This window comes from Bos mutus, chromosome 19 (genome assembly GCF_027580195.1).
Source record: "Bos mutus isolate GX-2022 chromosome 19, NWIPB_WYAK_1.1, whole genome shotgun sequence".
Lineage (NCBI taxonomy): Eukaryota > Metazoa > Chordata > Mammalia > Artiodactyla > Bovidae > Bos > Bos mutus.
In genome coordinates, this window is record NC_091635.1 from 7,297,792 (window position 1) to 7,830,373 (window position 532,582).

The 532,582-nt window shown below is 52.7% G+C and overlaps 25 protein-coding genes, 2 long non-coding RNA genes, 2 other non-coding genes and 1 pseudogene across 53 annotated transcripts; 12 read left to right on the top strand and 18 right to left on the bottom strand.

The window, feature by feature from the left end:
- The first annotated feature begins 6,454 nt into the window (after positions 1-6,454).
- On the top strand, positions 6,455-36,215 carry MYO15B (myosin XVB). The gene is given in 63 exon segments (XM_070389290.1): positions 6,455-8,487; positions 8,871-8,934; positions 9,101-9,210; positions 9,350-9,428; positions 9,701-9,820; positions 10,073-10,176; positions 10,323-10,386; positions 10,540-10,653; positions 10,767-10,928; positions 11,833-11,946; positions 12,044-12,102; positions 12,178-12,310; positions 13,319-13,414; positions 13,661-13,792; positions 14,740-14,865; positions 15,986-16,063; positions 16,268-16,386; positions 16,474-16,519; positions 16,671-16,795; positions 17,216-17,333; positions 17,568-17,731; positions 20,379-20,472; positions 21,104-21,160; positions 21,471-21,528; positions 21,730-21,860; positions 22,850-22,945; positions 23,048-23,283; positions 23,369-23,547; positions 23,776-23,848; positions 24,322-24,483; positions 24,759-24,859; positions 24,956-25,032; positions 25,152-25,236; positions 25,434-25,547; positions 25,692-25,795; positions 25,894-26,151; positions 26,382-26,463; positions 26,829-27,270; positions 27,387-27,477; positions 27,591-27,807; positions 28,259-28,371; positions 28,580-28,639; positions 29,385-29,460; positions 29,596-29,714; positions 29,848-29,966; positions 30,051-30,192; positions 30,387-30,498; positions 30,608-30,765; positions 31,181-31,326; positions 31,499-31,559; positions 31,656-31,728; positions 32,114-32,190; positions 33,379-33,455; positions 33,556-33,671; positions 33,764-33,858; positions 33,961-34,038; positions 34,160-34,256; positions 34,389-34,534; positions 34,676-34,791; positions 35,048-35,193; positions 35,306-35,439; positions 35,523-35,663; positions 35,831-36,215. Coding segments are annotated over 63 exon segments (9,279 nt in total). The 3' UTR covers positions 35,891-36,215.
- A 55-nt stretch (positions 36,216-36,270) lies between these two features.
- RECQL5 (RecQ like helicase 5) lies at positions 36,271-66,194 on the bottom strand. Its single transcript, XM_005907948.3, has 19 exons — positions 65,656-66,194; positions 64,543-64,664; positions 63,029-63,547; positions 62,135-62,237; positions 61,328-61,439; positions 60,018-60,180; positions 58,037-58,116; positions 40,531-40,749; positions 40,193-40,292; positions 40,025-40,061; positions 39,845-39,903; positions 39,685-39,758; positions 39,075-39,168; positions 38,707-38,841; positions 37,920-38,458; positions 37,686-37,776; positions 37,273-37,491; positions 37,024-37,093; positions 36,271-36,934 (listed from the first exon to the last, which is right to left on the bottom strand). Exons 1-19 carry the CDS (start codon positions 65,780-65,782, stop codon positions 36,834-36,836), a joined length of 2,964 nt encoding a protein of 987 aa, XP_005908010.1. The 5' UTR covers positions 65,783-66,194; the 3' UTR covers positions 36,271-36,833.
- Positions 41,356-49,647, top strand: SMIM5 (small integral membrane protein 5). 4 transcript variants are annotated; one of them, XM_070389081.1, is made up of 4 exons: positions 41,356-41,495; positions 42,885-43,110; positions 48,424-48,583; positions 49,028-49,647. In XM_070389081.1, exons 3-4 carry the CDS (start codon positions 48,457-48,459, stop codon positions 49,135-49,137), a joined length of 237 nt encoding a protein of 78 aa, XP_070245182.1. In that variant the 5' UTR covers positions 41,356-41,495; positions 42,885-43,110; positions 48,424-48,456; the 3' UTR covers positions 49,138-49,647. The 4 variants fall into 4 exon arrangements, with proteins under 4 accessions (XP_070245182.1, XP_014337730.1, XP_070245183.1 ...); XM_070389082.1 differs by lacking the exon at positions 41,356-41,495 and adding an exon at positions 46,037-46,166 and having other exon boundaries at positions 42,726-43,110; XM_014482244.2 differs by lacking the exon at positions 41,356-41,495 and having other exon boundaries at positions 42,725-43,110; positions 48,429-48,583.
- ERLN (endoregulin) lies at positions 52,261-56,368 on the top strand. Of its 2 annotated transcripts, XM_005907946.3 has the most exons (3): positions 52,261-54,276; positions 54,355-54,430; positions 55,389-56,368. In XM_005907946.3, exon 3 carries the CDS (start codon positions 55,395-55,397, stop codon positions 55,572-55,574), a length of 180 nt encoding a protein of 59 aa, XP_005908008.1. In that variant the 5' UTR covers positions 52,261-54,276; positions 54,355-54,430; positions 55,389-55,394; the 3' UTR covers positions 55,575-56,368. The 2 variants fall into 2 exon arrangements, with proteins under 2 accessions (XP_005908008.1, XP_070245181.1); XM_070389080.1 differs by having other exon boundaries at positions 52,261-54,430.
- Positions 66,195-66,609: 415 nt separating the features above from the next.
- On the top strand, positions 66,610-100,555 carry SAP30BP (SAP30 binding protein). Its single transcript, XM_005907950.3, has 11 exons — positions 66,610-66,769; positions 67,981-68,090; positions 70,405-70,452; positions 87,674-87,716; positions 92,604-92,692; positions 94,874-94,965; positions 95,753-95,813; positions 96,476-96,527; positions 97,495-97,553; positions 98,683-98,767; positions 98,980-100,555. Exons 1-11 carry the CDS (start codon positions 66,664-66,666, stop codon positions 99,159-99,161), a joined length of 927 nt encoding a protein of 308 aa, XP_005908012.1. The 5' UTR covers positions 66,610-66,663; the 3' UTR covers positions 99,162-100,555.
- Positions 100,556-109,846: 9,291 nt separating this feature from the next.
- Positions 109,847-142,021, top strand: ITGB4 (integrin subunit beta 4). 3 transcript variants are annotated; one of them, XM_070389085.1, is made up of 40 exons: positions 109,847-110,101; positions 113,636-113,724; positions 114,704-114,786; positions 114,999-115,100; positions 115,242-115,446; positions 116,417-116,513; positions 116,701-116,872; positions 117,817-118,080; positions 118,355-118,444; positions 118,724-118,846; positions 119,308-119,472; positions 119,622-119,698; positions 120,913-121,115; positions 122,652-122,755; positions 122,859-122,957; positions 123,094-123,223; positions 123,795-123,917; positions 124,013-124,119; positions 124,853-124,886; positions 125,075-125,266; positions 125,523-125,626; positions 125,901-125,959; positions 126,099-126,122; positions 127,436-127,584; positions 127,671-127,850; positions 128,644-128,792; positions 131,523-131,727; positions 132,895-133,052; positions 133,393-133,573; positions 133,702-133,839; positions 136,340-136,522; positions 136,612-136,743; positions 138,395-138,583; positions 139,004-139,240; positions 139,901-140,050; positions 140,582-140,770; positions 140,860-141,015; positions 141,099-141,263; positions 141,360-141,467; positions 141,587-142,021. In XM_070389085.1, exons 2-40 carry the CDS (start codon positions 113,646-113,648, stop codon positions 141,724-141,726), a joined length of 5,445 nt encoding a protein of 1,814 aa, XP_070245186.1. In that variant the 5' UTR covers positions 109,847-110,101; positions 113,636-113,645; the 3' UTR covers positions 141,727-142,021. The 3 variants fall into 3 exon arrangements, with proteins under 3 accessions (XP_070245186.1, XP_070245184.1, XP_070245185.1); XM_070389083.1 differs by lacking the exon at positions 138,395-138,583 and adding an exon at positions 139,380-139,538 and having other exon boundaries at positions 109,848-110,101; XM_070389084.1 differs by lacking the exon at positions 138,395-138,583 and having other exon boundaries at positions 109,848-110,101.
- TRNAA-AGC (transfer RNA alanine (anticodon AGC)) lies at positions 130,761-130,832 on the top strand. Its single transcript has one exon. It is a non-coding gene; the product is annotated as a tRNA-Ala (tRNA).
- Positions 142,022-142,132: 111 nt separating the features above from the next.
- On the bottom strand, positions 142,133-149,246 carry GALK1 (galactokinase 1). The gene is made up of 8 exons (XM_070389086.1): positions 148,901-149,246; positions 147,983-148,172; positions 147,428-147,547; positions 147,113-147,248; positions 146,821-147,002; positions 142,624-142,774; positions 142,379-142,541; positions 142,133-142,279 (listed from the first exon to the last, which is right to left on the bottom strand). Exons 1-8 carry the CDS (start codon positions 149,063-149,065, stop codon positions 142,208-142,210), a joined length of 1,179 nt encoding a protein of 392 aa, XP_070245187.1. The 5' UTR covers positions 149,066-149,246; the 3' UTR covers positions 142,133-142,207.
- Positions 149,247-157,472: 8,226 nt separating this feature from the next.
- On the bottom strand, positions 157,473-160,943 carry H3-3B (H3.3 histone B). Its single transcript, XM_070389087.1, has 4 exons — positions 160,793-160,943; positions 160,195-160,332; positions 159,926-160,079; positions 157,473-159,825 (listed from the first exon to the last, which is right to left on the bottom strand). The coding sequence occupies exons 2-4, from the start codon at positions 160,320-160,322 to the stop codon at positions 159,697-159,699; spliced, it is 411 nt and encodes a 136-aa protein (XP_070245188.1). The 5' UTR covers positions 160,323-160,332; positions 160,793-160,943; the 3' UTR covers positions 157,473-159,696.
- Positions 160,944-164,456: 3,513 nt separating this feature from the next.
- On the top strand, positions 164,457-196,642 carry UNK (unk zinc finger). Of its 2 annotated transcripts, XM_005907958.2 has the most exons (16): positions 164,460-164,635; positions 182,343-182,552; positions 183,711-183,887; positions 184,018-184,148; positions 184,815-184,950; positions 185,481-185,598; positions 185,954-186,038; positions 187,243-187,385; positions 187,754-187,954; positions 188,520-188,585; positions 189,034-189,208; positions 190,009-190,110; positions 190,258-190,446; positions 193,419-193,600; positions 194,202-194,459; positions 195,232-196,640. In XM_005907958.2, the coding sequence occupies exons 1-16, from the start codon at positions 164,532-164,534 to the stop codon at positions 195,385-195,387; spliced, it is 2,433 nt and encodes an 810-aa protein (XP_005908020.1). In that variant the 5' UTR covers positions 164,460-164,531; the 3' UTR covers positions 195,388-196,640. The 2 variants fall into 2 exon arrangements, with proteins under 2 accessions (XP_070245192.1, XP_005908020.1); XM_070389091.1 differs by lacking the exon at positions 190,009-190,110 and having other exon boundaries at positions 164,457-164,635; positions 195,232-196,642.
- Position 196,643: 1 nt separating this feature from the next.
- On the bottom strand, positions 196,644-213,072 carry UNC13D (unc-13 homolog D). Of its 4 annotated transcripts, XM_070389088.1 has the most exons (34): positions 212,890-213,072; positions 212,382-212,778; positions 211,901-212,045; positions 211,132-211,167; positions 210,788-210,895; positions 210,643-210,702; positions 210,488-210,554; positions 210,090-210,270; positions 209,522-209,566; positions 209,342-209,410; positions 209,096-209,165; positions 208,833-208,937; positions 208,647-208,739; positions 208,468-208,571; positions 206,987-207,104; positions 206,754-206,878; positions 206,546-206,636; positions 206,408-206,464; positions 206,225-206,322; positions 206,072-206,123; positions 205,863-205,993; positions 205,673-205,793; positions 205,182-205,325; positions 204,365-204,463; positions 204,056-204,262; positions 203,783-203,851; positions 202,164-202,243; positions 200,805-200,910; positions 200,654-200,725; positions 200,163-200,246; positions 199,948-200,068; positions 199,628-199,751; positions 198,955-199,151; positions 196,644-198,286 (listed from the first exon to the last, which is right to left on the bottom strand). In XM_070389088.1, exons 3-34 carry the CDS (start codon positions 212,015-212,017, stop codon positions 198,165-198,167), a joined length of 3,273 nt encoding a protein of 1,090 aa, XP_070245189.1. In that variant the 5' UTR covers positions 212,018-212,045; positions 212,382-212,778; positions 212,890-213,072; the 3' UTR covers positions 196,644-198,164. The 4 variants fall into 4 exon arrangements, with proteins under 4 accessions (XP_070245189.1, XP_005908019.2, XP_070245191.1 ...); XM_005907957.3 differs by having other exon boundaries at positions 212,382-213,072; XM_070389090.1 differs by lacking the exons at positions 212,382-212,778; positions 212,890-213,072 and having other exon boundaries at positions 210,788-211,008; positions 211,901-211,993.
- A 194-nt stretch (positions 213,073-213,266) lies between these two features.
- On the bottom strand, positions 213,267-220,745 carry WBP2 (WW domain binding protein 2). 2 transcript variants are annotated; one of them, XM_005907959.3, is made up of 8 exons: positions 220,605-220,745; positions 218,302-218,410; positions 216,984-217,119; positions 216,200-216,292; positions 215,271-215,405; positions 214,957-215,079; positions 214,438-214,514; positions 213,267-214,318 (listed from the first exon to the last, which is right to left on the bottom strand). In XM_005907959.3, the coding sequence occupies exons 1-8, from the start codon at positions 220,661-220,663 to the stop codon at positions 214,265-214,267; spliced, it is 786 nt and encodes a 261-aa protein (XP_005908021.1). In that variant the 5' UTR covers positions 220,664-220,745; the 3' UTR covers positions 213,267-214,264. The 2 variants fall into 2 exon arrangements, with proteins under 2 accessions (XP_005908021.1, XP_014337754.1); XM_014482268.2 differs by lacking the exon at positions 215,271-215,405 and having other exon boundaries at positions 220,605-220,728.
- Positions 220,746-236,190: 15,445 nt separating this feature from the next.
- Positions 236,191-240,675, bottom strand: TRIM47 (tripartite motif containing 47). 2 transcript variants are annotated; one of them, XM_070389093.1, is made up of 6 exons: positions 239,924-240,675; positions 238,844-238,939; positions 238,316-238,546; positions 237,956-238,154; positions 237,410-237,481; positions 236,191-237,142 (listed from the first exon to the last, which is right to left on the bottom strand). In XM_070389093.1, exons 1-6 carry the CDS (start codon positions 240,608-240,610, stop codon positions 236,505-236,507), a joined length of 1,923 nt encoding a protein of 640 aa, XP_070245194.1. In that variant the 5' UTR covers positions 240,611-240,675; the 3' UTR covers positions 236,191-236,504. The 2 variants fall into 2 exon arrangements, with proteins under 2 accessions (XP_070245194.1, XP_070245193.1); XM_070389092.1 differs by having other exon boundaries at positions 237,410-237,484.
- Positions 240,676-246,277: 5,602 nt separating this feature from the next.
- On the bottom strand, positions 246,278-246,529 carry LOC102266412 (small ribosomal subunit protein eS27-like; annotated as a pseudogene).
- Positions 246,530-249,375: 2,846 nt separating this feature from the next.
- On the bottom strand, positions 249,376-254,430 carry TRIM65 (tripartite motif containing 65). 2 transcript variants are annotated; one of them, XM_070389094.1, is made up of 6 exons: positions 253,916-254,430; positions 252,833-252,928; positions 252,363-252,596; positions 252,106-252,277; positions 251,901-251,966; positions 249,376-251,323 (listed from the first exon to the last, which is right to left on the bottom strand). In XM_070389094.1, the coding sequence occupies exons 1-6, from the start codon at positions 254,309-254,311 to the stop codon at positions 250,644-250,646; spliced, it is 1,644 nt and encodes a 547-aa protein (XP_070245195.1). In that variant the 5' UTR covers positions 254,312-254,430; the 3' UTR covers positions 249,376-250,643. The 2 variants fall into 2 exon arrangements, with proteins under 2 accessions (XP_070245195.1, XP_070245196.1); XM_070389095.1 differs by lacking the exon at positions 251,901-251,966.
- On the top strand, positions 254,139-254,902 carry LOC138992063 (uncharacterized). Its single transcript, XR_011467876.1, has 2 exons — positions 254,139-254,279; positions 254,446-254,902. It is a non-coding gene; the product is annotated as an uncharacterized lncRNA (long non-coding RNA).
- An 863-nt stretch (positions 254,903-255,765) lies between these two features.
- MRPL38 (mitochondrial ribosomal protein L38) lies at positions 255,766-260,355 on the bottom strand. Its single transcript, XM_070389096.1, has 9 exons — positions 260,216-260,355; positions 259,902-260,081; positions 258,823-258,957; positions 258,535-258,743; positions 257,969-258,041; positions 257,756-257,801; positions 256,698-256,856; positions 256,316-256,452; positions 255,766-256,105 (listed from the first exon to the last, which is right to left on the bottom strand). The coding sequence occupies exons 1-9, from the start codon at positions 260,280-260,282 to the stop codon at positions 255,969-255,971; spliced, it is 1,143 nt and encodes a 380-aa protein (XP_070245197.1). The 5' UTR covers positions 260,283-260,355; the 3' UTR covers positions 255,766-255,968.
- Positions 260,356-264,047: 3,692 nt separating this feature from the next.
- Positions 264,048-286,925, bottom strand: FBF1 (Fas binding factor 1). Of its 4 annotated transcripts, none has more exons than XM_070389098.1 (31): positions 286,775-286,925; positions 286,309-286,374; positions 285,488-285,571; positions 284,422-284,449; positions 283,775-283,816; positions 282,173-282,266; positions 281,487-281,547; positions 280,834-280,884; positions 280,079-280,217; positions 279,490-279,567; positions 278,809-278,928; positions 278,350-278,488; positions 278,099-278,232; positions 276,996-277,095; positions 275,338-275,784; positions 274,228-274,326; positions 273,796-273,884; positions 273,574-273,632; positions 272,659-272,799; positions 272,450-272,550; positions 272,128-272,334; positions 271,301-271,408; positions 271,072-271,211; positions 270,866-270,984; positions 269,811-269,933; positions 269,541-269,726; positions 268,945-269,121; positions 268,728-268,865; positions 268,508-268,625; positions 267,225-267,334; positions 264,050-266,673 (listed from the first exon to the last, which is right to left on the bottom strand). In XM_070389098.1, the coding sequence occupies exons 3-31, from the start codon at positions 285,488-285,490 to the stop codon at positions 266,590-266,592; spliced, it is 3,435 nt and encodes a 1,144-aa protein (XP_070245199.1). In that variant the 5' UTR covers positions 285,491-285,571; positions 286,309-286,374; positions 286,775-286,925; the 3' UTR covers positions 264,050-266,589. The 4 variants fall into 4 exon arrangements, with proteins under 4 accessions (XP_070245201.1, XP_070245199.1, XP_070245198.1 ...); XM_070389097.1 differs by having other exon boundaries at positions 275,338-275,787; XM_070389099.1 differs by lacking the exon at positions 279,490-279,567 and having other exon boundaries at positions 264,054-266,673; positions 275,338-275,787.
- Positions 270,452-270,554, bottom strand: LOC138983981 (U6 spliceosomal RNA). The gene has a single exon (XR_011461343.1). It is a non-coding gene; the product is annotated as a U6 spliceosomal RNA (small nuclear RNA).
- Positions 286,926-288,008: 1,083 nt separating the features above from the next.
- ACOX1 (acyl-CoA oxidase 1) lies at positions 288,009-312,144 on the bottom strand. Of its 3 annotated transcripts, none has more exons than XM_005907962.3 (14): positions 311,892-312,144; positions 311,441-311,600; positions 300,800-300,960; positions 298,138-298,245; positions 296,683-296,802; positions 296,426-296,541; positions 295,851-296,020; positions 294,726-294,888; positions 294,012-294,202; positions 293,566-293,745; positions 293,329-293,434; positions 293,059-293,202; positions 292,682-292,888; positions 288,009-291,829 (listed from the first exon to the last, which is right to left on the bottom strand). In XM_005907962.3, exons 1-14 carry the CDS (start codon positions 311,998-312,000, stop codon positions 291,782-291,784), a joined length of 1,983 nt encoding a protein of 660 aa, XP_005908024.2. In that variant the 5' UTR covers positions 312,001-312,144; the 3' UTR covers positions 288,009-291,781. The 3 variants fall into 3 exon arrangements, with proteins under 3 accessions (XP_005908024.2, XP_005908023.2, XP_070245203.1); XM_005907961.3 differs by lacking the exon at positions 300,800-300,960 and adding an exon at positions 307,454-307,614; XM_070389102.1 differs by lacking the exon at positions 311,892-312,144 and adding an exon at positions 307,454-307,614 and having other exon boundaries at positions 311,441-311,581.
- Positions 312,145-312,156: 12 nt separating this feature from the next.
- On the top strand, positions 312,157-332,627 carry TEN1 (TEN1 subunit of CST complex). Of its 4 annotated transcripts, none has more exons than XM_014482258.2 (4): positions 312,157-312,288; positions 320,617-320,713; positions 324,237-324,394; positions 332,290-332,627. In XM_014482258.2, the coding sequence occupies exons 2-4, from the start codon at positions 320,625-320,627 to the stop codon at positions 332,409-332,411; spliced, it is 369 nt and encodes a 122-aa protein (XP_014337744.1). In that variant the 5' UTR covers positions 312,157-312,288; positions 320,617-320,624; the 3' UTR covers positions 332,412-332,627. The 4 variants fall into 4 exon arrangements, with proteins under 4 accessions (XP_014337744.1, XP_070245206.1, XP_070245207.1 ...); XM_070389105.1 differs by having other exon boundaries at positions 312,168-312,305; XM_070389106.1 differs by having other exon boundaries at positions 312,170-312,308.
- Positions 332,598-336,991, top strand: CDK3 (cyclin dependent kinase 3). Of its 2 annotated transcripts, XM_005907964.2 has the most exons (8): positions 332,598-332,728; positions 333,358-333,488; positions 333,798-333,875; positions 333,956-334,076; positions 334,190-334,360; positions 334,444-334,545; positions 334,817-335,020; positions 336,265-336,991. In XM_005907964.2, the coding sequence occupies exons 2-8, from the start codon at positions 333,373-333,375 to the stop codon at positions 336,388-336,390; spliced, it is 918 nt and encodes a 305-aa protein (XP_005908026.1). In that variant the 5' UTR covers positions 332,598-332,728; positions 333,358-333,372; the 3' UTR covers positions 336,391-336,991. The 2 variants fall into 2 exon arrangements, with proteins under 2 accessions (XP_005908026.1, XP_070245204.1); XM_070389103.1 differs by lacking the exon at positions 332,598-332,728 and having other exon boundaries at positions 332,775-333,488; positions 334,205-334,360.
- Positions 336,992-337,598: 607 nt separating this feature from the next.
- Positions 337,599-355,867, bottom strand: EVPL (envoplakin). The gene is made up of 22 exons (XM_070389107.1): positions 355,526-355,867; positions 353,089-353,188; positions 352,346-352,500; positions 352,105-352,231; positions 350,984-351,109; positions 350,744-350,782; positions 350,481-350,642; positions 350,287-350,394; positions 350,016-350,111; positions 348,575-348,700; positions 347,543-347,689; positions 347,083-347,237; positions 346,820-346,917; positions 346,355-346,527; positions 344,919-345,097; positions 344,692-344,830; positions 344,370-344,563; positions 343,870-344,020; positions 342,625-342,708; positions 342,387-342,497; positions 342,196-342,288; positions 337,599-341,283 (listed from the first exon to the last, which is right to left on the bottom strand). Exons 1-22 carry the CDS (start codon positions 355,621-355,623, stop codon positions 337,843-337,845), a joined length of 6,102 nt encoding a protein of 2,033 aa, XP_070245208.1. The 5' UTR covers positions 355,624-355,867; the 3' UTR covers positions 337,599-337,842.
- Positions 355,868-364,817: 8,950 nt separating this feature from the next.
- On the bottom strand, positions 364,818-389,618 carry SRP68 (signal recognition particle 68). Its single transcript, XM_005907966.3, has 16 exons — positions 389,408-389,618; positions 387,493-387,559; positions 385,316-385,429; positions 382,154-382,349; positions 381,471-381,553; positions 381,117-381,226; positions 380,693-380,775; positions 380,233-380,373; positions 373,075-373,173; positions 372,082-372,146; positions 369,783-369,939; positions 368,814-368,908; positions 368,206-368,335; positions 366,535-366,610; positions 366,044-366,096; positions 364,818-365,627 (listed from the first exon to the last, which is right to left on the bottom strand). Exons 1-16 carry the CDS (start codon positions 389,589-389,591, stop codon positions 365,400-365,402), a joined length of 1,881 nt encoding a protein of 626 aa, XP_005908028.1. The 5' UTR covers positions 389,592-389,618; the 3' UTR covers positions 364,818-365,399.
- Positions 389,619-395,592: 5,974 nt separating this feature from the next.
- On the top strand, positions 395,593-398,003 carry GALR2 (galanin receptor 2). Its single transcript, XM_014482240.2, has 2 exons — positions 395,593-395,971; positions 397,284-398,003. The coding sequence occupies exons 1-2, from the start codon at positions 395,604-395,606 to the stop codon at positions 397,996-397,998; spliced, it is 1,083 nt and encodes a 360-aa protein (XP_014337726.2). The 5' UTR covers positions 395,593-395,603; the 3' UTR covers positions 397,999-398,003.
- Positions 398,004-399,299: 1,296 nt separating this feature from the next.
- On the top strand, positions 399,300-402,660 carry ZACN (zinc activated ion channel). Its single transcript, XM_005907969.3, has 9 exons — positions 399,300-399,393; positions 399,472-399,596; positions 399,735-399,779; positions 399,925-400,031; positions 400,263-400,432; positions 401,081-401,205; positions 401,318-401,525; positions 401,673-401,837; positions 402,470-402,660. Exons 1-9 carry the CDS (start codon positions 399,300-399,302, stop codon positions 402,658-402,660), a joined length of 1,230 nt encoding a protein of 409 aa, XP_005908031.1.
- Positions 402,661-403,601: 941 nt separating this feature from the next.
- EXOC7 (exocyst complex component 7) lies at positions 403,602-421,161 on the bottom strand. The gene is given in 21 exon segments (XM_005907971.3): positions 403,602-403,775; positions 404,023-404,156; positions 404,263-404,304; positions 404,505-404,568; positions 405,337-405,432; positions 405,648-405,768; positions 406,057-406,122; positions 407,618-407,684; positions 407,951-408,013; positions 408,375-408,473; positions 408,712-408,864; positions 409,114-409,259; positions 410,245-410,313; positions 411,195-411,287; positions 414,114-414,281; positions 416,696-416,839; positions 416,842-416,917; positions 418,928-419,033; positions 419,211-419,395; positions 420,758-420,823; positions 421,006-421,161. Coding segments are annotated over 21 exon segments (2,121 nt in total). The 5' UTR covers positions 421,066-421,161; the 3' UTR covers positions 403,602-403,672.
- Positions 421,162-424,759: 3,598 nt separating this feature from the next.
- Positions 424,760-432,765, bottom strand: LOC138992004 (uncharacterized). Its single transcript, XR_011467817.1, has 4 exons — positions 432,659-432,765; positions 431,701-431,798; positions 430,283-430,362; positions 424,760-425,946 (listed from the first exon to the last, which is right to left on the bottom strand). It is a non-coding gene; the product is annotated as an uncharacterized lncRNA (long non-coding RNA).
- A 3,328-nt stretch (positions 432,766-436,093) lies between these two features.
- FOXJ1 (forkhead box J1) lies at positions 436,094-440,876 on the bottom strand. The gene is made up of 3 exons (XM_005907999.3): positions 440,741-440,876; positions 439,550-440,215; positions 436,094-437,866 (listed from the first exon to the last, which is right to left on the bottom strand). Exons 2-3 carry the CDS (start codon positions 440,045-440,047, stop codon positions 437,099-437,101), a joined length of 1,266 nt encoding a protein of 421 aa, XP_005908061.2. The 5' UTR covers positions 440,048-440,215; positions 440,741-440,876; the 3' UTR covers positions 436,094-437,098.
- Positions 440,877-442,070: 1,194 nt separating this feature from the next.
- Positions 442,071-517,094, bottom strand: RNF157 (ring finger protein 157). Of its 3 annotated transcripts, XM_070389108.1 has the most exons (20): positions 516,742-517,094; positions 514,553-514,712; positions 499,264-499,382; positions 468,878-468,966; positions 466,797-466,943; positions 465,607-465,724; positions 464,983-465,049; positions 464,652-464,695; positions 464,183-464,230; positions 461,653-461,724; positions 460,631-460,790; positions 460,393-460,505; positions 458,062-458,300; positions 457,004-457,112; positions 455,519-455,630; positions 454,731-454,918; positions 454,359-454,424; positions 453,483-453,531; positions 451,090-451,200; positions 442,071-445,052 (listed from the first exon to the last, which is right to left on the bottom strand). In XM_070389108.1, exons 3-20 carry the CDS (start codon positions 499,354-499,356, stop codon positions 444,931-444,933), a joined length of 1,947 nt encoding a protein of 648 aa, XP_070245209.1. In that variant the 5' UTR covers positions 499,357-499,382; positions 514,553-514,712; positions 516,742-517,094; the 3' UTR covers positions 442,071-444,930. The 3 variants fall into 3 exon arrangements, with proteins under 3 accessions (XP_070245209.1, XP_005908062.1, XP_070245210.1); XM_005908000.3 differs by lacking the exon at positions 514,553-514,712; XM_070389109.1 differs by lacking the exons at positions 514,553-514,712; positions 516,742-517,094 and adding an exon at positions 504,189-504,340.
- Positions 517,095-532,582: the final 15,488 nt, after the last annotated feature.

Here is a 532,582-nt window from a genome sequence, read left to right on the forward strand (position 1 = left end):
AGATCTCTGAAAATTTTGAAAATGGATTAACCCTGTGCCCATTAAGGATGAGCTTGGCCTTAAGTACATTGTGCTTCGAAGAGTGAGCTTATGGTGGTGGTTCGACTATTTCAGTTCAGAAAACATTTTCATATTGGGAACGTGAGTGGCAAGTTGTGTGGCTAGGCATGCAGACACGGAAGCACTTGGTGAGCTCTGGAAAGGGGATTAATCCCTGTGGAGGAGTGGGGTGTCCAGGAAGAGGTGGCGAGAGTGCCAAAGCAGGCACTGAGAGGGTGAGTTGACTAGGAAGGCTGCCAGATGGACGGTGCGTGAGCGGGAGGGTCGCTGCCAGTTCTAAGGGCCTTGGAGACAGTTGGTCTGGAGACTTACATCTGAGGGCCTTCGGCATCCTACCTTTGAAAGTCGGGCCAATCCTACTCTTTATCACTGGCTTTGTCTGTGACCGGCTGTGTGACCTTGCAGGTCATCTGACCTCACTCCTGCACCTTTGTTTACTTGTCTGTAAAATGGGCTGTAATAATAGGGCGGACCTCAGAGGACTGTAAGGATTCAATGAGAATCTGGAACATCCCACAGGACCGGGCTCCCAGTTAAGACCCAAACAAAGGAGGTGAAGGTTATCGTGAGGTGGATGAGGCCAGGAGAGGAGGAGATTGCTCAGGAGGGAGGGAGGGGGGTGTGTGGAGTCAGAAGAGGACTCGAGCAGTGGAGGAGGCGATCTCAGCCCTTGTGAGCAAAGCGGAAGAGGACAGGTGGGAAGGAGGAGGTGCGGGTGGCGCCCCTCTCCCCTGGTTTGTCTGAGGACTTCCCTGGAGGCTGTTGGAAACCACACAGCCAGGAGGTGGGGGGCACGGGGAACCAAGCCTGTCTTGGTTCCAAAGCCAATCCCAGCAGAAGTGCCGTGGAGCAGCATGGTGGGAGCCTCGAATTGGGTCCCCAATTCCTCACTTACTGCCTACATGTCCTTAAGCCACTTACCCTCTCTGAGCCATTTCCCCATCTCTGAAATGAGACCATATCCCCTTCCTAAGGTTTGGGGAGGTTTGGATGAAATGAAGCTTGGGAAGGGAGCTGAGGTTCAAGGGCTCAGAAGCGGCCTTGCCTTCCCAGCTGTGTGTTGGTTGCTCAGTCGTGTCCAGCATTTTGTGACCCCAGGGACTGTGGCCCGCCAGGCTCCCCATCCATGGAATTCTCCAGGCAAGAATACTGGAGTGGGTTGCCATTTCCTTCTCCAGGGGAATCTTCCCAACCCAGGGATCGAACGCAGGTCTCCCGCATTGCAGGCAGACGCTTTAACCTCCGAGCCACCAGGGAAGTCCCAGCTGAATGAGAAACAAGTGCTGACCTGGATCAACAGGAGAGAGAGGAGGACCCAGGAGAAGGCTGGAGACTGGAGATGGGAGTATGGAGCTCTCCGTCTGCTCCAGTGCTCACAGGACACATTGTAATGGGTTGGACAAATTGAAGTTCCATGTATAGCTGGTAGCTCTCCTGCCAGGCCTTGGGAGCCAGACTGAGTGGGCATCCCAGTTCTGACACTCAGCTGTGTGCCTCAGTCTTATCATCCATGAAATGGGAATCCTTATACCACCCATCTCTTAGAGTGCTTCTAAGAGTTAAGTGAAGGCTTCCCTGTGGGCTCAGTGGTTAGGAACCCACCTGCCAATGCAGGAGACTTGGGTTCAATCACTGAGTAGAGAAGATCCCCTGCCGAAGGAAATGGCAACCCACTCCAGGATTCTTGCCTGGGAAATCCCATGGAAAGAGGAGCCTGGTGGGCTACAATCCATGGGGTTGCAAACAGTCAGACACGATTTAGCGACTAACAGCAGCAAAGTGTTAAGTGAACTTGTAGTAAAGGATGTAGAACAGTAAGCCCTGAAGTGTTAGCTATTGTTTATTATGTTTATTATTATCGTCATTATTAGTCCAGGACAAAACAGAGCTCTTTCTCTATGCTATTTATTATAAAATGCATACAGAATAACACAAGTCAAAGGAGAACAACCCAGTAAACCTTCACAAACTGAACAGTATCACCCACAGAGGCTTCCTTGTGACCCTCCTAGTCACTACCAACCTCCCATCCACAACCCAGGCACCACCCTGGCACTAACTTAGCTCAGTTTCCTCTTTTTGTCCTTTATATAAATAGAATCAGACAGTGACTCTATAACTCTTTCACAACTGGTTTCTTCACTCACCATCATGTTTTGTGAAATAACCCAGGTATGTCGCCGGCAATGGTATGTCGTTTTCAATGCAACAACCGATTGATCGTTATCTACTTTTGGCAGGTGAAAGGAGCCCTCTGAACCTGATTGCCCTTTGCCTTGCTCAGTACTGGTGGTGGGGAAGCAGAGCATACAGACTTTTAAAGACACCAGTTTCATGAGTCACATGTAACCAACGTTACCCGTTTGCTGTGTTCCTTCAGGACAGCTGCTTCCTTGGCAAAGGCCAAGGCACTTTCAACTCCTTGCTCAAACCAGGCTTGAGTGGCCCTCCTAGGTAACGTGAGTGCTTGTGGCAGCTCCACCCAGGTTGGCTCCAGATGTGCAGAGAGGTGGGTGTGAGGCAGTTCAGTCCAGTTCAGTCGCTCAGTCGTGTCTGACTCTTCGTGACCCCCTGGACCACAACATGCCAGGCCTCCCTGTCCATCACCAACTCCCGGAGTTTACTCAAACTCATCTCCACTGAGGCAGTGATGCCATCCAACCATCTCATCCTCTGTTATCCCCTTCTCCTCCCGCCTTCAATCTTTCCCAGCATCGGGGTGTTTTCAAATGAATCAGCTCTTCACATCATGTGGCCGAAGTATTGGAGCTTTAGCTTCAACATCAGATCTTCCAATGAACACTCAGGACTGATTTCCTTCAGGATGGACTAGTTGGATCTCCTTGCAGTCCAAGGGGACCCTCAAGAGTCTTCTCCAACATCACAATTCAAAAGCATCAATTCTTCAGTGCTCAGCTTTCTTTATACTCCAACTCTCACATCCATACATGACCACTGAAAAAACCATAGCCTTGAGATGGACCTTTGTTGGCAAAGTAATGTCTCTGCTTTTTAACGTGCTGTCTAGGTTGGTCATAACTTTCCTTCCAAGGAGTAAGTGTCTTTTAATTTCATGGCTGCAATCACCATCTGTGAGAGCCCCAAACACTGTTTCCACTGTTTCCCCATCTATTTCCCATGAAGTGATGGGACCGGATGCCATGACCTTAGTTTTCTGAATGTTGAGCTTTAAGCCAGCTTTTTCACTCTCCTCTTTCACTTGCATCAAGAGGCTTTTTAGTTCCTCTTCACTTTCTGCCATAAGGGTGGTGTCATCTGCATATCTGAGGTTATTGATATTTCTCCCGGCAATCTTGATTCCAGCCTGTGCTTCATCCAGCCCAGCGTTTCTCATGATGTACTCTGCATATAAGTTAAATAAGCAGGGTGACAATATACAGCCTTGACGAACTCCTTTTCCTATTTGGAACCAGTCTGTTCCATGTCCAGTTCTAACTGTTGCTTCCTGACCTGCATACAGACTTCTCAAGAGGCAGGTCAGGTGGTCTGGTATCTCCATCCCTTTCAGAATTTTCCACAGTTTGTGGTGATCCACACAGTCAAAGGCTTTGGCATAGTCAATAAAGCAGAAATAGATGTTTTTTCTGGAACTCTCTTGCTTTTCTGATGATCCAACGGATGTTGTCAATTTGATCTCTGGTTCCTCTGCCTTTTAGAAAACCAACTTGAACATCTAGAAGTTCACGGTTCATATATTCCTGAAGCCTGGCTTGCAGAATTTTGAGCATTACTTTACTCGCGTGTGAGATGAGTGCAATTGTGCAGTAGTTTGAGCATTCTTTGGGATTGGAATGAAAACTGACCTTTTCCAGTCCTGTGGCCACTGTTGAGTTTTCCAAATTTGCTGACATATTGAGTGGAGCACTTTCACAGCATCATCTTTTAGGATTTGAAAGAGCTCAGCTGGAATTCCACCACCTCCACTAGCTTTGTAGTGATGCTTCCTAAGGTCCATTTGACTTCACATCCCAGAATGTATGGCTCTAGGTGAGTGATCACACCATTGTGATTATCTGGATCATGAAGATCTTTTTTGTATAGTTCTTCTGTGTATTCTTGCCACCTCTTCTTAATATCTTCTGCTTCTGTTAGGTCCATACCATTTCTGTCCTTTATTGAGCCCATCTTTGTATGAAATTTTCCCTTGGTGTCTCTAATTTTCTTGAAGAGATCTCTAGTCTTTCCCATTCTATTGTTTTCCTCTATTTTTTTTTCATTGATCACTGAGTAAGGCTTTCTTATCTCTCCTTGCTATTCTTTGGAACTCTGCATTCAATGGGTATATCGTTCCTTTTCTCCTTTGCTTTTCGCTTCTCTTCTTTTCACAGCTATTTGTAAGGCTTCCTCGAACAGCCATTTTGCTTTTTTGCATTTCTTTTTCTTGGGAATGGTCCTGATCCCTGTCTCCTGTACCATGTCATGAACCTCCGTCCATAGTTCATCAGGCACTCTGTCGATCGGATCTAGTCCTTTAAGTCTGTTTCTCACTTCCACTGTGTAATCATAAGGGATTTGATTTAGGTCATACCTGAATGGTCTAGTGGTGTGAGGCAGGTAGGAGCTAAGTGGAGAACCCTCCAAGGAAAGGGCACAACCTGGAGCGTCAGCCTCCCCACTGTGATTTTGGGTGGGGCTCCCAGTTGAGGAGAGGCCAGAGGTCAGCAGGGGCACAGGAGTCCGGTGGGGGCACTGAGATTTGTCATGTTTCAGAGGGGAAAAAATGTTGGATGATATCCTGCCTCAGTGCCATGTGAAGATGGGTGGTCTCCTCTCTTGTTGGTGGGAGTGTAAACTGGTACAGCCTCCACGGAGGAAAATTTGGAGCTCTCTGAGTTATACAAAATCACACACCCTATGGCCTCGCAATTCCACTTCTAGGAATTGATTCGGCCTGGACACAGAGGGTTTCAATGTTGTCTGTAATTGAAGCAAAAGGTTAGATGAAGGCAGCCTCCATTTCAATCGTAAAAGTCTGTTAACCTAAAATAATTTTAAGAGCCAATTATTTTACCAGCAAAGAATTACAACATGGGACAGCAATTAATGCCAACTACACACACCTCTGCAGGAAAGAAAACTTTTTATAAAGGAACCTCTTTTATAGAGGAAAAAGGGAAGTTGGGAGAGGCTGTTATAAACAAAAAGTCCATAGGAGGAAATTGGGAGTTTGAAGTATAGCAGCTTTTCATTGGCTTAGTTTGACAGTTTCTCATTGGCTGCGCTATTGCCAGGCAAGGGGAAAAACTTTCTTCCTCCAGCTGGCAGCAGTAAAGTTCTGTCGCTTCCTGCCTGAGGTCCAAAGTACATTTTTTCTCTTGGGATCTATACCGAGGTGAACTGGTTAAGTGTATAAGGACTCCCCCTTCTGGCCGCTGGCCTCCATTTAGTGAGTGTTTCCTTTATTAATTTTCACACTATCAATAAAGAATTGGTTGAACTCTGGCACATTCATTTGCTGGAATATTACGAAGTTGTAAAAAAAAAGATTTTTACTATTATGAAATCTCCAAGTTAATCTGTTAGAATGAAGCACCATGAGCTAGAAAAGCTTCCACCTGTTCTCAAAGGGAAAAATAATACTTGCTTTTCTCTGCCTGGATAGCTCTGGAAGGAAATACAAGAAATGGGTAACCTCAGGGGACAATGAATAGCTGTGGGTCAGGAATGGGAAACTTTCATCTTCCGGACTACCTGTTCAAAAAAATTAAATATTAGAGCAACACACACATGTGGGTGCTCAGGAATTTAGTGGGGTCTGGTTATGTTCCATGACTAAGAAACATTTACTTACTTCACACCAGTCCAAGGTGTACATTTATGTTTTATGCAGTTTTCTTTAAATCATATTTCACAATCTAGAACAACAACAAAACTAACAACCCTCACTGGGTTCTGGCCGTGCACCAAGGTCAGCCTGGTTCCAGCCTCCAAGGGGCTAAGGGAGGAGGGTGGGTCCCCTAGAGCCCCCCAGGACGAGGAGGATGACCCAAACAGGTTCTTTTGGCACCTGCCCCCACCCCCTGATGCCAAAGTAGTGAGGCAAGAGCAGAGGGCAGGCCCCCTCGATCTGGCCCAGTGCCAGGCTGGCCAGGCTGGCAGCAACTCAGGGCAGCAGGGTTGCCCTGTCCACGGCCTTTGTCCGCACCTGCAGCTCTTCTTTCCTGATTGGCCTCCTCTCTATTGTTGGCGGAGGAGGTCAGGACCGGCAGCCACCTGCATTATTGATGCCCTCTGGTAAGGCGGGAGATGTGGGGGGCGGGTAGATGGAGCCTGTAGCCCCCATTAGCGCAGAGCCCGTGTGGTGTGCTGCTGAGGGCACGTCTGCGGGCAGCCGGCTCCTGAGGCGAGAAGAGGAGACAGACACCAGGAAGCCATGGGCAGGAGCAAGGGCAAAGCGCCCCAGCGCCCGGAGGGACCCGGGAGGCCCCCCTCGGGGGAGCAGGAATCTGGGTCTGCCAGCACAGACAGCGTGCCCAGCCGGGAACACCCAAAGGGCCACCATAAGGCCCACAGGGAGCCCAGCGCCAGGCGAGGCCAGGAGCCCCCCGGTGCCCACAGGAAGCCCACTGTAGGGAAGAACAGGGACTACAGACAAGCAGAGGCAGGGCCGCCGCCAGACGCCAAGGGGAGAGGAGGCAGCGGGCATGCCCGTGGGGGATGCCGGGCTAAGGAGAGGGGCAAGCGGGGGGACGGCCACGGGGGGCACCTGGAGGAGAAGGGTCTCCAAGGAGGAGGAAGGACACGCGAGCACGACCGCGGCAGAAGGAGAGGAAAACAACGGGGACGCTCGGCTCAGCGGGGCCGCCAAGAGACACGGAGCCTCAACGGGGACACATCGGGGGGAGACAGGGCCAGCTCCTGCCTGGACAGCGAAGCCCACGAGGCCCAGGAGAGCCACAGCCAAGGTGGTGGGACCCCAGAGCGGAGGCCCAACTTGGAGCAAACGGACATGGGCTCGGGGGGCACTCAAACCAGCGCAGAGTCAGCGCTGGAGGCGCCAGGAGCTCCCCAGAACAGCGACAGCCCAAGCAGCAGCGACGGCAGAGGCAGTGACAAGCCCCCCTCGCAGCCCCAGAGCCCAGCAGGATCGTCGGGGGCGAGGCCCCAGGGAGAGACCGAGGATTCCGGGACAGACCCAGACTCGAGTCAGGAGGGGGCCGGGCCGTGCCGGAGCCCAGGAGCAGCCCCAGGAACGACCCGCGGGGCCCCTGAGGCCAGCGAGGCTGACCCGAACAGAAAAGCCGCAGCTTCCAGCCCCCTCGAGGGCAGCCCCGCCTGCATCCCCCGGAGCTCGTGGGGTTCTCAGGACCCCAGGCAGGGCGGGGATGCAAGAGACGATGGGGTGCAGCCCGAAGCTGAGCCGAGGGGCGCCCCGCCCGAAAGAGCCGAGGTCTCGACCGCTCGGGGTCAGCGCCGCCAGATTGGAAAGGTGATGGGGAAGGCGCACGAGGCGGTGGGCGTGAGCAACGAGGGGTCTGGGGGAGACGGGCCGCGGGCCGCAGCGCCGCTGGCCGCCCTAGTGGCGCTCCGCGGGCTCCGCGCGAGGCCCCCGCCGGACCCCGCTCCCCAGGCCGCCGGGCCCCGCCGCGGCAGCCTCAAGGACCGGCTCGTGCGCGTAGCGCGGGCCCTGGGGCTCCTGCGGTGGCTGCGGCTGCGGCTCCAGCGGCGCGCGGGCGGCGCGCGGGGCCCCGGGACCAGCGAGGGGACGAGCCGCGGGCAGGGGCCGCGCCGCCGCCGTCTAGCGCTGAGCCTGGCGGGCGTCGCGGGGCTGTGGGGGCGACCAAGGCCTCCCCCTGGCGGCGGCCCGAGTTCCCCGCAGGTTGCAGAAAGCCCAGCTCACGACCCATCGGAGGACGAGGACCCGACTCCAGATCCCAAGTTCGCCGTTGTGTTCCCCAGGAGCTCAGAGGAAGGGTCCGCGGACGCCCCCGCCGGGGAGGGGCGCGATTGGTCCTGTGCTGGGGCGTCTGCGGACAGTGCAGGGCGCAGGGCCAGTGTAGAAGGGGTGGCGGAGTACCCCCGCGGCTCTCTTGGCCCGAATCCCCACGAAGAGCCCCCAGTCGACGAGAGCGGCTCCAGCAGCGAAGCGGAGCCCGAGACCTTGGGAGCCGCGGCTCCGGTGCATTGGGCAGAGGGCTCGGACCCTCACAAGGACCCCAGGCTTGGCACCGAAGCACTGCTGCCCCGACTCACCTTGGAGACCCGCCGGCTGCCGGAGGGAAGCCCCGGCGCCCGCGGGTCCTTGAGGGATCGGTGGGAGCCAGAGGACGAGGTGGAGGAGGCGCTGGAGAGGGACCTGGAGCTGAGTCTCGTGCCCGGCCCGGAGGAGCCTCCTTTTCCCAGCGGCGCCGACGGCTGGACCGTGGGGGAAGGCCTGGAAGACACCGAGGACCTGGCCCGGCTGCGGTGAGTGGGCGCGGCCCCAAACCTGCCCTGCCTGGGTCACACCTTCTCCTGTTCCACCCTACCTCCGATTTTTATGGAGGGTCTCCTTCGAAGGGGTTTTGCCATACAGGGTCGTCAGGCTGGAAGGGATAGGAGAGGGGTGAGAATTCAGATGCCCTTTTTTTCTCTAATTGGCACAAAGCTTCCTTCTGGCTCAGCAGCCTAGTCCTGCCTGTAGCCCCCACGGTAGGATCTCTTGTTCAGCAGAGGCGAGTCGGGGGAGAGCTGTGTTATGGACAGGCTTGGAGAGGCTGCGGGACTTGGTGGAGGTGTCTCTGCAGCCAGCTAACCCAGGACCTCTTTCTGCTCCCAACTCCCCTCTCCTCCACCCCACGGCCCTGCAGGCCAGTGTGCGACAGCTCCGTGCTGCTGTGTCTGAAGAAGAGGTTTCACCTGGGCCGAATCTACGTACGGGGGACCCAGGAGTGGGTGGTGGTCTGGAATTCCTTTTCCCCTGGGGTCAGAGGGCCCTCTGGGCACACACCCCCCAGAGTGTCCCCCTCCATCCTCCCTAGGCTGGGTGCTGAACCCTGCTCCCTCCACATTCTGATGAGAGCTTTCACTGTCTTCCTAGACCTTCGGGGGGCCCCTCCTGCTCGCTCTGAACCCCCGCCGGGCCCTGCCTCTCTACGCACCTGAGGTCCTGGCCAGCTACCGCCCTGGGAAGACCCCCAACACCACCCCGTATGTGAACTTGCCCCACTAGGCACCCACCGGGTGGCTACCCCAGCATGTCACACTGACTGAAGTCAAGGGAACTGTGGGCAGGACCTGGCGTCGCTGGTAACCTTCTCTCTCATCTGCTTCCACTCTCCTCCCCCAGACACATCTTTGCCGTTGTGGCATCGGCGTATAGCCTGTCTGAAAGCACTGGGCAGGCCACCTGCATCCTTCTGGGGTGAGTGGTGGCTGAGCCCTCAGGCCACGCTGAGGGCTGGGAGGAGGGCAATGTGAGGTCCGTATTTGAAATTGCCTGTCGGGTCCACTGCTGGGCAGCAGCTCTGGCCTTGCTAAGACAGTGCCCTTGGGGACTTTTTTTCTATTTGGCCTCCTTGCCCTGGATCTATGTTTCTGTATTTCTGGGAGCCTCCCTTAGGGTGGGAATCACTTCCAGGTGGGCACATCCCCGCTTTGGGGCTCATTTAGGGGTCACCCTATGTGCCCCTTCCTGGAGGCCCTGCCAGCCCTTCTCTCCTGCAGTGGGCACAGCGGCTCTGGGAAGACAGAGGCAGCCAAAAAGATGGTGCAGTTCCTACACAGCCTGGAGTGGGAGCAAAGGGAGAGAGGGTGTCCGGTGAGGGGCAGCTCGTCATGCCCAGGGGTCCAAGAGGGACCTTCCCACTCCTCTGGGCCAGGAGAGTGGTCTTCAGGCCTCTGGCTTCTCCTCGGGGGCAGCCCCAGGCATGGCCTACTGCGGGGCAGGGTGGGCTGGGGAGACCGACCCCTCTGTGGGCCGACAGAGCCCCCACGTACTGTCCTCGTCTGGGATGCCTCATTCGGGGCTGCTGCGCCCAGAGATACTTGAATGTCCCCCCCGCCCACCCAGCTGGACACCGTGCTGCCCCTGCTCAGCAGTTTTGGCCATGCCAAGACAGTCCTCAACGCCAATGCCAGCCGCTTCGGCCAGGTCCTGGGCCTCTGCCTGCAGCAGTGAGTGACGGGGGTCCAGGTGGGCAGGGGCACCCACGGCCGGTTCCCCAGATTGGGAACCCGAGACTGCCACCCTTGGGTCCAGCCCTCGGTGGGCCCTGGGCCGCGTGTACCCTGGGCACCCTCACTGTGTCCTGTGCCCACAGGGGGGTCGTCGTAGGTGCTTCTGTGTCACATCACCTGCTCGAGACCTCGAGGGTGGTGTTTCAGGTACGACCCCGGCCCGCTGCTCCCAGCGCAGGGGAGAGGGAGGCGCTGTGACCCTTCGTTCCCCTGGCCTGCCTTCCCCCAGGGGCTTGTCCTTGCTCCCCGGGGCACAAGACCCGGCTGCCGCTCCCCCTAAGCCAGTCCTTCTCCCCCAAGGCCCAGGCTGAGCGGAGCTTCCATGTTTTTTATGAGCTGTTGGCGGGGCTGGACCCCGTGGAACGAGAGCAGCTCTCCCTGCAGGGGCCAGAGACCTACTACTACCTCAACCAGGTGAGGGGAGGCGCTCCCCAGTGCCGGGTGACAGGGCCTGCTCAGGGCCTAGGAGAGGGAGGCTGAGGGAGGCTCAGCAGGCCCCTCACCCCGAGCTCTGCTGTGCTTGGCAGGGCTGCGCCTGCAGGCTCCAGGACAAGGACGATGCCCAGGACTTCACAGGACTGGTGAGGGCCCTGCAGGCGCTGGGCTTGTGCACCGAGGAGCTGACCGCCGTCTGGGCTGTGCTGGCCTCCGTCCTGCAGCTGGGCAACATCTGCTTCTCCTCGTCAGAGGTGAGCTTCTGTGGAGGTGCTGGTTTGGTGGTTTGGCTCGTCTGCATCACCGGTGGTAACCTCAGGGTGCAGGAGGCCACCCGCAGGGCCTCACTGCTGTCCCGGAAAGTGGATGGATTTCCATCTTTTTTTTTTTTATAAATTTATTCATTTTAATTGGAGGCTAATTACTTTACAATATTGTAGTGGTTTTGGATTTCCATCTTATAAACAAGAAAACTGAGACTAGGGTCTTCTGCCTCTATACTAATCCCATCCCACTAAGGCCCCACCCTAAGACGGGCGCTTGATGTTAACTGAGCGGCTATGATGTACCTGGGACTTCACGTGTGTGTGTGTGTATTTGGGTGGGGGGTCTACACCGAGCACTTTGCATGATCTTAGTTCCCCAACCAGGGATCAAACTTATACCCTCAGCAGTGACAGAGCAGAGTCCTCACCACTGGACCATCAGGGAATTCCCTACATAGAGTTTCTTTTTTTTTTAATATTTATTTGGTTGCACCAGCTCTTAGTTATGGCATGAGGGATCTAGTTCCCTGACCAGGGATCAAACCTAGGCCCCTTGCATTGGGAGCATGGAGTCTAAGCCACTGGACCACCGGGGAAGTCCATTTAGTGCTCCTGAGAACACCGTCATATAAAGCTTATTATTTCCCCTCTAACGACAAGACAGTGGAGGCTCAGAGAGAGGAAGAGACTGGTCGGGGCCACCAGCTAGCACAGAGGTAAAGTCGGATTCACACTCAGGCTCTCAGACTCCAGAGCTAGCCACCCCCCGCCCACCCAGGTCTACCTCTGGGTCACGGGCACCTTTCCGGTCTGAGCGTGGCGCTGCCCCCGTCCATGGGAAGCAGCCAGTCCACAAGCAGAGTGCTCCTTCCTCCCTCCCGCCTCCGTCCAGAGGGAGTTCCAGGAGGTGGCCGCCGTGTCCAGCTGGGCTGAGATCCATGCTGCAGCCCGGCTGCTGCAGGTGCCGCCCGAGCGCCTGGAGGGAGCAGTCACCCGGAGGGTCACGGTGAGCTTGGGGGTCCTGAGCAGACCACCCAAAGGCTTGGGGAGCCCCGGGGTGGGCCTTGGGCCTGGCACACCAGCTGCACATTCTCTGCCCTCAGGAGACACCCTATGGCCAGGTCTCGAGATCCCTGCCCGTGGAAAGCGCCATCGATGCCAGGTAGCCCTGGGGACATGAGAGAGCTGGGAGTGGGCCTGGCCCCTGCTGCACGGGGCTCACTCACCGTGCCCCCAGGGACACCCTGGCCAAGGCCCTGTACGCACGGCTCTTCACCTGGCTTCTGAGGATGGCCAACGCGCGGCTGGCGTCCCCTGTGGAGGCAGGCAGCACGGTTACCATCACTGTCATCGATGTCTACGGCTTTGAGGTCACCCTGAGGGTGGGGCCCAGAAAGGGGTGTCCACCTCATCCTGGATATTCCTGGGGACTCCAGCAGCTCTTCTGTGGGGCACACTCATGCACTGCTTGCCTCTCTGACCGTAAGATGGTCCATGAGACACTGCAGGCTCCGTAGGTGCAGCCGTCTGCCCCGTCCAGTCATGATATCACCTCTGGAGAGTCCTAGCTGCTTGGCCTTGTTGCAGAGTCTCATGGAGCCTTGAGGTGGTGAAAGACCCCAGGATTGGTCAGCCTCACTTCCTGTGTCCAACAGGCGGGGGGAGAAAGGGACTCCCACAAATCACCCTGAGTTTCCATAAGCTCGTCACCCCTTCCCAGAATATCCGGCCCCCTCAGGCCAGGGAGGAGGGATGAGATGGGCACCGGTCACTGTCCTCTGCTCTTGCCTCCTCTCCACGGCACCTGTATGTGTTTATGTATATTCATATGCACATTTGTGTGTATTTTAGAGCATGTACAAAACTCTGTACAAAGCTGCATGAAGCAGGGGCTCTGCTAGGCTTGCTGGTCAAGTGTTGGGGGCACAGAGGAAGGAGCCTGGAATTCTAACAGGAGGACTCCCGGAAGGCTTCTTGGGAGCAGCAGCCTGGAACTCTGCTTATGAGAATGTGGCATTCGGATGGTCCCTGAGCTAGGCTGTAGGAAAAGGTGCCTTCCAGACCACAGGATGGCTGTGATCAGATGCCTGAAGGCTCACAGCAGTGCTGAGGCAGAAGGCAGGGGGACAGCTTGCTGGAGGGGAGGCCCAACTGGGGCTGGGGCAGCACTGAGGCGGCCGCACACTAGGCCAGGGTCTTTGGACTTGACCCTGGAGGTGGCAGCATCAGCCCTGGGGCAGCATCCTGCCTGGTGCTGGGAGAATGTGGGCAGCGGTGGGAGCAGGGAGAAGGGCACCAGGCCTGTGTGCTGGCCCCCCTAGCTGCCCTGGCCCCCCCACCTCATGTAGGTGCCCACCTCACTGCTCACGTGCCCCCAGGCCCTGCGGGTCAACGGTCTGGAGCAGCTGTACAACAACCTGGGCAGCGAGCGCCTGCAGCTGTGGTGCAATCGGCTGCTGCTGGCCCAGGAGGAGGTATGGGACTGGGCTTGGAGGAGGCTGGGGATGCCCAGCTGTTTCCTAGAACAGAGGCCATTCCTGGGGGAGAGAGAGCACTGCACTGAGAGCCCTGCCCCAGAGCCCCCTTGCTGTAGGCCGTCTCAGTCTTCCGAGCCTCAGTTTGCTCATCTATATAATGGGAGGGTCAGCCCTACTCTGGCTCAGATGAGGCCCCCCATGGACACGGGTGATCTCCACAAACCAAGTGCTGGCTGTTCCCAGGAGGAGTGTCGGAGGGAGTTGCTACCCTGGGTGCCCATCCCGCAGGCTCCACAGGAGTCCTGCCTGGACTTCCTGGTAGACCAGCCACACAGCCTCCTGAGTATCCTGGATGCCCAGACATGGCTGTCCCAGGTGAGCCCTTCGTGTTGGGGGACAGGAGTGGGGGGTGCCTGGTGACCAAGCCAGAGCCAGCAGTGCCTCTCAGGGGAGAAATGAAGTCTGAGGTCCTGGGACCTTGCCCGCAGGCCCTCAGCACAGCTTGGGAAGGCAGTGGCCACACTGGGTTCAGATCTCTAGTCTCCGGATAACCCTGAGTGAAATGCTGACCTCTCTGAGAGTCCTCGCTGCAGGAGGGGGACCATCGTGCCTGAGGGGCCAGGTGGTGCAGACTCTGCAGTCTGCGCGAGGGGCTTGGGGGTTCATCAGGAGTCTTTGTTATAAGTTCTTAAACTCCATAAAATAGCCTCTTACTGGATGACTTTTTTATATGTGAATCTTTAAAAAAAAAAACACATCCCATCTATTTAATGTTTCATTTAAATGTACTGTATCCTTCCCCCTTTTTTATTTTCTTGGCCACATTACACGGCATATGGGATCCTACTTCTCTGACCAGGGATCAAACCCACACTCCTGGCATTGGAAGCACAGGCTCTTAACCACTGGCCTGCCAGGGAAGTCCCTGGATGGGTTCTTAAGAGTATCTTTGAAAAACTTGCTCAGAAACACCTGTAACTGTGAGACCAGACTCCCAGGAGTCATTGCCAAAACTGCCTTCAAATCCCCCAGACCCGTTTGTTTTAAATAATTTTATCAAACGTCTCTAAGCTGCCAAATCTTATTGACTGAGGTGTGCAAGTCTTCCGTGTTTTTTCTTGATCGTTCAAAATAGTCCCTGGGAAAGAGGTCGTGCCCTTTATAAAGACTCAGATATGGAGCGACCTCCTAAAAAAGCTCGGAGACCAAACTGAAGCTCACCGTGTGTTCAGTGCTGTGGTTTTGTGGGGCAGGGGAGAGAGGCACAGCCCCACCAGGGGAGCCACACCTGCAGAGGCCTGAGCATCTCTTCCTTTCATCAGGCCACGGACCACACCTTCCTGCAGAAGTGCCATTATCACCATGGCGACCACCCGCACTACACCAAGCCCCAGCTGCCCCTTCCCATCTTCACCGTGCGACATTATGCCGGGCCTGTCACCTACCAGGTATCGGGTGAGGGCAGAGTGACCCTGGGGAGTCACCTGACGGGTGAGCGGGGTAAGTGTGGGGAGGCATCTTCCAAGGCTTTAACCATCTCTCTCTGCCTGGGCCCCTCTGCCTCACCTAGGGCATGATCACTGAGCTCTGGGCAAGCATTGTGGGATGGGGGAGTCAAGGTCTTGGGACCCTCCAGACCCAGAGGGGCAGAGCGTATGCATGGGACCTGGCTCTGATGACCTCAGGGAGTCTGCTTCTCCTTCTGCGCCTCCATTGTCCTCATCTGTAAAATGGGAAGGGGAACCTGTCCTATAGTATTGTCCTGAGGATTGATGTAATTACATGGAAGTGGTGAGACAGGTGCCTGGCACGTCTGAGGTACTCAGTAAAGAGACCTCCTCTTCCCCTTCTGAGTTTCATGATGACTGCACACCTACCCAGGAGGAGAGTTTCAGGGGGTCGGGGCGTGGTATAAATGGCATATTTGGGTGACTGGTTTGGGGTGGAACAAGTCATCCTTGTGGGTGGGAAGTGGTATCTCATTGTGGTTTTGATTTGCATTTCTCTAGTGATTAATGATGTTGAGCATCTCTTCATGTGCTCCTTGGTCATCTGTGTATTTTTCTTAGATAAATATCTATTCAAGTCCTTTGTCCATTTTTGAATTGTGTTGTTTTTTTTTTAACTGAACTGTAGGAGTTCTGCATATTAATCTGGATATTAATCCCTTATCTGATATGTGATAGTTCCTTCCATTTTGTGGGCTGTCTTTTCACTCTCAACACTATATTCTGATGCACAAGAGGTTTTCATTTTAATGAAACCCAGCTATTTTTCCTTTGTTGCCTGTGCTTTTCGTGTCTATTCAGGAAATCCTTGCCAAATCCAGTGTCATGAAGCTTTCTCCCTTTGTTTTCTTCTAAGAGTCTTATGGTTTCACGTCTTACATTTAGGTCTTTGATCCTTCTATTTTGAGTTGATTTTGGTACATGGTGTGAGATGAAAGGCCACCTTTGAAGTTGGACTGTTAACAGAGGGAAGAGGCTGGGTCACTTGCCCAAGGGACTGGCTTCCACACCCGCCTTCTCTCCTTGACGTCCCCTCCCCGCCTCACATTGTCTCTCGCAGGTTCACAAGTTTCTAAACAGAAACCGGGATCGTCTTGACCCTGCAGTGGTGGAGATGCTTGCCCAGAGCCAGCTGCAGGTGCCCCTGCTGGCCGTCCTGTACCCCCCGACCCTGTTCTGTCCTCCTCGCCCAGACAGTCTTGCCCAAGGGGCTGGCCTTCAAGATCCTGGCACCTTGAGCCTTTGGCCGACCCACCGCAGCGCCCCAGGGAGTGGGGACGGGGAGCAGGCTGGGCTATGGACAGGCCTGGTGAGCCACCGCAGTCCCTGTCTCCCCCCGTAGCTGGTGAGCTGCCTGTTCCAGGAAGCAGAGCCTGATGAGTTTGGGGGAGGACGGGGCAAACCCACGCTGGCCGCTCGTTTCCAGAAGTCCCTGGGGGACCTCCTAGCCCAGCTGGGCAGGTGAGAATAGTGCCCCCACACCTGACCCCCGGGAGTTTGAATAGGGGGCCAGTCTATGCTCACGTGACTCCCCTTTCCACCCACGAGGAGCCATGTCTGCTTCATCCAGTGCCTCAACCCCAATCCAGGAAAGGTGAGCCCTCCCAGAACCTGGCCTCAGAGCCCTCCCGTCCCTGCCCTGCCCTCTCAGCACCCTCGCCACTCCCGTCCCCTGCCCCGTGCTCCCCATGGCTGTGAGCCCCTCGACTCCATGTCTTTGGCTCTGCTGCACTGCCTGGCCACAGCTTCCAGGCCTCTTCGACGTGGATCATGTGGCAGAACAACTGCGCCAGGCAGGCATCCTGGAGGCAGTGTGTACCCGCAGCGCCAACTTCCCCATTCGCCTGCCCTTCCAGGCCTTCCTGGACAGGTAGGGCCCGGGATGGGGGGAAGCAGGCACCTCAGGACCAGGACTCACTAGGCAGGCCCACCTGGAGTGGCTGGAGGACCTGGGGCTCCTTCTGGGGAAGACGGACCCACTTTCCCAGGGACCCTGGGCCGGCTGTCCAGTCCTCCCTTCTCCCGCTCTCTGTCTCTCTCCTCCTCTCCCTCCATCTGTGTCTCCTTCCACTATTTGTCACCCCCACGCCTCTTCACGCCTCTGTGCATTTATGCACCTCTCCTCCTCTTAGCAAAACTCTCCTGGGTGTCTGGCACTTCGTAGGTGCTTTCCATAATCATTGTTGAATGACTTACAGACTGAATGGACCCAAGGGGCTCGAGGATCAAATGAGTGTGGGGAGAGGTGCTCATGTGCTTGTTCTGACTTGAGTTATCCATCCCTGGGCAGGTTCCGGGCCCTGGGGACAGAGGAGCAGGGCGAGCTCTCTGACCGGGAAAGGTGTGGCATCATCCTGAACCAGGTGCTGGCGGCTGAGTCACCCCTCTGTCACCTGGGAGCCACCCAGGTGGGTGGTGTGTGTGTGCAGAGAGGCAGGGAGGGCTGGCAAGTGGGAGGAGCATTCTGGGATCCTCTCAGAATCTGGGGGTCCTTCCAGGTGGCGGGGAGACAGAGTGGGCTGGGCGTCCCTGACACCCCAGGAGAACGGGTTGCCTGGAAGGAGGCTGAGGCCTCAGGAGAAGGGCAGGGTGGTCCCTGCCTGCACACCTGGCCTGCCTCCAGCCCACACCTCTGCCCCCAGGTACTGCTGCGGGAGCCGGGCTGGCAGCAGCTGGAGCAGTGCCGGGCCCAGCAGCACGCCCAGGCCCTGCTGACCCTGCACCGAGGCCTCCGCGTCTGCATCTCCCACCAGCGCCTCCGCCTCCTGCTGCGGATGCAGGCTCGTGTGCGTGGGCTCCAGGCCAGGTGTGTGGGGGCGCTGAGACTGTAGGCCTCCTCAACGTGGCGGGGCAGGCTCTGGGAGACATAGGGCCTCGAGGCAAGTCTGTCTGCCTGCATCCCAAAGGCACTGGACTCTTCTTCCCGACACCCCTGCCCATACCTCTGCTGTCTCTTCTTGAATGCCCCCAGCCACAAGGAGCTCATTACCTGCTGAGGGCACTCAAACCTGCTGTCTTGACTCCTTGACTGGTGTTTTTTTTTTTTTTTTTTGCTGCATTGGGTCTTCATTGCTGCATGTGGGTTTTCTTTAGTTGCAATAAGCAGGGGCTACTCTTCATTGTGCTGCAACACTTCTCTTGGCCGTGGCTTCTCTTGTTGCGGAGCGCGGGCTCTAGAGTACAAACACAGGCTTCGGCAGTTGTGGCTCACAGGCTCAGTTGCTCAATGGTATGTGGGATCTTCCTGGACCAGGGAGATCCCTGGATCTTGGGATCTTCCTGGATCCCATATCTCTCACATTGGCAGGCAGATTCTTAACCACTGGACCACCAGGAAAGTCCAACTGTCCTTTTTTCTAGTCCATTCTGCACTCTGCAGCAAGAATACTCTCTCTCTCTTTTTTGGCTGCAGTGGGTCTTAATTGAAGCATGCAGGATCACTGGTTGTGGTGTGTGGAATCTATTAATAGCTCCCTGACCAGGGATCACACCCAGGTCTCCTGCATTGCACGCAGGCAGATTCTTTACTGTCTGAGCCACCAGGGAAGTCCCTCCAAATCGTTTCATCACCAGCAGGAACTCTGTACCCGTTCAACAATCATACCCCACTCCTCCTTCCCTCCAGCCCCTGGTAGCTTCCAGGATAATTTCTGCTTCTGTGAATTTGCCTGTTCTAGATATGTCATCTAAGTTGACTCATACAATATCTCCCTTTACATCTGGGTTATTGCACTAAACATATTTTCAGGGTTTGTCCCTTTTGTAACATGTGTCAGAACACTGTATATTTTTTTACACCTGGAAATTGTTCCGTTGTGTAAGTGGACCACAGCCGTTTATCCATGTGTCTGTTGAATGTGCGTGTGGGTTGTTTCTGCCTTTGGGTTTATTGCAAATAAGGCTGCTATAAACATGAGCATGCAAGGCACAGTTCAAATCTCTGCTTTCAGTTCTTTGGGGTCTTTACTTTGGAGCGGAATTCCAAGTTATCTGGTAATTCTGTCTTTACCTTTTTGAGGAATTGCCAGATTGTTCTCCATAGTGGCCGCACCGTTTTAGCCTCCGACCAGCAGTGTGTGCAGCTTCCAGTTTCACCACATCCTCGCCAAGACTTGTTATTTTCTGCTGTTTAAATTATTGCCAATCTAGTGGATGTGAAGTGGCATTTCATTGTGGTTTTGATTCGCATTTCTGTAACGACTAGTATGCTGAGCATCTCTTCATGTTCTCCTTGGCCATCTGTATGTCTCTTTGGAGAAACAACTATTCAAGTCCTCTGCTTGATTTTTAATTGGGTGGTTTGTTTCTTATTGAGTTGTAGGCATTCTTTATATACTATGGATACTAAACTCTTATCAAATATTTGATTTACAAGCAGTCTCCTCTCTCTTATTTATTTTTTAGTCTCCTCTCTTGATAGTGTACTTTGACATAAAAAAAAGCTGTAGACTTATTTTTTATTGAAGTATATTGGTTTACAATGTTGCAGGTATATAGCAAAGTAATTCAGTTACAAATATATACATGCCTGTATATCTCTCTATATATTCTTCTTCAGATTCTTTTCCACTATAGGTAATTATAAGATAGCGAATATTATTCTATTCTGTATTCTATATAGATATAGATATATATGTATGTATACATGTGTAACTGAATTACTTTGCTATATACCAGCAATATTGTAAACCAATATATTTCAATAAAAAATAAGATCCTTGTTGTTTATCTATTTCATATATAGTAGTGTGTATAGATTAATTTTTAAATATTCATCATGCTCAGGGCTGCTTCCTTGAGGAGTCTGATCTTTCTTATATCTGGAAAATTCTCAAAGATATTGTCTCTTCAGGGATCTACTAGACTTCCAGAGATGTAATTTTTTTCATTTTTAGGAGCTCTTCTTGGGGGGAGGGGAAAAAAGTTCTGTTTCTTAAATAGTAATGTGCCAGACTCTATTCCAAACACACCTCTTAATTCATTTCATCTTCTTGTGGAGCAGACAGTCCACTAATTCTCCTTTTAGAGGTGATGAAAATAAAACACGAAGAGGTGAAGTAGGGAATTCTCCGGCGGTCCAGTGGTTAGGACTTAGCACTTCACTGTCAAGGGTGTGGGTTCAATCCCTGGTTGGGGACCTAAGATCCTACAAGCCACGAGCATGTCCAAAAAAAACCCCAAAAACCCAGAGAGGTAAAGACCTTATCCAAGACTGCTGTGACGAAACAGTAGAGGAAGGCGCCTGGGTGGCTGGCTCCAGAGCCTCAGGCCTCAGCCCTGTGTGTACAGCAGCCTCTGGGTTCACTTGCTCTTCTGCCCTGTCCTTTCCCCGTTGCTTGTTAGGCAGCCGGGCGCTTCATTGGGCTCTGGTTTTACACTCATGTCTTGACTCGGAGGATCCGGGTATTGGGTGTGATCGTGGACTCCTCACCGGCCCCCTTCCCGGCCTCCAGGAAGCGGTACCTCCGGCGGCGGGCAGCTCTGGGGCAGCTGAACACCATCGTGCTGGCGGCCCGGCCCCTGCTCTGGAGACGGCGGAGACCACAGGTGAAGCCCACGGGTGGGGTGCTGCCTGGGGTGTGCTCAGGGGAGAAGCCAAGCCAGCCTTTGCCCGTCCAGCTGGCCGAATGACGACAGTGACCACCTTCCACGCCCAGCCACACGAGGGGCGGGGCCTCGGGGACCACTGCTGCCTGGCCAGAGCAGCCTAGGGCCTCTGGGAGCTCATCACCTTCCTTCATGCCAGGGCCTGACTCTCTCTGCCGGCTGGGGTGCCTCCATCCCCTCCGGGCCCCTTGGGCTGCTCCCTGTCTTGCCCGATGACTCCGATGTGAGGGCCATAAAGCAGCTCGAAGGTCAATGCCTACACGCCAGCTCCCTCTCCTGCCCCTCCCTGCCTGGACTTTGTTCCCCAAGGACCATTTCTTCCCTTCCTCCTGCCCTCTTCCCAGTCCTGGCAGACAGGCAGTGACACCCACAGCACTTCAGCTGGTGAGGGCTCTGGAGGGCAGGGGGCAGACGCCAGCCCCCTGGGGTCCATCCACACCTGTTCCGCTGGTGCCCAGGCCTCCTAGGAGGAGGAGGGGTCAGCTGAACTGCCCAGTCGGCGAGGAACCTCGAGGGAGCTCGGGGTGACACTTCACGGGGACACCACCTCCTCCCTCATCTCCTCCAACAGCTTGGGCGTCGGCACATCTGGCACAGCGTCGGGGCCTTCGAGACGGTGCCAAGCATGGTAGGTGGTCTGGAAGCTGGAGAGTGTCTGCTGGGTCGTGAGCCTGCTGAACCTGGCCTGGCTTGAGGGGGTGCGTGGGGATCCCAAGGGTGCCGAGATGGGTCCTGTCCTCGGGCTCATCCATTGTGCCCCCCAAGAAGAGGCCTGGGTGCCCTTGGTTTCGCTCTGAGGGTTCGGGGGTCTTATTGGAGTGCCCAGGACTAGAATCCTTGGTCTCTGGAGGGGAAGCTTATAGCCCCGGGGGTGAGGATGGCCCCTGGGTTGCTGTGCCCCCTCCCTGAGTTTCTGGTCAATTGCTCCTCTCCACCAGGAGCTGGGGCGCTTGGAGATCCCAGCTGAGCTCTCTGTCATGCTGAAGACAGCGGAAGGTGAGTCGTGATGGGCCTCGTTCTTCCACGACCCCCTCCTCTCCCAGTGGCCGCTCCCTCTGATGCTGTCTCTGGGTGCCCCCAGCTCACTGCCTGGCTCCCTCTGCACTGGAGCCAGGGGCTGATGCTGGGAGGTGGAGGCGACACCAGAGCCAGTCACCTTACCTGGGCGTTTCTGGGCTGCCTCCCATGTCATTCCAGGCCGTCAGCACGCCCGGGTCCATAGCATCACCGAGGCCATGCCCCCGGAAGTTCCCGCCCGGCCCAGCCTGACCCTCCCACCTGACATCAACCAGTTCCCCTTCTCCAGCTTCATCTCCATCGGCTTTCAGGTGGGCTCCCAGGCCTCAGCTCGCTGGCTGCTGCCCATGTTTCCCCAGACATGAGCCCCCAAACACAGGCAGAAGCTGTGTTTGTCCTTCTTTCTCCAACCCCCTCCTCCATCTCCTGTTGTGGGAATTGTGGATGCAACCGCGTTGCTCGGAAAATCCGTTGAACCCACATCTCAGTCTATTGTTACTTATCAGCGATGCCACACCTTTGTTACACCTGTGGCATTGCCCTGCCATTGAACGCTGAAGTCATGCCGTTAAAGCGTGTTTAATGACAAGGCAGAGTGTCCAGGCAACAGTGTTGGAAACAAAAGCAAGATTCAAAAGTGCCCGAGCACAGTCCCGATGTTCCAGGCAACAGCCGGGCGGGTGGGGAGATGATGTGTGTACCTTCACACAGGAAGTAAGACTAGGAAGAAAGAGGTGAAAATGTTAACTCTGGTTATATACCTCACAGTGGCAAATTGATGGTGGTTTTTATTCTTCATCCTTTTCCCTGTTTTCTGAGTTTTCCATATGCACGGGCTCTAGTTTTCTAATCAGAAAGAGTAATTGAGGTGTATGTTTTTTAATATTGATTTTTATGTTTTGGCTGTGCTGCGTCTTTGGTGCTGAGAGAGCTTTCCCTGGTTGCGGCGAGCAGGCTTCTCATTGCGGTGGCTTTTCTCGTTACGAAGCAGAGGCTCTAGGGTGCAGGCTTCAGCAGTTGCGGTGCGCAGGCTCAGGAGTTGTGACGCACGGGGTTAGTGGCCCCGTGGCATGTGGGATCTTCCTGGAGCAGGGAACAAACCAGTGCCCCCTACATTGGCAGGTGGCTTCTTAACCACTGGATCACCAGGGAAGCCCAATCAAGGTGTATTTTTAAGGCGATTTCCCTCTCCAGCCCGTCTTCCTCTTGTATGCTCCTTCGGGGCTCCCCCGGGCCTGTGTCTGGCAGGTCAGCACGGATCAGCCCCTGCTCAGGCACGTGGCACCCGCCTTCCTTGCAGGAGCCCTCCTTGCCCCACCCTGGACAGCTGCTGACCAAGCCCCTGACCCGGCTGGACGGTGAGAACCCTCAGCATGCCCTGGATATCAACAAGGTGGTGAGTGACCCAGCGGGGAGGGGAGAGGGTGGGCCCATGCGGGGGTGCTGGTGGGCACAGGGAGCCCTGCGTGACCTGCCTCCCCTGGCTTGGTGTCCGCAGATGCTGCGGCTGCTGGGGGACGGGTCGCTGGCGCCCTGGCAGGAGCAGACCATGGGCCAGTACCTGGTGCGGCAGGGGCAGCGCCGGCCGGGGCTGCGCGATGAGCTCTTCAGCCAGCTGGTGGCCCAGCTCTGGCGCAACCCCGACGAGCAGCAGAGCCAGCGCGGCTGGGCCCTCATGGCCATCCTGCTCAGTGCCTTCCCGCCGATGCACACCCTGCAGAAGCCACTGCTCAAGTAGGGGGCTCCGTGGGTGGGGGGCCCCGCGGACGGGGTCAGCAGGCCACCCCAGGCTCACAGCGGCCCTGTGCTGCGCCCGCAGGTTTGTCTCCGACCAGGCCCCCAGGGGCATGGCAGCGCTGTGCCAACACAAGCTGCTGGGGGCCCTGGAGCAGATGCAGCTGGCCCCTGGGTCTGCCCGGGCCCACCCACCCACCCAGCTCGAGTGGACGGCCGGATGGAGACGGGGCCGCATGGCGCTGGACGTGTCCACCTTCAATGGTGAGGCGTGCGTCCTGCTCAGGGCTCCCACGGCAGAGTCTGCCCGGCACCCTCACCCTCCCCAGACCCCCTTCCCACCGCAGCCCTCCCAATGTGATCCTGACCTCCCGATGTGACCTTGACCTCCCTGCCGTCCTGCTGGTGGGACCCCCACGGGACAGCACCCCTTTCCCCGTCAGGGAGGACCCTGCTGTCCCTCTCTCTCACTCCTGCCCCTCGTCCTTGCAGAGGAGTGCTACTCGGCCGAGGTGGAGTCCTGGACCACAGGGGAGCAGTTCGCCGGGTGGATTCTACAGAGCAGGTCTGGGGGCTGGGGATGGGGGAGTCTGGCTGACATTGACCATTGTCCCGTCCACCTCCTGAGTCCTTCTCGCCCTCTCAGCCTGCTGTCCCACCAAGCACCTTCTGCGGCTGCTCCTGCAGGCCAAGGCCTGCTGCCCAAGGGGTGGGGGCGAGGTGTGGGAGTCATCGGGCAGGGTCCAGACAGCAGATTCCAGATGGAGAACGAGTAGGGAGTATTCCTGCTAGATTTGGCCCAGATTCTGATCAAATTGGTAAAATAAATACAGCAGAAAAATACATAAAAACAAAAACAAATACATCAGAGCTAACGCAGAGGTAGAGGGCCTTTTTTTGCAGAAAAAGAATGGAAACCGGGTCCTCTCGCCCCCCTCTGCAAGCGCCTCCCCCCGCTGCACCCCCAGGTCCTTGCCGCTTCCGGATGGTCACCTGCCTGGCTGACCACCCTCTCCTCCCTGCCCCTGTCTCACCCAGAGGCCTGGACCCGCCCCCGCGTGGCTGGTCTGTGTCACTGCACTGCAGGGACTCCTGGAGAGACTTGGCCGGCTGTGACTTTGTGCTGGACTTGATTGGCCAGACCGAGGACCCGGGGGACCCAGCCTGGCATCACAGCTACCCCATCGCCCCCCGTGGCCTGTAGGTGCCACCCCCAGCACCTCTGGCTCCTGTCCCTATCCTGTTGTAGGCGACCCCACCGCCACCCTGTCATACCCTGGGGTTCCCTGGTGCTGCCACAGGTCCAGCCCCCAAGCCTCCTCCCATCCCGTGGGGATGACCCCGACCACCCCCCGCCCCTCTCCATGGCAGCTTCTACACCCTGCCTCAGCCTGGGCACCCCACCTCCTTAGCTGGGCCTCCATGGCTGGAGGTGGCCCCACCAACCCCTTAGCTGGGCCCACTGTCTCCTGCAGAGCCGAGAATATCCCCCTGGCCCCCAGCATCCAGGCCCCCTCACTGCCCCCAGGCCCACCTCCAGGTCCAGCCCCAACATTGCCCAGCAGGGGGCTCACAGGTAAGGCGGGGAGTGGGCACACTCGGGTGGGCAGGGCGATGAGAATGGGTTTGCAGGAAGCCCCTGCCCCCAGCAGGTGACACCAATTCTCCGTAGGTGAGTCCCGGACCTCAGGGAGTCTGGATGGCTTCCTGGACCACCTCTTCAAGCCAGTCCTCTCCCCTGGCCTCAGCGTGAGTGTCCTGCACCCCAGCCCAGCCCGGTCCCTCCTGTTCTGGGGCCTTTGCTGCCTCTCCCAGCCCTCCTAGGACTCTAGCTCTGACCTTTTGACCTGTGACTTTTGCCTTCACAGGATCTGGAGCAAGGCAGGGCTCTGAGTGGCCGCATGAAGGGAGGGGGTGCCATGGGGCCCATGCAGCAAGGCAGCTACCCCATGGGTGAGTGCAGGGCTGAGCCCATCCGGGGTCTCCCTGCCCACGGACGGGGGGAGGCGTGGGCCGGGCTTCCCACGCGGCTGGCGTCAGAGCTCCAGCCTGCACCCCGGTGGCCCATGCTCATCTCCTCGCCTGGGGCTGGAGGGAGGCTGTCTGAGGGCCTGGGTGGGCACTGATGTGGGAGGACCCTGTCCCTGCAGTGTACCCAGGGATGGTGCAGATGCCCAGCTACCAGCCGGCCATGATGCCAGCACCCATGCCCATGATGCCAGCCATGGGGCCGGTCCCAGGTAAGACTGGACTGTGGCCGCCCGGTCCCTTCTTCGGGGGGTGGGGGTGTGGCGGACCGGGACTAGAGGAGGGAAGGTCCCGCCTGGAGGGCACAGTGGGCAGGGGGCTGGGAGCTCGGCCATGGCGCTAATCTGCCCTGACTGCCTGCATGCCCACCATGCCCCCAGCCATGGTGGTACCACCACAGCCACAGCCCGTGCTTCCCAGCTTGGACGCGAGGCAGCTGGCGGCCCAGCAGCAGGACTTCATCAACCAGCAAGCACGGATCCTGGTGAGGAATGGTGGGGCCCACGGATCGCCTTGTGGGTACCAGCCTGCAGGGAGAGGCGAGGCTGGCTCTCATCTGGCGCATCACGCCCCGTCCATCAGGCCCAGCAGATGACCACCCAGGCCATGACCTTGTCCCTGGAGCAGCAGGCAAAGCAACTCCAGAAGCAGAGTCAGGCCCTGGCCCTGGCCCCAGCCCCAGCCCCAGCTGCAGCTCCAGCTCCAGCCACAGCTCCAGCCCCAGCCACGGCCCCGGGCCCAGCCCCTACAGCAGCTTCCCTGACCTCACCTCCTCCAGCCATCACCCACAAACCCGAGACACCCACCCCCCAGAAGGAGCCAGAGAGTGGCCTGGAGTTGGTAGGTGCCCGCCTGAGGGTGAGGAGCCAAGGCTGGGGAGATGGCAGGGCCTGGGATGGGCAGCTGGTTTCAGGGCTGCAGATGTGGGAGACGTGGGGGGTTGGGGATGGGGCCACAGGGTGATGCAGAAAAGATGCTGCCCGGCCTCGGCCCTGCGGGTCCGAGTGGGTGCACTGTGCGAGTGGCAACTTGGCCGGCAAGGCTGCTCCTTCTGTTCCCCTTCCTGCCAGCAGGAGGCCCCGCAGGAGGCTGAAGACAGGCACCCACGGCCCAGGAGCTTCCAACAGAAGCGAGACTATTTCCAGAAGTTGGGTGAGCATCCTTGGGGAGGCAATCAGACACAGACTCAGACACCGCCCCAGCCTGGCCAGGGGATGGGAGGTTGCCCTCTAGTCAGGGTGGCCCATCCAGGAGCCCAATGTCACTCAGTCGTGTGCAACTCTTTGTGACCCCACGGACTGTAGCCTGCCCGGCTTCTCTGTCCATGGGGATTCTCCAGGCAAGGATACTGGAGTGGGTTGCCATGCCCTCTTCCAGGGGATCTTCCCAACCCAGAGATCGAACCCAGGTCTCCTGCATTGCAGGCAGGATTCTCTACCATCTGAGCCACCAGGGAAGCTCAGAGGGGCGGGCCAAGTGGAAGGTAATAGACAGGACCATCTGGGGGGCATTTACAGGGCAGCAGCCGAGCAAGGTGAAGACCATGAAGCCTCCAGCCAAGGTTAAGATCCCCCAGGCAGAGGTGCAGGACGAGGAGCCAGAAGAGGAGGAACAGAGAGCAGGTGGTGAGGAGGCGGGGGGCAGGCTGGGCCTTCGGGGTTCTGCACAGGGTCTCACGTCTTTCCTCTCTTCATGGGCAGGGCCCTCAGTTCCGCCTCCCCAGGTGGTGAAGAAGCCGCCACTGTCGCAAGGTGCAGCCAGAGCTGCACAGGAGGCCGAGGCTGAGCCAGCCACGGAGGTGGGGCCTGGCGGGGGGCACAGGCCAGCCGGGGGCAAAGCCGTGGTGCGTAGCTCGGACCCTGAGCCCTGGCGGGCAGAGCCCAGCAGGGAGATCCGCAACATCATCCGCATGTACCAGAGCCGCCCTGGCCCCGTGCCTGTGCCCGTGCAGCCGGCGAGGTGCCAGGGGAAGGGGGGAGGGGAGGGGAAGGGGAGAGGAAAGGGGGGAGGGGAGGAGGGGCTAACCGCTCCCCAGAGAGTCACCCTGTGAACTTGTGACCTCTTCCTTCTTTCAGGAAGCCCCCCCAAAGTTTCCTAAAGAAAAACAACCCTAAGGATGAGGCTCTGGCTAAGCTGGGGATCAATGGTGCCTCCTCGCCCCCTCAGGTGAGGTGCCCTCTGGTCCAGAGCATAGCCGCTCCGCTCTGGAATCCTCCTGAGGCTCCCTGGAGTGAACTTGGCCCTGGGTCACAGCCTCTGTGTGTTCCCTGTGTTCCCAGACGCTCCCCAGCCCAGGGAAGGCCCCCCCACCGGCCGTGGCCCCTCGACCCAGGGCCCGACCACGGCTGATGCCGTCCAGCTCCATCAAGGAGAAGCAGGGGCCCCTTCAAGAGCTGTTTGGCCAGAACCCACCCACTGCCCAGAAACCACCCCCTCCGCCCGCACCTCCACTGCCTCCGCCCTGGGAGCCAGCGAGCCCTCCAGCTGAGCCCTGCAGTAAGGAACCCCACATTCCTGCTAGGTGGGCTTTGGAGGGGGCACGGTAGGGGGGATTCCCAAGGACCTATCCAAGCTCACAATGCCAAGGTCAGCGGCTCGGGCTTCTGGACTTTGGAGCCGTAGGCGAGGAGCCCCAGCTTCCGCGTTCCCGTTGGGGGCAGGGCCGGGACACCCCCCGGGGCCTGTCTGGCACAGACGGACTGTCACACATAGGGCGTTGGCCCCGGCAAGAATTTAGTGGCCCTGCTGACGTGGTCAGGGAGGGCCCACACACGTCTGGGACAGCTGGAGGCGGGAGTTGGGACAGCAGGTGGGAGGGAGCGGCAGAGATGAAGCTGGCCGGGCATGCGGGGCTCTGGGGAGGAGGGTCTTCTCTGCCTGTGCCCCCATCACCCCGTGCCCCCAGGCAGGTCCACACCCGATGCTCTTCGGCCCCTCCATCTGCCAGGCTTGGTGGAGCCCATGGGGGACCAGGGGGTCTCCACCCAGCTGCTCGTGCCCTCAGGCAGCGTGTGCTTCTCCTATGCCAGCGCCCCCTGGAGGCTGTTCCTGCGCAAGGAGGTGGGCACCAGGGTGGGCTTCACCCCAGCTGCTCTGGGTGGGGGGCGGGGCACAGGCTGTGGAGGAGCCAGCCTGGGACCCCGGCGTCGGCTCCCCACTGCCCACCTCCTTGCCTGGTTTCATCTGAGCCCAGGAGGCGAGGTGGGGCGGGAGCCGGGCTGGCGGGGGGACCACCCGCCCACTCTCGGTCTCCCGTGCCCCCATCCAGGTGTTCTACCCCCGGGAGAGCTTCAGCCACCCCTACTGCCTCAGGCTCCTCTGTGAGCAGGTGAGCACCCGGCCCCACCGGGGTATGTGCAGACAGACCACGCTCCCCACCCCTGGCCAGGCTACCACCGTGGGGCACTGGCGTGTTTCAAGCCCTGCCTGCCTTTATTTATTCCTCACAACATCCTTCAGAATGAGGACCGTTTTTGACTTCTGTGTGTTAGTCTCTTAGTCCTGTCCAATTCTTTGCAACTCCATGGCCCGCCAGGCTCCACTGTCCATGGGATTCTCCAAGGCAAGAACACTGGAGTGGGTTGCCATGCCCTCCTCCGGGGCATCTTCCTGACCCAGAAATCGAACCCAGGTCTCCTGCACTGCAGGCAGATTCTTTACTGTCTGAGCCACCAGGGAAGCCCTTTTTTGACTCATAACGAGGGTTCAAAAACGAAGAGCATGCAGCACCCAACACAGGCCAGGCACACAGCAGGTGCTCACCGGCGCCTACCTGCCGCCCGTGGACGCTCCCAGAGGCTCATGTTTGCTCCCCCCAGTTCTACAGCACCCCCTCCTCCCACAGGTCTGTTCTTTCAGGGACGCTTAGCTGAAGGAGGAGCAGCAGCTCGACTAGTGCAGGCATCTGGGGGGGCAGGTGGGAGCTCCGGGTGGATGCAGCCCTGAGCTTGGAAGCCCCTGCGTCCCTCAGTGTCGTGCCCATGGGGCCCTGCAGCTTTTCCTCTGTGCGTGGCTGCATCTGGGGCACGCTGAGCCCTCGGGACCGGGTGGTGACTACATGGCTTTGCCCCCAGATCCTGAGGGACACCTTTGCCGAGTCCTGCATCCGCATCTCCCAGGACGAGAGGCGCAAGATGAAAGACCTGCTGGGTAGGGTCCAGGGACCACGGGAGGCTCAGGGAGCTGGAGTGATGCGGGTTGCGCCTGTCCAGAGGGAGGCAGTAAACTCTGAGGTCCCCGCTGTGAAGGAGCCTGGGGACAGGCTGGGGCTCTTCCCACCCGCAGGAGACCTGGAGGTGGGCCTGGACTCACTGGATACGGCTGAGGACGGCGTCAAGAAGCGCATCGTGGTGGCCGCCAGGAACAACTGGGCCAATTACTTCTCCCGCATCTTCCCTGTCTCGGTCAGTGAGGCTGGGTTGGCAGCGGCTGGGTGCCAGCTGGATCCCTCGGCAGCAGGATGAGAGCTGGGGCGGGCTGGGTGGACAGTGGCCTGGAGCCGGGAGCCGGGCTGTGACCCACCCGCCTTCCGAGCAGGGCGAGAGCGGCAGCGATGTGCAGCTGCTGGCTGTGTCCCACCGGGGGCTGAGACTGCTCAAGATGACCCAGGGCCCCAGCCTACACCCCGACCAGCTGAAGACTCTCTGCTCGTACAGGTGAGCGGAGGCCAGGGCTGGGGCAGAGGGCGGGGATGGGCTGGTGAGACGGCCCCCCGGCTCATGCCCTCACCCTGGGCGCAGCTTTGCTGAGGTGCTGGGCGTGGAGTGCCCGGCCAGCTCCACCCTGGAGCTGTCGCTGAAGAGTGAACAGCTGGTGCTGCACACGGCTCGGGCGGGAGCCATCAAGGCCATGGTCGAGCTCTTCCTGAGCGAGCTCAAGAAGGCAAGTGTGGGCTGGCAGGGGGCCTCCACCGCTGCTGCCTGCTGCCCAGTCCACCTTGGCTGGTCAGCCACGCTCCTTCGAGCTGCCTGGAGTCGGGGATGCTGGGTGGAGAGTGAGGCCAGCAGGGGAGCAGGGGGGACAGGGAGGAAGGGGTCACAAGCAGGCTGGCCCCTCACCTGCCTGCCCACCTGCAGGACTCTGGCTATGTCATTGCCCTGCGAAGCTACATCACCGATGACCACAGCCTCCTCAGCTTCCAACGCGGGGACCTCATCAAGCTGCTGCCGGTGGCCACCCTGGAGCCAGGTATCTGTGGACCAAGCAGGGTGGCGGGCAGATGAGGCGGCGCCTCCAGTGGGCACGGGGCGGGGGGGGGACGGCGCGTGGGTAAGGATCCGTCCTTGGACGTCTCTAGGCTGGCAGTTCGGCTCCACGGGCGGCCGCTCCGGACTCTTCCCTGCTGACATCGTGCAGCCGGCAGCTGCTCCAGACTCATTCTTCTCGACGGAGCAGAGGAGCAGCCAGGGGCACAAGGGTCAGCTGCAGCGCAGAGAGTGGGATAGGGCATCGGAGGTGAGGAAGACGGGAGAAGCCGAGGCAAGGCCTCACTAGGAGCCTAGGAAAGGGCTCCGTGGCCCCCAGGCGGCCGAGGACCACCCCTGCCTGGTGGGCAGCGCTTGGCCTGGTGCCGCCCCTCCACCTGCTCCCAGTTTCTTGCCCTGTCTCTCCCCAGCAAGACTGTGAGCTCCCCGTGGGCAGGGGTGAGGCTGTCCGCCTCTCGTGTGGCCCTCGTGGTACCTAGTATGGTGGCGCCTGAAAAATGCTCAATAAATGGCTCTTGATCTCTCTGGCTTCTGGTGGTGTGCTCACTGCAGCTGCTCTGCCTGCTCCTCTTGGGGTGGGCGGGGCTGGGGGCTGGGGGCTGGGGCAGGGCCTCGGGACAGGCCAGTGGACCCTCGGGTGGCACCAGGTCTCCTGTGTTTCCAAGTTCCCCACCCACGCCCGGAGCCAGGCGCGCAGTGACAACTCGGCCACCAGCCTGTCCCCCTCTGTGGCCTACGTGGCCCTGCCCACGGACTCCGACTACACCATGCAGGAGTTTGCCCTGCGCTACTTCCGGAAACCCCAGACCCTGTGAGTGCCCTTCCTGCCCCCATCCCGCGCCAGCCCATCCTCAGTCCCCCTGAAGTGGGCCTCCCTGCTTGAAGCCCCCAGGCCAGGGTTATCTGTACCCTCTAGACCCGGCCTGGGATGGGGGGTGGGGAGGGCTGAGCAAGCAGAGGTGTCCTCCCCCGTCCCCCCTCAGGCCGGCCCAGACCGGTGGAGATGCTGAGAAGGCCACGGCCAGCCTGGTGCAGTACAGCAAGGTAAAGGGGACAGTGCGGGGGAGCCAGGCCCGCAGACCTGCCCGCTGGCCCTGCCCCGCCAGCCCCAGACCTACAGCCCAGCCTCTTTGGCTGCAGGCTCCCATCCAGGAATCGCTCATCAGCTTCAGTGATGAGGACACGAACAGGCAAGCTGTGGAGAGCTTCCAGGGTGAGTGGCCACAGCCTCTTGGGTCCCTGTGCCTTCGACCTAGGAGTCCAGTCGCCTTCTTGAGTTTGCCTTCTCAGGGAGGCGCACTGGTGGCTCCTGTGCCACGTGGCCCTCCCCACTTCTACTCATGCTCAAGGGGTTGTGGCTTGTACGGGGTCTGTGCGGGAAGGCAGTGGTGGGCCCAGCTCACTATGTGCTCTGTGTAGCCCTGGGGCCCACAGCATCTCTGAACCCTGTCTCACTGGTAAGGCTGGGACTGCCACTCTGCTTGGCTCCCATGCATCTTGACAGCAAGGCACGAGATGGCCCCGCGTAGCGATGGCACCAGCCAGGGCCAGGGCCAGGGCCTCGTCCCAGCTCACCATGCATCTTGTTCTGCCCACAGCTCTGATGCAGTTTATGGGGGACCAGTCCAAGCCACGGGGCAAGAACGAGCTGGATCTCCTCTACGGGCTGCTGAAGGTGAGCATGGGCTGAATGTGCCAGAAGCTGCAGAGGAGACAGTGAGCCCTGGGGGCCCCTCTCGACCTTCCTGCTGGGGCTCCAGGGCATCCCCTCTCCTTGCTCATCATCATCCTCTTTACATGTTCAAATCATCCGGTAATGTTCATTGAGCAGCTGTTACACGCTGGGCCCAGGACAACCGGGCCAAGTTGGTGAAGCCCCCACAGAGCTTACCACCTAAAGAGACGGTTGTAAACCCTGATGCCGCGCGCCTGGGGCCAAGAGTCCTGTGGAGAGAGAGAGCAGGGGCGGGGCTGCTGTGGTGCAGCAGACTTGGTGACAAGGTGACCCTGGAGCAGAGGCCTGAAGGAGTGAGGGGGTGAGGCCTGCGTGCCTCGGGGCAACGCGTGTGGGGGGCGGGGAGGGGAGAGGAGGAGCCTGGCGCCAGCGAGTGAGGGGGAGTGGAGGGTGAGGACCGGGAAGGGCGGTGGGTCCAGGGCACGGAGGCCTTGCCGTTTGTCAGGAGGTCTGAGTTTTCAAGACTGGGGAAAGCACTGGAGAATTTGAAAGACTGACGTGGCTTACAATTCTTGGGTTTGCTCTGGCTATTGTCTGTGACTCTGGGAGTTTAAGGGCAAGGGAAGGGTTACTGCCATGATCCTAGGTTAGACGTGGTGCTGGCTCAGGCCCAGAGGCAGCAGGAAGGGTTTGCTATGAAATGCACGTGGTGTGTGAGAGAGAGGCCAAGGATGACACCAAAGCTTTGGCCAGGGCACTGGCTGGTCTCCCCCAACGATGCCTGGTGAGGGAGCAGGGCTGGCCTGTGGCGGAATCTGCTGAAGTCTGAAGTTCCAGTCTTCAAGTGGAGGGTCTGGGCTTCAGGGGAGACGTCTGGGCTGGAGGCAGAGGCTCAAGGGCACTGCAGCCTCTAGAGGTCCCGGTGGTGAGGGGAGTCAGCTGAGACGACTGGGACAGAGGGACCAGAGAAAGAGGACAGGACCCAGCTCGGCCTGGAAGCGGGTGAAGTTGGTGACCTGGTGAATGGCCAGTGGTGCAGATGCTGTTGAGTCGAGTGAGACCAAGCCCGAGAGAGGACCATGGCTGTCACCCCGACCTGCCCCCCTACCGTGGCCATTAGTAGGATCTCTCTGACCTCAGATTCCACGCCATCCCACCCCCACCGCCCTGCCCCTCCTGTCCCCACAGCTCTGCCAGGAGAAGGAGGATCTCAGGGATGAGGTTTACTGCCAGGCCATCAAGCAGGTCACAGGACACCCCCGGCCGTGAGTGGGGGACGGGGGTCGGGGGGCAGGGGGGGGCCTCTCAGGGAAAGCAGAGCACTGCGGCCTGGCCAGCCTGAAGCCCAGGCTCTCTGCCCTGCAGGAAACTGTGCGCGAGAGGCTGGCGCTTCCTCAGCCTCCTCACGGGCTGCGTCCCCCCGTCGAACACGCTGATGCCCTACGTGACCAAGTTTCTGCAGGACTGGGGTCCTCACCAAGGTGCCGGCAGGGAGGGGATTCCGGGCTGGGGTCTTGGCTGCTCAGGGAGGGGCTGGGAGATGCTCACAGCCTGGCCTGGCTCCTCTCTGCAGAGCTGGCCCAGAGCAGCCAAGAGCACCTGCAGCGCACAGTCAAGTATGGGGGGCGCCGGCGGCTGCCCTCCCCAGGCGAGATGCAGGCCTTCCTGGTACTGGGGGTGCGGGCTGGGCAGCGTTCCAGGACTCCCTGTGGGTGGCAGGAGCTGGGGCCTCTTTCCATGGGTGGACTGACCCTGCGCTTGCCCTGGCAGAAAGGACAGGTAGTCCACCTGGTCCTAATTCACTTGCCTGGGGGTGTGGATTACAAGACCAATATCCGCACTTTCACGGTGAGTGCAGGGCCACAGCCGGGGGCGGGGGGGGCAGGGGAGACACGGGAAGCCTGGGAACCCCCCCACCCCCGAAGTCCCATTCCTTCCCTGGCACCCCCATCTCTGTCCACATGTCTAGGTGGCAGCAGAGGTGCTGGAGGAGTTGTGCAGGCAGATGGGCATCACGGACCCCCAGGAAGTGCAGGAGTTTGCCCTCTTCCTCATCAAAGGGGACGGTGAGCCACCTGGCCTGGGGAGGATTCCCCTGCTGTGGCCTTGAGGGAGGCAGTTCCCACGCTTGGGGCTGGCCGGGCCGTGGGCGGGGCTGGCCCTGGTAAGCCTGTTCAGGTTGTGAACTCCCGGTGCAGGTGAGCTGGTGCGGCCCCTGTGGCCCCAGGAGTACCTTAACAGCGTGCTGGGGGGTCCGGATATGAGCCTGCACAGCCGGCGGCTCGGCTGGGAGACCCGGCTGCACTTTGACAATCCCACCTACATCAGCACCCACTACGGCCAGGTCAGCCTTGCACGGTAGTGCCAGCCTCAGCTGCCTGGGCAGGGGCCCTCCAAGACTCCCTGCCCTCAAAGGAGAAGGGAGGGTGGCAGCAGTGGGCTTGAGGCTCAGGAGCCACCCCTTTGCTGCCCCCGCCCCGCTCAGGTGCTGCGGGACTACCTTCAGGGAAAGCTGGGGCTCAGCCCCCAGGAAGACGCCCGACTTGCCAGACTGGCTGCCTTGCAGCAGCTCAGCAGGAGCACGGAGGAGCCCCCCTCAGAGTGAGCGTGAACGCAGCCACCATGCCTCCTGTCACCCCCTTACCCCCTCCTCCAAAGTCGAGGCCACTGGTGCCCTTCATGGCCCTAACCCAGCGGGCTATGTACACCTGTCCCCCATCCTACCCCACACTCCTCCAGGGCAGGGCCCACACCTCATCCACGTGTCTGGATCCCTGGTCTCACCCACGGGAGCCACTAGTTCATTGATTTAGCACCAGCTGTTTGCCCAGCCTCGCCTGACCAGGCTGTGTCCTAGGCAAGACCTCTTGGCTTACGTGCCAAGGCAGCAGCAGTGGCAGCAGCAATGGCAGATGAACGTGGCCACTGTGAAGAGCCTGATGGGCCGGGAACTGAGGCAGCTACAAGGATGCAGCCCCCAGGAAGCGCAGATCAGCTTCATCAGTGGGTCTGGGGCAGGGGGACGGCCAGGGAGGGGGACGGGGGCGCCCAGGAAGGAGGACCAAGGGTAGAGGAGCTAAGCAGCTTCTCCACCAGCCCTGCTCTCCATCTGCAGAGGCTGTGAGCGAGCTGCCCCTCTTCGGGTACACGGTTTACCTGGTGCTACGAGTGAGCAATCCGGCCCTGCCCAGCCCCGGCCTCCTGGGGCTGAACCGCCAGCACCTCGTCCTCATGGACCCCGGCTCCCAGGTGGGCCGGGCTTCTGCCCCTCTGCTGGCCTGGGCACCCTCGGGGCACTGATCTCCCACCCCCGACACTGACCCCACCCCCAGGAACTGTGCTGCTCCATCGCCCTGAGAGACCTGCAGCGGCTCCACCTGCTGAGCCCACTGGAGGCAGAGGGCTCCCCTGGCCTGGAACTCAACTACGGCTCAGCCGACAACCCCCAGACCATCTGGTTTGAGCTTCCACAGGTGGGTGGACTCTGCGCGCCCTGAGAAGGTGGCGAGTGCCTCACCCAGGCCCGGTGTGCCCAGCTGCCTGGGCCCAGGCTGCTACCCAGGGCTCTGGCGTGGCAGAGCTGGGGACAAAGGCGGGGGCTGGCGGGGGAGCCCTGCCTTCATGTGCCATGCCCGCACAGGCCCAGGAGCTGAAGCACACCATCACCTTCCTGCTGGACGGCAACCCTCCTTCCAGTTAGTGGCCGCGCTACACCCAAGGCGGGGGCAGAGACGGAGACAGGACCCCTCCCCGGCCCACGTCTCACCTCGACAATCTCCTCTGGGTGCGGTCAGGCCAGTCTGGTTTGGACTTCAGTGCTTGGCTGTCCTGGAATCCACTGTAGCACGGCCCACAGTGGGGCTGCTACAGGGACTTCAACTGGGGAAGTGCTGCGAGCCTCATTCTGGGGTGGGCCTGCAGTGGGGACTGCGGGAACTCGGCTTGGGTGTCGGGGGGTCACCCAGCCTCGGGGAGATGTCCACCTGGGGCCTGGCCCCACATCAGCACGTGCCCAGACCTGGGAGGAGCGGCTGCTGAAGAAATAAAACTCCCAAGAGAACAGGGCTGTGCGCGTGCGTGTCAGAACCAACCGGACACTTTATTCTCCTGTAAATGCTGACGTCCCGCCCAGCCTTCCTGACCAGGAGCTGAGCTGGGGCAGAGCGGGCTGCTGCCCCTCTTGGCATGAGCTCTGCCCCTGGGCTGGGCTGCAGGCGGCATCTGGAGGGGAGAGGGCGGGGGTGGACCAAGGGCAGCTCCTCGAGTCAGCTTGACGGCCTTGGCCTGCTGGGCCTCGCCCTGAGTTTAAAGTGTTTTAAGAGGGGGAGGGACCGTTTTCTTCTGCTCCTCTGGCAGCCACCACACCATATACCCCCTTCTCACCTGGGGATCTGGCCCAGAAAACTCAACCGCGAGGGCCAGGAAGGCAGGCAGGCGAGGAGAAAGAGGGCCTCAGGCTTTGCGAGCAAAAAGTAAGGTGGGCTGACCTCGCTGTGGGAGGCGTCTAGGCCCATTTCCAAAGTGAGGTGGGGCTGGAGGCGGGGAGAGCCTAGGAGCAGGCTGCCCGCCCTCCCTGGTCCTGAGCGAGGCCGGGCGGGCCACGCTGGAGTCTGGGGGGCAGGCAGGAATGCGGGCCCCATCGGTCATCTCTGCGGGCCACACAGGCCGTGCCAGTCGGCTTCACTCTCACACCGGGCTCGGCCGTGGAACAACTGCTTGATGACGTCCTGCGCCTCTTCCTTCACTAGATTCGGGGGGGAGGGGGCGTGAGGGCCAGTCCTCTCCCGGCGGAGCCCCCACAAGTCCCTCCCAGCTGGTGCCACTCACACTCACCGCTTCTTCCCGGACAGGGGTTCTGGGTCAGTGAGTGTGAGAGGTGGCGGGCGAAGGCTTTAAACAGTTCCTGGAGAGAGAGTGTAGGGAGGAGCCAGGAGCTCCCACGCCAGGACCCAGAGCAAGGCAGACCCTGGAGGGGGCCGCGGGCTTCCGCCTTGTCTTGTCCTGGGCTCATGCTTCCCCCACGCCGTCTGCACCCCAGTGCCCCAGGCTCAGGGGAGAACAGGGCCCAACCACCTACCGTACCTTGGATGCAAACTTGCCCTCCTTGTAGAAGGGGGTCAGACACTTGACCACCACATTCGCAGCCTCCTTCAGGGAGATGCTGGGTGCCAAGAGCTGGCAGGAGCCTTGGGGGATTGAGGGGCGCTGGTCGCTGGCTGAGACGCTGCCCTTCGCCTCAGCTGGGATGGAGGCCTTGGCTGAGGGACGTGGCCTCTTCTGAGCCTGGCTCCCTGGGCTCTCCTGGGCAGGGCCACAGCAGAGGGTCACTCTGGGGTCCCCTGTTCTGGGCCCCTCCCTTCCTCCTGGAAGATGGGGCCTCCAAGCCCGCTGGCTCCCTCTGGCCCGGCCCATCTGCCCTGGGGTGTGGACAGCGGAGACTGTCTCGGAAACCCCCCAAGCAGGCTCCAGCATGGCAGCCTCGTGCCTCTCAGTACCTGCTGGGGTCTGGGCCGCTTGCCTCTCTGTGCCTCCTCTGTGGGGCTGGGCTGGCCTTCGGGGGGCCTCTGATCTCTGAGCGGGCAGGCACTGGCCAGAGGGGGAGCAGGCGTCAGGGTCCAGTCGCCTCCTCCCCCTCAGCCCGGGCAGCCCCGCAAAGCCCGTGGCAGGAACCAGCCCCACTGCAGAGGCCCAGGGAGCCAAAGGGACGCCAGGACTGCCCACGCACTCACCTCGGCCCCTCCTCAGCACACTCCTTGGTCTCAGGGCGGGCAGCCAAATGCCCCACGGCTCCATCCTCCTGCCCTGAGCCCTTCTCCAGGAACGTCAGGGGTCCCCGCGCCCCATCACGGGAGGGGCTGGTACCATCTGCCCCCGGGGCTGCAGTGAGTGGGGGCGGGCTCTTGGTCCTTCGGCAGAAGAAGCGGGCGATGTTCTGAGAGTCCTTGAGTGCCGCGGCGGCCAGGAGCTGCTGCTTCTTATTGACCCGGGCCTTGGCGGTGGGGCTGCCCCGGGCAGGGCCTCTCTCCTCCTCAGGGGAGGGCCCCCGACAAACAGCACCGCTCCTGGGGGCCTCTCCTTGGGGCCCAGAGAGGGACTTGGCGCGCTCCGCACCCTGGCAGTCACAGGGCTGGCTAGGGGCCCCCCGCTCGCCGCCCTGCTTAGGCTGGGGCTCTTGCTCCGGGACCCACGTCTTCTCCATCAGCTCTGTGGCCGTCTGGAAGAGGCAGGAGCCTTTGGGGAAACCAGCTCCCACCCGCTTGGGCTTGAGCTGCGAGGAGGAAAGAGGCTGCTGACCACAGGCCCCTTCAGCACTCGCTGGCGGGTCCGGGTGTGGCCGCGGGGGCCGGGGAAGGCAAGGCTGGGCGGGCGGAGGCTTGGGGGTCAGGCTGGTGAGAGGTGCTGGGGGGGCTCCAGGGCAGGGGAGAGCGAGGGTCAGGGCTGTGATGCCAGGAGGAGCAAGGACTGTGCCGACACGAAGGGCGAGGGGCCGGGGCGCCGGTGGCTTGGTGGACGCACCGAGTACACCTGGGAGGCGGGCAGGATGTCATGCTCGGTGGGCTCCGGGGGCTCGGCCTGGGCGCTGCAGCTGCTGGCGCCGCCGCCCACACGGTACAGCTGCCCATCCTTCGAGGCTCTGTGGATCTCAGCCACCTGGGGCGGGGAGGGAGGGGGGAACGCCCTGGCTGGCACCCGCTAGCTCCAGGCTTTCCATGAGTGGCTTCTGTGGCTCACGCTTGCAGGCAACTGGACACTGAACAAGTTCTAGTCCCCACAGGGCTGGCTAGAAATCCTTGCAGCCAGGGAAGGAGGGAAGTCGGGCTTCTCTCCACCTAAGTGGCCCCCTGGATGGGGAGCTGCCCTGCCCACCCCTGCCCGGCGCCTACCTTCTTCAGCACGCTGGCCTTGTACAGGTTGGCCACCTTGGCATTTCGGAATGTCTCGTGTTCCAGCTCCACTGCCTTGGCCTGGAGGTCAAGTCTGAGGGCAGCAGTGAGATTAAGGTGTCAGGCCTGAGGTCAGCCCTGTGAGATTCCCCCAGGGAACCCTGGAGATGGCTTCAGGGCCTGGTGGGAATGGCCTTGGGCACAGGGATTCCAGCCTGGACTGTCTGGCCCCTGTGGCTTACTGTCCTTCGGCAGTTCCTGGCACCCTGTCACGGCCAAGTCTGCCCCCCGGTGGGGCTGTGTGAAGACCCACACCCCCTTGGGAAGAAGATGAGTCACAATTTGGGAAGAGGTGCTCAAATAAACCGGGCTTCCTAGGTGGCTCAGTGGTAAAGAACCCGCCTGCCAATGCAGGAGACACAGGGTTCGATCCCTGGGTCGGGAAGATCCCCTGGAGGAGGAAATGGCACCCCACTCCAGTATTCTTGCCTGGAGAATCCCATGGACAGAGGAGCCCGGTGGGCTGCAGTCCACGGGGCCGCAGAGAGTCGGACACTACTAGGGACAGAGCACGCACGCCCAAACAAGCCAGGGGGCTGACGACGCTCACCCGTCAGTGGAACCTGCGGCCTGGCGGTTACTGCTCAGCGCCTCCTCCAGGAGCCCCAGGCAGTGCTCACGGGCCTGCATCGGGGCAGGAAGGTGGTCACACAGGTCCCAGGTTGGGGGAGGAGCCTGGGGGCAGGTGTGAGGAGCTGCCCACCTCTTACCTTCACAGTGAGCCTGGGGATCTTCCTACTGGCAGCCTCTCTCAGGGGACAGTCCTCATCTGCGGGGGGGAGAGGCAAGTCCTTCCACCCTACTTCCTGCTCTCTGGTGTCCCTGACCCTCCAACGAGGCATCCTCCCCCCACACCCTGGGACCACCCCAGGGGACGTTTCTGTACTGACCTGGGGGTACGAATTCTTCTGTCTTGGGGTCTTTGCCCTGGAAGATGACATGAAGTCCTGTGAGCCATCCTGTCCCATAGCAACACAGCTCCCAGTCTAGCATAAGAGAGGGGCTGAGAGGGTGTGAACAGGGGCCACCCAGAGCCCCCTGAACCCCACTCCCTTCACCTTGCGCAGGCGCATCTGCTTCTGGTAGAAGAGATTCCATTCCCGCTTCTGGGCCTCATCTCTGCCCTCGTCCCCGCTGCCTCCAGACCCTTCGTCATACCTAGGCGACAGGCTGGGCGTGAGCCGTCCTGGGTCTGGGCTTTGCCCTCCCATCACGTGTCTGGTAAGGCAGTGATGTCTCTGATGCCCTGGACACTTGGGGGCAACGCTGATGTCCTGGCCCCAGTGTGGCCCTTGGGGCGGGGACATGTGTCACTTCTGATCTGGCCTTGGCCCCAGGGAGAGAATGCCAGACTCTTTCCAGTGGGTTGGGGGGCCCTGGCCTCATGGCCCCTTACCTGCTAAAGCCCCCGTAACCCCTGCGGCCTCCCTCGTACAGCTCAGGGTCATAGCCATTCCCCTGGGAGGGGCCAATGCAGGTCTTGTTCCAGCTGCTTCTCTGCTCCAAAGCGTCCAGCTGCTTCCGCACATCCGTGGGGTTCTGGCAGCAGTCACAGCCTTTGGTGCAGGCAGGGGGCGAGTCCCCGAAGTACTTGGCAATGGCAGCATGGCGGCACCTGGAGCAGGGGTGGTGAGGGGCCCGCTCGGGCCAGCGTTCGTTTACTCAGTCCCCAAACTCTGCCTGAGCATGGCTGTCTGGCACTGTGGCTAGCATCTCACGCGAGCTTCACGAGGCATCACTGGGCGGGGGGCGGGGGGGGTGTGCCCATTTTATAGATGAGGACGACGAGCTGAAGGAGAGTCCTCAAAGTCATGTAACACACGTGCCAGGGGAGCCAGGGCACAAACCCGCTCTGCTTCTCCATGGGGCACTCCTCAGGGCTCCAGGCCCCAGCCCCCTCTCCATCCTCCGGTAGTGGGGCACCCTGGGAGAAGCATCGCCTCTGGGTGCAGACGCTGACTCTGCAGCTGAGGCTGTGTCCTTGGGGAAAGCGCCTGACCTCCTGAAATCAAGCTTAGGCACCTCGAGCACAACACACCTACAACATGGTACAAGGAGAGCCCTGGCCCCTCGGGCAGCGTAAGAGCCGAGACAGCGCTCGGAAGTACGTAACAGCACTTAGCACTTAGGGCTCTTATTACCGCTCCTCACTCTCTTCTTCTGAGTGGGGCTGGGGAGAGGCAACAGCAGGAAGTGGCCCTACCCCACCTCAGCGCTCAGCTCTGCTTCTGTCTCCTGGCGACTCCTCCCTGTTGTCCCTAACAAGCCTCTGCCTGACCCAGTGTACACGGCCCGGAACCGGGAGACTGCTTGAGAGCAGGAACCAGGCAGCTCTGGGTTGGTACCCCATGCCGGGCACTGGTGAGCACAGCCTTCCCGTGGTCTTCCTCATCACATCTTCCTCTGCCCTGACCCACCATAGCCCCCTTGGGGTGCCAGCCTCCAGCAGTCTCTCCTGTGGGGGCCCAATGGATCACTGGGGCAGATGTAGAGACCAGGGGTGTGGGTGGAGGGCACAGCTCCATCCGGGCCATTACAAACAGTGGTCCCTGCAGCAGGCATGCGGCACAGGGTGGGCGAAGCCTCTGGGGAGGCCAGAGCAGAGGCAAGGCCATCCAGGTACCACGTCCCAAAGACAAGAAGAACAGACACCACTGCTCTGGCTGGGACACGACTTAAACACAAGCACTGCTTGGGGCTGCAAGGAACAGGCTGAGGAGCGGAGACCCCGGGCCAGCTTGGAGAACACGGCCCAGAGGAAAGGTGGGCTGGCTGCGCAGCCACCAGAGGGCGCCATTCCTGCCGCGCCCAAACCCACGCTGTTCACCCCGCCGCCCAAGTCCCAAGTCCGTGCCACCGCACAGTGGCAGCCTGTCCCGCCTCTGGGACGCTCTGGCATCCGAGTGGTGTGGCCACAAGCCTGGCTTCTTTCCCCGCGCCCTCCCCCAAGCCCTGACTCACTGGCGTTTTGTGCTCACACTCAAAGGGTTCCATTGACAGCTCGCAGATGCGGGCTGGGGTCGGCCCCTGTCCTGCTCCGGGTACCGCCTGGTCTGCTGGGGTGGCACGACCAGCCAAATGTCAAACGGCCCCGCTGGCCGCTGGGCTGCTCTGGAGCCCGTCCCTGCCGGCCGGGCCAGGAGTGTGGAGACAGCCCCAGCAGACACTGTCGAGAAAAGAGCAGCAGTGTCCTCTCTCCTCCGGGGCCACCTCCCGAGGGACGGGTTAAGCCTGGACTACTCCCCGGTCACTCGGGACTCCCGAGTCCTTCCCTGAGATGCCGCCCCAGAGGGCTGACAGCCTGGGTGGTCTGGCATCTCCCCGGCTTTCTTTCCCAGGAGAAGAGAGGAGGGGGCCCTGCTGGGGAGTCGCCTGAAGGACAGAGTGGGGGCTGAAGGACATGGGTCCCCCCCGAGGGGGCCGCGGGGTGCCAAGGGTTGGAGAGCTGCAAGCCCCCCTCCCGCCCGACTTCTCCGCTCAGGTGGAGCCTCCCAGAGGTCATCCTTGCCAGGGAACGTGCGAGTCGCCCTCCTCTTTCATCAGCTCGCAGCCCAGGCCCAGCCCACACCCGCCAGGAGGGAGGAGAGGAAGAGGAGGAGGAACAGGAGGGCCGCGCAGACCTCGGGGCAGGGAGCAGGCACAGGAAGCCTGCAGGGCGCCCTCCCGGCAGGGATTCCCTCTGGGCACAGCGGGGGCACTGGCTCCCCACTTGAGCGGCCGCCCCAAGTAATGTGACACTTGAATCTCCAGGACGACCAACAACAAAAAAGCCGAGACAGCAGCTGGCTGTCAACAGCCAGGAGCTCCGCTGCGCTGAGCAGAGGCACTCGGGGCGCAGCCGCGGGTCAGGAAAGACGCGTCCGCAAAGGAAGGAAGAGGTGTGAGCCCGGTTGGCCGGGGGAGGCAGGGAGGAGAAACTCGAGGCCCCTGGGCTGCCCTGCACCTGCGGCCGCCCCCCGCCGCACCTGACTCGCAGGTGAGTGGCCGGTCACAGAGGAGGGGGGAGGGAGGGAAGGGCGCCACCAGGGTCCCCTGCCTCGAGGGTGGATCCACCACGAACACGGAGAAGAGGTTTTTGAGGGACACACTTGGGCACAGTCTCCGGACAGCGCCCCTTCGAGCCCGGGCTCTCCCCTCTCCCGCTGGGACCCAGCACGGGCCCTGGCCTGAGGCTACAGCCCTTGGCACAGGGTGGTTTCCTCTGTTTGCTGAGCAGGCAGAGGGGCCTGGGGAGCCTGCTTATTCGACAGAAGTTAGTTTAAGCTCTTTCTATTCAGGGGGCTTAAATGAGGGATTTGGCTGGCCTGGCCGGGGAGGGAGCAGTCGCCTGCCCACTGAGCCTCCCTTTTCCCCCAGGATCAAGTACCTGCTTTCTCCCAGTTGAGGAGGCCCAGCCAATTCAAACCACCCAGGATGTGGATATCCTGAACAAGAGCAGCAGCTCCCACCTCTTATTGGGGGACGCTTGGTGTTCTTGACTCGGGGTGGGGGGCTAGGCCCAGGTCCTCCTTCCGGTGCCCACTGAGATCTCCAGGAGCCCCCAAATCTCCCTGAGCACCAGGCCAGCACTTGAGGGCCCTAACCCCAGGGTGGGGTGGAAGTGAAGCTGGGGGGGACTGCCCCGCCCCATTGCTGGGCGCACAGTGCGGACCCCCCACACACTGCTCCAGCCTCCCTGTCCTCACACAAGCAGCATTAAAGGCTCCCTCCCCAGCCACCCCCACCCCCCAGATGTCTCCCCAAGGCAAACAAGTCCACATCTACTTGGAAACAACCACCCAGGTTAAAGTGGGAACCAAAGACCAGCCTGTGTGTTCCTGGCTCCGCTGAGGCTGTAGGAACGGGCCTGGGCTGCGGGCTGGGGAGGCTTAAAAGCCCTGCAGCGACGGGCGGTGACGACAGAGAGAGGGAACAGACCCCGAGCGAGGGAGGGACGCAGCGGTGAGCCACTGCAAGACGGCCCAGGCAGGCAGGCAGGGATTAGAGTCCCCAGACGCAGAGGACACAAGTGGATGGAGCCCCCCAAACACAAGTCCCTGAGCAGGGACACAAGTGTGATGCCCAGCTCCTGGGCCTGCAGGAAGAGTCAGCAGCAGCAAGCAGAGCTATGCGGCTGGAGACCCCGGGCTGCCGAGGGCGCAAGTGTCTCCCTTCCACCGCAAGGTGGGGCTAAGGCCAGAAGCGCAGCGCACAGTGGGCATCTCTGTCTCGCTCGTTAGGCCTCGGGAATCTGCTAAGACACCCACGGCCTTTAATTATGCCTCATTCTGGTTGTTTCTCCAACAAGTAAGGGTAGATGAAACCCACTTTGATAAAATAACAAGGCAGGGCAAGAAGCCCTTGGACCCTTGAGGCACCAACACGCCCGTATCAGTCACCAAACACCCGCAGGCTGGGTTCTCCCCAGGCAGCTGTGCCTGGACTTGGAGCGTCAGTTTGGCAAGAAGGAAACAGGGCCGCTTCAGTACCAGGTGGCAGTTGTCTGGCCTGCAGGATGCCTGCCTGCTCAGTCGCAAGGCCCTCTGTGCCAGGGGATGCCACCCAAAGGCACGTGTCCTAGTCCCTCCAGCTCTGCTAGCCTTCCCTCAGCCTGGCTCATCTCCCCGCTCTGCAGGCTGCCCCTTTGGCTGGGGCAGGGCCATGAAGGGCCATGCGGGCCGAGAGCCAGGGAAAGCCACCACTTGTTCTGGCTGCTCCTAACCGAGGTGCTACCGGGCATGGGGCTGGGAGATACTCTAGCTTCCCTGGTTCACAGGCAGGAAGTACAGTCTGGGAAGGAGTGTGGCGGACCTCAGCTAGGAAGACTAGCAAAACATACAGATAGGCCCACAGGGCTTCCCTGACCATCTCCCTCCAAACCTGGGAGGAAGGTTAAGGGGACAAGAGGCAGCCCTCCTGGGAGGGCCCCCTCTCCTGTGGCCACAGCTGGGAACGCTGAGGGCTCCCTGCTGAGCGACGGCTGGGCCATGGCCACACGGTCACCTGATGACGGCTGGTTATATCGGGCACCCGGCGTCAGGCACCCTCGGCCTTGCTTTAAATAGCGTGCTGGGAAGCCCGCCCGGGACCTGCTGGAATGTGCCTCCACCCTCTAGGAGTACAAGGCCCCTCCAACTCCCCCACGGGCCCCACTAAGGCTCCTTTCACTCAAGGCCAAGCTGGAAAGGATGAAATAGCAATTGGAGAGCAAAGGGGGCTTTGGTCTTCGGGGCAGATCCACTCCTGTCCCCGGTGCAGACGGGACCCCACAGGCACAGCCGGGGCCGACCCAGGCACAGCTGGCAGATTCCGGTCCCCACAGGCCCCAGCTGTGAGAGCCTGTGGCCTGCAGCGGGCGTGGACGGACGCTCTTCCCAGAGGGGGGCCCGGGCCCCCCGGGCATGAGTCTGCAGCTTTCTGACTTCCTAAGCCCTGGAGGGCCAATAGGCCCCACCTTTCCTGCACAGTTCAGCCTCCACTCCACCTTCCTCCTCCCTGCTTTGGGGATCACACCTGCACCCCCTCCGCACCCCAACTGACCAGGGTCTCCAAGCAACCTCTCGCTCAGAAGCGGACCCACCCCCTCTGCAATCCCTCCTGAGCCTTTAGGCATGGGGGCACAAGTGGAAAAGCCCCCTGCCAGCTCGCGCTCCCTGCTTCCTCTCTGAAGGAGTGTCTCTGATGGCTCCATTAGGCAATGCAGGCCCTGGGCCAATCAGCTGAGAAAGCCAGGCCAAGTGCAGCTAAAGAAGGGAGGCGAGAGCAGCCCAGCTCTGGAGCCTGGTGCATGCTCCCTAAGGGCTCCGGTCAGCCCACTGGGACAGGCCAGGCGGGCAGGCTCCCATCCTCCAGGAAACCCGGGGAGTGGGACGCCCAGGGGCCAGGGGCCCGGGACAACGCTCCTGTGCATGCCTGCTCCCCAGGTCAGCGGGAGGTGGTCTGCGCGGCGTGATCTGAGGAAAGGGGTCCTTGTGAACTTGACACAGAAAGACTCGTGAGATCTGCCCTTTGGTGACAAGTCACAGGAGGTTCTCAAAGGGCAGGCGTGGCCCGGTGAGTGAAGACGCTGTGCTCCAGATTCCCACGTGTGGGTGGGACTGGTCTCCGCAGCCCCAGTCCTGTGCTGAGCCTGTCACACGGGCCAGGCCCTCGGTGCGCGGCTCCTGATCTTGTCTGCAAAGAGCAGGCTTCCCAGAACAGGCGCCTAGGGAGGCACAGTGTGACCGTGGAGAGGTCCCTTCCTCTCTCTGGTCTCAGGGTCCCCAAGTACAAAAGAAAGGAGGCAGAAGGGGATGACGCATGGCATTCTAGAATCCTATGCCTCCTAGGACATTGGAAGACTGGGCTCCTGATCTCCTCTGTAGAAAGATGCGGACCCTGGGCTGGGGCGTGGGAGAAGCTGGGGGGCTCTGACTCCAGGAGCTTCGCTCTCTGACAGAAAACCATCCAGTCCTCCACGGAGCCATCTCCACCTGCCTGCCACCCCCATCATCACTTACAACACAGCTCCCTGCCTCCAGCCGGCCGCCCACCACCTTCCTTCACCTCACACACCACAGACATCCTGGCATGAAGGACACAAGTGACACTCCCCAAAGGTGCTGGAAGAAGGCCACTGGTGGCGTGCGCGGCGAGGGGGCCGTGACTGCCCCAGAGGCCGTCCGGCCTCTCCCTGCCCAGAGCAGAACCACGTGCCCCGGGCACTCCCGGAGCCCGGCGCTGGGCTCAACCCTCCCTCCTGACAGCCTCAAGGCGGGCACCCCGTCTCCATGTAAAATGAGGGGAGGAACAGACCCAGAGAGACAAACTGACTCCAAGTCACAAAAGCAGGGAGGAGGCTGGCAGCATCAAACCCAGAATGATTCAAATGCTGTGCTACAGGGCCGGCTGGCCAGATGGGAGCAGGAACCCTGTGGAGGAGATACCTGTGCCAGCCACCGTCCAGGCCCCAAAGGACCACGAAGTGGATGGGGGGCAGAAGTGGCCTAAGTAACCACAGGTGGGGCTTATGAGGCCACCAGGAGGTCCCATCCTCTAAGGACCAGAGCTGCCCAAGAAGGAAGGGCTGGGCAGGAGGGGGGCTCCCCTCCTTGAGCAAAGGCCATGTGCCAGAGAGGGCAGGGAGCCAAGGGCGGCGCAGAGGGCCCGGCAGATGACCTTCCAGGCGGCTCTAAGGACGCTACGCTGCGGTGGCAGGGCCAGGGGTGACCGCAGCCCACACCGGGCGAACCTGCCAGGCAGAGATCAGGGACGGAGCGGTGGCAACAAGAGCTTAAGGCCTGGCGCAGGCCCCGGGCTGCCGGCAGCCCCGCCTCGGTGAACAGGTTGAGGCTGGGTTGGCCCAGGCTGTCTCTGAGCCCTCTCTCAAGAGGTGCTGGCTCCCTCGTGCCCACCTATGAGGCACCAGGGGAAGAAAGTCTGGGGCATAATGTGCTCTGACTCACTGACTTGGCCTGGGCCTTCACCTTTGGCCCCTCAGGCAGGATGGGCTGGAGGAAGCCCTGGGTCATGGGGCTTGGAGGCTGACCGGCCACTCGGGGGGAGGGGGTGTTGGGGGAAGGGGACCCTCTTGCGAGCCAGAAGGGCAGGTCCCAGCCAGCAAGAGCAGGGCGCTTACACCCTCCCTGGGATGCCTGGTCCCATCCTGAGAGAAGACTCCTTGGGGAAAACTGGAGGAGTACGGTGTCACCCCACCTTCTCACAGGAAGACACCGAATGAGGAAAGAAATGGGGCTGATGAGAGGGGTGGGGACCCCAGGGGGCCTCAGACCGCCCCCCCAGTCAGCTCTCACCTCTGGCCGACCCTGGCCAGCAGCCCCCATCAGCCTGCTCCCAGGAGAAGCGGACCCTCTGTCCCCAAAAGTGACCAAAAGTAAGGGTGCCAGGCTGGGATCCCAGAGCCCCGTGTCCCCACCGGGAAACCAACCAGGGAGCTGTTTCCATACCAGACACCCTGACAACACCTAGGAGTTGTGTCTCAAAACAAAGGAGCGGAACAGGGCAGTCACCTTCACGGCCAGCAAGCATGGCTGACCCTGGCCGCTGGCAGAGCCCTCCCAGGGCTGGCTGTGCCCGGCAGCCCTGCAGCGGGCCTCAGGGTCCCCCGTGTCCCTGGCCGGGGCAGTGCCAGTGAGGCGGGGTGAGGGCCAGCGCTGAGCGAGGGGCCCCACGGCTCGCTTCCTCTCTGGTGAGCCGCCGGACTCTGATGGGTGAGGCCTGACAAACTCGTTCTGCGGGCCAGGGCGGGTGAGAGGGCGGACTCTCCGGAGCCAGCTCCGCAGGGACGCCAGGCCCTCTCTCTGCTCTGCAGCCCAGGAGGCGCCCAGCAGGAACCCGGCGCAGCATGGCAGCCAGCAAGCTCATGCAGGAGATACACTCCATTGGGGACAGGCTGCTGCTCAAGCTGCAGAGACTGCCACAGGCTGAGCCTGTGGAGATCCTGGCCTTCTCGGTCCTGGTGGTTTTTACAGGTAAGCCGGGGCTCCCAAAGTCTCCTCAGCACCCAGGGCTCTTCCTCACGTCTGGGAGAGGAAACTATGGTGCCAGTCGGAGGGCCGGGTGGTTCCCCAGACAGAGGAGGAGCAGCAGATGTCTCCAGAGGGTCGGGGGTGGGGGGCAGGGGATCTCCCCCTATTCTCCGACATGCTGCCCCTGGGGATGGGGTGTGCTGAAAACCAGGGCCCAGGGGTGCTCCCTGGACCTCAACCCAGGGATGAAGGGAGCCAAAGCCCTGGGGGCCGGTGTGGGGACAGTCACTCCTCTCCCCAGATTCTCGGTGTTTCTGACCAGTAAGCAGACCTCTAGGGAAGGTCCTCCAGGCCCCCAAGAGGGTTTCTTCAGAAGCGAGGTGGGCGCGCTTTCTCCACCCCCGTCTGAGTTTCCCGGGCTCTCTGCTGTCTCCTCATCCCCTCCAGCCACCGTAGTGCTGCTGCTACTGATTGCCTGCGGCTTCTGCTGCTGTCAGTACTGCTGGCCCAGACGGAGAGGCAGGAGGACCCAGGTGGGACCCATGACCCCACCCTGAGGGCCAGGGAGTTGGCCGAGAAGCTGGAGAGGAGACCGCCGACGCCACGTCCCAGGTGTCAGCCTAGCCCCGCAGCCCTCGCCCCTCAAGACAAAGACCCACGGCTCAGCCCTGGCCGGGCCCAGGGACCCGGATACTGACTGAGACCTGGAGCCTCAGCAAGGAAACGGGCTGTTTCAGCCACAGAACTCTCACCTGCAGGGCGCCCAGGAGGGATCGATGGTTTCGAAGACAGAAAACCATCAGGGATTCTTTGCCGACCTGCACTTTTTAACAAAGCACAGAGCGTAGTCCCCGTACTTGGAGAATACCCCGCATCTGCGGGGAGCTGGCCCTCGGAGGTCCCATGCCAGAGAGGAGCAGGCCAGTTTGAGGGCCTCTGTGCAGGAGCTACTGGGTCCCAAGCGCCCCCCAGAGTGGGGAACATGTCAGTGTTCTATTCCAGGGTTTGCCTGCTTCTTTCCAGTGTTTGCCTGCTTCTTTCCAGTAAAGGCTTTCTGGTTATGTGTTTCTGCGGTGCCCTATTCCCTGGGCTGGGCCCTGTGCATCGGGAGGTCGGCGTGCCAGGATCCTGGGGGTGTGGCCAGTGACTTCTCCTTGCAGCCTCTGCTCTCCCTGTGCCCATGGAAGCTGGAGAAACACGCAGGCAAGAATGCCACATGGGGGGAAGGTGGCAAGACTCCGGAACCAGGGGAGGCTGCAGGGCCCCTCCTGCCGAGCGCTGCCTCCCAGATGCCTGGTCGGCCGCGATGGAGGCTGTATCTGCCCCAGGCAGGTGCCGGGCTCAAGAATGCCACGCCACGGTCACCACGGCCATTAACTGTAGGCAGCACGCCCTATCCTAGCAGGTCCCCCTAAACTTCCAGAATAAGAGAGGTGAGGTCCCTACTGTCATCCATAACCTGCCTCCCGACCGCAACATCCTTTCCCCAACGGGCCAGACGGTCTGGGTTCAAATCCTCGCCACCACCCCCCACCCCCGACCAGCTACATGAATAGGTGTTAGCGACTTGACCTTCCAAAGCCATGTTTCCTTCCCCTGTGAAATGGGGACAATCCTGGTACCCTCCTCCTGGGGTAAGCCTGTGAGGATAAACCAAGATGGCCTTGGCACGATGACCTGGCCCAGCACTGGGCATATCCTAAGAGCTCCACCGCTACGAAGCATCCTTATTTGCCCCTCTATTCGGGGGGCCGAGCCAGAGCAACGTGGACCCGTTTTAAGGACTGCTCCTGCTGACAACAACACTGCCCACCTCCTGCCCTGCAGTTTACTTTCTCTCCACAGAACTTTCCAGGTAGAACTACAAACCCAGGAATGAGCGCAGGGGAGGCAGAGGCTCTCACGGCACCTGCCACCCTCCCCCAACACCAGTCCATCAGAGCCATAAAGAGCCCCGTGTTCTTTACACACCTCCATCGTCTCGGCCTGTGCAGCCTGTCCTGGTTGCCTGGAGGCAGAGCCCCAGTCACTCGGGAAACAGCGAGGAGAGGGGGATGCCAGCCCCCGCCACTCCACCATCTCCAGCTGGCAGGCCGGCAGGAGAAGCCCTCTCCCTGGTTGGTTTCCCTCCCTGGTGTCCAGGGACTTGTCTAACGGTTTGGTTTGGGTGGAAGACCCAGAGAGGAAATGCTTCCACAGAAAACAAAAGAAATGCAAGAATCTGTCTGTACACTGTACCCTTCTACCACCATCACGAAAGAATGGGGTTCAGAATAATAGTGATAATAATAATGACAATAACGGTGAGCACAGAGGTAGCTAAAATGCATCGAGGGCTCATCCCCCCCGCAGGCATGTCTGAAGCCTTTTGACCCAGATTAATCCATTTAATCGTCACAACAACCTCATGCCAAAGGGACCATTACGATCCCCTTTTCAAAGGTGAGGAAGTAGGTACCTTGCCTAAACCGGACCAGCTGAACAGTGGCAGGACCCGCCTGTCTGGCTCACCACACCCAGGCCTCCAGCTGCAGTGCTGATAAGGCTGCATCACCCACCACCTAACAATCTCAGGCCCCAAAGAGCCCCACCCTACACCCTTCCCTGTGAGCGGGTGTGGCCTAGGAGTTAGGAGCCGGGGTGGGGCCCATCTGGGCTCCCTCCCAGAAGAACACAGGGAAGGCGGGAACACGTGGAGCCCCGCCTCTTCTGGGCCTAGCACCCGTGGCTGCAGGCTCCCCAGGAAGCCTTCAGTTCAGAAGACACAGCAACCTCAGCCCCGTGTGATCTTCCTTCAGCAGGCTCATCAGCATCGAGAACATCCTTCGTCAGGGTAACTGACACTGAACCCCTTTTCTAAGATTCAGGCTCCTGGGTGCAGCTGCCAAGAAGTGGGGACCACGGGCAGCCCTGGGCACCTGCAAGTGGACAGAAGTTCACTCGTGTTTTCCTCCTCCAGGCCAGGAAGTACCTAATGCCGACTCCAAATAAGATGCTGTCCGCACCCTCAGGGGCTTCCAGGAGCACAGCCCCACCACCAGTGGCTCCCCCGCAGCTGTCTCGTCAGGTCCCAAGCAGGCTCCAAGCCCCTGCGGCTCAACCAACCAGACCTCCTTGTGCACAACAGCAGCCTGACACACTCTGATCGGCCCTCTGGGGAAGATAGGCATGGAGAGGAGACAGCAACCACCCTCCCAGTGTAGGAGGGACTATACAAGGAGGTGCAGCAAAGCAGGTGGGGGCCATGGGAGAGGCGCCGTTAGGCCGTCCAAGCCCAGAGAACACCCGGCTGAGGCTGGCGACCAGACCTCTCCGCTCCCACTGCCGTGCCACCCTGGGCCAGGCCGCCAGCCGCGTCTACCTGCAGTCACTGCCGCAGTGTCCCCGCCAGTCTCGGCGCTGGTCTCCACACCTCTTCATGCCACAACCCCTGCTTATGGCCTCTGCTCCAACAGTGCCCACAATTGTGGTCTCGGTGCCTCACGAGGGTTTTTCACTCTACGCTTCGGATCTGCACACTTTACTGTCCAGACATCACATCTCAGAAACTACGGTCAAGCCGCCGGTGCGAGAATCTCATTAGCAGAGGCCACATAAAACTGTTTGCTCTGAAATCTGTTTTCCCGAACATTAATGTTTGAAAGCAATCTACAAGTAACCAACCTTCAGGACAAGATATTTGCTTGTGGGTAACAACAAATTCCACAGCCTAAAACACAGAGGACAAGGAGTTCCCTGGTGCCCTAGTGGTTAGGATTCTGGACTTTCGCTGCCATGGTCCAGATCCAGTTTCTGATTAATCCCCTGGGTTAGGTTCCTGAGATTCTGCAAGCCACGCGGTACAAACAACAACAAAATGATTATTTAAAAAATTACTGAAAACAAAATAATTCTGTACTTAGAAAATGTTTCTTCACTCTCCTCGGGAAGCAGCTGGCTGCCCCCTAATTCTCACTCTTCCATCATCTTCACATCTCAACTTAATCATTGCTCCTCCTAGGGGAGTCCCCTGGGCCCCAGGCCATGCCAAGGGCACCAACAGCATTCTCTACCTCTTCCCATCATATCACTCCCTTCCTGGTGATCATTTCAGAAGAATTTTCTGACCTGGGTCAGCAATTAATAGAAAAAGTCAATTAAAGCAATGTTTGCGTACATGAGACATACATACTCTACACTCCTCATGAGATGGAAACACAGACACACACATCTTTTCTCTGAGTGTGGGTTTGCTGATCAGGTTTCCTGACTTGTCTATCTGCTAAATTTTCCTTTTTTGAGGCAGAATAAGGGGAATTCCATGGTGGTCCAGTGGTTAAGAATCCACCCTGCAATGCTGGGGACTCAGGGTCGATCCCTGGTCAGGGAACTAAGACCCCACATTGCCTCGGAGCAACTCTGCCCACGTGCCACAACTCCTGAGCCTGCGCACCACAACTAAAGCGTCCGTGCACTGCAGTGAAAGACCCCGCGTGACTCAACTGAGACCCGACGTGGTCTAATAAATAAATATTGTTTTAAATTAAAAAAATAGAAGTCAGCTTTCTAAAAAAAAGGCATCTGCAAAGAAACCTGATTGTGAAATCCTTCTGCATTTTTAGGAACTGTTTACAGCTGTCTTGTCCACATCTATTTTTGACAGAAATGCCATCTGAATGATTCTGAAGTGGTCAAGTAGTATTTACAGAAAGAAATACTTTCCCTCTCTGCTTGTTCTGAGGTCCGACAAAGCACTTCAGAGCTCAGATTGTGCAGCTGAGTGGAACAGCTGGGTCCAAACCTCAGAGCAGTAACTTCTTAGCTGTGTGACCTTGGGTAAGCTACTTAAGCGCTCCATGCCTGTTCCCCGGTTGTAAAACTGGGGTTTCGGCTATCACCACTGCTTCGTTTTCATGTAATGTTAAGTGCAATTATGTAATTATAATAACAACTACAGCTGCCACAAAACAGGTTGGGGAACAAATAGCTGACTCTTGATAAGCATCCAACTAAGCTGATGGAGCGGAAGCCCGAGGGTGTGCGTAGACCCCGGCAGGCCAAGGGCATTAGTCAGTGTGTTTTACGGAAGAAAATGCGAGGCAGCAGGTGAGCCGGGGTCAGTGAGGCCAGGAGAGGTAAGAAGGACTTCACAGAACCCACCCACCACCTCTTCCATCCCCGGCTGCACGTGAGAATCACCTGGCGAGCTTTACCAAGCACAGGGTTCTAACACACCCAGAGGAGGGGCCTGGGAACAGGCCTTCAGAAATGCTGCCACATGCCTCTAACAGGCCCCAGAATGGAACCCCCGGGAGGGCAGAGCCCGCCTCTCCTGCTCACAACTGGACACAAGGTGCCAGCGCAGTTCCTGGCCACCGTGGACACTCGACTCCTGTCTTTTAAGGAGGGATGGCGGCCACCAGGTTCCACGCACCAGGGCACAGGCCCCACTCCTGCTTCCCGGCTGCTCCATCACACCAGGGGTGGGAACCCACAAGAAACAGTTGAGGCAGGCCTGAGCAACAAAGATACCAAGGGAGAAGTCAGGCCTCCACAGGAAGCCAGGGCCTCGCTGGTGATAAACACCCCCATGCTGGTTCCAGGAGGTGCCAGCGGGAGCTGTGGTTAATCATCTACCCGGTGCCATGGACAGCAAACAGCCATGGGTGGCGCCCCAGCCCTGGGGCCTCCTGAGCAGGTCCTTTCAGTGGACACAGGTGAGGGGGACAGGTGGCCTGGGGCAAGGGCCCTGGAGCCATTCTCTTCCCACCGACTCCAATTCTGATTTGTCTCAGCCAGGACACTTCAACCCACACGCCCTGAGCAGCCCTCCAAAACAGCATCGCAAGAGGGCAGAACACAGCAGAGGGGGTAAGTGTGAAAGGCTGAAAGGGAATGTGGTTGCTCGGCAACAGGCCCTAGGCCACCTTTGTCTGCTCTGGTGACAGCAGGCAGGTCTGGTCAGGGCCAGCCATCAGGGCGACCCCTTTTCCTCCCAAAAGTTGCTTCTCTGAGTCGGGGCAGAGCTCTGGTCTCCTGGCAGTGTCTTCAGCTCGGTCCCTGCAAAGCGTGGCTCTGGAGGATTCCCCTGATCCACCCTCTCTTAGGACACAAGACGGAGAGCAGCAGACCCGGGTAATGGCGCCTTCCTTCTCCGCCTTTACTCCCTTCAATTGGCTACTGGCTCGCAGCCTGCCCGTCTCAGTTGTGTTTCAAGATGATTAGTTGGTCCTGCCTCTAAGGAAGCCGGCTGAGCTCCCAGCTTGAGTCTGTCCACTCCTTGGCTCCAGTGAGGACCTCTTAAAATGCTCCCCAGATGTTCGCAACTGAGGCAGAAAAACTGGGAAGGGTCTATATCAGTGCTTGTCACTTATTTTTTGGCCGTGTCACGTGGCGTGCAGGGATCAAACCTGTGCCCCCTGCACTGGGGTTAGGATTAGAGTCTTAACCACTGGGCCACCAGGGAAGTCCCTACAGCAGTGCTTTGCAGGTTCTGGCTGAGCAGGTCTCAGGGATGGGAGAGAAAGTCCCTGATCACAGCAGGGCTGTTTAGGAAAGGCCTGGGGAAGGCAGAGCGCACTGGACCACCCCCACCCCTGCCCTTGATGCCAGGCCCTGCTTTCACTTTTGCGGAGGAGGAAAGCCCATCCGTTGCCTCCTGGAGGCACCGAGCCCCAAGACCCAGTGTCCCTTCAGTGCCCACTAACTGCAGAGATTGCTGCTGTTCTGAGATGGCACCAGAGGATGGAGTTAGGGGAGTAGGCAGTAGCACATGGGGAGGGCTGTGGAGAAGCCCCGGCATTCAGGGCCTCTGTCCCTGCCTTTCCAGGTTCAAATGGACAGAATGCTATCGAAATACTCCTGGAAGATGGAGTTCTGGGAGAATCCCTGGGACCAGGGGGGCCTGGCAGTGATCATCCTGTTCTTCACCACGGTCCTGTCTCTCGTCTTGTTTGCTATTATCTTTGGTTTCCTCCCCATGAACAAAACGACCAACCAGAAGGAAGAGTCGTGACCTGACTTTCTGCCGGGCAAGGGGGCCATTCTCAAAACATTATGGACTCTTTCTTCAAAGCTCTTTAACAGTCTGGAATTAAACATTTTTCATATGATTATCTGATAAATGCCTGTCTTCCCCACTGGTTCAAGTACCAAAAAGCAGGGACTGGGTCTCTTTCTGTTCCCCATTGTACCCCTTTTCCAGTGTGCCTTGCCCAGAGTCAGTACCAGTCAGTGTTTGCTGATGGAACAAATGAATGAATAAAGAAATGAGCAAAGGAACGGATACACAGAGGGATGCCTGAACCGTCGGCTCTCTGAGCCTGGAGACCCTGGGAGACGACAGAGCCCAGTACAACCTAGGCCTAAACCAAAGCAGTTCTTCCTATCTCAGGGTGCAGAGGCCTCTGGGCCAGAGATTACTTTCAACCTAATTACTATTCCTTTTTACACTCAAAGGTAAATTTGGCCATGTCATCAGTAATCAAATGCATTTCATGGTCACGCTCAGAGAAAGCAGCTACACACCGAGAAGAGAGGAAGCCGGCTGGATGCCCCACACTGGCCTTCATATGACCTGCATGTCTTTTCTCTGGTCCCAGAGATGCCCAGGTATCCCTTACAGAGCCCCCCAGCCCCCATGCACCCCGACCCTACAATGCAGCCTTTGTAGACATGTCCCCGCCTCTGCTGACGCCACCATGCTGGCCTGTCCCTTGCTGCCAGGTGCCCTCCCTTCGCAAACAGCTGCTTCGGTGTCAACCTCAAACCAGGCTATTCTTAGAAAAGGGGCAAATGTCTGGTGGAGAAGGGGCTTTGCCTTTGTGCTATGTACCATCTGTTCAATAAAGAAACATTCTTTCATTCAAAGAGCAATTTCAAATCTAGCCACACCAGCCATGCTGACTCCATCCCAGGGCCTGGAAGTCCTGGCATCAGACATCCTCACGTGCAACAACAGAGACAGAAGAGATAAGGTGGCTTACAGGGCAACAGGAGGCCCCCCAGTGCTCGGCCCCTGACACATTAAGAGGCCCCAGCTCCCTGGGCTGAGATAGAAGGCAGAGGCCCCTGGGAGGATCTGGCCTCTTGTGTGGTGAGCTGCTGCAGCCTAGAGGTGGCAGAGCTAAGCCTCCGGACAGCCTTACAGAGACTCAGACTCATCCCCAACAAGAACCCAGCCAGGGCGCTTTCCAGAACAGGGGACTCTGATACCTAGCAAGGACACAGAGCCCTTTCAGGACAAGCGCTTCACTCAAGAAGCCAAAGGAGGCCTAATTTAGCAGTTCATAGTATGAGTGCCTACAAAGGGCTCTGGTCACAGGGGCTGTGGGCAAGGGTCCTGACCACCTCTGCTGGGCATGGTCTCGCGAGGCCAAATGAGAGATGGCCGCTTGGAGAAGGGAACAGCTTCAACCCAGGGGCTACCAACTCATCAGTGAAGAGGAGGGGGTGAGAGTCAAAACATACAGCCCAAGTAAGAGCCTCTCTGGTCTCCCGAGGAAACCCTCAAACCTCTGCTGGACACGAGTACCATGCACTTAATCAGCTCCGTGCTTCCTGAATCTAGTCCGGCAAAAACCAAGGTGGCGTGTGTGTATGAAAACGTGCACGTCCCTGACAATCGGGAGACGGGGATTATCATCTGTCCTACTGTGAGCTTCATGACCATGACCTCTCTGGTCCACTCGATGTCTGAAGCCGTAAGTTCTGCATCTATCTTACAGGTTGTCCAATGAGATCTAACCAATGAGAGCAGAGGAATCAAAGACCTTTCTTGAGCCAAGCGCTATACAAATGCCAGGGCTCCCAGCCTGTCTCGAATGCTCCCAGACGTCCCTCACACAGTGTGCCCACAGCTGCTCATGCGCGGCACCCACCCTGAGCAGCTATCAGGCTCTTTCATAGCCCCCTCCAGCAGCAGATGCGGATCAAACAGATACGTGGTTTCCAAAGTGGGCAGGCTGCTGTTACGTTAGAAATATGATATCTCTCCAAGCACAATACCGCACCCTCCGCCCCCTAAGAGATAAGCTGAGCCACATGTTTCTGTTTGGGTCTGGGAAGAGACTGACTACCCTACAAGTGAAGCCAGTGGTCCAGCTCCATGGCATGTGACAACCACAACGCCAGTGGTGCAGAACTGGTCACATCTCTTGGAACTGAGTCATTCACGGGGCCAGCCACTCCAGAAGTGGGTAGAGTGGGATGGGTGGGTGACCACCCAAAATCCGCAATGAATCCTCACAGGGCCAGAGTTTCTGAGGCCCTACATGGAAAAGTGCAGGGCCTCAGAAACTCCTTCCGAGGAGTACCACTTTCTATGCTCCCTGACAGGAAACATCCCACACGATGGCCCTCAGCAGGCAGGGGTCCCTTGCTGGCCCAGGAGCTGCCCTGCATGAGCTGGTTAACGCATGGTGACGGGGGAGGGAAAGGTCTCAACACTTGGCTCCACACACGAGATACGTCACTCACCCTGACTCTTCGCAGAAGGCCACCAGGGCATCAAAGGCCAAGACTGCAGCTTTATCAGATGCTTTGTTCCCTCTCTTTTCCTGGAGACAAGAAACAACTATTCAGCAAAAGTCTTACATAGTTGGACGACCACATAGCCCAACAAATGATGAGACAGAAAAACAGCAAAGGACACTAATTAAGACATTCATGAAACAGCCTCCTCCACACCTGACCATGCATCACCTGAGCAGCTTTTGGAAAATAGAAATTCCCCAAAGTACCAGCTCTAGTCAGGTCCCAGGTCACTTTTTTAAAGCAATTTCAGGTGACTCAGTTCCAGAAATAGGCTACCTAGCTTAAAGTGTACCTACATATACCTACGGAGAAGACAATGGCACCCCACTCCAGTACTCTTGCCTGGAAAATCCCATGGATGGAGGAGCCTGGTAGGCTGCAGTCCATGGGGTCACTAAGAGTCGGACACGACTAAGCGACTTCACTTTCACTTCTCACTTTCATGCATTGGAGAAGGAAATGGCAACCCACTCCAGTATTCTTGCCTGGAGAATCCCAGGGACGGGAGAGCCTGTTGGGCTGCCGTCTATGGGGTCGCACAGAGTCGGACACGACTGAAGCGACTTAGCAGCATATATACCTAAGTATATACGTATGTCGGAGAAGGCGATGGCACCCCAGTCCAGTACTCTTGCCTGGAGAATCCCATGGGTGGAAGAGCCTGGTGGGCTGCAGTCCATGGGGTCTCGAAGAGTTGGACACTGAGCGACTTCACTTTGACTTTTCACTTTCATGCACTGGAGAAGGAAATGGCAACCCACTCCAGTGTTCTTGCCTGGAGAATCCCAGGGATGGCAGAGCCTGGTGGGCTGCCATCTATGGGGTCGCACAGAATTGGACACGACTGAAGCGACTTCGCAGTAGCAGCAGCATGTATGTATGTATATATACTCTTTATCTTTTTTTGGCATGTGTGATCTTAATTCCTAGACAAGGGATCAAACCTCACCCCTTGCAGTGGAAGCACAGAGTCTTAACCACTGGACCAAAGTCTTAACCATCGGACCACCAGGGAATTCCCTACCTGTATTTTAAAATTTAAATAGATATTGCTAGATTGCTTCCCTCCTCAAAAGACTGTAACACTGCATTTTTCTCCTGGCAAAGTGTAGACACTCCTTCCTACACGTGCCCACTAGCAACAGGGTTTGAGCTCTTTTCCACGTGTGTCAGATTTTATTTAATTTTTACTTCCTTGACTACGACCAGATTTGAACATCTTTGGGTATATCATTTGATGAGTTTTTCTGGGAATTTTTGTTTCGTATCCTTTATTTTTTCTTGTCAGTTGGGAAAGCTCTCTATTTATTGCCCACTTTAACCTCTGGTTTACCTTTTACGTTAAATATTTTTCCAGGTCTATTATTTATCTATTGCCTCTCTTGATGGTATCTTCACCACACAGAATTTTTCCATAGGTTTAGGATTTATAGAAACTTAAGATTATTTATGTATCCAAATATTTGGTTTTTTGAAAAGATAGCTTTGTGGATTTTTACTTTACATTACAGAAGTATCTTCACTGGATCTCCAGCCCCAGGTGACACACAGGACTAACCTTAATCCTTTTGCTTTGGGCCACACAGTTTTTGGGATCTTAGTTCCTTGAGCAGGGATTGAACCTGGGGCCACAGCAGTGAAAGCACCAAGTCCTAACCAGTAGACCACCAAGGCAGGCTTGATCCTGACTACAGAAAATAACATGCACACAACAGACTGTACGAAGATACACTAAGTATAAAGAAAAAAGTCTAACCTTGTTACAAGCTATCTACCAACAACACCCCATGCGCCCCCTTGTACTTTTGAGCCTCAGGAGCACCCCTCCAGATTACAGAAGCTCCATCTGGGTTCAGAAATACGCTGTGTGAAATGGTGGAGCGGTGGGTTCGGACAGGAAGGGCTCCTACTGTCCAGGACTCACCTGGAGTTTTGCAACTTCCTTCCTGATCAGGAAGCTGACTTGGTCACGGTCGCTCCTGGAGTAGTAGAGGCGGCACCAGGAAGGCTTTCCATCTCTGCCCGCCCGGCCAGACTCCTGGTAGTACCCAGCCATAGACTTGGCAATATTCCAGTGGGCAACAAACCTAGGATCCAGGGGACAACCAGCATGAGATGTGGGGGGAAGGCTGAGGGGAGGAGAGACTCTGGGATGGCTGAGCAGGGCCCTTCACAGGTACCACGAGCGGGGAGGCTGGCAGGGAGAGACAGGACCCCAGGGTAACAAGGCTAGGACACCTGCAGCCCGCCAGCAGGCCTCCCTGCCATGGAGCAGCCCATAGGAAAAGTGGCAGACTTAAATAAGATTAGGACACTTACGAGCTGGATAAGTCCTCTACAACATCTTTGAAGAGCAAAAAAGATAACATTTACTAAATACCTACTATGAGCCAGTGTACATGTTTGTCTTGTTTAATCATTACAGTCATCACCACGTGAGCTAGCCTCATTTTATAGGCAATAAACTTGGGATTCAGAAAAGTAAATTCATACTAGGAGATGGTAGAGCTAGGATTTGCGTCTAGGGGTGTCTGATTCCAAAGCTGGCCCCTAACAAGACACAGCTGACCCAAGGTTCAAGCCCTGATTCCAAAGTCCACGTTCTCTCAAGTGCAGTTCATGGTCTAATTCCTACGCTGATCAAGGCAGGGTCACTGTGAGGCTTAATGAGACCAAATGTGCAAAAGTGCTCTGTAAGTCACACAAGGCATTACTGTTGGTATTAATCCGAGCAAAGGACTTGGGGCTGTAGCCCAAAATATCTCCAGAAGGTCAAGAGTGGCTGGAGGTAAAAGACACCCCAACAGTGGCCAGTGTGGGGCTAGGAGGCTGGGATGCACCCATCTCTGCTGGACTGTCCAGTAAGCAGCAAGAAGGGGCGACAGTAACAGGATCTTTGCCTTTGCCTTCCCACAGGGAGTGGTTTTAAGATACTTCATTCCACTCTCTCACAAGCTCCAGTTGCTAAGATGAGAGTGAGTAGGGCTGTGTTAAAGGGTGAGCCTGAGGGTGGGCTGTGCTTCTCTGCCACCAGGGGCAGACCACACAAGGACTGTCAGCGTCTGGACTACGGACTTGGGACGCTGTCCTGGGGCCTCCATTCCCCGCTCCCTCCCCCCGGCCCCCGACCCTAGAAGGACACACAGTCCTGGTCCTCCAGGCAGAGCACCAGGTGGCCCGCCCCACCCTGAGCCAGGGCCCGAATGGTGGAGTCAGACAAGAACCAGAACTCACCTGACATTGGCTTTGTCCACTCCCATTCCAAAACTAATGGTCGCCACAATCACAGGGACCTTCTCTTCCATCCACTCGTTCTGCACCAGTGTTCTTTCAGGAGCCTTCAGCCCTAGAACAGAGAAGGTGAGGAAGGGAACTCACATCTCTCGTGGGTTTCCCCTGGGGCCTACCGGCACACACACTGTGAATCCATCACCCACCAGGTGTATGACCTTGGGTCAGGCACTTAAGCCACCGAGCCTGAGCCAGTCAACATAAAGACCCTGGCCTGTGCGTGGCAAAGGTTCTCTCATAAATGTGAGAGCCAGGATTCAAACCCAAGTCCAGGGATTTCCCTGGTGGTGCAGGGAAGATTCCGTGCTTCCAATGCAGGGGGCCTGAGTTTGATCCTGGTCAGGAACTAGATCCCCCATGCCACAACTAAGAGTTCGCATGCCACAAGGAAGTGCCACGGCTAACCCCCAGTGCAGCCAAATGAATATTACAAAAAGCAACCCCCAAACACCCATGTCTTCATTGGCCTCCAGAGCCTGTGCTCTTGCCACAACACCAATTCCTGGACTAAAAAAACTCATCACCTGCTGCTGGGTGGGCACAGGGTGACGACAAGAATTCAGGAGGTCCTTTTACATCTCATTCATGTCTAGGCACCTTTTTGTGGATTTAAGTGAATCATTTTAGCTCTGCCTGGGTATCTGGAACTAGATGATGGACCATCTGATCAGCCAGGATTCTTAAGGAATAAGAGACTGGCCAAAGGGCTCCTCTGAGTGAGGAGAGCCACGGAGCCCAGGCGCCCCTTACCTGCGTGGTACGCCTTGGCGTTCACGCCCCTGTAACTGAGCTCTGTGGCCAGCTGTTCACAGGCCTCTCTGGTTCTGCAGTAGACGATGCCACAGCCGGACAACTGAATTTGGAGACACAGGGAGAAAACAAGCATTGGGAAAACAAAACACTCAGCCCATCATGCTGTGGCCGCTTCAAAAGTGGCTCTTTCAGCCTCACAGTCTCCTCTGAGGCAGACCACCTAGCACAGCCCTGCCACTTTCTAACAAGGCGGGACCACACTGGCTCAGAACTCAACCTTTCCAACCTTTCTGCCTCCTCCCCTCAAGCCCTGGATAGGTCTGTAAAGGAGGAGGAGTCCAGGAACCCCAGTAGGTGAAACAATGCCAGGAAACCAAAACGCTTGTGTGCGAGTTTTAAGAAGCTACAGCTGGGGCTTCCACCGTAAGGAGCACAGGTTCACTCCCTACTCAGGGAACTAAGATCCTACATGCCACACAGTGCTGCTGCTGCTAAGTTGCTTCAGTCATGTCCGACTCTGGGCGACCCCATAGACGGCAGTCCACCAGGCTCCCCCATCCCTGGGATTCTCCAGGCAAGAACACTGGAGTGGGTTGCCATTTCCTTCTCCAATGCGTGAAAGTGAAGTCGCTCCGTCATGTCTGACTCTTCGCGACCCCATGGACTGCAGCCTACCAGGCTCCTCCGTCCATGGGATTTTCCAGGCAAGAGTACTGGAGTGGGCTGCCATCGCCTTCTCTGCCACACAGTGCAGCCCCTCAAAAAGAGAAGCTACAGCTAGTCCTGGCTAAGAAAGCTGGAAAAAACCAAAGTTTTTAGAAACGAGAATCTATCTCTATGCTGTGGCTAGCACCCCACTGGCCCTTCAACCCCTGACTTCGGTGCCCTCACCCCTTTATCAGCCTTCTGTCCAAGAGCCTTAAGGCAGAAGTCCCTCAGATTCCCATAAGGATCAGGAAGCAGTTCCTTGAATTGCACGTCATAGAAGAGGTTGGCCCGGAAGCAGGGAGTCTTGAAGGTAGCAACTGGCTGCTTCAGGTGCAGGGCAGCAAACACGTCCTCTCGGACCTGCGGGGTAGCCGTGGCGGTCAGAGCCACACACGGGGCGTCTGCCAGGCGGGAGCGCAGGGCTCCCAAACGCAAGTAGTCAGGGCGGAAGTCATGCCCCCACTGGGAAACACAGTGAGCTTCATCCACCACCAGGTAGGAGAGCAGGTGGCGGGACACCAGGGAGTTCAGGGTGGGCTGGAAGGAGGTGGAGGCTGCCATCTCCGGCGTGATGTACAGAAGCTTGGTCTGGGGCTTTTCCTGCTCCAGGTCGGAGAGCAGCTCCTTCCTCTCCTGCACTGACAGCTTTGAGTTCAGGGAACTCACTCGGACCTTCAGAGCCAGCAAGTGGTCCACCTGGTCCTGAAGGCACAAGAGGGAGAGGCCCAGACAGACAGTAAGTGGCCCTCAGGACTCAGAGGTAAATGTCGCAGCGACTCCCTGAGGGTAGTTCACAGGCATAAATTGTCCTCCTCCCACCCTCCAACGTGTCTTCTCTTTGCATAAAAGAGGTACAGAAGAGGAAGTCCTGGAAGTGTGGAGCTAGACAGACATGGCTTTAATCCCAGCTCAATTACCACATGCTCTTCAGCTGGTCCTTGAACTTTCAACTAACTCATTTTCTTTCTCTTTACTAAAAAAAGAGTAAAACTACCTAATAGGATTGTTGCAAGGATTAAATGAACTTTTATGCCTCAGAGGCAAGTTAACACCCTGAAGGCACTTAGTACAAAGCCTGAGACTAGGGCACACTCACGAAGCATGGTCACTGTTGTTCTCTGCCTTGCCTGCTCTCTTTCTCCTTTTCTTCATGGGGGATGGCTCTTACCCACACAGCCACACTTCCTCATTTCTGATTCTACCAGCCCAGCTGCAGGCTTTAAATATAGCCAGAAGTACAGTTAACAACATCCCAACAAGTTTCTCATCTGTTTTTCTGTCTCACAGCTGTGTACCCACCAGAAGCACGCAGAACATACCAGGGCTTCCCCCATATCAATTTACCGCTCTACCCATCTGCATCTTCTAGAACATCAACAGTGCATGTGTATACATATGAGAATGTATGTGTACATACACATACAGTTCCATGTTCCTCCAGAAAAAAAGTTACAAAGGAAGGTAAGAACCTCAGGCCATCAAAACAGAGAGGACTCAATCATTACCCACCAGAGTGATATGCACTAGTGGAGAGCCCCACATTTAGGCAATTCAGAAACCCAATACAGAGGGACAAAGACAAATCAAAGAAAAGCAAGAGGCAAAAGACCAGCAAAAGAAGTAAAACTTCTAGCTACTAAAAAAAAAAAAGTCCCCTAAACTTTCTGGGCTGCCATCTTCATTCCCCTGAGCCTCACCTGAATCAAAGCAATGAGAGGAGAGACCACGATGGTGATGCCTTTAGCCAACAGAGCAGGGAGCTGATAGCAGAGGGACTTTCCTGCCCCAGTGGGCATGCACACAAAGACATCCTTATCACCTGCAAAAGACAAGGGGGCAACATCTCAGTGCTCCTGCCTTTTGTATATTCCCCTCATCAAGGCTGCTGATAATTAAAGGATATTGTAAGAAAAACCTCTAGCAGAGTGTCTGGCACATGGGAAGGTCTCAATATAATTGCAATTCCCTTCCCATCCTTTCTAGGAAAAGGGGAGCGATCCAGGGAGATTCAGCAATGCAAGCCAATCATTTCCAGAAGTGGTAACTACTACAAGGGTAAGGAGTCAGAGTCTGCTGGGACATGGATGGCTGAACTGAATCAGGTAGAGCTGAATCAGGATTCAATGAAAGCTGAATTCTTCTGGATGGATGAGCTTTTCTGCGTAGACATGGATACAACATCACTTAGAGGGATTTTGTTTATAAATATTACCGTGTCACTGACATTACATTCCTGCTCCCCTCTTGACAACCTCCATCTGTCAACACAGCTCCGGTTTATAATGTTATTACTCCTTCCCTACTTGGGACCCAAGCCACTCTATCTTCAGCAAAGAAATTACCTGGAAGATGACTGCCTTAAGACTATTCCTGCCAACCACACCCCACACACACACACACACTGCTGTCTACACCAAACAAAAGAGAATGGAAATGTATAGTGTTTTCAAAGACAACCTTAGCCCTGACTGTGAACTGTCAGAATTAGAACAGTTGGGTGGTTCTGCCGATAAAACTGTAAGTTTAGGGTGACATGTCTATATCTCCAAAACCAAATATACCCAAGGGTGGGGAGGTAGGAAGGGTCAGAAGGAAAGTGCTCTGCAGGGAATTCCCTGGTGGTCCAGTGGCTAAGACTCTGTGCTCCCGATACAGGGGGGCTGGGTTCGATCCCTGGTCAGGGAACTGGTTCCCATGTGCCACAACTAAGACTCTATGCAGCCAAATAAATAAAAATAAATATTTTTTTAAAGAAAGGAAAGTGCTCTGCAGCAGCACAAATGTAAACACAGATAGTTTGGCAATGTTACCTTTCACTACAGCCATGATCGCCTTCTCCTGCAAAGGCGTCTTAAAAGAGTCAAACCCAAAGACCTTTTTCAACGTGCTCCGGACTCGACGATCAGGGTCAAAAGGAGAGGAAGGGTGGGTACTCATCTTTACCAACAGTGGCCAAAGGTTAAGGCAAAGGTGATGATCATTGGTTGCAACTAGAAACCTCTGTTCTGCTTTTAAAAGACTGCTTACTTTTCTCTATGAGTATAAATTTGCTTTATTATACTCAAACAATGCACTATTTTCAAGTAATATAGATCCAGGTGAAGAGCCTGGAGCAATACATTCTTGAGTAATTAACATCTCTATTTTTATGCTCAGTGAAAATAAAATCTTCGAACTATTCCAGGCCACGGTACAGCGCAGAGCTAGAAATCAGATCACGAGACGAAACATAAATGTCTTAGGAACAGTTTGGAGAAGATGAAATTTTTTTCCCTAAGATCCACCCTCTTCTCCATAAGCACTGCCACTGACAACCATTCTTCCCCCGGGACCTGACCTGACCCCTTCTTCCCACCACCCTCTCCCCTACCCCCCGGAGGACAGCCCTCCCCTTTTCCTCTACTCAGCCCCAGATCCGCTCTTTTCTCCCTTCCCCAGCCAAAGCCTCCCTCTCTTAACCCCAAGATATCAGAGCCGGCCGTGGGCTCCGAGAAGCGAAGGGCTCTTGTCGGGCCGCTGATGCCTGCTGGCTCGGGAACTACTCGAAGACCCCCATACGCCTCAGGTAACTGAAAAACCAAACTGCTGGAAAAGCAGTGTCAGGTAAATCCCACAGAAGCTTGTGTCCGTCGCGCAGTGATGACGTTCTGCAAGCGTTGGCATGAGGGGCGGAGCCAAGCGCTGAAAGAGCCGTTTTGATTGGTTCTCGGTCTGGAAGGGGCGCGGGGTCTCCTGGGATCCGGAAGAAGTCGCCTTTCTGCGCGGAAGTCGGCTCTTCGGAGTCATAGAAGTGAGCCACGCCGGGCTGTGGAAATAAGATGGCGGGGAAGAAGAATGTTCTGTCGTCTCTGGCAGTTTACGATGAAGATTCAGAGGCCGAGTCTGATGGAGAGGCTGGAGTTGAAACGGCAGGCAGCGCGGCTGGTGAGGCCCGAGAAGGGAAGTGGAAAGGGAGAATCAGGTTACTGCTCCCCTAGCCGGCGGGAGGGAAAGAGATGGTCCCAAGTATCGGGCCCCAGAGCCCTAAAGGGCACTCAGGGTCCTGGGCTAGACCGAGCGTTGTATGCTCTGTAGCACGAATGGACCGTCTCCTTCCGTTGATTGGATTATCCTTCCGTAATTTACTGAAAGTCTCCGTGCTGGGCAGAAGGATGGACAAAGGGGAGAGAGGATCCAAGGCTACTGAACCACCACCTGTTTTCTCCGGGCTTGTTTGTGGGGAAGAGCGAACCTTTTAATTAATAATATGCCCTAGACATATCCTGGAGCTTTGTACCTCCGGTCTCCACCGCGAGAGAGTCTTAATTCAGTAGATCTGGGAAGGACCTGAGCATTTGTGATCCTTCCAAGGCTTCTTGGCGATTCCGTTAGTTTGTGAGTTGTTTAAAGCCCATCAGTGTTTTGTTACCGTACTCACGTTGAGAATAACAGTAGTAAGAAGTGGGAACAGATTTATATGGGAGTGAAGAGAGGCAGCAAGTTACCCAACATATTTGAGCCTTTGTTTCCTCATCGGGAAGTGATGGAGGGGCTTGGACTGTTAGCTTCTCAGTGCAAGTGGTCTTGGCCTGTCTGGAAGTTCTCTGCTGGTTTCCCAGTAATTTGCATTGTTTGGCGGGGGTGGAGGGGGTGGGGGGGGATTGTTGTTTTTGTTTTAAACATAGAAACAGATTTTGTTTCTCAAGTAGATATGATTGGGAACCTCTCAAGGCACCCGTGTTTTAAGGTCCAGTTCCTAGGGGAGGACTCACAAAAATGATGATGACAGAGTCCTTGTCTTGTATGGGAAGACTAGTTCATTGGTGCCTATTATACAAAGTAGACATAGGCAGATCAAAAGAGGGGCTTAAACAACGCGATATAACGGTTCAGAGAAAAGTATGCTTCAGTTGGCATAGGTGGATTGGAAGCATTAAAAATGAAATTTAATATTACTTGGCTTTCTTTCCTGTTCTTTTAATGAATTCATACACTAAATTTTGTAGTCTTCCCCAAAACAGAATCTGGGCCAGTGGTCACTTACATGAGATTTAGGTTTTCCTTGTCTCTTAAGAGATAGTCCTGGCTACTCAGATTACTCAAATGTTTTTCTCCATTCTTTTCCCAATTCATCTTATTTTTCTCTTCTGTTTAAGACGAGAAAGGCGGATTGGTATCCAAAGCCTATGGAGATGATGACTTTTCTCGCCTTGCGGGTGATGAAGATGGTTATGAAGAGGAGGAGGATGAGAACAGCAAACCTTCGGTAGGTAAATCTATTCCCAAATCCACAGCTGCTCAAAGCATCATTTCGTTTGTCAGAAACTTTCTGACCTGTACCAACAGTGTTCCATTTCCCCCTCCCCCCCTTTTTTTGGTGTGTTTAGTATCAGTTGAGAAAATTGGATTGGATATCCGTAGTTCTCTTTGAAAATCTAATTTTTTCACCTGAACCATTTTGTATTAACCTTTGTATTGAAACTTGGGGGCAACAGTAGTGGACAGTTTTGTTTACCCCAGATATCAATAGGTGTTTTATGTTGGTTTTCCCTGTTTAGATAATTTATTCCATTTGAAACAGTGCATTCATCCCAACTGATGTATCGTTTATATCTGCAGTCAATTCTGTATTATTTGTAATCTTGGTTGGGGCTCATTCAAATCTTTCAGTTTATTAAAAAGACTGGGAAGTACCGTTATTTGTGATTCGGTATTTATTAAATCCTTTCTTGATGTTCTACTTGGCACTTTTTATCAGAGTGTTCTTGATCATCAAATCTTGCTTAAAGTTTAGTATGTGCTGACTAGCAAAGAAAAGAGAACTTGCATCTTAATTTAACCAGAAAGACTTTAGATACACTGTCACCTAAAATTTAAAAGTTTGGAGAACTTAAGTCTAGAGAAAAACAAGGATTCAGACTGGTGCTTAACACAGACATACAAACTTGTATCTCAATATAAAATCTGGTTGGTTAGCAACAGCTTTAATTAAAACATCTAATAAATTGGTGATGGACAGGGAAGCCTGGCATCTGCTGTCCATGGGGTCACAAAGAGCTGGACATGACTGAGCGACTGAACTGAATGTTCTGTATTATTTGTTTGAAAATGTTATGCATTGCTACATAAACGTTAGAGTTAAAATGCTTTACAAATTAAACAAAAATGCGTTTTGTATATTCTGTTCTTTTGGAAGATATTTTTATCCCTTGAGGTATCCCCTCCCCCATTATTGCTAATAATTCAGAATTGACTAAAATTGTTTAGAAAAGCTTTGTAAGTTGTTTCATTTTCCTGACTGTTCTTAAGTGAGCACATACTGGCTTAACATCCAGTAACTATTTCCTTCAGCAAATTTGCATGATGTGTGTTTTTGAGATGTTCTGCATTTACTTTGCATAGAATTTTCACCATATTTAAGCTTTATTTCACATTTTGGTAAAATCCTCGCATCCAGTCCCAACATATACATTCTAAAATGTGACTACATCTAGCTGAGCTACATCTCTGATTGTTTAGCCTGATGGGTTTCATTCGCAGCAGATTATATTTAAAAGCTGTGGCTCTCTTGACACCTTGCAGAACAATTCAGTCTCAAAACCATCAGGCTAGTTGAAGTCTCTCGGGTGGTGGTTATATTCACATCTTGTGTGCTCTTTCATATGGGGAGGGGGGCATTTAGAGTGATTGAAAACAGCAGTTTCAAATGAAACTTTCCATTGGATGTGAAATTACAGCTCCCGTGCATTGGGGTGTACTCATGGTGGAACAGAACACAGGAGACAGCTGCCTGACAGGGTAGCTGATCTTTGACCTTCATTGGGTTTCAGTGAAATGGTGGACTAGCTTGTGTGAGGCTGGGGCACGCATTGGAAAATGTCATGCCCACATGATGCTCCATGTCAGGCAGGCCATTTGGATAAGGAACAAGGCTGCCTAGAATGGGTTAGTTCTCCAAAAGCCTGTATGGAGCGGGGTCCCCTCAGCTGGGTCCCAGGACAGTCCTGCCTTTCCCAGATCACTTGCCCTGGTCATTTTATACCTGCCTTCCTACTGTTCATGCTGTTGTGCAGATGTTGCTGGGTTGACGTGCTCGGGTATAGCATTGGGGTGAAGCGTCATGGCACTCAGGGAGGTGAATGCTGTCACAGGAGCTCGAAGTCTGATGTCTTTGTGTACATGAAAGGCAAAGAAGGGAAAAAAGATTTCTGTACTATGAAATCATGTGTATTTCATTGGCAACTCCATGCCTGCTTTATCCTGTGGGGCCTGATCTTCTTTTCTCAAGTGTATTGCAACCTTTCTCCGTTTTTGTGTGTGTAGTCTTTAATCTCAGGCATTTTCATTGATATAGACCATGGCCCTGCTGGAGTAAGGACTTTGAGCGGCTGATGTTCTGTTTTCCTACCCAGAACATCTCTTTTTCCCCTCCTCTTTCTCTGGAGCCTGGGTCATGTGGTGGGGGAGGGATTCTTGGTGGGACGCGCCAGGCTGGGCACGTTTGCTCCGTACCCTAGTTGTGCATGTGAGAACCTGGCCCGCTCCTTTAAGCTTAATCCTCTAAATTCTTTGTCTTGTAGGAAGATGACGATTCAGAGACTGAAAAACCTGAGGCTGATGACCCAAAGGTATTTGGTGTTGGCTGTGGTGGGGTGGCTGGATATGAACAAGGCACTTTTAACATCATGGCTCAGTTCATATGTCTGGTTCCAGATCTGTCCCACTAACATACGTGTAACCAGTGTAATTTGGGGGTGGGGTGGGGTGGGGATCAACCCAGCTTTAAGAGAACTGGAGACCACCCTGGACTGTCTTGAGGCAGCTTAATTTGCAGCCCCCTACCTGTTCTCTAAATCCAGGTGGGCTTTGTGCCCCTGCAGGTGGGTTAGGTGTAGGAATGTTTTTAGAATCAGGAAACCACAAGGGCTGCCTCGTGCACTGTGGGTTCTCTTTAGTTGTCCAGACATGAAGAAGGGCCATAGAGGGCCAGACAAAATGAGACCTCTTCCAGCTATTGGGGATGTTGAGCCTAAGCCTTGTTTTTCCAAGCTAGTGCCCTCCCACTCTCCAGTAAACCATACAGAATGGTTTGTTTTGAAACAGCATGGTCATTTCTTATTTTTCATCCCAGTAGCAGCTAGGAGTAATTCACACATCTTCGACCCCATTGTGATAAAGGTTAAGACACATATACACAGCCCACCCCCATCCCCCATGTTAGGGAGCCCTTGGAAATCAACACAAAACCCAGCCTTCAGGGTGACCCAACGCCGTTCTCGTGGAGGGTGAGCATCGGAACCAGACTGAGCTCCACCAGCTCAGACGTCCTCTGGTCCCCAGTGGCCAGCAGAGGCCCCGGGGGTGGGGCAGAAAGACTGAGTCCTCTGGCATCGCCAAGGACTAGAAGCGGCCCCCAGCATGAGTTCTGCGTGTCCCCTGCCCTTCGTCCTGCCCCAGCTCCCTCCTCTGCCTAAGCTGGCGTCACGCTGTCGTCCAGGTCTCAGTCTCCACCTCCAACCCCCCACCCCTCCCTCTTCTGGAACTTTTCTGTCACATTTAAGTTTTATTTCGGTCAATATTTAACAGTACTTTTGCTTTTCAAACCGTTACTTTTGCATATTTCTGCCTTAAGTGTGTGACGTTTCTAGTCTTAGGATGTGTCACCGCAGATGTCATTTATTTAGTTAGCAAATGAGTTGATGTCATAACTCTCTTTTCCACTAGATGGCCCTCCTCCCTACGTTGGCTTTTTAAGATCTGCTTTTAATTATAGCACTTTTCAAAAGTTTTTTTTTAATTGGAGAATAATTGTTTTACAGTGTTGTGTTACTTTATGCGGTACAACATTGTGAATCAGCTATAAGTATACATATATCCCCTCCCTCTTGAACCTCCCACCCACCCCCCAATTTAGTTTCTTTACACAGTCAAAAGCAAGAATCCCAAAGAACTTCTGTTCATTTTGGTTTTATCTTTTGAGGTTTTAAATATATTTTTTTAATTTTAAAATAACATACCTATTACATACTAACATAAATAACATTTTTATGAGAAATTATCACCAAAAAAAAGAACAAAACATGGTATTATTTTACAAGTCTCCTTAATGTTTAATGTCTAGTTGAATAGACAGCTATTAATAGGTTCTTATAGCTGCTCCTGTGTTCGGTCTGTTGCATTATGGTGTTTTGGTTGAAGAATTTGAGGAAACTCTGGCTTGCGGCAGGCAGGTCATTGGAAAAGAGTATTCTGGTAGCCCTACAAGTCCTTGTGGGTGTCCTCTGACGCGTCATCAAAACGCAGCAGACAGTAGTTTCCTAAAGGTTGGTTGCGACCGGAACGTGAATCCTTATCAATGAACTGTTCGTTCTCCGCTTCATTAAAATCCTTGGGTCTCTCCCACTGTCAATGCCTCTTTTTCTCCTACTTGGTATCACATCATCAGACACTGGTGATTTGGACGGTGTCGGCTCACTGCATTATGTGGGCCCCCTAAGTGTTGACACATTTTGTTCTACGGTGTCCAAAAAAATGCTTATTTGTTAACAACGTTACTGATCTCATCAGACGAATCAATAAATATCAGAAAGCGGTCGTGCTCACAGTGGGAAGTGGGTATTTTCTCAGATTCTCGTCTTTGCTAGAGAATTGGAATCTTATCGCCAGTAAATAACCATGAGTGACAGATTTAGTCTTTAAGAAAATGCCTGCCAACTTCGTAAGTCTGAATAACTAGTTTGTCAGTTACTTTTTCAAGCAAAAATGATGCTCCATGAAGAAAGCAGCTTGTTCAGCTTGTAACCCAGTCACACAAAATGTTAAAAAAAAAAAAAAAAAAAGAACTCAGACAAGTCAAAGATCAAGGTTAATCATTTTTAATGCTTCACCAGGGATGTTCCTAAGTGAAATTGACTTTTTTTTTTAAACCGAGATTTAACTACTGCTAAATCTGTGCCGCTTCAGTTTATTCTAAAGGGCCAACAAGTTACATTGTTACTTCTGTAAACGTAATAGTGAAAGTGAAGTTGCTCAGTCATGTCAGACTCTTTGTGACCCCATGGACTGTAGCCTACCAGGCCCCTCCATCCAAGGGATTTTCCAGGCAAGAATACTGGAGTGGGTTGCCATTTCCTTCTCCAGGAGATCTTCCTGACCCAGGGATTGAACCCGGGTCTCGTGCATTGTAGGCAGACACTTTATACCATCTGAGCCACCAGGGAAGTCCTGTAACAGTGAAAAGGGCAAATATATATCTTACTCAGTATTATACAAAGGAGTTTTGACCCTGTAGACCCCCAGGGGTCCACAGATCAACTTTGAGAACCACTGTTTTTCAAAACCAAAAATCTTGGGTGGGTAATGTTAGTTAACTGATAGCTGCTTTCATTGCCCTCTGCATGTCCATTGGCTGCTAGCCTCATGGGGGTCTTGAGCCATGTTGAGGGCAGCAGAGCATCCCAAGGATGATAAACCTGCATCATCAAATCTGCCTCGTCTGTTTCATGAGGATTAACGAAATGTAACAGACACTTAGCTTTCAGTCGTTAGTTGTGACGACCAGCGCCCCCTTGGCTCGCTTCCCAGGCCGGCCACACGTGACACTGGGCTTGTTTTGGGATTTTGGAAGCCGCATTTTAAACTGGAGTGTGCTCTGAGGAGAGCAGAGGTGAGGGGACTTAAAATGACGTCAAGTGGAGAAAGTTAAGGAGCTGGGAGAGGAAAGACCAGGGCATCGCTGGAAGTTCTGTCTGAGAGCAGGGAGGTGGCAGCCCCATGTGGAACTCAAGGAATGTAGAGAGCTGCAGGGAAGATGTTTGCCTTCACATAATGAAGTCAAGTGGGCCTTAGGAAGCATCACGGCGAACAAAGCTAGTGGAGGTGATAGAATTCCAGGTGGGCTATTTCAGATCCTAAAAGATGATGCTGTGAAAGTGCTACACTCAATATGCCAGCAAATTTGGAAAACTCAGCAGTGGCCACAGGACTGGAAAAGGTCAGTTTTCATTCCAATCCCAAAGAAAGGCAGTGCCAAAGGATGCTCAAACTACTGCACAATTGCACTCATCTCACACGTTAGTAAAGTAATGATCAAAATTCTCCAAGCCAGGCTTCAGCAATACGTGAACCGTGAACTTCCAAGTATTCAAGCTGGATTTAGAAAAGGCAGAGGAACAGAGATCAAATTGCCAACATCTGCTGGATCATCGAAAAAGCAAGAGTTCTAGAAAAACATCTGCTTTATTGACTGTGCCAAAGCCTTTGACTGTGTGGATCACAATAAACTGTGGAAAATTCTGAAAGAGATGGGAATACCAGACCACCTGACCTGCCTTTTGAGAAATCTGTATGCAGGTCAGGAAGCAACAGTTAAAACTGGACATGAAACAGCAGACTGGTTCCAAATTGGGAAAGGAGTACGTCAAGGCTGTATATTGTCACCCTGCTTATTTAACTTATATGCAGAGTACATCATGAGAAATGCTGTACTGAATGAAGCACAAGCTGGATTTAAGATTGCCGGGAGAAATATCAATAATCTCAGATATGCAGATGACTCCACCCTTATGGCAGAAAGCCAAGAACTAAAGAGCCTCTTGATGAAAGAGGAGAGTGAAAAAGTTGGCTTAAAACTGAGCATTCAGAAAACTAAGATCATGGCATCTGGCCCATTACTTCATGGCAAATAGATGGGGAAACAGTGACAGACTTTATTTTTCGGGGCTCCAGAATCACTGCAGATGGTGACTGCAGCCATGAAATTAAAAGACACTTGCTCCTTGGAAGAAAAGTCATGACCAACCTAGACAGCATATTAAAAAGCAGAGACATTACTTTGTCGACAAAGTTTCATCTAGTCAAAGCTATGGTTTTTTTCAGTAGTCATGTATGGATGTGAGAGTTGGACCATAAAGAAAGCTGAGCACTGAAGAATTGATGTTTTTGAACTGTGGTGTCATAGAAGACTCTTGAGAGTTCCTTGGACTGCAGGGAGATCCAACCACTTCATCCTAAAGGTAATCAGTCCTGAATATTCATTGGAAGGACTGATGCTGAAGCTGATGTGAAGAACTCACTCATTTGAAGACCATGATGCTGGGAAAGATTGAAGGCCGGAGGAGAGGGGGACGACAGAGGATGAGATGGTTGGATGGCATCACTGACTCAATGGACATGAATTTGAGTAAACTCCTGGAGTTGGAGATGAACAAGGAGGCCTGGCATGCTGCAGTCCATGGAGTCGCAAAGAGTCAGACACGACTGAGCGACTGAACTGAACAAAGAACTGCCCGTCTTCTCAGGCCAAAAGTGGGTCAAGCTGCTTCAGGAGGTAGTGAACTCTGTTTCTGGGCCTTTTATGAAACCGCTAGTCACCAGTGTTCTAAAAGAAATATGAGGGTTGGAGTTGGAGTAAACCCCCAAGGTGCTTCTTTGGAAAGGACTTGGCATTGTGGATAAGCAAAGTTGTGTATTTTCCAACTTTATTATCTGTTAATTTTGGGGAGTACAAAAGTAGAATACAGAGACTGGAAACGGCCCTCATTTTTATCCCGCTGATGTTTGGGGTTACCTATGAGTACTGCTGCTGCTAAGTCGCTTCAGTCGTGTCCGACTCTGTGCAGCCCCATAGACAGCAGCCCACCAGGCTCCCCCGTCCCTGGGATTCTCTAGGCAAGAACACTGGAGTGGGTTGCCATTTCCTTCTCCAATGCATGAAAGTGAAAAGTGAAAGTGAAGTCGTGTCCGACTCCTAGCAACCCCATGGACTGCAGCCCACCAGGCTCCTCCGTTCATGGGATTTTCCAGGCAAGAGTACTGGAGTGGGGTGCCATTGCCTTCCCTGACCTATGAGTGCAGAGTCCCATATTTGGGAGTTTGAGGAAGAAATGAGAACTCCAGGCCCCACTGCCCCCCCCCCCACTCCCCCCACATAGGGAGCCTGTGTTCCTGATCCATCAGCCCAGGGTGGCAGGGATTGGGCCCTGGGGTTGGCCCTAAACCAGAGAAGAGGGGCTTAGAGGAGGTGGCAGAGTGTCCCGCAGGAATAGGATGCCGGGCACTTCTGTTCCATCAGGTCTTGTTCTCACCTCGCCTCAACAAGCAGCCAGACTCAGGTGTTCCAGTTACTGAACAGAAGGTGGCGCTGCTGTCCTGGACAGAGGCAGACCGGGCGGGGCAGCCCTCTGTCCGGCTCCTCACCGCAGGGATGGGCCCCTAAAGCTCAAGTGCTTCCTCCATCTGTTTGCCCTTGGCCCACGAGCTTCCCTTTCGCCACCCTCCTTTGTCCTTGTTTTACCTCGGTTGCCCTGGAACTTTTCCCCTTGTTTATCTTTTTTCCCCACTCCCACTGTTCCTGTAGATAAAGGTATTTCCACTCAACCCACTGTCCCTGACACACACTCTCTTCCTCTGCAAACAAAACACGGGCACTGATGAGCTGGCACAGGTGAGCTGGAGCAGCCTGTGGGCAACTCACTGGGAGGCCCAGCCTCCCATTGCGGGGCAAGGCGCGCTGGTCCAGGCTTTGACCCGGGGAAGGAATCCTCCAAGCCCAAGGAGCAAACATCTGTCAAAACAAAATAGTGTTTCTGGGTCAAGAAGGTGACATTGGGTGGGGGAAAAAATTGTTCCAGCATTTTTTAAAAGGCGTGAACAACCCCAGTTCAGAAAAAGCATTACAATAATCCTTCAAACCCCAAAAGTAGTGCAAAAATGAGGAATTCACAACCCAGAGCCAGTCTGGTGGGTTTGGAGTCGGAAGACCTGGGTTTAGTGCTGGCGTGGCTCCCGTCCAGTTGTGGGCCAACAGGCAAACTTCAACCACTTGGGGCACGTCTGAAGTCAGGGCTGTGATACCAGGCGGTGGTGGCAGCGATAGAGGAGAATGTGTAGGGATGTGTTCTTTCTCAGCCTAAGATGGAGTTTTAAGCAATGCTTGGCAGTCCGATTCCGCATCCCCATCCTGGAGGTCAGAAGTTACTATAGTTTCTCAGTTCACAGCATCCTTGGTGTCACAGGAATTTTTCACAGAACTCCTAGGCCAAAAGAAATAACCTAACAGTTCTGTTCAGTAAGTATGTTCTCCAAACAATCAGCATCAGCGTCCTCATGATTTAGTGTGTTTCTGTTCGGCTGCTAACTCGTGACTGTAGACCTCCAGGCTCCTCTGTCCATGGGATTTCCCAGGCAAGGATACTGGAGTGGGTTGCTGTTTCTGTCTCCAGGAAATCTTCCCAACCCAGGGATTGAACCTGCGTCTCCTGCACTGGCAGTCGGGTTCTTTACCACGGAGCCACCTGGAAAGCCCCACAATTTAGTGTAGTCACATTGGAAAAACAACCCATAAATTAGTGTGGTATCAGACAAGATGTTGAGAAATTTGTTTGCCTTGAAATTTGTAAATTTCACGGCCGCTTCCTGGGGTGCCTTGATGGACAGTTTGGCAGTGTGGCACCGCTGCGTTGGTGGGTACTCATAGAGTTTCAGAGCACTGGGGCTTGGTGGAGGCCTGGCTCAGTGGGCTGAGTGGGCTTCTGCCTTCAGTGGCCGCACGCACACACCTGAACTCCCTCAAGAAGGACCAGCGTCCTGGTCTCCAAGTGTTACTAATTGACCTGGAATTGAGATGAAGGATTTGCCTAGGGCAGAACTGACTCAGTAACTCACACTCTTCCTGTCCTCTCCAGCCGCTTCTCCCCAGCCCAGCATTATTAATGATCTTTGAAAATGTCAGAATCAAAGGTCTGGAGGCCGAAAGCAGCCCACAGAGCTCGTTTCCCAGGAGTTTGTTGACACCATTCTAGGAAGAACTTCAGGAGCCTGCCAGCATTCTCTTAGTGACCACGCACGGAAAGAGGCGCCAGCTTCCGCAGGATCCGTGCAGAGCAAAATGCTTTCCTCCCTGGGCTTTGGGTCTGTTGGCTGTACCTCCAGGGCTCTGGAATCAGAAAGGGAGATGCCAGACTTTTCACGAACAAGCAGCATAGGGTTCTAGTCATCCTGAAGGATACTCCAGAGACAGGTTGTGGGGGTGGCAGAGGAACCAGAGGCCTTTTGCAGCCAGCGGAGATGGGCCATTGTGTGCCTTTGCTTGGTGAGCTTCTGGGGAATCCACCCTTGGGGATTGTTGTACTGAGAATTCTTTTTCAGGATGGGAGAGCAAAGGTTATCTTGTTAGAGTTTAAATGTGGACCTCTTAGAGGTCTTTGACATGGAAAGGGTCATATGGCACTTTTTCTGGTGGTTATCTTATCAGGGTTTTGTTTTTGTGCATATTTTGTTGTCAGACTATCATAATAGCAAGATTGAATATTTAATGAAAGGAAAAAATCACCTAATATCACGATCCTGACAGTGTAGCCGTTTTTATTCTTCTATCCAGTACTCTTGCCTGGAAAATCCCATGGACGGAGGAGCCTGGTAGGCTGCAGTCCATGGGGTCGCTAAGAGTCGGACACGACTGGTGACTTCACTTTCACTTTTCACTTTAACGCATTGGAGAAGGAAATAGCACCCCACTCCAGTATTCTTGCCTGGAGAATCCCAGGGACAGGGGAGCCTGGTGGGCTGCTGTCTATGGGGTTGCACAGAGTTGGACACGACTGAAGTGACTTTGCCGCAGCAGTGTAACAGGGTTAACTATTTTGTATCCAGTTTTGTTCTCATTTGTATTATAAACATCTTCAGTGTTCCAGTAGTCGGGGTAATTCTATAATGTTGTTTTAGTCTGACTCTTGCGACCCCATGGACTGTAGTCCATCAGGCTCTTCTGTCCATGGGATTTCTCAGGCAAGAATACTGGAGTGGGTTGCCATTTCCTTCTCCAGGAAATGTTCCCAACCCAGGGATCGAACCTGCGTCTTCTGCACTGGCAGGTGTATTTTTTACCTCTGAGCCACCTGGGAAACATAATTATATAATAGCATGACATAAATGAAAAATTACACTTGAGAATTACAGGTGGGTTTTGTATTTCAATAAAACTACTTTAGGAAAGATTGTTTTTATAATTTTCTAAATACCTTCAACAAATGGAGAATGATGAAGAGGTTGAGATTCACCAACTTTTGTTCTAGTAGTAATGCCAGTCAGTAGCAAAACATTTTTTCACACCAATTCCCTTAGTCCTTCTCATATATTCAGCTAAGATAAAATCCAGAAATGGCACATCAGAATAGCAAGATATGAAAGTATTTTTGTAGTTGTTGACTAAAGTGTTGTATAGGCAATTTCATTTCAGTGAGAGGCCCTGATGGACAGGAAATGTGCCATGCTCTTCACACAAGTCACAAGAAATAATTCATTCTTTAAAATGTAAGTTCTCATTGGAAGTCTGCGGGATTGTTCACCCAGTAAGGGAGGCGGGCTCAGTAGGCTTCAGGATCTGGTATTCCTTCTGTAAGCCCCAGGAGATCTCCAGGCTGAGGATGGGGCGGCAGCGCCCAGTGTGTGGGTGATTAGGTCTTCAGGACCTGCCCTTCCGTTCACGGAAACTCAGACATTACTCACTGGGACACCATGAATTCTTGAGCTGTTTCCCCTGATCATTATAGTTAAAAGATAATAGATCTGGCCGTCTTCTCCTTAAGTGGAGGGTGTAACACCTGTCTGCCTGTGACCTGCTCTGGAGTCATTCCTGGAGAGGAATTTCACCTCCTGGCTCTTTAATGTTGGGTGGCTCAGATAGTAAAGAATCTTGCCTGCAATCCAGGAGGAGACCCAAGTTCGATCCCTGGGTCAGGAAGATCCCCTGGAGAAGGGAATGGCTACCCACTCCAGTATTCTTGCCTGGAGAATCCCATGGACAGAGCAGCCTGGCTGTCTCTAGTTCATGGGGTCACAAATAGTTGGACATAACTGAACAACTAACACTTCCACTTTTTCCAGTGGTTGAACCAAGGGTTTCATAGAAATTGTGGCCATTCACAGCCTCCTAGTCTCAAGGGAGGAGGCAGGAAGTTGGGAAATGGTATTTCTAGGCTTTGCAGTCGGGCTGGAGTTTGAATTCCGACGTAGACATTTACGGGCAAGAAACTGCTTCATTGTATTTTGCGTCGGTTTGCTCCTCCGCAGTGGAGAGGATAGTCTGCCTTACGGGGCTGTTACGAGACTTGATGGACGTGTGTTAGCGTTTGGTGCCTTCTGTCTAGGGTGTGAGGAGCAGGGTGTGTGCTCGGTCCCTCCATCTTGGTTTTCACTTCCTGCCTGCCCCCGTGTTCTGCCTTCCAGATCCATGATCCTTTTAAGTACTGATTAGAAAAAAACAAGACAGTGTGACTCACCTAAGCGCAGAGAAGGAAATGGCCCTTGACCATTCCCGGCTTGTGAGCCATCTGGTCTTGTCTTCTGGCTGTTGTATTTGGCCTTTGAACTGTTGAAAATACCCAGGCCTATTTACCACCAGCATTGCCTTGCTCTCACCACAGTGAGTGGCCGTTTGGCCTTCTTTTGGGCTGCTCTTGAACAAGGCGGAGGTGGTCTTCACAGAGTAAGTAACAGAATTCGCACACCAGGGAGAACCCACCCACCCCAGGCTAGGGTCTGCAAGTCCATCTGGGTGATGATCTGAGCAGCAGGCAGAGGGACAGAGGCAGGGCAGGCTGTGCAAATAGCTCTCTTGTCCAGATTGAAAAAACTCAAGGTAGGTCCTTTGTCTCACCGCCTTTGGAAGGCAGCTTGGCCACATGTGTAGCCGAAACACCGCTGGGAGAAACGTTGCGGTTGCTGGGAGTTGTGATCTCCTGCAAAGGGAAGAAGGACCATTACTGTCCCTCTCACTCCCTATCCTGGCAGTCCCACCGCTGCCAGCAGGGCCTTCTTGACTGCACTTGCCCCGCTCAGCTGAAGCGGAGACTCCCAGGAGCCCCACCCTGCCCCTGCGCGGTTCTGCATCCAAGTAGGAGCTGCTGCATGCCCAGCCCACCCGCCCACCAGCCACACAGGCCCCAGCAGACTTCCTTCCCTTCGGGGCCACATGCCACGGATTTCTAACCAAGGTGTGGCTGGGTGCCTCCTTCCCCAGTGAGGACGTAGCTTTTTGAAATTTATGTTGTAGAAGGGAAGCTGCCTGTCTTTAGGGATCTGGCACTTCCCACCTCTGTTCCTTGCTTCAGTCCATGTCCCTTGAGATGCTACTGTAGGATTCCTGGGTTTGACAGGATTTTACTCATTTGTATTAACATTGGGTTTCCCAGGTGGTTCAGTGGTAAAGAAGCCCCCCTCTGCATCTTCAAGTGTCTTGAATCAGATCTGTGGTTACGTTTGAAATAGTCAGCATAGTCTCCCCTTGGGAGGTGGCTCCAGCCAGAGCTTGCCTTCACATGGAGTCTGGGTGGTTCCACGTGACAGAGCCTTAGCGCCATGCGGAGCCATGGGGGCATTACTGAAGCCAGGATTTCAGAGAGACTATTCTTCTCCCCCTCCCTGCCTTTGCTTCCATCTCCAAGGCCAGCCCTGAAGCTGGCTTAGTTTGTCTTGGCAGACGCCTGTTTAACCCTTTCCTGTAGAAACCTCTCTCTGTGGAGCTGAGCCTTCCCAGCAGTGAGCTGGGAGTGAAGGCAAGTCCATTGAATCCGAAACGGCCCCACCAGCTTCCGCCCATTTTTCTGATAAGTTGAGTGTTTCCATCCACGGGCAGGCAGCCTGCCATGGCAGTGGCCCAATCCTGACCATCAGGATACAACTGAAGGAAATGTGCTGGTGATGGGCTTTCTCCTGGGCTCTCCTGGGTGTGTAGGTAAAGCAACCCCTGCCAGGCGGCCCCCACGCAGCACTGGGTTCAGTGACTGCTGCTGAGTCTTGCGGTTCCTGCCTCTCAGTCCATGCCCCCAACACTGTCTGTCAGACCACAATGATTTTATTTTGGAGCTTGGAGCCATTTGGAATGGCTGCTTTCTGGGCATCCTGAAGTGACTCACGTGTCACAGAAAACCTCGTTTGTCCGTCAGCTTGAAGCCTTCAGGGGCCTTCTCGGGGCTTCCTTGGCTCTTGAAACAGCAGGATTGTCTGCCCACAAGTTCACAAGGCTGTCATGAGAACTAAATGAGATCTTTCACTGAAGTGCTTAGCATGATACCTAACGTTATTCCCCAAGACTGAGTTTTGTTCGGATCACGTGCCCAGTGTTTGGCCCATTGCCTGGTACGTAATAAATGCTTGATAAGTTATTTGTGGAATAAATAAATGAATTAACTTTACAATAATTATTTTTTTGTATATTCAAATCAGAAGCAACAAGGTAGACTTAAGGTGTTTTAAATTCAGTATTGGTGCGCGCCCCCGCCACACACACACCTTCCTGCCTACCCCGTATCAACCTTTATTGCAATTCTGCTCCTGTAGCTCCTCCACTGCCTTGCTTTCTGTTGAGTGCACACATTGAAACTACCTGTGGACTTTAACAGGTTTGGAATCTGGGGGTTCAGCATTGCAGGTGATGTTTGCTTTGAAACCCTAAACTAGACTGAAGAAAAACTGACCACTGGCTGCTTAGGCGTGGGTGGTGGCGGGGAGGAGGGGCGGGGGTGTGTGTGTGTGTGTGGAGGAGGGGAGGGTGTGGGTGTGTGTGTGTGTGTGGAGGAGGGGAGGGTGTGGGTGTGGGTGTGTGTGTGTGTGAGGGGAGGTGTGTGTGGAGGGAGGGAGGGGTGTGGTGTGTGTGGAGGAGGAGGGTGTGTGTGTGTGGAGGAGGGGAGGGTGTGTGGTGTGTGGTGTGAGGAGGGGGTGTGTGTGTGTGGTGGAGGAGGGGGAGTTGTGTGTGTGTGTGTGAGGAGAGGGAGGGAGTTGTGTGTGTGTGGTGGGAGGAGGAGGGTGTGTGTGTGTGTGGAGGAGGGGAGGGGTGTGTGTGTGTGTGTGTGTGTGTGTGGAGGAGGGGAGGGTGTGTGTGTGTGTGGAGGAGGAGGAGGGTGGGTGTGTGTGTGGGAGGAGGGGGTGGTGTGTGTGTGGAGAGGAGGGGGGTGTGTGTGGAGGGGTGTGTGTGTGTGTGGAGTGTTTGTGTGTGTGGAGGAGGGAGCACCTGTTGTGGGTGGGAGGGAGGGTGGGTGTGTGTGTGGAGGACTGTGTGTGCAGGTGCTGGGAACACAATGGTATAGGAAGACAGAGGAGGGAGGGTGGGGGGTGTGAGATCAGTGTTTGCAGGACACCGACTGTTGCAGGTGCTGGGAACACAATGGTATATAAGACAGAGCACGGAACAGGGCAGGTGTCCTCTCGTTGGCCAGGTGGGGGTGGGGTGGAGGCCTGCTTCCTTCCCTGGTGCAGGGGAGGAGGCCGACATGGCCAGCAGAGCATGCCCGGGGCCTCAGGCCACAGTGAGGGTTCTTTTTGAGTGGGATCTCTGCTCATGGAGTGCAGTGTCACCAGGGCTTTGTAACTGCTCGGGAGCCCCAGGTCTGAGAGGACAGAAGATTTGGGAGGCTTTGTTTCTCTGATCTGCCTCCCCAGCTGCCCCCTACTTTTAAGATGCAGCGTTTCATCATCGGCCAGAAAACCTAGTCTGGAACATTCTTTCCCCTGGAGCGGGGCGCGGCTGTCCTTTGCCCTCTGCTCAGAGGGTTTTCTCTGTGCCTAGTGCTCCTGAACGTGGGGAGAAAAGGCAGAGTTTAGATGTGGCGGAATCCAGCTGCCAACTTGCCTTGTCTCAGGTTGGACCCCAGAGCTTCAAGTGCACTTTGTGGGGCTGGCTCTCGGAAGGGTTGATGAAGTGTTGGCTGTAAACCTCCATCCTCGCCACCAGGAGCTGTGGCTCCTCTGCTGAGTAAACCCTCCAGCTCACGTGGCCGCACGTCCCGCGTCATGGAGCCATGTTGTTTTCACTTCCTTCCTCTGCTCTGGTCACGGTTTTGCTGGTGGCTGGAGTTTTATATTCTCTGCAGAGGAAACCACATCTCAGATTCTGTAATTCCTAAAAATGCGGCCCCTGTCACAGGGCTGTTAGATTCTTCCAAGTCTCAGACACGATTAACTGCAAAACCAAAATTGTTAGGTTCAGATCACAGCCCTCCAGGGACGGCCCCAGCCCACGGCAGCCGCCTCACACCCTGGTCAGAGGGACTTAAGCCCTGGGAGAATAGGGGGTGCAGATGGTCTGAAGAAGAGGCGTCAGGGTTCTCCTTCCTCCTTTCTCACTTGGCTTCGTGGGATGATACGGATTTTGTTTTGCTTTGTTTTTCCTGTGTCTTAACAGGACTTGAACTGGAGGGCAGAAACCAGGTTTGCCTGGTCTTTCCCCCAGGAACTGCTATGTGCGACGCGGTCCCAGGCAGGACACCCTGTCTCCACCTTCCTGAGGAACTGGGTGAAAAGCGCCTGCCGGGGTGTCTGAGGGGGCATGTGCTGTCACGTCCAGGAGACCTGGACTCATGCCTCCCGGCTGATGCAGACAGTCATCTGTCTGATAACTGGATCTCTAGGCTGAGTTCATTTCTGTGGCCAACGGAATATCCACCTGGAGGCCAGGGAGGGTGGATTCGACAAGTCAAGGCAGGCTTCCTGTGAGCCTTCTGAAACCCTGCTGTGGGGGAAGGAAAGGAACAGTGGGTTTTTGTTACTTTTTGCTCTTGTCCTCTCCTCCCCTCCTGCCTCTTTAAGGATATACCGAGTCTCTCTCTAGCAAGTTTTGTCAAACCGGTTTCTTGAACTGCTAGCAGTTTAACACGTGAACCTTCCTTCAGTCTCCGAAGGAGATAGCCCTGTTAAATACTTCATCAGTTGTTTTTTCTAACACCATGGCTGGCTTCCAAGATAACTATCCTGGGCATTTTGTTCGTTTTTGCGCTGAGTTCCTGGTATCTGAGGCGTGACTGTCCCATGGGTCTTTGTGTTTAATGCGGAGCCCCGTCCTCGCCCTCAGAGCAGCTTCATTGGATGAAAGTTGCCTCGATGGACTGTTGAGCATAAGTGGTTCTAAAAAGCGTCTCTGGGGTATTTGACGCCTGTCCTCAGTGGTCTCACCGGACACCCTGACTCTCCTTCCTTGCTGGACTTTCTTCAGCATCCCCTAATGTCCTGCAGCCAACTCCATTCCAAGAACATATGTTGCCGTGGCTCCAGGTCCTTGTGGGGTGTAGTCCAGCCCTTTTCAGGCTCAGGTTGGGGCAGCGGGGGTTCAGGCTCCTTTCGGATCTGGAAGCACTTGGGTCGTCAGCTTTCTTCAGGGGCACCTTGGTACCAGGCCACATGCCCAGGAGCTCAGCAGACCCACAGCCCACTTGTCCACGTCAGAGGGCAGAGGAATTCCCTGCTGAAGCGTAACAAGGTGTGGCCACCAGGAGGCACAGAGTCCCATTGTTGGATTCTCCAGGGCCTTAGGAATCACACAGGCGCCTGTGACGCAAGTGGGGGATCTGAACAAGCACAGACTCCAAAGCCTCGCCGTAGTCTGTGGCTCCCAGCCTGCGGAGGCTCAGTTAGGTGTTTGGCTTTTAGGGTTGTTTCAAGGCAGGAGAATCTTTGCTTGCGGTTGGGTCCCTGCGCTTGCAGATAATGTGGAGCTGGATTCCAGCTGGGAAGGGGCGAGGGTGCAGAACTTCTTTCTGGGGGGTGCTGGTTTGGAATTAAATAAAAGGCCACAGTTTCATGGGACTTGAGGTGCACGCCATGAGAGTAGAAAAGCAGAGACTAGTTGTCATATTGAAACCAACTACCAGGTTAATTTGGGGAAGGGAGCGTGTATAGAAAGATAAATCTGGGGGAAAATGAGGAGCCAGGTCAAAAAAGGAAAACCTGAAGATAGTAGAAAAAAGACTTCCTCTCTGTGATTTTGCCCCATCATCTCTTTTTCTCCCCAAGATGTGACTAAATAAAGCTCAGATAAGCCAGCCCAGGCCCTTGTGAAACGCAGGAATCTCCGCCTCTGCCCACCCGCTCCACCTCCCATCACCGGGCAAAGGCAGGCCCAGGAGCCTCACCCCTTTTAATCTCACGAGGAGCTTGTGGTGTGAACAGGTCCTTTCTCCTTTGAAGAGACTCCTCACTTGTTTGGTGACTAACTTCCTGTGCCCCCGGAGCAGACAGCAGAATTCCCACGTGGCTGGCTTGCCTCCTTCCTTGCTCCTCTGCATTTTGGCCTCCAAAGGGTCCAGGACAGCGCTTTGGGAAAGAGCCCTAGGAGGCCTTTGAAGAGTTAGTGCATCAGGCTTGTGGGACCAGCCAGATGGCCCCAGAGGGGAGGTAGGATGTGGCCAAGTGATGTTTTCCCACAGTGAGCACCCGGACAGCTGTCCCTGGAGGGAGAATTAGGACCTTTATAGCCCAGCGTGCCACACACTTCAGCATGGGTTCCCCCAGAGTCACAGCTACAAAGGGATCGTTGTGGGGCCCGCTGAGACCCGCTGTCTGTGGAGGGGCTGATTGATGACCAACCTGAATTTGGCTCGGCAGCCCTCTGGGGGTGCCTCTGCTTTTTGCCCACCTGATTGGCAGGGGGCGGGTGACTGGGGACAGTGGTTGCTAAGCAGCCTGGCCTGGACGTTATGCCCGTCCAGGTCGAATGAATAGCTGCAGTGTTCCAAAGAATGAGGGAGTTTTGGCCTATCCTAGGGACTTTTTGGAGAAGGGGGTTAAGAACTGCTGTTCTGGTCTTAGAGCCTGGGGGGTGGGGGGTTGGTGGCCTCCCTGTGCCTGCTTTCTGAGACGTCACCTTGGTGTCAAGTCGCATCGTATGAGTGGGATACACAGCGCTGCCCAGCCGCCTCCACGTGCCCGTCGGGTCCACGATTGTTACTGTCTTATCTCCTCCCTCACTGATCAAAGGGAGGGGACACAAGATCCAGCCTCGTGAGCACAGCTTCTGCCACTGTGATCATTACCACGTCATGGCACCTGAGACCCCGACCTGTGTTGAGGGGCTCGGTTTCTCCAGAAATGGGGAGAACAGCTATGTTTTTACGTTTGTAAAACGTAAAACAAACATTATGCGTTTGGGGCAGCAGAAGCAAGGAAAGTAGGTGCCTAGCCATGTGACCGTGGCCAGAACTGGATTTTCTTCACTACAACACGTGGCACATGGGGCTCTTAGTTCCCCAACCAGGGATTGAACCTGTGCGCCCTGCATTGGAACGACTGGATCAGCAGGGAAGCCTTTACCTGAGCAGTGAGATCCGGAGTGGTCTGATGAGAAACCTTTGCCCCTAGGGCTCTGTATACCTCCAGAACAGAGGACACGGCGTGGTAGTGGGTTCTGGGGGCAGGGGCTCGCATAAAGGATCAGAGAGAGCTTTCTTTGGAGAGACCGAGCTAGTGTGAAGAAAACCAGCAGGTGAGCTGGGAGACGGAGCCAGGCCGCCTTGCGCTGGGCTGTCCTGAGGGCGGTGTGTGACTCCCTGATGGTCTGCTGCCTGCCTGCCCCCAGTTCCATGAACTGCCCCCTTGTGATAAGGCCTCCCTTTTTTGCTGAAGCTGAAAGTGAGAAAAATCTCTTGGGAGGAGATAGCCTTTTGCGTTTTGGTCTTGAGATTCTCTAGCCACCTCTTGTTTCCTGGGCACCAGGCGGGGTGCTGTGTGCTGGGGCGGCTGGCCAGGCCCGGGGGAGCCGTGGGCAGGGTCCAGGTTTGCAGGTGATGGCTGGCTGGCTGCTGGTTGCTCTCCTTGGCATTGGGGGTGCTGTCACTGCTGGAGGCCATGGAGGAGACACTGAAGCAGGTGGCTGGAGCATCCCGGCTGCTCTGATGAGGGAAGAAGGGATATTCGGAGGTTCAGGGGTCTCAGGAACCCCAAAGTGTCAGCTCGCTCTCTAAGTTCCTTGCAATGCTTCTACCTTTTCTCCTTCCTAAAAAATCCTGAGTGGTGTCAGTAAGGAGAGTGACTCTGGGTCGGGAGCCGCACACTTACTCCTTGTGTTTTCCTTTTTCCTTGCAGGATAACCCAGAAGTAGAAAAACGAGATCCCCAGGAATTAGTTGGTGAGTACCCTGGGGTGGAAGGTGCCAGGGACAGGTCTCTGAGCCTCACCCAGAGCCGGCTGGCTTCCATCCACGCAGGTGGTTTCTCTCTGCTTCCACCGAGGCAGCAGCTCAGCTGCGAGCCTGTCTCTGGACTCTAACTCTCAGGGCCTTTGGCATTTCCTAAGATGTCTGGGTGAGACACCCAGAGAACAATTCTTTGAAAACCATATTTATGGTGCGTTTCAGGGAGCTTTGGTCAGTTGCCAGTGTCGTCAAGAGGGACTCGGGCCCCTCCAGCTGGGAGCTTGTTCTCCTTGTGCTCTGCGCCTGGCCTCCGGCCTTGGACCCCCCGAGCCTCTCCACTGGCATATTCACGGGCTCAGGGCGCAAACATGTGGCCTCTGCTGGCATGCTGCTCTGTCCCCGGGAGGGAGCATGCCTCCCAGCCCTGGAGCCTGGGGCCCTCTGTGTAACTGGCCAGGGCGGTTACGGTTCTGGAATGCGGCCCGCGTGTCATCCCAGCCCTGTGTTAGCCCAGCCTCTTCAGCCTTTCAGGAGGTCTCTCGACTCCTTTCATTTCTGCCATGGAGTTTGTCAGGGCTCCCCCGAGGCCTGGCCCAGCCTCACGTTGTCGGGGGTTGGCCCTCCCCCTCCGTGGCGAGACTGCCCATCTCTTCCCGCCCACTCAATCCTCACAAAGCGGGGTTCCTGCTCCCCTCGCCCAGATGGCCCCTTTGCAGCTTACTCGCCCTGCCCGGGTGAGCCCCAGGCTGGAAATGTTGTATCCAGCAGCCCCTCCAACCTGTCCTTTTTCTGGACAGGATGCCTTCACCAGGAATGGCAGGTGGGGACCCATCCTGGTTATCGTGACTGAAAGACCTAAGCATCATTCGTTACGTTTGTCTCCTGAGGGAAAGACTGGGTAGGACCTTGACCACGTGGAGAAGCCCAGATGCTCAGCGGGATTCTGCCCTTCAGCCCCGGGTTTTCTGATGAATGGGGTATGAGTCTTTCCTATTAAAAAAAAAACCCAAATTTTCCTAAAACCAAAGAGCCTGATCTTGGGAAAATGGTGCCATAGGGGCAGTGCAGTTGGCTTCACAGGCAGAGGGAGCAGAGCAAGCTCCCTGGGAAACCCGTGGCCTTCCCCGAGCAGGCGGTCCACGGGGCCGGCCCTGGACTGCAGCCTCAGCCTCGCTGTCACGGCAGGACGGAGTGGGGGCGGAGCCGCCCCCAGGAACGCAGCCAGGCTACTAGCTGCGCTCGCTTGGCAGGAATGTGTGTGGGCTTCAGCCACCTCAGCCCTAAACTCGTCGATAAACAGCTTTGACTTTGCCTCTCCTTGTCACCGTTTGAAAGCAGCTTTGTGAGGGACAGCTTACATAGAGTGGAACCCCCGCCACAGTCCTGACGAAGATGTCTCTGTGACTGTAGAGTGTTCCCCGTGCCATCCCCTTGCACACGTTTCCTCCGCTGGCCTCAGGCAGGCAGTGATCTCTTTTCTTCACTATAGTTTTGTCTCTTTAGAGTTTCTCATACATCTTCGGCTGGGTAATTCTTTGCTGTGGCGGCCTGGCCTGTGCGTCGTACAGTGTTTTAGCAGCATCCTTGGTCTCTGCCCACCACCAGAGGCCAATAGCAGTCTCCACTCCCTGCCAGATACAACAATGAAAAATGACACTGCTGCTGCTAAGTCGCTTCAGTCGTGTCCGACTCTGTGTGACCCCACAGACGGCAGCCCACCAGGCTCCCCCGTCCCTGGGATTCTCCAGGCAAGAACACTGGAGTGGGTTGCCATTTCCTTCTCCAATGCATGAAAGTGAAAAGTGAAAGTGAAGTCACTCAGTCGTGCCCGACTCTTAGCGACCCCATGGACTGCAGCCCACCAGGCTCCTCCATCCATGGGATTTTCCAGGCAAGAGTACTGGAGTGGGGTGCCATTGCCTTCTCCGAAAAATGATTCTGGACATTGCCACATGTCAACTTGGAGGCAAAATTGCCCCTGCCCAAGAACCATTAATACAGATGGATTCCTTGTTTGTTTGTTTTGTCTGGCTTATTCATTTCCCATAATGTTCTTGAGACCCTTCCATGTTTTTGAGCATATCCATAGTTTTTTTTTTTTTTGATTGGTAATATTATTTCATTGTGGGGTTACACCACAGTTTCTTGAATCCATTCTCCCATAGAAAACATGGGTGAAACTTGAAGCCTCCTAGTTTGGATTCCTGTTCCCATTTCTCACTGAGGAGGGGGTGGATGACTTGCAGAGTGGCTTCCGCTCATGGTGCCCTGGGTGTCCCCCTTTTGCCTGGGCCCAGCGCCTTCCGTCCTTGCCTCTGGATGGAGGACTCAGGTTGCTCCGCTGGTGTGGACAGCGTTTTCACTTGTGTAGACAGGCCCAGGTTTAGTGGAGCAAAGCGGAGCAGAGAAGCTGGCTAAGGGCTCCCCAGCGCTGTAGCTGCTTGACAGGTGAGTGGACACCCAGTCCTCCCCTCCAGGTGCCCCGTGGGCGGTCCTGGAGCAGTGGCCCTGGGGCGGTCATCCACTTGAGTTCTCTGTGTCTCTGGTGAGGCAGAGACACTCCGCTGCCTCCTGCTTCCAGCCCCACAGCACCCACCAGGCGTGCCTTGACTCCCGCCGTTACACACGCCCCGCTGACGAGCCGCGCCTGTGCAGATCCATGCCTGGCAGCTGTGGATACCTGCGCTGCTTTGTGAGGTGGGCGTGCACCCAGGGTGAATCACGCTGACGGCAGCAGGCTTCTCAGAGCCTGAGTACAGTGCCCGCCCAGAACACCCCAGCAGACCCAGAGCAGCCACAGACCTGGGCTGCCCCCGAGGGCCTGGACACACGTCTCGGTGTGTTTCCAGGGAGGTTGATTTGAGGCAGCTGTGGCGGCTCCAGCAGCCCTATGTGTGGGTCTGATGTCTTCTGCTTCAGATGCATTCTGAGACTTAGGAAGGACAGAGTTGCAGGAAGATTGCTCCTGAAATCTGCAAGAGAAACTTGTACCGCGTTTTCTGAATGTGTGCCTTCATTCGCCATTGTTCCAGAGAGGAACTCTCTGTTCCCAGCCCAGTCCCAGCCCACGAGCTTGGGAGGACTCTCCCCTCCCTGTCACTCTGTCCGCTTGGGTGGGTGGGTTGCTAATGGCAACAGCGGCACGCCCTGTTTTTCCAAAAGGCTTTCCTGGCAAACGCCAAAGGGCGCTCTTTGTCTCTCTGTCACGTGCACACACACACTCCCCACCCAGGGGAGCCGTCTCCCCCTGCTGTGCACCCAGAGCCTGCCCTGGCCTTCCTGGCTTTTGGTGCTGATGCTTATGAAACGCGAGAGCCAGCACAGCCCAGGCAGTCCCACTCTCAGCCAGCCTCTGCAGCCTGCTTGAGCCTCCAGCTTAGAACGCCTGCCTCTCCCAGGGCTGGGAGGAAGGAGGAAGTTGGGATGAGATCAGGGTGTCACCCTTGCTTCAGGAGGCAGGAGACGGAAGGGGCTGAGCAAAGAGAAGCACACGGCCCCATGGTGGAGCGTGCTCCCAGACCGCACTGGTGTCTCGGTCCACAGCAGGATGACACGCCAACGCCCTGCTCTGGGGCACATCCAGGGAGGCTCCTCCGACAGTGAGAATCGGCACGTGTAGCCTTGCTGGGAGATGGTCCCTGGGCTCGAGCTCCAGCCTCAGTGTGTGCAGGCTCGTTTGGCAGCAGCTGAGAAGTGAAGCTCAAAGCAGAAATCAAAGCACCTTATCTGCTAAGAAAATATTAATCCAGCCCCAGGAGAGAAGGGAAAGGCTCACCCGGCCGTCCACTGGTAGTCTAGGCGGCCATTTAGGGGCTGAGAGAGTCCCGCCAGGGCTGGCACATGTCGGTGCCCAGTGGGTACTTGCTGGGTGTTAGTGGTGCTGGGTTGTCCATTCTTTGCCTTCATCCTGCCCCACCCTGCTCCGCCTGCTGTTTGCTCATTGCATAGTCCTTTTCTTGAGCGAATGCCTTGAAAAGCACAGACAGAATCTTACAACAAGCAGCACATTGTCTGGGTGATCCAGAGCACGACTCTGCAGTTGCCAGGGTGGCTGGAGGCAGCAGGGAGGGGAATGGAGGGAGAGAGAAACGGGTGGGCAAGGGCACATCGCCAAGGGAATTGTCCCTTGGGAGCTGTGGGTCTTCACTTCAGAATCAGGCCTGTTGTTCCCAGGAATGAAGTGGACCGAGTGAGGGTTGATTGATTTACTGCTGAAGGACCCGAAGCTAATAACCAGCAGGTCGTTTTGTATTGAATAGATGTCATTTATGTACAAAGCAGTTTTGAATGCTGAGTCCCGAAGCCCAGGGAACCCTGAGCTTCTGGTGGACCCTGGGTAGCAGAGCCTGAGACGGAAGGACAGCACCAAGCAGCTCTGAGTCCCCAGGATCCTGGGAGGGTGTTTCAGGGGCAGAGCCCGTGGGAGGCAGAGCCTTGTGCGCATGTCTTCCCAGCCCTGAGCTCACAACTTCACATTGCTAGCTTGAAATTGATTGGCCATGACGGGAGAATTTACACCAGAGAAAGGGGCAGATGGCTGCGGGTCATGGGTCTGCCCCTCCCACCTCCCAGCACCACAGTCACCAGCACCCCAGGACACAGTCCTTCCTCTGGGCCTGGCTGTGATATGGCCGCTCGCGCCCTCTGCCTGAACTTCTTTCCCCACTGCACCTACTGGCTCCTTCAGGTCATTTAAGTTCAACTCAGATGCACCCTCAGAGAGCCACTCTGCATGCCCTGTTTTACCATTTTGTAGTGTGTGATCCCTCCTTGAAAACACTTTATGTACCTTTCTTGTCTTGAAGGGTTTTTTATTGTCCATGTCGGGCCCCCACCCTGACCCTCCCGCGCACCCACAGAACTCCTCTGTTCTCTCTGCAGCCTCCTTTTCTGAAAGAGTCCGGAACATGTCACCTGATGAGATCAAGATCCCTCCAGAGCCCCCTGGCCGGTGCTCAAACCACTTACAGGTACGTGCACGCTCAGCTGCTGAGGCCCGTGCAGACTGGGCGGGTGTCTGGCTGGGTCTGACTTTAAGCGGCTTCTGGAAAAGAAACAGCCCAAGTGGGAAGGAGCCTGCAGTCCTGGTGACCTCACTTAGGCCGCTCCCAGGAGCCGGCGCCCTACCCCCGGCTGCCTCTACAGCCTCAGCTGGGCCCCCGCCTGCCCCGGGACACTGCCAGCAGAGCAAACAACATGCCTGTTCTGGGCATCCTTGAGCCCAGGAAATGTCTCCGAAGGAACTTGGCTAAGAACCTGAGGGGTCATCAGAATGTTCAAGAAACAAGTAGGAATGCAAATGCTGCTGCTAAGTCGCTTCAGTCGTGTCCGACTCTGTGTGACCCCATAGACAGCAGCCCATCAGGCTCCACCGTCCCTGGGATTCTCCAGGCAAGAACACTGGAGTGGGTTGCCATTGCCTTCTCCGCAAATGCACACGCGTGTAAATGCATGCGCTTCAGTCCTCGTTTTCCTGAAATGGCGGTTCACTGGCTTCCTGTCTGATGATCCCTGACTTGCGGAGATGGAGTGTGGAGTGCGCTCACCTCGGGAGCAGGCCCTCAGGGAACAGCTGGCCTTACTCCTCCCTGTCAGCCTCAGTGGCGGTTTCTCCTTGTCCCTCTGCGTGTTCCCCTTTGAAGGGGACCTTGTGACAGTAGGGCAGACACCCACGGCTGCCCCCGAGCGGGGCCTCTGGCTACGCCGCTAGCGCTCGCACACGCTGACGGACGGGTGACTGATGGGGCTGGGGCTGGGCATGCGGCGACCTGGGTGGGTGCCGAGCGGGGCTGGGCTGCCGCACACAGTCCCTTCTCTTCCTGGAAACCCCTTCCCTTGGCTGAGTCGTCTCCCCACCACCACCACATACCACCCCACCCCCGGCCCCGTGCCACTCATGCTCCAGGCAACAAGCCGCAGCCTAAGGACAGTCCAGCAGTCACCAGGCAGAGATAGCCAGCCCCAGCCTTGAATATCAAAATGTTTCTCCTTTTTAGATCCTGCTAGTGGCAGAAACCATGACACTGAGCAAAGGTTTTAGTTCCCCTGAGATAGGAGAACCCACCTGACGGCCGAGGGCGCACAGAGAACTCATCTGTAAGATACAGCAGTGCCCCCACCTGCCGAGCCTTCCGGGAAGGCCTGCCTCCATCACCTGCAGAGCGAGGACACAGAGGCATGCGCTCGGCTTCTCTCTGCCTGGCAAACGTGTTACAGACCTCTGTCTCCAGCTCAGTGCTTCCCCTGGGCAGTCTTGACTCCTGACAGGAGTGGGTCTCCTTTCCTGACGTTCCAGAGGACCTCGCTCAGGCCCTGCCCCCCCGCCCACCTCCTCTTGCAGGTGAAGAGCACCCCAAGTGGTTTCCTCCTGGACAGTCTGTGTTTAGCTGCCACTAGTTGGGGAGGCTGCCGAGAGACCCTGCCCTGGGCCAGCGCCAGCCTCGCTGGGTAAGCCTGCTCCTCCTCCGAGGTGGCCCGGCCCTGAGGCTTGGGTTCCTGGGGCCTCTTCAACTCCCCGGGCAGCCCTGACGCCATCTGTTGCTGGCATCGTCTCTGTGGGCCTCAGGACACCTGTGACACTGGCCTGGACCCTGCCAGGTGGTTCTCTGGTTTCCCATTGAGCCAGAGAACAGAGCTTGAGGGGAGACTGGATGAGAAACTGGCTCTTGACCCCCAGCAGTGCCTCTTGGTAAAGTGACAAGGACTGGCCAGCTGTGAGCCTCCCCTCAGAGGACACTGGGGAGGCTTGTGACACCTCTCCTGCCTTCCCAGGTCTCCTGCTGGGTCTTAACCCCATGTTAAAATTAAAATCCAGCATTCAGCCCCCACCTGTCAACACTAACTCTTGAAGCTCCTCTTCAGATGATTCAGTAGCTGATCCCCAAGTGGGGTTTGTTCACTGTCTTCTCCATGGCTTCTCTAGCTCCAGCTTCTTATTCCTCCCGCTGCTGACCACCCAGAGGGGATCAGGAGAAAGCACAGCGAAAGCAGACTGGTCTCTGTCTGTCTCGTCTGCACTGGGTGGAGGAAGACCGTCTGGCCGGAGCAGGGCTTCACGTGGCTCCCCCAGGTCCTCGTGTCCACAGCACATGACCACAGGCTGGGATCGTGAGGGGTTCCGTCACCATCGTCTTTTTGTCCCCCTTCTGTAGGACAAGATCCAGAAGCTGTATGAGCGGAAGATAAAGGAGGGGATGGACATGAACTACATTATCCAGAGGAAGAAGGAATTTCGGAATCCCAGGTGAGTTTTCTGTGAGCCAGCAGGGGGACGGTGGGAGGGGTGATGTTGGACTGGGGACAGGAATGCCCCCAGAGAGGTGCAGGGAGAGGCCCTGCTCAGATCCCAGCTGAGCCCAAAGGGACTGTCACCCGGACTGCGTTAACCTTGCTGAGGCTTCGTCTGCCGTTGAAGAGCCAGGCAGCAGGTGCGGAGGGGAAGCCGCGAGACGTGGGCTGGTGGTTCTGCCTGGGCTCTCATTCCCTCCTCCTGGAGTGCGTGATCTGAGGCCTTAGTGTCCTCAGCTGTGCGAGGAGGGGATTGTCTAGATGGTCACCCCAGGTCCTCCTACCTCTAGAAAGTTGTTGACTCTGTATGCGGGTTTGACAAACAGACCTGTGTCTCGGTCTCACTCTGTCCAGTGTTCAAGCAAGTGACACACCCAGGAAAGAGCCTCGTGTGCCGATTGGCGAGAGCTGCCCTTGCCCCTGTGGGCCTAAATGGGGAGGCCCCAACCCAGCCCCACAGGCTGAAGGTCTGGTGTCCAGTTGAAACCTCATCTTGACACCATACTCGCTCTGGCTACTGGCCCCAGTCCCTCTCTGTGGAAGGTTGGAAGGCCAGAAGTGACTTTTAATGTCAAGTCAGTGGACATTTGCCCTCCTGTTTGGAAACTTGTTTAGAATAGTTCAACTGGGCTAAAGACTTGGTCTGCACGCAAGTGCTAAATGGCTCTGACCTCCTGGAATCCGGTGCTACGCAGGGCCTCGGGCTTAGGCCCGCTCAGCATCCTGTGGTCTTCTTTTTTCAGCATCTATGAGAAGCTCATCCAGTTCTGTGCAATTGACGAACTCGGCACCAACTATCCAAAGGTATGTGCCACCTGCAGAGGCGGCAGGTGAGGGAGGGGACCCAGGGCCTTGCGCCCTCTCCACTGGCTTCAACCTGGAGCCACTGAAAGGTCCGTGTGGCACGCTGCCAGCAGAGGAGAGCTGTCCCCCTCTCCCTTGTTTGAGCCCGGGGCCTCTGCTGGTTGGACTCGCCGTGCCGCGTAGATCAGCCATCCACAGTGCTTTTCTGCCCTCACTTTCCTAAGAAGGGTTGGCTGGAGACGGGATAGCATCTGAGCCTCCCTGCCCTTGAAGGCCAGAGACTCCAGGCCAGGAAGATCCATGGAAAGACTTGGGGAGAAGCATGTGGTTTCTGAGTCATTTCCATTTATTGGCCCTTTCTGCAACTTTGACAGAGAAGGCAATGGCACCCCACTCCGGTACTCTTGCCTGGAAAATCCATGGACGGAGGAGCCTGGTGGGTTGCAGTCCATGGGGTCACTAGGAGTCGGACACGACTGAGCGACTTCACTTTCACTTTTCACTTTCATACATTGGAGGAGGAAATGGCAACCCACTCCAGTGTTCTTGCCTGGAGAATCCCAGGGACGGGGGAGCCTGGTGGGCTGCCGTCTCTGGGGTCGCACAGTTGGACACGACAAGCGAGTTAGCAGCAGGAGCAACTTTGAACTTTTCTTTTTCAGGATATGTTTGACCCCCACGGCTGGTCTGAAGACTCCTACTATGAGGCATTAGGTGGGTAGCCGTTCATCTGCCTGCTCACCCATCCATCTGTCCCTCCAGTCATTAGGCAACACAGGTTTCAGGGTCTCCTCCGTGTTCGGCCACGTCTGAGGAGCTGACTATGCAGCCTTGAACCATCCAGACCCCCATCCCTGACTTAAGAAGCTTACAACACAGCGAAGAAGACAGGATCAAAGGAGTGATTCCAGCAATAACGAGTGGAGTGATGAAGATGCAGGCTGGGCCACCTAACCAGGGGCCAGGGGAGGGTGGGCAGCCTTGTGGAGGACACTGTCCGAACAAGGTCTGAAGGTGCACAGAGGCTGGCCCAGCAGGTGTGGGCGGGTCCCAGGCAGGGGGCCGGCGGAAGTGCAGCTCTGTGCAGGGGCCCGGCTGGGAGAACTGGGAGGAGTTTCAAGGGGCCCGCTCCCTCGGGTGCCAGGTCCCAAAGCAGCGGCCTGTGGACCACCAGAGCTGGCCCGTGGTGTGTGGTGTTGGCCCCTATAAGTTCTGTCTTGCTTTAATTTGAATTTAGTGCTAGTGTTTTATCTAAAAATCCAGAGACTTCTCTGGTGGTCAAGTGCTTAAGACTCCGCACCTCCACTCTAGGGGGCTCAAGTTTGATTCCCTGGTCAAGGTACTAAGATCCCACGTGCTGTGCAGCCAGGCCAGAAAAGAAACAGTGCAAATCTAAGATCCCGGTTGCTGAGGAGGTGGTTACCCTAGGCCAGCATTCCCCCGTGGCTGGAGCCCAGGAGCAGCTCACCCCTCCAGACGGTGCGCAGCCCCAGCGTCGGGGCCTTTGGACTGTGAGGCCCAGCTTCGTGCTGGCTGAGGGCTGGCTCGTGACTGCCCATCACAAAGCGATGCTGCAAGCAGGAGCCCCGGGAGAGCGGCAGGCAGCCGTCTGGGCTGCTTTGGCCCAAATTACCTTCTTGTTTAATCCGCTGCTCTGTGACTACCTGTCCTGTCTTCATAGCCAAAGCCCAGAAGATTGAAATGGACAAGTTGGAAAAGGCCAAAAAGGAGCGAACCAAAGTAAGTGATGGGTGGACGTCCTGATGAAGGGGGCAGCTGTCTGAGGCGCATGGGTCCTGCAGGCTGAGCCAGGGGGCTTCCCTTACCCCCACCCCCCACCGCTGGTTCATCACCCGGCGACACTGTGAGCAGCCTTAGATGTGCTGGATTTTAAGCCTCCATGACTCAGCTTGAAGACGCTTCCCAGGCTGCTTCCACTTGGTTTCTCGGGACTTAATGTTGGCTGCATTATGTCCCCTCCCCCGACACACACCCTTATAGCTGCCGAGCCCTGGGGGCTTTCTCCCTTTGGGCCCATCGGCAGTCTCCTCAGCCTAAACGGAGGAAGGCGCTCTGGTCTGTGCCTGGTCTGTGCCGTTCTTGGCTTCCAGCACTGGCCTCTGCAGCCCGCCTGAGTGCTTCCGTGTGCCTCCCGTGGCCAGGTGACCCCTCACGTCAGGACCCTGAGCGTGCTGCTTGCCTCTGGTCTCGGTCCTTCAGGGGACCGAAACTTGGCCGTGAGACCAAGTCCTCTGGGCTGTGCCCTTTCTGACCGGAGTCTCAGAGAGAGAACACAGCCGCAGGACGCCCGCCCTTCCACCTGTGGTTTAGCCTGGTCCTCCTCCCGCAGCACATTTGGCCTCCAGGACGTGTGTCCCCTGCCCCCCTCCCTGGGGCCACAGGGTTGATCTCTCTGGGAGCTGGTGCTGGGGCGATCAGGGGTCCTCATTCTTAACCCTTGATTGAATTTGCCAACTCTCTCTCCTTCCCCCTTTCCAAACCCCAGGCTTGTTGCAGGGACGTGTCTGCAGCACCTGGGGGCCGGAGCTGTCCTTCCCCTGTGCGCATGGGCACCGCCTCCCCCGAGGTGTGAGGGCGGGGCCTGGGTGGGCAGGGGTGCCCCAGCAGCGCAGAGATGGCCATGGCGGGAGGGGCCCGGTGTCTGCGGGAAGCTCTCTTCCGAGGATTAACCGTCCTCTCCAGGCGCCTCTCCAACGCTTCCCCTGCTGGACAGTCACAGCTGGTTCTCAGCGCTTCCCTCGTGCAGTGCCAAATTGCCTCCTGTGCCCCAGGAGCAGACAGCTGGCAAAAAGATGTGGATGCGCACTGTGTGCAGGTCCTGACTAACGATCGTCCCTCTCACCCCCAGATTGAGTTTGTGACGGGCACCAAGAAGGGCACCACGACCAACGCCACGGCCACCACCACCACCACGGCCAGCACAGCCGTCGCAGGTACAGCGGCTCCGCTCCCCGCCTCCCCCGCAGACGCAGCCAGGCCCTTCCCGCCTTATCTGCGGGAGCAGGGCGGTGGCGCTCTGGGCCTGGGGTGGGTCCCGGCTCCCCGGCTGCCCTCGGCTTCCTGGGGCTGTCCCTGCCGTTTGTGCTCCCTGGTCTCAGACCACTGGCCTGGGTGGGCCCTGACTTCTCTCTGGCCTCGTCCCCAGATGCCCAGAAGAGAAAGAGCAAGTGGGACTCAGCCATCCCGGTGACGACCATAGCCCAGCCCACCATCCTCACCACCACGGCCACCCTGCCAGCTGTTGTCACCGTGACCACCAGCGCCAGCGGCTCCAAGACCACCGTTATCTCTGCCGTGGGCACCATCGTGAAGAAGGCCAAGCAGTGACGCGAGGGACCCCAGGGACCGGCTTAGGGTGGCTCGGACAGTCTCCCCTCAATGGAGGGGAGGAGCCACTCTGGGACCTGACGAGACCGCGGCCTCTGGGAGGTTCCACATTGTACATTTCAGGACTGGGACCCGTTCCTCTCCCTCCTCCCTGCGAGGAACTCCGGGTGGCATTTGGCCTGGAAGAGACGGGGCTGCAGAGGAGCGGGGCTCTGGACGGCGTCCCCGCCACGGGGTCTGCGCCTGATTAAAAGTGCCGCGTCCTCACGTCTCAGCATCTTGGATGCCCTGGTCTCTTCACAGTCTGTTTTCAGGCAAATGTGAAAACTCAAGTGTCCTCTCGTCTTCTCGGTTGGATCCTCACCTCGGGGTTGACAGTGGGGTGACCGCAGCCTGCAGCCAGCTCAGAGGGGGTGGCCCGAGAAGTCACCTCGGTCATTCCCAGTGAACGTCTCTTGGCACAGGCAGGCAGGGGTAGAGGGGGGAAGGCCCGGGCTCCCGCTGCCCTGGTCCTGGAGCTCTGAACCCCACCAGCTGTCAGGAGCCCAGCCTGTCCTCCCCTGGGCGCAGTTGAGCCCTCCTCCAACCACCTCTTGGACACACCCTGGCCTTTGAAGTCTCACCAGTCACCAGAAGGGCGGGAGCTGACCCCTGACCCTCGCAGGGAGGGGGCAGGTTGCAGTGGGGAGATGAGTCACCTCCTGGCCTGGCTGGGCAGCCATTCATTGTTTACGTTAAGTCCAGCTCCTGGGAGGATCTGCCACCCCACCCTTCCTGTGCCTGTTATCTCTGCCCCACAGCAGCCCTCGGGCAGCGCCAGTGGCCGCTGGGCTCCTCTGGGGCCAGAACAGATTTCCCAGCAGCTGCCAGGCCTGGAGTCCCGGGTCTGGAGGGAAAGAGTGCTTTTCCTGCTCTCAGGCAGCTCTCTCCCCACCAGCGGAAGGGCCGAGCGTCAGAGAAGGAAGCGAGGCTGTGAAGAGCTGACCTGCTTCCTCAGAGTGGGCAGGGGTTCAGAAAAGTGGTCCCCAGGAGGCACCGGATGCTGGTGCATGACTGGGGGAGTGTGACGACCCAGCCCTGCGGCCCCCAGAGTAGAGATGGAGCCACCCCTGCCCCCTCCCCACAAACACATCCCCAGCTGCAGAAGAGGGCATGTCTCCCTGTTCTTTGAGGAACTTCGCAGCCCTCAGACATAGAGAGAGAGAGGGCTTCCTGCCTGCAGCCTCCGCCAGGGCCCCAGGGAGCTCATGTGGCGGCAGCTGGGACCTCGGAGTCAGCACCTCTGCTCTGGAGCCCAGGTTAAAACAAATTGTGTTTGAGTCATGTGTGTCTCAGGCCTTTTGCTCTGTAAGTCTTCTCTGTCAAATCATGGTAATAAAGCTTTTTGAGCTGGTTGTGAGGAACCTACGAGATGATTTATGCATCGCTGTTGTTGCTCAGTCATGTCTGACTCTGCAACCCCACAGACTGTAGCCCACCAGGCCCCTCTGTCCATGGGGTTTCTCAGACAAGAATACTGGAGTGGGTTGCCATTGTGTTCTCCAGGGGATCTTCGCAACCCAGGGATTGAACTTGTGTCTCCTGCATTATCAGGCACTAGTGGCTAACTTAACCACTGAGCCACCAGGGATACGTTTATAGAGTACTCTATCCAGGCTTGTTGTTGGTCAGTCCAGCTCCTCCTTGTTTTAGACCAAGGAGGGAAGCACCCTCTAGAGATGATAAAATCAGCCTGGATCATGGCCTTCAACTGTCCTCCAGGCCCTCCCAGACGTGCCACCGAGCCATCCGATCAGTAATGGCTATTCCCCCTCGGGGCCCCAGTCACAAGGGCCCTGGGGAGAGAAGTCTGGGAGTTGGACAGCCCGGAGTTAGAGCTGTTCCACTTACTAGCCTGGTGAGTGGGTGAAGGTCTTTAGTCCTGCTGAATTTCGGTTAACTCTCCTGTGAATCGGGTCTAGTGCCTGCCCACCGTAGTCCCACTGAGCCACAGGGGCAGGTTCTCGGCCTTCTCTGAAGGCTGGGTGTCCCAGAGTGCCCTGTCCTTGCTCACAGCCTGTCCAAGCTGAACTCTACTCCCGCCCACCCACACAGCCCCACCCTCTCCCCAAGGTCCCCATCTTGGGTGATGACATCAGGATTACCCTGGGCTCGCCACTGCACCCTGGACCCCCATGCTCTCCCTGCACCCTGTGGGTCACTTCAGGAACCCCTCCCCATCATTGTCACTGCTGCCCCGGCCCCCAGTTGCTCTCGCCTCATCTGCTGACTCGAACTCTTCCATCCAAGCTCCAGTCTGGCCAGCATCTTCCTGCCCCCCAGCTCTTACCTAGTCACATGGTCTCCCACTGACCACAGGAGAACCCACTTCAGCCAGGCAGGCAAGGCCACCAGCATTCTCATCACCCCTCCAGCCTTTCCCCTCCTTCTCCCCACCCCCCACACTCCCATGCTTGGCTCCTCCCAACTTTCTCACTTCCAACCTCAGCACCGACACTTGGAAGATTTTCTTAATTGCAGGTCAGTTCAGTTCAGTTGCTCAGTCCTGTCCGACTCTTTGCGACCCCATGACTCGCAGCACCCCAGGCCTCCCTGTCCATCACCAACTCCTGGAGTTCACCCAGACTCACGTCCATCGAGTCAGTGATGCCATCCAGCCATCTCATCCTCTGTCGTCCCCTTCTCCTCCGGCCCCCAATCCCTCCCAGCATCAGAGTCTTTTCCAATGAGTCAACTCTTCACATGAGGTGGCCAAAGTACTGGAGTTTCAGCTTTAGCATCATTCCTTCCAAAGAAATCCCAGGGCTGATCTCCTTCAGAATGGACTGGTTGGATCTCCTTGCAGTCCAAGGGACTCTCAAGAGTCTTCTCCAACACCACAGTTCAAAAGCATCAATTCTTCGGCGCTCAGCCTTCTTCACAGTCCAACTCTCACATCCATACGTGACCACAGGAAAAACCATAGCCTTGACTAGACGAACCTTTGTTGATAAAGTAATGTCTCTGCTTTTGGCTATGCTATCTAGGTTGGTCATAACCTTCCTTCCAAGGAGTAAGCGTCTTTTAATTTCATGGCTGCAATCACCATCTGCAGTGATTTTGGAGCCCAGAAAAATAAAGTCTGACACTGTTTCCACTGTTTCCCCATCTATTTCCCATGAAGTGATGGGACCGGATGCCATGATCTTCGTTTTCTGAATGTTGAGCTTTAAGCTAACTTTTTAACTCTCCACTTTCACTTTCATCAAGAGGCTTTTTAGTTCCTCTTCACTTTCTGCCATAAGGGTGGTGTCATCTGCATATCTGAGGTTATTGATATTTCTCCTGGCAATCTTGATTCCAGCTTGTGCTTCTTCCAGTCCAGCGTTTCTCATGCAGGTCAGATTGTCTTAATCCTTTCCTGATTTCCCCCGGACGTTAGTTGCTCTTTTCTCGGTGCTCCCTACTCTTTCTTGCATCTCAGATAACACTACTGCCTTGCAGCATCTGTCCACACAGCCCAACAGCACTGTCGCAAGTGCCGGGCATGAGATAAGAGCCCAGGTGATGCGAGGGATGGAGGGGGCGTTTTTTGGCCACACCATGCAGCATGCAGGATCTTAGTTCCCAGATAGGTGAGGGTTAAACCCATGGCCCCTGCCTTGGGAGCACTGAGTCTTAACCACTGGATCAGGCTTCCAGGGAAGTCCCTGTATTCTCTAATTTTATGCATGAGGGGTTTTTTTGTTGTTCTTTTTTTTTAAATCAGGGTGTGGGAGGTGCATACAGAGAAACAGTTTGTTTATTTAAGGCAGGAGCAAGGCAGAGACACACACCTGCAGAGAAAGGGTGTGGGTGTTCTCCCTAATGTGAAGGAACGCCTTTATGCATGTTGAAAATCTCCAGGGACTTCCCTGGTGGTCTAGTGTTAAGATTTCCACACTTCCACTGCAGGGGGCGCAGATTCGATCCTTGGTCAGGGAAGTAAGATCCCACAGGCCTTGTGACCAAAAATATAAAATCTTTATAATTAAAAAAAAAAGTCAAGGTCCTTTGAACATAAAGAATAAGAAAGGTAGCTGTGACCAGATTTGGAATGGTCCTCAGGAGAAATGAAGGGCAAGGTGCTGAACAGTGCAGGGAATATGCTTTTGTGTAAGACAGGGAGGAAATACAAAACCTAAAGTACAGAGAGGAAAGAGACAAAGAAAACTCATTTTAAATTTGAATTGGAAATATCAATATGAGCTCATGATTCAAATCAGCTATGTCCTTCGGAAGGACCCAGAAGCAATGGCTGGCCCCGTGTAGCAAGGGGCACATGTAGCATCCGAATCTTACCCTTCCCTCCCAAAAAGGAACCAGGGCTGCTCGCAGAGAAAGGGCTAATCCAGAAATCTAAGTGGAACTCCACCAGTGTGTCCCAGAAAGCAGGGAGGACTGCAAGGAGGGTTTCAAAGGTCAGAGGAACTGGTTTGAAAAGACCTCCCGCTGACCAATTATTGTGAAAAAGGAAAAACTCCCTTGCTGACTGTACACTGCTAAGCTCTCACACCAAGTGCGCGGGCTTTTCACAACCAAACACTTCTAATGCCAACTGCCCAGAGTCAGCACCAACCCAAGAGGTGAAAGGGGCTCCATCCCATAAGACTGTCTCCTACCCAGAAGCAAATTGTAAGTCCTGGCCTCCTCGACTTCCAACTGACTGGCTGTAAATTGGGGGTTCCCACAGTACTCTTGCCGGGAAGATCCCATGGATGGAGGAGCCTGGTAGGCTGCAATCCACTGGTTAGCTAGGAGTCAGACACGACTGAGCGACTTCACTTTCACTTTTCACTTTCATGCATTGGAGAAGGAAATGGCAACCTACTCCAATATTCTTGCCTGGAGAATTTCATGGACAGAGGAGCCTGGAAGGTTACAGTCCATGGGGTAGCAAAGAATCGGACATGACTGGACACCTGAGCACGCACACACTCCATTACATGCTTCATTAAATCATTGGACATTGTTTTGGAGAAGGAAGTCAATCTCTAACCCGTCCCCCTTCTCTGGAGGTTGGGGGTTGGGGTGAGGGTGGGGGAGTATTGAGGCTGAAAGTTCGAACACGTGGTTGGTTCCCCTGGCAACCAGTGCCCCCAACCTTAGAGGCTTTCCAAAAGTCACCTCATTAACATAAACTCTGTTGTTATTGAAAGGGGCTTCTTATGAATAACAAAGACTCACTTTCACTTATATCGCTCCGGAGCTTTTCCAAGAACCATAGACAAAAACCAAACATATCTTGCTTATTATATCAGAACATCACCAGTGTAAACTACTGGTAAGTGAAAATCCATTCGTGCATGGTATTTGATTTGAAAAAACAGAAAAAATGTATTTGCCACCATTCAAGTTGAATATATCAACTCTTTACTCTGAAAGTTAGAATTAAAAGAATTAACCTTTGTGCACTGCTGATGGGATTATAAAATGATGCAATTGCTATGGAAAACAGTATGGTGGGCCTCTAAAATTTAAAATAGAACTACTACCACGCGGTCCATCACTTCTGGGTTTATATACAATAAAACTGAAAGCAGGGTCTGGAAGATAATGACTGCACACCCGTGTTCATAGCAGCTTAATTTACAATCAGCCCTGGGATTTCTTTGGAAGGAATGATGCTAAAGCTGAAACTCCAGTACTTTGGCCACCTCATGTGAAGAGTTGACTCATTGGAAAAGACTCTGATGCTGGGAGGGATTGGAGGCAGGAGGAGAAGGGGACGATAGAGGATGAGATGGCTGGATGGCATCACCAACTCAATGGACGGGAGTTTGAGCAAACTCCGGGAGTTGGTGATGGACAGGGAGGCCTGGTGTGCTGCGATTCATGGGGCCGAAAAGAGTCAGACACGACTGAGCGACTGAACTGAACTGAACTGAAGAGGCGGAAGCTACCCAATGTCCATTGACAGATGAATGGATAAAAACAATGTGGTCTATACATACAATGAAATATTATTCAGCCTTAAGGGAAGAAAACCCCTACACATGCTACAACAGAGAGGAAGCTTGTGGGCTTTATACTAAGTGAAATAAGCCAAACACAAAAAGACAGATTGTGTGATTCCAATCAGGTGAGGCACTAGAGTAGTAGTAGTCCCTTAGACTGCAAGGAGATCCAACCAGTCCATCCTAAAGGAAATCAGTCCTGAATATTCATTGGCAGGACTGATGCTGAAGCTGAAACTCCAATACTTTCGCCACCTGAAAGAACTGACTCACTGGAAAAGACCCTGATGCTGGGAAAGATTGAAGGCAGGAGGAGAAGGGGATGACAGAGGATGAGATGGTTGGAGGGCATCACTGGCGCGATGGACATGAGTTTGAGCAAACTCCAGGAGTTGGTGATGGACATGGAAGCCTGGAGTGCTGTATAGTCCATGGGGTCGCAAAGAGTCAGACACAACTGAGCAATTGAAATGAACTGAACTGAGAGTGGTCAAAATCACTGATTCAGAAAATAGAATGATAGTTAACCAGGGGTTGGGGGAGTGAGGAGCCATTTAATGGGTATAGAGTTTCAGTTTGCAAGATGAAAAAGTTCTGGGAATCTGTTTCCCAGCAACGTGTACATAGTTAACACTGTTGATCTATACGTTTAAACTGGTTAAGGGAATTCCCTGGCAGTCCAGTGGTCTGGTGCTTTCGCTGCCCTGGCCTGGGTTCAATCCCTGGTTAGAGAACTAAGATTCTTCAAGCCACGAAGTACAGCCTAAATAAATAACTGATTATGATGTAATTTTTATGTTTTTACTACAACTTAAAAAAATCTTTGGGGTTGTTTTGTAATGTAATAGTAATTGTTTAAAGTTCTATAACTCAAAAAGAAAAGATTTTACCCTGTATTTTGGAGGTGTACAATTCATTCCCAGTTGGTGAAGGAAACCTTTTTTTTTAATTTGAAGAATACCTTTTATTAAATATAGAAACAGAAAGTCTACTCTTCAACCCCCAAAGAATAATTGATTCAAGCAAGGATCAACAATGGATGCTAGAACTGTTTAGTGAAAGTTTGTTGGGAAAAGGGCAGGATGACAAAACGCCATCACCCCCTCTTAATTACTTCTTAATCATAAAGTGAAAATGCATTTTTACAATTAAGAGAGATGGTGAGGCAGCTAACATCCTGTGCCATCCGATAAAACACAGCATCTCCTAAGACCATCCTTGACGAGAAACTGTAAATCTAATCAGGCTTTTAGACATAACTTCCAGTTTACAGGAGGATAAAAATCAAGTCAAATAACACCATGAGGAAGTAACCAGACAAATCCAGATAAGGTCTCTAGACGGGTCACCAAACTGTTCCGGTCACACAGTCACTGTCCATTTATCATTTAAGCTCTTTATAGAAATGGGTACCACTCATCCAGTAAGTGACATACATCGTCAAGCAAAAAATAGTGGAGGGCTTCCCTGGTGGCTCAGTGGTTAAGAATCCACCTGCCAATGCAGAGGACAGGTGTGATCCCTGGTCCAGGAAGATCCCATGTGCCAAGGAGCAACTAAGCCTGTTTGCCACAACTGCTGAGCCTGTGCTCTAGAGCCGGGGAACCATGACTACCTAAGCCCGCTCACCCTCCGCAAGAGAAACCACCACGATGGGAAACAGTTGCACGACCACGAGAGAGTAACCCCTGCTCCCTGCAGCGAGAGAAAAGCCCGAACACCAGCAAGCACCCAGCAGAGCCAAAAATCTATAAATAAAATGATTTTTTTTTAAGTCAATGTTTGGGGGTGAGAGAGGAGAGACTGTTTTAAGAGTAAGAAAGATTAAACAGTCAACTGTGGTGGGGGTTAATACAAGGTCTCTAGAAGGGTCACCAAACTGTTCTGGTCACATATCCACTGTCCATTTATCATTTAAGTTGTTTCTTTATAGAAACGGGTACCGTAACTGATGTACACGGTCAAGCAAAAAGTAGGCGCATCCCTGGAGAATACGCCGCCCACCTCGGATGCCCATGGTTTAAACTGTGAGCTCCATGAAGCAAGCAGGTGGTGTGGCTCATTCCTCTGCGATCCCAGGCACCTGGCTTAAGAGCCCGTTAAATGCTTGTCAATGAATAAATGATTGAACTAATGAGGGAGCAAGTCTGGCCTCCCTGAGGCTGTGGAATGAGCGTGGGTAGGTGGGAGCTGCCATCTGAGGTTCCTGGACCTCTGTTTCAGGGACCTCAGCTCTTTGGCAAAGTCTGCAGAAGGAAACCCCACTACATACCAGACTCACTCTGGCCCTAAGGCTGCAGAATCAGACAATAGGGGGTTTTGTCTTATTATTTTTTTTTATATAGAAGTAATATGTAGTACAAAGCTCCTTAACCCTTTGGGGACCAGTACCTATTTGGGAATTCAGTGTAATCAAAGGATCCTTTTCCCGGCAAACCCACATTCCCGTGTCAGATACACCTTGAGTTTCACACGTGATCTCAGATGATTCATGGACCATCCCCCAACCCAGGTCCATACTCAGGTTCCGGGTAATGAAATTCCAGACTTGAAGAAACCCGAGGGACCTCAAGAGTTGTCTTCTGAGGGCCTCTCAGGGTGCACGTCTCACCTCTCAACTGCTGCCAAACTCCTGCTCTCCTAGTCTTTTTTTTTTTTTTTTGGATTGTGATGCACAGCATGTAGGATCTTAGTTTCCCAACCAGAGATCGAACCTGTGCCCCTTGCATTTGAAGCACTGGACCCTTGCATCTTAACCACTGGATCACCAGGGAAGTCCCCCTAGTCATTTTTTATATATATGATTTTATTTATTTTTGGCCGTGCTAAGTTTTCGTTGTGCGAGCTTTTCTCTAGATGCTGCGAGTGGGGACTACTCTCTAGCTGCGGTGTGAGGGCGTCTCATTTCAGAGGCCTCTGCTGCGGACCATGGATTCTAGAGTGCGCAGGCATCAGTGGTTGCGGCTCCTGGGCTCTAGAGCGCAGGCTCAATCGGTTGCGGTGCACCGGCTTCGCTGTTCTGCAGCATGTGGGGTCTTCCAGGACCAGGGATGGAACCCGTGTCTCCTAAATTGGCAGGCAGATTCTTTCCCACTGAGGCACCAGGGAAGCGCTCCATTAGTCATTTTTAAAGGGGTCTGGAATGAGGAGAGGAAGGGGTTGCTGGGCTCAGTGGGGTCTGTGGTATTACTGCCTCTGGGCCGGGCTCTCCTTCTCTCGGAGGGCGCATCAGCAGCCCCCACTGTGGGGTACACCCCTGATGGATGGTGCCGGCAGCTGCTCCCTGAGCCTGTATTTCCCGGGGTGGACTGGGCGACTGCTGGAGTAGCTCAGATCCGTAGAGCATGACCTGGGTACCCCAACCAAACTGGGGTTTCTGCCACAGAGCTCCCGACTCCAGGAGCTAGCCTCTGAGCCCCTGGCCCATGCAGAGCAGATCTCAGATGACTGGGCAAGGTGGCAAAGGGGAGACCTGTGGCTCGCGCAGTTGCAGTGAGCCCTTGGTGTCCTTGGCGGCTCCTCAGTCAATCCCAGCTGTTCCTAGGGTCACTCTGAGAGCTGGCGGTGTTTGCGTCTGTTTACAGATGAGAATGCTGAGGCTCAGGGAGGCCGTGTGACGATCCCTTCTGGGTTGACTACACGTTTATTGAGCAACTGCTATGTGCAGGCACTGAGCTAGGTGGTGGGGATCAAAAGATGTGCTACACCGTGTCCATCCTTGGGGTTCACCATGCAATAGGGAAGAGATCCCTAAACAGATTATTTCAAACCAGTGTGGCAAATGACAAAAAAAAAAAAAACACAAAAAACGAACATGCCCCAGGGGCACACAACCCAGTCCAGGGTTCAGGGAGGTCAAGGAGGCTCCTTGGAGCATGTGACATCAGCATAAGGCCCTCAAGGATAAGGAGGAAAAACCAGGCTGGGTGAGGGTGGGAAGACCCCAAGTAAAGGGACCAGCCTGGTGTAAAAGAGCCCCAGTCGCTGTTTGCAAAAGATGCTGGCTTGAAGCTGCTTGGTTGGAGGAGAGAGGGGGCATTTGTGCAAGGTGGGGCCAGAGAAAAAGACCAAGTTGAGGTCATGGAACAACACCAGAGAGTTTAATCACTTAACCAGCAGCACTTGAGAGAGGATGGGGAGGGGGGAGTTCAGATTTGTGAAGCAGCTTGTCAAGAACAGCTGTAATCATTCGAGTGTCTCTCCACCTCAGGTGGGTGCTGCCTCTTGAGGGGCATTACTCTTGCTTTAAGAAGGTTTAATTAGCTTGTCTGCAGACACTCAGAGAACCAGTTCTTGCCCAGAGCTCCCTCTGTGCACACGGGGTGAGTGCGCTGGGGAGTTGGGGAGGCTAAGAAGATGCTGGGAAGGCAGACCTGGCCTGGGGCAGCCCAGGGCTCGTCCTAGGTGCCGGCACACAGAGAGGGGGTGCGCGGCGTTGATTGTCGGGTTGTGTGTCTGGGGCTCCTGGTGGCTCCCCAGGGCAGGGGCGATGGCTCCCGGCCCAGGGTCTGGAGGAGAGGGACGGCGGTCCCAGAAGGGGGCTAGGAGGGACCGCCTCCAGCTGGGGGCAACCCGGCCCTCGATCCTGAAGCCCGGAGGGGAGAGGAGGCTCCGCTCCCGGGGCTGGACCGGAGAGAGGCGGGTGGCTCCTCCCCGGCCCCGCCGCCCTGGGTCGGGGAGCAGGGCAGGGCGCTGCGAGAGCCGCAGCCCTTTCCGGGGGGCGGGCCCAGAGGCGGCAGCGCCCGGCTCCTGCCCCGACAGGTGCGCGCCGCGCGCAGGAATGCGGCCGGCCTGATTCACCAGCGCCTCCTTCCTACCTGCCTCCCTCCCCATAAAGCGGTCCCCTCCCCGCCGCCGCCCGCCCTCCCTGCAGCCCGCCCTCCGCACCGTCCCGGCTCGCCCGCGCGCCGCATCTGGAGCCGCCGAGCGGAGCCCAGCGCGGGGAGGGCGCGAGTCAGCCCCAAGGTAGGTCCAGCCATCCCCCCGCACTCCGCCCGCCCCTCCAGGGCCCCGAGCCGCCGAGGCTGGGCGCGCTGTAGGAGATCTCCGAGGGGAGAAGCGGAAAGGGAATGCGCACCCCAGCCGCTGGCAGCCCCACGGGGAGCTGATTGGTGGACCGGCGGCTTTTGTTTTCCCAGCTCTTCCTTTCCTAAAGGCCGGCCGCCCAGGGCAGGTGCCCAGCCTGCCCCGGTGTGTCCAGGGGACCCCCGGGGGAAAGGGAACAGGCAGAGCTGGAGAAGGCGCTTGGTTGTCAGACCTCTGGGTGGAGGAGGGCAGCAGGGAGAGAGGTCTGGGCGTCGGGTGGGCACTTGGGAGAAGTGGTGGGCAGGGTCCCGGCGGGTGGCCTACTGGGCTGGACACTTCTCGGGTTCAAAAAGAAGCAGCCACCTAGAGGCAGAGGCCCTCCGATTTAGCTGGGTGGTGCCACCGTCCATCTGGGGTCTGGGGACTCCCTGACTCTCCTCTCCTCCTGGTTGGGCACACGCCTGCCTTGCTCCCAAAGTCAGCTCAGGACACCCTTCCTCCAGGAAGCCCTCCTGACCTCACGGCCCACCACTGTGACCTCCTCCAGGGCCAGCCCCGCCGTCCCCACCCCCTCAGCCCCGGGTGGCCCTGTCTCGTTGTAGGTGGGGGCCTCTAGATGGCTCCTCCTGGGCTCCTTCTCCCCAGTGGCCTGGCCACACCCTGAGCCCAAGGCTGGACTGGGTTGTGGTTGCCTCGGACCACAGCTGGAAGTGAAGGCTGCAGGTCTCTGTCCCCGGGGGCTGAGCGGGTAAAGGAGAGCAGGAGGGACAGTGGGGAAGGGGTATCTGTCTGTCTCCTTGGCCTTGAATCTGCGGGTGATAGAGCAGCAGAGGGGCCAGAGGATAGGGAAGCAGGAGGGAAGAGAGCGGTGGAGGGTGGGTGCGGACGTGCCAAGCGGGGGCTCCCATGGGGTAGGTATCAGGAGAACACTGAGCCCATGTTATGTGGGCCATAGCATGTGTCCAAGAGTATGTATGTCCCAAGCCTGCCAGACTGGGTGTGCCGCTATGTGATAACAGTGGGTGGCAAGCACTCACTTCCGGGTCCAGCTGCTACATAAAAAGGCCCCGCGCCTGGTGGGACCCAGAGTAGCCTGGAGAGTTTGTGTCCCAAGGGCTCTGCCCATGCTGCCACAGTCACGTGTCCCAGGAAGCCCACAGTCCTAACTCTTATGTGAGATCTTATTTTTTCACCCACCAATGACTACTTTGAAAACTTTTTAGGGAGTCCCTTGGTGGTCCAGGGCTTCCCAGGTGGCAAAGTGGTAAAGAGTCCGCCTGCCAATGCAGGAGACACGGGTTCGATCCCTGGGTCAGGAAGATCCCCTGGAAGAGAAGATAGCAACCCACTCCAGTATTCTTGCCTGGAAAACTCCCATAGACAGCGGGGCCTGGCGGGCTGCAGTCTGTGGGGTAGCAAAGAGTCAGACGTGCCTGAGCATGCATGCAGTGGTGATCCAGTGGATAGGAATCGGTGCTCTCACTGTCCGGGCTTGGGTTCAATCCCTGGTCAGGGAACCAAGGTCCCACAAGTCACTTGGTGTGGCCAAAAACAAAAAAGCTTTTTAGGCAGTTCCCTGGTGGCCCAGTGGTTAAGACTCCGTGTTCCCAATGCAGGGGGCACAGGTTAATTTCCTGCTTGGGGAACTAAAATTTCTCATGCTGCAAGATTCAGCCTTAAAAAAGAAAAAAAACTTTTAAAAACACAAGTTGAGTCAAACACAACACTCTGTGTGCATTGCTGCTGTTTTAGTCTCTGAATATAATGTGAAGGTTAAATGGGGCAGGGGGGCTGCTGCTGCACTGCCCCATCTGATCTGGACAAAGGGGATCAGGCAGTCATTCCCCCACTGGTTCCTATGCAGAGTAAATGGCAATTATGTACGTGACATGCTGGGCACTTGCCCATTGTGTGCCCAGCCTGTGGGCACAGGAGAGTGAGTAAGAGCCCGGCTGGGAAGTGCCTGTACCTACATGTGTAATGGTGCCCCAGGGAGGCCCGGGGAAGCAGCCAGTATTGTGTAGCCTGTGGGTGTGGTGCCTGTGCCCCAAGGCCGCAGGAAAACCATTTCTCCCCAAGAAGCAGCCCTCCTCAGCTGGCTTGGGGCACCCTTACCCCAGGCCCTTCCTAGAGGCGGGCTCCTCCCCAGCTGATCGCCTGCAGATGTGTTGGAGCTCCTGGTGGCCGCCTCGGAGAGATGGAGGCATGCCCTCCTGCAGCCCCTCGGGTCTCCCCAGAGCCTGGGGTGTGCCTGCCCCACAAGCCAAGGATGAGGGCCAGTAGGCATGGCCTAGTCTTGGGCTGCTGGGTGACTGGCTCTGGAGAAAGTGGCCGGGGTGGTCACTCTTGCCCTCAGCTCTGCCAGGCCAGGTGCCTCTGGCCAGCCCCTCTCTTCAGCAGGCTGTCCATCTTGAAATGTTCTCAGGGATGTCACTGAGAAGGTCACGAATGACTTGAGATATTTTAATAGTTGAACCAAAGGGGCCTTCCCTGGATCAGTCGTAAAAGAATCTGCCTGCCAATGCAGGAGACACGGGTTTGATCCCTGATCTGGGAAGATCCCACACGCCGAGGAGGAGCTGAGCCTGTGTGCCACACTATTGAGCCTGTGCCTTAGAGCCCGGGACCCCTAAGCAGAGAACCCACCGCAGGGAGAACCCTGAGCACCGCAACTAAGGAGAAGCCCATGGAGCAAGGAAGACCTAGCACAGCCAAAAACAATGAATAAATAAATCGTTTAAAAAAAAACAGTGAAGCAAAGGCAGATGGGGTGTCCTGGGGTGGCTGGCAGTGTGTGTGTGTATGAGTGGGCTGCAGGGGTTTTTAATCCCCCTCCAGGCTAACTTTTGAAAGGGTGACCTGCTCAGGATCCCCCCACTCAGCTCGGGCAGGCACAGGTGAGGGGACGCCCTCTGATGGGCCAAGCAGCCATTACAGAACTTAGCTGAGTAGCAAATCATGTCCTCCCTTCCCCAGGCCCCAAATACTGCGGAGGGCCCCCTCCTCCTGGGCTGTATCCCATCACCGAAGGGCAAGTAAGCGGGCCAGGACCCTCTAGGGTGGCCCTGTCCCTGCCAAGCCTGACGCAACCCAGTGGGGTCTGAAAGGCAAGGGTGGAAAAATCCCTGGTCTGCCCTCCGGGGAGCCCAGTACAAAAGGCCTAGCAAATGGGACAAGCTCAGAGCCTAGAGTCCTCAGTGGTGAGAGGGTGGGGACCTCCCTGGCAGGGCGTAGGCCTACAGGGCATCTGGCCGCTCTAGGGATGCCAAGGAAGGGGGCAGAGGAAAAGAGGGATCAGGGGTCCTGGGCCCTACCACTTGTAGGCCAAGTGGCCTCAGAACGTCACTAAAGTTCTCAGAGCCTCAGTCTGTACATCTGTGCAGTGGGAACAGTGGAGCTCTGACGAGGACCCACTGAGCTGACACGTGGACCAGGGTTGTCAGGCATCGTGTGTCAATTGTGGGTGTTTTACAGGAAGAGGAGGATGGCAGGGCCACATCCCAGCCCGTGGACCAGGCTGCTGCTGGCAGCCCTGCTGAGCGTCAGCTTCCCCGGGCACGTGGGTGAGTCGGACACACCCCTACAGCACCCTTCTTGGCGGGGCCTCAACTTTCAAGACACTGCCCTTAAGGTAGCAGGGTGTGGGGGGAGGCTCTCTGTCTTGCCCAGACCCTCACTCAGCCACTCAACAAACAGCCATCACCCACTTTAAGGGCTGCGGAGCCATGATCCTGAGCTGCATGGCCCAAGGGAAGCGCAACGAGACTTGGTCTAAAGGAGGGAAAAGATATCCACTCAGAGAAGGCAGGCGCTTGCAGGGTGTGCTGAGGCCTGGACAGCGGAGTTGAAAGGTCTTATGGGAATTTGAAGGAGAGGGAGGTGATCATCACCGGCCCTCTGAGTGTCTGCAGTCTGCAAAGGGCTCCTACTGATAGAATAGTGCCTGTCCGTGGACGCCATGGCTGGCAGCTCAAAGCAGTCCGTGGTGGGAACGTTTATACTTTGGAGATCGGTAAATGCTGCGAGTCAGGGCTTCCCTGCCCTCGCCCAATACACTGCTGAACATTAACAGCGCTCCTTTTCCTGAGTCCAGGGGCCCCGCCCACCAGCGCGAGCGGGTCCTCACTGTGATTTTAACTGAGCAAAACCAGAGGGTATCCCAACCTCTGGGGAAACTGAAGTTTCACCTCCTTTATTTATTAAAAACTCACCATGTGCAGGGCATAGGCTTGGCAGTAGGGACACTGATCAACGAAACACAATCCCAGAGGAGCAGGCAGTGGGGCTGGTTAGGGTGTCCCCGCCAGCAAATGGGCCAGCACCTCCGTCTCAGCCCCCACCCTCCTTCCCTCCAGACTTGGGTGGAAAGTCCCAGTTTGAGACCTGGCTCTGCAGGTTGCTAACCACATAGCCATTGGCCTCTGTTTCTCCCTCTGTATCTTGGGAGAGAGTCCCTACCTCTTTCAAATGAGGATGCTTAAGGGAAGGGCTTGGCCCTGGGTGAGACCCATCTCAGTGGGCCCACCCCGCTCTGCTCCGCAGCGAACCGCTGCAAGAAGGCCCAGGTGAAGAGCTGTACTGAGTGCATCCGCGTGGACAAGGACTGCGCCTACTGCACGGACGAGGTGTGTTGCTGCCCAGCCCGGCCGCCTCCCCAGCCGCGCGCCCCACCCCTGGGCTCTGGCCAAGTCACACTTGCCACACCCTCGGCCCAGCCTCGGGCCAGGTGGGCGTGGGAGAACAGGCAAGGGTTCAGGAAAATCGAGGGGCGTAAATCTGGGGTTAGGACAGCAGCGGGGACAGGCAGTGCCCCCTGACCCCGTCTCCTTCTGGCCAGGTGTTCAAGGAACGGCGCTGTAACACCCAGGCCGAGCTGCTGGCTGCCGGCTGCCGGCTGGAGAGCGTGGTGGTCATGGAGAGCAGCTTCGAGATCACGGAGGTGCCTGGGGTCAGGGGTCGGGGGAGGCAAACTCAAGGCTGGCTGCTTATGGGGTGCTATGGGGTCCCCTGGCTGAGCTGAGCGGTCTCCGTTAGATCTGGAGAGACCCTCCAGCCAGCTGTCCCCCTCCCTTGGGCGCAGGAAAGGCAGATTGACACCACGCTGCGCCGCAGCCAGGTGTCCCCCCAGGCGCTGCGGGTGCGGCTGCGGCCGGGCGAGGAGCGGCACTTCGAGCTGCAGGTGTTCGAGCCCCTGGAGAGCCCCATGGACCTGTATATCCTCATGGACTTCTCCAACTCCATGTCTGATGATCTGGACAACCTCAAGAAGATGGGGCAAGATCTGGGTATGGAGCGGAAGACTTCGGGGCATGGAGAGGGTGCCCCCTGCCCCCAGCTGCTCAGGAGGCCAGGGCTCAGGCTAGCTATACCTACTCCTCAAGGAAGGACAGGACTTCTGAGCACCCCAAGAACTCCTTCTCACCATTCTCAGAGGAGAGTCCTGGCCAGACCCCCAATAACCATTCAGCAGTACAGAGGGAGGGCCCCACTGGGTGGGCCCCAGACCCCCTCTGGTCCTTTTTGTTTTTTTTTGCTGCACCGTGTCATGTGGCTTGTGGGATCTTAATACCCTGACCAGGGGTCAAACCCTTGCCCCTGCAGTGGAAACCCAGAGTCCTAGCCATTGGACCGCCAGGAAATGCCCTCTTCTGATCTTGACAAGGAGGGTCCCAGCTGCTATGAGGCTGTTAAGTCCGAGCTTAACAGATGGCTGGTCCAGCTCCCCACCCACCCCCTCCAACTGGCTGCATGCATGACTCCAGGTCCCCTGAGTCCCATTCCCTTCATCTGTAAATAATGACAGGGCTGCTGTGTGCACGAACTGATGCCAAACATGCAGAGCATTGATGTTAAGTTATTAAGTTATTCTTCCTCTTCCTCCTTCCCAAACTAGCCCCCAACACCTATGTAGATGTGGGGTTCTTGGGACTCAGCTGCCCCTTCTTTTTGTTTTTAAAAAGTTTATTTATTTTTAATTGAAGGATATTGCTTTACAATATTGCATTGGTTTCCGCCATACACCAACATGAATCAGCCATGGGTGTACATATGACCCCCTCCCTCTTGAAGCCCCTCCACCTCCCACCCATCCCACCCGTCGAGGCTGTCACAGAGCCGCCCGGGGTTGAGGTCCCTGAGCCACGTGGATAATCCCCTCCGGCTTCTCTTTTACACGTGGCAGTGCGTCTGCTTCCCTGCTACTCTCTCCGTTCGTCCCACCCTCAGCTGTCCCCTGTCTTTCCTACTGATGCCCAGCTCAGGTCCTGAGGCAGCTCACCAGCGACTACACAATAGGATTTGGCAAGTTCGTGGACAAAGTCAGCGTCCCTCAGACAGACATGAGGCCTGAGAAGTGAGTGATCGACCGAGTGGACAGTGGTCCTGGCCAGGTGGCCCGCCTCCTCTCCACCCAGGCACTTTGAAAATCTTGGGGTTGCACTGAGCCAAGGGGGTGGTCCGCAAGGACAGTGGGTGCAGGGCATGGGGGTCTTCTTCCCTGACTTGCTCTCTCCCTGACACTCCCCTTCCCACCTTCCCAGGCTGAAGGAACCCTGGCCCAACAGCGACCCCCCCTTCTCCTTCAAGAATGTCATCAGCCTGACGGAAGACGTGGAGGAGTTCCGGAATAAGCTGAAGGGGGAGCGCATCTCAGGCAACCTGGATGCCCCGGAAGGAGGTTTTGATGCCATCCTGCAGACGGCCGTGTGTACCGTGAGTGTTGGGAGGCTCCTTCCGGCCTAGACCAGGGCTGTGTTTCTCTACAAGGTCAAGAGTTGCCCACTGGCCTGCTCTGGTGCCAGGCTGGGGCCCCCATACCCTCAGACAAGCTCAGACCCTCTGGGGGACCCTCAATTCCAATCCAAGTTTAGAGGTGTTGGGGCCTGAGCAGTCTTACCCTGGTTTTGTCTTGGTCACCAAGGCGGACCTGAGCCTCGGCGTTCTGGAATCTTAAGTGCCCCGAGCCCAAGCTCCCTGCTAATACCCATCTCCAGCTGTGCTAGAGGAGGGCACTTTTTACGTGTGCATCAATTTTTTCATTTAAAAAATAATGCACTGATGTTATAGACAATTTGGAAAACAAAGAACAGAAATTGCCCATAATTCCACCACCATCACAGAGACAGCCAGCTGCTTGCTACCCCGCCAGCGTGTATCATTCCCTTATGTAGTCGAAATCAGTGCATGTTATAGTTCTGCCCTTTTTTCCCCCGCCTATTGCTTTTACACACACGGTTTCCAAAGCCACCCTATGTATTTCTCAAACAAGTGGCCACGCGCTGCTGTCCCTGTTTTAAGTCTTTTGTTGAATGTTGTGTGGTGTCCGTTTTTGTATGCAGTTGAGAGATGCTCGCAGAGTGATTGAGGCCTTGAGGGGACAGCTGGCTGAAACTGGCTCCCATCTTGCATGGTGCCCGCTGTGGGCACAGTCCCTGCGTCCGTTTCCCACTCCCCATGGCTGGTTTCTGTGTCCCCTCCCCACCCCGGTCATCCTCCCAGCGCTGTTTGTCATGAGCGTTGCTGACGGAGGCTGTGAATCCCGAGTCCTTGCTGAGCGCAGCGTTGGGGTACGCCTTCACCGTGGCGGTGTGCGGCGCTGTGACGTTGCCGTCAGCAGGCCGCCTGCTCCACGGGCACCCCCTTCTTGCTCTCCCCAGAGTGACATTGGCTGGCGCCCTGACAGCACCCACTTGCTGGTGTTCTCCACCGAGTCGGCCTTCCACTACGAGGCCGACGGGGCCAACGTGCTGGCCGGCATCATGAGGCGTAACGACGAGGAGTGCCACCTGGACCCCACGGGCACCTACACCCAGTACAAGATGCAGGACTACCCGTCGGTGCCCACCCTGGTGCGCCTGCTCGGCCAACACAACATCATCCCCATCTTCGCCGTCACCAACTACTCCTATAGCTACTATGAGGTGAGGGGCTGGGCCTCCCTGGGCCGGGGGAGGGACCCATGGAGCTTCTTAGACACACCCACCCCCACCCTCCTTTCTTTCCTTCCGAAAACTTCGGATGGGCCCTGGTGGGAAGAGGTGGTCATGTGCCCATCCTCCAACCCCACTCCCCAGCAGGCGGGAGCTGAGAGCGTCCCCCACCCGCAAAGTGGGTGAGCCCCAGAGCTCCTGTCTCCATCCAGAGTGATGACGCTCATCAGAGGCTGAGCCCCGGGCCCGACTTTCTCCCCCACAGAGGCTGTCATCGTATTTCCCCGTCTCTTCACTGGGGGTGCTACAGGAGGACTCGTCCAACATTGTGGATCTGCTGCAGGAAGCCTTCAACGTGAGGGCCAGTGCGGGCTCCAGGGTCCGAGGGCGGCGGGGGCGGGTGGGAGAGATGGCTGAATGACAGAGGATTGGGAAACAGGATGGAAGAGCAGAAGGGTCTCCTGTGGTCTCTGAGGAGCCCCCTGGGCCTGGTCCCAGGCTCTTGCAGGCTCTGCTCCCATGACCCCCCAGCACCCAGGCCTCCATGCAGATAAGACTGCAGCTCAGGCAGCCAGGCCATGGTGGGTGGGTCTGGGCCCACCTCCCAAGTCATCAATAACCTGCCCCCTTTTAGCGCATCCGCTCCAACCTGGACATTCGGGCCCTGGACAGTCCTCGAGGCCTGCGGACAGAGGTCACCTCTAGGATGTTCCAGAAGACGGACACGGGGTCCTTTTTCATCCGGCGAGGGGAAGTGGTATGCCTCCGTGGGGGCCCCGAGACAGGGGAGGACGGGGACAGCGCCCTGCGGGGTGGGATCTACCCAAACAGAGATCCAGAGCATGGCCTCCCGAGTCAGACAGACCTGGGTTTGAAGCCCCCTGGAGCAGCCTCTTGGCTGAGCTCTGCACCGCCCTTGGCTGAGCTCTGCACTGCCCTTGGCTGGTGTTCAGCTGTAAAGCGGAGATCAGTCAGCATGGAGCCCAGGTTGCCCAGCTGAACGAGCGGGCCAAAGGCAGCCCTGCTTACTGTCGGGCTCTTGTTGTCCTGACTCTGCCTGGAGGAGCGAGTTGGGAGCCCTGAGGAAGGACAGGCAGGGAGCTGGGAGCCAGGGGCCAGACACATTCCTGAAGCTTTAGGGCCGAGAACTTTCAGGTAGAACTGCCATCCCGGCTGGTCCAGCCAGGCCTGCCTCGACTAAAGACGGGGTCCCTGCAGGGCACATACCAAGTGCAGCTCCGGGCCATCGAGGACCTGGACGGGGCTCATGTGTGTCAGCTTCTGGAGGCAGACCAGAAGGGCACCATCCATCTGAAGCCATCCTTCTCCAACGGCCTCCGGATGGACGTGGGCGTCATCTGTGACGTGTGCTCCTGTGAGCTGGTATGACACAGCCCCACCAAGGGTGTGCGGGCAGGGAGAGGCTGAGCTGACCACCCGAGGACCCGAGTAACAAAGCAGAGCTCCCTTTTCGGTGTGGCGGCAAGCATCTGCCCCTCTCCCCCACCCACCCCACCACGATTTCATTCCAGCAAAAAGAGGAGCGGTCATCTCGCTGCAACTTCCACGGGGACTTCATGTGCGGACACTGTGTGTGCCACGAGGGCTGGTAAGTGTGGTGGGGGTGAAGCCAGCACCCCGGATGCCAGCAGCTCCCAGTGAAGGGGCCCGCAAGTGCTTGACGCTGGGCATACCATGGAGGCAGGCTGAGGAGGGGGTGGCAGCCAGGCATAGAAAAGGCTGAGAAAGGGGCACATCCAGTTGCTGGATTAAATTCAAAGAACTTTGAAAAACATGGATATGGGAATTCCCTGATGGTCCAGTGATTAGGACTTAGTGTTCTCATGGCTGGAGCTGTGGGTTCATTCCCTGATCCAGAGACTTAAGATCCTGCAAGCCATCCAGTGCAACACCCCCCAACCCCCCAAAAAAACCCTGGATAATTCTTGAAAAAAAACATGGACCAGTCCATTCTGAAGGAGATCAGCCCTGGGATTTCTTTGGAAGGAATGACACTAAAGCTGAAACTCCAGTACTTTGGCCACCTCATGTGAAGAGTTGACTCATTGGAGAAGACTCTGATGCTGGGAGGGATTGGGGGCAGGAGGAGAAGGGGACAACAGAGGATGAGATGGCTGGATGGCATCACTGACTCGATGGACGTGAGTCTCAGTGAGCTCCGGGAGTTGGTGATGGACAGGGAGGCCTGGTGTGCTGCGATTCATGGGGTCGCAAAGAGTCGGACACAATTCATGGGGTCGCAAAGAGTCGGACACGACTGAGCGACTGAACTGAACTGAACTGATATCGGATTATCTCTGGAAAGTCATTTAAGAATCAGGACAGGGTGTTGTGGGTCGGGCAGAGCGGGAGGCTGACTTTGCCCTCCATCCCTTTTGAACCTTTACTATCTGAGCCATCCTGGAGAAGGAAATGGCTACCCACTCCAGTATTCTTGCCTGGAAAAATCCCATGGACAGAGGAGCCTGGCGGGCTACAGTCCATGGGGGCACAAAGAGTCGGACACGACTGAGTACACAGCACATTTGAGCCATGGGCCCCTATTCCCTGAGCAGAAGTGAGTCACGAATGAGTGATAGTAAGAGTAAGGGCTTTTCAAGCTTCAAGACATTGAACAGATTTGTTGTGACTTGAGGGGACAGAGGGAGGGTCTCAGGGAACTGAGGCTTGAGTTCAGTTCAACCACTGCTGTCTGCTTAACTTAGACCCATTTAGAGCCTCAGTTTCCTCATCTGTAAAATGGGATGGTGAAGGCCCAGCCTTCTTGCTGGGCAGTGGGGAAGTGACTGGCTCCTCCCGCAGGAGCGGCAAGACCTGTAACTGCTCCACCGGCTCCCAGAGCGACCTGCAGCCCTGCCGGCGGGAGGGCGAGGACAAGGTGTGCTCCGGGCGGGGCGAGTGCCAGTGTGGCCACTGTGTGTGCTATGGCGAAGGCCGCTACGAGGGTCAGTTCTGCGAATACGACAACTTCCAGTGTCCCCGCACCTCCGGGTTCCTCTGCAATGGTGAGCTGCTGACCCAAGTGGGGTGGTACAGGGCTTTGGGGGTGGCCTGGGTGCCCAGCCCACACCCTGCCCCGCTGGTTCTCCCATCAGAGCCCAAGTTGGGAGAGCCACACCAGGAGTCAGAATCCGCATGTGCAGGCCAGATTCCCTGAGCGCCTCCCGCAAGTCCAGCCCCAACCTGGACCTCTCTCCTCCTCCAAAAACTTGATGCCCAAGGCCCCTACCAGCATGACATTACTCTTATGTTTAAGACTCTGGCTCCCCTGAGGTCCTCCAGTCCACGCCCACCTTCTTCTCCACTCTCCCATCCCACCAGGGATTGGTGCTATAAGGCATGGTGATCTTTCCTCTCTTGGAAGGTGCTACATCTCTGGCAGGCAGGGCCTGGGGTAATGCATCCCACAGGGCCCAACACAGTGTGGGTCCAGGCCAGGGGCCCATAGGCTGGCCAGAGCTTCTGGAACTGGGCAAGGGCCACAGAACCCACAGGGGCCACGTGGAAGGACTGACTGGGCAAATGGAGGAGATTGAATGAAAATCTACTCACCAAATACTTATTAAATCCCAACTGTGTACTAGCCACTGGGGGTCTACTCTTTCCTTCATTCTTGCTTTTATCTGCCTTCTTTTCTCTTTACCTGCCTACCCTACAGTGCACTCAGAGAAATGAAGGGAGAACCCAGGATGTCTGGAGAAAGACAGGTATTTAGCACAGGTGGAGCCATGAGATAGGAAGGGAGGGAGATGCTGCTGGAAAGGAGACAGGGCCAGAGTGTGAGAGGTTTGGATTCCAGGCCAGGATGTATCCAGTTTTAGTCTAGTCCACACTTTTTCTTAAAGGGCCAGACATTAAATGTTTTCAGTTTTGTAAGCCAAACCGTTTCTGTCACTACTGCTCAGCTCTGCCCTTGTAGCAGAAAGCAGCTATAGGCAACACGGAAGCAAATGAGTGTGGCTCTGTTTCAGTAACACTTTTGCAAAAGCAGGTGGTGAGCTGGATTTGGCTTGCAGGCTGCAATCAGTCAATAGCAAGGATATTGGACTTTATCCTTTGAGCAAAGGGAGTCATTGGAGGTTTTAATTTCATTTTCTCTGTATATGTTAACTTTGTATCCAGCCACCTTGCTCAACTAACTTATGAAACCTAGCAACTTATCTATAGATTCTTCTTGCTATTTGGGGACATTTCTGATACTGGCAAATAATGACAGTTTTTTGTTTTTTACTTTCTAATACGTATGTTTTATTTCTTTTTCTTACCTTATTGCATTGGCCAGGATTCATCAAAGGTTCTTAAATAGGGGAGACATGTGACTGGGTTTGTGTTTTGGGGTGATCACTCCATCTGCAGAGTGGAAGGTAGAGGGCAGAATAGAGCGGGGAAAAATGGAGAGAAGGGAATGCCAGGAAAGAGAGGAAGAGATGGCTCTGCCCATGGCTGGAGACATCCTAGCTCCCGAGGCAGCTCTGCCGGGTGGGCAGCCTGGACTGCAGGTGCAAATGTGCCTCTCCACTCTCGCCTTCCCTTCTTTGCAGACCGGGGACGCTGCTCCATGGGTCAGTGCGTGTGTGAGCCTGGCTGGACAGGCCTGAGCTGTGACTGTCCTCTCAGCAATGCCACCTGCATCGACAGTAACGGGGTGGGCCAGGGCCTGAGGCAGGCAGCAGGGGACGGTGGGCGGGGCCCCCTTGCAGACAGGGATGGGGGCGCAGCTGGCTCACGGGGGCCTCCTCTCACCTCAGGGTCTCTGTAATGGGCGTGGCCACTGCGAGTGCGGCCGCTGCCACTGCAACCAACAGTCGCTCTACACGGACACCGTCTGCGAGATCAACTACTCGGCGGTGAGGCCACACTCGCTGGGTGTGGGCACGGGGACCCATCGCCATGGGAGCTGCCCAGGCAGTGAGGTTGTGGGAGTGGGCCTGGCAGGGGCCACCCAGCACAGTACCCGTCTGCCCCTCCTCTTTGCCCACCCAGATCCACCTGGGCCTCTGTGAGGACCTGCGCTCCTGCGTGCAGTGCCAGGCCTGGGGCACTGGTGAAAAGAAGGGGCGCACGTGCGAAGAGTGCAGCTTCAAGGTCAAGATGGTGGATGAGCTCAAGAAAGGTACAGGGCAGGCAAGAGAACTGGGCACGGGGAGACCCCTAAGCGGGGTCGCTCATCAGGGCGGGGCTGTAGAGCTGGGTAGGGGGCTCGTAGTCCAAAGTGAGGACAGGCAGAAGAGGGGTTCCAGGCCTGGGGGGTGGTCACAGAATCCAGACTGGGCACACAGACCCAGGGAGGGGACGCACAGTCTGGCCAGAGCACCCAGTCCTGGGGAGGGGGCCATGAACATAGCAAAGGCGCAAAAAACGGGCCCTGGGGCACACAGCCTGCTTTCCTCTGGGTCAGAAAAATGTTCTAGAAGCCCAGCTCCTGAGTGATGCCCAGGACAGGCACAGATTTGCGGGCTTTGACGGTCCTGGGCAGGGCAGCCCCCACTTCACCGCCCACCGTGTGCACAGTCTGCCGGGAACTCACATTCTTCCCCAGGGAGAGGCCTCCACCCCTCCACCCCGACCCTGTGATGGGCAGGGTGGGCCCCAGAGCAAGGCCGTGGTGAGGAGCGGACCCCTCGCCAGGCCCTGAGGTGCTCCGGGCTGGGGTCGGGTGCCCTGCTGACCATCTGTGTCTGCAGCGGAGGAGGTGGTGGAGCACTGCTCCTTCCGGGACGAGGACGACGACTGTACCTACAGTTACACCGTGGAGGGGGACAGCGCCCCCGGGCCCAACAGCACCGTCCTGGTGCAGAGGAGGAAGGGTGAGCCGGCGGGCCGGCAGGGTGGGCCTGGGTGGCCTGTCAGACCCACATCGGGGGGAGGCACTGGCTCCCTCCTCCTCCTCTCTCCTCCCTAGAATGCCCCCCGGGCACCTTCTGGTGGCTCATCCCCCTGCTCATCTTCCTCCTCCTGTTCCCGGTCCTGCTGCTGCTGCTCTGCTGGAAGTACTGTGCCTGCTGCAAGGTGGGGCTCCCCTGGTCCCCACCCCACTGGGGTCCCTGTAGGGGGCAGAGGCCAAGGGAACCCACACGTTCCGCCCAGCTCTGGTGCCGTCCCCACCCCAGCCCCTCGCCTCTGCCAGCCACCAGTGGCTGGATTCCTGGGAGTCCCTGGCCCGGGGGTCAGCCGCATGCAAAGGGTCACGAGAACCAACAAGAAGGAAGGGCTCTGCCCACCAGGAGCTGGCCGTCTCCCTTGGAAGAAAGACCGGAGACAGGAGAGTGCAGAGCATGGCCTGGCGTGGGATACTGAAGGGGGCAGAGGTGCCCCTACGGCAGCCCCCAGGGTCGTATTCATGCGTGTTACAGGGAGAAAGCGTTCTGTGGTCAAATACTTTTGAGAAAGCGGTTTCTCCTCTGCAGGGCTTCTCGGAGCCTTTGAGCTAGTTGTTTGCATAAGGAAACTACATGGGGAAGGAATTCAGTGCTTCCCAAAGGGGTTTGATCACAGAACCTTTTCCTTTCCAGAGTAGATAGCGGGACCAGAGTCCCATGGCATGCATTTTGGGTACCCTCTGCCCCTGTTCGCCTCTGTGCCCACACCCAGGCCCCTGTAACTGCCTGGATATCCCAGTGTCTGGGGAAGGCACTGCTGACCCCTCTGGACCACTGGCGTGGGTGGGAGGTGGTGGCCGGAGGGACTTCCCTGGGCCGGTGCGGCCGTCTCAGCTCTCATCCCCGCCCTCCTTGCCTCCTAGGCCTGCCTGGCCCTTCTCCCTTGCTGCAACCGAGGTACGGGCCTGGCCTCGGCGGGGGCGGTGGACTTCTGACAGCTCCTTCCTTCAGCGGGGGTGGAGGGGAAGCAGGGTGCCAAGTCTGGGACAGAGGCCGGGGACCGTGGAGGTCCCACCTGTGGGGTGTGGTGGGGGAGGGTCTAGGAAGCAGCCCCTCAGCCCTGTACTGAGGCCCAGGTCCCACAGGTCACATGGTGGGCTTCAAGGAAGACCACTACATGCTGCGAGAGAACCTGATGGCCTCGGACCACTTGGACACGCCCTTGCTGCGCAGCGGGAACCTCAAGGGTCGCGACACGGTCCGATGGAAGATCACCAACAACGTGCAGCGGCCGGGCTTCGCCTCGCACGCTGCAGGCATCAACCCCTCAGAGCTGGGTGAGAGCCGGGGCTGGGCACCACGTCTCCTGGCGCTGCCCTTGGGGCCCAGGGCACATTCACACTGCTCCCCGGTCTGGGATCCAGCATTCCTCTTTTCTCTGGGTATCGGGTGCAGGCACAGGGCTGGCCACCTCCTACCCTTCCTGAGGGGTACATGCGCCCGGTGCCCCCCAATCCGAGCCCGGCTTCTGGAGGAGGCTTCTGTGGTGCCCATCATGGCGGGACTGACGACCCCCCTCCTCACCTGCCCTAGTGCCCTACGGACTGTCCCTGCGGCTTGCTCGCCTCTGCACCGAGAACCTGCTGAAGCCTGGCACGCGAGAATGTGACCAGCTGCGCCAGGAGGTGGAGGAGAATGTAAGGAGCCGGTCCCAGGCAGTGGGCACCTCTGGGCCGGGTGTGAGCTGGGTGGCAGGAGGGCAGAGGGAAGCCGCCTTGGGTGGGAAAGAAGGGCTTTCTCGGACACACGTGTGGCCGGGGGGTCCCCTGGGATCTGCCCCACATGAAAGCTTCCAGAAGGGTAGAGCCACTGCACATGCCTGTGGCCACACCCCCAGCCATGCCCAGGAGGTCCTCTGGGTGCAGGGGCTCCCCCAGGGCCCCAGCCTCACAGCCCTCCCTTGCCTGGCAGCTGAACGAGGTGTACCGACAAATCACAGGCGCTCACAACCTCCAGCAGACCAAGTTCCGGTGGGTCCTAGGCGCCCGGGGTGGGGTTGGTTGGGGGGGGCGCTGCTCCCATAGCTGATGCCAGGGGATTTCTCCCAAGCAGATAATCCTTGCCCCCTAGGGACCATCTGGCTCACAGTCTTCACTTTGTCCCCCACAGGCAGCAGCCCAATGCCGGGAAAAAGTGAGTCGAAGACACATCCGTGGGCAGTACCAGCCCCAAGTCCCACCTCCCCCACCCCCACCTCCCGCATCCCCACTTCCATCTCCATCATCTCCGCCCCATGGGAGAGGAGGGCTGTCTGGGCCTGTCCTGGGGTAGGACCTTCACTGAACACATACCCATACGAAGCCCTCACCGAGAGCCAGCCCCTGTATGAGAATAAGAAACCCACAGGGAAACGAGCCAACCCAGTCCCTGGCCTCACACGGGCAATAGCTCCCACCCAGTACCAGGGATAGCCGGTGCCCAGAGCCAGCCCTCCTCTGAGGCCAAAGGCCTTGATCCTGGAGGCGCCGCTGGTTACCAACCAGATGGTCCAGTGGGTGACACACTTCTTTCCCAGTTCCCACCCCGAGTCCCAGATCCCCCAGGGAAGAGTGGGGTGGGGTTCAATACCAAGAAGACAAAGCACAGCTCTCACCGGGCACATTACTGTGGGTAAGAACCATTGAGACTGGCACTTTGAGTGTTGACCACCGGTCAGGCCTTGTTCTAAGGACTCGTGTGTGTGGTTATCTTACTCAAGTGGGGATCATTGCTATTCCCATTGTATAGTTGAGGAAACTGAGGATCAGAGAAGTTGAGCAACTTACCCAAGGTTACCTAGCCATTGAGAGAGAGAACCAGGGGAATTCCCTGGTGGTCCAGCAGTTAAAGCTTCCCAGGTGGCTCAGTGGTAAAGAACCTGCCTGCCAGCGCAAAGGACAAAAGACGCGGGTTCAGTCCCTGGGCGTGGAAGATCTCCTGGAGTGGGAATGGCAACCCACTCCAGTATTCTTGTATGGAAAATTCCATGGATGGAGGAACCAGGCGGGCTACGGTCCATGGGGTCACAAAGGGTCAGACACAACACAGCACGACACAGGAGCAGCAGTTAAGACTCAGGCTTTCACTGCCAGGGACCAGGTTCAATTTCCATGTGGTTGGTAAAAAAAAAAAAAAAAAAAAATTAAGATGAAAAGCCAGGATTGCAGCCAGGCAGTCTGGCCTGTCCCCTTGGCATCTTTGCTGCCCCGCCTCTGTGTGTGCGTCATCAGCCCTTCTGGGAGAGGTGGGCAGGGAGAGGAGCCTCCTCTCACAGATAAGGACCCTGAGGCTGCAGGGGGCGGCAGCAGGGCCAGCCCGGGCCTCTGCGTCTGTCTGGCTCTGAAAAAACCTCTTTTTGCTGCCTGGAATCTTGTGCCCCAATGCAGAGAGGACAGGCAGGAGGGGTGGACAGGGACGCGTGGCAGCCTCCCAGCTGGCCTGACACCCCCCACCCGCCCCGCCCCCAGGCAGGACCACACCATTGTGGACACTGTGCTGATGGCTCCCCGCTCGGCCAAGCAGGCCCTGCTGAAGCTGACGGAGAAGCACGTGGAGCAGGGGGCCTTCCATGAGCTCAAGGTGGCCCCCGGCTATTACACGCTCACCGCAGACCAGGGTAGGTGGGCAGGCTCCCTGTGCTCCTCCCTCTCAGCTCCCACCCCCGTGCGGCCCCCTGACGCCTGTCTGACGGCTCCCCACCAGATGCCCGGGGCATGGTGGAATTCCAGGAGGGCGTGGAGCTGGTGGACGTGCGGGTGCCTTTGTTTATCCGGCCCGAGGACGACGACGAGAAGCAGCTGCTGGTGGAGGCCATCGACGTGCCTGTGGGCACCGCCACCCTCGGACGTCGCCTGGTCAATATCACCATCATCAAGGAGCAAGGTCGGTCAGGATGGGGGCCAAAGGGGACTCTGGGACCCTTGTCTCTCCTCAATCCAAGTGGAAGTGGGACCTGGCCATGTGGCCTAGGCAAGCGACTCAACCTCTGAGCCTTGGTTTCTTCATCTGCATAATGGGTATCAGGCTCTTTTGAGGGGGTTGTGGCTGTACCTCTCTCATAAGCGCTCAGTGTGGGGCTTCTCTTATCATCACCAGAGGGTACTGAGTTCTCCTAGAGCCGTCCCACGACCCTCTCCTTGTCCTGTGGACTTTGAACTTGAGACTGAATGGGTCCCCAGGATGCCGGGACATCAGAGCAAGAAGGGACCTGGGGCTTTTTCTGCCCAGGCCTACCTAGAGGGCGGGCAAGGCGTCAAACCACCGTCACCTACCTGGCCTTCCCTGCTAGTTCCTCGGGGAACCTGGACTTGTTCATAACCATCCTTCCAGCGTCCGGAGGGCCTGTTCTGGTCGCTGACCCCTCCTCCCCACTTGCCGCAGGACTTAGGCCTGCTCTGCCCCGGTCCTCAGTCTCAGCCCTCATCTCTGGTCTTGCCGCTGCCTGGCCTCCCTTCTCTGCCCCAAACCGTCCAGGATGTCAGCTGGACACTGTTCCAGCCTTGTCAACTTTTCCTGGAAGACTTTCCCAGCACCTCTGTCCACCCTCCCTAGAGAGCAGAGGGTTGAGGGTGATAAGCAGACTCCTGAAGTCTGGACCGGGCTGGGCCAGAGGGAGGGCAGGGGCTGAGAGGGGGACTGTGGTCAAGACCCCTGACCAGCGCCTGGCTCCTTGCAGCCAGCGGGATCGTGTCCTTTGAGCAGCCCGAGTACTTGGTCAGCAGCGGGGAGCACGTTGCCCGCATCCCCGTGGTCCGGCGCATCCTGGACAGCGGCAAATCACAGGTCTCCTACCGCACACAGGATAACACCGCCAAGGCCAACCGGGTGAGTCCTTGCCACGAGGTCAGGCACATCCCAAGGGCCCGGTGGGGGCTGGACACAGCGGCATCCTGGGTCTCTGGATGCTGGTGGTGCCACAGGCTGGCCTCCCAAGGACACGTTTCCCCTGCCACCCTGCAGCAGGGGCATCAGTTCAGTTCAGCTGCTCAGTCGTGTCTGACTCCTTGCGACCCCATGGACTGCAGCACCCCAGACCACCCTGTCCATCACCAACTCCCGGAGCTTACACAAACTCATGTCCATTGAGTCGGTGATGCCATCCAGCCATCTCATCTTCTGCGTCCCCTTCTCCTCCCGGCTACAGTCTTTCCCAGCATCAGGGTCTTTTCAAATGAGTTGGGAAGATCTCCTGGAGAAGGAAGTTTCCTCTTCTTGCCTGGAAAACCCCATGGACAGAGGAGCTTCGTGGGCTACAGTCCATGGGGTGGCAAAGAGTCGGACACGATTGAGCGATTTCACTTTCACTTTCACCAAAAAGGCCAGTGATGCCCTGAATAAGGCCTCATCATGTCCAGACCATCCGTGTCCCCCTTGCAACATTCCAGGATCCACCCGGACACTCTTCAAAGAAACAGACTGCCCCCTCTGCCATGGCCTAGGGACTCTGGCCTTGTTGACGGGGGATCACAGGCCTTATGTCCCCAGGCTGTCATTGCCAGGCAGGCCCTCTGTCAGCCAGGCCATAGGACCAATCCTTCAGGGCAGGGAGGGCCGCGTGGTGGGCTGGTGTCAACTTTATCACTTTTTCACAACTTAATCACTCTCAGACAACAGCCATGTCCCTGCTTAGTTTGGCTTATATGTCTGTTTTTCTAAATTAATTACCAACGTTTTGTGTATTTTGATTTTTTTGGCCATGCTGTGTGGCTTGTGGGATCTTAGTCCCCCAACCAGGGATCAAACCTGGACCCAGGAACCTGGCAATGAAATTGCAGAGTCCTAACCACTGGACTGCCAGGGAATTCCCTATTACCATTACCAATTTTTTTAATTAATTTTTTATTGGCATACAGTTGATTTACCATATTGCTTTTCTGCTGTACAGCTAAGTGAATCAGTTAAACATAGACATATATCTATCCACTCTTTTTTAGATTCTGTTCCCAGATAGGTCATTACAGAGTACTGAGTAGAGTTCCCTGTGCTATACCATAGATTCTTATTAGTTATCTATTTTATACCTATTACCAACATTTTAAAAGTAGAAATATTCATATCAAAACTTCACTGGACTTTCCTCTTGGACCAGTGGTTACGATGCTGCGCTTTCAGTGCAGGGGGCATGGGTTCGATCCTGGTCTGGGGAAGTTCCATGTGCCACAGAGTGTGGCCCAAAATTAAAAACGAAACAAAAAAACTTCACTCAAAAAGTAATAAAGGTTAGTCACACTGGCCTGCAGACCCACTTGGCAATCATGAGAGCAAGTGTGCGCACACACCCTATGCTTTATTTCTTTTTATAGGTAGGAATAGTTCTTATTACTGCTCTAATGCTCCCAGTAAAAATTCCAAAAAGGAATTTGTACAACCATAACGTCACTGAAAGTGAAAAAGTGAAAGTGTTAAGTCGCTCAGTCATGTCCGACTCTTTGCGGCCCGTGGACTGCAGCCCACCAGGCTCCTCTGTCCATGGAAGTTTTCCAGGCAAGAATACTGGAGTGGGTTGCCTTTCCTTCCTCCAGACGATCTTTCCCACCCAGGGATCAAACCTGAGTCTCCTGCATTGCAGGCAGATTCTTTACCATCTGAGCCACTAGGGAAGCCCTTTATAAGGATCCTTTGGTAGTGAACTATGTTTTTTAACATTTTTAAATATTTCTCAACTTTTTATTTTGAAAAACTTCAAACCTACAGCAGAATGGAAAGACTAATAAAATTAGCACCCATTGTTGATAGTTGCTTTCTCTTTTTCTATACAAATGTATACATGTATGTATATACAGATATATGCCTGGGGGTATAGCTCAGTGGTAGAGCGCATGCTTAGCATGCATGAGGCCCTGGGTTCAATCCCCAGTACCTCCATCCTTACATTTTTGGGCTTCCCTGGTGGCTCGGACTGCTAGCAAAGAATCTGAATGTTAGCTTACAGCGCCACCTAGTGGGATTATGTGAAAAGGCTTCCCCCTACACACTGCAATCTATCTGCCCCATATAGGTACACATTAATCCCAAGACATTCAGGAAAAAGCTCTAGGGCATTGAAAAATAAAAACAGGAGGTAATAGAAGCACCCCACCCAGGAGGCAGGGCCGGGGGGCTGGTGGGATTCAGACTTCAGAGCCCCAGGGCGGGGAACAGTTCCTCCCTCCTAGGTGAGGCCTGCAAATCTCAGCTCCCCTGGCTGAGTGCCTGCCTGTGTGGGACCCCCCTGTATCTGCATCCTTGTCTCTCTGTACTTTGGTTCAAATCCCAGCTCCACCACAACTACCTGTGTGAACTTGGGCATCTTTCTTTACCTCTGTGTGCCTCAGTTACCTGATCTGTAAAATGGGGACAGTAATATCTCTACCTCACTCTGCCCTGAGGAAGAAATGAGTTAATATCTGTAAAGTACTTGATGCACAAGAGGTGCTGTATAAACAGGAGCCATTCCGGTGTCCACGTGGGAGAGTCTGCGTGAGGGTCTCTGCACTGGCTGTCGGGTGGGGGTGGAGCGTGTGGCCTGGCTCATCTCCCAGGCCTGCTCCAACTCTGACCCCTTCCCATTCCTAGGACTACATCCCCATGGAGGGTGAGCTGCTGTTCCAACCTGGGGAGACCTGGAAGGAGCTGCAGGTGAAGCTCCTGGAGCTGCAGGAGATGGACTCCCTCCTGCGGGGCCCCCAGACCCGCCGCTTCTACATCCAACTCAGCAACCCCAAGTTCGGGGCCCGCCTGGGCCAGCCCCAGTGTGCCACTGTCATCATTGGGGACCGAGGTAGCCGGAGCCTGGGGTCAGGTTAAGCAGGTGGGGAGGGAGGGCTGGGGCTTCTTGACAGTCTCAGCCGTAAAAATACAGAAAGCTCAGTTACATTTGAATCTCAGATAAATAACAACTCAACTTGTAGTATACGTATATCCCATATGCTATCTGGGATATACTTATTCTTAAAAAGTATCTTCGTGTGAAATTCCAGTTTAACTAGGCATCTTGTATTTATCTGGCAACCCTGCTCTCAATCAGAGAGACCGGGGTCATGTGGCCACAGGCCTGCCGCTGGCTGGGAATCCCACCATTAGGCCTTAGCCTTTGACTTCAGCCTTAGTTTAAGCTAAATGCAAGTGTTTCAGAAGGGGTGAAACACTTCTTATGGGCCCTTAGCTTCCAGTATAGTGGGGCCTGTGAGCCCACCCTGGAGGGGAGGTTTGCCAAAAGGATGGGGGCGGAGGAGGAGTCGGGGTAGGGGAGAGAGGAAGGGCGTTGGGAAGAGAAAATGTTCTCTGTGGGACACTCCTTGGCTGCCAAAGGGACAAAGAGAACAAGCCCTTATCCCTCTGGAGACCCTCCTGGGTCCCCCTGGAGCAGGGGGAAGATTCAGTTCAGTTCAGTTCAGTCGCTCAGTCATGTCAGACTCTTTGTGACCCCATGGACCACAGCATGCCAGGCCTCCCTGTCCATCACCAACTCCCGGAGTTTACTCAAACTCATGTCCATTGAGTTGGTGATGCCATCTAACCATCTCATCCTCTGTTATCCCCTTCTCCTCCCACCTTCAATCTTTCCCAGCATCAGGGTCTTTTCAAATGAGTCAGTTCTTCTCATCAGGTGGCCAAAGTATTGGAGTTTCAGCTTCAACATCAGTCCTTCCAATGAACATTCAGGACTGATTTCCTTTAGGATGGACTGATTGGATCTCCTTGCAGTCCAAGGGACTCTCAAGAGTCTTCTCCAACACCACAGTTCAAAAGCGTCAATACTTACGGCACTCAGCTTTCTTTATAGTCCAACTCTCACACCCATACGTCTGATGTGATGTGAGGGGGAAGGAGTCTTGGTGTTTAACTGGGCGTCTGGTGCCCCCTGGTGGTGCAGATGGGTTCCTGTCCCCTCAAAGCCAGAGAGGAGTCTCTGCTGACTGCCTTGCCCTGGCTTGACCCCCTGCAGATGAGCTGGACCGGAATGTAATGAACCAGACCGTGTCATCACCCCCACCGCCCCGGGGTGACCTGGGTGCCCCACAGAACCCCAATGCCAAGGCTGCTGGGTCCCGGAAGATCCACTTCAACTGGCTGCCTCCTCCTGGCAAGCCGACAGGGTACCGGGTAAGGTGGGGGGCGACGAAGGGGGTGGATGGGAGGCCGGGCATATGCTGCAGAGGTTGGCCTGCTGAGGCCAGAGAGGGCCCCAGGGAGAGGAGAGGACGTGCTTGGCCTCAGTGGGTGGGGAACCCCCATCGGCCCCTGGGGGAGGAAGAAGTCCCTGGAATGTGGCCCCCAGAACCCAGAAACACCTGTGCCCTATGCCAGCCCTGCTGCGTGCGCCTGGCAGGGCACTCAATCCCTCCACGTCTGTGTGCCCACGGGACTGTAAGGGCAGGGCTCAGCGGAGGGACGGTGGGCTCTGCCAGCTGCTCCCCGCTGACCAGCCCCACCCTGGGCACAGGTGAAATATTGGATCCAGGGTGACTCCGAGTCTGAAGCCCACCTGCTTGACAGCAAGGTGCCCTCAGTGGAGCTCACCAACCTGTACCCATATTGTGACTACGAGATGAAGGTGTGCGCCTACGGGGCGCAGGGCGAGGGCCCCTACAGCTCCCCGGTGTCCTGTCGCACCCACCAGGAAGGTGAGGCCTCACCACATCCATCCCTGGCCACCCTGATGCCAGCCTGCCCAGCCCTGGCCCCGCCCAGAACTCTGCCCTCTTGTCCGCTGTTGACAGCACTCTTCCTGCACCCTCTCTGCCCCACCCAGTGCCCAGCGAGCCCGGGCGTCTCGCCTTCAACGTTGTCTCCTCCACCGTGACCCAGCTGAGCTGGGCTGAGCCGGCTGAGACCAACGGCGAGATCACAGCCTACGAGGTCTGCTACGGCCTGGTCAATGAGGACAACCGTAAGGACCCGCCCTCCTCTTCTGCCCCCAGGGAGGGAAGGGGGTGGAGAACGGGAGGAGGTCACGGAGTCCAAGTCAGTGGATGAGCCCCCACTCTGGTTGCCTGGGGGCATCATTAGGTTTGTGGTCAGGTTTGGGATTTCTTTGGAAGGAATGATGCTAAAGCTGAAACTCCAGTACTTTGGCCACCTCATACAAAGAATTAACTCATTGGAAAAGACTGATGCTGGGAGGGATTGGGGGCAGGAGGAGAAGGGGACGACAGAGGATGAGATGGCTAGATGGCATCACTGACTCGATGGATGTGAGTCTGGGTGAACTCCGGGAGTTGGTGATGGACAGGGAGGCCTGGCGTGCTGCGATTCATGGGGTCGCAAAGAGTCAGACACGACTGAGCGACTGAACTGAACTGAACTGAACTTGGGCTGAGTTAGTTGCATTCCAAAGCAGAGCCCAGAAGCTCCCAGGGCAGGTGAGGATGGAAGGCCTGAGGTTATGTGTGTGCAATGGGGTCACAGGTCCAGAGTGCCAGCCCACGCAGGTCAATGAGAGTGGCTCAATTCTACACGGGTCTCTTCAAGCCAGGGTAGATAGATTTAGCAAATAAAAAGCAGAGGACTCCCTGAACTTCAAACAATTTTTCTAGTACATTTTATGCAACATGTTATCAGAGCCCCTGGCAGAACTCTGTATTTTTCTCCCGTCCTGGAAGGGAGAGATGACCCCTGCACTTGTCAGGATGGAAAACTTTTCAAGGGAACTCAGTCCCCCGCTCTTGCCTGGTGCAGGGCCTTCCTCTCTGCATCGTCACCTGTTGAGTCCATCCCAGGGATGGAGAGCTTCCCACCCCCAGATACAACCTGTGAACCCTAAAGTGGGTCAGGCTTAGCACTCCCAGGTAGCCCAACAGGGCAGAGGGCAGCAGGATTGTTCTGAGCCTCAGGCTCCTTGCTCTGTTCACCTGGCCGACCAAGCACAACCTTCTCAGCCGCTGCGTCACACCTTGGCTCCTTCTGTTGGCGACTCCTGGTCCACCCCTGGACCACTGTCAGGAAGTCTTTTCTGGCCTGGCCTTTAATCTTAACCAGGCGTGACTGGTTTTGGCCCACACTCTTAGCTCTTGCCTCACAAACGTATGAGGAAGCCCTCCTGACCCAAGGGCATCAGCCCTTTGGGGTGGTCCCCTTCCCTTCTCCCCCTGGCAGACAGATGCGATGGGGTGGACCCCACCTCAGCACTCAGACACCTCCCCCAGGCAGACAGTCCAACATCAGCCAGTTCTTGGAGCACAGCCATTCTCTTATCAGACAGCATCAAGCTTCGCAGGAGGGGTTTTCCCCGAGAGCCCTCCTTTGGACCCCTCAGACCCTGGGATGTCTTCTGATCACCCAGAGGGCCCCATGTTGTCAGGTCGGGGCCCCTAGGCACTGTAACTCACTCAGAGCAGCCTGGGGTCTCTTCCTCCCCGCTCCCAGGGCTGTGTGTCCTCCCTTCTGGGTGTGGGGGAGCTGCCTCACCTCTGCTCCCGGCTGACTCTTGTGCAACCTCCATCCCACCCTGGCACACTCAGCTCATGCAGGCCTTGGCCTGTCCTCCGCTGTAGGATCAGGCCTGCCTCTCACCTCCCGTCCTTGCCCAGGTGGCCAGGGCAGCCTTGGCGAGTGTCCGAATGTCTCCACTTTTAAAATATTTTTTATTTATTGTTTTGGTTGTGCCGGGTCTTCATGGGGGCATGCGGGGTGATCGGTCTTTATCGTGGCGCACGGGATCTTTTCAGTTGTGGCCTGTGGGATCTGGGGCTTCCCTGGTGGCTCAGCGGTAGAGAATCCACCTGCCAATGTGGGAGATCTGGGTTCAGTCCCTGGGTCGGGAAGATCCCCTGGAGGAGGAAATGGCAACCCACGCCTGTTTTCTTGCCTGGGAAATCCCATGGACAGAAGAGCCTCGAGGGCTACAGTCCATGGGGTTGCAAAAGACTTAGACACAACTTGGCTGCTCAGCAACAACGTGTGGGATCTAGTTCTTGGACCAAGGATTGAACCCGGGTCCCCTGCATTGGGAGAGCAAAGTCTTCGCCCCCGGGCCACCAGGGAAGTCCCCAGTGTTTCCACTTTGGATTTCCCAACAGAGCATTTGGGGTTTGGTTGGGGACGGTGAGGCACAGGTGGTGAGGGCACTCTTGGCTCTGGAGCCAGACTCGCACAGACGCACGTGAACGTAGGACCTTTATCAATGGGTCAAGCTGACACTAAAGGTGACTTGAGTCTAGTGTGTCTCTGCCACTCAACTTAGCGAGGAACCCCGTGGAGCCCTAGTGACACTTCTCTAAGCCAGTCACACCCAGGTTCTCAGGGCTTGGCCCGTGGCTGGGCATCAACAGTTGCTCGCTCCCTGCCTTGTTCCCCCCACTCCTGGGTGCAGTTCAGGGGCCGCGCGACGGTCCTGGGGCATCCGAGACCAGGACCAGGCCAGAAGCTCTGAGGCACTCTCCCTGTCCTAGGACCCATCGGGCCCATGAAGAAGGTGCTGGTGGACAGCCCCAAGAAGCGGACGCTGCTCATCGAGAACCTGCGCGAGTCCCAGCCATACCGCTACACGGTCAAGGCTCGCAACGGGGCAGGCTGGGGGCCTGAGCGGGAGGCCATCATCAACCTGGCCACCCAGCCCAAGCGACCCATGTCCAGTGAGCAGGGGGCAGGGAGGCACAGGGCAGACAGGGGCGGGCAGGGGCCCGAGGTCGGGCCCTGGCTCACCCCTCCCCCCACCCCGCAGTCCCCATCATCCCTGACATCCCCATCGTGGATGCCCAGAGTGGGGAGGACTACGAGAGCTTCCTCATGTACAGCGATGATGTGCTCCGCTCTCCAGCCGGCAGCCAGAGGCCCAGCGTCTCTGATGACACCGGTGAGTGGGCCGGGGATCCCGGCGAGGATGGTGGGGATCCTGGGTAGAGGGTGGGGCTGTCACTGGTGTCCAGAGACAGCAAAGGGGCCAGTGACCACTGGGCATGAAGATCAAGACTGAAAGTCCCCTCTCTGCAAAATCAACGATTTGACAGGCACCATTCTGGCTCTGGGTACAGAGGGGACAAAGTGGACGTGGCTCATAGGACTGGTGTGCACGTCTCTGTGTGAGGACAGACAGACAGACATGGGCTTGGGGCACACGCACACGGGCTCGTGCGCATGAGACTGGAAACAGTTGTGAGTGTGGAAGGCTCACCAGCTCACCAGCTGTGCCATGGAGTCAGGACACCCAAGACACCTCCCAGGGACAGGGCTACAGGCGAGGAGGCAAGCCTGGTCCAGGAGCCCCAGAACAGCCACTGGCTTGGGGGCCCCCAGTGCAGTGCTCCTTGCACTGGCCCTGCTCCACTTCCCTCTTGGATTCCTGTACATTGTGATGCAAAGAGCCCTCGACTGGGACTCCTGGGGTCTGTTTTAGCTCTGGCTTCACTGCAGGATGGCTTCCCTTGTAGCTCAGTTGGTAAAGAGTCTGCCTGCAATGCTGGAGACCTGGGTTCAATTCCTGGGTTGGAAAGATCCCCTGGAGAAGGAAATGGCAATCCACTTCAGTATTCTGCCCTGGAGAATCCCATGGACAGAGGAGCCTGGGAGGCTACAGTCCATGGGGTCCATGGGGCAAGAGTCGGACAGGACTTAGTGACTAAGCCACCACTGTGGGAATTCAGATGAATCACGTACATTCTCTGCCTCAGTTTTCTGATCTGTGAAATGGGATACCAGTCATACTAGGCTGAGTGAAAATCCACCAGGATTTGTATTTCCTTTTTATATAATTTATTTTTGGCTGTGCTGGGTCTTCATTGCTATGCAGGCTTCTCATCGCGGTGGCTTCTCTTACTGTGGCGCAAGACGAGCTCTAGGGCTTAGTAGTTGCAACTCCCGGGCTCTAGAGCACAGGCTCGGTAGTTCTGACGTGTAGGCTTAGTTACTCCGCGGCATGTGGCATCTTCCCGGTTCAGTTCAGTTCAGTTCAGTTCGGTTCAGTCACAGACCAGGGATCAAACCTGTTTTTCCCGCATTGGCAGATGGATTCTTTACCACTGAGCCACCAGGGAAGCCCCAGAATTTGTATTTTCTTCCTTCCTTACCTACATCAGGTTTCCATGCAGTCAAGCTAGGGTTCAGGGGTCTTGAGGGTTTTGAGGGTCTGGGGTAGAGAGCAGCTGGTATGAATCAGGTTCCTCGGCTTGTCGGCACTACACAGATCTACTCCGGCTGCTGGAACTCGCTGGGGAGTTCCCGGGAGGCAGGCCTGGGAGACATCACTCCCTCCCTCATCCAGACGGGAAGCAGGCTCAGAGCAGAGGCCTCACGGCTCGCGGCAGAGCCAGGACTCTGGTCCAGGGGGTCTTCCCTCGCCAGCTGCGGCCCAAGCCGCCCTATAACACCTCCGGGCTGAGGGTCCCGCCTGCCGCCGGGTTCCCCCGCCGCCGCACACCCAGATCGCATGTGCCGGGGGACCACTGGCTTCTTCTCCGCGCCCCTGGCGCCCCCTGGCGGTGCCAACGCGGCCCTTCGTTGTTCCTAAGGCTGCGGCTGGAAGTTCGAGCCCCTGCTGGGGGAGGAGCTGGACCTGAGGCGCGTCACGTGGCGGCTGCCCCCGGAGCTCATCCCGCGCCTGTCCGCCGGCAGCCGGCGCTCCTCCGACTCCGGGCCCCCGGGAGACGGCGCCGCCCATGGGGCCGATGGGGGCACGCGGGGCGCCAGCGGGGAGGGAGGTGACCGGCACGCCCCCACCCGCACCCACCTCGGCTCCAGCCAGAGCCCACCGCGGCCAGGCTGCCTTGCCCGGTGACCCCAGAGCCAGGGGACCCCAGGGCAGGCGTGTGGGCTCTCCCCAGGGCGGGGCCGACTGCTGGGGCTGCGAGGCCCCGGCGGAGGTCGGGTCCGTGGGGGCCTCCTGCCAGGCCAGGGGACCTGTGTTCCAGAAGCCTGCGGGGGTTGGTTGGGCCGTGGACTCCTCCAGGGGCCTCTGTCCCTGGTGGGCAGAGGGAGGCTGGGTGTTTTGATGCCAGGGGGGCCCCGGAAGGTAGGTAGGTAGGTAACCCCCGGAATTCCCAGGGCTACGGCAGCCCGCCCCTCGGGGCTCCGGGGTCTGCGGCCGGGCCTGTGGGAGTGACCCTGCCCTGTCTCCGCAGAGCACCTGGTGAACGGGCGGATGGACTTTGCCTTCCCGGGCAGCGCCAACTCCCTGCACAGGATGACCGTGAGCACCGCGGCCCACGGCGCCCACCTGAGCCCGCAGCTGTCCCACCGCGTGCTGAGCACCTCGTCCACCCTCACGCGGGACTACCACTCGCTGACCCGCACGGAGCACTCGCACTCCGCCACGCTGCCCAGGGACTACTCCACCCTCACCTCCCTTTCCTCCCAGAGTGAGTGCCGCCTCCTCCCCGGCCCTCCGGCCAATCGTTCCTCTCTTCCAGCTCCTGGAGGCGGGGCGGGGGCTGCTGCCCTCCGCCCAACACGCACACCCGCCCCGCCCCAGCTCACTTGTGTTTTGTCCTGCCCTAGGCCTCCCTCCCATCTGGGAACACGGGAGGAGCAGGCTTCCGCTGTCCTGGGCCCTGGGGTCCCGGAGTCGGGCTCAGATGAAGGGAGCCCCCCGCTCCGGGGACTTGAGAGACTCTATAATCCTGGCTGGGCAGCCAGCAGCGCCCTCTTGGGGCCCAGGTAGTACAGAGGTGGCAGTCCTGCGTCTCTATGGCCGTCCCGCTCCATGTCACCATCCACCCACCATCAGCACTGCCCGCGCCTTCGCACCCTCCATTCCATCCACATCCACGCTGGTGCCTAAAGCGGCCTGTCCTCCCGGGGTGCTGGGCTGGGGCCAGCTGAGGAGGGTGGGGGGCCGGGTACTCAAGCGGACCCCGCACTCACCCTGAGTGCGGTGGGGAGGCGCCGGGCGGCCTAGAGAGGGTGCTGCAGGGCCGAGTGGGCTGCCCGACCAGCAGTCAGGGAGGTGCAGCTGAGAACCAGGGACTACTGCCCAGATAACCCCGCCGCGGGCTGACTGCGGCGCCCCCTGTCTGCAGGCTCCCGCTTGGCTGCGGGTGTGCCCAACACACCCACCCGCCTGGTGTTCTCCGCCCTTGGACCCACGTCTCTGAAAGTGAGCTGGCAGGAGCCGCAGTGTGAGCGTGCGCTGCAGGGCTACAGCGTGGAGTACCAGCTGCTGAACGGCGGTGAGGCCTGGCTGCTGGTGGGCTGACATACAGGGGCTCGGGCTGTCCGGAGCCCAGCCGAGCCGCTTGACCACTGATGTCCCCCGCTGCCACCCCCTGCCTCTCTGAGAGGGCCTTTCCCTTCTGAGTCCCCCAGTGTCCCCTTCACTGCATCCCTTCTTCCACTGCGTCCTCACCCATCTCCCTGGGCCTCTCTCCTGATCACTTCCCCGGTGAGGTTTTGCTTAGGGACCCAGGGTCTCTCTGCTGGGCTATGAGAAGTGGCCCTTCTCTGGGCAAGCATGACCTGGGCCCATAAACAGCCATCATACACAGATGGGATTTCAGACTCCACTCACTCCTTGTATGGTGCACAGCCTGAACCACCAGCCACACCACACAAGGCCGCCCCGACCTGCACCCCAACCACAGCTGGTCCTGTCTGGGCTAGGACCAGGTCTGGGCTGCGGCCTAGGGGAGGGGCGAGATCAGGCCAGGGGCTAGGGATGAGGAATGAGGCTGCTCCACGGTCTGCCTCCGTCCCCCACCCAGGTGAGCTGTATCGCCTCAACATCCCCAACCCCAGCCAGACCTCGGTGGTGGTGGAGGACCTCCTGCCCAACCACTCCTACGTGTTCCGTGTGCGGGCCCAGAGCCAGGAGGGCTGGGGCCCGGAGCGTGAGGGTGTCATCACCATTGAGTCACAGGTGCACCCGCAGAGCCCGCTCTGCCCCCTGCCGGGTGAGTTGCCACCCCCACCCCCACAGGTGCCCCCACCTGGCCCTCAGATACCCACCTGTCCCCTGACAAACTTCCTCTGCTGCCCCCAGGCTCCGCCTTCACTTTGAGCACGCCCAGTGCCCCGGGCCCGCTGGTGTTCACTGCCCTGAGCCCCGACTCGCTGCAGCTGAGCTGGGAGCGGCCCCGCAGGCCGGATGGCGACATTCTGGGCTACCTGGTGACGTGTGAGATGGCCCACGGAGGAGGTCCTGCCTGCCCCGGGTTGGGGGGCGGAGGGGGAGGGGTGGGGAGGGAGCCGCAGAGGCTGAAAGGCATCTTCCCTGCACAGAGCCAGCCACTACGTTCCTGGTTGACGGCGACAGCCCTGAGAGCCGGCTGACCGTGCCTGGCCTCAGCGAGAACGTGCCCTACAAGTTCAAGGTGCAGGCCAAGACCACCCAAGGCTTCGGGCCGGAGCGAGAGGGAATCATCACCATCGAGTCCCAGGATGGAGGCAGGCTTCTTTGCCCCTTCCCCAGCCCCACCCCTTCTCTGGCCACGCCTTCTCCTGGCACCATCCTCTAACTGTGCCCCCACCCACCCTCTCCAGGACCCTTTCCACAGCTGGGCGGCCACTTGGGGCTCTTCCCGCACCCAGCGTCAGGGGAATACAGCAGCATCACCACCCACTCCAGCACCACTGAACCCTTCCTACTGGGTGAGTTGCCTGGTGGGGGCTCCTGGCTCTCCCCAGGAAACACAGAGCTAACAGAGGAAGGGGTGGGGCGGGGCAGTCAGGACCCAGGGGTGGGTCCTTCAACACTTCTTCCCCTGCAGATGGACTGACCCTGGGCTCCCAGCATCTGGAAGCAAGTGGCTCCCTCACCCGGCATGTGACACAGGAGTTTGTGAGCCGGACTCTGACCACCAGTGGGACCCTCAGCACCCACGTGGACCAACAGTTCTTCCAGACCTGAGCGCCCCCCTCAACACACACACCCCGTCCCACCCCCTCCCCATGTGCTGCCTCAGCTACTCCATCCTTGGACCCCTGGTGGCCCACCCCAGCCGCATGCTGATCACAAGGCCGCTGCCTCTGGCCACAGCACAGGGGCTCAGTGTCCTCTGGACAGCGTGGAGGGGGCAGAGGTCCCAGAAGGCCCTTCTGGCTGCCCCCCTGCCCCAGGCCCCAGCCCCTTTGTAACCAAAGAGCTGGACCCAGCATGACAAGGGCCTGGCTTTGTTCTGCTATAATAAAGGATTTCGCTACTGCTTGGCTCTGCCCTGACCATGTTTCTAGGCCCCGTCCAGAGCAGGGAGCAGTTCTCACACACCCCTTTTCTGATGCCCCAGCACACATCCACCTCTTGAGGTAGGCGGGCGTCAGAGTCAGAGATACAAGTTTATTCAGCACCCAGACAGGAGGGGAGGCCCACCACGTGCTGTCCTGCGAGGGCCTCAGAAGCGCAGCACCTTGGCGCCATCAGCCGCCTGGGAGAGGTAGAAGGTGGCCGTCCCATGGTACTGCTCCTGTTGGTGGACGGGGGGTCTGAGCTCAGGGCTGCCCTGGGAGCCATCTCTCCTGCTCCCCCACCCTGCCCTCCCCACCCCGACTCCAGCACTGCCAACCTGGATGTGCTGCATCACCCGAGGAGCGGCAGAGGCCTCCAGCAGGGTCACCGTGCAGCCCCCGAAGCCACCGCCTGTCATGCGGCTGCCGTAAACCCCAGGAGCAGAGAGCGCGGCCTCCACCAGCTGATCCAGCTCCGGGCAGCTCACCTCATAGTCGTCTCTGCGGAAAGAATACGGAGCCTGGAGCCGGCCCCAGCTGCAACACATGTGCTTGCGGGGTGTCAGGCACCCAGGGGCCTCACCTGAGCGAGTGGTGACTCTCCACCATGAGGCGGCCGAAGGCTCTGTAGTCGCCGCGGCGCAGGGCGGCCGCCGCCTGGGCCGTTCGCTGGATCTCGCCCACCACGTGCCGCGCCCGCCGGAAGGCCTCCGTGCTCATCAGGTCCCGGCCAGCTGGGGAGGAAAGGGGCTCAGCAGACCTGCCACCCACGGCCTCTGGGCCCCTGTGGACTCCAGGCCGCTGGCCCGGGGCATCTCCGCGGGCGCAGGGCGGCCGCCGCCTGGGCCGTTCGCTGGATCTCGCCCCACCACGTGCGCGCGCCCGCCGGAAGGCCTCCGTGCTCATCAGGTCCCGGCCAGCTGGGGAGGAAAGGGGCTCAGCAGACCTGCCACCCACGGCCTCTGGGCCCCTGTGGACTCCAGGCCGCTGGCCCCGGGGCATCTCCACTCTGGTTCTGACGAAGCTGTGGGTAGAACCTCGGGTTGGGGAGCAAGGTTTCAGACCTCGCCTCCTCGATTATAAAAGGGGGTACCCAGGACGTCCCTGGGGGTCTAGTGGTTAAGACCCCCTGCAAGTTTCCACTGTAGGGAGCATGGGTTCAGTCCCTGGTTGGGGAACTAAGATCCCACATGCTGGGCAGTGTGGCCAAAAAAGGGGGCATGACCCACCTCATTTGGGATGTGGGGAGAACTCAGTGAGGCAGACACATGCAGAGCTCCCAGTGTGCCTGGCACACGGTGGGTACTCAATAAACAGCTGTTTGAGCCCCATACTCTGCTTCCCTGGCGAATGGGACACTGCTGCCTTCCAGAGGCCAAGACAGAACAGAAAGGACAAGTCCTGCTGGTGTTTTTGCTGGACTAACAGTGAAAGCTCCAAGGGCCAGGAATCCAGAACTGGGGTACAGTGCAGGCCTGCCTGGGACACCCCAGGGAACCAGCAGGCTGTCCAACTGGCTAACGCTGAAGCAGGCACAGCCAGCCGAGTCACTAAGGGCAGCCCTGAACACCGAGGAGACTTCGCAACTTAATTCCAGGTGCCAGTGAGATTCTGGAGCCGGGGAGGGACAGAGCTGAGCTCTAGTTGACAAAAGTGACCGCCTTGGGCAGGGGCCCCGCTGGGAGAGGTGGGTGCCAGAAGTCCAGCTGGTGGCTGTTAAACGTCAGAGACCAGGAGGGGCCCGATGTGGGGAGGAAGGGGAGGAGGAGGAACAGGTCAGAGACCCGAGGGGGCAGGGGGCCAGGAAGCACTCAGGGGTGACTCTGAAGTTTCAAACAGTGACAAGGGTGAGGAAATAACACACAACGCGAAGTCAGAGGAGAGGTGCCCAGGAGAAGGATGAGTTCTGCCAGGGCCAGGTGAAGGCTCCAGGACCCCGGGTGGGAATGGGGGGGCGGACTCCCATCTGAGTCCTCAGTGAGGCAGTGGTGGCTGGAGTTGAGCTGGGGACAAAGCCTGGGGCAGGCCCAGGAGGAGGAACAGGGCTCTGACCAAGCAGATCCAGCACTGAGGGGGTGGAGAGGACAGCCCCCAGGTTTCTGCAGGGAGCCCCTGGGAGAGCTGTCAAACCAGGTGGCATGGGAGACCGGCTGTTGGATTCAGAGGATTCAGAAATGAGTAGAGAGGAGAAAGTGCTTTCCAGGTGGCATGAGTGGTAAAGAACCTGCCTGCCAATGCAGGAGACGAGGGTTTGATTCCTGGGTCTGAGAGATCCCCTGGAGGAGGAAATGGCAACCCACTCCAATATTCTTGCCTGGAGAATCCCATGGACAGAGGAGCCTGGTGGGCTACAGTTCATGGGGTTGCAAAGAGTCGGACATGACTGAAGTGACTCAGCATGCACACAGAGGAGAAAATGGGGGTCGTGAACATCGGGGACCCTTCCCAGAGGACTGGCATAGGAAGGAGACTCCATTTGAGGATGTTAGAAGACTGGGCATGTTTAAAAGCAGGTGGGGAGCAGGTGGAGGACAGAAAGGCAGGCAGAGAGAAGCACGGTTCCTGAGGGAGATGGAAGCCTCCAGGGCTGGGGCGTGGGGGGCGAATGGAAGGGCCGAGGAGGAGGGGAGAAACGCCACAAGTGCTCAAGGGCAAAAAGCTCAACCACCGTGACCTGCACAGAGCAGGTGGCCTAAAGGTGACGGTTCACCAAGGACAAGATGGTCCCTGAAATGGGCCCCACGCTGCCAGGGAGGGCAGCTCCTAAGGCCAGCAGCCTGGCCCCGAAGGGAGGAGGACGAGCTGATCTGCCTGGATCAAGTCTTAGCCCTGCCACTCACTGTACATCCCATCACAAAAAAAGGGACTGCCCTGATGGTGCAGCGGATGAGACTCCACCTGCCAGTGCTGGGGCCAGGGTTTGATTCCTGGTCTGGGAGCATCCCACGTGCTATGGAGCAACTGAGCCCGTGCTCCAGTTACTGAGCCCAAGCTACGGAGCCCAGGAGCTGCAACTGCCGAAGCACTCGTGCCTAGAACCACCTCAGTGAGAAGCCTGAGCACGGCAACCAAGAGCAGCTCCGGATCGCCGCAACTAGAGAAAGCTCATGCAAAGCAACAGAGACCCAGGGCGGTCAAAAATAATAAATAGATAAAGACTTTTTAAAGATGAGTGTAATATCTGTCCTACAGACTTGTGAGAGAATTCAATGAGTTAATGTGTACATGACCTTTAAACTGTTCAACAGACTACCTTCCTGGCCATGTCTATCTGGAAACTTAAAAATACATGTTATCTTTTGATCCTGTGATCCTACTCCAAACAATCTAATCCTGAGAAAACAGGAGGAAAACGCAGAGAAATAATTATGTATAAAAACATCCCTCGTGGTGTTAGATGTGATTATCAGAAACTGGTTAAGTAAATTGACACCTATATGCTGAAATGCTACAGTAGCTTTAAAAAGCCATGTTGATGGGGACTTCCCTGGTGGTCTAGTGGCTAAGACTCCGTGCTCACAATGCAGGGGGCCTGGAACCAATGAATGTTCCCTGGCCAGGGAACTATTAATAGACCTCACATGCTGCAACCAAAGATTCCACAGGCCGAAACTAAGGCCCCAGGCAGCCAAAAAAAAATTGCTTCCAGTGGGAGGGTCTGGGGAAGGGGTGGCAGGCACCATGTGGGACCTCAAAGGTGGCAAGAAGCAGCCCCTGATGCATCCCAAGAAGCAAGCCAAGGAGATGGGACAAGGAAGATAAGGCATTCAAACACAAACAGGAGGAGGAGCTAAAAGCCAAAGCCGAAAGGCCCCCTGCCCACAGGAGGAATTAAGAAAATCTGGCCAAAAAATGTTCCTTGTGCCTGAGGCAATGATGATTCTTACTTCCGTTCCAGTTTAAACATCTGGACTCCCTGCCATTAACATCTGTTGCCACCTACAGCTACAATGAAGTGTCGTCTTGTCTTGGAACCTATTGTACATTTAAGAGTAAACTTTTGGGGTCGGGGGGAAGCCATGGTGATGACCGGCCTTTTCTGGTATAGGAAGTGTTCTGAGAGAGTTCAGGGCAATAAAAGGGCAGATAGCAACACTGTATTTGCTCAACTTTGAAAATACAGATGATGAAACCAACACAACAGTGTAAATCAACCATAATTCAATAAAAAATTTTTAAGTACTTTTAAAAAAGAAAATACAGGTACAGAAAACCACTAAAGGAAATACATTAAAATGCTAATAGTAGAACTTCCCTGGTGGTCCAGCGGTTAAGAATCCGCCTGGCGATGCAGGGGACATGGGTTCTATCCCTGGTTCAGGAAGATTCCACATGCCAGGGAACAACCAAGCCTGTGCGCTTGGTTGCACAGGGTTGAGCCTACTGAGCCCATGGGCTGCAACTACGGAAGCCCGTGTGCCTGGAGCCCGTGTTCCACAAGAGAAGCCCGCACCTCACAAGGAAGCAGCCCCTGCTCACCGGAACAAGAGAAAGCCTGCCCACATCAGCAAAGACCCAGTGCAGCCAAAAAAAAGCTTAGTGGCTATCTCTGGGTAGTGATCTTATCGCTTGTTATTTTCTTCTTTGTCCTTTTCTGTATTTTCCACAGTGCACATTAAATTCTTAGATTATAAAAAACGATATTGAGATATCAAGCATTCCTACATTAGCCAGGTCAGGAGGCCCCGCCCCACTCGGCCCAGCCCCGCCCCACCCCACTCAGCAGCCCCAGCAGTCTCCAGGACAGAGCATACACAGCCAGCCCTCACCCTCCACTCACCCTCCAGCTCCTCCAGCTGTACCTCCCGAAGGCTCTCCTTGCCCAGAGCCCGGGCCACCTCTTCACACTGGCGCCGCCGCAGGGGATACTCGCTGGAGCCCAGTGAGTGGCGAACGTTGGAGTTGGTGATGAGCACGGCCAGCTTGGGGTCCGACAGCGGCACCAGGCTTGTCTCCAGGGACCTGGGGCGGAGATGGAGGGGGGGGGCAATGACAAGGCCGGGCATCTGCTTGCCACGCAGCCTCCATCCAGGAGCTCCTATGAGGTGGGAGGTCCAAGGGGAGCCCCTGACCTGCAGTCAATGAGCAGCGCGTGGCCTCTCTGCCCCAGCAGTGCGATGAGCTGGTCCATGATGCCACAGGGCACCCCTGCGAAGCTGTGCTCGGCCCGCTGACACACCTGGGCCCGGGCAGCTATTGTCCCCGAGTCTGCGGCACAGGGCGAGGTGGGGAGGCTGGGGCCCAGGAGGGGACACTAGGGGTTCGCGGGTGGGAGCAGCAGTAGCTCCAGGGACGTTCCAGGGAGATTCCCCACCTACCCCGTTGGGGTGGGAAGCTCTGATCACAGGACCTCGGGGAAGGAGGGCTGGGTGGGGGCTGGGAGGTACCTGGGCAGAGCTGCTGTAGGAAAGTATACGTGGCCACTTCCAGGGACGCCGAGCTGGACAGCCCACCCCCCAGGGGCACAGAGCTGACCACCACTGCGCTGAAGCCAGGGAGGGGGGCAGCTGTAGGGTAAAGAATGGATGACGGTAAGACGGGCCACCAGGGAGGATGAACACAAGAAGGGAATGTGTTCTGGTGCAAAGGGAGGCAACTGCCAGGCAGCTGCTGCTGGGGGAATGTGTCTCAATTGTCAGAGGTCACCAACCTGCTGGGCCAAGGGGTCCGCTGCCCTCAACCCGCCCACCCTGAGGGTCCTGAGACAGTCTCCCAGTTCTCAGAATTCAGGGCTCTGGAGACCAACACTTTGGGGTTTGAACCCTGGCTCCTCCATCGTGGGATGGGCAACCCAGGGCTAGTTCTGGAACCTCTGGGGGCATCAGTCTCCTCACCTGCCCACTGAGGAATCTCTACTCTGCACGCCTACCCCGAAATGGATCAGATGAGCTAATGGGCTTTGTGGCTGAGGCAGGAATCTGACCCAGCCCGGGGCCCCATACCTGGGTAGTGCTGAATCACTCCCTTGACATAGTTGGCCCAGTGAGGGGTCCCAGGCTCCAGTGGCCGCTGGCTTGTGGGCAGAGGAAACTGCAGCCGCCGGGGCTCATCAGCATCCTCAGAGGCAGTGAGGAGGGAAACAAGCCCATCCACGCGGGGGCTGCCCACCAGCACTGTCACAAGCTCCAGGGCCTGGCAGGAGAAACAAAACTATGCAAAACTCCCAACACCAGGGCGCCTGGGACAGACCGGCAGCTGACCTCCAGGCTCCAGGTGAAGGGAATGGGGAGTGTCCCAGGGAAGAGCCTACGCTCATCAGGCCTTGGGGGGGCTTGAGTCCTGCCCCAGGGGAAGAAGGGTCAGTGCTTGGGGAGTGCAGACCTGAACTCTGCCCTGAGCGTGGGCTCCTGGCTGTGATGCAACGGGGAGAGAGAGAGTTCAACAGGGAAAAAACAACACAACTCCTTTTGGCGCTTCCCCATTTGGAGGCAACCTCAGAGGCACTGTACTCACTCAACTTGCCAGGCTGCAACCGAGGGATGGACACGGCCCCAGGCTAAGGCAGTCCAATCGCCCCTGTGGGACCTTGGGCAGATCACTAGCCGTCTCTGAGCCCCCTCTGCGAATTGAACGGGCTGGACCAGGAAGCTTAGGGCTTTACTTCGCCCGGATCTACCCCTACGACCCCCCCTTCCGCATTCCCCCACACCGTGAGGAGGCTCCCAGGGAGCCTGGCGAGGATCCGCGGTCCACAGCCTACTTCCTCGAGGATTCCCGCCTTCCTGCCTCCCGATGTGGGAAATGCGCCGTCCGAGGGCCTCCCTACGTGCTCGGGCCCCACACGCGGCGGGAGTGAAAGTTCGGAGCGGCCCGCGCAACGGTGCACGCGGAACGCGGGCGCCTCCCGCCCAGCCCCTCACCATGGGCAACACCAGGCCCCGGTTGTAGTCCGTGTGTTCCCCGATGAGGTTGACGCGGCCCGGGGCCGACACGGCTAGCTCGGGCTCAGCTCCGAACTCCTCCAGGAAGGCTCTCCGGGCCTTGGCCAGCAGCTCCCCGGCCTGGGGCTGCTCCGAAGCGGCCATGACGCTCTCCCGGCGGCTCCGCCGGGTGCAGTCCGGTAGGCGCGGGATGCTGGGGCGGGGCCGCGCGGCGTCGGCTCACAGTAGCTGGTCGCGCCGCCCAAAACCGGGCCGCACTGGCCCCGCCCCGCCCGCCGCGCCGGCCCAATCCACCGGCCGCGGGCGAGGGGGCGGGCTGGCGGCGGGCTTCGGGAAGGATCGCTGGGAGCCCACCGCGGCGGGGATTGGCCGGACCGGGAGATCTGAGCTGCCCTTCCTTGGCCTCTGTGTCACACCCATCCACCCAGCCGTCTACCTCGGCCAGAGCTACAGAGCTGGCCTCCAGCACACCTGGGTCTCCCAAAGGGCTCTCCCAGGTCCCAAAGTCCTGAAGAGGTCACCAACCCCTGATCAGGAATCTCTAAGAGGGTGGCCAGACAATCAGTATAGAGATAAGGACTGCCCGAGTTTGGTGGAGTCCCTTCTATAGGCTCCTTTCCTAGAGTGGACCCGCTGTCCCAGCTCCTAGCAATGGAGCAGTGAGGAGGGTGGTAGTGGGCATGGATGGGCCCAACTGCCAAGGCAGGTGCTTCCTCAGTCAGGAACGTTGGTCCCAGAGTCTGGTGTTCTGAATGTGACATCTCCTCTCTCACCAACCTGCATCCTAAACCTTCAAGCCTGTCCACAGTTGGCCACCCCATAGAAACCTTGGAAGGGAAAGGCTGAAATATAAGCAGACTGAAATTAGGGAGGGGAGCTTTGTGGAGGGCTGTGGCCTGGGCTGTAGCTGGGGATCTGATCAGAAGTTGCCCCAGGAGCATTCAAAAGTGAGCTTTGAAAACTCCTAGAAGTAAACCTAAGGGTAAACCTTTGGGACATTGGCTTAGTCAATGGTTGTTTAGACGTGACTCCAGAGCACAAGCAACAAAAGGAAAATAGGCAAACTACTTCATCAAAGACTTGTGCATCTAAGGACCCCATGAAAAAGTGGAAACACAACTCACAGAATGGGAAAAAATAGCTGCAAATCATATATTTAAAGGACTTGTATCAAGAATGTATAAAAGGGACTTACCTGGTGTCCAGTGGTTAAGAATCCCCCTTGTATGAACCCACATGAAAAGTGAAAGGGAAGTCGCTCAGTCGTGTCTGACTCTTTTGTGACCCATGGACTGTAGCCTACCAGGCTTCTCCGTCCAAGGGATTTTCCAGGCAAGAGTACCGGAGTGGGTTGTCATTTCCTTCTCCAATGAACCCACACGAACGGGGGAAGATAAGCTCTTGTGCTGCAATTGGAACAGTGTACTTCATACTGGGACTTAAATCCATGTACTGGGACTCAACCCTGGAGAAGAAGAGGGCGACCCACTCCAGTATTCTTGCCTGGAGAATCCCATGGACAGGGAAGCCTGGCAGGCTACAGTCCGTGGGGGTCACAAAGAGTTGACATGACTGAATCGACTTAGCACTGGGACTCAAACCCAGTCAAAACCCTGCCTGGGACTTGAACCCATGTGGCTGCAACTCGAACTCGGCCAAAACCCATGGTCTTCCAACTGAGATCACAGACCTGGTTTCAGGACCTAATGAAGCTCAGGTTCTTGATCGCTCAGCACACAAGCTATTCAGTGAGAGACAAAGTGATAGGTAAGAAGTGGATTTATTCAGATCAGAGAGAAACCGGCTTAACAGAGAGTATGGGCCATTACAGAAGGCGAGTGCGGTGGCCTTGAAAAGTGGCATGGTTAGTTTTTATGGGCTGGGTAATTTCATAGGCTGAGTGGGGTATTATTTCAACTATTTGGGGGAAGGGATAGAGATTTCCAGCAATTGGGCCATTACCCACTTTTTGGTCTTTTGATGGTCAGCCTTGGAACCGTCCTGGAGCCTCTGGGTGTGTCATTTAGCTTGCTGATTGGGAATCAAGCTCCAGTGGAAGCTGACTTGTCTGCCGTCTTGGATCCATTTGATTCTAATTGGTTTATGTTGTGTCCTCTGGCTCTGTCACTCTTTCAAAAGCTGTGCCCTGTCCTTTCAAAAGCTGCGCCCTCGGCACAGCGAAAGATCCCACATGATGCAATGGAGTTCCCACGGGCCAAAACTAAGACTCAATACAGCCAAATAAATAAAAATAAGTAAATAAAAAATAAAGTGCTGAGTCTTAAAAAAAAATCTTACAATAGGAAAAAATATAACTTTAAAATGAGGGGGGGAAAAGATTAATAATAAGTCCTGGGGATCAATAAAGAAAAGTTTTAAAAGCTAGAAAAAAATGGGCAGAAGATTTGAACATTCTTCCAAAGATGTGAAAGGATGTTTAACATCATTAGTCATTTAGAAAATGCAAATCAAAGCTACAGTGAGATACTACTTTACATTCATTACGATGACTAAAAATTTTTTTTAAAGACAGAAAATACCAAGTGTTGGTGAGGATGTGGTGAAGTCATAACCCTCATACACTGCTGATGGGAATGTAAAAAAATTAAGCAGTGCCATAAAATGCTAATCGTAGAGTTATCATATGACCAAGCAACTTTACTCCTCACTATACACTGAAGAGAATTGAAAACATGTGTCCCCACAAAAACTTGTATACTAATGTTCACAGCAGCACTATCACATTAGCCAAAAAGTGGAAGTGATCCGAAAGGGATAAACCGACAAACAAAATGTGGCTTATACAATGGAATATTATTTTTTAAATTATTTATTTTTGGCTGGGCCTTCGTTGCTGCAAACAGGCTTTCTCCAGTTGCAGAGAGTGAGGGCTGCTCTTCAGTTGCGGTGCATGGGATTCTCTTTGCGGTGGCTTCTCCTGCTGCAGGGCGTGTGCAGCTCGAGGGCTCTGGAGCTCAGGCTCAGTGGTTGTAGCACGTGGGCTTAATTGCTCTGTGGGATGTAGGATCTTCCTGGACCAGGGATCAAACCCAGGTCCCCTGCATTGACAGGCAGATTCTTATCCACTGCACCATTAGGGAAGTCCCAGTGGAATATTATTTAGCTATGAAAAGAATGATGTTCTGATACCTGCTACAGTATGGATGAGCCTTGAAAACACAGTAAATGAAGGAAGCCAGTTACAAAAGACTACAAATTGTATGATTCTATCAATCAAAAATGTCCAGAATAGGCAAATCTAAAGAGACAGAAAGTAGATTACCGGTTGCTTGAGGCTGAGAGAAATGGGAGAATAAGAGATGATAAGAATACCAACTTCTCTTTGTAGTGATGAAAATATTCTAAAATTTACAGTGGTGATGGTTGCCATATCTGTGAATACACTAAAACCGCTTTAAATGGGTAAATTGTATGGTATGTGCACTGCATTTTTAAAAAAATTTATTTGGCTATTCTGGGTCTTAGTTGCGACACGTAGGACCTTTAATCTTCGTTTCGGCAGGGGGATCTAGTTCCCTGAACAGGAATCGAACCTGAGCCCCCTGCGTTGGGAGCTTGGAATCTTAGCAGCTGGACAACCAGGAAGTCCTTATGCATTGTATCTTAATAAAACTGTTTTTTAAAAAAAGAGGAATAAAAGCAATTCCAAATTTCATCTAATGGTCTGCTCCTTTTGAGCACTCCTCAGCTTCCCTGGTGGCTCAGACAGTAAAAGAATCCGCCTGTAGTGCAGGAGACCTGGGTTCCATCCCTGGGTTGGGAAGATCCCCTGGAGGAGGGATAGGGATACCCACTCCAGTATCCTTGCCTGGAGAATCCCAGGACAGAGGAGCCTGGCAGGCTATAGTCCATGAAGTCACAGAGTCCGACACGACTGGGCGACTTCCGCTCACTCGCTGGCGGTAAAGCACAGGCGTTTTTTGGCGTAGGTAAAACAAAACGGTAAAGCACAGGCGTTTTTTGGCGTAGGTAAGACAGAACAGGATAAAGCATGAGTGCTTCTTGGGGCTGGCTGAGATGAAAGGAAACTCAAAGCAGGCCTCCCTACAAGGCAAAGATGCATCCTTGTAGGGAGCAAAGACCCCTTGTAGGAGCAAGGATCCGCTGCTCTTCAAATCATTTACCCATCTCAGCTCTGATGGCCAACCACTCTGAGCCCAAATCTCTGCCCTTACTATTGTGGTATCTCAGTCAGATGACTTATCCTCTCTGAGCCTCAGTTTCTCATCTATCTCCTGGGGCTGGTGTTTCCTTCCTGACAGACTGTTTCAGGAGGAAGTGAATGAGATCAGCTTCACTGAGTGCCCAGCCCAGCCTCTGGCACTTGGTAAGCACAGAATAAATATTTGTTATTATTATCAGTCACCCATTAATACATTGTTGGACTCTCCTGCAAGCAATGGGCCAGATAAAAGCCTCTGGCTTTCACTGTCTGATAGTGGATAGTCTCAATCTGACCCTCGTCCCTCACTGAGATAAATGTCTCAACAGAGGAGGAAAGAGTTTTCTAAAAGAGAGGAGGAATTCTCACCACGGAAAAGGCAATGGCACCCCACTCCAGTACTCTTGCCTGGAAAATCCCATGGACGGAGGAGCCTGGTGGGCTGCAGTCCATGGGGTCGAGAAGAGTCGGACACGACTGAGCGACTTCACTTTCACTTTTCACTTTCATGCATTGGAGAAGGAAATGGCAACCCACTCCAGTGTTCTTGCCTGGAGAATCCCAGGGATGGGGGAGCCTGGTGGGCTGCCGTCTCTGGGGTCGCAGAGAGTCAGACACGACTGAAGTGACTTAGCAGCAGCAGCAGCAGCAAGCAGCTCACACCCTTATTTTTTAATTTCCACTGTTTTAGATTGAAAAGATGTCCTTTTCACCTATCTTCATCTTTTGTATAGTTTCAGTTGTTTCTGGAAAACCTTAATTTGACCCAAGGGCAAGTTCTCCTGTTGGCTCACGCTGGACTCTGAAATACTGATTTCATCTACAAGAACTGTTTACTATCAGTGTTTGAATGCTGTCTAGCCTGTTACATAAAATTTGTTCAGAGGAAGTCTGCCTCTGACCTTTGACCCTCCCATTTCCTGGCCAAATGTCACAAGATTGGGGGGAAGGTGGCACCTTAAAGGGGACACTGCCACCCAAAGTCTGTCCTCTGCTTGTCCATGTGCTCAATTCTTGGTCCTTGGGGCCTCCCTGCTAGACCTGGTCTTTCTTCATGCAGTGAATGTCTGTGTGCTTCATGCAGCTCTGGCTGCATTTACAGACAAGACTCCACTGCAATTACAGACAAGACTGGTTTCCTTTAATTGTGGCATGTGGGATCTAGTTTCCTAAATAAGGATCGAACCCAGGCCCCCTGCATTGGGAGTGCAGGGTCTTAGCCATTGGACCCCCAGTAAGTCCCAAAACTCGTTTCCTGGTAGGGCTTGGGTCCACATCTCCCAAGACAGTCTCTGAAAATACTTGCTCTCAGCAGATGGCTCTCCCTCCCACGGATTCTGGGAGGCATTTTTGTTGTTGTTCCCGGAGGGTTAACCTATCTCCTGATTTGGGCCCCCTTTGCCCTTCTGTTTCATTAATGATGACAACTTCTATAGTATTGATAATACTGATATCGAGTTCGTGGTGGGCCCTGGTGTCAGGACTGAGATGCAGTCTATAGGGCAGCACTGGTTGCTCAGTGCCTGTTCTGAACAGTCAGTGCTCCAGACTTTTTTTGTCAAATCTTTTAAAAGGCCCCAGACTTTGCACGGATTGTTTTATTAAATTCTTACAAGCCTCCGGGTAGGCACTGGTTTTATCTCCATTTTACGGATGAGGGAAAGAATCCCAAATGGATTAAGGAATTCATCCAAGTGGGACAGCTGGGCCTTGAACCTGGGTCTGTCTGACCCTGAGATTGTTCTCTCAGGAATCACCCTGTCCCCAGGAGCACTCTGACCTGCTGTGACGTCCGCTTACTGAAGATCCCAAACTCAGCCTCTTGGTAAGGAGCAGGAGGGGTAGCAGCTCTCCTGGACCCCTGGAGCCCCCGTTCCCAATTTGGAAGTCGACCAGTAAGCAGAGCTCTTGGGAACCTGACTGATTTTTTTGCCACCTGGGCCGGGAGCAGATCCAACCTGCTGTGCTGTGGGGCTGCCAGGGCTATTGGGTTGGCCAGCAAACATGCCTAGAGTCTCTGCTGTGTGGCAGGCGTGACTCCAGAGGCCCTGGCTCTGGAGCGCCAGGAGCTTCTCGTCCATCCCTGGCCCCAGGTGCCCCTGCTAAGCAGGGGCCAGTTGCAGGCCCTGTCTTTGTTTGGTGAACCCCACTGTGTCCCTGAAGTTCCTGCCCTCTAGGCTGATGACTACTCTGCTGGCGGCCAGGCAGGGAAGGACGCAGCCGCAGCTGACTCTCCCTGTACCTTGCCCTAGGCACCGCAGCGGGCCCAGTCCCCAGGCCACTGTGGGTGGGCAAAACTGAGACTGGCCCTAGACAGGGCACTGAGCGGGGAGAGGCCCCCGGGTTCAGCCGGACTCTCAGGTTGCATGAAGGCTGGGCCTTGGACCCAGCCCCATCCTGTCCCCTCTTCTGGTGCTCTTGGCTCAGTGCTTAAGGCAGTGAAGAGCTTATGGGAATGGTCCTGGGGGCCAGTGTGTCCAAAAGAGAGGGAGTAGGGAGTAGAGGTTAACAGAGCCTGGGCACCGCCTCCCTGGGGACGTGTGCAGTCCCTCCCACACCTCTCAGCAAAGGCTGCCAGCCCCAAGCTTGCAGCCCAGCAGCCCCTCCTGTCACTGGGGCTGGCGGCTGGCAGACAGCCTCCTCCCTTTCAGCCCACTCTCCCTTCCACTGTGTATGGTCCCAGAACTGCAACTTCCTAAACAGGGGCTGGCAGCTGTTGAAGACTCCAGACCCTGGCTGCCCAACCACGCCCCTCTGCACATCACTTGTGGCCTTACAGCTCCTCCAGGAGTCACAGCCTCACTGAAGCGCTTCCTCCACTCCGTCTTGCTGATAGCAGAGGTGACTGCACAACCTCTTTGCTTCTCCCCAAAGGAAGGGCATTGGGGTAGGTGGGATGGGGGTGGAGGGTCCTCTCCTCAGGGCAGAAGCTGAGATGTGCTGCTCCTGGGCATGCGTGATGGTCCTCACCCTTGCTGGCCACTGCACGTAGTGCTCAGGTGGGGACACCAGGACAGGCTGGGAACACCTCACACGGAAGTCCCATGACTCTGGCTTGGAGTAACAGTGGTTGTCAAGGTGGGATCCCTCACTGCCAGGGACAGCTAGGCAGTCAGCCGGACCACAGGGAGAGCAGGCACCGCTGCCCCCACCCCAGGAAAGAAGACAACAGCCTCTGGCCCCTCCTCACAGCACAGCTTCTATGCATTAAGCTTGAAGCTGTTCCAGCTGCCCCCACCCACCTTGGCCAAAACAGCCTCTGTCCCTAGACCTGTGGACAAAAGGGAGTCCAAAGGCTGGCCACCTGGCCCAACGGCATGACCCGCAGGCAGTGCTGCAAGATTTGGGTCGGCAACCCGGGCTAGGGTCTGTTCTTCCTTCCTCCAGCCTCACCCTGAGGAAGGCAGGTGGAAGGCGGGTTGTTTGTGGGAGTTGCTGACCAGAAGCCAGGCCCAGCTGGATGGGATGGTCTGGGCCAGTGACATCCCCGAGTAATACTGAGGCAGGCAGGACCACCAGGGGTGAGGGAAGAGGCCGGGGAGCACAGACAAAGAGCAGTCGCTCGGTTGTGTTCTATCAGAGCCTGGGGTGGGGCTGAAGGAAACAGGCTGTGACTGCCATGCTGCTGTCTGCACTCAGCAGCCAACTCTTTGCGACCCCATGGACTGTAGCCCGTCAAGCTCCTTTGTTCATGGAATTCTCCAGGCAAGAATACTGACTGGCGTGGGCAGCCATTTCCTTCTCCAGGGTATTGTCCTGATCCAGGGATGGAACCCACGCCTGCATTGGCAGGCAAAATTCTTCACCACTGGCACCACCCGGGAACTCCCATAATTGCCATGAGGTGACTTAAGTCAAGGGATGGGGAAGGAGGGGCGAGGATTGTGTGCCCAGGAAGGGTGCTCAAGGCTCTTGTGCCTCATGGGCCACACCACCCGCAGTGACACGACAGCCACAGAAGGTGTGCAGAAAACTCACCCTTCTCCATGGAAGGGTAGGTTGGCCATAAGCCTGAGGCAGATTGCTGCCCTGCTGCTGTTATCGTTCCCGTGTACAGGCTGGCCTTTGCCTGCAGAAACTTCAGGGCAAGCCCAGTTTCCTGCTGATTCAAAAACAGCTGATAGGGCCGTCTCTACTCTCTGCTGCCCTATTTGAAGGTGATCCAGAAGGGGCCTGCTCTCCATTGAAGCACAGGTCCCAGCATCAACACTTGACACCAGGCAAGCAGCAGTGCTTACAAGGGGCCAGACAGGGGAGCCCCAGACCGCTACTGGGGAGAGCTGAGGAAGGTAAAGCTTTCTGAACATTTCCCCAGAGAACTCTGTGAAAAAATATACCATCCAAATCAAGACCATAAAGCTAAGGAAGTCTAAACTTTGAAAACTTTTATTTTTGCTTTTTTTGCACTACCTAAACCCAGGGATAAAACATATGGGAAGTTTCCCAAAACCAGAAAGTACTTTTGCCTTATAGGTTAAAAATACACTCTGGAAGCACAAGCTCTACTGTTTAAGCAGCAGATTCCAAGTTGCCCAATAAAATTCAACCTCAGGATGCAGACTTCAGGCAAGGGCAAGCGGCAACCACTTGAGTGCTTCTCAAGGAGCCTCACCACCACTGGACAGGGTTCCCACCATCACACATTCCACTGGCTAGGATTTCAACATCCTTCAGGAACACAATGAATCAACTGTCGGAACTGGTATGATGGACCTTCTAGGAAACCAGGTTATTTTTATTATACTGTATCAGATTCCACTTTTGGCACCTCATAAAAACTATCAATTCTCAACCCTAATTAACTCCCTGCTTTCCAATGGAACCTCTTAACCCTTAGTCTTTGAAACTAGTCCAAATTTAAATCCCACTGAACTGTATCAGAGTATAAGTGTCTTTCTACAGCCACTGACTTCAAATTATACGGAATGCGTTTGACTCTGGTGGTTCTTGTGTCCATATTAACACTTCACTGGTGGCCATCACTGGCTAGGAACACTAGTTTCACACTGAAAAGGCAGCTTAAACAGAGTTCTACACCTGTGGTCACTTGTTATAACTTACTGTATAAAGAAATCTATACTGGGAGGGGACATATGTACCCCTACAGCTATGGCTGATTCATATTGATGTTAGAAAACAAAATCCTGTAAAGCACTTATCCTTCAATTAAAAAATTAAAAATCTATAAACGTTCTTCACAAATAGGTTCAGAACAAACCCCACATTTGAGTTCTAGAATTAAATTTCCTTGACAGATACGGGGGAGGCAGGGAAGCCTTTTAGTCGTAGGCCCACACTGCAAATATGTCATAACATTTTAAAAAAGCTTCTAGAGGGCTGTTTACATGCTTTGTAGAATTATTCTTGTAAATACTGCTTTTGTCTATCAAGTAAAACTTGAAATAAGCTAAACTTAAAAGCTTTGCATTCAAATTTAGGTTTTTGACACTTATAGTTCAATAAACAAGTTTATTTGTAAATTTAGTCAACATACATAATTGACCTAAAAACTTCAATAGAAGGATAAATTTTAAAACCACTTGGAAAGCCATCTCTATGAAGTGATTTTCCCAGAACCTATGCCACATGAACACCATTTTAACTGGCAGAGATTCCATAAGCTGAAGCTGTGTCCCTCCCCCACAGCAAGTTCACCCTAAGTTATAATACAAATCCCACAAGGAAAAAAAGTTCGGTATTGTTCCCCCTTGGTAGAGAAAAGTTCAACCTAGTTATGAGACCAATCACAACACAAAGAAAAGCTGCACTAACTACTATATTAGTAACAGATGATGCTGGTGTGAATAACTTGTATTATAGTCTAGAGCCCTTATAAATAAATCCCCCTCCCCGTTAGTGTTTGCATTATCAGCTAGAAGGTTAGTTTAACATGTGGTAGAATGAGGACTTATGCAAGGCATAACGCGCAAAGCATTTTACTACATAAACAAGTGCAGTCTACTCAGGAGAAACCCAATCAAACTCTAAATTACACACCTTAAAGACAACACTCCCCACCACATGTCAATGTAAAACATTTAATTTAAAAATGTTGACACTACAATATATAAAATAGCTATTATAAATGCACATAGTGTATTCTATAGCTGCCAGGTTTACTTTTTTTTTTAAGGAAACTGTAAGTTACACTGTGGTTAAGACTTGTATCTTCACCCTTGAAAAAGCCCACATTCTATCACAGTGATGTATGGTCAGACTTAACAGCCCCAATTGTTAAACACTTGGATCAAGTCATAACCAGTTTTATTGCAAAAGGACCCTGTACACATTTATCAATTCTAGTACCTTAATAGCTACCCAACAAGTCATTAACATACAGAAACATGCATCATGAGAAGCAAGAAATATCACCCATCCCTTCTGCATATTAGCAACTTGTCACTCCTGAGCAACAGTGCTCACATCACTGAGGTCTGTGAACAGTCACTTTTCGCATTCATCCTGAGTGAAAGATGGAATGACTTAAGTACAAATGCAACATATTATAAACAATTTCTTACAAAAAAAGTCACAAATTAAACCGAAGTATTTTACAGAATTTACTACAAAACACCATAAAAACTGCCTTCACTTAAGCTCTCTCTCCCCGTATCCGGCGAGCCAACTGGATGTCTTTGGGCATGATGGTGACTCTCTTAGCGTGGATGGCACACAGATTAGTATCTTCAAACAAACCCACCAGATACGCTTCGCTAGCCTCCTGTGGAGGACAAGAGCCACACTATTAGACTCTCTCCGAGGAGGGGGCCGCGCACCAGCCCTCCCCTCCGCCCGGCCGCACACAGCCCCCGCCAGCTCACCTGCAGCGCGCCGATGGCGGCACTCTGGAACCTCAAGTCGGTTTTGAAATCCTGGGCGATCTCCCTCACCAACCTCTGGAAAGGCAGTTTCCGGATCAGAAGCTCGGTGGATTTCTGGTAACGACGGATTTCTCGAAGCGCAACAGTCCCGGGCCTGGAGCGAGCAGGAGAGCGCAAAGTGACACCGGTTACGGCAGCCCCCCGCGAGCCGCGGGAAGCTTCCCGCCCGCAGCGCCGCCGAGTCATCGTCTCCCTGTCGCGCTGCCTACCTGTAGCGATGAGGTTTTTTCACCCCGCCAGTAGAGGGGGCGCTTTTCCTGGCCGCTTTGGTGGCCAACTGCTTGCGGGGCGCTTTCCCACCCGTTGACTTACGAGCAGTCTGCTTGGTTCGAGCCATTTTCTTTTACCTGTAGAAGACATCCGTGACTCCAGGGCCGAGGCACGCTCGCCCCCCGGGGTGCGGCGGCCCGGACGCCCGGCGCCCCAACTCTCCCGCCTCCTCGCGCCCCAAGGCGGACGGCAGATGGCCGAGGGCCGCCGCCTCCTCCCCCTCCCCTAATGACTCAGGCTGCGAGTAGCAGCAGCCTCCTCCGGGAGGGGGGGCGCGGGGAGGAGTCACTTCCCCTCCTCGACGGGCGGAGGCCCAGCTGCCCGGAACCCAGCGTCGGGACCTCTGAATCACCAGCGGGAAAAAGGCGGAGACGCGGTTCCGGAACGAAACCCCAAGGGAAAACTACCCGCCCCCACAGCCGGCGCCGACAGCCAAAGTAGCCCGCACCAGTCGGCACTTGGCTCTCAACGGCCGCGACCCGCGGTATCAACGGCTGGCCAGGCCTCAAGTCACAGATAAAATCCATGAACACTTACCTAACGCCGAAGTTTTAGGCCGCTTCTCCGACCACCGCGCCGCCGCTGCTGCCGAAAGAGCCGCAGTAGCTGAAACACGGGAAAAGCTCCCTCCAACGAACGACCAAACCGCTCTGCGCTCTAAGCCCCCCTATGCCTCCGTTTTTATACCCACGCTTCACGCTGCGTCTCTGCGTCATAGGACCCTAATTTGCATACACCAATGACTTTTTCTATTGGCTGACACCTTCGCCGACGCGCTGACATCCCCCGACACAAAGGCCGTGCTTCGGCCCCGTTCCCTGATTGGCGGACATCTAGACCACTGATTGGCTGTTAAAGTGGCCTAACTATTGGATGAATGCAAAGAGGAATGGACGAATCAGAGTTTAGCACCAAGCAGCTCTTCTGATTGGATAAAATGGAGCTATGTTTGGATCCTTCCCTTGGTTCCAAAGCTCTACAATAGAAAGTCAATGCAAATGAATTGCACTGGTCCTTATCAGGACTGGTCCTTAATCTGGACAGTCGGGAGGGCAAGGAGCCTAACGTTATTTGCATCAAGCTAATACAATGAAGGAGAGGGCATTTTAATGAAAATTTTACAAATATTTTCCAATGTAAAATAAAATGCATTCCCTGTGATTATTTACTTTTCATGAACGTTTTGATAGGTAGTAGTGTAAATGAAAATTAGAATTCAGTAAATCATGTTATCAAGTATTTTATCAGGCATATACATTTTAACCAAAATGCAGTTCTTTTGTTTGGTGGGGTGGGGAGAGGTAAATAACAAATACAAAAACAAATGTCAATACATTATTTATAAGGACTGTTTTGCATGTCCTTAGACCATCACAAAACACTGTGATTTCAATATGCTTACAGTTAAACAAGGAATAACTTACTAGGCAACGTATTTTTTTAAATTACGCAGTTCAACTGAACGAAATCACTACAGCCAGAATGGGAACAGTCAATTCTAAACCAGTATTTCCAAGTCCCTAAAGAATAAACAAAAGATAACTAAATTAAATATGGTCCCTTGTATTTAATGGTCTATCCTGGAATATATTACTTCTGAAAAAACATAAAAATGGTAATCCCTACCTTTGCCTACATGTCTTGAATGGATTTTAATACTTAGTTCTTCAGATGATTCAGTTATATAAAATATCAAAGCAGGCTTAAGGTTAAGACCAGCCAAACAAAGTTCAGAAAATTGAAACAAAGCCTTGGGCATTCTACTCCGCAGTTTTTACCCTGGATTCACCGAATATTTTAAATTATTTTAAAAAAGCAGAAAAATCAGGTACACATAGATTTCAACAGAGAATTATACTACATAAATACAATACCTCAAAAATTTACATATGATGTCAAGTTACCCCTCTCATCATCAAAAGTGAGAGGGAAAAAATGCAGTTTGATTCAAAGCAGCTATGGCAAAAACATCTTTGGCCCAACCTCTAGTTCCAAATTCGTTATTTCGGCCCTCTCAATCATAACACGCATAATATGTATTTAGTTATCATATATCTATAAACTTTTATATCATAATTCAGTCAACTTTAGTTTCTTTCCTCTGCTCAAAGGTTAGGGTAGAGGAAACATTAAGTTATTTCATACCAGGTTGAGAAGAGAAACCAAGATGAAGGTTCTTGCCCTGTTCTCAGAAATTGTGTAAAGCTGAAAAACAGGGCACTGATTATATCTCAGGTAAAAGACTGTCAAGTGTCCTTGAATTTAACCAGAAAAATACACTGCCATCTTTTTTTGACTGCTCAGATGGCCTGGAGAAGGAACAGGATCCTAAATTAACACCCACTTTTGTGTTCCGAGGCTTTTCTAGGAATTCCAGAACCCTAGCTGTCTCATGCTTTCTACAGAATACAGTAGTGATCCATCCCCACCCCACACCCTCGCCCATCCCTGCCTCCAGTTTTGCTAATTATTAGAGATAAACTAAACTAGGTATGGATTTACATGCATCCCTTTAAGAATGATTAGTGGAAAGAATCTGTCCCTCTTACTTGGCAGTCTTATCACTAGGTTTTTCTTTTTCCTAACCCTAAGTGAATGCAAAGGAGCAAAAACAACACAAAAATAGGGAACAACCGAAAATGCTAATACAATCAAAACAATGCAGAATATGAGGCAGCATGTAGGTTACTGTCCTAATTCCTGTTCTGTCACGTACTTGCTGAGTAACTTTGCACAAGTTTCTTAACCTCTCTGAGTTTCGGTTTCCTCTTCTCTAAATTAAGCGGTTTGGATGATATCATCTCTCAATTCTACTAGTACACACTTACTCTGAAGCTCATGGTATACACTCATTTAAAATCTAGCACGCTGAACTGTATTTCTTCAATCAAATCACATTTGGGTATTTTGGAGAATAACCTATAAGTTGATTACTTGAATTTAACAATAGGATTAAAGCCATACACCATAATTTACACAACTTTTTTGTCCTTTCGGAATTTTTCATCTTCAAACACCCCTAGTGCTTAAACAATTGATTTGGTCTGTTTAAGAAATACGTTTCTCAACTTGGGTTTGGCTTCTGATATGAAGTTACTCGGAACAACATAAAATACATATGTATCAATCTCAAACATGAAAAATTTCCATTCAGCCGACAGGGCTTCACCCTTAAGGTTAATCGAATGTTTCTTTAATGAGATTATCATTATTTAACATTATCTAACAAAATGTAATTAGCCTGTACAACAGGGTTTTGAGTAGATTCAACATGGAAAACAAAGTTAAATGTTAACTTTGTTAACAAAATGTTAAAATATCTGTGAAGAACTTCGCCCAACTGGCGGGAAGAGGGGAAGAGACATTTTCCCCAGTAGAAAGGCTGAGGGCCAGAGCACGAGAGTGGAGTGGGTTATAAATCGTACTCCCTACTCAAACCCAGGCCCTTCCTCTGATGCTTTTCGACACTCCTGCAACTTGCCAGTGTACCTGAGACTATGCTAGACGGAGATTAAATTCGTTCTTGGCCCCTAACGTACTGGAAACACGTTGGTCGGGCCAGGTGTCGAGTTGGGGGACTCAAGTCGTGTGGAGTTCCAGGTTTCAGGACTGGTAAAGGTTTATGGAGCGCCCCGGTAAAGGCGCGGGAACAGAGTATTGTGTTGTATCGCTCTTCGTTGGCAAAGCTTTCTCAAGCTGACTTCCAGCAGGCCAACTTTCCTTCACGCTTGGTCCCGCCGCAGGAATGAGGATGTTGGCGGACTTCAGGTGCCTGCAGCTCAAAGGCCCACTGCTAGGGACCCGCATCAGAACAGAGCCCAAGCTGGGATAAGCACGGAGGCGAGGTAATCATTATTCTGTTGAGAGTGAAATTACACTTGGAACAGTTTCACAGCAGTCGTTAGGCCCTCCCTAGCTCTGGACCTTTTCGACCCCAAGGGCTCCAATTGCAGGCAAAGGCTCCCCTACGAACCTGGAAACGCAGTTAAGAAGTAACGCAACTGGACTGCAAGCCCCACAAACCGTCGCGGGCTCTCAACATCCGGGACACCGCCCGCAAGGCTCTCTGGGTATTGTGGTCTGTTCCTTCGGCAGCAACCCTCTGCCGGCGGTAAAATTCCAGCCGAACCTTGGACCACAACTCCCAGCAAGCCTTGCTGCCGCGCGGGGGGTCTTCACGTTCTCGTGGCGCGGCGCAGCCGCACTAGGGCCTCGGCACGGACCGCGCAGACTGAATAATAAAAGGGGAGCGGCGAAGAGGCAGGAAGACAGGACCATGTCGAAGGGCCCCGGGCCCGGCGGCTCCGCAGCTTCCTCGGCGCCCCCGGCCGCTACCGCTCAGGTGCTGCAGGCACAGCCCGAGAAACCGCAGCACTACACGTACGTAGAGCCCCCCCCCCTGCCGCGCGCGCACGCCTGACGTCAGCGGCCAGCGTGAGTCACGCGCGCAGGGAGAGCGCGAGGCGGCCTCTCCCTCCCCCCCTTCCTCCTCCGGCCCGGCCCAGACCGGTTCCAACCTGCTGGGGCCGGTCCCAACTGCCTACAACTGCCACCAACCTTTGGTCCGGCTGAGGGGCGGGAAACCCGGTCTCCGGCGCCGATTTGGGAAGGCGGGAGCTTGGGATGCGGAGTGCACACCTCGTAGGCCGGCGCCTTTCGAGGCCTAACTGTTCCTCAGACCGTAAAAACCACAGTCCCAGGCACTTTTGGGGGCGATAAGAAGTCCAAGACGCGACCAGGATGAGTTCCTAAGCGGCCAACCTTAGACCCGCTTATGAATGGACGGTTAGCGTGAAGTCCGGTCAGGCGACCCACGTACTAGGAACCAGAGGCCTTTTGTGGCCGCAAGGCCCATATGTTGTCCACGCAGGCCACTCTTGATTGAATTCACTTAGAAACAGTTGCCCTAGCCTGGGTGATGGGGTCCGAGTGGTGGCCTCAGAGGGAGCCCCAAATGCTGACTCTACAAGTCTAGTGAGATGGAAAACCTCTTCCTGAGAATCTGCTTGTATCTTAAGTGGAGGTCCCCTGTCTTCTCTTTATTTCCCTTCAGGGTACTTCTAAGCAACTACCTAGAGCTAGATGCTTTGGGAGAAAGTGAGAAAAAGAGGCAGGTCCTCCTGTCGAGTAAAATGCTGGTTTCCATCTTCCCTGAAGTTCTTGGAGTACCGGACATCCCCCTTGGGCTCCCAAGTCGTGTACAAGCCTAGAAGGATCCCCAAGTGTACCTCAGTCTTGCTAGAGATTTGGAACCTGGGGGTTGAACAACCCTTGAGGGGCACACGATAACGCGGCCTGGTGAACCAAGCTCTAGAAGCATTTGTTGGAGTAGAAATACCTAAAAGACAGGAAGAGCTGTTGTTTGTCACGGAAGTAAGACCCATTGGGAAACTTCTGGGATTAGGAATATCGATTTTAAGAAGTGTATTGGTTTATTTGTTAGAGGCTCTGTTGTTGGTTGAAATCGTTTGAAACTTTTCTTGACTTAAGTCTGACTCACGTTAACTGTAACTTTTCTAATGTGGCGATTGGTTTGCTGGTCCGTCCTTGCTGGAGTTCTTTCTGCAATCCGGCCATTGATTTTGGTGAGATGGTCTTAGAGAATTGAGTGATCAGATGAAGGGTATGGTCCAACAGCCTGGTCTAGATTTGCACATCTGCAAACTTCATCCTATTGGAATTTATAATCTCTGGTTGCTCAGATCACGTTTTTTTTTTCTTCCCAGTAAAATGTGGATAACATTTTGAGTAATATGAATCTTGGTTTCAGCAACTTGTGTTTCTATGTTGTCATTGAGTATACTATGGAATCTGTATCAGGCTTTCTAACCATTTTGAAATTGAGAGGTGAAATGAATCAACAGCTGTGTAAATGTTACTATGAGTCTTTGTTCTCTTGATGCTAATTGTTTAAAAATTATTTGGCTGCGCTGGGTCTTAGTTGGGATATGTGGGATCTAGTTCCTTGATCAGGGATGGAACCCAGGCCCCCTACAGTGAGAGCGTAGAGTCTTAGCAGCTGGACCACCAGGGAAGTCCCTGATGCTCATTGTTAAAATGAGATTTGTTTAAAATCTGCCTTTCAGCTTCTTGTGGGATAAGTACAGAGTAATCAGTCTTGGCTCTTGAAGTGGCTTAGTAAATGGACAGTAGCAGATGTAAAGCTCAGGTCTGATTGAAGGTTGGAGGTGTTACCATCTATTTTCTGTTATCTGTTCATGTGTATCTGTGTGTTTGTTTTTATCTCCGAAAATCAGAGGTAGAACTCAGTTGGTGGAAAGAGAACTCTTTCTTGATAGATTTATGGGCCTTCAGAAACCTGGATGATTTGGAAAGCTTCATCCCTTGTCATGAGGTCTGAGGAGCAGGAAGCATAAAGACGCTGTGCGGCACCAGTATACTTGTTGGCTCTGAACCCATTTGTTGTCCTTGGGGGTTAGAAGACAGGAACATTTTAATTTTGATTTCAGTATTTGCTATAAAATTTTGAGCTGCCCCACGTTTTTTTTATTCTCCTTCATAGCATGAATTCCTAGAATTTATTCCAATCTAAAGATGACCTTAAAAAAAATAATAAAGATGACCTTATCGATTGCACTGATCCCATCATCGAATAAAGATACAGACTCCTTTTTTAATGTTTGTATTTTTTTACCTGTCAATTTTTTTTGCCTTTTAAAGCTTGCTTATACATAAATTATGTTAATTTGTGTATTTTTTTTGTACCTGATGTTATTTGAGATTATGTGATAAGCAGTAATTTTGCAATAGTTCAGAGGAGGTTTGCATTAAAATTGAACGCCACTGATCTACAGTCCATGGGTCCACAAAGAGCCCAACACAACTGAGCAACTAAGCACACACACCATAATGGCAGCGTTGGCAAATGCTTTTGAATCCATCACAAGGAAAAATTGCCTTCCTGTTGGCTTGCTTCTTGCCCTTTATTCTTATCCCACAGCCAAACTCCTAGAGTTTGAGCCCTCCTTTTTATAAACCAAGAGGATTATCATAACAGTTTGAAAGATAATTATTTTGTTGGGTGTTTTTTTAAGCTCTTGAATAATCTTACTTTAGGAGAAACAAAAAGTAATCCTTTCAGAAAATTGGTGTATTGGGCACTTGTGCTACTAGGCCTGAGGAATTCGACCCTTTTAGAAAGTGGTTATATCAGAATTTCCTGTGTTGTACAATTCCATGTGTCTGATTACCTCTAAGTAAAATGATAATGTGCCTGTATTAGTACTCTTCAATACAAGAACCACGTGACCTCTTGCTAGGTAATTTTTCTTTTTTTGACAGAGACTAAGTTTAATGCAGCTTTATTTAGAACAAATCCATCTTATATTTTAGAAGAGTTTTATGAAAACAGATTGAGGAATGGGAAATTTCGGAGTAATACAAATTTAGCTAACTTTGGGCTTTTTTACTACATAATTAATATTGTTAAAACTGTATAGTTGAAAGGTCAACAAAAAAATTTACCATTTGGGATTTGGCAAGTCCTTGATTTTGGGATTTCCCTGGTAGTCCAATGGTTAGACCTTGGCACGTTCACTGCTGTGGCCTGGGTTCAGTCCCTGGTCAGGGAACTAAGATTCTGCAGCTTAGCCAAAAAAAAAAATTCAATTTTTGACCTCATTATTTTGATCCCATAAGCGGATATAAACCTCAAAAACATCATTTTTGGATTCTTTTAGTTGCAAGTTGATTCTCAGACTTCTTAATGCTCTGTATTAAAAGAAAGTGAAATTCTAGTTTATTAAAGGTTTCTTGGAGCTTTCTGACCACTGGGTGATCTCTTACAGAAAGACAGAGATAAACGCTTTATAGCCTCATCTAGCCAGTTGTCATTTTAATTGAGGACTGTTTCCTGGGTGTCTTTAAACAAGAATAATGTAGCAGTACTTCCATAGATAAATGATTTTGAGGGAAATTTGTTAGTGTATGCATTATGTAAATCTCATGAGCTTAGCTTGATTGCATCTGACTGTGTTTTGGAAAATCCAGGCAATGAACAGTATTTAAGTCATTATTGCAAATTGCAGTAACATTGTAAATACATTACTCTAGAGCACAACTTGTTGCACAGTGGAAGTCAGTGGAAGCATTCCTTAGCAGCCTCAGCAGGAATGAGTTAAATTACCAATAAACATTTCTGGATCTTGTTTGCTCATTTATCAATTCCTTGCAGGACAAAGTTGAGAGCTCACTGTGGCCTTCAGGCAAGCCTACAAAATCCCCATTAATAAGTGTTAAGTGCCCATGCTAAGGATAGCCTTAAATTTAGCGTCTAGTTGATATTTGCTATCATCTAAATTAATGATTAAAGTGAAAATTTCCTTAATGGTTAAGTTCTTTTGTTTTAATCCAACCATGTTAGATACTAAAGAAGGCTTCCCCACCATCCATATGCATCTGCTTTGACTGGTGGTTTCTCTCAACCTACAAAGACTGTGGCTTATTGGTGAGGGCAGCCAGACAACTCTGAGAGCAACTTAGAGAAATCCATCTTGAGCTCCTTCTCTGGAAATAGCACCCCAGATAAGTGCCCCAAAGCAAGACACCCTCGTGGACCTACTTCCTCCCGCTTTCAACACATTGATGCCTGAAGGTGAGGTCTCCTTTCTGTGTGTCTTAGGAGCTATTAAGCTCACTTAGGTAATGAGAATCCTGCAACAGCCTGAGCACCACTCACCTGCAGGCTTTCCTACCAGACCTTTGCCTAAAGATTGTTTTTCTCCTTAGGAAAGATGCTAGGTCAAAAGCTTGGTAAAAGTCAGGTTGCATTTCAAGCTCCATTACTTTAATTAGAGGACTGGTCTAGAGATTATTTTCCCAAATGGGGATGATATTTGCTTAATGATTAAGTTTTTCATTTTGTTTTGTTTTTGATCCAGCTGTTCTTGATACTAAAGGAGGTTTTCCCACATACGCATCTTCTGTATTTTGCAATTACAACTGTGGACAGTTATGGCTAATCCTAGTAGATTGTCTTCCCTCTTTTAACATCTTGGATGAATTTTGGGGCACACTAATGTGTTATGTGAAGATGGATGTTGAATGTAAGTTTCTTGTTATTCTTAGCCAATATATGAAAAGTACAGTTAGTCTGATTGCTAAAAATGTCAAGGATTTGTGACCAGTATCCTTCTGGACAGTGTAGTTTTCTTGTTTTCTTACCATGTAGATTCTCTGTAGAGTTACCCCAGCCAGCCACCTTAAATACCTGCATGGGCAACAGAGAGATCTGTGGAGAAAGTTTGGGTAAAGTCAGTGCTTATGAACATAGGTATGAGGTTTATTTGGGGGGGTGGGAGTGTTCTGGAATCAGACCATGTTGATGGTTATACTAAAAACCACTGAAATGCACACTTTAAAATGGTGACTTTTTATGGCGTATAAGTTACTTCTCAGTTTTTTTTTTTTAAGGATTTTTAAAATCAGTATATATGAGTCTCTCCTACTTAAGAGACCTTAGACACATGGCCTGTCAGGGCTTGGTAGTATCATTCAGCATGGGAGAGCCCACAGTTTTCAAAAAGCTCCGTGGCACCCTTCTCCCAGCCTTCTCAATGGCTTCATCTCCATATATCCATACTAGGCAAATGCCTCCATGTTGTAAGTCTATGGAGATTCTTTTAAGAAGTGAATTTGGGATTCTAGTTGTTTGTAGTTGTACTTTAAATTGTCTCTGAATTGATAACCATTATGTAGAACAAGCACACTTTTCCCAATAGCTTCGTAAAATGAATTGTGTTTATTTAGTGGGGTGGGTGGGAGGTAGAAGAGGTTGCTGTTCTGCTAAAATGAACTGATTCTGTTCATCAGGTGTTGTGATAATTGTTTTAATGATCACATGGGCATTTCTGTAAGGACAGGCCGTGTGTTTCAGGCATTTAAAATGATATCAATGGCTATAATACTTTTAATTCAAATAATCACAATTAACTTTTAATTTCTTTATAAAATCCCTCAACTTTCACCCCTTTTTTTCTTTGCCAGTGTGTAGAATTTGACAGCAGTTTCAAGAGCTGATGAGGAAGAGAAGATGGAAAGGAGTCTAGCGACTTAAAAATCTCATAGCGTTTTCTGTGAGGTGACCTTTTTCCTGTTGGTGGCTCAGTTTATTTAGAAAACAAAGATATTAAGCCTGTGATAGTATTATCATGTCATATCTGAACTTACTAAAATATTCCCTCCCTTTCCTTATTCTTTATATCACAGTTTGCTTTTTGTGTTCATAAGTTGACTCGTTTGTTTCCCATTAGTATTTGAAACATCTTATGGCCACCATGAGTCCTAACAGAATGACTTCTTGTGAGAAGCCGATGGGTGTTCCCACCTTCCTGTGATATTTTGGTCTATTCACAAAACTACTGCCATTGAAGAGAGATAGTTAATGCTTTAGGAAGGAAGAGGTTGATAAAACTTTGGTGTGGTGTGTTATGACTTGCAAGTTTTTAAGCAGTGGTTTTTATATCTTAAGCTTGTATTCATTTTGGTAAGAGCATTATTCTTTTTATTTTACTTCTACTGCTAAGAAGTGCCAAGCATCTGGTAGTTCAGGATTTGTGTTAAGTCAAACATAACCTAAATTAGACTCCTCTGGTGGTCCAGTGATTAAGACTCCATGTTTCTAACGAAGCGGGTGTGGGTTCCGTCCCTGGTTGGGGAACTAAGATTCCATGAGCCGCATGGTGCAGCCAACAAACAGAACAACAAAAACCCCACATAAATTAGAAGCGTACACTTGTGTTTTCTTAGTTAAAACCAAATCAAACAGATTTTTACTATTGAACTAAGTGTTTTATAATGAATACACAAGATGGATATTATATACCCGGTAGGGTATGCTGAAGCTAACGTTTCTGTTTTTGTTTTATGGTATTGTGATTATGGCCTGTCAAAAACTCCCTGACGTATTTTCAGCAGCTTCTAGAGGGTTGCTTATACTTACTTGCTGCTGCTGTTTTTCCTGTAGCTCAGTGAAGAAAAGCACAGTTAACATCCACGTGGTGTTGAAGAGTAGGACACCAGGACCAGCCTGCCTTGAGTTGCAAGGCCACTCTGCCGCTTACAGCTGTGGGAGCCTGGGCAAGTGACTTCCCTAGTGCGTCAGTCTCCTGACGATACTGGTAGTACCTGTGCCAAGGGCTTGTTGTGAGGATTCCGTGAGTTAATGTATATAAAGTGCTGAAAACCACGCCTGGCATTTAGCACGATGAAAGTACTGTTCTTACTCAGTATCTGAACAATGCCCAGGTTACTGCTTTCAGTAGCATTGCTGTCTCCTTCAACAGCTTGAGCCTGTGTTGTCTTCAGAGCATACTCCTCTCTTCTGTATCCATTGGAATTTTACTTCAGTCACAGTTCTTACAGCCTTCATCAGCCTGGTTATATCTTACATGATGAATTTGTTCTAAACAGATCTACTCTTTGAGGGATACAGACTTTGTTGTACAGAAAACAGTGTTCAAAATAACACATCAGTTCAGACTTTGTACTAAATTAGCTCATCAAATTGGAAGCTCTTCAGGCCAGTCGTACACAAGAAGACTTTGAATCAAAACAAGGTGTTATCTAATTTAGAGAAGAATAAACCAGAGTATTCAACAGTCCTCACATATTCTCCAGAATCAATGATATGAGCCACTGATTACATGAACTTGCTTCAGTTTTACCCGTTGCAAGATCCTAGAAAGAGGGAACCAGGTACACCATCTGGTACTGTTCATGGTTCGTGTTCATTCTTGGGGCCGGGACAGTTCACAGGTGTCAGCTCTTTCCCAGTGAAGAATGGGCTGAATTCATTGGCAATGCGTGACTCCCCACCTTAAATTCTTGCTTGCTAAAATGCCTGTTGTACCGTGGGTCTCTGTGTATATATCTCTGTTAGGATAGTTTCACTATATCTCTGAGGTTGCTACTGGCCCTAAAGTGTTTGGCTAAAACCTAGTTATAGAATCGAAGCCTGTCTTAAAGATTTAGACATACACAGAAATTCACTAGATGCTTATTTTGTTTGCCTGAAAAATACTCTTTGAACTTGCTTTTTCTGTCAGAAAGAATGTTCTACACCAGGATCACATCAGAAGATAGCACTTTACCAGAATTTATCAGCGTTTTATCCAAATATTTACCAGTTACGAATTTTAGCTCTTATTTATTTATTTTTTTTTAATTTTGGCTGCTCTGGGTCTTCATGTGGCCCGCTGGCTCACTAGTTGTGGCATGTAGGCTAAGTTGTCCCGTTGGCACGTGGAATCTTAGTTTCCTCACCAGGATCAAACCTGTGTCCCCTGCTTTGGGAGGTAGATGCTTAATCCCTGGACCACAAGGGAAGTCCCTGGTGCAGTTTTTTTTAAAACCTTTTTTTTTCGTGCTGCTGCTGCTAAGTCACTTCAGTCGTGTCCGACTCTGTGCGACCCCAGAGACGGCAGCCCACCAGGCTCCCCTGTCCCTGGGATTCTCCAGGCAAGAACACTGGAGTGGGAGGGGGTGGCAAATCCTACTGGTGTGGTCATTGTTATACTGTTGTATGGTTTCTGGATTATGTTGGGTGTGAAACAGAATGTGTTTGTAGATCTTTATAAACGTTGAATCTAGAACTGCTAATAGTTTACCTAACGTTTTTCAAAAATGAGGGAAGATTTCTTCACAAATTGTAAGAAATACTTACACACACACAGATGAATAATTTAGGATTCTTAATGTACTGCTTATCTGCTGTTATAATATTCTTGAAATTAAGGATTTTATTCTCAAACTTAAAAAGGAAGAATCTTTGGTAAACCATGAAGTATGAGTTCTGTAACCAAATTTCTTTATAGGAATTATATATGAGAGAAAAAAAAAGTAGCCAGTAAGGTTAATATGAATATGGAAAACAGTAGATTATATTAGTAGGTAAGTGTCATTTGAACCTTTGAACACTACAATAATGAGTTTTTGCCGGGGTTGGTGAGGAGGGGGCTTGTTTGTTTTTCCTTTTGCTAGTTTCGGAATCCTGTCATGTTATGACTAGGTCTCAACAGGGAATTTTTAAGAACAGATTTGTTTGTTGGATTTTAAGATTTCTTTTTCCACGATAAAGCTTGTATATTGCCTGAAACAGACAAAAGTCAGATTTTATAAGACTAGCTGTAATAAAGATGAACAGTGGTGACTTATTAGGGACATGGGTACATCTGTCATGTTGCCAGATCTCTGTGGCCCCCGTTGGGAGGCTTAGGAGCAGTGACCACTGACTGGCTAGGAGAACAGCCGTGCTCCCAGGAGCAGGGCCCGAGACCTCCAGGCTGTGAGGCGTCCAGGGTGGGCTGCTTCTGTTGGCTCAGTCTGTTGTCTCCTTTTTGTTGGGCTCATAGATTGCGGTTCACTGTGCACGTTGGGAGTCCTGAGCCCACCTAGTGTTGCCGCACCATCTCTTCTGTTGCTTCTCCAGAGGCCATCATTGTCTTGCCCGTGTGCCTTTTTGTTCATATCTGACTGTCCTACATGTGAATCCACTAAGATACGTATCAGAAGCAGGATGACGTTTTAGGAGTCATTCATTTTACAAAAAAGTTTACCACAGTTGACTTTTAACTTAACTCTTCTGACTTATTAGCAACATATATCTTTTATTTAATTTTGGATCAGATAGGATTCCCTGTCAAGTTGTCAGTAAAATTGTAGACTTCTTTCCTAACGAGTTCTTTATCTTAAACATCAAGTTACGGTAAAGAAAAGTCATGATAACCACTAAAATCAACTATTAATACTGGATGTATTTTTCTTTTCCAGTTTTTCTTTCTGTATATAGTTTAGCTAGTTGTCTGGTTATATTTATGTATTTTTTTCTTTCACTTAACGTATCTCTGTTTATCTTTGCACATTCCCAGCAACAACTACAGAGCAGGCCATCCCACTGGTTGCTTTTCTAGTCTGCTTGTAAGGCTGAAGATCTTAAATTTAGCGTTGAATGTGAGAAGCATGGCCGTGCAGACACTGTGGGGAAGGTAGCTAGAGAAGTTACTGGTTTCTTAATCACCAGGAGAAACATCTAAGTTGCCTCTCAGTGTTTCGCTAGGTTAGTGCACAGCTTCTGTGAACCAGGCTTATACCATTTGGGATGCTTTAATGTTTTTGCTTTTTCTTGGACAAACGTGTCTTGAACACCTGCTGCAAGCTGGCTTTGTGCAAGGGTACAAAGATGAGCAAACGTGGCTGTGTACAGAGCAGTTGAAATGCTCTATGGTGGGGCCATACCAGCCGGGTTCAAACAGTGTGGTGGAAGCACAGAGGAGGAGGCCATTAACACCCCTGGGCAGGGCAGGAAACTTCCCTGCAGAGCGAGGCACAGCGCAGAGGGGACCTGGAGGCAGGAGCAGCACAGCCGAAAGCATGGAGAGGAACCGTGAGGGGGGCTGCGGTGTGCTGCGGAGCACCCAGCCCTCGACCGCGGGCGGCGACCTGCGGCTCTGGGCCAGACCCACCCAGCTGCCTGCTGGTGTGCGGTGGGTGAGCCGAGAGCAGGTTTTACATTTTTAGTGGTCGAAAAAGAATAATATCTTGTGACACATGAAAATTACATGAAATTTAATTTTCAGCATCCGTAAATAAAGCTTTATTGGGACACGCGCTCATTGGCTTACATATCGTCTATGGCCACGTTTGCAGTTTAACCACAGAGTTCAGTAGTTTTGATGGAGACCAGGCAGTTGCTCTGCATTCACACATGTGGTGCAAACGGCTCTGAATTGCTGTGCCGTGCACCAGAAATCACGGTGACGTGGTTACAACTCGACAGTGTTTCTAGCGCCACAGTGTTTTGTTTTATTCTTCATCACCAGTGCCTGACTATCATGTCAGAACGAGAGGAGGGGGAAAATGGACTTGAAATACCGTGTTTTTAGGGCACAGTGGAGTGGATTTTCTTGTCCCTGAATTAGTTGGCCGAGCTATCTGTAATTAAAAAGCTGTGCTCAAGGAGTCCATCAGCACTACCAGACTACACAGTTGTCACAATATTCCCAACTCACAGGAAGGCAACTGTCAGAAAAATTAAATTTTTAAAGAGACTATTTTGTTACAGTGGTATTTCTTCACAAAAATGAAAATGAGGCTACAACGGAAAATGAGGCCTCATTTGTTAACCAGGCAAGGGAAGCCATACTGATATTGAATTAATTAAATTGCATTTGATGCAGGAACTGAAGAAATATGTCCAGAGCATTTGTTTAAAAGAGTGTTAGCCGTTCAGCAAGAACAATTTCTCAAAATGCTGAGGTCAATGGGAGCAACATCAATAGTCAATTAAAAACAAGGCAGATGATTTTGTGTAGTTTTTCTTGGCTCTTGATGAGTCAACAGAAGCTGTTTAGTTGTTTTGTTCATGGAGTCAATGCCATGTGTGAAGTGACTAAAGAAGTAGCCTCTTTGAATAGTCTACTTAAAACAGCTGCAGCTGAGAATATTTTCAAAAAAGACAAGAAAATACTAATTCAGTACAACATGAAGTATAATCAGTTAATATCTGTCACAACACATGATGGTAGGAATATGTGCAGAGTAGAAAATGATGTAATCTGTCATGAGCGATTGCAATGCTAGGATCAGTGATGAATTTCACTCCCTCTTGTGGGATTTAACCATCCTCAGTTCCATGAATTTTTATCAGAAATAAAAGCTGAGTATTCTGACATGCCCTACTACACAACCATTTGATAGCTTAATAGTGGTAAAATTCTCTTGTTGTTGTTTGAATTGAGGGCCGAGATTGAAATTTTTCTGAAAGAACAACCATTTTCAGCCACTATTACTGAACGCTGAATGGCTTTGGAAATTAGCTTTTGCTGCAGACTTGATTTTTCTTAATTCATTCTAAAATTACAAGGAAAAACATCACTTATATGCAAACTTTACATTGCATTAAAGTCATTTTGACAACTAATATTTGAATCCTAAGTCAAGATGCCTTATACACTTTCTCTGCTGCTAAAAGTTAAAGGTGAGACCTCTATTCCTACACAGATTTACCATGGATATAATTGCTGAACACAAATTACTGTTTGAAAAGTGACTTTGCATCTCGATAGGAATACAAAGGAAATTTCCATATTTCAAAATATTTGCAAATAAGAAGTTTATACCAAACCTTCAGATGAAAGTGATTAAGAGAAAAGTATCAGGGCACTAATACAATTCTATAAATGTCTTCCAAAACTAATATATGCTCAGTTAAAGTCATGCTTGTAGAATGATAACCGCATTTGGCAGGACCTATCTATGTGAACAGACATTTCCAAAAGTGAAATCGGTCAAATCCTGTTACAGAGTCAGTATTAACAGATGAACATTTGTAACCAAGTTTTGATGCAGGGGACCCCCAACTTTGCAAATGTTATACTTGCCCCCCAAGCCCGTTCTTATTAGTAGACCTGTATTACCAAAAATTGTGGCCAGTTATTTATCTTCCAACAATAAAAATTTGTGGAAATTTGTTTTTTCTCTTGTTATGTAAGTACCTACATAGTATCCTCAGTTTGGGCTCTTAGCCCTCAAAGTCTAAACTACTTACTGTATGGTCCTTGGCAGAAAAGTTTGCTGACCCTGCTGTGGAGGTCAGCCTGCTGGTGGGGGGAGTGGGTCCCTGGCTGCAGGGGTGGCAGAGTGAGGCCATGCCAAACGCTCTTCTTGGAGCAGTGGGGAGCTAGATACGGATCGAGACACCAGCTGCTGCTCGCCTGTTGCCTCCAAATTTACACAGTTTTTCTAACAGTCATCTCTAGTATTTTTCTGTTTATCCAGATTCTCCCCACACTCCTCCCCAGAAGAGTAAAAAACCTAAATGGATAAAGCTATTAAATGAGACAGCTTGGAATAGGATTTAGTTGGAATTCCCTGGCAGTAGGACTCTTCTTTAAAGCACTGCCGAGGGTGCGGGTTTCATCCCTGGTCCTTGGAGCTGAGATCCCGCAAGCTGCACTGTGTGACCAAAAATAATAAACTAAGAAAAAGTTTAGCTGGAAATTGAGCTGGTAGCAGTTAGCACTTCTTTTCACACCTACTTAAGAGTGATGTAATTTACTGAATTTATTGTTAATCCCTTACCTGTTATCACTGTTGGGTTATTGGGCCAAGTGAGTGAATTTAGATATCAAGTAGGCAGATTTTTGTCATTTTTTTTAGAACTTTGGAAAATAAAAATAATCCAGTAAATATTAAAAGTATTATTTGATTTTTTTAAAAAGATATTTGCATGTATTTGATTTTTGAAGTTTTTAGGGAAAAGTATTAGTTTTATAAAGCCATTTAGTAACTTGATACCTATGATTATATTTGTGTAAAAATACTGGGAGAAGATTTACCAGAAGTCTAGCAGTATTTGTGGTGGAACTTAGGATAATTTTGCCCTTTTCTGCATTTAAAATTTATAAGTGGACATGTTACTTTCACAATGATCTTTTACTTTTATAAGTAAACCATTTAGAGGATAACTAATATGATATCCTAAAAAGGAATGAGCGATGGCTTTGATTGAAAGTCAGCCCCCGGTGGGACAGGCATGCAGGCACTGCTCCTCAGTTAAGGCGAGCCGCTGACCGGCTGTGGTGTCCCTCTAACCTTCCTTGATGCTTCTGCTGGGCGAAGGTGTGGCTGTCTCCATCAGCTCTTATTTACTCAGGGCCTGGGTGGTTTCTTTTTTTCTTTTTCCTTGGTGGTTTCTCAACTCATCCTGGCCACAGTGGGTCACCGAGGCCTTGCAGTCTGCAGCTAGTCTGTGTTCATGGACGTTTATCCTTGAGTGGGGTGCTCCCAGGAGGTGGTGTGGGAAGAATTGAGCTCTGTGGCCCTGTGCATCCCTCAGATCTTGGAGTGGGGCCAGGGTGGCTGGTGAGTCTTCTCTCCTAAGGGAGGATTCCAGGACAACTTGGTTTTCCTGAGAGCTGCTTGAATTGAAGAGAAACCTTTATAAAATAGAAAGATGGGTTGGAGCTTAAAGGAGAAAATTGTGCATTTCTTCTGAAAATTTGTTTCATTTCAATCCATGAAAGAGTGATTTCTGAGTGGGTTTCTCTTTGCTGTCTGGGCACTGCATTGCCAGTTAGCACAAGGTTGGAGGGGAGCTGGGAAGTTCTCACTAAACAGTTTGGTTCCCAGGTGGTGGATGGTGTGGTTCTGTTAGCAGAAACTTAGAAATTTTTCTCATTAATTACTGTGGATTGAGAGCGGGTACTCTGCCTGCCTGGGTTTGGTCATTTGGCCCCTTCTCTCACAAGAGGCTTTTATGTAGGACAGTCTGCCCTATCCCCTGAGTTACAAATTTCCTGCACTGTGATCCTTTTCACAGGGAAATAAATAGTTTCGGCTTTTAGCTCTCAATGTCTGCCTGCTGGAGGCATCATAAAACTCTTGGTATTGCTTTGTCGACTTTGCCCCTTGTGCAACTTTTTATTTCTTGTTATATTCATTCAACAAACTTTGTTACTGTAGTGGGTTCTTACATGCTGGCTATCAAGGACTTTATAATCTAGTAACAGAGGAAAATGTACACATTATTAATATGCAATGCAGGATAAGGGCTATAAGAAATGTCTAGAGAAAGTGCCATAAAAACTTAGGGATGATAACTTAATTGGGGACAAGGGCAGGAAGGGGAGGGTAGGTAGAGGTGAAGGAAAACTTCATGGAGGTGATGGCATCAGAAGGTTCATTACCTTTGAATTCAGCCTTAAAAGATTTTTCCAGGTGAGGGAGGGGATAGGTGCAAAGGCAGGGAAGTTAAAGATCTCTTTGCAAGACACCAAGGACTCCAGAGTTGGTGGAATCAAGATAAATGAAGCTGGAAAAGTACACTGGCCCAGATGTGTAGGGCTTGAAATGCCAGGCCAAATAGTTGGTCTTTATCAGTGGCTACTGGTGGAAGCTAAAGGCTTTTAAGAAAGTAAGAATTCCACTTGGACTCTGGGAGGAATGATGGGTGCAGTGCAGCATCCACTGGACATGGGAGGCCAGATGCAAGGGGCCCTTCTATTAAAAGGTCTCAAGTGTCTGCCCCACGGCAGTGGTGATGCCGATGAAGAAGCATCAGATGAGGTAATCTGCTGCCTCCACGTCTGTTCTCCGGGGCATCCCTGCCAGCTGGAGCCCTTTGGAACCCCAGCATCTGCACGCAGCACTGCGGACGTGCTGCCCCACGGAAGCAGGCTTGCCAGGACCTCTTTCTCCAAAAAGGCAGTTCTCTGGACAGCCTCCTTGGGTTTCTACTGAGGCACTGATACTAAGCAGATAGGTGCCACTCTTAGGGTCGCTACATTTAGCAAAGAAAAATACAGGATGCCTGATAGATTGAAATTTCAAATGATGGAAAATTTTTTTTTAGTACAAGCATGTCCCATGAAGTATTTAATTTATCAAATTCCAGTGTAACTGGATGTTCTATAGTTAATCTGCCAATCCTGACTACTTCTCACTCTTCTCTGGCCCTGGTTTCAGTTTCCTCCACCCCCATTCCCTGCCTGTTACCTCCCGAATGAGTCTTCTGTGGGCCGGGAGTCAGGTAGAGTATGTGCTGCCCGGGAGAGGTCAGTCCAGCCGTTTGAGGGCTTAGTGTCTCAGCTCAGTGCCAGGGTTTGGTCCCTGTGTGCAGCACGCAGGGCAGAGTTCTGTCTACAATCAGACGGGGAGAAACACCTTGAGTTCCAGTACCAAAGAGGGTGAGAGGGGTCCTAGGGAGCCTTGCAGGCTTCCCCGGTGTCTCAGAGTATACCTGCAGCCTGGAGACGCTGTCCCTAAGATTGGCCCCTCTCACACCTCACCTCCTCATCACTTCCCTTTTCGAGTTCTACCCTACTCCATTCCACAAAGGCACTTGGAGCTCTTCACCTCCACATACTGTTTCTAAGAAGGCTGAGTGCCGAAGAACTGATGCTTTTGAACTGTGGTGTTGAAGAGGACTCTTGAGAGTCCCTTGGACTGCAAGGAGATCAAACCAGTCAGTGCTAAAGGAAATGAACCCTGAATGTTCACTGCAAGGATTGATGCTAACGCTGAATCTCCAATACTTTAGCCATCTGATGTGAAGAGCCAACTCATTAGAAAAGACCCTGATGTTGGGAAAGATTGAGGGCAGGAGGAGAAGGGGACGACAGATTGAGATGGTTGGATGGCATCACTGAATCAAGGGACATGAGTTTGAGCAAACTCCGGGAGGTAGTGAAGGACAGGGAAGCCGGGCATGCTGCAGTCACGGGGTCACAAAGAGTCGGACACGACCGAGCAATTGAACAACAGCTGTCTCTAAGCTGATACTGTTTCCTTTGCCTAAAACACCCTTCTTACATTCTTCACCCGCAAGTACCTCTGCTTCCCTTTCCCATTTCTCTGTGCCAGCCTGGGTCAAGGATCCTTCTGGGTTCCCGAGGAACCCACAGCAAGCCGTCCTTATAGCCTTTTCTACAGTTGACTGATTGCACCTATCACTGGTGTGTCTCCTGTGGTGATGCAGGCTTCCTGGGGGTAAGGACCTGCTGCCTCAGTTCCTCAGTGCTCACTGCTGCACCTGTACCTAGTAGGTGCTCAGCAAACACATGTGGGATGAATAGGACACTATTTGAAAGCTTTACTGCCCCTTAAACACCTCTTTGTGATCTTTAGGGAGCACCCACTTCCGGCTTTCCCCCTGCCCAGTGCGGAAGCCTGGACACTTCTCCACACTTCAGGGCTGGGAGGACTTTTTTTTTTTTGGCCATGTTACATGGCTTGCAGGATCTCAGTTCTCCAACCAGGCATTGAACCCAGGCCCTCGGCACCGAAAGTGTGGAGTTCCAACCACTGGACCACCAGGCAATTCCCCTTGTCTGGGGGGATTTTTCAGCACTTTAATAAGCATCAAAGAAAACCTGTCTGGAAGGTCTCGGCCCTCCCGCACACCTTCAACGTGCCCAGGCTGGCAGGGCCCTGGACACCCTGGTATGAGCCAGACAAGGGCTGGGCCTGCTTCCCTGTGTCCCAGGCCTCCCAGTTCCAGGTGGAGCTTGTAGTCTGGACAGAGGCTCCAGGTCAGTTGGCCCCCCTGCTCCCTTCTGCCCACAACCTTTTGTACCTTCTAGAACCATCCTCACTGGCATCAAACGCTCTCTATCAAGGCATTTGTCGCCTGCGTTGTTAGGACTTGAATAAGAACTGGCCTGCCTGCCTGTCCCCCAGTGTGTGTGTGGGGTGGGGGGCGGGGATGAATCGAAGAAACACTTCACCAGGACACAAAGTGAACAAAACACAGACGGACAGTGTGGTTCTGTAAGGGGTTCAGGCCTCCGCTGGTGGTGATGGCGGGTGGGGCTTGGAGTTGTCTTGGTCATTAGATGCAGAGTAAAGGAGAGAGACGCAGGTTGGGACAAAGCCAGAAGGACAGCCCCCAAGCCGGGGTGAGTCAGGATGGAAATAAAATACCTTAGTCTTGCAGGTGGTCATTCCTGAGGTGTGGCCAAGAGGGAGTGGCTTCAGATGCTTCTAACATGAGCCTCACAGACGTTTGGGTGATGCTTTAGGAAACATCTCTGGGAAGAGCTTGGCAGAGAGGACAGTGGCTACCTGGGACAGGGGTCTGGAGGGACACCTGGTGACCTGGGTTTTCAGCCCCAAAGCAGCAGCCTTCCTGGCGCTCAGCCTGGCGCCCATCCCTGCTCCTGGAATGAGCGAGGCCTCCTGGCCTGGCAGGCAGATCTAGGCAGCAGAGACCCTGCAGGACACTGCAGAGAGGGCCCTAAGCTCCTGTTTGCAGCCTTTCCCCTGCGATCAGTGGTTTGGCCTAGGAAACCTCGGGTGTACTCGGCCACTGAGGAAGCCCTCCCCTGGTCACCATGGGAGGCAGCTGACCGGGGAGGGCATCTGTGGTTCTGCCTTGCAGGCTGGCAAGGGACCTGCGTGTCAGGAAGGATCCTCACGCTAAGGTCCTGCCTTCAGCCTGGTCTTCTCTGGTGTCTCAGTGGAACTGGCCCCGCAGAGTAGGGCCCTTGGGGGACTGGGTGGCCCACGTGTTGCTGGGAAGCAAGGGCCATGACTGCGCTCCTGGCCTGCTCACCGAGGGCTCCCTCTGCAGGTACCTGAAGGAGTTCCGCACTGAGCAGTGCCCGCTCTTTGTGCAGCACAAATGCACTCAGCACCGACCCTACACCTGCTTCCACTGGCATTTCGTGAACCAGCGTCGCCGCCGGTCCATCCGCCGTCGGGACGGCACCTTCAACTACAGCCCTGACGTCTACTGCACCAAGTACGACGAGGCCACGGGCCTCTGCCCGGAGGGCGACGAGTGAGTGCCGGCCGCCCACCCTCCGAGGAGCCCGTCTCCTGGGCCAGAGGCTGCTTTCGGGGGACTGCTGCAGCCTGGCCCACCTTCCTGTGACCTGGACCTGGGCTCGGAGCCTGCCGTCCCCCAGGGGAAGCCCCTTTTCCTTTCCCCACTTTTGGGAGGCCCTGCGCAGGCCTTTCTTCTCCTAAGCCTGAAGGCCACGCCTGAGCCAAGGTGGCTTCCTGGGCCTCCTGTCCTGGTCCCCTGCAGCTCACAGGACCCTATCCTCAGCCTGCGCAGTTCCCACCACAGCCCGTTTACACAGATCCTCTCCAGTTCCCCTTTTTGCTGACTGAATATTTTGCCAGGGCTTCCTCCAGTGGCTCAGTGGTAAAGAATCTGCCTGCAATCCAGGAGATGCAGGTTCAATCCCTGGGTCAGGAAGATCCGCTGGAGAAGGAAGTGGCTACCCACTCCAGTATTCCTGCCTGGGAAATCCCATGGACAGAGGAGCCTGGCTGCAGTCCATGGGGTTGCAAAGAGTCAGACATGATTGAGCAACTAAAAGAACAGCAAAATATTTTGCCACAGAGCTCTGTGAAGAGACAGCATGACAAACGACAAGCATAAGGAGGGGCAAACCTGGGAGGGTCTCAGGGCGCGTGTTGCGACCCTGCCTGATGTGTGCTCCCCCCGTGCAGAGGTGGCGAGGGGGCCATCCTGGGGGTTTGTGGGTGCGCCTCACTGGCCGTCTCGCACCAGCCCTCCGCATTCTCCCAGGGGTCAGAGGCTTGCTTATCCCACCCCCAGCCTAATGCAGCACCCAGAGCTCAAGGCGGTTTGCTTCTCTGAAGACCCCTGACCTGGGCAGCATGTGTTCTCCCAAGAATTCCCTCTGGGAAGCTTCTTTTCAGGACGGCCTAGGGCCCCGACTGAGTAGCCTTTGAGAAGTTGACGTGGAGCGCCAGGCTTTATCAGGAGCCACTTGGGGCTGCAGCCCCACTAGCAGTGGGAGGGTGGCTCTGTTCCACAGCAGGACTTGTCGCTTGCTTGCCTGCTCGACCCACATCAGCGCCTCCTCTGGGTCATGACAAGCCTTCCACGGGCAAGGAAAGGGCAGGGCTGGGAGCCCGCTGCAGCGGGGGAGGCAGAGTGACACGCAGCCCCACTGCGTTGCAGGTGCCCGTTCCTGCACAGGACCACGGGGGACACGGAGCGCCGCTACCACCTCCGCTACTACAAGACCGGGATCTGCATCCACGAGACCGACGCCAAGGGCAACTGCACGAAAAACGGCCTGCACTGTGCTTTTGCTCACGGGCCCCATGACCTCCGCTCCCCTGTCTATGACATCAGGTGGGCTGAAGGCCATGCGGGGCTGAGGGCCCTAGGCAGGACCGCAGCTGGAGTGCAGGGCTGGCACTCTGCTGCTTTCCTCCTCATGCTCCCTCCCTGCTCTGTCTCTCCTCCGCTACTGTCCCTGCAGGGAGCTCCAGGCGATGGAGGCCTTGCAGAATGGCCAGACCACAGTAGAGGGCAGCATGGAAGGCCAGTCGGCTGGGGCTGCGAGCCACGCCATGATAGAAAAAATCCTCAGTGAGGAGCCGCGGTGGCAAGGTAAGGGTGGCCACACGGGTGGCCGTGCCCCTGCCACCAGCTGCCTGTCCTCTCCCCTGTCCTCCCCATAGCCTCCCTGAGCACCCACCATGGCCTTCTCCACCCCAAACCACCACCTCTCCTGGGAGGCCTGTGCCCCCTCACCCCACCTCACACCAGCCACCTACAGCCCAGTCCTGCAGGGACACCCCTGACCCTGGTCCTGTCATCCCAAAGTGTTAGGGGTTTCCTTGGTGGTTCAGACAGTAAAGAATCTGCCTACAATGCAGGAGACCCGGCTCAGGGAGATCCTGGGTCAGGGAGATCCCCTGGAGAAGGGAATGGCAACCCACCCCAGTATTGTTGCCTGGAGAATTCCATGAACAGAGGAGCCTGGCGCTCCCTAACTACCTTCAGGGGCTTTCACACATACGTTGGCTGAGCAAGTACACGAGTTGGTGTATTCTCAGCCCTCCTGAGGACTTCCTGTTTACTCTCTGACCTGTGAGCATCTTTAGTGAGGGATGGTGGTGTCCTCTTTATCTCTCTCCTGGGTTGCACACTTGGTGTTGGCCCACAAGGAGGGGGCCTTGCTCATTCCTGTCGCCAAAATCTTGGCTCCTGGACCCTTCCCAGTAGCTTCTCCTTTCCCTGCCCACCTGATCCCTGCGTCTGCCCCCCATGCAGAGACCGCTTACGTGCTGGGGAACTATAAGACGGAGCCGTGTAAGAAGCCCCCGCGGCTGTGCCGTCAGGGTTACGCCTGCCCCTACTACCACAACAGCAAGGACCGGCGGCGGAGCCCCCGGAAACACAAATACAGGTGCTTTGGCCCCAGCAGGCCAGCCGTGGGAGGAGGGTGGCAGGCGACAGATCAGGGCCGAGGCTGCTTCCACTGTGCTCCCGGGGTGGGGGGCAGGGAGGCCAGCCCCGGGGGTCGCAGGACCCCACTACAGGGGAGGGGAATGGTTAGGAGAGCTGAACAATCCTTTGCCGTGAAATGAGGATCTTTTCACTAGGAACCCCTCTAGTTCTGACCCAGAAGGGTGTTTTTAGGGTGAAGCCAGGATGTGGCTGTAGCCTGGCTCTCCTTTTGCGGCACAGTGCTGTGGGGAGGGGAGGACTTGGCTGAAGGGAAGAAAACAGTGACCTTCTGGTGATGTAGCCAGGCTGGGCAGCGAAGCAAAGCCTGGCTTCTGGCCCGAGTAAGGCGTTCACTCTACAGTGATCTTTCCTGTTTCTGAGCCTGGCTTTGCAAAGCTGGGAGACCTGAGAGGGGCCCTGAGCTGCGATCTCGTTAGCATCCCCCAGGTCCAGTCTGCATCCTTCTGACCCACCCTGTTATTGAACCAGGTCGTCTCCATGTCCAAACGTAAAGCATGGGGACGAGTGGGGAGACCCTGGCAAGTGTGAGAACGGAGATTCTTGCCAGTACTGCCACACGCGCACGGAGCAGCAGTTCCACCCCGAGGTGGGCCTTGGAGCTGGGATCCTTTGAGGGGCGGGTGTCCTGTGAACGTGGCTCCCTTAACGCCCAGAGGCACACTGGAAAGTCATAGCCCTGACCAAGATCATGAGTGGGGATGTCCCTCTGTGAGAGCTGGGTCAGGGCTGGTTGGGCGTGTGACCCAGGAAAGGAGGTGGTCCCCGGCGTGGGGGTGGCCGTGTCTGCTTACTGTCTTGAGCAAGGAATTGGTAGGGAGAGACTTAGGGAAGTGGCCTCAAGTAGGGACGAGAAAGAGCTAACCCATCCCTGCTGAAGGCACCCCAGCTGCCATCCCTCTCTGCCCAGGCCTGACCTGCCTCTCTTCTGCTTTGCCCTCCAGATCTATAAATCCACCAAGTGCAACGACATGCAGCAGTCGGGCAGCTGTCCTCGAGGACCCTTCTGCGCCTTCGCCCACGTAGAACGTACGCTCTTCCCGCTGCCTTGGGGCAGGGCCCACTCCCCCCGCCCCACTCCCCTTCTCCGAAGCTCAGTCTGTCAGCCAGCACTGGGCCCTGCCCACACTGGGAGTTCCATTCCCCCGCCGCCCCACCCCACCTCTCTGGAGCTGGCTTGAAACCCAGAGCTTCCAGGGTGGTGAGACAGCAGGGACTGTGCCCCTGGTGGCGCGCTCAGTCCCAGGCAGAGCCCCGGCCACTGTGCCTCTCCCGTGGCGGACACCACTGGTGGAACATGACGCTCTGCCCTGCTGAGAGCAGAGCTGTCCAAGTGTAACCTAGTGCAGCCCCCCTGAGTCATCGCAGGCTTTCAAGTAACCTCATCTAAAAAAAAGAAACAGCGTTAAATTAGTTTTTAGTATACTTTTATTTAACCCAACATAAAATAACTTAAAATATAATCAATATAAAATCAAGATGTTTTTTTCCCAAAACAAGTCTTTGAAAGCCGGTGTGTACTTGAATAGCTGCAGCACAGTCCAGTCCAGACCAGCCACGTTCTGGTCTCAGCTGCAGCCTGTGGTTCTGGGCTGCCGTACTGCTCAGCGCAGCTCCACACCGCCCTGCTCGTCTCAGACAGGCTTGAGTTGCTGCCCCTGTCCACCTCAGACCACTGCTGTTTGTTCTTAAGCCCTCCCTAGCCTTAGGCCTTGTCTCAGGGATTAGAGTGAAGAAGAAATTGCAGGCCAAGCGAGGGGGAAGCGTACACTTGGCTCAGAGGTGGGCCTGGCTAAGGCAGCACGGAGAACTGATGAATGGCCCAAGCTTTGGAGTCGTGCGGATTGGGGTTCAAATCCCAGTTCTTCTGTTTCCCAGCTCAGCCACCTTGATAGATTTACCTAACCACTCTGAGCCTGTTTCCTTATCTGTAAAATAGAGACCAGGATATTACTCCTATCTTCTAGTCATTATGAAGATTCACGATTCATGCGAACTGCCTGGTGCATAGTAAATGCACAGTGCGGTGTGTGACGAGAGAAACAAGGAGGCGCCTTCCCTTCACACACAGGGCTGTGTGGTCTCCTTTAAAGGGACCCAGATGCGGTTTTGGAGGGCCGGATCTGGTTCACACACACAGGCTATGTGGTCTCCTTTAAAGGGATCCGGATGCGGTTCTGGAGGGCCGGAGCTGGCTCAGGGGCCTGCTGACACTCTGCCCCGTCTCTTGCAGAGCCCCCCCTCAGTGACGACATGCAGCCTTCCTCAGCTGTGTCCAGCCCCACCCAGCCAGGCCCCGTCTTGTACATGCCGTCTGCTGCAGGAGACTCGGTGCCCGTGAGCCCCTCCAGCCCGCACGCCCCTGACCTCAGCGCTGTACGTGCCTGTCTGGGGGTGAGGGTGGGGGCACCATTCCTGCCCAGAGCCAGTATCTGCCTCTCTTGCCCTGTGCTTGGGGAGATGGCCTCTGCCCAGGGGGTTCTGCCCTTTCTGCTCCCGCTTCTGTCACAAGCTGATCGTGGCTAGGGTGGTGTCCCCAGGGCCTACGATCAGCCTGGGTAGAGCTGTAGAAGGGACAGAGAGCCTCCTGAGGTTCTGAGTTCCCGGGTGCTGGTTGCTCTCCCTGGCAAATGGAAATGGAACTGAGCTTCTTGCTGGAGACTCTCCTTCCAACAAGGGGATGGAGGGTGGCCATGCCCCTACCTGCACCCTGCTTACCGGCCCACTCTCTTCCTTCGCTGCAGCTCCTCTGTAGAAACAGCAGCCTTGGCAGCCCATCTAACCTCTGTGGCTCCCCACCGGGCTCTATCCGGAAGCCCTCCAATCTGGAAGGCATTGTCTTTCCTGGAGAATCTGGCCTTGCCCCTGGCAGCTATAAGAAGGCTCCTGGCTTCGAGAGGGAAGACCAGGTGGGAGCTGAGTACCTGAAAAATTTGAAATGCCAGGTAAGGGATGTAGGGGCAGCCCAGTGAGGTTAGCCACATTCTGCCTGTGGCTGGAGAAGCCCTGGAGGGTTGTCCTGGCCCAGCTACGGGGAACGTGACCCAGAATTAGAAAGTCCCTGATCCCAGCCTCTCAAACACTGAGAGAGTGGGTGAGGCCATCCCATCTTACAGATGAAGACAGGCAGGTTAGAGGCAAGCACCTCACCCAGCATCCGAGCCATCAACTGAGGGCTAGGGGTTCCCACCACGGTCTTCTGACCCTGCATCCAGTCTCTGCTCTGCCTCGTGCCGCCTTGATGGAGCAGTAGGGCCTTGGGGAGCAGGACAAGAGGGGTCCAGACCTGGGCTTCTCTCTGATTGGAGTCACCAGGGAGGAGAGGAGCAGCGCCCCCGGTCCCCAGGGGAGGGACGGAGAGCGCGTGTGAGTGAGGGGGGCCACACAACAGCGCCTCGTGTCTCCTCGCCCCTGGTCCCTGCAGCCTCCACGGGCTGATGCTTGGGAGGACTCGGGCTCAGGAGGTCTCCTAGCACCACATTCATCTCCTGCTCCTGACTTTTCTCTCAGGCCAAGTTAAAACCCCACTCACTAGAGCCCAGGAGTCAAGAGCAGCCTCTGCTTCAGCCCAAACAGGTATAGAGCCCTCAGCCCCCGCCTCCCCCTTCTGGCACCTGCTGCAGACAGGACAGGCCCAGAACGCCAGGAGGCTTCTTCAGGGAGCTCCGGGCACCACTTTCTCTACAGACTGAGAGCAAGATCAAGGTGGGGCCCCAAATCCAGAGGGCGTGGGGGGGGTCAGGCCCTGGAGCCCCTCACCACCTGGACTCATTAGTCAAAAAACTCATTGAACAAGCTGGGCGCTAAACTTGCTTCCCCCTTCCCTACTTCAGGGTTTTAGGGGCGAAGGGGCCTACAATCTTCAGGCCACACATCTCCTTCTCCAGCCCCCCAGGAGGGTGTTGAGGGAACAAGCCAAGAGCTGGGACGCACCCTTCCCATCTGCCCAGCCAACCCCTGCCGCCAGCTCCTGGCCACGCCTCCGTGGGTGTCCAACTCCATCTTCTCTTCACTCTCGTTGCAGGACATGCTGGGCATCCTCCCCGTGGGCAGCCCCCTCACCTCAAGCATCTCTTCCAGCATCACCTCCAGCCTAGCAGCCACTCCCCCTAGCCCTGCTGGCACCAGCAGCGTCCCTGGCATGAATGCAAATGCTCTGCCCTTCTATCCCACCAGCGACACGGTAGAGTCGGTCATAGGTAATTGGGCCACTTCTGTTGCGAGTCTAGGAGCAGGTCTGTAGTCAGGGACACTGGGTCTCTGGAGTGAGGCTGGTCACTTGAGACATCAGTCTGGGGAGATCGGAAGGTGGGCGCCGCGAGTCCTTGACCTGGATGGAATGTGCATCCGTGGTGCAGGGCCGAGATGGGTTTTGAGCACGTGAGCCCTTCCGTGTGCTCTTCTGTACACGTTGGAAGAGGGGCCTCTCCCCGTGGGGGTGTGCTGTCTCAGTCAGAGACACTGGGGGTATCAGTCAGCCCCAACCAGGTGTCCTTGGGAACAGCCTGCCAGCTGTCCTCAGAGCGCCTGGTCATTAGATGCCCCTGCCCTCTCCTCAGCAGGCACGTGCGGGTGAGGCTTGGTGCCCGGTCCTCACAGGCACCGGGGTGACAGATGAGACAGGCCCTTCCTGCGCTCCCCGTCCGGCTCCGCAGAGCCCAGTGGACAGGTGCCCGGCAACTGCTAGGCACTAGCCACCAAGGGTCCGGAGACCTGCCCGCCCTCGGGGAGCTCGGGAGGAGGCCTGCCAGCAGGGACTCGTTTCCCCCCTGGGGCCAGCAAAGACGGCTTCAGAACAGAGAGCCGTTGGAGCTGGACTTGGCCAGGGCTCGGTCTGGGCGGAGGAGCAGCCCATGCACTATGGAGCCTTGAGATGAGGCAGGGGCAGGAGAAGAGGCAGTTAAGGGCAGGTGGGTCCAGACGGCGGGGCCTGGAACCTGGGGACCATGTGGCCCCTCAGTAGGCCGGCCGGCTCATACGCCGCTCACTCTGCCTCCAGAGTCCGCGCTGGATGACCTTGACCTGAACGAGTTTGGGGTGGCTGCCCTAGAGAAGACCTTCGACAACAGCACGGTGTCCCACCCAGGCAGCATCACCATGGGTACTGGGCGGTGGGGGGCAGGGGTAGGGGCGGGCTCCGAGGGTCCAGCCTGGCCTGGGGGCGGGCCAGCGGGCAGTCCACTGCTCGGCGTGGCCCCGCATGGCCCACCCAGCCCTCACTCAGCCCCGCTCCTGGCCTCTGTTGCAGGCGGCAGTCTACTGCAGAGCTCCGCGCCTGTGAACATCCCCGGCTCCTTGGGCAGCTCTGCTTCCTTCCACTCCGCGTCCCCGTCCCCTCCCGTCAGCCTATCCTCGCATTTCCTGCAGCAGCCACAGGGCCACCTGAGCCAGTCAGAGAACACGTTTTTGGGGACCTCAGCATCCCATGGATCTTTGGGTAAGAGCCAGTATGGCTCCCTAAGGCCTGGGGCGGGAGTCTGGGCTTTTGGAAAGTGCCTTTGGGCGTTCTGTCCTGGCTGGAGGCAGTACAGAGTGGAGGTGAGAGCCGGGGATCTGGGCTCAGAGGTGAGTCAGGCCCCTCATCCACAGTGCTCTGAGCTGTGTGAACCTGGACAAGTGACTTAATCTCTCTGCCTTAATTTCCTCTGTCATGTGGGTATAATGGCAGTGCCACCTCGTAAGCTGGTGCTGAGGCTTAAATGATGTGAGTGAAGTGCCAGGTGCCAGACCAGTACACAGTGAGAAACATGGCCTCAGAGTTGCCAGGGCCTCCATCTGTTCTTCGTGCCAGTGTGGTTGCTCTGCCCGTCACCCAGGGCTCACAGAGGCCAAGGGAGAGGTCAAACAGGCTCACCCCCAGCGCAGGGTGGCCTTCCTGGCTGGCAGAAGCGCCAGAGAGACACAGCTCTAACCCCAAAGGCTGTTTGCCAAACCCACCATTGGAACTGTGAGGACCGGGGCTCTGGAAGGCAGGTCAGAGCAGAGGGGCTAGAAAGGCAAGGAGGGGACCTGCGTATGTGAGCGGGGCCCGGTGAGCGTTCACTGCGGGAACAGATGCAAACCGGCGACATCCAGCCCGCTGCCTCTCGGTCACCAGCAGCCACTGCTCTGACTCCCCCTCCAGCAGCTATTCCCAGAGATCAGAAACAACCCTCCCGCTGCGCCCCCTGGGGCCCCTGAGGGTTCTGGCTGTCCTGGTCACACTGAGCCTCTGAGGTGTGCTTTGACTTTCTGACCAGGTGTGGGTTCTGCCCTGATCTCTTTGGAGACACTTAGGAATGACGTTGAGCTGTCAGCTTCGGAGGCTTAGAGCTATGTCTGTCTGACTTGCCTCATACATTCTGGAGGCATCTTGACTGTAGCCCTCCGTACTGGCCACGCATTCACTCATTCCTTCCCCGCATGGTTAACTGAGCAAGTATATGGGTACAGTGTGGACCCAGGCGTCCCTGCTGGCGTGCTGCCGTGGTCTGCTGGGGGAGGCACAGGCGTCGAGCCACGAGGGCATACTTAGAGACCCTCACTTGTGTGGAGGCAAAGGGCCGGCTCTGTGACTGAGGGTGACGGGGGGACTTAACGTGGAGGAAACACCGCCCGAGCGAGTGGACAGGTGCGGTGGATTGCCTCACCTCCAGGACGGGCGGAGGGCCTTGCGTCTCCATGCGGGACGACACTGGTCACATGGCCATGCTTGTGCTGCTTGGAAGACAGACTTTCTTAAATCCGTTTGGTTCTGGAAAATCCTGGCTGGATTAGTGGGAAAGGGAGCAAGAAAGAAGTCATTAGAGTGATACATGTGGGCAGAATGAGGCCAGAGGTGGGTATAGGTCTCCCTCGGAAGACGGGCGCCTTAGGGGTCACAGAGCAGGGGCACGCAGTATGAGCAGCCCAGGTCAGCTCAGGCGCTCAGTCGTGACTCTGCAACCCCGTGGACCGCAGCATGCCAGGCCTCCCTGTCTGTCTCCAACTCCCGGAGTTCACTCAGACTCATGTCCATCGAGTCCGTGATGACATCCAAGCATTTCATCCTCTGTTGTCCCCTCTTCTTGCCCTCAATCTTTCCCAGCATCAGGGTCTTTTCAAATGAGTCAGTTCTTCGCATCTGGTGGCCAGAGTATTAGAGTTTCAGCTTCATCATCAGTCCTTCCAATGAATATTCAGGACTGATTTCCTTTAGGATGGACTAGTTGGATCTCCTTGCAGTCCAAGGGACTCTCAAGTCTTCTCCGACAACAACACAGTTCAAAAGCATCAGTTCTTCAGCGTTCAGCCTTCTTTATAGTCCAACTCTCACATCCACACATGACTACTGGAAAAACCATAGCTTTGACTAGATGGACCTTTGTTGGCAAAGTAATGTCTCTGCTTTTTAATATGCTGTCTAGGTTGGTCATAGCTTTTCTTCCAAGGAACACACATCTTTTAATTTCATGGCTGCAGTCACCATCAGCAGTGATTTTGGAGCTAAGAAAATAAGTCTATCACTGTTTCCACTGTTTCCCCATCTATTTGCCATGAAGTGATGGGACCAGATGTCATGATCTTAGTTTTCTGAATGTTGAGTTTTAAGCCAACTTTTTCACTCTCCTCTTTCACTTTCATCAAGAGGCTCTTTAGTTCTTTACTTTCTGCCATAAGGGTGGTGGTATCTACATATCTGAGGTTATTGATATTTCTCCCGGCAATCTTGATTCCAGCTTGTCCTTCATCCAGCCCAGCGTTTCTCATGATGTACTATGCATAGAAGTTAAACAAGCAGGGTGACAATATATAGCTCTGACGTACCCCTCTCCCGATTTGGAACCAGTCTGTTTAAGCAAACACCCACCAAATGGCCAGGTGAGGGCTCAGCAGGTGAGGGCGCTGGGTGAGCACATGGCTTAGCCTATCGCAGAGCGCAGGCCTTTGCAGCCAGATGTCCTGACTGTACTGGCTCTCCCGCTTATACTTCTGTGATTCCTGGCAACATGTTTTATCTCAGTTTCCTCGTTGTAAAACAAGGGGGCTGGGCCCAGGACTCCCTGAGCTCTTCTTGCTCCAGCTCTGCCAGCGTCTGAGGCTCTGACCCATGTCTTGCTTTCCTGAGTCTCCTCCTGGGCCCTCACGTCACAAGAAGGCTTCCCTTCCTCTAGCCTGAAAGTAAAGTTGGGATCACAAATCACCACGCTCTCTGGCTGCTCTCCCTAGCCCCCTGAATCACCTTGGGAGGCAAGTGAGGGGAACCCTGCTTCACAGACAGGGATGCTGAGACACAGAAGTAACACGTGGGGCTTACACATCCCTGTGAAGTTCCCAGCCTGGCATTGCTGGAGCCTGGCACAGACAGCCCCGGGAGCCCCCAGTCAGGGCTGACAGGGCCCGGGCCCAAAGCCCTTCAGAGCGCTGATGGCCCTCCCCTTCCTGGGGCAGGTCTGAATGGGATGAACAGCAGCATCTGGGAGCACTTTGCCTCTGGAAGCTTCTCCCCGGGCACTTCCCCTGCCTTCCTGTCAGGGCCGGGGGCTGCCGAGCTGGCCCGGCTTCGGCAGGAGCTGGACGAAGCCAACGGCACCATCAAGCAGTGGGAGGAGTCCTGGAAGCAGGCCAAGCAGGTACTGAGCTCCCAGGCCCACCCGCCTTCCCCAGGGCCCGGGGCATTCAGCCGGAGCCTGCCTTACGTGGCGTGGGTGCAGGGGCTGGGGGAGCCAGGGGTCCCGGAGAGCAGGGCAGAAATGCGGCTGTTTATTCTCTCCCCCGTGGAAAAACTTGCCTTGTCAGTCGGGACCATGGAGTGTTTGGTATCACAGGCCTGGAATCCCCTCTCCAAGCTGTTCATTTGGTCTGGTCTTATAGTACCGCGTGCCTCTCCCCAGAAGCCCTGACTCCTGAGCTCTGGGTCCAGGGTTCTAGGTTCTGAGATGGGCCACGGCCTGATTGCCCCTCGAGGTGCTGGCCAGCTCCGCCTGGCGCTCCCCTGCTCCGCTGGGCTTGGCCCCCTGCCCTGCCCACAGAGGGTCTCTCGCAGGTCCTGAAACTTCTCTTTTCTGCAGGCAGCATCAGCCTTCCTCCCTGCCCCCCTTCCCAGACACCTGCCCCAGCTCCCAGCAGGCCCCGCGGCCGCGGTGGCCCCCACTGGCCCCCAGAGACGCACTCTCGGGCAGGGGAGAAGGGTAGCGGGCCATCGTGACAAGGTGCTGCGTGTTGGGCCCACAGGCTTGTGATGCCTGGAAGAAGGAGGCAGAGGAGGCCGGGGAGCGGGCCAGCGCAGCGGGCGCAGAGTGTGAGCTGGCCCGGGAGCAGCGGGATGCCCTGGAGGTGCAGGTGAAGAAGCTGCAGGAGGAGCTGGAGCGGCTGCACTCGGGCCCTGACCCACAGGCCCTGCCCGCCTTCCCGGGCCTGGAGGCCCTCTCACTCTCCACCCTCCACTCTCTCCAGAAGCGGCTGCGGGCTCACCTGGAGCAAGTGGACAAGGTCAGCACCCCAGGGAGCACGGGTGAGGCTACACTGTGGCCTTGGCCAGTGCTGGGACTCAGATGGGTCCCTGCCTCTCGGGGCTGGCTACCCTCCTCCTGAGAGCCTCTGCTGCAGCTGAGCTGACCCAGGACACCCACACTGGGGAGGGGAGAGTGGAGATAGGGGGCGCCAGGGCCCACCCCCGCTCTTTGGAGGGCAGGCCTGAGCTGAGCTGCGATAGTGCGCCTGCGCCCTAGGCTTCATCCTGACCACTTCCCTTTCTGTGAGCTCTGCACGCCAGCAGACGTTCCAGAATGTTAGGTCCCTGGGGCTCTTGTCGGCATTCCTCAGTGCCCTGCTGGGTCCTGGGAGCACGACCTAGCAGGGAAGAGCTTTCTTCCCTTCACTGGACTTCCGGCAGCCAGGCGCAGTGGTACCCTCTCCAGACCCCAGAGTCGTCACAGGGGACCTAGGGTCAGTACAAGATCTAACAAGACGAGAGGCAGGAAGCCTCGGTGCGAGGAAAGGCTTGACCCAGCGGGAGCTGCAGAGCAGCCCTGGCCTTCCCGCATCCTACCGGGCCCCACTGGGCCCACTGGCAGCTGAAGGCAGAGATTGGGTGCCTCAAGGCAATGAGCCTGGCCTCTGACCCTGCCCTCTTGGGGGCTGTGAGCAGGCTCTAGAGCTCTGTGCCCAGTTTCCTCACCCGAAGGGGCTGAAGTGAGAGTTGAGGGAGCTCCTTGTCCCACGTGGGCCCAGGCCAGTGACTGCAGTGTCCCTTCCTCCGCAGGCCGTATTCCACATGCAGTCGGTGAAATGCCTTAAGTGTCAGGAGCAGAACCGAGCGGTGCTGCCGTGCCAACACGCCGTGCTGTGTGAGCTCTGTGCCGAGGGCAGTGAGTGCCCCGTCTGCCAGCCGGGCCGGGCCCATTCCCTCCAGTCGTGACCCTGTAGGCTCGGCCCTCGCCTGGCTCAGATCTTCTCACCTAGGACTTTTTAAAGTATATATATATATATGTATGTATGTATGTATGTATGTATGTATATGTATATGATTATGTATATGTATACACTTCTGTACGTATGCAGGTATGCGTGGGCGGCCAGCGTGTGAACAGTGTGTGTATATCTGTACATAGATATAGACACACACTTTAAAACAGACTTACCAAGCACTTTTTAAAAGAAAAAAACTATTTTGCAGTTCTCCCCCTGCCCGCTCCCTACCTTTCCTGCTGCAGAGACAAAGTCCCCTCTTCTCCCACCAGCCTTCTGGCAGGGAATTTGTTTCTGTCTCTTTTTTATGTAGGAACTAACTATTTTTAACTTTTTCCTGGGGCCTGAGCAGGTCAAGGTGGGAAGCTCGAGGGGGCCGAGGGGAGGGGACAAGCCTTCAGGGCAGGCCCTGTTCACCCCGCCTCCCCAGGCCAGGGCGAGCGCCAGAGTGTGGAGAACTCAGGGGCAACCCTGGTTCCCAGCTGTGAGGCTGAGAGGGGGTCCACGCCCGCCGAGCTCTTAGGTTTACCAAATGTGTATTTAGTCTGGGCTGGCAGGCCAAAGCTGTGGGGCCAGCCCCACTCCCGACCCTGGGCCCTTGACGCTCCTCGAGGGGCAAAGCCCAGGCGTTCTACCCCTCAGGTACCTGAGGCCGGGGTCTTCCCCAGCCCTTCCCCTAGCCCTGGGCTCCTGGAGCAGCCTCCCTGGCCCTGGGGCACCTGGAGGCTGCCACTGCCCTCTCCACCCCCCTGCGGCCCTCGGCTGCCCCCCACCCCTGCACAGCCCTCCCCCTGGCAGCTAGCAGGGCAGTGGGTGGGGAGGAGCTGCGGACCGTGAGGACCAAGGCGGGGCCCGGCCCTGCCCTCCTGGCCAGGCGGGGCTCCGTACGCATTCCGTGGTGCTCTCTGAGTGCAGCTGACGTCCTGCCCCAGTGGGGAGCAGGCGCCCGTGTGCATGTGTGTGCGTGCCTGTCCGATGTATGTTGTGTCTTAGCTTCCATTTTAAACATTGTTCTGTACAGAGAGATGCGGCAGGGGTGGGAGGGCAGAGTGGGCAGAGGGAGGCCACCCCACTCCCCGCACGGGGGGTCTGGGGTGGGAGCGAGAGGGCCGCCGAGGGTCTGGCCTGGCCCAGGCCCCACCTTGGGCTTAGCACGAAAGGGCTTTCAGTGAATCAAGTGAAAACTTTTTTACAAAAATGCAAAAATCAAAGCTCCAAACATATTGGAAATAAAATATGAACTTGTGATGGCAGCTTGTTTACATGGGGGTGCGGGAGAGCGGGGCCCTAAATGAGGGCCTCCCTACTATCGCTGGACTGGCACCTAGCCTGGCTGTCCCACCCAGGCCCAAGGGCTGCTCCAGGCTCCTAGACTGTGTGTTCTCTGCCGCAGGCCTGCTGGGGCCTTTAATCCTGGACCGGGAGACCGCCCAGGCCAGAGGACTCTTCAGAGCTCTGTCGTCAGTGGCAACTGGCGTACCTGTCTTCCAAAAGACAAGGCTCGGAGGAGTTTCTCAGGAACAGACAGTGCCTGCTCATAAAAGCATCAAAAGAAGGGTGGGCCTGCCCCTCGAGGGAGCCTTTGGGCTACCTCCCTCCCCCTGCCTCAGGGGAACAGAGCTGCCCGGATCCTTGGAGATGACCTTATCTGATCACCCCTGTGCAGACTCCCGAGAGGTTAAGTGACTCAACCACAGTCAAGGGAATGACAGTGAGCCCCAGGCGCTGACTCCCAGCCTGTGGGCCACTCCCCTAGGCAGCTCTGGGGTGCCATTCCACTAAGCCCTGCCGTCTAGAGCGGCGCCTCGGGCTCAGCCTACGCCGGGGGAGGCCCCCTACTCCAGGTGCTCTCACGAGAGTGCCAGGTTCCTGTGCTGGCACCGACCACAGAGCCTGGTATGTCTGGTGGGTGGTTTCTTTGAAGCCTTCAGCCAAAATACCAGTGATCCTAGTTGCCCCAGTCCCTGCCCCGGCATCAGTACCTCCACGCCTGCCTCGCAGCTCTGTAACACAGGGGAGTGAGGGGTGGGCCGGGGTCCAGGATTGGGGCAGCTCAAGGTCTCCTGAGGGCTGAGGAGGGAGTTTGCGTGGCCTGACTGTAACCTGGGCCCCACTGCAGGCCAACACTTCATGTTTGGTGAGAGGACAGCAGATTGTTTATTTTTGCTAAAACAGTTTCTAGGTGGTAGGCACTGTCCCAAGGAGGAGGGGTCCTCAGCAGACAACGCCAAACCGTCCCCATGGCCTGCCAGTTCTCACCCTTCTGAGTGAGAAGGTCCCTGGCTCCCGGCTTCTCAGCCTGGGTGCCGGAAAGCCCCTCAGGAGAGGACCCAGGTTCCCTCCATCACAGGTACTGAACAACAGGCCCCAGGAGCCTGGCCCCCACCCCAGCGGCTAGAACAGGACATGGGGGCTGAGACCCTGCTCTGCCAGAGTAACTTCTCCCCAAGAGGGGGGCAGGGGTAAGGGAAGCAGACTGCTGTCCCCCCACCCCTTGGACGGGGCTTGCAGGGAATGCTGAGGCCAGGACTGAAGGGAGGAGGGAAGGAGTATAAATACTGTGAACCGGGCTCCCATCACTGTGGGCGCCTGGCTCTGGCAGCAGGAGCCCCCACACGCTGGGGCTCCCCAGACCCGAAGGGCCCTTTTGGGGTGTTAGGCCAGGCGGGAGGGCTGCCCTGTGGTGGGAGAACCCAGACCGCCCCCCCAGGGACCGAGCCTCCACCGCTACCGTCCCGGCCGCGGGCCGTGCTGGGAGGCCTTCTTGGCCCGCTGCCGCCGCAGCCGCACAAACGCCTGGGCCTCGCGGTCACCCTTCCGGCTCTCCAGCAGCTGCAGGATCGGATCCCCTGCAAAGAGAGGTATTTGGGGGTCAGACTTGGGAACGCCTGGCAAGTGGCCGGGGCTGCGGTCCCGCCCCGTCCTCCCGAGCCTAGGGACTGGCCCACCCAGCCACGCTCACAGGACAGCCTGGCAGTGGCGCTGGCCTGAACTCTCAGCCCAGCTGCAGCACAAGAGGCTGATGTGCCTCAGGTGGCAACTGTGACGTTTTCATACGAAAACTTTGGGCCAGTTAACCAATGTGTGCCTCGGTTTGCTCATCAGAACAGGAGAACAGCAACAGCTAGCTGCCTCGCTGGGTGGTCGTAAGGGAGTGGTATGAGGGTTAATGTGTCCAGGCCCATCACAAGTGCTCAGACACAATTCCTACTCCTCTCATCGAGTTCGAGGGCTGCTCTGCAGAAACATCCCCCTGGGCAGAGAGATGGCCCCTCTCCCCAAGCAAAATGCAGTGACCTTATCCCACCAGGGAGAGGCGTGCACACCCAGCCCAGCTTAGACCACGGGTCCTTGATCACCACTCCAGCTCCACAGGCTTCCGCCTCCAGGGAGGTGTTCCTGATCCCGTCGCCGCCTCTCTAGGGGCTCCAGAGCCTGGCAGCCCCTCCCCTGCATCCCCGTGCTGGGCCAGGACCCACACTCACAGCCTCTGCCCTGCCCAAGGGCTCAGGCCTACCGTTGGGCGCAGGGTAGGTGAGGGGCAGGCGGGTCTGAGGCACTTCGCCAGGCTCCTCCATCCCTGTCAGGCCAGGCACGGAGCACAGCGGCAGGAAGGCCTCCCCCTCCAGGTCATCGGTCCCCAGGGTGTCGTGGTCCAGCACTGAGAGCAGGAGGCACGCCCCGTCCTTCTGGCACGGCTCAGCAGGCACCAGGCTGGGCGGGGGACAGAGTCAGCTCAACTGCCCGCCCCGCGTAGTGCCATGGCCACCTACCCCTGCACACGGGCTCACCCAGACGGGTGGAGATTAGGATCACGACGTCAGCTCTCAGCCTGGCGTATCTCGGCGCACATGCTGTCATGTCTGCTCTACTGTGGGCTGATGCTTTCAACCAGGGGCCCCTGTGTACCCAGGCCCCCCGTCTTGTGGAACAGAGGACCTTGGAGACATGCCCCTTCCCTGAAAGCAAGCCTCTCAGTCCAACATGTGAGAGGAGTCTCCCCAACAGTGCCCCCTAACTCCACCTCCAGGGGTGCAGGCTTGTGGCATGTGCCAGCAAACACTTGTCCCCACTGCCCCCTCCCTGGGACTCACACCGGGTCATCTGAGGGGAGCCCCTGGGCCCCAACTGGGAGGAGCAGGCCTGAGGCGGTCGGGTTGGGGAATGCAGCCAGTGTAAGGACCACTCACAATTCAAAGGTCTCATCAAACAGTGGGTGAAGGTCCTTCTTGTGCTTTTGGGTCTCCCGGGGGGCCAGCTCAGGGAACTCATGCCTGGGTTCCAAGGTCAGCTGGACAAAAGGGTCGCTGGAGCCTGGCAAGTGGCCCGGGAGGAGACGTTGGCCAAGGATGATACCCCAAGCCCTGAGTGCAGTCTGCCCCCCAGCAGCAGTGCCCTGCCCGCTAGCACTCCCCCTTCGTGGTGGGCCAGGGGAAACGCACCGAGCGCCCAGGAACTCTGGGGGACCCGAGAGCAGACACGGAGAGCGGCCGGGGCAGCCTCCACTCACCATTGGAGTCCAGGGGCAGCAGGTTGGAGGCGCTGAGCAGCTCCACACGCAGCTTCTGCTCGGAGGGGCGGTAGGAGGCCTTGACGGTGACGGCCCCGAGCTCCTCGGAGGTGGTTGCAGCCTGGGGGCGGGGCGCAGGGGCGGGGTCAGCGGGGGCCGAGGGGGCGGGGCGGGGCTCCAGGCGCGCGGTGACCGCGGCGGAGCGCGGGCCTCACCTGCTGCTGGAGGCGGCTGCAGAAGTACTTGTGGATGAGCTCCCGACTGGAGGCCGCCTGCAGCTCCAGGTCCCTCTGCAGAGCCTGAGGAGGGGACACACCCTGAACCGTCACCCCCAACCGCAGCCCAGGGCTGCCCTTCAGAAGGTCACGGCCGATGGGGAAGCCCACAGAGTGATGTGGAAAGCACCGGGTGCCCTGGGACCACAAGCCAGGGTTGTCCCTGCGACAGCCAGAGGCACCGACGCAGCGGGCTCCGCAGGTGTGTCTCAGCCGCCCTGCCCCAACCGGCTTTAGAAGAACCTCACACTCGGTTTAAGCTCCTGCTGTTGCTGTCTTAAATTTTTCAAAATTTTTTCTTTTTTTTTTTTAAGAAAGGACCCATATTTTCATTTTGTGCTGAGCCCTGTAAATTATGCAGCAGGCCCTGGACACAGGCGAGCACAGGAAGGCAGGCTCCCCAATGCCGCCAGCTCACCCAAAGGGCCTACCTGAAAAGTGGCGGTGTGCAGGGCCTCGGGCGGCAGGCCACATCCCTCTGCGTAGAAGCAGATCTCCAGGTTCTAGAGGGGGCAAGAGGTGCGAGATGAGCCCCCCAGGCACTCGACCCAGCAGGGTCATCACTCTTGTCACTGGCGTTACCTGTAGTGCAAACTTCAGCCTGCTACAGGCCAGGGGGCAGCTCCGCTGGGAGGCAGCCACCTCCGCCAGCACCGTGAGCGTGTGTGTCCAGAGCAGACTCAGGAGGCTGGGGGGACGTGCAGAGGGACGCAGGACACAGGACGGGAGGACAGAGAAGGAAGCCGAGATGCTCTTGAGAAAGGGGAGGCCTCAGGGCCCCCGGGCCTGTGCCCAGGTCTGCCCCGCCCCCACCCTCCACCTGGTGGGACTGGGACCTGGGGCACAGGCAGGGGAGGGAGGGAGGGCTGGTCTCCTGAGGGAAGAGGGGATAAGGGGGCAGTCAGGCCCAGTCCTGTCTACAAGCTAGTGAAGAATCCTCGTGGGATTTTCAAACCCAATAAACAAGGGGGGGAGGGGTGGTCCCCCAATGACAGAATCTTGAGTGAAGATGCTAGTGGCCAAAATGAATAGGATCTTATGGATCAGCAGGTACTACTTGCAGGGAGGAAAAAAAAAAGCAAACCAAGCCACAGTCCATCCTAATAATGACCTGAAATAACGGAAATTTCACTTGTCAAAGTAGAGTCAGGCAGAGAAACACACACAAAAAATGTGTGCTTAAGAATGGGGGAGGTCTAGGTGGTCCAGTGATTAAGACTCTGTGCTCCCAATGCAGGGAGTCTGGGTTTAATCCCAGGGAACTAAGATCCCACACACAGCAACTAAGGAGCCCTCAGATGGGCTCCCAAAGCTGTGCTGCCCCAGCGGGAGAGGAGCAGGCCTCCAGGGACCAGCGGCCCCATGTTGGGGACCAGTCGGCATCACCGTCACCATCACGGTGGCTCAGTCACCGACCACTTCCTTTGTTGCAAGCTCTGCTCTCAGCTCCTCCCGTGACTCATTTAGTCCTCCACAGAGGCCAGAACGATGATCAACTGCACGAGAACTTGAGTGATCTGCTCAAGGCCGTCCACCAAGCAGCAGTGAAGCTGGAATCTGGACCCAGGTCATCCAGAGCCCATGGCCTTGACCTCTACACCCTGCTGCCTGTGTGCGGGGCCCCGCTCCGAGAGACACTAACGGGAAGCTCTCCTGGAACATGGGAGAGGAACACCAGCTTCCAGGAATATTAGGGAGGGCAGATGCAGCCCCCGGAAGATGCAGCCCAGGGCCAAGGGAGGGTCACAGGCAGGTTTCAGCTCAGCCGGAGGTGAAGTGGACGGGCTTATGCAGTCCTGAGCGCCCTGACCCGGGCAGCGAGCATTTTAAGAACCCAGTTGCATTCTCCCTCGAGGAGGTATGCTGAGGCCGGGAAGGAGGGGCAGGAGGGAGGAGAGGAGGAAGCGGTGGGACACGGTGGGGCAGGCGGCTGCTACAGACCTGCTGAAGTTCTCCTGCACCAAGTTGGTGTTCATGTAGCAGAGCTTCACCTCCAGGAACTTCATCAGGGGCAGAATGGCCTGGGCAGGGGTAGCAGTATGTCTGGCTCTGGCCCATTTGGGTCCCACCCCCGTCCCCTCGCCCCTGACCAGAAAGAAAACAGGGCCAAGAGCTTTCCTGCCCATCGGTGAAATGTCTGCAGAGCCGACCCCAGCCCCAGTGGGCTCCAGCTACGCTGGCCTCCTCTATAGCCCTTGAACCTGCCAGGCCTGGTCCTGCCTTTGTCTGTGCGATTTCCTCCCACAGAAATCCTCGTGGCTCCTTCTCTTGCTTCCTTGAGGTCTTGACTCAGCTGTTACCCTCTGAGTAAGGCCTTCTCTGGCCACTATCTAAAACTACAGTCCTCAGGGGCTTCCCTGGTGGTCCAGTGGTTCAGACTTCACACTTCTACCGCAGGGGTTTGGTTTCCATACTGGTCAGGGAACTAAGATCCCACAAGCCACATGGTGCAGCCAAAAAAAAAAAAAGCAATCCTTTGATCCTTTCCACTCCCTTGTGTGTTTTTTCTCTAGAGAGTTTATCATTATCTAATATGTGTGAGCTTCCCAGGCGGTGCTAGTGGTAAAGAACCTGCCTGCCAATGCAGGTTAGACGTAACAGATGAGGGTTTGATCCCTGGGTCGGGAAGATCCCCTGGACACGGGCACGGCAACCCACTCCAGTACTCTTGCCTGGAGAATCCCATGGACAGAGGAGCTTGGTAGGCTACAGTCCATGGGGTCGCACAGAGTCAGACATGACTGAAGCGACTTAGCATGTATGCATGCGTAGACATATATACATTTATACACACACGTATGTATAGTTCCAATCATGGCTACAGTGAAGTTTATACTTAGCTCTTTTTTAACCTCCCTTACTAGAATGAAAACTCTAGGAAGGCAGGGATTCTTATCATGGTGTCCACTGATATATATCCCCAGTGTCTAAATCAATACCTGGGACAAAGTGGGTGCTTAAATAGTTGATGAATTAATAAGTAACTTTCTCCCAAACCCTGATAGCTCAGTTAGTAAAGAATCCGCCTGCAATTCAGGAGACCTTGGTTCTATTCCTGGGTCGGGAAGATCCCCGGGAGAAGCAAAAGGTTACCCACTCCAGTATTCTGGCCTGGAGAATTCCATGGACTGTATAATCCACGGTGTCACAAAGAGTCAGACAGGACTCAGCAACTTTCACTAGGCTCCCAAACAGTCACAGGTGTACATTACTATCCCTGATTGCAGATGTGGACCCTCAGGTCAACTGGCCTGAGTAACCAGGACAGTCATGTGACTAGGCAGTTGAGAAGGATGCAGGGCTATCTGGCTGCAAAGTCTAAGCCCTTCTCCACTGCACCCCCGACACTGTCAGTGCTAGGAGAGCCTGTGGGATGACCCAGCCCCACCCGCTTAGCATCCAAGGAGGAAACCGAAGCCAGGAGGGAACATTCCTTGCCCACGTCTGGGGAGCTTAACTCTGACACCTCACAGCCTTCAGCCCCCTGCCCACCCTAAGCCCCTCAGCAATCCCTGACCCACGCTGCTGGCAAAGGTCAGTGAGCAGGGCAGGCCACTCACGTCTTCAGGCAGGACGGACTCCCTGATGCCCACGAGTTTCTGGATGTGCTTGGCAATGCCCGCCTCCAGCTAGAGACACAAAATGGAAAGAGGGAGGCCAGGGGCATGAGTCGGGGCGGCGGGGAGCGGGGGGGGGTGGTCGGGAGAGGTTGATTGGGGCCTGCGTTTAGGTTCAGGAAGAGGAGGGGGCAGGGCACTGAACCCAGTCCTGCTGGAAGAGGACTTTAGGCTGAGGTTGGGTGGGGCGGGGTCACTGTGGGTCCAGCAAATTACCTGCTCGGCCAAGGTGCGGACGCCTGTGCGGATCTCATGGCCCAGCCCAGCCAGGGCGCCCTGCAGCTGGGCATGCAGTGTGTTCTGCAGCTGCTCCTGCTCCAGCACAGGCCCCACCCGCTGCTCCAGCGCTTCCCATGCCAGCTGGGTGGGCAGCTTGCCGATCACCAGCCTCAGCTGCTCCATGTCATTCACCACCACGCACAGCTGCAGGCAGGCAGGGGCACAAGGAGACAGGCTTTACTGAATAGTGTCAGCATTGGACGGCTCTGCCCCCAGCCCAGTCCAGCCCCCAGCTCCGGCCCTTACCATGTTAGCCGCCTGGCCTTGGTCCTTCTGGCCTGCAGACAGCTCCTGGGCACGGGCCTTTATAAGGCTGCAGTACACCAGGGCCAGCCGACAGGTATCCTGGAGTGAGGAGGGGATGATCAGTTTGGTGGGGGAGGGTGCCAGGAGAGGGAGGTAGGGAAGGCACAGGAACCTCAGTGTCCTGGGCGATTTAAGGTGAAGTGTTCTGGATGCTGCTAGGGTGAGAACTGGGACTTCCCAGGTAGCTCAATGGTAAAGCAGCCATCTGCCAATGCAGGAGACATAGGTTTGATCCCTGGGTTGGGACGATTCCCTTGGAGAAAAGTGAAGTGAAAGTCACTCAGTCATATCCGACTCTTTGCAACCCCGTGGACTATACAGTCCATGGAATTCTCCAGGCCAGAATACTAGAGTGGGGATACTATCCCTTCTCCAAGGGATCTTCCCAACCCAGGGATCCAACCCAGGTCTCCCACATTGCGGGCAAATTCTTTACCAGCTGAGCTATCTATCAGGCAAGCCCTTCCCCTGGAGAAGAAAATGGCAATCCACTCTAATATTTTTTTTTTTCCTCCTAGTACTTCAATCCCACTCCAGTATTCTTGCCTAGGAAATCCCAGGAACAGAGGAGCCTGGTGGACTACAGTCCATGGGGTCACAAAGAGTTGGACACGACTGAGCAACTAAAATAAAGAAACCAGTGGCTAAGACTCTGTTCTCCCAACTCAGGGGCTCAGGTCCGATCCCTGCTCAGGGAACCAGATGAGAATTTGGGTGAGAACTTGGGAGAAATGGTGGAGTGGGAATGAGGCTGCACCTCCACAAACTTGACAGTGATCATGAAGGCCTCCTCCGGGTCAGGCCAGTCCAGCTGCTGGGCGGTGTGGCTGATCTGGGCGAAGCAGGTGGACAGATCCACAGCGGACGTGCTATGCTTGGTCAGCTCCCCCAGGGGCACCAGCTAGGAGATGGGGGAGTGTGTAGAAAGGAGAGTTCAAGGCTTGCCAGATCCATGCCCCCTCCTCCCTGCTTGCCTCTGCAAGCATCCAGAGTTCATACAGCCAGCAAGCTCTGAGCTGGGCAGGAGGCTGCAAAGCGCACAAGCAGGGCTCCGCTCAGAGCCTGCAAGCTGCCAGGATGAGCCTTTATGGGAAGCCACGGTTTACCCCGGAGTATTACAGGAGACAGCGTTTCACACCTGCAACTGGCCTCAAAATCACCACTCAAAGCTGGTTACCCGCTTCCGCACCTGCTGCAAGGCCACACCCCCAAATCTGGGACTCCGCCCCTAGCAGGCCCCACCCTTACCTGGTCCATCTGTACCGCGCGCTGCACGCGCGCCAGGGCTACACTATAGGTTTTCTGCAGCCAGGACGGGATGGCCGGCCGGAACCAGCGGTGGAAGCCTTCCAGGGCCAGGACGCCATCCCTGGGGAGAGCGGGGGTCAGCCTGGGGAGCTGCAAGCCCTCCTTGCCCAGCAGCCAGTCGACTACCCACCTCTCCGAGGGGAGCGGGCCCAGCTGGTAGAGCTCCTTGAGGCTGACGTAGAGCTGGAACAGGCTCTCGCCTACCTCCGGGGTCACCGAGCCGCCCACCGCCGCGATGTGGTCTTGCACCCGCTTGGCCACCTGCGGAGGGAAGGCGTGGTGGGCGGAGCTCCAGAGGCAGGCGCGAGAGGCGCGGCCGCGGGACACGGGGAGCCTCACCAGCCACTGCAACTCCAAGAAAGCCATGGAGAAGAGGTCGATCTTGAGCACGCTGGAGGAAAGGCAGCAGGCGTGACCTGGCGGCACACAGCCGGGTCCCTCTGGACCCCGTGCGAGCCCCCATGCACTGCCCCCGCCCCGCCGCCCGCTCACTTATGGAAGATCTTGTTCCACGTGCGCTGGCACTGGTGCAGGTCGCCAATGATGTCCTGTACCAGGCTCAGTAAGGCCTTGCCCATCTCCAGCAGCCCCTGGCAGGGACAGAAATGAGCCAGGCAGGGCTTCAAGCGGTGGGCATCCGGTCCCACCACCTACCACCTGGGATGAGCCCCTCACCTGCACCATGGGCTGATGGTGCTGCTGCTTCAGGTGGAACCATCCCACGGTGCCAGCCTGGGGGCAGAGAGGCCGTGAGCAGGGAGGGGTGCCAGGCCCAGGCACGCGCCCTCCCCACCCCCAGGGCAGGCGCCGTACCCGCAGCGCCTCGGTCACCAGGCTGGGCAGGGGGGCGCTGTTTGGGCACAGTTCCCCAAAGGCCTTCATCTTGCACATCTGTACCAGGACCCTGTGGGGATGGGGAGCCGTGTCCAAGATGCCGCTGCCCTACGACCCCCTCATTCCTCCAGGAGACTGCCACCCCGCCCAGAGGTGCCCCCGGATGGGGGCAGGGGTCACCACCGACCTGAGGAGGGACTGCAGCCGGGCTGGGGAGTCAGGCACCGAGAGGGGGAAGACAGACCGGAACCTCCGGATGAGGGAGAGGCCATAGGCCAGCAGGGAGCTGAACGAGGTGGCCAGCTCCTCCAGCTGCAAGGCCCGTAAGGTTCCGTGAGGCAGGGGCTGCTTTAGGGGGCCGAAGCCATTCCTTGAGCCCTGCCCGCCCAACACCTCCCCCCACAGCTCCCCACAGCCCACCTGCTCGGCCTTGAGCCGGCCCTGGATCCACTGGTACTCGATGCTGGTGATGGGGAACAGGAGGCAGCTGCTAGGGAACTCCAAGCTCTGGTAGAGACGGCTGTAGGCCAGCCACTGCCTGTGGCGGACAGGAAGCCCTCAGCCAGCTGGGGGACCTCCTATCCCACGGCTTGCCTGGCCTGGGGGAGGGGGTCAGGGATGAACAGTGCCCAAGCCTCCCCAGCCCTGCTCCACCCCAAAACCTCCCAGGGTTTCTCATCAGCCTTTAGAGGCTGAAAACCAGTGACTGAAAGTAACCCATGGGATTGCTTTTGTTACCATAGTGAAAATGCTCAGTCATGTCCGACTCTTTGCGACCCCACGGACTATACAGTCCATGGAATTCTCCAGGCCAGAATACTGGAGTGGATAGCCATTCCCTTTGCCCAGGGATCTTCCCAACCCAGGGATCGAACCTGAATTGCTGGGGGATACTCTATCATCTGAGCCACCAGGGAAGCCCTTTGTTCCCATGAGAGTTTTTCAAAACATGTAAATGAATTGCCCCGTCTCTTAAATTAGAATATTTGTGATTTTAAAATTCAGGACTTCTTGCTTCTTTCGAAAAATCAGATTTGGAGACTTGAGCCTTCAAGTCCAAGTCCAAGTCAGCCAGAGCATCCCTTTAGAGAGCTGAGGGGAGACTTCACAGAGGGGGCCGAGTGGCAACAAGTGGGAGGGTGAAGGAGGCTGGGGCAGCACAGCAGCACAGAACAGGCCTCCGCCATCCAGGGACGCAGCGGCTGCCAGCACTCCTGCTGGGGCCCTGCGGCTGGGGTTGCAGACTCAACTGCCCAGAAGGACTCAGGTGATGTCAGGAATGAAGTGTCCAGAAGGCAGCCATGATGAATGATGGACAGGGGAAGCTAGGCTTCCCTGCCCTGACCCCCTGCCGCCCAGCAAGGCGACAGTCCCGCAGCTTCGGCATGAATCTTTCATGGGAAGCTGGAGATGTGAATCTGCACGGGAAATCTCCAGATTTTAGAAGTTGGCGACTGCGCTTCCCTAGTGGTCCAGCGGTTAAGAACCCACCTGCCGATGCAGGGGACACAGGTTTGATCCCTGGTCGGGGAAGATGCCCCATGCAACTAAGCCCATGTTGCCACAACTACTGAAGCCCGTACGCCCTAGAGCCCTGCTCCGCAACAAGAGGAGCCACTGCAGTGAGAAGCTCGCACATGACAACTGAAGAGTATTTGCCCTGCTCGCCGCAACTAGAGAAAAGCCCGCACACAGAGATAAGGACCCAGGGTAGCAAAAAACAAATAAAGCTGAGTCAGTTGCCAACTGACTCAAAACTGAAAATACACAGTTCGGGCCCCAAACAGAAATCTCTGGAGGGTTAGACTTGGGGCTGCCAGCCTGAAGGAGGGCAAGCAGGGAGGGAGCGGGGGGCGCAGTGCAGACAGCCCTTGGGCGCTCTGGCTGGGCTGGGCACTCACGCCAGGGACCGGTGGAAGTCCGACAGGTCCTTCTGCGTGGCATGGAGGAAGAGGATGGTAGCCGCCTGGGAGCTCAATGACCCGTCCCAGGAGGTGCTGCCGGCCTGAGGAGGCAGGCGGAGGGGAGTCAGGACCTGGCAGGCAGGCCCTGGTCCCGCCCGGCCCTAGCAGGGCAGTACCTGGTGCTGGGTGACCTCGTGGGACACCAGCTGCTGCAGGAGGTGGAGGTGTACTGTGTAGCTGGGCTGGGAGCGGCTGGCCTTGGTGGCTCTCTGCAGGCAGGGCGGGGGGTGACCGGCATGGCTGTGAGCAGAGGACCCCACGCCCAGGACAGCACCTCCTCCCCACCCAGCCGGGCCACCTACCCGCTTGTGGATAAACTGGAACTGGAGGTGACACTGACCGCGGTCTGGGTAGGTGTCTGTGCAGGGCTCCAGGGGGTACCAGTGATCCTCCCGGCAGCGCAGATCCTGGCAGGCCAGGCAGGCAAGAGGTGCCCACGCCCTTGAGCCGCAGGAGCCGCTAATGCTTGGGGGCCAGGGAGGCGATGGGAGGCAGACCCCAGGCTCCGCCCAGTGCAGACCTGGAACCCCTCCCTTGGACCCCTCATTACCCCCACTCCACTCACCTGTAGTCTGAGAACCACATTCCCCAGGAAGTCATCCTGGCCTTTGTCCTTCCGGGCCTCCTTAAACATCCTGTCCCAAGGAGAGGGGCCGAGAGCCTGGCCAGGTCAGGCTGGGATCTGCTCCCTCCCTCTGGCCACCTGGGCGCAGCCAGAACCTGCAGCCCAGCCACCGGGGTGCACGTGGCGGGGGTGTGCAGGCAGAAGGAGTCCCGACTCCTTCCCCAGGGAGGACCCCACGGCACTCACCTTCGCAGCCCATGCAGGTCTGTGAGCTCCCCGAGCTTCTGTCTGACGGACTCCACGGTGTCCATGTCCCTGGTGTGGGCAGAGGCTTCAGCGGGAAGGGGACAGGGTGTCCTGGGAGCCCCCGGCCCCTTCTCTTCCCCACCCCCAATGGGCGGGGCCTGGGCGGGGCCCGCCCCTCACCACATGTCCAGATGAAAGCTGGCGTTGCTTATGTCTTCAAACTCTCTGTAGTGAGAAAAGAGCATGGCTGAGGGGCTTGGACGGCTAGGCCCCCTGACCAGGCCACTGGACCCCAGGCCCAAGTCTGCCATCCTCAAAGTCAGTTCAGTTCAGTTCAGTCGCTCAGTTGTGTCCAACTCTGCGACCCCATGGGCTGCAGCACGCCAGGCCTCCCTGTCCATCACCACCTCCCGGAGTTTACCCATGTTCTCAAAGCTACCCATCCTCAAGTCTTAGCTCTTGCCTGCAAACTCCTCCTCCTTCTCAAATGCATCGCCCCCTCCTGCACCCCCATTAACCCAGCCGTGCCTGACCCCCCTCCCCCAGCACATGGCATTTATGCCACTGCCCTGCCCTGTCTGGCCTCTGGTCTGTCTTCCCTGCCTTGGGAGCAGCCTCCACCTCCAGTCAAGCCACGCTCTCCCCCAAGCCAGGAAGTCCCACTGATCTCACTGATGGGGGGCACCACCCCACACCCGAGTAGCCCCTGACAACCAGAGCGGGTAGGAGTTGGGGCAGGGCCACGTACAGGATGAAGGTCTCGTCCCACACGGGGCTGAGTGTCTGGGTGATGACCTGGGTGCGGTGGGTCTGCTCCTCGGGGATGGTGTGCCTCACCACGGCCTTCTGCCGGCGCCGGAGCCCTGGGCTGCCCCCGGACACCGTCATCCCCTGCTCGATGCCCAGCAGGCAGTAGGGGTCACTGAACCCTGGGGAGGAGGGGGTGGAGGAAGCAGTCAGGGTGTTGGCTAGGCTCCCAGGGAGAGTCCTTATCACCCCCTCCCCATCCCAGACTCCAAGGGCCAGGGGCCAGCAGCCCCCAGCTGAGCCCCAGGGGACGTTTGGGGGATGGTAACTCTGGGACAGGCTGTGACAGGGAGAGGAAGGAGCCAGGAAGAAGGCCCAGGGTCCCCATTGCCTACTCACCGCTGACATCCTTGCCCAGGATACCCTTGGCTTGTTTCACCGTTGCCTTCAGACAAAAGACTGGTTTCTGGAGCGACAGGAGGTAGGGGCTGAGTCCCCGAGGGAGCTGGCCCTCCCAGCCCCTCTGCTGGCCCAGGGTGGCCCTGGCGGGTTACCTCGAGCTGCTGGACGCTCTTTAACATCTGCTGATGCTCCTCGGGCTCCATGCGAAAGGCCTGGTGGGGCAGGAGTGGGAAGCTGGGGGCACAGGGTGGGGGCGGCCAGGCTTCAGGGAGGTGGGCAGGAAGGGGCTGGGCTTACCTCCTGCAGGTACCGCAGCAGCTCGGAGGACTCCCCCACATGGTTGGGCTCTGGCTGCCCCAGCCGGTACAGGACAGTGTAGAGAGCTTCCTCGTAGAGCAGGGCCCGCTGAGACACAGCAGGGTCACCGCAGGATCCCCCGTCCACCCACCACCACAAGGTCTGAGCGCCACCAGCCACCCTGGCACCCAGGGCACACGCCCGAAGCGGGGACCAGGTGTCTGCACACACAGGGAAGGGAGAGGGTTGAGACCCAGCCTTGGCAGGGGGCAGGGGGCTGTTTGGGAGGATGCTGGCCCACTTCCTAGTGCCCCTCTGTACCCCCGAAACACCGAGATTCTTACCTCCTCAGGAGACAAGTGGTGGGATGAAGGCTCGATCTGGAGAGTGAGGCAAAAAGACAGGGTGTCCCAGAGGCCAGGACCGGGTTTTGGATGCCCGTACGGCTCCCCCCAGGGCAGGCCCAGCCCGAGGGCTCAGGGGCCCCAGCATCCGGCGTCCAGCCCAGTGGTGCTGCGCACCTGTTCCTGCGGCAGGCCTCCTGGGGGTCCAGCCCCTGGGCCACCTTCCTTGTCCCCTGGCCTGCCATGGCTCGGGTCCATCAGTTCTCAGCTGCCCTTCGGCAGCGTGAGCTCAGCACGGCCCGTGGCCCCAACCTTCCTTCCTTCCCCAGAGGAAATAGGGCTGCTTATCGGCGGCTCCGCTCCGCACCCCAGCGGCGGAAGTGAGGCCCAGCAGCGAGGTAGGAGACTGGGGGTCATGCCCAGCGGGCCTGGGGGCTGCTCAGGGGGTCCCCCAAAGCCCAGTTCACAGCAGCGATCCTCGTTGCCTAATGGAGCCCGTGGAACTGGAGGAGCTCAGGACGGCCAGCAGGGGTAGGGACAGGTGCCGTGGGCGGGGGCCCACCAGAGGGAGGGGTCTCAGGGAGGCTCAGACCCTGGGCCTGAGGCTCTGGGGAGCCCAGAGAACAACTGTTCCGCTGACCCAAAGGCTCTGCCCGGGGCTGGGGTAGGGCCAGGGAGGGGAGTAGAGCCGAAAGAGGTGGGGCCCAGTACCCAGAGCCGGCAGAGCCCCACCCAGGCCTGCTGGGCTGCCCACTGAGGTCCCTCCTACCTCCTGAGCCCGTGGGGGCCGGGTATCCTGCAGATCTCTGACCCCGCGGCGCCTTATCTTGATGGCCTGGCGCATGAGGGGAGGGCGCCTCTGGGGCCGGGAGAAGAGCATAGCCATGGTGTACAGCCCAGCCCTTCCCCTTCGCCTGGGGGAAGATAGCGAAGCCGCAGGGTTATGCAAAGAGCCCAGGGCTGCCACCCGGTTCCAGGGGAGGGGGAAGGAAGGGCAGGCCCGGGGGAGGGTCAGGTCAGGGTTTCACCACCTCGGGGTGGGGGCCCCTGGCTCCCTGGCCCCTGGCCCCTGCACCTTCCTCCCTGGGGCTGGCTGGGATGCTGGGAGGAACCTGGGCGGACTGCAGGGAGAGGCAGACTGCCCAGCCGCAGCCTCCCACACAGGGGGCCCAGGGATTGTCCAGCACCATCCAGCGAGGGGCGTGAGGGCAGGGGAACAGCAGCCCCCCAGGTGACTGAGGGAGGCTCACCTGGCCGGTCCTCACCCGCAGCTTCCCCAGAATGGGCTGCAGACCTGGAGTTGGGGTGGGGAGTGGGCAGGGCACAGGGTGGGGACCCGGAGAGGCATCTCCCCCTGGGGCCAGCCAACTGCTCAACCTGCTCTGCCCCACAGGTGACATTCCACCGAGCTGACTGACGGGACCAGGCTGTGCCAGGCGGGGACGGCCCCATGGCCCTGCCCCCACAGGGAGGACGTCCTCTTCAAATGCCCTTGCAGAGGGTTTTGCCAGGCCCAGGGGCTGCTGGGCAGGGCTGGCCAGAAGGAAGAGGCTGGGGAGGTGACTTGGTCAAGAAGGCACAGGAAAATCGATGCTTCAGGCTAGGCTGGGCTTCAGCACATCCAGGACCTCCCTCCAGGTCAGGGTCCTGGGGGTGCAGGCCTGGATGTGGGCTGTGGCCGATTCCCACCCTTCCCACCTCAGGCACAGAGGCTCTTCTCAAGGAGGGCCCCAGGGCTGCCTCGCCCTTTAGACCCACCTGGCACCTCAGGGCAGGGCAGTGACAATGCCAGCCAGGGGCGTGGAACAAACACCCATCCAGCCCAGCTCCTGTGTCCCAGGCCTCCCACTCCAGGCAGCTGCTGGGCCCTGGGGCACTCCGTGGGTGGACACTGTTGCTGAGCAACCCCCATGAGATGGACACAGGAGAGGCTCTGCATCCTAGGCCCAAACGGGCCGAGTGAACAAGGGACTCTCACATGGGAGGGAACGCCATCATACAGGAGCCTTCCCCGCCCTCCTGGCCCGGCTGCAGGCCAGACAGCTCTCCTTCCCAAGAGCGCCTCCCTCGCCACACAGAGCCAGACAGGGGTCCAGTCACTTCATTTTTACTAGTTCACATTTTCAGCAAACAAATCAAGGTGCAAACAGGATTTATTTCACATTAATATATTAACTGAATTTTTTTTTTTGGTCAAATAAATAGGGAATCCTCTAAATAACCATCTCCTCTCTTCACAGCCAGTCCAGGACCAAGTGAGAGCAAAATGTTAGTGCATCCAGGGGACACACTGCCAACCAGGTACGAAGCTTAAAGGGAAGAAGGCAGGCTGAGGGGCTGGCAAGAGCTCACGGTCAACATCCAGGCCAGGCCCCAGGGGTCTTGTTCCCAGCCCACCCGGCAGCCCCCAAGTGGATATGCATTCTCCAGTTCCAGTCCGAGAGGCCCCCTCTAGAGGGAAAGGAGAGGTGAACGGAAACAAATTCCAGAAAAAACAGTGAGGCAGCAGACGGCTCTGCCCCCAGCCATGGCTGCCCTCAGACCACCCACCCCTGGCGGCTGGTGGGAAACCCCAAACGTCGAAAGCGGAGGCGACAGGAAGACCCAGGACGAGGCAGCGACAGGAAGGTTAGTGTGAAGGTGCGTGGCCGGCTGGGGATGGAATGCAGGTGGACAGTCGGTGGGCAGGAGGCCCTCCTCAGCCAAGCACAGACGAGGGCAGACGGAAAGAGAGTGGGGCTTGGCAGGGGGCAGGGGCGCGGGCAGGGCTTGTGAGGCTGGGGGTGAAGCAGCTACAAAATCAGAGAGCTGGACTGCGGCGGAGGAGGTGGCCAGAGAGTCCCTCCATGGGCAGAAGCTACGAGAGCAGGATGGGGACGGGGGCGGGGGGCGCCCCCCGCCCCACCATGGGACGACGTGGGAAGCCGGTGGGCTCCGGGCTTGCGTGGGAAACTGGGAGGCACCGCCCCGAGTCAAGGGGCTCCCCCTTCTCTCGAGGCGAGTTCCTGATAACTGTTTTATATCAGAGCTGGAGGAAGGACAAGGCCCTCCCATTGCGCCCCACAACCCCGATTCAGCCCCAAGGGGAGGGGAGGAGAGAGCGAGGGGAGGCAGGAGGATGGGGTGGCGGGGTCTACTGGGTCTTCTTATCTTCGGGGGGGTAGTAGGGAGGTGGTGGAGGCTGGTTCTGAGGAAGAAAGGAAAGATCACGTTAGGACCGTCCGAACAAGGAGAGGTCTCTCCCGCCTCTGAACACCAGCAGCTGGGGCTGCGGGTCCCCCTCCAGCGTGTGCCCGCCCCACTCACCGTGGGCATGTAGACGTTGTGTGGGTTGCCCGGGTTGTAATAGGCGCTGGCAGCTGCTTCCGCGGCCTTGGCTTCAGCTGTGAGAACACGCACACTCTAGATGAGCCCCAAAAACAGGCCTCCCCGCTGCCTCCAGCCGCCCCTGCAACCCCGGCCCCCCAGTGCTCGGGTGGCTGGTGCCAAGGACCCGGTTCCATGAATCAAGCAGTGGTTAACCTTCCCTGAGTGCTTCCGGCACTACTGAGACACCCCCTGTACACCCCCCCATCCAATCTTCACCATGACACCCCCAGGTGGTTCTGTTGGCACATTTTGCGGATGAGAAGACTTGAGGTACAGAGGGAAACCTTTCCCAGGGAGCACGGCCAGCTAAAGACAAGAGTGGGCTGCCATCTACTGATCTCTCTTCACCACCGGCCACCACGCGGCTGGTCCCCTGTGACTGTCCCTAGGCCAGTGGTCGTGTGTTATCTGGGGCTTCTGCGCACCCGTGGGGAGCAGCCCAGGGGCTGAGCTCACCTGCAGAAGTGGAGGGGACATCAGGGCCACTGACCGGAGGCTCCATGGGCCCAGGGTAGGGCGGCGGTGGGGGCTGCACGTACCCCATGGCCCCGTCCATCATGGGGGGTCCCGGATAGAACTCTGCTCGGCGAGAGGGGCGGGACCCAGTGAGCGGCGCTGCCCTGGCCCCTCGGCTAGTGCCCTCCCAGGCCCCTCCAGCTGCTCCATCCGTCCTGAAGCAGGTCTAAGAACAAGTCTCCCCTCTGCAACCCCCTGGCTTGGGTGGGGGCGGGAGGCTGGGGTGCGGGGTGGGCAGCAAAGGACACACTCACCAGGTGGGGGCGGTGGGTAGGGGTAGCCAGGAGGGCAGGGGTACATTCCATTGGCGACTGGCGGGGGGAAGACATAGGCCCCACTGGGCATGTAAGAGTAACCATAGGCTCCGCTGGGGGCTTCGCCTCGGGAGGCTACAGTACAAGGGGAGAGAGAAGTGAGTGTCTCCGGCCTCGGGCGCGGGGAGCTGCAGGGTCCCACGCGCCTCAGCCCTCCCCGTTCGTTCGAGGCTGCCTCGGGCAGGGACAGGGCCAGAGGTCTGGGTGGGGACAGAGGTCAGAGCTGGGGCAGAAGAGATGGGGCGGAGGGCATGGGGTGGAGGGAGGGATGGGAGGAAGGAGGCTCAGGGAGGGGCAAGAACAGAGCTGGGGGAGCCTGGAGCCAAGGTGAGGAGGTCGGCGGAACACAGCCCTTGGGGACTTCACAGGTTGCCTCACAGGAGCACAAAGGCTGGGTTTGTTTCTGTGAGGCCAAATATCCTGGAGGCAGAATGGCTCTGGCAAATTGTCCTATACCTGCTCCAGGCAAAGGAACCTCAGCCTTTGGGGTACAGGGAGGTGATGTTAATTACAGGTTTCCTTCCCATCGCCTTGGTGGCTGAGACAGGAAAGAATCTGCCTACGATGCTAGGTCGGAAGATCCGCTGGAGAAAGCAATGGTTACCCACTCTAGTACTCTTGTCTGGAAAATTCCATAGACAGAGGAGCCTGGCGGGCTACAGTCCAGGGAGTTGCAAAGAGTCAGAAAGGACTGAGTGACTAACACTTTCATTTTCCCCTTCCCAACTCCCAGCCCTGGGCAGCCCGGGGCCCAGGAATTCACCTCCTGACTGCTTAAAAAGCAGAACTAAAAGGAAACAAACCCAAATGAACAAAATAGCACACACATTCCACGTGTCCTCAGCCCCGGATTCTGAGAGCCTCGGTACCTTGAGATGCCACCTGTAACATCCGCTGTCCAAATTCGATGGCGCCCCCGGACATAAAGGTCAGCTTGTAGGATGCAGAGCCTTCCCAGCCACCTGAGAAGAGAACAGCGCATCAACAGCTCAGGAGAAGAGCGTTCCATCTGAAGAGATGGCTATACGTCCTCTCCAGGCCCCATCCAATGGCCTGCCACGCACATCGCAAGCCAGCGCTGCGACCAGGCCGACCCCGTGCACTTCCTGCGCAGTCCTGTAAGCACAGCTGCACTGGGGCCTCCTGCCCCCAATAAAGCAGCAACAGCTGATTCAAGTTCAGAGCAGATCTCTCATTCCCAGGGGAGGGGGTGGTGGTGCTGAGAACAAACCCCTGCACCTCCAGCTTGGCTTCTGTCCAAAGGGGAACTGTGAGCTCAGCAAGGCTCAGGCCGGGCTGAGTGTGGGGGAAAGTGAGAATGGCGCCAGGGTCTCTGGGGTCTGCCAAGAGCCTGCTTGCAAGCAGGCTGGGCGTGAGAGACGGGCTTGAGGGAAAAGGCCCCTGCCTCCCGCGCACCTGACACGGCTCCCTCCCACACCTAACGTCTGACACACGCCCCAGGTCACAATGAGCGTTTTCACTGGGTCTGCAGTCATTGAGCTGCCTTCGCTCGCTCTCTCTCTGATCTGAGCTGTCATCCTGAATGCCAGCATTTCTCAGCTCTTGGCAACTTCAGCCCCCCGCTGAATGGCTGGCAGCCCAAAGGCTGGTCTTGGAAGCTACTCAGGAGCCCAGAGCCCCGTCGTCACCCACCTCCTGCTTCGGCCTTCACTGTCCCTTTGATGTAGTTTGCCCCAAACACAGGCTGCTTGATCTCACAGTCCTTCATCAGATAGAAGGGCATCATGAAGGACTGCATGGCATCCCTCGCCTTGGACAGAAAGATGACCTGCGAGGAGAGACCAGGGCCATCACCGCTCAGACCACAGCCAGCCTGGCTACCGCTTCCTCTGTGTGAGGCCGCCGCTCCCAGGGCTGGGGTGGGTGGCCACAGCCAGCACCCAGCAGCCCCAGGGCACTCTCTGCAACAGCCACCCCTGGAGGCTGCCTTTTGGAGTAAAAGGCCCCATGTGCAGCTGGACTGGGGAGGCCAGATGTGTGAATTCACAAGAAAAACGCGAGACTCAGGCCACGTGTGTGAACAGGACGGCCTGCTCTTGTCACTCACGGGTGGTGAGGAGGCGGCGGACGCGGAGCCTCAGTGAAGAGGCTGCGAGGCGAGGGCAGAGGTGGGGGAAGGGCTCCCAAAGCGGGGGTCCAGCCTGAGCTCCACAGAACTGAAAGGGGGCAACGGCAGCGGGTGGCAGACCCCAGGAGAAGGGGCAGCACTAACCCGCCCGTGGACTCTGCCCAATCAGCCAGGCTCTCACCCCGAGGGCAGAGAACCTGATGTTTTATATCCATGAGTTTAATCTGTGACTGGAGATGCCAACTTGAACCCCCAGAGACAGCGTTTTGAGACACCCCTCCCCACCCCCACCCGGGTCTCCTCTAAGGCCTGTGCGCTTCTCGCCTCTCCACCTCTAAGTCAGCTCTCGGGTGGCCCCAGGCAGCCATCTTCTTCCAAGAACATCATTTGTGTTTCTCTGGAAGTCTCTCTGAGTGTGCCCGGGGTACTCTTAGGTGAGGCCCATTCTGCAGGCTGGCATTTCTTGCTCTGCTGGGTTTGGCTGGGCTCTCTGCCCAGCCCAGAGACTGCGGCTGTGCTACTGAATCCTGTGGACCACACTTATCACTCTGGACGTGCACAAGGGCCTCACAGGCTACTCCTACAGAACTCAGAGTAACCACGGCCTCTCCCCCAGGCCCAGGTCATCCCACCAGCTGCACTGAACTCCTGACTGCTTGCAGCAGCCGCTCGGGAATTTGCATGGATTCACTGTCCAGCCGTCCAGTTTGCTGCACAAAGAGCCTGGTGGTTCGAGAACCAGGGAGATGTGACAGAAACATGCTGACATTCACCAGGGTTCAGAGGCCACTAGACTCACGAGGCTGAGGCTGACCTAAGGCTCTCACATCAGCCTCCTGGAGCCACGAGTGTCCAAACCAGCTGTCTCACTGTACAACTTACCCGGTACGGGGTAAGGTAGACGGTGCCTTTCTTGGTCCCCTTGAAGGCCTCTGGCACATTCCTCATGTCACTGAACGTAAGCTCTACATGGTCATAGGACATCAGGATGCTGTGAGAAAAGAGGACAGGCCCTGATGAGACCGCTGGAGTCACCATCTGTCACCCCCAAGGACTGAACCCTCCTGGGTAGCAGCTGCTTATGAGTAGCTGCCAGCATGTGGTTGTTTCAACACTGCTGTGAGGAGCATAACAACATAGCCATGGAAAAAATGAGCACACTGGGTTCCCGGAACCCCACCCACACAGCCCCAAAGTGATCAGTGTAGGGACTTCCCTGGCGGTCCAGTGGTTAGGACTCCCCATTCTTGCTGCGGAAGGCCCAGGTTCAACCCCTGGTCGGGGAACTAAAATCCCACATGCCGCAGGGCACAGCCAGGAAAAAAAAAGTGACCAGTGCAGTAGAAGAGGCACAGGGCTTTGCAGACACCATAATCCCTCCAATCAGGTTAGACCATCTGGGTTAACTCTTCTGTTTTTCTTCCAGATCCTTACGGCAGGTGCTCTGTTTCTGTTGGTTTGCCTTTTTAAGCCTGATGCCTAACTTTTTAAGACATGACTCTCCACCTTACCAAAGGGCTCACTTCAGGGTTCCTCTAAACTTGGGGTGCCTAAGCTGAGTCTGCAGGGGTACCAGTCCATGAGTCCTTGAGATGATCACACACGTGCTTTTTCCTGTGACAGTCCACAGCTCTCATCGCTCCCACAGAGATTCTTGATTTGAAGAGTGAGGTTCACTATTTAAGCTTTATATGCTGAATGGAGACTTCAGTTACTGTTTACACAACTTCTTCAGAAATGGGCTCAAGCATTTGCTAAAAACAAGGCACACCATTATGCAGCAGCACTGAGTCCTAAACCAGGTAGGAGGCCCAGGAGGACAGATAACATTCTTTTTTGTTTTCAAGATAACATTCTTGTCCTGGAAAAGCCCCACTGAGAGAGAAAGAACAGTCCCAGGAGATGGTACCAAATGGCATCAGCGGGGTTTGTCCACCCTGGGACTGGCTCGCACACAGAGAGGCTACACACCCAGGGCAATGTGAGGTTTCTCTGATTACAAGACAACGCGGTCCAAGTTCACGTGGTTCTGTTTGTCTTTTTTCCCCTCCCAGATATCACAACTTCCTTCGCTGGGGAGGGCTGAGTGGAAAGAGGACCAGTACCAGAAAAGACAAGGAAAGCTCAGAGAAAAGAGGTCATCATCAGGAACAGGCTGGGCCTGGCAGGCCCTGAGCCGGTAACATGGAGAAAGAGTCAGTATTCTGGGCTCCCTGAGTGCTTTCCTCTGACTCAACAAGCATGCCGGGTTATAGCCCTGGGCTGAGTGCTGGCCTTAACCAGTGTCTAGGCTTTGATCCCACCAAGTCTCTTCTGGGGATTCTTTCTTTGCTCCTTCAAGAGGTGCTTTTGGGTCACTCAACCAGGGATGGCTGGTCTGATTCTCAACGCCCAAGGAGCAAGAGGAGAGAAGCCATTCAAGGAGTGGAAGGTAGGAGGAGAGACAGAACTGAGTGGGCGGTGGGCAGGACAGGTGGGAGACTGCTCTGGGCAGTGACCCGAGCCAACAGGAATTCAAGGGAAAGAGGCAAAGATCGACCTTTATAGGAAATATGTCAGGCATCTGACGATCGTTAACTATGTAATTTCACCTCTGGGCCTCAGTTTCTCGCCTGGAAACTGAGCAGTTCTGGAATATACTGGAAGGCTACATACTGGTAGTTAAGGCTACTGACTTTGGAATCAAGACTCCTTTGCTGTTACAGCTCTGTGAGCTCAAGCAAGTTTCTCAACTTTCCTGTGCCTCAGTTTCCTTACATGTAAAATGTGTAGAGTAACAGCATCTGCCGCACAGGATTCACACACTGAAAAAGGCAGAACAGATGTAGCCCCTCCCCGACACACAGTAAACGCCTAAACAAATGGCAATTATTTTTGTCTAAAGCTTTCCGTGTATACTAACGTCTCCTACTCTGGGCAAGGGGTTCGAGGACGACCCGCGGGCTCCACTTGTCTCTGCAAGCCCCCGGCCCCATCCGGCCGCCCCGACCCCATCCCACAGCTGATCGAAACATCCCGGCCCCTCCCTCAACACCCACTCAGCTTCCCGCAGCCCCGCCCCCAGCCGTTACCCCCCCAACACCCATCAGTTTCCCCTCTCCACAGGTTCACGCCCCGCCGCCCACCGCCCACACCCTCGACGCCCGCCCCTGCGGGCCTCTAGGGTTCTTCCGCACTGTCTTCACCTCTCGGTGTTGTTGACGATCACTCCGCCGCCCTCCGAGTGGTTCTTGTTGAGCGCCATAGTCCCTCGGAACAGGGTCCCGAACCTGGCGACGCAGTGCGCTTGCGCCCTTCTTCTGCCCGCCCCTGGTGGCGTCGTTCAGATAAGTGCCAGCCAATCACAGCTCCCGTGCGGAAGCTGGCCCTACCGCCTGATCCCGGGCGTCACGTGCTAATAGTTTACGGCCTCGCCCCCTCCCCACTCCCCGAGTAGCGCCTGCATCACAAACAAGCTCAAGACTACAACTCCCAGAAGGCAACGCTCCCTCAACCCCGACCTCTCCCTACACGCTAGCGGAAGGATGCATTCTGGAACTTGTAGTCTCCGAGACGACAGGCCCCGATTGACTCCATGAGTTGCATAACTAATCCCCACCCACCTCCACTCCGTCCTCCCAGGGAGCCGAATGTTCGATTCGCCACAGAGGAATTAATCGTAAAGGCGCTGGAGGCAAAAGCTCATACCCACAGGACGGGGGTTGTAACCTACCCCAGCTGTAGGAGCGCTGATCACTAAGTGGGGCAGCTTCATTCCGTCTACAGACGTTTGGGGAGAACTTCACCCACCCCACCCCAACACACATACACACTTGAGTAATCACTGAGCCAGACAGATGAGTGCAAGACCAGTCTCTGTTTGGCAGAGAATAGTCAGGAAACACTACGATCGCTCCCATGAAATCAAACTCAGACCCTCCGAAGTGGGCGGTGGGAATCTCGGTGCGGGGAGGAGAACCCGAGCCCAACGCCTGCATCTCATCGCCTCGTCCACAGCAGCTAGCCTCGCGGTGGCGCTGCTCCCTCTAGAACGTTATGGCTTTGCCGCCCGGCCCTCCCAGCATTTTCCAGGCTCGAAGATTTTAAACCAGAGTAGGAGGAACTGAATGCAACTGGGCACAGCGCGGGACCGAATGCTTAAGGCTGACTCACTGTGACCCGGCACTGTGCGGTCCCCGCTCGGCCGCACAGTTTTGTAACTTCCCCCACCTCCGAGGCGGGTCTTCCCCGGGAATTGTGGGAGTGGGAGTTGGGGCGGGGCAAGGGGGTGGTGGTGGTGTCTCACTCCTCCCGGGGCGGTGCTGGTGCATCATTGATTTTAAGGGATCAGAGTTTGATTTGAAGCACACTGCTAATTTCCTGACACGTGGTGGCCAACTTTGTGATCCACCTGCTTGACTTTCGTTTTGAGTGAGATTTCTTAGGTTAAGGGTGAAAAACTAGAAAATATTATGAAGCAGGTAACAGTTTTCTATAAGGTCTTATGTAAAACCAGGTTGGACATTGCAGGACAAGTGCGATGAAGTAGTACATCAGGGGACATGATGAAATCTGCCCTTGAAGGTTAGGTTAAATTCCATACATATGGACTTCCCTGGGGGTCCAGTGGTTAAGACTCCCTGCTTGCACTGCAGGGGACAGTTTCCATCCCTGGTCAGGGAGTTAATGAAAGTCTCCTAGTCGTGTCTGACTCTTTGCAACTCCATGGACTGTATAACCTGCCAGGCTCCTCTGCCGTGGAATTTTCCAGGCAAGAATACTGGGATCTTCTGGACCTAGGGATCAAACCCGGGTCCTCCTGCATTGCAGGCAGGTTCTTTACCGTTTGAGCCACCAGGTGGTAAAGGCAGAGCAAAGCCTATATCCCTGGCACAGCCAAAAAAAAAAAAATCCACACATGGAATCTATGCAGTCGTTGAAAAGAATGAAGTCAAATTCTGTGTGCTGAAGTGAAAAGACTGCTAAGGTTCGTCTGAACAAATGGTGTATAAATATACTTACATTTGTCTAAAACATAAGATCTAGGTATTAAGTCTCTTGAAAGATCCACCAGGCATAGTTTTGGGCATTACTGCTTTGAAGCTCAGCTCTGGGAATTGGGGTGGGCAGGCTGCTTTTTGTGCGTTGTATGCTCTTTTATAGGACTTCCATGGTGGCTCAGATGGTAAAGCGTCTGCCTACAATGCAGGAGACATGGGTTTGATCCCTGGGTCGGGAAGATCCTCTGGAGAAGGAAATGGCAACCCACTCCAGTACTCTTGCCTGGAAAATCCCATGGATGGAGGAGTGTGGTAGGCTACAGTCCGTGGGGTTGCAAAGAGTCAGACACAACTGAGCGGCGTCACTCTCATGCTCTTTTCTCCTGTTTGTTTACTGTGCACATTTTATTTATTTTTTGTCTATGCGGCATGCGGGCTGTCAGTTCCCCCACCAGGGATCTAACCCGTGTCCCCTGCAGTAGAAGCGCGGTGTCTTAACCACTGAACCACAAGCGAGGTCCCTATTGTGTGCATTTTAAATGTTAATAATACATTTCAAAAAGAAAGAGAGGGAAAAAAGAGAAAACTCCCCTAATAATGGGGGTGCAAGAACAGCTGCTGTAAGTACCATAAGAGGGAGAGTCTCGTTTTGTGGAGCCTGAAGCCTGAAGCCTCCCGTTTTGAAGGCCCTTTGTAAGAACTAAAACACAGGATTATAAACACACCATGCTGTGGCCACACTGAGGCCTCATGACAGGAGGGGAAATGTGATGAAGAGGAAGTCTGAGTGGAGCAAGATAGCAGGCTTAACCCATTCTGGCTTAAGTGTCCAACTTTTGCAAGTTTCATAAAACACGTGACCATGTGAACGCATTGTTAGGGCTGCTCCCAGGCGGTGGACAGGGCAGATCCTTTCCAGGACCACACTGAGGGACTCAAGGGCAGTTCATTGTTGAACCATGTCAGGGGTGGAGGTGGAGATAAATTAGAAGTTTGGGATTAACGTATACTACATATACTACTGTATGGCTTCCCAGATGGCTCAGGGGTAAAGAATCCGCCAGCCAAGCAGGAGACACAAGTTCGATCCCTGGGTCAGGAAGATCCCCTGGAGTAGGAAATGGCAGCACACTCTAGTATTCTTGCCTGGGAAATCTGAACAGAGTAGCCTCGGGGGTGACAGTCCATGGGGTCCCAAAGAGTCAGACACCACTTATCGACTAAACAGCAAACAGCAGCAAACAGAAAGGACCTACTGTATAGCATAGGGAGCTACAGTCAATATATTGTAATAATCTATAATGGAAAAGAATCTGAAAAAGAATATATGGGTGTGTGTGTGTAACTGAATCATTGTGCTGTGCACTTGAAACTAACACATTATAAATTAACTGTACCTCAAGAATAAAGTAAATAAAACAAAAACTGCTTAAGCATTTTGTCATGAATGCTATTTTTCCCCAGAAGGAGACTGTGAAGTGTATCACCTAAAAAGGAAAAAAGAGTCACAGATCAGGATTGAGACAATTTGAATTTTATATTGTGATGTCCTCTGAGGTTTTCTGTAATACGTTGTCTTTTAAAATCTGCTAATCCTTGTGCCCTAAATTGATTTCGTAATCCTCACTTTGAAAACTCCTATTCCAAAAGGAAGGATGAGGGTAGTGTGGGTGGGGGAAGCGGAGGAGAGGACAGGAGAGTGCTGGAGTTGATGCCCACTCCAGTACTCTTGCCTGGAAAATCCCATGGATGGAGGAGCCTGGTAGGCTGCAGTCCATGGGGTCGCTAAGAGTCGGACACAACTGAGCGACTTCACTTTCACTTTTCACTTTCATGCATTGGAGGAGGAAATGGCAACCCACTCCAGTGTTCTTGCCTGGAGAATCCCAGGGACGGCGGGGCCTGGTGGGCTGCCGTCTATGGGATCGCACAGAGTCGGACACAACTGAAGCGACTTAGCAGCAGCAATACCCCACCACGTTCCCCACGCCACCCCGCCAGAGATGGGACCTGCATCCGCCCAACTCCTGGAGCTTGTTTACAGTTCCCGGATTAGTTTACTAAAGGGTGTGTCAGTGAGATTTAGGTCATTCTCATCCTCTTGGTGAGGAGGAGAGTTTTGTTTCTCTTAGTACTTTTTAAAATTATTTATTTATGTATGGTTGCACTGGGTCTTCCTTTCTGCACTCAGGGTTTCTCTAGCTGCCATGAGTGGGGGCTACTCTGCTGTGGTGCACAGGCTTGTTGTGGTGGGCTTCTCGTTTCTGAGCTCAGGTTCTAGGTGCACAGGCTAGCTGTGGCACACGGGCTCCTTATTCGTGGCTCTCGGACTATAGAGTGTAGACTCAGTAGTTGTGGCACACAGGCTTTAGTGTGGACTCTTCCTGGACTAGGGATTGAACCTGTGTCCCCTGCATCGGCAGGTGGATTCTTATTCCCTGTACCACCGAGCACATCTGAGAGTTTTTTTTACATGTCACATCTTTGTTTCACCCTTCAAGGCCTGCTGCTGCTGCTGCTGCTAAGTCGCTTCAGTCGTGTCCGACTCTGTGTGACCCCATGGACTGCAGCCTACCAGGCTTCTCCGTCCATGGGATTCTCCAGGCAAGAACACTGGAGTGGGTTGCCATTTCCTTCTCCAGTGCGTGAAAGTGAAAGGTGAAAGTGAAGTCGCTCAGTCGTGTCTAGGAGACTCAAAAGACTGAGGGGCTTTTTTCCCTTTCTCAACCAAGAGGGCAGGCAAGCCTTCCTGTTCCTTAATAATAGTTCCCAGCTCTGGCTGAACAAAGAAATTGTCACATAGCCTGAAGGTACACAGCCCCAGGCTCTTGCCTGGAGCCTACTATCTGTGACGGGGGCTGTAGGGGCTGGAGATTGCAGATAACAGAATGACTGGACCACTCCAGTACTCTTGCCTGGAAAACCCATGGACAGAGGAGCCTGGTAGGCTGCAGTCCATGGGGTCGCTAAGAGTTGGACACGATTGAGCGACTTCACTTTCATTTTTCTCTTTCATGCATTGGAGAAGGAAATGGCAACCCACTCCAGTATTCTTGCCTGGAGAATCCCAGGGACGGCAGAGCCAGGTGGGCTGCCGTCTATGGGGTCACACAGAGTCAGACACGACTGAAGTGACTTAGCATAGCATAGCATAGAGAGGGAAGGGGTGTTTTCCAGAGCCCTGAACTGGAGCAGAGTTTGGGGAATTCTCCAGTGGTACCCCTCCAACCTGCCCTCTTATCTGTCCTGCTCCCACATGGCAATCTGAAGAGGTGGGTTGTGCTCAATTAGGGTCCTGAAGTGTGCTTTGGGGGGTTGTGTGAAATTGTCCAGCTATCTGAACAGAGAATTCAGTATAAAGAATTAACATAGGAATAAAGCTAGGAATGTTGCTTTAAAGGTAGGTCGCTAGGTTACAGAAAAGGTGAAAATAAATAATTCTAAGGTGTCCCAAAGGGACCTGAACCTAGGACTGGAGGAGCCAAAGGGCAAAGTCGGAATAATTATAATAAAACATAGGAGTGTGAAGGAAATGCCCCTGGGGACTAAAACCTAATGCTTTGAGTGGGGTACATGCTTGCTGGTGGTGGTGTCTCTGAACAGGGCTCAGGGTAACTAGTTCTGCAAGGGATGGAGAAACTGGCAAACTGCGTTTAGCTGCTGCTAAGGAACTGCAGCTGCACTTCCCTGGTGGCTCAGTGGTGAAAATCTGCCTGCCAATGCAGGAGACATGGGTTTCATCCCTGGGTCCAGAAGATTCCCTGGAGAAGGGAATGGCAACCCACTCCAGTATTCTTGCCCAGGAAATCCCATGCACAGAGGAGCCTGGGGGGCTGCAATCCATGGGGTGGCAAAAGAGTCTGACAGGACTAAACGACTAAACAAAGGAACTGCAGCTTCCGGGGTGAGGAGGCCTTCCAGTGATGAGGAAACAGCCAGCAACTGGGAAGCAGTCGGCCCGCTTCTCCCCGCCCTGCAGGCCCTCTAGCGCCCCCTGTTGGCAGAACCCGACAGGGAGCAGCAGGTACTGGAGAATTGCAGCGTCTTAGCCCCTGTATCCAGAGAAGGCAATGGCACTCCACTCCAGTACTCTTGCCTGGAGAATCCCATGGACAGAGGAGCCTGGTGGGCTGCAGTCCATGGGGTCGCTGAGGGTTGGACACGACTGAGCGACTTCACTTTCACTTTTCACTTTTATGCATTGAAGAAGGAAATAGCAACCCACTCCAGTGTTCTTGCCTGGAGAATCCCAGGGACGGGGGAGCCTGGTGGGCTGCCGTCTATGGGGTCGCACAGAGTCGGACACGACTGCAGCGACTTAGCAGCAGCAGCAGCAGCCACTGTATCAACATTCAGAAAACGAAGATCATGGCATCCGTTCCCATCACTTCATGGTAAATAGATGGGGAAATAATGGAAACAGTGACAGACTTTATTCTCTTGAGCTCCAAAATCACTGCAGATGGCAACTGCAGCCATGAAATTAAAAGATGCTTGCTCCTTGGAAGAAAAGCTATGACCAACCCAGACAGCGTATTAAAAAGCAGAGACATAACTATGCCAACAAAGATTCGTCTAGTCAAAGCTGTGGTTTTTCCAGTAGTCATGTATGGATGTGAGAGTTGGACCATAAAGAAGAATTGATGCTTTTGAACTGTGGTGTTGGAGAAGACTCTTGAGAGTCCCTTGGACTACAAGGAGATCAAACCAGTCAATCTTAAAGAAATCAATCCTGAATGTTCATTGGAAGGACTGATGCTGAAGCTGAAGCTCCAATACTTTGGCCACCTGATTCGAGGAGCCAACTCAGAAGAGACGCTGATGCTGGGAAAGACTGAAGGCAAGAGGAGAAGGGGACGACAGAGGATGAGATGGTTGGATGGCATCACTGACTCGATGCACATGAGTTTGAGTAAACTCCGGGAGATGGTGAAGGACATGGAAGCCTGGCGTGCTGCAGTCCACGGGGTTGCAGAGTCAGACACGACGGAGCGACTGAACAACAACAAGCCCCTGTCCCACAGAGCCCCGTTTACAGGGTGGATGTTGTGAGTTGAACTGTGTCCCCCCTCAAATGCATGTGTCAAAATCCTAACCCCTAGTGCCTTAAATCGTGACCTTATTTGGAAGGAGGGCTGTGGTAGATATAATTAGTTCAGATGAGGTCATTAGAGTGGGCCCTAGTCCAACATGACTAGTGTCCTTATAAAAAGGGGGAATTTGGGCACAGCTATGCACACAGGGAGACTGTCATGTGAAGACAAAGGCAGAGTGCCACAAGGACTGCCAAACACCGTCAGTAAACCCCCAGAAGCTATGGGAAAGGCTGGGACACATTCGCCTGAGAAGGGGCTGATCCTGCCAACACCTTGATCTCAGACTCCGGCCTCCCCAGAGCTGGGGGACAATGCATTTCTGTTGTTCAGGCCACCTAGTTTGTGTTACTTCGTCAGTCTGCTCAACCCAAGCAGACTCACAAGGTGGGGCTGGGGCAGAAAGACAACAGTTGGTCACAATCTCCAAATCCTTGGGGGAGAGGAGGCTCACCATACAAGGACCCCTGGGGCCCAGACCACGGGCATCTCAGCTGCTGCCCCATTGGACGTTTTCCTATCCCATGTGTATGCTCTTTTCTTAGTGACTGAGTCGTGTCTGACTCTTTGCAACCCTTTGGACTGTAGCCCATCAGGCTCCTCTGTCCATGAGATTTCCCAGGCAAGAATACTGGAGTGGGTTGCCATTTCCTCCTCCAGGGGTTAAGGGACCGAACCTGCATCTCTCGAATTGCAGATGGATTCTTTTCTCGCTGAGCCATCCAGGAAGCCCCATTCTACCCCATGGCACTGTATAGTGTGAGTAAGTGTTAGTCACTCAGTTGTGCCCAACTCTTTGAGACCCTATGGACTGCAGCCCACCAGGCTCCTCTGTCCATAAGATTTTCCAGGCAAGGATTCTGGAGTGGGTTGCCATTTCCTTCTCCAATGGCACTGTATAAACGCAGACTATCATTCTACTGAAGGGAAGACCCCCCAAATCAAAAAAAAAAAAAAAATCCCGAGATTGAATTTCTTACCCTCTTGGTGAAGAGCAGCTCATAATCAAATTTTATGATTTAGGAAAAATACCAAAATTGACATTTCTTGTACCTGAGCATTATGGAACCTTTTCATACTCGATAACCTGCATTTTTTTCCTTCAGTCAGCCAGTCATCTTCTTGAGAAAGAAAACTCTTGGTAAGCCTCAACTTTCCGTCATCTGCTGTTGGTTGGTTGGGCTTCGAAGCTGGAGGGGTAGATGCCACGTGGGGCAGCAGTGATGGGAAGTGAGCTGTTTCAGGGCATGTCATTTTGGCCGCGGGTATTTCAGCAACACAGGTTCCTTGCTCCTCCATCAGGAAGCCCAGCCAGGGCTTGTCTGGGGCTGTTTCTGGTTACTATGGAGATGAGCTCCACCCGGCGGTTCCCCATCCAGACCTCCCTGCTCTGTGGAGTTCAGTATCCCAGGCACAGCTGCAAGGCCGATTCTGAGCGATTCCTGCTGTGGGAGTGTTTACACAACGCCCCTGCTCTCAAGTTCCCCTCTGTGCCTCCCACATCCCAGAAAGCCAGGAAGACCCAGGCATCACCTCTGACGTTGTCTCCACCCCAGCACCGAGGAGTTGTGCCTGGAGGGACCCTTGTATAGGAGGAAGCTCAAGGAGGTGTCTGGAGGGGCTCCTGTGGCTCTGGGCCCCTTCCTGCTATTTCTGGGTCTTCCTTCCAAGAGGGTGGGGGGCAGGGAGGCTCCTCTCCATCTCCCTGGAAAGATGCATGATCTCTCTCATCCCCTTTTTTTTCCTTCTTTAAAACCATTTTTCACTTAAATAATAGAGTTGGGTTGGGGTTTTTTTTGGCCATCCCGCAAGGCATGGGGGATCTTAACTCCCCAACCAGGGATCTAACCCAAGCTGCCTGTAGTGGAAGCATGGAGCTCTAACCACTGGATCACCAGGGAACTCCCTATAGAGTGATTTTAAACTTTCAAATCTGATTGTGTTGTTTATCCATGTGAAACCCTGCCATGGGCTGGCCATTCCTCCCAATTAAAATCCAGAATCCTTACCAGGCTCTGCCCTACCAGGCCTGGCTGCCACTTCACACCACCACTTGTCTTCCTTAAAATACTTTGGTCCCTGGGTGCTTGGCCCAGTCCCGAGCCCACACCCATCCTCTCCATCTTGCTCACTCCTTGCCCTCCAGGCCTCAGCTGTCCCTTCAGGGAGGTCTTTCCTGAAAATGCCTGTCCGCCAGCCCCACTAGGGCCCCTTCTCAAGACCGCTATCTAATTTCCTTTTTTAAAAAAATTTCTGTCCCTGGAAAATTTGTGTCTCGTTTCGTTTTGTAATATCGCAGAGGCAAAACTTTTCTTCAGCGTAAAAATACACTGGCTACATCACACAAAATTTACCACCGTTAAAGTGCGCAGTTCGGTGGCATTAAGCATGATCCCATTATTGTGAGACTATGCCACTATCCTTCTCCAGAACTTATGCAACACCTCAAGTGGGAATTCTGACTCCAGTAAACACTAGCTCCTCAATCCCCCTGCCCCCCAGCCCCTGCCCCCCCCCACTACTTTCTGTTTCTATTAATTTGCCTATTCTCAGTGCCTTGTATAAGTGGAAACACAAGAGATTTGTCCTTTCACATTTGGCTTATTTCACTTAGCATAATGTCTTCAAAGTTTATTCATGTGGTAGCATGTGTCAGAATCTCAGTCTTTTTTAAGGCTGTTGTGTGTTCAGACCACGCTGTGTTTATCCATTCGTCCATTGATGAACACTTGGGTTGTTCCCACCCTTAGGCTGTTGTGAATTATGTTGCTATGAACTTGGGTTTACAAGCATCTGAGTCCCTGCTTTTAGTTCTTTTGGATGTGTCCCAGGGGTGGAGTCCCTGCCCTTTTCTTGTGCAGTACTTATTACGGCTACGACTATCACGGGGCCGGTGGCGTGGCTCAGGCATCTCCGCTGGGGTTACTCACCACTGTATCCCCAGCCCTGAGTACAGCACATCGCACTGAATGCATAGTTGAGTGAGGGAAGTGCCCCATCTTAGTGGGTGGAGCAACACGGAGCGTCCTGACACATGTAGTCTGGGCTAATCTTAGCTCCCAAAGAATAAATTCATGGAGTTCCCCAAGGACTGACAAAATTTCCAAGAGTATCAATTTTATTTATTTTTGAAATATAAGTATACACGTTTTAATTTATTTTTAAGGATATATTCATATTTTAGAGTCAGGACATGTACATGTATGACTAAGCAGCATGGTTGACACAGACCACAGCCTCACCGGTACGTTTCCAAGAACCATTTACCGTGCGGCCAGTGGTCCTGGTGAAGAAAGACGGAGAATAAATAATAGTGCTTTGGGGAGCATCGTAGTCATCAATGGGGTAGGGAAAGAGGGAGGCTCGTTGTGTATATAACAGCAGGAACAACTCTCCAGTACTCCATTCAAGAGAATAATAATAATACCAGTAACATGTATTGAAGGCTCACTCTGTGCCAGACTGTGCCAAGCACTTTATCTAAATAGCTCATTTCATCCTCCAAAAAAACACTATGCACTTTCCCCTGAATTTCCCCCACCTGATTTTTTGCCTCCTCCAACCCACTCCCCTCTGGCAACTACCTGCTTGTTCTCTGTATCTGTGTTTGAATTCTACTACTATTATTTTTAAAACCCACTACCAATCATTAGCAGTCTAGATTCACAGATTTTTATTTTACTTATTTGTTATTCTTTCAGCTTCCCTGGGCGGCATGTGGGATCCTAATTCCCTGACCAGGGATCAAACCCGTGCCCCCTCCACTGGAGGTGAGGAGTCTTAATCACTGGACTGCCAGGGAAGTCCTTGCGCTTCTATTATTATCCTGATTTTACTAGTGAGGAAATCGAGGTACAGATGGGGCTAACTGCTGCTGCTGCTAAGTCGCTTCAGTCATGTCCGACTCTGTGCGACCCCATAGACGGCAGCCCACTAGGCTCCCCCGTCTCTGGGATTCTCCAGGCAAGAACACTGGAGTGGGTTGCCATTTCCTTCTCCAATGCATGAAAGTGAAAAGTGAAAGGGAAGTCGCTCAGTCGTGACCAACTCTTCACGACCCCATAGACTGCAGCCTACCAGGCTCCTCCATCCATGGGATTTTCCAGGCAAGAGTACTGGAGTGGGGTGCCATTACCTTCTCCGAGATGGGGCTAAGTACCCTGCCTAAAGGCATATGGCTAGGAAATGGCCAAAGTGGAATTTTTAGCCCAGACTTTCTGATTCCAGAACTCACACACAAAACCATTCTTCTCCACTGCTGGAGCAGAGAAGTGCTACTCTTTACGTTATAGCCAATCAGAGATATTACAGAGTAAAATTAAAAACTGAGTGTCGTTTACAGACAAAGTACCCAGGACCTCAAAGACAACCTCCTACCTGTCTCCGTGCTCGGGCTGTGAGCGCCTCCCCGGCCAATTCGCTGAGGATGCTGGGAAGCAGATGGAGGCTTGCACCCAGGTGGGGCCCGTAAGGACCACTCAGGACCTCCTGCAGTTCTTAGGCATCTCCTGGAAGACATGATGGTGCAGAAAAGGAGTGACCTTGTGTTCTAGATTTTGAACATTGGCATCAAATGTTGAGTGTGTGGCAGCAAAAATGGAAATGAAGTGTTTCCTCTCCTGAGAACAAGGAAAGTAAAGAGAATGGTGAACAGGCTAGAGAAGAAATGTAAAGGGGCCTGAAAGACTTAATCACTCCTGGCTTTATTTCACCTGTCACTAATCTGTAGTGTCTGTTAGATTCGTCCTTCACAAAGCTAACCTATCGCCCCCTGATGTTATGTTTATTGCATCCTGCACCTGGCGTTAGCTCTCTCCTCACTCTCTTGAAGCAAATCACCCCTTATCGCTGTTTGCTTTTCGGAAAGAAGGTCAAATGCAAATGACCCAGAGACAAATAAACCCAGTTACCGGACTGTTTTGAAATAACACAAGAAGAAGAAAAACACAAGACCTTCATTACTTTGAGTTTATTATTTACCCTAAAACCATGAAATCCAGGCTATATAACGTCTCTCAATTCTCCTAGGAAGGGGGTACAGTCCTTGAGATGCTATCCTGCTGTGTCTTTCCCCCATGCATGGCAGCGGAATTAAGCCATCTTCCTTTTATTGTTGCTATTATTAATTTATTTATTGGCTGTTTAGGGTCTTCGTTGCTGCGCGGGCTTTTCTCGAGTTGCAGACAGCAGGGGCTGCTCTCTAGTTGCGGTGCGTGGGCTTCTCATTGCCGTGGCTTGTCTTGTTGAGGAGTACAAGCTCTGGGGCATGCAGGCTTCAGAAGTGGCACATGGGCTCAGTAGCTGCAGCTCCTGGGCTTTAGAGCAAAGTCTCAATAGCTGTGGTGCTCAGGCTTAGTTGCTCCACAGCATGTGGGATATTCCCGGATCAGGGATCAAAGCCACGTCTCCTGCCTTGCAGGCAGCTTCTTTACCACTGAGCCACCAGGGAAGCCTGTAAGCCATCTTTCTATTTCCTCCAAATTCTGTCTCCATGTTTCTATTTGGCATCGGTGGACAGGGAGCGCAGATCTGGGGGACAGATATGGGGCTGAATGGGACACAGACCCTGCAGCTAAATGCTGTCTTCTTCCCAGGGGAGAAAACCCAGCAACAGCAGAGACAACTGCAAGCCTCCGCCCCTCCCAGTTCAGCCCCATCTTCCTGGCCAGGCCCTCACTTTTAGCCACAGTCTCAGTCCAGCCTCACCCTGTGCCTGGGAAGTGAAGAAAGGCACTTCTGTGAGTTCCTTGAGTGGGCTGGATGAGGAGGACAAGGAGGAGGGGGAGGAGGTGGAGGGAGGAGGATGTGTCTACCCCTTCCCTCCTGGAATCGGGGGTGGGGGGATGGTGGGAGCAGGGAGGGGTGGAGGACCTAGCTGCCAAGTGGGGAGAGATGCTTGAGTCCGTTGATCAGCCTGTTGTTTGGAATTCTGGGGCTCATTTTCCCACAGAAACAAAGCTCAAGTGGCGGTTGGCTCCCCGCCTGGCCCAAAGGAGCCAGACTCGGCTAATAGCAACGCAGCCTCTGACGACCCTTCACACTCTTCCCACACTGCCAATGTCTGTTATTGGCCCGGCTCCCACGGGAGCTTCGGCAACCACAGGGCCTCAGGCCACTCTGGAAGAAAGGACTCTGGTGGCTGTGGAAACTGGGGTCTGGGCTGGGAGCAGCTCTTCCACAGGCGATGGCACTGGGGAGCAGCCTCTGTGTGTGTGTGTGTGTGTGTGTGTGTAGACATATCTAAGCACATCCCTCAGTTTCTTCATCTGCAAATGGTGGTGGTAAAAGCAGGTTTGGACTAGATCGATGGTTTTCTAACCTTTGTCTTTTGAACAGCTTCTCTTTTTCGCAAGTCATCTTGTATAAAATCTGTTCTGATTATAAAGCGTTGGCAGGGCCGATGAAGGGCTGGCCCCCTGGTATCCCTTCCCACCCTGCCAGCCTGGCCTGCCTCAGTGTCCCTCCTCAGAATTCCAGATGTTCTCAGAGCATGTTTGAAAAGTCACTAGGCTGGATCCACACACACAACTACACCCAGACAGACACGCAGACCTATACACTAATGCACAAACAACATACAAGCACAGACACACCCAGAGGCACACACAGACACCTAAACACACACATAGGCAGAGAGATACACCCAGAAACACATAGACGCTCACATACACCACATCTCTCCAGCTCTAGTATGATCCTACAATCAGAGAGGAAGTGCAGGGTTGCAGCTAATACTCTAGACTGAGGATGACAATGAAGCTTGGGGTCAGCCTCAGCCAAAATCTTGTGAGCTATGCGGCCCTGGGTGAGCCGGTCCCCTGCTCTGAGCTGTAAATGTTAACCCTGGGATCCGAGATTAAGGTGTACAAGGTTCTGTGAGTCTCGAAGCTGGCAGTCACTCTGGTAACTTTCCAGGCGGCTCAGTGGTAAAGAGTCCGGCTGCCAATTCAGGAGATGCGTGTTCGATCCCTAGGTCGGGAAGATCCCTGGAGGAGGAAATGGTAACCCACTCCAGTATTCTTGCCTCGGAAATCCTAGGGACAGAGGAGCCTGGTGGGCTACAGTCCATGTGGTCGCAAAGACTGAACATCAACAAAGTCGCTCTGCAAGTGGCAGGGACACTGTGGCTGCAGACTTGACTAGTCAGGCCTGAATTGCAGGAAGGAAGCACCAGTCCTGTGTAGGCGCCTCGTCCATCTAACTCACTTTCGGTGGCATGCCGGGACCCTGCAGAATCCGGGGCCTGAGTGTTCTCTGTAAGAGGAGTGGGATGGGGCGTTCCAGGGCAGGGGTGGGCGGGGCTCTGTGAAAGGTGGGAGGGTTCCGGAGGTGAGGGGACTCCCCATTGGTCTACGTTACCACAGCAACGTGGAGGCGCAACCTCCCCCATCCGCCCCCCGGCCCCGGTGAGCTGGGGCCCTTGGCTGTCAAGGAAACGGTGCAGGGAACACAGAGCCCCAGGAGCCAGCAGGCCCCGCCCGGAAAAACAACATCCTGGCTGTAGGGCACCAGCAGGCTCTGTGGGAGGGGCTATTTTTAGCTGGTGAGGCAGCCCGGGCAGGACTTGTATGGCCTTGCTGTCTGGCTGTATAACTCAGCCATTGTCCCGCCTGACCTTAGGCCCGGGGCTCAGAGGCCTCTGTCTGCCCCTGCTCTCCAGGCTCGGCCCTCCCTGGGGTGCACCTGAGCCACTGAGAACCCCCCGGGCGGCGGAGGCTGGCCTGGGAACACACCTTGTAGCCTCGGGAGCAAGTTCTCTGCCTTGAAATCAGCATGCAGGCATCCCAAGCTGGGATGGGGTGGGGTGGGGGGTGGTCCTAGGGCCGCAGGGGGCCCTGGACCTTCCTGGGAGAGAGGCAGAGGCTCTACTGGGGCACAGAGCCCAGGGTCTCCCCAGCGTGGAGGCTGAGCCTGGTTCCAGCCACCCAGCTGGTGCAGAGATGTCAGGCAGCCTCTGAAGGAAGAGACAGGTCCTTTTAGGGAAGACATTCCCAGCTCCAGCCACACCCTGGGGTCGGTTCAGCCGCAGCCCTCATGAGCTGAGAAGGTGTGCGAATGAAAACAGCTCTCGTCTCAGACTTTGTTGCCCACGCCCAGGAGTCCTGCCCTGCTCTTGCGGAGCGTGAGGTCTGCGCTGAATCTTGGGCAGACACTCTCCGGCAGGTTCCAGAACTAGGCTATAGCAACAAGGATGAAAATAGCTGGTGGGCACCAGACCATCCAAAGCAGACACACGGGCAGCCAGAATGACTGTGGGGGTGGACCCCTCTGGGAGAAGCCACCTCTGGCTCTCCCTGCTCAGAACCTGGGAGTAGGGGGTGTGCAAAGGGTAGGCACCCTGTTTCAGCCTCCTTTTCCTGGGTCAGGGCTCTCCCGCCCAGTAGGAATCCTGGGACCAGGGCTTTGCTCCCTTCTCCTGCCTTTCAAGACCAGCTCAGGAAAGATGAGAAGTACGGGGAATTCTTGGTGGATGCAGAGAAGGTTGCTTCCCAGGCGACTCAGTGGTAAAGAATCTGCCTGCCAATACAGGAGATGCGAGTTCGATCCCTGGGTCAGGAAGATCCCCTGGAGGAGGAAATGGTAACCCGCTCCAGTATTCTTGCCTGGAAAATCTCATGGACAGAGGAGCCTAGAGGGCTACAGTCCATGAGGTCACAAAGAGTGGGGCACAACTGAGCACGCACTCACGAGAGAAGGGTAGAAAAGGGAGTCGTTCAGAGACCAAACGTTTATTGAACACCTACTATGTACCAGGCACTGTCCCAGGAACCTGGGAGAGGAGGGGTCAGGGTAGCCTGGAACTGTCCAAGCTGCGGTTCCTTCTCCCAGAAACAAGGCCTGCAGGGGAACAGGGTCTGGGGGGCCTCCTCCCTGAGAGGTGGAAGGCCTTGGGTACAGAAGGTGGAGGCCTCTAGGAATGAGAAGGCTGGGGAATGTGTGGGGGTCTGAGGCTGGTGCCTTCTCTGGTTCAAACCAGGGGTGCAGAGAAGCAAGCTTCCCAGGAGCTGGGTCATCACCTCCTCTTGAGCACGGATATGCAGGACTTCTTGAGGGGCCCGATCTGCAAATGGGCATCTACACTCTCTAGGAAGAAGGCGGGCTTGAGCCTGCGTGTGAAGAGCCCCGCAAAGTGACTGTCCAGGCGGCTCTGAAAGGGGTCGACGGGGGAAGCCGGCGTGCCACTCCGGCGCCGGGAGGCCCTCAGCCTCCGTAGGAGGCTCATCTTGCCGTCCCGCACGGCGTAGAAAGCCAGGGCTCGGTCAGCGTATTCCAGGCAGATCCCCACGGTGGGCGAGAAGGGGTGCGGCAGGGGCGCCTCCTGCCCGTGGAACCAGACGGAGAAGCTTCGTCCGTTCCACTGCAGGCAGCAGGAGTAGGCATTGCGGCCCAGCCGGCCCCGGTCGTAGGGCTCTTGTGGGGAGAAGTCTTCGGCCATGACCCCCACGCTGACCCAGCCCTCGATGATCTCCACCTCCCAGTAGTAGGTGCCCCGGTCCAGGGCGCCCTCGCCCAGCACCTGCTCGCAGTGGGTGAAGCGGGTGGGCGACTCGGGGTAGTTAATAGGACACAGCACCCTCTTCACGCCCTTGGTTCCAAACAGCTGCAGGAACTTGTCGGCCGTGTCACTGTCCAAGTCCACGATGTAGGCAACTGCCCCCACGGACCGGAGAGAAACGCAGGGCTCAGGTCCAAGGTCAGACAGGGCAGCCTTTCCCCGAGGGGCCCACCTCCCCCAAACACCTCTCCTGTCCTTTGCAACGGGCACAATTCAGCCATCACGGGGAGACCCCCGTGAGCTGACCTAGTTCACCCTCTGAACCGGGGACAGGAATCCCGGCCCATGGGCACTTAGGGCCCAGCCCAGCAGCCTTGGGAGAGCCCAGGTGAGCATCCTGGCGAGCCCAGGTGTCAACTTACACTTGAGGAAGTAATCCCTAGGAGCCTCACTCTCCAGGTTGTTGGTGCTGTCAGGGTCCTGGGACTCAGCGTCTGCTGCCAAAGAGGAGACAGACGGTGAGGGTCTCCTTAGCTGCCTGTGGCTGGGCTGCACAAGGCAACCCCGCTCTGAACCTATGATTGAAATCCTTCTCCTCCTCCTCCATCCTCCCAGCACCCCAGGCCACCTGGGGACAGGCACACGCCCAAATACGGTACCCTGTGTCCACACACATGCTGGTCCTCATTCTACGTCCCCTCCCCACCCCCGCCCTGCCCCATGTCCTCCCTGGGCTTCATCCCCTCTGAAGCCAGAGGGTGTGCCAGGACAGGCCCTCTCTGCCCCCCGGGCTGCGGCCAAAGGGGCTGACTCGTGATTACAGGGTGGTGGCTCGAGTCCCTGGCAGGGTTTGGGGTCCCACCCTGCGCTAGGCACAGTTTCCATCCTCCACTCCTGAGCGGGCACCGGGCCTGGGGCCCCATGCGGGGAGCCTGGGGAAGGGTGAGTCACTTGCGGGGGGCGCCCACCTTCCGTGCCCGGCTTCTGCAGCCCGTCTTCGTCACCGCCCAGCCCCCGCAGCTGCTCCCACTGGCTGGAACAGGCTGCAGCCAGGACGGCTCGCACCGCGCGCACAGCCTGGGAGGACTTGGTGAAGCTGAGCTCCTTCGGTGGTCCGGGCCCAGGGCCACACCCCTCCTCCAGGGCCAGCCGGAGTGCCAGGAGCTCCTGTGCCAAACAGATGCCCATTAAGGCTGAGCCGGCCGCAGCAGCTCCTCCGGGCAGGAGACAGACAGCTCCGCCAGGAGGCCGGCACAGCCATGAAGGCAGCCCCCCGCAGCCTCCTCCTGCAGCTTCGGTGCCCGCCGCACCCACGGAGCCGCCCTCACCTGCAGGAAGCTGACCGAGTCGGCTTCGGGGACCTGACTGAGGTTGTGGCGGGCCCTGCTGAGTCGGCTCCGCTGCTCCTCCTGCCGCCGCAGGTCGCCCTGGGAGCGGCCCAGCATGGTCGCCTCCCCCTCGTCGATGAAGCCCAGCACTTGGGTCTGAAACCCCTGCAGGACGGCCGCAGCCTCGGCAAACAGCCGGCTCACCCTCTCCCGCTCTGCCACGGCTGCGCTCTGCACAGGACAGTGGGGGGCAAGCAATGAGGACAGAGAACACCCCAAAGACGTTTTGGCCACCTTCTCAGACCCCCGCCTTCCCACCATGTCTTGTTGGGTGGGGGGGTGAACAGAGGCACAAGCCCGAACTGCCCTGGGTCTGTGCCAGGTCAGGGGGGAGATAGGCGTGCTCAGTGGAGCTGGGCCACACCCTGGGCACAGGTTTCTCTGGGGTGGAGGGTGCCATGCTGAAAGCTCACAGCGCCGGGAGCCTGCGGCAGGGGTGGATGGGGGCGGGGTTGGACAAGATCTGACCTTGATGAGGGCCACCGTGCGCCGGGACTGAGCGATGCCCGCGCCCAGCTCGTCCATGCGGTCCTCCACGGCGCTCAGGACTTTGGGCTGCTCGGCCTGTGGACAACACCCTCGAGGAGAAAGGGGTCTGGAAGTAGTGTCCCGGGCCTCACCAAGGGGGAGGTGGGGGTGACCAGGAGTGGTATCTGGGTCCAGGTGGACTGGGAGTGGTGATGATATACCAGAGGGGCCTCAAGCCCAGGCTGGTGCCCTTTCGGAATGCCCGGGAGAGGGCAGGCTGGTGGGCCATGGGCTGCCTGCCTCCCCTCTTTGACTGGTGAGCAAGTCCAGGGCCCTCTGGGTTCTCCATGTTGCTCATTGTGATTTGAGAACTTCCCTCCGCAGAAAAGAAGCAGAAAGTGAGGAGGGGCCCTGCGCAAGGTCTGAGAATCACCGTCCCTCAAGAATCTGTGTCCCCAATCCAAGCCTGAAAAATGGGGATTCCGGGCAAATCCCCTGGGTCTTATGAGTCACCACTTCAGGCAGGAGAGACGGAAAATCCCAAGGCCAGAGGCGCCAAGACCAGGCCTGGGGCCAAAGGAAACTGGGGGCGGAGGTAACAGGGCTGGACAGCCAGTACATGCGCCCACCACCAGCCCCCGGAACAGCCGGACAGAGCGGTCTGTGTGCTCAGTCCACCCTCCGCCGCACTCCTGTCGTCTGCCACACCCATCCAGACCCTCAGCCCAGGCAGATCTGAGCGGGACCGGCGGGAGCCCGGCCAAGGCACCGGCCGCCCGCCGGGGACCCTGCGGACCCCACCAGGCTCCTTTAACCACCCCCACCATGGGCTCCGCCCCAGCCTCAGTCTTCCAGCCCGATTTTTGCATCCTTTTCGAGTTCTCACTGGGTCCCTCCAACCCTCATTCTCATTCCGAAAAGAATGTCCCACAGCGAGCGGATGACGGTCAGGGCTGGAAGGCACCGCAGAGGTCTTCAGGTTAGAGAGGGGAATTAAGGATGGCAAAGCAATGAGGGGTCCTCGGCCGGCGCGCGAGCCCCATCACCCGCCCCAGCCCGCCCGCCGCGCCCGCGCCCTACCTCCTGGAGCGCGCGCTCCTGCTCCAGTGGCACGAGCTCGTGGCCCCGGTGCTCCTGGGCGGCGCAGGCCTCGCACAGGCACACGCGCTCGGCGCGGCAGTAGCGCTCGAGCGGCCGCAGGTGGCGCGGACACAGGCTCTCCTCCAGCCGGCGCAGCGGCGGCACCAGGCGGTGTCCGCGCAGCGCGGGGCTGCGCTCGTGCGGACCCAAGTGCGCGGGACAGAAGGACGCGAGGCAGGAGAGGCAGGAGAGCGCGGCGGGCAGGGCGGCGCCTTCGGGGCACGCATCGCATCGCACCGGCTCCTCGCCGGGCGGCCATGACTCGGGCGCGCAGGGAGCCGACGGCTCCGGGGCGCTGGGCGGCGCGCTGGGTGTTGCCGGCTCGGGGGCCGGGGCCGGGCCGGGGGCCGGGGCCGGGCAGGGGCCGGGCCCCGGGCCCGAGCCCTGGCGGAGCTGCAGCAGCTCGGACAGCGTGTGGTTCTTGCGGAGCTGGAGGCCGTCGGGGAAGGGTTCCTGGCACAGCGGGCAGCGTGCCGTGCCTCCGGGGCCGCCGGCGCCACCCGCTCCGCGGTGCGGCCAGAGCGTGCCCAGGCAGGCGAGGCAGAAGTTGTGGCCGCAGGGCAGTGTCACCGGCTCCCGGAGCGGCTCCAGGCAGATGGGGCAGCTGAAGGGTCCACTCCCGTCCATGGCTCCGCGGCCGCGGCGCACCGCCTGCGCCGCTCTCGCCTGGGAGGGACCCGGACCGTTGGCGACGCGGCGCCGCCCCCTGGGACAGAGGCCAAGGGTCCGGCCCCCGCCCGCCCCCAGCTCGGACCGCCCCCCAGCGCAAAAGGCCGGCCTGTACCCTGCCCCGTCCCGGACAGCGTGGGGTGGCCTCTGGGCCCCAGTCTGACCCCTAGGGGCTCCTGGAGGAAAGGGCAGAGAGAGAGCAGAGAAGGCGACTGGAGGGGCCACACTGAAAGCAGGAGAGGAATTCACCCTTCTATGACCCGCGATGGGGGTCCACCCCATGGCCAGCCAGGGCCTCCAGAGGGGCTGGGCGACCGCACGCTGTCAGGCAGGCACCTTTGCGCTCCAGACCCCTCCGCAGCACCTTTAGCCAAGTTGCTGAGCTGCTGAGACTTCCTGGTGGTCCCATAGCTAGGACTCCCCGTGCTCCCAATGTTGGGGAACTGGGTTCCATCCCTGGTCAGGGAATTAGATCCCACATGCTGCAACTAAGCAGCTAAATATTCCACATGCCCACAACGAAGATCAAAGATCCTGCGTGCCACAACTAAGACCTGGCTCAGCCAAATATAAAAAGAAAAAAGACAAAGTTGCTGAGCTGCAGGGAAAAGTAACTGCTGATGGGCATATGTTTTTGCCTCTTAGTGACTCTGTTTACCTCCAGTGGGGAACTTGGGCTTCTCTAAACTTAAAATGGGAAGTTGATGTCATCGTCCAAGTCCACTGCCCTGGGAATTCGGTTCCAGCCCGTGGACACTCGCGCAATGTGCCAGGGGCTCAGGCTGCGGGTTCCCCAAGTGGAGGTGTTCTCTGAGACTAGTCTAACCACGCACTTAAAATGGTGCATTTTAGTATATGTAAACTATACCTCCGTAATGTTAAATTTAAAAAAATAGAATGGCAACAAAATGACTAAAGGAGCACTGGTTTGTAACCCTAAGTATAAAACAAACTTCCATGAGTTCATGCTGTTCTAAATAAATCTCTGGATAAATAAATAAATGAGGGAGAATAGACAAATTTCCCATTCAGAGGAAGTCTGAGCAGTTTTGGCACATTCTCCAAGATGGAGAGTGGCTTCCCACTCCGCACGTGTGGAGGGTGCAGAGTGACTTCCTTCCAAGGGGAGCAGAAGAGTAACTTGACAGGGTACAGTGATGAAAACCAGCCCAGCCAGGTGATCAAGGTCAACATCAACAGTGATGTCATGTTCGGCAGTAAGTACCATTGATATGATGTGGTCTTCCTACCCACAGCCCCACTCTGCTGCTGCTGCTGCTAAGTCGCTTCAGTCGTGTCCGACTCTGTGTGACCCCAGAGACGGCAGCCCATCAGGCTCCACCGTCCCTGGGATTCTCCAGGCAAGAACACTGGAGTGGGTTGCCATTTCCTTCTCCAATGCATGAAAGTGAAAAGTGAAAGTGAAGTCGCTCAGTCGTGTCCAACTCTTAGTGACCCCATGGACTGTAGCCTACCAGGCTCCTCCATCCATGGGATTTTCCAGGCAAGAGTACTGGAGTGGGGTGCCATTACCTTCTCCGACAGCCCCACTCTAATTATTATTAAAACTTTAGACAGATCCCAGTGGAGACACAGTCTACACAGCACCTGATCAGAACCCCTTGAAACTCTCAAAGTCGTCAAACAGAAGCAGCTGCTAAGTCACTTCAGTCATGTCCGACTCTGTACGACCCCATAGATGGCAGCCCACCAGGCTTCCCCGTCCCTGGGATTCTCCAGGCAAGAACACTGGAGTGGATTGCCATTTCTTTCTCCAATGCATGAAAGTGAAAAGTGAAAGTGAAGTCGCTCAGTCGTGTGCTATTCTTCCCGACCCCATGGACTGCAGCCTTCCAGGCTCTTCCATCCATGGGATTTTCCAGGCAAGAGTACTAGAGTGGGGTGCCATTGCCCTCTCTGAAACAGAAGCAGGGAAAGTCTGAAAAATCGTCACAGCCAAGAGAAGTCCATGGAGACGTGATAAATAAATGTCCTGTGTATTCTGGACATGTTCCTGAGAGAGAAAAAGGATGTTAGGGGGAAACAGGAAATTCAAATAAGTTATGGAATATAGTTCATAAGAATGTATTGATATTGGCTCTTTCATTGTGACAAATATACCATAGTCATGATATGAGCAAAAGGACAAATTGGGAGGGAGGTGTAGGGGAATTCTGAGTGATCTTTGCAACTTTTCTGTAAACGTGTAACTATTTTAAAAGTTCATAAAACAGGTTCCCCTTGTGGCCCAGTGGTAAAGAATCTGCTGCCAGTATAGGAGACACAGGTTTGATCCCTGATCCAGGAAGATCCCACATACCACGGAGCAACTAAGCTCCTGCGCCACAACTATTGAGCCTGTGCTCCAGAGCTCAGGAGCTGCGATGTCTGAGCCCACGTGCCACAACTCCTGAAGCCTGAGCCCCCTAGAGCCTGTGCTCTGCAACGAGAGACGCCTGTGCACCCCAACTAGAGAGGAGCCCCTGCTCACTGCAACTAGAGAGAAGCCCGAGCAGCAGTGAAGACTCAGCACAGCCAAAAATACATAAATAAAATTATTTTTTTTAATTCATTAAAAAAAATAAAGTAGCCGAGGCGATGCTTCCTACACCCAGGCCTGCAGACTTCCTGCTAATGAGAGGCCAAAGTGGGAGGAATACACAGATGGAGAGGGTTGATCCACATAGAGGTGGGGATTAGCCTTTCTTATTCCTCTAGGGCCCTTCTCAAAGGCTAGTGTAGTCTCAGACGTCTTTCCAGAGTAATGTTTTTATTTTTATATATTTATTTTTCTGTGTGTTGGCCGCACTGTGCTGCCTGTGGGATTGTAGTTCTTGACCAGGGATCGAACCCATGTCCCCTGCAGGGAAAGTGTGGAGTCTTAACCACTGGACCACTAGGGAAATCCCCAGAGTAATGCTTTTAAATGCACAAAATAAAATGCGAGGGTTCCATGGCAATCAATTACATTGAAATACAGGTGCAAAATATAAAGAAAACAAATTTGTGATAAAGTTATATCTGTGTTTCTTTAACACAAGAACAAGTAACAAGATCTGATGGAGGCCTAAGAATTCCTGCGTTTTTGAGACAGCGATGAATGTAAACGTATTTCAAGTTCTCTGTCATTTCTGCAATACGTTATGAAAAATCTGTCATTTTTATTGGTGACAAGTCACAGCTATGGCTAATATCACTGTGGTGTGTTTTCTCCATTTGTAATAGAAAGAAACGCTAGATTACCATTAGAGGACATTGAAAACAAAGAAAATTCCCACCTCCTCAAAACCCTGGGTTAAACATGTCTAATTCAGGGGGAATTCCCTGGTGGTCCAGGGGTTACGACTTGGTGCTGTCACTGCTGTAGCTCCGGTTCAATCCCTGATTGGCAAACTAAGATCCCGCAAGCCATGAGGCTCAGTCAAAAAACAAAAAATCTAGAGCAGGAAAAGAGTCACAGATATAGAGAACAAACTTACTGGGGGGAAGGAGGTGGGACAAATTGGGAGATTGGGATTCACCGTGTACAATGTAAAGGGTATACACTGCTATGCATAAAATGAGAACCTACTATACGGCACAGGGAACTCTACTCAGTAAATGGGAAGGAAATCCAAAAGAGAGGGGATATGAGTGTACATATAACTGATGCATTTTGCCACACAGCAGAAACTTAACACGTTGGAAAACAGCTACACTCCAATAAAAATATAAAATCTGATGTAAAAATATGCTGTGCAGAGCCTCCTGGAAGGAGAGAAGAAAACTAAGATCTATTAAATATTAAAAGAGGGGTGGGATCCACTCCTGAGGAATTTGTGGGACGTGGGTGGGGGTGAAGTCATGGAGGCCTTCATGGAGGAAGTGTCATTTGAGTTGTGCTTTCACAGTCTGCTAGGGCTCGGAGGCGTGCAGAAACTAGGGTGGGAAAAGACCTTCTGGGCAGAGCAGTGGGTGGACCAGCCTGGGCGTGCCTGGTTTGGCAGAGAGGCGTCTAATGAGTTCCACAAGAGCACTTGATCTTGATTGTCTCTTGTTTGCCAAGATGAGAGATGGTTCAGAGGCTCAGACATCAGAGGCTGGGCAGTCAGGCTGCCTGGGCTTGCTGAGACCACAGACCCGCTTGGCTTTGGAAGGGAGAGGAGGTGCCACTCGGGTTTGGGGGTACATACAGGGGACAAGTTCCGCCCTCCGCTCCCCACCTCACAGCCTGTTCAGGAAGGTGTACTCCTCCAGGAATGCCTGGAGATGTGATTTGTCAGGGTGGTGGCATTTTGATATCTCATCTCCATTATGGAAGCTTTTAAAGTTGCCCAATATATTAATTATTCTTTTTGTGGCTGTGCTGGTTGCTGTGCAGGCTTTTCTCTAGTTGCACAAGCGGGGGCTACTCTCTTGCTGTGGAGCATGGGCTCTAGAGTTCCTGGGCTTCAGTAGTTGCGGCACTCGGGCTTAATTGCCCTGCGGTATGTGGGATCTTCCCGGATCAGGGATCAAGCTCGTGTCTTCTGCATTGGCAGCTGGATTCTTTACCACTGAGCCACCAAGGAAGCCCTATATTCATTATTCGTGAAATGAATTGGCTCTTAAGTAACTGACACTCTGCTCACGGCTGCATCTCACTCTGTCCTCTCCAGGACTCTCATGAAGGAGGGGTAATGGAATTCCAACAGGTTACGTATCTTGCCAGAGGCCACACACCTAGTCTTGCAGAGGAGGCAGAACTTAAACCCAGAACGTGCACCCTGAAAATAATCCTAAACCTCATAAATGACCCTGTCTGGCTGCTGCTGCTGCTGCTGCTGCTGCTAAATCAATTCAGTCGTGTCCAACTCTGTGCGACCCCATAGACGGAAGCCCACCAGGCTCCCCTGTCCCTGGGATTCTCCAGGCAAGAACACTGGAGTGGGTTGCCATTTCCTTCCCCAGTGCATGAAAGTGAAAAGTGAAAGGGAAGTTGCTTAGTCGTGTCCGACTCTTAGTGACCCCATGGCCTACAGCCTACCAGGCTCCTCCATCCATGGGATTTTTCCAGGCAAGAGTACTGGAGTGGGGTTGCCATTGCCTTCTCTGTGTCTGGCTGCAGTATTGCTTAAAAAAAAAAAAAAGTCAAGCAGAAACAAAAACAAACTGCAAAGGCAGTGGAACAAACAATAGTACTCAGCAAGCCAAGCTTAGCTTTGCTTGACTCTATGGAAAAAGGAAATGGGAACCAAGCCATATCCCACAACAGCACTTCTTCTTTATGCTACTGATGTACTTTATTTTTTTTGTTGTTATTTTTATTTTGTTTTTCTTTTTTTTGATGTACTTTAAAACATATGCATTTATTTCAAAATAATATATCTAGAGTATCTGAAAAATAAACAATTTAGTGAGGTGTATAATAAAAACTGCAGTCCTGTATCCCACCTTTTTCAGATTCTGGGTTCCATGGACAACTAGGTTCAACCCTCCTGTCTCTTCTAGCACTTACCTCCATATGCCTAAAGCACACGGGTGTGAGCTTGAACATCTGGATGTTTGTGCTTGTGTTTCTGGAGATTTTGATATCCAGATTTTTTTTTTGATATCCAAAATGTGTTTATTGGGATGCTTTCCCATGCGTTCTGATACAGGGTACTTTCAGTGTTGCTTCTATCTGAAGGAGCATCCTCCTGGAAGGCTTGCTTTTCCTCCTGCAGGCGGTCAGAGAACAGTGGAGCAACCAGCACACAAAACTACTGTTTGTGCGTGGCTAAAGCTGTTGGTGATTCTATAGCATCCTGGGCATCTCACATCCATGAAATAGGAATTGGAGCTCTGCACAAGGTGCTTCTGCTGGGGTTTCCTCTCCTCTTCTTGAGAGGGACAAAGGAGATCCTTTGCAAGAGGCATGTTCTCATGGCAAGGTCGTCACTGTCAGGAAGCAAGATCTTGATTCCTTATCATTTCTCCTTTATGTTAAATTCCCCATTGCTTGGATCCCGGGGCTTCCCTTCCCTTCATTGATTTATTTATTTTTGAAAATTACATCCTCTGGGAGTTTCCTGGTAATGGATGCGGAAGTGTCTGCAAATGTCTTTGTTCAGGCTTCCCCATGATTGACAGTTCGGCTGGGTATGGAATTCTGAATAGAAATCCTTTCCTCCCTCAGAGTCCCAAAGACCTGGCTCCATTGTCTTCTAGTTTCCAGCCCTGCGTTACTTCAAGACACATTTCCTAGTCACCACGCTGCTCCTTTCCGTTCCTCCCTCCACAGGCAGGATAGCCTCTGAGTCTCTTTACCCCTCCCCTCTCTGGCCTCCAATCCACCAGCCCCAGAGGTCCCTGTCTTTTAAAATCTCTCCCGCCCTTCCCTTCTCTTGTTCTGTTCCTATGCACACCTGCCGGGAGCCAGCACGGGAGTCCCCACCCATAACAAGGTTATGTGGGAGAGTTCTGGTGGGCAAGGCGAGCCAGAACTCGAGGGGTGCCCCTCTGGGTCTGCCTGAGCGTCTACCCCAAAACCAGAGTCTGTCTGTTTTACTGCTTCATGACTTTCACCAACTCCTCTGACAGTCACGGGGCGGGTCAGGGGGGTGCTATCCCCGACCACCTTTTCTCTGAAGGAAATCAACTTAGAGCTCTAGCTAATTAGCCTCCTGGGCGTAATAGGAGTGTTTCAATCCAAACCCCTCAGATGGCTCTCTAACTTGCCTGACAGGCTTACCCGGGCTCCTACAGCTATGCATACGATTGTTTACAGTCTCCCAACCGTGAGAGGCACGGGAAGCGTAAGATATTCAAATAGTATGGAGCCTCTCGGAGAGTTAGAAATTGTCAGAATAGAACTAGTAGAAGATTTCATTGTTGAGCCAATGCTTGCTGCCAAGTTTCCACATCTCCTGTATTGTATCCTTGGAAGTGTATTAATTAATATAGTTGGTATGTAGAAAAAATAAGTAGTGGCCTTGGTGTTAACAACTTTAGATCTTAAGGTAATAAATTCTTTCCTTTGTTGTAAACCCACTGCACCTCTGCCCTATAGGAATGCAACTTTTCTAACACCTTCAGAGGATGGCGCCAAACTTTAAAATGATTAGTCTTAGAGAAAGTAAGTCTTATGGTTGACAAACCTTTATCAGAGTCATAAAATGTTAACAGGCCTTCTGGCCAGAAGATGATGTAAATCACCTAAACCATTTGTATATGATAAGTTTGCAGAAGAGAAACCCTGGTTTCGATAAGGATCAAAGACTGCTGACTTTGCATGATTTCACACTCCCTATTATCCTCTATGTGCAACTTAGGGTATAAAAGCCCCTGTTGAAAATAAAGCTACGGGCCTTGCTCACTGAAGCTTGGTCTCCCCATGTCGTTCTTTCTCTCATCTTCTGGCTGAATTCCCATCTGGAGCGTGGAGGCTCATCAAGCCTACTAATTTTGCCTGGGCTTCTAAGATCTGACCGGGGAGGCCTTAGTGTCTCCTCTCCTTCAGGAGAACGGGAGGACGCCTGCAGCCTATGTAGGTGGCGCAAATTCCTTGTCTTGGAATTTTATTGGTTTTCCACGTAAACCAAGTTATTCAGCCTCTTTTCTCCACTGAATTTCTTCACTGAGCTATCCCTATTTAACCGCTCTTTGTATCTTTAATTAACATTTAAATAAGCTATTGTTTCCTGATCGCCGACGCTGCCCCCCCTTCAAATTCCCTGGATCCACCGGGGCTGGACCCCGGCACCCACCCTCCTGATTCTGCCTCAGAGATGCCCAGAAACTGTGAGGACTGGAGCAGAGATGCTGGAAACACTCCCAGGCTCATCAGATGAGTCCCCTTTACAAATGTTATGCCCCAGAGTCCATGTTTCTTTCTCCCTCTGCACCAAGGCATTTTTCCTGGTGAGGAGGTGGAGAGTTGTTAGAATCAGCAGGGCTGAGAGAATTTAATCTGAAGTAACTGTCCAGGAGAGTTCATTCTCGCCCTCACGCTGGCATGGGAAGCACTGCTCCACAGCACTCGATGGAGTTCATATAAATATGAACTTCCCTGGTGGTCCAGTGGTTTAGACTCTGAGCTCACAGTACAGGTAGTGGGTTCAACCCCTGGTCAGGGAACTAGGGTCCCTCATGCCACATGGCATGGCACTCGCCCTCCCCCCCAAAAAGGCAGTAGTGTCATGTAAACAAAAGTTAGTGGTCACAGTATAGAACATTCCCACAGGACAATGTGGAAAGGATCAACAACCCAATAAAAAAGTACATCCATAGATTAAATGACCCAAGACACTCTGCACTATGGAAGCAGAGAAGGGGCTGTTCTTCCTGTCTCTGTCCCTTTTTCTGTGGGCTTGGCTAGCTGGACATTTGTGTAGGGGCTCTGGCATCAGGAGGGATGGTTAGAATCTGTCCGCTTGGGGTAGCCAGTGATAATGGCTACCTGGCCAGCCCAATCCTGTATCTACCCTCCTGGGGCTTTCAACTCCTGCTGTTAACCCAGCTGTCAGACTGTCACACAGTCAGACTGTCACACTGACTGTCCAGGCTCAGAACCATCTTACCCTGTTTGGGGATCTCCCCACCTTAGGAATCTTTCTGGAAGCTCCTTGCCCAGGTTGCACAGATGAGAGGCCTGGCCCTGCCCTTAAACCGAGACCTGACGAGTGAGGCCACAAGGCGGAGTCTGCAGCCGCGGCACCAGCAGGGACCAGTGACAATGTGGGGAGGGAAATCTGTCTTATAGAAATACAAAAGTATTTTCTAAGTTTTGGAGTGTTTTTGCATGTTATTCTTTTCTAAAAAAGTTTTTATTGTCAAATACACACGAGTCTATAAAACATGCATGTACAGTGTAAAAAATTAGAAAGCAGACACCCTTGGGACCACTACCCTGATCAAGAAGCACTTTCTTGTACAAAATTACTGCTCCCCAATGACCCAGCACCCTCATCTCCAGAAACACAAGATAAAACATGTACAAGGACCTGCAGGGAAACATGTTCTAAATGGCAAAATCCAAAATCAAAGGAGTGGGAGCTGTGCTGGCACCTACACTTGATGCCCACAACCCGGGTAGGGATGAGGGGAGAATGATGGCAGCTGAGGCTCTGCCGTGACGATTGGCTGGCGGCCTGGGGGGCAGGAGTCAGTTGGCCTGATGCAAGGTTTCTTCATTTCGGTCCCTTGTATAAGAATAAAATCTTCAAGTCTCCATTGTGTCTCTGTTGAGTGATTCCTCTGTAGGGAATGCAGCCCACGTACAGGGTAATAAATATGGCCAAAACTTCCGGCTCAAAAATCGTCATCTCAAGACTTCCCTGGCCCAGTGGTTAAGACTCCAACTCTCCACTGTAGGGGGCAAGGGTTTGATCCCTGGTTGGGGAAACTAAGATCCCACATGCTGCAGGGTGTGGCCTCCTCCCAAAAAGTCATCACGGCCATATTTTTATAGCCCCCAAATAAAACATTTTGAAGTCCAATAATGGGTAAACAAATTCTGATTAGAATTTGGCTGGATGACCATTTATGTTGTGTCATTCAGGGAGAAAATTTGAACAATGTGGAAAATGCTTATGTTAAATAAAAGATGCAGAAAAACACAATTGTTTATAGAATATGAGCACAGGATGTACAAAGTAAAAGAGAAGATGAAAATATACCAAAATGTGAAGGAAAATAGAAAAGAGATGAGGAGGGAGAAGGTAAAAATCAACCTTCTCAAGACTGCCTCTAGGAATCCTCTGTTCCGAGGTCTACACTGTCTTGGTAGGAGGTAAACTGGTGTTGCCCTGTAAGTGACTCTGTCCCGCTATGGTGTGTCCTGCCCTGCACGTGCGCTCCTGCAAGACCTGGGCACTGCGCTGGTCTCTGAGGTCCAGGCAGCCCTAGAACTGGGCTCCCATCTTCCTCCCTTGAGGCTCACCCCCTTCAGAGAGGAGGGGAAGGTGAACTCCAGTTTGGAGGCTTCCTCCCAACTCTCTCCAAGTGGCCCAGCCAGCTCCTGAGCTGGTCTTCCAGCCAACAACTGGTCCCACTAGAGCTGTGGCCTCAGGTCCCCAGGGGAGCAGCTGGGGCGGTTCTGGGGCCCATGGGAATGGTGGCACCTGGCCACCGGGGTGGCACTTGTCCCCTGCCTTCCTCCGCTGAGCCCCGAGGCCTCTTCCTGGAGCCCTGGAGGAAGGGTGGCCTCGGGCTGATGGCACAAGGTCAGGGTCCGACCCTCGAGGAGCCAGAAAATGGGGTAGAGGGGCCGGGTGAAGATGGCATGGAAGGTGTGCAGGGGTTGGGTCTTCGGTTCCAGGCTGTAGAAGGTGAGGCAGCCAGAGGCCAGGTTCAAATCCACGCCCAGGAGCCGCCCTGACACGACTGGGAGGCGCTGGGCCTTCCCGTCGTGCCAGGCCTGGGTGCAGTCCTCCTGAATGCAGAGCCCCCAGGAGCTGGGCCCGCGGCCGATGTTGTCCGTGTGGGGCCCCTGCCTGCGCCTCGTCAGTTCCGAGTAGGCGACGCCCAGCGTCACCGAGTGGCTGGACGCACGCACCTCCCAGTAGTGCTGCCCGGCCTGGAAGCTCTGGGCACACTGCACCTGCCAGAGCTCGAAGCTGCCGGGCCCGTCTGGGCCCCGGGGCTTTAGAAGGTGCTTTACCCGCTGGTCCTGCTGGGACAGGTAGAGGTGGCGGTTGGCGCTGACAGGGTCGAAGGTCAGGTTGCGATAATCTGTTGGGCAGAGGCAGATGGAAGGTGATTGAGCAAGGGTGCCTGCGTCTAGCCATCACTCTGTTGTCAGAGGGGACAGACAGCAACTGAACTTCCATCGACGGACCCCCAGATATCTGCGGGGGTCACTGGAAGCTGAGCAAACGCGGACATCCTCTCAGCATCTGATCCTCCACGCGACCCCTGAGGTGGAACCTTCCATCGGCCTCATTTCACAGATGAGAAAACTGAGGTTCAGAAAGCTAACTTCATAGTGAGTGGAAGAATCGTGGTCGATCCCAGGTTCGTGCACCCAGAATCTCCTTAAACACTACACTCGCAGCATGTGTAAGAGGTGTGCACCCTGCAACAGGTACATGGGGGGGCGGGGCCAGGCCGGCCCCAGGGAGGGGCGTGAAACAGGTTTCCTGGACAGAATAGTCAGGAAAGAGTAGGTGCCCCCCGACACATACAGAGGGACACACACATGTGCTCACAGTGCACACATGAACACACACATACCCACGTGTGCATACAATGCACTCACACACATATGCTCACACAGGTGCAGACACACGTGTGCTCTAGGCCTTCTTACTCTGCCAGAGTCTCCTCCTCAGTGGACACACTGGGCTCAGGACTGGTGCCAGGGGACCTGGGGACTCTACGGAGCAAACCAGGGTTTTAGGGGAGTCATCAGGAGGAGCGCTCATGGGGGGCCAGGCCACTGACTCCTTTCCCACTCCCAGTGGGAGGGACAGCTGGGCCCAGAGGGGCAGGCAGAGGTCTGGGATCAGCCTTACCCACAGAGCCCAAGTCAGCGGCGGTTGGTACTCCGGAGTGAGCCCCCTCTTCCAGGAGGAGGGCACACAGCTGGCTCAGTGACTCCTTCAGGCCGCCCAGCTGCTGATCTTCGTCCCACTGTGGGAGAGTCAGTGGCCCGAGAGGGCCTGGGGGCACCAGTTGCTGTGATTCCTGAGCGCAGGGGACAGCTGCAGTAAGCCTGGGCACAAAGGGCAGGCGCACCGGCCCCCCGGCCCGCCTCCCTGAGGTCTGGTACCTGGAGGAAGGTCCAGTCATCCAGATGCTCTAGGAGGTGGCGAATCCTTCGATCACAGAAGGACACGGCCTCCAGGTGGCCCTGCAGGCGCTGTTTCTCCTGCTGGGCCTGCTCCAGGGCCTGGGTCTTGGCCACATTGATGTCCCTCAGAGCCCTGACCCGCCGCATCTCCAGGGCCTGCAGCAAGCAGCTGAACTTGCCAGAGATCACGGAGGTCAGGGTGCAGGCTGAGTTCTGGGTGGGCACAGGAGGAGCTGAGGACAGCTAGGGCCCTGGGCTGCCCACTGGGCTGAGGGGTGGGGAGCCAAGGTCTCTCTGCCCCCCACCCCCCGGCCCTTCATTTCCTGATGCCGGGAGGCATTTTCAAGGTAGCTCACACCTACTGCCCAGTGTCCCAGGGGCCGCCGGTGGCCGCCTGAAGGACACAGCACAAGAACACGTTGGGGGTGGTGGGGGGACAGGCCTGGTACCTGGATCTGGCTGCTTCGCTGCTGCAGCTCCTGTAGCTGCCTCTGGGCCTGGGCGGCCTGCTGCTGGGTGACCTCCAGCGTGGCTCTCAGCTGGGCCTGTGGGCCCATCAGGGGACAAGTGACAAGAGGGAGCCAGGACTGGCTGTGAAGCCCCCTCAGCCAGTCAGCAAGCACCTGCAGATGCTCAGCCTCCCCTTGTGCCACCCGGGTGAGGCCCGCACACAGGGCACCAGTCTTGGTTCTGAGCCCTGGGGGAACTGGGTCAGGGTCCCAGGGAGGCCTGGACAAAGCCCCTGCCCTGCGGGGAGCAGAGTGGTGCCCAGGTGGTACAGAAACCTCAGGCTGAACACGAGCAAGACGGCTGCTATACCCTCAGGACTGCAGGACGGCACCCCCACTAGGACTTGGGGCCCTGCACCTGGTCAAGAGCCTGTCTTGCTTCTGCTCCTCCCGGCGACACCCTGAAGTGAGGGACCCATGTTATCCCCACTTCACAGAAGAGGAAGCAGGTCAGGGAAGTTCATAACTTGGCCAGGTCACTGGATTTTCCCAAGTGCAATGCTTGCGTCTCGGTCCGAGCCAGAGCCTCCAGCACAGTACAACGTGCTGGAGGTAGGAAGGGGCAGGGCAGAGTTTCCTGGTTCACCCTGACTCTCCCCCAAGGGCGCACAGTCCTACCCTCACACTCCAGCATCACTGCCCCTCTCGCTAGCCAAGTTCTAGCTCCTTCAGTGCTTCTGCCGTCCAGCTGCACCACCTAGTCCTCCCGGCAAACTTCCACACCCCCTGCACTGTATTCAGCCCCCAAGGCAGTAACCTCTTGTCCTGACTGCGTCCTCAGCAGCTGCGGGGATTGTCTGTGCTCCAGCACTCGGCTCTGGGCTCCTTGACCTCCTCACTCCATCCCGGCTACTCACTCCCGTATCCTCACCCTAGACCCGGCACCGGCCCTGCCACCTCTATTCCAAGCTGTCCTGACTGCCACCTCCTCTCAACCCGGAATCAAAACAGGGCCAAGCCCGCGGCTGAAGCCGCCCGCCCCTGCCCGGGCGCAGAGAGCTGTGCGGGTCCCCGGCGAGTCACCTCGCGCGCCCGGCGCTCGGCGTCCAGCAGCACCCGCTCGTGGAGGCGACACTCGCGCACGGTACACACGCAGCACACGCAGAGGCCCTCGGTGCGGCAGAAGAGCTCGAGCGGCTGGCCGTGCCGGGGGCAGCGCGCGCCGTGGCTGGGATCGGGGCCGGGGCCGGGCGTGGCGCGCAGCTCCTCCACCACGCCACTCAGAGCTACGTTGCGGCGCAGCTCGGCTCCGTCCGGGAAGGGCTCCCGGCACTCGGGGCACACCTTCTCGCAGAGGCCCCACCAGTCCCGGATGCAGGCCCCACAGAAGTTGTGGCCGCAGAGCAGCGTCACCGGCTCCTTGTAGAGCTCCAGGCAGATGGAGCAGGTCAGCTTGTCCTCCAGCTGCTGCGCGGCCATGGCTGCCGCGGGCGGCCCCGGGCGCGCGGAAGGAAGGCCGGGGCCTCTTAAAGGGACCGCGGGCGCCGGGGTGTGGGTGGAGCGGGCGGAGCGAGGACCCGCTGGGATGACAACCTTTCTTCCCCACCGACCAGACCAGCCGCCACTCCCAGCGCCTGCCCGCTGCAGCACGCCCGTTCCGCCCAGCGCCGATGGCTCCGGCTCCGAGGCAGCCCTGCCTGCCTTCTACTGCCCAGCCTGGGAGATGGGGTCCAGCTCTCTCTGGTCCCACCCTGGGACCTCATCCCGCTTCCCGAGATCCTCAGTCCAACAGCTCCCGTGCAGGGGATCTGGCCCCAGGTTCTGGAGACTAGAGCCTTGGGAAACCGTTGGGCTTCCAAGCCTCCTCCTGGCCAAGGGCCTCCACCAGAACCTCTCCTGAAGCCCTCATCTGAAAATCTAATACAAGTAACACTGACAACACGTTATCTACCTCCCAGGGGGTTTGGCCATTAAATGAATCAGGACAGCACGTGGGAGTGTCTGGCAAGGAGCAAGGGGCACACAGCTGGTGCTCATTAAATGCCCTCTGGACCATGGGGCTCTGCTGCACTTTTTTCCTTGAGCTGAGTTTCAGCACTTGCCAGACTAGGGTGTCTCCCTTCTCTGGGCCATGCCTAATTTTGGTTCTTTTAAAGTAAACAGGTGGAAATGTCTGGTTACCAAGAGACAGAGACCAGAAAATAGTGGTTCCTTCCTACCCCCTTTAATGGAAACTCAAAGCAGTCTTCAACTGCATCAGAATACTGTGCCGGTGAGAGTCCCTGGTTTGCAGGTCCAAACTGTTCTGGAACCCCACTTCTTAAGAGAGTTGGTTCCCCTGCAGCCGAGCAAGAGGGGGTCTTGGCCACTAGCCCACCGTCCCTGGGGCAGTGTGCTGGGCCAGTGCGAGAGGCAGGGTTAACTCTCTCCTTTCTTTCTGACCCAGCTGGTTTAATTTTGAGGCAGGACATCCTCTCACTTCGATGCAGCAAACCTCATATTGTCTTGTTTTGTAGTATGTGTATAGTTTTTCTTCCTGATCTCTCGACTGGCTCCTAAGCATTCTCCTTTAGAGAAGAGAGATACCCTAACCACCCAGCAAGCATGCAGGAGCTTCCAGGGCCCTGAGCAGGGCGGTGTGCCCAGAGACCTGCCTGTGCCCCACCTGACAAACCTTCAAAGCACATGGAGGCTGGGAGCATGAGGAAAGCCAGCAAGGGGACAATGCCCAGGGCTGCCAAATTTCTTTCACGAGGCCTGTGGGAGCAGCCAGGGCCACCACCTGCGTTTCTTCTGTACCTGTCTTCAGCCACTGGACCACAGGGCCTCTGACAGCCGAGGGTTCACCTCCCAGGGTGGGAGGCAGCCCTCTGCCAGCCAATAAAGCAACAGACTTCCACCAGGGGGCGCCCAGAACACAAACCCAGACCAGCTACAGCAAAAATCTTTATTGGAAACCCTACCCTCTAAGCCTTCTTCCCTCCCAAGCCCTGAGCCTGCTGGGAGGGTGGCAAAAGGGCAGCCTTAGGCAGGAGAACCCCACTGCTTGGCCCCTCTATTGCCCCCGCCTGCAGAGCCTGGCAGGGTGGCCTGAGAAGCCCCGTTCACTCTTTGAGGTGGGGGGCACTCCAGTCACTCAGTAGAAGCCATAGGTGGGTTCGTGACTGTCCCTGTATCGGTCCAGGTAGCGCAGGGGCTGCCGGTGAGGGAAGCACTTCTGCTTAGGGTGATAAGGGGGCGGCCGCACAAACTCAAACACAGGCTCTCGCATGTCTGCAGAAGAGTGAAGGAGAGACACAGGTGTGGACTGCTGTTGGCCTGAGCCCGTCCGTCTGTCTGCTCCAGGGGACTGCCCAGCCAGCCCACCCCAGGAATAGCATGCCTGCTGCTGGCCCTCTCCTGCAGGCGCTTCTCCTGGCATGTCAGGGGAGGTCTGTGCGCTCAGACCAGCCGCCCCCTCCCCCTTGCCCACTCTGCCCTTACCCAGGAGCTGGTGGAAGATGTGGGTGACTGAGTCATCCCAGCGGCACTGGAAGAAGGCCAGGCCAGCTGGGGTCATGGCATCTTGGTGTTTCTTGTAGAAATCAAAAGTGTGGAAGGTCCGCTGGGCAAGCTGGTAGCTGTAGGAGGAGGTGAGCATTTGAGAGTTGTGGGGGGACCAGAGCCCCACACCCCACCTCTGGTCCCACAGGCAATGCTGAGAAGCCCCTTAGGGTCTGCCTAGCACAGCACAACTACCCTTCTGCTCGCCTCAAGGCCCCAGTGATGAGAGAGGAGACCTGAGGAAGACTGCCCATTACTGGGAAGCTGGCCTGAGCCCAGGGGGAAGCTGGCCTGAGCCCAGGGGTGGGGAGGCACAGATTACCAGGGTGAGGGCCGGGTGTCCCCAGAGAAGTCGACTGGCTTGTCCTGCTTGAAGAGAAGGAAGGCAAAGCGGTGGAAGCCGGAGCCTCGGGCAGGAAAGGGGGGCAGGTAGGGACACGTCTCCTCTCCTTCAGCCACCCTGCTGCCCGGGATGTTGGTGCTGGAGGGAGAACAAGCATCTGTTAATTGCCACTCACCGCAGGCAGCAGTAGGAACATCCCCACCCAATGCTCCCTAGAGACTGCTACAACTCTCCAGGAGGACCCTAAGATGATCTCCACTACACAGTCAGGTAGGAAGAAGAGCTTTGTACACCCTCAGATGAAGAGCAAACATGTGGGGGACAGGGAAAGTAGGGGCTCAGAGGCCACCAAGAGCCCCAGGAACTGTCAGGATGAGAGCAAGCTCGAGCAGCTGGTTTCCTGGCGCCGGGGGGCTGGTGGGGCGGCAGGGCCGCTCAGGCGGGAGAGCCACGCCACCTGGGACGGCTTCTCTCCTGATGTCCCGAAGGCTCTGGGTTTGTCAGGGAGTGTCTGCCCAGCCTGGCACTGGGATGGCCACTGTACCTGCCCCAGGTACAACTCGCCAGAGGGCCTGCTGCACAGAGTGGTAACTGCAGTCGAATAAAGTGCATGACCTCTGCCTCCAGGCCTGGTGCTCAGAACCAAGGGCCGCTGAGCAAACAAAAGGCAGCCCATGGGTGCCAGAGGCCTCTCATGGTCTCCTTTCCCACTTGCTTGTCACTGAGCCCCTGAGTGGCTGAGGCACGTGGCGGCACGACCCTAGTCTCACAGGTGAGGAAATGAGTTCAGGGAGACAGAGGGCCCTGCAGGAGGGGCCGGAACCCACCGCCTGCTTTGCTTCTGTACCCTGGGTCAGCCCCTGATCATCCTTCAGGGCCCCTGACACCCTCAGGAAGCAGAGGTGAGGGACCACCTCTAGGGCTGGGAGGTGGTGGTTAATCCATGGTGGAGCCAAGACTCAAGTTCAAGTGCAGCTCTTTCTAGGATGCCGGAACCTCCTCCAAAGCTGAGCCACACCCCGATCCCAAGTACTTACACCAGCCAGTGCACGTACTCGGCGTCCGGTTCCAGCAGGTGTCCATCTACACACAAATACACCCCACTGACTGCGGGCATTGCCGCCCCCTCCCTTCTCCTCCCCTGGAAGGAGCTGGGGCTGGAGCTTCCACCTAGCCCTTCCCCCAGCTCCCCAGGGCCTCCCCAGGGAGATGAGGGAGGCAGATATCCCCGTGAGCCCCCAGACCCTTACCCAAGTTGGTGAGCAGCAGCGTCCACATGGAGCCCTCATCTGCCTCATAGGTCACCTCTGGGGGCTGGGCAGCCTGGTGGGGAAAGAACGAGGGCGCTGTCACCCCATCAGGGACAGACAAGCTGTTCTAAATAGACCTTTATTCTGGAGGGCAGGAGCCTGAGGGAGCCTCGGAGAAAGGAGAGCCCATTCTGGACCAAGTACCCTGGACAGCCCCTTGAGAGGCAAGTGAGCAAAGACTTATCAAAAGAGCCCTATTGAGCTGCCTGTCCAGAGATCTGAACCCCAAGAAGGCCAATGGCTAGGGGCTGGGAGGGCACTCTGATGGAGCTTTTTATTTTACATTCCCTTCTTTGTGATTACTTTATCATGGTGTTGTTTACTGGGAAATCAAAAAGAGACAGAGAACAAGAAAACCCCAGGTGAGCCTACACAGACACTGTGCTTGTGCCTTTGACCACCATAAAAACCGCCTCTGTAACTGCTTTCAAAAAGGAGCTGTCTCTGGCCCCATGTGGGATGTGTCTGTGCACACAGGGCAGGGAGGGGCACAGGCCAACAGTTACCTCAGTTGGAGTGACTTCATTGCCATAGTACACAGGTACCAAGTCGTCCTCGCCTATGGCATAGGCCACATGCAGGGGGACTCGGGGCACGAAGGTGGCCCCATGGAAGAGGTCCCGATAGAGGCCATAGTATTCGGCCAGACGCTGCTTGTGGTAGGGGCCACAGGTTCTCTCCCACTCGGCTCGCACGGCCTCCAAGGGGATGCTCGCTGGAAAGGAATGATGCCAGTGGGGATGCGCAGTGGGGGCAGGGACACACCCAGGACCCCCTCCCTCAGGAAGGCTTACCTGTGCGGAGGCGAGAGGCCCGCTCCTCCTCCACACTGGTCCGCAGCTCCCGCAGGACCCGTTTCCGTTCCAGCAACTGTTGGGTCCGGCAGACCTTAGGTGGAGGCAAGCCAATGTCAACCGTGTCTTTGGGATCTGCGGAGGGAAGATGTGTTGGAGAAAGTGGAATCAGGGCTTCGCTAAGCTCCCTGTCCATACTTTTCCTTTCACAGGGCAAACTCTGCTACTAAAGCTTAGCCTTTAATTCACAAAACTAAAACATACTGTGCTGTCAGCTTCACAGATCTGGACTTGTTCCAGTCACTAAGTAAACTGGATACAACGTGAGATTCTGTTTTCTAATCCCTAACCAAGGTTACATCTGTCTGCGTGCATGCGTGCTAGGTCACCTCAGTAGTATCTGTGCGACCCCATGGACTGTATGTAGCCTGGCAGGCTCCTCTGTTCATGGGATTCTCCAGGCAAGAATACTGGAGTGGGTTGCCATGTCCTCCTCCAGAGCATTATTTGTCTAGGTCATGGGAAACCCAGACGGATGGTGACCTAATTATGGCTGGGATCACCTTCAAGCCTGTTCACAGCTGGCCGTGCAGGGTCCCTGAGTCACCATCCCCAGGGTTTTCAATTTAACTCAGCAAAGTACTGGTCATGTGTGGCAGGTGTAGAGATCTAGTGGTGGTCAAGGCAGACAGGATCCCCGTTATTAGAGAGCTCACAGTCTGGGAGGGAAGCAGCGAAGAGTCAGGATGCAGTGTGGCCAAGGCGACATCAACAGTGTTACAGAAACACAGAGGGGCGTTCCAACCCAGAATTGGGACGGGGGCAGTTGGTCAGGAAAAGACTTTCGGTGTAGAAACATCAAAGGTGGAAATCTAATGATAAAGGAAGAGAATTTTCCAAGGAGGGGGACCAAAAGATATGAAAAATGCTGGCGGGACTAAGCCACCACCAGTGCACACAGGAACGTGAGCAGGCCTTCTCCATCAACCTCGGGGAATCCAAGCTGGCGGAATCCACCCCCGCCGCAACCTCCGAGTCCCAAGGCGGTGGGGTCACCGCCCAGCTCCGGACACCCCCACCTGACTCCTCTCCGAAATGCTCCCGGTACGTTCGCCACCAGTGCGGGTCCCGCGCCTCCCGCTCCGCACGGCGCCGGTAGCGGTCGAAGCTGCGGTACTTCTTCAGCCGCTCCAGGTTGCTCACGTCGATGTCCTCGTTGGGCATCGGCCCCAGAGGAGCGGCCCGGCGGCTCAGGGCGGCTGCGGGCGGAGAGCAGGACATCAGGCTGGCCCCGGCCCGGCTCCCGCGGAGACCCGGAGCGGGAGCCGGCTCGAGCCTCAGGGTTCGGCTGGACGGGGACTTCCAAGAGCCCCTCACCCCCCAGAGCCCTCACCTGAGGTGCTGAAGCCCCGCCAACTCCGACTCCCGTTCAGCACGACCCGCCACCAGGACGCCGCCATCTTCCCTCAGGCCGGCGCGCCGCCGCTCTGTGGACCCCGCAGAGGTGGCCGGAGCGGCGCCTGAGCACAGCGCAGGCCCCGCCCCCCGCGTCCTGGGAGCCCCGCCCCCCGCGTCCTGGGAGCCCCGCCCCCCGCGTCCTGGGAGCCCCGCCCCCCGCGTCCTGGGAGCCCCGCCCCGCGTCCTGGGAGCCCCGCCCCCCGCGTCCTGGGAGCCCCGCCCCCCGCGTCCTGGGCCCGAAGTCCTCCTCTTCCTGGAGGTGGCCGCGGGCATCCGGCTCCCCGGCTTCGGAAGTACCCAGTGGGAGGCGGGGCGGACCTGCGAGCGGTCCCGCCCCATGCCTGCCGTCGGCCACCAGGGGGCGACACAGACTGGGGGCGGTCGGGCGGGCTTGTAGCCGCCTCTGCTGGAGAAGGTCCGCCCGTTGCAGGGCTCTGGGTGTTGCTCTCGGGCTTCCCTGGTGGCTCAGCTGGTAAAGAATCCGCCTGCAGTGTGAGAGAACTGGGTTCAATCCATGGGTTGGGAAGATCCCCTGGGGAAGGAAAAGGCCACCCACTTCAGTATTCTGGCCTGGAGAATTCCATGGACTGGATAGTCCATGGCGTCGCAAAGTCGGACACGTGTTGTTCTCAAGGGTCATCTAACTCCTGAAGGTGGCGTCCTCAGCCCCTGCAGTGGTGTAGCAGCACGAGCAGCAGTAGGGGCTGTGAGCAGGGACTCAGGAGTCCCCCTGCTTGGGTTCATATTCTAGGATGTGACTTTCCCTTCGCCTTTGCAGTTTTCCTCATTTGGAAAGAAAGTTGGTAGTAGTAGTGCTTATCTCTTAGAGGGTGTTAAGGATTAAATGAATTAACATAAAGCATTTCCTGTGGTATGAAAGTGTTAGTCGCTCAGTCCTGCCCTACACTTTGTGACCCTACCAACTGTAGCCTGCCAGTGTCCTCTCTTCATGGGATTTCCCAGGAAAGAATACCGGAGTGGGCTCCCATTTCCTCCTTCAGGTGATCTTCCCCACCCAGGGGTGGGACCTGGGTCTCCTGTGTTGCAGATGAATTCTTTACTGTCTGAGCCCCCAGGGAAGACTAAACTGTGGTATGTGTGCTCAGCTGCTTAGTCGTGTCCGACTCTTTCTGACCTGGTAGATTGTAGCCCACCAGGCTCCTCTGTCCATGTGATTTTCCAGGCAAGAATAATGGAATAGGTTGTCATTTCCTCCTCCAAAACTGTGGTATATGTGTTAGCTTTTGATTACCTCCAGTTTTTTGCCTCTGCCCTATGAGATGGTTGGATGGTATCACTGACTTGGTGGACATGAGTTTGCGCAAGCTCTGAGAGTTGGTGATGGACTGGGAAGCCTGGCGTGCTGCAGGCCATGGGGTTGTAAAGGGTCAGACACGACTGAGCAACTGAACTGAAACCTTTTCAGAGTTGTGTTGTTCTTGGGATCCTGTTCTAACAAGATAAAACTTGATACCCAAGGTGACCTGGAGTGGCTTCTGCTCTGGCTCCGCTGTCCTGGAATTCAGGCTTCCATGTCACCAACCCTTTGGTAACCCAGCAAAGGGCTCGTGTGCCCATGATGCAGAGCCAGACTCTGACAGTGGGTTTGGTTTGTGGCAAAGTAAAGACTTATTGCCAGACACCAAGGAGGGGAGTGGGAGACAAGCCTCAGATCTACCTCAACTTGGTCTTTGAGTTCGGAGGGTTTTTTTTTTTTTTTTTTTAAGGCTAGAACGAAGCTGGGGTCATCATTTTGTGACTTTTTCCCCACCCCACCCCCCATGACATTTCTTAGTTGAAGTTTTGGGTATCTGGATGTTTCTGGTTTACGACTCTCTAGCCAGGTGGTCCATGGCTTGAGGGGGTCTTTTGCCTCATCTTGTCCTGGAGAAACAGTCAGAGTTTGCACATTAACGGTGATATCTCTGGTAGCAATCTTAGTATATTAACGATGTTATCAACAGCAGCAGTTTTAGTCATCTGACTCTGATTAGTGTCCAGTTAGCAGAGGATTGAGGTCAGAAGGTAAAGGAAAGGGAATAAAGTTTTGGACTGAGAGGTTAATTATAAACTTTATAAGGGAACATGTTTTTATGGGGACTTGGTTTCACATTTTTCAATTACTTAGCACTTTTCTCCCCTGCACAGGGCCTTTGCATGTGCTGATCCTTCTGCCTTTCCCTCCTTACCTTTCCCCCCTGTTGCTAAGTTACCTCCTAGATCCAGTGAAGTTGTCCCTCCAGGAAGGCTTCCCTGATGTCCCAACCAGGGTTGGTGACCCATTCAGTTGCTCTGGTACTAGCAGAAGCTTGACCCTCATGTTCACACAGAAATGGTGTGAGGGATCTCTTCATCCAGCAGGAAGTGGCCACACCTTGAATTTGGTTTTCATCAACAGCAGCTGAACAGCTGAACTCACCATCAGTGCACAGCTGCTGTATGTTAAGGCCAGTAAGACCCAGTTCTGCCCTGAAGGAGTCATTGCTTATTAATTTGTGAAATCCTGCTGATCAACAGGAGGAGGAAATGGCAACCCACTCCAGTATTCTTGCCTGGAGAATCCCAGGGATGGGGGAGCCTGGTGGGTTGCCGTCTGCAGGGTCGCCCAGAGTCGGACACGACTGAAGCGACTTAGCAGCAGCAGCAGCTGATCAACAGTATAGCCAAAGGTTCTGTAAACAGAGCAGAACCATGCCTCAGGCCAGGAACACAGGGGTTCCTACCTTCTTAGTGTCCTGTGTGTTTACACCTGGCTCCTTTGCTATTTTATCTTTTACTTTTGCTCTGAATCCTCTTCTACTGGCCTCTAACCCCCACCCCCACCCCCAGCCCACCCTCTAGAACTGAAGACTCATGGGACCTCCAGGGGCAGAGGCACAGAGCTTGCTGGTCAATCAGGTAGCTCCTATTTCTCCATTATGCCTTACTTTCTTTTAAAAGATGATTTATTTCTGCTTTTTTTTTGGGGGGGGGGCACACCTCACAGCATGGGGGATCTTAGTTCCCTGACCAGGGATCAAACTCATGCCCCTGCAGTGGAAGCTGGGAGTCTTAACCACTGGACCAACAGGGTAGTTCCAATTATTCCTTACTTTTGAAAAACATTCTGTTCTCTCACTGTCCTAGAACCTTCTAAGAGGGGGTTCACTGGGTTCTAATTCAAAAGCCCAAGCAGGGATTCCCAATTGCGTCAACTTGAAACAAATAATAAACATGAATAACTCTTGAAACCGGAAGTATTAGCCCCACCGGTGTCTTTTATCACTGTTACTCTCTACCAATATTTCTCTCTCTACAGGGAACATCTAGGTTATGACCTTGAGGAGCTGTTTATCATTATGAAGGGAAAAAGAAAGATCAGCACATACATACATAACACTCCTGTGAGCAGCCTTCTCCCGCCTGTGGCCTACTGCTGCCAAGTCGCTTCGGTCGTGTCCGACCCTGTGCGACCCCATAGATGGCAGCCCACCAGGCTCCCCCGTCCCTGGGATTCTCCAGACAAGAACACTGGAGTGGGTTGCCATTTCCTTCTCCAATGCATGAAAGTGAAAAGTGAAAGTGAAGTCGCTCAGTCATGTCTGACTCCTAGCGACCCCATGGACTGCAGCCCACCAGGCTCCTCCATCCATGGGATTTTCCAGGCAAGAGTACTGGAGTGAGGTGCCATTGCCTTCTCCGCACCTGTGGCCTAGGAGAACGTTAATGAAAAGGGGATGAGCAAGCCACCCGCCACACCTTAATGCTGGGGACGGTGATTCAGAGCAGTTCCAGGCACTGGGTGAGTCAGAATGACTCAGTGCCCCTGGAACATCTCTACGTGGCTGTTTCATGGGCACCCAGTTGCCCAGGCCAGGAAGCTGGGGTCTTCCTTGGCATAGTCTCCTTCCTGACCCTCCATGTCAGACCCTGGGTCCCCGTGCCATGTCCAGCGCAGTGCCTTCCTGTCCCCACTCTTGCCCGCTCTAGTCAGTCTGGGCTCCACCCACAGCAGGTTTTCTAAAACATGAATGCGAATATGGTTGATTTCCCTGGTGGTCCAGTGGTTGGGAATCCACCTGCCAGTGCAGGGGACACGGGTTCGATCTCTGAGCTGGGAGGATGCCACATGCCATGGGGCAACTCAGCCTGTGTACCACAACCACTAAGCCTGCGCCCTAGAGCCCAGGCTCCGCAACAAGAGGAGCCACCGCAGGGAGAAGCCCATGAACCACAGCAGAGAAGAACCTGCGCGCAGCAATGAAGACTCAGCAGCACAGTCAAAAAATTAATTTAAAAAACCCACAAGTATGGTTCCATGCTGTTTTAAATCCTTCATTGCATACCCATTGCCCTGGAGGTAAAAGCTCAAACTTTAACAAGGTATTCAGAGCCTCATCAACTGCCCCCTAATTCTAAGCTCATTCACTGTGGGCTTCTGCACAGCCTCCAACATGTCATCATATGTGATCCCCTCCTGTGATCACCCATGTATCTATCTGTCAAGTGCTTGCTTAAATGCCAGCTTCTCCTAGGCCACGCCCAACCTTAGGCCACGCCCCCAGCTCACCACACAGGTGGGAACTCATTAAGAGTGTTGAGAGGACTGAATTCCCAAGCTTCAACAAGGCTTTGAATAGCACATGGATGCTCCCCTCCTGGGTGTGGGCACCACCCCCAGCAGCAGTAGGGGATCTTCTACTTCACAAAAGCTCTGGATACAGCACACTTTTCTAGGAGGCAGCTGTGATATGGCTGAGCGCCCTGGGCTTTGGAAACTGCCCAAGGACAGCTCAAACCCAGGTCTGGCTGTTTGCTGCCGCCTTGAGCAGGTTATTTAACCTGAGTCTCAGTCCCTTCATCTGTGAAGTAAGGGTGGTAATCACAACCTCCTCTGGCCTGCGGTCCAGCCAGGAGAGCAGGGGCGGCTGGAGGGTCCCAGCCAGTCAGTTTTAGAGCAAATAACAGCCCTACAGAACAAACATTTCTGAAAAATAGGTTCCAACTCTGATGAGCCGTGGCAAATTCTACGAACCCAGTCATGAAGGATATAGCAGTTCAGTGGGTCCAGGAAGAAGGTTGTAAATAACACAAGATCCTGCTGGAGGCTGATCTCAAAGAGCAGAGACGCCCCTGGGCCCTCACGATCCCCTCGGCACTGCCCTCCTCCACCTTCCTGCTCCTCGGACAGTTCTCTCTGATGGGAGGTGAGAGAAGCCGCTCTTGAGGTAACTGCTGATTTTTCTTTTTCCCCAACCAGGGATCAAACCTGCGCATCTTGCGGTGGAAGTGCCAGGTCTTAACCACTAGACTGTCAGGGAAGTTCTGATAACTGCGATTTTATTAGTTGAGTCCTTGGGTCTGCAGCAGACAACTACCAACCCCCTCAGCCCTCTCCTGGTGCCCCTCTAGAAGGCCTTGGCCCACTGTCTGTACATGGAGAAGGGCAAAGCCCCCCACCTCGGGCAGCAGCCAGGGTGCGGCCCCTTCCGTTCCCCAGCGCTCTGTATACTCCCAGACAGGGGCTTGCTCTGTCATCTTCATTCCCACCGCTGGGCTTCTGCGGCCAGTGAACAGCACGGAGAAAAGCCTTCCATCCTTCCCCGCACCCCGTCACCCTCTGGGGAGTGTATCAGAAGAAGCCGATGAGCCCAGGGTCTGTGCCAGTGAGCTGGCTGCTCTGGCAGCTGGGAACGAGACGCAGGTTTTGTGTGCCAGCCTGAGAGCAGGACGGGCTGGCTGAGCCCCAAGAGCACGTCAGAACTCGAGGTAAAAGCACCAGGCACGGCGCCCTCCTTGTCCCTGCAGCATCCCCACCTCGTCAGCCAGGAGGCCAGGAGGCCCTGTAACATGTGTGGCCTGACTCTACATCCCCAAAGCGGGGAGACCCCATGCTCTCTGTCGGCCATTCCTTGTGGCAAGGGGGTAGAGAAGCCCCCGGCCTCAGGAGAGGCCCAGATGAAAAGATTCTAAAACCATCCATGGGCTGAGGGGCCCACAGAGCCCAGTCAGACCCTGGGTCCTGAGGTAGAAGTCTGTGGATAGCAGATCCACAGCTGCCGCTGACAGTGTTGTGGGGCTGCCTGCCCTCAGGACGGCATCTCCCCAGAGGCTGCTGCCTCCTGGGGTGTCTGAGAGGCCTGGGCGCACCCACCTGCCTCAGCCATGGGCTGGAGGGCTCGCAAAGAACCCGCCGGCACCCTGTCCACAGGAAGAGCTGTAATTAGGCCCTGGGCATTGAGGGGCTCTCCCAGGCGCCCCTGCTATGAGCTGGCGGCCAAAGGGTCTGTTGCAGGGTCTGAAGCCTCTGGTGAGGAGGCAGCTGAGCCTTCAGGCTGAGTGGGACGCCATGTTGTAGGAGGCTTTCTTCAGGGTCTCCAGGAAGAACTGTTCATTCTCCAGAAAGTCGCGGTCCTGAAAGGCAGAGCTGGGTGAGCAATCGCCCTCCGGCTCCCTCCTGCACCCGCTTCTGTGGACAGGGATGTGGATTGCTGGACTGGGCGTGAGGGGACCCTGGGGGTCAGCGGATCGATCAGTCCTCTCCCGGCTGACGTCCTGGCTCTGCCTGGCTCTGGATCCGAGGGGGTAGGGCAGGGAACGCACCAGCTCTCCCTCCGGGGGAGGCCATGTGTCAGCACATGACATGGGCCCGCTCGGCCTGTCTGCAGACTGGAGAAAATTACAGTACCTGCCAGGGAGGGCTGTGCGAGGGGAGGCTCACAAGGCTCAGCGCAGAGCCTGGCGGGTAGGAAAGGCTCCCTCAGTGACACCGCGAGCGTCTGCGAGGCCTGGCCTTTACCTGCCGTGCTGCTCTCCGCCGGGAGTGGGGTGGGCTCGGCCCTCCCCGGGGCCAGGCTGTGCTCTCCCTCCTCTGCCTGAGCTTCTTGTCCCCACTGTGAACACGAGGAGCCCTGAGTCCAAGGGCAGCGGGTGGGCCTGGGTGGCCTCTGCTCCAGGACGCTTACCTGCTCAGCTGTGTGTTTCAGCAGCACCAGCTTGGCGTAGAGGTGTGAGGGACCCAGGCTGACCGGCGGTTGGCTGCACCGAGGAACGGCGGGGGCAGGTGCCACCGTGGCTGAAAGGCAGAGGAGGGCGGGATCAGAGGGCAGCGTGGCGGGAGACCAGGACAGCCACAGCTGGATCCTGGGGCCTTCTCACCACTGCGGGTGGGTGCGACCTGACCGACCTTCCGGGCACATCCAGCTTTCAAAAGCCTCGGAAAATGCTCATGGGATCTCAGCTGCTAAGTCCAATTCTGAAAGTTTATTTGAGGGAAATAATCGGGGAGAGATGTATGTATTATACAAAGATTGCCACTGAAGTACTAGTTACCTTAACAACAACAACAAAAATCAGTAGGAAATTAGTAAAAATATAGGACAACTCATAATGAAAATTATGTGGATTAAGAGTTAAATGTGTAATTACTGACATGAAATATGTTCCATCTGAATATTTCTGAATGGAAAAAATAAAGGTACAAAACAATCTATGATGCAATCTCTCTCTTTTTTTTTAATGGAGGAGAAAGAGTAACTTTATTTCTTTACCAGGCAAAAGGGGTATGGGCTAGCGCCTCAAGAACTCAATTTTGTTTTTAAAAACATATACACAACAGTCTAGAATATTATGCACCAAAATGTTTATAAAGTGGTTCTAGAGAGTGGGTTGAAGGTATTTTTTTTTAATATAAGCATGGTCCATTTTAAAACTTATTTGGCTGTGCTGAGTCTTATTTGTAGAACATGGGATCTAGCTCCCTGACCATGGTTTCAACCCCGGCCCCCTGCACTGGGAGCTTGGAGTCTTGGACACTGGGCTGCCAGGGAAGTCCTGAGGGAAATATTTTAAAAACTAGTTTCGCTTCTTCTATTTTTGACCTATTTTTCTATAACATGCATTACTAGCATAAAAAAAGAAATAACAAGATGACTTTAAGCTGCGGACTTCCCTGGTGGTCCAGTGGTCAAGAATCTGCCTTCCAATTCGGGGGACATGGGCTCCATCCCTGGTCCAGGACGATCCCACATACCACGGGTCAACTAAGCCTGTGTGCTGTCACAAAGACCCACCAGAGCCAAAATTAAAAAAAAAAAAAAATGAAATAAAAATAACTAACTTAGGTTTTAAAAAAACAAACTCAGCTGCCTCCTATATTGAGCACACAGGAGGCTGGGCAGGATGTGGCTGGCATGCTTTGCCCAGTGGGCGGGCTGAGCCGATGTCCCCTCCTCCCGGAGTTACTTACCACTCAGGCTGGAGGCTGCGGGATCCTGGGCCCTGGAGAGCAGCCCCACTGGGCTGGAGGGCAGGTCCTGTCGGACACGATCCAGCTGCAGCCGCTGCTGGGCCAGACTCAGATGCTCCTGTCCCGGGCCCAGAGAGGAGGACACCGCAGTGAGGGCAGAAGGTGGGGGAGGGGTCCTGGGGAGGGGTGCTGGGGGCAGAGCCTCTGGGAGGCGCCTTGCCTGGTGCATGTGGTGCTCCTGCTGCCGCAGCCGCTCTTGCTGCTCCTGCACCAGCTGCAGCCGGGCCTGCTGCTCCGACTGCAGCTGCCGGGCGTCACGCAGGGCCCGCTCCCCATCCTCGTACTTCTTCGAGGCCACCTGTGGGGAGCCCGGCTGGGTCAGCTGGGCTGGCAGAGGTCAGCATGCCGCCCCCCACCCCCCGGCTGCACCGTGGCACCTGGCTCATGTTCTCCACCTCCTCCGCACGCAGCCTGATGCGTTGGGCAGCGGCACTGACCCTCTCCTTCTCTAGACGCAGCTCCTGCCGCTCCCGCTCGAGGGCCTCCCTCTCGGCTGCCAGCTGGTCCTCTTTGGCCCGGAGCTCACTGGCCCTGATCTTCAGCTCTGCCTGCTCCTGGAGATGGCAAAGCCTGGCTGCATTCTCCTTCCTGGAGTTGAACTGGGCTCTGGGGACCCACAGGTCACCCTGCCTCATTGCTGGGGCTGAACTCCACCCTGACTCTGGGAGGAGGTGGCGGGAGACCTGGGGCCAAACCCCAGGCTCAATTTCTCTGAATCCATTTCTTCATTTCTAGAATATCTAAGTCATGGGAACGTGATGAGGATTAAAAGAGCAAATGAGTATAAAGAAGCAGTAAAAGCAAGTTGTTACTATGATGATTGTGGTTGTTTCAATTCTGCAGTGGTGACTCATTACCGCTGCGTGCTTTCTGAAGCTGACCATCCTGAGGAGGATCAGACTGTGAGGGCCAGGGTGGGGAGAGAGGCAGGGCTGTGCGGGGTTCCCACCGTCTGGGAGGCTCTGGGTCCTACCTTGGCCAGGCTGATGAGTGTGCCCTCCCGCTGGGTGTCCACCTGCAGCGCCCGCTCCGCCTCGCGCTCGGCCCGCTCCTTACTCAGCTTCTGTTGGGCGAAGAACTCGGCCCACTCGGCCGACAGGCGCCGCCGCTCCTCCCCGCACTTGTGCATGACAGACTTCTGCTCCTCCAGCAAGGCACTCTGGGGCGAGGGGGCGAGGGCCCCGGTGAGCATCCCTGGGCCTGATGGCAGGGACGCAGCCAAACGTGGTGCATCTGGACTCACCTTGGCCCTCTCCAGCTCCTCCCGCTCCATGGCTATCTGCTGGACCATGACCTTCCTCTGCTCCTCCAGAGCGCGCTGTGCCGCCTCGGCCTTGGACTGCTCAGCATGCACCCGCCAGCGTTCCTGCAGGCCCGGCAGGGTCAGGGCTGAGCGCTCCAGCCCCTGGAGGCTCCACCAGCTCCCAAGACAGGCCTGAATGCTCCTCGGGGAGCTGGGCAAACCACCCTCATCTGGCTTTTCCCACGCTATGCCACAAACACCGCCTTTCCTGAGCAGTAAAAATGGGAAGGAGCCTGGGGACTGGTTTGAGGCAGGCACTGAGTCAAGCGCTGACAGGGCTGAATAAACATGGTTCAGGATATAAAAACATCTGTGTCCACATACTGACAGGTCTATAGGGTATCTGTGATGTCATCAGTGGCTACCTCGGGCTACTGGATAATTTTTCTTTACTGTTGCCAGTTATTTTAATTTTTTCAATGAAACGTATCATCTTAGAACTTTGTACAAAAAAAGAAAAGGTTATTACTATTTCTGAATTCATCAAATATTTACTGTATCAATTCTCTCAGGAATTGCTTTTTGGTTTGGTAGGGGTCAATGGGAGTTGTTTTTTCCCACAAGTGCAGCCAATTGTTTTCACCACTTATTAGATTATATCCAATTTGCCTGTCCTTGCACTGGGCCATGCTAATCTTGTCTATGTCATTCCAATTTTAGCACATGTGCTGCTGAAACAAGCACAAAAGGGCATGATTTTTTAAAAGCACAAAGCCTGCTCTTATAGATGCAAGAGATGAAGGAAGTTTAAAGACAGCTCAGGAGACAAGAGCATTTCTCCCAAAGGCACATCAGTGATGGCATCAGTGATGAGCAGGTAGGGGCTGGACGGGGTGGGCTGGGGGCACTTCTGGAGGCTGGGGAGGTGGGAGTCCCTGCAAAGGCAGGAAGGGGCAGAAGAGACAAAGAAAAGCACGGAGGAGGCCAGGGCAGAGTACAGCTGCCCAGTGCCGGGTAGACAGGCCCCGAAGCAGGGGCAGGAGGATGGGCCCTACCTGCTCCAGCAGCCGGCTCTGCTCGCCCAGGCGTGCCTCCATTTTCCCGATGACCTCCTGGAGCCGACTCCGCTCTTCCTCCATGTCCCGCTGCTGCTGGCTCAGCCTCTCCTGCAGCGCTGGAGGTGGCCCACAGGGTGCTCACTGCCCACCCACCTGCCTTCCCGTCGGCAGGGACAGGACGGAGGAGCCCGGGGCCCCAGTACCTTGGAGCTGCTTGTCCTGCTGCCGGATCCCCAGCTCCCACTCCTGGGAGGTGCTGAGGTGTGAGGCCTCCAGGCGGGAGGACAGCTCGTGCAGGCTGCTGGAGAACGTCTCCATCTGCTCGATGATGCCGTTCAGGGACCTGGGGTGCAGGGGGCGGGGCTTGGGTCATGAAGGCCTGGTCCTCCAGCCCCGTCCTGCTGGGGGAGCAGAGCCTGATGGCGAGCCTACCGTGTGTGGGAGGTGGCGCTGGTCACGGCGTCGATCTCCCGGTCCTTCAGCAGCTTCAGCCGCTGCAACTGCTCCTCGTGGTCCTTGCGCATCTCCAGGATGGAGGCCCTAGGGGATGGGGTCGGGGGGAGGGCAGCGCAGTGAACACCCTGGGTGGCTCCGTCCGGGAGGGGGCTGCTCTGGACGGTCCATGCTCTGTGGCCTCTCCTCCCCGGCACCAGGCACTGCCTCCGTTTCCCTGGCTCCTACGTCTTCTTATCTGTCTTGCTGCCTCGATGCCACATCCTCTCTCTGGGGGAAGATTCCTTGTTATTCAGCCAAGGACACCTGACGGGGGCCCGACAAGCCTTTCGTGTCTAGCCAATCTGAGCCATGGGGAAAGGCCGACTCAGCCCACCTTGGCCGACCCCCTCATGTGCCTTTTCTTTAGTTCTGCTCTCCTTTGGAAAGGCAATCAGATCCACAGGCCAGGCACAACCTTTTCCAGGGCTGATGCAGTCACTAGCTTCGAGTGGTCCGGCTGATGGGTTGGTTCACCTGTGCTTAATTAGTGCTTGGGTTGCTTGCTGCTGCCAGGCCCTGCTTGAATAGCCAGTGACCTTGGGCCCTGCCGGGATGCCCTCGCTACTCTGAAGGAGTGGGGGGCATCCCCACCAGGGGTGGGAGGGTACGTGAGATGGGTCAGGGAGGTGGGCCTCAGTTCTTAGTCCTCATCTGAAAGCAAGCGGTCAAGCCTTGGTACAGAGGCTGCTGAGCCCACGGCTTGGGGTCTCAGGGCAATTGGCTTCCTCTGGGAGCCCTGAAGCCGGCCCCCGGCACCTCCTCACCGCTGCAGCTCCCGGAGCCGCTCCATCTCCTGGTCTTTCTCCTGTGTGGCGGCCGCCAAGCGCCGCTGGTGCTGGGCCGTGAGTTCAGCGCGGGCCTGCTCGGCCTCCTGGCAGTGTGACAGATACTGGGCAGACAGCTCCTCGTTCTCTCTCCGCAGCCGCTCTTCCCGTTGCTGGTACAATGTTTCTAGCACCTTGACTCGGCTCCTGCCAACAGAACACCCAACCGTGAGGCTCAGAAGGGGAGGCCAGAGGGCCCTAGGGCACCCGAGCTGGGGCTGGCCCTGAGCCAGGGGCAGCCCGGGCTGGAGGAGCCGGGTACCTGTGAGCACACTCGATGAGCTCCAGGTCTGCCTGGTGCCGCTGCTGCAAACTCTCCAGCAGCAGCTTGTGCTGGGTCCGCTCCAGTTCCAGCTTCCGCACCTGGGCCATGGCATGGAGGGAGGGGATGGAGTGGAGAGTCCCTCAGGCTGCCTGGGGAAGCCGTCCCACTAGCCCTGCCCTGGAAGCCACTGCCCCTCTGCCCCTCACCTGGGCCTCGAGCTCTGCCAGCCGGGCCTGACTCTGCAGGAGGGTGGCCTGGAGCTCAGCGGTGCCACTCTGAAGCTCAGCCTGTGCCGCCAGGAGCTGCTGCTGGTACTCGGAGCCGGGCAGCAGGCTCCGGGCCAGGGACTGGAGGAGAGGGGGAGAGACGTGCCCCATCAGGTAGGGGACAGGACCCCAGCAGAGCTCACCTCTGACCTGCCAGGCTCTGCGCCTGACCTGTGGCTGGAGACAGGGACAGGGTCATGACACCCAGAGGCCAAGGATGAGACCTGGAGGGTCATATGGTCCCCGTCCTCCCCTCTCAGGTCAGGTTGGGGAAAATGAGTCTCCCCCATGCCCTCAGAACAACATCCTCCCAGCAGGGGTTCCACATAAACAGCGGGTCCCCGCAGAGTTCCAGCTACAACAGAAGGTGGTGACCCTGGCCCTGCTGTCAGGCCTGAAGTTCCAATGCAGAGTGATGCTCTGGGTCCTGCAGGCTGCCCACTACCCACCCACCATCGCAGAGGCGCTTCCGGGTTCCCGGGAAGCACTCCACAGGTGCTCCTGTGGGGCCAGGCCTGCTCAGGCCTGGGGGTCACAGGTGCTATTGCACCTGGGCAGTGTGGGCGGTGGGAGGACGGCAGTGGAGGAGGTTTTCTGGATGGAGCAGCAGGACAGCTGAGCCCTGCACTCTGAGTGAAGCATTCTCAGCTGCCTCTGCCTGGGGGCCACCTCAGTTCTCCACTGGTACCGGCAAGTGAGCACCCAACCCTGTCCGGGAGAGGCAGGCGAGTGCTGGTGGGGAGACAGGGGAGCCGGCTGAGAGGACAACGAGCTCCTCCTGGCAGTTTGGCAGGTGCTGCCTCTGAGCACAGGAGAACTGCCCCATGGGCCCGCCTGTTTGTTCACCCTCCCTACCTGAACAGGCACAGAAGGCCCTGAGGGTTCCTGGGAATTCGGGAAAACAACTGCAGGCTCTGAAAAATCAAGAGCACAGAAATGAGGAGGCGCAGGGAGGCCAGAGGTCTAGGCGTGTGCTCGGGAGAGCCTGGCTTCACGTCTGCCTGCAGGGACCTCCGAAGGAAGCTCTCAGTGCCTCTCCACCCAGAGTTAACCTCCCAAACAAAGCAGAACACACACCTGTGCCAGAGTGGTCTCCAGGGGCTCTTCCCCTTTTTGGGTCACCTGCATGGAGGGCCAAGGCGGCCTTGTTCCAAGTCACGGGGGACCTGTGGACATGGGGCGGGGGTGGCAAGGTGAGCAGCCTGCTGTGAAGGATACAGGGAGGAGGGGAGGGCTGGTCTGGCAGGAAAGGCGAAGGCCAGGGTCAAGTCATAGACTGGAAAGGCCTGAAGGCTGGTAGCTTACTAAGAGTGGGGTCTCAGCTGGAAAAGGGGACAGGGATCTGGCTTCAGGTCCCCTGACTCAGTGGGTCTCGTGCATGGTCTTGGATCCCATACACCACACTGACCACATGGAGCCCAGCACAACCGCCCACTGTTCTAGGGACGGGGGCTCGGGCTGGCCCCCTGCGCCTCACCCGCCTGCAGCCCCGCCTCGGACTGGACGTACCCAGAGGTGGCAGGTGGGGACCATGGCCCTTGTGCTGCTATTCCTGGGACCTCCCCAGCAGCTGCTGGCTCGAGCCCTTGGGTGCTGGCAGCAGGCTGACTGAGAAAGCAATTGTCAGTATGAAGGCAGGAGAAGGTGTGGGTTAGGCTGGACGAGGGCGGGCTGGGACAAAGCCCAGGAGGGAAGCTGCAAGGCCGCCCCTCTTCCCGACCCCCTCCACCTTCCTCCTGTTGCCACCATCCCGTCTTGGGAATCCTCCTCACGGTCTGAGCCCCTGGCCTTCTGCAGCCATCCCAGGGGCAACCACCTGGTAACGTCTAAGGAGCAGCTGTGGCCCTGCACGGGCACCATGGCCATGCTCTGGTCCATGCCATGCCCGCAGCATCCACTGAGGCCCTGCCCACTCGCCCACCGGCTCCAGTGCCCCGTGGTTCCTCTCGTCTCTGTCCGCTCTTCCCTGTCCGTTCTTGGCTCTCGGGGCCAGTGAGGAAGCTTTCCCTTCCCTTGGGTTTCAGGTCCAGGTCCAGACTGCCCTCCTTGCTTACTCAACCCCAGGGTGGGGTGACATGCCCATCCTGTCACACAACTGCCCACCTCGCCTCCCCTTTGCTCTGGCTGCAGAGCTTCCTCTGGATGGTCCCAGCCCACTCTGGGGCTGCTCCCTGTCCTCCCTCACATTCCAGAGCCTCCCCCAGGAGCCCCCTGGCAGCCACTGTCTTCTCGAACACTCCTCAAGAGCACAAGTGATCCCCCACACGTGTCACCTGCTTTAGTTTGGTCAGCAGAGCCACTGGACACAGGGTTTCCCGCCAGCCCAAGGGCGCTGTGGACAGAGCCCTGCTCGGAGGCACCAGGAAGGCTGTGTGAGCCACATGAGGGCACCCTGGGTCTCCTGCCCAACCAGGCCAGCGCCTGGCCCCACGGCAGCAGGGTGTGAGCATCAGCAGCCCCCCAGCTCCCAAAGGTGGGGAGCCAGACGCTCTCCCCATGCCCAGAGATGGGGAGAAGCACGGCTGAGAGACTGCACTCTGCCCACAGTCAGCACAATGGGGGCGCTGCTGACGGAGGCGCTGAGTCCTCCCTCCGGAGAGACGGCGGCCTGAGCCCTACCTGCAGGAACGTGGCTGGCCGGCTGCCCCCGCCAAGTGCTGGCCCTCAGAGGCCGCGGTGCGCTCCGCTCTGGCCAGACCTTGGGCCTTCTTCCGGGACAGGGCGTGGCTCAGCCAGTCCTCGTCTGCCTCCTCCTCAGATGCTCCTGGTTCCGCAGCCTGGCTGCCTCTGGCAGGAGGGCCGGTACCCTCGGCAGGTGCTTTTGCCCCCAAGGAGGAGGGCAGCCCAGCCGGGGCAGGGTGGCTGACGGGGACGGAATGCTGGCTCACAGGAGGGGGACCCCTTCGAGCCTCCCGGCCTGGGGAGTTGGGGAACAGGTCCGAGCCATCGTCCTTGAGACCCAGCCAGTCGGCGCCTCCCCTCCTGGGCGGGGTAGGGCTGGAGGCTGCGGGGGTGCTCTGCCTGGAGCCAGCTTCTCCCTTGGGGTCTGTGCCGCCATCTAAGAACCTACTTCAAGACAGAGAAGAGGGGAGTCTAAGGCAGGCCAAGCAGCCTTTCCCAAGAACTCCTGACGGGCCTTTCCCTTCACTGCCTGGGGGGACTAGGGGGCCCACAGTAAGAAGTCAGGATGCCTGGGGCCCTGCTCAGCCAGAGCCACGGCGAGCCAAGTGAGGTCTGCAAAACACCTTGATTCAGTCACGAAAACCAGGGACAAATCCATCTGCAGCAAACAGAACCAACCACGGGCACACACACCCAGAGAAAAGTCAGCCAGGTCAAGCACTTCTAGGCTTTCCGTCAACAGTCATTCTGTCACTCACTTATGCATTTGGCCATTGTCTCTTGTGGCTCAGCTGGTAAAGAATCCGCCTGCAATGTGGGAGACCTGGGCTTGATCCCTGGTTTGGGAAGATCCCCCGGAGAAGGAAAAGGCTACCCACTCCAGTATTTTGGCATGGAGAATTCCATGGACTATATAGTCCATGCGGTCACAAAGAGTCAGATACAACTGAGCGACTTTCACTTCACTCTATGAGTTAACTGGCAGGCGGCAGCAGGTTCCAAGGTTTAAGGGAAGAGTTGACACACATGTGTGCAAGGTTGCTGAGATGGAAAGAGAGGCTGAGGAAGCCGACGTGACATAACGTTAACACCATGGAGCCTGGAGAAAGGATAGGAGGGAGTTGTTCTCACAACTCTTCTATCAGTTTGAAATTATTTCAAAATATAAAGTTTAAAATATATATTGGGAGAAAAAAAAAAATCTCCAAATTCAGAAAAATCTATGCACTAGCTTAACATTTTGTTGCCAACTGGGATGAGACCACTGTCAGGACGGTCAAGGCAGAGCCCAGGGCCGGGCTTCCGGGGAGTTGAGTCTGAGAAGCTGCTGCCCGAGGTTCCCTCTTGCTCCCCCGGGTCTGGGTGTTCCTCACGGAGAAGCAGACCAGCTGACGTCACAGCAGTTTCCGGTTCCCCAGGGCTTCCAGCTGAGTCAAGTCCACCTCTTCCTTACTCTTCCAAGGAGGCTGGGAGCAGAATCCAGGGTCCACTCCTGCTGGGGGGGCCGTCCCGACCCCTTGGCCTGGACTGCTGGGCACTGGCCACTCCCCTCCTTTGGCGTCCACGGAGTCTAGTGCCTCCCAAACAAGCCTGGTGGTGGGATGGGGTGAGGGGGCCCCCCACTTTCTCAGCAGGCAACTCTGCCTCAGGCTTACCTGACAGACTGCCGGCGGGACTGGCGGCCCTCGGAGGAGCCCACGGTGGGCTGGTAGGCCCCAAAGGTGAAGTCCTCATCACCCCAGGTGTCTTCTTTGTCTGTGAATGAAGGAACCCATGATCTAGAGCAGGCGGAGTCGACCTGTGAGTGCTGCAGAATGCTGGGTTTGAAAAGGGCTGAGCTAGCAGCTTGACGGGTAAGACGAGTGATGGGAATGCGTTGTCGGAGGAAGCCGAGTGAGGGGCTGGGCGTCGGTCTACACCTCTAGCCTCAGCACACAGAACATCACCGTGAGCTGTGAAAAGAGCACCTGAGAAGCCCGGCCCCGACCCCTGCGGGTGAGGCCGGGTGAGATCGTGTGTCCCAACAAGGGCTTCGAGCCGACAGGCTGTGGGCCGATGCTCTGAAGAGAGCAACACTGGCCAGAGCAGCGTCTTTCAGACCGTGAGCTGCTGCCTATTAGCAGGTTGAGAAACTAGTAAGTTACAACCGATATATTTAATCGTCAAAGTGCTTAGTTGCTCAGTCGTGTCCAACTCTTTGAGACCCCATGGACTGTAGCCTGCCAGGCTCTTCTGCGAGTGGGATTTTCCAGGCAAGAATACTGGAGTGGGATGCCATTTCCTGCTGCTGCTGCTGCTGCTAAGTCACTTCAGTCGTGTCCAACTCTGTGTGACCCCATAGATGGCAGCCCACCAGGCTCCCCTGTCCCTGGGATTCTCCAGGCAAGAACACTGGAATGGGTTGCCATTTCCTTCTCCAATGCATGAAAGTGAAAAGTGAAAGTAAAGTCGCTTAGTTGTGTCCGACTCTTAGCGACCCCATGGACTGCCGCCTACCAGGCTCCTCCGTCCTTGGGATTTTCCAGGCAAGAGTACTGGAGTGGGTTGCCATTGCCTTCTCCGAGTCAAAGAGCATATAAACAAAAAAAAAACAACAGAGACTTAAACACAGTGACGGTTATTTTCTGACACTTTTGACCCAGTTCATAAATATGAATAATACAATGTGTGTGTGTCATGAGGTAAAGCTTATTTTTTATTATGGCTCCTGGTAAAAACCTGTTCTGTCCCTCTGCCCCCACCCCACAAGCCTCCTCACCCTGTGGCCGCTGGTACTTCTTGTCCAACTTGAACTCCCTGTGCTCGCCGGTGCCTGGCCGGGCTAGGAGCTTGGCAGCAGGGCCCCGACCCAGCAGCTCATCCAGCTTGGAGCGGGCAGGGAGGGGCCCTTCCCTGCAGGAAGGGACAAGGGGCAGGTACCTGTGAGCACCAGGGGCTCCTAGGGGGGCCACACTGTACCCTCCCTCTCGCTTTTCCCTGGTGGCACTCTCCACGCCCAGGGACCCTTACTGGTCGCCCGCCTGCCTCTTCTCTGCCTTGGGGCTGTCTCCAAACCCCAGGGTGGCCATGATGTCGTCCCCATCGTCGAAGAGCAGCTCTTCCTTCTTTCGGACTGGAGCGTCCCCAGGAGTTAGAGGGATAGAGGGCCCTGAGAACCAGAACACAGGGCACAGTGGCCTCAGCCTTCTGGTCCTCAACTGTGCGGTTTGAATGGGCTGAGGGGGCGTTTCTCTACCTTTGAGTGGAACAGCAGGCACAGCAGCGTCTGGTCCCACCCTGGCACCCGACTCCCCCAGCCCGACTCCTGGGCGCTCCCATCCCCCTCCCTTCCCTCTTCCCAGAGGCTGATGACCTCTTGGTCCAGGATCTAAGACCTCTGGTCCCTGCCTGGTGGGGTCTCTGGATCTGCACTGGCAAGTTCAGTGAGTCAACTGCAGCAGCCCCAGGAACCTAACAAGCCCACCCTACCGTGATCTCTGACTGGGGCTGGGTTCTTTTTGGAAGAGGTTTTCGTCTCCGTGGAGGGCAGCTTCTTGGGGATTCCTTCCTCATCATCAGAGAGAAGTCCTGCCAGGGGGTCTTCTGAGTCTCATGGGCAGAAGGGGAAGCAAAGGGCAGATTGTATGTCGCGTTCAGGAAAACCAGCGCTGTACTGCCCTGGGGGAGTTATTGACCTGAGAGCTGTAGCTGCTCTGACACCTATGCAAGGCGCTCGGCATCTGGGGGCCTGGGGTAGCGGGGCTCCGATACAGGGCAGACTGGGCCAGGGGAGAGGAAGCAGGGAGAGCGGCCCCAGGGCCCGCATTCCAGCGTGACTGCCCCAGGCTCTGCTGTCTGCACCAGCATTCTAGGAACGTCCCTGAGGCTTGAGAAGGCAAGTAAAATGTCAGGGAGTGCATGAAGGACAAGGGACTTTCCCTCACGCTTTATCATCTTCAGTTTGACCCCTGGCTTCCAAGTCCGGGCAAATAAGTGCCCAGATATCCCAGCCAGAGGGGCACAATTAGTCCCTCCCTCAATTCGTGAGGAACAAAATCAACGGCACCAGCTGTCTGCTCCGCATCTGACAGACAGTCTGTCAGCCCTCGGGCAAACGAGCATTGAAACTGGAGCCATGGAAACTGAAGCGTCCTAGAAGGCCTGTGGTACCTTCCAAGGAGAACTTCCTGTACTGATGCCCAAAGCTGGAGGGAGATGGAGGTAGCTTCTTGGTGGGAATGGCATCTCCTACAGGCAGCAAAGAGGAGCCAAGGTCACAGGCCTGGGTCTCTTCTGGCCTACATGCTGCCACACCGTGATGGGGACCCCAGGCTGCCGTGTATTTCCATCTGGTGGCTGAGGGCTTGTGGCCGTGGACACAGCTGTGGGACAGGTCTATACCGCCCTGGATCTCAATCAGGCTTTTGGCCTGGAAATGCGGTCTGGAAGTGACCTTCGGCCCTCTATTCACAAGTTGCTCCAAACAGGAACATGGGTTGGGCTGATGCAAAAGTTGCCATAAAATTCTGCAATTTAACTCAAATGGATTCTCCAGGAGTCTGAGGAAGTGGGGGCGGGGGCGGTGGGAAGCTCAACCCATCTCCCTCCCCAACCATAAACGCTCCAACACACAGGTGCACATTGAGATCCTGGTCTTCCCCCTCCCAGGCAGAGAGAACCCATAGGGCACGAGGCCTTCTGTCTAAGCATCTCCCACATCCCCAGTGTCTTCTCATTCGAGGAGCTATGTCCTACTCACCTTTCTCATTGGCGGTTAACACACCGGCAATTTTAAGGGGACTAGGCGGCTCTTCTTTCCCAGAGCCCTTTGCAGGCCTTTTGTTTGAGGCTAGACTTGGCTTCAGCCCTAAGAGGTCAGCATCCATTTCATCCAGGTCCTGGAAAAGCAGGAAGGAGGAAGGAATCCCCACAGGTGCTCAGCTGGCAGGTGCTAAACACCCCCAGGCTCTGAGAAGCCTGGTAAGGATGCTGCCTCCAACTTCCATGTGGAACAGATGGGGACGTGGGTGGGGGACCCATCCCAACAAGGTTACAGGACAAAGACAGAGGCAGGGCCGAAACCCAAAGGCCGAAACCCAAAGACACAGTCGGTCTCAGATAAGCCCGAAAGGTTTCCGGCTGGTGCTCCCACCAGCCCTCATGAGCAGCTGCCGCTTCGAGGTGAGAATGGGAGGGAGCCTCAAACTTGCTTTCAGCAGCTTCTCACAAAAGCTTAGCAAATGCTGAAGCTGTTTGCAGTAGAAACAAAACAGCAGGGTCCTGGGGTTTAAGGTTACCCAAGGTTGGGACGTCCCTGGTGGTCCAGGGGTTTAGAATCTGCCTTCCACTGCAGGGAAAGGTGTGGGTTTGATCCCTGGTCAGGGAACTAAGATCCCACATGCTGTGAAGCGCAGCCAATGAATACATAAATAAATAAATGAAGGAACAAGAGGGAGAATGAAGGCTTGGTGTAAAATGGTGTCCCAGCCCATCTCCTCAAAGCTGTTTCCTTACCTTCATGGCCTGCAGCAGAGACTGCGGGTCTGCATCAGAGATGTCTGAAACCTACATGATGGGAGGGTCAGGAGAGACATGCAGGTCAAGGCCCAGCAAATCTCAGGACCCTTATCACCCGGCTCCTGTTAGGGCAGGAGCACAGCTGGGGGCGGGGAGGAGCATAACCCTTATCACCCGGCTCCTGTTAGGGCAGGAGCACAGCTGGGGGCGGGGGAGGAGCATAATTTGGAGGGTTCTGCCCTCACAGTGCTCATATGAAGTCAAACCTGACCAGCTGTGGACACTCACAAAGCGCTGCTGCTTTTGGGTCCTCCCAAAAGGAAGTCTACAGCCATCACAAAACAGATTAAGCTACTTTCCCTCCACGTGATCGGACAGCGTGGAGTTTATTATGGGAAGTGCCATAAGAAGGGGCAACTGTCGAGCCTCCAGCAGCTGCTCGGAGCTCTCCTTTCAGCTCATCTCACCGGGAGGAATGAAAAGGATTTGCTCTGAGTCCACTTGGCAGCCCTTGGGTACTGTTTTAAGAACAAACTGGCTTTGTGGGGACTTCTAAGCCTTCTGTGGGCAGTCCCTCGGACACAACAGCCGTCTCACTGTCTCTGGGGGTGAGCAGAGCCGGTGACGAGGAGGGAACAGGCCAGGCTCACCTCGGCATCAGCTCCCACCAGGCCTGCCTGGGTGATGAAGGCATCGTCTTCCAGGAGGGACCTGCAAAGGAACAGACTCTATACCAGCACCCCCACCCCCACGGTCCTCAGGGCACTAGATGATTCAGGGAAGGAGAAGGAGCTTAGAGGGGCCAAGTGAGCCTAGACAGACTCCAGAAGGACAGAATTGCTGAATGGAATCTCACAAGTCACCGAATGCGATGATTTTTAAGTTTGTTAAAAATGTACAGTCCCTTTAAAAGCAACAGGTAGGAGAGAAAAACAGAACTATCTGGGCTAAAATGAAGGTGGAGAGTGGAGTGCTCATAAAGTGCCTCCTTCTTTCTCACAACTGTGGGAAAGTTCAGAAGAACAATCCGAGTCACCAATTTGAGAGTCAAGCATCTAGGCCAATCCTCTTATTCCGAGGGTAAGAAAACGGAGGCTCAGAGAGCTTCAGGAATTGCCCAAGGTCACACAGTAAGCAGGACTGGAGCCGGAACCTCTGACCTCCAGTTCAGTTCCCTTCGCACCCCTCCAGGGTCCTCCGTTGCCCTGGAGTTGAAGGGAGGACAGGAAGGTCGTGGCCCTACAAGCAGGACCCACCGTGAGTGGAGAGGGAGGGAAGGGCAGGAGCATTCGGCCTGAAATGGGGCTTGGATGCCCGGGCGGCCCCATGTGCTCACTTTGGTCTAGGCCCGGAGGGAGGGGGCACCTGGGCTCCACCTGGGGTGTCTCTGGCACGTGACGTAAGTTTAACGGGCTTCTCAGGTGGTGTCACTGAAAAAAAGAAAATAAAAGATGTGATTCGGCCACAGAGAACTGGAGTCAAGATGGAAAGGATTGCGCCTTGCCCACCAAGCTGTCTCCCACATCTTCCTACTGAGAGAGGGGCCTTTTTGGAGGAAGGAAACTGACCCTTGAGGCAGGTCTCTTAAAAAACCTGGATGGAGGAGGGCATCATATATTTCCAAGCAGGAAGTCAACCCAGCTGGTGCCAAATCAAGAGGCTGTTCCCACCCCCGACCAGGAAAGCGGACACAACGCACTTCCATCACCCACGGGCTTGCTTTGTGCATGCTCCCGGGCCAAGGCGGGGGGAATCTCAGCCACGCCTGTGGCTGGTGAGCTTTGCTGACCCCAAAGCCCTGTTTCTCAGGGCAGCAGACACGGACACACAGGGCAAGGGACTTGTGTCCAGAATACAGAAAGAACTCTTACAAACTCAGCAATAAAAAGGCAAATAACTCAGTTTGAAAACTGGGTAAAGATCTGAATAGACCTTTCTTCAAAGATATAAATGGCCAGGAAACACATGAAGAGATGTTCAAGGTCATTAGTCATCATTAGTCATTAGGGAAATGCCCATTGAAATCACAATGAGATTTAACTTTACACCCACTGAGACGGCTATTTGTTGTCGTTTGTTTAGTCGCTAAGTTGTGTCCGACTCTTCTGTGACCTCATGGACTGGAGCCTGCCAGGCTCCTCTGTCCATGGGATTTCCCAGGCAAGAATACTGGAGTGGCTTGCCATTTCCTTCTCCAGGATGGATATAATGAAAAAGAAAATAACAATTACTGGCAAGAATGTGGGGAAATTGGAACTCTCTTACACTGCTGATGGGAAGGTACACTGGTACAGTTCCTGTGGGAAATAGTTTGGGGGTTCTTCAAAAACTTAAACACAGAGTTATCATATAATCCCGTAATTCAACGCCTGCGTTTACACCCGAAAGAACCGAACACATAAGCCCACACAAAAACTTGTATATGGTTGTTCATAACAGCATTATTCATAACAGCCTAGCTGAAATGTGGAAACCACCCAAACATCCATCAACTGATGAATGGCCAAACAAATGGGGCGCATAGAACAATGGAATATTGTCCAGCCATGGAAGGGAATGGAGAGAGGACTGTTACAGTGCGGACGAACCTCGAACACGGGGAAGGTGAAAGGAAGCCGGATGCAAAAGCCTCATACTGCATGACTCCATTTAATGTAAGATAAGGCAAATTCATAGAGAAAGAAAGTTAAGTAAGTGGCTGCCTAGGGGTGCAGGAGGGGAGAGTGAGCAGTGACTGCTAATGGTGTGGAGTTTCTTTACAGGGTGACGAGAATGTTCTAAACTCGGCTGTGGTGGTGACTGCACACTTCTGTCAATATACTACATGTCGCTGAACCGTACACTTTATAAAAGACTGAACTTTATGTGAATTATATCTCAGTTAATAAAAGAGAGAGAGCAAGCCTGAATCAGGCAGTTCTGGGGAAGGGGCACTTACCCTCCTCTCCCAGGAGGTCACCAAGGACATCATCGATGGAGTCTGGAACAGGAAAAGGGCCACCGTGACTTCAGGAGGAGAGAAGGGTCCTTTAGGGCCTCATAGCTTGAGACCTCATCCAGGACACCCCACCTGGATACTTCTGGATACAGAGCCCAACAAAAAGGATTTTTCCCTGAGTCCCATCTGTTGTTTATTTCTGAATTACTCTGAGGGCCAGCAAGGCAGCATAGGGAGTTCCGTAGGAAAGCACAAGCTACCTTTGGGATTACAGGGAAAACAGCAAGACTCACACCAAGGGACTTCCCTAGTGGCCCAGTGGCTAAGACTCCATGCTCCCAAGGGAGGGGGCCTGGATTCAGTCCCTGGTCAGGGAACTAGTGACTGCATGCTCCGTTGTATCTGATTTTTTGCGACCCCATGGACTTTGTTGCCCTCCAGGCTCCTCTGTCCATAGAATTTTCCAGGGTACTAGCTAGATCCTACAACTAAAGATTCCAAGTGCCAAAACTAAGACTTGGCACAAATAAATATTAAAAAAAAAAAAGACATTCACTGAGAACATTCAGGCAGACATTTCTAAGTCATGTGGACCCAAGGCGGGGGAATTATTTTTGGCTTATGGGTGATGTTTCATCCCCACTTACCGTTCACTCTTTTCTTGGCTTTTGGTGCCTAAAAAGGGAAAAACAAATCTCATGAACAAGATCAGACAGTGAATGTGTACTAAAACCCAGAATGCAGAATGAATTGTTTTGCCTTTTGCAAAGATGGGGACAAGGAGCACCAGTGACATGTGGGGACAGACGGCCTTTATGGTTTTCTTAGAGCTTCTCAGAATAGACTCATTCAGAGCATGAAAAGGGCCACCCCCAACCAGCAGTGGATGCCACATTGGGTGCTATCTGGTGGGTGGAAGTCTCTCCTTTCCCCCAGATTTCCAGATGCCACATACAACCCCTCCCAGGATGTAATGTTTTCCTCTAATCCATGTCCCTGACTGTTCAGTATCAGTGACAGACACGTAAAAATGCTTTCCAGATGGATATTCAGAGGCTCAAAAGAGATGCTTGCTTACTGTTTAATAAGAAATTGCTTTTTTTCTTTTATGCCATGCTACACAGCTTGCTGGACCAGGGATCGAACTCATGCCCCCTGCATTGGGAAGCACAGAGTCTTAACCACTGGACCTGCCAGAGAAGTCCCATTAGTAAGTTTGATATCCATAATCATCACTCTTCTTTGGGGCCACCCAGTCCCCAAAGTACTTCATGCAGTCAAGCTCTTGGAGGTAGAGGCAGGGGGGAGGGTAGACTCCCATTTCCACACACCTGCTCTGATTCTGTGCTGTTGGAGAAGACTCTTGAGAGCCCCTTGGACTGCAAGGAGATCCAACCAGTCAATCCTAAAGGAAATCAGTCCTGAATACTCATTGGAAGGACTAATGCTGAAGCTGAAACTCCAATACTTTGGCCACCTGATGTGAAGAGCTGACTCATTTGAAAAGACCCTGATGCTGGGAAAAATTGAAGGCAGGAAAGGAAGGGGAAGATGAAATGGTTGGATGGCATCATTGACTCAATGGACATTGAGTTTGAGTAAGCTCTGGGAATTGGTGATGGACAGGGAAGCCTGGTGTGCTGCAGTCCATGGGGTCGCAAGGAGTCGGACACAACTTAGCGACTGAACTAAACTGCTCTGCATTCTGCTTACCATCTCAAGGCTCTGGGGGCTGCTTCTAGCTCCTTCACAGTGCTGTCCAGCTCACTGGAATTCTGCCTGTCAGGCTCATCCTCCCTAATGAAGAAAATTAAAGTGTCTGCTCACAAACAATTTGGCTTTAACAGTGCTTGAGTCAAAGACTGATAAAGCCTTCTCTCACTTTACTCATTCAAAAGGTCAAAACTTATTTCCATCAGTTAAAAATTTCTTATGGTGGGTGATTCAGATGAGAGGCAAAGTGTTTTGGGTAACTTTATGAGGCTTGGAGATTATTTGAAAAAAGTGCAGTGGTCCTCATTCCTTATTCTGAAAGAGGATACAGAAAATAGCAGGTCTCCATCTTAGAAAGATGGGCTTCCCTGGTGACTCAGATGGTGAAGCGTCTGCCTGCAATGTGAGAGACCCGGGTTCGATTCCTGGGTCGGGAAGATCCCCTGGAGAAGGAAATGGCAATCCACTCCAGCACTCTTGCCTGGAAAATCCCACGAATGGAGGAGCCTGATAGGCTACAGTCCACGGGGTCCCAAAGAGTCGGATACGACTGAGCGACTTCACTTTCATCTTAGAAAAGAGGTGGGGGTCTGGCTCTGTGGTCAATACACCTTTCCAGGCAACACTCAGGTCTACTTTCCCAGCAGCAATCAGCACACAGAACGGATGTGAAAGCTGGTTACTCCTTGATAGTATTTTCACTATCGGTGGAAAATTTCCCCTTTTAACTGTAAATCCAACTCACTCCATTAGTGGTGAACTGTTTTCCCCAGAATTATCATTCTTTCCCGCCCGCTCCTCAAAAAGTTATGCAAACTGACCTTTGGCACAGCTTGGAAGAAAGTAATAAGAGGTGGGCAGCTCTAGTTGTCTGGTGCCGGCCTGTCCTGTTATTAGAATGCAAAGTTAATGTGGGGTTACTGCACAGGGGCCACTCTGAATGCTTGAGTTTCTCCTTCTCTGTAATGGCAGTGTTCACGACCCAACGTGTTTTTGTCTCCTCACATCTAGGAGCGTCTCCCATTTCCCAGTGATCCTGTCCCAGCCTCGCAGACCGTGGGAATTTCTAAGGGAGGCTGCAAAGGCCTCAGGACCACAAGGACCATCGCATCGTTGTGCACAGCCAACTCCGTGCCAGGCGTTTTAAGATCCCTTAGCTAGGGCCCTCCCGGTGTCATCCCCTCGGTCCTCGCGCCCAGCCCATCTCGATCCCGAGCGCAGCGTATGATCCTTCCAGCCCCTGAAATCCTCCCCACGCTCCCTGCCCCCCGCCCCCCGGTTACGTGCCATTCCCCTCGGAGGCGCAGCCCCTGGGACGTGTCCCAGACATAGCTGACGGTCCAGGCTCCACTCCAGCCCGGTTCAGTAGAGGCCTCCAGCTTCGGAGCGCTACAGACGCCAATCTCTCGGTCGCCCGGCCTCCGGAAGAAAGGAGAGGCGCGAAGCATCCTGGGGGTTGTAGTCCTAAGCCCGCTCACCTGCTAGAGCCAAGGGAGTCTGGGGCGCTGGAATGAACCACACTTCCTAGGGTGCCCCTCCGCGGCCGTTAGTCGGCGCACCGCGTCGTAGCCGCTGGGCGCGTTGCTAGGAGCTGCCTGAACGCCCCTTTGCTAAGCCGGCGGTACGTGGGTTCCGAGGCCGGTGAGCTTCTTCCTCCCGGTTTTCTGCAGAACTACCACTACCTGGGCTCCAAAGTGAAGTGAAGTGAAAGTCGGTCAGTCGTGTCTGACTCTTTGCGACCCCATGGACTATACAGTCCATGGAATTCTCCAGGCCGGAATACTTGAGTGGGTAGCCTTTCCCTTCTCCGGGGGATCTTCCCAAACCAGGGATTGAACCTAGGTCTCCTGCATTGCCGGAGAAGGCAATGGCGCCCCACTCCAGTACTCTTGCCTGGAAAATCCCATGGACGGAGGAGCCTGGTGGGCTGCAGTCCATAGGGTCGCTAAAGAGTCAGACACGACCGAGCGACTTCAGTTTCACTTTCATGCATTGGAGAAGGAAATGGCAACCCACTTCAGTGTTCTTGCCTGGAGAATCCCAGGGACAGGGGAACCTGGTGGGCTGCCGTCTATGGGGTCGCAGAGTCGGACAGGACTTAGCGGCAGCAGCAGCTCCCGCATTGCGGGCGGATTCTTTACCAGCTGAGCCACAAAGAAAGCCCACCTAGGTTCCAAACCAGTTACAGTTCTTCCAGGAACTTCCCTGGTGGCCCAGTATTAAAACTCCGCACTTCCACTGCAGGGAGCACGGGTTCGATCCCTGGTCTAGGAAGTAAGAGCCAACATGCTCTACCGTGCAGCCAAGAAGGGAAAAAAAGAAAAAAAAAAAAAGGTTATTTCAACATTCTTTTGAGGGCTGACTGGTGGAAAGGTGGAGGGCATGAGAAATGGAGAGTGGAAAAATGATGGGCAGTGAAACCATAAAGACTAGGAAAGTGGCTGTGACCTTCAATTATGAATGCCGAAGCTGTGAAGCCAGGATGAAACCTAACACCATCACGTAATAAAGACAGTAACACTTTTCGTGTTGATTACAGTTTATTAAGGGTTCTTCAGTTTTACAAAGGAAGATGGGGTTAGTGGCTTGGCTTATTCGAAGGTTGGTGGGTCACCACTGTCCAACCGTGACTCCGTCTTTGGACCTGTGCACCTCCTCAAGTACTCCCACCTTCACTGACATGTCCTGCCAGGCATGCGGAACAATACATGCTAAATACACTTCATCGGGTAGGAACCAAACTCAAACCACGACAGTTAAAGGGGTAAGAAGGTAGCAAATTATATGCGCCAAAGTAGTTTCCTCGAATTCATAGCAATTGGAAATGTTTACAAGCAGTCATCAGTTGGAATATTATGCAGGTGAATCACGTTGTTACCTAATCTGTGAAACAGTCGACAGTAATGTGGTTAAACTGTTTTGCTTCAGAATTCTTAATATCCCTCCCAATGTTCCATGACTTTCCTCGAGATAATCAGTGGCTCACTTATATGTAAGAAAAAATAAAAAAATTCTCTGAAACCTAGGAATTTGCAGTCTACAAAGGCTAAATTTCCTTATGTTTCTATATTTACTATCATGGACCACAGGAATAGTAATGAAAATTTGAGTTTGGAGAGCTATAAGCAAAACTCCACCAGTGTTTTAAAATGAAAAGACATTTTATTCATTTACGGTGACTTGGTCTAATCCTCCAGGAATGGAATAATAAATATTCAATTAGCTGATCTCTGCATTTTTCCATGCAAACCTTCAGGAGACTCAACAGAAGATTCTTGGCCTCAAGTAGAATCATCAGTTTCCTGGCAAGGTTCCTCTCTAGTTGGTGCAGCAGCTACTGCTTGAGGACAATCTATGACTCCAGGCATACCTTGCACAGTACACAAAATGGTTAGTGGGTGTTATAGGCCATCTGCATCTAGTTTTCTTTTTACTGAGATGGATAGAACTCAGAAAGGGGTAGGACTCTGAGCAACAGTCATTAGAGGAATTTTTGTTCCCTAGAGAACTCAAGGATCATGAATCAATATATTTCCGCAACCAAAGCCTTGCACTGAAGAAAATCCAATAATTGAGTTCTAATAACATGTTAATGTTACAAATGGTTAAATGCCTCCAGGTGTATGTTATCTGAAATTACCACCAGTGAGTTCTCAGAAAGTATGTGAACATGGTTAATGTTGCAATTAAGTGAATGTTCTGAAGATAAGCTGCTACTTAGTGGTATGATGTTCTGAAGACAAGAACAGGAAGGCCCGAAAAGGCTTTGGGACCAACTGTGCTTTGAGGTCACTTATGTGCAACACTGAAGTACACCTCAGTGTCTACTGAGTAGATACGAAGTAGAAATCCAAATACTTCAGGATGTAGCAAACTTCATCCATTACAAACAGCAAAAACCTCATGGATCTTTCAAAGGGTTATGTCAGTATCATCTAATAGAAACAATAATTCTGCTCAGGTTTATCATCATTTTGGAGATGAGGTTGAAATTTATCTGTACGCTTTATGAAAATGGCTCACAAAAGAACCCAACAGAACCACCCTTATCTGTGGCAAAGTCTGGCTTCTAAAGGATAGCAAGCTGGGTCTGCTGCTTCCTTATGAGAAACCAACAAATCTGTATTCCTGCATGGACAGAGCACTCAAATACTCTACAAAGACAGCACCATCTATCTGCTGAGGCAGGTTATCTGCTGAGGCAGGTCTCACTCCTTCCTTCCTTCTTTTGTTCAGTGTTACCTAAATCTACATCTTAAAATTCTTCATAATTTAAATTTATGTTTAATTTTATGTGGTACATTCTTTCCATCTTGATAGTGACAAATTCTTGAGGTCTTATGGTACCTTTATTCTTTAATTACAGTGAATAAGTTCAAAACATTCCAATGTTAATAAAAATACTATCAATATGAGATCTAGCTTTTAAATATAAAGCTCAAGGTGCTGGACTGAAGGTGGCTCTGACAGAGTCCACCACCATGTTTCAAACTGCTTAGATCCCAGATCTATGAAGCTGGATTGTGTGGGTGTCATTTCAAAAACCCTCATGTCCTGGCCATGGGTTAGCCCTCTGTGAATAAGATTTTTAACCACTAACTGGAAACAATTCTATATTTAACAGGTTAATATCAAGCAATCTGAATTTACTGTTATTTCCCAGAATCTGATCTAGTCCCAAGAGATACCCATACGAGATTTACAGAGTGATTTTTTACTTCAATGTTAACACAATTATCAATTAGTTCTCCTGGTGGAAAGATTAAGGCTTCTGTCAACAGGCAGTATTTCTTCTGCTGGACCTTAAAGTCTATTACTAGTTTCACTGGGATAGATTTTATGTAAGGTCCCAAGAAGGGAATTACAGTTCCCTGAATTACATACTACATTCTCAAGACTGACTCTAGAACAACTGGCTTCGTGAGACAGAGGTTACAAATACAGTTAACAACAACAAGAAAATTAAGTGATTTGTTTTACATTGATTTGAAGAAAAAATTCATCATGAGATACGTGTTTAGCTTTTAAATATAGAATGATTGTACAAATTAGACTTCAGCTGAAAGGACAATTTAGCAAGTCAGATAAAGCTCCTAGAAACATACTGAAAATAAAACCAGATATACTGTAAGAAACATTCTATGGAGCTTCCATTTATCCTTTAGCCACTGTTTCAATGATTATATTTTCTGATTAAAAAATCAGAACACATGGTTTGTCAAAGGACTTTCCTGGGTGTAAGAAGCAATGAGTGACGCTTTTATTTTTCTAAGGCCAGACCTCCAAGCATTTTAATGGCTTCTGCCAGAGTGCCAGAATATAGGAAATCTGGATTGTTCTAGAAAATGTAGTTACCATGGTCACCAAAGTTACAGTAACCTAACTGATAGCTCTCCACGCCCTTAATTCTTCTAAGAAGGAACTGTGACTATTTTTCTCCTTTCTTTAGCGTCTTTCTCAGGAGAGGGAGATCAAAACCACTGATGTGGAGATCTCATCGGCTGCCAAAAGTTATATGTAGAGATGACTTGGCCGCCTCCCTCTCCCCGAGAAGCTGACGCAAAGGGAGCTCTAATGCTACTAGAGGGACAGTTTAGGGAAGCCTCCAACGGAAGCTTAGTTCCGAATTACACAGGGCAGGGACCCTGCAGAAGCCTGTGCTCAAGAAATCTTTGGGTTGGAAAGACGCTACTGTGAACACTTAAGGTAGGAGCAATACATCAATTAAGGAGGGCAAGCAGGCAGGAGAGGCGTCAGTGTGTCAGGCACGAACTCACAGGTTTCCTGATTAGTTTCTTTTCCCCAGTTTCTCTTCTTCACTCCTGCTTTCTAGCCGGGACCCCTGGCAGCTGTGTTAGGACATGAGCAAGAAAGTTAGGAAGGGTTCTACCCTGCTTAAAAAAACACCTCTGCTTAAAAACACTTGTATATCCAGTGATTAGCAATTAAGATGTGAAAATAATTAACTACTTAGTAGTTAAATTTTACTAATTATCAAAAGTCCTGGCCTCCTGGGATCAGCAGCAATATAGATGGAAGTCGCACTGCATTTCTTAAAACTTTTTCTGAATGCTTAATAGTCTCTTTCAGTGTTAATTGCACTTGTAAAACACATCTGGTTTTCTCCTTTAATTTGCAAAATCTGTTTTCTTTTTTCATTTATAAAAAGAGGAAAGGGTCAATTTATCACTTGCTCTACAGCTTTTCCGAATTTGATCAAGATTCCACGCAGTTTGTGTGACAGGTGTAAGAACAGCTACTTTCAGGGCAGACTGCACTTATCATCAAGCCACGTCAGAGCTTGGACTGCAGCGACTTTAGGTGCTTGTAAGACTCATGGACCTGCAGGGAAAGGAGAGAGAAAACATTACTGATAAGGAGCTTGCAATTTAAAATAGCTTTTTTTTTTTTTGCTGCACTGGCTCTTTATTGTGACTCAGAGGCTCTTTGCTGTGGTGCAGGGGCTTCTCGAGCTGTGGCACGAGGGCTCTCTAGTTGCCCCATGGGATATGGGATCCCAACCAGGGATCAAACCCCCGTTTCCTGCATTGGAAGGTGGATTCTTAACCTCTAGCCCACCAGGGAAGTCCCAAAATAACGTACTTTTAATCAAAAAATTATCTGAACCTTATATGAATCCTGATTCAAAAAAATCAAAGGGGGGTGGGGGGAGAATTGAGCTAAATGGGGAAAAATCTGGACACTGGCTAGTTCATGGTATGAAAGAATTACTGTTAATTTGTTTAGGTGTGAGAATGGTACTGCAGTTATGCTTTTTTAAAAAAGGAATCCTTATCTTTCAGAGATACATACTGAAATATTTATGAATAAATTACCTGATACCTTGGATTTGCTTCAAAATAATTCTGTTGGGAGGTTCAGATAAAATGCAACTGGTCATGAGCAGACAGTTGTTGAAACACGATCAAGGGAACAGGAAGATGCACTGCAGTGTTCTATTTATGTATATGTTTGAAATTTTTCAATTGTTGTTAGTTAAGGAAACTAAAAGCCCACATACTATAGGAAAGGTCTTGTTCCCTTCAGAACCTGTTGCTCAAATAAAGGGACTGTCTGAAGTGGTCATGAGAGCTCTCAAAGCTTCCCCAGGTGGTCATTCTCTGAGGGCCTTCCTGCTTTAATATTTAAATGAATAACTTCAAAATGTGAAAGACACTTTTTTCTTTTTTTTACCTCTGTTTTGTTCAGTGGGGATTTCTTGGCCCATTCAAACAAGTTTTCGTACACATTTCCATCATAGCGGCCAAGCACAGAGCCCAGTGTCACATCCTGAAAATCAAATGCATCCACCAGAGCAACCGCGTCAGGGCGAATTGCAGTCAGCAGCTCCTTGATGCGCCCATTCACCTGGGTGATCTGAGACTCTGTCATGATGCTCCCCTAAAGCGAAGAAACGAGCAAGCAAGCACAGACGTTATAAGGTACGTATACAAACAGATGTTTATGAATATATAGACACACACATATACACAACTACAAAGTAAACCAAAATTATTTTCTATAAAAAATTAAGAATTAAATAAAGGGACTTAAACTTAGAAAATCCTGACCTGAAGAAAATCCCCTGCATTCTGACTGATTCCATACAAAGAATACAAGAGACACAAACGCCTTAGGACAGCTTGGATGGACTTCTCTTGAATCTGGAGGACTTTTTCCGTAAAGAGCTTAACCACCACATAGTGGCAATGTGCCTAGATATAAGGAAAACACCAGAATGTAAGAATCTCTGAAAAAGATTCAGCAGTGATAAGGTTTCTGTACTAAGACAATGAGGGGGGTGGTGAAGGACGGGGGAGGGGAGGAGAACCATCACTGACCTCACTTGCCCGAACAAGGTCAATGGACGTTAGGTTCCACGCTACCTCCTTGCTTTTTCTGTGAATCACTTCAGTCTGAAGGTTTTTAGCAGCAATTTCTACTAATCTGTTTTTTAAAAAAAAAAAACTAGAAAACTGGAGCCCAAGAAGGTGACAGTGAATACTCGTGCCTCCCACCTAGGCCCTGGGCCTGGGGCCCCTGCAGCTGCCGGCCCCAGCTCTCGTGCGTGCACTCACCTGGCCGCTCGAAGCTTGTACGCCTCTGTCAGGCTGTCGGGGCTGTTGATATCCACCATAGTTGGCCACACGGCCACCTGCTGTGGCTGGATGCGCTGGCTGGGCAGGTCATTCAAGTAGGACACCATGCCACACACCAACTTGCCTGAGTGCACCTGGTCGTAACTTTTCATCAGGAACCTAGAAGTCACCAGGACACATGCTTTCAGTAACTATGCTTCCCGTGAAACAGAAATAAAGTGAATTCCTGTAATGACTTTAAACTATGTGACGGGGTTTCATACTAGTCTGAGCACAAGATAAACATCCTGCGTCAGGATGGAAGGCAAAATGACATCTTTCAGGAACAAACATAATGCGAAGAGAACACACGGGAACAGGTATCAGTGGAAAGGACTTGGACATTCCTGAGAACACAGGATAGAAATCATGAATTAGACTCTAACCTGGCTGTCTGCAGCATCATGACAGTGTTTTCCCCCTCGAAGGTGCAGGTTGGGGTAAAAGTGACATAAATATTTGGAAGTCCACTGCAGTGAGAATAGCCATGTCCGCCACAAGCCATCCGACAGGCTTCAATAGCTGTGTTCGTTGTCCAGGACGTGAAAGCCTTCAGCCCAGCGGTGAGCGCGTGAAGCTGAAGGGGGAAGCACAGGCCATCAGGACGTCTGCAGTGCTGACAGCCTGCATTCCAAGTGGACACGCTGAACAGGACTGTCACTTGCAGAAGCACTTGCCAGGGTTAAGTGGCAGGTGCTCAGTGCTTAGGGCTCTGTGCTGTCATTGCCAGGGGCCTGGTTTGGTCCCTGATTAGGAAACTAAGATCCTGCAAGCAGCCTGGTGTGGCCAAGAAAACCAAATAAAATCACTTGCCATGTATATAAACTGAAAAGCATCCTCATCTAATTAGCCTAAACTAGTAACATTACCACATTCCTTTCTGAACTGTTCTATGTGGCAAAAAAATGTACCACTTAGGTTCTTTTGCTCAATAAAGGACCAACATAGTACAGTAATTCTGAAATTTAAAAACATGGATAAATCCATAAAAATATGGATTCTTTTCAAGGTATCCCAATGTTTAATTTTCTCTGCACATGATCCCACAGGGAAGTATGAACAAGAAGGGTTCCCACAAGGGACAGAGACCAGACACAGACCTCAGGCAGCTCACTCAGGTCCCCATGGCCAATGTCTTCATTAATCCGAAGATAGGTCTCTTTCATGTATGCGCCTACAAACTGGAAGGCATAGGCAGTGGCCAGGAGGGGAAAAAGTTTATATTGCTGGGTTTGATAATCCAAAATCTGTGGTTCTGGTTCACTAAAGTATATGAAAAAAGGAAAAACAAACAAAAATCAATCAATCAATCCCTATACAGAGCTCACGTGCCAGATTCTGGACTAAGCACTTTGATAGATTAATTTATCTAATCCTCACAAAGACCCTGTGAAGTAATTTTTAATAGCTCTATTTTACAGATGGGAAAAATGAGGTTAAGAACCTACCCGGGGTCACAGAGCTAGTAAGTGGCAGATTCTTGATTGAAATCTAGGCTATTTGGCTACAGAAGACCACACTCTGAACCACCCTGTTGAACACGTGAACAGGATTTTCTAGTTGACATTTCTATTTTTCTTAATCTTTCCAGTCTGGCTATGAAAATAGTATCTCATGGCAACATAAAGAACCAAACTTCGTTAACTTCACAGGAGGAAGGCAATGTTAAAGGGTGTAGCTGGTAGAATAAACTATATTGTGACCACTAATATGAGAAGACCCAGTGTACTAAGTTTAATATTTAAAGTCTAAGAAGGTCCACTGAGCATGCAAAAGAGTCTGCTCTTACCAATTTCTTTATTTCTTCTTTAAGAGTAAAAAGTTTATCAAAGAGTCATGCCCAATTAGTAGGTGGAAATAAGAACAAACTATGCCCAGGAACACAACAGGGAACCGAGTTTAATGTCACTTTCACTATACCCAATTTGTAGTTGTTAGCAGCAATTAGAACCTTCACACCACACCTTCAGTGTTTTGAACACTTCACTTATAAAGCTCTAGTAATATTATCATTTTTCTTAGAAGGTTAAAAGTAATAATTAGGTGCTTATTCTCATCCTTCCACTTAAGGAAGTTTAGATTCTAAGTAGCAGACCCAGTACACTGCCATTCTAGCTAATTTTATCACAAATGCACTTTCTCCACATCACATTTGGGAATTTTGATACCTGGATGGGGTTCACGCCAGACTTCAGTACTGAGCTCATCTCAGACTTTACCCTTACCCTGGGTTGATTTCAGACTGATGCCTCACAGCACTGTATCGGACGGCAATGGTGCATGCCTTAGACAGACTCCGAGCGGATTCTCCCACGAGGAAGGACCTGATGAACACCATGGTCCCGTAGGTCAGCTTGTTATTCAGGGGTTTTACGTATGTGCCATCAGGCTTCACCTGGAAAAAGAACATGAGATGGATGCTTCCTTCTGTTAAACCCAAGTGGCAGTTTATTCTCAAAGTGTGGTCCCCAGAAAGGCAGCATCAGCACCACCTGATGCTCAGTCCCCACCCTGACCTCCTAAATCAGAAACTCTGGGCACTAAGTAATCTAGGTTTTAGCAGCCTTCCAGGCGACTCTAATGTATGCTAAAGTGGGAGCCCCACTGGTTTAGCAAACCAAGACATGCCCTTCACACCTGTCAACTCATCTGATTTCATGGTCACAATAAAAGCATCATCAGAAGTAAAAAATCTGTTATTACCTTCTAAACGAACAGACCATTCCAATCCTACGATTATCAATGGCCACTGAAACCCCCATGTCTGACACGCCTGCTCGTATTTTCCATCTCACTGTACCTGGGCATGTTTCATCAGCATGTTTTCTCTGGGAATACGATAGTTGTCCATCTTCAAGTAGCCATTATCCATCTCATCATAGCCAAACTTGGGGCCAATGTCTCCTACAGTAATACCTGCCGCAGATGAAAGGGGAGTCACAGGGTATTTAGGTTCTGGGATTCCTGGCTCCCTCCTCTTCTTTAGTTACATATTATACTTTTTGCAGAAGATAGTGACTGGTTTAATTTTCCATCTCAACATTAGATAATCCTAACCTGGCAAAGGCTTATGGGTCCCAAGTTCACGAATAGGTACAATGAAGGCATGTAATCCATAGCATTTTCCCTGAGTGAAGAGCTGGGCAAGTACGATAGCATGATTTGAAGTTTTTCCAACTGCAACATAAAAGAGAACGAGAGAGGAAAGTGAGCAAATGTTCTTACATTTTCAAAAGACAGAAACAAAAGAGAGAAAAGCATATGTTAAATATAAGACTAAGATTCCATCAATAGCAAAATTCATTAAATTTTTGCAAAGTAAGCCTTCATTTTAAAAACACACATATATATGTGTGTGTGTATTTTTACTGGAGTATAATTGACATATAACATTATCTAAGTTTAGGGTAGACAACATGTTAATTTGATAGCATTTTAAAGAAGAAGATAGTTTTACTTATTTTTCATTCATTTACATAAAGACATTTTTAGGATAATCATAGAACATTAAATTACTTCCTTTTTCTCCCTTAAGGCAGGGCTTTCCAAAACAGTAGCTACTAGCCACATGTGGCTATTTACATTTAAATTAATTATAATGAAATAAAATAGAAGATTCAGTTCCTCAGTCAGCTAATTACATTTCCAGTGTTCAGGTGGCCAGTGGCTACCACGCTGAACGGCAAAGACAGAGAATATTCCATCACTGCAGAATACTTCAGTATTCTGCATACTTCAGTATTCGGTATTCAGAATACTTCAGCTGTACTATAGGATACAGCTGCTTTAAGAGATTTTTGGTTAATGCATCCAGAAATATTTCCATTTTATTGCATGCTAGTTTTTTTCCTTATCAAAATGTAATACCACATATTAAAATATATAATGTGGATAACAAAATCCTTCATTGGAAATTTATGTATCCTAAAACAATAATTCAGAATAGAAGACAATATTAAATAAATTTCACATCAAAGCTATTATAACAAAAATTTAAAAACTAAAATACTTTTCTTTTTTAAAAAATACTCATTTCTATTTCTGTTTTGATTATTTATTTGGCTGTGCCAAGTCTTAGTTACAGCATACGGGATCTTTAGTTGAAGCATGTGGGATCTATTTCCCTAACCAGGGATTGCACCCAGGCCCCCTGCATAGGGAGGGTATAGTCTTAGCCACTGAACCACCAGGGATGTCTCTCAAATACTTTCCAATACATAAATGACTAACCAAACTAGGTATACTAAATTACTTTAAATGATGATTATGGAAATTATGCTAACACATGGAATGCTAAGATAAAAATCTATGAAAAGCAGCAAAATTGACAGCTGTCCTCTGCACTTTACAAGTGTATAAACATCTGTAACAGGTAACACAAGAGAATGTGAAAAGCTCAGCATAGTTTAAGCCCTAAGAGTTCTTTCTATATTTCAAAATTATATTCTCATAGACGCTATATATTCTATAAGTCTTCAAAACATTCAGTTACTATTAAAAAAATTCACTTACGTCCACCAGGCCACCACTTGATGGAGGTCACAGTAGGACTGTTGAGAATGAACTCCTGGGTTTCAGGGTCATAAGTGGCTGTGGTTTCCAAGCCTCGAAGATGGGTTCCTAAGGAAATGAATTATACCTACTTCAGATAGAATATGGGAAAAAACAGGTATAGGGTAAAATCTGCCCAGTTCCTTTAAAGCACTAGCATCTCAGAGAGTAACAACATCTAACAATAAAACATCTGTAGATGAGCTACAAATGGTTGATAACCAAGATCCTGAATTTCTGATGCTTAAATCAGATAGTTCGTATTAAGCTGAAAATATAAATGTCAAGCATGTTCCATTTCTGTATTTGATTTACTGCACAGCAGTAGATAGGGAACATTTATTTACATCAACCAAAAGAAAATGTAAAGACAGATAAGAATCATAGTTGCCTGAGATCACAGGCTATGACTTTAACATGGAAGTTAACTGCCCTTTTAAAATCATCTCTAAGTTGTTAGTGTGCTAATTTCAACTCATTCGTATTGTGTCCACCACACCAATTCAACATTCTGGAATTCTGTATTATAACAAAGAACGAGATAACACATGACAGAAGAGACTGAAGCTAAAGTTCTTGTAAACTGAGAATTTATTTCAGAATGAATGCTAGAAAGGAAAACAAGTTTTAAAACTTTAAAAGTTATAACCATTTTAGGGAAAAGAAGACCTGGAATGGTGACTTTTTAAAAATTTCTAAAAGTCCCAATAAGGTCCAAGTTCACCCTGTAGGCTTCCAACACTAGGCTTTCACTTATTCCTGACTGGTTCACAACTTTCATGTTCATTGGAGATGGACAGGGATTTGTGTTTTAAACTCTAATGAAAAAGTGAAAGTTGCTCAGTTGGGTCTGACTCTGCAACCCCATGGACTATACAGTCCATGGAATTCTCCAGGCCAGAATACTGGAGTGGGTAGCCTTTTCCTTCTCTGCTGCTGCTAAGTTGCTTCAGTCGTATCCGACTCTGTTCGACCCCATAGACGGCAGCCCACCAGGCTCTCCGTCCCTGGGATTCTCCAGGCAAGAACACTGGAGTAGGTTGCCATTTCCTTCTCCAATGCATGAAAGTGAAAAGTGAAAGTGAAGTCGCTCAGTCATGTCTGACTCCTAGCGACCCCATGGACTGCAGCCTACCAGGCCCCTCCATCCATGGGATTTTCCAGGCAAGAGTACCGGAGTGGGTTGCCATTGCCTTCTCTAGGAGGGATCAAACCCAGGTCTCCTGCATTGCAGGCAAATTCTTTACTAGCTGAGCCACAACGGAAGCCCAAGAATACTGGAGTGGGTAGCCGATCCCTTCAGTGGATCTTCCCGACCCAGGAATCGAAGTGGGGTCTCCTGTATTGCAGGCAGATTCTTTACCAACTGAGCTATCAGGCAAGCCCTTAAATTCTAATACAAATGTGCCAAAATTCTTTGAAAAAAGTTACAGAAAAGTGTTCTATGTGACCCTCTCCCTATCCTGAAGTCAATGATGAGAACTTTTTACCAGATTGCTTTGAAAATGCCAGATTTCATTCACCACTTAAAATTAATTGTTAAACATTCAGAAACTTCCAAGTTGAATAACAGAAATGGCCAGTTTATGGGTGATCAACCTTCCCCCAGATGGGAATCAAGGAATCAGACAGTGAGACCCCTTTCACCAAAGAAGAAACTTTTATAGAACAGGTAATGACAGAGCGTTTTCAAACGCACAACTGAACCAAACAGTATTCCACTTTGTGTCTTAGGAACATCCTGTAAAATACTATTTAGCATTGAAGCTGAAAGTCAAATGAGCAATCAAATTAAGATAAAGCTGTTACAGGAATAAGGAACAAAAAGCAAATACACACTAGACCAGCTGTTCTGAAACCTCTGATTAGGCTAACAGAAGCCAGAAGTAGATGAATGGGTACCATTCAAACACAAATACCAATACAGAACGCGTGCTACCAGGAATAGCCACCAGCTTGAGCCCCATCCAGTTCACAGAGAAAGGTAGGTCGGGGATGCAAAGAAAAAAAGAAAAGTGGTACATACAGAATGTGAAATCAATTACCTGGAAGTACAACTTATCTTATTTTTACTAAACTTTGGCCAAAGCCACCTTTAGAAGTCTACTGAATTTAGTGAATCAACACAAATAATGTCAAGGTAAAAAATCCTGCATGTTTTGGTTATAGAGGCCACTCACTTCCCTTTAGCACACATGCTATTAACATCTATTTCTTTTGGAATCTGTGTAAGTTCATTAAGGTATCAGTATAAAAGGGAATCATAGTAATGAAGAAAAAGAGATGGGTTCAGACTCTCCATACAAATTCTGTACAAAAGCAGTGAACCTGAAAAACCACTTAGTAAGTAAGACCTAACTCTTAATTCTTGATCTGCTGAAGGGGAACCGTGAATAAGTAATCAGTATATCTGTGATAACATGAGCTTTAATTTCCACTGACCAAGGCACTGTCTACGCCAAGACTTCCACATGTGAAAACCTGGAGCGCTGCAGAAAGACTGCATTTAAACAGATCCCACACAGCACGTGGAAACACCACCGCTGGCACATGATGGACGCTCCATGTACCCTAGGCTTGCAGAGCCCCACCCAACCCAGAAGGTAGACTGAATGCACCGTACCATGACCCATCTCTGTTTGGGCATAAGTGCCAATGATCTCCAAGTTCCAGGCAGGCATGAAGAAGCGCTCCTGCTGTTCCTCGGTTGCCTGGTGCAGCAAGGTGGGCAGGAACATGCCCAAGTGAAGATCCAGAGGCCCAGGCCGCCCTCGATTCACAAAGCTTCAAAGAAATACCAAGGATGGGCATTTGAGAGTCATCAGGTGTGAGATCAGCAATTTGAACAAACAGCAAGGAAAGGAGAAAAAAAATACCTTCTGTTAAGTATGAATCAGTTGAGCAGACTTCATCATGGATGGGAGCACTGCCCCTTTCTGTATTACATTATAACTCTTGGTTACTTCCATTTTTCTTAAATTGGTGAGAAGTATTTTCTAATGCGACTCATTTCTAAAATAACTTGGCAGGGATTGGGAACTGATTCCAAAGCCTGTGCAACCAAAACTATGTGACCAAGGCAAAGGATTACAGCCTTGCAATTAAGGTAAATAAAAATTCTGAAGAGGCTTGATGGAATGGAAAATTGAAGTTGTACAATGACATATATTCTAATGAAAAGTTGAGACGGGAAAACACAAAAGTTCTCTTGGAAAAAATTTTTCCAGGATCTAATACTAATGTTTCTGGGTTGGAAAACTTTTCTATTTGTCTATAAAACATCCAGTGTTAATCCACATTCCTCACCTAATTTTGGTCATTTCATTTGGATTCATTAAAATATCCAGCCACATGCTATTAAAACAATTTAATACAAAAACTGACGGTGCTCTTCACTCCAGTAATTAATTTCAGAAATAAAAAGACATGCAATTTTTAGTGAAGATCATAATATTCACAAATAACAGATTCATGCATAACAATCGCTCCATTACAATCATATGGGAATTATCAAAATTATAATAAACATGTTAACTGTCATTTAAAATCCAATTTCTAAAGTCATTCTTTTCCATTTAAAATTTGCAAGTGCCCTAGACTTTTATGTGAATTTATTTCTAATAGGAAATAGTGCTATACAGCTTTGTAATATTGCATGCTACCGGCATTTTTATCTAAATTCCAGCTCTAAATTAATCAATTCTATATTGCTCTTACTATGTTCTTTATCTTAGAAATGAGCCTAAACATTTCAGTTTCAAAATTTCTCCATTTGTTCCACTTGAGGAAGAAAATAATCAGGGGGAGGGTGCTGTAGGTGAGGGCTGATCTGTACTGTCTTTCCACAAGGGTTGGGGTGAGCTGAGCTTTCAGCTAACCAATCACATGAAAATCAAAAAATGTACGAATAACTTCCTCATTTTACAAAGAAATTAAAGCTGAGGTGAATTAAGTGTTTTCAGGTCAGAAAGACAATGGCAGGACTTCCCTGGTGGTCCAGTGGTTAGGACTCCAAGCTTCCAATGAGGGTAGGGGGACAGGTTCATTCCTAGTTGGGAAACTAAAGATCCCACAGGCCTCAAAGCACAGCCAAAAAAAAAAGACCATGGCAAAACAAGGACAAGAATCTCATTGCCTAATCATGTCTTCTAGTGCGATCTGGGCTGAGGATGACGGTGGGGACATTAGAAAGACCTGCCAAATCAGTTAAGATTTGGAAGCGTCAAACTGGAAATCCTGTAAGATATTACCACTGGGGGCAACTGAGTGCAAGGTCCATGGGATGTTTCTGGGCTATTTTTGCAACTTCCTATGAATCTATAGTCATTTCAAAATAAAGTGTTTTTTTTTTTTTTTATAAATAGTGAAAATCCTTGGAAAAACAACATTCCTGGGATGAGCGAGTACCTTTCACTCACAAACAGAAATGCCAACTGTCCTGTTTTTAAAGGAATGGTGTGCAGGAAGAAAAATTAAAGTGTGTCTGCTGCTGCTGTTGCTGCGTCGCTTCAGTCGTGTCTGACCCTGTGCAACCCCAGAGATGGAAGCCCACCAGGCTCCCCCGTCCCTGGGATTCTCCAGGCAAGAACACTGGAGTGGGTTGCCATTTCCTTCTCCAATGCATGAAAGTGAAAAGTGAAAGGGAAGTCGCTCAGTCGAGTCCGACTCCTAGCGACCCCATGGACTGCAGCCTACCAGGCTCCTCCGTCCATGGGATTTTCCAGGCAAGAGTACTGGAGTGGGGTGCCATTGCCTTCTCCTGGGCGCACTTTCAGAGAAGGCAATGGCACCCCACTCCAGTAGGCAATGGCACCCCACTCCAGTACTCTTGCCTGGAAAATCCCATGGACGGAGGAGCCTGGTAGGCTGCAGTCCATGGGGTCGCTAGGAGTCGGACGCGACTGAGCGACTTCCCTTTCACTTTTCACTTTCATGCATTGGAGAAGGAAATGGCAACCCACTCCAGTGTTGCCTGGAGAATCCCAGGGACGGGGGAACCTGGTGAGCTACCATCTATGGGGTCGCACAGGGTCGGACACGACTGAAGCGACTTAGCAGCAGCAGCAGGAGCTGTAAGAAGAGAACTCTGAACTACGGCCAAAAGTTGTGGCCTGAGGCCAACCACTGTCAGTGCCGAGAGCCTACTTTTCCATGGCTAGAAACCAGAGCAATTCCTGGTGAAGGAGAGGTCGCTCTGAGGCGCCCTTCAGACTCATCGTGGGCGGGTGTGTATCAGGGAATAATGCCAATACCAAGGGTTACCGCAGAGCACACTGAGAAGGGCAAGGGGAAAACTACTATCATCACAAACTGTTCTGAAGCTGAAAGTTGTTCCCAGGAGTAAAATGTCTCTTGTAACTAGGGTAAGGATTATTCAGAAGTGAAGGAAATGTAGAAACGTTACAAGGACAAAGTTACCTGGATAGTTTTTGATTTAAATCAAGTATTGATATTTGCTGTAACCTTTATGCATGATAAAGATCATAAATTATTTTAAATTAATTTACTTTATAATTGCAAAGCACCAACATTTTACTTGGTAAGGAGCTGCAGTCAATTCTTTCAAAAGCGTCAACACAAAAGGCTTTCCCTGTATCTCCTACATGATACAGGGCAGGGAAGGCTGGCCAGTAGTGAGGACAAATGATTAGATTAACAACATATTGAGAAAGGAAGAAATCAAAATAGCAACTCAGTGGACAGCATGATTATAATCCTTGGAAATCAACAACAAAACACCAACACCATCAATCATAAATTAACTTAGCAAAGCTATAGGCTTTAAAAAATCATTCATTCTTATCCATTAGAACCATTCAAATAGAAATCCCACTAAAGAGAAAGGTGATTTATAACAGCAACAAAATATTTTTATATTTTAAATAAGTTAGCTCAGAATATTAAATATTTAATTATGAAAACACATAAATACCTACTAGGATGAATGAAAGATCAAAGTAACAGAAAAGAAATTGCTAATTCTGAGCTCACAGTATGAAGGAAAATTAGTACTTCTCAAGAAAATATTGGGATTTAATGTAACACAGGTTTTAAATTCCTATAGAATATGTTTTAGAACTTGATAAATTGAGATCAGAATTTATCAAAAAGAATAAGTATGCAAGAACACTAAATACAAATATCTTGAAACACAGGCTGTAACAATAGTAAGTTTATCCTATCAGATTTTTTTTTCTATCAGATTTTTAACTATCTTTAAAATAACAATGAGCCAAAGCTTATGATGTTAGAGAAAACAGAAAGAAACAAATTAATGTAATATATTTAAGGTTCCATAAATAAATTGAAACTATTACAAAAGTCTAAGATAAACTAGAAAGAACGTAATAAAGTGAAAGAGCTATTAGTTAATAAACATGAATACTGTATGTGAGACTGATCACTGTATCATACACAAGTAAAAACATTAAACACAAATTCAACAAACAAAAATGGGAATAAAATGGAAGCTAATTACCCAAGATATGAGAAGAAAACTTATACCTAGTCAGACACAGATGCACTGAGGCCAAAATATTTAATGAAACAGAGCCAATAAAAACAATATAATGTTCTAAGATCAACACGCAGATTCTATTTATCCAACACTCAAAGGAGAACATGCCAGTTCATACATATGAAATGCAGAGAGTAATATCCAGGCTCATTAGCATTGGTAAATGAAAACTTTAATTCTTAGATATAAAAGTAGCAAAAAACCAAAGTGACTATGTTGATGGGACAAAGGAGACACGAGTACACTAAATACATCAAAACCTACTCCATGTCTTATGCAACAACATCTATAAAGTACTCATTCTCTTCAAATGTAGTCATTCGTCTCTGAGGAAGGTATTTCAAAGGCATAACCCAAAGAACACAGCTTTTGTAGACGTTTATATTGTTATTACTAACAGTGGGGAAATTAGAATATCCAGGGAGCAAGTCTCATGGGAAGGCCAACAGGGAAGAGAATCACTCTGGGGAAAAAAGAGGATGGGAGGCTATCGGAGAGACAGAGCAGTGAGATCCAGGAAGAGGAAGATTAGGGACTTACAACATCAAGTGCATGACCTATTTTTCAAGCTTCAAAGGAAGAATATTTTCACCGTTTAGTATTAGAGATGGGAATCTGCAATGATACTGCAGCATCTTCAAAGATGATAAGTATGTACTACAGAAGCTCTATTTTCCTGAATAATTATAATAACAGAAAAGGCAAAAAGAATCCCTATGAAGTGGCTAGAACTTGAAATGATCAAATAACCATGATGACCAAGACACTATCTGCTTTGTGACCTGGAGAGACATATGGTCTGGAGATAATTAACCCTAGACCATGTCCCAGACAGTCTCTTTAACAATGGAGCCCCGGGTAGAGGGTGCCCTCCTTGGTCCAGGATTCTGCCTTTGATTAGGGCTCGCAGATCCACAGACCCAGTATGTGTTGGGCTTGTGTGCCCGTACAGACAGAAGTGTGTTTAAAGGAGGGAAGAGAGAACACTGGTGAGCTAGACTTTCTGCAGGTGGTTGAATTTTAAGATTCTTGAGGATCCTGGAATAAGACTGAGCACTTTTAATTTCTTCACTTCTCAGAGGCTTCCTAGAAGTGAAAGAATCCCAAACTGGAAGTTACAGCTAATTCTGTAAGAACGTGAGATAATCACTGTTGACCAATGTTCCAAAGTCTCAGAATTTAAGTAGTCAAATCGTCATCCTGTACAAGTTGCTCTATTTCCAGTCCCGCTGATGCTGAAGTACTTTTTATACATTCTCTATAAGATTATACTCTCATTGGATGTTAATTAGCCAACAGACTGGCTTTTTAGGAAAAGAATAGCACTCAGCGAAACACAACTAATATGAACTGACAAAGTTCCAGCAACAAACAAGACCTAATTTTAAAACTCTGTTCTCTAAAAAACCATAGAGATCAAGACAAAGTTGGTTTCAAACACAAGAAAAATTTGGAAACTAGAAGGAAGAAGAGAAAGAAAACTAACAAATACAATCTTGCCCAAAGCAGCACAGGACCTTAATCCAACCCTCGGCACTCCTCAAATCAATGAAGTTTAAGTCTTCAATTCTTCCTCTCTTCTTGCAAATATACATGGGAAATATACTTCAAAAATAGAGGCAGAAGGATAAGACAGACCAACAAAAGATAAACAGATCAGACTCATTTAGTTTCACAATAGTTTACATCTAATGTCTCCCGAGAACAGTATACCTCTTAAAGTCAAATCAACTCAATGATGAATTTGAAAACAAACAAACAAAAAAGGATTCTGTACCACAAAGCTATTTCAAGATCACAAAACACCCACACACACTCCAGGAGAGGAACACTGCTGGAATGCAATCTTTCTTCCCTTAGGACACCTTCCCTCAGGTCTGACCATCCTGGGGTGCCTGGTGGGGTGTTCATAAAACTGTCCCATGACCAGGATCTGCAGTGCCCATAGGCATTATGAGAAAGGACATTTACTTAAACCAATTCACAAGCCAAAAAGCACCAAATGAAACACAAAAGAGGAATGTCCCTGATAATCTGCATCCTTTCTTCCTTCCTTTGCTTTGCTTTATTTACACGAGGGAAACATTTTGATAATTAGGAATGACATGGGGCAGCTCAAATTCAAGACCCTTAAGCCCATCAGTGGCCTTGTCTATGAAAACAAACTTGCTCCACAAGACCAAACACAAAAACTTTTTTAAAGGTTTTCAGAACAATTTAACCAAGAATTCCTGGTAATTCAAAGTCCATGGGCAGGTACAGAAAAATGAATAAAAAGAAACGAAATGAAGAGCATCATGGACTTTTTCCCAAACCCCCTAGCAGCCTTCACCACTTTAACCCCCTGTCTCATTAAAATCCACATTTTTAACTTCATTAAAGCAAAGCATCTTCCACGTGTTGCTGAGGCATGAAGCCTCTTAAGAACTTCCAACTAGGTCTTTTAAATCAGACACCCACACAATGGAGCACTTTGCCATATTTTCAACCCCACCTTTCCAAACTGCTCGATACCCATTTTAACTGGGTGTACACAGCAACGGTAAAAAATAACAATGATACATCTTTCAGGCCAGAATCTTGGACCAGTTTATAGGGAAATAAACTATGAAGAAACAGGTTGAATTTTAAGATTTATCAATTTAATAATAAAATTCCAAACGTGTAGCAGGAGGGTAAAAAAAAAGGTCAAATGCCCAGAGTGATTTGTTAAATGAAGACCTGACTGGGCTACCCACTGACCCTCAAATGTGGACTAACCGTGGCCCATTTCCGTCTGGGCGTAGGTGCCAATTATCTCGAGTCCTTTGGATGAATGCAGCCATTTCTCTTGCTGAGCAGTGGTGCCCTGATTCAGCAAGGTAGGAATAAACATGGAGTAATTGAGGCCCACAGGTTCCACAAAATTGACCAAATGTAGTCTACAGGAGAGAAAAGAAAAGGGTCTCAGCCTTATTCTAGAAACTGGATTCTACCACCATTCTCGCCAGACACATTTGGCCCTGAGGATGAAGGTTAGACAAATTTAAACCCCTTTCTTACGAAATTAAGACTCAAACTTATCATACACTACCTAAAAAGCCAACGGCAGAATCTAGTGGTATCTCTTCTCCTCCTAGTCATGTCAGGGCCAGGATTCTGAATTTCACACTTAATCCAGAAAGCAAATTCTACCCATGTTTTAGCCTCAGACCTCTTTTGTTTATTATTTTGTTGGTTTGATTTCTTGGAACATGAGTGTGTGTTTTTGCTTTATTTTTAGGCTTTACTTGTCTTGAAAATCAAAAGAAACTCCACAGAACATTTACATTTGCTGAGCTGTTAACAAAATGTCCTAAAGAAGAATAATTTAAACTATTTTTCCCTAGTAACCAAAGCAAATGTCCAGGATAGTATGTATACATTCTAGGGCCAAAGCACAAATCTATAAAGATCTTCAGAGTTTACAGATGGGTAAAGCAGGTAATGTGAATATGTTAAAAATCACAAAGGGTCTCTGAAAATTAGTCCAGATTAAGGGAATTTTAATGAAATTCAGTCTTTAATGATTTTCCCCTAAAAGAATCTGTGAAGTAGTCAATACAAGTTATATACACTAGTCAGCCTCAGCCATGCCAAGTTAGAGATTTTACAGGGTCTATTCTGTCAGCTCTATCTATATAAACAGCTTAAGGTACAAAGTATTATCTAACTGACCCTCATGATGTTTCAAGGGATGGACAGAAAGCAGCGTCACCACCCTGTCCTGGCTTGTAGAACAAGCAGAGCATAAATTCAAGAGAAAGAGGGGGTAGGCTGCCAACTCACTTTTGGGGATGCCCTAAAACCATTCCACTACCTTTTAGGGGTGCTGAGGACAGATTCAAACATTCAAGGAGTGCCTGGACTAGCCAACATCAAAAATGCTTTTTAACCCTGAGGTTCTCTGATTTTCACACAAATACTAAAGGTTAATTCAGACTCCAAGGAGAGAAAGAGGGCAAAGGAGGCGGAGAACAGAAGAGTCGAGTGAGTTTCTAGGTAAGTCTCACAGAAGCTGTTCTAGAGAGAGACGTAAGACATTTTGCAAAAAACATACCCATCTCATTATGGTGGGATAATGTGGAGGTAAATATAAAAACCGGCCTCTCAAAGGCAAGGGCACCATAACACTCCCTAACAGCCACGCTTTATTGACTTCCCTGGTGGCTCAGACGGTAAAGCATCTGCCCGCAATGCCCCGGGTTCAATCCCTGGGTCGGGAAGATCCTCTGGAGAAGGAAATTGCAACCCACTCCAGTACTCTTGCCTGGAAAATCCCATGGACGGAGGAGCGTGGTAGGCTACAGTCCATGGAGTCGCAAAGAGTCGGACACGACTGACCGACGTCACTTTCATTGAAGGAGGAAATGAACCTGCAAGACTTTCTGAGTAATAAAAGCAGTAATTCACTTGCTAAAAACGGAAGCAATACAAGACACAGCCATTCCCTTATGGGAAATGAGAAGGCTCTGGGTTGGTAAAGTGCTGATGCTGACACAAAATAATTAATTCTAGCAACAGGGAAAAAATATGTAACACAAAATAAAGACTGTCAAATACTTATGTTTTTGACATACTGAGATTTTTTTTTTGAGGGCTCTTGAAGTTAACTAAAGAACAATATCTGAGCACTTGTTTTAAGTTATGTTTAATCCTCCCCGACGACTCTTTTCAAGGAACTAGCTTTAAAAACCTAAGAAGGATTAAAAAAAAAAAAAATGACTGGTTCACATTAGAATTTTGTTACTTTAAAAATACTTTAGTTTTTGCATAACAAACAGTATAGTTAAAAGACAACATTACAGAAAAGGAGATCAGGAAAGGAATTTGTATATTCCCCAAACAGCAAAGTCTTACTTTCTCAAGGAATGGAGAGAAGAATTCTTCTACTGCTTGAGTTGAGAAAACTCAAAGTATTTTACTAATATTTTAGTCAGTTTCAAAATATTCTCATGTTTCATTTTGTGATAGGGAAACTGGATATAAAAGGGACCAGAAATATTACTATATTTCATTAATCATAGCATCCCTCACCCCAAAGCCAATTTTAGCATTTAAGACATTCAATGTATCTGACAATTAATGGTAGGTCACAGTTGAGTTTTTTAGTGATACATAAAACATAGATGTGAGTAACAATCGACAGTGTTCAGTAACTGCCAAGACTAATGAAACATTCTCTAACAAACATTGATCTTCCTGTCATAGCCCAGAAATACTGAAAGGATGTCAAAGGGCCTGCCACAGGTTGTATTTTGTCTTTTTCCCAAATAGTGAGGTCTGAGTCATAAAATACATTACAGAAAAAAAAGAAAAAAAAAAACAAAACAAAACACCAAAAACCAAAAAAACTGGCTGGTGTCCCCTGGTTTTTAACTGACGTGAAGGACTGTGTTCTATGCCACTGTGACTTCACTGGAGTCTATTTACACATTGCGCACCACCACAGATTATGAAATCTAACTAACTCTGAAACACACGGCCGCAGCCATTTAAAGTAAAACAAAACAAACCTCTTGTTTTAAGGAAAAATCTAATTTTACTAACTTTACAAGTTCACAAACTCAATTCAGGTAAATCAGAAACAGAATTTTCTAGGAGTTACTCCACCTCAATATCCTCACAGCCACAAGTTACAAATTTTAAAAAATAAAAGAGCATTTGGAAGTTAGTAAGTACTCTGGACTACCAAATTAACTGTATTTTTATAACTAAAATGGAAAGAAGTTCTGAGTGTGGGCTGGAGTAAATTTCCTCCTGACAAGAATAACCAGGTCAAACTCGAAAATAGATACCAAATATATCAGTTGGCAGTTGTATAAGAGAGGAATGCCTATTGCAACATAAAGACAGAGCCTGTAACATGTTTCATTGTTTCATTTTTCTTGGCTCTTAAACATGTACCATCCAAATAATTTACCCTCTATTGATGAAAATATTGGCGTTCTTAAAAAATGTAGAGACCTAAAACAGGAAATGCCCAGTAATAAATGAGAAGAAACGCTGCAAGTCAAAGGCATCTTACACTAACATTACATAATTATAGTGTATATTTACATAAAGGCAAAAAAAACAAAAAAAAGTGTGTGTCTTATTTCTAACCAAAAACACAACAAAAAGATGGTCTGAACAAAGAACATACTCTGTCAGCAGTAGGACCAAGGCATATTTTTATGAAGTCTCATATGCACAGGAGGGCCATTTAAATACCCTCACCAGATTCAACAAAGCTGGGGGTTCTCAGAATACTTCATATCCATTCTGAGGCTTGACTAAAGTTCTTCCTCATATTTTCCATTATTTTAAACTCCAGAGCTACATTAGTATATGAAAATACAATCTGTTACTGCTCCAAAATATTTGTTTGGTCTTTGCAACGGAAAACATCCTTCTAAATTCAGCTTCTGAATTTAGCAGGCCTCCTTCTTAGAAGAAGCAAGTCATTCTGCATTTAAATCGCTCAAAACTGAGAGGTCTGGACCGCATGTGTATGATTCTTGATAAAGAAAATTACAGCATCTCCACAACAAGCTTTCTACAAACATCAGCCCTTTAAAAGGCTTAAAAATCAAAGTAAACATCATTGTCCACACATAGAACTTTAAAATGGCATGAAAAGATGTGAATTTGAGTCTTCAAACGCGAAACACTATGAAAAAGGATACCACAGATGGCGAATTCAAGGTTCAGGCTTAGGCCCTTGCTCTTAAGCTAAGGCATACCTACTTTTTAAACCACATGATTTCAGCAGGATCTGCGATGCCAAACTTCCTCATCTTCTGCACCATGATGGCACTCTTCTTAACAGCCACCTCGTAACGCTGGCTACGGCTGAGGAAATTCAAGTTCTCATGCTGGAAGTCTGGGTCGTTCAGAATGAGGTTCTCTGGTAGGGAGTTAAAGGGTACCAAGAGGAAGACAAAAAATTCACGGCTCCGTTAAAGCTCTCTGGATCACACCAGGTTTCAGCCTCACGGGCACAGGTCCTCCCTCGCGATGGGCGATTGCCCCCGCCACAGCCTCCCCTGGAAGTGCGGGGGTCCCGCGGCTCCCCTAAAGCCGGGCCAGAGGTTGTGGCCTAGGCCCTACAGAGCCCCCACACCCCCGACTTCTCCCGGAGGGAACCGCCAGCTCTGCTCGGGAAAGGCGGGGAGGAGGCCTGGCCAGCTGCCCTCACCGATCTCTCGGCGGCGCCGAGTGTTCTCGGGGCTGCCGTCCAGGACATTCGTGAGCAGCTCCGGGTTGAAGCTGGCGCCGGCCCGCTCTTTCTGCAGGTCTGGATTCATGGTAACGGGCGGCTGAGGCAGTGTAGGTGGCAGCGGCGACAGCAGGAGTCCGCAGCTCCTGCGCGGGGCCGACACTAAGAGCCGCCCCAGTACAAGGCGGGTCCCCGCCCCCTGGCCGCCTCGGCCCGCCCCTTCTCCTTCACCGCGGCCCCAAGGCGCGTGACCGACCGCGGACAGGGCGTGAGGCGGCGGCTTTGCCGCTGTGGGCGCCGCCGGGGCGGGCGAGTCCCCTATTCTCGGCCAGTGGCGCCTCAGAGCAGCCCCTTGACAAGCGGACCCCGGAAGAAGGTCAAGGAATTGCCCAGGTGGTGGTGGTGGTGCGGGGGGAACCGAGACGCTCTCAGCAACCCGGCCCTTCCTCCTCAGGCGGTCCCACGGGCGGGAAAAAGGCCGCCCGCGGCCACCCGCGCGCCCACACAGCTTCGCCGGGGGGTTGGGAAGGGGCGGGACCACGCGTCTGAGGACGACTGCGCCTGCGCCCCGGGACCCGCCCGCGCCGTCGCTTCCGGGTCCGCGCGCCGTGTCCTCCCGGGACGTGAGAGGGGGAGGGGGTCTCCAGGGCTGCAGCGGGTGACCCGGGCCTTCTTGAGATGGCTCGGGGAGGTTGTAGGGTTTTTCCCAAAACCCTCCAAGAGTGGAACCAAAAGGACGGGGACAAAAGGTCGCACTGAGGAGAGGCTCCAGCCATCACTTGTTAAGATAATAGCATCTCTGTTGCCAAAGGCGAAGGCGGCGGGGAAGCAGAGTGTGAGATAGCTAGCGCTCCCCCGACCCCGCATTTATTATGGGTTGTGGGTGTGGGCTTCAGTTCGGTCGCTCAGTCCTGTCCGACTCCTTGCGACCCCATGGACTGCAGCACGCCAGCCTTCCCTGTCCATCACCAACTCCCAGAGCTTGCTCGGACTCATGTCCATGCAGTCGGTGATTCCATCCAACCATCTCATTCTCTGCCCTCCCCTTCTCCCGCCTTCTATCTTTCCCAGCATCAGGGTCCTTTCCAATGAGTTGACTCTTCACATCAGGTGGCCAGAGTATTGAAGCTTCAGCTTCAGCATCAGTCCTTGCAATGAATATTCAGAGTTGATTTCCTTTATGATTGACTGGTTTGATCTCCTTGGAGTCCAAGGGACTCTCAAGAGTCTTCTGCAACACCACAGTTCAAAAGCATCAATTCTTCTGCTCTCAGCTTTCTTTATAGTCCAACTCTCACATCCATACATGACCACTGGGAAAACCATAGCCTTGACTAGACGGACCTTTGTTGACAAAGTGATGTCTCTGCTTTTTAATATGTTGTCTAGGTTGGTTATAACTTTCCTTCCCAGGAGTAAGCGTCTTTTAATTTCATGGCTCCGTAGTCACAGTTAGTAGTAGTATAATAAGACATTAAAAAAATAAAAATGTAGGAAAATCTGCGATGAGTAAAATAGCAAAATTTTAAGTAGAGACAAGATCTTGAGTACTGATTGTTCCTTTTATCTCAGACTCCAATGTACCTGGGCAGAAGTCTCAGATAACCCCTGCTGTTTTTTATGCCCCTAGGCATCACACTGTTTAGTCTGGCTACTGTGTATTCCTTTTGTGTAAAAGCAGGCTCTCAAAGCCACTATGGAGAACAGTGTGGAGATTCCTTAAAAACTGGAAACAGAATTGCCATACGACCCAACAATCCCACTGCTGGGCCTACATACCCAGGAAACAAGAATCGAAAGAGATACTTGTACCCCAATGTTCATCTCAGCACTGTTAACAATAGCCAGGACATGGAAGCAACCTAGATGTCCATCAGCAGACAAATGGATAAGAAAGCTGTGGTACATATACACAATGGAGTATTACTCAACTATTGAAGAGAATGCATTTGAATCAGTTCTAATGAGGTGGTGAAACTGGAGCCTATTTTAGACAGGTTAGGTCAGAAAGAAAAACACCAATACAGTATATTAGTGCATATATATGGAATTTAGAAAGATAGTAACGATGACCCTATATGCGAGACAGCAAAAGAGACACAGATGTAAAGAATAGACTTTTGGACTCTGTGGGAGAAGGCGAGGGTGGGATGGTTTGAGAGAATAGCATTGAAACATGTGTATTATCAAATGTGAACTAGATCACCAGTCCAGGTTCGATGCATGAGACAGGGTGCTCAGGGCTGGTGCACTGGGATGACCCTGAGGGATGGGATGGGGAGGGAGGTGGGAAGCGGGGGTTCAGGATGGGGAACACATGTACACCCATGGCTGATTCATGTCAATGTATGGCAAAAACCACCACAATATTTTAAAGTAATCAGCCTCCAATTAAAAAAAAAATGAGAGCTGACTCTCTTGTGCAACAGAAACTAACATTTCATTATAAAGCCAATATACTCCAATTAAAAGAAAAATAAAATTATTTTAAAAAAAAACACAAAGCTGGCTGTCTAATATCACCAACATAATCTGCTGACTAAACAAATCTGAGTTGATTGCTTACTCAGTAAGGGTGACTGCTGCTTGGCAAAGCCTGGGCAGTGCCTCAGAGAGACAGTAAGGTCACAATTTATTGAGAATTGGAAGTTTGGTTTAAGATGAGTCTCTTAGTTCAGGGTTTTGATTAAGACTTGATACAAACCACTGCACAACAGTCAAAATTAGCAGAAAGGGCAAGGCAGGGGAACTCAAAAAATCTCAGTGAACAAGCTAGTTGTTGATATTCAAACCCGCTTTCTGGACTGGACAGTTGGGAATAGTAAAAGATGCTGATGAAGAACCAGCATCGCGAAGTTAAGTTAATGTGGGCAGTAAGATGTAGTTTGGGTTCTCTGTGAATGGTCTGATTGTAGGGGGAGGTAAATGGTTTTGGTTTTCACTCTCTTCTTCATGAATATATCCATCCATCTGATAAATATTTAATAATTTTCCAGACACTGTCAGGCACAGGGGCTATACCGGGGAGTATGCTGAGTCATGGCCCTCAAGGAACCGATAAGCTAGTGGGAGACGTCAACATTAACCAAGTAAACAGATCTTATTATTTGAAATTCTTTTATTTAGTGGACTGCACTGAGGATGGAGTTACTGGGGGTGGTGAGAATGCCATTTTAGATGAGGTGGACAGGGCTGGTCTTGCCGAGGAGATAGACAGCCTGAGAGCTGAGGACGGGAGAGACCCAGCCGCGTGAAAGTCTGGGGAAGCCTGTTCAAGTCTGCGACAAAGCAAATGTGTAGTTCTGAGGTGAAGATGAGCTAGAGGAGGGGTGATGGCAAAACAGGCACAGATCCCACGTGGCATTATGGCCAATGGAGACTTGTAATTTTAACAGTTCTAATAAGTGGTTAAGAGACTTCCAAAATCACTGAGGGCGGTGACTGCAGCCTTGAAATGAAAAGATGCTTGCTCCTTGGAAGGAATCCTATGAGAAACCTAGACAGCGTAATAAAAAGCAAAGACCTCACTTTGCCGACAAAGGTCCATATAGTTAAAGCTGTGGTTTTTCCAGTCATGTACAGATGTGAGAGTTGGACCATGAAGAAAGATGAGCACCAAAGATCTGATGCTTTCAAACTGGCTGGCAAAGACTCTTGAGAGTCCTTTGGACTGCAAGGAGATCAAATCAGTCAGTCCTAAAGGAAATCAACCCTGAATATTCATTGGAAGGACTTTTGCTGAAGCTGAAGCTCCAATACTTCGGCCACCTGATGCAAAGACCCAACTTATTGGGAAAGCTCCTATACTGGAAAAGGGCAAAGGAGAAGGAGGCGGCAGAGGATGAGATGGTTAGATAGCATCGCGGACTCAATGGACTTGAATTTGAGCAAACTCCGGGAGATGGTGGAAGACAGAGGCGCCTGGCATGCTACAGTCCATGAGATCGCAAAGATTCAGAGACAGCTTCGCCACTGAACAACAAGGGACTTCCCAGGTGGTCCAGTGACTAAGAGTCCAAGCTCCCCATGCAGGGAGCCTGGGTCAGGTCCCTGGTCAGGGAACTAGATCCACAGGCCACGGCAAAGATCCCATGTGGCATCTAAGACCCAGAGCAGCCAAATAAATAAATAAATACATAAGTAGATATCAAAAAGAATGACTCCTGGCTTAAGCATATGGAAGACAAAGGGGCTCTAAGAGATAGAGAGGGTGGCTGGTAGGTAGTATTAAAGCCATAGGACTTGGTTCTGGTTGAAACATTGTCCTCTTTTGTCTATTTCCTTTCCCTGGGAGAGGACATAAATGGTCACAGTGAACAGGAAAACGGCAGTTATCAAATTAAGGACATGTAATGTCGATACAATACTATTCCAAACCTTTCTGTAGACTTATAATTGTCCAATGAAGTCCTTTATCACAATTTTTTCCTCCCAACCAAGGTCCATGGATCATGAATTATATTTAGCTGTATTAGTTTGCTAGGACTACCATAACAAAGCACCACAGACCAAGTGGCTTAATCAACAGGGATTTGTTGTGTCAGGATTCTGGAAGCCAGAAGTTACAGTCAGGGTGTCAGCAGGGTGGTTCCTTCTGAGGCTGTGAATGAGTACCTGCTCCATGCCTCTCAGCTTCTGATAGCTTGCTGGCAATCGTCGGTGTTCCTTGGCTTGTGTAGTATCTCTGACTTCATCTTCACCTGGCTTCCTCTCTTTGTGGGTATCCGTCCCTGTTCAGACTTTTCCCTTTTTAGAAAGATACCAGTCATACTGGATGAGGCCCTCAGGAATGACCTCATTTTAACGTAGTTACCTCTGAAGAATCTCTATAGAAAGTCACATTCTGAGGTCCTGGGGGTTATGACTTCAACTTTACTTTTTTTTGTGCGGGGGCAGGAATTCTACCTGTAACAGTCGTCCAAAAGTTTGTTGTTGTTGTTTAAGTTGTGTCTGACTCTTTGTGACCCCGTGAACTGCAGCATGCCAAATTCCCCTGTCCTTCACTATCTTCTGGAGTTTGCTCAAATTCATGTCCGCCGGGTCGGTGATGCCATCTAACATCACTTGAGCCTCTTTTAACCAGAGTGATTTGTCTTCCGTGATTTTGACACTTGCTTTGTGGACAGTCTCTCAATTCAGATTTGTCTGATATTTCTTCATGATTAGATTCGGATTATGCATTTTCTACAGGAATATCACAGAAGCAACGTGTCCTTCTCTGAGCGTCACATCCAGGAGGCACATGAAGGTTGTATTTGCTCACTTTCTTCACTGTGAACTAGACTATTTTCCCCTTTGTAATTAATAAATAAGTAGTCTGTGGGAGATACATGTTGAGACCACATACATATCCTGTTCTTTATCTTTTTAAAAGATGTTATTTATTTGGCTGCACCAGATCATGGTTGCGGTGCGCAGGATCCTCAGTCTTTGTTGCGGTTTGCAGGCTGTTTAGTTGAGGCACGCAAACTCTTAGTTGCAGCACGTGGGACCTAGTTCCCTGACCAGGAATCGAACTGGCACCCCCAGCATGGGGAGTGTGGAGTCTTAGCCATTGGACACCAGGGAAGTCCCTGAATAACCTGTTCTTCAGACTTTTACCCAATAACTTTTCACATCCGTTGATGATTCTTCCCTGAATTTACTTCTACTCTGGTGATTGCAGAACGTTTAAAGGCATAGTGAAGTAGTCATTTTCTTTTGTCACTGTAAAATTCATTTAGTTGAGATCACACTTAAATTGGAAGTAATCCGCATGTGATAGAATCTTTTGAGGCCATAGGTCAAATCATGTGACGTAACTTGAGTTTTAACAATGGCGATTCATTGTGTATTATAAGACTAACAAAGAATTGTAACTGTAAACACATGAATGAATGACTTCTGGGTTGGTGAACACAGGGCTTGGCTGCGCAAGTGACAGGAAAGGGCATAGAAGCACCACAGCCCACCCCGCCTCCTGTGTTCTATGCGACTCTTCTTTTTGGTTGTTCCTGAGTTATATCCTTACCTTTTTGTGATAAACCAGTAACCTGTTCTAATTGTGGAGTGGTAAACGTGTATGATACAGTTTCTTGTCCACAAGAAACAAGTCCTAAGCCGACAAAAGCTATGATGAACTTAGTTATAAGTGTTTCTTTTCTGATCTTCAATCCCATTGAAGAAACCTGGGCAGTTCCTTCAGAAAAGATGAAAGAAGCAGTCAGAAGCAGTCACTGGGTCACCACCCTTCCTGAACAGTATTTTCAAACCTCCCAGTCGTTAAAAAGAAGAATATTTTTCATACCATGGATTTTTTCTCCTAGAAGTGGATATTTTACCTTGAGGAATGAAAAGGCTTGAAGTACAGGTTGTACCATTATTCAGATTTCTAGAGAGATTGTTTGAAATCCAGTTGAGCCACGAGAGAAGCCTGTTCTGATATATCTTCACAGAAATGTTCCTGAATGTGTGATAATATATGGATAATGATTTATGGAGCCAGCTGTGCTTATTAAGTCAACAGAAATATCTGAATAAGCACATAGCAACTTTTGTTTGAAGGAAAAAATTGAGGTTAAAATGTACAAAAGAGGGCTTACCTGATGGTACAGTGGATAAGAATCTGCCTGCCAATGCAGGGGACACAGGTTTGACCCCTGGTCTGGGAAGATTCCGCCTGAGGAGGAGCAACTAAGCCCAGGAACCACAACTGCTGAGCCTGTGTGCTGCAGCTGCTGAAGCCCACATGCCTGGAGCCTGTGCTCCTGCATGGTAATTTTAAAAATAAAAATTAATGACCTAGTTAATTATAGTTTAACTATAATTACCATTTAAAAAGAAGAATATTTTTCATACCATGGATTTTTCTCCTAGAAGTGGATATTTTACCTTGAGGAATGAAAAGGCTTGAAGTACACGTTGTACTATTATTCAGATTTCCACGGTAATTATTCATATTTACCATTACCATTAATAATGGTAATTATTCCATTATTCATATTCCATGGTAATCAGTGCTTCTGCATGGTAATTTTAAAAATTAAAATTAATGACCTAGTTAATTATAGTTTAACTTATACATGGTACTTGAGAGTAGAAGAATTACTTTAAAAAAGATTCTCAAGTTTCAGCATTTTGCTAGATTGGGTGGGATTGTCCCCATTATCAACAACAGCAACCACTATATTTTTTCCTTCTCTTGACTGTTTTGGGGGTTTGGTTCTGTTTTTTGTTTCTCTCTCAGGCCAGAGATGATTAGGGGACCGTCTCTGGTAGCCAGATAGCTCTCTCAAAGGTCGCAGCTATGAAGGATGTCTGTGTTTGGAGGAACCCCTGAGTAAGTCGCTTCTCCGCTACACTGGCCAAACTCATTCTTGGCACACGATACTGACATGACCATGGAGCATGGGTCAACAACCATCCCCTATGACCGCCTTGCTAGAGGATATTGCAAACACTTGTGCAAGAGTCTAGATTACATTAAACTTGGGGAATAGAGCTGTGTCATCTGATTTTCAGAAGGATCTTGAAATTATTTACTTACTATTTTCTTGGCTCAGATCTCCACTTGCTTGCCCAATCCAGAAACAGTTGAAGACCAACGCTTTCAGGATGCCTTTGAAAGTGAAAGTGAAGTCGCTCAGTTGTGTCCCACTCTTTGTGACCCCATGGATTGTAGCCTCCCAGGCTCCTCTGTCCATGGGATTTTCCAGGCAAGAATACTGGAGTGGGTTGCCATCTCCTTCTCCAGGAGATCTTCCCCACCCAGGGATTGAACCCGGGTCTCCCTCACTGTAGGAAGACGCTTTACCATCTGAGCCACCAGGGAAGTCCTTTAGTCAGGATGCCTTTAGTTAGTCCTGAATCCCCGCTTATCTAACATTTTGAAAAAAATGAAAATCATTCAAAAATGAAAAGTTTGTTTTAAAAATGTGAAGACACCCTTTATTACAACTATGAAAGTGTCAAAATATATTAAGTGAAAAAAAATCAAGAACAGCATGTATACTATAGTATAGATGGGAAATAAAGATACACTCATCTTTGTCTTTATTTGAATAATGAAAAGATAAAAATTTTATGAAAACAGGTTCACCTTGGCAGAGATTGGCAAACATCAGCATGGGCCAAGCCAACCCATTGCATGTTTTTGTAAATCAAGTTGGCAGGAAATAAAGTACACTTATTCATTATGTATTGGCTACGAGAGTTTTCATACTAGGATGGCAGAGGTCAGTAGTGACAGAAGTCACATTACTGTCTGCCTTTTACTGACCCTTTTAGGGGCTTGAGGAGGGAAACGGTTGCATAGGAATTAGAGTGGGAATAATACACTCTCTGAATTCCCAGGTGGCTCAGTGGTAAAGAATCCTCCTGCCAATGCAGGAGACACAGTTTCTATCTATCCCTGGGTCGAGAAGATCCCTTGGAGAAGGAAGTGGCAACTTGCTCCAGTATGCTTACCTGGGAAATCTCATGGACAGAGGAACCTGGCTGGCTACAGTCCGTGGGGTGACAAGAGAGTCAGACTCAGCTTAGCAGCTAAACAACAACAAATACACTTTCCACACAGATCTATCAAAAAATCTTTTTAAATTTTGAAACACCTCCCCCTGGAACTAGCTTTTCACATGTTGCTGGTCTCACTTCTGTTAATCTCCATCTCATGGTTCGCTTAGTTTGTCATTATCTTCAAAAGTCTATGTCAACTATTTGGTTACAGGAGCAGTAATGCTGCCCAAACCCGGGACCTATTTCTTCCCCTGGGAGGTCAGTGCTGGCCAGGTTCCTGATGGGGACACACTGAGGACATTTGGCAGGTGAGAATGTTTTTCTTCATGTGGTGTTGGGGGGAGTGTTTAAAAAAAAAATGGAGTCTTTTAATATAGTTTTAAAATTATTTTTAAATTATATGTTTTTAATTATTTTTAAATGATTTATTTTATATTTTAAATTTATTATAGTTTCAAAATTGTTTTAAAAGCAAAATTCTTATAATTTTATCTAATTATTTAAAAAATACTAAAAAATCAATGTATATTCAATGTAAGAAATGTTGATAATCTGTAAACGTGTAAAGAAAGCCAGCAAAAATCACCGACCATTAACCTTTTGTTGATTATATGCTTTTTCATGTGTGTATGTATGTGTATACGTGGGTGTGTATACACACAATATGTGTATAAATATATATACTGTGTTAGTCACATATTTCAGTGCAGTGTTAGTGACTCACTCATGTCCGACTCTTTCTGACTCTTTGCAACTGTAGCCCACCAGGCTCCTATGTCCATGGAATTCTCTAGGCAAGAATACTAGTCTAGGTAGCTATTCCCTTCTCCAAGGCATCTTCCCAACCCAGTGATCAAACCCTGGTCTCCTGCATTGCAGGCAGATTCTTTACCTTCTGAGCCACCAGGGAAGCCCCTAGTCACATATTGCTGGGTAACAAATCGCCCCAAAACTTAGTGGCTTCAAATGACCACAAAAGTTTATCTTTTTCATATGTACCGTGGGTCAGGAATTAGGAAATGGCTTTGTTGGGTGATTCTGGCTCAGACTGGCTTTGAAGATTATAATTGAGATGTTGGCCAGGGCTGCCAGCATCTGAAGGCTGGCATGCAGCTAGAGGATCTGATTCTACAGGGACTTAGTCACATGTTTGGCAGTTTTGTGCTGCCTCTCGTCACGCAGGCTCACTTTCTCAAAAATATGGATTTCAGTATATGGCTGCTTGAAGGTCTTCATAATTTGGCAGCTGACTTTCTCCAGAAGGAGTAACTCAACAGAGCCAGCAAAGATAAAGCCACAGTATCAATGACCTCATCTCAGAAATCACTCTAAGTCATCTCTGCAATGTTTTATTGGTTACACGCAAGTCAGCACTAGTTAGGATGATAGGAGGTTGCACAGGGATGTGCATGCCAGGAGATAAGAATCACTGGAGGGATTTCCCTGGTGGTACAGTGGCTAAGAATCCACTTTTCAATGCAGGGACACAGGTTTGATCCCTGGGCGGGGAACTAAGATCTCACATGTTGCAGGGCAACTAAGCCTGAGAACCACAAGGAAGAGCCCACGTGCCGAAACAAAGACCTAGTGTGACCAAAAAAAAAAAAAATAGAATCATTGGGGCCTGTCTTGGAGACATATAAGTTCAGTTCAGTTCAGTCGCTCAGTCGTGTCCAACTCCTTGCAACCCCATGGACTGCAGCACTCCAGGCCTCCCTGTCCATCACCAACTCCCAGAGTTTACTCAAACTCAATGTCCATTGAGTCGGTGATGCCATCCAACCATCTCATCCTCTGTCGTCCCCTTCTCCTCCCACCTTCAATCTTTCCCAGCATCAGGGTCTTTTCAAATGAGTCAGTTCTTCCCATCAGGTGGCCAAAGTATTGGCATTTCAGCTTCAGCATCAGTCCTTCCAAAGAATATTCAGGACTGATTTCCTTTAGGATGGACTGGTTGGATCTCCTTGCAGTCAAGAGTCTTCTCCAACAGCACAGAATCAGAGCAGGTGTATGGAAATGGGAGTCTACCCTCCCCCCTGCCTCCACCTCCAAGAGCTTGAGTACATGAAGTACTTTGGGGACTGGGTGGCCCCAAAGAAGAGTGATGGTTAGGAGCATGGATACCAAACTTATTAATGGGACTTCTCTGGTGGGTCCAGTGGTTATTCTTATGGAGGTTAAAGAAAACTTGATCCCTACCCCACAGCACACACACACATGAATTATTCTAACTGGATCATCAATGTACAAGATAAAACTATAAAATTGTTTAGAAGAAAATAGAAGATCTTCACATACACCTTGAGACAGGCAAAGATTTCCTGGACTCAGAAAACAAAAGCCATAAAAGAGCAATAATGAATAAATTTGGACTTCAACAAAATTAAAAGCTTCTCATCAAAAGATACCATCAAGAAGATTAAAAGGCAAGCCACAAACAGGGAGATGTTTGGGAGTGATGTGTGTATGTATATTGTATATATTCAACAAATGATTTGTATTTAGAATATATGAAGAACTCATATAATCCAATAATAAGAACATAAAGAACTTAATTTTTATTTATATATTTTTTATTTTGTTGGCCACACCATGTGGCTTGTGGGATCTTTTTTCCCTAACAAGGGATTGAACCCAGGCCCTCAGCAGTGTAAGTGCAGAGTCCTAACAGTTGGACCACCAAGGAATTCCTAATAAATAACTTAATTTTTAAATAGGTAAAAGATTTCAACAAGCACTATCAGAGAAGATATCCAGATCACAGATAAACACATGAAAATTTGTTCAACATCATGCGTCATTAAGGAAATGCAAATTAAAACGACAATGATATGGCATCTCATGCTCACTAGAGTGGCTAAAAGACGAACCATATCAAGTGCTGACAAGGATTTGGAGTAACTAGAACCCTCATACATTGCTGGGGGGAAAGTAAAGTGACACCACCACTTTGAAAAATAATTTGGCAGTTTCCTTTAAACAGATTGACCATGCAACCCAGAAATGCCACTTGGGTATTTCCCCACGAGAGATGAAAACATGTTCAGCACAAGTTCATAAGCTGACTAAATCAGCTGGTAAATGGATAATAATAATGTATTAGTCCATTCAACAGAGTGCTAACAAGCAATACAAAAAGGAGCAAGCTACTGATTTATGAAACACATAGATGGGTCTCAGAACCATTATGCTGAATCAAAGAAGCTAGACACAGAAGGATACATGCTTTTGGGTTCCATTCACATGAGATGCTTAAGCAGGAAAGCTCATCTGTGGAGACCAAGAACAGATCAGTGATTGCCTGATGTGGGAGATGGGAAGACTGAGTTCAGAGGGGCACAAGGGGATTTTGGTGGGTGATGGAAATGTGCCAAAGCTAGATTGGGGTTCTCCCTTGCACAGTGGATACTTTTGTCAACAGTCAATGAACAAGTCCCTTAAATTTTTTTTAAAATAATTTTTATGTATTTGGCTGCACTGAGTCTTAGTTGCGGCCCTCGGGATCTTTAGTCATGGCATGCAAACTCTTGGTCGAGGCATGTAGGATCTAGTTCCCTGACCAGGGATTGATACCTGGGCCGCTGCATTGGGAACTTGGAGTCTTAGCCACCAGACCACCAGGAAAGTCTCAAACAGATGTCTTTTAATGAATGTAATTTATACTTCAATTATATGGGCCAAAACAATGTTTTCTGTTGCTACCACTTTAATTTCTCTGATCCGAGCGGGGCTGAACATTTTCCCATGGACATCCTGGCCTCCCAGAACCTTTTGAGCCTTGGGGTGATTCTGTCAAGGGATGGAAATGATCCCATGTACCCTGACCTGCAGGTTGTGCAGCTACGACATGACCCAGTCCCAAGTAACCCTGATGGCTCAACTCAGATCTGACCAGCACCCAATCCTCATCTGTACCAAGTTGGTGGAGCCGTTCCAAGCCCAGCTGGGCTCCCTCTACACTGTCCTTGGGGAACTGGAGCACCAGAAGGGTAAGCCTTGACCTCACATAGGCTCTTGGGTGCTTGGGCCTGGCTTCTAACCCAGCGTGGGTCCCTCACTGAGGTTAACATTCCTTCCATATCAGTAGGGACTCAAGGGAAAGAGATGTGATTGCCTTTCCAGTGGACCTGCCATAGGGGAGCGAGAAAGCAGGGAGAGAAAGCCTTCATTTCTGAAGGTCTAGAATGTGCCAGGCTTGTGGTTTGCTTAAAAGTTTTTGAATCTACTCACAAGCCCTTAATCTGAGTTATCTTATGGCTATTTCATAGATGAGAAAACCAAGACCCAGAGAGGTTGGAGTAAGAAGCCAAGAAGTAAGAGGGGCTAGAGTAAGAGGCCAGGGAGTCAGGGTGAGAGAAATAGAAAAGAAGCAACCTGGGAGAATCTCCATGGCATCGGGAGTAGAAGGTTGCAAAACTTTAAAACCTGGATACTTGGATTCTTTGCCTCCCTCTCTGGCCGTCCGTGTGCCATTTTTGTCCTATGGTTTATATAACTATAACCTCTTGTATTTGGTTATTCTAGTTTAACATTATTTCATAAGATTCCTCTGTGTCTTGAAATTTTTTCTAAAGTATTTAATGGCTATATAATATTTTATAGATTCAGTTCAGTTCAGTCGCTCAGTCGTGTCCGACCCTTTGCGACCCCATGAATCACACCACGCCAGGCCTCCCTGTCCATCACCAACTCTCGGAGTTCACTCAAACTCATGTCCATCGAGTCGGTGATGCCATCCAGCCGTCTCATCCCCTGTCGTCCCCTTCTCCTCCTACCCCCAGTCCCTCCCAGCATCAGATTAGATGTATATACTAATTCACACAGGGCTTCCCAGGTGGCTCAGTGGTAACGAATCTACCAGCCAATGCAGGAGACACAGGAGAATTGGGTTCAACCCCTGGATCAGGAAAATCCCCTGGAGGAGGAAAGGGCAACCCATTCCAGTATTCTTGCTAGGGAAATCCCATGGACAGAGGAGCCTGGTGGGCCATAGTCCATGGGGTTGCAGAGTAGGACGCAACTGAGCACGAATGCACACACACGCACACACGCATGCACTAATTCACACAAACATTAGACATCAGTGTTGTTTCCATTTCTTGCTCTTATAAGCACACTGTACATTAATTCATTAAAAAACTATGGTATATTCAGTTGGAGAATATTATACAACCACCAAAAATGATGTTATAAACATCTATTGACATGAAAAGATGTTCATAGTATTTTACTAAAGAAAAAGCAGTTTATAAAACAACATGTATCATTTGATCTCACTTTTGTTAGATGGACATTTTTATACATACAAAAGTTTGAAATAGCATTTACCAAAATGTTAAGAATAATTATGTCTGGGTGGTAGAACTGTAGGATTCCCTATACTTTTATTAGCATTTTACAATGAAAATATACTGCTTTATAGCCTGGCGGGGGTGGGGGAGCGGAATCCAGTTAAAAAAAATCTATTTCGATATATATTAAAAACGCTACAGTTAATACTCTTGTGTTCTAATTTTTGTTCATTTTCTGATTATTTCTTCAGGGTAGTTTCCTAAAAGTGGGATTGCTCCATTAAAGGATATGTCTCTTGATTTACACTGCCAACTTACTTTCTGAAAGTTTCAGTGGTTTTTAACTCTGGATGAAATGTACTAGAAGAAAGCAATTAAATGGAGCTTACTTTAATTATGTTTGGTTTAATAAAAGTTAATCTTTATTCAGGCTTAAGCCTTTGAGCTCAGAGTCCTTGCCCTCTTAATTGATTTGAAACGAAGTATCAGGAGAAGGGGTGGAATTGAGGACAAAGGACCTGGAATAAACGATTTCCAGTTTGACCTCAGCCCACATCACCCGAGGCTGCCCTAGCAGGGAGTCCTGGGAGCTCTTAGGAGTTGGAACTCAAAGGTCTGATTGCAGATACAGAGATAGAGGTTGAAACAAAGGTGGGACCAGGGCCTGGAGTGGACATTTAGAATTATTTGTGGAAAGAAAAATGGAAAAAACTGGAAAGTCCAAATTCAACCCAAATAACATTTTAAAATTTAACATTTTCAAATCAAACATACACAAAAGTAGAATGAGCCTCCATGTACCTGTCGCCCAGATTCAGCAGAGGTCTGCATTCCACTGGTCTGTGTCTTCATCGCCCACATCCATTTCCTTCTTTTCCCTGCGTTGTGATGTACGTAGGATCTTAGCTCCCAGGCCAAAGATTAAGCCCTCACCCCTTGCGTTGGGAGCGTGACTACTGGACCCCCGGGGAAGTCTCTTACCTGCTTATGTTGCTGGTGTATTTTAGAGCAAATTTGACATTGTTTTATTTATCCATAAATACTTCAGTGTGTATCTCTAACAAAATCATGATTGCGCCCAACAAAATTAATAGCTAGTCCTTAATATACTCTAGGACATAGCTTGTCCCTGTTCATTCCCCTCCTTGGTCCCAAAATGGCTTTTTAGAAAAAGTTAAGTTGAAAAGCAGGAGCTGAACAAAATCCACGCATTGCCTTTGGGTTACATATCCCAGGTCTTTACAACAGTTCTGTCTTACTTTCTTTTTTATTTTTCTAAATGCCATTTATTGGAGACCATGGGTCTGGGATTAGTCATTGGCTTCCTCCTCCTTGCATTAAACCTGCTCCTCCTTCCTTTGATTTTATCCCGCCTATTTCTGAATGGATTTTAGTTCAGGGAAAGTTCTTTAGTGAAGTATCACAGTGAATAAGGAGAAACCATTAAATTCTAGCCCTGAGGAAAGAATAAACCCAGGTGACAGTTGTTATCACTGGCTGCTCAAATCTGTAAGTGGAAGTTTGTGGGGAATGTAGCACAGGAGTCGGGCCTGCCCTGCTGATCAAACATTACAAATAGCTGACCCATCAACTGTGGACCTCTGGTGAGAACAAAGACAGTACCGCCCTGATGTATTCATTTTTTGTTTTTGTTTTTTTTTTACTTTCTAAAAATTTTTTTGTCCATGCCATGTGGCATAGAGACCTTAGTTCCCCAACCAGGGATTAAACCCCTGCCCCCCGCATTGAAAGTGAGGAATCTCAACCAACGGACTGCCAGGGAAGTCCCTTGCTGGGCTGTATGCTTGACAAAAACAAACAAACCCAGGAAGCTTAATAGTCAAGCCAGCAGCTTGACTAATAATCAATATTATAATCAATAATCCAGCAGCATTTTTCCTAGGCTCCAACTAGTTTCACATTTCTCATCATTTTTCATCACAATCTGTATATTTTTTTTCTTTCCTAAAAAAATTTTCCCTCGGTTTCTAATTTCTGAGGCATACAGACTCATCATTCGAGACTGACACAGGGAAGAAAGACAACGGTGAGGAGGGAGGGCAGAGTGTGGGCTGAGCTTTGCCGTGGCCGCTGACCTTCAGCCTGGGTTGGCATGTCTGGCCCCCCCAGCCAGGTCCAAAGTCCTCTGGGGACACAAAAGTCAATCAGACGCAGGCCCTGCCCCATGGCAAGGTCTGCAGTTCTGAGGAGAGATAGGAGGCTGCCTCAGGTCATCTTTCTGAAATGTTTGCGGGCAAAAGAGAGAAAATGCCAGTGCCTGCCCCTTGGAGCAGGCCAGGACAGCCTGCAGGGCTCAGGGCTTCTGGCCCAGTGATTAAGGGGTGAGGACGCAGGCTGCCCTGGGGCTCTCATCATAAGTCCCACCTCTTCTGGTTTCCTGCCCCTCGTAGGCCTTTCTTGTGTCCTCTCGAACCTTCGTAATGTTATAATCCAAATGACGTTTCCTTGCTCAGTTACCCAGTTCTGTTATTTAAGACACAAGTGACATTCTGAGCTCTTCCGCAGTAAAGAATTACCAAATTAAAGAGAGGAATGCTTTCCATGTTTGCACTTTGCTGAAAAATCTTTTTACCAGGGTCTATAAAGCATGTGTTTGTTTTTATATTTTACTATTTTTGTTTTGTCTTTATTAATTACTGCTTTTTATATTGTCACTATTTTATTTCCAGCCCCTTTCCTATGCTCTTGTCTTCTCTGGGACTTTCCGGAAACCTAGCTTTTGTCCCAGACAGCAGTTCCCCTCCCACGCGGAGCCTCCCAGGTCTCCCGTGTCCCAAAACCCAGAGGCAGGGCCAGAGTCTAGCCAGCTCTTCAAGTTTGTCACCCACACCTCCCCCCTCCGCCCCTGCGGTGACCAGTTCTGCCTCCAAGCACCTCTACCCCATGCTTCCTCCACACCCAAAACCACCCGCCTGTGCCATCTGAAACTGGGTTCCACCCTTGGTATCTTTCTGCCCTCTGCCTCGTCACCACCAGGACCTGAAGACTTTGGACTCCATTTTCTCCGACCTCCTCTCCCTTCCAGCTGGACCTTGCTATCATTTCAATCGCTTTCCTAGAAGAAGTTCCAGCCCCTCACCTTCTATTGCTCCTTCCTGATTAAGCCCCAGTCTCCACCCTCTTGGTTCGGTTCAGTTCAGTTGCTCAGTCGTGTCCGACTCTTTGCGACCCCATGGACCACAGCATGCCAGGCCTCCCTGTCCATCACCAATGCCTCAGGTCCATTGAGTCGGTGATGCCATCCAACCTTTTCATCCTGTGTTGTCCCCTTCTCCCACCTTCAATCTTTCCCAGAATCAGGGTCTTTTCAAATGAGTCAGTTCTTTACATCACGTGGCCAAAGTATTGGAGTTTCAGCTTCAGCATCAGTCCTTCCAATGAATGTTCAGGACTGATTTCCTTTAGTATGGACTGGTTGGATCTCCTTGCTGTCCAAGGGACTCTCAAGAGTCTTCTCCAACACCACAGTTCAAAAGCATCAATTTTTCAGCGCTCAGCTTTCTTTATAGTCCAACTCTCACATCCATACCTGACTACTGGAAAAACCATAGCTTTGACTAGACAGACCTTTGTTGGCAAAGTAATGTCTCTGCTTTTTAATATGCTGTCTAGGTTGGTCATAACTATTCTTCCAAGGAGCAAGAGTCTTAATTTCACGGCTGCAGTCACCATCTGCAGTGATTTTGGAGCCCAAAAAAGTAAAGTCTGTCACTGTTTCAACTGTATCCCCATCTATTTACCATGAAGTGATGGGACCAGATGCCATGATCTTAGTTTTCTGAATGTTGAGTTTTAAGCCAACTTTTTCACTCTCCTCTTTCACTTTCATCAAGAGGCTTAGTTATTGTTTGCTTTCTGCCATAAGGGTGGTGTCATCTGCATGTCTGAGATTATTGATATTGATATCCCAGCAATCTTGATTCCAACTTCTGCTTCATCCACCCCAGCGTTTCTCATGATGTACTCTGCATATAAGTTAAATAAGCAGGGTGACAATATACAGCCTTGATGTACTCCTTTCCCAATTTGGAACCAGTCTGTTGTTCCATGTCCAGTTCTAATTGTTGCTTCCTGACCTGCATACAGATTTCTCAGGAGGCTGGTCAGGTGGTCTGGTATTCCCATCTCTTTAAGAATTTTCCACAGTTTGTTGTGATCCACACTGTCAAAGGCTTTGGCATAGTCAATAAAACAGAGGTAGATGTTTTTCTGGAGCTCTCTTGCTTTTTCAATGATCCAACGGATGTTGGCAATTTGATTGCCACTGTCTCAGGTCCCACCTAACTGTTGATGTAGAAAGTTCACAAAGCTCCAGGGGTTCCCCTGGTTTCAAGGTTTGTTATCTCCTCTGGCTGGAACCTGCCTAGAATTTCTTCCACGTGTCGTGATCAGTCCCCTTCCCCCCCCACCCCCCCCCACCCAACCCCCAGTGGGCCACAGCTACTCTAGGCATTCACCTGTCACACAGGAACCCCTACATCATCACCTCCCTGGTCCTTTCCAGTACATCTCCTCACCTCCTACATCCCACGTTAAACTGAGGCCACAGCAGCAGTCTTCCCTATAATTATATGCATCAGCGCCATGAGGTTGAGATGGTTAGATGGCATCACGAACGTGAGCAGACTTTGGAAGACAGTGGAGGACGAGGAGCCTGGTGTGCTGCAGTCCATAGGGTTGCCAAGAGCCTTAGTGACTGAAGGACAACAACAACCGCACCCATCAGTAGCTCCTTTCCTCCAGTCTGGGAGAGAGGGGGCTCCCTCCTGCCTGGGGCGCAGCGCCCCTGTGCTGTGATGAACACCGGCCCTCCTGCTGGGGCTTTGCTTTCTCAGCTGAACCCTTAACCTGTTACCACTGGTTCTTCCCTCCAGCATATAAAGCACTTAAGTCTCTTCTGTATTAAAATAATAGCAACAACAATAAGCGATCAAGTTTGGCTCTATATCTACCTAGCTATGACCCTCCTCCCTCCACAGTCAAACTTCCTAAAAGAAGGTCTGTTTTTTCCATATCATCCCTTCCTTATCTCAGACTCACACCTCAACCCACTGGCTTCTGGTTGCTCTTTTTATCTGCCCCTTTTCCTTTGCTGTGGGTTCTTTTTATCTTTACAAGAAGAGATTACCCTAAATGACTGTTTCTTTGGGTTCATCAGCTCCTTTCTCTCACCCCTGCTCTTAAGATGCTCTTCTTTTATTCCATTTATATAGACCTTTCAAAGATGGACAGCCCCATGCCCACCTGATCTAGGCTTAGCAGCCTTTGCAGTCCAAGTGCTGGGGCAACAAAAGCTGATGACACACAGGCAACCTCTTGTTTCAAACGAGTTCGTCTCTAACACAGTTTAACTGTGTTAAAGTTTGAAATGTAGACAGTTGAAGCCTCTGAATTCTGCCCTCGGGCTGTGTTAAATCAATAAAGTGGCCTAGACTAGAAGGAAGGTTAGGCATAGACTCTAACCACAGAATGCTCCTATCTCAAAACGGCATCAAAGAAGACTGGAGAATGTTCTAGAACATTTATCGTATTCACTGACGTGCTCAGAGAGCAGAGAGAACGTAGTGGAAACAAAAACAAACTGTTAGGAGGACAAACTCCAGATGTCCTTCCTGTTTGGTGTCACCTGGACGTTGACAAACCTCTCCACTGGGTGACCACAGCATCTCCTAGAAGCACCCACTGCCGCTTGTCCAGGGTGGGATGATCTGCCCCTGTTAGGCTAGACTCTCCCCTTGGATTGACTAAATATGGGGTTCTCAGGAAGTCCAGTGGTTAAGACTCCATGCTCCCAATGCAGGGGGCGCAGGTGTGATCCCTAATCAGGGAACTAAGATCCAACATGCTGTGCAACATGGCTGGGGGTGGGGAGGGGGACAACAACTTAAGGAGCTTTATTAATATCATTAAAAGTCTTCTGTGTTTGTTGGGAACTGTATTCATTAAAAAAAAAAAAACAAAAATACGGGGCTACTCCTCTGGTGGTCCAGTGGCTAAGACTTCACGGTCCCAATGCAGAGAGCCTGGGTTCGATCCCTGGTCAGGGAACTAGATCCCACATGCTGCAGCTAAGAGTTTACACGCCGCAGAGAAGATAGAAGATCCCATGTGCCGAAACCAAGACCCAGCGCAGCCAAATAAATAGGTGAATTTGTTTTTCAGTGTGGGGTTCTCTTTGCCTCGATTCCCATGATGCCAAGGGGCCCTCTGGTACAAATGGAGGACCAGGATGTGATAGACGCCCTTCCTCAATCTGGGCCTTTGAGCCCTGCAGAGAAGCTGGCGGGAGTTAGCGTGACAAAAGAGGGGGGCAGCGGCCACATCTTTCTGGGCCTTCTCCCAGGAGAAGTGGACTTTTCAGGCCACCCACCTAAGTTCCATGTCTGTAGTTTGTGGCGGGCCCAACAGTTCTGAGGCCCAGGTAGACAAGTTGCCAGTATCCATCCTTCTCAGCTGTGCCCTGTCAGACTCTCTGTCAAAACTCAGGACCGAGGATAAATTGAGGAGAAACAGAATGCCTCTGAAGGGTGCGTTGCTGACCCTGCCTGAGTCTTGATGTCTGTGTGTTTCAGACGGAAGCTGCGTGGTGAAGGCCCGGGTGCTGACGTGTGTGGAAGGAATGAACCTCCCCTTGTTAGAACAAGCCATCCGGGAGCAGAGGCTGTACCAGCAAGAGAGGGACAGCGGCCAGTAGAGAGCAAACCAGGAGCTCCTGGGAATGCCACCTTCCCGCCCGGCCAGATGCTGGAGCTGCTGCAGAGAAGATGCAGGAGCGTCCCCCGAGTGACAGCCTTTGTCTGGAGAGACGAGGGGAGGGCAGCCTAGAGCTCTGAGGCCGGGCGCTGGGCCTCGTGTGGGTCCTGGAGAGTTCCAGAATGTCCCCGTGAATAAAGCCTAGTGGTGTGACTGAGCAGTGTGTGCACGTGGTGCAGTGCCGGCAGGGGCCAGGAGGGGGAGCCTCAGAGCAGGCAGCCTGCCTGGCAGAGAGGCCACAGGATCGCAGGGTTTCTGGTGAATTCTGGGCTGAGGGCCTGAGGGGAGGCTGCTGTGGTGGGTGGCCCAGGACCGGGTGGAGGGGCCCAGGACTCAGCGGGGGCCGCTCCTGCCAAGGTTCTGCCCTCAGGAGGCCGAGCATCTCCAAACAGGCAGGGCTCAGCCCCTCACCCTGGCCACACGGCCTAGTGCGGCGCTGTGACTTCTGAAGCCCTTCCTGACCCCTGACCTCCGCCCCGAGTTGACCCTGGGCCCCCCAGGGCAGCCCCTCTGGGCAGCCTCCCACCCTGGGGCCGGGACCCAGGCAGGGGCGGGTGCTGGGCAGGGGAAGTTTGGACCCTCCTGCGCTCTGTAGCCCAGCTCTGGGGCAGCTGCTTCCTGGGGCCTGAGGGTTCCTGCCTGGCCTGGGCTGCAGCCTCCCTCCATGACAGGTTCCTGGGGATGGGCTGGGGCTGGGGTAAAGGGTGGGAGCCGGGCCTGGACCTGGTCTGCCTGGCCGGCAGAGCAGGGTGAGCCCTGGGGGCCACAGGCCTCAGGAACCCCGGGCGCCTGGGTGGGGGGGCCCAGCAAGGGTGTGCCATGAGGCTGAAGGGGCAGCAGGGGTGCTGGGCACAGGGGGGAATGCCCCAGGCACCCTCTGTTTCCAGGGCAGCTCTGCGGACATGGACATGTTCCAGAAGGTGGAGAAGATCGGAGAGGGCACCTATGGGGTGGTGTACAAGGCCAGGAACAAGGAGACCGGGCAGCTCGTGGCCCTCAAGAAGATCAGGCTGGATTTGTGAGTGCTGGGGTAGCCTCTGAGACCCCCTGGTTTGGAGTGACCCAGCTATCCGCCTGACCCTCATCTCAGAGTCTTGTATTCGACTCCTTTTCTGACTGCTGCTCACTCACGTAGTGGGGGTGCAGCCCTCATTCATCCTCACCCTGCCCAGGCTTTGCCCCGGGCCTCTGGGGGTGATAAGTACGTGCCCAGGAGGTGGGCCATCCTTATGTTATATATAAAACAGCCCCCCAACCCTCCCCAGCCCGCTGGCAGAAGCACCCTGCCCAGCTTCTCACTCCACTGCTGCACCCTCCTCTCCTCCAGGGAGACCGAGGGGGTCCCAAGCACTGCCATCAGGGAGATCTCCCTGCTCAAAGAGCTTAAGCACCCCAACATCGTCAGGTGAGGTGGGCAGGGGATGGGGCAGTGGGCCTGTCCCAGCCCGACTGGGAACCGCGTGTTGACTGGTACCGCTTGGCCAGGCTGCTGGACGTGGTTCACAGCGAGAAGAAGCTTTACCTGGTGTTTGAGTTCCTTAGCCAGGACCTGAAGAAGTACATGGACTCCACCCCAGCCTCCGAGCTCCCCCTGCACCTAGTCAAGGTACCGGGAGAAGGACGGGCTGACCAGCAAGGGGGCCATTGTTTGACCAGCAAGTCAGCCCCCGCCCACCTCCGCTCTGCCAGCTCCTTTCTTCCTCTTGCCCGCTGTTCCAGAGTTACCTCTTCCAGCTGCTGCAGGGGGTGAACTTCTGCCACACGCATCGGGTCATCCATCGAGACTTGAAGCCCCAGAATCTGCTCATCAGTGAGTTGGGGACCATCAAGCTGGCTGACTTTGGACTGGCTCGAGCCTTCGGGGTGCCTCTGCGCACCTACACCCATGAGGTACCAGGGGACAGAGTGGGAGGGAAGGGAGGTCACCTGTGCACCCAGCCACCCTGAATGATACTGTTTTCTTGTTCCCCCAGGTGGTGACACTCTGGTATCGTGCCCCTGAGATCCTCTTGGGCTGCAAGTTCTACTCCACGGCTGTGGATATCTGGAGCATCGGTTGCATCTTTGCAGAGATGGTAGACAGAGGGATAAACATGGCCAGAGGGAGGCCACAGGCAGGGTCCTCCTGGGGTGGGGGGACGTGGGGGCTGTGAATCTCCTATTAAAAGTAGATTAAGGGGTGTTTGGGATTGCATTAAAGGTCTTTTTCCAGAAAAGGTCAGGATTTTTAGCACAGCCCTGGGAAAAATGTCTGGAAGGTGCCTCCCTGGTCTGGCTTCTCATCTGATACTGGGTTCTGTATGACAAGGGAACAGACCCCACGCTTTCTCCCCTTCCCCATTCCAGGTGACCCGCAGAGCCCTGTTTCCAGGCGACTCTGAGATTGACCAACTCTTCCGTATCTTTCGGACCCTGGGGACACCCAGTGAGGCCATGTGGCCAGGAGTCACCCAGCTGCCTGATTATAAGGGCAGTTTCCCCAAGTGGACCAGTAAGGGGCTGGAGGAGGTCGTGCCCAACCTGGAGCCCGAGGGCCAGGACCTGCTCTTGGTAGGTACAGGTAGGCGGCAGGGAGGCCAAGGCTTCCTCATGCCAGCTGCTGCTCTCGCTAGAAGTGTCTGCTTTGTCATCCAGCCTCTTATGTAACCCTGGCTCCTTCTGGGGCAAAACCGGGCTCTTTTCTGACTTCTGTACACAGTTGGCTTGTCCCTGTGTGTATCAGTTGCACCTGGAAGCCTCTCCCACAATAAGTCCAATGTTCATCGTCCTTTTTAAAACTGCTCTCTTCCAGTTAGTTTTGTTTTTACGCTGTGATGTATGTGTGTGCTCAGTCACTCAGTCGTGTCCATCTCTCTGTGACCCTTTGGATTGTAGCCACCAGGCTTCTGTGTCCATGGGATTCGTCAGGCAAGAATGTTGGAGTGGGTTGCCATTTCCTATTCTAGGGGATTGTCCCAACGCAGAGATTGAACCCAGGTCTCTCGCGTCTCCTGCACTGGCCGGCGGATTCTTTGCCGCTGGGAAGCCCTGTACTGTGATATATGCCATTTCTCTTGGTTGGCCTGTGTTTTGGTAATTTTTTCCTGTGGATATTATTCAAAGCGGGCTGCCTCCCCGCTTCCTCAGCCCCCGCCACAGGCTTTGGTCACCACTCCAGGTGTACCGTCTTGACCCCTTGGGCTGGCCCAGGTCAGGATGCCCAGAGGGGTCCAGGCATCCATTCTTGCCCCCAAAGACTCAGAGCACGTTTTTCTCTTGAGTCTGATGTTGGGTCACAGGAAGGCAGGGCAGCAAGTTTATCTTCATGCTGTGTGCCCAGCTTTCCTGAGGGCTGTGTGCGCCTCCCAACCCAGTGCTGGGGGGCAGAGTGGACTTCCCACCAAGACTCCTCACCCTCCATCCTGGCTGCTTTAAGGTGGGGAGGTCCTTCTACCCCCCAGCTGGGTTTAGGGACTTTTGTTTCTGCCCCACTCTCAAGCGTACTTCCTGGACGTGCTTGGCCCCTCTTCCTGAAACTTAGATCTGTCTTGACTAGAAGTGGGCTGGAGCCTGGAAAGCTCTCTAAGGACGAGGAGAGACTGACTCAGCCTCAGTAGCATGAAGGAGACAGGGGGTGACTCAACAGGGCTGGACTAGAACAAAGTCTTTGTCCCCAGATTCCGGGAGTGTCTGGAACTGGTTCTCCAGCTGGGAGGTAGTGGCTTTGGGCGGTTCTGGGTTTGAAAGCAGCTGCTTTGGGGCTGTGGGGCCCTGGCCACACCCGGGGCCCAGCCTCTCTCCTCCTCTCTCCACAGCAACTCCTGCAGTACGACCCCAGCCGGCGGATCTCAGCCAAGGCCGCCCTGGCGCACCCCTACTTCTCGTCCACCGAGACCTCCTCGGCGCCCCACCAGTGTATGCTGGAGCGTTTCTGCTGCTGAGAACGTGCGAGGCCCACCGCCTCAAAGCCCCTCTGCAGCTGCTGCCCCCCGCCCCCCCACCGCCTCCCTATTCCCTCCCCAAGAAAGGGGACACACCTGGGGAGAGAGCAGTTTGGCATCAGCTGTCCGAGGGCTGAGTTTGGGTTAGTCCTGCCAGCAGGCTAGCAAGCTCCTGTGTTGTTTGCTGGGTTTCCCTTTTCAAGATAGGGGCACAGAAGCCCCCTGCCTGAGGAGGTCCGTTAGAGGCGGGGTCCCTGGGCACCAGACTGGCAGGTGCCAAGGAGAGCAGAAAGCCTCCCTGGGCCGCCAGCAAGGCCCTCCTAGTGCCCCTCGGCCGCCCTGCCCTCAGCTGCAGAGCAAGACCCCCAAGGAAGGGGTTCCCCGCCAGCTGTTCTTTTTAGATTTAAAATGTTATGGGGGAAGAGCTGAGTTCCAGTTAAGAGTCCCAGGTTAAAACAGGAGGCGGAGCAAGGGGGAGAGGCCTTTTTCCTGTCCCGAGGGGAGGTCGGATGTTCTAAGTAGCTGTCTTCTCACCATGGATATGCTTATGTTTGTATGCCTCTGGCTTCAAGAACAGAAAATAAAAGTGATGTATCCCTGAGTTTTCTAGTGTTTCTCTCTGCTCTGGGGGGACGCTGGGGACGTGCCAACAAGGGGGAGGTTGACAGAGGGCTGGAGACAGCTTCTGCCCTGAACTGGGTGGCCCTGAGCTGGCTGTGGGGAGGCCCTGATCCTCCAAGACGTGCCCCTGTCAGGTCCTTCCCGGAGTGAAAGGAGCCACTGTCCTCTGAAAGTCCCTGTTCCCAGCAGGGCCAGCTGGGTGTGTCCACTCCCCACCTAGGAGTGCCATCCCTCCTGCTCACGCCCCAGAAAAATCGACTCTGTTCTCAAACGAGAACAAGACACCAGGAGAAACCAGCCAAAAGATGTAGACTGACCGGGCAGATGAAAATGTGTACTTCCACTTACCACCTCACTCAACCCCCTCAAATTGTATGTAATTATATTATACCCTTAGGTTAATCATGTTTCAATGTTGGCTTGCAATTGGAATTATCTTTTTTTTGATCTGGCTATTGATTGTGAAAACTGATAAACATCTTTTACTATTCTTTACATATTTACTATAAATACATAATAACTGATAAACATATCTTACTATCTTTTACATATTTACTAAAAGAGAATAAAAAAAAAAGACACCAGGAGAATTCGTTTATTGGAAGCACAGGGTGAGGGAGGAGCCGGGAAAGCAGAGCTGCTGGCTCAGGGGATGGGTCAGGGGATACCAGAGTTACGGGAGGGAGTCCAACACCAAGAACGTTTGAGAAACAGAACATCGACGAGACAGAGGGAAGACCCACTCCCCTGGGTTAAGCTGCTCTGGGGGCCGGGGGTGCGTGCATCCTCCCTCCCCATCCCCAATCACTCCCCGTGACTGCTCGGCCCCCGTCAACGCAGGGAGCGCGGGACAGTGGGGGAGGCCGAGCGGTAGCAGCGGTACCCCTCTAGCGAGGCTGGGAGGAGCAGCAGGCCGCTCAGGGGGTCCTTCCGGCAACGCCCCATGGCCTCCCTGTAGCTCAGTCGCTCCTTGGAAATGGGATCTGTCAAGTCCTTCTCGTAACTGGCCTCGTCTTGCAGGAGCTGGGCCAGCTCCTCGCTGATCATGCCAGAGAGCACAGCCTGAGCCACGGGGATGCGGCCGGTCTTCTTGGGGTCGATGAGCCCCCCGGTCAGGTGCTGCACCCGCAGGTGTGGGAGCACGCTTTCCTGGGGCATCCAGCCCTTCTGGACGGCCTCGCCCACCGACAGCCTCTTCTTGGTCACGGGGTCCTCAATGCCCGTGAAGGCCTTCTGTGCGTTGAGCAGCCTCTGGGTTGAGCCGCTCTCGATCAGCCCCCGCTCCACCGCCTTGTGCACGGAGTAGCGCTCCCGGCTCAGGAGGTCCACGATGCCCCCTGTGGCCGCCTGAGCCTCCAGCAGCTTCTGCCCGGTGATGGGGTCCAGCATGTTCTTGGCCACGGCCGTCTTGATGGTGCACTTGTTGTCTGTGGTCGTGTCATAGACGCCAGCGATGGGGAAGCTGTCCTCGCTAAGCCCGAGAGAGAAGCTGGGGGAGAAGAGACTGGTGCTCTGGGAGGCCGGGGAGGCGAGCGGGGACTTGGAGATGATGGCGCCGATGGAGAGGGAGGGGCAGGGCTTGGTCTCCCCGGCCACGAGCAGAGCGAATTCGCTGATGGGGAGCTGGCCATCCTTGTAGAGATGGTACTCCTCTTTGGAGATGCGCCGGCTGCGCAGGGCGGCCTCGATGGAGTACTGTTTCCCGCTCTTGCGGTCCAGGAGCACAGACTCCTCCCCGTGGGGGCCCGAGGTGGTGACCTCCTCCCAGTCACACTCGAGATCCTGCAGCTGGAGGTACTGGCTTCGGTCAATGACGCCCCTCTTGTAGGCCTCGTACGGGGACATGTCCTTCCCCGTCTCGGGCTCCAGGATGGAGATCTTGGTGGAGATGTTGGTCTCTCGTGTCTGGGTCTCCTGGTTGAGCTCCTCCCGGCTCACCTGGGTGTGGAGGTCCCGCAGGGTCCGCTCCTTCTCATAGATCCGGTCCTTCTCGCGGAGGATGGCCGACTCGAGCTGCGAGAGTTCCTGGCCCCGCTGGGCTGCCCTCTGCCGCTCGCTCTCCGTCTTCTGGCTGAGCAGCTTGGACTCCTCCTGCAGGCGCAGCACCCGCTGCTGCTTCTGCCTTTCCAGCTCCCGCAGCTCCTGCTGCAGCTGCCTGCACTCCTGGCTTGCCCGGTCCCGGGTCTTCTGGAGCTCGGCCTCCTCCCGAGCCCAGGTCCTCCCCAGCGCCTCGGCCCGCTCCACCCGCTCCCGCAGGCGCCTCACCTCCTCCTCCCGGCTCTCCCGGGCCGCGCGCTCCCGGTTGAGCGCCTCCCACACCCGGGCACGCTCTCCCTCCAGCATGGGGTCCTTCTCCACCCTGATCACTTCCTTGTAGATGGTCTTCTCCTGCAGCTTCGTCTTCTGGAGCACGTCGATCTGCACCTGAAGGTTCTTGCACTCCCGATGCACCTCGGTTGCCTGGGTCTTCTCCTGGGCCAGGTCTTGCAGGAGGGCCGCCGTGGACTTCTCCAGGTCCGGGTCCTTCTCCAGCTGGACTACCTCCTCCATGATGATCTTCTCCTGCACTGCTGGAGGCCGCTTCTCCAGCTCCTGGAGCTTCAGGGTCAGCTGCCGCAGCTCCCTCTCCACAGCCAGCTTCTTACTACGGTCCTCCCGGAAGCTGAGTCGGCCCTCGTCCTCCTGCACGGCGGCCCGCAGCTGCTGCACCTCCCGTTCCAGCTGCCGCCGCCGGCCGGCCTCCTCATCCAAGCTCTGGCTCAGCCGGCTGTGCTCCTCATGGAGCTTCGGGTCCTTCTGGGTGACCACCACCTCCTGCACCACCACCCTCTCCTCAGGCCGCCGCCTCTCCAGCAGCAGGTACTTGTTCTGCAGCTGGTGGACCGCGTCCTCGGCCGCCCGCCGCTTCTGAGTGGCCTCCCGCACCTCCTGGCGCAGCCGCTGGGCTTCCTGCTCCAGGACGGGGTCCTTCTCACGGCGCACCACCTCCTTGTTCACCGTCTTGGTCTCCACCTTGGAGCGTTCGCGCCGCCACTCGTCGCGCTCCCCCTGCAGCCGGATGAGCTGCTCCTGGGCCCGTCCACTGCCGTTGACCAGCTCATTGAGCTGGGCCTTCAGGCGGTCGATCTCCCGCAGCAGCTCGGGGTTCTTCTCGTGCCGCACCAGCTCCTGCGTCACCTCCTTGTACTCCACGGTGGGCTTCTGGGCCCGCAGCACCACCAGCTCAGAGAGCAGTCGCTCCACCTCCTGCTCCGTGCCATTCCTCTTGCGGCCAGTCTCCTGCAGCTCAGCCCGGAGCTGTGCGATCTCCCGCTCTGTCTCCGGGTCCACCCGGAAGGTCTCCTGTACGCGCTCCTGCAGATCCACCCGGGGCTTCTGCTTCTCCGCCGCGCTGTGCTTGCTGTGCAGCTCCTTCAGCTCCCTGGCCAGCACCTCGTTTTCACTCCTCTGCACCTCCAGGAGGCTCCTCAGCCTGGATGCCTCCTGGAGGAGCCTGGGGTCCTGTTCCACCTTCTTCACCTCCTTCACAATCACCTTGGGCTCCACAGTGCGGATTGCTGCCTCCAGCTCCACGACTCGAGCCTGCAGCTTGGCCACGGCATCCTCCGCCCCTTTCCGCTGGGCCACATCCTCCTGAATCTTCAGCCTCAGGGCCTGGGCTGCCTGGAGCATCTCCAGGTCCTTCTCCACCTTGACCACTTCTTTCACCACGACTGTCTCTTTCACGTTCACCTCCTTCTGCTCAAGGGCCAGCAGCTCTGCCTTCAGTGCCTCCAGCTGGGCCAAGACGGCGGTGTTCTCCTCTTGCAGGAGCTGGAGCTCACTCTTGAGCTGGGCTGCCTGGCTGTCCAGGCCGGGGTCCCTCTCGATCTGGGTGACCTCCTTGGTCAGCAGGTGAGGTTCCGTGGCCTTCCTCTGGCTCTCCAGCTGCATGACCTTCTGGGCCACTGCCTCCAGGTCTGCCTGCAGGCCAGCCCGCTTCTTGCCCTCGTCCTCCACCTGGGACTTCACCCTGGACAGGTTGCTCTCCAGCTGGGGATCCCGGTAGAACTCCACCACTTCCTTCTCCTCCAGTTTCTCCACGGGCCGCTGGGTCTTCAGCTGCAGCAACTGGCTCCTCTGCTCCTCCAGCTCGCGTTGTACCTGGGCCACCCGCTTCCTCTCCTCCTCTAGCTGGGACCTCAGGGCCTCTGACTTCCTGCCCCCCCGGGCTGGGCTCTCAGACCCCTGCTGGGCGTTAGGTGTCACCTGGATGTCCTCATTGAGCTCTTTCTGCAGAGGAAGAGGGGAGAGTCCTGGGGTAAAGGGAGGAAAGGGATAAGCCCCTGCCCAAAGACCCTGACGCTGGGAAAGATTGAGGGCAGGAGGAGAAGGGGCGATAGAAGATGAGATGGCTGGATGGCATCAGCAATTCAATGGACATGAATTTGAGCCAACTCCAGGAGATGGTGAAGGACAGAGAAATCTGGCATGCTGCAGTCCGTAGGGTCACCAAGAGTCCGATATTAAGCGACTGAACAACTGAACAACAACACCCCACCCTCCTGAGATCAGGACCCTTCCCTGCTTTCTGAGACTTCCCAGTAGGTCCTGGGAGGTGGAACTGAGATCTGAGGTGTTCGAAGGTAGGATTTTTACGAGGCTTCATCAATGTCCAGTGTGCTAGGATATAAGGCAGTGTTTAGGCTGCATTTGCACGAGAATGTGAAAGTAAGAAGATCCTCCCTTCCCAACCTTTCCCTGCTCCCCTTCCTCCCAGGCTCCCAGAAATGGGCCTGTGCTCCTCTGGGGCATCCTGGGATACACCTCTGGGTGGGAGGAGGCTGGCCAGTTCCTTGGCCACTCACCAAGAGTCGTGGAGAGCTCCCAGCTTCTGGTCTCCCAGGGATGGAGACCTAGGTGGCCTCTTGCCCATGAGGGCTGGGTTCTGAGGCTGAAGACTGCGGGATTTTCTCCTGTCCCCACCGGGGTGCTGCCCAGGGGCTAAGCTGTGACTACACTGAGTGACATCTCCTGGTACTAACTCTGAGATGGAAACCAGCCTGGAAGGGCTGCTGGGGGAGGCAGAGAGCCGCACCTCCCTCAGGCCGCTGAGCCTGTCCCGGGGCTGAGTGTGAGCAGGTAGGAAAGTCTGCCCGGTCAACCACCCGCCCAGGCTGCCTAGGGTGGGCATCACCCCCATACCTTCTCCAGAATCTTTCTGGCAAATTCCAGCTGGTGCAGTTGCTGCTGGTGGGCAGCTGCCACCTCAGTGTAGGCCTTCGTCAGGTTCTTCTCCTGGAGAGGCCAAGGGAGGGGGTGCGCCAGCGTCAGCTCCTCCCTCAGAGGCTGCAGAGCTGGCAGCCCGGGAATGAGGAACAAAGAGCCCGGCTCACCTGGGCTTGGATGCTGTTCTGCAGGGGCGCAACTCGGGGTCTCTTGGGGGCTGATCCCACCTGGGTGGGCTCCAGGGAACCTCGGTAGGTGTCTGCCTGCAGCTCATAGTCCTGAGCAGGTGGGGAAGGACATAGACTGGCTGTCAGTGGGGGAGCTAGGGGAGGGGGAGTAGGGGACTGGCGGAAGGAGGGAGGGGGAGGGGGAGATAAAGAGGGAGGAGCTGAAGGGACTGCTTACCTGGAGGGCCACCTGCAGGTGCTGGGAGAGGCGGGACGCCGTGGCCCTGTCCTGCTTGCGGCCCTGGATCTCCTGCAGCAGTCTCTGCCAGGGCAGGAGGGAGGGTCAGGGGACCCCCGCTCACCTGGGCTCGCCTCCAGGCCCGCGGGCAGCAAACAGCACCCAGGGGCAGCAAGCGCTCTGTGGGAAGCTGCCTTCCACCACCCCACCCCCACCCCCAGCCGTGACCCACTGCAGCCTCTGCTCGAAACATCTCACCCCCAATACACACATACTGGTCACACTACTTAGGCCTTAGGCCTGAGGCTCAGTGTCAGTTCCTTCCAGACCACTTGCCCTGACCCCATGGGTGTCCTTACAAAGGGCTCCCACAGCACTGGCTTCTCCACCAAAGCACTTATCAGCATCATGGCCTGAGACGCACTGGCCTCCCCCCAAAACTGCAGGCTGCCTGAGGGCAGGCTGTACCCAGCCCCTTTTCATTACCAGCATGTATGATGCTGGGAAAGACTGAAGGCAGGAGGAGAACGGGACAACAGAGGATGATTTGGTTGGACAGCATCACTGACTCAATGGACATGAGTCTGAACAAACCCCAGGAGATAGAGAAGGACAGGGAAGCCCGGCGTGCTGCAGTCCACGGGGTCACAAAGAGCCAGACATGGCTTAGTGACTGAGCAGCAGCAGCAGCAATAGTAAGGAGGTATGAGGAAGAGGATGCTTAGGAGTTGGTACCTCCAGGAACACAAAGCCCACTGCCCACCTCGGGCCAAACAGAGAAGGGCTGGCTGTTTTCCTAGACAAAGTGAAAGTGAAAGTGAAGTCTTTCAGTCGTGCCCAACTCTTTGGGACCCCATGGACTGTAGCCTACCAGGCTTCTCCGTCCATGGAATTTTCCAGGCACGAATACTGGAGTGGGTTGCCATTTCCTTCTCCAGGAGATCTTCCCGACCCAGGGATTGAACCCAGGTCTCCCGCATTGTAGGCAGACCCGTTACTGTCTGAGCCACCGTGGACAAAGTGTAGCATTTTGAGTGGCGCGGGTGGTGGTGAAGGAAGCAAAGCCTCTGGGGTCTGAGCTTTGAGGTCATTAAAACACTGGCCACTAGAGGGCGGGCCACACGCGCACAGGCTGCTCTCCCTGTTAGGAAGGCGGCCAGGGAACTGGGCCTGGCTTGAGGGCTCAGCTCTGGGTAAGAGGCAAGGAGAGGCCGGCCCACACCCCCTGCAGCCCCAGCTCCTCACCTTCTGCGCCTGCAGCTTGTAGGCGATCTGGCTGGGCCCGTCGCTGGGCCGCACCTTGTTGTGGGGCAGGCGCTCCAGCCACGCGTTCAGGTTGTCCGTGCAGTTCTTGAACTGCTGGTAGGTGAGGCCAGCATCCTGCATCATCTTCTCCCTGCAGGAGGAGGAGCAGAGGTGAGAGCGGCCCTCGGGGGGCAGGCGAGGGGTGTGCGGAGGAGGCTGGTGAGTTCCTCCGTCCCTGGGACAGGTCGGAAGGCCTGACTGACTCGCCATGCTGATCCTCTCAACTCTGGCTGGGTGGCTGGAGCCGGCCATTCAGAGATGGGCCGACACTTTGTACCAGGCACCACCTGGGAGGCTGACACCATTATCATCCCATTTTAGAGGAAAGAAGCCGAGCCTCAGAGAGGTGCGCTCACCCGTCTAAGGCCCCACAGCTCGTCAGCCACGGCCACCACGCACTGCAGGGCTGTGCTGTGAGCCCCAGCAGCCCGGCCACTCACCGCAGGTCCAACTGGTCCCCCACGGCGTGGTAGCGGTCGGTGAGGGCCCGCACCTGGCGCTGCTGGTGAGGCAGGTCTTTGCAGAACTCGCAGAAATTGTTCTGCAGTGCGCTGCACATATGCTCGACAGCCTTCAGCTGGCGGTGTAGCCCGAGCACACAGGCCTGCTGCTCCAGAAGCTCCCTCCGCCGGCGCTGAGGCAGGAGGGGACACAACGTACCTTTGTGGTTCGGTTGGATGCCAGGCCCACCCTCCACTTACCCCCCAGCTCCTGGGTCAGCCTGCACCCCCACTCCTGCCAGGAGGCCGCCCAGCCCCTCACCTTCAGCTCGCTGACCCTCTCCTGCAGTGCACCCGGGCCTGCGGGGATGGGGGCCTCCTGTGCCAGGGCAGACTCGAAGCCTCGGATGACCTTGTCTGCATCCCGGATCTGCCGCTCCAGACCCAGGGCGGCCTTGGCTCTGTCGCAAGAGGAGGCCCAGGGTCGGACACCTCCTTGGCCGCACCCCCGAGGCCTTGCCCAGCGGCCCCCACCTCCAGAGCACTCACTTCTCCCCGTAGAGGCTGCAGAGAACCTGCACATCCCTGTATTTGTTCTTGACGCTGTTGAGGACCACGGGCAGATGCAGGGCAGTGGGCCCTGAGGGCTGCCCCGACAGAAACGCCTCACACTTCTGCTGGGCTGCCTCCTTCTCGGCTCCCAGACTCTGCAGCCGCTGGGCCGTGCCCTGGGGTGCATCAGGGGTCTCAGGATCTCTGGTTCTGGGCAGGTGGCTTCCATCCAGCCCTCCCGCTATGTCAACCTAACTCTGCTTGCGAGGCCTCCAAAATGTGGTATGGACATGCTCGGGCTCAGTTTCCAGGTAGATGACCGTAGGCAGGTCAACCTCTCTGACCCTCAGTCTCCTCATCTACAAATGCTTGATGGGAGGATGAAATGAGACCCTGTGAGTCAGGAGCTGCCGCCCACCTTGGTCTTCACGTCACTGTCCTGTTCTCAAAACCTTCAGTTCCCTGCCCCCTCCCCCCAGTCAAGCAGCAAAGCCCTAGCTCCATCCACTTGGGATTATGATTTTGTCAATTCTTTTATCAGTTATTCACTCATCGATTCCCTGGTCCATTAGTGCTGGCTCCACACCACATATTGCCCACCTTCCAGGCTAACTGGACCCCCAACACCTCTGATGTGGAAGAGGACCTTCAAAACCCAAGGACCGGGGACTTCCCTGGCAGTCCAGTGGTTAAGACACTGCGCTTCCCCAGCAGAAGGCATGGGTTCGCTCCCTGGTCGGGGAAATAAGGTCCTGCCCAGGGTAGTGGTAACCTGGGCCCAGCATGGGCAGAGGTATTGTCCAGGCTGTCACCCCACAGTGCCTCCTTCTGCCACTCCTCCTTCCTTGCCTGGCCCCCCAGGACCCCAGCTGAAACACCTCTCCCACCTCTGGAGCCCTGCCTCCCCTGGTCGGGCCCCTGACCAAGCTAAAACACCCCAGAACGTGGCGGAGTGAAGAAGACCGAGGTGCACAATCATGAACAACATGCTTCACATTTTAAAAGCCAAATCCAAACAATATATCTGAGTAGAAACCGGTTTGGAAGGACACAACCCAAACTTCTCCCCCCGACCCCCCACCCCCGGGTGTGGGGAAGGGGTGGCTTTCACCGCTAGCATTTCTGAGTCCTTCTGTGACCGCGTTTACACCCCTGCACTCTCTCCAGGGAGGCTCCCCGTCAGCCACCCCAGAGATACCGCCCCTAGGATGCTGCAAGCCCATTTTCAGGGATGAGGAAACCAAGGCCCAGAGAGGTTAAGCGAATTGCCCAGAGTCACAGAGCAGGTCAGGTGAAGAGCCAGGATGGGAAGGAGCCTGAGGGAGCCCTGGACTGTCTGCTCACTTCTTCCACCTCGGGGGCCTGCGGCTGCCCCCACAGCTGCCTCCCCAGGGCTGGACCATTTTTTATCCCAGCTGCCCTGGCTCACCCACCTGGTGGTTCTGGATGCGGCCCTCGAGGTCCTCGAGTGGTGTGGTGCGGCTCAGCGGGGCCCGTGCCCAAGCCAGCAGCTGCTTCTCTATCTGCCCCAGGTCCTCCTCCAGCCGGGTCATCTGTGTCAGGAGCTTCTGGGCCTGTGGGTCGGGTGGGCCCGAGCTGCTTGGAGCTGGGGGAAGAGAGTGCCTCTGAGGGTCCAGGGCCTGCCTCGTGTCTGCCTGCCTGCCTGCCTGCTGGGCCCCTCCATGAGCCCCTGCAGAGGGTCCCGGGTGGGGGAGGGTGGTGGGCAGGGCCTCACTGAGGGAGGGACATCAGGCTTGCCAACCCAGGGAATGGAACCCCCAGATCAGAGCCTTTAATTCAGGGTCACCCCCTGCCCGTGGCAGCCCCTGGGTGACCAGAGTAGGCATCTACTCCTATTTCAACAACGCCTCCCTCTTTCCCTGGCCATCCCTCAGTACCCTGCTGGCTGGGCCGTAAGGGCTCCTTGGCACTGGCCTTCAGGCGGCTCTGGACTGCGGTCAGTTTCTGCTTCAGTGCCTGCAGCTCCGAGGCAAGCCTGGAACAAGGGGGCGGTCAGAGAAGGACATTCCTCCATGCTCTCCCCCAGCCCCCGCAGTCACACATTTAGGCAAAGGGCAGGCGACGGCCTCAAACCGCAGGGCCTGGTCTGGGTGGGTCCACAGCCTGCCTCCTGCCCCCCTGGGTCCCCAGGAGGACCCACCCGGAGGCCCTGGCCACGGCTTCAGGGTCCGGAGCTGGGATGCAGAAGCAGGCGGCTGGGGCCCGCTTGGGCTCGCCTGCCTGGCCCTGGACCACCCAGGTGTGTGGGTCAGTGTTGTCCACCAGTGTATACTGCTCACCCCGCAGCAGCTGCACCTGTTGGGGCACGGAGGGGGCGGGGAGGTGGGGGAGGGGCCATGCAGGCCTAGGGGCCAGGCTGGAGAAGGGATCGAGGCCCAGCAGAGGCCAGTAGGGTAGGGGCTAGGGACGGGGCCAGGGAGGGACAGGAAGTGCCGGGGTCAGGACAGGGACGGGCCAGGGGCTGGACAGGGCTTGGAGCGGGTGGTGCTGGAGCAGGGGTGGGGCAGGGCATTGGCTGGAGTGGGTAAGAGGGGGCAGGGGAGGGAGGGGGTGGCAGGGGTGGGGCAGGTGGGCCCGGAGGATCCAAGTGGAGACTGTACTTCTCCTGAGTCCCAGTCACAGATGCTGTCCACACGCAGGGGCTGCAGGGGCAGGTTCCTTCTCTGGGGCAGAGGGGCCACCCCCTGGCTCTGCAGCTGCAGGTCCTTGAGAGTCTTTTCGGCCATGGTCAGCTGCTTCTCCTCTGCCTGCAGTGACCCAGGCAGTGGAGGCTCAGACCAACCCCCCTGTGCCCCCCAGGAGGGCCAGGAAGGGGTCCTGGCCGTCATGAAGACAGGGTCTCTTAGTCAGCAACGTAAAGCGAGCCCCTCCCCAGGCACCCAGGATCCTAGAGTCTGCTGGTTGGGGTGGGGCAGGCGGCTGCCCAGCAACCAACCCCCAGGCCAGCAGAGTGGGAACTGGAGGGGTGTCGGAGCTCTTCTGGGCAGTCCCTGCCACACTGTGTGTGCATGCGTGCGAAGTCACTTCATCGTGTCTGACTCTGTGTGACCCCGTGGACTGTAGCCTGCCATGCTCCTCTGTCCACGGGATTCTCCAGGCAAGAATACTGGAGTAGGTTGCCATGCCCTCCTCCAAGGGATCATCCCCACCCAGGGATCGAACCCACATCTCTTATGTCTCCTGCATTGGCAAGCAGGAGGGCTTCCCTGGTGGCTCAGCTGGTAAAGAATCTGCCTGCAATACGGGAGACCTGGGTTCCATCCCTGGGTTGGGAAGATCCCCTGGAGAAGGAAAAGGCTACCCACTCCACTGTTCTGGCCTGGAGAATTCCATGGACTGTATAGTCCTTGGGGTCACGAAGAGTCAGACACGACTGAATGACTTTCACTTTCTTTACCACTAGCGCCACCTGGGAAGCCCTGTCACGTTACAGGCGAGGAAACTGAGATCCAGAGGTGGGAAGGGCTTGCAGCTGACAGACCAGGCTCCTCCAGCTGCAGTGAAGCCCCTCCTCCCGCCCTCAGGGCAGGGGATCCAGGCAGGACTAAGCACCCTGGAGGCATGAGGCCCAGACACCCAGGCCCGCCCGGTGCCCAGGAGCGGCTACGGGGAGGGGCCGGGGGCCATCTCACCTCCAGCTGCCGCAGCATCTCCATTAGAGCACCAGGTGGGCCCTCCGGGGCAGGGCTGTACTGGCTGTCCAGGCTGGAGTTGAGCTTTGCCAGGGTCTGGCTGACAGAATCCGCCTCTTCCTGGAACTGAGGTCGGTGGGTGGTCAGGGGCGGAGCTGGGGCACTTACTGCCCACCACCCTGCAAACCAGCTAAACCCAAACTGGCTGAACCCAAAGTGCCACTCGCCGTCGGCCTTTCTACCCAGGCAGTGGGACCTTCCAACTGAAGCGCTCGGCAAATCAGGTATTTGGGGGTCACTGAACTTAATTTCTTTTAGTGTCGTAAAACACGTTGTTTTTCGTCCTTCCTGCACAGATGACGGGCAGTGCCCCTCCTGGAGGACTCGCTCCAGCACCTGGAGTCCTGGCTGGGATCCAGGGGTGGGTGCCCAGGGCGTCTCTGAGCAGAAGCTACGCGTGTGCTTTAAAGAGACAGCCCACAGTTGGGTGACACCACGGGATTCTCCTCAGTGGATGTGCTAACGTATAGTGGATATATAGGAAAATGTCCTTAATAAAAAAGAAAAAAGGGAAAACTTTTGGCTTCTTTTTTCCTCAAAGTCTATAAACCATTTTACTTGGAAACTACCAAAAAAACCCCAAAAAAAGTCCTACTGGGCATTCCCTGGCGGCCCAGTGCTTAGGTCTCAGCACTTTCACTGCCATGGACCTGGGTTCAATCCCTGTTGGGGAACTATGATCTCACAAGCTGTGTGGTACAGCCAAAAAAAAAAAAGTCCCCATTGTGGATATATATTTTTAATTTTTTTGTTTTCAAAACAACCAAAAATTGTCTTTTTATAGACAGGACTGTTGTCTATTATAGTCTGTTATATCAATGTTTCTCAACCCTTGTTTCATTATTGAACCTTCTAAGGAGCTTTAAAAAAAATTTTTTTTTTAAATTAATTTACTTATCTGGCTGTGTGGGTCTTAGTTGTACATGTGGGATCTTTAGTTGCAGCGTTAGAACTCTTACTTGCATGAGACATAGTTCCCTGATCAGAAAGTCAACCCCGGGCCCCTTGCATTGGGAGTGCAGAGTCTTAACTGCTGGGGCACCAGAGACGTACCTTTGAGTAACTTTTCCCTTTTTTTGTCCTTACTTTCCCCATCATTGACATGAAATGTTAATATCACAGATATTCTGTATATCATTTACATATGCATATTTGTGACTTATTTTTTATGAAAAAAAAAAGTTCTTTTTTTTTCACTTTCAAGAACAAACATTCACACCCCCAGGAGTGACGTCACCCTGTCGCGAATTCGTGGGTGACATCGTTTTCCTCTGGGACCCAGTCACAACGATGCACCTCTGTCGTTTTTATGAGGTGCCTTGGCCCCCGAGATGCCCATCGTGCCTTCCCGCCCGGCCCTGCCCAGCCCCGCCCGGCTCACCCTGCGGTAGTCCTCCATGTGCTGCAGCTGGCTCTCCTGGCAGATGCAAAGGTTCAGGAAGTTCTGCCACTCCACCTTTAGGGCCTCCTGGTGGGCCTGGGGGCAGCAGTGTGGAGCTCTCAGACGCGCCCGACATCGTCCGTCCACCCGCCCACCCACTCAGCTGGCCCTGCCCACTGCCCCTGCTGGCCCGGCCCGGTATCCCCAGCCTCCCAGGGAAGCTCCCTGACCGAGAGCCCCCAAGGCAGCGGGGAGTGTCCGGCCCTCGCACCTGGATGGGCCCCACGGCCGGATGCCCGAGCTCCACCATGCGCTCCCCGTCGTCCTCCAGCTGGTTCACGCGCTGCTCCTGGCTCAGCAGCTCGTGCTGCTTGAAGTGCTGGGAGAGGATCAAGGCGGGGGCGCTGGCGGTGAGGACCAGGCTGGCCTTGTCCCCCCACCCCACCCCCACCCGCCCCCGCTGACCTCGTACTCCCTCCGCACGCCCGCGGGGTCGGCCAGGTGGTCGCTCCAGTCTTGCTGGAGGATGCGCTGCTGCTGCTGGGCCAGGGCGTTCAGCTGGCGCGTGCAGCCCTGCAGGTGCGTGTACAGGCTGCCCAGGCTCTGCCCTCGCCATGAGGCCGCCTTCTGCGCTCGGATGTGGGGAGAGAGGCACCGTCAGGCTGCTCCCAGGAAGGCTGGCCTCGTCAACGGTGCAGGCAGCCCACCCAGCCCGCCCTGGGGCTCACCAGGAGGTCCCGGTATTGGCTCCGGATGGTGGCCGCGTCCTGTCTCGACCAAGGGGGAGAAAACACAGGCCCAGTGAGAGATGAGGTGCAGGGGAGAACGCACCCCACATCCCTGGGCCTCCCCTGCCCCTCCTCCATCCCCAGTCCCCGAGGACCAGCCAGACCTCGCTCAGGCTCTGATGGGAGAAAGGGAACCAGGGCTGGGGCCAAACAGGGGCGTGTGTCCGACGGCTCACCCACCGGCCCTACAAGGGTCCGCAGCTGCTGCCCGTAGGCCTCGATCTCCTTCTGCAGGATATTGTGTTCGGCGACCTGCTGCTCCAGCTCCGCCATGCCCGGCCCGTACTGGCCCTCGCAGACCTGCTTCTGCAGAAGAGCTGGCCACTCAGCTCTGGCGCAGGGCCTGGGGTGGGGAGCCCTGCACGCACCCAGCATCCCCCTCCACCCAGCATCCCCATCAGCAGGGGATGGAGCTGGTCATTTGGGCAGAAGGTGGACAGGCCAGGCACTGCCTGGGTGAATGGCTGCAGCTCACCCTGGGGCACGTGCTAAGTCACTTCAGTCGTGTCCGACTCTGTATGACCCCAGGGACTATAGCCCGCCAGGCTCCTCTGTCCATGGAATTCTCCAGGCAAGAATACTGGAGTGGGTTGCCATGTCCTTCTCCAGGGGATCTTCCCGACCCAGGGACTGAACCTGCCTCTCTTATGTCTCCTGCACTGGCAGGCGGGTTCTTTACCTCTAGCCCACATGGGACACCCTGGGGAACATGCTAGTCTCCAGTGACCCTGGCTGAGGCCTCAGGGTCACGTGACTGTGGATCCTGAATCCCACTGGTCCCCAGTCTCAAGGCTCAGCTCTGAAAATCTCCCTGCCCTGCCCTGCCTCCTGCCTGGACACCTGCAGCCTGGCTCCTGAGCCTGCACACACCCTGCCCTGTCCATGCCCTCCCCTGTCCCTCCAAAGAGTTGGACACGACTGAGCGACTGAACTGAACTCTCCCTTCATTGTCATCACGGCACCCCTTCTGTCGTGACAGCAAAGCACAGTTCCTCACCTGATGTTCCGGGGGCCCTTGACCTGGTTCTCCCTCCCTGCCCAGAAAAGACGTTTTTCCATCACACCGCAGGCTTCCTCCAGGCAGGAGCCTCTGTTCCTTTTTTCTGAAATATCCTTTCCTCACCACTTCACCTCATCCCAACCGAGCTCTCCCACCTGCAGGAAGCCCTCCATGATTGCATGGTCTCTTCTGCCCCCTCCCTTTTCAGAGACCCAGCCCCCACCCAGGTCCAAGGATGCATCAGCCCCTGCCGAAACGCAGCCCTGTGTCGCCCTCTGATGGCTGCTGGGTGACCCCTGACCTGCTTCTGCTCCAGCACCCTCGCCCAGTCGACCCTGGGCCCCACATCGGGCGGCAGCACCATCTTCTCGTACAGGGCGCGGTACTCGGCGCACTCCTGGGTCACCCGCTCGTGCAGCTGCTTGATGCTGCCAAGGAAGTGGCCAGCAGGTCGGAGCCGGGTCTGGGGCTCCCCCGGGACCCCCGGCGCCTCCATCCTGGACCCCAGCTCCTGCTGCTGCCACCCCCTGCCCCACACTCACTCCTTCTCGATCTCCTCGGCCTGTGGGTGCTTGAGCCGCTGGGCCTTGTCCACATCCAGGAAGAGGTCTTTCAGCAGCACCTCGGCCTCCTTCAGGCTGCGGCCCACCTCCTGCCGGTGCTGCAGGGCCTGGCGCTGCTCGCTGTGCTGCCGGTCCTGAGGCAGGGAAGGCATCCTTGCTGCTCGAGCCCCCCTGCCATCCCAGGGACCCTGGCCAACCTTGGCGCCCACACCGGGAGAGAGCGAAGTGTGAGCACCAGTGAGGTGGACTCAGGGACACAGGGGAGGTCCTCTGACCCCCCTGCAGGAACCAATCACGGAGGCCTTCCTGCAGGTGGGAGGGCTTTGGGGGATGGGGTGAAGTGGTGAGGACAGCACATTTCAGAAAAAAGGAACAGATGTTCCTGCCTAGAGAAAGCCTGGGGAGAAATGGAAAATGGGGTTTACTGAGCAGGTAGGCAGAACCAGGTCAAGGGCCCCCGGAACATCAGGTGAAGAGCTCTGCTTTGACGTCACTATAGAAGGGGTGCCGTGATGACGATGAAGGGACAGGGGAGGGCATGGCGGTGGGAACCCACCAGAGAAGGTGCGCCAAGCCCTCGCTTCCACTGTGTTTGGGGAGTGACCAGGGAAGGACAGGACTGTCTGTGTATCTTTACCAAGGCGAGTGGGCACCTCTGGGACCACCAGGCATGGCAACAAGTCTCTCACGCCCCCGCGCCCTGCCATCTTCCCCAGCTTCACCTGCTGCAGCTTCTTCTGGGTCTCCAGAATGTCCCTCTCCACCTGGTCGGCGTTGGCCTGCATGCGGGAGATCAGCAGGGCCAGCTCCTGAGTGGCAGCTCTGATGAGGGGTGGAGACAGAGGGCAGCCTGGTTGGCAAAGTTCCCTGTTTCCCTTGGGCAGAGGTCTGCCCACCTAGGTGGGATCCCCTGCCTGCACCCGCCCTGTCCTGCCCTACAGCTGAGCTCAGTGGCCTAGGAGGGTGGAGTCAAGACCTGGGGAGCCCTGGCCTCTCGGTAGGAATCTCTGTGAGCTACACAGTCCTGGGCAGGGGAGCTCTGCCTTCAGTGAGGGTTCAGAAAATGAGGGTCCTGAGTGTGGGTGGCACTGTGGAGCTGCCATCTCCCCCCATCAAGGAAGTGCCTCCCAACCCCACCCTGCTCTCTGCTGCTGCTTCAGGCTGGAGGGGAGGCAGCCCGCAGGGGAGCACATGACTCACTGGCTCAGCCCCTAATACCTGAGGCGGACAGCTGGATCCTGGGAGGGCTGGGTGAGCTGGCTGGGGGCAGGGGAACAGCACCAAGTCCCCCGGCTCAGCTTCCTCCCACGCCAGCCCCGTCCCCCTCCACTGCCCCAGGCTTTGCAGGGCCTGCCCGGGATTAGCAAGCTTGCAGAGGAGACACACAGCACCCGGTGGAGGAGGTGGGCCATGAGATTGCCAGGGAACCCCAACACTTTCCAGATTCGGGGGTTCAGAGCCCAAGCTTGGACCTGACTCGCTCCAGGTGGCACAGCCAGGAGGAGCAGAGGATGAGCCTGAACCGGGGTCCTTTCCCAGGGCCGTCTCCCAGCCTCTACAGGGTGCCAGCTGTGGGCTCCAGCTCACTCTCTGGGGCCTAGAGGGGCAAGCAGACCTAATAAGAATGTGGTCTAAGCCTCAGGAGCACAGCACCCTGTGAGGTCACCGTCCCTGCGGAGGGATGGCAACACGGGCTGGGCCTTGAACCAGGGGTCCAAGGAGAAGCCCCCTCCAAGCAGAAGGGCCGTGCCACAAAGAGACAGTCTGAAAGAACTCTGACCGGCAGCCTGGCTTTTATCTTCCTCTATCCCTGCAGCTGTGTGGTCTTGGGCAAGTTACTTAACCTCTCTGGGCCTAAGGCTCCTCACCTAGAGGCCAACGCTCTAGTATATCCACCTCCTCACCGTGTGACTGTGAAGAAAACTAGCGTCCTGTCAGCTCCCGTTAAGTGCTTGTTTTTACTCCTCTAAAGGGATCTGAAGGCTGGGACCTGTCCATTCTGTTTACGATGGCATCCGCAGGGCCTAGAGCAGCCCCAGCACACAGTAGGTGCTCCATAAATAGGCACACAGTAGGTGCTCCATAAATATGTGCTGAACAAATGGATTGCACGGGAGGGGACTGATGTGCCCTCCTGGGGCCGCCGCCCGAGGACAGGGCTGAGGGGAAGGAGATGACCGGGAGCCGCCCTGGGGCTGGGAGCTCCAGGTCCGGAATCCTGGGAGGGCTGCTCCCGCCGGGAGGAGCCCACTCCGCCCTGGGCAGGGCCCAAGCCCCAGGGGGGACAGGTCACTCCAGTGAGAGTCTTAGCCACCATCTTTCCTGTCCGCCCAGAAGCCCAGCCTGTGTCCTCGCCCTGATCCCTATCGGGTGCTGGGCCTTTCATCTCGGCCCCCACCTTCACACCCAGGACCCCGGGCGAACTGCTGCCTCCACCTAGCAGAGGGGGCTGACAGCCAGTGAGTGGAAGAAGGCTGCCCGAGCCTGTCTGCAGAGCGTGGGGCTCTGGGAGGGGGCGGCGGGCTGGGGACCCTGCAGAGAGCTGGGTGAACTGAGGAAGGCTCTGAGACATCCGTGGGCCCCTACTGCTTCCCCATAGCACCCCTCCACACACCCACCCGGTGAAGGAATCATCTCATCTCCGTAACAAAGCTCTCGAGGCCCAAGGTGCCAGCCGGTGGGGAAAGCCGCAGCCTGGACCTGGAGCAGCACAGCCCCGCCTCCCTGCCTCTGGGCACTCCGCAGCCCACCTCTTGGCTTCTCTGGCCTCAATCCTTCTGCCCACCCTGTGCCCAGGTCCCATGGGTCATCTCAGGATAAGTGGAGCCTAGAGGGCAGAGCCGTGGGTGGAGAGCCGTGCCCTCCAGCCTCCTCACCTCCCAGCAGAGGAGGAAAGCTCAGGCCCCTGCCTAGCATGTCTGTAGAGCCCTCAGGCTGCACCCCCCAGAACATGGGGAGCTCCAGGCCATGCCTGGGCCCCTGCCAGGGCTGGACCTGGGCCTGGGCCAGGAAGAGAGTCCACCCCCAGGCTCTTTAGCCTCAGGACACCAAATGCCAGCGCTGGGCTGGTCCCCGGCTCTGGCCGGCTGCCTCCAGGTGGCTGGAGCCCCTGGGTCTGGAGCCATCCTGGCTCCGGCCCCCACCCCCGGCCGCGCTCACCTGCTGTGCTTGTTGGGGGACCCCTTGGGGGAGCCTTTGGCCGGGGAGCCCTTGGGGGACCCCTTCCCCTGAGAGCTTTTGCTCAACCCCTTGAACATGGTCCTGAAGGCAGGCGCAGGCTCGGGCTGGGCTCGGCCGGTGAGGGCGGGTGGGCAGCGGGCAGTGGGCAGCGGGCGTGCGTCTTCGCTGGCTGCTCAGCTGGGCTCTGGCGAGGTGGGGCGGCTGGGCACCAGGCGGGCAGTTTCTGGGCGGGTCCTCCCTGCAGGTGAGGCGGTGAGGGGGCCAGGGCTGCGCACATGCACCCCCACTCCCCACACCACACTCTCGCCTGCTCCTGCACAACCAGTTTGGGAGGAAAGGGTACAGCCCAGAGGGCGGGGCGCCCGAGCCTGCCTGAGTCTCAGAGAAGGTTCAGACTTGTTACACCCAACGCCCAGAGCCAGAGGGAGCCAGCCGTGATCACGCCCAGACGGGGAAATAGCCGGGCCCAGGGGAGACAGGGCTCCAGACAGACGGACGCGCGTGTGCACACGCAGGCTCAGAGATCGAGGCCGGGCTTTAGAGCTCGGGGTTAATGAACACCTCCAGCCCACACCCTGCTATCAGGCACATCTCTTCACCCAGGACTCTCCACCGGGGGGCTGCTCCCTGCCAGCTCAGGGTGGGCGGAGGGACCCCGGGCTCTCTGCTCACCCCCAGGGCGTCTGGGTCTCTGCTCTGTGTCCTCTACTGACGGGGTGGGGCAGCCAGGGGGCATTCTCCCTGGACCACCGGCACAAGTACCTTTTAAACGTGGACACCACCCAGCCAGCTCCCTGGAGCCCCACCCACCGCACTGCAGAACGCTTCTCCTGGCCGGCTGGCTCTCCCATCTGTCTGTGGCTCCCAGGCCAGATGCAGTCAGATGTGCATTGCTGGGATCCTCAGAGAGTTGCAGACCAGCTCTAGAGGGGCCGGGACTCCCCCAAGGGCCCCAGCACCCAGCCTTCGGGTGCTGCTGAGTCCAGGGTCTGGCGGAGCCTCCCGGGAACCCACTGCTTTTTAAAAAATAATTTTGTTTATTTTTGGCTGTGCTGGTTTTCATTGCCACCTGACTTTTCTCTAGTTGCGGCGAGCGGGGGCTATTCTGTTGTGGTGGGCTAGTTGCTCTGAGGCATGTGGGATCTTCCCGGACTAGGGATGGGGTCTATGTCTCCTGCGTTGGCAGGTGGATTCTTCACCACTGGGCCACCAGGGAAGCCCTGGGAACCCACTGTTACTTGGGTTTCCTACCTGCCTCTCCTCCTTCCCCAAAGTGGCCCCTGGTGGCTTTTCTGGAGTCGGATGGAGTGTCCAACAGCAGTGCCTGTTTACTGGTCTTTTCTTCCCAGTGAGGGCCAGGGAGGTCATCTTGGTAGCTGCCTTCTCCCACAGCGGCCTCCAGGGTCTTCAAGAAAGGCGTGGGTTCCTTGTCTCCAGGCATTCGTTTCACTGGCCCAGCTCAAGTCACTCCTAAAAATCTGGAGACATTCCCTGGAACCATTGCAGTTTCGGTGGAAGGAGGGTTTGAGGGGGAGCAAGGTGAGGGGAGGGAGGCAGACAGGCTGGGTTAGGATCATTAGGGCATCCTGGCAGGCCCAGCTGAGGGCAGAAGACATCTAGAGAACAGACAAGGGGCCCAGCAGACTGGGGAGACCAGGGACAGAGGCCACGTGCCCCCAGGGGCAGGAAAGGCCTGAGTCTCTTTGGGCTGCATCTCGAGAATAATTGAATTGAATTTGGCCCTGGAGAAGGGACAGGAGTCACCCATCCTGGAGGTGGGGAGGAGTGGCTGACAGTGGTGGTGGGGGTGGGGAGGGGAGCAGGAGGCCTTGACCCAACAGGGAAGTGTTGGGCTGGCCAAAACATTCGTTCGGGTTTTCCCATACCATCTTATGGAATAGAACAGGGACGTAGCAACAGGGAAGCAGAGTGGTTTCCAGGGTTCTTCTCCCAGCTGAGTGTGATGGTGAGACGGAGCCAGAGAAGGAAGGCTGGGCCCGGAGGCCACTGACCCTCTGCCCTAGCCCCTTTCTCCATGTTAGTCCCGGGTGACAATTGTCTTCTAACCATTCGTTGCATACCTGTCATTTTCTGTTCTCAGAAACGGGCCCATTTGTTGAAATGACTTTCGGGCTCAGGACCCAGTCCAATGACTGGCTTCTTATAGCAAACCCGAGAGTCGGCTCACGTCCTCATCTCTAAGGTCAGGCAAGTGACAGCAATATCCCAGGAGAGCCAAGACAGATGACAGCAGCCCTCAGCCCACTCCTGTTTCCCTGAGAACTCCAGGCCCTTTCTTGGGAGGGGGTGGTCATTGGATTCCCCAGGGGAGAATGGCTAGACTCCAGCGCCAGGAATGGAGGCATCCAATGGAGGCCCCGCTGGAGGCTGAATTCTGGAACGTTAGAGCTTTGCCTCCTCTCTGCAGAAGCACCCCACCCCCAGCCCCGGAAATAAATGAGTATCACAGAGGACCCTCACATGCCCGAGATTAAGATGAACTGATTCACTGCAAGAAAACCAAGAGCTGAATCCCTGGCGTGACTGTCTAACATCAGGTCAAATCAGAGCGCAGCTTCCAGATGGGGCTGGCATGCAGGAGGCAGGAGCAGCCAGGTCTCCAAGGTGGTTGTCACTACAGGATGGTCCTCTTCAGAGGAGCCCTGGCCCCCAAGACTAGGGCATCGGAGAAAGGATGGAGGCCAAGAAAGATGCAGGCTCTTCAACATCTGAGAAAAAAATTTAGAAGGCTGGGAGGGGACCGACAGCCTCGGTGGCCACCTGTGCTGTCCCAGCCCCTGTCACTCTTGAGCCCTTGAAATGAGCCCACTCTGAACAGAGATGCTTTAAGTACAAAATTCACGCCAGACTTCAAAGACGTAGTATGAAAAGAGGATGTAAAATATCTCAATAGTGCTTTAGATTGTCAAAGTGTTAGTGTCCTACTCTTTGCGACCCCGTGGACCCCACCAGGCTCCTCTGTCCATGGAATTCTCCAGGCAAGAATACTGGACTGGGTTGCCATGCCCTCCTCCAGCGACTCTTCCTGACCCAGGGATCAAACCTGTGTCTCCTGCATTGCAGGCAGATTCTTTACTGTCTGAGCCACTGGGAGCGCGGTTTCATACTGATTACACATTAAAGTGATCTTTTGGATATATTGTGTTAAATGAAACATTATTTTAAAAAACTGATTTTACCTATTGCTTTTTATTTTTTGGTTTATAAACAGCTGAAATTTATTGCTTCCAGCTCTGCAGGTGGGATGTCTGAGGTCTGAGCGCCAGCGTGGTCAGTGAGGGCACTCTTCAGGGTCACGGATTCCCATGTTTTCCTCACATAGGGGAAGGGGTGTTGCTATTTTTATTTAACGTGGCTACTAGAAAATGTAAAATTAAAGATAAGACTTGCATCTGTGGCTGACATTATAATTCTATCAGACAGCTCTGACCCAGAAGCCGGACTGGGTGCCCTGTTTCAGCCTTCCTGGGCCTCACTTCCATAGCATCTTCTCCTTCGGAACCAGGCAGGAAGCCCAGGACCTGGCTTCCCATCCTGCCCCTGAGGCCTTCCCCTCGCCTGGCACGTGCTTCTCCCTCTGCGGACTGAGGTGTTTGGGATCAATGGATCCTCAACCTCCCTCCAGCACTGTGACTTTTGTTTCTCCCTTAAGTTTATTTATTTGGCTGCGTCGGGTCTTAGTTGAGGCAAGCGGGATCTTCGGTCTCCACTGGGGCATGGGGGATCTTTAGTTGCAGCATGTAGGATCTAGTTCCCCGACCAGGGATCAAAGTCAGCATTGGGAGTGCGGAGTCTTAGCCAGTGGACCACCAGGGAAGGCCCTTCAGTGTTGTGACTCTGAGCAGCAGCTTACTCACATGCCCCAGCCTGGCGCTTCCAGGAAAGCCATGTGGGCTACTCACAGCTCGTGGGGCCCAAGGCCCAAGCTGTGGGGTGATCAGAGCTGAAAGCGGTGCGGCTCCCAGCTGGGAACCGGCCACATGTACACGCAGCTAGGCAACAGGGTGGCAGCCTGGATGCTGTGCTAGGGTGGTTGGCTTAGGCTGCCCACTCGCTCCTCCCACTCCAGGGGTCCTGCAGGGAGGGGCAGTCTGCTCCCTGCTGCTCCCTGCGGAAGCAACTTGCCGACTTTGCCCTGGGAACCATAACCTGTCAGGCTTCCATATCTCCCGGATCAGGACAAGCTTGGCCATCTCAGAAAATGGCCCTCTGTTTGTGTTTGTACAGAGCTCTGCTAGCAGACCCTTGGAGCCGAGCTGGCTGGTTACACTTCCTTGGCCAGCTGAGGAGTAGAGGCGCCTTCACCGACTGGGTGGAGGGGATGAGGGCTGGGGGTGGGGACCAGTCCTGGGCCTCCTCCTGTCTGCAGGAGCTGGGGGAGGTAGAGGCTGAGGCCCCAGGAATCCACCAGGCGGTTTGGAGGAGGCTCTCTTGGCTGCAAGTCTGCCCAGCAAGTCTGATAAAAAGGAATGCCGAAGACTGGCCTGGAGAGAAGCAGGTGACCATGGCTTGCCCAACTAGAGCAGGGAGGGCAGAAAAAGGAGCTGGTCATTCCATCTGGGCCTTTTATAGGGAGAATCTAGAGGCAGCAACTCCAACAAACCCAGCCCCGCCCATGTTGAGAGAACAGGGTTTCCCGTACCAGACGGTGAGACAGAGAGCACAGAAAGGACCTCAGGGGTCCTCAGGTCCCGAGCTGGCTGGGAGGGCAAGGCCAAGGATGCTTTGGCGGTCTGCCCCTCCCGGGAAGCGATTCCCTTTCCCCAGCCTCGGGTCACAGTAGCTCCAGTTCCCCCGTGGACCTGTGCTGGTACAGCCCACACTTCCCGGCCACAGCAGCAGCCTGCTGCACAAGCCATGCCCACCTTCTGGAAGTCTGCAGCTTGCCTACACTCACTGCGGGGCCTCCAGGTCTCCCCAAGCTGCCCAGGGGCTCTGGGCATTTCTGTCACCCTGAAGACAATGAGGAGCCTTAACAGCCAGGTCTGGGGATATGCAGCCCTATTGTGGAGTTCAGGTTTAATGGAGGTGGCTTAGCCGTGTCCCTCACAAGTTCCTTGATGGCTTAGAATCTGCCTGCAATACGGGAGACCTGGGTTTGATCCCCTGGTCGGGAAGATCCCCTGGAGAAGGGAATGGCAACCCACTCCAGTATTCTCTGGAATGGAGAATTATTCCATGGACAGAGGAGCCTGGCGGCCTAGAGTCCATGAGGTCACAAAGAATCGGACACGACTGGGTGACACACACACACACACATTCACAAGGTCAACAGTGCATGCACACGGGCACGCACGCACACACACTCTCTCTCTCTCTCTCTCTCTCTCTCGATAGGCCAACAGCCCACCCCAGCAGCTGGGGAGAGTTATACTGTCTGAACTAAAGCAGCCGGGGTTCGGATGTACCAAGTTGCATCTCAATAGTCTCAGGAAGAAAGATTTATAAAACAAACAAAAAAAAAGGAAGAACTATTAAGTCTTTAGAGCTGAGGGGTAAGCCTTCCTCATCAGTCCTTATTACCAGGAAATTGGAAAGCACACCGCGCAGCTCACTCACCTGTTGTCCTAATGATGTCGCTGAGACCTCACAAGACTCAGCCCCTGGGGGGGAAGAGGAAGAAGGTGGTGGGGCCTGCCGAGAATGGAGAAGGCGGCTGTGAGTGTGCGGGCCCCACCAACTCCGTGCACAGAAGCCTGGACCCTGGGCTTAGACAGTATGGCTACAGTGAGAAAAGACTGTTCTTGATTGAGTCCCAGCTAGGCAGGGGCTCCTCCCGCGAGGCCCAGGTCAGGGCCAGGACAGGGCTCAGTTGTGAAGGGCGCCTACGGACAGCAGTGGAGGGAGCAGCATGGTGTTGGTTTTTAATATATAAATGCTGGCTTGGCTGTGCTGGGTCTTGGTTGCGGGATGAGAGGTCTTCGATCTTTGCTGCGGCATGCAGGGTCTTTAGTTGTGGCACGTGGGATCTAGTTCCCTAACCAGGGATTGAACCTGGGCCTCCTACACTGGGAGAGAGGAGTCTTAGCCACTGAATCACCAGGGACATGGCCAAGCATGGTGTTCTAATGCCAGCTCCATCCATGGGGGAGCAAAGGGAAGGAAATTTATTTGTCAAGGGCCTGCCTACAAGGTACTAAGGCCTCTGCATGTCAGAGAACCAGATGCCCCCGGCTTCCAGGGGACGACCCCCACCCCTCTTCCATTCCAAGGTGAGTGAGAGCTCCCAACAATCACTAGCTTTCAGGGACCAGTTACCTGCCCGTTGTAACTGCACTTCCTCCTGCCAGAAGGTCCCTGGGAAAAGTCCAGCCTAACTGAAAGGCCGTGGTTCTTTTCCAAGGGGTCATTCAACTGCAGACTGAGCGTGAGGACACGTGGTTGAAGGGTACAGCTAATGGAGGTGAACGAAACCAGCTGCTGAAAACGGGGACCACAGAGAAGCAAGGCTCCCCTTCCCAACACAATGACAATGACGACAGTGGTCGTGGCAGAGGCAGGAAAGCAGTGACCCCGCCTCGAAGCTCTGCAGGGCTCAGCCCCAGGGCCACAGGGCCTCGAACTACCGCCAGGATCCTGCCCTGAAAACAAAAACAACAAAACCAAACCGTAACGCAGACCACAGTCCCTTAGCGGCTTCAGACGGTCAGATAAAAGTTTTCCACAAGTGTTCCATCAGTATTCATCAGCTGAGGTTATATTTTAGCTTGTACCAGCTAACAGTGCGGCTGGAGAACGTTCGCAGAGCCTGTGTGGTGCTGACAGGGAGGGCAGCCCTGGGCAGTGAGAGGCCATGCTGGCCACTTGTGATCTCGCGCCCACGCAGAGGGTTCCCAGCATCTCACAGAACCACAGGCCGGGCTCTTCCAGTTGGTGGTGTCAGGATGGAGACAGTTTCCAATTTATCTCTTTGCTTTGGAACATCAATAAATTTTATAGCTAAATCTGGTTTCCATCTCCTCTGTAGCAACAAGTGTCTTCCAAAACACTAAAAAAAGAACTAACACATACTTTTGCTATCTTTGGACATTTTCCTAAGACCTCTGAAGGTTCGAAGCTTCTCAAAGCTGTAGATGGCCGCGTGCTGTTTAGAATCCTGTGATCGACTAGCTTTTGTGTGTAATTGATGCCAAGCGTGGGGAAGATCAGCATCACCACAGCGACGAGAGAGCAGGTCCTGCCCTGGAGCCGGCATCCTCTCCGGGGGGGTCGGGGGAGCCATTGCCTCAGCTGTGGGAGGAAAGACCGGCGAGGGTCCGGGCCACTGAGGGTGGATGGGTGCGCTGCCCCACAGGCCGTCACCTCTTGGCCATGATGAAAGGCTCAGGTTGCCACCGGAGAAAAGAGGTGGAACCAAGCCTGGCAGTGTTTCATTTCAAACAGAATCCAAGAATTCTCACCTCATTTAATGGAAAACTGGACAGTACAGCAGAACAGTGCATGCGAAAAGCAAAGGGCCAGGAGGCTGAGCAGCGCAGGGCCTGGCCATCCCCAACCGCCTTTGTCCCCCAACAAAGCCAACACAGCTAAGGATGACAAACTTGGCCAAATCGTGTCTTTCCTACACAAGGCTCAGCGTTTATTCCTCTCGGTTGCATGCAGAGCTTTGACCTGGTGGAGCTCTGACCTCTAACGCTTCTACAGATTGAGACTGTCACCACCTGACAGGTAAGAAAATAAAAAGCAGGAACACAGCGGCCCTCAGGCATGTTCTCCAAGTGTAGGCTCAGCTGAGCTTCCCCTCGTCCTCTTGGATCTGGGGAGACAGACAACTCTTCCAGGACCACATCCTGCTGACTGCACCGCCACCCGTCCTGCGGGAGGGATGAGCTGAAGCAGCAAGACAGACCCGCCCAAGGCAGTGTGTCCACTTCCCTCCCTCACACCCTCAACCTCCCCCCGGGAAGGCAGGAGCGGGTCGCCTCTGCAGATTCATCCTGTGAACCCACCCAGTGAAGATGGCTGCTCCCCGGGCCTCTGAACCCGTTCCCATGAGACGCGTCAGCCGCTCCAGGGCCTGAGACAGGATGGGGTTCTGCCCCCCAGTGACACAGCCTGTTCAATGTCCGGGGATTCCAGGTGAAGAGACGTGAGAGCTAAGCGTGACCTCTGCCCTGCAGGGCTGTCTTCTCAGGTAAATGCGTGCTTTTAATACTAAACACGTCTGGTCATGGTCTCACAGGCTGAAGAGCAGGGCCACTGTGTGGAGAGGAGTTCCTACTGTGTTTCTTTTTCATGAGAAAGCTTAGAAAAGGCTCAGTCTGAATGACCAACCAGGATTCTGGCTCCCTCTCGTTGCCAGCACTCTAAAGAAAGTAGGAAAACCTGGAAGGGCCTACTCTGAGCAAGACAAACGGACACCTTCCCAGATGAGAACAGGACCTTCTACCCTTATCATAGGACCCTGCCCCCCCACCCCCCCGGTGCCACAGACACTGGCCCAAGTTGGCTGGAGGGCTGCCCACACAGTGCAGCCTCGAACTGGGTTCCCGAGACTGCAGAACCTTATACCCCAGGCCTGAGGCTGCCAAGGGCGCTGGGGAATGGGATAGGGCTGAGGGAGAAGCAAGGTCCCCAGCACTCTGCCCACCGCCCGTCAGGAACACTGACTGGGTCTTTGGGACCAAGATCCAGGACCTCAACCTAAGGTCATCTGTGCTGTACCTTCAAGAGGTAGGGACAGAGAAAAGGATATCCCTAACTTGTATAGCACAGATAATGAAACTTCCAATTAGAAGAAAAAAATCCGCTTCCTGAGGCTCACTGACCCAAAGCAAACCCCAGAGGGAGAGGAGTGTGTCTCCCCAAGCACCTCCAGTGCCGATGCCCAGGTCTAACAGACACAGCTGCTCTCCCTCCCACCGCTTCCGGCAAGCCCCTCCGCGGTCTACCAGGAAGACAGCGGCACCATTGAGCCCACAGAGCTTCATGCATCTCATGGTTAAGTCACTTTTATTCCTTGTTGTCCGACCTTGCTTTTGGGAATTCTATTGCTGATGCTGTAATAGAGATAAAAAAGTGACTGAGAAAAAACAAGAGTAAGGAAGGAAACTGACTAAATATGACAGCATATAAAAATTACAGGTGGGGAAATCCTGTAGGGCCTCTACACTCTTATCAGGCATCAGACAGACCCACGTGGCCCGGAAGCCAGGAAGCACATGACAGGACAGGATTTCGCAACAAGGCTCCCAAGGAGTGAGCCGGGACCAGACGGGAAGGAGGGAGTGTAAAGAACGGGCAGAGCAGCCAGCATCTTTGCCTTTTAATAGAAGATCTGTTTTCATCATTTCTGAGGGTAACATATTTCTTCTAAAAATAGAGCTCTTTGCTTGTTCTGAAACTTCTCAACTTTCGCTCGGAGGTGGAGGGGAATAAGGCTGACTGTAACCCTGGGGTGACGCTGCCAATGTCTCCTCGTCTCAGACCAACTCTTTAAGGGCTCCTGGGTGCTCACAGCAAGGATGAGTTCATTCACATCCATGGTACTGAAGAAACACGACAAAGCATGCGAGCCCCCGGCCGGGCCAGGTGTGGACCCCATGAAAACATTCCTGACCGTGGCTCAGATGAGACCAGGTGGCAGGGCCCTCCCCGGGGGAGGACGACACAGGGCCCTGCACACGTTTACCAGAAGACGACAGGGTGTCCTTCTAGCACACTGGGTGGGAATGAAGTGTACACACACGAGACACAGGAAGGCGGGGCCGAGGATGGTACACTCCTGCCCGGGGCCGACGCGGACCTGGACTTAGTATCACGGAACCTGCTGGGATTTTCTCACAACACAGATTGAGAGTCAGACTCTCCCCTGCCCCGAGGACGAGCCTGGTTAGCTCCTGAATCCAAAGATGCCCTTGATGTATCCGGTGAGGCCGCTCTTGGCCTTCTGCTCCAGCTTGTCCTCGAGGGGTGGGAAAGCCACGTGGTTGAGGGCCAGGTCAAAGAACAAAGGCTTGCAGGGGATGGGCTGGAATCCTGGCGGGAAGTGCACCAGGTTGGCTTGCTTGGTGACGAGGGAAGGGTCCAGGCAGAAGGTCTCAAACCGTTCAACCAAGGGCTGGAAGTCAAACCAAAGCAGGAACCCAGAGTTAATCACCGCCCATCGGTGGAACATTCGATCCCCACAAACCTCCTGTGAGGGGCTATTATGTCCTCACTTTATTCATAGCTGAGAGTCACTGAAATCTAGAGAGGCTGAGAGTGGTGGGCTGGAGTGGGATACAAGCCTGTCCGATGTCTGAGTTGGAGCCAGAGCCCCTAGCCAGAGTGCACAGCAGGTTCCTAACTTTACTGGGACCATTTACGTGACACCTAGCGCACCTTACACAGGCAGCTTTCAGGTCCGGAGTAAGAGAAGCGGGAAGGGAGGGTGTTTCCTGAGAAACGTAGGGTCCTCTGCTCTACAGATGAGCATACGCTCCTAGGGAGTCCCGAAATCCTGTTTATTCTTCAAAAGCCACAGCCCAGACTTACCTTATTGTCCTTGACTTGGGAAGAGGTTTCTGTCTGATGGGCATCGTTTGTATCTGAAAGTTTCACAGGATTCAGTGAGAACATGGACTTAACGCAACAGGCTCAAATGATACCTATCACCCGCCTGGATCCTAAACCCCAGGGGTAAAGGCAGCCCATCTGTGGGGAGTCAGCCCTCTCCAACCCAAAGCAGACAAGTCATGCCAATAACAGACTACACACCCAGAACCAGCATGCTCAGCCCAGCACAGCCAGCATGGCTCCCTGGGACAGGCAGGGGGACCGCATGCCAGGGTGCCTCTAGATTCTTCCACATAACCTGATGCCTCACTGGGGCAGAGGAAATGGCAGGAAAAAACTAAAATCTCACAGATGAACCGAAACAACCCCTTTCAGTCTTACACCAGTGGTGCAGGGGGTGGGAGAGAAGAGGAGCAGCAGAGAAGGGGAGTCTGGGGACACAGGCCACAGGGAAGAGGCGTGTGGCTCACCCAGGATTGCAGCCGCCTGCAGGGAGCACTTCTCCGACCTCACTTGTGTGATGAGCTCCTGCACGTCCGGCAGGTCCTGTAACAACGAGGAAAACATGGAACTGTGAGCCGGGGCCGGGCCAGAGAGGTGCACCAAACTAACCCGAGCTAAGTAACCCGACTGGTGTTTTCAGGGATTTCAGGTAATTTAAACATTTTCCCTATTAAAAAAAGCAATGCACAGAAACTAGCCTGTTTCAAGGGGAGAAATCTATGCCATGTCTTAAGTAATACTGCCTGAAAATAATAATAATGACAAAGATAACATTAACACATTTATCATACACCAAATGCATTATGTGCCAGGCACTGCCCTAAGCAATCCACACAATCGTCAATTTCATCTTCATGATAATCCTGAGACAGTCTGTACCTGCACTTTACAGGTGAGAAGACAAAGCACAGAGAGGCCAAAGAACGTGTCCAGTCACGTCCCCGGTGGCCGCAGGCCGGGACCCAGAGCCTGGCCGCCTGGCTCGAGGACCTCAGTCCCTACTCACAGCCCTTCTCTTGCCTCAGCTTCTCACTTGGCAGAATCTGGACTGATCGGTCAGGTCTGGATACTGCTGCACCCCTCACGCCTGCTTCCTGTTAGTTCCCCCCTAACCTAAACCCTGGCATGTTAGGGCAGATGGGCTTTCATGACACCCTTCTTACTTCTCTCCGGAGACAGACCGTCCACACTGGTTTGTCTCCACATTCCAACACCACCACACCCGACCATGCTGCCACACTGGTCACCCTCCCACTGCCCACGCCCGCCTCCCACCTACTCCTATTTCGCTCCCTTCTTTTGTATTCGGAGGTGGGTCCTATGCAAGTCTTGCGGCTGCAGCAAAACCACAAGCTCTCTGAAGGCAGAAACCAGAGTTTCTCTACGGCTGAGCCCAGGGCTGTTCTAGGCAGACACTCCCACACTGGCTGTAACGTTGGTAACAGTAACCTTAACCCCGCTTTTCTGAATAGTCTCTACTTGTAAAATATACATGGGTCCCCTGGGCCACTGCTTTAAGAATCTCTGTAACCTCACAGCAGTCCATAAGCTTAAAAATCTAGTTGTCATTCAAAAATCTGTAAAATACACCAGCTTGGCACGTAAGCTTTGACATACACCCTATCACCTGGCAGTCTTGCTAAAGTAAAATACACTTTTAGACCCCATAGACCTGTGCCCTGGCCTGAGAATCTGCATTTCTAGCAAACTCCCAAATGCTGCTGCTGGTGGTCCCCACGCACTCGTGTGGAGAGGCTTCACCAGTGATTCTCCACTTGGCTGCAGAGTAGAATCACTGAAGGGCTTAAAAAAGCCTCAGTGCAAAAAAGTAAATAAATATTATAAAAACCCCAGTTCTTATCCCACACCAATTAGAGCCAGACATCCACCTTGGAAGCAGTTCTAACACGGAGCCGAGCCTGAACAGTGCTCTGGGGCGGTGCACCAGGTGAAGGCCGTCTCTCTTAGTACCTGAGTCGTCTTTGGGCCTGGAACGCTGCCACGAGTTACACCCACAGCTCCCGGGCACTCGGGCGCACCACATCCCATGGCTGACCAAGCAGGACCCGCCTGAGAAGGCATCAGAGCCTCACGGCCAACTGCTCAGGTCTTAGAAACAGGCGAGGCCACTGGCTTACCTTGAGGCTGTTCTTGAAGGCTCCGGCGTCGGAATTCACTTCGTCTGCGTATTTCAGGACCCTGTCATACAGGACGAGGGCTTCATTCCACTTCTTCACCAGCACGTAGGACTGAGCAATGAAGAAACACCTGATGGAAGGAAAGAGCCACAGTATTCTTAAGCAACGATCACCCAAGATCAAGGCTTTCCTTGCTGTTTAGGCTAAATAAATGGTCAAGTCTCTTAATGTCAGGCTCATTCCCTGGGGTGGGAGATTTCACCATTTTCACTGTTCCAGTTTGCCAGGCTAACCCGCAGACTCCTCCCTGAAACTGGAGCTGACTGACAGTGTAGGTCCAAAGCTGACCCACTGTCTTTTACTTATTGCTAACTCTGCAAAAAAGCTGTAATTCCTAAGGCACAGGAAGGAAGATGAAGACAGGCAGGAAGGAGGGACGTTGTCCAGCTGCAAATGCTACCTACACCGCCCACATGTCTAGGTCATAACCGTTCATCTCTGCTCATGTCTTTCAAAAACCAAAACCCAACCTTCCAGGGACGTGCTCCCAAAGCTTCTAGAACCTTCCAATGGTTGAGGGGAGCCCTGCCCATCCCAGGGGAACTTACCTGTAAGCCTTGTAGACCAGAGTTTTAAGGCCTATCTCTTTCTGGAAGGCTCTATCCTCCTCTAAGCCAGGAAGCTGGAGCAATTCCACCAAATTCTGCACAAAAGATGTAACAGGAAAACTCATGAAAAGGGGGACCCGCACTGAGTGTTTGACAGAAGATGTGGAAGGACAGACGTGGGCAGAAAGAGCGAGCCTGGGCTTCAGATAACGGGGACGTCTGTGACGAATGACTCAGCCGCAGCCTCACCTGGGGTCACCTCCGCCCTCCTGACCCTGAGCCCACGTGGCCTTTCTCTCAGTCACAATTCACCTTCTTCAGAGACTCCCTGGACCCGCTCAGCTGGAGGGGATCCCTCTGGCTCTGAACTCTTATTTCAGATGGCCCGCTTGTGTGGCGCCTACACAGACACCTTGACTGTGGGCAGGGGTCTCAAACTCCCTCACCCATGAGCTCCCAGGGGGGCCGAGGCAGTGTGGCCTCAGGTCCCAGGACACGTCAAGACACGTGGGCGACCAGCCTGCACAGGAAGTGCTCAGTGAATGAATACCAGGGGGTTTACTCGTGTCTGCACATCCACATGGGCTTCCCCGGTGGCTCAGTGGTAAAGAACCAGCCTGCCAATGCAGGAGACATGGGTTTGATCCTTGGGCTGGGAAGACCCCCTGGAAAAGGGAATGGCAACCCAGTCCAGTATTCTGTCCATGGGAAATCCCATGGACAGAGGAGCCTGGTAAGCTATAAACCACAGGGTCACAGAAGAGTCAGACATGACTAAGACTCTAAACAACAACAAAACACATCAATATGTCTGGATATCAGGTTTATGGACGGCTGAACTGGTATGAAAACAAGAACTGCTGTCTTTCACCGAGTCACCAACAGCTCCTGGCTATCACAACCCTTTTGCTATGTCATTTTGTAGCCAACCCACGCACAGGACAGGCTTTCCCAGCCCTCTGGGGTCACCTGCAGAATGATGTCATAGAGCCGGATCAGGTCCTGGGGCCGAGGGGCGCGCTTGCTGTCATCTTCCGGCTGCTGCTGCAGCAGGGCCTTCTGCAGCCCTTTAGCCATGTTCTCGTTCCGCTTGATCGCTGTTGACAGCTTGATGTACGTCAGATAGCTGGAATGGACCACACGTCAGCTCAGGTGATGCTCAGGGAAGCGGATGTGCTGGGAAGAGCACTGGACCACAAGCTGGGCTGCTCTGGGGAGCTGTGGGGCTGAGGGCATGTCACCCGGCAGGGCTGGCAGGCCTGGGCCTCAACCTCCAAGGGCCTTCAACTCTGGCTGCTGTTCGGTGGCGAACTCGCAGGGGACCCGTATGAGGCCTTACGACAAAATTTGATTTTAATTTGAATTATATCTTCTATATCTTTAGAGAGTTACCAATTTCAGAGGACACTGCTGGTCCTTAAGATGAGAGATGGATAGCAAGCTAGTTCCTAAAATAAGGACTAAATAAATAAAATAGCATCAGAAATGAGAGAGCTTGTGTAGGAGTCAGGTGGAAGGCCAGAGGGCTCAGGGTGAAGAGCAGGAGTAGAACTGGTGAGCGGCTGTAGAACAAAGTGGTAATAAACGCTAAAAGCCAAGATCAAGAAGTAGCAACGTACACACATCATTTAGACACATGCAAGTAAATACCAAAAGAATTTGTTAAAGACTTAAAACTGGCCCCTTCTTTTGCTTTTTGCTGCACCGTGAGGCTTGTGGGAACTGAGTTCCTGACCATGGACTGGACCTGTGCCCCTCATTGAAAGTACAGAGTCCTAACTAACCCTGGGCCACCAGGGGATCCTCGAAAGTGGCCGCATCTGAGAAGTCATGAGATGGGCTTTCCTAGAGCTCTGCAGAAAACTCAGACTCTCAAAACAAATAACTGTTATTCACTGAGTGGAACAGGGATCTAGATACATTTTTATTAAGATACCAGAGCTTTATTAAAATACAAGAGCTACTGGATTCCTGACTTTAATCCATCCCAAAGCTGGCCTCTGGTCCTAACTGCTCACCATCCCTATACCAGCTACATGTGGAGGCGGGAAGACAGATCCAGGGCAAGGGGGCTTCACAGTGTGGAAGTGTCCTGAGCCCCGCTGAAGCTCTCCTGGTCTTTCAAGGCTAGGAGGCTGACAACTGCCTTTGCCTCTTGGTGGCTGTTAACTACCAACACGTCCCCTAAGCTCCTACAGCCTTGTTTCTCATGGGCTTGTTGAAACAGAAGGGAGATAAGGACTGTTCCTGCTAATATTCTGTGCATCTGAAACATAAGGCAGTCAATGTGACATAATACCAAATTCTCTAAGAATGGAGATTAAGGCAGGGAGAGGAGTTTTTTTTGGTTTTGTTTTTATTAAAATGGCCGGGGGTGGGGGTTGGGAATGACTGAAAATATTGCCAGGTTCACTAAAAAGTTGTAAGCAGTGACTAAGACATTAAAAATTTCAAGGTCACACGGAAAGAGCACCTGGGGAGAAGTGCTTCCTCCTTTCTTCTGTGAAACAAAATGACCCATCTTTAAAAAACTTAAACTTGACAAGGCCATTTGAAAATGGGTATGAAAGAGCAAATGAATAAAAACAATCAAGATGTGCCCGAGGAGAAAGCTGGTGGGGTGGGGGTGGGGGGATGACGTGCTGGACCAGACACCAAGACCTATGATAAAGTTACAGTAAATCACGGCGCTGGTGTCAGTGCAGACAGACAAATCAGCAGAGCAGAGAGTCCAGACAGCGAGCGCGCAGGGAGTGTGGAACGTCCGCCTGCACGCCAGCGGGGAAGGACAAACCGGCCCATAAATCGCACCCTGGAACAGTCTGTCACCCTCGTGGAAAAAGGTGATGCGGATCCTTACTGCACTCAAAAATAAACTCTAGATGGAATTAAAGTTGGGCTGAACTTGAACTTAAATGTGGACAGGACAAAATAAGCCATTCAGAACGCAGATGAGAGTCACTCTAGGAGCCTGGCGCTCCTAGAAGGAGAGCGGTGAGCTCTAGAAGAGGGGGAGGAATCAGCAAGGGGGCCACAGGGAACTTCAAAGTTATCGGTTACATTCCAGTTCTTCTGTTGTACAAAACAGGAAATCATACAGATACTAGAATAATATACATGTGCAAATCTCGTATGCGAAAATGTGCACAGATGCATTCATATTCTAATATGTATCGATAAACTATAACGTGCATAAACACTGTGGATACTCTTTTGTTCCAAAGACACATCATGCAGGGTTAAAAAGTAAAAATGTCACATCTCTTACCTGTGCAGGTACTGAAGGTTAGATACCTTCCCCGACTCCACGTCTAGGGCGTAATCTCTCTGTTTCTGCAGAAAGTAAGAAGGTAGAGACAAAATGGCTGATTACGTCCTTGGCTCTGACCACCTCATTCAATGGTGTGGACCTCAAAGTGCCCTGCAACACAGGCACAGACTCTAGGAAGTTGAGGTCCTCAAATATCAGAGAACTCCTGGGCTTTTCTGGAACAACAAGGTCACTCAGTTTCCACTGACAAAGAAAAACCAGACGTGTACGAGAACTCAGAGTAACGGCCAGGAAGGCCTCCTGGCCCCTGTGTCCAGTGTTTAGACTCAAAGCATTAAAGCAGACGGTCCGCAGGCCACGGCTCCGTTTTAGGACCTGTGTCTTAGACCCAAGGTCTATGCCTCGTGCTGTCAGCTCCTGCCTTCCTGGTTGACTGAAGAATGGCCCTAAAGGGAGGAACCTGTGAAGATGTGACCTTACACAGCAGGAGACCTTACAGATGTGGAGACATTAAGGATCTCTTGATTAGCCTGGACAGAAAAATCAGGTGTCTTCTCTACGAGTCCAGACATAACAGAAAAAATAGAGACAGGTGGAATGAACAAAGGGAGAGGGAAATTACAAAGGGAGAATAAACAGGGTTTTTGGCAACAGGGAAGAAAGACAAAAATGGTTCTGAGGTTTTCAGCCTAGATGCCTGAATGAATCACAGTGATATTATTAGAAAAAGGGAGTGCTAGAGAAATCCACCTGGAGATATGGATTTGAGACCAGAGGCTCAACAGGTAAAACATGAAGCCATTAGGAGAAGCAGGACAGAGGGAAAAGAGTTTCTCATCCTGGTGGAGCCCAGAGGAGGCTTCTCTTGTTGGTCAGCCAATCGCCACATCTAAATACAACAGTGGCTAAGAGACCCTGCCTGGGAACGAGACACACAGACCAAAGAGGACCTCACTCAGAGCAAGAGCGGGACTCAGCTCAGAGTCCTACCTGATCTGACTTGAGCTCTTCCCGCACGGCCTGGATGGCGTCCCGACACTCACTGAGCATGGATTCGAACAGACGCTCCTTGGTTTCTTCACTCTCAGCCTAAACAAAGGCAGAAGGTGGTGAAAGAGTTTCTTTTTGAGTAAGTCATGGTATTCTGATGGGAGGAGGGCATGATGGCGCTTTGATTCCTCCCGTTAGACACAAATACACACATCCAACCAAAAAACAGCCTGGATCAGAGATCATTTCAACTGTTAATATTCTTTATCATATACAATGTTCCTTATGGTTTTATTCATTAATTTGTACGGAAATGAGAAGTGTATATATATAAAGTGAACATACCGAAAAAGCATTGATAGCACTGATCTAAACCGTCAACTGACAGAGGCTTTCATCTTTCCTCTAGCGTAGAACTTTCTACTGTTTTCCTTCAATGCCTCTACCTGTGCTCAGCACCTGGCATCTCAGGGGAGCTTTATGGACTAGATTTGGGGCACTGCCACCTCAGAGTGATGCACAGCACAAGTTTCTTTCCCTTGCAAATGTAAGCCAACAGAGTTGTAGATACTGGATTTCTCTAAGTCCCAAGTAGGTGAGTGACATTACTAATCAATAACCAACCAAAGATATATTTCTCTCCTAAATGCACATGAGGTTTTCCTGCATACAGGAGTTATTCCATACGGCTATGCTGAGAACATCTCAGGGCAGATGAAGTTGACAAGCATTTAACAACAGTCTCTGCAGAGCACAGGGCGTTGCCCCTTTGCTAGCCAACCAGGATAAGGCAAAAAGTGATTCATTAACTGAATACCTGCCAAACCACATTATCATCCTAAAGAATCTGACTAAGCAGGTGGGAATGGACAAAAAGCAGAAAGGAGATAAACTTGTGTTACTGGCAGACCCACTCTGACATTAGAACATCAACATTCCCATAATTATATTTGACTTTCCACAGAAACTAACATTCAATCTGATCTCTTGACATTCAACTGACCTCCAGAAAAGCTCAAAAGAAAAGCCAGTACTGCCCACTCCTTTAAGATATGGTTGGGAGGGGCCTTCAGAAAAACCTTTTCTTCTCTTAAGAGCTCTCATGTTTTTCCCAGTTTCCAGTGTGGGGAAGAAAAAAACAAAACAAAACTTCCTTGTAAATTACCCAATATAAATCAAACATATTTTTCTATTTATACATTACTTGACTTCGGAGAAGGCAATGGCACCCCACTCCAGTGTTCTTGCCTGGAGAATCCCAGGGACAGGGGAGCCTGGTGGGCTGCCGTCTATGGGGTCGCAGAGTCTGACACGACTGAAGCGACTTAGCAGCAGCAGCAGCAGTTACTTGACTTTCTTGTTGTTCAGTAACTTAGGAACAAATCAGGGGCATGGCTATTCTATAAATTTATAAAGGCAAACCCAGACACCATTAACACACTGCAGGCTAGAGCAGGGCTGTTCACTGGCACTTTCTGTGACGGTGACATCCCTGCGTGGTCCAGTGTGGTGTCGTCAGCTACAGGTGGCTGCTGAGCACCCGGAAGTTTAATCAACGTAAACAGCCGTATGTGTTCAGGTGGCTACCGTACCAGACAGCCCGGCTCTGGAGAAACACACTTCACACCAAACACCGTTAAGGATCTCAAGTCAGCAAGATTCTTCGTACTCATGTAATCAAACTAGCCAAGTTTTTCAAAGTATAAATCCTGTGGAACGGGGCAGCTGCAGAGTTAACAACTGGAATAAGATGTGAAAACAGACCCGGACCAGCCACACACATACCAGAGCCACGTCGTGAGCAGGCAAGATGAACTCCAGCACCAGCCTGGTATCATGCAATCCAGCAAACATGCCAGCGACACCCTTTTAAGATTGGGGGGTTCAGCAGTTGGGGCAGTGAGTGCTTAAGTAGAAGAAAGGGGCCAACTGGTTTTACCAGCTACTTGGGACCTGCCTCCTTTCCTAGGGAAGAAACGGCTCAAGTGAAAAAAATTAATCTGATGTGAAAATGCTGTATCTCTTTCCTGCCAGGTAGTACCTTCATTCCCTTTGAATAAGGACACTCTGCATTAAGGTACTGAACAGCAGCAAATCTCCCTTCCCTCTGCTTCCAGAAAATTCTTCATTCCCCTGGGATCTTACAAAGGTCTTAAACCACAATGAAGGGAAAGGCCGATCTGGATCACAGGCCGTCCGTCGGCTGTGTTGTTCTTATGCAGACACACTGCGCAGGGACAGAGACCGCTCATCTCTGGAGCAGAACCTCTCCCGGTTCTCCCTGGGCTGAGCAAAATGTCCACAGAGGAAGCCTGAAACACATGTTGCTACTTCACTCTTATTCTGTAAACCTATCTTGGAGGCAAAGGTAATCCTGAAGGGATGGTGGAGCAAGAAACACCTCTCCACGTGTATGCAGAGGGAGGGTCCCTCAGGACCCACATGCACACGGCTCAGGTCTGCCACGGAACCAGCAAGAACAGCTTCGCACACACGAGCAAACTCCCTGCAGAAGAATTTGTGGCCGGCCTAGACCTTCCCGTGTGGACCTGTGACAGGGAGAAACCCGTAGCCCAGAAGTAACACATTTTGCTGCTGCTGCTGCTAAGTTGCTTCAGTTGTGTCCGACTCTGTGCGACCCCAGGGACTGCAGCCTACCAGGCTTCTCCGTCCCTGGGATTCTCCAGGCAAGAACACTGGAGTGGGTTGCCATTTCCTTCTCCAATGCATCAAAGTGGAAAGTGAAAGGGAAGTTGCTTAGTTGTGTCTTGACTCTTAGCGACCCCATGGACTGCAGCCTACCAGGCTCCTCCGTCCATGGGATTTTCCGGGCAACAGTACTGGAGTGGGGTGCCATTGCCTTCTCCAAGGCAGTACTAATAAACAAGCTTGAGATCAACTTCACACACTCTCAGAAGTGCTGTTCCACAGCACCAAGGCACGTCTCAAGGCCGAGGAAAACCAGCTGTGTGTGTCCTGAGGCGAGGCCCTCAGCTCTTAAAGACAGAGCTCCCAGACAGTTTTCACTTGTCTACTTGGTGTGACAGAGACAGCAAGGTGAGTCCAACCACATTCTCCACCACACCTGTAGGAGAACCAAGGGAATGGGAGCCCAGCCTCCCTCAGCACAGTGAGGTCTAGGAAAAAACAAACAGAAATCGAGTAAAGAGGACACAAACCTCACGTAAAAATAGACTGTTTTTTTTAACAAAAAGGAGAAGTGATCTCCTTCCAGTCAAATATTAAAGTATTAGTCATAACCTGAGGATAAGAATCATCAAACCTATAGACATTTTTAACCTGCCCCCACCCCCAGCTGCATGATATCCTCAAATCACCACCAAGACAATTCAGGCGTGATCAAGTATTAACAAAGCAAAATAAAAACAAACGAGAAAGTAAGACAATATTAAAGACATGAACATCTAAAGCTTGGCTAAAGAAAGGAAGGCTGTTGCAGCTGGATTTTGGCAGTTGATTAAGTCTCAGCTCCAGTCTTTGCAGTTTAGTATTATCTCCTTGAATTATTTCTTTCTTCTTGCTTTTCAGTAAACTGTTGTTTTAGTATTTAAAGGTCATAAAAACCTCTACAAGCAACCAAGAAGCGGGGGGCTACCAGATTCCTCCAACCCAGTTCCCAGAGGGTGGGAAACACCAACAGCAGCAGGGCTAGGAAACACGGCAGTGAGAAGCCCTGTCTCCTGGGCAGAGGACAACTCGATGCAATAAGGAGAACTGGCCAATCGCCTGCCAAGTGCACCAGCGAGCACGCAGTTCTTCTGGAGATTAGCTCCGAGTAGCCAAAGGGCCTTTCCCATGCATAATAACCCAGGGCTCATCCAATTCAGTACACAGTTAATCAGCCACGGAGCTACGCCTGAAACCTAAGGGTTTAACCAAACTTCATTTGACACTGTACTTAAATTATTTCCTTACTGGCTTGACCTGGTGTATGTGTGACGCAGCATTATCAGGCATGTATCTGTTTTTAAGGTTAAAACTTTAATGGGATTCCTGGGATTAATACACATTTTGTTTGCTCAATCAAATTATTTAAAGGTCTCGGATATTCAAGCGATCCTAATTCACCATAAGAGCCTTAAAGACCACAATTAACTGTATTCACCACAATCAGCATATTAACCAGGCACTTAACAGAAGATAACACTACAGGTTCTACGAACACTATAATAAGACGATATTATAAACTGTCAATAAAACCAACAATTTACATGAAATTAATACATTACTTTAGAAATATAAAATCCAAACCGACACAAGATTAAACAGAAAATCTGAATAGCCCGCCAACTCGTAAAGGAATTATATATTTTTTAAAACAAGCAAAAACAAATTATAAAAATCTTCCCACAAAGAAAACTCCAGGCCCAATAGTATCACTAGTGAATTATAACGACCATTTAAGGAGAAAACAAAAAGTTACATACTCTTTCAGAAAGCAGAGGAGGGAACATCTCCAAACTTGTTTTACAAGGTATGTATAACCCTGACACCAACCCTAAACAAAACCACCTGCCATTATCTGTATAAAGGACTTTTAAAAAGAACATATTTAACAACAGAAACGTGCACACTGAAGGTGAGGTGGGAACACAAAGCTAACGGCAGCCGCGATGAGAAGACTGACCACGAGAATCTTTATCTATTCAAGGCTCATGTCACTGCTTTTTCTTGCCAATATTATCAAAACGCTGGCCAATCTTGTTTTTTTAGTATTTACTTACTTGGCCGCATCAGGTTGTAGTTTGGGCACGCGGGCTCTTTCACTGCGGCACACCAGTCTCTAGTGCTGTGCGAGCTTAGCTGCTCCGCAGCGTGTGGGATCCCAGTTCCCCAACCAAGGACTGAACTGGTGTTCCCTGCACTGCAAGGCAGACTCCCAAGCACTGTACCACTAGGGAATTTCTTTGAACTGCTTTGTAAAGGGGACTATGACCTGGAGATCCACAAGTCAGCCCTTCACCTACACCAAAACCCGAGTTTGAGAGTAATCCTTTTAATATGTGCACAAAGCTCAACTAGTCACCATGCGATTGAAGTGATCTTCAATTGTAAAGGCAACAGCTTCATGTGCAATTGTGAGATGCTTTTCACCTGGTCTAATTTAGCCCAATCTGAATTACTTTATGAATAAGGCAAAAACACCTCCCCCATTTAAATTTTATTCTCTATTTGTAAAAAAGCAAAAGAAAGGTAAATTCAGATAAAACACGCCTGTGTCTTCTCCTCCCACGTGGGAAACCCCTACCCTCAGTAACCTTCTGAAGTGGAGAGGATTCTCCTGTGAAGGACTACTTTTTTCCATTAAGATTTCCATTAAAATTCGACTTTTTCAGTCAGGGGCCCAGGACTCTGCTTTTCTGTTAAGTGAAATTACATGTAGCTTTTCACCAAAACCATGCAAAACGATCCTGTTCCTAACCTTCCTGATGAATCTAAGGCTATGTGGGAAACTTCAAGGAACACGAGCTTTGGATTCAAAAGGGTATGGTTTCAAATGCAGGCACTCCTTTCTATCAGATATGGTTATGGACAGGTGACAGCTTTCCCATCCGTAAAATGAGCATCACCCACCTCACAGGGTGGAAGAGAGAAACACATGAGAGCGTTAAGCAGTGCATCCAGGACATAAAGGAGGATCATTACACTCCTGCTTGTCTCTGTGGTGTCTGTCCAGGTGACTACCAGGTAATAAAAAATTTGGTGAAATAATTTGTCAGAACATGAAAAATCCTTACAACATGTTAGTGAAAAAATGTGAAATTGGATCTCAGTCTAATTCTAACAAAAAAGTGATATCTTGCAAACATGAAGGGCTTATTTTCCTTTTTAGTACAATGCAGTATCAGCGAAGGTATACAGGAAGTCAGACTGTAGGCTGATCTCTTATAAACACTTCTATTGTATAAATGGCAAGCATGAATAACTTTTAAAGTTACTTAGTAAATGTTACCTTGTCCTGTCCTTTACCTGGTCTGTGTCTGTGGCCCCGTTCCTTAGGAGTCTCTATTTTATTTGCCCCCATTGGCCCCCCTCCCTCCCCGCTCCCTATTCTACCCAGAATTCCTACCCGATTGTCACTGATGCCTGGCACAGATCTGTGGCAGTTCTCTCCTTCCAGTATGTATCCAGCTGCATAATTTAAATGGGTGCTATCAGCCCTAGTCAAGAAGAGAGACCTCTATACTCTTAAGTGCCAATGAAATGCTCTCAGAAAAAGTTTAGTCCTTTAGATGAATGAAAACTCAACTTTCCAGTACTGTTCTAATCTTCTGTCCTGTAAGCAAATAAAGGGGGAGGTGAGGGGCCATATGCAATACAGACAAAAGGCGCAAAGAAATCCTTCAGTTGTTGAAAGCTACCCCCAACCAAAGGAGCCACTTTGGAACAAGTCACTGAAAGACCTGGATACTTAACAACCCATCAGCACAACTAGCAAAGCGCCTCACACACATATCCCTCTAGAGACAGCAGCCTGCTGTGAAGTCTCATGAAACGCCACTGGTCCCTGCTGAGGCTGGAGACACAGGGAGTAGCGTGGTCTTTTTTTCAGATGTTCTTCGCCTAATACAGAGAAAGAACTCTAAAAAATGCCTCATCACTGTCTACTCCAAACAAACCAAGATCACCGGAATCTCTTCTCTTCTGGAACTCATTTGGGTGTTCACACCCACAATCAGGTAATAATTATGTCAGCAGGAGCATCGGGCAGTACAGCTCTGCATGAATACTGCATAAATACCACACGTAAAACAAGCAGATCGGGTTTAGCCAGGCTGTCTTTCAAGGACCCAGGGACAAGAGGTGACCCTTCAGGGCTGGAAGGTGAGGATGAGAGGTCAGAGAGACACAAGACCGACAGCCACGCTGCTGCACCACCTGCTGGGCCAAATGTCACCCCTGACTTGAAGCAGCCCTCTGCCACTCCCATTTTCACCGAAGGCTGTCACTGTCAATTTCTTTGGCCTCTACCCAGGAAAACTCCTCGATAAACTCAGCTTTCAAAAGGGTTCTACTCAAGAGCATGCATCTTGAGATGGTTACCCAAATCCTAATCAGCAACAAAATATCATATCTTCAACACACAAGGACAACCTGCAGACGCACCAAGAGAACAGAACAGGCCCAGCTCCTCACCTGGGCGATGGCGGCCTCGTTGTCGGCCAAGCCCAGTAAAAAGATCCTCACTTTGTCGATCTTCACGGGAACCGTCCTGCCCCTCCATTCCACTTCACTCATGGTGGCTGCCTGCTTGGCTCGCGTCTGAGTGATCAATGCCTAGAAAGTAGTTATAAAATGTTAAAGCTTCAACCGTGGATGTGAGTGATCAAGGTGAAGCTCACTGGGGACTATCGTTTGTCTCTTCCTGTAACTAACATATTACATATCCCTGGGGCAGGGAACTAAAATCCCACAAGCCACAAGGCATGGCAAAAAAAAAAAAAAAATTAAGTGACAAAAAGTTTTCATTAAAGATAGGTATAAATATGCATAGATCAATAGCAATTATCCCTGGATGAGGGGATTGTGTGTTACTTCTTTTACTGGACTTTTTTTCAAACCGAAGACTTTTCACAGAACGCGCATACTAGATTACCTCCAATTTTTCAGCCAGGAGACCCTCAGTGCCCCCAGACCTCAATCTCATCTGCATGAGTTCATTGATGGCTGACTGGTCCCCTGAGAAAAAGAGAGAGAGACTGAGTGGAAAACTCTCAAAGGTCTTGGTTGTTTCCTCAAGAACTCTCAGATTCAACTCCAAGCTCATCCCTGTCCACCAGCGCATTTCAATGAATCCTAAGTCCTTTCACAAGGCTCAGGGTGAGCACAGATACGGTGGGGCCAAAACTGAAGCTAGGGAACTGCCTTCTGGATGTCGAGCAGAGCTGATGCGGACAATTGTACTCTTTTCATCAATGCAAACCCACACCAAAGATGGACGTGGGGGAAAGGGAGGAAAGTTAAAGCCATCCTCCAGATTCTGCAGGCCGCCTGTCGCTGCCCTGCGCAGCTCCGCTCACCAATGTTGTAGGCACAGTAGCGAATGTTGGGCGAGATCTCCTCCACCCGCTGGTTGTACAGCACAGCCTGCTCTTCTGTGAAGGCGCTGGCCAGCTTCTCGTAGATAGTCCTGCCAGGCAAGGAACATCACGGTTCACAGCAGCCTCGCTTTAAGAAAATAAACTCACAAGGAACACAGATCAACTACCAGAACCAGCAAGTTCTGAGGCTGAAAGAGAACAACCCACATTTCTCAAGAGAAGGCAAAAAGAAAGAAACCGTAGTAACGTTCACAGAAGCAATCACTGGCTGAGCTGCAGCTTGCATGTGACTGCTACCAAAACTGGCCACAGCCTTCGGGCCAGAGGACTTACTTGCATTTATTAAAAGCCTCAATGGCGGCTTTCCACTCTTGATGTTCGAACCGCAGCATTCCTGAGAGGTAAGCCGTGTAAGCCTGTGAGGTGACGGGAAAAGAGACACTGCTTCAGTACCCAGGAACCAGGGTACAGCCCAACCCTACTCGCTTCAAACTCTGGTATCAAGAATAGATATTCAGGTTGATTCTAAAAAAATCAAAAAATGTGTCTCACGAATAAAATGTGACCCGAGGGTGATTTATGATTCATGTACTTCCTAGGAGAGAACTTCAAAATAAAGAAAATTTGCTCTCTTTGTTTTATTTAACAACCCACTTCTGGGCTATACCATTAGCATCAAAAGTTGAATATAAACTTGAAATCTCTTCCATCCCTTTTCAAATACTCATTAAGAACAAAATTCTTACTTTGTGAACTTCCCAGATGTAAGTTTTTCACATACATATCAAAAGAAGCATGGGCTTTCTTAAAAGTTAGAGCCAATTCTTAAAATCCAGGAGCTCAAAAACAAAAACAAGAGCCAACTTCACCTTTTAAAAGCAAGATTAGGTTTTTTCCTCCCCTGATTATCAACATACAATGAAAGAGAATCTGTTCTGTTTAACTGTATTATTATTATTTTTAAAGTCACATCTCTAATCTCCACAATAAAGCAAAGCTGATGTTATGACACTAACCTGAGCCTCCAACTTGGTCTTGGCATCCACACGATTGCTCTCACACAAGCGTTCCAACTCCTCGGCATGCTTCACGGCTTTGCGCAGGCGAGACAACAAGTGGAACCGTTTTCGGGGCTCGGTGTTGGCTTCCTGTTTGAGCTGCATGGCATAGCTCCAGGCTCTCTCAGCATCCATCAGAACCAGAAGCAAATATCTAAATCAGAGACAGAACAGGCCAACTGAAAACAGCAAAGGCCAGGAGCACCAGACTCGGGTATCCTCTGAGGAACAATCCTCGGCCTCGCAACTTTTCCCTACACCTTCCTTTGCTTTCCTCCTCGGAGCTGCTCTTCTCACAGCATCAACCATGGTTCCCAAATCAGCATCTCCGGTAGGTTTCTAATCACCTACTAGACACATCTCTTTGAAAAACCTGCTACCACCTCAAACTTGGCAAACTCAGACTTGCTGTTGTTAGTTGCTCAGTCGTGTCTGACTCTTTGCGACCCCATAGACTGTAGCCCGCCAGGTTCCTCTGTCCATGAGATTTTCCAGGCCAGAATACTGGAGTGGGTAGCCAATCCCTTTTCCAGGGGATCTTCCTGACATAGGGATGGAACCTACGTCTCCTGCGTTGCAGGCAGATTCTTTACCGCTGCGCCACCTGGAAAGCCCTTACTGAAGTACCACAGACTCAAAATTCTGCGTTAGTTTCACATGCAGGGTAGGAGGATCACTGACTATATACCCCATGTTGTACATTACATCCCCATGAACCATGACTGGGAATCATTTCATGACTCCAAGTCTTTACCTCTTAATCCCCTTCCCCTATTTTACCGACTCCTTCCTACTTCCCTTCCCTCTGGCAACCACCAACTTGTTCTCTATGAGTCTGTTTTATTTGTTCAGTCGTTTTTTAGACTCTACATAGACTTGAAAATGCACAGTATTTGTCTTCCTCTAATTTCACTTAACATGATACTCTCCAAGTTCCTCCATGTTGTGGCAAATGGCAAGATTTCATTCCTCTTTATGGCTGAGTTACACATATGTAAACGATCTTGCTTTTAAAAGGTGAAGTTGGCATCTCTTGTTTTTGAGCTCTTGGTTTAAATACAGATATAGAGGGACATCCCTGGTGGTACAATGGTTAAGACTTCACACTCCCAATGCAGGGGGGCCCAGGTTCCACCCCTTATCAGGGACCCAGATCCTGCATGCCACAGCTAGTACCTGGTGCAGCCAAATAAGGCAGTCTGAGAAACTGACCCCCAGATTATTAATACACACTGCTTGATAGAGTAATCCTGTCACGTTAACCACCATGTATACATTCAGCAATGAAACACAAAACTCTTAGGTAGTACTCTACATATGGCCAGATTTCACTTGAGATATACTGATTTAAGGCCACAGGACTGGAAAAGGTCAGTTTTCATTCCAATCCCAAAGAAAGGCAATGCCAAAGAATGTTTAAACTACCACACAATTGCACTCATCTCACAGGCTAGTAAAGTAATGCTAAAAATTCTCCAAGCCAGGCTTCAGCAATACACGAACCATGAACTTCCAGATGTTCAAGCTGGTCTTAGAAAATGCAGAGGAACCAGAGATCAAATTGCCAACATCTGCTGGATCATGGAAAAAGCAAGAGAGTTCCAGAAAAACATCTACTTCTGCTTATTGACTTTGCCAAAGTCTTTGACTGTGTGGATCACAATAAACTGTGGAAAATTCTTAAAGACATGGGAATACCAGACCACCCACCTGCCTGTTGAGAAATCTGTATGCAAGTCAGGAAGCAATAGTTAGAACTGAACAGGGAACATCAAACTGGTTCCAAATTGGGAAAGGAGTATGTCAAGGCTGTATGTTGTCACCCAGCTTATTTAACTTATATGCAGAGTACATCATGAGAAATGCTAGGCTGAATGAAGCACAAACTGGAATCAAGATTGCCAGGAGAAATATCAATAAACCCAGATATGCAGATAACACCACCCTTATGGCAGAAAGTGAAGAACTAAAGAGCCTCTTGATGAAAATGAGGGTGAAAAATCTGGCTTAAAGCTCAACATCCAGAAAACTAAGATCATGGCATCCAGTCCCATCACTTCATGGCAAACAGATGGAGAAACAGTGGAAACAGTGCCAGACTTTATTTTTGGGGGCTCTAAAATCACTGTAGATGTGACTGTAGCCATGAAATTAAGAGACGCTTGCTCCTTGGAAGAAAAGTTATGACCAACCTAGACAGCATATTAAAAAGCAGCCAACAAAGGTGTGTTTGCCAACAAAGGTCCATCTAGTCAAAGCTATGGTTTTTCCAGTAGTCATGGAGGTATGTTGAGAGTTGGACTATAAAGAAAGCTGTGTGCCAAAGAATTGATGCTTTTGAACTATGGTGTTGGAGAAGACTCTTGAAGAGTCCCTTGGACAGCAAGGAGATCCAATCAGTCCATCCTAAAGGAAATCAGTCCTGAACATTCATTGGAAAGACTGATGCTGAAGCTGAAACTCCAATACTTTGGCCACCTGATGCAAAGAACTGACTCATTTGAAAAGACCCTGCTGCTGGGAAAGATGAAGGCAGGAGGAGAAGGGGATGACAGAGGATGAGATGGTTGGATGGCATCACCGACTCAATGGGCATGAGTTGGGTAAACTCTAGGAGCTGGTTCTGGACAGGGAGGCCTGGCGTGCTGCAGTCCACGGAGTTGCAAAGAGTCGGACACGACTGAGTGACTGAACTGAACAGACACTGAAATTTGCATTCCAGAAACCTTACCTAATAACCAATGAGGTTATTAGTCTAATCACTGACTTCAACATTTACCATTCCACCAGTTATTTCTGAACAAGTTACAGAGTCTCTCTGAGCCTGTTTTCTGTTTGTTTTGTTTTTTGGGGCCATGCTGTGCAGCATGTGGGATCCTAATGTCCTGATCAGGGATTGAACCTGTATCCCCTGCATTGGGAGTGCAGGGTTTTAACCACTGGACCACCAGGGAAGTCCCAGTTTCCTCATAATGGAGAAGGAGTAGTAAAGATGCCTATTCCACAGAGCTGCTACAAAAACCACATGAAATAACTCAAGTGTGTGGCACGACATCTGTCACACTCTAACTGTTCAATAAATGTATTAACAAGAGATACTCAGCACTGAGCAGTCAATACCTGTTATCAGTCAGAAGATCTTCAGTTACTTTTTTCCCTGTGAATTTGTGTCTGTTTCCCATCTTAAAGTTGAGTGTTTTCCGAAGACGTCTTTGTCTACGTGAACAGTAGCCCCTGTAAGAAACCACAACCAAAAACCATTCAGCTAAGCTGATAGTACTTTCAATAGTAAGTTCTATAATAAGGCAAGGTCAAAAGTTTGGGATATTCTACTTATGGTTGCTATAGATACCACCATCCTCTTGCAAATGTTTACTGAATGCAAACACGCAAGGCGATATGACTGGAATTACAGAAAACATGAAGAGACAGAGGACACGGTGCCCATTCTCAAAGAACCACACTCTGAAATACCTGAAATAAAAAAAAAATAAAAAAAAAAAAAAAAAAAGAACCACACTCAAGTTGGAGAGAATCATGAAGATAAAATGGCAACCACAAAAACGAGGCAAATGGCAAATCCAAAGTGACATGAGTAACCTTTCTCTTCTTGTTAACCCCCTTCACTGGACTGGACTTACGGTGGGCTTTGAAAGAATGAGTAGGATTCTGACGGATGTAAAAGGGAAGAAGGGGCATCCTGACGGAGAGAGTGTGATGACAAGGAAGACATGGAGAAAGGAACTATAAGCATATCTGAAGAAAAATGAGGTGAACGAGGATATCACCAAGAAATACGATAAACACCACCTCTTATGCCAAGCCTCTCTCTTCTGTACTCATGCAGTCTTTAATTCTTACTTCCACTATAGTTTGAGAATATTATAATCATGTTCTTACATATTTCACTAATATAAACTCCTTGAGTACAAAGATGATTTTATTTTCAAATTTCTCCCAATGTCTTAGTACAGTGCCTAACATATAGATGTGCAATAAAAGTATTTTGACTAAGCTAGTGTAAAAGTACATGCAAAATTTTACCACTCTTACTCAAAACAGCATAAAATTTATAATATAAAATGATATTTAAACGGTAACTTCAACATCTCAGTCTTAAAGCTACCACGGAATGGGTTATTAAAAAAAAAAAGTCTGATTGAATCTATGAACTATAGGTCTTTTTAAATTCATACTTATGCTTTAATTATCACTTACCCTTTTATATAAAAATCAAATGGAACACACACATTATGGATAGAAAAGCAAATTGGTAAAAATTTTCTGGCAATCCATTTATCAAGATCCTTAAAAATGGTCATACTTCCTGAACTGACAGTCTACTTTTACACTAAGGAAATAATCAAAAATACAAAGAGGAATGATCAGAGAGTCACGGGAACAAAATTTTTAAGCCTATAAAACTGGCTACCATATAAATAACCAACTCAGGGGAACAGGTAAATAAACTATGGTATGTCTATATAGTTGATATAGATATGTATCAGGTTATAACACAACTAATACAAATCACGTGTATAGAACATTTTTATAAACATGGAGAAATACTTAATACATAATGTCCAGCAAAAGAGCAGGATACAAAGTTGTATACACAATGTGAGCAAACTTATGGGAAAAAAAGCGTAGAAAAAGACTAGAAGAACAAAAATACTATTTGGTAGCACACATACACAAATACATTTATGTACTAAAAGACAGAAATATGGACTAAAATGTACACAAAGTCATTTTTATGTTATATTTTATTACCAAAAGATCTAATTGAAAATCGAACATTAAAAAGATTAATAATAACTATGAAAAAAAAAAATTGGAGTCCCAACAGCCATTCAACTGGGGGATAAAAGCAGACTGTGATTCACCCCTGCAATGGAATACCACTGAATAATGTGTTAGGTGAGAGAATCTGGTCACGAAAGGCCATGTTTCAGAAAAAGCAAAACTACAAGGACAGGAATCAGAAGAGCAAATGCCAAGAGCTGGGATATAACCCAGATTCTGTAACATGGTTAAACTAAAAAAAAAAAAAAAAAAACCCACACCAAATTCCTTGTTATTTTCGCCTGCAGCTTCCATGTATCTGCAACACCTTAAGGCAAAATGGATAAAAAGATTCGCTCTTCTTAAATTTGAAAAGTAAGTATCTTTTTGAGAATTTGATATAGACTTTCCAGGTATACTTTCTGGTAAGGCACAGTAGTGAGGGTAGTAACAAAGGCAAACCAAGTCTGAAAAGGCCAGAGATGTCTCTACACCTTGCAAGTGATACTGACCTGTACCTCTGAAAGTCTCCATGCCGTAAACCGTGCTGCTGCTGGGATTCCTTTATAATCTGAAGAACTAGAGTCAAGATTAAGGAAAAGCTTACAGTGCCAAGAATCGAAATAATCCAAAACATTCACCCATATTAGTACCATTAATCTGTTTGTATCAAATCACAGTTCATTAAACATTTCTAAAATGCTTAGTACATTAACTAGTGAAATCTCTAGTGACCACTTTCAATAGCTACCTTGTCAGAGGACAGGGCTGCTGCTGCTGCTAAGTCGAGTCCGACTCTGTGGGACCCCACAGACAGCAGGCCAACAGGCTCCTCTGTCCCTGGGATTCTCTAGGCAAGGATACTGGAGTGGGTTGCCATTTCTTTCTCCAATGCATGAAAGTGAAAAGTGAAAATGAAGTCGCTCAGTCGTGTCGGACTCTTAGCGACCCCATGGACTGCAGCCTACCAGGCTCCTCCGTCCATGGGGTCTTCCAGGCAAGAACACTGGAGTGGGTGCCATTGCCTTCTCAGGAGGACAGGGCTAAGCATGTAAAAAACCTGAAAGCCTGAACTTTCAGTTACTATTTCAAACTAGAAAAGGAGGGCATCCATAGTCATTGAAGATTAACGAGACCCAACAATTTAAATACAGCTGCTGGATTCTATTGATAAATGCTGACTACATTTGGGGTGGTTCCCAGTGATTTACACCTGGACCTAGGGTTTTTACTCATTTAAGCAGATTCGGGTTATGAATGACGTGTACTACTAGTCTATTTGCACAACCTTCTACGACTGCCAAACCTGACTTTCCTTAACAGCTGTGATGCTGTCTGCGCCTACGGCAAGCACATGCCAACAAAAGCAGGCCACAGTTTGCATTAAAATACGTTTTTCTTTTAAAAGAAAAGGCACTGACCAAATTCTCCTCTTGAAGAATTTTAAAAATATTTTAAGATTATGTCCCAAACATTGGAAGTCCAACGACCTTTGCCTACCGTTTTAGTTTTCTTCTAAAGTTTCCTCAATGCTTCTTTATAGGAATATTTTAAAACACTGAACACTGAAAGGGCTATGTCAACAACTAAAACGAGACCAGCGTGTACAAGATCTGTAATAAAATCAGAGCAATCTAACATCCATTTGGAAGGATATCACCAGTTCAAAAAGTAAAACTTCAATCTGCTGAAAAACTTCAGTATGTTAAAAAGTCAAGCTACATGTACTATTTCACAAATTCGCCTACATTTTCATTTCAAAAAGCCACAAACTAATACCATAAACACTCAACTGTGATACACTCTGATGAAAACTAGAAACCGATTCCTCAACAGCTCATCTGAATGACTCTCCACAAGACAAAATGCCTACGAGGCATATTAAGAGAACTACACAAGTAACGTTAACAATTTTTGATGGTTTATATTCAAAACGGGCAATAAGCCTTTCCTTGGAACAGTCAACCTTCGCTTCCACTTGCAGAGCATCAAACTGTACTTTTTACTATGCACTCTCCGACGGCTGTCAGACACAACTATTAAGCCAAAACGCCGACACTGCAGTTTCCTTCTCCCCACTTCAGCGGCCCCAGGTGCCAAGTTAATCAGAGTGGCCTGTGTCAGCCCCACCACCAGCCCCCCCCAAACTGGGCAACTGCGGGGAAACTGCCGAAAACTGCCCAATTTTCTGGTGCCGACTGAAAGAAGAGAACGTTCCCCAGCGCGGAGAGCAGAGGAGATGCGAAGAAAAGCCAGTCGAAGAGCAGACCCTGGAACTATTAAGTGCCCAAAAAGTAGGGGCGAGAGCAAGTGCACCCCTCGGCCTCTCCTGCCTAGGATGAGGCGGCCCCACCGCCTCTCCAGCCCGCCGGCCCGCCAGATCGACACGTAGTCATTGCCGAGTTAGGCCCGACTACTGTAGGATACTCTCCAAACTCAGGCTGTCCCCGAATTCTTTGTGTGCCTTCGAGCCAGCCGAAGGCCGCTCGTTTTCCTTATTTTCCTCTCCTCCGGCACTGCGTCCACCACCGCTCCCGCCGCTGCCCCCGCCGCTACTGCTGCCGCTGCCGCCGCCTCCAGGAACCTGCTTCTCAGCAGCCATCTTGCCCATGCGCCGCAGAGCAGGACGGGATAGAGGAGGCGAGACGACGCGGGTGGCAGAGAGCCCGGCCGGCTCGGACTGGCTGACGGGATAGCGGCGGACTCCGCCGCCGACGGCCCTGCCCGCAGGCAACGGGCACTTGTGGTAGCGCGCCTGCCCGTGGATGCTGATTCTGGGTCTGCAGCGGTGGCGGGATTAGGGCTGAGGGCCCTGGAGGCGTGAGGACGCGGTAGCTGTTAAGGTCTCCTGGAGGCAGTCTTCCTTGGATAGAGGACCCTGAGATGTTCCCCCGGCCCCCACCTCCTGCATCCCTGCGCGGGAGACCCCGTTGGATAAGACCTTTGCATCCCGGAGTGTCTTCCTCTCTGGGAACCTGGGAGATGGGATTCCCACCCTAAGGAAGTAAACACCCCGCCTGGGAGGGGACCTCCTCTGTCTGCGCCATCCTCTGGAGCCGGCCGTAATGCAGGAACTCTCAGATGCATGGGGATCTGTGCCCTTCTTTGGACTTTGGGGCGCGCTCGAGTAGTCTGAGCAGAGAGAACTGTTGAAGCATGGAAGACTGTGAACCTTTACTCTGCAATATGGCACTGCAAGCTCTAATTCTGGCTCTGTCGTTATGGCTGGGAGATAGGGGCAAATAGCTTAATCTCTCTCTAAACCTTTCTTCCCTCATCTGTGAATGTGTAAAAGTGGTGCAGTCGTGTCCGACTCTTGGCGACTGCATAGACTGTAGCCTGCCAGCCTTCTCTGTCCATGGAATTCCCCAGGCCAGAATACTGGAGTGGAGTGGGTAGCTGTTCCCTTCTCCATGGGATCTGCCTGACCCAAGGATGGAACCCAGGTCCCACATAGCGGGCAGATTCTTTACCGCCTGAGCCACCAGAGAAGCTCCAATTAGGCCTGTTGCAAAGACTAAATGAAATGGTGTATTTTTGAAGTAAGTCTGCAGTAATCATTAGAAAGGAGAGTGTTAGTCACACAGTTGTGTCTGACTCTTTGCGACCCCATGGACTGTAGCCCACCAGGTTCCTCTGCCCATGGGATTTCCCAGGCAAGAATACTGGAGTGGGTTGCCATTCCTTTCTCCAGGGGATCTTCCCAACCCAGGGATTGAACCCAGTCTCCTGCATTGAGGGGCGGATTCTTTACCATCTGAGCCTCCAGGTGGTAGGCACTAATCATTAGGGAAATGCAAATCAAAACCACCATGAGCCATCACCTTACATCCATTAGAAGGGCTGCTGCTGCTGCTGCTAAGTCGCTTCCGTTGTGTCCGACTCTGTGCAACCCCATAGACGGCAGCCCATCAGGCTCCCCCGTCCCTGGGATTCTCCAGGCAAGAACACTGGAGTGGGTTGCCATTTCCTTCTCCAATGCATGGAAGTGAAAAGTGAAAGGGAAGTCGCTCAGTTGTGTCCGACTCTTCGCGACCCCATGGACTGCAGCCTACCAGGCTCCTGCAGCCTACCAGGCTCCTCCAGCCATGGGATTTTTCAGGCAAGAGTACTGTTTTTTAAATAACAGTACTAGAAAATAACATATTGGTGAGGATATGGAGAAAGTGTAACTACTGCACTTTTAGTGCAAACATAAAGTGGTACATCCACAGTGGAAGACAGTGTGGCAGCTCCTCAGAAAATTAAAAGAATTACCATATGCTCCAGCAATTCCACTTCTGGGTATATGTCCAAAAGAACTAAAGGCAGGGTCTTGAGATATTTGTACACCCACGGTTATACCAGCATTATTAACAATAGCCAACAGATGGAAGAAACTCAGTGGCCCTCAAGGAATAAGCAAAATATGGTCTAATCCCTACAATGGAATATTATTCAGCCTTAAAAAGGAAGGAAATTCTGATACTGCTACAACATGATTGAAGTTTGAAAATATTGTGCTAAGTAAGCCAGTCACCAAAAGACAGACATGGTAGGATTCCACTTATATGAGGTATGTAGCGTAGTGAAATCCATAGAAAGTAGAATGGTGGTTGCCAGGGGCTGCAGGAAAGGGAAATGGCGAGATAGTGTTTAATGTGTATAGAGTCTCAGTTTTGCAAGATCAAAAAGTTCTGGAGATTGGTTGCACACCAATGTGAATATTCTTAACACTACTGACTGCACACAAAATATTTAAGGTGGAAAACTGTGGTTTTTATATTTTACCATGACTAAAAATAATTTCTAGGGAATTCCCTAGTAGTCCAGTGGTTAGGTCTCTATACTTTCACTGCCAAGAGCATGGGTTCAATCCTTGGTTGGAGAACTAAAGATCCTACAAGCCATACAATATGGCCAAAGTTTTTTTTTTAATTAAAAAATAAATTATCAGTTCAGTTGCTCAGTCGTGTCCGACTCTACGACCCCATGGACTGAAGCACGCCAGGCTTCCCTGTCCATCACCAACTCCCAGAGCTTGCTCAAACTCATGTCCATCGAGTCAGTGATGCCATCCATCTATCTCATCCTCTGTCGTTCCCTTCTCTTTCTGCCTTCAGTCTTTCCCAGCATCACGGTCTTTTCCAGTTCTTCGCATCAGGTGGCCAAAGTATTGGAGTTTCAGCTTCAGCATCAGTCCTTCCAATGAATATTCAGGACTGATTTCCTTTAGGATGGACTGGTTGGGCCTCCTTGCAGTCCAAGGGACTCTCAAGAGTCTTCTCCAACACCACAGTTCAAAAGCATCAATTCTTTGGCACTCAGCTTTCTTTATAGTCCAACTCTCACATCCATACCTGACTACTGGAAAAACCATAGCTTTGACTAGAGGGACCTTTGTCAGCAAAGTAAAAAAATAAATAATTTTTTTAAAAAGTCAGTCTGGGACTTCCCTGGCCGTCCAGTGGTTAAGACTCTGAACTTCCTGCTCTGAACCAGCAGGGGGCACTGGTTCAATCATCTCTGGTTAGGGAACTGAGATCCTACATGGCGGTGGGGGAAAAAAAGAAGGGGGAAAAAAAGTCTCCTAAATGTCTATCAACAAATGAAATGGATAAATAAAATGTAATTATTACACAATGGGACAATATTTGCCCATAAAAAGGAATGAAGTACTGATACATTACAGATGAATCTTGAAAAATTAGGCTAAGTGAAAGAAGTTATACACAAAAGGTCACATGTTGTGTGATTTCATTCATATAATGAATGAACAGGTAAAGCTATAGATTGAAGTGGGGAAGAGGAGCCCGAGGGAAGTTCAGGGCTAGTGTAGGAGCGCTTATCAGGAAAAGAAAATGCCCTTCCAGAAACTCCAACCTGTAATTGACAGCAAGAACCTTTTAGAGCTTCCCTAAAGGCTCAAGTGGTAAACAGTCTGCCTGCAAAGCACAAGACCCAAGAGACTTGGGTTTGGTCCCTGGGTAGGGAAGAGCCCCTGGGAGAGAAAATGGCCTGGAAAATCCCATGGGTGGCTGGAAAAGAGACTGTATACACAGTGACAGAAAGAGTGGTGGGCTAGGGTTGAGGTGATTTCTTTTGGCGGGAGCAAAAATGTCCTAAGATTGTGGTGTTTGCACAACTTAGTGACTATACTAAAGAGCAAATAAACACTGTATATGAGTAAACTCCATGGTGTGTGAATTATATTTCAATAAAGCCTTTTTTAAAAAGTCAGATCAATGTTAGTGCTCTAGTCAAAACTGCCACGGCTTCTCTTTTTACTCAGACTAGAAGCCTTCTTCACAATGGAAAAAATCCTGCATGCTATGCCTCTCATGTTCTCTCCTACCAATCTCTTTGTTCATTCAACTGAAGCCGTACCCCCTCCTTGCTTAGGGACACAGACACACTCCTGCTTTAGGGCCTTTGCACTGGCTGTTCCATCCGGAATTCAAGTTCCTTAGATATCAGCTAGGCTAGCCCCGTCTCCTCATCCAAGTCTTTGCTTAAATGTTACCTTCTTAATGAGGTCTGCTTGACCACCCCATCTTCAATTGCACCATTACCACCACTCCAGTACTCCTAATTCCCTCACTCTATAATTTACTTTTCCTGCAAGTACTTATCAACTGAATAATAACTTGAGTTACATTTATTGTCTCTCTCCCCTGCTAGAAAAGAAGCTCACGAAGGGCCTTGGTCTTAGTAGAGCACTGGTAAATCCTGAGGACCCAGAACAGTGCCCGGAAATAAGTAGGTGCTCTACAAGTGTGTATTGAATAAATTAATGGCAAGCATCTCAGAAAAACGAACGGTTGTTATCTTCCTAATCCATGAATAAGCAGGCAGGGCAGAGGTGTAAATAAGGTTTTCTTACCGAGAGGAGCAAGCAGCTGGGCTCCTGAGGCTGAGGTTCTGGGTGAGGGGGAGTGGAAAAAGGAAGTTTTTGACTAGGACCCCAGGAACAGGACTGGAGAAGGAAATGGCAACCCACTCCAATAGTCTTGCCTGGAAAACCCAACAGACAGAGGAGCCTGGTGGGCTACAGTCTATGGGTCGCAAAAGATGAGACCCGAGTTAGTGACTAAACAGCAGGAACAGGGCAAGGAAAAGTGAAGCAGAGGTTAAGCTGCAGAAGGTGGTGATGTTCAAACCCAATTTTAAAGTTATGTAGAAACAGTCATGATTCCGGGTCACAAACTTTTGATGCTTAGTATGTCAACATCTATCTGAGGGGCTTCCCTCATAGCTCAGTTGGTAAATCATCTGCCTGAAATGCAGGAGACCTGGGTTCAATTCCCGGGTCGGGAAGGAAATGGCACCCCACTCCAGTATTCTTGCCTGGAGAATCCCATGGACAGAGGAGCCTGGCAGGCTACAGTCCATGGGGTCACAAAGGGTCAGACACGACTTAGCGACTAAACCACCACCATGTCAACATCATAAATAAATATTTAAGTGTTTTTGCAACTTAAACACCCTCCTGGCTATCTCAGAAAACGCTGCTGATGCATATCAATAACTCTGCTGTGGTTGGTTTGTTTAATTTGGCTGTGCCCCTCTTCGATGTGGCACGAGGGATCTGAGTTCCGTGACCCTGGCCGCCTGCACTGGTGTGGAGTCTTAACTACAGGACCACTGGAGAAGTCTCAGTTCTGCTGTTTTGTGTTTCCCTTTTATTTCCCCTTGTTGGATATCTGGATAGAGTAAGGAAAAAGAGAAGACTTCGATTCATTCAGATTCTACCAACTGGCCTCAGGTCTCACACACACACCTCCCATTCTCATCAGAGCCCTCTAGAAGGTGTTATTAGCCCATACTGTAATATTGAGGAAACGGAGGCAGGGCGCTGGGAACGGAGCCTGACACACAGGAGATGCTCAGTAAACTTTTACTGGACTGAACCGGAGTGGGAAACGCTCAGTGCGGGAGAGAAGGGAACGAAATCCTTCCACCTTTCCCTCGTCTCTTCCCTGGGGTTCCTGTGAGGCGCGATGCTGCTGGGAATTAAAAGCGGGAAGAGGCGTGGAGCACGCGGCAATGGCATCCCACTCGCCAGGTCGGGAAAACTGCAGCCCTCTACCCAATCCGCCCCCACTCCTCGTTACCCCCACATCCACACCTTAGGGGGCACCTGGAACTCTCTGGAGGACGCCTGCCAGCCTGCCCCGGGAGGTCCGGCGCGCCCGCCAGGCTGCAGAGAAGCACAGAGGCGCGCCCACAGGTCCCAGCGGTCGGTTCCTCCGGCATCTGCCCCGGAGGCCGGTTCGCTGCTCAGCTCGGCACAGCTTGCAGCCGGAGGCTGGAGCGCGCCGACGAAGCCGGAGGGCCAGGGAGCAGGAACGCGCTCGGCCCTCGACCCCGGGGTGGGCTGCTTGTGCCTTGGCCAGGGCGCGCCGGGGCCCCTGGGCAGCCCTTCCCCCGGCGCGGTCGGCCGCCAGCGGGATCACCCCCCCTTCGGCGGCTCGCTCCTCCCCTTGATCCCCGCGCACCCCTTCTGCCCCAGCCGCGGAGATCACTCCGCTCGCAGCTCCGCCGAGTCGCGCCGGGTGCTGCAGCGGCTGGAGCCCCCGGAGCTGCGCGCTCGCCGGGACCCAGACGGCTGCCGGAGCCCAGGCAGCCCCGGGGCGGCGGCACCATGAATGGCTCGGGTGGCCTGGACACCGAGGACACGAGCGAGGCGGGAGGCGGGAGCAGCTGGCAGCCTGAGGCGGTCATCGTGCCCACGCTCTTTGCGCTCATCTTCCTCGTGGGCACCGTAGGCAACGCACTGGTGCTGGCCGTGCTGCTTCGCGGTGGCCAGGCGGTCAGCACAACCAACCTGTTCATTCTCAATCTGGGCGTGGCCGACCTGTGTTTCATCGTGTGCTGCGTGCCCTTCCAGGCCACCATCTACACCCTGGACGACTGGGTGTTCGGATCGCTGCTTTGCAAGGCGGTGCACTTCCTCATCTTCCTCACCATGCACGCCAGCAGCTTCACGCTGGCCGCCGTCTCCCTGGACCGGTGAGCTGGCATCCCAGGGGGTCGCGCACACAGGCTAGAGCTGAGGAAGGGGGCTGAACTTGAGGGTCAAGGAGAGATGTGCAGAGAGGAGAGAGAGAAGGCTAGGAAGGAAGGGGCACCAGGAGGGAGTGAAAGACAAGCAGGTGTGTTGGAGGAAAACGAGGAGGAAGAATGGGGGACCTTGGTGTCCCTCTGTTAGGTGCCTCCTCAGGGACTCCAGGCTCCTCAGGGACTCAGGACCTCAGCTCTCCAGCCCTTCGCTGTCTGATAAAGAATGGCCTTTCCGGGTTTGAAGCGCTTTCCCATGCTGAGTTTCATTTGAGGGTCAAGGCCCCTTGGGAGGCTGGGACAGGAAGGATTGCTGTGCCCAGTTTACAGACCAAACCAGCTTTATAAGTGATTCGCTCAGAGTGGCCTATCCTGTAACCCTGTGCCTGAAGCCAGCCGTCTGTCTCCTCTCGTCAAGCTCAGGCACCTCCACCTCGCTGGCCTCCAAACTACAGTTTGCTCGGCACAGTCTACTCTGGCTCCAACTGCAGAATCTGGGTCCTTTGTGAGGGCCCACGCCAAACTCCAAACAAGCCGGCCCCAAGGGCCCTAGGTTGGTCCCACCCTACCCCACCCCACCTCTGCGCCCTACCAATAGGCCTGGAGTCAAGGGCAGGAGAAGAGTGGGCCCAAGGGTCCCGCTGAATGCTGAAGCTTGGAAGGACACCGGGATGATTCCTGGGGTGGGAATCCTGGTCTGATTCTGCTACCTCCCTGGCCCCCTCCATCCTCAGGTTCCTTCCTTGGACAGGCAAAGAGGTGAAGCCACATTCCCCATGCACCAGCGCCCCGCCCCCAGTTCCACTGAGCACTAAGTATGTCAGTTCCGATAGGCTAGCGCCGGGTTCTCTAAGAAATCCCCTCTGTACCTTGCCTGAGGTGTCACCAGGCTGTATCTTAGAGCCTCAGCGCCTGGGTCCTACCTCTGAGGGCAACATCACTGGTGAGTAATCACAGCCTGCCAGAACCCCGAAGCCGGTTTAATCTTGGGGGTGTCCGCCCGGGTGGAGTCTGACAGTGGTCGTAGTCTCAGAAAGAACAAATGAGTAGCCTTTCCTGCTCCAGAGTCACGCCCCACGGGTGGGCGCGGCTGAGGGTGTCCGGGATGGGATGCTCGATGTCGCCCTCTGGGCTTGTGCGGCGTTACGCTGCGCTAGAGAACTTCCCGGACGGTGAGTGTGGGACTCGAGGTGGAGGGGTCCGGCCTGGCTCCCGCGAATCCCGCTGGCTCACCCGACGTCTCGCTTTCTGGCCTGACCCGCAGGTATCTGGCCATCCGCTATCCACTGCACTCCCGCGAGCTGCGCACGCCTCGCAACGCGATGGCGGCCATCAGTCTCGTCTGGGGGCTCTCGCTGCTCTTCTCCGCGCCGTACCTGAGTTACTATCGCCAGTCCCGGTTAGCCAACCTGACCGTGTGCCACCCGGCGTGGAGCGCGCCGCGCCGCCGCGCCATGGACCTCTGCACCTTCGTCGTCAGCTATCTGCTGCCGGTCCTGGTGCTCGGCCTGACCTACGCGCGCACCCTGCGCTACCTCTGGCGCGCCGTCGACCCGGCGACCGCCGGCTCGGGCGCCCGGCGCGCCAAGCGTAAGGTGACACGCATGATCATCATCGTGGCCGCGCTCTTCTGCCTCTGCTGGATGCCTCACCACACGCTGATCCTCTGCGTGTGGTTCGGCCGCTTCCCTCTTACGCGCGCCACTTACGCGCTGCGCATCCTCTCGCACCTGGTCTCCTATGCCAACTCCTGTGTCAACCCCATCGTCTACGCTCTCGTCTCCAAGCACTTCCGCAAGGGTTTCCGAGAGATCTGCGCGGGCCTGTTGCGCCACGCCCCGCGCAGAGCCTCGCGCCGCGTGTGCGTCGCGCCCCTGTGCCGGCGCCTCTCCGCGGCCAGTCGTCCAGCCACGTCCCCGACCTGTCCCGGAAGGACCCCAAAGGCCCCCAAAGGCATCTTGACAGTTAATTTGACCTAAGGGCACTTAGGGGGTATGCTTGGGTATTGAAAGATTGGAGTCAGAGGTTGGGGGATCGTGGAGGGAAATTCATTTGTTAATAAAACGTGCAAACCATTCCACGTGCTGTGGCGCGCTGTCTGTGCCTGTCTCAGGGGCCCCAGGCTCCATGGTGAGAAGCCTCTGGGACTTCCCAGGGGAGCTCTGGATGGATGAGTACAAGAGAGGGGCCTGCACTGAAGGCAGCAGAGTTAACATCCGCCTAGAAACCCCTAATGGATACTGGGGAGCGTGTGATGACCTAAGATGACCTAAGGCTCTTTGCACGTGGCCATCTGGACGCGCCAGGTGTATATAAATCGAGGAAACGGCAGCTGCCAGTGAGCGGCACAAAAGCAAGCTGTCAGAGCATGCTGGACAAGTCAAACGACGACAGACTTGGCGGACCTGGACACGGTGTGTGTTCCCATTAGCGTTTGTGTGCAGGCGTGTGGCGGGTCCTCGCCTGTTGCCAGCTCTCTGAGGCTCTATGGAGTCACGCCAACCAGATCAGCGCCTGACCACCTTCAGCCCTTGAGTTTCCTTCCCTCCCTGCAGCTGTCTGGGACCTGGTCTCCAAGGCGGGTTTATCCTTAGGTTAGGAAAGTCACCCCCACAGCCATCAGTCCTGCTCTAGGGTACACAGTGGTGTTTCTAAGGCACTGCTGGCCTGGGGCAGCCTGAGAATCCTACAGGGAGCAGAAATACCCCAGGGGCTTTGGTCAGAAGCGAGCCCCTAGCTGTTCCCAGGTTTGCCCCACTTCTGGAGTCCTTGAGCCAAGGCCTTTGACATGAAATTAGTTGTTTGAGGAGAGGCAGGGAAACCCTCAAGGGTGTGCCACCTTCACATGGCTGGGCACAGAGCGCTGTGGTAAGGGTTTGGGTGCTTAGCCAGGCAAGTGCCTGCTGTGGAAACCCAGGTTGCACCTGCCCAGATTGGAAGGACTTTGTCAGGGAAAGGTGTGTGTGTGTTTAGGCAGGGGTCCCATGCTTGCCTCGTCTGCTTGGTGAGTCTTGAATGTGAAAACTGGTTCCAGGTGGGGGAAATGGAGTGCAGGCCTGGAAGCCTGGGCAGATGCAAGTTGGGTGGGGCTGGGTCCTGAGCTTTGTCTTTCGGTGTTTGCGGAACCTGGGGTGCAGGTGTGCCGAGTCTAAGGCTCCAGGGTCGTTGCCCAAAACAGCTGCCTCCAACCGACTGCCCAGTCTCCCAGAGAAGTGACTGAAATAGAGGTTGTAGCCTAGGCGCTGCTGCTCCATCCAGTCCCCCCGCATAGCCTCTCATGATGGCCCTGCGGCTCCTGCTGCATCTCACCTTCCTCGGGCTCGGAACCACTCAGCCTTTGGCTCAGCAGCAGGGCTTTAGCGTGCCGGCATTCGGTAGGTAGAGACCATAAGGCCTTGAGCTTTGGGATTTGGGTCCCAAGGCACAGGGTGACCTCGACCTCCACCCTTCAGACTGGCCATCCTCCTCCAACCTCAACTCACCCCAGGAGGTTCCGGACCCCATCCAGATTCCGAACAACGGAAGCAAGCCCCTGGTGGTGGATGTGCAGGTGTTTGTGTCCAACGTATTCAGCGTGGTAAGTGTCCTGAGGACCCGGGGGGCCCCAAGAACTGAGCTGGAGATGGAACAGGGCTCAGCCTAGTGAACGCCAGGGTCTCCTGCCTTCTTGCCACAGTGCCCACCCCCGAGGTGACACGCTATTCCCCTCCCCCAGGACATCCTTCGGTACACGGTGTCCTCCACATTGCTGCTTCGGCTGGTGAGCATCCATGACGGGTGGGGGCTGAGGAAGGGAGAGACCCCTGTGAGTCCAGCACAGACGTACTGGCCTTTGTCAACCTGCTAAGCCCAGGGGCACATATACACGGACAGTGGGAGCCTTAGTAGCATCCTTGTGTCCCCAGTCCTGGCTGAACACACGCCTGGCCTTGAACTCAACTGGGCACCAGCGGAACCCAGTCATGCTGCCCTGGGATGTACTCTGGATGTCGAGACTCACTGTTCGGGAGGCGTAAGTGAGGCGGGGGTTGTTTTCCCTGGCACGGGCCAGGCGCAGCCTTGTCTATTACTCATCTGGAGCCGGGAGGTCCTTTTACTGAATATCCCCCTCCTGGTGGCCCCGCCAGACCACCGCGCACTATGGTGCCCTACCTTCCAGAACCCCAAGGGCAGTGAGCAGCAGCTGGGAACATGCTGGGGTCCCCCCACCTCCCCCTTCTGAGGGGTGTCTGTCCCTCTGCAGCCTCTGGGTGAATTGGCAGGACAAGAGCCCGCAGGCCCGCGTAGACAGGGACGGCCACATCGAGTTCGACCTAGCCCTCACCACGGAGACCAACTGCGACTTTGAGCTCTTCCACTTCCCCAGGGACCAGAGCGACTGCCACCTCACCTTCTTCGCTTTCAGCAACACTGGTGCTGTGGGGGATGAGGGGAGAGGGGAGGGGAAGCCTCTGGCCCCCAGCAAACACCTGACCTGGGGGACCAGGCCTGGGGTCACACCCGGCCACCCCCCGGCTTAGGGGAGCTGGGCACGCTTCTTTCACTCCATATGTCCCACTCAAATAGCGGTCACATCTCCTGGTCCTCCCCTGCTGTAGGCTGTGGGCCCCTCCAGTCTTCTTCCCCCACCCCCAGAGCAACAGTTCTGGGCCGACAGCCAGGGCCGAACTGCACACTTGTGTCCAGCCCAGAGGCGCAGGCTGCTGCAGCCTCACTCCTGGAAACATCCTAGTATTTCAGGTGTGAGATGATATACCGGTGAGTGAGTCTGTGACCATGTCCCCTGCCCCTCTGTGAAGTGGTGCAAAGTGCGTTTATTTTTACAATGAAAATTCACTTTATGAATCTGAGCTGGCCCTTCCTCCAAGTGGAGAAAACTTGGGGTATTGCAAAATCAGTTTGGAAAGCCCCTGGACAGACCAGCTTCCAAGTGTGCCCCCAGCAATCATCAGCGGGCTCCGCCGTCCCTGGCTCCAGTCCGTCCCTGCCCCTACTGCCAGGAAAGATGCAGGCACAGGGTCTTTCTTTCTGAGTTTACCGTTCTCACCCCTCCCCCTTCAGTGACGGAGCTGGAGTTCCAGGTCCACGCGGTGAACGAGATTGTGAGTGTCAAGAGGGAGTTCGTGGTTCAGGATCTGAAAACCCAAATCCCACCCCAGCACCTGGTACCCTGCTTCCAGGTGACGGTGAGTTGGGAGATGGCTACCAAGGGCTGAGGGGGTGTTGGGGATGCACAGTCAGAGGCCACGACCTCACTCTTCTATGCCCACCCCCTGGAATGCCCCGTCTTCCTTCCAGCTGAGCCTGCAGAACACAGCACTAAAGGCCATCTTAACCCTCCTGGTCCCTGGGGAGGCGCTGCTGTTGGCTGACCTTTGCGGGGGGCTGCTGCCCCTTCACACTGAGCGCATCGCCTACAAGGTGACCCTGCTTCTGAGCTACCTCGTCTTCCACTCCTCCCTGATACAGGCCCTGCCCAGCTCCTCCTCCTGCAACCCCCTGCTAGGTAAGGCCCTGCCCTTGCCGCTCTGTGCTGGGTCTGCCTCACTCTGCCCCCGCCTGCTGTCACTGGAGCTAGGGTGCCTCTGCTCAGGTCCCAGGGCCCGTGAGGCCAGGCCTGGCTCCTGACCGCTCTTCTCTGCCCCCTCTCCAGTTTACTACTTCACCGTCCTGCTGCTGCTGCTCTTTGTCAGCACCACCGAGACTGTGCTGTTGACCGGGCTTCTGGCCCGGGGCAACCTCAGGGCAGAGGACAGCCCCAGCCCAGCGCTGAATGGGGAGCAGCACGACCGCGGGAAGCCAGGGCCTAACCCTGAAGGTGGGCAGGGGCTGGGGCCCCTTCCTGGGGGGGTGGAGGAGGAGGCCTAGGGGCAGAGCTGGCAGACTGAGGCTGCAGGTCACCGGGCTCTTTAGAGGTTCCTGCACCCTTCTCGGCCGGCTCTGCTGTCCGGACTCCACTGTGGCTGCACTCACAAGCAGTAGGTCTGGAGCAGGGAGCAGAACCAGTCGCCCTAAGCCCCAGTGACTTCAGACTCCCTGGGCTTCCCAGGTGGCACTGGGGGTATAGAGCCCACCTGCCAATGCAGGAGACATAAGAGACATGGGTTCAATCCCTGGGTCAGGAAGATCCTCTGGAGGAGAGTATGGCAACCCACTCCAGTATTCCTGCCTGGAGAATCCCATGGACAGAGGAGCCTGGAAGGCTACAGTCCACGGGGTCACAAAGAGTCAGACACGACTGAAGTGACTTAGTACAGGAAAACGCTATGCCTTGCACAGCGTCTCTCAGAGGGCATTTCTTCAACTCACGGTGATCTAGAAGGGGCCAGACCCGAATGTCCCTTAGTTGTGAATCTGATGAAGGGGGACACAGACTCGCACTCTGGGGTTCACCCTTGTGCACACGCAGAGTGTGCAGTACGTCTTCTTTTACTCTTCCTGTCCACACAGAAGCCCCTGGAGCAGGGAAGGGGTCCAGAAGGAGCTGGGCTGAGGCTGCTGACCGCATCTTCTTCCAGGTGTATGTGGTAGGGGTGGCGTGTAGCCAGTTCATCTTCATTGCACTCTGGATGTGGGCGACATGCAAGTCTGACCCAGCCCCTGGAGCGGCCTCACCCCACGGCGGGCAGCCCAGGCTGTAACAGGCAGGGCCTGGGGCTGCAGACCTGGGGGGCGAGGGCTGTGACGGGGCCTCTGGAGGGGGAGGGAGGTGGACTCTCCTCCCTCAGCCTGCAGGACCCCAGGGCACCCCGAGCTCTCCTTCCTGTGAGCACGTAAGCAAGGAGTGTGGAATAAACACATCACCCCGGGGCAAGGGCGCCTCTGGGGTTTGTCTTTGTCGCGCTCAGCTGTTCACTTTCGTTGGAGTAGGTGGGGCCCCACCTCACATCCTGAGCCCCGCTCTGCTGCAGACTGCCTCACTACTGTCCGCTGGGCCCGTCCCCACACACAGTCTAACTGCTCCTTCGGCAAGCACTGCCACTTGGCCTCGGGCCAGGAGCGCTGGAGCCGCAGAGACAGGCCCGGACGGTCAGGACCCTTCTGTGAGCTCCGGCCAGTGCCCAGAGGGCAGGGAGAGCACTTCCACTCCAGCCACCAGGACACACCTCGCGGGCAGAATTCCCCAGGCGGCAGAACTGTGGGGGTAAGGCAGGCATTCTCTGCACTGAGTCTGAGAGCAGTCCAACCCCCTTGCTTTTCTGCAGGGCCTGGGGCTGCGGTGTGGCCTGCTCCTCTGAGCCTGACCCTCAGGCCTGGGCTGAACAGCATTTTCCACCCCAGTCCCAAGCTGGCCTGGAAGCAGGGCTCCTCAGCCCTCCTCCTCCTGTCCCGTGAGGCAGCTGTGGGCACAGACCTCTGTCTGCCTTCTCTGTCTTTCTTGTCTTGAAGCCATCCTGTGGCTTCTGCAGGCTGTGGTCAGAGTGATGAACCCCAAGGTTCTGGGAGAGCGCTGCTTGGGTAGGGAATGGGGGCTGCGAGAGGAAGGGCAGACCAGGACTTGAGGACTCGGGAGCGGGGCTCCTGGCCGGGTGGCAGAGCAAGGCCCCTGTCGCAAAGGATGCCACACTCACCCGGCCCAGAGGCAAGTCCACACCTGTTTATCTGTCCAGTAACACAGCTGCTCTGGCAGAGCCAGGCAGGGGCAGCGGCAGCTCAGGCCGAGGTGTCAAAGAGGCGATCGATCATGTCCCCCACCTGCTCCACGCGGTACTTGATGTACTTCTCCGGGTTCTTGGTGAAGGGCACGCTGCCATACCTGCCCAGGCGCTGAGGTCAGCGGGGGCAGGCCGAGCCCCTCCCCAGCTCTGCCTCAGCCTAAGGCCCTCCTAATGGGGTGCCCCTGAGTCATGTTTTGGTCTGGCCCCACACCAAAGCCATAGGCGCTGAGTCTGCCACCTGAACCCACCTCCCTCTCTCCACGTTTTCTCAAAGAAAAGAGCCCAGAGGTCCAGTTGGGGCAGAGGGGGAGTGTGGGGCTGGGAAGGCAGAGATGGAGGGCTCACCTGTTTAGAAAGGCCCCGTAGGTCTCCTTAACGATACTTTTCTGAGCTTGGCGGATCTTGTCCCTCTGCTCCGTGTCGGGAATCGCCCAGGCCTTCTGGATCTTGCACAACTCCTCAAGGCCATCGTTGAAGCCCTGGCCACCAACAGGGGGAAATAGCAGTGACCCAGAGACAAACGTTCGGGTCTGTGTTGCTACGGGAGCGGCATCAATCGACGGAGGGGAGAAGATCCTGACTTACCTTAAAACGCTCCTTGATCATCTGCCGCTCCTTGTCCCGAAGCTGGGGGGCCGGGGGAGATGGCAGACAAAGCGGAGCTCAGAGCAGAGGCACCCTGCCCCTGGCTCCTTCCCTTCTGCCCTCGGGGCCACAGGCATCCCTGCTTTCTCATTCTGGTTGTTTATTTTTTTCCCAGAGAGACAACACAGAGCACCGTATCCACTAGCCATCCCTCCCATCCCCAGCCCAGACCTTCAGCCCACCTTGACTCCAGGCTGGACCACAGGTAGATTCTTCTCGGCAATGTAGTCAGTCACCTTTAGCCAACTGCCAGGCAGGGAGGGAAGCACAGGGCAGAAAAGGGACAGTCTCAGGCCCCTGCTTCCTTTCCTGGGGTTTTGTTTTTTTAAAAAATCTCTTCATTTACTGGGGTAGGTGGTGAGGGCAGGGATCAGTTTGGGTCAAAACTGAGCAAAACACAGCAGAGATTCTTTTTTTCCCCCTTGGGAATAAAAATGTTCAAGCTGCTCGCTTTTAAAATTAAGGACAGGAAACCGAGCACTCAATAGATTGATCAAGCACTACCGACTGCACTTCATGTCGGCATCACGGCCGATTTAGATGGAGAAGCAGATGAGAAAGGAGGAGCAGAGCACAGACAAACAAGGAGGAAGAGGGAGATACAGCCACGGGGAAGAAACCCCCGAAGGGAGAGAGACACACAGACTAAGAAACAGGAGGAGAGGACCAGAGACAGCCCGGAGAGCGGGGCTCAGCCGAGTTCAAGGGCCCCTGCGACCTGGCTCTTTGCTCGGCCAGAATGTTACCCACATCTCTGACAGTCAACCATTCTTAGCTGTCACCCTTGGCAGACTACCCTTGAACAGACTGGCAAAGCGCCCCTTCCCTGCCAAGGAGTAGGGAGTGGGAGGGGGCTTCCCACCCGCCTACAAAAGTGATTAAAAAGCAGAGGATTGGGGTCCACTGGGCAGCAGTTCCCCACCACTGACCCCACTCTGACCGGGCCCAGCGTCCCCAGGCTCTAGGAAGGAAGCGTGAGTGGTGGGTACATAGGTCGGGGCGGGGGTTTCCCACCTGCGCTGGTAGGTCTGGATCTGCTGCTCGATGTGCTCCCGGTAGGAGCGCTCAGCAGTCTTCTGGGTCACAGCCACCAGCTGGATCAGCTCGGACCTGGGGTGGGAGCAGGCGGCAGAGGAGAGAGCGGAGGTCCAACAGGCTGCCGGCCTCCGCAGCAGCCCCGGTGGGGCCTGCCTCCCACCTCCCTGGGTCCTGGGCCCGCCAAGGGCGAAGGGGTGCCCTCCCCACTGGGACACCAGGGGGCGCAGCCATCCCCAGGAGGCCGGGCAGAGGCAGCTGAGCCCAGAGCAGCCCCCGCGGCCACTTACTTCTCCAGGGCCTTGAGGATGTAGTTGTAGTTGTTATGCAGGAAGATGGCACTCAGAGCCGGGTCCTCATACACCTTGGATTTGCTCAGCAGGTTCAACTGCAGGTTGCCCAGGACTTTACCTGCACAGGGAAGGATGTGGTCACCTACCAACCACGGCGGTCTGATCCGCAAACCAACTCCCACTCGTTGCTCCTTGTCCCTCCCGGACCCAAGACCCCGCCAGACTTGGGAGCCCTTGGCCCACCCCCACAGCCCCCCAGCCAGAGGTTAGGTTGCAATTCTAAAGGTCGGGGCAGGGTGGGGGGCCCTCAGGAGCGGGGCCAGGACTAGCAGGAGCACACAAAGAGAAGGAAGGGAAGAGGCAGGAGGCCAGGCGCTGGGGCTGCTGGCTGGCGGGGACCACTCACAGATGTAGGTGCTCAGCAGACGCTTGCTGAACTCGGAGCTGTAGCTGGTGGCGGAGGAACTGGTCTCTGTGAGAGGAGAAGTCCTGTTACCGCGGCGGTGGCAGCAGCCAAGACCCTCTCTGGCCTCCCCTTGGCCCGGGGAGCAGCTAGGGAAACCCTGGGAGGGGCCTTCCTCGGGCAGAGCTGGGTATGTCCTGAGCTACGGGGCTCCCTTCCCGCTGAGGGGAGCGCCTGGGACTCTTCTGGAATCTGGGGAGACCCCTCCATGGTCTTGGGTGGTGGGGTTAATGAGCTGACCCCCAAGGACCGGCAAGAAGACAGGCAGGATGGGCGTGGGGACAGCCCCTTCCCCCAACCCAAGCTGGGTGGTACCTACAAGGCCCATGTATCCCATTTATTAGCAGCAGAGTTTTAGAATAAGCCCCTGATAGCCTCTCCACCTTCTTCCCCACCACCCATAAGCTCCTCTACCAGACCAGAGGTGTCCTGCCCACACAGAGCAGAAGGCCAGGGGGTTGGGGAGTGGACAGGGTAGGAAGGGGACAGGGAGGTGCTGGACCAGCCTGAAGGGTGTAGTCAGGGTGCTGGGCACAGCAGGATGCTGTCTGCAGAAGCCCAGAGACAGAAACTGGCGGTCAGGGAGCTGAGGGGGTCAGGAGCACCCTGAAGGAACCCGTGCCCCTCTGACCCTGCTCCAACTGGGGCCCTGAGCCTGTCCAGGGGCCTCTGTGCCCAGGGAACCTTACCCACGGGGCTTCAGAGAGGGAGGATGGGGCTGCCGAGCCCTGCTGCTTACCTCGGGGGTCTAAAGGAATATTGTATGTGTCCCCAAGAACTACGCAGTGAGAGGCAGTGCGCACAGAGGGGAAGGGGGGAGACAAAGGAGGGAGAAAGATGCAAAGTGCAAAACAGGTTAGAGACGGCCGCCACACCCGAGCCAAGCAGCCCACGCCCCTCGACGCCGGGACACAGACAGCAGGACAGCCCAGGTTGGATCCCCGCAGGCCAGGGACACACTGGGAAGTGGACATCAGGAGAACGACAGGTCAGAGGCTGCCCCCAGGATGAGGGGTACAGGGAAGGCCCAGGGCTGGGTCTCAGCACGCGCCTCCCCACGTGCTGACTTCCCAACCTCGGTCACGGGAAGATACCAGGCTGGACCTGAGAAGCCAGCCGAGCCCGCTCAGTGGGTCAGCGGTGTGAGACCAAGTAGGAGGACAGGCAACACAAGAGGAGGTGGGGAGATGCAGAAGGAGGGGGAGCGGGCGGGAAAGACACCTTCAGACAAGTGGGGTCTGCACTCCAGGGCGAGGACAGTGGAGGGAGCCGGGGGGACGGAGGCCAGGGCAGGAGGTCAGACCCCGCCCTCCTGATGCTGGGTCTGATGGCCCAAGAGGCTTGGGGGGGAGGGTCCTGTCACAGGCCACAACTCCTTTCCACCCCCTAGGGTGGGGGGATCTCCTCACCCAGAGAGGAGGGTGCCCCCTGGGGGGGCTAACCCCATGTCTCCAGCCTGGAGGGAGGAATGGGGTGGGGGGCCCCGCTGGGAGGTGTCAAGTACCTTGGGAGGCCAGCATGGCGCCCGCCGTCTCCTGGAAGTCCAGAAGCTGCTGCAGGAAGAGGATGGCCTGTGTGGGGAGAAAATAGGGCCAAGAAGAAGGTCAAGGGCAGGACCCAAAGGCTGGATCAGCCCCCACGGTGCAGCCCCTCTGGCCATTCCAGGACAGGTGAGGGCAGGCATCTGCCGATGAAACAGCTGGCAGCAAACCTGCCACTTCACCCTGTGGGTCTCGCCTCCAGGGAAAGGCCCCGTCTGCAGGGGGTGCTCAGCGCCTCCCGCCCATCCTGCCACCTATGCCCCTCGCCCGCCCCAGGAGTCCCCGGCAGCACTTACATTGCTCGTGAGCTCGTGCACGGTGCCATCCTTGGGCATGTTGTATTCCTTGTCCGGGTCATTCTGTGGGACAGACAGCCTGAGTCTCTGAGACAGCTCCTAAGGATGCCCCAGCCCACCCAGCACCTGTCTGTGGGCCCACAGCGCAACCTCCTGGCAGACACGCATCAGGACACCCCATCGGGCACAAACAAAAAAGCAAGAGGGACCTAAAGGAGCTTGATGCCTCGGGTGGGGGCCTCTGGGAAAGAAAGGGAGGCCCGTGGGTACTGACAGGAGACCAGCAGCACGGCTGGCCAGCTTCCCCGCAGGGCAGGCCCACCCCACTTGGAGGCCTGCTCTCAGGAGTTCCTGAGGCCGTTGGCAGTGGCCCTGCCTGCAGCCCCGCCGGCCGGCCTGGGTGGCGTGGACAGAGGAAGGGCACCTTGATGTTGTCGGCAAAGTCCTCCAGCGCTTTGGCTCCCACGGTCTCCATGGAGGTGATGAGGCTGGGCAGCTTGTTCTTGGTGCTGGCGGCCGTGCCCTGAGGATGTAGCCACATGGCTGCACAGGGCTCCAGAGCCCTGCTCCTTCCCAGCCCCCCGCCCCGGGGACTGTCTCTTCTCCTCACTCCCCCAAGAGCACCTCCACCCGCCCAGGGCCCCGGGGAAGCTGCTGCTGCCCCTCACTCTGAGCAGAGAATGCAGTTCTCCTGAGAGGCCCTGCTGGGCGGCGGGACTCCTCCTCCCGGCGTCCCCAAGGGCCCCCCTGCCCCCACGTACCTGGAGCACCTGGTCAAACTCAGGCTTGGTCTGCTTGAGGTGCCGCAGGATGGGGAAGACAGTGAGCACGGCTGAGAAGTCGTGGCGGATGATGGCCTTGCGGGCGGCCACCACAATGTTCTCACCTTCGAGCATGAGCCCGTCCAGGGCGTCCTGAGAGAGTGGGGCAGGGGGAGGGCTCAGGGAAGGGGCAGCCAGCTGGCTCCCATGGCCGGTGAGGGCAGCCGGAAGGGTATGGGGGGCAGTGTGCCTCCGATCAGGACACATCACCCAGTTCAGAGGCCCCAGGATCAGGGTGGAGGAAGTGGTTGGAGTTAAGGGCTAGGAACCTGGCCCGGACTCAAGCTTCTGCAGGGACAGCTCTCACTTGGGGCATCTGGTCGAGGCGGGGCGGGGCCAGACCTGTATCAAAGAGTCGAAAGTCTTTTTCTGATGGTGCTCAGGGATGACGTCCGTCAGCAGCTGGTACTCGCTCTGGGCCAGCTTAACAAAGGCACTGACGCAGTGAATGTAGGCATCGGTTTCCACGTCCAGCATGTCATCTCTCCCTGGGGGGACAGCAGGGCCCCTGAGCTACTGGTTTGGGGTAGCCCCTCTCCCTGCTGGGGTGGGGGCCGTGAATCTCTCCAGCTCCTGGGCTGCAGCCAGATTGGCAGCAGATGGGAGGAAGACTGCTGGCAGAAAGCTGAGAGGACTCTAGCAGAGCCGCCAGGGTTTGAGGGGGAAAAAAAGGGGCTGAGTCCAGCCTTGGTCTGAGCTTCATTTTCAGCTCTGCTGTGGGCAGTACTACTGTCCCAGAGCGTCAGGTATGGGAGGTGTGGGGGAGATGGATTCAAGGACAAGAAGACCCCTCAGTCGACTTCCTGGAGAAGACACGTCTGAACCCAGACGGGGGATTTTGAACTGTACTGGGAAGACGACACTCAGGGATGGGCAAGAGGCAATATCCACCCCGAGGAGGCTGGCGCCATCTCAGAAGATGCTGGGCCTCTGAAGGCAGACACTGGCCTGGCCAGGCCTTCTGGAATGTATAAAAAGGCGGTGGGCTCTGGTCTATGAGGCTAGCTGACATGGGATCAAAGTTGGACAGCAGGCCACGTAAGCCCCAGAGAGGGAGGCTTGCTTGGTCGTCAGCTGCCCCGGGAGGAGCAGGGGGTCCCTCCACGGGACTGGAGGCTGGGGCAGTGGTGTCCGCAGGCAACCAGATGCTACGTGCCAAGGGACGGGCTCTGAGGGGGTCAGAGCCTTGGAGCTGCTGCTGGAGTCAGGTGCGGGCGCTCCCTACCCTCCAAGGGGCCGCCTGCAGCTTCTGCCCTCGGCCCAGGCCTGGAAAGCCCAGCCTGCACTCCCGTCTGGAGAGAGGCAGGGAGACCTAGTGCCCGAGAGAGAGAGAGAGGAGACCGGGGAGAGAGAGAGGCGAGCAGGCCTGGCTCGTTCTTGGAGCAGAGGCCGGCTGGGCAGCGGGAGCGGGCCCTTCCGGGGGTGGCCGGGAGTGTGGCGCTGGCGGCCCGCGGGCTGGGCTGCGGTACTCACCGGCCAGTGGCCCGGCCTTGTCGTTCAGGGCCTCGGACAGGTGCTTAACTCGGAAATCATGCTCGTGACCTAGCGAGACGTCAGCCGCAAACACAAGCAGCGTTTATCCAGGGGCGGGATGGCTGCCTCTTGGGTGGGGGCGGGGGCTGAGAAGGAGCCCTCAATCTCCAGGGGGCGGATATGAGATGGGGTGTACGGACGGGGGCACTGGAGAGGGCTCTGAGCCCCTCCTCTGCCTCAGACCACCTTGGGAACAGCCGTTTCAAGCCTGACTTGCAGTGCCTGGACCGCCCTTGGGAGCCGGCTTCCCCAAACCCGGAGGCTGAGAAAGCTGTGAGGACCACAGAGGGTTTCTGAAGAGTTTCCGGCAGCTGCAGAAGGTCTGATGCTTAGCCCCAGGGGCTGTGTCTCACCGTATTTGGGGAGAGGTCCAGTTAGAGATATGTCACTGCCCAATGAATGGGGACAGGCTCCTTTTGTCCCCCAGGGTCATTGTTTTGAAGGCAGATCTGGTCCACCGGGGCAGGGCTGTCCCTCCTCTGATGGGAGACGGGGGGACACAGGCTGCGCACGCTCCCCCTTCTGAAGGTGGGGGGTGGCGGGGTCAGCCAGCTTGGCCCTGCCACTGCTGGTCTGAGCGTGAAAGGGCTGCCCGTGACAGAGAACTTTCTCAGAGTTCAAAGGGGAGACAAGAAGGACAGAGACAGGATGGGGAGGGGGCGGGAAGCCTCCCGGGGGGCAGAGCCTCCGTCAGCCAGACAGGACTGGGCCAAGACCTCAAAGGCTGCCCCGAGCCAGCCAGCGGGGCTCAGCGGCCGAGGGACCTCAGTTCCCCCCGCCCCTCTCAGGCTTGTGCCAGAAGCCCTCTGGGGGGTGGAGGCTCTGCCCTGCCACGGGAGTGGACACACAGTGGAGGAGGAGGGAACTGGAGAGGAACACGGGGTGATTACCTTCCAGAGGAATGAGGTTAGAGCCCCCCTTTTTCCCATCTAGACCATGCTGAGAATATTGTTTCAGAAGGTTCTGAGCCTTACGGATCGTCCCTGTCACCAGAGCCACACAGAGAGGAGACAAGAAGACCTAGGAAATGAGCGAGAGAAAACAGCAGCAGCCCTCCACCGAGCCCTCTCCCCCAGGCCTGCGCCCACCCCAGCAGTGAGCACGCCCGGACGGAGGAACGGAGCTGTTTCATTCCCCCAGGGGACTCCTGGTTCTGCCAGTGACCCTCGTGGTTCTGGGTCTGAGTTCATTTGAGGAAGTGCAGCGGGTGAAGGAGATGAGATGGGCAAAGATCCACCAGGAGAAGCCAAAAATTAAAAAAAAAACAGTACTGAGTGGCACTTGGATTATAGGCCCTGGGACAGAGGAGCAAGTCACAGAGCTCTTGAGCTCAGAAAGGGAGATCCTGGGGACACCTTGAGGCCCTTGGGTCCTCTCCCAAGGGCAGGCCGAGCTCTCCGGGCACGCTCAGTGCCAGAAGCGGCCAAGCAGCAGCCCACCGAAAGCAGGAGACCCGGGAGGTGGCGAAATGGGACTGGGCTTCCAGGGACAGCAGTGGGAGGCTTGGAGATCCAGAGGCAGAGTGGCCCGCATACCAGGGGAGGGACCCGAACCATCAGAGCTCTTGGGAATGACTCAAAAGCCGAGAAGTTAACAGAGGCCACCACACAGAGAGCTGGAGCGGGAGGGCCACAGGAAAGGGGGCATACTCTTGGCATGGGGGGAAAAAACCAACAGTTAGTATCACACGTGAGAACAATGACAACAACGCCGCGGTGCCCACAGCCTCTCGGGTCAGCTACCTCTATGGGAGCGAGACAGCTCAGGGAAGAACACGTGAGGGAAATAAAACAGCACTCAAAACGGATGTGTGCAGCGGCCTCGTCAACAAAGCCGGGGGCGGGGAGGCACTGTGAGGGTAACTCGGGTCCCTCTCCCCTGGGGACTGCTGGATGCCCCCGGGCATCACTGAACACAGGGAGGCTGCTTGGGTCCTGGCAGCTCCCCAAAAGGCTTGGGGAGGCGGGACATTTCTCTCTGTGCACACCAACCACAATTAGCTACTAACAATCAAGTTCGGGGCTCCGGTTCAGCATCTGTCTCGCCGTGTTCTCCTTCTTCAGCGAGCAGCCTCACTAATGAGCCAATCGGTTTCCTGCCCCACAGCCGAGCCGGAGCAGATGGGCCCACGCAGCCTTCAGGAGCCTCGCCAGCACGTCCGCGTGGATGTGGGCTGGGGACACTGATCTGGCAGCCGCCATGCCCGTCAGGTACCCAACTACCTTGGACGATGCCAAGGTCAGTGTTTCATCACCCACCGCGCCTCCCAGCTTCGCTCCTCAAGAGCTGGGAACCACGTCCTGGGGGCCACGTCCTGTCTCCCTAGTTTCCGGCATCAGTTCTGAGCTCCCCCCATCCCCAGCTTCTGACAACTCTTGAAACCCCACAGAAACCAAAGGGACCCTCACAGCTACAGCCCTCCTTTCGGCAGGCTCGAAGTCAAGGCTGCTTTAGGTCCAGCGGGAGCACCAAGATCAGACCCCGGCTCCCCAGCAGGGCCAGCAGTGCTCCTGGATGCAGTCTGGGTCCTGGAGTGCCCGTCGGAGAAGAGACAGAGGGGAGGAGAGCGCAGGCCTGCCGAGGCCCAAGGAGCCCCACAGCCTCGCTGAGCCGAGGCACAGAGACGGACAGGCCCGTGTGGCGGGCGGCTGTGGCCACACAGGCAGCCTTACTAGAGTCCCTGTTTGCGGCCAGTTCTCCCAGGGGGGCGGCCAGGACATCCACGCTGGAGGGGAAGGGCCCCCAGCTTCCGTCATGCCACGCCCACTGGTGCCCTGCCTGCGGGCAGCCTCTGCTCTGCCGTGTCTCCAAACCCTGAACAAAGGCCTGAGGAAGAGCGGGTTTTCAGGGCAACTGTGAACAGGCAACCCTGCTCCCTGAGGGGCAGGGAAGGAGAGCGCCGTCACGAAGGACGGTCCCACCAGTGCCTCTGGGCATGTGAGGCAACAGCAGCTGGACCAGGTGGGCTGAGGCAGAAGAAGCCCCTGGCCTCACTGGCTCTCTCTCTCCCTGGGGTCTGCAGTGGTCCCTCACCCCGGAAGACCCCAGCCTCTCGAGGGCAACACCTCTCAGCAGCTAGACACAGCCAGGCTTGCCAAGCGGATGACACATCCAGAGGGCCACTGTTTACCTGGAGCACAGACTACGGGGCACACGATGACGGGAAGAAGGCCAGACAGTGAGCTGCTCGCCCAGGACACCCACAGCCCAGGCCTCTCCCACCTCAATGACCCTCCCCCGACTCCCCACAGCTGGACACAAGCTTCGAGTGGAACCCAAAAGCCCAACTGTGTCCTTTGGCGAGGATGGCCTGGGATTTTTTTTTTTTTTCTGGATGGATGGATGGATTGTGAAAGAGTAAACTCTCCCCTCTCCACTTCCTAACCATGCGTCAGGTCAAGCGGCCTGGGCTTCCTGGAAGGTGAAGCCCGCAGTGCCTGCCCCTGTCCCATTCCACGGTTTTGGTGGCGGCAGCAGGCCTGGCCTTTCCACAAGATGACGGAGAGAGGCCGAGGGCGCCCAGCGAGTGGCTGCCCCGGCACCCCTGTCAGCCCGCCTCTCCAGGACTGTGACCCTCTGCTCCAAGGACCCTTATGCAGCCCCCGGACTCGTGAGAAAGGAGCTCACTGGACCAGGCTTTGCTGGGTGGGCAGACACCTGCTTTCTGTCCCGTGTACCTATGGTCAGGGGTACTGTGAGCACAAGCTCTACAGGGGCCGATGCGGCTCACCCTGGGGTGGGCCTGGGCAACCCAGGTCCCAGGTGGCCCTTGGGATGGTTCTGAGGTGGGCCGGCGGTGGGGGGCTCACCTGGCCGCTTGACCGGCTTCTTGGTGGGTGTGTCCTTCCTCTTGTTGGGGATGGCAGGGGAGTAGGGGACCCCGGAGGAAGAGCTGCTCTTCCGGAAATGCTCCTTCAGGCCTTTGATGGAGCGGTCCAGCTGGCTGGAGCGGATCTGGTAGTAGACGTTCATGAAATCTGAGGAAAGACAGGCGACAGCTGAGGTCCCTGCCCCTGGCCCAGGAGCCTCCCTCTCCCCTCCAGACACAGCTCCTCGGGGCAGCAGTGGGTACCTGCTATTGCTACCTGCGAACCTCTTCCTAGCAGCCCCCAGCGCAGCCTCATCCCAAATTAAACAAAGTCTTATGAGAGAAACTATCCCCCAACAGAACCAACAGTTGTGAGTTGTTTTGTTGTTGTTGTTGTTTTTTTACTATGCCACACAGCATGTGGTTCTTGGTTCCCCGACCAAAGATCGAATCCGTGCTCCCTACAGTAGAATCAGAGTCCTAATCACTGGACCACCAGAGAGCTCCCTTTGAAAGTAATGTTTTTTAATTTTTTATTTTGTTTATTTTTGGCCACACCCCGAGGCTTGTGGGATCTTAGTTCCCAGACGGGGGATTGAACGCAGGCCTGTGGAACTGAAAGCAGAGTCCTAACCACTGGACTGCTAGGGAATTCCCGGTTAAGTTTTTTTTTTTAGATAAAAAAAATACAAAGTTAACACCCAGCTTCAACTTGGTAAGAGGTCAAAGGATGTGATTTCTGGGTCGGGAAGATCCCCTGGAGAAGGGATAGGCTACCCACTCCAGTAATCTTGGGCTTCCCTGGTGGCTTGGTCAGTAAAGAATCTGCCTGCAATGCGGGAGACCCAGGTTCAATCCCTGACTCAGGAAGTCCTTCTCCCTGGAGAAGGAAATGGCAACCTACTCCAGTATTCTTGTCTAGATAATCCCATGGACAGAGGAGCCTGGTGAGGTAAAGTCCATGGGGTTGCAAAGAGTCGTACATGACTCCAGCGACTGAGCATGCAAAGGATGTGAGCAAGGTGTAGGCAGTAAAGAGACAAGAAGTGAAGTGAAGTGAAGTCGCTCAGTCGTGTCCGACTCTGCGACCCCATGGACTGTGGCCTGCCAGGTTCCTCCATCCATGGGATTTTCCAGGCAAGAATACTGGAATGGGTTGCCATTTCCTTCTCCAGGGGATCTTCCCAACCCAGGGATCAAACCCAGGTCTCCTGCATTGTAGGCATCTGAGCCACCAGGGAAGTCCCAATAAATGTCAGCAAGTGAAAAAAATAGACCATTCTTTAGCTGTGAATGAAGTGAAAATTTAAAAGAATGAGAGGATCGTGACAGCCCGGTCAAATAGCTAAGATAAATGAAGTTAAGGAAGAATAAACAGCTGGAGGATTGTCGACGGTCAGTCCACCAGCCCCATCTGTCCGGAGAAGAACGTAAGATGGCAAGAAGGTTACAGATCTGTTCAGACAGCTCTACCTGATAACTGCACCTTTGAGAAAATATCCCAAAGAACTTCCTAAATAAGAAGACCAAGCAATGTAAGCATGTTCACTCCGGCACTTTATCAATACTGGAAAATTAGAAAAGAAAAAAGTCCAAATGAGCGAGGAAAAAAGATACAGATGCCACAGTACATTTCCGCAGCTCCGAACCTACGTGTCACTAGCATGCGAAATGGACCAAAGCACAGAGGTTCTGGCTGAAGGAGGCAGGGGGTCTGGAGGCATCCCCGGGCCTCCCTTATCCCAAGGGAGCCCCTGGATCGCTCCTGCCAACCCCTCGGCTCCCAGAGTGCAGTTTGTGAGCCACATACAAGCCTGTGCGGTTGGTACAGGCAGCCCTGAGACCCGGCACCACACAGTCCTCGAGAAGGAGGGGGACAGTGGTAAGGCCCACTGACAGCTTGGTGCGTGTACACACTACCAAAGGGAAGAAAAACGTGGAGGACTAAGCAGCTTGAAATTGAATATTCATTAGTTTTTTTAAATTTTTGTTTAACTCAGGAGTTTTCTTTTAAAAATCCTGGGACAGGCCAAAGAAATGATGGGACCAACACACCCCAGAATATTATGCAGCTGTCAAAAAGAATGAAGCAGATACACATGTACTGATATGGAATGCTCTCAAGGCATGTCACTAAGTTAAAAGCAAAAGCCAGAAAACAACTGTCAGAGAGGACAACTGTCCTTCCACCTGGGAACGAGGGGGCGATACGCACATAGTTACTCTCTCTCTCACACACATAAAGATTTTTTGGAAGGCTGTAAACAACCTCAACAGCACTCATCTTTGGGTCATGCTGTAGGCATCACAGAAGCGGGGAGGTGAACTTCTGCTTTCACCTAAAGCTTTCTGTGCTGTTTAAAAGTTTTGTAATTAATTGGGGGGAAAAAGGAAGAAACAGGAGAAAGGAAGGCATATAAAGAAACGGTTGGATTTGCTAGATTCCCAGTTTGACACACACGCTCGGGATTTATGGCTCACGTTGTCTCCTACTAAACTCTATCAAAGACATGCAAGTGGACTAAAGAAACGAAGGGGAGGCCCGCTCCCTCCGGCCTGCCACCAGCACCTGGGCCGCCTCACCTTGGTTGCGGCCGTATTCCACCAGCCAGCGGGAGATGCGGACCACGTCGTGCAGCACGCTCTCGGGCAGGTGCTCCAGGGGCACCTCCTCCTGGAGCTCCAGGTCGTCCTCACCACCGATCAGATCCAGGATGAGCACCGGGACACCACCTTGCTGTGCCGGGTCATCAGGCTGCGGAACTCGGACTCCAGCGACTCCTTCCCCCGCTCAAACAGCAGCTTCTATGGATGGAGGGAGGGCAGGGGGAAAGATGAGGGTCCGCAGCTGCTCCAGCACTCAGCTGGCCCTTGCCTCCCCATACCCTTCCTTTCCCTTCCTGCTTCTGGGTCCCAGCCCTCCTCTGCCTTCACTTCCTTTTTCCCAGAGAAGAAACGCTCGGAAGCCTTCCTGTATTATTTCTTTCCCTTTTGTTCTCTTAAAATGTATGCTTGCAGGTGAAACCCAGAGTTTTACAAAAAGTAGGTGCTTACAGGTATCAGCTGATTATTTTCTCATTCCACCATTAATTTGTATTCTTGTTAGAAAAGGGTTTGTTAGAAACCCTTGTTAGAAAAGCAAAAGAAAAAAACATAAATTGGATGTCAAAAACTTATGTGCTGAAAATGATGCCATCAAAAAAGTGAAAAGAGGGGGACTTCCCGGACTGTCCAAGGCTTAAGACTCCATACTTCCACGGACGGAGGCAAGGGTTCAATCCCTGGCCAGGGAACTGAGATCCCGCATGCCATGCTGTGAGCACTCCCCCGCACCCCCCTCCAAAAAAAAAGTGAAAAGACGATCCATAAATTGAAGGGAAATATTTGCAAATCATGTATCTGATAAGTGATAGGTATTCAGAGCAGACAAGAGAATCAAAAATATATGCCCACACAAAAGTATGTACACAAGTGTTCACAGCAACACTGCCTGTAACCACCAAAAAGACGAATGGACAAACAAGCTGTGGTAGATCCATCGAATGCAAGATAATTCAGCCCTACAATGGAGTGAAGCACTGACACACGTTACCACACAGATGAACCTTGTGAACAGGTAATCTGAAAGCAGCTAGATTCAAAAGGTCACATATTGTGCGATTCCATTTACAGAAGTCCAGAACAGGCAAATGTACAAAGAAAACATGAGTGAGTACTAGTGGGGGGGAGAATGGGGAGGCGAGGGAAGAAGAGGGACTGCCAACGTGTTTCTTTTTACAGGGGATGAATACGTTATGACATTTATTCCAGGGATGTTGCATGACTCGGGGATTGTTAAAACTACTAAATTACTGATTACTAAACTACTAAGCTTTATACTTCAGATGGGTAAAATTTTATTGGTATGTGAATTATATCTCAATAAAGATGCTTTAAAAATAGAGAGAAGTTGGAGTGTTTCTGCTTACTTGAAAAGTAAGTCCTCTAGGGTAAACGTGGAGTTGTCTATTTTTTGTCTTCTCCTTCTCTAGCCCACCCCCACACCCAAGTTCTAGCACAGAGCTCTTCACTCTGTGATGTGAACTTGGAAGAGACCCTCAAGAACAAAGTTCTCCAACCCCTGACATTCCAGTCTCTGAGTCCAGGCTGCCCACTGATGGGCTGTAGTACACTGGTTATACCGGTGTGTCCCCTCCGGGTTACTAGTGTGGCAATATACTGATCCTGTCAGCCTTCTGTGTAGCCAGGTGGCAATGGTTATACAACGTGAATGTCACTGAACTGTTCCCTTAAAGACGGTTAGAAGTGGTAATTTTTATATTATGTATTTTTCACTACACTAAAAAAATACCCATGCATTTATAAAAATCAAATGTTAAATTTACATTTCATAGGTAACTTGTAATGTGTGTTCTCTGGTGGCTCAGTGGTAAAGAACCTGCCTGCCTATGCAGGAGATCTCTGGGTTGAGAAGATCCCCTGGAGAAGGAAATGGCAACCCACTCCAGTATTCTTGCTTGGGAAATCCCATGGACAGAGGAGCCTGGCAGACTACAGTCCATGGGGTTGCAAAAGAGTCAGACAGAACTCAGCAACTAAACAACAACTTATAATTTAGCTAAATTATTAAAATGCAATCAAAATGTATACCTGTAATTCCTGAAACAGAGATTTTAATGTCTATAGTATGTGCATAGTATTATATACTTCTCTTTATTCGACTATATTATCTTTTAGCTGGTTCAGTGTCAGTCATGAGACCTGGGCAGGGATTGGTGTCTGCCAACCTCTCACATCACTCTGCTGGCCCCTTACCACTTTGTTGAGCTCTGGGCTGTCTGGGCTATTGTCCTGGAAATACTCCACAGCCTTCTGAATCTTGGCCATGCTTCCCAGGTACTCCTCTAGCCTACCTGTGGGCCTGGAAAGGAGAAGAGCCACATTAGCCCGGGCAGATGGAAGATGAAGAGGAATGGTATTTGGAAATGGGAGAACAGAATTAACACAGGGGACTCCAGGCTTACACATATTCTACCCCCCTTCCAAAGCCTACTGGTCCAAGAGGCGTCAGGAATGTGACACTCTGGCCCGAGCTCACCCCTCCCTGATGATCTTCTCAGTGTCACTGGCCACGTGGTAGTAGCTGATGACGTGGTCCAGACAGGACAGGGTCTTCTCGACATTCTCCTGCAGCCGCTGCAGGTTCTCCGTCTGCTTGTGCACAGGGATGATGGAGTTCTCCAGCTTCATAAGGCGACTCTCAAAGGATGACAGGATAGACACCTGCGGGGGCAAGCCCCGTGCTCTCAGGCCTCAGGGTTGTCCCAGCACTGCTTCGGCCCCCCAGCCAGGTCTTCAGCATTTGCTGTGGTTTTCTAGACAGTAGGCTCCAAGAGGAGAGGGAGAGGGTATACCTATTCCCCACTGTATCCCCAGGATCTACCACGTGCCTGGCAGATGGGAGGTGGCCCAAATAAACTGGCTGAAGTTTGATCTGAAGGCGAGGCAAGCATTATATTAACTCCTCAGAAAATCACCACAGGATGGCTTCCCTTCCACCCCTTAAAGCCAGATCTCAATTTATGTTCTCTCTGATGCTTTCCTAGACTGAACAGGAACTAGTTTCATACAGAGTAGCCTCAAATGCATTCCTGGTACCTTCAAACCTCCTCTCTCTAAGGCAATGGCACCCCACTCCAGTACTCTTGCCTGGAAAATCCCATGGACAGAGGAGCCTGGTGGGCTGCAGTCCATGGGGTCACTAAAGTCAGGCACGACCAAGCGACTCCACTTTCACTTTCACGCATTGGAGAAGGAAATAGCAACCCACTCCAGTGCTCTTGCCTGGAGAATCCCAGGGACAGGGGAGCCTGGTGGGCTGCCGTCTATGGGGTCACACAGAGTCGGACACGACTGAAGCGACTTAGCAGCAGCAGCAGCACTTGATGACTGTGTTACTGAATACATATCCACGTTTCTATCTACTACTCGGTTTGGGTTTTCCAGGCTCTTTTAGGAATAAGAAAGGAAGTTCATGTTTATTGAGTACCTATTGTATAGCAGATACAGTGCAAGAGGCATTTCCACGCATTAGCTTCTATGACCTTCACAGCTACAAGGGAGATTAGCATCGTCTATTCTAGCAGAGGAGGTAACTGAGGCTCAGAGTTACCTGTCAGGAGCCACACACAAATAAGTGGAGGGGCAAGGGCTAGATCCCACATCTGTCTGATTTCTGGCTCATTTTACCCCTCCAGCTATCTGGAGTGACAGCTGAGTCTCCCGCCCTCAGTAACCTCAGAAGTGGTAACCCCACCGGTGATACCCACACTTAAATTGAGGGTGACCCATGGCCAGTACCCAGCCCACTTAAGTCAGTCTCACTAAATGTTTGCGGAAGGAGAGAAAGAAGAATGGAGAACTCAGGCAGAAAGCAGAAATGTCGGGGGCTGCAGCATCCTCAGCGAAGGGGCAGGCAAGGGGAAGAGAGTGTAAGAGAAGTGTAACACTGTTGCTAGAGAAACCCAGACGTTACCACCCATCACCACCCAGGCCAGAAGCCTCAGGCTTTAGGTACCCAAACCCCTGGGTCGCAGGGTTCTCTCTCCAGCGTCTGGAGGCCCTCCCAGCTGAGGGGTTACTCACCATGTTCTTGGTGAGCTGGTCGCTCTTCTCCAGGCTGTCTCGGATGAAAGACAGCGTCTCCTCCTCCTGCAGAGAGAGGGGAGGACATCACCAGAAGCCAGAGACCACCGCATCCCGGCTCCACAGCCTCGCCCGGACCCGATTGCCTGGTACCCGGCCCCCTCCCACTCCTGCTACCTCCCTGAGTAGACGCCCGGCCCGGATCTCGGCCCCTTTCCTCACCTCCTCCCCCGCCTCCCCAGCCCCACCTGCTTCAGCTTCTCCTCGATCTCCCGCCGCCGGGCGGACGCCTCCTGCGGGGGGATCATGACTTCGACCCTCCCTGCGTGCGGCTCCCACAGCCCAGCGTCTCGCTTCAGAGGGCCCTCTCGGCTCCCGTCCCTGTCACACCCACTTCCGCCCGTGGCCCCCTCCCCGGGGCGCGCTTGCCGCCATATTTGGAGTGGCAGGCGGAAGTGCGCCTGCGTGGAACTAAGGGACAGGGGACCCCGGCAGGTGGCCATCTTGGGTGTGGCGGGGAGGTGCACCCGGGTTTCACCTTGATGCGTGTTGCCACCCTCAGGTTCTCTAGCGGTGTTTTGTCCCGCAGCTGGCACAACAGTTACAGCTCACTTGCCGTCTTCGTGGGAAGGCTGACTCTTTTCACAAAGATTAATAACGAATTCGTTTGTCCGGATCCAGGCACAGATGAGGCGTTCCCCCGCAAAGCACCGCACAGAGCTTGTCACACAGCAGGCGCCTAATGTGTGCTCATTTAATGACTGAGGGACCTATGTAGTCGTGTCCCCCTTCGGCCCTAAAAGTTCTCACGGAATGCGCCCTGTGTGCAAGCCCTGGCCCGGGCAAAGAATGCTCGCCCATGGCCCCAGCGGCATCCATAACTACAATCCCGACTTGTGAGGGGCTGGGCCAAATTCCTGGGGTAGGAGGGGTTCTGGGAGCACTCATCCCGGGGACTGGTATGGAACCGGAGAGAAGCTCCAAGCTCCACACTAAGGTGTCTGTTTTGGAGAGAGATACATGGTTTTATTTGCTGGGGGTGAGGGCCGGGCCGCGGGTAGAGTGTGGCTTCAGCGGTGTATTTTCCCAGGTCTGAAAACAGTGCAAGGGGAAGGCTGAAAAAGCCCAGACCTGTCCGCGGGGTTAGAACCCAGGTGGTGTTCTCAGTGATGGAGGCGCTGAGGCCTGTTTGCTGGTACTCAGACACAAGAGGAGCGTTTCTCAGGGCCTCTGAGGACATCAGAAAGGCCTGGAGGGCTGGTAGGCACCCTCCTGCAAGGGGCCAAAATGTCTCAGCTCCTTTGCCCGGAGTCTCCTCTAATTAGTTCGGGGCCAGCCAGGGGTGGGGAAGTGGCCCTGGATCAGGGCTCCTGCAGGGATGAATGTTCTGATTCACCACAGACACAGCTCCTGTAAAACCTAGTGTTACTCCCTCCTCCATTGCAGAGGCTCACCCTGCCTCTGGTCCCACCCTGGGGTGGTAAGTGGCTGCACAGCTTTGTTGAGGCATCCAGGTACAGGAAGATAGACAATGAAGCATATACTGGTGGGTGAGAAGGTTTGGGGGGCACCAAGTTATGGGGTTACCAAGGCTCTCCCAGCGGCCAGTTCCACTAAAAGGAGGAAGAAGTGGGACTGAGCCCCTGGAGGGGGATTGGACAGCTTTCTTTCGGGGCGAGAGGACAGTTTCAGATCTGGTTGATGGCCGTGAAAGTACTGATGAAGAAAATATCTGGGAGGCGCACCCCTGTTGCAAATGAGGGAGATAAAAAGGCAGAATCCTTGTGTAAGGACAGCTAGGATGACTCCATTGAGGCGGCCCTTGTGCAGTCCTGAGAACCAAGTGAAAGGAAAAGTTTAAATTGTTAGCAGCCAGAGAAAAGAAAAAGTGGACTAGAGAGCTTTGGTGGAAAGGACTTTGGGCTCAGATGGACCAGCCCTAAGAGCCTCATTCAACACTTACCCCTTTGAGCAGCACCCAGCCCACAGCCGACACTCCAGAAAATATGAATAACATCATCTCAAGAAGAAATCCTTTATGGCTGTGAACAAATACTTTGAGCTTTTTAATATTCTCATTGCAATTTTGTAAACTATATACATGTGTGTTTTGTATTTTCTCAAATATCCTTCTCTAAGGGCAGGCTGCTTGCTCCTCCTGAGGAAAGCTATGACAAATCTAGACAATGTATTAAAAAGCAGACACATCACTTTGCAGACAAAGGTCCGTATAGTCAAACGTGATTTTTTCCAGTAGTCATGTAAAAATATGAGAGTTGGACCAGAAAGAAGGCTGAGCATGGAAGAATTGATGCTTCCAAACTGTGTTGCTGGAGAAGATTCTTGAGAGTCCCTCGGACAGCAAGGAGATCAAACCAGTTAATCCTAAAGGAAATCAATCTTGATTATTCATTGGCAGAACTGATGCTGAAGCTCCAATACTTTGGCTACCTGATGTGAACAGCTGACTCATTGGAAAAGATCTGATACTGGGAAAGATTGAAGGCGAAAGGGGACAGCGGAGGATGAGATGGTTAGATAGCAAGCATCACTGACTGAATGGACATGAATCTGAACAAACTCTGGGTGATGGTGAAAGTCGGGGGAGCCTGGTCCACGCGGTCACGAGGAGTCGGACACAACTTAGCGACTGAACAACAAAGTGCAGTTTGGTAGCCAACCACCATGATCTGAGAGCCTTCTGTTAGCCCAGCTTTGTTACAGGCACCACCTTGCAGTAGCTTGTCTAATCTTCACAATAAACTTACAAGTCAGGCACAGCTGTTCATCTCCCTTCTGCAGAGGAGGAAGGTCAGGCTCAGAGAGGTCACAGCTGCACTGAGTCAACACAGCTGGCCAGGAGACTGCTGTGCTCTGCCTCCCCAGGCCAGGTAGCTCGGGACTTCTGCATGCTGTTATGCAAAGCTGTCAATCTGACTTTCAAGAAAATCCATTGTGAAATTGTGAATCCATTATTATATTTATAGCAGCCATATCTAGTAAAGAGTAGATACTAAAAGAATGAAAAGATGAGTTGTTTATTTTTTTTCAGGTGAGCTTTAACATTATTTTCACAACTGTAAGTTGAATGTCCTCCGTGTAAACTGGTTTGAATCACGGTGGTGGGGCGAGTGTTCCGCCCTACCCCAGGGCCGAGGCCAGGCTGGGCCAAGTGGGACACGAGGGGGCGCCCGATGCCCACTGGTGCCTTTCCACCGCGCCCCCTGGAACCTCCGAGAATGTCCAGCGGGTGCCAGAAAAGGAGGAGAAAGACCGAAGACAGGTGGATGGATGGATAGAAACAGAAAAGGAGGTGGCGGGGGGCGGCAAATGGGGCGCTGAAAAGGAGAGGAACGCGGGCAGCAAATAAATGAGGAAAACTCGAGAGGGCACGGAGGAGAGAACGTGCAGGAAGACGGGCACAAACCGAGGGCTGGGGGGCGTTCGGGGCCTTTCTGCGGGTGCCCCCTCCCCCTATTCCCCAAACCGGCGGGCAGCGGTGACGTCAGGCGCTGGCACCCACTGCACTTCGGCCCCAAAACTCTTGGCAACCGAGGACGCCAGCGGCCGGGCGGTTGGCAAAGAGGGAAGCCGGGCGCCCCCGCAGCCCCACCTCCGCGCCCCCGCGCCCTGCAGCCTCGGGCGCGCCCGCGCGCTCCCGCAGCCTCGTGCCCCAGAGGCAAGGCTCTCTGGGGGCCGTGTTCCCTGAACGTGACTCAGCGCTTTCTCTGCGCCTCCGAGCGTCCCCATCCCGGGAGGCCTTGTGCTTGGGGGAGTGGAGACCCCAGCCGGATGGATGGACCCATGGCCTCCTTCTGCCTTCGGGCTGGGGCCTGGAATCACCCACACACAGGCCATCCTGCCAGGCAGGTGGATCATTGTGGGGAGGGAGCAGGTTAAATCGTTTGTTCATTAAGCCCAGGGTTCCTGTAGGCAAGGAGAGAGAGAGGGTAGCCTTCCTTAAGGGGCTCACAGCCTAGACAGGGTGCCCTTCTGCTGGCTTTTTAAAATTTATTTATTGTCTCCAGTTTTACTGAGAAGTGATTGACATACATCAATGCATAAGGTGTACAGCATGGTGGTTGAATTATATATACAGCGAATCCTTGAACAGCAAGCATGGGTTTGAACTATGGGAGTCCACCTGGATTTTTTTCAGTGAATATACACTAGGATAGAAGGCGATGGCACCCCACTCCAGTACTCTTTTGCCTGGAAAATCCCATGGACGGAGGATCCTGGTGGGCTGCAGTCCATGGGGTCACTAAGAGTCCGGCACAACTGAGCGACTTCACTCTCACTTTTCACTTTCATGCATTGGAGAAAGAAATGGCAACCCACTCCAGTGTTCTTGCCTGGAGAATCCCAGGGACCGGGAGCCTGGTGGGCTGTCGTGTATGGGGTCGCACAGAGTCCGACATGACTGAAGCGACTTAGCAGCAGCAGCAGCAGCAGTACAGGATAGAACAGTGGATTGAAAGGGCCAGCTGTAAAGTTATATGGGAATTTTCCACTGCCTTAGGGTCAGTGCCTCTAACCCCTGCTGTTCAAAGGTCAACTGTATTGTGAAATGATTACCACAATAGGTTTAGTTGTCATCCATCATCTCAAATAGAATCCAAAGTAAAGAAAAAAAAATAATTCTCCTTGTAATGAGAACTTAGGATCTACTGGGTTAACAACTTTTCTTCTATCACAAAGCATTGTTAACTGGAGTCCTCATGTTGTAAATTACATCTCTAGTTCTTGTTTATCTGATAACTGGAAGTTTGTACCATTTTAACCACCTTTCTCCAATTCCTCCTCGGCCCACCCCTGCTTCTGGTAATTACAAATATGATCTCTTTTTCTATGAGTTTGGTGGTTTTTCTAAATTCCATATGTAAATGAGCTCATTCATGACTTTTTCTTCTCTTTTTTTGAACACACTGCTCAGGACGTGGGATCCTAATTCCGCAACCAGGGATCAAACCCATGTCCCCACTGCAGTGTGGAGTCCTAACCACTAGTCCACCAGGAAGTTCCCCCAGGGCACTCTTGGGACCCACTTGCTTTGTGGGTTTGGTCTTCTGCCGTGTGTGTGCCCGCCGCTTCCATGGAAGGGTCCTCCCATCCTTCAGGTATTCATTGAATGAATGAATGAGCACAGAGACCAGTGATCAGCGTATGCAGTTCTCCATGTATACCACCTACGGGGCAACACACACAATCACACCTTCAACAGCGGCTTTTTTAATAAGGCCAAGGAGGAGGGGTGAGCTGGGAGGCAAGGCCCGGGGTCCCTGAGGACAAGGAGGGCTGACCCAGCCGTCTTTCCCCTGGCTCTCCACAGTCTGCCCAGCTCAGAGCGCTGGCTTCTGGCTCCAAGTCACTGAGAAATGGGGCATGCGCTCCCACCCCCTCCATCCGTTCCGCCATGCTCTGTTGAGCACACACCATGGGCCACTCCCAGCTCCTGGCAGGTGCCATGGAGAACCAGGCACTGCTTCTGCCTTCCTGGAGCTCCCCATCCAGCAGGAGAGGCCCGCAATGCCAACATGGTGAAATCAAGGGCACTGGAGGATGGTAATGAGTGGAGAGGTGGCAAAGGTCCAGATGGGTCCCCCAGCCAGTAGTGCCCAGGAGAAGCCAACCCCATCTGCACTGACATCCTCAGAGCCCTGTCCTCTCTCTGTGCCTCAGTTTCCTCTTCTGCAGGTGACACTGGAAGGCTCTCAACATTTCCTGCAGACTAAACATCTGTGCCTCTATGACTGAGAACCATTCCAGGTGCCCCCTCCCTCCTGCAAAGGGGGCAAACAGACCAGCATTGGCAGTGCCCCCGCCCCAAGCCTAGGCTTGCAGATTCTGGGGTCTGCCAGGGGCCCAGCCAGCTGATGTGGGTTCCTGGAGCTCAGCTCACAACCTTCCCCAACAAATGTAAACTCCAGGCAGCAGTCAGGAGCCCCTAGGTGGGCAGTCTGTGCTGGCAGCAGGGGAAGGGCATGAGCATCAGGCAGGAAGAGGACAGAACCCCCAGCCCCTGTCCTCTGAGCTTGAGTCATGCAACAGACTGCTGGGATGAAGCAGGAAGAGAGGTTGTGATGGAGGTCTTCTCCCAAACTGGGTTCTGGATTCACCAAATGAAATGGCTCAGGGTCACGAGTAGGCCTTAGCGGGTGGGCTTTCCAGAACTCTGGCTGGCTGGAGGCAGAGCGAGTGTCCAGAGACACTGCCCCAACCTTCCCAGCCTTTCCTTGATGATGCGGCCCTGCTGTCCTCGGTTGGGGTGACCGTATAGGAACCTCAATGTGTGTAACCAACTGCCTTCTCAAGCAGAAGTGCGGAAAGGGTTGGGGTGAGTCTTACCAGCATGGTAGAGTTCTTCCAGCTCGGGGCCCACAGTTGGGGACTCTGAAAAGAGTTACCCAGGTGAAGGGGGAGAGTGGGAGGGTGTTTGCTCAGGGCAGAGGGCAGGGGTGGAAATAGCAATTCTGGGTAATACATCAGTGTGACTGATCACAGAGGAGGGGTAGGTGGGAAGTGAGTGGCGAGCAGGGGAAGATCTTGATGGTGTTTAGAGCCTTCTGTAGGTGAGGGAAGTCATTGCAGGGTTCTCAACCGATGAGTGACATGGCCAGAAGAGCACTTGACAAGAGTCCCGCTGGCCCCCTCTCCTCCCCAGCACTGAGCCAGCCAGCTGGGTGTCCCCTGCATGCCTTTGCCCACCTCCTCTCCTGCCTGTCTCTGTCCTGTCCTCTCCTGTCCTCTCTGCATCTTGCTGAATACCTGTGCTGACTCTTCTAGAATCATCTCAACATAGTCCAGTGAAAGATATGTCTTCTCTTCCCAAGCCCCATTCACATGAAAAAGATTTTTTTTTTAAATATTTATATTTTGTTTTGGCTGCACTGGATCTTTGTTGCTATGCGTGGGTCTTCTCTAGTTTCGGCAAGCAGGGGCTACCCTCTCATGGTAGCGTGTGGGTTTCTCGTTGCGGTGGCTTCTCTTGTTGCGGAGCACAGGCTCTAGGCGTGTGGGTCTCGATATTTGTGGTGCACGGGCCTAGTTGCCCTGCGGCATGTGGAGTCCTCCCAGGTCAGGGATTGAACCCATGTCCCCTGCGTTGGCAGGCTGGACTCTTAATTTAAGGACAACAGGGAAGTCCTGAAAAGGATTTAAAAAAACAAAAAACACCCTAGGACTCACCTAGTGGTCCAGTGGCTAAGCCTCTAGGCTTCCACTGCAGGGAGCTTGGCGTCGATCCCTGGTTGGGGAACTAAGATCCTCCATGCTGCATGGTTCAGACCAAAAATCAAAAATGCTTTCTACAAGGATGTTCATAGCCGCTTTAGTCACAATAGCCCCAAACTGGAAGCAGCCCAAATATCTATCAAGTAGAGAATGGATAAACAAATGGCTATAGTTGTCTGGTAGAATACTACTCAGCCGTGAAAAGGGACAAACTGCCGCTGCATGTGACAAGGTAGTTAAATTTCAAAATTGACATGTTGAGGGAAAGAAGCCAAACACAGAGTACAAAGTGTTTGATACCATCTGTAGGAAATTCTAGCGTAGGAAAACCTGACTTGTGGTGGTGGAAGTCGAATGAGTGGTTGTTGCTTGGGGAGCGGGGGCAGGGGCAGGAGGGCTTGCCTGGGCCGTGCTCACACACTGGGGTGCCTTTCCAAAGCTGAGTCTCCTAGAACCATCCTTCGATACCCAGAAGCCTCTCAGCCATCCCTCAACTGTGAGCCTCACACTCTCTGTACCCCCAGCCTGACTCCCCCTTCCCTTCCCTTTCACGCTGCATTCCCCACTCAGGCAGCAGTGGCATCACCGCCCACCAGTCTCGAGGACACCGAGGGGCCTCTCACAGCGGCCTCCCAGCCCTGAGAAGACCACTCTGCCCGATCCTGGGAGTGAACCTGGAGAGTTACCCTGGCAAGACCACCCCGCTGCCCAACTCAGTGGGTCAGGAAATCTCCCTAAGACCAGGTCTTGCCCATAGTCATGTCCATGCAGACTCTGGTCCACAGGTGTAAGGAAACATTGACCAGGCAACCAGGTGATGTCTGACCAGGGTTTCTAGCACCTGGGACCGGGGCGTCCTCCCTGCAGGTGGGAAATCCCCGCCCCGCCCCGAGTCCTGCCAGCTGGAGGCAGGAGACGTTGTGGGCCTGATACGTTGGTTGCAGAGTCTCAAGGAGGCCAAGGCTGGCTTCCCCATGTACCTGTTCCTCTCTGTTTATTTACTTAGTTATTTTGGCGGTGCTGGGTCTTAGTTGCCGGGATCTTTATTGCATGGGGCATGTGAACTTTTAGTCGCCGGGATGGATGTGGGATCTAGTTCCCTGACCAGGGATAGAACCCCGACCTCCTGCATTGGGAGCATGGAGTCTTACCCTCTGGACCACCAGGAAGTCCTTCCTGTTCCCTTTTTTTCTGTCTCCGGGTTCCTGAGTGCCCTACTGTGTCACTCCAGATTGCTTCTTCCTCCTTACACCCATTGCACTGTCCACTAGCTCGAGCCGGAATCAAAGGTCCCCACAGTCCTCTCGTGCACCCCAGCACAGCCCCCTTCCCCCGCCCCCAACTCCCCACCGCACTCCCCACCATCACCATCTTCCCTCTTGAAGCAAGAGGCACTGCAGAGTGACTGCTCCGCTGGGCTGGGGCAGGGCTCACCCTTCCTTCCTCCTCCTGTTCCCACCAGAGGGGTCCATCCTTTGCTCTCCCAGCATCCCGTCCACCCAGCACCTGCAATCCACCCTCTCCCCCCGGGCTAGCCCCTTCTCTCCTGCAGGCACACGCAGGTCAGCTCATCTTAAAACAGCTTCCCTGTGTTCACCGCAGCTGACCCTCTCCTCCCTTCTGCCCTGTTCTGAGCTCTGGAGTTTGCTGCCTGCTCTCAGATTCTGGACTCTACCCCCATGGTGCTAATGAGATGCCCTGTGGGAGGCCAGGAGCCCTCCTGGGCAAACATTGGCTTCCGACCGAGCCCACTCTGATCTGTTGACTCTCACTGCGGCTCCGTGGGGCGGCCGCCTCCAGGAACGGGAGTGTCTGTGTAGGTGTGTTTAGGGGGCCGGGAGCGGGCGGGGTGAGGTAAGAGGCTCCCTCCTGCCCCAAGGGTGGCCCTTCTCCAGGCTCGGTCCTCACCCTCTGCTCTCCTCTTTGATCCCTCTTCTGGAAGAGTACATGAACCTGGGCTACAGCTTTTACCTTCGTGAGGTCCGGGGGAACTGTGCCTAAGTCTTGGCTCTATCTCCTTCCGGTTTGGAGCACCATACTGGTTAACGGACAGACTCCGCTCTCTCCACTGAAGGACTTGGGGTGACCTCCCCAGGACAGGGCTAATGCCAGGGTCACCTCTTCCCTCTCCCAAATGGCTCTAGTTCATTTCCTAATTCACATGGTTACCCACGCCGTGTGAATTCCACAGGTGTCTGTCACTCTCCACCCCTTCAAACCATCCTTCATTTTCCCCGGGGGCGGGGGGAGTCGTTTTCATTGTGTAGCCACATCTTGGATTGTCATTCATACCTGTCTCTTCCCAAGTCCCTTTGGAGGTCACCGTGGGTCATCTCGGAGAAGGCGATGGCACCCCACTCCAGTACTCTTGCCTGGAAAATCCCATGGATGGAGGAGCCTGGTGGGCTGCAGTCCATGGGGTCGCTCAGAGTCGGACAGGACTGAGCGACTTCACTTTTACTTTTCACCTTCATGCATTGGAGAAGGAACTGGCAACCCACTCCAGTACTCTTGCCTGGAGAATCCCAGGGACAGGGAAGCCTGGTGGGCTGCGGTCTATGGGGTCGCACAGAGTCGGACACGACTGAAGAGACTTAGCAGCAGCAGCAGCAGTGGGTCATCTATGTGGAGGGGTCTGGGAAGTGACTTGTCCTTCAGAGAAGAGCTTTCTGAGCTCAAGGATAACAGAGCCTATGAGCTGATCATTTGGGTGGGGGGCCAGGGTGGGGGTCGCCATCTCTTGTGGGCCAGTTGGTGATTTTCTTCCTCTTTGCTTAGGAGACCTTCAATGTCCCCCTCCCAACAGAACCCACAGGTGGAGTAGGGAGCCTAGGGAGGCCCGGGGAATGTGGCTGGGGGTTGAGTCCTGGCCTTCTGTGAGATCCTCCCGCCCCATGCCTCTCTCCAAAACTGGCCTTGAACTGGCGGGCCCAAGCGCGCCCGGCCCTGTGGCACAGCGTTAGTGCAGGCCCAGCCTCCCAGGCAGTCTCTGCCAGGCCAGGCTTAATCGTTAGCCACACAGCAGGCACAGGGAACTCTCAGGCACCTCACAGAGCTCCCAACCTCAGCTTAGACTCTGGGTAGCTGGGCTCCATGGCCGTCAAGCTCAGTGGCCCATCCTGGTGCACCTCGGGGTGGGACCCGCAGGGACAGATGAGCTGGTCACCCCTCTGACCTGGTGACCTTGTAGCCAGGTGCAGACAGGTCAAAGGCCATCTACTGATCCTGTGGATTTGGGTGGGGTAATAAAGATGGGAGAGAGGGGGCTCGAATGTCAGTTCCACCGCACCAGCCCTGCCGCTTGGGCCTCTGTGTCCTTATTCCCAGGGTCTCAGCCCCCAGGGAGCTGGGGACTGGAGGAGCAGATGAGAATGAGAAAGGCCCAGCCTCTCCCACCTCTCTCCATCCCTTCCCTCTGGTCCCTCGTCTGGTATCCCCTCCCCTCCCTCCTCACCTGGCTTGCACTGCCACACATCCCACTCGGCTTCAGCGGGCATCAGGGCTCCCCTCCTTCTTTTATTACGCCACCCAGACCCACAGGATCAGCAAAGGGCAGCATGGGGCTTTCCTCAAAGGCCCCCCAGGACAGAATGCTCTGCACCCCTGGGAGCACCAGGAAGCACCCTGGGCCCAGTGACCGTGACCGTGGCCCCGGTAGTGTTTACTGTCTGCGGTCACATCTTGTCGAAGCGACTTGGCTGTTTTTCTACCTTTTGTCCATCTGCTCAGCCAGCTCCTTCGTTCGTTCATTCTTTCCTTCGTGCATTCATTCCTTCAGTACTTCGGAAGCTGGTGCCTGTCCTTGATGCTGCAGATATAGGAATGCTTCAGGTTATCAGCCCGCAGGGGTCTACAGGCCCATGGACTCCTGAGAATGAAAACTCTCAGAGGCGGGGTCTGTATGCCACCCTGCCACATCCCTCGACCCCTGTCCGCGGTTCACTTTAGGCCAGTTGAAGGGAATGGGGTGCCTCTAGGGTTGGGGGCAGGGCTTGGTGCGCAGAGTGGGGGCAGGGGATGAGCCAGTGACGGAGCTGGTGGGTGGCTGGGTGAGGGGTGGAGAAAGATTGGCATCCTCTCAGCCTCAACTTAATTCCCTGGGCAAACAGCAGCGCTGGGAGCGCTGCCGGCACTCCACCGTGGCTTCAAAGGGCCTTGGGGCCGTGGGCGGTGTGGGCCACGGGCAAGGCGCCAGGCTTCTCCACTTCCTGGAGCGCTTGCATTCCTGGGAGCTCAGCGAGCTGCTTCCTTCCAGGGGAAAGAGGGTCTGGGTCTTGGACCCTGCTGTCCTGCCCTCAGAGCGGCATCTGGGGGCCGGAGTAGGGGAGAGCCAGATCTGCAGCCCAGCCTCCTGGCTTGGTGAACGTGTACCCTGCCGCTCCCTGCCCTGCTATACTGTCCGGTTGGCTTCTGGGGGACAGTACCCTCCAGCTGGTCCCTGCCCTCCCGTGACACAGGGAAAGTTCAGGCCCCAGCAAGCCAGTCACGATGCCGCCAACCTGACCCTACCTGGGAGCCTCGGAGTGGGCTGGACACAGGGGCCTCTGGAGGAAGGTGACCCCCCGGGGCTTCAGGCACCTCCTTGGCTCCCACTGGCCCGTGCAGGCCCAACCTGGGTGGCCTCCCAAAGCCCCCTCCCCGGTGCCACTGCCTCCCCTCCCTTGTCACCTGTGTTTTCCTCTTCACCATCCAAGAATGTGTCAGCAGGACCCGGGGCCACTCTGCCACCCATTGTGAAAGCAGGCTTCTCTCCACATCCCCACCTCTGACAGGCCCAGGCCTGCCCCGCGGGGCCAACCCCCTGTCCCCTGCCGGGAGTCCAAATACACCTGTTTACCTTTGGGCCTCAGCCAGGAATGGGGACGGAAGCTCGCCTGACTCCTGACCAGTGGCCCCCACCGGCCCTCCCAGGCCTTCCTTCCACCCTCCACTCACTCTTCCTTCTGCAGGTCTGGGTGCCCAGAACACCTGGGTGGGGGAGGCGTGATGGCAGGAGACCGTGTCCTGCCCTGGGCCAGCTCTGCAGGAGGCCTGACCCATTTGCTCCAGGACAGCATGGGATCCCATCCTGGGGGCCTTCCAGACATCCCGAGAGTGATGGGAGCCAGGAGTGGCCGGTCCTGTGGAACGGGATGTGCTCTGGACAGAGGAGGAGGACCCCCAAAGCCTGAGCTCCTGCCCTTTCCCCCTTCATCACTTTCCTGGCTGGGGGATCCTTGGGGAAGGGAGGATGGGGAAAAGGTGGCAAGTTAGGAGACAGAAGGGTGGCCTCTTGCTTTGAGAAGGGACTGTTCCTAACACCTGAGAATGAAGTGGCTCAGGGGCTTCTTACCTCAAAAGTGGAGATCAGGGCTTCTCTGGAGGCTCAGTGGTATAGAATCTGCCTGCCAAGGCAGGAGACATGAGTTCGATGCCTAATTCAGGAGGAATCCACCTGCCAAAGAGCAGTTAAACCCATGTGCCATGACAATTGAGCCTGTGCTCTAGAGCCCTGGAGACTGCCTAGAGACGGTGATCCACAAGAGAAGCTACCGTAAGGAGAAGCCCGTGTACCACAGCTAGAGAGTAGCCCCTTCTCGTCGCAACCAGAGAAAGCCCACACAACAGTGAAGACCCAGCACAACCAAAAAAGAGGTAGACATCAAAGGAAATGAGAAACCTGCTCAGAGAGCTTGGGTCACGGGCTCAAAGCCACATGGCTCAAAAGAGAAAGGACAACTCAGTGCGACGTGGGGTCCTGGATTTAGATGCTGGAATGGAGAGGAGCATGACCAGGCCAGCAAGATGTGATTACCAAGTCAATGTCAATTTCCTGATTGTGACGATGGTACTAGGGTTATCATGGAAGCATGTGCTTGTTCTAAGGAAATACACACTAAAGTATTTAGTAATAATGGAGCATCCTGTCTACAACTTAGTCAAAGGTGCAAAATATATTTTGATTGGGATTACATTGAACCTACAAATAAATCTGAAGTAAACGAACGTCATTTTTATTTTTTTAATTTAAAAAATATTTTTATTTATTTGACTGCACCTGGTCTATCTGCGGCAAGTGGGGTCTACTTCCCTGACCAGGGATCGAACCTAGGTCCCCCTGCTTTGGGAGCACAGAGTCGTAGCCACTGGACCACCAGGGAAGTCCCGGAACATCTTTTTTAAAAAGCCACCCAGCTAAGGGTCAGGGCAGGAATGAATAGGAGGGACAGGATTGGATACTCATGCTTCCCACCCTTCACTCTTTCCTCCCCCTATCAGTGCGACGAAGCCCTGTGTTTGGCTGACTTCACAGCCCCCATCTCAGCTTTGGCTGCTCCTAGAAAGTGTCTTTGGAGAAGGCAATGGCACCCCACTCCAGTACTCTTGCCTGGAAAATCCCATGGACGGAGAAGCCTGGTAGGCTGCAGTCCATGGAGTCGCTAAGAGTCAAGACACGACTGAGCAACTTCCCTTTCACTTTTCACCTTCATGCATTGGAGAAGGAAATGGCAACCCACTCCAGTGTTCTCGCCTGGAGAATCGTCTATGGGGTCACACAGAGTTGGACACGACTGAAGCGACTTAGCAGCAGCAGCAGCAGCAGAAAGTGTGTTTGGACCCTTAGAAGCACCGATGCCTGCCACCCCACCCTGCACCCCCCCGCCCCGCCTCGCCAGAGACGTTTGTCCCAGGCACAGGGATTTTCAACTCCTGGTGGTTCTTCCTGGTGGTTTTTCCTGGCAGCCAGAGGCTCCTTCAGCCTTTCCTCACCTGCACCCTGACCTTGCCCCACTCCCCCAGGATAGGCCCAGGCAGAGGATGAAGAGGAAGGACAGTGACAGGCCCCCTCTGTCAATCCAGGCTGTAGCCCCTTTGGCGGGGGCTGGAGGCTGATCCTGGGGACCAGTGGAGAGCCTGGAGCCCCCGTGTTCCCCTAGTGCTGGGGAACGTGCGGAGGAAGGCTGGTGGCTGGTGGGGAGAGGGAGGGAGCCACTGCTGTGGGGGAGGGGGGCGTGTCTCAAGAGGGAAGACGGGGCAGCCTCCTCAGCGAGCTGTGGGAAGAGAGTGGGCTGGCTCCCGAGCTCAGTAAGGCCCCAGCCCGCTGGCCTCGCAGTGTGCGCACCCTTCTGAAATATTTGGAATAATTAGCAAGTGAAAGCAGCAAGTTAACCGGGGAATGCCAGGTTGGCCAGGAGCCAGCCTCGAGTGCAGGGAAAGAAAGGGGCTTGGGGGAAAAAGGGGTCCGTGGAGGCTGGGCAGGATTGTGTGGGACAGTGCCTCTGTTTGTGCCTGCCTGTGTGTGTGTGTGCGCGCGTGTGTGTGCTCACGCGTGCTGGGGGAAGGAGCTGTGCTGGCAGGGCTAGGTGGGGGCCGAGGGTGGGGAGTGATGGGTTCCAGGCAAAGCTGGGGCGAGAGGGTTGAAAGGTGCCTGCTGAGTGTCACCCATTTCCTGTGCCTCAGTTTCCCCATCAGAACTCTGGTAGGTTGGTTCCCCACAGGCTGGAACCTGACGGTGGGAGAGTAGGGTCTAGGCACCCTGTCTTTCATCTTCCCTGGTGGCCTTCCTCACCCTCAGTCTGCATTGGAGGGAAGGTGCCAGGTGGGGTGATTGCACCCGAGGGTGGGAAGTAGGGGCCCTGGGGCTGGGGCCCTCTGACCTCACACCCTGTCCCTCCAGAAAGGGACCGAGGAAGGGAGGAGCTGGAGACAGGCCCAGGCGAGGACTGAAGGCAAGCCTGGGCAGGCCCCCGTGGTGGGGGAGTTGGGGGTGGTGGGGGAGCTGGGGGACGTGAACCGAGCCCTGGGCAAGCCCGGCCTTTGTGAGTCCCCAGGGCCAGGGAGGGAGCTGCGCCTCCTTTGCTGCTGCCCGCTGGGGACTACAGGTACTGTCTCCACACTGCACAGGTACAGGCGCTGGGGCCTGGCTGCAGGGGACCCCTCCCCAGGGCTGCCTCTCAGTCCTTGTCTCTGGGGACACAGAGGTCATGGGGAGGGCATCAGCTGGCACTCTGCAGGCCTTTGGTGCCCCCACCCCGTCTTCCTCCCAGCCCTTCCCCCTTGGCAGTGAAGCCCCCAAAAAAACTGGCCCCCACTTTCCCCCAAACAAATTTGCAAGCAGGTCCATTTTAAATTTTTTAAAAGCTTTATTTTTAAAAATGTTTTACTGTAAATAACTTTTCATGAAAAAGTTAAGTTGCCTCACGGGGCAGGAGGGTGGATGTGGGACACAGCCCAAGGGGCTCAGGGTGGAGCAAGGCACTCCCCTGCACAAGCACAGGCAGGGGGCTCGGGGTGATCCCCGTTTCCTGGTCCCAGTGGTTCTAGCAAGCACCGCATCCCTCCCGGTTAAGTCTCAGCTATAGCTACACTCACTAAATTAGTCTTTCTGTCCCCCCTTCCCTCTGCAGCTTGGCTGCTCCTGTCCCCAACCCTGCATAAAACCAACTCCCCGCTGCTCTCAGCCTCAAGTTGGGCTCAAAGATTAGGGATTTATACCTCTAGAGATGGAGCCAGAAGGCCCCAGAGGCCTTAGAAAATCTCCTGGCTCCACCCGGCACCCCGACCTCAGTTCAGTCTCCTCTCTCTGGCCCCCTTCCCCAGCTCCGCCCCACGTACTGCCGGCCTGGCCCCAGGGAAGCTCGGCCGGGAGAGGCCCCTATGGGGTTAATTTGCAGTCACCTAATTAGCACTTGTTGTACCTGGGAACTTTCTCCGGATGGAGACCTGGGGAGGAGAGCCGGAGAGGGAGAAGTCTAGAGGCTGAGACGCTCTGGGGCGGACCCTGTACTGTGGCTTCCAGCCTGAGCAGGGACCCTCCAAGCTGCAGCTCTCAAAGTGAAGGGGCCCGAGTGTGTCCCTGGGGCCGGGAAGAAGTGGATCAATGAAACACTGTGTATGGGGGCTGGGGAGGGGAGGCAGCAATCCTGGTCCTAGGTCCCAGTTCTCAGCCACCTGGGCTGGAATCTGAGGACGGCCCGGGCTGCGGGCCCTGTGTCCTTGTGGGGTCAGCCTTGGGAGACCTGGCCCAGCCCCTGCCTGGGCAGTAGGGTTTCCATAGGCCTGCACTGGGGGGCAGTCTGGGCCCAGACGTGGGCGCTGTCCGGAGGGAGCGGGGCGGGGCCTGGTTTCTTACAAGAAGGCACCCACGCTGGCCCAGTCGTGCAGGTCGGTGGCCAGGGTGGCATCTCCGGCCTCAAAGAGGGGCTCCGGGGGGAGGCAGCTACTGCTGCTCTCATCCCAAGGGTGCTGCAGGAAGGACGTGGCCAGGAAGGTCTCGTCGAAGTCCAGGCTGTCGGCAGCCTGCTCCACTGAAGCCCCCCAGGTGGCTGGGCAGTCGATGTGGTGGCCGTGGACGGTGAGGTCCACGTCCCCGTGCGAGGCGGGGCTCATTGGTGGGCTCAGCTCCAGGGCCTCCAGCGAACCCAGCTCCCCACCCAGAGTGCCAGCGTCGAAGATGGCCTCCCAGTCAAAGTTGCCCTTGAGGGGTTCCAGCTCGCCCTGCTCCTCCTGGGTGAGCAGCAGGGTGCTGGGGGGCCGAGGGACCTTGGCCACCCGCTTGGGCAGCGGCTGTTTGCGCTTATGCCCGAGCCTGCCCTCACCTGCACCCCAGCCCGCCTCCCCGGTGGCCTCCTCGAACTCCCGCAGCAGCTGTTGGGCCTCAGTGTTCACGGTCAGCGGCCCGGCCCACGGGGCAGCGCTGGGCTCTTGCACGGCCTGGCGGGCGAAGGCTGGGTGGATGTGGACCGGGGGCAGCCGCCGCTTCTTGAAGGCCCCGCTCAGCAGCCGCTCTGCGTACTGAGGGTCGATGCGCCAGAAGCCCCCCTTGCCAGGCTCGTCCTTCTCCCGAGGCACCTTGATGAAGCACTTGTTCAGCGACAAGTTGTGGCGGATGGAATTCTGGACACAGGGAGAGAGGAGAGGACAGTGGGTGAGTGGGCAGGGTTGGAGATGGGGGGCACCCAGTGCCAGTCCCCACAACCAGCTTCTCTCCGATGGGGGCCACTGGGAGGGATGGAGGGCAGCAGAGGCGCTGCTCAGACCAGGAGACTCTGGGATACCAGCCACGGGGCACCGGGAGTGCTGTCGGGGGTTTTTGTTCCCTGTTGCCAGGATATCTGCCTGCTCAGTCATCCGAGCCCTGAGCTGCAGGATGGCTCTCAGTGCCACCCTGTCCTGCCCTCCCTCCCCTCCCCTGCCGCTTGCAGCCTCTGGCCAAAGGCCTCGGCTCCCCCAGGGCCTGGACGGCCATCTCCTCTCTGCCTGGGCCTGGCTGGCCTTCTCTGTTTGTGAAGTGAGTGAGTGGGTGTGAGTGTGTGTAAGTGTGTGTGTGTGTGGGGGGTGTGGAATCTGATGATTTTCCTTGTTTGTAGAGCCGGCCGCTGGCCTGGGCCCTCACTCCCCCGCCACCCCAACACTCCCCTCCTCCCATTCCAGGCTCTGAGGCCGAGGTTGATTATTACCGGGCCAAGAGGGCCAAGGGCATAGCGCTCATTCCTGGGGCCTCTCAGGCTTGGGGTAGGGTGGCAGGGGGTCTCTGCTTTCTCACCAAGGTTACAAATGGTACTGCCCCCCAGGTCAGAGCCCAAGCAAATGTGGAACATCTTGGAACTGCGATCCTGTGGCCTGTGACACAGGGAGTGATCCGCGCATCCTGGGTCTCTGTCTCCAAGAGGCAGATGATCAAAGATGCTGATGGTCAAATATGCTCAGGGCAAGGTGTGCCCAGCCTCCCATCACTACCCTGCTTTGTTCATGCCTGCGTGCACAGTCCCAACCACGTTGGGGAACAGGGGTCTGGGGCTTGGACGGTGGGGCCGGCAGGTGGGTAGTGCCCCCTAGCAAGACTGGGATGTTTACATGGCGGCCTGGGCCCCTTGGCTGCTCTGTGCCAGGTTCTGGAGACTTGGAACATGAAGCCAGTGTGGGAGGCACAGCCCCTGTGGAAAGCACCTGGCTCAGGTAATTGTCCCCCCAGGGAGGTTCATGAGAAGGGTGGGGAGGGGAGTGGTGGCAGGAAACCAGGGAGGGTTTGGGGTGGGGGCTGGGACAACAGCTTTAGGAAGGACCCACAGCCCTTCCATGGGGACACAGCTGGCCTTCACACCCCAGAGCACAGCCCCTCTAGCCTCCCTGTCCTCCTCCAGCCAACTGAAACCAGGCAGGATGTAGAGCCTGTTTCCGATTCCAGTCCGGCCCTGACAAACTGGCCTGGAGCAGGGTCGTGTCTAGGAATTCTAGGACTTGGGACAAAAATGTGTCCCTCAGTCCATCAACCTCCCTCTAGGGGGCCAGCGTCCAAACATAGTTTAGCCCTGGTCTTTGGACTGGGCCTGCTGGATGGGTGACAAGTTCTTTCCACTTCAACCTCAAATTCAACACCCCTAAAGCCCTCTGAACATCCGCCCTCCTTCCTCTCTGAAGTCAGAGTGGGGGCAGTTCCAAGCACTGGGCTCCCTAGAGGTCCTTCCTCGACGGCCTTCCTCCCTCGGGCCCTGGCTTGATGGCGGCGCCTGCGGATCTGGATCCGCAATGCCAGTCCAGCCCGCGAGAGCGTGGGCCAGGCTGGAGGGCCTCCCCTACCTGCCAAGTGGGATCAGCGTGGCGGAAGTAGCAGAAGTTGTCCGTGATCCACTTGTAGATGGCCGACAGGGTGATCTTGGTGGCCTTGCTGGCCTGCATGGCCATGCAGATGAGCGTGGCGTATGAGTAGGGCGGCTTCACGTGCGGGTTGGTGGCATAGTCCACGTCGTCGGGAGGCGGGGCCTGCAGCCCCGGGGGCGCGCTCCGCGACGTGCACGACGACGTGGGCTTGCCGGGCGTGTGCGGCTGCCCCAGGCAGGCGGGGTCGGCCGCCAGGGGAGACCCCGGCGCGGCCGAGCCTGGCACCTGGTGGTAGCCGTGGGGGTCGGTGCCCCCCGAGGGCAGGGCTGGAGCCTTGGCGTTGAGAATAGAGAATTCCTGCAGCCACTGCAGGCTGGTCAGGCTGTCATCCAGAGCGTCGGGCTCCTCCAGGCCGCCCTCCGGCCCGGGCTCCTCCGCCGCCCCTGCCCCCGAGAGGCGTAGCCAGCTCTCCGCCATATCTGCGGGGACTCTCCGAGGGGGCGGTCAACATCCACGAGCCGAGCCGAGGGTGGCCGGCCGAGCTCTCTGGCCCGCTGACGCCCGCGGCTCGAGTTACACAGTCTCCCGGAAGAGCGCTTCCATCCCGCGACCCGGGGGTCGCTTCCTCCGAATTGAATGAGGTGCCTGCGGGGACCATAGCGGGAACTGAGCCCTCTTCCCCTATCCCCGACGAGAGAGTGTGCGCAAGGAGTTGGGGGGGGAAGGGGCTCCTCTAAAATTGTCCCCGCAGCTGGGGAGGATCTTGTACTGCCTTAGTCTGGGAAACAGAAGCTGTGCCCGGTGGTCCAGCCTCCGCAGGGTCTGCCTGGCTCTTCCTCTTTGATGTTTTAGAGGAGACTTAATTAGCCAAACGAGGGAAGAGTGTAAGGGACATCCGAAGCCATTCTCTTCTCCCCAAGAGTGGGAAATCAACCCCTCTCCCCTCCCTCCATAACAAATGGAAACGGGGCGAGGAAGCCCAGGAGGGCAGTATCTTTGAAAAGGGCTGTTAGGATGAGGGAGCAAGGGGAAGGAAGGAAGGAAACAGGATAGAGAGTTGTAGGGACGCGGGAAGTGAGTGTCCCCCAAACTTCTCTGATGTCGTCCCCCGGGCCCGCCACTTACAGACGCCCTCCCTTTCCGCGGCCGGCAGACCACCCCGTCCCTTACCTGGCTCAGAGCGCAGCACGGGCCAAAGGAATGTTCTGGAAGAAGTTCCTCCCACTCCCTGCGGCTCTCTGACACCCCACCCCCAGCTCGATGGCCCAGCCAGCAGTCCTTGTCGCCCCCACGCCCGACGGCGCCTCTCTCAACGCCAGAGGCCGGGGGACCGGCATTAAGTAGCAGCTCCGAAGGCTTCTCCTGCTGCTATGGCGACGCTCCGCCCCTATAAACAGCTTCCGCTTCTGCCATTGGTCAGTGTGTCTCCAAGGGGACCGCGGGTTCTTAACACTCTCTCTGGCGGTAACTCTCTTCGAACTCCCTCCTCCTGCCGCCTTCTCCCGCGCCACGCAGCCCCCTACCCGCCACCCGGTCCCGGCTCCAAACATTCCCGCGCAAGGGCCCCGCGCAGGGTTCTGAGAGGCGCGCGGTTCGGCGCTCCAGCCGGCGCCCCGGGAGTCCCGGGTGAGCCGTCCGCTGCGGGAACCTCACTCCCGCCCTACCCCCCTACCCTCCCACCTTCCCGTCTAGGCTGCTCTGAGGTGTAGACGGCTCCTGGGACGCAGCCTGGGCGCGCGGAGGCCAAGGCTGGGAGCGGCTTAGACTCGGGGACCGCGTGCTTGGGGTTTTCCTTTCCTCTCTGGGTTGTGAGTGGCACTTAGGCACGTTTCTACGGCCTATCCCAGTCTCCCGACCCTGATTGTCGAGTGGTGCCCGCAGGCAGGTCTGACTCTCCGATGCCACCTGCCGCTTAGGTCCGCAGACGCCCCCATGGCAGGTAGGGTAATCATTCTTCCTGGTAAGCGCTCCCTCCCAACCCCATCCTCAGCAAGGTTCCCAGAAGTGGACATCCCAGGAGCTTCTTCCAAGTGTCCCTCCCTCCCTTCCAGATAGTCGAGGAAGCTGAGTCACTGAGTGGTACCCAGAAAAGCCATGCCCTTGCCAAATTCTCCTACCAGGATCATTTGCTCCGTTAATTTCACTAGCCTTTAAGTGATGAGGACCAACAGCGGACTGTAGTCCGCTCTCCTCCCTTCTCCCAGCCTCCCTCCAGTCACCAGCTTTCCTGCTCTTCAATTATTGAGCAGCTGCAGTTGGAAGTTCTCCGGTTTAAGGGCGGGGGGAGGGGGTGGGGGTTGGGGGGAGGGCTCCTTATCACGCCTTTGCACAGGAGCTGTGACCAGGCCAGCAGTCAACTCCCATCCAGAAACATGTCTTTCCCTATCCCTTGTCCTAGTTCACTCCTTCATATCCAGCTTGTCTTGAGGAAAAATAATAAAGAGTGCTGGAGAAAGTGAGACAGAAACTTTCACAAATAAGCCAGCTGCGCAGTTAACGGTTCTCCTTCCCCTGTCAACAGTTTTATTCATTTTTAAGAATCATGCAGCAATCCATAAATATTGCATCCTTGACGTCCCCACTGTAGTGTGCCCACAAGTGTACTCCGGGGGGGTGAGGGGTACACAGATGGCACGACAGGACACGCAGACTCCCACATACTAGGTGTGCAGATCCTAAAGCAAAGTGAGAAACCAGCATGCCGAGATCAGGTGGACAGGACACAAACTCTTCCCAGGTGAGATGGCTTACAGTGTGTGGATCTGTGCCCAGGCGATGCCCCAGCGTGGGCATGACCCCTGGGGGGATGGGACTGGGTAGGAGAAGGAAAAAGGACTCCATGAGGAGGCCAGGGTCATGGCACCACTCAGAAGTGAGCTCACAGGTGAGTTCAGACCCGAGCATGGCAGGAAGGAACCGCAAACTCAGGGGAGTCTGTGGCTTCGTGGGAGAAGCCAGGCCCTGTCACAGGTTCTCTGGGTCACCTGCTTACAACATGATGGTCTCCAGATGATGGCTGGGGCATTTGCCCTGTTCCCTGACCAGGCTGAAGACCAGCCTGTCTGGATGAGCTATTTCTAGGAATCTTTTTATCCCCCCCTTTGGTCGGACCATGTGGCATGCAGGGTCTTAGTTCCCAGACCAAGGATCGAACCTGCACCCCCTGCAGTGGAAGTGCAGAGTCTTAACCACTAGAGCACCAGGGAAAGTTTTACTTGCCAAAGAGCTAAATGAGAGCAGAGAGGTGAGGGGCTTGGGGAGAGAGCAGGAACTGTCTGAGAACAGGCATGAAGAGCCATTTCTCACCCAGATCAGTCTTGGTTATGGAGCCAAGGCCTTGAGGAATCTCTCTGAGCTTCTTCCTTGGAGAAGGCAGACCCTCCAGAAGGGGTGAAGACAATGGCTTCCTCTTAGGGTTCCTGGCCATGTGGCTACTGTTTACCTGCCTCTCTTTCATCTCAAGTAACAGCACATTGTGAGTACTACCTGCCGGGAGAGCAGGTGGGTCTGAATGCCACCACCCCAGGCTCAGGGAGGTCCCATTCCCTAATGTTTCTGGGGCTCAAACTTCAGGGAAATCAGTAAGTGGGGTTATTGCTCATATCTTAAATAAGATAGGGGCCATACGAATGTTTTGAGGAAAGAAAGGACATGAAGTGGGGCCTGAAACAGCAGAGTCTGCTGCAGGATTTCAGAGAAGGTGAACGTGAGAAACTCAAGACAGAGGCAGAGATTCAGGCTTGGCTTGTGTAGTGTCTGTTGGGACTACAGGCCTCCCCATCCCCAAGAGCAGGATGTGACCCACAGCCACCAGTGTGCGGGTCACCACCCGCCTGGCAGCGCCAGGAAACTACACAGAAGCTTTGAAAGGTCCTCTGGGCACTGAGCTCGCCTCAAGGCCTTGGGGAGGACCTGAAAAGTTCTTCAAGGGCCACAATACCAACTATTAATTCAGGTCATCGCGGTGGACGCATCCTAGGGCTCTGTCAATCACACCTCTGCCTCACAAACTGTTGGATCCAGCTTTGCTTCCCAGTCTCAGGCTCCACTGAACAACGACCTCTTCCAAAACCCGGCAGACAGCACATCTATCTGAGAGCTGGAGGAATCCACTGCCGACACCAGTGGTGAGACAGGAACAGCCAACAGCTTACGGTCTGGTCTTGCTGTTTCAGCGTGTCAGTTGTATGTCCTACACAGGACTGGGGTGGGGTGGGCACATGATTTGAACAATACCTCTAAATCTCTCATGAGCCTATGGAAGGTAGTACCTCCCCCATCAGGCTCAGCAGACCTGGGGGGGAGGCAGGGGAGGACAATGGGTGGGGGGGAAGCCCCCTGGACTCCCCCTGGCCCCAGCTCAGCCCTTTCCCCAACTTCCTTTGGGGCTCCTGGGCACCAGTTGAGAATTACCGCTCCACCCCTCTCGCAATCTGTTTCTTCAACTATTTAAGAAAAGGGGGTGGAGATGGCTACAATGGGGATAAGAAGGCCACTTGACAGGGCGGTAGTGATGAAATGTGATACCACACGACAGCTCCTAACACATGCCTGGCACAGAGAAGGGGTCAAACTGTTTTTGCGGTGTCACCTTAGGATGGAGTCCCAGGCCTTCTTGAGTGCACCTGATCATAAATAACCCTCCGGAAGGGAGCCATGTAACTAAGGGATTCTCAGATTCAAGCACAATTTAGCCTCCTTCCTAAGCAGACAGACACATGAGGCACTGCCTCTGCCACCAGAAAGAAGAAAGAACTGTTTTCCCAACCAACCTTCCAGTGGTTGCCACTGTTTCCTGTCCTAGAGAAAGGAGCTCCTAACGCTTTCTGAGGGGGAACTCCACTTCTAGTGCAATATGGCTTTCCCTTTTCGCAGGAGTCATCCCCCAACCCCCTACCCCAAACTGGAGGTTTCAGATTGGTCATGATGTCCCAGAGACCAGAAAACGCCAGGTGTTTGTAAGGAAGTCACGCAAACTCCGAGTCCTCCTGGTCTACCCGCCTAAGGAGACAAAGATGCACGAGAGACAAGTGGTCCACGGGCCTCAGCTCCACCTGAAGGTCAAGATTTGGTGGAAACGTTTGCAAAAAGTCTCTGCAGAGGTCTCAGGAGCTGCAGTTCATCCCGTGGCTTTAGCCCTCAAGGACCAAGGAGGCTTCTGGTCCCTTCTGAGAGGGGAAGGATCATGACTGCGGAAGAAGGCTGGGAGAAGGAGCAGGAGCCCTCAAGCATCCAGCTTCCACGTGGGTCTAAAGAGTCTCCACGTGTCTTGCTGAGGATGCCCAGCAGGTCAGCGGTGCAGCGAGGCCAGGAAGGGATGCGAGGACAGGAGGGGGGCCCTGGCACACAGGCCGCGGTTCTCAGACGGCCAGAGGCCCCCACATGCAGGGCCTGTCCTCGGGGTCCTCCAGGCTTCCAGAGGACAAGCGCCGGCGCTGCGTGTTCCGACGACTCACCACGTTGTCATCGGCCTGCCAGGCACCTGAGAAGAGAAAAACAAGGTTACTCGAGCTGGACCTCCAAATCAGTCCAGATGGTGTCCCCAGCAGGGCAGCCTGGGAGTTCAGCACGAAAACTGGCAGGCTGCCCATGACTTGGAGCTCCCATGGTGTGCCAACCACAGCACATGAGGAATCAGGAGCAGTGGTGCCCACTGGGCCAGGGACAGTCACGGACACTGGGGCCTGCAATGGCGGGACACATGGATGGTCCCTGTTTTGTGGGACCTTGCCCTAGGACCCACATTTGTATCTCTATTTGGTCTTAAAGTTTGCTTCAGTGTTACCGCAGACAAGGAAAAGAAACTGGGTCTAGCTGAGATTTTCGTGAGGCAGGAGGAAGTGGACGGGAGGGAGAAGAATGTGTTAATTTGGGCCCAGAGTTGATGTTTGCTGTGGGGGCCAGGGTGGAGCAGGAAGTGCTTGGCTGCCCAGAGGGTGCCAGGGACTGAATGGCATGGGGGAGGACAGTGCAATAGCCATTCCTCTCTTTCTGCAAACAGCCCGCTGAGGTCTGCTATCAGCTGGTGCCATCAAGCCCAGGAGGTATCAGCCCCAGAGCCGTGGGGTCTCGCGAGTACCATCCTCTAAACTCATCATCCTGTCTCCAGTCCACGGCTCCTGCTTGAGAAGCTGCCCACGCTGGGAACGTCCACACCCCTGGACTGGGGCTTCTCTCTCCTTTGTGCTGTGTATCCAGTCACAACCTCTGGCTTGTTCACCCTCTGCTGCTATTTAGTCGCGAAATCATGTCCCAGTCGTTGCGACCCCAGACACTGTAGCCGCCAGGCTCCTCTGTCCATGGAATTTTCAGACAAGAATATCGGGGCAGGTTGCCATTTCCCTCTCCAAGGGATCTTTCCAACCCAGGGATCATCAAACCCAGGTCTCCCACTTGGCAGGAAGGATTCTTTACCGCTGAGCCACCAAGCAAGTGCTGTTCACTCTCTAGTCATGTCTAAATCTGTAAAACTGGGTACACCCCCAACTTGTAACATACTGACTGTGTGACCCTGGGCAGGTCATTGTACTTGGAGTTCCAGTTTTCCCGTCTATCAGATGGAAGTGAGTACTTAGCCCCCAGAGTTGCTGGGAGAGGTAAGCGAGGTGACACGGCAGAGTGCTGAGCAGGGTGCCTGACTCTTAGAATGTGCTCGACAACCAGGCCCGCCCCCAGCCTTGTTCAGGTTCATCTCCCCCCAGCAGTCCTCCAGCCCACAGACTGGCTCCATCTATTCATTCCCTCCAGTGCAGCAAGAAACTCCTTTCAGTGGAGAGGAGGAAGCCCTAACCCCCTGGGGTTGGGGAAAGTCGTCCAACCTCTGGTCTGAGAACCTTTGAGCCATCTCTCCCAGCCTGTCCCACACGGCCCCCCAGCCAAAGAGGGTCCAGCATGTGCCGACTTGCTCCCCCAGGGCCTGTACCACTGCCCCCCTCCTCATGCCGTGAAAATCGCTGAATCCTTGAATTCCTCCATTGCACTGTGACCTTCTCCTGGGCGGAGCCAAGAGGCACACCCGGCCCAGCAGGGGGCTCATTCCGAGGACAGAGCCCGTGACCCTGGACTGGGGGCCTGAGGCTCAGTATATTCTCCTGTCGACGGAGGCCACTCATGAGGGTCTGGGGTCAGCCTTCGTTTAGGCCAGCCCAAGACACGAAACCCTTTAATGGCAGAAACACTAGGATTAAGTGGGTAGAAACTGAGTATTTCGCATAAATGTCCAGTTGCAATCATCCATCCTAAACCTCTTATACTACCCTGCAGAGGTGGACCCCGGGCCAGAGGAGTCCGTGGGACAGAGAACTGTTAGGTATCTCTCGCAGCCAGACAGAATGTGGGAGTCCCTATTCCCTGGGGGCACCACAGTCTGGTACCCCTCTAAGGATGGCCCTCTAAGTGTGATGGCATGACAAGTAAGCCAGATCGCCCTTCTAAGTTAAGAACCCCCAGAGAGAGTGAGTTGTTTGTTCAAGTATATAATTTGGTAGAACTCATACCTATTCCTCAATGTTTAGGGGGCAGGACTCCGGAACGGTGGCTGTTTGGTGGGAAAGACCAAAAGCAAATGGTAAACGAGAGAGAAGACACAGAGACACACACGCATGTACAAAGTCAAACGCCTCCACTACGCGGCTACCACCACCGGCTGCCAGGTCTGAATGCCTGAGTCCTTGCTACCAATGCCACCGGTCCAGTTCCTGAGCCAGGGCGCACACGTGGCTCCTTCTGAAACCACCTCAAGACTCAGACCTGAAGCCTCTGTGCTCCTGGGCTTCGTGACAGTACCCTTTCTTCTCAAAAGGGCCCCTGCTGGACCCATGGCCAAACCCTGCTGCTGCTCGGCTCCTCCTGTTCAGAGGGAGAGCCTGGGTGCAGCAGGTAAGCCATTCTGTCCAGCCCTCAGCCAGAAAAGGGAGCCTGGAGATTCAGGATCTTTCAGCAGGGGTAGAAAAAGGTGCTTCTCGCGCAATTCCATCCTGGGGACTCAGAAATGGGAGAGTGGAGAGACCTCTAGAGGCAGATTTGAGAAGCACATCCAGGGTGCTTTTGCACACCCCTTCCTGTCTCTGAAAGTGTTAGTCACTCAGTCATGCCCAACTCTTTTCGATCCCATGGACTGTAGCCCACCAGGCTCCTCTGTCCATGGCATTCTCCGGGCAAGGATACTGAAGTGGGTTGACATTCCCTTCTCCGGGGGATCTTCCCAACCCAGGGATCGAACTCCAGTCTCCTGCATTGTAGGCAGATTCCTTACCGTCTGAGCCATCTTCCTGTCTCTGCCCAGCCACTAATTAAATGCGAGGGCTGTAACAGCTCCGAACATCCTGTAGAGTCTCTCCAGGAAAAGAGGATGTTCATTTCAATTTTTCCTTAGTATCTGGGAAGTGTAACCCTTGCTAGTATTGTCTTAGTCTTGGGTTATTTCAGGTCTCCATAAGTACTTGTTTTCTTTTTTTCTGGTCATGCTGCATGGTTTGGGGGGTCTTCGTTCCCTAGTCAGGGATCGAACCTGGGCCATGGCAGTAAAAGTGCCAAGTCCTAACTACTGGACCGCCAGGGGATTCCCTCCATAAGTATTTTACATTTCCTTGGTGATGCCCACTCCTGTACAATGCAGTCATTTAAAAACATTTGTATTTCCACTAAGCCAAATTATCCTTGCTTTCCCCCATCACTCCCCAGAGCCTTTGCACAGAACTGTCACCAGTCCCCTGACTACTATCCTGCCACCTGTGTGATACGCCATCATGTTCCTTGCAATCACATCTGCCTAGCACGCATTCTTATCTGCTCACCACCTACCTCTCTCAACTCAGATTTCCTCCCTTTGGGAATCTTTCAGAACAACCTCAGAATATACCAATATTCTCACACTCTGCTTTAGTTTTAGGGTCCAAGAAGATCCAGAAGCTTCTTAGAGAAAGAGGGGCTGGACTGACACAGGTACTCTCTGAGCATCACTCCCACATGGGTGATGAGAGCGGGGAGGATAGGGACGTGAGTGGTCCTCGCCACCAGCTGGGGATCCTGGCAGAGCACGTGTGTGGCTGGGGGCAGTGGGCCATGGGATGTTCCCCGGGCTCTGCTGCTCGTGGGCCCTCCGTGAAGGGACTGACATCCTTGTAGAGAGGGAGACAGAGTGCCTGAGAAGCTGTCCTGGCGGCTAAGCCAGCCTGCAGTACCTCAGCCATAGGATGGAACTCCGAACTTCCAGCTGAGTGTGACGAAGCCTGTCTATTCCATGGGACCTACCAAAGTGGGTACTTCTGTCATTAACCCGACACATCCTTCCAGAGAGTTCCCCAGCACTTTGGTACCAGTGTGATGCTAACAGTGGAACTGTAGAAACACTTACTGAGAGAGCAGATGTACTTGCCCTCTCCCACGAGAGCCTTTGAGACCTCCGGGTGAGGCTGCGTAGGGACCCCCTCGAGCACATGCCTGGGACCAGAGCAGCCATCCCAGGCATGTGCTTTCACATCTGGCCTGAACGGTGAACTCGGTTTAATCTGAGAATGGCTGGCTCCTGAGATCACCATAAGGAATTCCAGGTCTCATCCCCATCCTGCAAGCCCAGAGTGGAATAAAGATCCACCAGCAGGCTGGCCACAGGGAGGTAGGGAGAGGAAGAAGCAGACAGAATGGGATCAGTTTCCACCAGCACGGTCGGCTGAAACAATCCCCACCCTCTGCGAAAAAATGAGGGTGGGAAGGGGGGTCCCCGGGGGGAAGCAAGAACCTAGATTTCTCTTAAAGCCCAGTGGGCACAGCTGCTACAGACACAGGGCAGAGTGAGGGGATGTCATCTTCCCCAGAGTGAAAGTGTTAAATCACTCAGTCATGTTTGACTGTTTGTGATCCCATGGACTCTCCAGGCTCTGTCCATGGGATTCTCCAGGCAATAATACTGGAGTGGGTAAGCCATGCCCTTCTCCAGGGGATCTTCCCAACCCAGGGATCGCACCTGGGTCTCCTGCATTGTGGGCAGATTCTTTACCATCTGAGCCACCAGGGAACCCCTGGTCATCTTCCCCAGCTACTGACCAAAACAAATTCTTCCTGTAACCCTTGCCCCGGACGCATCCACACTTTTGTGGAACAGGGATTCATCTATTCTCACAATTTTTTTTTTTTTCTTGAAAAAATCCCAGCATGTGGAATATAGGCCCTTGCCAGTTAAGAATGGAAGCCCCAGTGAGAGCCCCTTGGGTGTGCGCACGCCCAGCAAGCTCGGGGCACGAGTGAACATGAACTTTCACAGAGTCTGGATAACATAAATGAGTTTCAAAATAAACAAACCGGACAGACAGACTTACAAATTTGGCAAAAAGACATGAGAAACACATGGACAGACAGAAGCCAGGTAAGGAGCGGGAAGGCAGGAATGAAGTGGACCCTGGGCCCCAGCTGCTCCCGGCACAGACTTGGCAGGGTCAGCGCTAAGTGGGGAGGCGTCTCTGGGAATTATGGCTTCCCCTGCCGCAAGCCTGCGCAGGGCCAGAGGGGTGAGGACCTGGGTCTTCTGCAGGCTGATGGAGAGTGGCAACCACAGGAGGCTGTCCCTCCAGCCCCTAGCCACGTCACCGAGCTAGTAAAGCACTGGACCCACGACAAAGACGTGGCTGTCCTGAAGCGAAGGAAGTCTTCGTTTCAGGGCACTTTAAAAGATTACAAAACCACGCAATGTGAAGGCAATCTCTGCCGTGAACCCAGGAGAGGCAATTTCAACCTAGTTCACTGGGCAAGATGTGGCTTTAGAGGCCTGCTGGTGGAGCCCTTGGTAAGCAAGGACCAGAGGGACCTCAGTGCCTGGAGTGTGACTGACAGGTGGGCTTCTCTGTGAGAATGTATCACAGATTCAGTTTAGCGTCGTGGGAACACGTCAGGGGCACCCTGATGGCCCTGGGAGAGGGCCAATTGAGTTAAGTCTCCGGGGAGAGGAGGCACCTTCCACCCCTGATCTCTCCTCTGGGATCCACATCCAGTGAGCATAAGGCAACTGGTGGTCACCCAGGCTCTGGGTCACAGAGCCACTCGCTCATCTATGAAACCAGAGCCACTCGCTCATCTATGAAACGCTGACTCTCAAATTCCTCTCTGATCCTAACGATCCACGCTCCTCTGGGGAGTTGTAAGTTCCCTTTTCAAGGGCTCAGGGCTCTCTGAGACTTTCTCACAGAGGTGATGTCTGCCTCCCACGCTGCTGATAGAAGCAAGACGTGGCCCCCTGCCACGGGATCTGTAAGATTGTGATGCATGCGCCCCGTCAGGACAAATCGGAAGAAATGGAAGGGATTTTTGCCCCTTTTCTTCGTGCCTTAACAGTCTCGCTCAGAGCAGGGGTCTCTCTTTGCTCAAGGACTCTCCTTTCAGCAACTGGCTTCCAGCATCTTAGCAAAGCCCGTGCCTTCTTGCAGGAACTCCAGGGCAGGAGGTGGGTGTCCCAGGGTGAGAGCAGGGGTGCGAGCAGGGGAGGGAGCATCTCCCACCAAGTTCATGTTCAGCAGACTGCCACTCACCGGGTAAGCAGACCTCAGAGCACAGCTTATTGTCCAGTGCTTTCACGCTGGCGATGTCAAAGTCATTGTTATTGTCACACTCCATACCTAGAAATGCGCATGTCCTCTGGCCTGTAACGGAGTTAAGGCAGTTAGAGAGGGGCTGGCTGTGTTTTTTCTCTGCTTTGCTGTCCTTAAAATAAAAATCTTAAAGATGGAGACAAAAAAAAAAACAAACCATATCATATGTTAAAAAAAAAGACAGTAATTAAGTGGGTAAAGAGTGGACAAAAAAGGAATTAAATTGTTTGTGTTCTCCTGTCCTGCTGTTTCTTTAACAGGCTCCTTTCCAGCCTTTGTTCCTGGGAAGTCAGACCCTGGGGAGGGCTGCAGGATGTGGGCCCAGGCCCAGAGCAGGACTAAGTCAGGCTGGGAAGAGCTGGGGGGAGCCACCGGGGAAGTGATTCTGCCTCTGGCCCGTGACTGTGGGTTTGTATAGGGTGTGTTTATGACCACAAGGCTCTGCGAAATGACTAATACATAAAACAGCAATTAAAGCTCTTCGGTTCCACAATTTTGCCTGTCAAATCAAAGAACTGCTTAGTTCACAAAATTACAATTTATTTTCTGATGAGGCTTAATTTGTTGTTCTGAGTATGTTTTAAGGCAGCAGTCCCCAACCTTTTCACCACCAGGGACTGGTTTCCCAGAAGACAGTTTTTCCACATACCAGAGGGTGGTGGGGGATGGTTTCAGGATGATTCCAGCTCATTACATTTATCGTGCACTTTATTTCTATTATGATTACATCAGCTGCACCTCAGATCATCAGGCATTAGACGCTGGAAGTTGGGGACCCCTGTTCTAAGGGACTGACTGGAAACCTACAGTCATGTAAGACAGGGACAGTTTTAGATGTTATTTTTTTTCAAGACTCTCCCCTCTTTTTTTTTCTTGGTGGAAGGGACAGGAAGAAACATACAGCTACCGTGCTGGGCTCTGGAATGTCAGGCAGAAACCACTTGCTGCCCTGCACTTTCCAGAAGCTAATATTAACTGCCAGGGCGACAATCACAATGGGGAACTCAACCCTCAAGACATCAACTGCAGCGCCCAAACCCCACTCGGCTGGCGCGCGGAGGCGCAGTCTGGTTCACCACACTGCTCCTCCCCGGCTCCCCGGCCAGGTGGGAGCGGTCCGGTGTGCCTGCGCCTCCCCGACGGCACCCCACCCCCGGCAACGGCCAGCACCAAAGCAGAAGTGACTAGCGTGACACCTGCGTCCAGGCTGGGATCCAGGTCTGCTTTGGAGGTCGCCCTTCTGAGGAGGCGCCTCAGAGCAGTGGAGGGAAGAGACACTGCTCCCTGGGGCACCAGGTCCTCCCCTCCCAGGTGGGAGTCCCAGCCCCGTCAGATCCTGCTTCCCTGCTCTGCCTGTAGGTCCCCTCTAGGCTTACTAGAAACAAAATTCTTCCCCCTGAAGATATGATTGACCTTATTTACTAAACAGAAAGAGTCGCAGATGTAGAAAGCAAACTTATGGTTGGGAGGGGGAAGAGGAGGAGGGCTAAATTGCAAGTTTGGGATTGACATATACACACTGCTATATGTAAAACAGCTAATAAGGGCCTGCTGTATAGGGCAGGGCACTCTACTCAATACTGGGTAATGATCTATGTGGGAAAAGAATCAAAAAAAGAGTGGTTGTACCTATATGTATGTATGTATATAATAAAATATTATACATAATACTTACAATATTATATATTGTATATATATATAATGGATTCATTTTGCCATATAGCAGAAACCAACACATTGTAAACTACTCCAACTGAGAAAAAAAAAAACACCAGGTATAATTGAGGCCTAATGACAGTAAAGAGAGTCTGCCCAATAGCCTACGAACACTGGCCTGCCCTGAGCTGCCGAAGTCTCTGCTGCAGCCTTCACTGTGCCCGCTGCTGCCAAGGCCCCGCTGCTACTGTAACAACAGCCCTTTCCTTCACTAAAGCAAAACCAGACCTACTGCCTGCAGTCCTTCCCACCAAGTGATGGAAACTGCCCTCTGCTGCTGCTACAGCTCAGCTCCAGGGCTGCCCGACCAGCTCCATGAGACTCGGCTGAGAAGCTGAAGCAGGAAGGAAGGTGAAGGGAGCTGCCCAAGAAGCTTCAGAATCTACTCCACATAGACAGAGAACCACCTGAATGATATCTTCTGCAGCCTTGGCTCGGGGGCCTGGAAAAAGCTGGGAAGGCCCCTGAGGTCCTCGGATACTCTGCTGGATTTCTGCTGTTTCATCAAGCAAATTTTTGCTGTTCCACCCAGTCACACCAGTGCCCCTTTCTGTACCGTTTAGCGAATACCCAGGAAAGAAATGTGGTAACAGGGAGCCAAAGACCAGGCCTTTTACCATCTTCCTGTGTGGGCGATGCGTCCTCTTCCTCTAGAACATCGTTCCCCTAGGACGGAAGGAAGGCGCTATGAGTCCAGAAAGCAGTGACACGAGTGTACCGAGTGGCTGAAAACAGCGCTAACCACCCTCCTGGTCTCTGTGCGTTTCCCATCCATGTGAGACGGCTCGGAGGCCCAGCAGAGGCAGATTTTGCCTGGCAAGACAGGATCAGCCTGTAGGGACCAGGTCTGAGGCACATTACAGACAGATCCTAGGACTCAAGAATAGCCTAGGTAATAGTTTAGCTCACACTGTCTCTCTAAGGTGGATGTCGAAGTTGTGAATTGAAAAAGCAAATTGTGAGATCAAAGCACTTTCAGAAATTCCTTAGGATCTCAAACCTTGTCCAGATATGTCTTTGAGAACTTGTGGCTCAAAAAAAAGTTCTGGTGGCCTCACTGTGAGCCAGGTGCTCCTATACGGCCCCACAGCTGGGTCTGAGCACTTCTCATGCTGTATTACAATCCTGACTCCTCCACCGGATGGAGCTCCTGGATGGGTGGAGTGGGTGACAGGTAGGCAAAAGCCACGTCACGTGGTCGGTGTCCCCCAAGTGCCAGGAAGCACCCGTGAGCCGGCTGTCCCAGGTGAATACTAAGTGAATGGAGGACAAACACCCTCTCGAGGGTCTGACCTGGAAGACTTCCCTCTAGAACTCTCTCCACGTCTGTTACACTGAGACTAGTGCCCTCGCTAATTGGGCAGTCCTTCGGCTCTGCACCTGCCTCTTAACAGGCTTCTTCCAGAACAGCTCCCATCCCATTCGCACCCTCTGCCGGCACCAAAGGCCCCTAGACTTCCCCGCACCACCACCGTCCTCCGCCTGGCTGTTACCTCTGCGTCCTGCTCCTCGGCTGCTAGGCCCATGAAGTTGCAGTCTGGAGATGCCGCGGGCGTCACCTGCAGAAGAGCGGCAAAAATCAAGGTGCAGACACCACCTTGTAAGCTGCCAGGCAAGCTTACCTCCCCAGCTCGCCTGGCAGCAAGCCCAAACCAATCCTCAGGACAGAAGTGGTGCCAAACCAAAGATCAGATATGAGGGTGTCTTCGACTTAAGGACGCGGTACCCTGTTTTCTGGGCTCCCTTCCCGAGCACTGGGGAGGCTTTCTGATCTCCCTGGCAGACCCTGGACTGAGCTGCTTGGGATGAGCCTGCAGAACCAGAGCTCTGCAGATGGCAAGGGCCATCCCACACCCCCCGCTTACCTCTTCTTCATCTGAGGGGGTCCTGCTGGCGGCCCGGGGGGAGGGGAGGGCCTCCCCCTCCTCTTCCGTGCCAGGGGCGATGTAGGAGCCGGACATGGAGGAGACGGTGTCGGTGCTGATCTGGGAGTGCTGGCTCTGGGAGGACACCATGGACATGACCGACTGGGCCAGGCTGCTGCTGGCAGGGTCTTTGGAGACAGGAGTTGGGGAGAGGGGGAGGAGATGGAGGTCAGACATAGCTGCCATGAGCCGACTGGGAGCAGGGTTCTCTCCCCGCACCCGGGGGCCGTGAGGACCATGGCAGCCTGGCCTTGCCCTCACCAAACAGGGTTTAGATTTAAGGTTTGCCAAGGTTTGGCTCCTTTACGCTTTAAGTTTAAATTTTTTCTTTTTGGCCACGCAGTGGGCCACGGAGGATCCTAGGTCCCCGACCAGGGATCAAATCTGAGCCCCCGGCATTGGAAGCTCGGAGTCTGAATCACTGGACCCCAGGGAAGTCCTTATCCTTTACATTTTAGAGCTCTGAACTCAACCTCAGGAGTGAGGGATTTGCTTTTCCCTGTTACGATGTTAAAAGAAACCTTACCACAGCAGGACTGGGAGCAAGATACCTGCCTCCCCCCTAGCTGGGTGGCAAGACCACCCTCTCATTTCAAGACACTGAGTCCCGCTTCCCTCTCAAGTTGGGCCCTACTTGGTGTGGCCGCTGAGGTATCACTTGGCTGCTTCCCCAGTCCATCCCGGAGGAAATACTAGAAGTGCCGTGGACTCCCGCCCTCCTCAGGTACCTTCTGGGGAGGAAATCGTGGAGGAGAGCGGGGTTCCCGTGCAGGACGACTGATCAATAGCTCCTGACGATGACAGGGTCAGGTTCTCACTTTCTGGGGTGACACCACATTCCTGGGGAGAGGCAGAGTTGGAGGGAAGGGGTCAGGGCAGGGGACCCGGGCGAGGATGGTGGGGGGTGACATGCGAGGCAGAGCCGGTTTCTCCTCTGTCATCACTCTCTGCAGCCCTGATCTGGGCTGGCTGGCTGTCTCCCCGGGGAGGTGGGAGCGCCTCCTGCCCGAGGCCCAGCACCTGCTGGAGCCACACAAAGACAGCAGCTCAGATGACCCAGGTCAGCTAGCAGCTGTGACACGGGAACACCCCAGGCTTCCCCAGGATTACAAACAGCTTTCCTTCTAAAGGGGAAGAACACAAAACCAGTCGAGGCCCTGGAGCCCCCCTGGGCTTCTCCTCTGGGATGGGGGGGTTGGTTCCAGCTCGATGGATCTAACATAAACACCATCTCCCTCCCCAGCCCGCACCGGCCCCCCACCCCCACCCCGCCATCCGTCACCTGGGCTGGTAACCTCAGTCCACCCCGGGCAGATGCAAAGGTCTGTTGGTACTCTCTCCTCCAGGTATTCTTTTCTTAAACTGTAGTTCAGGCATCCCCCCTGCCTAGCTCTGTCTGTCTCCTGCCTGATCCTGTTTGCACACCTCTGCCGGAGGGAACTGGTGGGGCCAAGTTCCCGCTGTACCACTGGCCTTCTCAGGGCCCCCATTTCTGCTCCGTGCTCCACGTGTACCGTCCCTGCGACCAGGAATGTTTCTCTCGCCTTTCTCTTCAATGTCTGAGAAATTCTGCCCCTGCAGTGGAGGTGCAGAGTCCTAACCACCTGACAGCCCGGGAATTCTCCACGGACCACTTTTTTGTGCGTGTGGCCCATTTTAAAAGTCTTTATTGAATTTGTTACGATATTGTTTCTGTTTTATGTTTTGGGTTTTGGGCCACAAGGCAGGTGGAATCTTAGCTCCCTGACCAGAGATCGAACCTGCACCCCCTGCATTGGAAGGCAAAGTCATAACCACTGGACTGCCAGGGAGGTCCCACCATGGACCACTTTTTAAAGTGAGCATCCCCGCTCCTAGTCTCAACCCTCCCTTACCTGATCAGTGGTACCACCTGCCACATACACTTTGACTGTCTTTGACTGTCCTGCGTGTCCACCCCACCCCGACTGCCAAGCCTATAATAAGCACCACGAGGGCAGGACTTTAGTGTCTCTCCACTGCTGCTCTTCTTAGCACAGAGGATCACAACTGGTCAGATACACAGGCCCCATACTTTGTTGAAAGAATGAGTCTACTGACACCTTTGCTGCATCTCAGAGGGTGTTCAGAAGGTGTCTGATGAGTGAATGAGAGCAGATGGACCGGAAGAGGCCAGCAGGCAGGAAGGAAAGGACCCAGAGTCCAAAACCCAACAAGGATGGCCCATATATTACCTCTCTGAGATGCTGGCCTGACGGTCTCTGAGACAGCTGTGTTTCAGATTCACTGCAGGAACGCTCATCGTCCTCTTCGGGCAGCACGGAAGAATTCTGGGAGATGGACCTGCGTGAGGCCGGAGGGAGAAACAGCTGCAGCCAATGCCCACTTAAAGAATGGAACTCGCCTGCACCCCCATCAACTAGAAGTCAGAGGGCCGTGGGGGGAACTGCAGGGAACTCACCTCGTAGGAAGGAGTAGAGACGTGGGAAAAGGCACTGAGGGGTCTGAGACCTCTTCTGGGTGTCAGAAAAATCTGAGTTTTCCCTTTTGCTCCTTCAAATAGTTGTGTCTGAACTTGGGGGAAACCACTGACATTTTTAGGGTTTCAGTATTTTCATCTGTAAAATACCCTCCTTTCTTCTTTCAGGGAAACTTATATTATGACTTGTGCCTGTGCACGCACGCTCAGTCATGGCTGACTCTGCCACGCCATGGACTGTAAGCCCGCCCGGCTCCTCTGTCCCTGGAATTTTCTAGGCAAGAATACTGGAGTGGGTTGCTATTTCCTCCTCCAGGGAATCTTCCCCACTCAGGGATTGAACCCATGTCTCCTGCACTGCAGGCATATTCTTTACCACCATGCCAGCTGGGAAGCTCCATGACTTGTGCCAAGGTGGATGTAAATACTTAAGAAATACAGATCACAAGGCTCCTTCAGTCCTCAGACTAAGTGACGCTCCCCAGGGAGGCTCCCATAGATGACCCTAACGATGTCATCTTCCCTATACCTTATACCCTCTTCCCGAAACAGAACTTGTAAGTTTTATCCATCTGGATCCGCCTAAGGACCCATGTACCATCTTATTTTCCTCTCCTAAGGGATGGGATAACCCCCCCTCAGGCGTTGTTAGCCCAGGTCTCCAGTGAAACGAGCAGCTCTGGCAACAGCCCAGAGGGTCTAGGCCGCCCCTGGGGCCCAGGTTTGGAGTGGAGCACGGAGGAGCGGAAGGAGGGACTGAAAGCATCAGGTCAAGGACTCCAGGGCCAACGCTGTCGCTCGCCGCCTACTCACTTGGAGAGACTCTTTTTGAGCTTGAGTCCCTGGCTGCCGCAGTCGGAGAGGCGGTCGAGGGGGGAGAAGGTGCGGACGGGAGGCAGGTGGCCGTCGCTGCCGTAGGAAGGCAGCATTCCTGAGAGGTGTCGGTCTCCGAGCACGTGGAGTGGGGGGACCGCTGGGGATGGGGTGAGGGGCCCATTGAGGGCCTCCAGAAGAGACACCACCTCATAGCCTGGCGGAATGTTCTCTGAGGACTAGGGGGATCAGAGACAGGTTGACAAATTGATTAGATACTTTTCATTTTATGGGAGGAGTGTGTTTCTTCCTCTGTGGTGGAAAAATGCTTTCTTTTATATCTAGTCTGGGGGTTCTGCCAAGAAAAGCGTCTCTATTAGAGGCAGAAGAAAGAGAAAGTATCAGAGAACCACATGTGCCGAGACTCTACTCATACATGAGCTGCTTCTTAATAATGTTTATTTTTTGATTATAATAGAAATATGTGTTCTTTACAGGAAATTTGGAAAACATCTAAAAATGGAAAGAAAAAAAATAACTGAGTCACCCAACTGATAGCTTTCGTCAGCTTTCTAGTGTATTTTCTTCTAATTTTTTTTCCTCTGTACTGTTTACACAGTTGTGATCAATCTGTAAATAATAATTTTATACCAAGCTTATTTCACAGAACATAATATTTTCTTTCACCTGCGTCCCTTTTCATAGACACCGTACCTTTCCTAATTCGTCCACTGGTGGTGGCTAGTGGCTTGCACCCATTTCCCGCTGTAAGCAGCATGTTGATGCACATCTGTTCATTTATTATGCACACATCTCTTTCTTTCAGATCATTTTCTGGGTATTAAATTCTAAGACCTTAGATTACCAAGTCCAAAGGTTCTTTTTTTTTTTCCCCGTCAATTATTAATTTTATTAAATCTTCACTCTATCACACACCTTTTTTATTTTTATAAAGCCATTTTGACATTTAATTTTATTTGTATTATTATTTTTTGGCTGTGCCGTGCAGCAGGCAGGATCTTAGTTCCACAACCAGATCAAACCAGCGGCCGCTGCACTGGAAGCACGGAGTCCTAACAACTGGACCACCAGGGAGATCCCCAAGGACAAATGTTTTTCAAGGCTCTTGATATATATAGCTGTTTGTTTTTTTACAGTGAACTTTCTAGGTATACTCCTATAAGCAGGACAGAATACCTGTTTTAATTGCTTCTTGGACAGCATGAGGTTATCTTTAAAAAAGGAAGTTTCTTAATTTGAAAGGTGAAAAATGGTCTCTCATTTTAACCAGCATGTTGTTGATTTTTAATGTGGTTGACTTAAAATTTTAATGTGTTTGATCATTAACCAGCTATGTTTCCTGTTTTGAGAAATTTTTTTATACTATCTTTGCCCATTTATCTATTGTTTCATTCAGGTGAGTTATTCTAGAGATCCTAGCCTTTCCTCTGACTACATTTTGTTGTGCCTACATTTTTTTCTTTATAGGATTTATTGATTGTGTTTTAATTTGGGCCATCTTTTACATATCTAAAGTTTAAAGTTTCTTATGTGATAAAATCTACATGTTCTTTTTTCAGGTTGTTTTCAGGCTTAGAGAACCCATCTAGAGAACCCTCATCCATAGTCAACTGAAGACTCATCTGTAAAGTATTCTGGGTTTTTAAGGCTTGGTTTGCTTTGCCTTTAGGGTAGTTAACTAGTTCCTCCACCTGGAATTCATGATCTGATTAGGCGTGAAGTGCTAAACTAACTGATTTTTCTTCCCTAAATAGCTACCTAATCATTCCAGTACCACTTACTGAATAATTAATAATTAATCTCTTCCACTCACATATTAACCTAAAGACAAGACCTTCTAGTCTGTAACTACAAAGCTCGGAAGCTTTGCACCATCACTTACACTACGAGACCAAGGTGAATTATTTCATCTACTTGGCTCCTACTATCTGAAGCCATAAAACGGTGTAAAGAAAAAGAGTCACCTCTGAGGATTCAGATAAAAATAGTAAGTTGAATCTAAACTTCAAACAATCATCCTCTTGTTTCTGCCTGGGGGCGTTCCAGAACTGACCCCACCTCCGGAGTGAAACAGCAAGCCGCTGGCTCTAGGGATGGTAAATATTAACTGGACACTGAGCTCCCAAGGTGGCAAGGAGAGGTTTTAATGATCAGAACATCATTTTCCACTGCACTATAGGCTGGTTCTAACACAATACGATCTCAGCCAGCTTACTCAATACTTCAGAGTGTCAAGATTCACTTACTTGCTGCCAAGCCACATGAAGGAGGACAGAAGGTGGGGAAAAACAAAAAAAAGGCCCAACTTACAGAATGCTCTTCTGAGTCGGACGTCTGGGATGAGAGGATAGGGTTGAAGCTGGCTGGGGACAGGGGGCCCAGTTTTTTCCTCATGGCTCGGATTTGGAGCAGTGCCCGGAAGGCTGTGAAGAGGGAAACAGGTCGTTAGGACATGGGGGAGTCAGGAGGGACTAGAGCCTCCAAGGAAGCCAGCCCGGCTGGGGGGCGGGGTGACCTGGGGGGCCCAGTGGGGCCTCGGGGGGCTTACGCAGTCGGCAGATGGGGCAGTTGTTGGCTTGGTAGCGAAGGGTGTCGGCGCAGGTGTTACACAGGCAGAGGTGGCGACAGGGCAGGATCAGCGTGTCCCGCACGTCGGAGAGACACACCACGCACTCGGCACTGTTATCGCTAACCTCGTCCTCAGCCACCTGGCCGGGGGGCGGGCAGACAGCCAGTGTCACAAAGACTCTCATGACCCATGGTTTATTTCATTATTCATCTGTTTGTTTCATGCGCATCAGTTTTAAAGTCTTCACTGAATCTGTTACAATAGTGCCTCTGTTTTTTTATTTTTATATTCTGGTTTTTTCACTGCAAGGCATGTGGGATCTTAACCTCCTGACCAGGGATTGAACCTGCAACCCCTGTGTTGGTAGGCAAAGTCTCAACCGCTGGACCCCCAGGGAAATCCCCCATGGTTTAGAAGGCAGCTCGCCTGCAGAGCTGAGACAAGTCCTGTGAACAGAATCTTGCACCTGCATTGAACTTCATGGTTTACCAAGTGCATGTGCACGCCCAGTTTCACTTTCGGCAACTGTGTGTGCCAAGCTCCTCCTCTGGAGCTGAGATCTGGTCCTCTCCATCAGTCAGAGCTAAAGGAGCCCAGAAGGCCACACAGGGGAGGAGGCAGCGACAAACTGAGGGTCCAGGGAACTAGGTGAGCAGAGCCCCGTAGAAGAACCCATCCAAACCAGCCCATTTTTTCATTTCCAAATTTAAACATAATTATAATCATCTGAAATGAGGAAGAAGAAATACCCTTCTAGGACCAGACAAATTTCAGAGTTTGGTGTGCTAAATTCCTAGATCCTGGCTGGATCAGGATCCTCACCCTGCCTCCTGGGAAGAGGACATTCAGAACTGTGGATGGGGGACTTCCCTGGTGGTCCCGTAGTTAAGACTGTGCTTCCATTGCAGCGGGTCAGGGTTTGATCCCTGGTAGGGGAACTAAGAGCCCATATCCTGCAGGGAAAGGCCAAAAAAAAAAAAAGAACCATGGATGGAACTTGCCTTAGACTCTTGCGTGTTGTACTTGTTTTCAATCCCATAGATCTCCTGAAGGAGGTAGCTGACCCCATCCACCTAAAGAACAAATGAAAAAGTGCAAGGGCAGGCTGGTTCTAGTGAAAGATAAAAGCGGGAACTTACACACCTCCACCGTGAACCTCCTTCGGTAACCGAGGACTACAGATTCACAATGGAAACAATCAAAGGCCTGGACAAGCACAGGATGCCCTTATTTACTTACATGTTCTCTTTGGGAGGGGAAAGAAAATCTGATGCTTAATTCACCCACTCTTTTGTCCAACAGGGAACACGAACATTCATAAATACAACAGAAATCCTTGTACTGTAGGTCACTATGACAGAGCCCAGAGACTAGGCAAAGGGTGGAGGACCACAGGTCAAAATAGACGCATTAGCTAGCTGTGGAATGAAAGCTGAGCTTAGACCGTATACAAAGGAAGGAATGGAAATGAGAAAGAAGAAATGGGCAAGGAAAAGGGGGGAAGGGAAAATGCAGACGCTGAGAGAGAGCAGGCTCTGGAAGGAGGTCTGATTGCACCCCTCCCCCTCTACTGAGCCACCCCCATCACCGACAGGTGGGCAAAATTACCCGTTAGTCCTTCGAACAGCTGACTCATTGGAAAAGACCCTGATGCTGGGAAAGACTGAGGGTAGGAGGAAAAGGACACGACAGAGGATGAGATGGTTGGATGGCATCACTGACTCAATGGACATAAGTTTGAGCAAACTCTGGGAGGCGGTGAAAGATAGGGAAGCCTGGCGTGCTGTAGTCCACGGGGTCGCAAAGAGTTGGATACGAACTTGGCAACTGAAAAACAAGTCCTGCCTCTTAAAACCCCAACTTCAGGGCTTTCCTCGTGGTCCAGTAGTTAGGACTCAGCGCTCTCACTTCTGGGGCCCAGGTTCAATCCCTGGTCAGGGAACTAAGATCTTGAACGCTGTGCAGCTTGGCCAAAAATTAAAACCCCAACTTCAAGGCCCAGTTCGACTCAGACAGCCTGAGCCACGTCTGCCAAAGCTGGCCCCTCCCTCGTTTCCTCATGCTTTCCTCATGCCAGTTCATTCCTCGCTCCCCCTATCCCCAGTGATCCCCTCCCCGAAGGCCCAGTCCATTATCGATTGCACATTCTAGTCTCCAGTTAGACTAAGCCTATTGCTGATGCCAGTCGAGCAACAGGAGAAGGGATGAACCAACTCCCTTGCAGTACCCGAGCCTTTCCACCCCATGCAGGCGTCCTGGAGAACTAGGCCTCCCCCTGAGGCAACTCACGAGGCCCGGCCTTTCCAGGCAGTACCCCGGGGCTCAGGCTCTGTCATCTCCTCTGCCTCTCTTAAAACTTGCTTTAATGTAGTGATGATTCCGGAAAGGACATTATCAACAAATTCATACTAAGGTATTACTGACGACTACTGACCTCACCAAGGGCGGAGAGCGCTTAGTACCCCAAAGAATGAAGAACTAGAATTTCATGAACCTACAGCCTGTTTTACACAGAGAAGTAAGTCAGAAAGAGAAAACAAATATATTAACTCATGTATATGGAATCTAGAAGAATGACATGGATGAACCTATTTGTAGGAAAGGAATGGAGACGCAGATATAGAGAATGGACTTGCGGACCCAGGAGGGGAAGGGAAGAGTGGTATGAATGGAGAAAGTAACATCAACATATATACACTATCGTGTGTCAAACAGAGAGCTGGTGACAAGCTGCTCTGTAACACAGGGAGTCCAGCCTGGCGATGTAGGGTGGGGGCAGGGGAGGGAGGCGCAAGATGGAGGGGATACATGTATGATTATGGCTGATCTGCGTTGTTGTATGGCAGAAACCAACACAACATTGTAAAGCGATTTTCCTCCACTTAAAAACATTTTTTAAAAAAATGAAATTAAAAAAAAAAAAGAATTTCAGATATTTGTCGGCCATCATGGGGGAGGGAGGTTTTCTTCGCATCTCAATCGAGGCGTACTCCACCCCACACTCAACCGCCCCTCACCCTCCACATGATGAGCCACCCTCGCTGGGTGATGCCGCTGACTCCACTCTCCCCTCCCGCCCTCCACGGCTCTCCCCCAGCCTCAGGGGTCAGGGCTTCCAGCAGACACCTGCATAACTTGCCCGTCACCCTGAAAGGGGGCAGATGGCCAGCAGACTTTGAATTTGAGAAAAGAAATGTTGGGACACGTTAAGCCAAGAGCTCTAACTGGCCCTGAATCAGACCCTGATAGTTTTATTCTTTTAGCTGGAAATGTTAGTTTCTCAGCCTGGCCTTTTCAATGAAAAGAGTTCTCCCTAAACCTAATGTCAGGAGACAAATCTCGTCCTTTCAGGCCACCCAAGTCGTTTCTAACACAGAAAAGCATCCCTTTCTGCTTTTCTTCTTTGATTAAAAAAAAAAAAAAGGCAGGGAGGTGGGAAAAAGAGCACTTAGCAGAAGAGTGGGGAGAGAGAGAGAGAAACAGAGAGCAAAGTCGGGAAACACCAACAGTCCCCGGCCCTCGAATACTTACCACTTGTTTCTGTTTGAGGGGCTTGACACAGAAAGTGCCATCTGAGTGCTGGAGGGAAAACACAAAAACACGACAGTTATGACGAGGAAGAAGGGAGACCAGCTGTTCTCCTATTACTTCTCTCAATTAGGCACGTTCTTGGATCCCCCCAGCCCCATCTCCCCGGAGAGTGGAACGACAGACTCCTCATTCTAGAAGGGTCCTCAAGCATGTAGTCTAGCCCTTCCGATTTAAGAAGACAAAACGAGGCCTAAGGAGTCGAGGGGCATCAGCAAGCTGGTGGCTGAGCTGGAACTCGGCCCTCTGTGGCCCTGGGTGTGCAAGGGGGTGCTCCCCCCGGCTTCCCACAGCCTCCCAGTCAGACCCGCTCTGCCGAGCCCAGGCAGCCAGAGAAGGGGCCTCCACGTGTTCTCGGAGGAGAGACAGAGCAGTGTGTACCAAAGCAAGGCCCATAACGTCACCCACTGACCTTTTCAAAAGTGCCCAGCAGGACGTGGCAATGGCCAAAATACTCTGAAAGAAAGAAAGGCACACGGATGGGGAAGAAGACTGCTAATGATACAGCTTGACCCCACCCACCTTCCCCGAGCCCCTGTGACCCTCTGGCTTCACAGCAAGGGGCAGGTTAAGTCACCCAGTAGGACTGTCGGTGCCCGAGGAGGCTGGGAGCAGGAGGGATGTGCTGGGATGTGGAAACTGATGCCCACGGAGGAGCCTTGTGGATCTGAGGCCGCAGTTGCTGCCAGCCTGCCTGCCACAAACAGGCCCACGTGCAGCCCAGAAGACGGGAAGCACCGTACCATCGCCTTCATCCACCACGGCGTGGACCACCAACGGGTAAACCTCTCTGTCTAGGTCGAAGCCAAGCTGAAGGGAAAGAAAAGAAAAAGCGAGGGAGGAGGGGGCCTTACATCCAAAGGGCACAGTTATCCACCAGACAGGGAGGCCTTAACTTTGTCGTAGCTCCTCACCGGTCAACCTGGTGACTACCTGGTAGTTTAGCCTCTACATCGTGTCCCACTCTTGCAACAGCATGGACTTTAGCCCACCAGGCTCCTCTGTCCCTGGGATTTTCCAGGCAAGCATCCTGGAGTGGGTTGCCATTTCCAACTACCCAAGTCCATTGAGTTGAAGGCTACCAGTCTCTAAGAAACCTCATAGAGGTAAAGGTTGCTAACCTATAGGTCTTTCCTTTGGGCACGGCTTCCTCAAAATATCCTAGGTTAATGGGGCTGCTCTGGGATAGAAAAATTAGATGTGTCCTTCCCAGGGCACGAAGGCATTAGAAGGCTGAAGGGGAGCACGCCTTTGAGCACCGGGGCCGGTCCTGTGCTGCCGGCCGGGGTCCTGAGGAGCTCCCGCACCCTGCGGGTCTGTGCGTGGAACCTGCCCTGTGCTTTCTCCCGGGGCCGCCGGCTGCTCACCTCCTCTTCCGCCCACTCGGAGGGGTCCACGGTGTGCGAGGGCAGGCAGAACTGCTGGCATACCCCGCGCTTGTAGTGCACCGTCTCCGACTGCAGGCTGTTGTCTTTGGGGATGTAGCTGTTGGTCAAAGTGGGAAGCAAAGCACAAGTTACCGTCTGGCCAAGAGGATCTGATGGTTTCCTCTGTTCTGTGTCTGCTGTCAATTATCAACAGGCTCTCAGTATAGAGTGGAACAGAAAAAAGAAAAAAGATCTCCTTATAATTTCTTTTCTTTGCCCTTGCTTGGTGATGCTATTGAAGTTACCTATTTAGGGACTTCCCTATGAGGGCTTCCCAGGTGGCGCTAGTGGTAAAGAATCTGCCTGCCAATGCAGGTGATGCAAGAGACTTGGGTTTGATCCCAGGGTTTGATCTCCAGGTCAGGAAGATCCCCTGGAGGAGGAAATGGCAACCCACTCCAGCATTCTTGCCTGGAGAATCCCGTGGATAGAGGAGCCTGGCGGGCTACAGTCCATGAGGCCGCAAAGAGTCGAACATGAACGAGTGACTGAGCGTTGGTGGTTCAGTGATTAAGAATCCACCTTCCAATGCAGGGGACGCAGGTTTGATCCCTGGTCAGGGAACAAAGATCCCACCTGCTTTGGGAAAACGAATCCTCCTGCTGCAATGAAAAGATCCTGTATGTTGCAGTGAAGATCCTGCCACAGCTAAGACCTAACACAGCCAAAAATAAATAAGTAAATAAGTAATTTTTAAAAGGTATCTATTCAACCCACATATCCACAGAAATGTAGCTTAAAAGATTTTTTAAATATTTATTTATTTGGCTGTGCTATGTCTTAATTGGGGTATGTGAGATCTAGATTCCCTGCCCAGGGATTGAACCCCAGGCCCCCTGCATTGAGAATGTGGAGTCTTAGCCACTAGACCAGGAAGTCGACCCAGCCTAATTGATTTCTAACAGCATCGTGATGACCTGAAGGAATATGCTGGTACTTGTCACTGTACCAAGACAGCATAGTTTGAAGAGAAAAAGTGAACAAGACTGCGTGAGTAAGAAAATCCGAATTCAGGAACAGTTCTCAACCTGAGTGTAGAAAAAGAATGTTTTCCTCCGCAGGGGAGCGCATCAGGCATGGACCCTGGCCTGTGTGGGAAGGACGTGGCTCCCCTGGCCCCTTGTTCTTACCTGGCGATGCCATTCTGGAACTCTTCGGTGGCCTGATAATAGATGGTGATGGCCACCCGAGCGTCCGTGTCGAAGGTGAACTCCACGTTGTAGTGGACTTTGGCTCTGCCCGCCTCTTCCCCGGGGGTCTTCACTTCCTCGGCACATCTAGAAAACCACAAAGACTCGGCATTCGGGGGTAGCCCGTTAACATGTTTATGGTGATCTTTTTTCTTTTCCTTTTCTTTTGGTGGGATCCTAGCTCCCTGATCAGAGATTGAACCCACGGCCCCTGCAGGGGAAGCAAGGAGTCCTAACCACTGAACCGCCAGGGAATTCCCTTCTTTTTCTATTTTATACAAATTTATTTATTTGTTTGTTTATTTTAATGGCTGTGCTGAATCTAGTTGCAGCATGCAGACTCTGAGTTTTGGCATATGGGATCTAGTTCCCTGAGCAGGGATGGAACTCGGGCCCCCTCCGTTGGATACCTGAGTCTTACCCACTGGAGCACCAAGGAAGTCCCTTCTCTTCTTTTTTTAACTGAATCTACTGTGGGCTACCCTCCGTGATCACACACTTAGGCCTCTACCCTCATTTTTAATGACGGCAGAGCACCCTGTTGGTCCTATGGGGGGGATTTAGGCAATTTCTGATACTTCATGGCGCCACCGTTAAGCACCTTGTGCGTTTGCCAGACTTTTTAAAAAAATAGCTTTTACTTTAATCAAAGTTACTCATGCCATTGTTTAAATAGTTTCCACAAGGCTTGTGACAAAAACGCAGCGGGTCTCTTTCTGCCCGTTTTCCGCTTCTTCACAGAAAACCGCCTTTCCCTCCGCAGCTGACTGTTTTTGGCATTTACCTGCATGTTTTGAAATAACAGGCTCAGGTTACTTTTTCAGCTTTAGGCGTTATCTATTGACTTTCTCCTATGGGAACAAGGCTTTCTTTTTTAAAGTTCTTTAAAAATTATTATTTATTCACGTCGGTGCTGCGTGCGGGTTCTTCCAGTCGCGGTGACTTCTCTTGCTGCAGAGCCCAGGCTCTAGAGCGTGGACTCGGTACTTGTGGCGCACGGGCTTAGTCGCCCTGTGGCAGGCGGGATCTTTCTGGACCAGGGACTGAACCAGTGTCTCCTGTGTTGGCAGGCAGATTCTTAACACTGAGGCACCAGGGAAGTCCCAAGACATTCTTTCCCTTCCTTCCCTCTGCTCCACACAGGGGTGCTCCCTAACAAAGTGCATCATGATTTTGTTAGCTCAGTACATCTTCCTCTATACTAATGTGAGTCTATCAACATTACTCACAGTTCAGCCACAGAGTAATCTCTAATCATTTTCCTTTTCCTGCATAAGCTTTTATTAGAGTTTGTGCTCTTTTTTTTTCTCCCCCAGCTGCTTAGTTCTCTATGCATTAACCACTAATTTGAACCCAAACTCTTGGTAGACAGACTTGCTATCTGGAGGGCAGCATCGGTTTAAAAATCATAGGATCTCCGGGACTTCGCTGGTGGTACAGCAGTAAGACTCTGAGCTTCTGCTGCAGGGGGTGTCAGTTCAATTCCGGGTTGGGGAACTAAGATCTCACAAGCCACATAGCGCAGCCAAACACACACACACACACTATCTCAGAGATAGCACAAAGAAGGCAGATGCTGACGATAACTAATGCTGACAATGGTGATTAAACAGCAAACCCAGGGTGCCAGAGGAAAGGCACACGAGATTAAGAATAAACCAAAAAGTAAATATAAGCAGGAAAATAAGGACTTCCTGTGCCAAGTTCAAATATCCCATTTTCACACAGGTTTGTCCACGTATCTGCATAATTCACTTTCTCCCCCAACAACTCTTTGTTTTGGACAGTTCATCAGGTTGGGATAACCACGATGGCTTTCAGAAAAGAGAAGCCTCCTTACCAACACTGACTGTCTCAGAAAGTTCTGAACGATCCAGGCGCATCTCATGCAAGCAGCCCACGGCCTGGAGGCCGGGCTCTGGGGCTGGCAGAAACAGTTCTGTGGGTCCCCTGGGGAGTTGGCTGCCCCTGCCTGAAGAAGGGCCCCTGGAACCTGGCCCCAGCTGGGAACCTGAACTTACTTGACGAGTCTTAATGTGTCCTTTCGGATGTTGATCAGGCTCCTCAGAGTCTTCACTGGTTCTTGGGGAGGAGGGGCTGCATAAGGAAACTGTGTCAGAGACAAAGTGGGAGAAGACAGTGTGTTTAGATAGACCGATCACCATAGTAAGTGAACCTGCTCAAGGTCACAGCTGCTGGGAGGGCAGGGTGGGAGCGTTCTGGCGTCCAGAATGCTACATTTATCTGCCTTTCCCATTAGATGAAGCTTATGTGAGTCAGCATTCAAAATGTGGACAACTAATAAAAGCTCCCGGTGCAGCTCCAAATACCATGCGACACATGGTGGCCGAGTTAATCACAAAAGGCTTTTCCGCCTGACCTTACACCACGCGGAGCCGGACCTGCAAGGTCCTTCGGCGAAGCCGCATGGTGTCTGAAGAATTTAGGAACTGCAAACACAAGAGAACCCCAACGTGTGTACACTGAAGGCCCGCAAACAGTGAAAAACAAATTTCCTCCACAGCTGATCATATAAAGCAGAGGGTTTTTAGAAAACAAACAAACAAACAAACAAAACCATGAGCCAAGAGCTCTTCTAGGGTCATCAAAGGTTTTCAATTGTCCATCGTTTACCTTACACTTTCACTCTCTCCCCCCGTTTAGACATCTGGGTTTGGAGTTGTGAGGTAATGACAATGAGGAAATAAGAAAAGGGGGACACGGTAAAACATTTAATTGGGAATTGCTTGGAGAAGATCAATCAGGGTGATCTACAATGCTCCTGGTATTCTTATAATGCCACTTGGGCAGTAAACATTTTTTACATAGTTTCCCAAAAACCTACTAGTGTTTGAAGCTTTGCAAAAACGTGGTCCTCCTAGCTCTGAAGAGTCTGGTCCCTTCTGCTGCTTTCAGAAAACTGAACATCCACATGAAACTCTATGCTTTCATGGGTTTTTGCTGACTATAACTGTTTTACTTGGGAAATATAATTGAATCTATGGTATTATACATCTGATTTTGTGTATTCAGTGTGATCGCTGATACTTCATGTGTATGAATGTGACCCTTAAGAGAATACATTGAGGGACTTCCCTGGTGGTCTGGGCCTCCCTGGTGGCTCAGATGGTAAAGAATCTGCCTACAATCCAGGAGACCCGGGTTCGATCCCTGGGTCGGGAAGATCCCCTGGAGAAGGGAATGGCTACCCACTCCAGTATTCTTGCCTGAAGAATCCCATGGACAGAGGAGCCTGGCGGGCCCCAGTCCATGGGGTTGCAAAGAGTTGGACATGACTGAGCAACTAACACTTTCTGGTGGTCTACTGGCTAAGACTCCATGCTCCCACTGCAGTTCGATCCCTGGTCACGGAACTATATCCCACATACCGCAACTAAAGATCCAGCATGCCAAAATGAAGACGGGGCCTACTTTAATCAATTCCACATTATTCAATGTTTCCAGTTGGGGTTTTACTTTTTTTTCCCTTAAATGTCATGGTGAATGCCTTGTCCCTACATTTCTGCGTGCCTGCTTGATTATTTCCTTAGGACAAATTCCTAGAAGTGGAATTACTGGATCAAAGAGTAAGCATATTTTTTAAGACTCTTAAAACTACGTTGCCAAATTGTTCTCCAGAAAGCTAATTTCAACATTGCTCTCCTACATGCAGTGTATCAGGAGGCTTTTATATAGGAAAGCTGAAATCCTGGTTCAGACCCCATCTGTGGCCCATTTCTCCACCCCACCCCCGACCATTTTGCTGGGCTGTCACACTAAAGGAATTTAAAACAATTCTTAAATAAGCTTAAGCAAAAAGTAATTAGGCAGGAAATCCCGACACAAATGCTTGTCTATTCTAAAGCCAAAATAAATGACTTTGGGATTAAAATTTTTTTCTGGAGTAGCGAAGTTAATCATATTTATTTGCACGGGTATTTGAGAGTTATCCATAACTTCTACCTGAATTAAAAAAAAAAAAATAGAGGTTCTCCCTTCACTCTTTGCCCCTTCTCCACATCCTCCCAGCAAAGAAGAAAAACAAAAGGAAAGGGTCGGGGGAAAGCTAGTGTTCCTCATCTCCCACTTAGAATATAACTTTTGATGATAACTGGCAATGGGATGTAAATTATTCAGCGTTCAAGGAAATACATCCCGGGATCAACTGTTTATATAGACAAAACTATCCTTTGTAGTGGGCTTCCCTGGTAGCTCAGTGGTAAAGAACCTGCTTGCCGATGCAGGAGACTCAGGTTCAATCCCTGAGTCGGGAAGATTCCCTAGAGAAGGGAATGGCTATCCACTCCAACATTCTTGCCTGAAGAATCCCATGGACAGAGGAGCCTGGCAGGCAACAGCCCATGGGGTCGCAAGGAGTTGGACATGACTGAGTGACTAAGCATACAGCCTTTATAGTATAATTAAATCCATGCTTACATTTTAGCTCTTTACCTCTCTCCCCCACCACAAAAGAAAACCATTGAAAATCTCTTTAGGAGAAACTAACCTGGTTTGTAGGCTCCTACCTACCAAAGCTTCTGCCTTAGCAGCCTTTCATTAACCCAATCAGAGTCTTATCCGCAACCCTCAGTGCTGGGTGTAAAGAGAGACTTCAAGTGGAAAAGACAACGTCCTGCTCTTTCAGGAAGCAGCATTATAAGGAAGATGATATTGCTACACACAAAAAACGGAACATTAAGCAGAGAAAAGCCAAACCAGAGGGCAACTATAAGGAAGTGACTGTTTCTGGCTGAGGTAATCTGGAAGGCTTCACGGAGGAGGTGGTATAGCACTCAGCCACAGGAACTCTTTCAATGAGTTCCCAGGGATTGCTGAAGATGACTTTGTGTGAGCACAAACCTCATTGGCCTTTTATCCTGGCGTTCAGTTTCCTTGTACATTTTTCTTACACCAGCCAGGCGCCACCTGGTGACCAAATGTGGAATTGCCAGTTTACAGAGATCTGATATGGATATGATGTTCATCCCTGAATATTCACTGGAAGGACTGATGCTGAAGCTGAGGCTCCAATACTGTGGCCACCTGATGCCAAGAGCTAACTCTTTGGAAAAGACCCTGATGTTGGGAAAGACAGGGAAGGAGGAGAACGGGGTGACAGGGAATAAGATGGTTGGATGGCATCACCGACTCAATAGACATGAATTTGAGCAACCTCAGGGAGACAGTGAAGGACACGGAAGCCTGGTGTGTGCTGCAGTCCATGGGGTCACAGAGAGTCAGACACGACTAAGCAACTGAACAACAACAACACATATGTATATATTTATACACACATATGTGTATGTGTGTACCAGCCATGTATCCTAAATTTTCTAGCCATCCTAATTTCAAATATTTTGTTAAACTACCCCCTACTTTTGCACATTTTTCTTGTAAAAAAATATGGTCCCAGTGCATATGAGATTACAGAACATCTTTACTTCAGTTGTAAATTATTGGGTGATTCCCAGTGGTCTGTAAAAGGGACTATAATCCAGTCATAAAAATGAATAATTAATTTCAATAAAAAGGGTTTTCAAAGGTACACAATTTGCTGACATTCGGGCCTGACCACACGCCCACAGAGCAGCCTGGATATGGCCTGCAGGAGCTCCCTCAATGGCTCCTGGGTCCTTTAGACTTGCCCCCATCACTTTTAAAAAACTGCCTATTAATTTATTTTTGGCTGCGCTGGGTCTTCGTTGCAGCCCCTAGGAGTTTTGGTGCATGGGCTTAGTTGCCCTGTGGCATGTGGGATCTTAGTTCCCAGACCAGGGATCGAACCTGAATCCCCTCCATTGGCAAGCGGGTTCTTAACCACAGGACCACCGGGGGGTACCCGCCCCAATCACTTGTTGAAGCACTTGCTTACTTTCTGGCACAGAAAGACGCTCCAGGTTCACCTTCTGCTTTTCTGTCCCCTTCCTCGAACCCATCATGTCTCCAAGGAGCCCTGGTTCCTTTCTAGAGAAGTCTATCTCAGACCATCATGCATTCACTAATCTTTTATTGATGGAACACCTGCTCTATCTCCAGTTTTCACTCTTACAAACAATCATGCAATACACATTCCCTGAAAGGAAACTTAATAGGAAAAAAGGGAGAGGGACATAAAAGAAAAACAAATGAATACAACCTAACGCAGTTTTTTATTTACGAAGCAAAAACCCCCGAATGCCAAAAATCTGCTTCTGAAGAGAAAGGAAATTATTTTTAGACAAACTATGATGAAAATAGAAAAGTACTGATTTTATACATAGCAGACATGTAACGCTTGTGTCAGAGAAACAAATAATAGTTAATATGGAAATCAACATCTGGGGTCATATGAATAGCTCATTTAGAGCACTCTTTTACATAAGTGCTTGCTTTTATAGATTGTAGGGCTTTTCTATTTAAATTTCAGTTCCTTTTTATTTGATGTTTGGTTATTTTCTCAGCCTTCTCTACTTCCCCTCTTCTCAGTTACACAGTGTGTCTAAAACTTTACCAGTGGATATTTTTAGACTGGTGATATTTCAGAACATTTTCTTAAGATCCGCGTTGGGGAGAACAGTTTACTCTGGTTGAAAGCTGTGAAATGAATACAAATTTCCCTATTTAACTAGCTGTAGCCCTGGGACAGGCTGTATTGTGCCTGCTGTCCACCAAAACGTCAATGAGCTATATTTACAGCAGTAAAACCCCTTTACATTTATTTTCCATCCAATCCTCGTGAGGAATCAATCACTTGTGTAGAAACTGGTAACCACAAAGCTGACAAGATGTGAAAAGACATCCTTTCCACTCAAATTGAAGATGTGAGGGAGACACCGAGAGGGGGTCACAAGATGACCTTGACTCAAAGATGCTCTGTGTTCAGGTCTGGTTACCAAAGGAATCCCTCCAACAGGGCAGTCTATTTATAATCTGTTAACTCTTCAGCCAGGCCCCCTGGCAAGGGGCACACAGGACCAATGTCCTGGCTACATGATATCGCCTCTCAGGTTGACCTTTCCAAAATACTTAGGCCCTTCTATGGGTATGCCCAATAACCCAGTTCTCTCTTGACAGGTGATGACAGAGCATGAAAGATCCACTGCAGAGAAAAGCACCCATCACAAAATCGCCCAGGTCTCCATTAACAACCATCACGGACCCATTTTCTCCCTCTATGATGATTTGGATCTTGACTCACATTGCTCAGGAGTACTCAGACCAGGCAATGCGTTCTGTGCACTCTGACATCAAGTGCATCAAATATGTGGTTTTGATCACAAGTGAAACCTACTTGACTTCCGGTTCCTGACTTTTAGATACAGAGGGTTCTGCCTAACACCAGCTAATTTTAAGGAGCATTAAAAGGGGAAAAAAAGGGCTTTTAGTAAAGCAGACACCATCATCTTTTCCCTCCAGTTAAGTTGGTAAATAATGACTAATCATCAGAGAAATGACTCCCTTCAGACCGTCATTCTATTCTAGATGCCTGACTTTCAGATTTCATCTGGTCAGGAGACTGGTAACCTAGCCTACAAATAAGAATTCACTTTTAAGTAAGAGATTTCAAGATGCCTAATCCTGTATGTAAAAAATGTGCCCAGAAGGATAAGCACCAGCATCAGCCAAAATAGGCATTTTAAAATACACAACATATTTTTTTCCCAAAGAAGCATATGAATTTTTTTTTTACATGAATGTTCTAATGCCACCAAGCGTTAGTTTTCCAGTCTTTTTTTTTTTTTCCTAACACAGAGGCATTTTCAACAGGCCAATTATTAAGAAGGCCAAGTGGACTAAAGTCTTCCCCAGTCTATATTTCAAAACTAAAAACTGGGACTTCCCTAGGGGTCCAGTGGCTAAGACTCCGCATTCCCAATGCAGGGGGCCTGGGTTCAATCCCTAGTCAGGGAACTACATCCCACATGCTGCAATGAAGATAGAAGATCCCGCATGCTGCAACTAAGACCTGGTCAGATCAGATCAGATCAGATCAGTCGCTCAGTCGTGTCCAACTCCTTGCAACCCCATGAATCGCAGCACACCAGGCCTCCCTGTCGCTCACCAACTCCCGGAGTTCACTCAGACTCACGTCCATCGAGTCAGTGATGCCATCCAGCCATCTCATCCTCTGTCGTCCCCTTCTCTTCCTGCCCCCAATCCCTCCCAGCATCAGTCTTTTCCAATGAGTCAACTCTTCGCATGAGGTGGCCAAAGTACTGGAGTTTCAGCTTTAGCATCAGTCCTTCCAAAGAAATCCCAGGGCTGATCTCCTTCAGAATGGCCTGGTTGGATCTCCTTGCAGTCCAAGGGACTCTCAAGAGTCTTCTCCAACACCACAGTTCAAAAGCATCAATTCTTCGGCGCTCAGCCTTCTTCACAGTCCAACTCTCACATCCATACACGACCACAGGAAAAACCATAGCCTTGACTAGACGAACCTCTGTTGGCAAAGTAATGTCTCTGCTTTTCAATATGCTATCTAGGTTGGTCATAACTTTCCTTCCAAAGAGTAAGCGTCTTTTAATTTCATGGCTGCAGTCACCATCTGTAGTGATTTTGGAGCCCAGAAAAATAAAGTCTGACACTGTTTCCACTGTTTCCCCATCTGTTTCCCATGAAGTGGTGGGACCGGATGCCATGATCTTCATTTTCTGAATGTTGAGCTTTAAGCCAACTTACAGACAAGTAAATAAATATTTAAAAACCTAAACTAAAAACTAAGTTGATGTTCAAGTTGAAAAACTCCAAGCTGCCCACCTGTGCCCCTCCTGAAGTATACTGACTGTAAATGACCTATGTAAGATTTAAGATCAATTACAAAAGTTTCAAGTCTCCATCTCTCAATTTGCTAGAAGGGAAATATGCTCTGAGGTCTGCTATTGTGTACGGCCATACCACCCTGAATGCACTTGATCACATCTGAAGTCTGCTGTGTTAGAAATCTCAGCTTTTCAGGGACTTCCCTGCTGGTCCAGCAGTTAAGACTTGGCCTTCCAATGCAGGAGGTGGGGGTTTGATCCCTTGTCAGGAAGCTAAGATCCCACATGCCTCGTGGCCAAAAAACCAAAACATGAAACAGAAGCAATATTGCAACCAATTCAAAAGACTTTAAAAAGAATGGTCCACATTTTTAAAAATCTTGAAAAAAAAAAAAAAAAAAGGAATCTCGGTTTCAGAAAAAGAATAATAGTATGAAATATAGAAACAGTTAAGTTTATACAGATTTCTAAGCCAATTCCCTGGTAGCTCAGTCAGTAAAGATTCTGCTTGCAATGCAGGAGTCCAGGTTCAATCCCTGGGTTAGGAAGATCCTCTGGAGAAGGAAATGGCAACCCACTCCAATGTTCTTGCCTGGAGAATCCCATGGACAGAGGAGCCTGGTGGGCTGCAGTCCATGGGGTTGCAAGAGTCAGACTCAGTGACTAAATCACTACCAAGCCAATCAAATACAGAATTCTAAGCCCAGGTGAGGTCTGTTATCTTGGCTAAACTACATATTTGCAGATACAGCCTCAGGCTTAGGAAGAAGGCCATTAGTGACTCAAAAACTCTAATGAGATTTTATTTTGTTTAGTCAATCATGAGATATGGAAATCCCATAGAATTAGAACAAAATAGCATAAAATAAAAACCTATAGCATATGTCTGATAGTTTTCATTTCTAAATTGTTAATATTAAGATCTGTAATTTGTAGCTAATTTAACAAGGAACCATCTGCTTCATTTTGTCTTGCTAAGCCTCCAAAAGTTTTGAGAGCTCTGATTATTCTTCAGTCACTCCTTAATAACAGTGATTAGCCAACGCTATATAAACCAACTGAACTACTTTCTCTGGTTTATATATTAAATATATTATATTGAGGCCTGCTGCTGCTGCTGCTGCTAAGTCGCTTTAGTTGTGTCTGACTCTGTGCGACCCCATAGACGGCAGCCCACCAGGCTCCCCTGTCCCTGGGATTCTCCAAGCAAGAATACTGGAGTGGGTTGCCATTTCCTTCTCCAATGCATGAAAGTGAAAAGTGAAAGGGAAGTCTCTCAGTCGTGTCCGATTCTTAGTGACCCCATGGACTGCAGCCTACCAGGCTCCTCCGTCCATGGGATTTTCCAGGCAAGAGTACTGGAGTGGGGTGCCATTGCCTTCTCTGATATTGAGGCCTAAGGTCACTTAAAGTCTGTCCATAATGAAATCTAGAGCTAGAAGTATAAATCTTATATCCTAGATGGTGAATCTCAGGACAAACTACAAATATTTATAATATATCAAGTCTAGAGTCCAGCCTCAAGGCTGATTCATGTCACAAGCTTTTCTCTCATCCTGTGTTCCATCCTTAACCTTTCTTTGACCTCCTACCTGAGATCTCTGTGTCCATCCATCTGTTACCTGTCACCTCTCATTCATCCTTATAAATCTCCACTCCTTGAACCGCATCCTTCAGCCCTTCCAATTTTCTCAGCAACCACTTCTCTGTCTCTTATGCTTTTTACTGATTTCCTGCATGCTATTAAGACCCTGGGCTTCTGATCATCTTTCTGGGCTTGTCAGAGGTGATTCCAGTTCATCAAGTAAAAGAAGGTGTCCTAGCATTAACCATAAGCTTTCTGAGACTAAAAATAGCCAAGTTCCATGTTTAAACATAGTGCAAGGCAAAAATGGTGCAACAGCTAATAATTTTCCAAGAAGTAATACACAGCCATAAATCTTAGCATGGTTAGTCTGGCTCCTAGGCTTATAATTCTCAGCCTAGTCAATTAATACAAAGATTCTTTAAGCACTAGTTAATAATCTGCCAAGAAAGCAGAGCCCGAGGATTAAGTGGGAAGTCAAAAGTTCAGCAAGAGGATTTAGTAACTAGCTTCTAAACAAATAAATTACGGAAAAGGAAAGACTTACAGTGTGTAAGCCTGACACCCACCTTGACTAAGCGATCAAGGTTGCCGTCACTGGGAGTAGCGTGAACTATTGTGTGCCTCTGACCTGCTGTAATAAGAAGGGCACTTAGCTCTGTGGTGGTCTTCCTCCAAAACCGTAATTCTAATCTAATCACAAGAAAACCCAAACTGATGGGAGATCTACAAAATATCTAACTAGTGCATCTCAAAATTGTCACGGTCATGAAAAACAAGGAAAAACAGAAACATTGGACGAGATAAAGGAGACATAACAACCAAAGGTAATCTGGAACTAAAAAAAAGACACTAATGGAAACACTGGTGTAGTCCTAATAAAATCTGTAGCTTTGAAAAATAGTAATGTTCCTATGCTAATTTTTAGTTTGGATAAATGCTTCATGGTTGTATAAGACGTTAACATCAGAGAAAGCTGGGTGAAGGGTATGCCAGCATTTCCCACTACCTCTGCAGTTCTTCTGTTAAGGATAAAATTATTATTGTTATTATTTGGGCTGTGCAGAGGGGCATGTGGGATCTTAGTCCCCCGACCAGGGGTTGAACCTATATCTTCTACAGTGGAAGTGCAAAGTCTTAACCACTGGACTGCCAGAGAAGTCCTTTTCCTTTTGGTATAAAATTATTTAAAAAAAAAAAAAAAAAAGGAAGGGAGGAAGTTAAGCAAGAGAAAGGACGAGAAGGAATGGAAAGCAGAGGATCTCAAAATGGAAGGTGGACCTGTCTTGGCTCTTGTACTAGCAGCTGCGCAACTTTACACAAACCGCTGTACCCCAAGTCTCCACTTCCGCATCAGTAAAACATGCCTGATAATAGCTGCCTTATAATTTGAGAGAGTAAAGGTTATATTAATCAAGGTCCAGTCAGGAAAACAAACCACACCAGGTATTTTAACAGAGAATTTAATAGAAGGAACTGGTTAAACGGGCACTGGAGAACCCAAACAAAAAAAGGGGACACTGAGCTGACACAGTCACCTCGGGGAGTCCCCAGTGCTGAGGGGACCAGAGGGAGAGGTTGGGGCTATCAGATCTTAGAGGCTCCCAGAAGCTGGCACCTCTGGGTACCATCCTTCCTCCTCCTCCAGGCCTGCAGACTCTCTTGGCAGAGCCTGGAAGTGGAGAGACCTGGGAGAAGACTTCCCCAACATTACCCCTGCTCACCTTAGAGGGTGATTTGGGGCTGGGAGAAAACAGCTGGACTGTTAACAGTGAAATAACTGTGTAGACTGCAAATGGCACGCACCTATTACTATCATCATTTCTATTAAGTGCCTGGGCTAACTTTTTTTTTTGGCTGTACCTCGCGGCTGTGGGATCTCAGTTCCTCACCAGGGGAGGAACCCCCTGCTCCCTGCGGTAGAAGCTCAGAGTCTTAACCACTGGACTGACAGGGAAGTCATCTCCCTCTTGTTCTTTAAGAAACCATTTAACAGTCTGGGTTAGCAGAGGACATGCACCTTTGGTATTAAAAGCATTTACATTTTTAATAAATGGAAACTATGGGACTACATTCTATTCTATAATTATAGCAACCTTTACTGCAAAGCCTGCTTTGTCAGAGCTGTCTTCTAAAGATAAAGCACACGTCTGATTCATTTCTGTAATAATCAGAGCTACTATTTTAGTTGAGTGAAATAAGTGTGCCATTCAGGGATGCTATCTACATATAACCACATTATTTGACCCAGAAGTCTTTGACTTTTATAGACTTTTGTAAAAAAAAAAAAAAAAAAAAAAAAACTTTTATTACAATATAAGGTCATTTTGGATCTCTTTAAAAGCTGAAAAAAAATTAACCAAATTTTTCTTTGAAATGTAACACGGATACCTGTAGTTTCCCGTAAGCTGGGGTGGACCCTGACAACAGGAAGCAAGAGGTGAGAGTGTGTACTTGGTTTCAGTATGTTTCAAAGAAATTTCGAGGAAATTCCTACAACACAGAAGCTTTAGTTTCACTGTTGAAAACCGCAGCAGTTCTGTGCCCTGGTTTGTTAAGAGACACAGCCTTAAACAACAAACCCAAAGCTCCCGCGTTTAGCAGCACTTTCCAAGTCAGCAAAACTTATGTCACAAAGTAAAGTTTCTTAGAACTTCTGGAAGCTCAGTCTACACTTCATTTATCACTTCCCCTTTTGTGTGTATGCGTCTGAGCTTCCTGCAAGATGATAAACTCGAGGGCAAAGTCTATGCTAGAGACATTGTTGTATCACCCAGAGTGACCAGACCAGCACATGTAAATGATTAAAATGGGTATCTGTAGAATGAAGACACGAATAAAGTCTTCAGAGAAGCAGTGTGCCCATGGTGAGCACCTGGAGTTTGAATATTTGCCCTAAATAGCAGGTTGACACAATTAATACTCACAAAATACCTAAAAAACAGACTGCCGTGTTTTTTATTTTATTTACTCTTAATTGAAGTATAGTTGATTTGCAATGTTGTGCCAGTCTCTGCTGTATGGCAAAGTGATTCAGTTTTACCTGTATACACATTCTTTTTTTTTTTAATTGGAGGCTAATTACTTTACAATATTGTGGTGGTTTTTGCCATACATTCACATGAATCAACCATGGGTGTACATGTGTTCCCCATCCTGAACCCCGCTCCCACCACATTCTTTTATTTTCTTTTTGGCAGCACTGCTTGGCTTGAAGGATCTCAGTTCCTGGAGCAGGGACTGAACCCAGGGCAGAGCAGTAAAAGCACCAAGCCCTAACCACCAGGCGATGAGGGAATTCCTTGCCACGTGCTTTTTCTGTTTTGGTTTTGCCGGCACCACGTGGCATGTGGCGTCTTAGTGTTCCAGCCAAGGATCAAACCCACGTCCCCTGCATTGAAAGTATGGAATCTTAACCATTAGATTGCCCGGGAAGTTCCTGCCACGTGCTTTTTAATACAGGCTTTATGGAACAATATTTTTTAAGTTCAACCAGGAGCTAGGATCCTCTGGTCCAGCCAGTGGGCTGTGCGCAAGCATGAAACGAAAGAATACAAGTGAAATGATTTGATAAGACACTAGGAGGGAAGATCCAAGTTCTTGCTTCTATTCTTGGGTGAGTAATTTAACATCTGTGGCATCAGTTTCCTTATCTATAAAATGGGATTTACAGCCCTTGTCAATCAGGTGGGGTAAGTAGTAAGAAGATAATGAAAGTCACTCAGTGGTGCCTGACTGTCTGCGACCCCATGTTATGGACCCCATAACAGTCCATGGAATTCTCCAGGCCAGAATACTAGATTAAGAGCAAATAGAAAATGTTCTAAAAATCACACCGTGCTATGAAAATATAGAGTCCCTTGGACTGCAAGGAGATCCAACCAGTCCATCCTAAAGGAGATCAGTCCTGGGTGTTCATTGGAAGGACTGATGCTGAGGCTGAAACTCCAATACTATGGCCACCTCATGCGAAGAGTTGAGTTATTGGAAAAGACCCTGATGCTGGGAGGGATTGCGGGCAGGAGGAGAAGGGGACGACCGAGGATGAGATAGCTGGATGGCATCACCGACTTGATGCACATGAGTTTGAGTGAACTCCGGGAGTTGGTGATGGATAGGGAGGCCTGGCATGCTGCGATTCACGGGATTGCAAAGAGTCGGACAGGACTGAGCAACTGAACTGAACTGAACTGAAGTGATCATTAGTGATGATTATTTGTGACAATATTATTTTCTTTAAAAAAAAATTCTACCTGTTAATGCCATTTTGAATTCTTGGAAAAAAGAATGCACAAATTATCAGCAATTAGATAAGTATCTCTTATCCATGAATCCCAAAACACTTGGAGTAAATACAGTTAAGGACACATCTCACTTTTACCTGGGAGAATGACTGCATATCTTCCACATAGGCTATTGGAACTGAACCTCCTGGGAACAGCACCCACCCTCCCCTCGTAGGCATAAAAATTCTTACCACAGTGACTGGAAGGCTCTCTGAGATCCTCAGTTTATGATTAGAAGGACATGGGAGACACGGTCTAAGGTAAAATGAGAGCTGAGCAAACTTGCCTCTTGTCTGCTGTGACCCTGGTGGTCCAGCGCACAAGCGTGACCTCTGCACTCGATTCAAAGCAACCATGAACCAGTGGAGAACACAAAGCCCAGGTCTGAGACAATCTGCTTGCATTCTGCAGGGAGACCCAGGCACCCGCTGGTGGGGAGCTGGGCCCAACCCCTCTGGCTGAGGGCTGCTGATGGAGCAGCGGAGCCAACCTGTCCCTGCTCCCACCAGCGCGTGCACGCGGTGTCTGGGGGACTCCTTGTTACACATCCACACACAGGGGCTCCCGGACCACGTGGAGGCCAGGCTGCAGAGAGCGCTGGCACGTCTGTGAACTCCTCCTCCTTTTTAAGACATTCCTGCTTTTTCTTTAAGTCAGGTTTCTCAGAGAATACATCAGAGGATCTGACAGTCCCGGGGACCCGGGGACATGGGGTACGGCTGAGGCGAGGGAGCTCTGTGAAAACCGACAGCTAAATCAAAGGGCTTCGAAAGGAAGCTTGCTGAGACCAGTCAGCCCCTTCCCCGAGGATCTCCCAGAAACTGGCCACCAGGCTCGCTCCCCTCTCCACCCCTGCTGCCCTCAGGCTGGACGTGAGTGGATTCTTCACTGCAGAAACTGGATACGGTCACCTGATTTGCAGCGCCATGAGAAACGGATGGACAGCCTGTTCCACAGTCGGTGTTGGGTCAATTTAAACCAAAAAAAAAAAAAGGAAAAGAAGGTAGGCCCTGGGACTTCCCTGGTGGTCCAGTGGCTGACTCTGAGCTCCCAAGCTCCCAGTGCAGGGGGCCCGGGTTTGATCCCTGGCACCCCACTCCAGTACTCTTGCCTGGAAAATCCCATGGATGGAGGAGCCTGGTAGGCTACAGTCCATGGAGTTGCTAAGAGTCGGACACGACTGAGCGACTTCACTTTCACTTTTCACTTTCATGCACTGGAGAAGGAAATGGCAACCCATTCCAGTGTTCTTGCCTGGAGAATCCCAGGAACGGGGGAGCCTGGTGGGCTGCCGTCTAATGGGTCGCACAGAGTCGGACACGACTGAAGCGACTTAGCAGCAGCAGCAGCAGGTAACTATGCTGCAACTAAGATCCTGCTTGCCACAACTAAGACCAGAGTAGCCAAATAAATAAGTACCAAAAAAAACCCAAAAAAGAACCTTGGCCCCTACTTCACAGCACACCCCCAGGTCAATTCCAGGTGGATGACAGGCCTAAATGTGAAAGATCAAAGTTGTTAGAGGAAAACCAAAACATCTTCATGATTTTGGTATTTGAAACATTTCTTAAATAGGATACAAAAAAGTTCTACCATATAAGAAAAAAATGGATAAACTGGACTACATTAACCTTTAGAACTTCTGTTCAACTAAAAATACCGTGAAAAGAATGAAAAAGGCATTGAACTTCAAAGCTGCTAAGAGACTAGGTCTTAAACATTTTCTCACCACAGAAAAGAAATAAAAACGGCATGCCCTCAGGTGGGTATTAGCAACCACGTTTGGTGGTAATCATATTGCAATATAAAAATGTGCCAAGTCAACAGGTTGTTCACCTCACACTAACACAATAGTTACCTGTCAGTTATGTCTCAATAAAGTGTATTTGTTTATTTTATTTTGGGCTGCATGGCTTGTGGGATCTTGGTTCCCTGACCAGGGATTGAATCTGGGCCACAGCAGTGAAAGCACCGAATCCTAACCACCAGGCTACCAGGAAACTCATAAATAATTTTTTAAAAGAGAGAGTATTAAAAGCAAGCAGAGACTAGGAGAAGATATTTGCAATGTATTTATCTGAGCAAAGACTCATGCCGCCCTGTTATTTCCTTACTAAGGAAGAAAAAGCAGCTGCGCTAAGAGAAAAGGTTTGAACTGACACTTTTCCAAGGATGGATCCAAATGGCCACTAAACACATGTAAAGGGGCTCAGCCTCACTGGGACTTCCCTGGTGGTTCAGCGGTTAAGACTTCACCTCCCAATGATGGGGCTATGGGTTGAATCCCTGGTCAGGGGACTAAGGTCCTACATGCTTCATGGCCAAAAAAATAAAAATAAAGCAGAAGCAATATTGTAACAAATTCAAGAAAAGACTTTAAAAATGGTTCACTTCAAAAAAAAAAAAAAACTAAGGAAAAAAAAAAGTACTCAACCTCTTTCGTCATCCAGAAAATGGAAATTAATTGTGCATAACGGAAATTAACTGTGCATTCCCACCAGAATAGCTAAGATGAAAAAGATGGAAAATAACGAGGTGCCAGGGACCCCAAACACTCCTGGTAGGAGTAAAATTGGCAGAGTTGCTTTGGAAAACTGTCTGGCAGAGTCTTCTACAGCATGCTGGGTGCCCCAGCAATGCCAACCATGAGCATATACCTAACAAATATGCATGCATATGTTGAACAAAGGCTTCCCTGGTGCCTCAGATGGTAAAGAATCTGCCTGCAATCCTGGAGACCTGAGTTCAATCCCTGGGTCGGGCAGATCGCCTGCAGAAGGGAATGGCCACCTACTCTAGTATTCTTGCCTGGAGAATCCCAGGGACAGAGGAGCCTGGCGGGCTACAGTCCATGGGGCTGCAAAAGAGTCGTGTGACTAAGCAACTAACACTTTCACTTTCATGCTGAACAAAATTCATACAATAGAAGGTTCACAGCAGCATGGCAGGGGGTACAAAAGGCCAGCCCCCTGTCCTCGAGATGGGGGGATTCTGTGGTGCAAGCTGCACTCCAGAGCTTTTCCGAGGGACCAGGCTGGAGCAAGTCTCTGCCAAGACCACACTGTTGCTGATTTTGCTCCCCTGCACCATCTGGCTTCCGTTTTACCTCTTCTCCAAAGAGCATTCCTTCAATAAACAGTTTTCATAAAGATCTCCAATGCAGGTTTGCTTCCAGAGAGTCTGCCTTAGAACAGGTGGCATCAGAAGTTGCCTACGGAAGTGGACTCGGCAGGTGGGATTCTGGGGGTGGTGGGTCGTTCACCTGCCAGATGGTGACGTGGACCCATCAGTGGGGTGAAGGTCCCTGGGGTCCTATGACCTGTGGCGGGGGTGGGGGGCGCACACTGACCAGTTTCATGTCTCTGGTACAGGAGATGCAGAAGAAACAGCCACAAGAAGGACCGTGGGACTGGGTGGTGATATTAAAAATCATCTGTCCAATGAAAACGGAAAAAGACAATCTCAGATATGACGACGTGAAGCCAAGTGTGACAGATGGCCTAAAAGCACTCACCCCCCGCAGGCACAGCACCTTATATTAAGGAGTGGCAGAACCAAGAAGAAGGACTTCCCTGGCGGTCCAGTGACTGAGAGTCTGCCTGCCAATGCAGGGGACACGGGTTCAATCCCTGGTCCAGTAGGTTGCCCTGGAGCACTAAGCCGGTGCTCCACAACTACTGAGCCTGCGCGCCCTAAAGCCTAAGCTCCACAAGAGAAGCCACTGCAATGAGAAGGCCAAGCACTGCAACTAGAGAAAGCCTGCAAGGCAACATAGACCCAAAAAAAAAAAAACAAAAACCTAAGAAGGGTGAACTCAGTCCAGGCAAGTCTGTTACATCAAAGTCAAGGCCCTGATGGAAAGACATGAACTCTAAGGCTTGAGATGGGGATGTGTGTCGTGCTCGGTCACTCAATTGTGTTTGACTCTTTGCGACCCCATGGACTGTAGCCTGCCAGGCTCCTCTGTCCATGGAATTTTCCAGGCAAGAATACTGGGGTGGGTTACCATTTCCTTCTCCTTGCATCCCCTGCATCGGCAGGCAGGTTGTTTTACCACTGAGTCACCTGGGAAGCCTCACGATGGGGGTGTCTGTGTCTATTTACTTGAGAACCTCAAACCCCGGATTACCTGGGCCCACAAAGCAGCTGACTCCCTCTTCTTGGAAAACAGAGGAATCCCCCTTGCTTGAAGACTACAGTGGCAGTCTCAAATAAGACAAGCCTCTTACAAGACAGTGCCTGCCCTACTCAGGACTGCCCCCACCTCCCTCCTGGCCACTAGACCATAATGAAGGTGAAATCTCAGCATCACCCAATGGGGTTTCTGGGACCATCATTCCAAACACCCCAGGGGATCGGGCTAATGCGCAAAGAGGCAGGAGCTGAAAGGATGCGTGGGTCCTGCGGTATCAGTCAGGGGTGCGGAATATAAAGCAGGATGGGGAAGAGCCGCTGAGGATATCCTCCCATGAACACCCTGGCAAATGTCAGGGTCTCATGTGCTGGGGTGGGGGCCCTCTTAGGAGCCTGGAAGAGCAATAGTGAAGTGAAAGTGAAGGTCACTCAGTCGTGTCCGACTCTTTGCGACCCCATGGACTACAGCCTGCCAGGTTCCTCTGTCCATGGAATCCTCCAGGCCAAACAAAATACTGGAGTGGGTAGCCGTTCCCTTCTCCAGAGGATCTTCCCAACCCAGGGATTGAACCCAGGTCTCCTGCACTGTAGGCAGATTCTTTTCCTTCTGAGCCACCAGGGAACCCCGGAAGAGCAATGGACCACACTAAATGATTCCAGAACTCGCACAGCAGTCTTTGGAAAAACAGACCTTGAGGTCACTGGGACCTCAGAGTGAACCCAACGGTGTGGCTCAGGGCCCCCGCCACTCTCCTGCCCTGTCACACCAGTGAATGCTTTCCCATCCCACGACCCATCACCTACAGAAACTCAGCTCCATAAAACAGAGGTCTCAGGGTGGAAAACCAGCACAGAAGTCACATTAAAAATCCCTTCTTAGTGCCAAGTACTGTAGCAAACGCTTGGACTCAACCAACGAGCTTTCAAAGCTGTCTTTTTATTTTCCAAAGGTGGAGCTAACATTACACATACTGTTAAGTCTCTTTATTTTAGGCTTTTACTTACCTAAAACATAATCTATCCTACACTGCATATAAAAGTAACGGGCATGGGACCTAGAGGAGCTGGCATACTAGAAAGGGTCTGCCACATACAGCAGGAAAAGCCATGAGCCGGCTGTGTCCTTGGAGCGGGCCGGGGACACACAGTCTGAGTACCAAAGCCTAGAGACTACACTGATTCTGCCTCACAGATCCGGCCCTCTTCTTCTTCTTTTTTAGATTTATTTTAGTTTGGGCCATGCTGGCTCTTCCCTGCTGCTTGGGCTTTTTCCCTAGTTGCGGTGAGTGGGGGCTACTCTCTAGTCGTGATGCACGGGCTTCTCACTGTGATAGCTGCTCTTGTAGTGGAGCGCGGGCTCTAGGGTGCAAGGGCTTTAGTAACTGCCACACGAGGGCTCAGTGGTTGCGGCTCTCCAGCTCCAGAGCACAAGCTCAGTAGTTGGGGCACAGGGGCTGACTTGTTCCATGGCATGTGGGATCTTCCCAGACCAGGGATCAAATCTGTATCTCCCGCATTGGCAGGCAGATTCGTTACACTGAGCCACCAGGGAAGCCCCCCCCCCCCCCCGCTTTTTTTTTTATTTACTTATTTATTTATTTGGCTGCACCAGGTCTTAGTTGCAGCATGCGAACTCTGAGTTGTGGCATGTGGGATCTAGTTCCCTGATCAGGGATCCAACTCAGGCTCCTCTGCACTAGGAGTGTGGAGTCTTAGCCACTGGCCCACCAGGAAAGTCCCTAAACACTGTTCCTGTTCCTTGTTCATCTCCAGCAACGTTTCTTCTCTAGGGAATTTTCTTTTTTCCTTTTTCTCGTAATTTCAGGTTACCTTGCCACTCCTTTCTACACCTCTAATTCCATAAGACTATACCTTGAACCCGACATACCAGACACATAGAATCACAGTCTCTGTCTTGAATCTTTCAGCAAGGCACTAGATCTAATATAAGCAAAGTCCTAGTTCACTAACCTCAGCCAGTGCAGCACCTTTATGTGAAGAAAGGAGTAAACCTGGTGAGTGGTTTTCGCATTAAAAAGAGAAGACATCTAGACAGTAGTTTCCAACTAACTTCCCCAAGATACTTATTAACTACCATGGGAAAGATGGTAATGCTTCTGAGGAGAAATCCACAGTGAATTATATCTCGATAAAGCTGTGACCAGGGTCCGGCACAGGGCGGACTGCGAAGGTGCTGGCAATGCTTCATTTCTTAATCTGGGTGGTGAATCCAAGGGTGTTTGTTTATAGTTTCTTTAACAGTAGATATGTGGTTTATATACTTTCATACAAATATTTCACAACTCCCAAGACAAAAGTTAAAATAAAAAAAAAATAGAAAGTAAATTAAAAGCAGATGGTTTTTGTTTCCAGAAAAGAAAGCTTAAAAAAAAAAAAGGAGCAGGTGGCAGGAACAGTCATTATCAGCTGACCTGACATCTTTGGGACGCTCCTCCTCATCACTGGGACCTCACAGTGAACCTGACGGGGTGGCTCAGGGCCCCGGCCACTCTCCTGCCCTGTCACACCAGTGAATGCTTTCCCATCCCACGACCCGTCACCTACAGAAACTCAGCTCCATAAAACAGAGGTCTCAGGGTGGAAAACCAGCACAGAAGTCACATTAAAAATCCCTTCTTAGTGCCAAGTATTATAGCAAACGCTTGGACTCAACCGATTAGCTTTCAAAGCTGTCTTTTTTATGTTATAATTTATTTTCCAAAGGTGGAGCTAACATTACACGACTCTTATTTTTTATGCTTTTATTTACCTAAAACATAATCTATCCTACACTGTATGTAAAAGTAACCAGCATGGGACTTCCCTGGGGGTCCAGTGGTTAAGAATTCACCTTTCAAAGCAGGGGGCACAGGTTTGATCCCTGAGTAGGGAACTAAAACCCCACATGCAGTGGAGCAACTAAGCCACAGGCCACAGCTACTGAGCCTGAGTGCCACAACTAGAGAGCTTGTGCACAGCAATGCAAGATCCTGTACGATGTAATGAAGATCCCGTGTGTCTCAACTAAGACCCAATACCATCAAATAAATAAATACATTTTAAAATAAAAGTACCAGGTTTTTAATGTTATCTCTGGAATCAAGAGACAGTTGAAGCTAACTCTTGAATAAAATCTACAGTTTGGTTATAGTCCTTCAGTATTTGGAAATACGATAGGATGGCATCTGCACACTGCAAAACAGTCTTTGTTTACACATTCAATATTTATTCACTAAGTGGTAGGATTGCAGCCATGAAACTAAAAGATGCTTACTCCTTGGAAGGAAAGTTATGACCCACCTAGATAGCATAGTCAAAAGCAGAGACATTACTTTGCCAACAAAGGTTCGTCTAGTCAAGGCTATGGTTTTTTCCTGTGGTCATGTATGGATGTGAGAGTCGGACTGTGAAGAAAGCTGAGCACCGAAGAATTGATGCTTTTGAACTGTGGTGTTGGAGAAGACTCTTGAGAGTCCCCTGGACTGCAAGGAGATCTAACCAGTCCATCCTAAAGGAGATCAGTCCTGGGTGTTCTTTGGAAGGAATGATGCTAAAGCTGAAACTCCAGTACTTTGGCCACCTCATGCGAAGAGCTGACTCATTGGAAAAGACTCTGATGCTGGAAGGGATTGGGGGCAGGAGGAAAAGGGGACAACAGAGGATGAGATGGCTGGATGGCATCACGGACTCGATGGATGTGAGTCTGAGTGAACTCCGGGAGTTGGTGATGGACAGGGAGGCCTGGCATGCTGCGATTCATGGGGTCGCAAAGAGTCGGACACGACTGAGTGACTGAATTGAACTGAACTGAACTAAAGCGGTAGGAAGCAACTTTTCCTAAAAGAATGCATTTGAAATGATTTCTTCATCTTTATTAAGAATTACAAGCTAACATAAATAGAATAGGTCACTCAGATGGTAAAGAATCTGCCTGCAATCCAGGAGACCTGGGTTCAATCCCTAGGTTGGAAAAATCCCCTGGAGAAAGGAAAGGCTACCCACTCCAGTATTCTTGCCTGGGAAATCCTGTGGACAGAGACTGGCAGGCTATACAGTCCATGGCTTCACAGAGAGCCCAACACGACTGAGCGACTAGCACACATCTTAACCCAAAGCCAAGGGGTAACGACAAAAAAGGAGTTACATTTCAAAACTGAAGACATACAATAATTTTATTTACTAATTTCTAAAAGTGAATGGTCCTCTTCCCTAGGCCAGTACTGGCATGTGTGCTTTAAAGATGGAATGTAACACTCATGTTCTTAGCAGTATTATTCACAACAGCCAAGAGGAGGAAGCAACCCAAGTGTCTATTGACAGATGAAAGGATAAACAAAATGTGGTCCATCTATATACTGGAATATTGCTCAGCCTTAAAAAGGAAGGAGATTCTGGGACTGCCAGAATTCTGGTAGCCCAGTGGCCAAGACTCCAAGCTCCCAAAAAATGGGGCCTGGGTTTGATCCCTAGTCAGGGAACTAGATCTCATATGCTGCAACTAAGAGTTTGCAAGACAAGACTCCCACGTGCCTCAACTAAAATTTCCTTAATGCCACAACTACCATCTGGTACAGCCATTGATACTTTTTTTTTAAAAAAAAGAAGGAAATTCTGATATAGGCTACAACCTGGATGAACCTTGAAAACATTATGCTCAATGAAATAAGTCACAAAAAGACAAATACTGTAAGACTCCATGATACAGACTTCTCTAGAAGTCAAATTCTTAGAAAAGGAAAAGGGCGAGTTCGTATTTAATGGGGACAGAGTTTCAGTTTTGCAAGATGAAAAGAGTTCTGGAGCTTGGGTGTAAAACAGTGTGAATGTACTGACATTGGCATACTTAAAGTCGCTAAGATGATACCTTTTATGTTATGCGTATTTTGTCACAGTTTTAAAAAATGAAAGTAAGATTGAGAAGATAACATATTGAACTGGGCAGGGTAGTCACCTCTGGGGAGAGTCCAGGAGTAGGGAGACAGGTATTATAAAAGTGTTGTTTTTAAAAAAACCCTTACATAAAGGTCTGTAAAGCCCTATTCGCATTTTAAAAGTATAAATATTCATAGTTTAGCTTTTTCATAGTCTGGATTTTCTCGGACTCTCAGGTTGTTAAAAACAGGACCCAGTCACACTGAATCTGACATTTCTAAAGGTGAATCATTGCACCTTGACACCCAGAGGCTGAAGCTCCCAGCTCCACTCCTCCCCATGCTGATTCTGATGTCTTTGTCTTTCTCTACAAGCCCGCAACCACTTCTTAGTACATCGCAACCTGGTGCTCGTGGTAAAGAATGGACCTGCAGAGCAGGAGACCTGGGAGATGCAGGTTCAAGCCCTGGGTCAGGAAGATTCCCTGGAGGAGAAAATGGTAACCCTGTCCAGTACTCTTGCCTGGGAATCCCATAGACAGAGGAGCCTAGTGGACTACAGTCCGTGGGGTCACAAAAGGTCAGACAGGACTGATTGATTCAGCATGCAACCCCACTCAGCAGACCACACCCTTCCTGCAGTTCACTAAAAAAAAGTATTATTCTATTAACTTCCTTCATTTTCCTACTTTTATATACTCTCCTAGGCCTATTTCCTTCCTGTGCTTAGCGATAATCCTTTTTCTATTTTTAGAGAAAATATAAATGCTTTCAATTAAAAAATAAAAACATGTCCACTGGGGAAAATTCAAACAACACAGAAGGATAGGAAGAAAGTACCTCCTGTCACTGATGTAGCCCCAAGAGTTACCCCTGTCACAGGTTCAAATGCTGTGTGCTCATGTATTTTTATGCACCTATAAATATCAACATAAATTTATGCACAAATATTTTATACACTGTTACTAATACTTTTATCAGAAGTCAAACCAGACTCTACATTATATACAGCAACTTGCTTTTCTTGATAAATGACGTGGTCATGGATACATTTTCATCTCAGTAAATACAGCTCTACCTTATCTTTGGCTGAGTACTAGTTCATAGTATAGACACGCTATAATTTACCTGATGATTCCTGCCTAATGTGTGGAAAACTCACACGTATCTGGTGTCAAAGGGAATCAGGGCTGCAGGAGAATACTGAGAGCAGAGGAGACACACGGAAGTATGTTCTTCCTTTACATGGACATTTGGAGACGAGAAATAGCTGGGCCATAGATGAAAATTAAATATGTACTGCAAACTGAATGTCCAAAAAAATAAAAAACAGCTGTAGTAAAAGGAAGGAAAAGGGAAAGAAGATAGACAAACGGCAAAAAATCCAATTTAATTCAAACACACACCCACACACTCCTTCCATGGACTTTACATTGTGCCATGAACTCATGGCATCACTGACTCAGTGGACATGAGTTTGAGCAAACTCCAGGAGACAGTGAAGAACAGGGAGGATTGACACGCTCAGTTCATGGGGTCGCAGACAGTCAGACAGGACGTAGCGACTGAACAACAATGGACTCAACTACGCCCCCGCCCCCGTTCCTACGTTGAAGCCCAACTTCCAAAGTGACTGTATTTGGAGATGGGGCTTTTGAAAGGTAATTAGGTTAGACAGGGTTTCCTTCAGAGAAGGTGATGGCAACCCCACTCCAGTACTCTTGCCTGGAGAATCCCATGGGCAGAGGAGCCTGGTGGGCTGCAGTCCATGGGGTTGCTAAGAGTTGGACACGGCTGAGCAACTTCCCTTTCACTTTTCACTTTCATGCATTGGAGAAGGAAATGGCAACCCACTCCAGTGTTCTTTCCTGGGAAATTCCATGGACAGAGGAGCCTGGGGGGCTACAGCCCATAGGGTCGCACAGAGTCGGACACAACTTAGTGACTAAACAACAACATACGGTTAGATAAAGTCATAAGGGTGGGCCCCTCAAGATGGGGACAGAAAAAGAGCTATCATTCTCTCTCTCTTTCCTTTTTGGCTGCACTGAGAGGCTTGCAGAACCTCAATTCCCCAACCAGGGACTGAAACCCGACGCCTGGCAGTGAAAGCCCAGAATCCTAACCACCAGGGAACTCCCAGGCTCTTTCTGCCGTGTGAAGACCCAGTAAAAGGCAGTCATGGCAAGTAAAGAAGAGAGAGGGCCTTCACTGGCAGCCTGGTCTGCTGGCACCTTGATCCTGGGCTTCTCAGCCTCCAGAACCATGAAAAATGAGTATCTGTCGTTTAAGCCACCCAGTCTATGGTATTTTGTTATGGCAGCCTGTGCAGATGAATAGAGGCTCTAAGGCCGTAGGTATCACTGTACCTGTGACCAACCTGCCTGGTTACACTGGGGCCCGGGCACAAACCAACCTTCAGACTAAACACCTGCAGAGTGCCCTGTTTAAATGGTAGCTGCCCCCAGGGGCTCTGCTCCTCCGTGTCCTCTGTCTTGACTTTTCCCCTTCCCTCAACTTGAACTGCCCAGAACTCTTGGATCCTTTTTTTTTTTTTTTTTTTTAATGTCGATATCCTAGTTCAGGTACTTTTCATTCTTAACTAACATAAACTATGACTTCTGGGCCATTTTGCCTTCTGAGATGGCCCACGCTCTGTCTATGGAGTGTTTCTCTCGAGATAAATGCACTTTTTATCTGAAAAGTCAGATAAACTATGACTTCCTAACTGGTCTCTTCCTCTCTTTCTGATTCACTCTATACTCTGAGTTGATTTAAAGAATTAACTTTCTAAAATGGAAATCAAAGCACGATAGTTGTCACTGTTCGAATTCTTAAAATATTCCAGCAAGATGGATATTTTTTTAAATGCCTCTGGAATCAAGATCTCTCTCCATAACTGACAATCCTAAGGTCACTAAACCTCCAAATGATTTAGAGTTTTAGCAGTAATTTAGTGCAATAAAAAAAGATCTAGGACTTCCCAGATCTTCCCAGTTTGCTGCAGTGGATAGGAATCCACCTGCCAATGCAGGGGACACGGGTTCAATCCCTGGTCAGGAAGGATTCCACATGCCATGGAGCATACTCAGCCTGTGTGCCACAACTACTGAAGCCTGAGCTCTGGAGCCTGGGAGCCACAATTACAGAGACTGTGTGCCTAGATCTCCACCATAAGAGAAGCCTCCACAATGAGAAACCCACGCACCACAAGGAAGAGCAGTCCCCTGCTTGTGGCAATTAGAGAAAGCCCAAGCAAAGCAAACAAGATCCAGTGCAGCCGTAAAAAAAGAAAAGGAAAAAACTCTTAGAGAAAAAAAAAAGATCTAATGCAATAAAGGACCAAAAAACCAGCATCAGTTCTCTGCCACCTAGGGAAGGGGAGGCCTCAACTGTGATGTACAAATACCACCATCTCACCTCCTCTATACAGAGACCAGAGCAGAAGGACCTGTAGAAGCCCTGTTCACTACTTAAGATAGTTAACAACCAGTGAGGGGATTTGTCTGGTGGTCCAGTGGTTAAGACTCTGTGCTTCCAATGCAAGGGGCATGAGTTCGATCCCTAGTCTGGGAACTAAGATCCCACCTGCCACGTGGCTTGGCCAAGAAAATAAAAAATTGAAATAAAATAATAAAAAACTCACAATTAACTTAAAAAAAAAGTGAGTACGTGCTCCACCCAGAACTGTAATTGCAGAAATAACCAACCTGAAAGGCTAGCGAGTGCAGCTAACATTGTTGCATACTTCTCTTCCTCCAGCAATTCCAACGCATTTTTCAAGCATGACATTCCTACAAAGTCAGAACAGCCTCCCTGTTATAAGCGGGTAATTTGAGAGCCTGAGTGATGGACCCTTGCCAGGGTTGCAAAGAGTTTGGGTTGCAATCTTCACTGCCAGGGTTGCAATATGTATGTAAAATTTGCAATCTTGATTCCGACCTCTCTTTCAACCGTCCTTCCATATACACACACACTCTGGTTCTTTTTATCTGACCTGAAGGCTTGATAATACATCTGACTTTAATGGATGGATTATCCTAAGTGGGAGACGAGCTTCCGTAAAAACTACAGGCCGAGCCATAGCTGAATGGTACTCATCTGAGTCTGATCAGTCAAAAGATGACAGGAAAAACGACAAGTCCCAGAAGCCAGGAAGTCTATGGCCTTTATAACTTAATCTAACCATTTATTTCAACATATTCTGCCCCCATCTCTTTGGAAAGAGGAGCCATTCCTGCCTGGGGCTGCTGGATGGCTTTATAAGGCTGTTTTCTTTCCTCTGCAACCCAACGCCCGTCTACCGACACTGAGATATGTTAGCAGAGAGTAGAGGTCAGCTCTGGAGAACTCAAGTGACCAGTCAGCCTTCAGCCACTGGGCCTTCCCCTAAACAAGCTGACGTGCGGTAACAGCAGGCGGCCAAGGTCAGGTCAGCCGGTGGAATTACACACCAAATACAAACTCTCTCAAGAGACACTTGTGAGAACGTGTCACGGCCATGCTGGCTACTCTCTCCACATTTCACAAACTGCCCTCGAGGATCTACTCAGACTCACATACAAGATGTGGGCAGGGGTCCTGAGTACCCCCAACCTGACCAGCAGGAAAGGGCAGAGGACCCCCAGGCTCTAGAGCTGGACTGCTGGGTTCAAATCCTGAGTCAGTCACTTCCAGGCTTTGCAATCTTTGCTTCAATTCTTTGTGTCTCTTGCTTTTCATCCGTCAAATCAGGACCCTCCTTGTTAGGGTGTGAGGATATAACCGAGCAGGATGCTATGGGGCCTTCCCTGGACAGGCCTTCCCCCATATCCTCTGCTTCAGCTCCTCTTGAAGAACCTAGATAATAGTATGTGATGCAAATTTCCTGAGTTGTTTTGCAGATCTGAAAAAACTCCCACCAAATAGAAGAACTACTTGATGACCACGAGCACACAGCCCCAGGCCTCCTGGAGCCTGAGGACTGATAAAGTGAACCCCTGTGACACCCCCTGCTCCCTCCTTATCAGCCAGTCAGAGAACTGTGCACAAGGTGATCACATACCTCACAACACCACCCACCTGCCTCGCCTGCCATTTCAAAGTGCTGTGCTGAAACTCTTTGGAGAGTTGAGGCTTTTTACAGCATGAGCCACCCATCTCCTTGCGCGATCCTGCAATAAACCTTTCTCTGCTCCAAACTCTGACGTTTCAGTTCCGCCTCACTGTGCATCCCCCTTGAACTTGCATCAACAAGGGCACAAAGAGTCAACACATACAGAGAACTTGGAACGACCGGGCCTGGCAAATGGTAAGCCTTCACTAAATGTTAGCTATTATTAACTAAGAAAGGGAAACAGCAAAGGGAAACATGTTGCATTCTCTACTTCCACCTCCCTCTTTGAAGTTACCCCGATCTGCTTTCTTAACGTGAAATGATGATCTCCTTTGAAAACATTTGCTCTGTGCAACATGAAGCATGTTTAACGATTAGTCCACACAAACAACAAAAAGGCCAATGTTGATGCTCCTTTGGGAGAAAGCCTGCAAGTGAAGGTCAACGCTGCTGTCCGGGGCTCCTGGAAGAGCTCGGTCATTCCCCGGCTCACAGAAGTGTAAACAAGACGGTTACACTTTGGGGAGGTTTGTCGGCCAGCATAAACCTCAAAATTAGCCTAAAGAAGTGTTCCCTTGTTTTTAAATCACCTTTATGGCCTGAAAAAGTTTTTTTTAAAAAAACCTACACTTTAAAAAAGTATATAAACGATTCTGACACCAGAGGAAAGAAAAAAGGGAGGAAGAAGCGGATGCAAATGGCCAAGTCCCTGTGAGAAGAAAGGGTATTTTTCAAGCATGAGCCCACTTCCAGGAAGTAAGGGAGTTCTTATCTGGCTCAAGCAGAAAAAAAGATCATTCCACTCTAAAGGCTAAGGTAACAGTAGAAAAATCAGATAGTAGTCATTTGATAAGTATGAGTTGTCATAATTGACTGTGAAGCAGAAAGTACTTGGTATTTTGAAAGTACTGTTCAACTAAGAATTGGTTTCTGAGATGGCACAGTGAAAAATCCATCTACCAATGCAGGAGATGCAGGTTTGATCCCTGAGTAGGGAAGATCCCCTGGAGAAGGAAATGACTTCCCACTCCAGTATTCTTGCCTGGAAAATTCCATGGACAGAGGAGCCTGGAGTGGGGGGGAGGCGGGGGGGGCACGCTATAGTTCATGGGATCACAAAGAGTTGGACATGACTGAGCACACAGCACCGGGGTGTGGTGGGGGGGGGTTGTCACTCCAGATAGAAAAGTGTTGTTAGTCGCTCAGTTGTTTCTGACTCTTTGTGACCCCATGTACTACTGCCCCTCTAAGCTTTTCCGTCCATGGAATTTTCCAGGCAAGAATACTGGACTGTGTTGCCATTCCCGCCTCCAGGAGATCAAACTCAGGTCTCCTGCATCGCAGACGGATTCTTTACCTTCTGAGCCATCAGCGAAGCCCAGATGGAAAGGAAGAAAACAATAAAAACCATCAACAACAACCAAAATGCTTTTTAGTTAAAGTTCCAGATGGAAAATTGTCATCAGATTAACCTTCTTAAAGACCAAAAAACAAATGATTTCTCTGGGGCGTTCATCTGCCTAAAACACTTCAGTATTTCCCCAGAGCCTATGGGAGAGGGTGGAACACATCTTGAGGGAACGGAGCCCCCACCTACCTTTCCAACCTTGCTTCTCCACCAGAAAAGGTCCACTCCTGCCAGACTGGCTTCCTTATTTGTTCCAAGGGAGGAACAAACCATGCTCATTTCAGCTTTGTGTCCCCAGCGCCTCCCACAGTGCCTGGCACATAGCAGTTTCTCAGTAAATGGTTGCTGATTCGACAGAAATGTGAATGTGTTCACACCTGTGCCCTGTGCCTCCCTCCTGGGAAGCCTCTCGCCCACTCGCTTCATGAAGACTCGGCCATCCTCCAAGGCCTCCTTCTCAAAACCAGCACCAAAGCACCGGCCCTTGCGATTCCCCTCCCCCACTCCCTATACCTACAGAATCCCAGCCCTTTCAGACTTTGATTGCTATTGAAGTATCTCTTGTTCCTGTGTTTGGCCTGCCCCACTAAAATCGGAGTTTCTGGAGAACGGCAGGATATTGTGAAGCAGAGGGAAGCAGTGGAAAGGTTATTGATCTGCAGCTAGGCAGATCTAGTTATGTGGCTTTGGGAAAAATTTTCTGAAAGCATTTTGAACAGGGCCTGGAACACGGTGTGTACTTCATAAAGGCTACTGGGCTTCTCTGGTGGCTCAGTGGTAAAGAATTCGCCTGCATTGCAGGAGATGTGCGTTCAGCCCCTGGCTTGGGAAGATCCTCTGGACAAGAAATAGAAACCCACTCCGGTATTCTAGCCTGGAAAATCCCATGGACAGAGGAGCCTGGCGGGCTATAGTCCATGGGGTCACAAAAGAGTTGGACACGACTTAGCAACTAAACAACAAAAGCTATTACCACTGTTCAGCTCTCGGAACCTCAGTTCTCTCACTTACAAAATAATACTGATAACAAATTCTCTGATAGGTAGGGTTTTTTAAAAAAATATAGTTTTGTTTTTATTTATTTATTTATTTATGGGCCTTGCCATGTGTCATGTGGGATCTTAGTACCTGGATTAGGGACTGAACCCTGGCCCCTGTGTTGGAAGTACGGAGTCTTAACCACTGGATCACCACGGAAGTCCTAAAGTGGGTCTTTATGAAGATTAGAAATAATGTCTGAAAAATCTCTAGGGCCTTCCTTAGCACAAAGTGGCCAATCAGTAGCCACATGGCAGCTATTTTTGCAAAGCTTCATGCTGGGTGCAGAGAAAATGCCCCATAAACATTTATGGACTGAGTTGAATGAATGGAGAGAGAGACAGTCTGATATCAACTCAGATATCGAGGGGAAATTTGTCAGTCATTCATTCAACAGATCTTTATGAAAGGCTTATCACAATGTTCCAGGCTTTGTTCTGGGTGCTGGCTTTCGACAGTGGCACAGCCCCCTTGCCCTGGGAAATGTACATTCTGATGCAAAAGGCAGATAATAGAGGTGACAAGGCAACAGCAGCTTATGTGGTATTAGGAAGAATTGATGCTTTTGAACTGTGGTGCTGGAGAAGACTCTTGAGAGTCCCTCAGACTGCAAGGAGATCAAACCACCTAAAGGAAATCAACCCTGAATATTCATTGGAAGGACTGATGCTGAAGCTCCATTACTTTGACCACCTGATGTAAAGAGCTGACTCATTGGAAAAGACCCTGATGCTGGGAAAGATTGAGGGCAGGAGGAAAAGAGGGTGGCAGAGAATGAGATGGTTAGATAGCATCACTGACTCAACAGACATGAATCTGAGCAAACTCTGGAGGATAGTGAAAGACAGGGAAGCCTGGCATGCTGCAGTCCACGGGGCTGCAAAGAGTTAGACATGATTTATCGACTGAAAAACAACAACGTGGTAAATCGTTGCTATGAAGAGGAATGAAAAGCAAGGTGAGGACAAGCTAGGGACTGGGCAAGGGATGTCTGCAGAGGCGGCGTTCAGGCAGAGCTTCAGAGGGGCAGATCTGGGTTTTGTGAGCTGTCCTCACCCTCAGGCAGACTGGGTACTTTTCCACGGGGCAGCCTCTGGTGCCAGGAGACCCACCAAAGAGGCTGCAGTCTGGCTCCTCTCAACTCAGACCAAGCCGCAGACACTGCTGAACCAGCAGTTACAAACTTATTTTGACAAGACCATTTGACTCAGCCACTTAGCCCCGAGTGGAAGTAAACAGATGATAGCCATACCGCCACTGGTCTGTTCCCCAGAAAGTTCAGATCGCTGTTTTCTCCAAACAAGTAGCCTTCGGGGTGAGTTGAATCAAACTTCTCTCCTCCCATAATGAAGTGGCTGGCAAAATAGCTTCCTAGAGGGCGAGAGACAGAAACCAGTCAAACTAAGCCAAGTGAACAAGCCGATTCAGGGGGAAAGAAAAAAAATGTTAACCCTTCAACAAACAATTAGAGCCATTTCTAACCCTAGGGAAATTTTCTTCTCTTGACTGGGGATAATGGCACCAAATACGCAAAATCCTAGCAGTGAGAACCCAAGATTATCAAATATAAAATAGATCACTGTTTTCCTTTTGACATTCTTTTTTTTGGCTGTACTTCACGTGGTGTTTCTCTAGTTACGGTGACTGAGGGCCTCTCTTGTGGTGGTATACTGGCTCAGTGGTCTCAGCACACAGGCTTAGTTGCCCTGTGGGATGTGGGATCTTCCCAGACTAGGGATGGAATCCCCCATCCCCCTCATTGGCAGTCAGATTCTTAACCACCTGATCACTGGGGAAGTCCCTTTTGACATTCTTAATTGAATCTTTACCATGATCTGCCTATCACACCAAGAAGCAAAAGACCAGAAGGCCCCACAACGCACATTAATGAATATATATATATATGTATTTTGTTCCTGAATTTTTTCCCTTACACTTGAAATGGTTATTCCTTATTCTGCATGTACTCATGAATCTTAACTGCAGGTAGCAGCATGCACACACGCACATACGTTCCTTTGCCTGGACCTTTCATACACTGGCTCATACCCAGACACAGTAGTCTCAGCATTTCCTTGCCAGTTCCGTGTATACTTCCATCACCCCCAACAATGAAGCCTCCTTGTGTTCCATATTTGCTTCAAAATGATGGTTTAATAGGAGAATACAAATTAAGTAATACTGCCCCAGGCTTTACCAATCAACTACCACACAGACTCTTGCCTGGAAAATTCCATGGACAGAGGAGCCTGGCGGGCCGGAGTCCACTGGGTCTCAAAGAGTCAGACACAACTAAGCGACTGGGCACTCACATACCACAGATTATATTGCTTAACTGGACAAGTTTAGTGATTTTGAAAGACACAGACACGCATATACACCCTAGTCCCAAATTCACTGGCAGTCTTCATGGCCAAGGTTACAGGGACATCAGTCAGGCCCCACCTTGACCAGCCAGGAGGCAGGAATATTTTCAACTCTCCACTAACCAGAGGCAATCTGCAGGCAGGGTCAGGATCCCCAACTGCCTTATCCAGACAGATGGAGGACGCGAGCCAGGACATGATGGCACTAAGTAACCAGGGGAGGCTTAGGTAACACTGCCCGTTCCATCTGGGAACACTTTCCAAATCTGATTAAACGCATGCTTCTCACAGACTGGGTCAACAACAGGTCCTACCGCATAACACAGGGAACTGTGTTCAACATTCTGTGATAAACCACAATGGAAAAGAGTATAAAAAAGAATGTATATATACAAACAGAATCATTTAGCTGTACAGCAGAAATTAACACACTGTAAATCAACTATACGTCAATAAAAGCAAAACAGTAACAACAAACCCCACATGCTTCTTAGCTCACATTTCTATAATCTAACTCTCCCATAAAGGTGAATGGTTCAAAAGTGAGTGACTCGGCCATATCACATTCCATCAATCTCTCATATACCCCAGTTCTTGGATTAATACAAAGAACTTACGAATCAGCAAAAGTCTTCTTTATGTGTTATATGGCTAGGATAAATGTTTCAATTTTTTAGGCTTACAGAAAACTCTAAAAAATGAGATTCAGCACTTTCAGCCTGTGAAGAAGCTGCAGCAACAAAGGCAGAGAAGAAAGCTCTAACAGGAAAACGGAATCAAACATTCATTTTTTTGGATTTTCTACTCATGGAGTTGCTTTGGTCTAGAAACACATTAAACCAAACAACATGGATAAAATCCCTTGCCACAAAGTGAGGCAATTCTTTAATTAACCAGCAAGCAGGAAAACATTGAGAGTCGTCGTTGTTATTTTAATTCCTAAGTGGTGTCTGACTCTTTGGGACCCCAGGGACCGTAGCCTGCCAGGCTCCTCTGTCCATTGGATTTTTCAGGCAAGGATACTGGAGTGGGTTGCTATTTTCCTCTCCAGGGAATCTTCCTGACCCAAGGATTGAACCTGCATCTTCTGCATTAGCAGGTGGATTCTCTTACTACTGAGCCACCTGGAAAGCCCTTTGTTTGAGGGTAAGAGCAGCCAAAACCAAAGCAATCGAGGAGGAACCCTTGAAAGTTACCCATCAACATGAAAACACACAGGGGCAGCCATCCGCAGTGATACACAGTGCGATTCATCATTTAGGAGCTTAGTTATAAATTATTTATGTCTAGCACTTACTAGCCCTATTTTCCACGTGCATAATTTATAGAGAAGGAGGTGCCTAGCTGTCACAAACAGAAGCAGCCATCTCAAAGAATTTGTCATTTACTGTTGAACATTAGGAAAATATATTTTTACACATTAGACATTATACATTTACTATACATTAGGTGAAATTAGGAAAGATGTTGACATTAATGGGTGGCTTGCCCAGATCATGAAGAAAGAATCGGGAGAAGCAGGTGCGGTGTCTGGAGTGGTACGGGCTGAGTTCAATCTGGGCCACGCTGAGTTTCCAGGACCTGGGAGCCATCAGGTGAGGGATGTGGGGACAATGAAATCAACGGATAATCAGCTTACACATGGTAGTGATTGATTCTGGCAGGAGAAAAGCACTAATGGCTTCAGGGTTAAAGGCTTCGGGGTTAAAGCATTAAAGATGGCAGGGTTCTACTGGAAATGCCCTTTTGGGGACAGCCATGATAATAAATGAAATTACCCAGAAAGCAGTTTATAGAGCTAACTGTAGCCTTGTCTGGCATTTAATTTTATTTTTTAACTTTTAACTTAATTTTTAATTTTTAAATAAATCTATTCAGCTGCACAGGGTCTTGGTCGAGGCATGCGAACTCAGTTGCCGAATATGGGATCTAGTTTCCTGATCAGGGATCATCCTTGGGCCCCCTGGAATAGAAGCTTGCTGTCTTAGCCTCTGGACCACCAGGGAAGTCTCTATTTTATTTTATGACTATTAAAAAAATTTTTTTTTTTGGCTGCACTGCACAGCATGTGGGATCTTAGTTCCCCAACCAGGGATCGAACCCACATCCTCTGCATTGGAAACTCAGAGTCTTAACCACTGGAGTGCCAGGGAAATCCAGCCTTGCTTGGCATTAAAAATCAAGAGCACACATATACAAAGACCTAAAAGGAAGGTCAATAATCCACAGGTGAAAAGGAGGATTTTTTCATTTTGAGAGAAGTGTCAATGCCACACTGATCTCCCTTGACACACTTAAAATACGAATGCCTCATCAGATAAAAGAAAAACGTTCCGTTTGCTCAGGCTGCCCAGATGTGGGGATCAGGGTGCAGTGACCTAGACGGTGCGGCCACATCCACAGATGGGAACACCAAACACACCAACAGTCCCTGAAAAAAAAGTGCCTCGTGGACAGTTCGTGCACGTTTTTGCTTCTTAGTGACAACTGTGCACTAAGATCAGAAATGCTATGGAAAAAAGAACTACACGAAAACATGTCTTTGCCTATGTGTGGGTAGGAAACAACACACATGACTAGTAGATTACCTGCAAGTTTTTATTAATTGGCTATAATTTTTACTTATTTTATAGTTTTTATTTTACTTTGTAGGCCACCTATGTAGCATGTGGGATCTTAGTTCTCCGACCAGGGATCAAACCTGCAGTCCTCGCATAGAAAGTATGGAATCCTAATCACTGGACCTCCAGGGAAGTCCCATAGTTGGCTGTAATTTATTAACCAAATCATAACTGGAATTCTTTGTAGGCTTTAAGAAGCTACATCTTGGGACGTCCCCGGTCCAAGGGTTAAGAATCCACCTGCCAATGTAGAGGATGTTGGTTTGATCGCTGGTCCGGGAAGATTCCACATGCCAAGAACAACGAAGCCCAAGAGCCCCAACTACTGAGCTCAAGTGCCCAGAGCCCATGTTTTGCAACAAGAGAAGTCAGTGCACCTAGAGAGCAGCCCCAGCTCGCCGCAACTGGAGAAAAGCCCTCGCAAAGCAATGAAGACCCAGTGCAGCCAACAATAAATTCAGTTAAAAAAAATCTAAACCTTATTTTTAAAAAGACGTATCTTGTGGTAATCATTTTGCAAGATACACACAGATCAAATTATCATGTTGTACCCCTTAAACTTACAGAATGTTGTCAATTATATCTCAGTAGAACTGGAAAAAAGAAGCCACATCATACACAAAAATTATATACTTTTAAGAAAAGTTTTTATGAAATATAGTTGATTTACAATGGTGTGTTAGTTTCAGGAGTACAGCAAAGAGATTCGGTTATAGATATACTTTTCCATTACAAGTTATTACAAGATACTGAGTAAAGAGTATGCCTGATTGTGCTATACAGCAGGTCCTCGTTGGCATCTACTTCACATATAGTAGTGCAGACATTTTAGTCCTAAACTCCTAACTTATCACTCACCCCCCAAATTGTAGTTAAAACAAGGCGTGTGTGGGAGGGAAAAGGGGGAGTCAGTGATTAATGGGTATAGTTTCAGTTTTGCAAGAAGAAAAAGTTCTAGAGATCTTAACACTAATGAACTGTTAACACTTGAAAATGGTTAAGGTGGTAAGTTTAATGTTATGCATTTTTAACCACAATAAAAATAAAACATCAAGGGGGAAAACCCCATAAAGTATGGCCCAGAATGATCAGTACTAGTACAATTCAGAATATATATGTGTATATATATATATATATATTTAGTATTAGAGGAAAAAAAAGGCATCCAGATTAAAAAAAAAATTACTTACAAGGGAAGAAAATTACACTACTACTGTTCTTCCAGATCAGCACTGTTCAGTAATAATACACCGTGACAGGACTTCCCTGGAGGTGCAGTGGTTGACTCTGGTCCTCCACTGTAGAGTCAAGGGTTCAATCCCTGGTCAGGGAACTAAGATCTCACATGTCTTGAGGCATGATCAAAAAAAAAAAGCAAGCCGCATATGTAATTTTAAATTATCTAAGAGCCATATCTTTAAGTAAAAATAATCAAAATTAATTTGAATATATTTTATTTAACCCAATGTTGGATATTCTAACAACCCAATATATCTGAAATATTACTTCAACATGTAATCAATATAAAAACATTTTCAGGTGCTAGTCACACTCTTTTTTCGACTATCTGCTGAGAAGAATACAGCTCTTTGTTAGTCACCATGTGAAAAAGAAATATCTCGAAATTAACAATCTAAAATCGTTTACCCAATGAACCACACTCCTGGGGTATACTCCTAACATCATAACGAAAGTAAATGTTACCCAGTGGATTCCAGAATTTATGTCTGCCCCAGTGAGATATTCTGACATTTGCCACCAAACCACTATGAACTATTACATCACACAATAAAGGGCAGTTGACACTTCTCATTTTTCCTCAACTCTGTATTTAATGGATACCCAAAATGTTAACAAAAACTCTTAATTTGGGGGGACTTCCCTGGCGGTCCAGTGGTTAAGAATCTGCCTGCCCGTGCAGGGGACACAGGTTCGATCCCGTCTGGGAAGGTTCCACACACCTCGTAGCAACTACTGAGCCCACGTGCCTAGAACCGGTGCTCTGTAGCAACTCACTGCAGTGAGAAGCCTGCGCACCCTCACGAACAGTAGCCCCTGCTCGCTGCAACCGGAGGAAGCTTGTGCACGGCCGTGAAGACCCAGAGCAGCGGAACACAAAATTAATTAACTTAAAAAAGATAATGATTCTCCCCCCAAACAACAAAAAACAGTTTGCAGCCTTCTAGGTTTTCCTATACATATACAAGCACATTCAAGTTTTCGGTTTTGCTTTACTTTGTTTTTTAACCTACTTAAAATATTACTCATATTGATCTGCATGTAGCTTTTTTTTCTCTAATGTAACACTGGCATCTTTCCATGTCTGTACTTATGGACTTACGGATTGACTTCATTGTTCTTTTTTTTCTGGCCCACTCCAATTAGCTTACAAAATCTTAGTTCCTTAGGGGATTGAACCCAGACCCAGCCAGGTCCTAACCATTGAACCACCAGGGAATTCCCAACCTCATTGTTCTTAATGACTATCTAATAATCACCCCTTTTTGAAAGCTTACTCTATATACCAGTGCTATACCAACAAATATTACATAGGTTATTCCTTACAACCCTATAAGGTGGGTGTTAACTATTTTTTTTTTTCCTTATTTTACCAAAGAGGAATTGAATGCCCAGAGAGGTTAAGGACTTTGTCCAAGGTCACACAGTTAAGAAGAGGCAGTGCCATGCCCCAAATCCAGCTATTTTTATTCCAGAGCCTGTGTGTGCTCTTATTATACTGTAATCCCATTGAGTGTCCAGATTGAATTAACTGTTTCCCTCCTGATAAACGCTCTCTACTTCTAGTTTATGTTGCTTGCCTGTTTTTTTTTATTTTAATTGTTTTTACATCTGGAATTTGTCCTTGTGAACTGTGTGAGATAAGGGTTTTTTTTTTTTTTCAAATAGGAAACATCACTAACATAATTTCTTGACTATTCCATTTCCCCCACTAATTATTTTACTTTCTTATTTATTTATGGTTGTGCTGGGTCTTCACTGCTGCTGGGCTTTCTCCAGTTGCGGCGAGTGGGGTTTCTTCTCTACTTGTGGGGCCTGGGCCTCTCATTGCAGTGGCTTCTCTTGCTGCTCAGTCAGGCTCTAGATGTCTGGGCTTCCTTAACTGTGCTTCCTGAGCTCTAGAGCACAGGCTCAAAAGTTGTGGCCCATGGGTTCCTCCACTAATTGAAATTTGATTTTTATCATGCTATATATATATATATATATAATCTAGATCTGGGTCCTATTCTATTCTGAACAAGTATAATATAGGGTTTTTTTTTGGGGGGGGGGCACGCCCCAGGGTCTCAGCTGTGCTGTGCAGGAGCTTTTAGCTGTGCCATGTGAACCCTTAGTTGCAGCATGTGGGATCTAGTTCCCTGACCTGGGATCAAACCCAGGGCCCCTGCATTGGAAGTGTGGTTGTCTTAGCCACTAGACCACCAGGGAAGTCCCACAATATGGTTTTAACAACTGTAGCTTCACAGTATATACAGCAAGGCACAGTCAATGGACCCAAACCTTTCCAACCTTCTCAAGTCCCCAACCTTGACCCTTCTACCTGTTTTCCTTCTACTTTGTGGCCCTCCTTAAAAACCCTTTTCAGTTACCAAAGTTTCAATACCTTCAACTTCCCTATATTTGTATTCATACTTTCTTCCCATCTCAAGAAGATATTCCTATTTTCCCCATCGCAAGCATTATTTTTCACCTAGGTTCTCATTCCCAACTAACTCTACCTCCTCCAGACCTCACCAGCAACCATCCTTCTTACTCAAGACTTCCATTCCTCATTCTCCACTGGCTTTTTGTTTGCCTCTACAAACATATTCTCTCCCTGGCTTAAAAACAAATACAAAAACAAATGCCTTAAGACCCAACCACTCACCCATCCATCCACCCACCCACTCATCCACCCACCAACCCATCCACCCACCAACCCATCCACCCACCAGCCCATCCATCCACCAACCCATTCCTCCATCCATCCATTCCTCCATCCTCTGTCTGCTCCCACCCCCACATCCAACACCCCCTCCAATCTTTACAGCAGTTTCTACCACTGCACTGAAGCTCTTCTCTGGAACACCAACCAGGCCAACTGTCTCTTCTCACTCTTCATTCACCTCATGAACGCTCAGAAGACTTCAACACTATGTCTTTCTTTTCAGCATTTACTTCTTTATTTGACTGCTCTGGGCCTTAGTTGTGGCATGGGGCGGGCTTCCTCTAGTGGTGGTGAGCAGGAGCTGCTTGCTCGTTGCAGCGAGGGGGCTTTTCACCGTGGTGGATTCCCCTGTCGCGGAGCAAGGGCTCTAGAGCTTGAGGGCTTCAGGAGCTGCTGCCCTTGGGCTCAGTGGTTGCAGCTCGCTGGCTCTACAGCACGAGCTCAGTAGCTGTGGTGTGCGGGCTTAGTTGTCCTGAGGCATGTGGAATCTTCCCCGACCAGGGATCAAACCTGTGTCCCCCACACTGGCCAACGGATTCTTAACCACAGGACCACCAGGGGCGTCCTCAAGCTCTTCTCTTGATTTTATTCAACTGGCATAAAACACTCGGTACTGCCTTTGTTCATATTTATTTATGTATTTGGCTGTGCCGGGAATTAGATGCAGCATTCGGGATCGTCCATCTTTGCTGTGTGTGGGATCTAGTTCCCTGACCAGGGATCGAACCCGAGCCCCCTGCATTGGGAGCTCAGAGTCTTAACCACTGGACCACCAGGGAAGTCTCTTTACTGTTATTTTTAAAAACAGTTTTTATTGAGGTATAACATACACAGCATAAAATTCATCCATGTTACAATTCAATGACTTTGGCAAGTATCACCACAATCCAGTTGAAAACATCACCACCACAAACTGCTCCCTCATGTCCATTTACAACTAACTCCCCTCCCACCCCCAGCCTTAAGCAAACCCTGCTCTGCTTTCTGTTTCTTTGTATTTGATGTTTCTAGTCCACATAAATGGACACTTACAATAGTACATCATCTTGTTTCTGGCTACTTTCACTTACCACAATGCTTTTGGGGTTAATCTGCATTGTGTAGCATATATCAATAGCTGTTTTCTTTAAATTGCTGAATAGTATTGTAATGTATGAATATACCTTATTTTGTTAATCCATTCACCAGTTGATGGACATTTGGATTACTTTCAGTTTTTTGATCATTATGAGCAATGCTGTTATGAACAATTGAACACATGTCTTGGTGGGTATCTATGTCTTCATTTCTTTTGAATAGATTTACTCATTGGAAAAGACCTTGATGCTGGGAAAGATTGAAGGCAGGAGCAGAAGGGGACGACAGAGGATGAGATGGTTGGATGCCATTATTGTCTCGATGGACATGAGTTTGAGCAAGCTCCAGGAGATGGTGAAGGACAGGGACCTGGTGTGCTGCAGTTCATGGGGTCGCAAAGAGTCAGACACGACTGAGCCACTGAACAACAAGAGGAGTGCAACGCTAGATCATAAGGTAAACTTATGTTTAACTTTTAAGATACTCTCAAACTCTTTTCCAAATTGGCCATTACCATTTTGCATTCCCATCCATAAGGTACAAGGATCCCAATTTCTCTGCATTCTCACCAACACCTGATGTTGTCTTTTTTACCGTTGCTTTCCTAGCAGTTTTGAAGTGCTATCTCATTGTGGTTTTAATTGTATTTCCCTAATAACTACTGATGCTGAGCATCTTTCCATGTGTTTATTGGCTATTCCTGTATTTTCTTTGGTGAAATGTCTATTCAACTCTTTTGTCCATTTTTAAATTGAGTTGTCGTCTTAATATTGAGTTGTAAGAGTTGTTAAAATATTTTGGATGTAAATCTTCTATGTGTTTTGCAAATATTTTCATTCAGAAGGTGGCTTGTCTTTTCATCTCCTTAATGTTGGTTGAAGTAAAAACATTTTTAATTTGGAAGAAATCCAATTTATCAGTTTTTTCCCTTATGGATTTAGCTTTTGGCATTGTATCAAAGAACTCTGCCCAATCTGAAACAAATACATAGCTTCTCCTATGTCTTCTTTTAGGGGTTTTATAGTTCTAACTCTTGAATCTAAGTCCTTTTTTTTTTTTTTTAAATTTTTGGCCCCATCACAGAGCATGTGGGATCCTCAACCAGGGTTTGAACTCTCACCCCCTGCATTGGAAGACAGAGTGTTAACCACTGGACCACCACGGAAGTCCTCTTTGCTGCCATTTAGTCACTAAGACGTGTCCGACTTTTTCTGTGACCCCCATGGGCTATAGCTCACCAGGCTTCTCTGTCCATGGAATTTTCCAGATAAGAACACAGGAGAGGGTTGCCATTTCCTTCTCCAGGGGATCTTTCTGACCCAAGGATAGAACCTGAGTCTCCTGCACTTGCAGGCAGATTCTTTACATCTGAGCCACCAAGGAAGCCCTGGGGAAGTCCTAGGTCCCTTTTAAAAACAGCTTTATTGAGAGATAATTCACATACCATACAAGCCATCTATTTAAAACATACAGTTAGATGGTTTTTTAGTATATTCACAAGTTATGCAACTATTCATCATTATCTAATTTTAGAATATTTTCATAATCCCAGAAAGAAACCCTGTTAGCAATCACTTCTCATCTCCCCCTCCCCCAGCCACTGGCAGTCACTAATCTCCTTTCTGTCTCTATGGATTTGCCTCTTCTGGACATGTCATATAAATGGGATTATACAGTATATGGCCTTTTGCCTCTGGCTTCTTTCACTTCATGTAGTGTCTCTCCAGTTTCAGCTAAGCTATAGCACATATCAATATGTCATTCCTTTTCATTGACGAATAACACTCTGCTGCACGGATTTACCACATTTTATCAGATGTTCCAGTCACCAGTTGTTGAACATTAGGGTTATTCCCACCTCTTAGCTACTATGACTAACGCTGCTATGAACATTCATGTACATGTTTTGGTATGGAATATTTTTATTTTCATTTTTCTTGGGCACACATACACACACACACACCCCCCTAGGACTGTAACTGCTGAGTTATAAAGTAACAAAGCATTTGAGGAACTGTTAAACTGTTTTCCATAGCAGCTGTACCTTTTTACATTCCTATCAGTGGTAGACCAGGATTTCAGTTTCTCCACATTCTCACCAGCTCTTACTATTTGTTTTTAAAAATTATTGCCATCCTAGTGGCTGTGAAGTGGTAATCTACCTGTAGTTTTGATTTGCATTCCCCTAAAGGCCAATAGGAAAGTTATGGCCAACCTAGATAGCATATTCAAAAGCAGAGACATTACTTTGCCAACAAAGGTTCGTCTAGTCAAGGCTATGGTTTTTCCAGTGGTCATGTATGGATGTGAGAGTTGGACTGTGAAGAAAGCTGAGCTCCAAAGAATTGATGCTTTTCAACTGTGGTGTTGGAGAAGACTCTTGACAGTTCCCTGGACTGCAAGGAGATCCAACCAGTCCATTCTGAAGGAGATCAGCCCTGGGTGTTCTTTGGAGGGAATGATGCTGAAGCTGAAACTCCAGTACTTTGGCCACCTCATGCGAAGAGTTGACTCATTGGAAAAGACCCTGATGCTGGGAGGGATTGGGGGCAGGAGGAGAAGGGGACGACAGAGGATGAGATGGCTCGATGGCATCACGGACTCGATGGACATGAGTTTGAGTGAACTCCGGGAGTTGGTGATGGACAGGGAGGCCTGGCATGCTGCGATTCATGGGGTCGCAAAGAGTCAGACACGACTGAGCGACTGAACTGAACTGAACTGAACTGAATGTGGATGGGCTTCATCCAATCAGTTGAAGGCTTTAAAAGCCAAAACTGAGGTTTCTCAGAGGAAAAAGAATTCCGCTGTAAGACTTGCATACATATGTACGGCTGAGTCCCCTTGCTGTTCACCTGAAACTACCACAACATTGTTAACTGGCTATGCTGCTAAGTCGCTCAGTCGTGTCCGACTCTGTGTGAGCCCACAGACGGCAGCCCACCGGGCTCCCCCGTCCCTGGGATTCTCCAGGCAAGAACACTGGAGTGGGTTGCCATTTCCTTATAAGTGGCTATACCCCAATGCAAAATAAACAGTTTAAAGTATGGGGGAAAAAAAAAAAGTAACACAGAAATCCTGCCTGAGCTTCTCGTCTGGCAGCCTCTCCTACAGATTTCAGACTGACGAATACAACATCAGTTCCTGAGAATCCAGCTTGCCGGCCAACCCTACAACTTTCAGACTTGCCAGCCTCACAATAATGGAGGCCAATTATATGTGTCCGTCTCCCATGGGTTCTCTTTCTCTGGAGAACCCTGGTGATACAGCCACCATAGAGCCTGTATTGTTAATCCTCCCTTCTGTGACCCTCATCATGAACTACAAAGCTGATTTGAGGGCTTCTGTCCTGATGCTTGCCATAGGCATCAAAATCCCAGGATCAGAATCTACACACTAGCACACAGCTCAGTGCATCAGTGCCCGATAATGTGCACTGACGGTAATAAACAGAATGAGAAAAGGGTTGCTAGGAAACAAAGCACACAACCACTATCATATAAGGAAATCAAAGGCCCTCAATCATAAGACAGCATCGAAAAGTGAAAGAAGTCAGTCTGCTCTCAATGAAGTAAGGTACAAGTAAAGCAACAATACTGGAGGTTTCGAAAGTAGAATTACCACCTTTTAAGCATTCAAAAATAATACCAGCATTTGAACTCTTGATCTTTATGACTCCATCATTAAATAGAACAACCATTAGCCTTATTACGGTATTAAATGTACATACTAAAATTTTTAGAAACCTACTTAATTTTATTTATGTTTTTAAAATATTTTTTTATGTGTGGACTATTTTTAAAGTTTTTATTGAATTTGTTGCAACATTGTTTCTGTTTTATGTTTTGGTTTTTTCGACCTCAAGGCATGTGGGATCCCAGCCCCCTGACCATGGATTGAACCTGCACCCCCTTCCTGAGAAGGCTAAGTCTTAAACTTTGGACTACCAGGGAAGTCCCAAGAGACCTGCTTAATTTTGGTTAATGCATCAGTCAAAATTTGCCAAAACCAAATACTTCTTTACTCTGCAGTAGGTTTCCCTGGTGGCTCAGTGGTAAAGAACCCACCTGCCAATGCAGGAGACGAGGGTTCAATCCCTGGGTTGGGAAGACCCCTGGAGAAGGAAAGGGCAACCCACTCCAGTATTCTTGCCTGGGAGATCCCATGGACAGAGGAGCCTGGCGGGCTACAGTCCACAGGGTTGCAAAAGAGCCAGACATGACTTATCAACTGAACAACAACAAAGCTAAGAGAAACTTTTATAACTGTACGACCAGCAAAGACTTAGTACCCACACTTTAGAAACTGCTCTTGCCCTAGGACAGACCCACTTGACAAGCATATATGTACTCCAATACAACAAAAAATTTGGAGAATGATGATGTTAGCTGCCCAGGACTCTGGTTACCATTCTGAATTTTATTTACTTTTTAAAAAATTATTTACTTATTTGGCTGCATCAGGCCTGAGATGCAGCACGCGGGATCTTTGTCCCCTCACGTGGGATCTCCAGTTGTGGTGCTCAGTGGTTGCGGTGTTTGGCTGGGGGTTTAGCTGCCCCGGGGCATGTGGGATCTTAGTTTCCCGACCAGGGATCTAATCCCCTGCATTGCAAAGCATGTTCTTACCCACTGGCCCACTAGGGAAGTTTCACCATTTTTAATTTTTTAATTTTATGTTTTTAACATTTTGTATTGAAGTATAGCCAATTAACAATGCTGTGAATAGTTTCAGGTGAACAGCGGAGGGACTCAGCCACACATATACACGTAACCATTCTCCCCCAACTCCCCTTCCATCCAGGCTGCCCAGTGACATCAAGCAGAATTCCATGTGCTACAGAGTACGTCCCTGTTGGTTATCCATTTTAAATACAGCCGTGTATACATGTCCATCCCAAACCCCCTAACTATCCCTTCCCCATCTTAAATTTTTATAATAAGAGGTTTCCCTCTTAACACCTGAGCAAAATGAATTACTCCTATTTTCCAATTTGCTCAAATATGTAAGAGGGAAATGAACTTGATTTATCAGGTACTGAATTAAAATGAATGTCTTTACGGTATGCTATTTCTTCCTGGACAGAGAAAAACAGAACCAATGACTCTTATCAATATGGAGAGACCTTTCAAAAGTTGGGCCTGCGCGCATAAAAACAACACGTCAGCAAAACCATACCTTTGCTGAACAAATGATCGTGGGCTTTGAAAGAAACAAAGATCTCAGAGGAGGATTTAAAAGCACAGAATGGCTTCCAACTCAAAAATTACAAAGGCACAACCCTGTGCCTTTTAGCACTGTGCAGAAGAGTGTTAAAAACAGCTTTCTATGCTAATGTAGAAACACTCTACAGCAACAAATTCCCATCATACCTCCTGTTATTTAAATGATTAATATTTGTGTATTTATTAACAAAGCTAAAAACTGCCTGAGAACATATGCATAAGGTTAATCATTGCTGCATTGTGTGTAACAGTAAAAGGCTGGGGCGGGAAGACACTTCCAAATGTTCACCAGTAGGAGACTGCGAAAAACCAATAGCGTGTACACACCAAGGAATGTTATATAGTTGTTTTATTTTTTAAAAGAACAACAATAACAGCAACAACAACAAAAAAACCCTAATATGGAGATAATAGAAAAAGATCTCCAGTATCTTTGCAAGTAAAAAAAACAAAACAAAACAAGGTGCAGAGCAGTCTAAGTAGTTACACTTGTATTTACACAAGAAACTCTGGAAGAATTCCAGAAAGTGGTTACGTAGGTAAGGGCGGCATACAGGGAGGAACTGGGTGGATGAACAGCACTGTGAGAACTAGACTCTCACTGTATGCCTTTTCATTCTTTTCAACTTTGAACTATGTGACTATATGACTAACTCGAACAAATAATTAACTCTAAACAATTTTAGGCTATTTTATTTTCGCCTATCTCTAGTGAAGAAAAAAAAAAAGCTATAAACCCAAGTGCCAACATGAAATCAGCTGTTCTCAATATCTTTTAAATGTTTCCAGGTCAACATGCCTCTGCCTTTCTTATCAATATGGAGACACCTTTTAAAGGACAAAGACACCTTTTAAAGGAACCCCAAATTAAGGGGTTCCTTTAAAAATACAAAAAGCAGAAAAACCAATCTCTGCTGGGCTCTGTGACCATCATTACAGGGACAGATGACCTTGTGCTTGCTGTGGAGTTATAGAGACTTCCTGGTGAGCCAGAGGGCGGTCCCAGCTCAGCCAGGTTGGTCACCCGGAGAAAGCTGATTCTGCTGTTTGCTTTGTTTCACTCTCGGTACCAAAGATAGGGAGACCTCAAGATCAACCCAGTCTGATCCTTCAACAGGGAGACAGGCCTCTGAGTTTTGTACCAATACTGATGCAGAATAGCCTCCATTCCACAAATCGTCAAGGATGAGTTCAAAATCCAATTCCTTAAGAAAGGCAGAGGCTGACGGTTTAGTAAGAAGAGCACTAACTTGCTGGGTAACCTTGGCCTTTACCAACTCACTTCTCTGAGTCTCCATTTTCTTACCCGCCAAACGAATGGATCAGGGGCCAGATTCTCTGCAAGGTTCCTTTGGGGCTCAAATACTATAATCCAGGGACTGCCCTGATGGTCCAGCAGTTAAGACTCCAAGCTTCCAATGCAGGGGGCATCAGTCCGATTTCTGGTAGGGACTCTGTATGCTGCACTGCCCGGCCAAAGAAACAAAAAATATTATAATCCAATAGTCAGGTAAATTTAAAGACCACATGAGGGACTTGTATCTGCCTTGCAATGCAAGGGACGAAGATTCGATCCCTGGTCAGGGAACCAAGATCCCACATGCCATGGAACAACTAAGCCTCTGTGCTATAACTACTGAACCCTCGAGCCACAACTAGAGAGTCTTAGAGAGAGTCTGTTCTCTGCAGAGAAAGATCCCTGTGTGCCGAAAAGAGGCGACACAGCCAAATAAATAAAACAATAATACTGATAAAGATCACGTGAAAGATAGCAGATGCCTCTAGACTAGCACATATACGCCAAGTACATAAATTTTCAAGTACACAGAGGTCTGCTGACTGGGACATGAATGTTCTGATTCCTATTTTCTGTGTTTTATGTTCAACATACAAAATTTGGTCCACCTGCTACAAAGATTTCTCTCGTGCAAAAGCTCTGATTAAAAATGAGTTACCATTAGGTGAAACTTTTAAAAAAGATTGGTAGAGCAGAGATAATGATTGAAGACTATAAGTATGGAGGGTGATGGTTAGGGAAAGTTTCATTTTGGTCCATTACCCTTTTATTATCATCATCCAAGATCCACAGTTGCATCAATATCCTTTGGGGACTTTGATCGACCTATGCTTATTCTGATAAGTGAAGGATGGATGAATACTCTTCTGAGGCAGTGAACTCCAACTTCAGCAAAACACGCTCCATATGCGAATCAATAAAAGCTAAGTGATTTCAGAAAAGTCCACAAATAATTGTGTATATTTTTGTCGACTAAAAAGGAAAATGCATGCCTCCTTTAGCACTGGGTTCATACGTCGTAATTAGCCAGAGCTTTATTAAAACACTAATGATGCCTCCCTTGATCTCAGACTGTACTAAAGCCGCTCAAAAGCATATTCATGTCTGCGACGATTCATTCTTTGGCACAAAAGCAGTGTGCGACACGGCCCTGGCAGACACACGGCAGGGGGCAGGTTCATTGTCTGGTCCCAGCCTTCACCTGGCACAAACTGGATCGACTGCTGAGAAACCAGCTCATCTCATTAGCATGTCTTTATTCTACTGCTGTAATTCTGACATCTCTCCAAGATCATGAAAATCCTCATCAGGTCCAAAGCGAAGGGAAGATGGTAGCCATGGGTCCCCACAAGTCTTGAGAAAAGTATTGAAAAACAAAGAGCCAGGAGTTAGGTCTTGGGCCAGCAGTTTTGAATTGGCTGGTGCTCAATCCACTTGTAAGCCTCTCTGTGCTGTCAAAATTCTCCTCCACTTCCAATATTTATGCTACAAGCCAGAGGCTGGAGACATTTATCGTTTTAATAATTCTGAAAACAAACATAATACTTCTAGACACTGTCAATACCTGTGCCCTATCCCAGGGCTATTCTCATTCCAAATGCCAGGCTTGCCACTACTCTGGCAAAGCGACAACCCGAATGACTCTGATACATTTCTGTTAAACTCCTTTCTTCTGCAGCCTCTCGAAAAAGCACCCGCAACAGCAAACGCATTTTCGGCCGCCATCCTCCAGCAGCTTCCCCCTCGCCCCCCAACCCCGCAACCAGGAGAACCTAATTCAAACCTGTGCCTCCCTCTCCGGAGGCCACCAGGGCCAGCACCTAGCACAGGTGCCCGCTTCGGATGCCAACCCGTTCCGCCTCACCCTCAGCTCCTGAGGGGGCCCGGGCATCGGGCGGGAAGAAGGGACCCGGCCTGCGCCGTGGACACCCCGCCCCTCGGAGCCGCAGTCCCCAGAGCGCACGTCTCCGTCACAGGACCCGATGGCGCGCAGGCCGCTCCCAGCCCCCGGCGGAGGGGCTGCCCACCCCGGCGACCCCCGCCAAGGGCCCTAAAGCAGCCCCTCCCAGACCTGGTCCAACACCTCCCACCCTCCGAGATGGCTCTGCAGCGCCGTCGGCCTCTGGGTCCCCTGAGCCACCGGGGAACCCCCCGCGCGGGGGCATTGCGACCTCCTCGCAGCCCCGGGTCGCGCTCACCGGACTTGGGCGGGTAGCGGTACACGGAATTGGACGGGATGTCCACCTCCTCCACGCCCGCGTGCTGCCGGCTGGTCAGGGCCCCCATGGCCGCTGCGCCGGCGCCGCCCTGGGCGCCTCACCGCGGCGGCCGCTCGCCCCGCGTCCGGTGCGGGGGTCGGCTGCGCGCCGCGGCCCGCTCCTGCCTCGGCGCTGCGGCTTCGGCGGCGGGGAGCCCCGGGCGCGCCGCGCACCATCCTCCGCCGGGCCCCGCGGCGGCGCCTGTGCCGAGGGGGGCTGCAGGCTGGGCCGGGGGCGCCGCCGCCGCCTCAGGCCTCGTGATGTCAGCCGCGGCTAGTGCGCGGGGCCCGCGGCGGCCGCGGCCAATGGCGGGGCGGGGCGGGAGCGGGCCGCGCGGTGCCAGCCAATGGGCGGCGGCACTCGGCGGAGCGGCCGCCGGGCGCGCCCTGCCGGCTCCGGGCTCGCGGCCCAGCGCCGGCTGGAGGGGCCGGGGACGCGTCGCCCCCGTGGAGCCAGCTGACCCCGCTCAGGTGACTGCGCGGGAGCCGCCGTCCCGCCGCGCGCGCCAGGTCGAGGCCCAGGAGTTCGCTCACCATTATCCCCAGCATCCGAAGGGCGCACCCGGCTTCCCGGCGGGGAGGATGCCTTCTCCAGCCCCACCCCTCAGCATCCCAAAGCCAATGGTCAGAAACCCTGCAGAGGGGTGCCCCTAGCCCTCCCGCCCCAGCCGAGGAACTTCGTGTGGGTTCCCCCCAACCCCAGCGCCGTAGCCTCAAAGGGACTCCCCGGGGTCAGGGAGATTGATCAGTGCTGGTGACCTGCTCAGAAGACGTCACCGCCGACATCCGTCTCACTTTGTTCCTCAGTCTCTAAGTCGTGTCCGACCCCATGGACTGCAGCACACCCGGATCCTCTGTCCTCCACTATCTCCCAGAGTTTGCTCAGACTCATGTCCATTGAGTTGGTGATGCCATCCAACCATCCCATTCTCTATCGCCCTTTCTTCCTTTTGCCTTCTATCTTTCCCAGGACCAGGGTCTTTTCTGATGAGTCGGCTCTTCGCATCAGGTGGCCAAAGTGTTGGAGCTTCAGCTTTAGCAACAGTCCTTCCAATGAATATTCAGGGTTGATTTCCTTTGGGATTGACTGGTTTGATCTCCTTGCAGTCCAAGGGACTCTCAAGAGTCTTCTCCAACACCACAGTGCAAAAGCATCCATTCTTCTGCGCTCAGCCTTCTTTATGGCCCAACTATCACATCCATACCTGACTACGGGAAAAACCATAGCTTTGTCTAGACAGACCTTTGTCTGCCAAGTGATGTCTCTGCTTTTTAAGACACTGTCTGGGTTAGTCATAGCTTTCCTTCCAAGGAGCAAGCATCTTTTTAATTTCATGGCTGCAGTCACCATCTGCAGCGATTTTGGAGCCCAAGAAAACAAAATCTGACACTACTTCCACTCCTACTTCTAACCCTCTCATTTAGCTCCTTTCAAAGAGCAGAATTCTATACACAATTCTCTGTTTATGGGTCCCTTCTGCAGCTCATGTAGCCCTGAAGTTAGGAGACCCTCAACTCAGAGTAGATCAAGACAGTGAAGCTCAGATCATGCCTTTTGGAAACTTTGGGAGCAAGGAGAGTCAAGGCGGGATGACAGGTGGAGAAGGCTTCTCTGAATGAGAACATACACCCACAGTGGGTCACTGGGACAGACAGAAGACACCACTCCAGAGCTTAATTACAGACGTGTGTTTTAAACCTTTTCTTTATTGTGTGGGTCTGGTGAGAGGGTAGACTGATTAGCAAAAACTTCAACTGCTAGAACACGATGTCAGCAGTGTTTCAACAACATCCAGTGTACTGTTGGGCCTTTGGGTTCCCTTGATTAGATTTGTAAAAGCCATTTCACAAAGTCTCTTTCCTGATTACCTTTTATACTAGTTTTTTTTATCCATTTATTTATTTACTTGGCTGTCTGGAGTCTCAGTTGTGCTGTGCACGGGCTCAGCAGTTGCCTAGAGGGGACTTAAGTTGACTGGTGGGCACGTGGGATCCTAGTTCCCTGATGAGGGATAGAATCCAGCATCCCCCAACACTGGAAGGTGGATTCCCAACCACTGGACTGCCAGGGAGTTTCCTCTTTGGTACTTTTAATTGTCTTCTTCTCAGTTGCAGACCTGGTGACAAAGATACCATCACTCAATTGCCTTGGTTGTCTTCAGGGTCCCCAGGATGGCAGGAACACATACTTGTCTTTTTTTTTTTTTTTTGACTGATGCTGAGGAGCAGGCAAGTCCCTGGCCCAGGCCAGCAGATGGAAGCTTCTCCCAAGCACCAGGGCTCCGTGGCAGAGTTCAGAGCCCTCCCTCCAACCCTTGACCCTCACCACTAGAAGGCTTTTAGACATATCTTTGGAAGGGAACCAATGACTACCAGCTACCCTTTTCATCACACACAGGGCCTACCTTGTAATTACTGGGTAAAGATAAAATACAAGTCATGAAGAATCAGTATGGCCTCAAAGCAGAAAGCCTTTAGCACATCACAGAGTAAAATGCCTTATAATCTTATTATCAAAGAAGTCTTTGTCCTTCCTGCCCTTGGCCATTGGTAAAGGGGGCACCATCCCTGAGTGGATTTACCCACATCTGCGGCCAGAATCAGGCAGGATGTAGCTCAGTCAGGCGGCTCTGTTCCTGTTTTTTGCAACGATCTGTTTTTCTCCCATCTCAGCCTCTGATCTTGGAAAGTGGGTTTGTTCCCTCTCTTTTTATATGTAAATATAATTTTATTATTATTTTTTTATTTATTTTTGGCTGTGCTGGGTCTTCACTGCTGCATAAGGCTTTTTTCTAGTTGCAGCAAGCAGGGGCTACTCTCTCGTTGCAGTGCATGGGCTCTCAAGGCGCAGTGGCTTTTCTTGCTGTGGAGCACAGGCTTTAGGGCACGTGGTTCATTAGGGCACGTGGGCTCAGTGGTTGCAGCTCCCTGGCTCTAGAGCACAGGCTGAATAACTGGCGCATGGGCTTAGATGTTCTGAGGCATGTGGGATCTTCCTGGATCGGGGATGGAAACCATGTCTCCCGCATTGGCAAGCAGATTTTTTTTTTTTTTTACCACTGAGCCCCCAGGGAAGCCCTGTTCCCTATCTTGGATAACACTCCCCAAGCCTATAACTTTGTTCTTCCTCCAGTCCTTACTGGCTATTACAAAGAAGCCATTAGTGAATCAAGACTCAGTTTAAAAAAAGAAGTGATCGGGACTTCCCTGGTGGTACAGTGAATAAGAATCCGCCTGCCAATGCAGGGGACGTGGGTTTGATCCCTAGTCTGGGCAGATCCCAGAGCAACTAAGTCCACCCCCAAGCCACGACCACTGAGCCTATATGCCACAGCTACTGAAACCTATACGCGTAGAGCCTATGTTCCACAGTAAGAGAAGCCACTGCAATGAGAAGCCCAAGCATCTCAACTAGAGAGTAGCCCCCCCCCCACCGCAATCAGAGAAAGCACGCTCAAAGCAACCAAGACCCAGCAGAACCGAAAAAAAAAAAAAAAAAAAGAGTTAAGACTTAAAAAAAAAAAAGAAGAAGAAGAAGTGATAATGGGAAGGGGCTGACTAGGGTCAGGAGGCAGAAGAGAAAGGGATGCCAGTAGTTCAGAGAAAATTCCAGATCAAAGAGATTTTTCTGTGAATTAGGTTAGAGTCCCACGGTCTACAGTGCAATCACACAGTGTTACCGTTTTGGAAAAAAGAACCTCCCCCGGTGCTCAGGGTGCAGGCGAGATAAGCAAACCCTTGAAAGAGCCGTCACTGCATTCCTCCCGGGTCCTTCCTTGGTGCCTCCGGACTCCCCTTGCCAGAGATGTGGGCCAAGGAGAGGTCCTGAGGGAAAAGATGGCACAGACAAGAGGAAAAATCCAGAAGCGAGAGCCATCAAGAGAGTCATAAAAATACTTTTAACTTGAACAAATGGTCTGGGGAGAGAAGGCGCAGGTCGCAGAGGGAAATTACATGCAAATACCACACATCCTTTGTATAAATAGCCTCAAGGCATTCTAACCATTTCCAAGCCTAGGATGCAGCCCTTGGGAGAACCCTAGGAGAGAAGCCAGCGCTTAAGGGTCTCAGGGGTTCCCTCTAATCATCCAAGGAAGGCAGGGAGGTAACAAGCCCGTGTATTTTTATCAGGTCTTAGCCCTTCTTCTCCACCTTGGGTCTAAGGGAGAAAGGAGAAGCCTGCGGGGAGGAGAACAGAGGGATGAGGAATTTCTAGGTCAGCTAGTCCCCTTGAGCCTTTAATTTTATTCGTTTTGGCTGTCCTGGTTTCAGCCCCGTTGTGCATTTTCCACCTTTTGTGACACATCCACTAATTTCAAAGATTCGCACAGATGCCCGTATCAGGAGGGGGAGAGAGAACTTGCTGGTGAAGAGCTCATAGATGCTGTCCTAATGGTAGCACAGAGTTCCCAAGGCAGCAGAGCCGGGGTGTCGGGGGCATGCCTCAGGGACCTGAAGGAGCTATGACAGGCTCCTTCTTGCCTGTTTGCCTTACCCTTCTGCCTGGGCTGGGTGACAGGAAAGTTAGAACTCTGGCTATCCTGAGTATCCAAAACATGGGCCCCAGGGACTACCCTGGTGGTCCAGTGGCTAGGACTCCATGCTCCCAAAGCAGGGGGCTCGGGTTCCATCGTCAGGGGGCTAAGATCTCACATGTCACAACTAAAGGGTTCTCATGCAACAACTAAAGCAAAGACCCCCGCCCCGAACCTGTACCACAGCGAAGATGGAAGATCCTGTGTGCCGAAATGAAGTTCTAGAGCAGCCAAATTAAAAAACAAACACACAAGGGCCCCAGTCTCAATGCATAGCCCCTCATCTCTCTCTCTCAGTCCTTGGCCCTTGGCTTCAGTGGATTCAAGCTAAAACCACAAGCAGAGAATTTCACATCCTGCTCCAGATGGGCACGCCAGGCTGATGCGGACACAGGGGCCTGATCCTAAATGTTTTGGGACCCAGCAAACTGTTCCTCCGACAACCAAAAGCTCTCTGTTGAGGAAAATAACCTTGCCCACTAGGAAATCAGCCATCGGCCTTTCATATTTTTGCGTCTTGCCAAGTGTGAATTCCTCATTGTTAATTTCCTGCTCAGCTGCGTGCCTCTAACAAAGGGCAACTGTTTAGACTCCAGTTGGGTTTGTAGCTTCTTAATCTATTTTTCAAGTTAAGATTGAAATGAAAGACAATGTTTACACTTGCCCAGTGTGGCTTGGGTGGGGAGAGTGAGGTGCCTGGGGTGTGACCTTGAAGTTGGCACTCAGTGTCCCACAAGGCACCTCACCCTGCCTCCAGCCCTGCTTCCCCGGGGCCTCTGGAGAAAGGAGAGACCTGGGACATTAATCCCATTTAAGCACTCATTTAAAGAAATCAGGAGAGTTCCTTCTATTTTGCTTTAGTTTAGTCCCAGATTGTTTCTGTCAAACACTAGAGCCCTTAAGCTCATTTCGGTACATTCGCTTCTGCCTTCACTTCCCTGTCCTTCTTTTGGTTTTGAGCTCAGCCCCATCTGGGGCTGCACATGCTACGTGATGAAATCTGTGCTAAAGGAGGTGCCACTAACGTTTCAGCCCACTTTGGATCCGCTGCCCGCTCTGCCTCCTCCGGGGGAAACACTCCAGGCAGGCAAAAAGCCCAGCATCTGTCACCTGCTAGCCAGAGAAACCAGAATGTGGAAGAGGCAGAGCCGGCAGCCTCCACACCTCTATGCTCAACTGCGGTTACTTAGAAAATCAAAGGAAGAAGCTGAGAACAAATTTTCTTCCTTCTCCCGGGGTTTCCTGACAACACCGACTGCTGGCTGGAGCGTCAGGTCTAGAAGAAGGCGGAAGGATATGTAATCCAGGGCCCCTCACCTGACAGGTCGGACATAGCTCTAGCCTGGGGAAGGCAAGGGACTTGCCCAAGGTCAGGCCAGTGGCTGCCTGGCTCAGAACTCAGGGATCCCAGGCTCCGTGCTCCGGGCCTCGCTGTGGGAAACCCGAATTGCTGGTTTGGTGTGTTTATTTACAGGGTAGGTTGACTTCTAGTGCCAGGAGAAGAGGACAAAGCAGCGTGAATACATGTTCACCTGTTGGGATGCCAGGCCCCACACACCGTACACCACCCTCCCACGGAATTTACCCAGTACTGAGCTCGAGCTCAAGCAGGGAGCAGCAGTCTTCCTACACGCTCCCTCTATCCCCCTGAAACTGGAGCTGAGGTCAGATGGGTCATTCATCTCCTCCCAGGCATGGAAACCAAAGGGCAGATGAGAAAAGAGGGTTGAGGATCACCCCTGAGGGCTAGATCAGATTCTAAGCAAATAGGTTAAAAGTGTCACATACACATTCAAGGTGCTTCCCTGCTAAAGTCTGTTGCTGCTGTTCAGGTGCTAAGTCATTCTGACCCCTTGCAACCTCATGAACTGCAGCACACCAGGCTTCCCTGTTCTTCACTATCTCCTGGAGTTTGCTCAAACTCATGTCCATTGAATCAGTGATACCATCCAACCATCTCATACTCTGTCGCCCCCTTCTCCTTTTGCCCTCAATCTTTCCCAGCATCAGGGTCTTTTCCAGTGAGTCAGCTCTTCGCTAAAGTTTGATCACCGACCAGTTCCGTGACTTTGTGTGTGTGTGTGTGTGTATGCTCAGTCATGTCTGACTCTTTGCAGCGCCCTGAATTGTAGCCCACCAGGCTCCTCTGTCCATGGAGTTTCCCAGGTAAGAATACTGGAGTGGGTTACCATTTCCTTCTCCAGGGGATCTTCTCAACTTCGGATTGAACCCCCATCTCCTTCACTGGCAGGTGGCTTCTTTACCAACGAGCCACCTGGGAAGCCTGACTCCATTTACAAGACACATTTACTCCTGAGCTAATTGCTTATTCATTTAAGTGACACCTACTATCTTCACCAGGGGGTCTTCAAAGATTGTGTGTTGAGCCTGACAGAGTAATAAACAGAGATGCTACTCACCACCGTGGTTCTCAGGGTAAACTGCTGGAAGCCTCAGATTGCTATTATGTTCCACGAAGTGTATGTTTGTTATATTGCTTCGTTGTGTACTGTTACCTTTCCTAGTCCAAGATGCAATCTGTGTATGAAAAGAGATCTAGCGATTTCATTAGCTTCCCCTCTGGTTTTCCTGCCTCTCAATCCTCTCTCTTCTCATCCATTCTAAAAAGCACTCCCAGCTTAACTTGCCTGATATCAGCCATCATCATCACATACTCTTGCCCACGTACCTCCAGTGGCTCCCTGTTACCTTACACAAGATGGATATTTTATCCCTGAGCCCTTTTCTCCCTCTGCATCTCAGTAATCCCTGCTTGTACCCTGAAAACAGGGCCCTCAAAGGCCCTCTAGATCGGCCATCTATGGACTGGGCTGTGTATCTGTCAGCCACTACTGTTAATTTCTCACTGGTGTGTCATCGGCTAAGTACAGAGAAAGCCCATTGGGTTGGGGGCCTGCTCTCTAGAGCGGATTATTTGGGATTTTGCCAGCCAATTGCTAAACTGCCAGTAGCTTGAAATTGGCCGTGATGGAACTATTTAAACCACAGAAACCACCAAAAGCTGCAAACCAGGGCTTGCCCCACACCCCAGAGCCAGTTTGCCAGCACACCCCCAGTCTTAGATTTCTTTGAATCCCTCAGAAGGACTGGGCGCATTGTTTCCCATATGTGCGTTCCTGCTCAGTCGTGTCTGACTCTGCAACCCCACGGACTGTAGCCCACCAGGCTCCTCTATCCATGGAATTTTCTAGGCAAGAATACTGGAGTGAGTTGCCAATTCCTACTCAAAGGTATCTTCCAGACTCAAGGATTGAATCTGAATCTCTTGCTTCTCCTGCATTGGCAGGCAGATTCTATACTACTGAGCCACCTGGGAAGCCTGTTTCCTGTATGTGAGTCATTCAATAAATGACTTGCTAAATACTTACAAAGAATAATCGATTTTGAACAATGACGCCATCCAAGCAGTTTTGAATGCGTTATCTCATTTAATCTTCAAAACAACCCTGAAGCCATACATATGGTTATTGTTCCCATTTCCCAGATGAAGAACCTGAAACTCACTCAACCAGGTGAGGGAGCAGGAACCTGCCTGAGGTTCACCCGAGCCTAAAGCCCCAGGTCTTACCCACAGATTACCAGTCCTACCAGCTTCCATGAGGAAAACCTGTCCCTCGGCCAGGCCTGCTGGTCACCCAGCCAGCAGAGTAGTTCTTTCTGTAGGGCCACCAGTGAAAAGGGCAACACAGGGGGATGGCTCTCCACCTCACCTTCACTTTGCCTCTCCACGTTTTTTTTTAATATTTATTGATTGATTTGGCTGTGCCAGGTCATAATTGTGGCACGTGGGATCTTTAGTCACAGCATGTCGGATCTAGCTTCCTGACCAGGGGCTGAACCGGTGCCCCCTGCATTGGGAGCATGGAGTCTTAGCCACTGGACCACCAGGGAAGTCCCTGTAAGTTTAACCTGCCTTCCTCATCCCACTTCCTTCTACCTCGTCTCCTTATCTGAATTAGGACCGTTTTCAACAAGCCCTTTGATACCCCTCCTAGGTCTTTCTTGGCCTTGAACTTCTCTCCTATAGACACTTTGGTGACGCCTGTGCTCTTTAAGAGCCTTCAGGTCTGGACAGAAATCCTGACTCCTTGCACAATCCTGTTTGATGACTGGGCTCTGTGCACAGCCTGGTCAGTAGCACGGCTCTGGTCTGGCAGCTCCCCAAGGACAGGTCATAGGATTTCCTCTGGCTGCTCTCAAGGCTTGATGGACATGGGTATTGCTGGTGACAAAGGCGCGTCTGGTAGTTTCCCAGTTGTTGTGTACAACCCAGAGTTCTCGTTCTCGGTAGAAACTTCCTTCCTCTTTATGTGGAAAGCTGCCCTGTGTTTATTAACAGTACCCTGCTTGGTCCAGAGAGTGATCTATGTGGCGTGAGCTCTTGGGGTCAGGAAATAGCAAATGTCCATCATCTGCCCCAAGGTGCCCTGTGTTCCCAAAGGAGGAAGGTACCTGTTACCACAAAACTTGAGAAAAAAAACAAAAAACAAAAGAAAACCAACCAGGGACTTTAAACAAACACTTGCCCTCCAGGACTTGCTTTCCCTTTTTTTTCTCCTTCCTCAACATACCCTGGCTTCCTGTGTTTCTGAAAATTTCTGCAACCTCAAGTAGCATCTCCTTATAAACTCCAGACCGCTCCAATATTTCTCTCCATTTTGCTGAGCCCTGGTCCATTTATATTCCCTCTATGACTCTGGGATTTACAGAAAAGCAAGGGAAAATAAATCCATCCTCACTGCCTGACAGCCTGGTACCTGTGGAAGGGCCTCACAGAGGTCGTTTAGACACTGTTGATGTTCACCAGTCCCTCCTTCTCTACTTCTGGGTGTGTGGTGGATGGACTTGGCTGCTCCCTGGAAGTTAGGAGTAGCCATGTGACTTTTCTGGACAATGAACCTTGAGCAGAGGTGTACTACTTCTGCGCTAAAGCACTTACTTGCCACCCTCCAGCCCTCTCATTGCCAAGTTCTGGCTGGCGCACAGGGTCAGACAGGAAACGTTGTAGGCTTTGTTGTTCATTCGGCAACCACTATAGTTCAAAAGTACTCATAGATGAATCATAAGCAAATAAGTGTAGCTGTGTTCCAATAAAACTTTATTTACAAAAACAGGAGGCAGCCTGAGGGCTGTAGTTTACAAGACAGTGGAAGCTCCCATAGGCTGGATCGTTATATCACTGCCCAGAGGTCAGTTTTTCTTGAAAGTCACCAAACCACAGCAAACTTCGCATGGGTGACAAGTAAGGATTGTAGTTACCCCAGCATAGCTTAGTTTAACCTAATTTGAAGAGTCTTGGCAGCAACTTGAGGAAGGATGTACCATTTTTCATGGATAAAGGAAGTGATACTTTAGCCCCCTTCTCCCCCGCTGCCCAGCACAGATCCACTCCAACCCTTGCCTCTCCAAACTTAACATTCCCCCCTCCACTTCCCAGCAGAAGCTGGAGCTTCCCAACAGAAGCTCCAATGGGTCTTGCTATGAACTTGCTTTCAAGGTAACTCTTCAAGTCCCTTTCTGGACTTCCCTGGTGGTCCAGTGGTTAAGAATCCACTGCTGGTGCGGGGGACATGGGGTTCGATCCCTGGTCTGGGAAGATTTCACATGCCAAGGGGCAACTGGGCCTGTGGGCTGCAACTACTGAAACCCTCATGCCTAGAGCCCTGCAACTACAGAGTAGCCCCCCTATTCACCACAACTAGAGAAGGCCCTCGCACAGCAACAAAGACCAAGCACAGCCAAAAAACCACAAAACCAAAATTCTCTTCTTTCTCCTTTCTATCTACCCAAATCCTTCCCAACTTAGATTTCCCTCCTCCAAGGAACTCTCTTGGACTATCTCCTATGATTGCTAGTTTGGATCAGTGTCTCTGTCTGAGGTCATGAAAAAGAGCCAGGGATTTGTATTGCTCGGGGGCTCTGTTGGGCTCACCCAACAGAGTTAGGGGAGAGAGGGACTGGGCCCGGGCAAAGGTGAGTCATTTGTGCCCTGGAATCAATCTCTTAGACTCATAATCACCTTTGTCTGGAAATACATACACATAAAATTAAATGACAAAAAATAACCAAACAAGGGAATGCGTAATGCAAGTTTGAGGATTATGTGTCTGGGGAGGAAAGGAATATGCATTTGAGGCGAGGCATGGCTTTCAGAGGTAGTAGTCTTGAGTTCTGTGCTGGGTGCGTGGGTGATTGTTCATTCTGCTTCAAACTGTGCATAGGTTACACACAAACCTAATGCAGGATATAGTTCTCAAAAAAAAAAAAAAGGTGTGCCAGGTTGGAAGCCTGTCTCAAACCTTAAAGTCAGTGGCAGTCATAACAACCGGCCTCCTCCTGTGTTTTAGAAGCATGGGTGGGGCTAGAAAGGCCCAGTGCCAGGCTCATCGATTTCTGTCCCATGGAAAGAGGCTGGTGCCTGAGTCCAAGAGGACAGCTGAGGACCCCAGAGAAGGAAGACCTTCCTAAGAAGGCTGTCTCCTGCCCTCTGGCCAAGGCCCCCCTCTGATGTTGTCCCTTCGAAAGGGTTGCCAGAGACCTACCTACCATAAGACACACCTGGCAACGGGAGGCGGGGCCGGCTTGTCACGGGGTGGCAGGTGCAGGACTCAGAGTACAGACCACCAGTGGTGCTTCTGGGAAATGCCATTAACTCTGCTGGGAGTGGTATGAACTTTGTCCCTTGTGGACATGTGACATCTAGTGAAAACGTAATCTGGTATAAACCAGTATGAACTCATCCCTGAGGTCTGGCTTTGACCTTCCCACTACTTCCAACAATACAGACCAGTTTTAGTATCACTGAAGGTGGATTCCAGCGGGTGGACAGAGCTAGAAAGGAGCCGGCGATATTGAAGAGCATAAGCTCTGGGAGCAAACACGTGGACCTGGGTTCAGACCTCAACTGCACCCTGAGCGAACTGGTGACTTGGCCAATTATTACCTCTCTGACCCCGCTTTTCTTCTTTGTTAATTGGGGATAAGCACAGGCCTCACCTCACTGGGTTGTTGTATTTAAAAAGGTAATCCAAATAAAGAATAGCACAGAGCTGGGTTCAGGGAACATTCTCGACAGACGTAAATCTCAATGATCACAGAGGGGGACTGGGATTTGCCTGGAGTAGACGTGTTACTGCACCAAGCCCCCATCTCCATTAAGGAAAGTTAGTCGCTCAGTTGTGTCCAACTCTTTGCAACTCCATGGACTCCTCTGTCCCTGGAATTCTCCAGGCAAGAATACTGGAGTGAGTGGGTTGCCATTTCCTTCTCCAGGAGATCTTCCCGACCCAGGGATGAAACTTGGGTCTCCTGCATTGTAGACAGATTTTTTGCCATCTGAGCCATTACGGAAGCCCTTTCTTTAAGGAAAAAGACTAGAAAAACAAGGGGCCAAGTTTACCTTAACCATCATATAGTATAAATAGCCTTGCAACGCAGGGAACTCGGGTTCGATCCCTGGTCAGAGAAATAAGACCCCACATGCCACAGGGCTACTGAGCCCCTGTGTCGCAACTGCTGAGCGCTCTAGAGCCCACGGGCTGCAGCTAGAGAGAAGCCCGAACACTGCAACTGAGACCCACCGCAACAGAAAAAAAAAGTTAAAAAAAAATAGGTTGTGTCAAACAAGCAAGAGTTGGCAATTGCTTTAGAAGTCCATAAAAGGAGAGGCAGGCCTAACCTCCAGCCTAATCCAGCTGCCCCTCGAACTCTGTCTGCATTCGACCCCCTTCCCTGACACTACATCCCCTCCCATGATTCTTTGCTCTCAACATCTTTCTGCTTCTCCCCGCCACCTTGTCCTATTGTCTCGGTATCTTGAAGCAACAGTAGGGAAACAAGAAATAAGAATTTGAGGAGGGAGGGAAGGAAGGAAAGAAGGAAAGATCTAATCCTAGTGTTCCCATAAGTCAAGCAGTGACTTTGAATAAGTTCCTCACCCTCTCTGAGCCTCAAAGCCTATTGGAAGTTTCAAACCATAGAAGATGTTCAGGGGGTACAAAATTTCAGCAAGGGGACTGCATATGGTGGGTCTTACATACCAAGAGTCCTCAAGTTCCCCCTCTCGGTTGTTGTTTTGTTTTTTAACTTTTTGGCTGTTCTACACAGCATGTGGGATCTAAGTTCTCTGACCAGGGGTCAAACCCACGCCCCACTGCATTGCAAGTGTAGAGTTTTAACCACTGGACCGCCAAGGAAGTCCTTCTCTCAGTTCTGTTGGATCTGTTTGGGTCAGAGAATAAGAAGTAGAGAGGAAGAAGAAAGAAATAGGAATGGAATGTACATCAGAGATGGCCTGGGAATGTCAGTTCTCCACCCCTCCCCCATGATTGCCCAAGAGAGCAGATGCCTCCTTTTCCTCATCTGCGGCTCATTTCTTTCCAAGCAACCCCTGTGCAAGTCCCAGTGCCCTTGATGGCTCTTTGTGAGCCCCACTGAGGTGACAGTACAGCATTAAGGAAGGTAGTGTGGTGTAATGGTTAACCACAAGGTTCTGGAACTACACCGGCTGATGCTTCACTCCAGCATTTACTACTGTGACCTTAGGTAAGCTCCTCCCCTCCTCTGTGCCTTAATTGCTTCGCTTGTGAAATGGAATTCTGGATTGTCGTGGATTGAAATGAGTTAACAGACAGTAAACTCTTTGAAAGACTTCCTTGGTGGCTCAGCGGTAAAGAATCTGCCTGCCAGGCAGGAGACTTGGGTTTGATCCCTGGGTCAGGAAGATCTCCTGGAAAAGGAAATGGCAACTCGCTCCACTATTCTAGCCTGGGAAATCCCATGGATCGAGGAATATGGTGGGCTAGTCCACTGGGTTGCAAAGAGTCGCACACCACTGAGCGACTAAACAACAATAAACTCTTCAAGAGATGCCTGGCTCACCAGAAATGCTTGGTTAATTGCAACTGTTGGTGACGATCCAGCGATTTATTGTTGCCTGTCTCTCCACCAATTCAGGACTTGCATTCCCAACATCCTTGTTATCTGGACCCCCGTCCCACCTCCCCTGCCCCCGAGGAAATACTAGCTAAGACTGTTTCTCCTAGTTGTTGTATCTTGGCTCTTTCTGTAGCCTAGACCATTGATGTAACAAGGATTTTGTTCCTTCTGAGACTACTACTGTACTTTATTCGCTATTAATGGGCATGCTTTTATTGCTCTGTTTTGCCTGCTGCGCTCTGTCCTCTCGGATGAAAATAATAATACCTTCGGTTAATAACACCTTGCACTTGGGGAGCTGCTTTCGTCCCAACAGCTCAAAGCCCTTTACAAACATGACCTCATTCATTTTCCCTGTGCTCCCAGGAGGGGGGCACTCCTGTTTCCCAGCCTGAGAAGGGGAAGCCCTACTCCTATTCATTGCCAAACAGATTCTCAGAAGCCAAAGTATTGATTAAGCATCTCCACTACTCACAGCTACAAATCAGAGGCAGAATTCTGTTGCTTTCTCTGCCCAAGTTGACTTTATGTCCACAGCAGATAACCAGAACGGCTCGGGGGCCTGGTCTTCCATGCCTCTGCTGGGCGTCTACAGCTGTGCCCTGCAAATGGTAAACATTAAAGAAAGCTTCAGAACAGACCACATTGATACCCAAGAAAAAATAGCTTTGGCAATTTTGGTGTTTTCAGGACCTTTGTCTTCCTGGAAATGGCAACCCACTCCAGTATTCTAGCCTGGAAAATCCCATGGACAGAAGAACCTAGAGGGCTACAGTCCATGGGGTCACAAAGAGTCAGACACAACTTAGGTACTAAACAGAACAAAACAAAAGGGCTCCTGGAATTTCCCTGGTGGTCCAGTGGTTAAGACTCTGCGTTTCCACTGCAAGGGGCACAGGTTTGATCCCTGGTCGGGGAACTAAGGTCCCACATGCTGCAAGGCGTAGTCAAAACAAACAAACAGACATAAGGGTTCCTGCAGCCTGCAATGCCTCTGCCCAGTTCGGTCCTACTACTCATGGCCCTGGCATGCTGGACACCTGTATGTACTTGTGAAAACTGGAGCCGCACAGTCACAGTACTTCCTTGTTCTGAGGCTGCTTGTGGCCCAGGCTCCCTGGCAAATCGCAACTGCTGGCTGCTCACTTTTGTTTTCACCTTGCAATTACTGGAAGGGAAGGGCTGCAAGCTGTACTTGACTCTTCAGCCACACTCCAGGTCTCAGCCCATGCAAACTTGGAGGGAGCGAAGTACAATTACGGCAACAGAAATGGGTCTGGGCAGGCAAAAAGCTGACTCCTGCTCCTTCAAAACAAACAAACAAACAAAGGGACTAACTAAATGGGACAAACTCATTATAGTGCCTGAAGCTGGTTTTCATCAGTACATAAACATTGGGTGTAACTTTTTCCTTATTTATATTCTTTTTTTTTTTTAATATGGTTAGGTTTTCTTAGATGGAGAGTTAAATCCACTTCAGGCAAAGTCAAAATAGAATCATGGCTTCCTTTCCTTTAGCCTCCTGTTCTGAAGACTCATAATTAATTACAATGTTCTCTTTGATTGGTATTTTAGATCCAGAACTTACAAAGTTTTTCAGAAACAGAAATTCTCACAGTGAATTCCTAGCAATGTTTATTTACCGTTCTAAATTCTCTGGCCTGTCTTCAGTCTGCTTAAACTCCTAGTTCTTCTCCCATCCTGACAATTCCCAAGCACAAAACTTGAAGATTAAATCTAATTCAGAAGATGGAAGCTCAGTGTATATAAATAAACTTTGTTTTTAAATATCTAGAGTTGAGAGCCAGTACCTGTATAGAAACAAAGTTTCAGTTAGGTCAATCAATTTATGGAAAAACATTTTTTTTTTTTTTAGTTTTCAATATTGGTGTCTGAGAAAGTCTCATTTTCTCCTTTCGATTATATTTAATGTACATTAACATTAGTTTACATCTTCAGAAAGCCAAGTTTTTGGCCTAAAAACGTAGGGAAAGACTGTTGGGCTTTTGGGGTGGGTTGGACTGGAAGGAGGCATGAAGAGATTACATTACACTTCAATAAAAAGCAAAAAAAAAAAAAAAAAAAAAGTAGAGCGGCTTGAAAGTTTAAAAAAAATAAACAATTTTGAGTTGAGCAGCTTAAAAGACTCTGTTTCCTATTTTGATCACTGTGTTTCTCGAGATGACCACATCTTTCAGAGGAAGTGAGTCAAAGCCACTGTCTTGCTTTTCCAGCTGAGCATGTTCAGTTTCAATGAAGTAATGAATGAACTTGGCCGCACCACCCCCC

Excerpts from the sequence above, each read along its gene's own strand:
- SMIM5 (XM_070389081.1), top strand. The coding sequence starts at position 48,457 with ATGGCAGCCAGCAAGCTCATGCAGGAGATACACTCCATTGGGGACAGG. Across the intron at positions 48,584-49,027 it reads GGTCCTGGTGGTTTTTACAG|CCACCGTAGTGCTGCTGCTA; the intron begins GTAAGCCGGGGC and ends CATCCCCTCCAG.
- ERLN (XM_070389080.1), top strand. The coding sequence starts at position 55,395 with ATGGACAGAATGCTATCGAAATACTCCTGGAAGATGGAGTTCTGGGAG.
- RECQL5 (XM_005907948.3), bottom strand. The coding sequence starts at position 65,782 with ATGAGTACCCACCCTTCCTCTCCTTTTGACCCTGATCGTCGAGTCCGG. Across the intron at positions 39,169-39,684 it reads GCCGCAGGTTCCACTGACGG|ACTTGACCTCCAGGCCAAGG; the intron begins GTGAGCGTCGTC and ends TGCTGCCCTCAG. Across the intron at positions 37,492-37,685 it reads AGCGGCCCAGACCCCAGCAG|GAGAGCCCAGGGAGCCAGGC; the intron begins GTACTGAGAGGC and ends GGCCCTGCCCAG.
- SAP30BP (XM_005907950.3), top strand. The coding sequence starts at position 66,664 with ATGGCGGGGAAGAAGAATGTTCTGTCGTCTCTGGCAGTTTACGATGAA. Across the intron at positions 66,770-67,980 it reads AACGGCAGGCAGCGCGGCTG|ACGAGAAAGGCGGATTGGTA; the intron begins GTGAGGCCCGAG and ends CTTCTGTTTAAG. Across the intron at positions 68,091-70,404 it reads ATGAGAACAGCAAACCTTCG|GAAGATGACGATTCAGAGAC; the intron begins GTAGGTAAATCT and ends TTTGTCTTGTAG.
- ITGB4 (XM_070389085.1), top strand. The coding sequence starts at position 113,646 with ATGGCAGGGCCACATCCCAGCCCGTGGACCAGGCTGCTGCTGGCAGCC. Across the intron at positions 114,787-114,998 it reads GCGCCTACTGCACGGACGAG|GTGTTCAAGGAACGGCGCTG; the intron begins GTGTGTTGCTGC and ends CCTTCTGGCCAG. Across the intron at positions 123,224-123,794 it reads GGTGGATGAGCTCAAGAAAG|CGGAGGAGGTGGTGGAGCAC; the intron begins GTACAGGGCAGG and ends CTGTGTCTGCAG.
- GALK1 (XM_070389086.1), bottom strand. The coding sequence starts at position 149,065 with ATGGCCGCTTCGGAGCAGCCCCAGGCCGGGGAGCTGCTGGCCAAGGCC. Across the intron at positions 147,249-147,427 it reads CCTACAGCAGCTCTGCCCAG|ACTCGGGGACAATAGCTGCC; the intron begins GTACCTCCCAGC and ends CCTGTGCCGCAG. Across the intron at positions 147,003-147,112 it reads GCGCTGCTCATTGACTGCAG|GTCCCTGGAGACAAGCCTGG; the intron begins GTCAGGGGCTCC and ends TCTCCGCCCCAG.
- H3-3B (XM_070389087.1), bottom strand. The coding sequence starts at position 160,322 with ATGGCTCGAACCAAGCAGACTGCTCGTAAGTCAACGGGTGGGAAAGCG. Across the intron at positions 160,080-160,194 it reads AAAAAACCTCATCGCTACAG|GCCCGGGACTGTTGCGCTTC; the intron begins GTAGGCAGCGCG and ends TGCTCGCTCCAG. Across the intron at positions 159,826-159,925 it reads CCGCCATCGGCGCGCTGCAG|GAGGCTAGCGAAGCGTATCT; the intron begins GTGAGCTGGCGG and ends TGTCCTCCACAG.
- UNK (XM_005907958.2), top strand. The coding sequence starts at position 164,532 with ATGTCGAAGGGCCCCGGGCCCGGCGGCTCCGCAGCTTCCTCGGCGCCC. Across the intron at positions 186,039-187,242 it reads CGCCTTCGCCCACGTAGAAC|AGCCCCCCCTCAGTGACGAC; the intron begins GTACGCTCTTCC and ends CGTCTCTTGCAG. Across the intron at positions 188,586-189,033 it reads CTCTGCTTCAGCCCAAACAG|GACATGCTGGGCATCCTCCC; the intron begins GTATAGAGCCCT and ends CTCTCGTTGCAG.
- UNC13D (XM_070389088.1), bottom strand. The coding sequence starts at position 212,017 with ATGGCTATGCTCTTCTCCCGGCCCCAGAGGCGCCCTCCCCTCATGCGC. Across the intron at positions 204,263-204,364 it reads AAGGCCAGGCGGCTAACATG|CTGTGCGTGGTGGTGAATGA; the intron begins GTAAGGGCCGGA and ends GCCTGCCTGCAG. Across the intron at positions 200,911-202,163 it reads GTGCAGGAGAACTTCAGCAG|CCTCCTGAGTCTGCTCTGGA; the intron begins GTCTGTAGCAGC and ends ACGTCCCCCCAG.
- WBP2 (XM_005907959.3), bottom strand. The coding sequence starts at position 220,663 with ATGGCGCTCAACAAGAACCACTCGGAGGGCGGCGGAGTGATCGTCAAC. Across the intron at positions 218,411-220,604 it reads ATCGTCAACAACACCGAGAG|CATCCTGATGTCCTATGACC; the intron begins GTGAAGACAGTG and ends CTTTTCTCACAG. Across the intron at positions 216,293-216,983 it reads AGTGAAGGCCGAAGCAGGAG|GTGGCTGGGAAGGCTCTGCA; the intron begins GTGGGTGACGAC and ends TTCTCTTCTCAG.
- TRIM47 (XM_070389092.1), bottom strand. The coding sequence starts at position 240,610 with ATGGACGGGAGTGGACCCTTCAGCTGCCCCATCTGCCTGGAGCCGCTC. Across the intron at positions 238,940-239,923 it reads AGGAGCGCGCGCTCCAGGAG|GCCGAGCAGCCCAAAGTCCT; the intron begins GTAGGGCGCGGG and ends TGTTGTCCACAG. Across the intron at positions 238,547-238,843 it reads GCACGGTGGCCCTCATCAAG|AGCGCAGCCGTGGCAGAGCG; the intron begins GTCAGATCTTGT and ends TGTCCTGTGCAG.
- TRIM65 (XM_070389094.1), bottom strand. The coding sequence starts at position 254,311 with ATGGCCGCGCAGCAGCTGGAGGACAAGCTGACCTGCTCCATCTGCCTG. Across the intron at positions 252,597-252,832 it reads AGCGAAGCAGCCAGATCCAG|AACTCAGCCTGCACCCTGAC; the intron begins GTACCAGGCCTG and ends GTGCCCACCCAG. Across the intron at positions 252,278-252,362 it reads ATGACTGGACCTTCCTCCAG|GAATCACAGCAACTGGTGCC; the intron begins GTACCAGACCTC and ends CCCTGCGCTCAG.
- MRPL38 (XM_070389096.1), bottom strand. The coding sequence starts at position 260,282 with ATGGCGGCGTCCTGGTGGCGGGTCGTGCTGAACGGGAGTCGGAGTTGG. Across the intron at positions 258,958-259,901 it reads GCATTTCGGAGAGGAGTCAG|ATCCCAAAGACACGGTTGAC; the intron begins GTGGGGGTGTCC and ends TTCCCTCCGCAG. Across the intron at positions 256,453-256,697 it reads GACACCCGGCCCTCACCCTG|CTACCAGCTTGCCCAGCGGA; the intron begins GTAATCTGTGCC and ends CTCCTCCTACAG.
- FBF1 (XM_070389097.1), bottom strand. Across the intron at positions 280,218-280,833 it reads CTCTGCTGCAGGCCATGAAG|GACCTGGATGAAATGGATGC; the intron begins GTAAGGAAACAG and ends CTGCTTTTCCAG. Across the intron at positions 278,929-279,489 it reads CAGGAAGTTCTCCTTGGAAG|ACTCAGAAGACCCCCTGGCA; the intron begins GTACCACAGGCC and ends TCTGCCCATGAG.
- ACOX1 (XM_005907962.3), bottom strand. The coding sequence starts at position 312,000 with ATGAATCCAGACCTGCAGAAAGAGCGGGCCGGCGCCAGCTTCAACCCG. Across the intron at positions 300,961-311,440 it reads GAAATCATGTGGTTTAAAAA|CTTTGTGAATCGAGGGCGGC; the intron begins GTAGGTATGCCT and ends ATTTCTTTGAAG. Across the intron at positions 293,203-293,328 it reads ACCTTGTTCGGGCAAGTGAG|GCACATTGCCACTATGTGGT; the intron begins GTCAGTGATGGT and ends CCTTATATCTAG.
- TEN1 (XM_070389104.1), top strand. The coding sequence starts at position 317,088 with ATGCATTTTCTACAGGAATATCACAGAAGCAACGTGTCCTTCTCTGAG. Across the intron at positions 317,161-320,616 it reads CATCCAGGAGGCACATGAAG|GAGCAGTAATGCTGCCCAAA; the intron begins GTTGTATTTGCT and ends ATTTGGTTACAG. Across the intron at positions 324,395-332,289 it reads GGAACTGGAGCACCAGAAGG|ACGGAAGCTGCGTGGTGAAG; the intron begins GTAAGCCTTGAC and ends TGTGTGTTTCAG.
- CDK3 (XM_005907964.2), top strand. The coding sequence starts at position 333,373 with ATGGACATGTTCCAGAAGGTGGAGAAGATCGGAGAGGGCACCTATGGG. Across the intron at positions 333,489-333,797 it reads AAGAAGATCAGGCTGGATTT|GGAGACCGAGGGGGTCCCAA; the intron begins GTGAGTGCTGGG and ends CCTCTCCTCCAG. Across the intron at positions 334,361-334,443 it reads TGCGCACCTACACCCATGAG|GTGGTGACACTCTGGTATCG; the intron begins GTACCAGGGGAC and ends TTGTTCCCCCAG.
- EVPL (XM_070389107.1), bottom strand. The coding sequence starts at position 355,623 with ATGTTCAAGGGGTTGAGCAAAAGCTCTCAGGGGAAGGGGTCCCCCAAG. Across the intron at positions 344,831-344,918 it reads TGCAGCCTCTACGGGGAGAA|AGCCAAGGCCGCCCTGGGTC; the intron begins GTGAGTGCTCTG and ends CTCTTGCGACAG. Across the intron at positions 344,021-344,369 it reads GGGGACCAGTTGGACCTGCG|GGAGAAGATGATGCAGGATG; the intron begins GTGAGTGGCCGG and ends CTCCTCCTGCAG.
- SRP68 (XM_005907966.3), bottom strand. The coding sequence starts at position 389,591 with ATGGGCAAGATGGCTGCTGAGAAGCAGGTTCCTGGAGGCGGCGGCAGC. Across the intron at positions 366,611-368,205 it reads CCTTCAAGAACAGCCTCAAG|GACCTGCCGGACGTGCAGGA; the intron begins GTAAGCCAGTGG and ends TCGTTGTTACAG. Across the intron at positions 366,097-366,534 it reads GCAGGCGGCTGCAATCCTGG|ATACAAACGATGCCCATCAG; the intron begins GTGAGCCACACG and ends TGAAACTTTCAG.
- GALR2 (XM_014482240.2), top strand. The coding sequence starts at position 395,604 with ATGAATGGCTCGGGTGGCCTGGACACCGAGGACACGAGCGAGGCGGGA. Across the intron at positions 395,972-397,283 it reads GCCGCCGTCTCCCTGGACCG|GTATCTGGCCATCCGCTATC; the intron begins GTGAGCTGGCAT and ends CCTGACCCGCAG.
- ZACN (XM_005907969.3), top strand. The coding sequence starts at position 399,300 with ATGGCCCTGCGGCTCCTGCTGCATCTCACCTTCCTCGGGCTCGGAACC. Across the intron at positions 399,394-399,471 it reads CTTTAGCGTGCCGGCATTCG|ACTGGCCATCCTCCTCCAAC; the intron begins GTAGGTAGAGAC and ends TCCACCCTTCAG. Across the intron at positions 400,032-400,262 it reads AGACTCACTGTTCGGGAGGC|CCTCTGGGTGAATTGGCAGG; the intron begins GTAAGTGAGGCG and ends GTCCCTCTGCAG.
- FOXJ1 (XM_005907999.3), bottom strand. The coding sequence starts at position 440,047 with ATGGCGGAGAGCTGGCTACGCCTCTCGGGGGCAGGGGCGGCGGAGGAG. Across the intron at positions 437,867-439,549 it reads ACGCTGATCCCACTTGGCAG|AATTCCATCCGCCACAACTT; the intron begins GTAGGGGAGGCC and ends CCCTGTGTCCAG.
- RNF157 (XM_005908000.3), bottom strand. The coding sequence starts at position 516,829 with ATGGGGGCCCTGACCAGCCGGCAGCACGCGGGCGTGGAGGAGGTGGAC. Across the intron at positions 465,725-466,796 it reads TTCCAGAATGGCATCGCCAG|CTACATCCCCAAAGACAACA; the intron begins GTAAGAACAAGG and ends TTTGACCAACAG. Across the intron at positions 460,506-460,630 it reads CTGCCCCATCTGCCGACTGC|CCTTCCGGGCACTGCTCCAA; the intron begins GTAAGCCCCCCG and ends CCCTCTTCACAG.